Here is a 576,716-nt window from a genome sequence, read left to right as displayed (position 1 = left end):
AATCGCCACTGATTTTCAATTTTGTCGATATTATCTTCAAATTCCACAGAAGGTGAAAGAAGAAGCTAAATCAGTAAAAGATGTTTCACCGGTTTCAAGCTTATTGCCACTGAAAAGCGACATTTCCTGAAGGATGTCTATATTATCAGGCTGAATTTCTTTAAGGAGTTAGTTTATACTTAAACTTACGTCTTCCCGAAAATTTTATTTAACGTCTAGTTTTAACGTACAGGTTTTGAACTAATTCTCTGCTGTGTAACGTCACAATATAACCATCAATGCTAATTTTATGAGGACAATTCTGACAGTGGGGTTTAGAATGTTACAACCTAGAGAACGCATCAAACGTCAGAAAATTGCAAAATGACACACACAATATATTACAATGTGGCTAAACTCAGAAAGTGGCTATAGAAGTGAAAAGCATATGGCTAAAAAGCCACTATTGGCTCTTTGGAAATTATGTGACTAACGACGTTCTCAAAATGGCCAGATCCCGTCACAAAGTGGCTAAATTGGCAACCCTAGTCGCAATACGAAGCAACTTACGCACAACCATGCCATGGTACATGGGGTATGTGCCATTGACATTCCTCACATTCCAGTGAAGTATGTAAAAGTACCTTTCAAGTGTCAGAAATTCCTCGAAAGGCACGTACCTAGCGACACATGCTATGCATATGAAATGTACATTTCTAAAGTACCAGGTACGTAAACGATACATATGGAACTTAAATGGCACGTTCCTAGAATGTACCTGGTTGGGTGGGTGAATTATGTATGATACACTCTATATCGTTCACATCAAATTTTAGCATTATCTGCATGGAGGTTTAATGGGAGGGGTGAAAATTAAAAATTCCTAATTGAAATATATGAGTGTCTATTCAATAGCTTTCGGGGTCGCTGAAATGCATAATTACACTCCCGATACTATTAAAGCCCAAAGCTTTACTCTTTCGTTGGCAGGAAGTTTATTCATTTACTTAACTCAGGACACCTTAAAGTTAAGGATATGAAACTCGATGTATATATTTCTAATTCAAAATTATTAGATACGTATTGTAGCTTAGACTTCTAAGGAGGGGAAGGGACAATTTAGGCAATGATTTCCTTCACATTCGAATAAAATACTGCCCCATTATATTGCAAAAACTCATTTCGACTGGTGTCATTGCTAATAGTTTTCCGTATTTGTTTATATTCCTACTCATTTATAACAGTATCTCACTTTTCCTGTGACGGGAGCAACACCTCAGCGAGCATTCAGTAAAGTAAATGCCATTAAAATCTATATTCATAGCACAGTGGTGCAAATAAAGTTGAGCTCTTTGGCAATCTTTAGCATGGGAAGCGAATAAAGCCACCACATTGGAAAAGCAGCTAATGAATTCCTCTCCGAAAAAGATCACCCGCACATTTATTTTACAGGTGGTGGTTTATAGCTATACTTAAGTTTGTTGAAATTGCTCCAGTGAGGCGAGACACTGAAGTCATTCGTAATAAGGGGGAAGGGACATGTAAAAGTAGTCAAATATGAACAATTAGTATCGAAATCATAGTTTTCGTGGTCGCAGATGAATAGTGACGCTGTCGATGTTGCTTAGGTAGAAGTTAAGCCTTGGTTGGCATGGAGGTCAGAGTGGGAGGGTGACATGCAAAAAATAAATAAAATAAAATCGAAACATCCTATATTTGTGTCAAATATATATTTTTCGGTATATCTGACATAAATAGTAATATTCCAGATGTGGTATATGACCAAGGTCGGCCCCATTCGCATGCGGTTTCAGAGGAGAGAATCGGTGAAGATTTCAGAACAGTTCCTTTGACTTAAGTTTCAGTACACTGAGAGGGAAGAGTGGTAACACACAAATACTGGTGTCACATCCGGACCTATCAGAGGTATGATTTCTGGGGAACTGTCGTTGCTCCAGGGAGGCATTACCCCCTGATCAGTCCCTAACATTCTTACTGCTTTACAGGGGCGTAGGCAGGAATTTATTTCAGTGATCGAAAGCATTTTTAGGGGTAAATTGTGCACCCTCCAGGAACCCATGTAGCATCGTACGTTCAACAGTACTTTTTCTGAGTCAAAACTTTGTCTCTCTCTCTCTCTCTCTTTATATATATATATATATATATTTATATATATATATATATATATATATATATATATATAACAGTAACAGGGTCGGTTGTAGACATTTCGTAACTGTAAGCAAATAATATTTAGGCGCCCCGCCTATATGATAATAAAAGAATTGAATGCTGTAATGGACAAAAATTCTTCAGATAATTGTTACAATTACAAATTTCTTCAATATATAATAATTCAGTCTTCCAGTGAGTATTAAAGGAAAATGGCAAAATTAAACCTAATTAACTGTGGATGAATCATGACCAAAGTTCCAGTTTTAATAATTTATTATTATTATTATTAAATAAGCACAGGAAACAACTAAAATGTATACCTAAGATGTATTTTGACAAATACAGTTGAAACATAAAAGTCGAAATAGAATAAAACTAATGAGCTTCAAGTCTAACATTATCACAGGTTTGATTTTGACAAAGAGATATGCTCTTACACTTCATTAAAAGCATATTTAAATAGTGTTTTCTAGTGATACAAATATGGTAATTAGCTTAATTTCTCGTTTTCTTTGTTACGGTAAAGTTCATGTTATAAAGACACTTTTCTGGCTTTCAATTTGGCAAAATCTCTTATTATTGCATCCATATCAATTTCATTCAGAATGTCATCTTCAATGGCCATCAAAGCTAGTCCATTTAATCGTTCTTGAGATATACTTGATTTCAAATAATTCTTTATTAATTTTAGTTAAACTATTTCAATACACAACAAATGACAAAAGTGTGTCTTAATTTATATGTAATTTGTCCCCGATCAGTGGCAGAACTGTAAAATCAGGTTTCTCCGCAAAAATTCTTTTCAGGGCCCCTTATGCCTATAGAACAATTAAATTTTTTCATGTTTCTTTCCAACATAGACGTTCGAAATCAGGCAGTAACACAATGTAAACACAAGTAATGATGCACACATTGAGGTCCGAAGATTTTTTCGGAATAAGCCTACAAAATGCAAATAATTTTGTGTATTTACCCCCTGAAATTATGCTAATTGGTGGATCCAGACTCTCAGACTGCCTGTTCAGTGTTTCGTCCACACATATTTTAGGGGGCCACTCTCCCCGGGAGGAGATCAAAATAATACGTCTATAATATAATAATAAATAAAAGAGTACCAGCAGTGGCCCTACTAAGTGTGTCCCCCGGAAGATGTTTTCTGAATAGAAAACTGCACCTATTAGGGATGCGCACGATACAAGATTTGTAGCTGTCTCGTCTCGAAAATGTGCTGTAAAAGTGATGGCTCGACTCGAAAAATGTATATTTCTCTATTGGAAGAGCCGTGTCTCGACTCGAATTTTGTCTGGAAAATTCTGTCTCGACCTGGCCCCTTGCGCACCCGTAGCACCTATGTCGGTACATCCCTGAACACAAGTAACTAATAACCAAACTCTACTTTGCATTAGAATTATTACTAATTTAAAATATCGCTCCATCTAAATTTATTAGCAGAGAATGGATTAATAATTATTGTTATCTGTCATAATAAAACGAGCATCTGTATACGCTGCTGTGATTGAAAGTGAGAGTACTGAAAAAAAAATACTTGTCATCCAAATGACCTTTCGTCGCTTTCGATTATATCCTTTCAAGTTCTATACTTATATGCCACGTGAAAACTAATTGTATTCAAACAAATTTTGAAATACATGAAATTTAATTCAGACCCGTAACCGAAATGACCGTATCGTTCCATTTTAATTCAACAATTAAATTACTGCAATCAGGTTAAAATAAATTTGTCAGCTTCAAAAGAATGTCGACCTGCAAATGCTTCGTTAACAGTGACTGATATTCACAACTCCCCACCTCAATATTTGTCTAATTTTGTCCAGCACTCGAAAGAAACTCTTTTAGAGCCTTCGGTTGCCTCTTATCTTCTTTCACGTTTTGTAGCTTTCTTTTCCGATAAAATGCTCACTTGGTTTTATATCGTTGGTCATTATTATTACATGAAAAACAAAGTACTATTAAAAAGTGAAAGCACACATAATTATAAATTAAAAATATAAACAAAAACGAAATGACTTAGGATAGAAATGAAAATGTTGACGAATGACAAATGACTAATAGATATTAACAAAGTGAGCATTAAGCACTGGACAGCGATTGTGAGTCATTAGGAACTTAAGTTAAAATTTCCCTCAGAAATGATTTTTAAAGAACCCATTTGTACCGCCCGTCTTTTCCTAGTATTCGCTCCACTCCCTGGACGAATGGACAAGAAAGCCTACTTGCTTGCATGGGGGCCCGAAGAATGTTTTTAGGGTGGTCATCTCCCTCGTTACTATATTACGTTTGGTATTTTTATTTGTATTAAGAAAATCTTAAGAAATTATACATATACATTATACTTGTCGTAAGCCCGGTGGGGCCTGGCCCTTTCGTCCCCTTTTGGGTGCCCATGTTTGCTTCAACTTTGATAATGTGCATTTCATTTACGGTGATCTTTCTCAACCCTTAACTGTTGAGAAAGGAATGAAGAGTTATATTTGTATTTTGTGCATATGGTGGGATTGTGGAAAGAATACCAGTCTTTAGCTCTACGGTCATAGTGCTTAATACAACATCTATTGGAAAGCTAAATTTACATTGATTTTATCTCATATTCGTAAAATATCCCTTTTCCCTCTTTAAAAGATCTATCCTGTGCCATGGAAATTTTCCTCAAACTAGCATCTCTTGTGAGTGTCGCATTGGCATCAATTTCTAGAGGATATCAGGCTTAGCGCCTATTTTGAATTCTCCCTGTATGTTGTTATTGTTCTTCAAACAAGAAATTGTAATTATTAAATAATAAAGAAGAGACTTCCCTATGTTGTCACCTCATCCCAATACATATTCATGCTTACCATTCTCTTTCTAGTTTCCGTAACTTCATCAAAACAAGCTCAGCCACGCCGTTTCAGCAATTAACAAACTTCCCTATTGACCAAGATAATTGTGATGAGCTAGTCATCCACGTGCGGAGCACCAGGAAGAAGCGAAAGCAAAGAAGTAGAACAAAACCAGGGGACACGGGACCCTCGAGGTGAGTAGTGTGACAGAAGCCGCCAGAAACACACTTTGGTCCCCTATTCAGAAGAGTCGTCGTAGCAGCAATTGAAAGACGGTCGGCACGCCTGGGCCCTCACCAACCATTGCATGACAGAGGTGTCATTCTGAAGAGACCAGGACATCTGGGAGCTGTTGCCCTGAGGTCGAGAGGTTCTTCACTCTCGAACGTGAGGTCCGGGATCGATACCAGACGGAAACACTCAACGAATTGGAGGAAGGCTTCACCCGATATTTGAAGAGGTTCATCATATCGAAATGGCTGAGGTACAGTAAAACCCTTTCCTTTCCTAACCTTTGTGTCTCTGTGATTTCTTCTATTAGAAAACATGCATTTCATTTCATTCATCCCCAATTAATTACTCCAGCGCTGTACTACTCAGATCCCCACGTACTTTCTCTCTTGTCATGCGAAGTGCTATCCCCACATTCTTTCAGTAAAGAACTGATAATTGAGCAAATAACTGTGGTTGTAACTCGACAGTACAGTACAGCAAGACATTGATGTGCGAGTCCATTTCATTTGTAAAGGGGTGTTTTACAGCCAACCAAGCGAATATTCGACTTTATTGTCCTTTTGATGTATTTTATCTGTATCTCAGTCTGTACAATATTTATTCGAAGCTATATGAGGAAAATTTTTCATCATAACATTTTTAAAATGAATATTTACATTTAAAACGAAATTCATTTTTCTAATTTGGCGCCCTGTTCACCTGGCGCCTCCTGCGAACGCGTAGTTCGCAGGATTCAAGATCCGGCCCTGCAGTAACAATGGAATTCTGTAATATCGCCCGACTATCGTTGTCGTGAAAACATTCATCATAATATGACGTAGGAAAATGAGTTACATTAAGGTCTAAGATCTAATATCAAAGTTGAAACATCGCAAGTAAAACAAAAACATATAATAGCAAAAAGTTTTGAAAATAATTTCAGTTTAAACTAGCTGCGACTACATTTAATTCAAAATTGAACTTCTGGAGCGCAACATATGAGCTTAACTAAAAGAAAAAATCAATAAGAACAGTCGGGATTTGAACCTAAAGAAAACAAGTAGGAGTCCCTTATACTAACCATTCATCTACTATATTTTGTTTACTAAAAATATTTTCCATGCAGCAAAATGCCATTTCACACTGAAACATTAACAACATAAGAACAAAGTTTTCAAGAAAATTTGCAAAAGCTTATGTATTAAAAGTATCCCGGTATTCGCCCAGTGGTACTGCAAAATCACTAGTCAGGATGCCTCGTATCGAAATTTGAACCTGGAGACTCCCAATTACAAAGGTCAACGCTAACCAGTAACCTACGTTCGCTCAGTAAATGTCATGAAATTACTTTTCTGTAATTATTTTTGGAAAATGTTTATTATTTTCATGAAGCAAAGAGTGCATCTTCTACTTGGGTTGAGAACTATATACTATACTTCTAAGAGTCAACTAATAGTTGATGTTTTTTATTTCCGTCGATTTTCTACGTCTGCTAAGTTATTTCAATTTTTTTAAAGTTTTCCCTTCCGGTTATGACAATGATTAGAAATGAAGAGTCCTCTTCTTATACAATTCTTGATCATTGTAACATTTTTTAGTCAAAATTCTGAATTATTGAAAATATTTAATATCACGAGAACATCAAGTTTGATCGAAATTCACAATTTTGGGCATCCATTACAGGATTGCTCAGTATTATTTTTTTAAGTGGGGGAATATCACGAGAACATCAAGTTTGATCGAAATTTTTATAATTTCAAAGATCATACATTTTATTATTAAAAGTGAATGTCACCCGGAAAAATACCAAAGTGTGAAAAATAAGTTATTATTGACTTGGTTAAAAACAGGTAGAAGGACACCAGGAAACTGAATAATACTCATACGACAAAACAATTTCTTCAGTGAAAGTGTAAAAGCTGTGTTTACTATGCATACGTCACAAAACTATTATTTCATAGTCTAGAATGTACTGGCCCGGAAGGACATGAGAAAGAAAAATAACAAATGAGGCAAATATAAAAACTCCTGGTTTCTAAACCAGGGTGTTCTGTTCAGGTCAGTTCAGTTCAGTTTTGGATGCAGGCTCGTTCAGTCACATTCAGCCTTGTTTAGACTTAGATCGAGTCCCGGTCGGTCTTGGCTCGTATCTGAAAACGCGGTTTAGTCTCGTCTCAAGTATACGCGAAAGTCTCGTCTTAACGATTCTTGGTTAAGTCAGCAGTATTGATGGACCAGAACATGTAAGTTGTATATCTTATGGTTTTTCTTAATCTTACACATCAGTATGGTCAGGCAATGCAATTCTCACAGTCCTCGTAACCGTAGGTTATGATAAACCCGAGTATTAGTAGTATAATAACAGTAATCATAATAATTGTAATAGCAGTATTCTATTGTAATGCTATGCATTCTTGATTTATTTATCAATTCATGTATTGCTGCTGGATAACTACGTCTGTTATTTAGAACATTGAGATAATGCTAATAATCTATTCACAAATGGGTGACTCACATATTAATCCGTCATCACTATCGGGTCTAGAATAGCACTGTAAGAGTCACACCCACATCTTGTATAGATAAGCTCACATAATAAAATGAGATAGCAAAAGGTAGATTATTGAGTAGTCATTGTTTCTCATAAAAAATTATAACCCCATTCTCCTACGTCAGGTTGAGTGAGTATTAGTACTCCCATAGTAAGTAAATACTATATGACCGAGGTAAGCACGAGTAAGTGATAGATATGGATAAATAGGTACTGAATAACTTTAATCATCAAGATAATTACCAATATAAGTTATCACAACATCTATGATAATATGATACTGTGATCTGCACTGATCAATTATCTGTGATATTAAATTAGTTAGAATGAAGAGGATCATACTAAGAAACATGATTAGAAAAAAAGAAACATTGTTGTTTAACGAATTGATAGAATCAAGCTTTTTCAAAACATAAAAAATACTGTATGGTATGGGATGATCATGGAAAAAGTAAAAATAGCCATCGAGGACACACTAACCAACCACTGTACGTAGGTAAGTCAAGGTTCGTTAACTTGAAAATGAAATGAAATTAAATCTTTGAGTTTTACGTCCCGCGGTTATGCCGATTAGGCTAAAGGAGACGGTGATGATGAATAATGAATGAAGTGGTGGAATGAAGAAAGTGGGAGGAAACGGGAGAACTCCGAGAAAACCCATGCACACGGTGTTTATCCACCACAAAGTTCACTTGGCGGGGACTGGGATCGAACCCGTGACCCCAAGCACCAGAGGTGAACGTTCTATCACTGATTCGTTAACTTGGTAGACGTATATGAAGAAATCACTAACAGAAAATAGCTGATAGCTTTACGCCTAACCATCTCAGCGACCTCGAAACTATGCACTCTACATGAACATCGGTTGTCGTTTTCGATCATTTTATATGTTACTACCTTTCAAGGTCGCAAGGTGTCTTGCCCCTTGTCCCAATGCATGAAAAGCAAATGATATTTTCGCCACCCAGGGGCAGGGAAGGAAGAACGCACACAACTCGCTGTATAGCTTTAGGGCAAATACCTAAAGGCACAAGCAATAAACCACTTGACCAAGAGCAATGTTGCAAAACAAGACAAGGTGAGCCCACGCTCAGCCTGTTCGACACAAAATCACTGACCCTTCGAACAAGATAACATTATTGCGCTCTCAGAGTCAGGTTTTAATTGCATTTGTGTTGAAGTATGTTTTCTTTGATTTTTAAACATTTGATGAATTTCTTACACACTGTTGTGTATGATATTTTCTATGTGGAATATTATTGAATATTTTCTACTGTACACATTGTGTAAATAGAACTCATCTGTATTTCTTACATTGACTTTGAAAACTTTAGCAATGCCCTCATGCGCTGTGTACGGCTTTAAAATGAACACACGAAATAGAAAAGTTGGTGAAGCGAATGTCAAGTTCCGTTCATTTCCAAAGCAGGAAGATTTACAACAATTGTAAAGCAATAGGGGTGTAATTTTGTCATCTGTGGTTGGACCCAAAAAGCCGTAGGTCCACGCTGCTTATGCCCTTAGCAGAGCTGAGCTGATTTTGAGTTTAACATCCCGTTCAGCAGCGAGGGTATATGATATGTAGACCTACTGGTTAACGTGGAATCCGAATCACATGAGCTCCCACCGGGAATCGAACCTGGGTCTCCCACGCCAAACGCGCGTACGCTAAGCTTGTGCCCTTACTTTTATGAATTTTACCAAATGAATGAATATCTACATATTTTAACACAGTATATGAGTTCTTTGCTATATTGCTTTTGTAATAATATTTTTGTCATTAATTTGCTTATTATGTATCTTTCTATATAAAATAACAAGTTCTGGCTGGCTGATTGATCAACGCTAGGCCAAACCGCTTAAGCTAGAAACTTGAAGTTTAGAAAGGGCATATGATTTGTAATGTAAGGTCCCACTAAAAGAAGAATATTTGGAAATTTGAAGGGAAAAGGGAGAAAGAGAAGTGGCAATTATCTTAAAATGCCCATACCTTGGAATCTTTGAGTGTTAACGACATGAAATTTGGTATATGGACTTCTCATTTAAAATAATTAGATATGTATGTAAGCGTTTTTATGATATTTGCCCTAGAAAGGAAGAAAATAGGGTAAAGTTATAATTGTTATAATTGGATGGTCATAACTCGAAAATCTTTAAGGTTATTGACATGAAAATTGGTTGAGTTGATTTTGAGTTTAACGTCCCATTCAGTAGCGAAGCTATGTGAAACGTTAACCTACTGATTAACGTGGAATTCGAAATACATGAGCTCCCGCCAGGAACGAAAATTGGTGTTTAGGTTTTGCAAGTAAACCAAACCGCTTAAGCTAGACATTAAAGACATGTTTCTGCGTTTTTTCATTTTTCCATAGAAAAAAAAGGTTTAAATTGTAATTGGTAAAATAGAATGGCCATATTCCAAAATCCCTTAAGAGTAGAAACATCTTGATTAAAGATGTATTTCAGCGTTTTATATATATATATATATTACGCTTAGAAGAAAAACAGCAGGAAGACAAAGTTGGGAGTTGAAATTGTTACAATAAGATAGCCATATCTCGAAACCACTTAAGATCAGAGGTCTTAGGGATATGAGAAGTGAGAGGTCGGAGAAAGAGCAAATGCAAGCGTCTGGGGGCGGACTCCCCGCCTAGCCCAAAGCAAGTTATGCAATAAAAAAAATTTGCATCAGTTAGACTTTACACGGCGGTTTCTGGGTGTTGGTTTTTGAAGCTCCAAGTTAATCACATAACTTCAATTTACATGTCTTTATTTTCTAAAATTCAGCAGTTGTTTATAAGTGGGTATTTTGGACTCAAATTTTACATTTAAATTCATATGTTTTTTCGTTATTTATATCTGGTATCAACTTTGTTTTCTTTATCAGAAAGATAGAAGAAATTTTCGATTATTTTTACATGTTCCTGTGTCTCCCATGATAGTTCTAGAGGTGATACGGGTTTCGATTCCCGTCAGGAGTCGTGTGGTTCGGGTTCCACGTTAAGTCGTAGATGCACGCCTTGTATAGAGTAGTAGCTGAAAGACACGCTGAATTCTATATCACCTCACCTCGTGACATATTCTAAGTTTGCATAATTTCTAAACCACTTTTCTTTCTTTCAATCTCCTCCTTCCTCTTAGGACACGCATAGGTTCAAACGGAAACATTCTTCACGGTTGGAGGACGCAAGGCTACTGTACCATATGCGTACAACCCTTATGGGACTAGGTAGTGAGTTGCGCAGTTTGAGTAGCACACACGAATAAACCACGCTTACATTTATTATATATAATTAATAAAATCTCATATTAGGACTTACTCTGCACGTCAAACTTTCAACATATGTGACTTTTTAGATTCTGTTCTTCTTCTGCTTTATTATTATTATTATTATTATTATTATTATTATTATTATTATTATTATTATTATTATTATAGCTATATGAAGCAATTATCTCGGCAAACTTGGTTAATACACACCATTCAGCAACCGGTAGTTGTAGAAAGCTGTCTTTTCCAACAGTAGTTGTTAGCTCAATCGTTGGTGCTTGTAAGCTGTGTGCAGTTGCGAACGCTTCGTTTTCGTTCCTCGTGTTTTGCACATTTGTGTGTGGTATTGGACTGTGAACGTCTTTATTACGACCCAGTGCTATTCTTTTGGTCTTTTGATAACGGTTTTGCGACATGGTTAGTTTACGAGTGAATACTATACGAATTAATTTTCGTCCTGTCAGTAATCGTCCCACGTCGATTAAACTCCATGAGTGGATTGCTTCAACCTTCAAATTATCCCCGGACCAGGTTATCTCAATAGAAATGGACTTCAACAGGAAAATATTGTATATTAAACTCTTAAACCAGATTACTTATGAGCAAATACTACGTGATTCACAAGGTAAAGTTGTGTACAAAGATGATGACAGTGAATTTGTTCTGGACCTTGATTCTGCTAGTAATATGTCGCAATTAGTTAAACTACACGTATGTCCTAGTGAACTAGATAATGCTAAAATCATCAGTGTGCTTTCTAAGTACGGTGAGGTGCAACATATTGAAGACGAATACTATGATGCAGGTCACATTTATAAAACTCGTACTGGCAGGAAGTTGATACGCATGAACATTAAGCATTCCATACCTTCCTATGTGACAATCGCAGGTTTACGATTGTGGGTCACATATAATGGTCAAATCAAGACATGCAGTTTCTGTGATAGTCCTCTACATTTTTTCCAAGATTGTGATAAGCGTCGCTCTAGTACCCTTCCCCTATCCTCTCGTCCCGTACTCCGATCTTCCCCTTTGTCACGCCCTGCTCCTGTTAATCTTCCTTCCGCAACGCCCACACCAGAATTACTTAATTTCAACACCTTCCCACTTTTGACCTCGCCTCGTGACATTCCTGCTGTCAAATCGCCCGATCCTCCCGTGCACCTTCCTTGTGATTCCATGATGCATACAGCTCCGTCGACTTCTGAGACTATGGATTCTGCCAACGGCACAGTGAATATTGAGGAGGCCCCTCCCATTAGTGATGACCATTTTATTGAGCCTCCACAGGAACCTGATACAGGTTTATGTTCACTTTCTGACCAACGTGTTTTCAACAGTGATGACGTTCCTTCTGTGCACCGCCAATCTGATGTGACAACTCTTACCTCTCTGTCCCCTTCTGGTGCCCCACCTAGTGTCAACGCCCCACCTACTAGTGATAGTGTTTTGCCCAGTGATGTGGTTGTTTCTACTGCTAGTAACCTTAGTGCAAGTGAAAATGTGTTTTTGTCCCAAACCCGGCGCAAGAAAAAGAAAACTGAAAGTGGCGACAGTGATTTTTCATTGAAGTTAATAAAGTCTCAAGATAGTTATATTGTAGAGTCCGCTCGTACCCGTTCAAAGTCTCGTCCTAGGAAAGGGATTGACAGTGCATCGGATCTTTCGTAATATCCCTTCTCTCTCTAATGTCCTCTTCTTTCTCCTTTCTACAATTTTTTTTTCTTTGGTGGATCCAAATGTATAGTTTTCGTATCGCCACTCTAAACTTAAACGGTTTAAGTTCCTTGGTTAAGCAACATGCTTTGAGTGATTTCATCCGTAAAGCAGAGATAGATGTCCTCTTCACACAGGAAGTGGCTTTGCCTGAATTTTCCAACCTCTTTACTCACTCCTGGTGCTCTAATTTTAATCCCCAAGGCTTAGGAACTGCAATTATATATAGAAGTGATATAGACTTTCTTGAACATCCTATTCCTCTAACTGATAGACTTACTGTGGGCCAAGTACGGACTATACGGTTATGTAACAGTTATGCTCCTGCTGGGAACTCTCAAACTAGGGCACGGAACAATTTCTTCGAAACTGATCTCATGCAGGCGTTATATAATGGGTCCAACCCCTGTATCCTCGCTGGAGCCTTCAATGCAGTACTTTCAGAGATAGATGCCCAGCCTCATTACTCCTTCTCACCTTCCCTACACAAAGTGATTGAAACATATGACCTCGTCGATGTGTGGCGTTTCTATTTTCCCAGCGTTCCGGGTCATACTTTTTGGACATCACATTCATCCTCGAGACTTGATCAAATTTACGTCAGCCGCATCTTATTGCCTTACGTCAAGGACATCAAAATTGAACCTGTGATTTTTAGTGATCATTATTGTGTCGTTATGACTATCAATTTACCTGTAACAAAATTCCTTAAAAGTAATTCATTGTGGTATTTTAATACGTCGATCCTCGCTGAAGCGGACTATCAATCTGTCATCCGTGCTGAGTGGGCATCCTTAATGAAGGAGAAACGCAGCTATAAAGGTACTGTTATGAACTTTTGGGAGAAACGTGTAAAACCTGTGTTTCGTTTTGTTAGTAAACAATACAGTATTCATCGTCATCAGGCCTTCTGTGAACAGTATGCATATTATTCTAAGCTTTTACGGGACTATGTGAAGGCGCAGGCTCAAGGAGAATCTGTTCGGCCTCAAATTCATCAAATCAAGGCTTTTCTTCTCTCTATGCATCGCCGACGTATGTACGGCCATATTGTTCGTAGCAAGATTTCTTCGACTGATTCCACAGAATCTGTTAGTACTGTCCACGTACAGCGAGAACGTAGTAGAGGTAAACAACAGCTGATTTCGCATCTTAAAGACCCCGATGGACATTTATATGAGGGACCTCACGTGACTGCATATCTTATAGAACATTTTAAACATCTCTATGCCACGCCTTCTTTGTTTGTCAGTGATGATACTCTTTTTGAACACATACCAGCTACCTTAACCGATAGTGACAGGGAGCGTCTTAGCCAGCCCTTCACGGTAGACGAGGTCATGACCTCCATTAAACTTGGTAAGCGAGGCAAATCCACTGGTGTCGACTCCTTGCCCGTGGAATTCTATGTCACTTTTATTGACATCCTTGCTCCCTTTCTCACTGACCTTTTTAACGAGTATCGTGATAGTTGCATTTTAGGAACCTCCTTACGAACGGGTATCACTGTGTTGGTTCCCAAACATGCAAACGCCCATGACGTTGATGCCCTTCGACCTCTCAGCTTACTGTGTACGGAACTCAAAATTTTGACCCGTTGCCTCACTCTGCGAATGAAAACATACATTGAAGATCTCTTAAGCCCCTGTCAATATGGCCATGGACAGACTCGCGGTATGTATGAAGCGCTATCCAATCTTCGAGATTTTATAGCATATTATGAGTGTAGAACTGCTCATACAGTGGCTATTCTTTCAACGGACTACTCTAAGGCTTTTGATAGAATTCAGCATCAATATTTGTTTAATGTGTTAACTCGCTTTGGCTTTGGTGACAAATTTATCTCTATGATTAAAGGTGTCTATTCTCAGAGAATCACTAAGATGAAGATTAATGGTGGCTTAAGTGTAGCGATTCCTTTTAATAACGGAATCCTTCAAGGCGATAGCATGTCCAGTATTTTATTTAGTTTATCTCTGGCTCCTTTGTTATTTTCTGTTCAATCTCTTTTACCAGGGGTCCCTGTATATAATACTAAAATTGTTGCACAAAGCTATGTCGACGACACACATTACTTCGTGAACAGCCCTGTAGAAATTCAACATATTGTGTATTTACTAACCAAGTATCAAAGAATATCTGGTGCAAAATTAAATGACAGTAAAACGAAAATTATGTGTTTAAATGACAATTGTACTCAAGAGTATGGGGTTTATTTTGCGGTTGTCGACTCTCTTAAAATACTAGGAATTGAATGGTTTCCTAATACCACACGTACCATTACTACTAACTTTGCCCACGTTGCTGCAAAAATTAAAAATATTCTTTATTTTCATAAACATCGTCATTTTAGTTTATTAGGCAGAATGTTGTTTCTTAAACAGACTGGGTATAGCGTACTCTGGCACCTCGCCCAGATTTATCCCCTCCCCCACAATATCGCCCGCTCCTTACATAGTTCTGCGTTGTTTTTCCTTTGGCACGGCAAATTACTACGTGTTTCTTCCACTCAGTTACGTTTGCTTCCCAAGGACGGGGGCATTGGCTTTCTAGATGTAAACATTCAAGCCAAAGCTCTCTTGTTACATCGCAGCTGTCAGGTCGCGTGTTCTACTCACAGCACTGTCTCTGCAGCGGTGTTTGCAGCGTGTTTTGCCTGTATTGACCTTGAGGGACCTATCAATGCCTTCCCGTGGAGTTGGAAATATCCTCACCTGAAAGACGTCATAATAGACATGGCTTATGCACTTTTGACAAAATGTGAAATAGAATGCATGTCTGTTAAGGACTTGTATTGGTACTATTTAAACATTCATCTCGCAGTTACACCACATATAATAGTCAAGCAACCCTCTCATAACTGGTCTCGTATCTGGTGTAATGTTCATGCTAAATTTCTGAACTATACCCACAAATCTCTTTGGTATGTTATTGTTAATAACGCATATGAAACAAAAGAACGTTTGTAGCACTTCAACATTGGTGCTGATGACTTGTGTAATGTTTGCCAACAACCTGACTCTCTTAGTCATAGATTCGAAACTTGCTCCTCAGTCACTAGTATTTGGCAGCAGTTGTGTGTACTTTTAAGCAAAATATGCCGTCTTCCTCCTTCCTCTTTTCGTGCCACTGCTTTAATACTTTACCCAGATTTTAATTACTACCCTGTTACAACGAATAATACTGTTATTTGGTTTGTGGCACACACTATTGTCTATTTGTTAACCACCCCCGGACCTTATCACCCTGATCTTTACCTTGCTTTCCTAAAATCCGCTGCTACCAGCATTTCTATTGTTCGTAAGCGGAAATATTTTGCTAATTTTTTAACAGTCTTAACTTAATCGTCTGGTCTTTTGTATATACTATCAATATGTATTGGTGAGTTTTTTTTTAATGTTAAACCTTCCTGTGATCTTTATGTACTACTAAGCATGTAAATAAATAGTTGAAAAAAATCGGTAGAGCGCTGAGCCATGGATTCAACGGTTGCGAGTTCGAATCTAGTCTAAGTCAAAAGATTTTTTTCCTGATATAATTCTTGAAATGGAAATGTTTCTCTCTTCGCCTTTATCTCGTAATTCTGAATAGAGATGTTTGGATGTGAAAGAAAAAGTATACTAGAATATAAGAAAAGAGAGGTAATTTACATGATACCTTTTGCAATTTTTAACTATATTTTCACCTATCTAGGACGTTTCTAAAAAGTTCAGACTTCTAGAGCTCCTTTTCGCTCTCTTATGTGTCCTTTAATTAATTTCTACACTTACTTAGTGAATCACATATACATATATTACAGATGTCGTATCTCTTTCTCTTCTCTCTACATCATGTCTGGAGATGAATGTTTTGACAATAGGTTACAAACACGATTTTAAAAAATAATACGATCTGCGATATCAGTGATACATATTGTGGTGTTTAATTTTACATATAAAACAATAAATAGAAAAACTGAGAATACGAATCTTTTCGTGGACTGATGCTTCAATAACAGTGAACTGATGCTTCAAATCTGTGTCTTTACTCCCTTCACCTATGTTAATTCCCTAGTCAAAATAAAAACTCTTCAAAATTAATCACAAATTCTTATACAACCATCCCTTCCTTGGAGTACTGCGCGGTCACATACCCGTCACTGCGATGTAAAGGCACTTATGGCGACGAGGATACCTTCCCAGGAAGTAACTTGGTTTTCACGTACAAACGACTTAAATGCTGATTCCCATTCATACATTTGCTACAACACCACTTCCTTGAACTTAAACATGTACTTCAACAAAATATGGCTTCGTTACATTCTAGTGTACTTGTTACTGTACCAAGTATTGGATTCTATAGCTACGTATGGCATTTTAGTAGCAAGTAGCGTGTTCATTCCAAACCAATATCCTTTCATATGTGTTGTTGTGAACCAGTGCAGTCTCTTAAGTGAGCAGTGTTAGTCTATTAACAAGCAGCTTGTAGAGTGGTGCAGAATTTATGCCAAACGCATATTCAGTTGGAATAATTTAGAGGCATTTTAGTGGCCCATAGCACAGGTGAAGGAGCAGCATGAAGAATCTACCCGTTATTTTCGCCGCCACTCGCTCAGTGTTTAGTCGAGCGACAATGCAGTTCTGGGACATGTTATTTTACACCACAATACATTTCTCTGGAGTTTTTCATACTTCTTTCCATTATTAAGGAGTTACCTTGGAGCCCCCTTTGGTTTAGCTCCGCCCAGCCTTGGCTCAGGATCAACTGGTGGTGAGATGAGATGCTGTTGTGTTAGTGTTTCGTATATGAAATTGGGCAGTTTAAAGGTGTTTTCCCGATAAAGGTTGCCTTCGTAGCAACCATATTCGTCATTTTTGATGAATATGTTGTTTTTAGTTATGTTCAATTATGTTTGAGCATGTTTGTGCGTATTAAAGCTCATTTTTGATATAGCCTGTTAATTTATCAGGCCCAGTTAAGCTCTTCGAAAGCTTACTTTTTCTAAGCCCTCTTTAGTGTTTATAATGTTCAGTGCTCTTTGAGTTGAGTGAAAGTGGCATATTAGCCAGTGCTTCCTCATAATAATAGTGAATCCTCCAGCTATCTCTCCAAGCTCATTTCAATGGTGTTCTTTGAAGAACTGTGTTTACAAGTGTGGTGCACTACTTAATTATCTTGTTTTATGTTGCTTCATAGCTGCAGTAAGCTGTATCCCCTACTATGTGTCAGTGCTACTTCATGAATAGCTGTTTGTGTTCTCACCGGAGCTAGGTGTCCCTTATAATCTCCATATAATGTTGGCCACTCGCATTTTAGTGCAGTTGTGTTGTTTACACAAAAGTGTTTTCATCTTATCTTATCTTATTGAGCATCAATCCTGAATACATGCATCATTCATTAGTAAGTATGCTTTGTGCATATTCTCAGGTAAGAATCACAATGTTGATTAAACAAGCTTAACGCTATATGTGTTCATGGCAGCCTCACTCTCACCGGGGTGGAGCATAATGTTGCCAGTTCAATCAAGAAAAGGGCACAGAATGCCCATATGTGGAATGTAAATCTCATAGTAACAGGTAATCAGTCTCAATGGGTTATTAGATGAATGTGTATAATTTAATTGCATACCTTTCTTAGTGGTAACAATTTTAATACTGAGTTTTGCACTTATGTTTGGATAGTGCACATGTAGGCGCGCATCCGATGGTGAGTATACGCTGGCTAGTACCTTATAGCTATATTATTATCCTTGAAGTCTAGTTGCAGTGTACAACAATTAACAATTATGATACGATATTATCTTTTGCATAATAAATTTAAACTATTTCTTTCATCATCTTCAGAAGTGACAATTCTTCTGGAATTTGGTAAGAATCTAAGTTACATATTATTATGAAGCGTGTTAATGTTTCAATCTTTATACAATGGAGGTGAAGATGGTTGTCCCTCCTCAATTGTTTATAGCTGCAAGAATTTTGATGTAATCATGCATCAGTAACTGAATATTTTCACGCATGACTTTTTTTTATTATTATTGTTTTTATAAATATGCGAATATATGTTCTCGTGCATGATAGTATATTTACCTGTTATGAAGTACCTGTTCTATATCAAGCTTCCATGGCCCTAATACCAACTTTTGATCAAATAATAAATAATCTTTTCCATTTTTAGTGTTGTTGTTCAAGTGCAAGTCCCTAGTAGCTAGATAAGTTTAATTTAAGGTTAGCTATTTCTAAATTATGGTATATGCAGGAGCAAGAAGAGGAAGGGGGGTTTGTTCATGCCTTCTCGTAGAGCTGGTGTGGGCAAACCTCGTGTTGTCGGACGTTGTCTGTGCGCCCTATACTTCATTACCATATCATCTCTCACAGACTGGCGACCCCTTGATACTCAGTTGTCTGGATTTTCTTTAGTCTGCGTTCTAAGTACGTTAGACGCCTTCCGCTCTGTAGCACTCAGAAGTTCCGGGCCATCCTCTGGGGCGCTACAGGGTGTGTAGGTTTTTGGCGACCTTCACCCAGGATTTCAGCTGAAATCTTCTGATCCCTTTCTCATACCATTGCTCTGGCTCCCCTTAGCTAGGTTCTTTGTTGGATTGTTCTTTTTCATTGGTATTGATTATTTCGGTTCCTGTTAGTCATAACTTGCGTTAAGGTGCCTGGAAGTCCTGATTCTTTTCTTGTGTTTATGAGTCAATTATCACGTGTTATTAGTTGGTTTATTTAGTTGTGTTGGCCATGGAAAGCAGGTAAACATTCTCTACGTCAGCGCGTCATACTTTATAGTTAAATATTCTTTGAGATTCTTTTGAATATCATTTCTGGTTTGATGTAGTAATGTGGTTCCTAAAAAAAAAGCAAGGCTGCTAAATCGCTGTTGAGACGGAACAGGAGTGCAAGGGTTACGGGTTCCCCATCTTCATGAATTGGTGTTCATATATATATATATAAAAACAGTATTGTGTAGTGCTAATATAGTGAACTTTATTTCTTTTTGATTGTGTTGAACTATTAGTGTCACAATGAACAAGAATAAAAAGAAAACGCGACAATGTGGCCATGCCGGCACATTGTTAGAATGTACCTCCTGTAACACTTGGTACTGTAGACATTGCACCGAGTTAACAGAAGAGGAATTTAGTGAGAGAAGTAAACCTGAAGTCCTCTGGGATTGTAATAAATGTGTAGCACAACCCAGTAGGTCAATAAATGATTCCACTGAGAATGGAGATTCAAATGTTATAGTCGTAGTTACTAGGAATCAGGATGATACCATTAGTGAAAAAGGTAGTGATACCTCCAACTTTGCTGAATTGATGTCTCAGCTTTCTAGTCAAATAGATTCAATAAAGGTGGCCGTAACTGAAGAAGTCTCAGTGATGAAAGCCACCGTGACTGAAGAAGTCTCGCAGGTAAAAACAGTGGTCATTGGTGAAATGTCTGAGGTGGTAAATAAAGAGGTTTCCCAAGTAAAGGTAGCTATAAATAAAGAAGTGTCTAGTTTAAAAGAAACTGTTGATCGTCATCGCAAGGAACAGGATGACAGAATTACTTCTCTAAGTAATCGTTTGGAGAATAATACTGTAGAACTTACCCATCAAATTGAAATTGTTAATGAAAATCTAGCCTCTCAAGAAGAAGCATTACTAAATGTCTTGAAGGACAACAGTGTTAGTAAGCGTCAATTAAATAGTTTGGCCAATCAGATGCAGGAAATTCAGCGTAATACTAATTCATGTCTTAATATGAGGGAAGACCTTGAGGTGTTGAAACAGAAATTGGATAGTTTATTTGAACAAGGTGAAGATGAAGAAGAAGAAAGTGGTGAACAGACTGGTTCAGTTATAAATGTGGAACCTAGGCATTTTGAAGATGTGGACCATTTTTTGGGAATTTCTCATACTAGAAGTAACTCTTATGACACCATTCCGAAGGTCCCGGTGGTTGTTTCCACTCCATTAATGGGAACCACTTCATTTGTTACTACATCTTGTTTTCCATCCTCTTGTTTAGATGTTGTTACTGATACGTACAGAATTAATAGTGGTAATAATACTCACACTTCATTCTCTCATGCTCCAAGCCACGCTTGTTGTACTCATTCATGCTTTTCACAGAATAGAGGTCAGTTAGACAGTGGGGACAGGAACTTCTCTGGAGTTAGCAGTCGTATTTCTATAAATCCTGTAGTCTCCTCGTGCACAGTAGGTGTGAATAAGGTTCCTGGTGTGTCATTTGCTAATGCGAATAATGTTAATCCTGGTTGTTGTGGAATGTTGAGAGAGAACATGCCCAGTTCCTCTCTAAGGGCTGATAATTGTCCCATACTGACTGTTTCCGATTCGTCCAATAAATGTCAAAAGTCATTAAAATTATCCGATCTTAGTCACTTTCCCGAATTTACAGGAAATGTGTTAGAAATTTCGCCTTTAGATTTCCTTCAGCAATTAGAGCAAAACTTTAAGTTAGCCAATTTGTCCCCTGAGTACCAGATTTTGGTTGCAGTTAGGTCTATGAAAGAGTCAGCTGCTTGCTGGATTTCTCAGGTTAAAGATCAAATCTTTTCATACGATGATTTCAAACGTTTGTTTCTTGCACAGTACCTTAATCCTAAGGTGTGTAGGGCCCAGTTGCGATATCTATTGTCTACAAAGTACAATCCTAATGTTCACGGTAAGGCTTCAGAGTTCGTGTGGAAGCTGTCCAAAGGTATTAGAATGCTTAAAGGGAATATTCCTCAAGAAGAGTTGGTAGACTACCTTATTGATACCTTACCTCAGGAATATCAGTTTACTCTGAGTCAAGTGGATATTTCCTCTGTGTCAGAACTAGCTGCACGGTTAATGAGACTTGAAATTCCTGATAAGTCCAAGTTATTGAATTGTCCATTGATTTCACTAGAATCTGTAGGTACCAAGCGTAAGGTTGGATTAGACTCAGATAATTATCCTAGCAAAAATAAGAAACGTAATGTTTATTTTGACGTAAACTTGGCTACAGTCGTAGACAAGGAACCGGTTGATGATCAGGTTAGTTCAGTTCAAATTAATGATAAGCAAGGCAAGGCGCAAACCAAGGACAAATGGGTTCAAACTAGTTACCCTAGTGTTAAAGAATATATTGATAATAAGCAACCTAATGCCAATTACAATAGTAATAAGAAAAAGTTTTGGTTTAACAAACGAAGCAATAATAGTAATTTTAGGCCAAATACCAATAATTTTGCTAATAATAATAACAATCGCCCTAGGGGTAAGCCAAATAATGGTAATGTAAGACGAGCAAATGTAAGAAATCAGAATCAGAACAATGTTCACTCTGACCATACTGATAGCTCTGTGGCTCAATGTTTAGTTAATTCATGTGATCAATTTGAACCCAGAGTAGCACCTTGTGCTTGCGCTCATTGTCCTAACCTTAGAAGCAGCTATACTGAGGTTGGTGCAACCACTTCCACCTCCTCCGAGCCTTATGCTCAATGCAGCACGGCGTTAAACCAGTGAGGCAGGCTCCCGAATGGTCGCCTGGAGTCCGCCAAACTGAAACTCAGCGGCCAGCAGGTAAATTTTCCAATAGATGTAATGGCACTTGGTATACCCAAAAGCCCATGAATGTGTTTTTCATTTTGAAAGAGAGTGAATCTTTGGATAATGATGATGTTGGTTCTTTTATCAAATCCCCATTCTTATCAGGTAAAATAGCCGGTATCTTTCTTTCATGTATAATAGATAGTGGTTGTGAAGCTAATTTATTAAACTTTGGTCTTTGGAAAAGAATTGTAGAAACGTTGCCTAATGCTAAGTTATCTCCGGCTAGAAATGTAACATTGCAATCTTTTGTGGGTGATGAAAAGTATAATGTCAAAGGACAGAAAATACTGTATTTAGAATTTTCAGATCATGTTTTAGAAGTTCCTTTCTTTATTGTAGAAGGAATGAAGTCGGACGTCTTGTTAGGTACTCCTTTCCTAACCAAATATAATTGTGTAGTTGATTTTTCAAAGCAAATCTTAACGTTGGATGATTTGGATGGTAAACCTGTTAAATTAAATTTAAATTCTCTCTGGGTTAGTTCGGTAGAATCTGAACCTCTGATACAGGAAGTTGGTAAAGAGGAAGACTACTTAGTATCTGAAAGTGAAATTCGAAATACAATTTTCCAAAGAACAGATTTAACCTCTGAAGTTAAGAGTAAATTAGTGGAACTACTTCTTCGCTATAGATCATTGTTTTCTGAACGCCCTAGGCCTGCTAAGGTTAAGCCTTTAAAGATAGAATTAACAGACAACGAACCTGTTGTATGTAACCCGTACCCCATACCATATGCTATGCGGGAACATTTCAGAAAGCTCATTCAAAAATGGCTTGAGTGGGGAGTAATCGAAGAAAGGTTATCTCCTTATCTCAATCCAATTCATTGTGTTTATAAAGCTGACAAACAATCAGTAAGACCCACCTTAGATTTAAGACATCTAAATACTAAAGTGGTATCTTTCAATGTTAAGGTAGAGCCAATTCAAGACATATTAGCACGTCTCAAAGGTTCAGTAGTTTTCTCTTCTTTTGATTGCCGAGACGGTTATTACTGTTTGCCTTTAGAGGAAGATTCATATGAAAAAACAGCATTTTTATTCGAAGGTAGGCAATATTGTTTCAAATATTTAGTCATGGGACTTAAATCTGCCACTAGCCTATTTCAATTTGTAATGAATAGCATTTTCGATTTAAGCACTAAGCATTTTGTTTCTTGTTATCTAGATGACTTACTTTGTTTTTCCGATTCTATCAGTAAGCATTTTGAGCATTTGGAATTCGTGTTGTATACCTTGAATAACTTAAACTTTTCCTTAAATTTTCAGAAATGTAAGTTCATGTTTTCCGAATTGTTGTTCTTAGGTCACATTATATCAGGTAAGGAAGTTAAAGTTAATCCTAAACTTAATGAAACCATACAGAGATTTCCAATTCCCAAGAATCGTAAGCAATTGAGACAATTTTTAGGTCTAGCGAATTGGAGAAGGAAATTTATTCATAAGTACGCAGACCTCACCGAAAGTTTGGTAACTTTATTGCGTAAGGGCGTAAAGTTTCACTTTGGTCCTGAACAGATGCATTCATTTGAACTGTTAAAGAAAGCGTTGGTTTCTCCGCCAGCTTTAGTGCTCCCAGACATGAATAAGGCATTTCATTTGTTCTCAGATTCCTCCATAATTGCCATTGGAGGCTATATAGGGCAGTATGAAGGAGATGATTTTCAGGTTATCTCGTATGCCAGCAGGCGCATTAAACCTACGGAAAGATCTCTGTCCATCTTTCAAACTGAACTATTAGCAGTAGTGCTTTTATGCGAGCGTTTTGCTGATTACATTCTAGGAAAAGAGGTAATTGTTCACACAGATAACAAAGCTATTACTCATCTGAAAACTATTAGAAATTTGGATGTTAGAACAACTAGACTATTATTAAAGTTGCAAGATTTTAACCTTAAGTTTGAACATCTCTCCTCAGCAGAGAACCGCATTGCAGACATTATTTCACGCAATCCTCCTGACGAGGAGAATACGATTAATTCTACTTTCATGGTAAACGCTGTATTTCGAAATTTAAGTCAATCTTCTTTTGTTAACCTGTTATTGGAAGAACAAACCTCTGATGAGTTTGTAGCTAGATGTTCTGCTAAACTGGAAAAGGGTAATCCTAACTTTTGTAAGCATTTAGATTTAGTGTATATTAAGCAAGATGATACTTGGAAATTAATAATTCCTAAGAGTCTAGTAAACATTGTTATAGATGAAATTCACAAGGAAGCTCATTTCGGCTCACGCAAATGTTATCTACATTGTAAAAAGTTATTTCACTGGCCGAACATGAAACGAGATATAGCTAGGTTCATTAATGATTGTGAAACTTGTGCTAGAACTAAAAGTAAATCTCAAATCCTTGTACATCAAATTTGTCATGTGGATGCTGACAGCCCACATGCCAAGCTGAGTGTGGACCTCGTTGGCAGGTTACCAAAAAGTAATGGTTATTATTATATATTATATATCTTAGATGTTTACAGTAAATTTCTTGTATTATACCCTGTTAGGAATGCTAGCACCAAGGAAATCACTTCTATAATCTCTAGGAGATATTTTTATCATTTTCCAATCCCTCAGGAAATCATAACTGACAGAGGCGCCCAGTTCCTCTCGTCCCTCTGGCGACGTTTTTGTCGCAGGAATGGTATACATCACTTACTTTTGAGTCCGTACAACCCCAAAGCTAATCCGGTGGAACGTTATCATTCAGAGATATCTAGGTTACTAAGGGTATTTATAAGTCATGATCACACTCAATGGAGTCAACACTTATCTGAGGTGCAAACGCTGTTGAACAACTCTGTGTCACTTACCACAGGGTACGCACCTTCAGAACTTTTTCTAAATCATTCAGCTTTGGAAAATTTTAAAAAGGAGATAAATTGGCCTCCTGAATTTGGTAATGTAGACCATGCCTTTCGGCATCAACATGTGTTATTGAATACTAAGAAAAGTCATAAGAAGAATGAAACCAAGGTAAAACAAACAGGCACTGAGATTAAGATCGGTGACCTCGTATTTGTTAAAAATCGTAAACATAGCTCATTGTTAGATAAAACCATCAATAAGTTTTTTGTTAAATATCTTGGACCTTTTTTGGTAATTGGTGTGGAAAGCAATACTGTAGATTTAGTAAATTTAAATAATGAATGGGTTGGTACTCAAAACTTAGATAATGTAAAATTATTTAACTGTTCTTTACAGAAAAGACAGGAATTGCTGGTAAACACTTACCTGTAAAAAAAAAGAAAACTTTGACAGCAAAGTTTCTTTTTTTATTCAACTAGGGCGAGAATGTAGTGCCCTTAGTAATTGTGTTATTTTATAATGGTAATATTTTTAAGTAGTATTGTTAACTCTCTTTTGTAAGATCTGGCAACATTGATACTTCCGCTTCTGTGGAGGGAAGACGAGCGGGTGACTTCCGCAGTACTACGAAGAAAGAGATTGTGTACCGCATGGCTTCTCGATATCTGTAAAAATGAAGCCTAAAATTTATAGTTAATTTAGGCCTCTCGTAGCCATCCTCCTTTCATTAGTAATTAACAGTTTTGACAGAGTAATATTAAGTGTAAATGAAGTTTTACGGTTACTTTTTCATCATAATTTTGGTGTGCAATTTCCAAGAGGAATTTATAAAGAAGAGCAAGTGGTCTCCCACGTGTTTTGTTACCGCTACAAGTTTTTGTCTGTCAGTGTGTGCCTCTCCATTAATTATATTTTAAGTTTCTGTGTTCGTCCTAGTGACATTCTCCATTTAATACGATAATGGCAATTTCCGTGAAGTTTTTCTTAGTTGTGATAATGTATGAAATCATAATAAAGTACTAAAACTTCTGTGGGAACCCGCCCCATGCACGCTCTGTCCGGTATCATATCAGTGAAGGAAGCAATGTATTCAACCTCTAGCACAGAATCATCAAGAGTCCAGATCTTTACAAGGATTGTAACGAACCAGCAATGTACCTTCCCAGGAAGTAACTTGGTTTTCACGTACAAACGACTTAAATGCTGATTCCCATTCATACATTTGCTACAACACCACTTCCTTGAACTTAAACATGTACTTCAACAAAATATGGCTTCGTTACATTCTAGTGTACTTGTTACTGTACCAAGTATTGGATTCTATAGCTACGTATGGCATTTTAGTAGCAAGTAGCGTGTTCATTCCAAACCAATATCCTTTCATATGTGTTGTTGTGAACCAGTGCAGTCTCTTAAGTGAGCAGTGTTAGTCTATTAACAAGCAGCTTGTAGAGTGGTGCAGAATTTATGCCAAACGCATATTCAGTTGGAATAATTTAGAGGCATTTTAGTGGCCCATAGCCCAGGTGAAGGAGCAGCATGAAGAATCTACCCGTTATTTTCGCCGCCACTCGCTCAGTGTTTAGTCGAGCGACAATGCAGTTCTGGGACATGTTATTTTACACCACAATACATTTCTCTGGAGTTTTTCATACTTCTTTCCATTATTAAGGAGTTACCTTGGAGCCCCTTTGGTTTAGCTCCGCCCAGCCTTGGCTCAGGATCAACTGGTGGTGAGATGAGATGCTGTTGTGTTAGTGTTTCGTATATGAAGATGGGCAGTTTAAAGGTGTTTTCCCGATAAAGGTTGCCTTCGTAGCAACCACATTCGTCATTTTTGATGAATATGTTGTTTTTAGTTATGTTCAATTATGTTTGAGCATGTTTGTGCGTATTAAAGCTCATTTTTGATATAGCCTGTTAATTTATCAGGCCCAGTTAAGCTCTTCGAAAGCTTACTTTTTCTAAGCCCTCTTTAGTGTTTATAATGTTCAGTGCTCTTTGAGTTGAGTGAAAGTGGCATATTAGCCAGTGCTTCCTCATAATAATAGTGAATCCTCCAGCTATCTCTCCAAGCTCATTTCAATGGTGTTCTTTGAAGAACTGTGTTTACAAGTGTGGTGCACTACTTAATTATCTTGTTTTATGTTGCTTCATAGCTGCAGTAAGCTGTATCCCCTACTATGTGTCAGTGCTACTTCATGAATAGCTGTTTCTGTTCTCACCGGAGCTAGGTGTCCCTTATAATCTCCATATAATGTTGGCCACTCGCATTTTAGTGCAGTTGTGTTGTTTACACAAAAGTGTTTTCATCTTATCTTATCTTATTGAGCATCAATCCTGAATACATGCATCATTCATTAGTAAGTATGCTTTGTGCATATTCTCAGGTAAGAATCACAATGTTGAATAAACAAGCTTAACGCTATATGTGTTCATGGCAGCCTCACTCTCACCGGGGTGGAGCATAATGTTGCCAGTTCAATCAAGAAAAGGGCACAGAATGCCCATATGTGGAATGTAAATCTCATAGTAACAGGTAATCAGTCTCAATGGGTTATTAGATGAATGTGTATAATTTAATTGCATACCTTTCTTAGTGGTAACAATTTTAATACTGAGTTTTGCACTTATGTTTGGATAGTTCACATGTAGGCGCGCACCCGATGGTGAGTATACGCTGGCTAGTACCTTATAGCTATATTATTATCCTTGAAGTCTAGTTGCAGTGTACAACAATTAACAATTATGATACGATATTATCTTTTGCATAATAAATTTAAACTATTTCTTTCATCATCTTCAGAAGTGACAATTCTTCTGGAATTTGGTAAGAATCTAACTTACATATTATTATGAAGCGTGTTAATGTTTCAATCTTTATACAATGGAGGTGAAGATGGTTGTCCCTCCTCAATTGTTTATAGCTGCAAGAATTTTGATGTAATCATGCATCAGTAACTGAATATTTTCACGCATGACTTTTTTTTTATTATTATTGTTTTTATAAATATGCGAATATATGTTCTCGTGCATGATAGTATATTTACCTGTTATGAAGTACCTGTTCTATATCAAGCTTCCATGGCCCTAATACCAACTTTTGATCAAATAATAAATAATCTTTTCCATTTTTAGTGTTGTTGTTCAAGTGCAAGTCCCTAGTAGCTAGATAAGTTTAATTTAAGGTTAGCTATTTCTAAATTATGGTATATGCAGGAGCAAGAAGAGGAAGGGGGGTTTGTTCATGCCTTCTCGTAGAGCTGGTGTGGGCAAACCTCGTGTTGTCGGACGTTGTCTGTGCGCCCTATACTTCATTACCATATCATCTCTCACAGACTGGCGACCCCTTGATACTCAGTTGTCTGGATTTTCTTTAGTCTGCGTTACTACGTTAGACGCCTTCCGCTCTGTAGCACTCAGAAGTTCCGGGCCATCCTCTGGGGCGCTACAACCTAACACCACGTTACCCAAAAAGGTGTGGCGTAACATCACGTAACCCAAAGAGGCGTGGCCTAACATCACGTGACTATATAACGTAATACCATGTAATCTCAAAAAATGGGCGCCGGGCGCCCGGGGAGCAAAATTTTGGTGGCGGCGGCGGGCGCCATGCTCCAAGGGGTGGAAAATTTAGATCAAGTCATGGGAGTACTACTGTTGTCTGCAGAGGATTCTTTAAAATGTATATCCTGAAGGGTATTATGTTATTAATATTGTAGTATATTTAGAGAGTACGCGTAAATGTATGTTTACTTACAATATGTTCTATGCAACTAAATATGTGGGGAAAATGGTATAAGTCCACATACTTTTATACCGATAAACGGTTTAAAATTATATATAAGTGGGTTTTCTAAAGTTGACTCTACTACTGATATTATAAACATATTAAATTTTTGAATGTTAAAAAGAAATTAGGTTTGATAACTCTCAGAAGACATATGTATCACCATGTTATCAATATTTGCGCATAAACCTATATGTTCACAATATTTGCAAGATCTTTATAATTTTGCATGTTACATTTCAACACACTACCTTTTATCCTACATATTTCTCGAAATTTCGTGTGTTAACTCACATGTAAGAGAAGTCCGAGTACCTGTTTAGAAATTTGAGTCAGAAACAGGAGACAGACCGTCGTCAATTACTAACGGTGGTTAGAGGTGTATTAATAGTCCTTCATCTCTATTTCTACATAATTTCTACCTTACTTTACAAAGTTGTTCCTTTTCATGATTTCTAAATTAATACTAGTGCAGATGGAAATGGAACTTTAAAAATAATATTATTAGTTATATAAAGTACAGTCAACGAATTTTAAAATTTTAACCTCAAAATTATTTATAATCTGGAAGTAAATCATAATAAATGAAAATAAAGTAATTAGTCATATGGTTCTTATAATTTGGAAAATAAAGTAAAGAAATGGAAATAAATCCCTTCCCAGGAATTTATAAGCCAGGGAAAAAACCTTGGAATATTCCCATTTTTATTTTCCTTCCCACTTAGAACATTCTGACTGCTCATCGCTATTCATCTCTTTTTTTCAAATAGATAACAATTATGCAGTGTTTCCAACACCCTTAACAATAATGTCACTAAACCTACTGTGAAAAGTCGCCAGAAACCTTAACTGTAATAGAAATAATGTTAGTTTATTTGCTGTACGATATTTCGAAAGTCGCTAAATCCCTAGTTTAACAATGGTAATCGAAAGAAAAATTCTTGTCTCTAATTTGTTGTGTTGTCAAATCGCTGGATTTACCGACAAAATCCACGAATTTGCAACACTAATTGTAAGCCCTTTAAGTTATTAAAAAAGTAAATAATTTTGTCGCTCGCACCGGATATAACTATGTATTTTCGTTCATATAGTCCATCGATGATTCAGGTGAGAAAACCTATGTCCCATCGTCTTATCGTGTTATCCTTCCCTTCGAAAGAAAAATAGATTCCTGTGTGAGATGTCAGAAGTCAGAGTTGGTGGCAAGCTCTCTAAAACGCTGTTATTTTTGACAAGATCTTTTCGCGCCTACATTGTTTAAGTGTGTTTGAAGAATATTGTTTTAGACATCGAGTGTTGTGCTGTGTATAAAGTGAGTTATTGGTTAAAAGTGAAACGAGTTGGTTCATGCAGAACGTGTACTAATCATCTGGACAATTTTTGTTATGTACGTTCTAGATTTACACTCAAGCCACAAAGGAAGAAAGTATATAACATAACAAAACTTGCTTATTCTATGTACTTCAGTTGTCGATTGGTGACCAGGACACTTCATGGGCTCCTCATCAATGACGAATAACTTGTACAAGAAATGGTATTTTCTCGTTACATGGGAAACTAAAGGTCTTGCCGTTTCCTGTACTGATAATATGTAGGATATGAACAAACCACCTTAATGACTGTTAATTCTGCATGACTAAGATCTCCGGCATGTCTAGAAAACGTAAACGCGTCATACAGTATTCCTTTCGGCCATACGACCTGTGCATCACATTGACGATTTACTAATACCTGTACTTATTGACACATAGATAGTGGAAGATGATCACTGGAATGAACCTGACGTCTCATCGGATACGGACTATATACCAGTACATGCTGACAGAGATGAAAATTTAATAAAGCAGAAAGACTTAAATGGTTTAACACGTGACTTAAATTTGTCGAAAGAAGCATTCGAAATTGTAGGTTCTAGACTACAGCAAAGGAAAATTTTTTGCTCCTGGTACAAAAATTTCTGAGTTTCAACACAGACATCAATCCTTTGCACATTATTTTGCTATGGAGGAGAATATATGTTTCTGTACAGACGTTACTAGTTTGATGAACAAAATACGCTGACCATGTAACCATTTATATGGAAACGTTTTAATGTACGTATAATATAGTAAGACAAAAATTATCCGACAAAGTTTCCGGGCTATTTCATAGCCTCTATTGAACCGTTATTCTTCAAATTTGGAGGGGGATATAACTAGATAACACTGCAAGATTTCCCTTAACACTTTCTCTAAATCAGTTAAATAGGGGCTCAGAAATATCTCGAAAACTGTGTCAGATAATGTAGATTGTAATGTATATAATGCAAATAACAAGTATGTTCATCACGGGCGTCCCTGGGTGGGGGACAGGCGGACGCGTCCCCCCAAATATTTTGAGTACGAGATAAATAGATCAATGCTGAAAGTATTTAGATTTGTATGGAAGAAGTAACAACATAGGCAGAACTAATTAAAGTTATGTCTCTTCTTAAACATAGGCCGTGTCCAAAAGATACAAGTGCACATTTGAAGTACGCTTATTTCCGGAACTGACGTCACCTAGTGTGCGTCAAAAGGTCCAAGTTCACAAGTCTGCGAGTGCATAGTGCGTAGTGTACGAGGATGTACACTACGTTAGTATACTTGCGTACTTAACATGGTGATTTCTAGTAAAATAACCTAATAAAATTTTAAAGGCGTATTATTAATATTTTTGTTGAGGTGAATTTATTTGTGAGCTGATCTAATAATAATTTACTTGATTAATATGCAAATTAGTGATAATACAAATGAAAGATAAAAGAAGTTACACAAATAACAAACCTATTTACGTTGTTCTGAGCATGCAAAGGGAAAGATACCAAACAGTTTATTTAATAAAGCTTTAAAGACATTTGCGTTTAAATATTACATGGTTTATGTAGCTTAATTGAGATAATTAGACTATCGTTAATGCAGACAGTTGCACGTAAAAGACAAATATTAAGATTTAGTATAGAATAATGAATACCTAGATTATTCATTTCTCTACAGCTGCAGCTATAAACGTTCATTCCCAGGTAGATAGGCCTAATTTTCTAGTTTTGATTCTAAACAAATCCCATCAAAGCTACCATATTTCCTTGTACTTGTGAGAGACTAATATGCTAATTATCGTATACTGTGCATTTTTGACAGCTGCCCAAAGTGAAATACAGATAAAAAAAAATCTTTCCGCTCATTTATCAAAGATTTCACAAATTCCTCTTGGTAAGTTTTTACTTTGGCAATTTCATTCATTTTTTTCGATTCAGTGATTTGATCTTTCTGTTCCGGTTTTGAGAACTTGCTTGTTAGCTCATATATATAGGTTAGTAGCTAGGTTGGTTCCTTTCTGTACCAAAATTTAATATTTAATTCACATAGTATTGCCGAGCGAATGTCAGCGAGTGAAGGCGGGTTAGAGAACAGCAGGGCACGCTGTTTTCTGTCTTCGTTACGAATCGGTTCATTGAACGATTCATTGAGTGTAATTGCCAAGGTAAGTACTTGTCTTCCTCGCAATACATATAATCCCATTACTGTACCCACTATGAAACGATTATGAACAAATAAATACTTCCGTATAGTTGAATAATGAGAGTTTTTTATGTTTATACTTGGACGAAGGGATTTGTTTCGTAACTGACCAACCATTTTCGCAGTGGGAAACATGTAGGAAAGACGGGGCGCGGTCAAAATCCAAGCTAAATTCTGGCAAGGCGGACAAAGAAAGAGTAACATCTAAGGAACTTCATTACTAGCGCAATATGGTAGAAATAATCCAATCAGTATGTCTGTAACTGAAGCAATACAGTAGAACTAGGACAACTATAGTGTCATTTATGTACAGGAAGCATTTAAACCCAATATAAACTCTCTCCCAAAGTAGATTTGAGCTATATAGTTGTAAATAGCGCTCCTCTCAGTACCTTCGGTGTCATAACGCTCTTGCAAGTTGCCTACTTTCGCTTGAAAAATAAAATTCCTAAGCTACTTCGCAACAGTGTTGTCAGCGTTCTAACCACCAGTGCTACTGTTTTTCCGGGGGATTAATAAATAGAACATCGCCAATAGTTTAGTGGGTTTTATGTTGTTACGAGTTTATTGTGCACATAAGACAACATAAACACATACATATATATATATATATATATATATATATATATATATATATATATATATATATATATATATATATATATATATATATAAAATAGGTATTGCATTTACGCTCCGCTCTTGATAATCTGCGCGTGAAAGATCTGAAATGACAAATATTTGCAGGTACTGCAAAGCTGTTGGCATACATGAAAGAAACTCTTAAGTCACTTTATGGTTACCCCATATTGTCAATCTGTACGATATATTTAATTTAACTGGAGTCATTCATCTATATATATATAAGCATGTTTATTTTTTCTAGTACGCGAAATTCTCCCTTCTTTTGTTATCAATGTTCCATGTTCCACCACGATGAGGCGTTGGAATCAAGTGCAGATCAAAAGCTAATTTGACGAAGTGTACACTATTTAGTGTGCACTTCATTTGTAGACTTCGAGTGTGCATCCTCGAAGTGTGCACTATGCACTTTTGGACACGGCCATAATGTTATTGTGATTAGAATGTCCGCCTGACGTGTGTCACTTTCAAAGAAGGATTTTTAAGAACAGTTACGCTTCTTGGTTGGTCTATGTAGTCTCGGCTGTATGCACACATTTTTTTATTCCTTAACCAGTAACAACTGGTTTACATGACGGAGACTGGGGAAGGGAAGGAAATTTTGTATGGAAAGTTTATCTGCGAATTAAGAAGGCACATCTGCAAAGACAGGGAAATATACAATAGAAACGAAAGTGACAAGAAGAATTTTAAAATGATAGAGAAATTTGAATATTATATATGAGAGTATTTTTCATGCAAATACTGCAGAAAGGCAGCAAGGGACAACTACGATGACAATATGGAAACTAAAAAGAGATATGAGTGTTTATTGAGCGAATTGAGTTTGAGGAAGATGGGAAGAATACATTCAGGAATGAGATGACAGTAAGCATAAACTGTACATTTTACACAGTAAAACGGAAAACAAAGTAATCGAGAATAATTCAATGGTCAAGTTCGGAAACATACAGCAAAATGAAGAACAAAAAGGTAGATAACATATCTTTGAGTTTATTAACAATACAGAAGAAGAATGAAAATAAAAAAAATCGAAATTCGCAATCAAATCAAGTGTCATCGTCAGTGTCATTTAAATTTTGTTAGTTAAAAAACTCGAAATATATGAGGACTATAAAAGTACACTGCTGCAAAAACGTTTAAGAACATTGAGCAGGAATTCACCGGTAGGAATGTCAAGGTGAACAAATTACCTAAGAACCATATATATATATATATATATATATATATATATATATATATATATATATATATATATATATATATATATATATATTCAGTTATTTCGGCAAGTAATATACCAGTGACGGAAGAAAATTATGATGAATTGAGTTGCTAAAGGTAGAAAGAGCGGATGCCATTAGTAAAGTGGATTCCAGTTTACTCATAATTTTGACGTAACTTTGGTTGAGGTCTACTTGTATTCTAGTTGTTCCCGTCCCCCAATTTTAACATGCCAGAGACGCTCATGACTTTCATATCTTTTGAACCTGACGTGACACGGCATTCTTATGGTGATTTTCGAAATCAGCGCGACCGTTTCCGTAAGAACCACCTATTTTAATTGCAGAGGTAAGAACAAAAGTTTTTATTTCTTGGTAGGGATGCGCACGAGTCGAGGCAAGTCTCGAATCTCAACTCGACTCGACTCGAATTCGAGACGAGATTCGAGTCGAAACACACTCTGTAAAATTCGAGGCGAGTCGAGACAGACGTATTTCTCGACTAGAATTTTCGAGTCGAGTCGAGACTGCTCGTAAATATCTCGACTCGACTCGAATGTCTCGAAAATCTTTCTATAATTTTTAATATTATTTTGAAGTAAGTACTTACTCAGAAACAATCTTGAAACTAATTCAACTGAGTAGCCATGCATAAACGTAACTTAGAGGGGGGCAAGGGAGGCAACTGCCCCAATATTTCTGAAGTTTATTAGGATAGTCATTCAGTGTTATCTATGAACTGAGTTGAAGCGAATACAACACCATTTTGCTTAATTTTATGTTTTTGTTTCACAGTATTAAGGTCTTTAGGCGACTAATGAGGCCAAGAGAAAGGAGGGGCAAGGAAGTGAAAAAACAGCGACCCTGGCCTGACAACTGATACTAGGTTAAACCTCAGTCACTCAGTCAGGATATGCGATCGGAACAGAGTTCGTGGCCATGCTCCACCTTAAAATGCTGCTTGTTAGGCATACACACCAGGCCCGTATTTACGGGGGGGTTAGGGGGGCCGGGCCCCCCTAAACTTTGGCTGGTCCCAATAAAAGTTTCACGATAGGCTTGCAAATGAACTATAATATGGTGATGAAGTATAATATGATTGCGTCGGGCCCCCCTAACTTCGACCGGGTCCCCCCTAAATTTTTGGGCTGGCTAAGGGCCTGATACACACTGCCCAGGGCTTAAAGTGGCTTCAGTGAATAGCCACCTCACCAGAATGCTTATCCACAGTGATTTGCGAGAACGCAGTTAACAATGGAATAAATAATCCCTGATCCATGTTCCAGATCTGGTTTGATAGACCATATTAATAGTCGTTTCATAGACGGAACCAAAATATTAATTAAAAATTAATGCACAATGTTTGTAAAGTGACAATTGTTGTACACGAACTAAATTCTGACAACAGGCTGATTTGCCAGAACTTAGTGCCGAGCGTTCCGGCTCACTTTAAGCCTTGACACTGCCTCTCTACTACTAGCTTGGAATTGTCACTCACTTTCGATGCATGTGTTCTGAATTGATTCACACCTCACATTATTGCTTTTTTCGTTTTTAGACATTACATGTTCCTTTACGACGGTAATAATAATTTATAAACTGTATTGTCATGATTTCTTTATTTTTCTGTTATATCATAAATGCTTGTAATTTGAATAAATATAGGACTTATTCAGAATATTTTCTTGGGGGAAGGGTGGAGGATCACAGAGGCAGTGTAAAATTCTGATTGAATATATCTTTTTTAAAAAATGCTCACATTCACAGATGTTCATATACCTTCTCTCTTACTGATTCTGGCTGTTTTTTAGGTAATGAACAGTTATTAAAAATTTTGTCTTATGGTATCTATGCTGAAGTTCTAGAATAACCACGGGAATGGAACTCTGATTTTAACCATATCTGGTAATGTCTTGCAGTAAAGGTTTTGCCACATCCATCTTAATAAAGGTCAGTGAACTTTGAACGTGCTGGAGAAAGGGGATGTGGTGTTCGTTGATGGTCAAAGGAAGAACAGGTCGGTCTGTTGTCTGGGAGTGTTTTTATAAGGATAAGCAGAGACATTAAGAATTCGGCTCTTTGCCGGAAATCTTGTGGTCCTAAATACAAAAGATATTTTATTGCTTTCCCTGTAAGTCACAAAAATAGCAACATGTGGTATTGTAAAGTGGAAAGGGAGAATTGTAAGGTTAAAACAACGAGTTTTTTTTTTTTTACTAATAGCCACTTGATTTATTCTGAAGTTTGTGTTTGCAGTGAGCAAGGGCGCCGATTCTGGGGGGCCAGGGGACCGGGCCTCCAAAGCTCTAATGGGCCCCCATGTATTTTTCTGAATATGTATTTTGTATTGTTATATGTATTTTTTTTATGAATATACAAACCCACGTCTGAATGCCCCCCCCCCAAGTTACAAAGAAATCGGCGACCTTGGCAGTGAGCAGTTCATTTGAAGATTTTTTTTTTAGATAGCCTTCACGTGTATCGGTGTATAGTGGTTTCATTTTTCATATTTTGTCTGGGGTATTTGAACATTTCTCAAGTTTCACAGGAAATTGTTGTGACTAATATGCGGTGCTCAAAGAAAACAAAGGGGGGGACTTAGTTGGAATATTTTAGTAAGAAGCCGAAACTTAGCAATATTGACAGTGCCAGAGGAGATAATGAAATAGTGACTAAACAATATACTTCTTGCGTTTCCGAAGATAAGAATTCAAGTGCTAGTGTGAAAACAGTGTCAGAAGATGAAGTCTCAGAAGATAAGAATTCAAATGACGGTATTACTTTGGAAACAGTGTCACAAGATGAAGTTTCAGAAGATCGTGATCCAGTCAAAGGTTGTGAAAAGGCAAAGACATTTCTGGCAGTAGGTCTAGGTCCCTTCCAACCGCAATTGAAAACGTACCCCAATAAAAATGGCCGCCAGTTCCGATCTGAGTGGTATAGGCCAGTGTTCGAAATGGAAAAAAAGCAGAGGCGGTATGTTTTATTATGATTTTGACTCAACATACCGACTATTTAAATATTGTCTTGATCACTGAAAAACCACAGACGGTATGTCCTCATTACTGAAAAACCAGAGGCAGTATGGCATACCACCGCATACCGTCTCACTTCGACCACTGGTATAGGCAATTTAGTTGGTTAGAATATATCATTCCTCGAGATAGTGCTTTTTGCTTTTATTGGCGCGCATTCTCCGAAAATATTCCGAAATCTGAAGACACTTTTACTAAGGAGGGTTTCCGTAACTGGAAGAAGGTCGTGGATAAATTCGGTACTCATGAGGCAAGTAACGCTTATAAGACTTGTATTTCTAAGGCTGCGGAATTCCGAAACGCACACTATTGCACGGATCAGTTGCGCGTAAATTAGATTTGCAGACGAACCAAATAGTTAACGGCAATAGAATATATTTGGACTTCCAAATAATATTTTGTATTGTGCTCGCCAATGTGTTCCTCTTAGAGACCATAAGGAAAATAACGAAAGTGAAAATAAAGGCAATTTACTAGAACTCTTATCGCTAAGATCCAAAGACAATGACGTGATTTTTTGGTATTATGTTAACAAAGAGAAAACATTTAGATACGTTAGTCCCGAATACCAAAATCAATTTCTAGATTTAATATGCGAGTATGTGCTGAAAAAAATAATCGATCGTGTGAAGACTGCAGGTATATTTAGTGTCATCATGGATGAAACTCAAAGTTTGAAGCGACTGTTTTGCGATACTGTGATAAAACATTAAACGATCACGAAAGTTTTATCGAGTTTTACAATACAGAAAAATCACGGCGAAAGTTTGTCCACACTGTTAACAAATGTGTTAATATCACTGGGTCTGAGCGTAGATAACACCCGAGGACAATGTTACAATGGTGCAGCCGCTATGCGTGGTTAGTACTCTGGCGTTGCAAAGATGATCAGGGGTGTGCGGAAAACTGTCTACGATTCGAAACATGTTTGGTGTTCTGAGCAGTTGCATTCCTTCATAGAAGCGCCGTCAAAAAAAGCACGCTATTTTTGAAAATGTTCAACGTCAAGGAGAAAACTTAAAGCATTTGGTAACATTACAATCTTTGAGCGACACTAGATAGAACTGTAAATCGGAAGCTATTCGTGCAGTTTTAGAAAATTTTGGACCTGTAGTTGAAACTTTAGAGGAAATAGCACTATCAAATTTACGGTCCAGATGCGCATTCCCTGTTAAGAAATGTTCATTATTTTTTTTTTATTTTTGTTTCGTCTTAAACTGATGAGACGTGTTCTTGAATATACGAATCAACTGTCCATGCACTTACAGAATACACGTACCAATTTTTCTACTGTGAAAAATTTGTCGCAAGCCAATATCTGCAGCCTTCAATCCTTACGGAGTGAGAAAAGTTTCAAAACGCTGTGGACAGAAACAGAAGAAATTACAGAAACCATGGGATGCAGCGCACCGAACGTTCTGCGAAGACGAATCCCACGAGCATTGGATGGTGGTTATACTTCTTCGAGTGTGAGACAGCAGCTGAATATTACAGACGCGAAGTGTATTATTCCGTTATTGACATCCTTGTGGCAGATATTAGCAATAAAAGTTCAAAGAAAATGATATGCAGGTTCTTCATTCCCTCCACGACGTGTTGAATTAACACAAGCCATCACAATTGTCAGCAACACCTACAAAATCCCCAAAGTTGAGCTGACATTAGAGTTAACAGTTTTCTCCAATTTGTGTGCAGAGAGATAGACTGAAAATGATTTTTCATCGCTTCTAAATTTGTTTTAAAAATTGAATCTTTACGAATGCTTCCAAAACTTGAACAAAGTTTACAAGACTTTTCTAACCTTGCCTGTTAGTTCCGCAACCAGTGAACGTTCCTTTTCGTGCCTGAGACGGCTAAAAACATACGTTCGTAGCACTATGGGTCAAGAAAAATTTCGTAGTTTAGCTGTGTTGTGCATAGAAAGGTCTTACGACATGAACGTTTCTCAGATTATCGACAAATTTGATTCAGAAGCATCACTTCGAGGAAGGCGGCTGCAGCTCCATTAACAGTTCAAGTCCAGTTTCCATATCATTACATGTAGTGGTAAGTGAAATATTAACTTATTAAATCAAAATTATAAATGTGATATTTACTGGCTAATATTTGGATTTCCTAATATTGTGATTTCCTTGTATTATTGATCAGTAGTATTTCTTTCAGAGGGTGAGCTGGGACTTTCCCCTTTATACACACACAGTCAAGTGCAAAATACGCTTCAGGCAAATTTTCAGGGAAAATCAGGATATCAAGAAACATTTGTTTAACTATAATTCCCCTCTTTACTTTTAAAATACCCTCTTTGGAGATTTTTTTCTGAAAGAAACACTATTAATGAGCTGGGGTAAATGAATATGTGGATGTTGTGCTGATAGGTTGTTCCAGGTAATTCCTTAACAACACTTAAGGCTCAGGTCAATATGAGGGATTGGGCAAAGATCAGGGAAAGATTGGCTAAGCGGGGCTTAAAGTGGGCCGGAACGCACCAGCTCTGCGTTTCAGTAAGTCACACTGAGAAAAATCCATTATCCGGACAGCGGTATATTGTACAAATACAAGGATTCGTTATGTTTACTAAGGAAATCTGTACGGAGCGTACTTTATCCATATACTACACAGGTACTGCCTTTTATCCGCTTAGATATTACATCATGTCTCTGCAGGATGTCTGACATCTATCAATCTTCTGTATTTTACATACATATACGTATGTTAAATACTTCAGCTATATGTTATATACGTCCATCTGTGTGTGAGATCCAGACGGCCTATAGACACTCTTTCTTTCGAAATGGCTGACGTCATTGAACTACCGTCTTTTGCTTGCGAAACGAGGTTGTTTACAAACGGAAAAGAAGAGAGGAAGGAAACAAAAGCCTGGGTAAGTACAATAGTTAACTATTACTTTAGTTAAATATTCCATTAATTATATATTCTTTTAGTGTAACTTGCTTTAATATAGTACTAAGTAAGTAATAGAGTTTATGACTACAATTCTTACTATTATAACTCGTTAATGATTGAGGAGAATGGAATGGGTGAATCTGAACTTTGAGAAATCTTTGAACATTAATGTTCTGAAACATTTTACGTTACAAGGTAGCAAAATGAATGTTATGTGTTTATTCATTCCGTTTTATATGTGACGATTTATTACTTGGTGCAGAGTTACTACAGGACTGCTTAACATAATTGCTAAGAAACAGTTTTCAGCGCGAAAATTCCCTTGTGTAGTGAAGATTTGGGATTTAGATTTCTGGGCTTTCGGCATCAATGGCCTTGTTAGCCCGTCACATATGAGGGATGACGTCCCTCGGTGAGCACACTATCCGGGGAAAGGAAGGGAAGAAAGGATTGGGGAAGGAAGAAGACGGTCTGGGACCTATATGTTAGGTACCACTCCAGCATTTGCCTGCTTTGAATGAGGAAAACCCAAGGAAACCTCATTCAGGATGGCTGGACTTAAAATCTTTTGAACTTTTTCGACCGAGTTTCCCCACCGGGATGGAACCCGGGACCGTTCGCACCGAAGGCGAGAGCGTTAGCGACTACGCTACGCGGGGCCACTTGTGTAGTCTAGAAAACTCATTTTTACTAGTATATTTGCAAGATTTTTTTTTTTTTTTGCTTTTAGTTTAACGCCCCATGATTGTACATAAATGTAAGTGAGAAGGTGACGATGAGATACATGATAATGGTGGAATCAAGAAAATGTAAGGAAACTGGAAAGTCTTAAGAATAACCACACCTACAGTGTTCACCAAAAGCCTATTTGTCGGGAGCAGGAATCAAACCAGGGACCTAACGTGTCAGAGGTAAGCGCTCTACTACAGAGCTTCCTTTGTTTAAAGAACTTATTTACATTGAAATATATATATACATTTTACGAAGATATTGACATATTTTACAGCTGCACTGAAAGTTTTAAGAATAAAGTAGTCAAGGAGAGCTTACTTGTCAGGTTTTTATTTTTTAATTTAATTTGATTTTATTTTTATTTATTTTTGCTTGTTATGTCCCCTAGTTAATCAATGTTTAGGTTACTGAGAATTAAAACCTTTTTAGTATCATTGTTATGTCATCACTTTGGAACCAAAAAGTTAGAATTTTTTTCTTGTGTTTTCATATAGGAAGTTGGTAAGTTTGTGCCTTGGCATTGGTTTATTTTCTAGAACGTAATTGAAGGTCATGTTGAGTTGTCTTGGCGGGTTTGAGTTCGTGAAGTGTCAGGCACTGCTTCTGCCCCTGTCTTCTGTCTGTGATGTTTCCTGGCTTTGGGCTGTGACGTATTTGTGTTGAGGAGTACCAACGCAGGCCGCGTGATATAGCTACTACAACACACCTTCAACAGCTACTAGTGCCAGGCGTTTGAATTTCACCTTTCGTTACGGTGTGACTAATGCAGTATAGTACTAGGTTCAAATTCTATGGCTGGTAAAAACGGTATAGTGTGGTAAGAAATACAACGTAATAGTTATTAGTTTAATTAGTGTTTCTTCATAGTATTGTTTCACTATTCTAGAAGGAATTAAGTATTAACGAAGTAATGAATAAGCAAAAACACACTTTGATTGACGTTTGATATTTCTCATCCTCCATTGAGAATGTTTTGATCCTCAGTTGCGCAAACATCAATGTTTCTTCTTCTTTTTTTTTTGTTGCTTACACTGCCTTACAGATGAGTTTCCTCGTGGCTAAGTGATTAGTGTACACGCCTTTGGCGTGGGACACCCGCGTTCGATTCCCAGCCGGAGCTTATGTGGTTCGGATTCCACGTTAATCTGTAGGTCCACGTCTCATACAGCCTTGCTGCTGAAAAGAACGTTAAAATCAACTCAGCACTGCTTTACAGATCCAATTGTTCGATTCCGAGTCCGGGCAGGGGGCGACTTTTATATGTACAATCCAAGCATTTTAGTTCTCAGTCAGTGATGCAAGATATATATATATATTACAAAATTGAAAGTGACTATGTTTGTGATTCTTAATTTCTTAGGGCCGCGGTGGCTCAGTGGTAGAGCGTTCACCTCTGGTGCTTGGGGTCCTGGGTTCCCCCAAGGGGCCCCCGCAAAATGAACTTTGTGGTGGACAAACACCGTATGCGTGGGTTTCCTTGGGGTTCTCCCGTTTCCTCCCACTTTCTTCATTTCACCATTTCATTCATTGCTCATCATCACCGTCTCCTTTAGCCTAACCGGCATAATCGTGGGACGTAAAACTCAAAGGTTGCATTTCATTTTTTCTAAATCTCTTGAACCGCCCGACCGATCTCGATCAAATTTCCAAGGTAGTTGCGGTTCTGGCCTGGAAGTGTTTTTAGCTATTTACTTTGACAGTAGAACTTAAGGGAGGGGGACAGAAAAAATAAATAAGACTTAATTTACTTTGAAGTGTAAAAATGCGAGCGTTTCCTTCTCTCTCTCTCTCTCTATCTCTCTCTCTCTGTCTCTCTCTCTATTCACTCCTCCAGTCTCCTCTCACTTTGATTTCATGATTTCGCACTCTGATGAAAAGTATTAAATACCGCCAGGAAAAGTACTAATATATAACCTCTCTTTTAGGCGCCCTCCAACCACGCGCCCGGGGCACGTGCTTTGCTTGCTCGCCCATAGCTGCGTCTCTGAGAACTACATAAGTAACATACAATGCTTACGTAATACTTTGAGTCATAAATACTATTAAGAAAGGAAGAATTGGATTTTTTTAACTTTCGGAAAGAAGCTACTATGGGATTAAAAATAAGGTAGGAAAGGCAACACATTTTTATGCAAATGAAGTGAAACACATTCCAGTCTATGCTTTCACCCAGCAGACATATTGTTTGGAACCAAAAAAAAAATGTGACTTTTGGAATCTTGTACTTAGGTTCACAGCGGAAGCGACGAAATAACTTGACTCATTCATTGTAGCTCTCGGGGCCGCGGTGGCTCAGTGGTAGAACGTTCACCTCTGGTGCTTGGGGTCCCGGGTTCGATCCCAGCCCCGTGAACTTTGTGGTGGACAAACACCGTGGGCGTGGGTTTTCCCGGGGTTCTCCCGTTTCCTCCCACTTTCTTCATTCCACCATTTCATTCATTACTCATCATCACCGTCTCCTTTAGCCTAACCTGCGTAACCGTGAGACGTCAAACTAAAAGATTTCATTTCCATTGTAGCTCTTCCCGCAACCAGTGTTGCCAAAATGTTGACAATAAGTTTGCGAAACGAGAGGTGACTACAATTTTGGGTGAAAAGTCGCTATAAAAAATAATCGAGAAATTCATTGTCTATAAGCATTGATTTAAAGTTGTAGATGTAAACTAAACAATATGTTCTACTCACTGGCGCAAATCCCGCGGAAGGGGGGGATGACGGATACATGTCCCCTCCAATCTTCCGACTGAGGGAGACTTCTCCCCAATAATCCGATTTGAAATGTGTTTTTTGCGAGAAATTTGATGATTTTTGTCTGATTGCTACAAAGGAACGTGATATAAAATAGACGTCTCCCAGAATAAGCCTCAAATCCGGAGCCTCCCAACGCTGAAGACAACACTAATCCTCCACAACATTGTTTTCAAACTTCATAAGTATTTTGGACATCGCAAAAAAAAAAAAAAAAAAAAAAAAGAGGAAGAAGTATGGTAACGGTCTTACCACCCCCCCAATGTTGAAGACTGATTTGCGCCGCTGGTTCTACTCACAGCTTTGTAAACAGGGCGCAACCAATCCTTGAATTCAGGGATCATTTCAGATCGTTTCGGGTACTTTTGTTCATATTGTGGAGTCAAAATAGTTCCGAAATAATTAACACTACAGTGCTTACGTTAAGCAATTTTTGTAAAAGAAAAAGTGCAGAATAATTAAAAGACCCCAAAGGACAAATATTACAAACACCCACTTCGCCTTTATTCACGCATCTATAGCTAATCTTGTTGCTATCGGTAATGTATTACGTGTGTGTCTCAACGGAAACTCTGCGAACTAAAGGACATCAAGTTTGTAGTTGTTCTTCGTTAGAGGGCAAGGGTAACATAACAATGCAGGATTGTGGAGCAGTGGGTACGCTGTATTTCAAACTCTTTATCACTTGCGCTGATTAAAACAAACAAACAGAAAAAAAGAACGTAAAAACTGTTTTGAACTAATAATGCTTCTCTACAGATGAACATTTTGTTTCCAGCAAAAGGTCGCTAAATGTGTAAGTATCTAAATCGTCATTTAAAAATCACCGAAAAAAGTCTCCAATCGGAAAAAATATTTTTTGTCGCTATCGTAGGGCGACCATACGTCCCGTTTTGACCGGGACAGTCCCATTTTAGGGGTGTGTCCCGGCCGTCCCGTTAGTAGATGGAAAAAAGTAGTATTCGTCCCGTTTTATGCAAATGAAAGAAGTAAATAACAAACCAAGTACCTTTACTCCTTTTGAAAGTATTAATAATTAATAATAACAAAGAAGCAAGAATTGAACTGAAATTCTCTATATTAAACATACTCTATAGTTCGCAGTACTGCTCGAAAGGCAGCACAGGCTTTAGCAGTTTGTGTGTTGAACAAACTTCAACGTGTCTTTCCTTTTTCATAAGTATCGAATTACTTGACCCCGCTCTGTAACAAAGAGAGAGAGGGGGAACTGTGATATCAAGGCACTGATAAGAACAAAGGTAGATCTAAAAGTCTAGGGTTGCCAGAACCTGTCTCGTTTTAAACAGAAAATTTTATGGTCACCCTACGCTATCGTGGAGGTCGAATTCTCCTGATTTAGTGACTTTTCCCAAAATTGGCAACATTGACCCCCCACCGAACAACACCCCGTCATCTTTAGCCTAGCCAGCATAATAGTGGGACGTAAAACTTAAAGATTTCATTTCATTTCGAACAACACCCCCAGAAACCTACTGTTATACCATTCCCAAAACACCCTTTTGTACAGTTCTCCCTATTCGAAAAACCCTGTAAATAGCAGGGTTCATACATAAATATGGAACACAATTTCCCTGAATTTTCTAGGTTTTCCAGGTATTAATTTTGCAATTTCCAGGTCTAGTAGAAGAAACTAACAATACGAGAACACAAATTTTAAGAATAATATATTTATATATTTGAGAATGGCCACCCTTCTCCCCAATGAACGATTGCAATTAAATATTGAGTCACAAGAAACTAAATAATTAAAATAAATAAAATTTAAGTTAAAAAATATTAAGTTGAGAAGCCTACTAAGGGAATTAATTAAATACTTTTGTTCCATACTTGAATACATTCAAAATATTCAAAAATATTGGGTTGGGGAAGAAAAAAGGGCCCGCAAAATTTTAACTGATTCTTGTAGTATTCGACGACAGAAATCGATTACTGAAAGAATTTTTAAAATCGGCGCAGGCAAACATGGAGAAAATCGTATTTTAATGTACCGGTTGAAAATGGGAAAGAAAAAAGGTCCCGCGAGATTTTTAACTGATTCTTGTAGTACTCGGCGAGAGAAATCGATTAGTAAAGGAATTTTCAAAATCGGCTCAGGCAAACATGGTGAAAATAGCATTTTCATGTACCGGTTCAATAAGGGGAAGGAAAAAGGGCCCGCGAGTTTGAACCGCTACGACGTATATCCACGAATGTGCCCGTCTTCTCGAATTTAGTTAATTACTGTGACACTGAAACATGTGACACAGAGTCACATTGTGGATGACTCTGTAATCGGCAACCACTGGACATATACTCCTTCCGCCCTACAGTTTGATTATTTCGATCCATTCCTCACATGCTAATGGCATCTGCAAGAAAGAGGTAAATGTAACGTTCAATTGGCAATAGCTTTTCACCAAATTAAGCTGCATGAAATCTGATTGCATATTTGACATACTGAGAAAATTCTATCCCGTGGCCATATGTATCATATATCCCACCAGTTCATAATAACAATTTTGAACACAAAATTACGGTCGTCCGTGTGACGTACTCCCAAAAGGCCTAATGTGTATTACCCACCCCACATTCAATGTAACCACATCCGTGTAGAATTTAGAAAGGAACTTCTTATGATGTATACAGGATGTCTCAAAAGTTCCCTAGCATATGGTAACTCTGTTATCAGAGTTACAACAAAATGTAAGAGGAAAAAAAAACTTAAAATATGACGTTTTCAATCTAAAGTGAACACAAAAAAAAAAGAATCGGACGTGATGTTTGTGCTGTATACTCTTTATGCACCCAATTTTAAATGAAAATGCAACGTTGCCATTTTCCTGAACCCACAACATAAGTGAATAAAGTTACTGTTTGAAACGGGGGCTGGCCATCGACATGTTAGCGTAAAAGACAGTAACTTCACTCACTTATGTTGTGGGTCCAGGTAAATGGCAACGTTGCATTTTCATTTCACATTGGGCGCATAAAGAGTGTACAGCGCAAACGGGCCATCCGATTTTAAAAATTCCTTCACTTTAGATTGGACACATCATATTTGGAGATGCTTTCCCCTCCGACATTTTGTTGTAACTGATAATAATAGAGTTACCCTATGTCAGGGGAGTTTTGAGACACCCTGTATATCTTATTTAATATATGTTTGATGTCACTATAATTGTAGTATAATTTAGTTTGTTTAAATTTACAATTTAATATAAGTAGATTCGGATTTACATGCGTAGGATTTTGTATGCATCTAACTAATGAATTCTTTTATTTTCATGCTTAACTTATTGACTTGGCTTTGGACTGCAACTGATTATTGTAATCCATTATTTCTTGAGAAGAAACAAGATATCCGAATCTTCATTTGGAGAATCAAAGGTCTATTTGAAAGCTGAGGATTACAATCATTAATTTCTACATTTCAAGGTGCGTAAATTATATATTCTGTATTTACTATTACTATTATTGGGTTTAGAATCAATCAAGCACTTCATGATATTTTAGGGGGATCAAGATGGGTGCCGGATAGATAAGTATTTGAGCGTCAGGCTCTTATTTCTTTTCAATTCAATATTTAATCAATGATTATTTTTCTCCCTCATTATTCCACCAAATCGTATTCCAAGATCATCAATTGTCATTACTCATTTGTGACCGTCAGCCTACATAGCATATTCGTAGGACGTAAAACAAAGATTTCGTTATTTTTTGTTTCTATCTCTTTTCTCCATAGCTCAGGCACGTAGCCAAGGGGTGGGTCCGGGGAGTCCGGACCCCCCCCTTCGAGACCAGAAATAAAAAAAGTTAAGGAAGGATGAAACAAAAAGAAACAAGTAATAGGAAGAATAAGCGTTAAAATAAAAAAAGCTAAAAATAAAAATAATTTTTCATTATCACTTTTCTGCAGTATCAAACATGTTATTTGAGAAAGAGTTTTCTGCTCCTTTAACTTGTCATTTGGAACAGAGAGCAGTTGACGAAATAATAATAAAAAAAGTTATGTGGAAAGACAGTTCTAGTAACATTTGATTAAACAGAGAAAGGAACCCAGATATAATAAAATATTTTACAAGACATTATTGGATACGTACTTTTTTTAAATACTTGAGGTCATAATGAAAGGAAAATTGTTATATTTGGATGAACAGAATAAGGAACGTAGATACTGTAAAATCTTTTTTTTAAATCTCTCTCTTTTTTTGGCGCGGTGGCTCAGTGGTAGAACGTTCATTTACGGTGCTTGGGTTCCCTGGTTCGGTAGCAGTACGCGCCGTGTGGACTTCGTGGTGGACAAACACCGTGCTAGTGGGTTTTCCCGGGGTTGTCCCGTTACTTCCCACTTTCTTCATTTCACTCATCTCTCATCATCACCGTCTCCTTTAGCCTAACCGGCATAGACGTGGGGCGTAAAACTTAAAGATTTCATTTCATTTTCATGTCAAATCATTTTTTTAATATTCTTTTATTCGAGATTCCTTCATAGTTTGTTACTAAAACACTTACTAACATGTCGTAATTTTAAAGTCTTAACAAACTAATATATGTTGCTATTAAAATAGTTTAAATTGATCAAGCCCCTGCTGTGATAACAACAATATTTTGTGTCAAACTCCCCTCCCCCTTCATTAAGAAATCCTGACTAAACGAACCATATGTTACCAGTAATATAGTTTAGAATAATCGAACTCTGATGTGATAACCACAGTATTTCATGTCTTGCACCCCCCCTATTACGAAATCCTGGCTACGTGCCTGCATAGCTGTGAAAAATAATGCCTTCAACATCATAAATTTGTATGCTACTTGCCTGCTTTCGCCTTCAGTCGTCTTACTCTTCGGACATCACAAAGCAAAGTAGGTACTTTGCAGTTGGCATAGTTTTGAAAGGATAACATAATGATATTGGTGTTGCGATGTTCAGTACCGTAGGAAATTAAACAATGCTGTTAAATAAATCGAGTAGCAATTGTATTTTTTTTTAGCTTACATCCCTTTCAGACCGGCCATTTTTTTTTACAACATATTGTTATTTCTACTCTATATGAAATATATTCTGAGGTTGTGTTTAGGGGGACATGGTAGCTCAGTTGTGGAGCGTTCACCTCTCCTGCGTGAAGTTCCTGGATCGATCCCAGCACGTGCTAAATGGGCTTTGTGTTGGAAAACACTGTGTGTGGTTTTTCTCGGGGTTTTCCCGTTTTCTCACATTTTTCATTCTACTATTCCATTCATTCTCATCATCATCGTCTCCTTGAGCATACCCGGCATAATCGTGGAACGTAAAACTCAAAAATTCCATTTCATATAAACTTTGTTGCAAAGTAACCTGATAGCTGAAGATACTTTGCAACACATACAAAAAAGTATTTTCAACATACGAACATAATGTTTCTGTGCAATGTTTTCTCTCCTCTATTTATACATTTCACTTCCTACACAAAACTGCATGCAGTCTACAAATATTGAGGTTGGACTTACGGTACCGGTGTCAGTACTTAGTACAAATTATCGATATTTGTAAAGAAAAGTATGTATTTTCTGGTACCGACATAGGAAGCACATTCTGATAGTTTAGTATGTCCCACAAAAATGGCAACTCAAGAACAGCAAAAATCTTCGAGATCTGATTTGCCTTGGTTGCTCTTTATATCCAAGAATATCATCCCATCCGTAATCAGTGGAAGATTTACGGGATTTGGGGCTTTCAGGCTGAAACCCACCCAAATTGCAGGATTTCTTTTTTTAAAAAAATCTAATGTTAGTCATTCCTATGCGTTACGCTTCAAACCCTTCAAAAAGTCTAGTCGTTTCTAAATAAAGGAAGTCTTTCTGTGTGAAGTCCCTCTCAAACTATTTTTCTGAATCCGCCGCTGTTCGTAATTTATTTTCCAACAAGAAATCCATTCCGACATCTACCTGAATAGGAAATTTTCCTAAAGTTAGATGACAGGAGGTACCAGTAGTAATAATTTCCTATCTGAGGGGTTACGTTTGATCGGTGCAACGTAGCCCCGATTAGAGGCTGAAACAAGCTTCTTCCAGTTTTATTTTTCTATGACTTTAATATAAAGGCTGTGTGATATTTAGATCGAACGATTGAGATTTTCAAATATCAAAACCTCGATATCAAAATTTTTGATCGATATATCCATATTTTTGATCTCTCTCATATTTCTATATTTTCGATTTTTGATATTTTTTATATTTCGATATTGCTGTATTTTTCGATATTTCGACAAGTTTCGATAGTTTGTCGATATTGATTATCTATATCTAAAGTCTGATATCGCAAAGCCCTATCGAACCCCCTCCGAAATGAAGTTTTTGGCTATGGACCTCATTAGGCATGCGCACGAGACAAGACGAGACAGAATTTTTGTTACGAAATTCGAGACGAGACAGAGCTCTTCCAATAGAAACGGATCCAGTTTTCGAGACTAGACATAACTTTCGCGGCACCTTTTCGAGAGGAGACAATCTCAAATCTTTTCTCTTGCGCATCCCTACACTTGATCACGAGGTATCAAAAAAAAAAAATGTTAATGAGAAATAACATGTAAATACAATATAGGTAGCTAAAACATTTTTGTTTTCATTCTTCAGTAATGCATTATTATTAATCTCAGTGTTTTATAGTGTATTCTTAAGCTTAAGGTGATGTATAATTAAATTTTGAATTCAGTTAACTTATTTTGTTTCTCATATTGTTTTTAAAATGTACGTACAAACGTTTTTCATTCTTGAGTGTTTAAAGTGACGTATAGTTATTAAACATAGTGTTTAATATTGTACTCTTAACGTGAAAGTGATATACAGTTAACTTTTGAATTCAGTTAACATTTTTCTTTTTAAAATTGCTTTAAAAAGTATGTAAAAACGTTTTTATTTTCTTTCTTGAGTGCTGAAAGTGATGCAAAGTTATTAAGCTTACTACTTTATATTGTATTCTTAACCCTAAACTGATACACAGTGCGTTTTTGAATAAATTATGTCAAGTTATTTGAGTGACGAACACTTGTTGAAAATCCTGACTACTGCTGGAACATTTTGATTGTAAGGTGACGACTACTGGTGCAAGGATTTTAAAATATTGTTTTTCCTTCAACGGCTACTTCTTTTTTAATTCTGACTACATGGTCATTAAGGAAGGATCAGTGAGTTTTTCCAACTATGGGGGGCGCGGTGGCTCAGTGGTAGAGCGTTCACCTCCGGTGCTTGGGGTCCCTGGTTCGATCCCAGCTCGCGCCGTGTGGACTTTGTGGTGGACAAACACCGTGCTCGTGGGTTTTCTCGGGGTTCTCCCGTTTCCTCCCACTTTATTCATTCCACCATTTCACTTATTTCTCATTATCACCGTCTCCTTTAGCCTAACCGGCATAACCGTAGGACGTTAAACATAAAGATTTTCTTTCCAACTATGGTACAGCTCCCACGGATTCACGATGCTCAGAGAAGAGACAAAATAGTATGTTTTCAACCTTAAAGTGACAACCACTGGCGTTTTTACCCTGCTATGCAAAAGTAAGTGGGTACTCCAATGGGGTTCCAATGCGGTACCTAATTTCTGCATTTTAGATATTTGGAAATAATGTCTCTAAAATGTCAAGAACTGATATATATATATATATATATATTTACTGAAAACCAACTCGGTAAGCCTTATGGATATCAATATATGGGAAAATAAAGAGCGATACCATATGTATGTGGGGCTTGCATACTTGACGCTACAATTCGGAAAATGAATTAAAATATGACTAACGGCTATCAAAATGTCAAATAAAGTGAGGTCCAACATAGTTACGGGGTTTTCGTGTTAGATGCTAAAATTTCCGAAATCGGTCATGGAAAGTTAATAAACACAAGTAACAATTTCACCTTAATGTAATTAGATATCTTCATGGGGTGTTAGAACATCATGGAGTCTACCAAAATTAAATTTTAAAAGCTTTTGAAAATATAATCTGGCATTTGTAAACAGTATTTGAAATATGTGTTTACCCAAAACTTCCAGCTAGTACATCTAACATCTGGAGAAACACTGTGAAATAAAAGCGTATGAGATCTTGAAATTTCGGAAACAATTATTGGTCACAACAAAATTAAATAAGATGTTACTTCTATGGGTTAAATGAGTACCTCAGTACAATTTCGATCGAAAGATTAGTTCAGTCCTAGGTTTTCTTCAGGCAATTCCAAGGGTTCATCGAGCTGTGCAAAAGAATGAAAATTCGCTGTCAATATCTAAGATAGTAACCAAGATATAAGGAATTATATATTTTATGACGTAAAAATAGAGATTTTTATGGATTTGTACTTTTGGGTCTTTCCTAGAAGAAAAAAATTCAGAAAACTACTGTATATACCTTAATAGACAATTCAATTGGCGGGGACACAGTAGCTTAGTGGTAGGGTGTTTAACTAATCTTTTTTTGCAGAAACTATTGGAGTATTCACTTAACCCATAGAGATAGATCATACTTAACTCCCTATTTAATTTTAAAATTAAATAAAAGGAAATATTTCAGTGTAGCGACCCACGATTATGCATTTTAGTCTCAGGGAGATTATGATTAAAGCAAGTGAATGTTCTTGACAGAATTGATGGAGTGCAAAGGTGGGAGGAAAGAAAGTACCCCGAGAAAACCCACGAATACGATGTCCATTACAAACTGACGGCCGCAGATCGAACCAAGAACCCAATACACCTGAGGTAAGCACTCTACCACTAAGCCACCGTGCCCCCGCCCATTTATTTGTCTATTAAGGTATATACGGTTATTTTCTAAAATTTCTCCTTCTTACAGCAAAGACTCAAAAGTACAAATCCATGTGGGTCTCTATTTTTACGACGTTATAAAATACACCTTATATCTCGCTTACTATATTAGATATTGACAAAAAAAAATAAATAAATAAGTCTGTCTGAGGTACTCACTTAACCCATAGAAGTACCATCTTATTTAGCTTTTGTTAGGATCAATAATTGTTTTCTGAAATTTCAAGATCTAATACGTTTTTATTGTATGGTGTCTCTCTAGCTACTAGATGTACTAGCTGGAAGTTTTAGGTAAATACATATTGCTAATACTCTTTACAAATGTCAAAATATATTTTCCAAAGCTTTTAAAATTTAATCTTGGTAGACCCCATGATGATCTTAAACTCCATGGAAATACCTAACCTAATTACATTAAAATGAAATTGCTACTGATTTTTATTAACTTTCCATGACCGGTTTTGGAAATTTTACCACCTAACACGAAAACCCCATAACTGTATGGATCCTCTCTTTATTTGACAATATCTTGATAGTCATATTTTAATTAATTTTCTAAATTGTACTGTCTAATATGCAAGCTCCACGTACCTATGGTGTCGCTTTTTATTTCACCATATTTCGTAACTGTTAGGCGTACCGACTTGCGGTTTCGGTAAACACACACCTCTAACGTTATTAAGACATATTTTAGAATGTTTAGAAATGAGAGTTCTGCGAAAGTCATGGTACCCGAAAATCCCCATCAGGGCGTATGTGTAGTGTATTTAATTGAAACTACTTTTGAGGTTGTTGTAAGCCCTCGTAATTACGTTTCCGAAACTGCACCATCTAGTACGCAAACCCCACACTTCTATAGTGTCGCTCTTTATTTTCCCATATCTCGATATCCATAAGGCTTACCGAGTTGAGGTTTTCGGTAAACAGATGTCAGTTCCTTACATTTTAGAGACATATATTTTCATATATCTAAAAAGTGCAGACATTAGGTTCCCCATGGTACCCCGAACACCATTGGGGTACCCACTTACTTTTGAATAGTAATACATTTTGAGTTGTTGTTCAGCATCAATAAACACTTCATAGTTTTTCTACGTGCAACCCAAAAGTCCATACCTGACCGAACAGATTTTGTCCATTTAATCTCAAAAATGTTAAGATATTTTGTATTGTTAAGTACAACCAAATTAAGCACACTGAATGTAACATTTTAAATATTTTCTGATTTTTGTTGCAGGTATTTCGTGTTTCAAACCAGGATTCTGCTTGAAAGACAGTCAAAAGAAGCAGTGTAGGTTGAGGCTAAAAGCACGTCCTTTCTGAAGACAGACCCAATTGTACTTACATTCTTTTGTACGAATATATAACCCTAATAAAGATACTGTACTACAAATTATTTCTTTCTTCCATAAATTAGAATAAAATATTATCTCTGTTTAAAGAAAATGTTTGTTAGTGTTAAGTCATTTCAACTCTTTTTCTTTGTAATAAGAACATTATCCCTCGCAATATATATATATATATTTTTTATCTTTGTGCTATTACGATTGGATGAATTAAAATTTTATACGAAGCACTATTATTTCAGACATGGATTAATAACTAATGTATTGTTCTGTATGTAAGACAATGTGTATACTGAACATGTCTAGCGAATGTGTTGTTTTAATACAGAATCTATAACTCAGCTTTTCAGTAGTCAACTTCATTGGGAATCCGAAGAAAGAAGAAAGAAAAAAAAGTTGGACTTACCAACGTATTTGTGTTCGAATTCTGGACTAATCCAAATTATCAAGAGAAATCATTATATATTTCTTTGTTGCTATTTTTAGATGTATATTTTATCCAAGTCGTATGAAACGGAGACTTCATACATCGCTATACTTTGTATGAACTATGTTCCTTATTTACTTAATCACTTTGTAACTTTCTCTAGTGTTGACAAGGCCGCACGTGTCAATCGAATAGTTTAGTGTTTCACTCATGTCACCTTGTGACTAAGGTACGTCCTGTCGGTATATATATGGTACTGGGTTCAATTAGCGATAAAATACATTTTTAGCATTAAACAAATGCAAAAATCTACACGAAATGAGATACCATGATCTCTGACTTACGGATAACACCAAGCAACTAATGGTACTGAGTGTGATTGAGTTTACTAGTTACTATCTGGCTAAAATCAGTATTCCTTTAGCTATACTTCTTTTCGTGCTCTGAATTGCAAAGTTTGAAATAACCGTTTTAAATTATTGTATATATATCTTCCGGGTAATTGCTCTTTCGCAAGAAGCGCGGTGGCTCAGTGGTAGAGCGTTCACCTCCGGTGCTTGGAGTCCCTGGTTCGATCCCAGCTCGCGCCGTGTGGACTTTGTGGTAGACAAACACCGTGCTCGTGGGTTTTCTCGGGGTTCTCCCGTTTCCTCCCACTTTCTTCCTTCCATTTCACTCATCTCTCATCACCGCCTCCTTTAGCCTAACTGGCATAACCGTGGGACGTAAAATTTAAAGATTTCATTTCATTTTTCATTGCTCTTACTTTAAGCAATATATGAGCCTGCTAAACTGCTCGTTGCTTAAAATGTTGCACTAAGAAGGATGCATCCAGGAAAGTCCAAATTTGCAGAATTTCTAGAGCAGGGAAGAATAAATATGTTTAGTCGATGGCTGCACAACGCCTCCGCTGTCACCACGTTGTCACACAGCGAATACAGCGGACTTTTAAGAGTATTCTGCACTTACTATTAGGTATCGGCCTGGGAACTTTGGCGCATCTACCCAGTCTCCTTCTTGGTGTTGCATTTTTAATGGCGAGTACTGAGTAGGAATCATCTTGTGAGCGAATACGTTTTCGGCTGACACCACACTTTTAATTATTGCGATATTAAAAAAAAAGACATAACTTACCTGTTAATTAAAATGTACAGAGAAGTTATTTCTGGGAAATACTATTCAGGCCTCTTGTGGTAAGAACTGCGCTTTGAAAGAGTATACTATTAAGGAAAAGAATGAGGTAAACTAATTTTTATATCGTACAAGCAATGGAAGATAACAGCTTAATAAATGATTGTACGTAAATCTTGTTTGAGTTTGAATATAGGATTGTATAAGGCTGTGCATTTTGCATTATTATTATTGAAGTGCTGCAACTAACTGCAAACCATATGATAAATTCTTACAGTAATATATCACATATTGATTTACTCTGTATGGAAACGAAAATAGTTTAACAAATGGTTAACCTCCTTTGTGCCCATAATTTTAAAATTAACGCTTGTGTCACTTTTCAACACTTGGCTTTGCAGTAGCTTTCCAACGAATTAGCAGGAAGCCCAAACTTATAGGACACCCTGCAGGTAAATACATTTCTTTGGACAGTTTCACTGCTCCAAACTAAGATTTGAAAAGTGTAGTATTGTTAATTTTATTATTATTGGCACAAAGGAAATCAACCATATTTTAAGCTATTTTTGTTTTCATACAGAGTAAAACAATATTTGACAATATTACAGTAAGAATGTATCATGCACTTTGCAGTATGTTGCAGCACTTTAATAATGGTCCACTATACGTACAATCTAGATCCTGCATATGTCCGATCCATACATTACAAGAAGGCAATACGTATTCGATACAGGTAAAATCCGTATATTTCATATGGACAACCTATTAGCTATATACATCCAATCTATACATTACATACGGCCAACCTGTACGCGACATACGTATAATCTATATGCTGCATGCAGACAGTCTGCAAGCTACATATATTCACTCTGTATGGTGCATACGGATATTCTGTATGCTGTATCTGGACAAGCTGTGTGCGACATAAGGAAAATCTGTATAATACATACGTACAATACGTATACTGTATCTAGTCGTACGTATGGGGCACAAGTACAATATAGATGCTGTCTCGGGGTTGAACGCAAGAAACATACGTACAGAACGTATATTGCATACTTCTTGAAATCATGCTCCGTCCTGATAGTCAGTGTATGTCGTCATTATTAACCCACATGCTACATACGACCCTGATGTCACAAAGCTAGATATTACCTCCGTATATACTTGTTACTGCAGATGACGTCACACGAATGACGTCATTGCACTTATGCAGACAGTACGTATAATACATACTTTTTCAGCTATACGTTTGCTGCAGGATGTTATATACGGTTGTACGTTAAGTCCAGAAACTACAGGAATTACGAATGTAACCTACGTTTTTAAGTATGCCACCTACATTTTTTTTTCTCAGTGCAGTGTGTTGTCCGAATTCAGTTCCTGTGCTGTACTTGTCTCGCTCCAAATTTGTATATTTTAAGTTTATTACTGTCATATTTTAAGCAGATTAATACCCTATTAAAGCACGATAAAGAACTAATCTAGAACTTTTCGATCTGCGTCATTGTGTTCCACGAAATTATTCTAGGGAAACTCGTTCTGGCTATTGACAAACAATTTTTAGCATAGAGGCAAAGGCTTAATTTTAGGTCTCATCCTCAAAAACCGACGTAAAGTTAGGCTGGCTATCTGCCTGAGTAGTATTTATAACATTCACACACTCCAACTACACAATGGTGATCCAAAATCAGAGAGGGTTTCTCGAAACTACGGTACTAAATATTTGGTTAAAACATTAGAAGCAAATGTATGGTTGGTTTCAAAAAGTGACAATTTAAGGTCGAAGACTACCTGCCCAAGTGGAAATTTGTGAATATATTTTTGTCGAAACAAAGAAAAGTTTAACGTGCACAAGTGAGTAATGTATATTATATACTTCTAATTACAGCTTGTGAATCTTAAAGTCAATAAATAAAACTTGTTGTCTCTTAATAATGAAAGGAAAGAAGAATCGCAGTTCACACTCATGCCATATAGCTGCCACCGCAAATTCAAACTTTATAATCGATATTTATACCAAAGACAATAATATGTAGTTTGAAATATGTTGCTACTTCCAATCTAAAGTAGGAATTAAAATCTACGCTTGGTTAAATTCACAACTTTCTGTGATCAGTTGTTAATGTATAATGCTCTTTCTTAAACTTCCAGAGGGAGAGAGCATATACAACTCAAAGAAGCATAGAGAGATGTATTCTTGGAATAACCCGGAGAGATAGAAAAATAAATACATGGATAAGGAAGATGACAGAAGTGGCCGATATCATCGCGAAAATAAAAGGACTCAAGTGTCAGTGAGCTGGTCATATTGCAAGAAGAACTGACGATAGGTGGACAAAAGCAATTCTTGACTGGATCCTAAGGGAACGAAACCCATCCAGAAAACGTTGTAATACAATGTGGTGTGACGAAATTAGGAAGCAGTGTGGAGTTACGTGGAAACTAACTGCCAAAAATAGACACATGTGAAAAAGAATTGGAGAAACCTTCATCCAGAAGTGGGTCGGCAAAGGTTGAGAATTATATATATATATATATATATATATATATATATATATATATATATATATATATATATATATATTATATATTATATATTATATATATATATATGTGTGTGTGTGTGTGTACGTATGTTTCCCCCCAACCATATGGGCCAAGGTTATGCTTATGCATCCATGTGTCTAGTGGAGCTCGAGTAAAGTACCATGACGGCCGAGGCGTATCGCACACTGCTTGCAGACTAGTTACACGCCTTCATGACGACCAAGTTTCCCAACGGTAGTGGCATTTTTCGACAAGATAATGCACCATGTCACAAGGCCAGGAGTGCGATAGAGTGGTTCGAGGAACACAGGGAGGAGTTCCAAGTGATGTGTTGGGCTCCCAACTCGCCGGATCTGAACCCAATCGAACACATCTGGGATGTGACTGAACGTGACGTCAGAGCACATCGCCCCCCTCCCCGGAATTTACGGGAATTAGGTGACCTGTGTGTGCACATGGGGTGCCAACTCTCTCTAGCGACCTACAAAGCATCATTACGTCCATGCCAAGAGCATTCGCCGTTGTTATCCGTGCTAAAGGTAGACATACTGACAATTAGGTAGGTAGTCATAATGTTCTGGTTGATGTGTGCGTATATTTTAACTCGTATATTTTGTCTCGACTCGAATTTCGAGACGTCTCGACTCGACTCGAGTCGAGTCGAGACAGAAACTGTCGAGTCGAGACACGAGTCGAGACAGAGACATATTTTCGAGTCGAGACACGAGTCGAGACAACATTTTCTCGACTCGAGTCGAGACAGGCTTAAATCTCGACTCGACTCGACTCGTGCGCATCCCTATTTCTTGGGGACTGTAATTTCTAGTGGATCCCGTGAATTTCATCACGGATACTACATAGGATATTGTCATGTGGCCTAACGAAAAATATTCCACAAGAAAGTTTTCTCGTCCTATAAGATATTTTGTTTTCATTGGACGTGCATAAGCACTTTGTATGTATGTCACTACAAGGATTAGTGATGTGCAAAACAGAACCACCTGGAAATCCTTAAACACGCCACTGACTTCGAAATTATAGTCCAGAAGGAATAACATCGTTGGCTTCCCGCGATCTTACCTGTTCGTCACTGGGGGTATAGTAAATATTTAGCCAATCACCACCAACCGTCTACTGCGCTCAGCGAGCCACGTGTAACCAAGTTGGCCACTCTCCATAAAAGTCACTAAACTTTTCACGAGAAGCCAACGACGTTATACCTTCCGCACTATACAACTTCTTTGTACTAGGAACCTATTATTATTATTATTATTATTATTATTATTATTATTATTATTATTATTATTATTATTATTATTATTATAGACATAACTATTGAATAATACAATCTCGAAAAGAATCACATAGAATAAGCAACTATTTGTGGACCTACCAACATAATTTCCCCTGATCCATTCTTCCTCTCCCTCTGCATACTGTGCACTTGTGCTGCGACGGTTTTGGACAAGGCTTGAATATGGGTTCTGCCTTTTATGATTCCAGTCTCCACCAATGTATCAGTTTTAAAGTGCCCAGTTATGTCCCTTTCCTTTCAGAAGCTTACGCCCTACTTGATATCCTTCTTCATTCTCTTCAGCATCAGTATTAGTGATGGGCAGTGGGAATATTTCCGGTGGGAAGGAAAATTAAAAATGGGAATATTCCCGGGGTTTTTTCGTGGCATATAAATTCCCGGGAAAAATTTATTTCAATTTCTTTATTTTATCTTCCAAATTATCGGAACCGTATGACTAATTATTTTATTTTCATTTATTATGATTTACTTATGTAGGTTTTAAATAATTTGGATGTTTAAAATTCGTTGACTGTATTTTGTATAGCTGATATGATTTTTTAAAGTTCCATTTCCATTTGCACTAAAAAGGAGCAAAGTGCTAATTTAGAAATTATGAAAAGGAACCAGTTTGTAAGGTAATGTAGGAATTATGTAGAAACAGAGATGAAGTACTATTAATATACCACGAATTACCGTTAATAATAGACGTCGGCCTGTCTCCTGTCTCTGAAGAGATGGTCGGGCTTGGAGTAGGAAGAAAGTTCCTGTGTAATGTCCAAAATTATAAAGATAAATCAGTATCTTGCAAATATTGTGAACATAAATATGTATGCGCAAATGTTGATGAGGAATGGTGAGTCATATGTCCAAATGGTGAAATGGTGAGTCATATGTCCAAAATTATAAAGATATGTCAGTATCTTGCAGATATTGTGAACTTAAATATGTTTGCACAAATGTTGGTAAAATGGTGAATCATGTGTCTTTTGTCAGTCATCCAACCTAGTTTATTTATAACATTTAAAAAGTTAGTATATTTATAATAACAGTAGTAGAGTCAAGTTTAGAAAATCCACTTAGAACTATATATAAATTTAAACTGTTTAGCATTGTAAAAGTATGTGGACTTACTATACGATTTTTCCCACATATTTACTTGCATAGAACATATTGTAATAAAATATACATTTATAAATGCTCTCTAAATATAATAAAATACTGTTCAGAATATACATTTTAAAGAATCCCCTGGCAAAACAGTAATATATACTGAGATAAATAAAAACTAATTTAACTTTGAAATCATAATATAGTAATAGAATGCAATATTCTTTCTGATTGAATATTAATTTCCGGAAAATTTCCATTTTTGGAAATCTTCCCGAAAAATATCTTCCCGGGAATTTCCCCTTCACTAATCAGTATCCATGTATCTCGATCGCCACATATTCAAAATCGCTACCTCAATCCATACAATGTTTCCCTGGGCTTCGAATTCCTTTTGGATTCTCTCTGAAATCCGTCTCCTTCTTCGACGTGGTACTTCCCTCAACTTTACTACTTGCTTAGTATGTTCGAAGAACCAGGAAGATATCCTCAGACACTCACTAGCCGACGCAGCTGCCTGATATGGAGCCCTTCACTGTATTTTCATCGATCTTTCGGCGTCGTCTATCGACCATTTTTGCTCCTTACTAGAATTCATTTTTAACGCTGGAGTGCTTATACTGCTTCTTATACAAAGGCATGTTGGTACCTGCACTGTTCTCTCCGTTTCCCATCTTGGTTCCTTTATCAAACTCTCGCTCACTCCTACCTCCATTTTCTTCTCCGTAATAAACTTCACATTCTTTATACTCCCCAACGCGTATTTCTAATTTAAAATCGTACTGTTAGCCTCTGTAATTGTGTCTCATCACTGGCAAAACGAATCATCTCATTTTCTCTTGTCCTCTCTATCAGCAATATTGCACTGCGTTTTTCTCCATCCTCGATAAATATCCTGAATCTGTTTCATTAATTTTTACCCTCACTCTACCTGTTCTTTACTCAATTATCTATATTTGCAACACTCTACATTATTTTGCAACTTATAACAATCTCTAAAGATTCATCTCATTCTTCCATCTTTCTATTTTCAAATTATTATTAGCATTTTTAATATAAATCGGGACTTCTCCTTTGATTTGCTCACCGTGATTCAGCGGAAAATTCATTCACGCAATAGCCATTCACTCTACAGCTTCACTGAGTTCATTTTATATAAAGATATCAGTGGTTGTGTTCCTTTTGCGTGTGCGTATATGTGTGTTCTCCGGTAGCCAAGTTGGCGGAAATCATAATGATTGGTACGGCAACTTTGACATTAGTCCCAGGCGTGGTCAGAGTGACTTACACGGCTGCGATACTGCGGGGTGGAAGGCAACGGGAAACCACCATTCTATTTTCCCTAGTTTGCTGGCAGCAAAAATAGAAAATATGAACAATGGTCTTTCGCAGGTCAAAATGTAGTTCCGGAGGTAAAATATCCCCCATTTGGACCGCCGGGAGGGGGATGGCTTGGAAAGGACTATTGGACGAGAAAGTAATAATGGGGGAATGACAGACAGAGGAAGAAAGACAAGGAAGAGCAAAAGGTTTAGGATAGGGACATGAAACGTACATACTATGTTACAAGGAGGAAAATTTGAAAATCTCAAAGAAGAAATGGAACAAAATAATTTAGATTTGGTAGGCGTTTGTGAAGTTAGATGGGAAGGTAATGGGGTATTGAACAGCGAAGGATATAGAATGTCTTACTCAGGTAATGGAAAGGGCGGTCATAATGGAGTAGGAATAATTCTTGAAAAGCGCTTAAAGGAGAAGGTAATGAAAGTAGAATTTATTGATGATAGAGTTATGACGTTAAGACTTAAAGGAAAAACGAAGGATCTAGTGGTGATACAGACATATGCACCGACGACTTCGCATGTAACTGAAGAAGTAGAAGAAAATAATGAGAAAATAGAAGAAATTATAGATAGGGAGAAGAAGGGTGCATGCATAATTCTAATGGGAGATTTTAATGTAGTTGTGGTAGAAAAACAGGAAGGTAGTATCGCAGGCAAATATGGTTTAAGCGAAGGAAATGAAAGGAGAGAGGGACTGGTGAACTTCTGTAGACAGAATTCACTAGTAATTGGGAACACTTGGTTCAATCAGCACAAGAGAAGAAGATATACATGGAAATCACCAATAGACGGCGGAAGATATCAGATGGACTATGTTATGATTCAGGACAGGTATCGGAATAGCTTAAAGAACGCGAAGACCCTTCTGATCATAATCTTGTGCTGGCCGAAGTAGATATTCAACTGAAAATGTAGGCAGAAGAAAATTAGGTAACAACGTGTTGAATACTGAAAAGTTGAAAAACGAGAAAATAAGACATCTTTTCGTTACAAAAATTCGAAGAAAAATGTTCAAACGAGCAAAGAATAGGTACAGGTAGTAACGCACGGTGGGAACATATTAAACGTTGCTTACAGCAGACTGCAGAAGAAGCAGTAGGTTACCGCGAAAACAAAACTGCTAAGAAACCATGTGTTTCAGAGCAGATGTTGCAGAAAGTGAGGGAGAGGAAGATGTGGAAACAGGTTGACACAGAAGAGGGCAGAAAGTTGTACGGAAAGTTAAATAATGAATTACGAAGACAAACAGAGTGAGGGAAGAGTTTTACAAAAGAAAATGCGAGGACAAAGAAAAATCAGAAAGAGTTGGGAAATATGAGGAAATGTACAAGGAGGTGAAATTTATGGAATTTCGGAGGAAACAAGGGGGTATTATGATGGCAGTAGAAAATAAGAATGGGAAAGCAGTCAGCGAGAGAAATGAGGTTATAGGAAGGTGGAAAGAATACGTTCAAGACTTATATGAGTGTAGGGATAGAAGTAGGTAAGGGCCTTACCCTACCGCGCTCTTAATTATCCAATTTGGGGCCTCATGGACCATAGTGAATGAATCAGGGATGCTTTGGCCCGGGATTGCGTAACCTATGGAAATTTTGCATATGTTTCTTCAGGGGCCATGCACGCTGGTGCAAATGAGTCAGAGGTACCTTGGCCCGGCTAGGACGTAATTGAATTGGGAATTTTGGATTAGAGGTTATAATGATTCTTTAAAATTATTAAAAACATATTCTTGATGATTTATTACGTTATGAAATAGCACAGGTTTATTTTCGTTCCTTTTATGGCATAAAATTTGGAGATTGTTATCCCTTTGATAAGATGGACTAACACTGGTGCAAATGAAATCTTTAGTTTTACGTCCCACGGTTATGTTGGTTAGGCTAGAGAAGACGGTGACCACGAGAAAGGAATGAAAGTGTGGGAGGAAAGGGAGAACCCTGAGCATAATGTTATCCACCACAAAACTACTTTCGCGGGAATCCAGCGAGGGACCCCATACAGCAGAGGTGAACGCTTTACCATTCAGCCACCGCGCTCTCTACTGGTGCGATTTTTAGCTTGGAGGTTATGATGGCTTGTTTTGTTTTCTGTTATGGGTATAAAATTACTAAAACAAGGTCTTTGATCTCTTTCTTGATGATCTATTACATTAGGAATTAGTAGACTCCAGTAATAGTATGAATTAGTATTAGTATTAATACGAAACTTAAAAACTTTGGAGTTCCTTCGTGGCTAAGCGGTTAGCGTATGCGCCTTTTACGTGGGAGATCATGGTTCGATTCCCGGCGGAAGCTCATGTGATTCGGATTCCACGTTAATCAGTAGATCCCGTCTCATATAGCCTCGCTGCTGAAAGGGACGTTAAACTCAAAATCAATTGAACTCAATTCAAATTTGCATCTATCTACCTATCACGTGCGGTCTCCCTCATCCGAAGATGGCAAATATCAATTTTAGAAGTTTTTTTTTAGCTTATCCTATTGTCTTTCACGAGACATTTTTGTTATATAATAGAGTACAATTGTTTACTTTTTAAATTTGGGAGTCATCCTTCCCTTTGATGAGTACCGATTTTGAAGCCTTATTACGTTATATGGAGACGTATTTAAAATTATTCCCTTAAATTTGATAAGTACTTTGTGATCCATTTTTTTCCGCTTCAGGGGTGAACATGGATACCTTGCAATCGTCCCGAGTTCGATTCTTGGTGCTAGTTTAGGACATGTTGAATTTAACGTCCCCAGCGAAAACGATGGTGATGAGAAATGATAGGACGAAACAGGGGAAAACATGAACTTACTTGACTGAGGATTGAAGCAGGTACCTCACACATTAGAGACAAGAGCTAAGCTACCGTGCCCCATTGAGAAGTTTTAGTTTGTTGATTACTATGTAATGGTCCCGAGTTTGATTCTTGGTTCTAGTGTTAGGAAATTTTAGCGTCCCCTTGAAACGATGATGAGAAATGATGAAATGAGAAAACATCATAAACTTACTTGCTTACGGATTGAAGCAGAGACCTTACACATCAGAAATAAGCGCCGAGCCACCATGCCACCTTCGGTGCGAGCAGTTTTGCGTATGGAAAGAAAAACGAACAGATTATGTTACATTACACATTTCTGCTCGTTGTTAGGCATAGAAGTTTGTTATTGTGAAATTGCAGAATCTGCATATACTACATAAGAGATTTTCTCAGCTGACGGACTTTTATAGCTCAACTTTACATTTATGTCAAACACAGTTTCGTAACATATTGATGAGTGTTACATTTTGAATCAAGTTTAAGGAAAATGAATCACATCTTAAATGTGTTAATTTGAATGTCGTAAGAAACTAACGAGTCAACGGTATGATGTCACAATCAAAATTGCGATACTAGATGTCGTAACGATTGATGTGTAAGGAGAAAAACGTGAATAATGTCACAACCAATCAGATTGCTTGTTACATCACGTTTCGGCTCATGATACATGATGAAAGCTGTGTTTTCATTGGTTCTCCGTGATGTCATTTATTCATTCTCCTCGTTTCTGATTGGCTGATAGTGATGTCAGTTTATAGTTGAACACGTTTCAGACCTAAATAAAATTCTTAATTTCATTTTTCAAGTCCTACTTCCACGAAGATCTTGAAATTGATCAGGTGTACCTCTTGTGTCAGCGTGACTTTTCTACGTTCCTTGAATTTGAGGTAAGTTATTAAGAGTTTATTAACCGCGTTTTCTTAATATCAATGGAGTGTTTTAAAATGTATTACTCATGAGGATAACATTTTTATTACGGTTTTATTTTAGCATGAAATATTTAGCAAATGGAAGAATTAGTGGGAGTACCCTCACTTACTTGACCGGGGATCGAATTAGGAATCCCACACATTAGAAGCAAGCACGAGAAATTTGTTGATTTTGGTTTAGCGTCCCTTCAGTAGTGGGGCTAGGAATACAGCTTAATGTTGAATCTGAGCGCGTACTGGGTGTTGAACCCGGGCCAGAGGTGCGTAACGCTAACCACTTAGCTCAGTTTCTGAAATTTACCATTAACGTATACAAAATTTTAGTTTTTTCGAAAAAAACTGCGCACGAATTTGTTCTCCTACAACGTGAGACGTGGACTTACAGTTTAATGTGGGATCTGATCTCCCGCCGAGAATCGAATTCGCGTATTTTTTGCCTTAGCTCGAGAAAAGCAAACGCATGAGATTTTGTTTTCGTTTCATGTTCGTCATACGTTTTAAAGTTCAGTGTAAGGGGAAAAATGCTTACTACAATGGTTCTCTCAGCTGAGTTGGAAGACAATTTCATTCATTCTTTTTATCACTACAGAAAGTTAGGTCAGTTACATGTTGATGTTGGTCGCGGGTTTGATTTCCAGTATGATAATACCAATAAAACGTTTCAGCAGTAAGAGTATTTGATATATGATAATATTTTTAGGATTGGTCGTGTAGTCGTTTTGATACCGTTAAACATGTTAGCGATCTCTGAATTCAATTTTAATTTGTGCCTTTTCCTTTTCTCATTTTAGATATTTTTCTTTGCCTATTCCTTTTTTTTTGTTTTACGTTACCGTTTCCTATTTGAATATGGCTACCTCTGGCTTTACTGTCTTGCGAGAAATCAATAGACATTATCGGCGTTTTAATCTTGAAGGACGAATGCTGGAAATTCAAGTCAATGCTCCGACCAGTGGCACCGATATTGTTGAGTGGGTTCAGGCCTCCTTTCAACAGATGTTGGATTACTTATTGGAAAATGTCGACGAATCATCGATGGTTGGATTATCTATTTTATCTCATGATGAATAGAACAAGCCGTTTTATTTATCTTTTCGGCGTGCAAGTAAGTTGACACTGGAGACTTTATGGGCTTCCTTGATCGTATCCTTCAAAGTAACGATAGTTTTCTCATGAACGAACCGTTCATTGTACATTTTCATGTGGATGTGCCCCGTGTATTTGGAAGAATACGTAGAGGTCTTTTATCAAATGACGAGTTACTAGAACGCAAGACTGGCATTTTGCGTGTAAAAAACACCGACAAGAAATGTTTGGCTTATGCAATTGTGATTGCTATTGGCCTAAAGAAATATAAGGATACAAATAAGAAACTGTACAGACAATGGGTGATACCAATAAAAATAAGTAACTACTCCTGAGAAGTTCTGCTCGAGAATCGGAGTAACTACACCTGGAGTAATCTCCTCCCTCAATTTCGTATCAATAAAACAAGCCACTACTCAGGTCTAGTCTGCTCCAGATTTATGAACGTTTACTCGCGCTTCCTCTGCACGTAGCACTGAGTCGTATCAATAAAAGAAGTGGTTACTCATTTCTCCCATCTGTTGGGCGGTCATTTCGTTGTGGGTAACTTACGGCGCAGTATCCTAAACGCCATGGAAGGGACAAGTAGTAACGACAGCTTCAATCAAAGTGCATTTGTGGATATTATAAAAGAGTTTTCAGTGGTACTTTCAAAGCCACAGTTACCAGAAAGTAAACGAAGGAAAGCCGAAGCTTTGAAGGCAAGTACAGTGAAATGCAACGAAATATCAAATACATCTACAAATGAGGCACAAATCAAAAAGATAATCTTTAATATCCGATCGAGCATTAAAAAAAACTAATTTGAAAAAGAAAACGGGAAACAAGAAAGTAATACTGAAACCACGGGAACGAACCTCTTGGAAGTGATGGATGTTGATTGGAATCCAGCAATATCAAGATTAGCACGACAAGTGCATATCACGTGTTGTCCAAGGCCTTGTCCAAGATTGTTTGGCTTTAAGAACGAAATTAGACACTTGGTCCCTTTGTTTCCTTTTTTAAATAGTTCAGCCAGTCACGTCATAAAGCACGTCCATCTGATTGCGTTTGCCACACCATACGTGTCCCCTTTCACCTTGGCATAAAACATATACATTCTCATGTACACACCCTTCCTATCAGCGTTGAGTTGATTTTGAGTTTAATGTCCTTTTCAGTAGCGAGGCTATATGAGAAGGGACCCACTGATTAACTTGGAATCCGAACCATATGAGCTCCCGCCGGGAATCGAACGCGGGTCTCTCATGCCAAAGGCATGTACGCTATCCGCTTAGCCACAAAGGAGCTCTTCCTATTAGCGTATTCGTCTCCAAAATACTAGGTTTCTTTATTACCACGTGTGTATAGTCAAGTGCTCCGATAGCACCCGGAAATGTATATTGTTCTTGCCACTCTGCCTTTGCTGTTTGAATATTACACACACCTCCGGAAACAATCAATTTTCAGATTTCGCAATAATCGCATCCATTACACTTGTAGTAGTCATAGATACAGTACTTTGAGCCACAACAGAATCCCCTGATATTCAGACCTGGAATTCCGGATCACTCACGTAAAGCAAGAAAACCCGCATCTTTTCGTCATTACCTAGTGCAACACCCCAAATTTCCGTTGAATCTCCTAAAAAATGTTGTGCTAACTACTCTACATTTTCTTTCATGAACCTATGTTTTCTTGTAATCTCCATTTGCAACATTTCTATGCAATTTATAAGTTTTGCTACATAGCAAAACAATCATATACTCTGTCATATCTTGCACGGAGTCACCTATTTAGCTTGCTCCACAAATTTGTAGTAGTTACTAGCATCACAGAAGAGTCTTTGATTTTTATTGATATCAAACGCGTAGTAGTTACTCGGCTCGAGAATAGAGGTGTGGTTACTTCAAAAGGGCGGGGCTTCTCCGAGGTCAGCCGAGACGACTAGTGCTCAGTTCTCTTTTTATTGATACCAATCCGAGTAACTACTACAAAATTGGGCGTAGTGAGTAACTTCTCCGTTTTATTGATATCACCCAATATCAGGACCAGAGGAAGTGTGTTGTTCTTCCTGACGTACATGAACTTTTGTCTAGATCCTCAGCGAATTTAGATCATGAGGGATCCGTGGAAGAATTGCAACAATTGCAACGCTACTTGACCGATTATAAACTTACCGTATACACCAGCTTTTCCGGAGAGGATATTCTATATGAAGGGCTGGGTGGCGAAGACAAAATTCCAATCAATTTAATGTGCATCAATTCTCATTATGACATCATCACGTCATATACGTCTGTTTTTTCTACCAACTATTACTGTGTTGCATGCCACAAAAAATATGATCATCGCACTGCACACGTCAAGAACTGTTCGGCCATGTGTGAGAAATGTTTGCAGAAAGCGCCATGCAGTAAGACCAATACGGAGAAGCAGTGTCCAGAATGCAATCGTGAATTTTATGGTGAAACATTCTATACAAATCATCTGACTGTACCATATCATAACGGCCAGCCAGTATACAAGATGGTAAAACAGTGTTCCAAATGTCTACGCATTTATTCGTTTGTCCGTACAGGGGAAAGACAACATGATTGTACAGATTATTTTTGTAATGTGTGTGTCATAAACACGTTCTGTCTATCCACGAATGCTACATGAAGCCTGATACGACTCAATTAAAGCCCGGAGTTCCATCAGTGTTACATGCCAAGAAGGCTATGATTGTCTTCTATGATATCGAAGCCACACAGGATACTTTCTTCGATGAAGACACGTTCATTCATAAGCCCAATTTACTGGTGGCCCAACAAGTATGTTACAACTGTGTTCAAGATGAAGATATACATCAGTGGACAGCGTGGACAGCGGGAGTTTGTGGACAGCGGGAACATATTTTTCAAGATGATCCGATCAATGCCTTTCTTGCGTATTTACGTCAACCACGACCCAACATCAAACTTATTGTATCTTTGGCACATAACTCTAAGGGATATGATGGTAATTTTATTCTTAAATCTTTAGTGGAAGAACATGAATTCAAACCTACTTTGATCTTGAACGGAGGAAAAATTTTAAGCATGAAAGTGAATCACTTATCGTTTATGGACTCCTTAAATTTCATGCCAATGGCTTTAAGTAAATTATCCAAGGCATTTCATTTACCAGCGACCAAAGGATATTTTCCACACTTTTTAATACTGCTGCAAATCAAGCGTATGTGGGAAAGTTACCGGACATCCATTATTATGGTGCAGATGAAATGAAAGTGGATGAACGAGAAAAATTCATGACATGGTACAACGAACACCAGAACGATACGTTTATTTTTCAAGAAGAATTGGTGAACTATTGTGTTCAGGACGTCAACGTACTTTGAATGGCTTGTATATCTTTCATGACCACTTTTGAACAAGAAACTCACGTTAATCCTTTCCTGGAGGCTATCACTTTGGCGAGTGCGTGCAATTTAGTATTTCGACGAAATTTCTTAAAACCCAATACTATTAGCATTCTTCCTGCACGAGGATACCGTCACAGAAATAATCAGTCACGGATTGCTTTGCAGTGGCTTGCTTACATGGAAGAAAAAGAGGGCCATCCAATTCTACATGCAGCAAGAGGGAAAGAAGTTATGTTGCTGGTTTTCATCTATACGGCTACTACAAACATCCCGACACTAAAGAGGAACACGTGTATGAGTTTCAAGGGTGCAGAAGGCATGCTTGTCCTCTATGTGTCCCTACAGGTCGTGATCAGCCCATTTATGAGAACTCCGAAGAAACGATGAACTATCGCTACGAGAGAACACAGCGTAAAATGAAATTATTACGATCCATGGGATATAAAGTACATGAAATGTGGGAATGTGAATTTCGTCAAGTGTTAAAATCCAATCCAGCATTCGCCTCTTCTTTAAGCACACATCCTTATACTAATAAGACACCATTAAATCCAAGAGACAGCTTCTATGGTAGCCGTGTTAATGCCATTAAATTGTATCACGTCGCAAATGAAAATGAAGGTGAAGAAATTAAATTTTTTGATATCGTTTCGCTGTAACCTTATGTGAATAAATGTGGACGGCATCCAATAGGGCACCCACGAATATATCTACAGGGAGATCCAGAAATGTCCGACATTCAAGATGTCAACGGATTAGTCAAGTTGAAGATTTTGCCTACCAGAAATGTGTTTCATCCAGTACTTCCATTTCGCTCAAATAAGAAGTTTTTTTTCCACTTTGTGCTGCCTGTGCCACAGCATTAAATCAAGATTCTGAATGTACACATTCCGACAGTGAACGAAGTCCAACAGGAATGTGGGTGTCCTATGAAATTCAAAAAGCCATTGAACTTGGGTATAAAGTCATTGAAATTTACGAAATTTGGGATTACGACATCACCGTATATGATCCAGAAACCAAGACTGGCGGATTATTAAGCGAATACATTAACACATTTTTGAAATCTAAGCTAGAAGCTTCTGGATGTCCCGCCAATTGCGTCACCGAAGAAGAAAAGCAGCAGTATATTCAAATGGTACAACAACGAGAAGGCATAACTTTGGATGCTGCAAATATAATGACCAATTCAGCACGTCGTAGTCTTGCAAAACTCTGTTTGAATGCCTTCTGGAGACGACTCGCTATAAGAGACAATTTCAGCCAAACGACCATCATTAATGACCCCAAAGAACTGTATCAAAAGTTAATTGCTCCAGGTATGAAAGTCAACCAAATTTTACCTGTTAATGATTCGTTGTTATACTTTTATTGGCAGTATGAAGATGATGTTCCAGTACAAAATCACAATGATAATGTTGTCCTTGGAGCATTTACAAAGTGTCAAGCTCGTCTGGAACTCTACAAATATTTAGAATTGCTGCAAAAAGAGTACTATATTTCGATACAGATTCCGTAATATTCATGCAGCGACCATCAGAGCCCACAATAGAACCAGAAATATTTCTTGGTTCAATGTCAAATGAACTGGAATCAATTGGACCAAAAGCATACATTAAAAAATTCTTGTCTTGTTGCCCAAAACAGTACGCTTTAGAAATCTACGACCCCGACATGAAATCAACCAGTTATGTATGCAAAATTCGTGGATTCACACTCAATTATATAGGAAGTCAAAAGTTAAATTTCAATAGTCTGGAGCAAATGATCGTAAAGCAATCCAGTGAAAAAATCTCCATTAGCACGCCACACAAAATTTACAGAACCCACGATCATTAGCTTGTCACAAAACCTGAAGAAAAGAAGTACAGTTTCAACTATAAAAAACGCCGATTAATACCAGACACATACGAAATATTGCCCTGTGGGTATAAAAAAGCCAGAACAGAATAACAGCCATATTTTTTCCTAATCCCACCAACATCACCTCCCAAAGATGGGCAAAGAATCAACCGCAACACGAAACATGCTTCAACGATGCACGAGCGGAGACAATCTCAGGTGATATCAGTGAAACCAGTGGAAAAAAATGAATTCAGGTACGTCACATTTGCTTTGCTTTTCTCACCTCACTCTCTCTCTTGTTCAGTTAGTTTATATTCTTGTTCGATGTTAATAATCTGTTTTTCTTCTTTCACAGTAAACGAAATAAATATTACCATGTATATTCATATGTTTTTATTTTCTCTTTACAGAATTTGTACCTGTCACGGACCGTCTTTCTTTGAAGAAAAATAGATACACACGAAGATGAAGAAAAATAAATTCTGTATTCTATTTCACATGCTAAAATAAATGTACAGAAACATGAAAAAAGTAATTCTGTGTTTTCTTTCACATCCTAAAATCAAATTCTTTTCCTGTATTGCGATTTAAATTTATTTTTTCTGAATCAGTTTACCGGTAAAATAAAATTTCTAAAAATGTTTTACGGTAAAAAATCAAACTAAATTTTTTGTTTCAGAACTTTTTTTTCGTGTAGGAAATAAAAAAAAATTGTGTACAAAATAAAATTCTGTTTCAGAAAATTTTTTGTGTATGAAACAAAAACTGATTCAGAAAATTTTTTGTGTACACAATAAAATTCTGTTTCAGAAAATTTTTTGTGTACACAATAAAATTCTGTTTCAGAAAATTTTTTGTGTACGAAACAAAATTGGTTTCACAAAATTTTTTGTGTACGAAAAAAACTGATTCAGAAAAGTTTTGTGTACGAAACAAAATTGTTTTCAGAAAAAATTTTGTGTACGAAACAAAAACTCTTTCAGAAAAATTTTTATTTACAAACAAAATTCTGTTTCAGAAAAAAAATTGTGTACAAAAAAAATCAATTTTCGTCACAAAACTGCTTCGACTAAATGAATCGATTCATTCTGATAGTATTGGCAACACTGGAAAATCTCTCTAAGTATCGCTCAGGCACTGAGTTACAGCGAACACAACTAGATTCGAAACAACAACCCTAAACGTCTGATTCATCTCTAAATACAGCCAACTAAACAATAGGATTATGTTTATACGTTTTAATGCCAATGCTTAGCACTGAGTCAGCAAGGTTTCCTTCAAGGTCAAAGTCGTACACGAAATAAAAAAGATGACAACACATACCTTCTATCTTTCTATATGAAACATAAATCTAGTATGAAAACTGCTCACACCGAATTGTGTAATGTAACATAACCTGTCCATGTTCTTTTCATACGTGAAATTGATCGCACCAAAGGTGGCATGGTGGCTCGGCGCTTATTTCTGATGTGTGAGGTCTCTGCTTCAATCCGTAAGCAAGTAAGTTTATGTTCTTTTCTCATTTCATCATTTCTCATCATCGTTTCAAGGGGACGCTAAAATTTCCTAACACTAGCACCAAGAATCAAACTCGGGAATATTACATAGTAATCAACAAACTAAAACTTCTCAATGGGGCACGGTAGCTTAGTGCTTGTCTCTAATGTGTGAGGTACCTGCTTCAATCCTCAGTCAAGTAAGTTCATGTTTTCCCCTGTTTCGTCCTATCATTTCTCATCACCATCGTTTTCGCTGGGGACGTTAAATTCAACATGTCCTAAACTAGCACCAAGAATCGAACTCGGGACGATTGCAAGGTATCCATGTTCACCCCTGAAGCGGAATAAAATGGATCACAAAGTACTTATCAAATTTAAGGGAATAATTTTAAATACGTCTCCATATAACGTAATAAGGCTTCAAAATCGGTACTCATCAAAGGGAAGGATGACTCCCAAATTTAAAAAGTAAACCATTGTACTCTGATATATAACAAAAATGTCTCGTGAAAGATAATAGGATAAGCTAAAAAAACTTCTAAAATTGATAATTGCCGGCTTCGGATGAGGGAGACCGCACGTGATAGGTAGATAGATGCAAATTTGAATTGAGTTCAATTGATTTTGAGTTTAACGTCCCTTTCAGCAGCGAGGCTATATGAGACGGGATCTACTGATTAACGTGGAATCCGAATCACATGAGCTTCCGCCGGGAATCGAACCATGATCTCCCACGTAAAAGGCGCATACGCTAACCGCTTAGCTACGAAGGAACTCCAAAGTTTTCAAGTTTCGTATCAATACTAATACTAATTCATACTATTACTGGAGTCTACTATTTCATAATGTAATAGATCATCAAGAAATATATCAAAGACCTTTTTTTTAGTAATTTTATACTCATAACACGAAACAAAACAAGCCATCATAACCTCCAAGATAAAAATCCCAGTTCAGTGACGTAATACGAACAAATTAGTTGAAACCAAATATCTGTAATTCATTCGCACCAGTAGAGAGCGCGGTGGCTGAATGGTAAAGCGTTCACCTCTGCTGTATGGGGTCCCTGGCTGGATCCCACGCGAAAGTAGTTTTGTGGTGGGTAACATTATGCTCAGGGTTCTCCCTTTCCTCCCACACTTTCATTCCTTTCTCGTGGTCACCGTCTTCTCTAGCCTAACCAACATAACCGTGGGACGTAAAACTAAAGATTTCATTTGCACCAGTGTTAGTCCATCTTATCAAAGGGATAACAATCTCCAAATTTTATGCCATAAAAGGAACGAAAATAAACCTGTGCTATTTCATAACGTAATAAATCATCAAGAATATGTTTTTAATAATTTTAAAGAATCATCATAACCTCTAATCCAAAATTCCAAATTCAATTACGTCATAGCCGGGCCAAAGTACCTCTGACTCATTTGCACCAGCGTGCATGGCCCCTGAATAAGCATATGCAAAATTTCCATAGGTTACGCAATCCCGGGCCAAAGCATTCCTGATTCATTCACTATGGTCCATGAGGCCCCAAATTGGATAATTAAGAGTGCGGTAGGGTAAGGCCCTTACTACTACAGACCGTGTAGCCAAAATGAAGTAGAAAATGAAGTAGGCGAGGATGATAAAGGATTTAGTATTCTTAGGGATGAGTTTGAAAAGGCTATATCCGAGATTAGGAATGGAAATGAAACGGGAATAGATAACATACCAATCGAATTCATTAAAAAAATAGGAGACAAGGGAAAGAAAGAATTGTTCCGTCTATGCAATGAAATATATGAAACAGGAGAATGGCCAAATTATCTGAAAACGATCATGATACCGATGGCTAAGAAATCGAATCCAAAGAGATGTGAGGATTACAGAACTATTAGTCTCATATCCCATGAAGGTAAAATTCTGCTCCGAACACTGAACAAAAGGTTATGTGAAAGAACAAATAAAGAAGTTGAGGAGGAGCAGTTCGGGTTCAGAACAGGCAAGGGCACAAGAGATGCAATTGGATTATTAAGGGCGATCGGTGAAAGATTTATAGAAAAAGGGAAAGAGGTGTATGTTATATTTATTGATCTAGAAAAGGCTTTTGGCCGCGCGAATTGGGAATTGTTGTTGGGAGTTCTAACGAAGATAGGGTTGGAATGGAAAGATAGAAGACTCATAAGAACTTATACATGAACCAACAAGTAAGTGTTAGGATAGGGGAAGAACTGGCGGAAGAAAGTGCAATTGGAAGGGCAGTTCGACAAGGATGCTGCCTGTCGCCAACACTATTTAATGTCTATCTAGAAGAGATAGTGAAAAAGAGCCTATATGATGATGATGGCATTTCGGTAGGAGGTAGAATGATTTGATGCATAAGATTTGCAGACGATATGGCGCTTGTTGCAGAATCTGTAAAGAAAATCAATAAAATGTTAGAAAAAATAAGAAAGGGCTTTGAAGAATATGGGATGAAAATAAATGTTAGAAAGACAAAAGCCATGGTGATTGGAACGAAGGGGTCTGTGTCAAATATGAAAGTAGGAGGGAAGAAAATAGAACAAGTGAATAGTTTTCGGTATCTGGGTAGTATTCTTAGTAATCACATGAAGTGTGAACATGAAATAAAATCAAGGATAGGAGTGGCGAAAAAAGCCTTTAGGAGGAAGAAAAGTCTGTTTTGTGGGACTTGGAATAAAGAGTTGAGAAAAAGACTCATAAAGTGCTTCGTGTGGAGTGTTGTATTGTATGGGGCGGAAACGTGGACATTACGTAAAGGTGACGAAAATCGACTGGAAGCCTTCGAAATGTAGGTGTGTAGAAGAATGGAAAGAATTAGTTTGGTCGAGCGGAAAACGAATGAGAGAGTGTTAGAAATGGTGGGTGAGTAAAGAACACATTTAGATATTTTTAGGAAGAGGAAGAGAAACGGATTGGGTCATTGTCTAAGAAGAAATTGTATCATGAGGGACGTCCAACAGAGTATGGTGGCGGGAAAGAGAGGGAGGGGGCGAAGGAAACTACAATTAATGGTTGATATAAAAACAGAAAGATCATACGCGAAGACGAAAAAGTTAGCGGAGAACCGTGGAGCATGGAAGCTTCTCAGTTGCGGCAAGTGACCTGCCAATAAAGGCAGAATACCTATGACGATGATGATGTATGTGTGTTAGGGTTACAGTGTTCTTTCATACTATGTATTAAATGTTATTGTGTGCATTGCAAACTGAGTAAAAACACAAAGTAGACACAAAAATATAAATCAGAGGGGGAGAGCAAGAAAACACTAAGGGGTTGGTTAAAATCCAGTAAAAGTGACTTATCGCTTTTGCAATGCATGTGACAGTGACATTAATATTGCAGCTGAAGAGAAAACTACACTACAAAGACATGCAGAAACTAGGAAAGCATATCGACAACGCGAACGTATTAGTGAGACAGTAATGTCCTTCACACGTGAGTCTGTCAAAATAAATAAGAAATTAAAGAAGTAGAAGTTCTTCTTGCGGCATTCTTTGCCGAGCATAGCATTTCTTTTAATGTTATAGAACATTTGTCTCTTGAATTAGATCATTCTGCCCAGATTCTCATATTGCCAAGCAATTACGTGTGGTTGTTCAAACGCTACAGAGATTGTAAAACACGTTTTAAGGGAAGAAAGCTAAGCTACGTTATGTTATTTACTAGGGAAAAAGAATATTTCGGCAATTGTAGACGAATCAACAGATACCAGTGGTGCATTGTGCGAGTCGGCTCAGAAGACAGAAATGTAACAGATATTTTTTTTTTACTTTATTGCGATAAACTAGGTAAGCGCTACTAATTTATGCGACTCCTTCGTTCAAGCTTTCGAATCGAAAAATATTCCGTAAAAGGAAAACCTCATAGGTTTTGCTTCTGACAGGGCTAGTGTCATAATGGGGAAACATCATTCTCTTTCAGTTCTTTTAAAGAGAGACATACCTGATTTGTTTGTTTTGAAATATTTTTCCATTCTTTTAACTTATGTTCATCTTATGCTTGTTCTAAGCTTCCACGGGAACCAGAAGATTTGGTTCATGATATGTTCAATTATTAACATATGAGCGTAAAGCGTCTAGAAGCTTTTAAAGAATTTCAGAGTTTGTCTATATAAAACCCGAATAATTGTTACACCTAAGCCAAACTAGAAGGTTGTGTCTTGTGTTAGTTGTTTGTCGAATGTTAGAACAATATGATGCTCTAATTCTTTTCTCTATTAATGAGGTTACCTAGGATAAATTGCTCGTATCCGGTGCTATATTTTTAATATTGAAATTCCATTACAATAAATTGTATCTTGAGTTTCTTCAATTTGTTTTACTTATTTTCAATATCTAAAACAAACAGTTGCAACGTGAGGAGCCTCAACTTCATAATCTTAGGTCTTCTATAGTTTCCGCATTGTGAATTATCCTCGACTGCTTATAACAGTACGTCTTTCGTGTCCTGCAGATCCCTAGGTGGGCTTGGGGATTTACAATGGTCCGGGATTCAATCCTCTACGATTTATATGTCTCCCTTAAACTTAAATAACGGTTTGGATCGTCCACCAAAGCCGACCATATAGCCACTGGACAACACGGTTCAGAGTTCGGGTCAGAACGTTCTGGGAAATCGACACAAAAGCTGATTCTAATTGTATTCTCAATGCCGATGCAATTTAATAATGTGAAATTATTATATTGCACATGCACTGGTTATTTCTGCTGGAAAGAAAAGTAAATTAGGTTACTTCTTAAGAGTAGCAAATGTAAATTTATACCATGATAATTATTTTGGTGAAGTATACGCAAGATTTCACTTTTCACTTTAATTAACAACACTAAAACTGCATAAACATATACATCTTTACATTTGGCACTTTAATTTGAATGATTGAATATGATAATAGAATTTAACACTCGGCCCATTAAATATTACTGTAAGCGCAGAAGGCGCGGTTTTCCGGTTGTGTTCCGTTACATCGTTGCTTTTCGCAATTCGGCACTGTCACTTTTCACTCGCTTTGGTGCTGAAGGAAAATCATTTTTGGTGATTCCAGGGGAGATGTCCTGTAGGTTGGGGGTGAATTCCCTTGTTGTCCTCTATCTTCTTTACGATGGACAGGAGGACGCTTTTTAGTGCTCCACTGCTTCTCATCGTCAAGACGATTTTAAAGTTAACATGATTTATGATCTCGAGTTTTCTTCTTAAGACCACATTTTCATTGTTATCAACGCACTTTTAATGCATTATAGCGTTGCACTTAACAACGTAAGAAAATGAATAATAATACACTCAGTGTTGTGTGTTTACTCGTCCAAAACAGCTTGCATGGTAACTCGCTGTTGTCACACCAGAAACACTTGTCAGACTAACTTAACTATTCTCCCCGTCTCCTCTCGTTCCTACGCAGTGGATCGGCTCACGATGAAGTCTGATGATGTCAAAGTTAAAGATAGCTATCAAAACCCATAGGCAGGAATTTTTAGAAACGAAGTTTGTTTCCTGAGCTGAATTTTACCACCTTATTTGGGGAGACGAAGGGATCACCAAGATCTCCGTCGCAGACGGGACGCACACACACATATGCATATTCGTCTGTTTGCTGAGAGAAAAAATTCTACGAGTGCTTTTACACGAGGTTCACTTAAAAATTAAAAACTTTCTTTATTAATATTCGGCCAGCTAATTTATATGGTTACATTGGCGCTCGACAGGACGTTTTTTTTGAGGGGAAAGAAAACAAACAGAACCCTGCAACACTGATCACTTCACTATTGTCATCAAATTTCTTCGACTGGTCTCCAAAGGGTTAACATCAATTAAGTCTCCTTGTGAAGATACGGTGAAAAATTTTTAAAGTTCATTCGGAAGTACGGTAACCAACACGTGGGCCATGCAAGACGAATTTCGGATTACGATTGGGCCATAGTTTTAATAAAGTTTATTAATGTCTTTTATTATAGTAATTTTTATCGTTTTAAAATATTTAAGTGCCACAATTTCAAACACATCAATATATAAACAAAATTATTATTATTTTCTTTCAAAATAATATATTTGAATATCTGAATAACTAATTACTGGCACTGTTTACCATTAAACATATATTATATTTATACGTATATTAAATAGTTATTGTAACCTAAGATATTCACTAATATAGTGCCTTATACTCTTACGTTTCGCATGAATTAATTTTATTACTGTTATCAGAAAACATTCATTTTCAATATTTACTTTCATTAAAAATAACTTCGAACCCATTGGAAAACTAACACAATAAATGTATACTTTTTTCATTTTTTATTAGTAGAAGTATTATTTTAATTATTATTACTACTATGAAACAAATATAATGCACACAAATTAAATCCAAGTAAAAATACACGTAAATATTTTCAAAATATTAGTTACGATATCAAAATTTTACTTAAATCTACAACAACACTAATTAATCATGATACTTTACATTTATTACATTCTGGTTAGGAATTAACCAAGAATGGACTGAGCAGTGGATGGTTTGTCAGACCATTACACTTTTTAAAACCCTCCTAAATTTAGAAGATACCACCCACATAATTATTATAGTTATCTGTTTCCCGTCCCCGAGATGAGGTTTAATTTTAGAGTAAAAAGGTTGAAATTTAAAAGAATAAAGAAGGATATAATACGAAATTAGCCTACTCCGGGCTTTAAACAAATATAAAATTACCCAAGATGGGAGGGAATCTCGTCTCATGTCTTGGCGAGCCACTTGGCATATTATTCCTTATTCAATAAAAGGCTTCGGCCGTCCGGAAGTCACTTAGTGGGTCACGGACGTCTACTAACGCCGATCGTAACAGAATAATTATATTACTATACAACTTTTTTTTGAAATACCAAAATCATTTATAGTGTCGATTTCATAGAATACAAGCAGTCTGGCTGAACGAAGTTTCTATTTATCCTACATCTACTCGAGGTTTCTTGAACACAAAAACAATTTCGAAAAACTTCATTTGCCAATAAACAACTAATGTGAATGTATAAACTACTATGTAGTTTTCACGAATTCTGGTTGCTTTAAGAAGCAGTAGCTTAAAACACAGAGTTGGTTTCTCAATGATTATGATCACTGCATTACACGAGAAATTGTTTAACTTTTTACTGCTTGACTTGCGATTACTTTTCTTTCGTGATGTTTCTCTATACGCACCAATTTCACTGTATTCAGATTCAACACTAAATTGCCTTTTTCGTTTCACTAAATTTTTCCATTTACCTGTGTGCTTGACCTTTATTACTGCATCACGATCAGCTGATGGCATATCACTAATAGTAGTTGATGATTGACATTCAATTTTGCTATTACGTTCACTTTCAAATCGCTTAAACATAAGAGGTTTATTCACCCAAGTACAACGTTCTTCCTGAAAAGGTTTGTGATTTTTGTTAACTGCAGGTGATGCGTGGTCACCACCTGATCCTTTTACTAAATCATTAATTGCTAAGATGCTAGCATGATTCGATTTGAAATTTTGATCACCTTTTTCAAAAATACCTGCAGAATATTGGTTATCATGGTGCAACAAAACAACTTTACGATTACGACTACTTGTCTGAGCATTGGTGTGACTGTGACATTTATTTCCCAAAGAAGATTTACGAACAAACTTGAAAAATTTAGAAAAACAATACAACACACGTTTAACTCTTTTTAATTTTTGTCTGACTTTATGTACTTTCTTTGTATGTTGCTGGTGTTTTTTGCCATAACAAGCTTGTAAATTATATTTCCTTACAATTTGACAAACATTTCGTAACCTACTGAGATTTTCTTGACAGATTTTTAATTTCTTTTCCCACGTTACTGAGTTCTTATTACTATTATAAGGCCTACAAGGCATAATACAATTTTTACTATTTTCTAAATTCACAATTTGTGTGCAAGTGACTACGCAGAAAGTAACGCATCTCATTTGTTTCATCCGTATTTCTTTAACTTTCAACTCACAGCTTTAAAAACTAATCTTCTCTTGACGCACCTCTACAACCGTGACAGACACAAAAAATAAACAAGTTTTGTGAAATTGAACACATTCTAATTAACAGGATAGCAAGGTGCCGTAGAAGCAATTTTGCTGTAACAAACACAATGCACTACAAGGATGCGTGAATGGGCTACTCTCACCTCCATTTTCAACGTAATTTATTACTACTCTCGTAAACCTTTTCGTAGTGAAGCACGCATTGCACCCATGAATGCTTTTCGTTCCTTTACTAAACAAACAAACAATAACGGAAGCAGCTGACCGCTGACTCACACATACAGCTGCAGTAGACGTGACCAACTCGATGTTTCGGGGTTGCGATTGAGAAACCTTTCTAACAGCTAGGTTGAGTTCGTTACTTTTTTTTTTTTTTTTTTTTTTTTGCTTTGCTCCTATCTAAAATAACACTATTTGAAAGACAGAGAGCAAATTCCTTCGCCTTGTTTAACTCAACATTAAGAAGACAGAAAACAGGAATTATTTCTTTTCCTACATTTAATTCACTATCGGATATTTGGATATTTCTTCAACCTGTTCAAATTTATTGTCAAGAAATACAATGTTGGCTTGTTTTAAAACAACAGCTGGTGGCTGAGGACTGACACATGGTAAAATAGTACAACTTTCAACACATTCATTTTTCATTCCTCGTGCGTATGATTTTTGAGCTACGGGGGCAATGTCCCACAAAATACCTTCAAACTCAGGTCTAAAAATTCTAAATTATTTTTAGCAAATTTTATTTCCAATGGTACTGTTTTGCTTTTCCAATTATAGCGATTTTGAATATTTCCTAAATTATTATCTTTTACAGAAGGATGCACAAATATTACAATTTCAGGAGAATCAGTAAACCTAACCCGTTTTGGTGGTACAGTTTTACAATTCGCCTTCCGGTCATCACTGGAATCCTTATTACAACTAACATTCTGATATTTTAAATGCCTTTTATATATCCTTTCAGCTAACCTTTTTTTGCACTGCCTACTATGTCTAAATTTTCGTAATGGACTTTCAACTTATATTTAATGTCTGATAAAGAAACACATTCTAATTCAAAAACACATTCATCTTTGACTTTTTGATAGAAATCAGATTTACGTAATACACGCATTTTAGCAAAAAATTTTATCTTCAATTTCAGCCCTATATTCTATGTTCCTTTCTAGAAGAGATTTTGCAATTTCCTGCTTAGCCCTTTTACGAATTTCGCACACTTTCTGACCTACCTTTAAAGCATTCTCGACTTCTAACAATGTAAATGGTTCTTTTCTATATCTGAACTGAGTTGCTACTATTAAATACTCTGTTTCTTTCCATATTTTCCGCATTTCATATAAAACAGGTATTATTTCTCAATTTACGGACATGATGCTTAATTTGCTAAAGCCAGAAAAACAAAATTAAATAGCACTGAAAAGGCACTACAAATTTATCTTAATAAAAAAAATACAATTGGCGTCGCCTTTATGCCATTTTACCAAACGTTCCTTTGGTATAAGGCGCCATTTTATAACAGTACGTGGTTCGTGTCCTACAGATCCCTAGGTGGGTTTGGGGATTTACAATGGTCCAGGATTCGGTCCTCCACGATTTATGCGTCTCTCTTAAACTTTAATAACGGTTTGGATCGTCCACCAAAGCCGACCATATAGCCACTGGACAACACGGTTCAGAGTTCGGGTCAGAACGTTCTGGAAAATCGAAACAAAAGCTGATTCTAATTGTATTCTCAATGTCGATGCAATTTAATAGTGTGAAATTATTATATTGCACAGGCACTGGTTATTTCTGCTGGAAAGAAAAGTAAATTAGGTTACTTCTTAAGAGTAGCAAATGTAAATTTATACCATGATAATCATTTTGGTAAAGTATACGCAAGATTTCACTTTTCACTTTAATTAACAACACTAAAACTGCACAAACATATACTACTTTACATTTGGCACTTTAATTTGAATGATTGAATATGATAATAGAATTTAAATCTCGGTTCTTTAGTTATTACTGTAAGCGTGGAATTCGCGGTAGTCGCGGGTTTCCGGCTGTGTTCCGTTACATCGTTGGTTTTCACAATTTTGCACTGTCAATTTTTACTCGCTTTGGTGCTGAGGGAAAATCATTTTTGGTGATTCCAGGGGAGATGTCCTGAACGTTGGGGGTGAATTCCCTTGTTGTCCTCTATCTTCTTTACGATGGACAGGAGGATGCTTTTTACTGCTCCACTGCTTCTCATCGTCAAGACGATTTTAAAGTTAACATGATTTACGATCTCGAGTTTTCTTCTTAAGACCACATTTTCATTGTTATCAACGCACTTTTAATGCATTATAGCGTTGCACTTAACAACGTAAGAAAATGAATAATAATACACTCAGTGTTGTGTGTTTACTCGTCCAAAACAGCTTGCATGGTAACTCGCTGTTGTCACACCAGAAGCACTTGTCAGACTAATTTAACTATTCTCCCCGTCTCCTCTCGTTCATACGCAGTGGATCGGCTCACGATGCAGTCTGGTGATGTCAAAGTTAAAAATTGCTATGACAACCCATAGGCAGGAATTTTTAGAGACGAAGTTTGTTTCCTGAGCTGAATTTTAGCACCTTATTTGGGGAGACGGAAGGATCACCAATATCTCCGTCGCAGACGGGACGCACACACATACATACATATTCGTCTGTTTGCTGAGAGAAAAACTTCTACGAGTGCTTAGTAGATATCCCCGCGTATAGAAGGTCGAGTCAGGGAAATTTGATCTTGTTTTCCTAGAAATCGATATCATTTCCTGGAATTGGGAGGCAAGTTTCGACAAGCCTTTAGTTGTTATGTTCATAGTCTTTTACGGCTAGTACAGAAGTTCGTGGGAAAATGTTTGTTTATGAGAACAGGTTGTTGCTATGGTGATAGTCTTGGATGCCTTCATCGTCTTGGATGGTCATACTCTTGGACGGATCATAGTCCTATCAGTTATCATGATCGAAGCTTCCCAATTGATTGATTGATTTTTGCTTTTCGTTATGCATTGAATAGCTAAATGCACTTGGCCTTCATAGTCTTGGATGCTCATACTGTTGGACGGATCAAAGTCCTATCAGTTATCATGATGGAAGCTTCCCAATTCATTGATTGATTTTTGCTTTTCGTTATGTATTGAATAGCTAAATGCTCTTGGACGGATGAGAGTTCTATTAGTTATCATGATCGAAACTTGCCAATTGGTTGATTGATTTTTGTCTTTTCGTTATGGATTTGAACCCCCCAAACCCCTCCACTCCACTCCCTCCTGCGAAGAACGTAAGCGAACGTTGTTACTATGCTCATACTCTTGGACGGCTATGGGATCTTGATGAGAGTCCTTTCAGTTATCACGTTCGAAGCTTCCCAATTGATTGAATATCAAGTTCGAAGCTTCCCAATTGATTGATTGATTTTCGTCTTTTCGTTATGTATTGAATATCTATTTTACATAGCGAAGAGCACACTTAATGTCTTAAAATATTCAATGCTTTCTCATCGAGAATCGAACCTGAACACTAAATATGTTTTCATTTTGAAAGCTCTCTCATTGAAATCGAACGCAAGACCAGTACTTCACGATTTAGAGATGAATTAATTCTTGCATGAAAAAAAAAAAAAGAATTTAATGTATTGATTTTAGCGTAGCATATGATATGTACATTGTTCGAAACTCGTCATTTCGAAGCACTATAATGCTTTCAAGTGTTCAATGCTCCCTTTCTCTCTCTTTCTGTTTATCATCGAGATTCGAACCCGGAACAAAGTGGTATTAAAACATAAATAACAACCATAAAAATAAATTTAAAAAATACAGCATCACATTATTATTATTATTATTATTATTATTATTATTATTATTATTATTATTATTATTATTATTATCATCATTATTATTATTATTTTGGGAGTGAAAGTGAAGCAGACAACTAACCTTGATTGTAGCTTCGTTAACTTATGAAATAAAGATTGTACACAAAAATCTACTTTGGTAGGGAGCTGGGATCGAATTTGGTACTCCATGATTTTAAAGTTGAACTAGTCCTTGCATGAAAAAAAAGAATTTCACTTCGTTTTCACGACAGAAAGGATCGAATTAACTTCATGCCTTAAAATGTGTAATGTTTTCTCATCGAGATCCGAACCAGCAGGACACGGGAATCAAACGCAAGACCTGTACTTCACGACCATTGAGTTGAATTAATATTTGCATGAATAAAAGAATTTCACGTATATAGCACTTCGTTTCACGACAAAAAGGAACGAAATAGAAATATTTAATGGTCTTTCACTAAGAATCGAACCAGAACCCTAAATATGCTTTTATTTGGAAAGTTCTATCATCGGAATCGAACGCGAGACCAGTACTTCATGGAAAGGAACGAAATAATTAATTTATTGTCTTGAAATATTTAATGCTCTTTCACTAAGAATCGAATCAGAACCCTAAATATGCTTTAGTTTGGAAGTTCTCTCATCGGAATCGAACGCGAGACCAGTACTTCACGGAAAGGAACGAAATAATTAATTTATTGTCTTGAAATATTTAATGCTCTTTCACTAAGAATCAAACCAGAACCCTAAATATGCTTTTATTTTGAAAGTTCTCTCATCGGAATCGAACGTGAGACCAGTACTTCACGATTTAGAGTTGAGTTAATCCTCGCATGAAAAAAAAAAAGAATTTCACGGAGTAATCCAACTTGAGGTGAGCACTCTATCACTGAACGTTAGTGCCTCGCATATAGATTAGATTTTATTTTTTAAAAAAAACTTTTCGTCTTATTTTTTTTCTAGTCGTCTTGTATTGGGTAGCTAGACCCAATACCCCCCCAGACCCATCTTGTAATGCTAAGAATAGATGTTCCCAGATTTTCTGCGAAGAGTTTGAGGAGTTTGACCTTGTCTTATTCTCACGAAACGTCTGGAAAATTTTCGTCTGGAACCTTCTCAGGACATTGAGTAGATAAGACGATTGTAAAGTTTGACTTATTTATTACACTCTAAAGTTGTATAATATGTCTATAGTTGCTATGTATATGGTAAATATATAAATTTGTGATGGACATCATCGTGTTCGTTGATTCTCATGTGGTATTTCCGCTTCATCTCATAATATCATTTCATTTTCCTTAATCATCCTTTCATCTTAGCCTAAAAGAGATATTCGTGGGACGTTAAACTGAAAGATTTCATCTTTATCGTTGCACACAATTGTTTTCCCAATCAACATGTGTAACATTCTACATTTAGTCGTGTTTCTGTTCTTATGGTTAGCTTTGGAAATTTACATTTTAATTACAAAAATAAAAGAAACGAAAAATCGTCTTAGACGTTCCTTAAGTAGAATTACTTTGAACAAGAAATCTTAATTCTATGGCGTGGGTACGTTCCTCATGATATAGTTCATTCTCGAGACGACATAGAATACATCGAGAAGCAAGATCGACGATACTTTTACAAAAATTTATGATGAGATCTAATGTCGGACAGAACTCCTTATAAAAGTGATAGAAAAAGAATTCATTCTGTTTTCACTTTTGTAAATTAAGGCTTTAATTGCAAGATATCCGTTAAATCGTGTAATATGGCAACTCGACTTGGAAGTACAAGACATCACATACAAATTTTGCCTTCATGTATTACTAGTCTAGATACTCAGTATAATAATAAGGGCGTCAACTCATCTATCTCTGTTTTAGACCAATCTCATAATTCGTGAAGAAAAATTTATTACTTTTAGATTCATTTAAATATATGTTAATTAGTTTAAATAACTTTTTTCGATATTTCAAATTTTGTTTCCCACATATTCGATTCGTAGGCCTTTCTCGAGTTAATAAATAATTGATATGTATGGATATAGCATTAGCACTTTTTAGTTGTAAAATTAGTGTAATAAATCTTTTGTACCCATGATAAGTAAATTCTCTCATTACACTATTCGTTAACTTACTTAGTTGCAAATTTCATTATTTTTGCAATTCAGCTTATTTCGTTTACAATTTACTTCCTATGTGATCAAAGAAATGATCTTTGTTCGTGGATTTCTTAAGACATCATGTTCTCACACAATGTTAAGGAAAATCGATGAGTTTGAAAATTTTCAATCCTGTGTGAATGTATTAAGTTTTATGTCTCACGCAGGAGAGTCCTTTATTATTATTATTTCCACCGAGAGATAAGAAAGGTATTCTGCGAATTCTTAAGACAATGAGGACAAGGTGATTTAATGGTCATACATATAGAATACGTCTTCGAGAGTGAACATATTATTCACTAGTTAAAGATAACATCAACGACAATGGTGACTAAGAAAGAGTGTTTGCTGTTAAGTGTCCAATATGGACTTAGTTCAATGAAAACAAAATTAATTTGTATTGGTTTCAATAGTGATACATTTGAGCCAGTGATCCGTATTGGTAAAGGAATTATTTTTGGAGTCGAGTTAAATTTGTCGGAGTGGAAAAAAACTTGTACATTTGATCCCATTTGTTTCGGATTATTTAAATTCGCAAGTTGAAAGTACATCTATAAATTCTCTCGGACGAAATAATGAACTGCTGTTGCGAAAGTTGATGGGTGAGAAAATAGTTATAATAGAGAAAAAAGGTACACTTCATGCTCCTCGAAACAGTGTATACTTAAATTCAAGCGAATGATTTCATTTTTTGGAAATATTACCGTGTATTGAGCATGCTGTAAAAAAGTAAACTTTGCATTGAGGTGGTACGTGAATATTTTCAATTGTGTACAGTGACTATTCACAATCATGTAGAATCGCAATGTCTTGCATGTACTGAACTTGAGGCAATTCATACGTGTGTAAATGAACAAAATATTATTAGTGAAATGAACAATAGTTTTCCGAATGTATCTCCGGCTTTGAAGAAGGACGGCGATATAAATATTGATGATGAAAGATTAAAATTGGAAATGAAAGTATTATGTAAACAAAAATTATAGAATCAATCAGGGATGAATTATTTGACAGAATTCAAACACAATCATGGTGGGGGGAACTGATACTCAACCTGTGGATGACATCGATGAGATGGATATGTATTGATAAAAAAAAGAAGAAAAAAATATTTTTCAGTGTAGTGATTTTAGTGAAAAGTGATATATATTTTTATGACGTAAATTGAGTGACAAGAGGATATCTAACTGTCTGAAAATAATATGCATTATCAAGTTTACTATACCAATAGTGAAAAGAAACACGCAAAGAAAGAAAACGTATGTTTCAGTCTAGTGATTTTATTAAAGTGATATATTTTATACATTTCTGGAAAATGTATCATTCATTAGTGAGTAATATTTTACGTTGTATGCAAAAATTGTATTTGAATTCATTATTATGAAAAGAAAAAAATATTTTTTTTCAGTGTAGTGATTTTAGTGAAAGTGATATATTTTATACATTTCCGATTATGTATCATTCATTAGTTCACTAATATTTTACGTTGTATTAAAAATCTTATTTGAATTCATTCACCAATAAAAGACTAATTGAAGAGAGAAAGAGAGAGAGAGAGAGAGAGAGAGAGAGAGCTATTAGGTTTAGATTTAATCTTGTACATTTGTTTGGAAGTTTTACATTTTAATAAAAGTAAAAAAAAAAAAACGAAAAATCATCTCAGACGTTCCTTAGGTAGAATCACTTCCAGCAGGAAATCTTAATTTTGTGAAAAGTTATGTACCAAATTCACCGTTTGAATATTATTATTATTATTATTATTATTATTATTATTATTATTATTATTATTATTATTGTTATTATTATTATTATTATTATCATTATTAATAATAATAATAATAATAATAATAATAATAATAATAATAATAATAATAATAATTTGCGGGAGTAGATTCGTTTGATATAAAGATTGTGTACACAAAAATCTACTTTGTTTAGGGAGCTGAGACCGAATTTGGTACTTCACGATTTAGGGTTGAACTAATCCTTGCATGAAAAAAAAGAATTTTACGTATATGGTACTAGGATGACAACTAAGTCCCTGCCGTTTTGATAATAATATGTCTACATGTCTAAAGCACAAGTATTTTTAAACTATCACTTACATAAGCGACATGCTTCATAATTGATAAAAATAATTGTACGAACACGGTGAATAACATTTATCAAGGTGCTGAAACCTCAAAATACTATTACTTTGGTAAACTACTATTATCAACGAATCGATAAACTTTTCGGCACGAAAAGAGATAAGCCGCAAATCGACAAGTACATTTTTTCAAATTCGAAATGAAACAGAAACATCCGAGACTCATAGACAATACTAGTTCACTTATGTTTTAGTCCTCAGACATTGTTTTAATGTTACATGTGGCATATATAAATACTTTAAATTGATATAGCAATTGCACGAACACGATGTATTTTCAAATTCAAGACAATACAGAAACATCCGAGATTGATGAGCAATACTAATTCACACAAATCATAGACTTATGAACAATACTAGTTCGCCCAAGTTTTCGATGAGGAAGATGACCACATTAGACAAAATTTACAGAAAAGTCGGAATATTAAGGAATGGTGGTGATCTGACCTAGAACACACCTTTTCATTACAGTAAACAAAGAACAGGAATGAACATGAATTGTACCTCAAATGATGTGTACGTGTTCGGTTTAATCACAGTTCCCATGAAGTAAACTTTGTGATGTACAAACATCGTGTGTGCGTGAGTAGCGTTTACGTTTCTAACTTCTTATTCAAAGATCCACAAGATAGGTTATTTCTTATTTAAATGCCTCTTTCAATATTCCTACTCCATCTTTGTTTTTAAATCACGTTCACATTTTATGTTTTATCTAATAACTACAGAGATATAAAAGTAGAAACAAAATGTACAAATGAAGGGGGGAATGAAAGATTTATTATGAAGATCTAAAGCTGAAACCTCAAAATACTATTACTAGGGTAACGAGTAATGCCAACGAAACGAGAGAAACTTCTCGATACAAAAAGAGGTAAGTCTCAATTCGATAAGTACATTTTCAAATTCGAGATGATACAAAAACATAGGTACGTTCAAAAAAGTTTGTGATAACTTGATCCAAGATCCAATATATTTTGAATCAAAAAGTTTCTTGTACGTCTTATATCTGGACAACTACATAAAGTATAGTCAGATCAAGATTGAAAAAAAACATAATTACTGCAGACGTCACGTAAATAAAAACGTTAGAACACAAGTTGCAGCTCTGAGAGAAACTATTACAAAACGAAAGTTTGATACATTTACCAATTTGTGTTAAGTATGGAACAAGTACAAGGCACTACATGTCAAATAATATTCCAATCAATTTCTTCTCTTCTTTCTATCTGTCTCCATGGGAACAGGAGTTTGAACCTGGGACCCTCACGTACACGGTGTTTGTACACCACAAAGTTCACTTCGTGGGAACAGGATTTTGAACGCTCTGCCACTGACTGTTATTATTATATGTAGGAATCTATAGCACATTGAATTCCGTCTTAAAAAGTGTTTAGTTTCAAGAGCAACATTATATTCAGAAAAACGATATCGAAAATAGAAATTTGTACACGCAAGCCCGTTATCAGCGATGATTTTTGATTTATATTTCCCCTGTTAGCAGTGACTTTGGAGATTTGCTAGAGTTAGAAGGATATAGATATTTTTTTTATTCGTTGTGTCATCACTTATCAAAACTTGTTGACCATTACGTGATGCAGCTTTTTTTCGCATTAAAGGTTCATCTGAAAATTTCAGATTTGTGCAATTTTTCGAAGTGTGAGTGGTCAGTTACAGTTACAGATTCGATTAACCGAATATAAGTCTAGGTACATCTTTAATAGTGTAATTCAAATTGTGGACCTGATGTCAACATGTGCAGAGCTATGTAAAAATGCATCATGTATTATATCACAGAATACTACATTGCTAGATCTAATCACTTTCTCAGATTTGTTCAAAAAACGTAACACAAGACTATTGTAATTCGTCATCTGAATTACCTTTTCTTATTTGTCTTAAAAAGCAATACATCTTCGCGGATAATCATTTAGCGCCCATACAGCCAGTTGAGAAAATTCTTTAGTTGAGAAAATTTCTTTTCCTATTTCAGTACCGACTTGACAAGTTATCAAATTATAACTATTCCAAAGATAACGTGAAAACAGATTAATTCATTTGTTCACGAATTAATGCGAAAAAGAAAATTTGTCAACTGAAGAATACTTTCTTTTTCGTGTGTACAGGAAGATTATATGGCTATACGTAATAATGATGCTACTGTATCTCCAACAAATATAGATCAAAACTTATTGGCCATTACGTGGTGCAACCTTTTTTCGCTAGTAATTCAAATTGCGGACCTGATGTCGACATGTGCAGAGTTATATAAAAATGCATCATGTATTATATCGCAGAATATTACATTGCTACTCCTTCTGTATATAGGATAGGTCAGTGTTTCTTTAGATATATGGTATCTTTTGTTGTTCAGCATTACGTCAGAACATCACGTTAACACTTCTCATTTTTGTTGATGAATGTCTTGGTTTAATATTTATCTTTACACGTATGTAGTTCATTCTTTTTTTTAAAAGTAAACTTGCGATGTTTAAAGATGATGATGGTGAACGTGTACAATAGATTTCAATCTTTTAATGAAGTCATTCGATTCATTTTTAATGTTAGACTTTCGTTTTGAAAAGTAATTAATTTTCTAAGAAACGATTACATGTTACTCTTGTGCACATCACATCTTTGCAAATACTATCTAATGTAACCACTAACGTTTTGAATCAGGTCCAGTTGGAACAAAATTTTCTAAAAGGGAGCATGGACATGCCAATTTTTGGTTGCTAATCATGAGCCCCATGTTCGCTAAATATTAGTAATTTTAAGCATTACCACATTAGCCTCCTGTCTCCTTGGTATTACCACAATGGAAAGTTCGCTGACGGTATTCGTAACTTTTTGTAAAAGAGTGATGAGTAATCACAATTTAATTTTTTAACGGTCATGATGGATCAATGGTTGAGTCCCAATGGTAGATTGGCAACAGTCAGCCCCAAATGTAGGGAGATGGGCAGTAGATGTTAGGAAAGACCCAATTCAATCATATTTTAGTTCATTTGCAAGCCTACCGTGATAATTTTAGGGGCGCTCGTCATCCCTGTGGATAAGGGCATGGGTAGAGTGATTACTTCTGGTGCTTGTGGTTCCTATCTCAATCCGAGTTCATGTTAATAGGTAATTGTGGTAAACAAAAAACTGTGAGCATTAGTTCTCCTGTTTACTTCTATTTTGTTCATTCCTGTATTTTTTATTTTTATGTTTGTTATTTTTCTAAAGCAATTATGTCAGGTTAGAAGAACATGTATCTTTTCTTTCTAGTACGTGTATTGTTCTTCTACTCATAAATTCAATGGATTTCAGGACGCATGATGACTCAGTGATATAACGTTTATTCACATTGTCATTCTATCAACTATTATTTTTTCGTCATTCATTTGTCTTAATTATATGTCCTTTTACCGAGTAAGGGCATATTTGTGGGACGTATCTTTATTTCTCCGGGGGGTCTTTACATGATGTACAAACCTATTACATTTTAGGTTTGAGGAGTATGGTGGCTCAGTGGTAAAGGATTTACAATCAGTACTTCGTTTTTCAAATGCTGAAGCTTCTTGGTATGCATCCTGCTGGAACTTAATGGCGATCCGTGCCTCAGATTTGTCAATCATCACACCTTCAGTTAATTACTCTAAAAAAGAAATATAACGAGTTCCGAATTTGCTAGATTCATGTCTCTCCAAGGCTGATGATGATGATGATGGTAATGTTAGGTGTTCAGTATAATAATAATAAGGGCATAAACACATCTCTCTTTGTTTCAGACAATTCTCATAGTTCGTGAAGAAAAAATTATTTTTAGATTTATTTGCCAACGAATGGAGAAACTTTTCGGTACGAAAAGACCTAAGTCGCAAATCGACAAGTACATTTTTTCAAATTCGAAATGAAACAGAAACATCCGAGACGCGTAGTATTGTCACTAATGTACCTTCAAAAAACATGTTATGCTAAAAGAAAATGGCAACGTTGATTTTCACTGAAGAGTGGAAATACGAAGAAATTCTGTTAGGTGGAACGTTAAACTAAAAATATTTCATCTCTTTCTCTCTCTCTCTCTCTTACGAAGGGCATGATGTCTCAATGATTGCGAAAACTATTACTTAACACAATATGATGTTCTTATTCCATAGCAAATACGAAAACTCAATTTAGAGGTACGTTCAAATCAGTTTAGCGTACCACGACTATGCCCATTATGCTGAGGATGATGGATGATTAAGACAAATGAATGAATGAATACTTAGTAGAATGAGAATGTATGAGTAGTTCATGAAAACTCACGGACACGATGTTCGGAAGTCGACCACAGTGCACGACAATTAGTAATAAAAATTATATGCTTACTTGATCGGAGATCGAACTAGGGACCGCATGCACTGGGGTTGCGGAACAATGCTCTCCTATACTAAGTATTCATCTGAAAGAATAAGTCGTTGCTTTATCACTGAGCCACACACACACACACACACACACACACAAACTTTCACATATTTCTTACGTTCGAAACGTAAGAAAATATTTCAGTTTAACGTACCACGATTATGCTCATTATGTTGAGGAAGACGGATGATTAAGACAAATGAATGAATGAATACTTAGTAGAATGGGAATGTATGAGTAGACCATGAAAACTCACGGACACTATGTTCGGAAGTCGACCACAGTGCACGACAATTAGTAATAAGAAATTATAAGCTTACTTAATCGGAGATCGAAATAGGGACCGCATGCACTGGGGGTTGCGGAACAATGCTCTACTACACTAAGCATTTATCTGAAAGAATAAGTCTTTGCTTTATCACTGAGCCACACACACAAACTTTCACATATTTCTTACGTTCGAAACGTAAGAAAATATTTCAGTTTAACGTACCACGATTATGCTCATCATACAGATAGACAGACAGAAAGATATACACTTAGATATATTTACATTTATATTTCACAAGTATAGGGACAAATGTTTATGGGGTGTCAATCATTGCATGAGTAATATAGTTTAATCTTTCATTCCAGTGGGTAAAACTCAAAGATTTCCCATTAACCTTGTTGACTTTATTGTGGGACTTAAAACTCAAAGATTTCATTTCATTGTTCAAAGATTTCATTTACAGACAGAAAAACAGACAAACCTTGTTGGCTTTATTGTGAGACGTAAAACTCTTCATTGTTCAAAGATTTCATTTACAGACAGAAAGACAGACAGGTATGCATCATATTATCAAAATTAAATCAACAAGTCTTGCGTCAGCTGATATGTAATTGCAATGCGAACCAGAAAACATTCAAGAATTCCATCTTATCATTTTCTTAGAAATCAACGTACAGTGAACAGAAGCATCATACAAATTCGCTTATATGTATGTGTTTTTAACGTTAGAATTTCATCTCTATGGAACACGGAAAACACAAAGCAAATACATTGTCTGGAGGGCATCTTAGCTCGGCGGTCGTGTTTCTTATCATATTTTATACTTTTTTTCATCAGGGACATCGGTGGCTCACTGATAAAGCGTTCACTTCTGGTACATGGGGGCGGGGTCCCAGGTTCAATATTCTGTTCCCACCAGATGAACTTTATAATGAACAAACACCGTGTACGTGGATTTCCTCTGGGTTCCCCCGGAGCGTTCACCTGTAATGCATGAAGCACCGTGTTCAAATTCTACTCCAGACAGGTGAACTTTGTGGTGGACAAACACCGTATGAATGGATTTCCTTGGGAGTTCTCCCGTTTCCTCCCACTTTCTTCACTTCATCATTTCTCATCATCACTTTCCCTCTTCACTAGTCTAGTAGTCAACTATAGGACTAAAACTCTTTAACATACAATTAAAAGTACTGTACCTTTTATCATTCGTTTAGCCGGGCTGTAGGTCAGTCTGTTATTTAGATGCAATACGAACCATCAAAACATTTGTCAATGTTATCTTATCTGTTGCTCTTGAAACTAAACCATTTTAAGATGGAGTTCAATGTGCTAGCAAACAGAGAAAGAAAGAGACTAGCAAAACAGACATTCACATATGTGTCTTTTTTTGACTAGTATGGTGGCTCAGTGATAGATTATTTACATCCAGTATTTTGGGAGGTCCCTGATTCGATCGCGGTTCACACCGTATGGACTTTCTGATAAATTCAAAAATCTACAAACAACGTTCTTCATCGTAAACGTACGTTGTACTGTGATCGAAAGAAAGACGTACGTACGGTTTCTTTTCAGATCAACCATTCTAAATGAAGTTTCTTAACTTTTAAAAGAGAAGTATCCGAATAACAACAACATTAGTATACTAATTTAAAAATCCTACCGTATTGGTCGATCACAAAATATAAATTTTATGTGATCGACCAATAAAAGATAATAAAAGATTTCAATTTCACTATATTATTATTATCATTAATAAATGCACTAGAATTAGTATTACACTGTTCAGTATAAATGAAAAGTATTTTCTGCTTCTTTATGAACAGAAGTCCACTTCATTGACACCCATCAACTTTAAAGTTCGTTTTCCGTCAAACTTGACTGTGTTTGTACACTATCCAATAAATCAGTCATAATTGAATCTATGAGTTTTTTGTTTATAGTCTGAAAACAAGCGGAATCAAATGTACAAGTTTTCTTTCCCATTCTGTTAAAACTTCACTTAAATCCAAATACAAGGTCTTTAGCAACACGTTTCACTTATTCAAATATTCCACTTTTCAGTACAATACACATTAATTTGGCTTTCATTAAATTAAGACCTTATGCACCATTTAATATGACAAGGAGGAGAAACAACCATGTTTCATCTTGTTTATATATGTCCTATACACTTACGATTATGATATCAGTTCAGTAAATTCAAGATCGTGCATGTTACGTCCAAATAAATTAATCTTCATTCCTTTATATATTAAACATATATTTCCATTTTTCCAAATACGATGCTAATGCATCTGGAGGTTATACAAAATAGCACATACGTAAATTATTTGTACAAATACATATTGTTTTGATAACTTTAGAATATGTACATGTACTTTTTACAGTTATATTCAAAGAAAAAGTATGTAATGGAACTTTATTCAAGTTTCACTTCAAATTGTACCATATTGAAAATTAAGTTCCTTATTGCAACTTTTACTGGCATTTTTATGTATATCATCATTCGGAGCACTACGAAATACTTGTATATCAGGGCACTTTTCCTGTATTTGTTTAATAAAAGCATATCCCTTCTTAAGGTAAAGAAATGGACAATTAGGAAACCATTTCGCATGTTCTATCCATGGAACATCGTTATCAGTCCAATCTTTTAATCCACCACAACAATAGAAGCATATAGTTTGGTCTCTTGTCTTCGTGTAATAAAATCCAGCATCACTTAATTGATCCGGGCATTGTTTTGATGAAATAGGCCAGTGTTCGAATGTTCTTAAACGTAATTCCTTTGTACAATACTGATTATATTGAGGGGCAAAACATTTATATGCACCACTATATGGTAATTCTGGCATTTGTTGGAATGGTATCCTTTCAGATACAGAATTTGGACGTAGTTCCATCCTTAGTCTTCCACTATTCGTATTTTTCTAATCGTCTACTTAAATGAAATCTTGCTTACGTTTCTATGTTCAATTATGTTCGAAATCTATGGAAGTAAATATTATAAAGTAACTTATGATTTACACAGCCATGTTATTTCAGCAGATGATAAACAGAGACTAATTACACTATGCATACAAATATCTGTGCACACATGCATGATGCAGGAAGGGATGACGAAGAGGAAATCATGTTTCATCTTGTTTATACATGTACCATACACTTACGAAGGACCGCGATCGTTTGGGATCCGGGTTCGATTTTCGATGAGAAAGCATTCTTTATTTTTTCATACAAGGATTAATTCAACTATAAATCTTACGTTTTTAAAACATTATGATATGCTATGAGAAGCTTCCGCTACCAATACGTTTTAAAAACATCCATGAACTGCAACAATCGTCTTATCAACTCAATTTCCTGAGAAGGTTCCAGACGAAAATTTTCCAGACGTTTCGTGAGAATAAGACCAGGTCGAACTCCTCAAACTCTTCGCAGAAAATCTAGGAACTTCTATTCTTAGCATTACAAGATGGGTCTGGGGGGGCTGAGGGAGGAATCTAGCTACCCAACACAAGACGACTAGAAAAAAAAATAAGACAAAAAGTTTTTTTTTTTAAAATAAAATCTAATCTATATGCGAGGCACTAACTTTCAGTGATAGAGTGCTCACCTAAAGTTGGATTACTCCGTGAAATTCTTTTTTTTTTTCATGCGAGGATTAATTCAACTCTAAATCGTGAAGTACTGGTCTCACGTTCGATTCCGATGAGAGAACTTTCAAAATAAAAGCATATTTAGGGTTCTGGTTCGATTCTTAGTGAAAGAGCATTAAATATTTCATGACAATAAATTAATTATTTCGTTCCTTTCCATGAAGTACTGGTCTCGCGTTCGATTCCGATGATAGAACTTTCAAAATAAAAGCATATTTAGGGTTCTGGTTCGATTCTTAGTGAAAGACCATTAAATATTTCTATTTCGTTCCTTTCTGTTGTGAAACGAAGTACTATATACGTGAAATTCTCTTTTTTCATCCAAAGATTAATTCAACTCAATGGTCGTGAAGTACAGGTCTTGCGTTTGATTCCCGTGTCCTGCTGGTTCGGATCTCGATGAGAAAACATTACACATTTTAAGGCATGATGTTAATTCGATCCTTTCTGTCGTGAAAACGAAGTTAAATTCTTTTTTTTTCATGCAAGGACTAGTTCAACTTTAAAATCATGAAGTACCAAATTCGATCCCAGCTCCCTACCAAAGTAGATTTTTGTGTTCAATCTTTATTTCATAAGTTAACGAAGCTACAATCAAGGTTAGTTGTCTGCTTCACTTTCACTCCCAAAATAATAATAATAATAATAATAATAATAATAATAATAATAATAATAATAATAATAATAATAATAATAATAATAATAATAATAATGTGATGCTGTATTTTTTAAATTTATTTTTATGGTTGTTATTTATGTTTTAATACCACTTTGGTCCGAGTTCGATTCTCGATGATAGAGAGAAAGAGAGAGAAAGGGAGCATTGAACACTTGAAAGCATTATAGTGCTTCGAAATGAAGAGCTTCGAACAATGTACATATCATATGCTACGCTAAAATCAATACATTAAATTCTTTTTTTTTTTTTTTCATGCAAGAATTAATTCATCTCTAAATCGTGAAGTACTGGTCTTGCGTTCAATTTCAATGAGAGAGCTTTCAAAATGAAAACATATTTAGTGTTCAGGTTCGATTCTCGATGAGAAAGCATTGAATATTTTAAGACATTAAGTATGCTCTTCGCTATGTAAAATAGATATTCAATACATAACGAAAAGACGAAAATCAATCAATCAATTGGGAAGCTTCGAACTTGATATTCAATCAATTGGGAAGCTTCGAACGTGATAACTGAAAGGACTCTCATCAAGATCCCATAGCCGTCCAAGAGTATGAGCATAGTAACAACGTTCGCTTACGTTCTTCGCAGGAGGGAGTGGAGTGGAGGGGTTTGGGGGGTTCAAATCCATAACGAAAAGACAAAAATCAATCAATCAATTGGGAAGCTTCGATCATGATAACTAATAGAACTCTCATCCGTCCAAGAGCATTTAGCTATTCAATACATAACGAAAAGCAAAAATCAATCAATCAATCAATTGGGAAGCTTCCATCATGATAACTGATAGGACTCTGATCCGTCCAACAGTATGAGCATCCAAGACTATGAAGGCCAAGAGCATTTAGCTATTCAATACATAACGAAAAGCAAAAATCAATCAATTAATTGGGAAGCTTCGATCATGATAACTGATAGCACTATGATCCGTCCAAGAGTATGACCATCCAAGACGATGAAGGCATCCAAGACTATCACCATAGCAACAACCTGTTCTCATAAACAAACATTTTCCCACGAACTTCTGTACTAGCCGTAAAAGGCTATGAACATAACAACTAAAGGCTTGTCGAAACTTGCCTCCCAATTCCAGGAAATGATATCGATTTCTAGGAAAAGAAGATCAAATTTCGCTGACTCGACTTTCTATACGCGGGGATATCTACTTACTTTTATACGAGGTTCACTTACAAATTAAAAATTTTCTTCACAGGCTGGTAGCCAGCCCAAAAATATAGGGGGTTGCCGGCTGAAGTTAGGAGGGCCAGATCCAACCATTTATAGTTCATGACCATATTGTAGTGCATTTGCAAGCCTACCATGAAAATTTTAGGGGAGGCTAGCGAAAATTTAGGAGGGGCGCCCCTAAACTCCCCTGGATAGGGCCTGTTTCTTCATTAATATTCAGTCAGCTAAACCGTATGGTTACATGCTATGTTGAAATTTCTGTCCTCAAGTCTGTAGAAATTGCAAATATTGAGTATCGAGATCTACGGATTTCTTTCCTGTAAAAGAAATGAATTTGGGGGCAAAGTACAACTATCTTCTAGGTGAACACACAAAAACCTTTAATTTACGGTGTCTTGACTTCTATATCGATTGAGTTTATCACACTTTGGCTCGTTTCTTAATCGATGACTCATTTATTAAGTCATTGCAGGTGTTGGGTCACAGTAAAATTCAAGAGGTTCAAACCATTGCTCCACTTGCTTCCCTGTTCCCTTTGCTTACTGAAGGATGATGAAATTCAACAAATTGACATAGATTGGCGATTTCTGAGTAACGCAGACATTCCTTGTGGTAGCAGAAGTACAATAACAGACTTTGTGATGAAGTAAGAAAAAATGTATGCTGATTCAAAGCCAGTATTTCCTATATTATCAAAGTTTATCTGGTGCCTATTAACCCTTTTAGGATCCTGGCTTTTGGGCTATTTTTTAGACTTTCAGTCAAGCAGCTACTGCATCGTCACTATTTATCCTAGGATCATGGTCCATACCTCGTTCTCTTCAGAAAAGAGCTGGCTTTCAAATGGTATCACTTGCATGCCCATACCGTATACCAGAAGCGGGGGAAAATGTCAAAGTGAAAATTTTGGAGGGATTTTTTTTCTCGAACTTTGGCCCCCCCTGTATGATCATAGCCATCTAAAAACCTGATAAATAGTACTTGGTATACTGAATGTGTGTGCCAAATTTCAAGTTTCTATCTTGAATAGTAAAGGCGAGAGAATTTGTACCAAAAATTCCCACAATGCCCCAAAGTACCATAAAACACTATGATCTCAGGGAAAAAAATCCTGAGACATCCCTAATTACCCTAGGACTATAATCCTCCAATCATTCTCTTCAGAATAGAACTGTTTTTCAGGCGGTACCATTCACGTGTCTCCATCATGTATCTAAGGCGGGAAATTCCTGAAAAAAGGGATTTTTGGGGCAAAATTTCCCTTTTTTCAATTTAGCCCCTCTGGACCCCCCCTGCAGAAATCGAAAAAAACTTCTGATAAATACTACTCGCTGGACTGAATGTTTGTGCAAAATTTCAATCTTCTACGTGAAAAATAGGCCCACCAGAAAAAATTTCCCTACCATGCCCTACTTTTACCCTATACAGAAGTATATTTGGATAAAAATTCACAGAGACGGCCATAATTACCCTAGAATAATAATTCGACCGTCGTTCTCTTCAGAATAGAACTGCCTTTCAGACGGTATGACTCACGTGGTCCTATCATGTACGTGAGGTGGGAAAATGACGAAATACGGGATTTTGGGGGTAAAAAATCCCTTTTTTAATCCTTTGCCCCTGTGGTTCCCCCCTGTTTTAACACTGACATCGGAACAAAAAATCTGGTAAATACTACTCGGTAGACTGAATGTTTGTGCAAAAATTCAATCTTCTACGTGAAAAAATAGGCCCGCCAGAAAAAATTTCCTTTCCATGCCTCACTTTTACCCTATACAGAAGTATATTTGGATAAAAATTCACTGAGACGGCCCTAATTACCCTAGAATAATAATTCGACCGTCGTTCTCTTCAGAATGGAACTGCCTTTCAGACGGTATGACTCACGTGGTCCTATCATGTATGTAAGGCGGGAAAATTACGAAAAACGGGATTTTTGGGGTAAAAAGTCCCCTTTTATTTACCCATTTGCCCCTTTGCTTCTCCCCCTGTTTTAGTACTGACATCGGAACAAAACATCTGGTATATACTACTCGGTGGGCTGAATGTTTGTGCAAAATTTCAATCTTCTACGTAGAAAAATAAGCCCGCCAAAAAATATTGAACATAGGCTTAGAAAATGAGAAAATAAATTTTTGACTTTTGACGTCATCACCTCCTATGTCTGGACGCAGGACGGTCTGAAACCATACGTAATGTCTTCTACAAGGCCTCTGGACATGGAAAACAAAAAAAAAAAAAAACGGACGAAAAAGCTCAAATAGAAGAGAAATAACGCAATGTACCATGAAACACCCGTATGGTACAAATTGTACCATGGGATCCTTAAGGGGTTAAGTCTTCCCCATTCAAGTGTCACAGTGCAAAAAGTATTTTCAGCTGTGAATAGAATAAAAACAAAATTAAGAAAACGCTTAAGCGTGAAAACAATATGTTGAATTCTTCACACAATAAGATTGTTCTTAAAATCGGACTGCCATTCTTTACCGTAACAAACTCGTTGTTTTGGAAGATTAGTAACGAAAATATGACAGTGAGAAGGTTGAGCAGATGGCGTGACAAAATGAAATCCTTTGTTGGTGAAGGAGTGATCAGCATTGATGAAAAGTTTATTAAAATGTTATATTAAATGTATTTTGCATTCATATAATTTAATTATATAAACACGTCCAGTGGCGGCAGGTAAGGTTCATGGGGACTGTCTACCTCCAAAGGATCACCTAATCATGGGAAACGTTCTTTATAAAACTTGCTTTGAAGCAATTAAAATTCAAATTTATGTTTTGAAGGTATAGCTTTTATTTCAAATGAAAATGATAATGGAATCTGGACTGCTTGTTATAACCATTTCCCCCTTAATAATGCAAAATTCCCCCTGGATTTACACTGAAAAGCCGCCACTGTATATCTACTGCTTTCTCCGGGGCTTTCTTGTCTTTCTTTATCTTTGAGATTTTTGCTTTTCCAACTTTTCAGTCGGAGTTCGACAGTGGTCGTTACAGCGAGTGCCCTGTGTTTGGTAGTGCTCTGTGAGGAAGAGAGTTGAGTGGGATCTCCTATCCAGCTGCGGCACACTTACATTTACAAGACATACATCTCACTCTTTTTTCTACTCTTTGTTCTTTTTTCATTTTACACTTCCCACTTTCCTCTAATTTTTGCCCTCTTCAACTTGGTTTTTAGCCCTCTCTCACTGTCTGAATTTCTTTCCCGATTTCGACCATTTCCTGAGTTTGATTTTTTCCTGATTATGTCCTTTCTTCCCAATTTCGTCCATTATTTTATTCACTTTTGTTCCTGACTCATAAATCTTCCGTGTGAGGTACACATTTCACAATTTTGTACTCGTAGCACGTATGCCTAGCGAGCTGGTGCTCTACCTACCTTTTTGAACAGTAATGGTCTACGAAAAGACAAAACAAGGGGGGGGGGGATTTTATCCTCAACATAAAGTGAAGTGGGGAATTCGTCAATGGCCGTTACGGCGAGTGCATAGTTTTTTGTGTGCTCTGTGAGGACGAGAGTTGATTGGGCCTTTCTATACATATACACAATAATTACACGAAGGATCTTATAAAATAGAGGAACAGCCCTTACGACAAAATCTTGAAGCCATACGTCAGAGTTTCGCACCCCTACTCTGCCCACTCAGCCCAATAGGTTCGCAATGTTTTGAGCCAACAATCATGGCGGAAACGAAAGTAGTCAATCAGGGGATGGTAGAAACTAGAGTAGACAATCAGACGTGCTGATGCTCGGTTGCTTTTTGGCTTCACCGATTTTATACGATGAAGATACATATGAACAGACTCTTATTTATAAGATCCTTGAATTACACTCTTTTTCTCCATTTACACGTTCATACATTCCCTTCTTTATTCAACACTTTTTTCCATTCATTTTACACTCCCACCATTCTCTACCTTTTGCCCTGCCCATCTTGTTTTTCAAGCCTCTTTAACTGTTCGAACTTCTCTCGCGATTTTTACCTTTACCCTATTGTGTCTTACTTCTCTCCTGATTCGATTTTTTCCCGATTGTGACATTACCTTTTTCACGTATTTTTTTCCTTTATCATACTTATTACTTTGTACATGTCATATACCATAGTACTCATCTTATAAGTTTTTATCATTTTCCCTCAAATCAAATCATTACATTTTACATGTTTAATTAGCTCTGTAAATTGCCGATAAATCTTTTTCAAGACAGTGGCAACGTTCTTCGGCGCCACTTTTGTGACGTTTCTATAAACATACAATGAAGTAAAATGGGAGTTCGGCAAGGCTGTTGTAGTAGGTGCCTCGTGTCTTGTGGTGCTCCGTGAGGAAGACGGCTAAGTGGGACTTGCTATACACCTACACTACACTTACAGCTTCTGTTACATTTACACTTACATACATTCCCTTCTTTTTTATACGCTTTCTTTTTTTCATTTTACACTACCCATTTACCCTTAATTTTTGCCTTGTTCATCTTGGCTTTTCGCCTTCTTTCCCTGTCTGAACTTCTTTCCCGATTTTGACCATTCCCTAACTTTGACTATTTTCCTGACTTGTGTCATTTCTTCCCGATTGTGTCCTGTATTTTATTTTATTTTGTTTCTGAATCATAAATTCTCTGTTTGAGGTACAAATTTGACAATTTAGCGATTGTAGCACACATGACTAATAAGCTGGTGCACCGACCTATTTGACTGATAATAGTCATAAGACAAGACAAGACAAGTAAAGTGAAGAGAAGACAAGACAATTGATCAGTCTAACAATACTGTTTACGCTATAAAGCGTACAATCCCAGGCCTTTCTCATATCTGAGTATATAAATTATATATATTTATGAATCAGGTTAGTATTTCATTCAATTATTTTTTACTTTAACGACCCTTCTCATTGTTCCGAATATTTTTCGTCGGGCCACGTGACAATATCCAACGTTGTATAAATGAAATTCAAGGCATTCACTCGAAATTATTGTTAATAAATTCGTAGTAAGCTCTTGCAAAATCCTTCTACAGTTTGCGTGATAATAATATGGATTTCAATAATAAGAATAATAATAAGAATCATATACAGTGCAAAATTGAGATTTATTATAGAGATCCAGAGTTGGTTCAGGATCCTTTAATGTCGATTCATTAATTTTCACCTTAACTCCATCTGTTCTCACGTCTATTATCTGTATTTACAACGATCTATATTATCTGGCATTTTATGATCGTCTCTGAAGATTCATCTCATTCGTCCATAAGAATAATATATAATGCAAACTGCACATGTGCTATATGGATTAATAAATTTGTAAAATTTACGTAAGAAGTTTCGGTAAATGTTTACCAGACGGGGTCCAAAAGGCGTAAAAAAATGCAAAATTTAAGAGGGAAATTGAAGATGCAAGTACTTAGATTTAACATAACCTAACCAATACAATACTAACCTGAACTAACCTATTATTATTAATAATAATTAAAATGCTATCACTTTCGGAAAATATGCTGGATCCCGACACTAATATAATCTAATTTCAAGTAACCTAAACTAACTTAATGTGAACAGAAACAACTGAAATGATAACATTTTTTAGAAAGAATACCCTTCTGTTAAACATTGTCCGAAATATTTAATAATATTCTTATAGAGTATTGTGGACATAATTTAAATATGATGTACGTGATATCTGAGATGCGTATTTACTAGGAAATATAGAAATGAGAGTGGAAAGTAGTATTTACGTATTCTCCCCTAAGGTTATTACAGATGTATGCGTACTTGGTGTTGGTTTACTTGGGGCATCACATTTTGGAAGATTTGGAGGTAAAGTTCAATACTTTGCATGAAAAGACATATTTATAAAGAAAAAAATACTGTAAGCGATACAACTAATAACAAAGTAATACATCTGTATTTTATGTGGCAAGGTTGTAGATTACTGGTGCCCCTTCTCATTGAGCAGTAATAAGGACAGGAAACAACGTTCCCTGCGGGGCTCTAACCCGCCTTCACTCGCTAACGCTCGCTCGACAATACCGTGTAAATTAAATGCATAAACTTTATTACAGAAAGAAACCAAACCAGCTACTAACCTACATGGGGGACCAGTAATCTACAACCTTCCCATTTTATGTCTATAAATTAAGGTTACCAGTGTAAAATCTCAACAGGTGCTTCACTACCGGTAAAACAAATGAGTTCATATGAGAAATTACTATATAAACGTATGCTTACCGACAATAAATAAAATTCCAATGCAGAACTTATAAGAAATATTCCACTCCTTTTTTTTAGGATTTTTAATTGATAATCACTTGAATTGGCACGACGGTATCCTTAACGTGGAATCTAGAGCTAGTAAAGGAGTTTATTTAATTTGTAGATTATGATTGTGCGTAAGTTTAAAGTTACTTAAAACTGTTTATTATGCGTAAATTCTCATTTAAGCTGTGGCACGACAAATTGGGGTCATCAGTCTTCCATTGTATTGGATTGCATTGCATTAAAACCTTATTAAAAATACAAAACATATGTGTAAGAATAATGCTCGGTCTCCTTAGTCGTGCACATTGTAGGTCGTTTCGTTAAATTGGGAATTATGACAGTACCTGCAATTTTCATATATATTCATGTTTGGTTTACATCAAGGAAAACAATTATTTTTACAATGAATTAGGGTACTCTCTTATTATTCAAAGTAGAAACAGGAATAGTTTAGGATTATTTAGATGTGAATATAGTAAGGCACAAAAGATCTTTTTCTGCATGTCAATTAAATTTTATAATTTTCTTCCTATATTTCTAAGTGAACTTCAATTTCTGGCTTTTAAAAAACAAGTACAGAAATTACTTATTAATCATTGTATATATAGTGTTGAAGAATTTTTGAACTCAAAATTGATAGTTTTAATATTTGCGTCTGTTATCCAGTGATCTTCGTTTACACTATGGTATATTATGGTATGTTATATATGTAACTCTAAAGTTCTCAACTTTTATCTATTTGTGACGATTGTAATACATCTGATCTCAGATATTTCTGCAATAAAATTTCTGATTATTATCATTATTACTTTCAACCGGCGGTGTACTTGTACACAGTGTACTCAGGTTGTATTTTATGTTTACAAGTTGAACGCTAGTAGTATGAAACAATGACAAGTGGTACTGAAACCCGTATCATTGCTAAAACTTACATGTTTTCAATACCCTCGTTTAAGTATATACCCGGTGTCGCTGACGCGCCCGTTTCCGTGGGAAACCCCCCTCGGTAACGCACGGGCCCTTCAGCTTCGCCCTGCCTGCCCTGGTTTGATTAGATAAGATTGATGCTTTTTGTGGCCATCAAGTTCAAGGGTTCTTTTCTTTGCACTGCAGTTGTTATACATATATATGAACGCTGTATTTATACGCTAATCATAAAAGAATTAAAATTTTCCAGAATTGCTTATGGTTGCCCCCATGAGATCTAACTATGCCATTTGAATAATTTTCATGTCCCCAGTGCAAATTATTTAGGAAGCGATACGAGAAATTAGGAAAAGAATTCTAGTTTTTTAACAATTATTTCGAGTGGTGCACCGAAAGTAAAACTACAAGATCTAGTGTGTGAAATGGTTATAGTAAAGTACAACTGATATTGTATTAGAGTACTTTATAAGCTATCGAAGAAGTGTGTGGTTTAACGTCCGACACGGATTTCTACTTTTTTAAAAAAAAAGAAAATTGCGTTATATTTTACAGTTTCTTTCACGTCAAGCAGCCAGAGAGCAAAGTGTATAGACTGTTGGTATGTCCGTCATGTTGGCCAGTACAAATTTCAAATTCATTTGATTACCTTGCCAAAAATTAGGGGGGCGGCTGAAGATAGAGGGTAGATCCAACCATATTATAGTTAATCACCGTATAATATAGTTCATTTGCAAGCCTACCGCGTAAATTTTAAGGGGCAACAAAATTTACGGTGTGCCCGGCGCCGCCTAGGTACGGGCCTGGACCAGTTTGAAGTCGAGTTGGCCCGCACATTTTATCTTTCTGTGCAATTCAAAACAAAACGAGGGGGCGCAGTGGTTTGGGGTTCCTGGTTTGATCCCAGCTCGCACCGTGTGGACTTTGTGTTGGACAAACACCGTGATCGTGGGTTTTCTTCATTCCACCATTCACTCATCTCTCATCAACACCGTCTCCTTTAGCCTAATCGGCATAATCGTGGGACGAGAAACTTAAAGATTTCATTTCATTTGCAAAACAAATCGGTACCAAGATTTCTAGCTAATATGTTCCAATTTGTACCACCAAAATTAGAATTAGTACTCCCACCAATTTCGAGAAGGTTAAACTTTAGATGTCAGGGCTAGCTTGATGTCAAGCTGATCCGCACAATTTATTTTTCTTTGCAATTCGAACCGGAAGGGTATCAAAAATTTGCACCCAATACATGCCAAGTTGTACCACCAAATTCAGAATTTTTACAATCAAAATTTCGAAAAAAAAATTAACTTTTCATGAAGTTTCAGCTTGACATCAAGCTGTCCCACGCAATTTATTTTTCTTTCCAATTCGAACCAAAACGATATCAAAAATATGCTCTCAATATGTTATAATTTGTACCACCAAAGTCAGAATGTTTACCCTACCAATTCGAGAAATTTGAATGTTTGATGATGGGACAAGCTGGTCAGCACAGCTTATTATTTTTTCCGATTCGAATGAAAATAGTATCAGAAAGTTCATACATGGTATGTACAAATTTGTGCCACCAATATTACAATTTGTATCCCTACCAATTTCGGAAAAGTTGAATTTCTGTTGACGGGTCAAGCTGGGCAGTACACCTTATTTTTCTTTTGAATTCGAATCAAAGCTTTATCGAGAATGTGTACTCAATATGTACCACCAGAACTAGATTTTGTATCGACCAATTTCGAGAATTTGTGAACATTTTATAGCGTGCGAGGTAGATGTTAAGCTGGCCTTCAAAAGCTAATTTTTCTAATTCGATGATAAACATACCAAAAATTTGTACTAAATATGTGCTATTTTGTACCACGAAAACTAATATGTGTACTCTCAGCTCCACAATTTATTATTTCTTCCAATTCGAATAAAACGGTACCAAAAATTTGTACTCAATATGTTAGAACATGTATAGTCAAAATTATGATTTGTACTTCCACCAATTTGGAAAAATTTGAATTTTTCTATGGCTGATCAAGTTTGCCCGCACAACTTATTTTTCATTCAAATTCGAATCAAAACGAGGGGGCGCGTTGGCTCAGTAGTAGAGCGTTCACCTCCGTTGCTTGGGGTTGCTGGTTCGATCCCAACTCGCGTCGTGTGGACTTTGTGGTGGACAAACACCGTGGTCATGGGTTTTCTCGGGATTATCCCGTTTCCTCCCACTTTCTCCATTCCACCGTTTCTCTCATCATCACCGTCTCCTTTAGCTTAACGGGCATAACCGTTGGACGTAAAATTTGAAGGTTTCATTTTTCGAATCTAGACGATAGCAAAAATTCATACAAAATATGTAGCAATCTGCGCAAGAAAGATTAAGATTTTATCCCCACCAATTTAGAGAAATTTGAATCATGTCGAATCAAACTGGCCGGCGATATTCTTTCACAGTACTAGAAAGAATAAAGCAAAGTATTATTACAAAACAATTGAGTAGGTAGGCAGTACATTAAATAGATATCATTGGGTTTTGTAGAACTTTGTTGGGGAGAGAGGTCAAACATCTGCATGTGTTGTTTACCCCAAAATATTTTATGAGTAGTTGATTCTTTTCTCCAACAGTCTGTGATCATGGAGAGTATTAATTTTTATTATGGAACTCGTTCAAAGGATTGGTTTGGTGTGAAGTCATCACCATCTACTCATATCTCCGTTTCGGTATCAGAATTTAAATTTTAATTTTGCCGATACAAATTGATACAAACTCAAGCATCAATAATAATCACCAGAAAAATGTGTATTTAATGGAACCAGTCAAAAATTCGTTTGCAAAGTGCTGGCGTTGAAGTTAAAAGTATGATTATGGTCACTACCATCAAATCAAATAGATCCACATATTTGAGTTGAGACTTCAAATTTACTGAATTGGTAGAGGTTCAATTTTAATTTTTTGTTTCAAATTGTGCAGATCTTTCCTAGGCAGTTTCCATTTGAATTCTAAACAAGCGCTTGCATTGGAAGATTTGACATGGTGACATATTGGCTGTTCGTTAAATAACAACGTATAATCTTTATTCATACCTGATTTTCCCAATGCAGGTTATATGCAAATTTTTCGTGCCCTTTTTACTAATTCAAGAGAATTGGTTTTACGCATGCTTGTTCGATTTGAATGAAAAAAAAAAAATTGGCGTGCTCGCCCAGACGGCGATGGAAATTGGAATTTCTAGAAACAACAAATTCCAATTTTGGTAATAGCAATTGGTATATATTGTCATAACATCTTGGTAACATTTAAATTGAAATTTGTAAAAGAAATGTGTTACGCGATCCAATTTTGACATCAAGTTGGCCCGAGGAATGAAACCTCAAATATCGCTAATTTATTAGAGGGTAGGAATTTAATTTTAGTGGTACAAATTGGTACATATTGGTTACAAATTTTTGATAATGTTTTGGTTCGAATTGATAAGAAGAATTACTTGTGCGGGCCAATTAACGTCTAGCTGATCCGCCATTGAAAATTTAGATTTTTCGACATTGGTGGGGGTACGAAATTCTAATTTTGGTCGTAGATATTGGGTACAAATTTTTAGTACTGTTTTGGTTTGAATTGGAAAGAAAATAAATTTTGCGGGCCAGCTAGACGTCAAACTTACCCTGCATTAATACTGTAAATTTTTCTAAGTTGGTAGGGCTACAAACACTAATTTTGATGGTACAAGTTGGTATATATTGAATAAAAATTTTTAGTACCGCTTCGGTTTGAAGTTTAAAGATAAATATATTGTGCAGGCCAGCTTGACGTCATACTGGCCCTTCGTGAAAATTTCAAAATTATCGAATTTAGTGGGGCTACAAATTCTAATTTTTTGTAGTACAAATTGGTACATATTGGATACAAATTTATAGTACCGTTTTGGTTTGAATTCGAAAGAGTGATAAACTGTGCGGGCCAGCTTGACGTGACCCTGGCCCTCCATGAAAAATTCAACTTTTTCGAAATTGTTAGGAGTACAAATTCTAATTTTTTTTTTCTATTCAGTGTTTAAGTACCGTTTTGATTTGGATTGGAAAGAAAAATAAACCCTGCCAGCTTGACGTCAAGCTGGCTCTCCATGAAAATTTCAAATTTTTCGAAATTACTGATGGTACAAATTCTAATTTTGGTTGTGAAAATTGGTACATATTGGGTACAAATTTTTGGTAATGTTTTCATTCGAATTTTAAATTTGTGCGGGCTAATTTCGTGAACATTTCTTGGAAAGATAATCAGAGTACCGATTTACGAAAGTCAAGGGTTTAAAAGCGAAACCATTAAATTTTGGTAATGTAGTAAATAGGCCTATACACTGGAAAATTATTAATTGTCATTTCCGGAATTGTAAGTAATGCCAATGATGAGTGGTGTACGGTAGTGCGTAAGTATAGCTACAAATTGACGAAACGGTTGGAACTCCATCATATTAGGAGAAATAAAACGTTATTTAAATTGAGATGAAGATAAAGAACTCAGCCCTCCGGGGATTCTAACCCCCTTCACTCGCTCAACTTTTTTATATCGTAAAGTTAGGATTACTCCTTTCTTGTCGCCACCTTTTTTTTTTTAAAGTGTAAAAAAGGTAGGAAACACCGAGCTCTGTAGGGTTCAAACCGCTCTCGCTCTGCTACGTTTTGTTGAGATAACGTTCGTGCATTTTACTGACCACTTAGCGCAGGATAGTTGGTGTTTTCGCAATAAGCATCTTAACATGAAGCTTCAGCGGCAAATGCAAGTGCACACCTCAAAGTGATTCCTCAAAGTATAGAAATTGAATGCAAAGGCAAAAAAGCATGTTTTTCATGTACTTTTTTACGGATCCGTATAGTAAATCTGTACGCAACGTGAAATAATCAAACTAACTTCTGCTAAGTAATCAGCAAATAGAACAAGTTCTCTATAACTCAGGCAGGCAGTGTGAATCTAGTAAAAGCGCTCGGCGGTTCGAGTATGCACCTCTAGGGGAAGGGACATCAGCCACTCTGCATTTTCTTATAAACGATAAGGGTAGAAACACGAGACAGGCATTTCCAGGAATGCAGTCTTTTTTCTTTTTTTTTCTAAGCTTATGTCTATTTTATGCAGGCCTACCTTACTGTTGGATCGAAAAATAATTACTACTTAAATTAGAAGTTCACTCATTCTATTAATATTTGGTATGGTTAAATTCTAAATATACGTTTTCCTTTGTCTAAAAGGAAATTTTTCTATATTAAAATAACTAGAACTCGAAATGCAATCATATTAGATCTCGAAACCTCGAAATATAAACATTATGTGTCACACTTCGCCGTGAAGCTTGACATTTCCTCTTTATTTTGGTGTATAATGGTTTGTGCACTAGGCCTACGTATTGCATACAATTCAAAAAAAAATGACACGTTAAGGGGTGTACATGCTAAAAGAATGCATACGAACTATATTTTATGTACTCTATTTTATTGATCTATAATTGAAAAGATCCCTCGTTATTTTCATTCCCCTATATTGTATTGATTCATAATGTGAACTCTTTTCATAAATGAAAAAAAAAATCGAAGCGAGTTCTTTTAATAATTGTGACTTTGGTGTGAAATATGCTTTCCTGAGTTCAGTCTAGTATTTACATATTTTCAAAAGATTACTGCATGGATCCCCACCTTTATATATTCAGCTGCTCGCCAATTATTTTCATAAATTCAGAAGAAATAGCTTGCCGCTAGTAGTCTGTTATGCATTATGGAAAAATTGAGCAGAACTATTGAAATGTGTGATATGACCCGTGCATCGAAAAAGATTACCGGTACCTTAGATACATTTCTCATCATTTGTTAGTTTCGGTCGTCTACTATAGTACTTCCTAATTTTATTGTCTTCTATTTCTGTCCTTGTTATTATCTTTTCCAGTTTCGTATGTGAACTATGTTGTCTCCTGTAAATTTAATATAAACTCCTTCATAATCTGTCAGTAGATTGTAATCACTAGTATTCACCGAATCAATCTCATTTTCTTTTTTAGATTACTTTTCTTTAATTGCTGCTTCTTTTTAACGTAATTTGAAGTACTTGTTCATGTGCTAGGTTGTTACTAAAAGCTTTCTGTAGTTTGCTTGACAGTTCTTCTAATACTTCATTTAAAGATTTGTAATGCAATGTGTCCAACGTCAATACTTCATACAAGGCTTGCACTTGACTCTTGTCTAATATGGAAGATACTTCATGTGCCTGTTGTACTTGCTGTTTCAATTCTTGTACATTTTGATTAACTTGATCATCTATATGTAGTTCGTTTATTTCTGTATGCAGTTTTTGTTGCATACAAACTTTAACAAAAATGATGGATTATAACGCATTTGAATCATCTCTTGTCGTAAGCTGAGCAATTATATCTAACATGTAAGGCTTGACAATTCCTTCACTTAATAATCTTTACTTTACCTTTGTCTGGTGATTCTTACGATATTGAGTAACTTAATCTCTGCCTTGTACTTACTTGTGAGTTACTAGGATTTGAAGAATGCCAAGATCTTGGAGCGTTACTAGCACGTGTAATATACGGTGATCTGCCTTTTACTATTTTCATTTCTCTTATTCCACTAGGTTGCATCAGGTTAACTTGAAGCTGCTTTCATTCACCCGCGATGTTGAATACGATTCGTGTTTTCTACAGCTGTAGCAATATCAACTACGTGTTGAAAAATGAAAGAGCTAAACGTCAAAATCCTTTTTCGAGCTACATTATTTTCCATTCCAAACACAAACTTGTCTCGTGAAGAATTTTTTAAATAATTATCAAAGTTACAGTACGCAGCTTGGTTTTCTAGTTTCATCTCAGTTTGTTCAACAGTCTGAAGTTTATGTTGAATACACTTGTGAAACTTAAACCTTTCAGCTGTTTCGTTAGTCTTAACTCCATAATACTGCAACGTAAATCCTTTAAATTCTTCATATGACTAAGGTTTATCTGGATTGCACGAGTTTCGAAATTCTTCGTAAGCTTTTCCACCCGTAAGTGCTAAAAAGTTGCTATAATCCTCTCCTCAGGTAAGGCTGGTGATAATGCCACTTGTTCAGATCTTTCAATGTAAATTTGTGTTTTTCCTGTCTAAACGTCAAGAGGCTCGAAAGTGCTAAATGTAGCCGTTGTTAGTATTTAAATGTGTAATGTTCTTTACTACAGACTGCGCCCATTGTTATGCTTACTTTTTTTTACTGTTTTCAAATATTTTGTAATCTCCTTCACCTATCTGATTTAATCGTAAAATACTGTACATTCAAATCTACTAGCTACCATATACTCCATGATATTTCTTCATTAAATTAACTATGACCTTCTCGAGTTACCTTTTATTTAACTTAATAATCTTATCACATTTATTCTCAACACCTTACTGTTTTAATTAATCAGAATATCATGAACTTCCTGTATAATATTTAACCTTGAAGTAATTCGACACTTTATTCAAACATTTCGCTCAATTTTACACAAACACAGTCACATTTATATAGCAACGTTCTTCTGTTCTTTCTTATAAGTATGTTACATACGTAAAGCAATACATTTCTAACTGACGCATTTATACGTGATTAGCACTCAGTGTTAATATGCCATTCGAGTAATGAAGTGTTGCAGTGATGAATTCAGAAGATTTCTCAATGAGATTGAAAGGCATACTGCGAAAGCACTGGCAACCCTAGTTGACTCCCATCGCAAAAAAGTTTAGGGAGAATTTCGTAGCTTTGGGAAGTGGCATTCACTGTCATAGAAGAAGAAATTCCCTTGGCAGTTTTGCAGGAGATTACCTGGCAACTGTTACATAAAGTTCGAAAAGCAACGTCTGACTCGAACCAACATTTATAAAACAGAACGAAAATGGTATAATATTCTTTATTTTTCTGGTAGGAAGTATAAAGGTAATATAGATCGCTCAACTTTCTATTTAACTTTAATTGTGAAAAGAAATTAAATTTTTCATTTTCATATATTTCCGATAAGGCTGTTCGATATTAAGGTTTGGTTATATTGATTTTCGTATTATAAATATCGAAAAACACAATTACATCCCAAAACTAAAATAGCAAGAAAGCGGATCTAGTTCTATGAAATGGTTCAGTTCAGTAAAATATAAAATACACATACGGCTATAAAACGTTTGTTCTTTCGTTAGTTTAAGGTACATATACGCTAAACTGCAAAATGAAAAAAGATCTTTAAGTTTTACGTCCCACGTATATCTCCGCTACTCTTAAAGACACGGTGATGAAGAATGATGAAAGTGGAAAAAAACGGAAGTACCCCGAAAAACCCATGAGCACGGTGTATGTGCACCGAAAATCACTTTTCGTGAGATGAGATCGAAACAAGAAACCCATGCGCCAGAAGTTAATCCTTTGCCACTGAGTCAACGTGACCCCCTGGATCATAAGAATATTGGGTTGGCATATACCCAATTATATCACTGTATAGGAGCTCTCCATGTGGTCTCTGCTTAACCTGAGAGTCTTCTGTGCGAAAGATACGTTCGTTTCTAGTAAGATCTTATGTTGCTACAATATAACATTAGCCAGTACTTCCATGTTACAAATAACATCGGTACTAAAATGGATGCTATACTTCAATATTACCAAGAAACAACATAACTTACTAGAAAAAAAGAATCTAGTGACAATTAAACGCTGGGAAACCGAAGCGGAACGAGAGAATGTCACGAAAAAAAAGAAAGTCCTGTAAATTAAATCTTACAATAACGACTGCAAAATAAATTTCTTTAGAAATCGCTAGCGCTATATATATTTGAATAAATACGAAAAGTTGCAAAGGACAAGTAAATCTGTGTTTAATACGTGTTGGAAAGGTTGTCTACATTTAAGTGAAATATTTGTATAACAGTTTTTTTGCATATTTTATTTCAGAAATATAAGCCTGTAATGTAGAAAGGAAATTTTAGTATTTATCGTTTTCTTTCCTCATGCAACACTGATCGTAGGTAGAGAATTTTTAACTTTATTTAATTAGGAAAAAGTGATTTCATAAAATGTAGCTATGTATAGCAAAAACAAAGATATTAATGTGGATGAAACATAATATAGGCCTGTACTATACTTGTGTGTAAAGTCTAAGAAAAATATATTAGGTTTCACTTTAGCAAGTCAGATAGTAAAGAAAGAAATAAAATATTAAGCAGTATTTCCATATTTCGGTATTGTACTGTATTTTCGGTATTTAGGTATTTCGGTATTTTTCTATGAGTTGTAACAAAATTTCGGATTCTTTAAAATACTGGTTTCAGTATATTTTACATCCCTAATCCAATCCCAAACTATTTCATACACTGACTAAGTTAACTAAAATGGTATTCATTGTTGTCCTCTCCCGGCCTTCCCTAAGTTTTGTTAAAACAAAAAGTAATTTTCTTATTGATTTCAGGTTTGGTTTTCTTTAACATTATCTGCGAAAGGTTTCAAATCTCCAGTTTCAAAAGGTCTTTGTTCTAGCGAGATGGCTTTTGATCATTTTAACTTTACTTGTAATATAATTGAAATCGAAGCAGACGACGTTCCTGTTAAAGTTGAAGTGAAACCAGAAATTGAGACACCTGAAGAATGTATTTATGAACTGTATGATAGTAACACAAATGGTCATGAAGATCCTCTATCAATACGTGTTGAATGTATGGAACGAGGAAGTGAAACGAAACGAGAGAATGTCACTTCAGAAAGTAATGAGGAGAAAACAATATCAGATTCAAAATTAACTCCGAAACCAGTGTGTTTGGTCAAGCGTTTATCAACAGGTGAAGTACTTAGAAATGCCAAACGTTTTCACAGTAACACCAAGAAAAAATCTTCCGATTTTACACACAACACGAAAGAGTCAAGCAGTCACACCTTTTCCACTATTATAGATAATAATGGACACGACGACGTTGAAGGAAATAGCAATCGAGAAGGATACAATGCCCAGGCTCTCAGGTATGTTTAAATGCATTATTTCATCAGAGTTATGTCTTTATAAATATTTTTTTTAAATCGCTTTTTTCATTGTAGTCTGGTTCACACCTGAATGCATATAGTTTCTGCACTTGGCTTATTTACTAATCTTTATTCTCAGCCCACTGTTCCTTGATAATAAGGCGGGGATCGCGTTTCATCACAGTCGTACTGATCAGTTCGGGATTACACACCCGAATTAATGTTCCTCCCCGGCCAATCCCCATTCAGCGAAGTGTTGGGACGGAGAAAGTTTCCCAGAAGTTCATACCTACGGGACCAAATCTAAAGTGCAGTCCTGAGCAATTCAGTGTGTACGTGTGGGCGATTTCGTGTCGTTTTCTACATATAATGCTTTGAGCGAAGCCAAGTGCACAAACACATAAACAAACATACATAAGCTTGTGAGAGAGGCTGTTTGAAGAATTCTCCCATATTTTATACAAGGCTGGTTAATCAATTCGAAGTTAACACAAACTGTTTATCTTGTTTTTTGAAAGATATTGATGAGCTTCAAAAACGGTGTCATCCTTTCAATACTTCCAATACTTAGTTAGATATGTATTTTTTCGTTTACCTGAACCTGAGTTAATGGAATCGCAAAATTTGAACACATAATAGAACTCAAACTATTGCTTAACTTTATAAGAAGTGAGACAGTTAGGCAGTTAAATAACTTTCCAAACGTAATAGAAAATTACTGTAAATCTCGTTCTTACATTAAGCCGAAATGTAGGAAGGAAGACCCTGTATATTCATCCAAGACACTGAGAATTCACCATGGGGAACGGCATATTGGAAAACACTGTATATAGTAGAGCACATTTCACTTGTCTGACTAAGTATAAGGTTATTCATCCTGTATTACGTTAAATCCAGCTTTAGGCCACCGTTAATAAAGTCTTTTGTTTATTTTGTCATTATACTTCTTTATATCTGTCCATTTTATAGGCTTATTTTCTTTTCCTTTTTTGTAATATTAGCTTCTCACCATAAATACATATTTCAGTATGTTTCTCAGTCTTTTTCATTGAGTGTATTATATGACTTCATATATTTAGAAAAACAAAAGCATATTAAAGAACGTAAACACCAAAATACTTAAATACTAAACAATAATACATGTTGTGTGTGTTGCTTTCGGAAGGGTTCTTTGTAATTTCTTTTTCTTTTTACGGTAAAATTTAAATTGCTAATGAGTGTCTGGTGTGGTATAATATTGTGTGTATGCAATTTTTTTACAATATTTGATCCAATGGATAAACCGTTTGTGCAAACTAAAATTCATTTCATTAATAATCAAATACTAAATCATAAGCATTCTTTTCAATATCACATGTGAGTATAATATGTATATATATATTCAAAATCTCAAATTTCAGTGCTTGTCTTCCTCAAATGACAAAGTGTACAACACATTTGAAACATTTCAGATAAATTTAGAATCACATGTCAACTCACAAAATAATTTTTTCGACCTTCCCATTGTTTAAAACCCATATGACAAAAATATTTTTCTTTTTCTTTTTGTTCTTAGCTGCAATAACAACGTAAATTTGCATTTTCAGTAATCAGAAATCATCATTATCGACTGAAATATTGCGTAGGCATTGATGTTAGTGCACGGATTTCTACAATATTGGTGAACATACCATCATTAAATGAAACGCTTATAACATTGTCTTCAACAAAACATTTTACTCGCAGTAGTATATGTAGCTAACTTCTAGCGCATTCCCCCTCCCACCCCTAACTAACAAAACCTATGAAGCCGCCACTGTGCACTTTAACACAGAGGGATAACCCAAAGTGAGACTGAATATGCTTTTATGACATTTAAAATCATAAAAACTTACAATCTAAAACTGTTTCTCTTCTATTTTATAGTGCCCCATGGTAGAGTATATATCCCATTCTTTAAAACACATCTCTTATCATCCACGCAACTTAAAGCTAGCTTATTTACTTCTATACTGTACAAATCGTGCTTATAACTTCTAATCAAGTTCATCTTCTTATAATATTCTTTTTGACTAATCAAACAGTCCTTATATTCGTTAAATGAAAGTTCTTTATACACAACACTCTTCTAAACACCTTTAGCCTTCTTACAACACTTTTCTTTATCGAACTTACCTTTAAAGTCTTTATCTGTTAAATCTATTTGAGGTGCTTTTATACTGTACATCTTACTTCTTAAACCTACAAACTCTTCTATGATTGTGCCTTTAATGTCATCCTTCATCTTACCAAGTATTTTCTTATTGATCTGTGGTATGTTGTATCTATTGTTTTGAGGGTAATCACTTGTATCGAAGTAATCAATATAATCTTTTATATCTTTGTACACATCTTTTGTTTGAATGTGGTAAATGTAGCTATCTGTGTCTGTGTAACATATTTCTATTTTGTCTTGATACTTTGGCTTCATCACATTATAATGAAAGTCATACATTAAATACTTTGAAAGATCTAATATACTCATTCCAACATATATCGGTTTGTTAAAGGTTAGTTTGGTTTTATTTAATACTATCGCCCATAAGTTCTCTGTGTAAATAGTTCTACTTTTAAAGTTTGGTTGGGCAATTAGTTTTTCTACTCTAGCTGGATCACATTCTACTTTTATAGGCTTACATCTCTTTCTAATATTTTCCATTGTCTTCCCGAATACACTGTTGTTCATCAGCTTATAGAAGTCTTTCTCAAAGTCATTTGTTGCTTTTGTTCTCATTTGTGTGTTTAAATCTATATAGTTCTTTAACCAATCTGATTGCTCAAACTCTATTACTCGATGTATCTTCTTAAGTTTTAATCCAAGTGAAAGACACTGTTTTAAGTTTCGATAGTGAATCACATATTTCTCTTTATCATATAGAGTTGTTAATAGCTTTGATTGTTTTGAACCAGGTGGGCATATATTTTGAGGAGCTAATGGGTAGTCTTTATGATAGTCATGTAACTCTTTTGGATATTCAAGATCAACTTCTAGTATGTAACCAGTAGTATAATTATCAGGTATGCTTGCGAAATCGGTTTCATTTATCTCTTCCTCACTTAACCATCTAAATTCCTTATACGGTAGATACTGATTCATAGCCCATCCGTATAGATTGTTTGCGTCTAAGTACATTAGGTAAGAATCATTTTTGCTCTTATCATAATCTTCCATATACTTATTGTTTGCTTTTACATATCTTTTTGAGCATTGACTAATCCCACCTCTTATACCTTTCTCTATCATCAATACCATATCATAATCGGTTAGTAACTCTAGTTTAATATTTGTCATCTTTAACATTGCATCCCAAGCTAAGCCTGGTGCTGTCATATACCATGCCGGATCAAGACCATAAGCCTTAAGACATGTCTCTAAAGTTTTCAAACACATCTGCTAATAACAGGACATCAGTTTTTAGATATAGATCATGGTATTGTCCGAGGTTATTAATTTTAAATGTCTCCCATACTTTCTTTGCATGCTCATAATCCTCATCACTAATATGTGTGTTAGTTAACTTGTTGAAGAATGCTTCCTTTGATGGTAACTTTCTCTGTCTAAACTTATTCCAGTCACTAACATAATCATATGGGTAAACACCTTTTCTTATTACAAGTCTGAATTGTTCTTCACTAGTGTAGAAGTGTTGTGTATGAATCATTTGTTCTCTTGTTAGGTTTGACGATAGTTTATCTAAACTGCAAGCCATAAATCTAAATGAGTCTATGAATTTTAATTTGATGGTTCCAACATTTTTACTGAATGATATATATCGTTCTTCGTTATTAGGAATTAAATATATTTGCTCTTTATTACATCCTAGCTCTTTAATAAACAAATGGGAATCATATCCTGTTAGATTATGTTTAATCACTGGTACAAACTTAGGTACTTTCACTTTTAGATTACAACTATTACATAATGCAGCTACAAACTTTCCAGTTATGTGATCGTGATGTTTAACTTTATGATTATTTGTAGTATACTCCTGCATACAGTAAGAACAGTGTGTAGACTTATTGAATTCTTTTTTCTCCTTACTTGTTAAAGGTACTTCGTTATTCTGTTTATATATATTCGATATCTTTTTTGGCTTCTTTCTTTAACATACTTATGAACTTCTTAGCTGCATCTTTACCTCTATACACAACAGGATTTGTTTTAGTTCCATCGCTCTTTACAATATAGTAACAGAATCCAGATGGTTTATGTTCTTGATATTTCTTAGTATATGATTTATTTTGTGGATAGCATTCATTACAACCCATAACCTTGTGTAGTAGACACTCAAAGTCAGCATACATCACAAATGGCATCTTCATGATATATTGGTAGTTCTTAAATTCAACGTATGCATTTTTTGGTGGCATTTCTATTTTAACAGCTTCATGACTGGAACAATCTTTCTCATGTCTATCTAATGCACCTTGTGAGTAGAAATATAACAAACATCTATCACATAAATATTTTCGTGCTCTCCACTTAGTCATTTGACTGCTAACTAACCTACTCAAGTCTTTTATCCAACAGTAGTGTGTTTTATTTTCTTCTTTTACATATAATAAATTAACATGTGTTTCTTTTTTGTTTTGAGTGTGATATAAAATGTAGATCATGTATTGCTCGTTGTAGGTATAAACGTTAATGGATATATCAAGTATTCTTTCAATTTTTGGAATATCACTTAGTTTTACTGGAAAATGAATATCTTTTAGTTTAGATTCTAAATCTATGAACACGTGCTTATATTTTGATGGTCTTTGGGAATCTTTCTCAACAGGATGTAATGCAGAAGAAATCGCATATAAGAAACATTTTTCATCCATGTTCTTTACATTGATAACAGCTTTTTTCGTTTTAATTGTATCTGGTAGTTCTATGTATGATGATCCTTTATATAGTGTGTATTTATTAAGTGCTAATTCTAAAAAGTTAATATTGATAAGAGCCCAACCAGAACCTCTAGCATGGAACTCATCGATTCTCGTTCTTAATATTTGTTTTGCAGTAGTTATACATTCTTTTAAGTTGGTTGATTGATGCACTTCTCTATTATTGGTGTTGAAATAGAAGGTTTGTATTTCTTTTCCTTTCTTATAGTCACAGTTTATCAAAAGATTAACTTTCAATGAATTATGTTTCTCTAAGCTGATGTTTATTCTATTTATTAAAGCTTTCGATGTTGAGGTGATATATTGTTCTAGAGGATCGTGTTCTTTATAAGTTGTTATAAATCTCCATGTTTCTAGTCTTGATTTGAATGCTGTGCTTTTAAGTTTTACATCGATTGGTACTGATTCAACTTTGATTCTTGGTTCTTCAATTACTTCTTGTTTAAATGGGAATATATCTCTAATCTGTCTTTTGCTTTGTTCATCATCATATTGTCTAAGAAGGTCTATCAGTTCTGCTTTTCTTAATCGGGAATATCTTCTGATTCCCTTCTCCTTACATTGTCGTCTTAACTCTATTACAGTAAACTTGCTATAATTACTCATCTTATTTATACTATAGAAAATCTTCAATTTTTATCTTCACCGGGTTATTTCAGTTCATTTTCATTTGGCCTAGTACAACGCTTAACATTGTACACCCCTGCCATTTGTCTACATATTACGCGTTGTATTAGAACACGGCTTTTATGGGATTAACCCATCAAAGTCACATATACACATATTAAAATTAAATCATTTTTGTAAACTTACTCATCATCATCATCATCATCATAATCATAATCATCACTGCCATATTTATATTCATCATCACTATTCAAATCAGATGTTTTTTGTTGCATTATTAATAATTCTTTTTCCTTTAACAGTATTTGCTTCTCTACTAGTGCTGCTAAGAGTTTCAGATCATGATGAATTAGTTTAAGTCTATCATGTAATAAATCAAAATGTGCTTCCATATTTGTTATATAGCAAACCAACAAAAAAGTGAATAAATTTAAAAAATCTAAGAATAAAAACGAACATGACTAGTGCTAAGGAAATATTATCTTACAAACCTGTATTTGATTGTGTACGTAAATATTTAGATATTGGTGGTTATAATCATGAAGACAAAATAAATTTTAGCGTGTCCATAGGTATGTTAGATCATTTGTTCAAGAAAGCCACTAAAGAAAACAACTCATTTCTTATACAAAACATTCTCTATGCGAACGTTATGAATTTGTCTGATGAAATATTAGATTCACTGACTGATGAACAATGGCTATCTATAGGTTATGATGATTATGAGGAGGAATATAACTATGATCACATTACAGAAGATTTCATACGCAAATATCTGTCGAAAGTTAATTTGATTGAAATATGTTTATGGAAAAAGTTATCAGAAGAGTTTATAAGAGAATTTGCAGATAAAGTTGATTGGGAGATTATTTCAGGAAGTCAAGACTTATCAGAAGACTTTATAAGAGAATTTGCAGATAGAGTTGATTGGAAAGAAGTATCGTATAACCAAAAGCTATCTGAAGAATTTATTAATGAGTTTATAGATAAAGTTGATTTTGATGCGATATCTTACAAAAACGAACTCTCTGAAACCTTTATACGAGAACATGCAGATAGAGTTAATTGGTGGTACATATCTGGAACTAAACAATTATCAGAAAACCTTATAAGAGATTACGCTGACAAAGTAGATTGGGAAATGATTTCAATGTCTCAAAATTTAACAGAAGAATTTATTGCAGAGTTTGAAAGTAGAGTTCATTGGGTTAACATTTCAACTTATCAAGACCTATCTATAGACTTTATATATGCATATAAGTATTTTGTGGATTGGAGAGCTATAATAAGAAAATATCATAATAATCCCAATTTAGGTGATATGTTGAATGTAGCATTCACTGTTGCAGCACAGGGTAATGTATAACACTTAAATTGTACTTTGATGGGTTAACCCATAAAAGCAATAGCATATTTAGTTTCTCGTTTTTATACTTAAATGTCTCTTAACTGTATAAACCTGTCAACAAGATCTATATCACTTAAATCTGTGTTCATATGCGAACCGTGCCAAGTTATTCTATCATCATATCTATCTTTAGCTCTGTTCTATAAGTTGATAGAGTTTGGATCGTCGACGTTAAGCAGAATACTCATACTTGGATACTTAAGTTTGAGTTGTTTAATCCTACTTTCGCAATTGCATGTTTGTACTCTTCCAACCCAATACTTATATCGTTCTATTTTTTCTTTTTAATCTCGTTCTTCTTCGTCATAGTAAAAGAGTATATTTTCAAGTTGTTCTTTAGTAAGGTTTTTCTTGATAATGAATAGCCTATGTATCTTTCCTGGATCTTCTGTATATGGTGCTGCAACTGTTTTAAGATAATCAACTTTGCTTTCTAGTTCTTGATTGTGCAAACGTAATTCATCCATTTGTTGTTCTATCTCTTCTACTCTTGATTGCAGCTCTTCTTGGTCTTCTTGAATTTGTTTAAAATTAGAAACGAAATAATCTTCGATAATATCATAGCATTTGTCATAGAAGTCTTGTGATATCCATAAAGCAATAGCGAGAAATATCTTTTTATACATATATGTTCCTGAGATTAGATTGTTTATTTCGTTACCAGCTAGTTTTACTGTGTAAGACGAGTTTCTGAAGTTCCTAGCTTCGGAGGAATTTTGAAGTTTGTTGTAGTAATCTAATAACTCTTTAGAATCTTTATTTTTCAGCCAGTTGTCAAACCTCTTACCACCACTCTGACACAACTTAGTAGCATTGAAGTATCCTGTACTCTTATCTATAATCAATTTAAAATCACCGAAGATACCATACCAATAGTTATCTTTGATCTGTTCATAGCAAATATCATTTAAACTAAGAGGACTATCCATAGTACCCATATTTATTATATAGAAAATCTTTATTTTTAACTTCATTTTCGTGGGGTCCACCAGCACTGGACACCTTTCAAACATGCATACGTCGCTTCTTTGAAGTGGTCTATATCTAGACCGATTATCTCGTTAATGAAGATTGTATATTGTTGTGGATTAACGCGGGTCCCCGTTTCCGGGACCTTGATTTGTTTGTATGTAACTTTGTTTTGGAGCGACTCCCAGAAATCTGGGAGTCGGTTATTTTTTGATAATTTCCACAGCCGGAATACCGACCCTGGAAATATAGGGTTTTGCAGCTCCCCGGAAAACTGGGAAGCTGGTTTTCTTTGATAATTTCATCGGCCCGAATTCGGTCCCTGGAAATATATGCTATGAGTTCTTATGAATTTTCAAAGTAGCCCGAATTCGGTCCACTTAGTTTGTTATTGTAAATCTTTGATCACTGTTTGTACCTTTTTTGGCTCTATATAATACGTTGAGTTTTGCTGGCTTGGATGTAGGCCAGCTAATTTTTATCAAAATATTCAAGTAGTTTCTTACTTCTTACTAATCTTAAAGTCATCCCTACGAATTCGGTGCGATGACTTTATATAAGAAATTAACTCTTTAGATTGTTTATTTCGTTACCAGCTAGTTTTACTGTGTAAGATGAGTTTTTTGAAGTGGCCGGAATCAGAAATCGGTTATTTTTTGATCTTCACAGTAGATTTGAAGACCTGGAAACTACGAATGTCCAAAATACTGACACATTATTATCGACTATCATTCCATATTTCTCCTTTACCACCTGCTACTTTTTTGATAATTTCCACAGCCGGAATTCCGACCCTGGAAATATATGCTATGGGGGTATCGTTTCGTTACCCCTATCTCATTCAAACCAACCTTTTATGGCATAATAACCATAAAAGACAAACATTTATATTTACACTACAACATTACTCTTATCTATCCAACTATTATGCGAATCATCAAACCCTAGCCATTTAACATATACTTTGTCACCTTTCTTTCTCAACATCTTTTCCACCAAGTATTCATCTTTATGCCTCGTCTTTAATAGTTCTGGTTCGTAAAATCTACCTTGCACATCCTCTTCTTCTAAATCTTTAATTCTATATGTAGGCGGATTAGATGGAATAACTTCACTAATAACAAATACTTCTGTTGACCAATTAGGTGTATATCTTTTCTCAAATAACCCTTTCGATTTACTTATACGAACATGATCACCTAACTTGTATTTGGGCTTAACACGCTTATATTCTTTTTGATACACTTTCTCCAATATTGTTTGCTCATTTTTCTTATTAACTTCTATAGGCTTTAAACCAATTGTTCTATGAATTTGATGATTATACTCTTTAACTAGTGTTGGTAATATCTCTATCCATTTGTAATTCCCTTGTGTTGTGAACCTTTTCCACATGTTCTGTTTAAGTATTCAATTAAATCTCTCAACAACAGAAGCTTTCTTACCACTATAGGTTGAGTAGTGATTAATCCCATTTTCCCCCATTAACTTCTTAAACTCTTTATTGTAAAACTCTTTACCTTGATCAGTTTGTAAGTTACTAGGTTTTCTCGTTCTTAATATGGATTCGAATGCTTCTATAACATTTTTACCACTCTTATCTTTAACAGGAACAGCAAACGCATATTTCGAGAACACATCTATAATTGTTAGCAAAAACTTATAACCTTTATTTAATTTGGAAACACCTTTTAATACTCCGCTATCCATTTCTACAAGATCAGCTTGCCAAAGATCATCGATACCTTTTATAACTACACTTAATCTGTCAAAGTTTTTTTCTAGATGGTTTGTGAATTTCTTCTATAATGTCTTCTCTAACACCTTTACCTTCTTCTAGTCAATCGGGCTTTTTAACGAATTGAGTTTTAGTAACACCACATACAGAAAAAATACCTTTCTTTAGATATCTTCCATTCTTTGCTTGTTCAATTCTAATAGTATCTTTCTTCGTACCTGTCGATTTCTTACACTTAACACAATACATCCTGTTTATTATATAGAAAATCAATAACTATCGCTGTTTAATATTATGCTATCAACACTCTCACCATCATCACTATCTTCGTCTTCTCTTTCTACATGCATAAGAAGCAATAGTAATTTACCATGTTTCAGATCAGAATCTTTAGATGGCCTAACTGCTAATTTATCATTTGTATTAAAGTGCAATGGAAAAGTTTCAACTAGAGAATCATTTAAATATATATCTATATAATACGTATTGTAAGATGACTCTATATGCATTATCCTACCTTTATAAAAAAAATTGTATGTGATAGATAGATTATGTATTAAAAAGAACGGAGTTTCAACATTTTCTGATATCAATCGACTATGAAGCTCTATAACATAACTCCGTTTGATGAAGTTAAGCTCTTCTTTCAACATAGCAATATCTTTTCTCACAACTGTATTATCTAACTCTGATGTCATTTTAACATTACCAAAGATATCCATATTTATTATATAGCAAACGTCTTTAGGAAAGCTCTCTTTCTATGTACATTACAACAAACAATAATTGTCCTTCTTCCATAGCTGAATTTTTAGTTGGTTTAATTGTAATTATATCACTCTTGTTAAAGTTAAAAGGTAAATTTTCAAAGTATCACCCAAATATATCTCTAGAAAGTATTTATCCAAACTTAATTCCATGTGCATTATTTTCCCATTATAGAGAAATTTGTAACCATTAGAGAGATTAAATATTCTAAAGATTGGCTCCTTAACGTTTTTAGCTCTCAATCGACATAATAGAGGTATGGTTTCTTTCTGCATAATCAATTTAGTAGTATCCATCCTGATCTTTTGAAAATCTTCTTTCTTGATGTATGTGTCTTGTAACGTTTCTAATACATCTTCAAATCGTTTTCTATCGTTCTCTAATTGAACTTCTATTGATCTAAGTTGACTTACGCTAACAACATCATTTAAGTTATCCAACAATTTTAATTTTTCTTCACTAATATCAACATCACCTTTTCTATCTACAACATTACCAAATATATCCATACTCATTTATTATACAGAAAATGCCCATCCTAGTTTTTCAAAACATTTCTTTAACATCTCTATTTGTCTAGGTGAGTGTTTAAAATCAATATCAACATGAACATCGTGCTTTTTCAACAGATAGTACAATACACATTTTAGGTTAATACACAATGCTCTTTCCGGATACAGCTCCCTTAAGACCTCGTGTAAGTTTTCGAACTCATTTATAAGTGTTTCCTCCATATGTTGTAATTTTAATGGTTTTTGATCGGTAAGGTGATAGTGTATTAAATAGACATCATCATAATATTTTGTGTATTTGTTTCTCTTTAGTACTTCTAGAACATCTTTTGCTGATATTAAATCTCTTGGTATATCTCTAAGTTCATCATTTAACACCTTGAGCACCTCTTCGGGAATAATTCTATCCTGTAGAGCTTGCAAACGAGATAACTGTAACTTAAATCTTTTTGTAGTATCGTACCATGGTTTTCTTGCACAAGCAGCTCTCATTCCTTCATTAGTATCGTAAACCCAACCACTCTCTACAGAACAATCATCACAAATGTAACTACTAATACCTTTTGTTAATGACTTACTACCACAATTACTGCATTGTAATGGTCTAGAGCTATAATTTGACAACAAGTCCTTTAAGGTAATTATTGGACGTAACTTTCCCAACTCTTCTTCCGTGTACAAAAATTTTGGTATTAACATTTTCCACAAATCAATAACATCATATACGTTGTTTTTATCTTTTAAGTCTATCTCACTAACATACTCAAAATACTGATAAAAATTATAACTAACTAGTGGATCTAGTTCATCCTCATGCTTCTCAAAATAATCTAAAAATCTATTGTGTATAGCTTCCATATTTATCTTAAAGAAAAACTTTTATGGATACAAACCATAAAAGCACTTAATCATTTTTAATCATATACATAACGTCACTAAAAGAATACCCTTGATTTAGAAGATTTAAAACCTTAACACAAAGATGACCACATATAACTGAATTAAAGTCTTGTATTCGTTCGTCATTGTAAAAGAAGTTTTCGGTACCAAGATATTGTACCAGTTGTTTAGGAGGAACACCGCCATAAGAATCGAACACGTACTTTATGATGTTACCTTTCCAATAGCATATCCAATGAGTACCAATGTTTTCTGATTTATCGAGGTTAACTACGCCACTCTCATTTATATAAGGTTTTTGTGGACGTTCGTCACTCATAAATACACCTCTAAATCGTTTTATCTTTAATTCTTAAGCCAACCTCTCTATATCGAAGTTGGTCAATGGTTTTAGTTTTTTGACTTCTTTGGTTTACCTGCCCCCTGCTTTTCTTCCATAGCCATATTGTGTCTCTTTTGTTCTTCAAGTTCTTGTTTATTCTTCTTAGCATCCAGTACAGTTTTAGTAATCGCTGCTGCACCACCTGCTAATGAGCCAACTGCCCCTAAAGCTGCTAAAATGGCTGGAATTGTAAAGATAAAACCGCCCATATGCTCTTTCTTAATCTTTTTCATTTGTGCAGTAGTTAAAGTTAAATTCATTCCTTTACCTTCTTTAATTTTCTTGGCTTTATCGTTAAGCTGTTTCTTTGTTAGTACATGATCAATATTTAGATCCTTTAGTTCGTTATAAGGAACACTAAACATACAACCTTTAATAGAACACATTTTCCTATTTATTTAAGAGAAAATCTTAGTTTGTAAAAGTACAGTTGTTGTTGCTCCACCAAAATCAATTAAGTAATCATTCTCATCTGTTATCCTTATCTCAAAATTGTCAACCTTGTCTTTAGATATAGGGAAAAATAATGGATAAGTAGGCTCGTAAATAATACTATGTTTGAACTCAGCATCTGTTTTGAATGATGCTATAAGCCCTGTTTCTCTATGCGTGTACTCCGTATCTTTAACAAACATACCATCTGCTATATTACAGTGAACATTTATAGTATCAAACGGATGAAACTTTGGCAACTTACTTCCAATATGTGTTTTGTTCTTTTCTAAAACTTCAAAAACATTAAACCCGAGGACAGTACCTATACTCCCAATTGTAACATCATTACTATCAGTTTCAATTTTAACTCTATTTCTTAAATGATCTTCTGATAATGTTATGTTGATTGACTGATATTTTAAATACTCATTAAGTGATTTCAGATTGTATTGTCCTTCTGGTACAAAAACTTGTCTATCACCATATGAGAAACTGTTTTTCTCTGTTGTTATGTTTGGAGTTAGATATGTACTGTAAAACCCAACTAGTCCTATACTTAAATAGTTGCTCCTGTTGTCTAATTCGTAATGGAGTTTCTTCTTTAACACAGAAGTATCACTCGTTAACTTAAATACCTTAGCCATTTATTATATAATAAATGAGCGAGTTTGATTTACCTAGAGATATTCCAAGAGAGAAAGTAATCAAGTTAATAGAAGATGTCATTCAAAAGTTAGAATACAGTTTAAAGAAGAAAAAGAAAAACTACAAATTGTTAAATATGCATATTACACTTTGATTACGTTATCGGTTATACTTTCTGCAACAACTGGGTTTATTAATATTTTTATACCTGTAACAATTTACTCAATATTAACAACGTATCTTGCAACTGGAAGTGCTATAATAACAGGTTTGTCTTCTAAGTTAAACATAAGCAAAAGAAAAGACGAATATAAAACCATTGTCACTTGTATTAACTCATTTAAAGAACAGTTAGAGATGATAATAACATTAAATGGTGAAATGGATAGCGAATATATAAAAGATACGTTGCTTAAGATCAGAGAACAACTTAAAGATATAAGATAGACTATGTAAATACAAGTCAAGTTCTTAAAGATAACGTAAGACCAAAGTTTCAGAGTAGATTTGAAGACATGGAGACTACAAAGGGCGTCCGTAATCCGGACACCCCTTCCAAATGAACAACCTCATACAACCTTCATCAACGAACCGGGTCTGTACTCTCTAATCATAAAAGGCAATGATTTTCTCTATAATAAATGAGTAAGAAAACTATTAATTGGGATGTAAAGGAGATGATAAAAGAAACAACAGTTAAGAAAAGAAATGGAGAACTTATACCTGATGATATTTGTTGTCTTATCGTAGGTTCGTCGGGGTGTGGTAAAACGTTTTTGTTATTTAACTTCTTATTACAGCCAGGTTGGTTAAACAATAATTACTTCTACATGTATTCTAAAAGCATGAATCAGCCAAAGTATGAGCAGTTAAAAGATCGATTTGAAAAAGCAGAATTAAAGTTCAATAAACAAATAGCAACGTTCTTAAGCGGTAATGATTCTATTGTACCTATTGATGAATGTGAAAAATACTCTGTTGTTGTGTTTGACGATTACATTTTGTAGAATCAAGATACTGTTAGAAATTACTTTACAAGAGGTAGACATAGACATTTAGACTGTTTCTATCTTGCACAAACATATTCAAAAGTACGTAAACAGCTTATAAGATATAACGTTAACTTCCTATGCATATTCAGACAAGATGATACTAATCTTAAACATGTGCATAATGAGTTTGTTGGAGGAGATATGTCTTATGATAAATTTAAAGAGATATGTTCAAAATGTAGGCAAGAAGATTATGGTTTCATAGTAATTGATATGACAAGGAAGGTAAACAATGGTAAGTATAGGAACAAGATAAAACACTTCTTAAACGTTTGACGTTTTTTGATGTTTGTCGTTTTAACGTTTGACGTTTATTAACGTTTTTCACGTTTATTGACGTTCTTTGACATTTGTTCGTTTGCTATACAATAAATGGATGAGAAAGAAATTGATAAGAATATTAAGTTGAAGGAGTTCTTGATAAAGGGCTTTAAATCTTGGAAGAAAGAAAGAGCAGGTATATATGATAAATTTAAAACACAAGAGCAACCTGTAATTGATGCTATTCAAAACTTGGGAAGTGAGATCAAAGAAGCAGCAGAACAAAATAAAAATCTAATAACTGAACTTGTTCCAGTTGCGCATAAGACGGCTTCAATAGATCCTAGTCTACTAGAAACACCTAAAAAGATAACTTATGATAGTTCTCCAAGTAGTAGTGATACGCCTATAACGGGAGAAATAAAACAAATGAGAAAACAAATTAAAGACAAAGTGGAAGGAGTAGAACCTTTAACAACAGCACAGTCATTTGGTAAGATTGCAACGATATATTATAGTAAAAGAAATCATAGTGTATTTGGAATAAGAGCTGCAGAAGAAGATGGAAAAATAATAAATAAGATAGGAAATTTGGAAGTTAAAGTGAATGGTGATGATTTGATAATTAATGGTAAAACTTATAAAGGAACAGAAGGTCTATGGGAATTGTTAACGATGAATACTAATAAAACCATTGAAGATTATGATGACGACGATTTTGAACAGTACAAGGAAATAATAATAGAATCAGATGCTGCCTTCCAAAAATATAATCGAGATAAAAAGGTAGCATTTAGTAGAGGTTCAAAGCTCATTAATATTATCAAGCCTATTTCGGATAATTATATTAAACCAACTTTACCTCCAACTCTTAAAAAGAACACGACACCTAAAAGGACTGGTGAAGGAATTAAACAATATACAGAGATACCTAAAGAATATATATGGTTGGATGATGTGAGAAAGTTAATTGATCGGTTAATATTTATAGATGGAGAAGAAAAGGCTGGTAATAATAACTTTTATAATGAGAAAGTAGGTATAGTGAGTATGATTAATAATAAGCTTTCATAATTTATTCCTAATGATCCAAAAAATATAGGGTATTTGATTAAGATCTTAAATACAATACCACCACGATTCTGGAATGATGAGAAGCTTGGGAAAGGACTAATGAATAAGATTTTAAACATGAAAGGAATACCAGAGTTACATATACCAGGTTTCAGATTTTGCGGGCCTTTTACGAAGCTTCAAGAAAGGTTAGAAAGAGGTGATGAAGGTATTAACCCATTAGATGAGGCTTTTAAAGAACACGATATATACTACAGAGACAATAAAGATACAGAGTCAAGACATATTGCAGATAAGGAACTAGAAACTAAAGCATGGAAAAGAGCATTCAGTAGTGATGCGCCAATTGGTGAACGATTAGCTGCTTTTGGGGTTGGTACTGCTATGATTGCTAAGGTTAAGTTAGGATGGGGGTTATAAGTTTTTAAATGTTATTATGTATGATTCTTTTATGGGTATGTCCCATAAAAGCGTTGTTACCGCAACGGGTTCATGAACGCAACTAAACTTTGTAAAGATGGGGGAAAGGATCTATTTAACTGGAAAAGATTACAAGATGCGAAGGAAACAGTTGAAACGTTTACAAGACTTTCAGGCCCTTCACATATGAAGGGCCAAGGATTAGAGTTCTTTAACAAATCAAAAGGTACAAATCCATCAGACCTCTTAATCTCAAAAGTGTTGTTTCAAGATTTTCTTTATAATAAATGGATCGTGTTGAGAGTTACGAGTTACAGAGTTTTAAAGCTAACACAAGAACATTTAATAATTTGAATGAAGCTAGCGAAGATATTGAGTTCGGTTTCAATGTGGGTGATGGGTTCATACATCCACACAAAGCAGATTGTCATATGACTTTTGAAGTTGTTGGTGCATCAGTTGGAGGAACATTTGGTGCAAATGATACTATAAAACTTGTAGATAACTTCTTCCCATTCTTCTTTTCTCAAATTGAGGTTAGAAGGCATGGAGTTGTTATAGATAAGATTGAACTACCAGGAATAACATCTACAGCCATCGGAACATTAAAGATTTCCAAACCAGAAGTTGAATATCTAGAAGAAGCAGGATTTAAAACAGATGATAAACTTGGTCTAAGAAAGGACTTTAGTGTTTTGTATCCATTAAGATTAATTCCAGGCTTCTTAAGTGATTATAAAGAGATTATGTGGAAAGGTGGATTGAGAATAACATTTACAAAAGCTAACAACAATAACGATGTTTTGTACAAATGGACTGGATCGGGAGCAGCTCATCATGATGGAAAAATAACAATAAAAAGTATGGAGATAAGAATGCCTATTGTTGAATACGAATCTAATTATGAAAACAAGTTAAAGTTGAATATTCTTAAAGAACCAAAAATCATGTTTTCATTCCATACTTATCAATGTGTTCAGAAGACTGTTGTAGGTTCTTTCTTGGAGTTTGATGTTACTACTCAATTTAATTCTAGACAATTTGATATGCCTGATTTCGTAGTTGTAATGTTCCAAACTGATAGAAGTGGTAAACAAACGGCAGATGCAAATAAGTTTGATCATTGTAAGGTAAAGAATATCTATCTTAAAAATGGGAGGAATGAGGTATTTCCAAAAGAATCAAGAAACTTAGATATTGCTAACAAGGATTATTTTAAGATGTACGAAGATTCTACAGCATTTAAGAGAATAACATGTGGGAATACCCAAATGTACTATGACCCTAAAGAGTTTATAGATAACAGACCAATGTATGTGATTAATTGCAGTAAGAGAAAGAATGTATCGGTAAATGAGAGAACAAACATAAAGATTGTTGTAGACTTTGCAGAAGCTGTGGCTGCTGATACTATATGTTATGCGATTTTAATTAGGAGAAAGAACTTTACATATGATCCCAAGAATGAGAAAGTAGTAGAAGAGTTTAAGATAGTTAACAAAATATCAACGGACATACAGAGATTTTAAAGGGTGAGCGTTTTGCTCACCCATACGGTTCAAGAACCTAAGATCCACCAGCGCTGGCCCTTTATCAGTTAGCCATATTTGACTTTAAAGGGTATCGAAAAGATACCCTTGCATCCTCAAACCGTTCTCATTACGATTGTTTTATGGAAGTTTTTCCATAAAACGAAATTGATAAAAATGATTAAATATTTTTGGTGAAGATAAAAATTGAAGTGTTCATTGATTTTCTATATAATAAATACGATGGCAAAACACGTTGATTTTTTAAACAAGCTTGGAAGTCTTGAACAAAAACACGTTATTGGATTAAGAGAATTAGAACTAAATACAGAATATAAGATTGTGAAAATGGAAAAGATTAAAACAAAGTTTGGAAAGAGCATTTTGGTCGAGTGTGAGGAGTTCAAGGTTTTTCTTCCACCTAGATTTACAAAACACTTAACAGATAAAATGATTGATGAGATCGTTAAAGATGGAATAAAAATCAAATACACTGGTCTAAAAGAAAACTATCCAACTGTTGAGTTCTGTATGTAAATCCAAAAAATGAACAAAAATATGTTGTCAGAAGTAAAAAATGGAGTGGTTAGAAATGGATCCCCAAAAGAAGTTTATACTTACTAACAATTTCAATGTAATTGTGAAAAATGTGCAAACCGAAGTTCAAGTAGTTTTTGATATTAACGGCTGTCTATTCAGCTTGAATTATGATCAGTGGACAGAGTTTAAGAAGTCACTGTTTCCTATAGAGAACGAGGTTAACAGAAGATTCCATTATCAGTATCCGAACTTGTAATTTTAAGTATGTTCTAAGTGAATAAGTGCTTTTATAGTATCAACACTATAAAAACTAAGACCTTTGGGCATACAGAATACAATGCCGTTCGAATTTTAAAGACACATGTGTAAATAAGAAAGTTATTTGAATTTTTGTAATTACATCCTTAGAGCTATGCACCCTGCAAAACATTCGATAGATAGGAAATTTATTTGTCAATTGATTGTCGTTTGAATTTTGAAAATCGGTTAATATTTGACGAAGTTATAGCCAATTCAAAATTTCGGGAAATTTCAGGAATTTTTTACGGGTTTATTTTTGAGTTTTCTGAAAAATGTTAATCTTTAAAAAAGTCTTAGAATTTTGTGTAGATTATGCTGGTATTTTTTATTTTTCAAATATCTGAATTTTTATTTTTGCAGTGTAGCAAACTTAGGACCAAATTTGTTACTAGACTTAGTGATTTTTTAATTTTATATGTTGGCAACACTTATGGACCGGCTAGGGACTAATTGCCAAAAATTAAATATCAGCCCTCTATCTTATAGGAACCAAGATATCTACTATTTTCATATTTTTTGTTTTGAATTTGCCGGCTAGGTTAACAGATTCAAGCAGTTACTCACCTACTCAATAGATAGCGTTACATACCATTTAGTTTATCACTTTGCTAATAGATGGCGTTACTTGTAGAAGTATTTGTTCATATATAAGGACCGATTTTCTCTCCTATATACAGCGTTAACCCGTAGCTCAGTTGGTTAGCGCGCAGTTCCATAAAGCTTGTGGTTCGTAAACTGATAACGTAGGTTCGAATCCTCGCCATGGAATTGCAAATTTATATTTACGGCCGGGGTATAAATTTGTAATTTCTCAAGGAACTGTAAAGTGAACTGAGCTATACGGCTGTCTTCCATCACAGATGGCTACAGTGTCCTCACCTCTGACTCATGTGTGGGATAAGGCTGTTCGTCTCTGTTACTTGGAACAGCAAAAAGGGAAGGGGAAGGGAGGGGAACCTGGCGCCAGGAATGGGACGGGATGAATGCAATAAGATTGTGAGCTGTGTGGGTGAATGTTGTGACTCGTATTCAGATAGGTAGCTATACTGAGGCTGGGTGGAAAGCCACAAGTTCGCTTACAGACCTCAAAGGAAGGAAGGAAAGAAAGAAAGAAGAAAGGCACATAGAAATTGAACAGAACATCCTAGGATCTATCTGGGGGGAAAACAACAACAACATCAGCGCTGACCTCTCAGATGGATCCTAGGATTTCTGCGACGGCAGTTTTGCTGAAATAAACTCTGATTTTTTTAAACATATTTCTTATGATCTCGTGTTGTGGTGTTCCAATGTTAGTACTGGAATCATTCAAAATGAATCAGTGACAGATCACCTGTTCCGGAGTTGTATGTATTCCTTCTCATTGAGTTTTTAAAGCTAATTATTAACGGATTTTCATGATTCAAATGTCAAATGAAAGCTTATAAACTGGAGATTAAGATGCGATAAATATATTTTGTGTAGGATTGTAAGTTTTTATGATTTTAAATGTCATAAAAGCATATTCAATCTCACTTTAACATTGTAGTTATGGGGAAACTTTGCGCTATCCTTCTGTGTTAAAGTGTAATGGTCAGTGGCGGCTTCATAATTTTTTGGTGGTTAGGGGTGGGAGGGGGAATGCGCTAGAAGTTAGCTACATATACTACTACTCGCAATAACAATCATCAGCTTATAACACGCTAAGAATATTCACAGGTATTAATTGTAGACGAATATTATATGAGGGATACACTACCCACCTCAAATAATATCAAGCATTTACAATAATGATTCTCTACTCATTTCGCCTTAAAGACTAGGTATTCGGAAAGTGAAGAAGAGTAACCATCATCCCCAAAGGTGTTCTGCCCTTTACTACCTATAGCGTCACGTTTACATGCGCACATTGCAGTAAATCTAGATAAAGATGCTCTTAAGTAGTCTTTTAGGATTTCAAAATTGCCCTAAGTCAGTATTTCTGCTCGACTGCTATTCAAATAGACTTAATTGCATACAACACAAAAGTGCTTCAAATACGATCATTTTGTTCACTCAGTGGCCATTTTTAATATCCATGTGCGAGGTTAACTCATGCCTCCTAAAATGAGTGTACTTTAAGTAGCATGTGTTCATTTGATGGAAACAATGTATTAAGAGTGTCACTGAATTTATTTTTTTACTGCACAAATTCCACATCGTCTTGAAATTCACTAATTTCCACGCTCCAGCGTAATAATTTATTATTCCATGGTTTGATACATTTAAGGAAGAGAAGAGCATGATGGTCAGTGACAATAATTATGCATGTTCCTAAGGACATATGTTTCCATTTTCTTAAAGCGTAAATTACTGCTAAGCATTCCAATTCTGAAATTGTGTACCGATGTTCGCATGGTGTCAAAGTACAGGTAATGCACTGAAAAATTCGTTTTCTGTAACCGTGCCAAAGTGTACAGCCCAATCCGACTGTTAAAGCATCCACCTGAGGGTAAAAGGGTTTTAAATAAGCTGCACGTGTTAACAAATCGTTAGTGCAAATATCCCTTTTAATCTTATTAAATGCTTGTTCACACTGTTCACTCCATTGCCATTTCCGGGCTTTAGCCTGCAATTCACATAATGGGGCTGCTTGAGTAGCGTAATTAAGTAGAAAGTTCTGTTACCACACATATAATCCTAATGCAGATTGCACATTTCAACATTAGTTGGTTTTATTAACTCCTTAACTGCTTTGATTCTTTCCTTTTTTATTCCGTTTGGGCTAATAATATATCCTTAGAACGATACTTCCGGCGCTCAAAACATGCATTTATCAATATTCAGCGTGATGTTGTCCCCTAATTTTTTTCGGAAATTAGCTTTAATAAATTCAAGCCTTCCCCATAAGTGTTATTCGTGACCAACTTGTCATCGGTATATCTGATGATCTTGCTGTGTACGTCGACCTAGCACATGGGACATCATTGCGTTAAGGTTACTGTAAGGCGACAAGTTCGCCGATAAATGTTACTACAGTCTTCGTATCTCTCCCATGTATTTTTTACCATTCATGAGAATTTACAATTTCTCTTACAAATTTCAACCTAGAGACTTCATTTTTTTAGAGAAGGAACTTCATAACCTATTAAAGGGAAGAATGCGTGTCGATTTTTTAATTAGAATTTTCTTCATTGTTGAAACAGTCCCACTCTTAACAGTTCGGATATCGTTTTCAACAATGAAGAAAATTCTAAATAAAAAATCGGAACGGATTATTGCCTTCGATATATTATAAAGTTCCTTTTCTAAAAAATTGACGTCTGTACGTTGAAATCTGTAAGAAAAATAGTGAATTTTTGTGATAGGTAAATAATACATGGGAGAGATACGAAAACTGTAGTGCCATCTATCGGCAAAACTTGTCCCTCTAAACCAACCTTAAGGCTTGTCCCCCATTATGGTATCCAAAGGGTACTCTGATATTGATACCACTGTCCCTCAAAATTGAACGTTGTATATAGTTTATATTTCGGGTGCAAGTAACTCCGATGGTACCAAGAATGGTGTTCCAGAACGGTGGTGGACAGTTTTCCTGCTATTTAGCCAACAAAGCTATCGTTTCTGGTTTAATTTGCTACAAAACTGAATGTTCATTAAAAGATCTCACATCGATACATAGCCTCTGTTTATCATTAGGGGGCGCGGTGGGTCAGTGGTAAAGCGTTCACCACCGGTGTTTGGGGTCCCTGGTTCGATCCCAGCCAGCGCCGTGTAAACTTTGTAGTAAACAAACACCGTGCTCGTGGTTTTTCTTGAAGTTCTTTCGTTTCCTCCCACTTTCTTCATTCCATTATTTCATTCATCTTTCATCAATACCGTCTCCTTTAGCCTAACCTGCATAATCCTGGAACTTAAAACTCAAAATTTCATTTCATTTGCTGTTTATTATACTTTGGAAGAACTAAAATAGGGTTACTGTCAATAGATTGACAATTTGTGATAATCCCCAATTGCAATAACTTTTTGGTCTCACCTCGTACAGAAGGGAAGTATCTGTACGCGAACCAATACTGTTTTTTAACCACTTGTTTATCAGTATCGATTTCCATTTCATATTGAAATTCTTTGAACCTGGCGGAGTAATTCGTAAAAATATCTCTACACTGAAACAATAAATCCAGTAAATGCTCTTTTTTATTTTGTGATCTAGTTTGCTTGCACGACTAACAGCTGCTCTCAATTGCTCTGCTGATGTTATTCGTTTAACAACCGTATCATCCTGATTACAAGTAATACTACTAATGGGTGGGTGTTCTGTGTTGATATTTTCATCAGCTGATTGGACCAAAGTGTCATCAGCATCACCACAATTGTTTTATTCAACGGGGAGAAGAGAGACTACTACTCTAATGTCGTATTCTGTTATGATTTAGTGTTACCTTGACTAAGGATACTTTGTAATTGCTCAGATGCATTCAGACCTGTAAAAAAAATTCTCATTAAGGTCGGCTATATCAAAAACTTCTAATGTGAATGCAAGTGAATCTTTTTAACTTTGATGACGGTCCTTCCTCTACATTTTATCTTAAAATTCCCACTATAATCTACAATGTGGACGTCTTCAGTTGACTTTAATTTTGGAAATGAAGTATTATTTGTAATTTCCTTCCACAATCATAGGATACTAGCGACGTTATGCTATCGTGTCACACAATGTTCTTATTCTGTGCCGCTCACACTCGCGTTAATGTAGACAGAATATTGTCGACCATTGACCGTGACAATAGTTTCTTCAAATTTATCTTCTTCTGTGTCATTTCTTGCATCCTGACCTAAATCCGACTCAGATTCAAATGTAAAATTTCGAACGCGAAATACGTTTTTGGGATTTCACTACTTTTTCTCTCGACGAATATCCCAACTTGAAACCCATCTCCATTTAGTTTTCCGGTCTCTCATCTCACTGGTCTCGAGTTCGGTCCCGGTTATTTCTCCCATTGTTTAGATTTTTTTTCATTTTTAGCGTTTATTTGGTCGACCTTGAAAATTTCCTCGATGTGGCTCCGATCTACGGTTATTATTACTAGGCCGATTGTTACCCCTATCACTGCGAAGCTCTTCTGAATGATCCTGTTCATTATTCGTACGCGCATTCTCCCAGTCATTATTCAATGCGTTAGCTTGGTTCCGTCGATTATCATTATTGTTGTTGTTTTGTTTTTTGTTCCTTTGCTGGCCTTTTGCGACGTGCTTATCCGTTTATCTTGCTGCACTCGAAAAGAACAATTGTCCTTATAATTACTGCTGCTGTACGTGTTATAACCTCGCCTTGCATTATTGTTTTCCGTTAACGTTAACGATGTGTGCCACTGATATTGAATGCGCTCACCAGAATGGACAAGTGATTATCTTAAGGTCATTCTGCCCAACCTTTCTTGTGGACTTCAATTATGGCATTAAAAAAGAGATGGGTTGAGATAAAAAGGGAATTTAAATTGAATTCTTCTAAACATTTAGTTCAAATTTAAAAGATTATTGGTCATTAATTTATCCCCATCGAATTTCGAATATTAGGGTTTTATTTTTCAGTTTTCTGTAAATACCCATCATCATCGATCCGCCAGCACAAGAAGTCAACGATACTAACTCATAATCGGGTACGTTTGTTTAAAATTTTATGATTTTTTATTTTACAGCATTTGTAGATTCAGGAACGAATTTGGAGGCCAAAGAAATTACAGCATTTAGAATTTTGAAACAGGTACACAATTTAGAATCGGAATTCGTAATATTATACTAAACCACCACTTTTGAAAATTAAAAGTATTCCGTTTCGTGTAAAGGTTCTCCGTATCGAATTCTTGTTAGAATGTTTGTTTTTGCATGATTTATTCATTCTCATGTGTTTCCAGTTTTTCGAGGTGATAAGCTATAATCAATTTTTTTACGTAATTCTATTTGGAGTTTCATTTATTTTCCCTTATATTTGTGCTTGTTTGTCTGTCCCCATGCAATCATATCGTTAGAGAAATGATTAGGAAATTGAAGATATCTACAGACTTGTTTAGAGAAAAAATATTAAATTAAACTTAAACTTTAGCTAATTTCAAAATAACTTTTTTTTTGCTTTAGTGCTGTTGACGTATATCAATGATGCACTGAATTTTGAATGCGAGTTTAATTTGCCAATGACACATTGTAAATTCAGTAAAATTTTTAGCAATATTTAAAATATTTGGCGATTCTTATTTGGCTTTGCAAAACTATTCGTCAGTTCGTTTTCCTAAAATGCCCACAAATGAATATTCAATATGTATTTGTTGCAATAATACTGAAATTTAGACATCGATTGAGTTCAGCAATAGCGATATTATAATTCGAGAAGAGTTTGGAAATATTGTAATACAACCGCTTAAGGAAACCACTTTTGTCTTTTCATGATATAGTGGTGAATCTGGGTGGTGACCGGTTAGGATCCTTAGGTATGTGCAATGTTTGCCAGTTGATTGCATATCTCAAAACTTTGTTTAAGTATTTAGTAAATGTCATGTTAAGAAAAGACAAGATAAAGTAAATACAAGTAAAATTGACGTTTGGATTTTAGACCTTAACGTAATGTTTCGTTTCGATTTAAGAGGAAAATAACTAAATACTATCCCTACTGAGTCTTGAAATAACTCTATTTTCTACTTTTGTTGTGCCGCTCGTCGTGAATTGGCTTCGGGAAAAGGGAAAAAAAAGAACAGCTCACACTAGCTGTGTACCCCAATGATACGACACACTACTAGATTTGACCATATTACCGATAGTACTGATATTATCAAATGCACATGCCAGTGAGAGCGCATAATTTGGCCATTGCTCATTTTTCCCAAAGGGATTTCTTGTCATTTTCATTGAATTCTTTTTGTATAATGCCTCCTGTTGACAACCCAAATTGGGTTCGGGAAAATTATACTCAAATGTGTCATAGTAACAATGCATAAGCATTCAACTATGAATCGTTAGGAGAATTTGGCCACTCCTGCATACTTCGGGCTGATAGACAGTAAGTTAGCGGTCGTTGAGATTAGCGATCAATTCAATAACCTATATATTTCTTTATATATATATATATATAATTGGCATACACCTGTGACGCATCAGTTTACAGAATAGCGCCTTATGAGCTTCATCACCTTTACCCCATTTGTAATATATCGAAATGTCTCACGAATAAGTAGTCACGTTATAGAACTTATATATATATTCATTTTAATTATTTTGTGTATTTATATGAAATATATAAATGTCAGATAGAATTTTGTTTCACGATAATCATTACCAATGTATAGATTTTTGTCTAGCTATTAAAACTTTCCCAATCTTGTAGTAGATTTTTTGTGTTTTGTAATTGAAAGATGATTAGTATTAAAACTTTGTTAGAATATTTTGAAATGTTTTGTGTTAGGATACTTTAACGATTTTTTTAAATGACATATAATTAAGTCGATGAAGCTGTTTACAAACACGAAAAACACGTATTAAAGAAAGGTAGATAAAGTCATTTTGTTTCAATGATCCTTAATCAGTTCGCCCATTGCTCAACGACTCACATATAAATGAGAGCAATCTTAATTTCGTTTCGAGTATCTCATTAATTAAATTTTAGCTTAGTCTTTATTTTCCTTCATTATAAGCGATATAATGGTAAAGAAACTTCTGTTATATTATTGTGTGAACACAATGCACTCAACCAATGGCAGAAGCACTTATTGGTTCGAAAAAGAGAAATCATTTTTTCAGTTTCAACTTGTCAATAACCTGACATACTAATAAAAAATGAAGAATTTAATTCTGCATATTAAGTTGAATTTCCAAGTACGAAATTCGTCTTAATATGCAGAATTAAATTCTTCATATTAAGTTGAGTTTCGTACCTCGAAATTAAATATTCCGATTTTAGCAAATAACGGTAACAATGTACGATGCATGAGTTTAACATCTGATTGTTCTCATAGTTATTAGGCATCAATTAACACTCTGATTACCAACGAAACACATGTATCCTATAGGAATTACTCATAATTCAAACATAATTGGAAATTTTGTTTTAGAAAATTCTAAAAAAAATATGTTGTTCTTCCATCCGTTCAGGTGTAACCAGGAGACTGTTTAGTTTGCAAAACTGTGAAAAGATGTCAAGAATATCCCAGATTAAAGGAGTCGTACACATACATATAAATGAATATTCACGTTAAGAAAATTGGTATTCAAATGGTTAAGTAAGCACGTGGTTATTGATAGTGCTCATTGAGTGAACATAACAATCATTAGAGGCAGTTCTATATTCTTCATAACGACAGTGAACTGCATTTGAGCAGAAAAAATTTTTGTTATTGATGCCCATAGATGGTTTTAGTGTGAATAAATTAGCCATTGCCAGTAAAATGTCTTGTTGAAGACAACGTTATAAGTGTTTGTTTGAGTCATCAATTGTATGTTCACCAATATTGTAGAAATCCGTGCAATAATGTCAATGCCTACGTAATACTCAAGTCAATATTAGAAACGCAAATTCATTTTCTTCTAGCAACTAGTAATTTAAAGAGAAAGAAAAGGGAAATGTTTCTGTTGTATTGGTTTGAAATAATGACAAATTCAAAGAAATTTTGTTAGTTGCCATGGGATCTTAGTTCGTTTGAAATGTATCAATGTGTTTTACATTTTGTCGTTTGAGCAAGACAAATACTAAAATTTCAGATATTGAATAACCTCGTATCATTTTATTATTTTTATGCTTTTGCCATTTGAGAATTTTAGTAGTCAGTGTAATATCAACATAAAGATTACCTTACCAAATGTTCGTTTTGAATGTTCTTTAGATGAATTTTTACTTTTGTGTATGAATATATATTATTTTATATAGTTATATCTAATATTAAAATGAATGTTTAAATTTTAATACCTAATTCTTAATAAAGTGAGTTCAATATGAATTAAATGCTTACTTAGTGAATAAATATGATTTTGAGAAGGCTATATCCGAGATTAGGAATAGAAGGGCAACCGAAATAGATAACATACCAATCGAATTCATTTAAAATATGGGAGAAAAAGGAAAGAACGAATTGTTGCGACTATGCAATGAAATATATGAAACAGGAGAGTGGCCAAAAGACTTTCTCAAAAGACAGTCATGATACCGATGGCTATAAAATCGAACCCAAAAAGAGGTGAGGATTATACCACTATTACTCTCATATCTCATGCTGCTAAAATTCTGCTACTAATACTGAACAGAGTGTTATATAGAAGAACAAATGAAGAAGTTGAGGAGGAACAATTTGGGTTCAGAAGAGACAAGGGCACAAGAAATGTAATTCGATTATTAAGGGCAATCTGTGAAAGTTTTAAGGAAAAGGGAAAGAGATGTATGTTTTCTTTTATGATCTAGAAAAGGCTTTTGATTGAGTGAATTAGAATTGTTGTTGGGAGTTCTAACGAATATAGGGTTGCAACTGGAAGATAGAAAACTCAAAAGAAACTTATACATGAACGAACAAGTAAGTCCTAGGATAGAGAAGAGACTGACGGAAGCGAGTGCAATTGGAAGGGAAGTTCGACAAGAATGCTGCCTCTCGCCAACACTGTTTAATGTCTATCTAGAAGGGATAGTGAAAAAGGGCTTACATCATGATGGCATTTCGGTCGGAGGTAGAATGATTAGTTGCATAAGATTTGTAGGTGATATGGGGCTTGTTGCAGAATCTGAAAAGAAAATCAATAAAAAGTTAGAAAAAATGAGGAAGGGATTTGAAGAATATGGGATGAAAATAAATGTTAGAAAGACAAAAGCCATGGTGATTGGAACGAAGGACTCTGTGTCAAATATAAAAGTGAGAGGGGAGAAAATAGAACAAGTGAATAGTTTTCGATATCTGGGTAGTATTCTTAGTAATGACATGAAGTGCGAACGTGAAATAAAAGGAAGTATAGGAATCGCGAAAGAGGTCTTTAGGAGGAAGAAAATTCTGTTTTGTGGAACCTTGAACATAAGAGTTGAGTAAAGAGTCATAAAATGCTTCGTGTTGAGTGTTGTACTCTATGGGGCGGAAACGTTGCCATCACGTAAAAGTAATGAAGATCGACTGGAAGCCTTCGAAATGTGGGTGTAAAGAAGAATAGAAAGAATTGGGTCGGGTGGAAAACGAACAGGAGGATGTTAGAAATATTGGAGGAGAATAGAACACTTTTAGATATTATTTAGAAGAGGAATTGGTTGGGCTTTGCCAAAGAAGAAATTGTATCATCAGGGACGTCCAGGGACTATCGCGTATGGTGGCGGGAAAGAGAGGGAGGAGCGAAGGAAACTACAATTAATGGATGATACAAAAACAGAAATATATGTGTGAAGGAAGAAGTTAGAGGAGGACCCTGAAGCATGGAAGCTTCCCAGCTGTGGCAAGTGACCTGCCAATAAGGGCAGAATACCTATGATAATAATGATATTGAACAAATATTCTAAAATGGTGCATAGACACGTTATCACGCACCATCATACACACGTTAGGAATTTCGATCTTACCGTCCAAACCATTATCTGACTACACTACCGGAATTAATATACACATATTCTATGTTACTATTTAGTATTTAAGTATTTTATGTGTTTATGCTTATTTATGCATAATATTCGTGTTGTCTAATATGTTTTTTCATACAGGGTGTTTCAAAACAACACCGACAAGGTTTCGGGTGTGCTTCCTGACACGAAGATAAGACGAAAAGTAGACACCAACCTGGGTGCACAAATGTTTTCTTTCCGAGTAATAGGCTGCCGAAAACAAGAAAAATTGAAATACTAATAGCTCCAAAAATATGGTAGGCCCATAGCTCCAAAATTATGGGACCTACCGCATTCGGGTCAAGGCTTCACATAAGAACTATGTGTACTACCCAAAAATACGTGTTTCAGAATCTTAAGGTAATCAGGCAGCAATGTTTGCAGATCGAGTTTGGCTACGGTGATATAACTTGAAGTGCTCAAAAACTACCTCTATAAAAATTGTTGCGAAAGTACCGCAGGATTCTGAAGCATGGTTATTTGTACAGGGCACATACTAGTTCTTAAGTGCAGTCTTAACCCGACTACAGAAGGTCCCATAGTATTCGAGGTATGGACCTGTAAAGTTGATTTTTTTATGAAAGAAGCATTTGTTCGTCCAGGTTGGTTTCTTTCTGTATTATCTTAGTGTGAGGAATCACATAGCAAACGTTATTGCTGTTGTTTTGAAATATCCTGTACATATATAAGTTTATACACTATATTCAATGAAAATAATTGAGAAACACATCGAAACGTGTAACCATGGTGAGACACCAATATTTGCAAAACAAATCATGAAAGATAAAATAGGGCGTGATGGACATATACAAATGTACATAGTAAAAATGGTAATAATATTATTAATAATAATAATAATAATAATAATAATAATAATAATAATAAGTGCATCGTGTTTTACTATATACAATGTGGTCCCAATATGCCGTTAACCCATATTGAATTTCCATTGACTTAAATCCGTATACAGGCCGTTCCATAATACAGCGACTAATCTAGTGTCACTTAAGTGAAGTCCTAATCCTTCGAAGGACAGGATACTCTACGAACATCGAATCAATTTACTCAGAACCATGTGAGCGTGATAAACGATTTCACGACTTTTTTGAGGCTCATTATTTGTTTTAATCAAAAGGAAACAGTGCAAGCTTTCAGCATTTTAAATAGAGCTCTTATGAAGAAAATTCCGGAAACTTCCTCTCCCGCTAGCATATACATGTATGTTTGCATTTGTCTGCGTAAATTATTTGCTGCGATCGAATCGCCAGAGATCCTTATATGGCGAAGAAGAAAAAATCACTCAGCAGTGAACTCCATAGGAGGGTCTCTTCGTTAATTTTAGCTTAGTTTCAGCCCCGACGTTACAAATGGAAATCGTAATTTAATTTCAGGGCCGAGACTACATAGGGATTGGCTGCGATGACAACTCATTCGGGCGGCGGAATCCGATCTCGAAATTAAATCGGCGAACATTGTTTTGGTTTAATGTGTATAATAATAATATTTTAATATATGCCAGTGTTCAAAGTGAAACTTCATTTGTTAGTGTATTAACGAACAGGATTCTAAATATTTCAGCGCGAGAATGCCTACATATTTGGTCGTGGAGGAACTCCGAATTTCAATTCATAGGATCAGCCTATGGAACCTGCAAGTTCGTAGGGTCGTACGATACAAGAGCGGACTTCCTATTGAAAAAACATCGTTATAAGTATTACAAAGATTATAATGCAATAACTACCTGGTAAATACGTCGGTAGTAATTCGTCAAAGGGCCGAGCTTGGAAAATGATATATTATTAACTTTCTGTAAATAGAATAATAGTACATTCTGAGTATTCTTAATGTAAATTGCATATTACTTATTTACAGTTACAATTATACGTCTGATGTATTACGTAGTTGAATTTCATTTTCTTGTTAGATCAGTTTTTAGCATGCAATTTGCATTGAGTTAATTAAAACATTCACTTTGACACCTATTAACAGTGCATATATCAAAATACATCCTTGCCAATTTTGATAGATGGTAGATATGAGCGCAGTGAAACTGGTTTGCTGTGGCAAGTTGCGAAATGATAGAGTGGGATGAAGAGAGATATAGAGTGAGGAAAGAAAAGTAAAACAACAAATTATTTTATTTCGTTCAAAATAAATGTTGTAATTAGCTTACTCAGGTAAGTAAAAAATGAACCATAACCAAACACACTCTCACATTAACGTAATCTATAACATGTTACTTTCTTTTTTTTTTAATATGCAGAGAGGAGCTTTTAACATTACACGCCCCTTTACTTTTAAAGTAATAAACAATAAACATTGAATTTTTTACGATGCAAATAACGTATGAGAGCCTGGGAACCCAGAAATTTTAATATACACTATAAAGGAAAAAGTATCTTGCGTTTGTTGCTCTGTTTTACATACAAGCGTTTGCATTCTTTGATGTTTACTTTTCTTATCTTGAATTTTTTACAGCTTCCATAAATATACTGTTTTCATAAAAGCCACACGAAAGGAAACAATTTTTCACTCTGATGAGAAATATAAGGAATATACTCGATCACATTTGAGAAGAAATATGCAAACTCATGAAGATGAATATTCTAATAGATGCCAACAGTGTGGAAAAGGATTTATTCGAAGATCATTTTTGAAGAGACACTTGTTAACACATTCAATTGTAAAACCTCACACGTGTCAAGAGTGTGGGAGGGGATTTATTGAAAGTGGTAATTTGGTAAAGCACATGTTAATACATAGAGGTATAAAACCTTATATGTACCCAGAGTGTAAAAAGGAATTTAGGAAAAAGTATACTTTAGATACTCACATGTTAATACATACAGGTATAAAACCTTACATGTGCCAAGAGTGTAAGAAAGGATTTAGGCAAAAGGGTAATTTGGTAAGCCACATGTTAATACATAAAGGTATAAAACCTTACATTTGCCAAACGTGTAAAAACGAATTTAGACACAAGAGGGATTTGACAAACCACATGTTAATACATGAAGGTAAAAAGCCTTACATGTGCCAAAAGTGTAAAAAGCAATTTAGACAAAAGGGTACTTTAGAAAAACACATGTTAACACATAGAAATAAGAAACTTACATGAGTCAAAAGTGTAAAAAGGAATTTAGACAAAAGGTTAATTTAGCAAGACACGTTAATACATAATTGTATAAAACCTCAGAAGCGTCAAGAACTTAAGAAGGAATTTCGTCAAAAAGCTAATTTGCAAAGTTAACATTAACATATTAGTAAACCTTAAAAATGACAAATGTGGTGAAAGAATTTAAGTCCAAAGTCTACTGTGGCAAAACATATTAGTGCAAAAGAGTTGTAAAACGTCACACACGTGGGAATACTGTGCAAGATTTCATCGAAGTTTTCATTTAACACATCACATGCTAATACATACACGTGAAAAAATTCAAACTAGCCATGGATGTGCCAAAAAATTCGTTATATCATGTGGCCACACGCATATTAAATATACTCAAGGAAACTACTTCACACGTGGTAATATTTTATAAGGAGATTGTCATTATACATGACAAACATGTGAGGAAGAATTTATTTCAAAAAAGCGCTTCGCAACGCACATTATATACATAGTGTTAGAAACCTCATAGTGCCGACAGTGGCGAGAAAGTATTTAGTTAAACTTCAACCAGTGAAAGCGATTTTTTACATATAAACGTAAGAATCGCAAAAACTGCCGAAGAGAATTTGATAACACACTTGTTCTGATTCATACGCTGTAATACTGACGTTTTCCGGCCATTTTTAGAGGCTCTCTAAGTTATGCTTTTATATATATTAAACTGAGTATTCGAAATTTTGTTTCTGAATCCAGTTTCCCTATGAGGCTGTTGAAGGCAATTGTATATCTAAGAGTTTTGATTGACGCTAAGCTTTTTCTTAAACTTATTGGATATGCCAGTACATGTTTTAGGCGTAGATTAATTAGGAGCAACCCTCGTATATCCTATCAGCATTTCTTGAGCTCTGTAAATATATATATTATGCATCCTTGTGTGTGTATGCCTTTTATAATAAGGCTCTGGCTACGACACTCGAGTGAGATACTGTACTCATACGTTTGCCACCAATCTGCAATACTGGTTAGTAGTTAGAATAAGAATATATTTACAAAGTAAGCTTTCATGTCTTCTGCGACGAAAATAGAGAATAAACCAGCTATTGAACAATCTTGTTTTATTAAAGATTAGTTAATCTAGCGCTTAACTAAAATTACATATCTACGTTGCCTTACGAGGTAAATATGGAATTCCCGTGTCTCTCAACGGCCATAAGCCAATCGCGTAGTAATAAATGATTTACCAAGAAATAATAGTATGTTAGTAGCATAAAATTAATTGTAAAATTAGGAATCCAAAAATATTGTGTGGATTAAATTAGTTTCCTTTTCCACAAACACCACTTAGAAGCCAGTGTTAAATTATTACGTGTTGATTTTTTTTATATTTAAAAGGTGAGAACGGAAGTATTCAACTATATCCCGGAAAGTGTTTTCCACCGTAATTTCAGCCACTTTCCTGATTTGTATTTTTCGTCCCATTCTCTCCAAGAGACAGGGAAAAACTTGCCAATTTGTTAGGGAGACACCATTTATTCTAAGAATACAGGATTAATTTCTCATTCCTTTGCTTTTGCTTATTTTTGCTGTTGCCTGCAACTAACGTCAATTTACTGTTGGTGTATAAAAACAAGGAGAGCGAAAATATTACCGGAATTAGAAATTCATAATTAACTAAGTATACACAAATTTAAAAGGAAATTTCAATGGGAGAACTAACTTCGTATTTGGTTAAATTTTGTTTTTGCAAGGAATCTTCGATTTTAATCAAAATATTGATTCGTGTGTCGGATTGAACCAGTTTGGGATTTCTTTTTATATTTCGAGAGTTTCATTTCAGAATAATTCAATTTTGACAAAATGTTAAGATAGTAGTGACTGAATGTTTACGTAATAGGGCTACCAAGTATGGTATAGATTACCCCAGACTTTACAAAGTTACGCCAGAAAATAATTTCATATATCTACGCACACACACACACACACACACATATATATATATATATATATATATATATATATATATATATATATATATATATATTGTTATGGGATTTTATGGTACTTGGGTTCAGTTCTTGGTAATGCTACAATATATTATATTGAATGTAACTTAATTTTATTAACATAATCACTAGTGTTTACGAAATCATATTACTCGGCAGAGTTTAGAAAAAAATAGCGTTAGAAAGATTGTTCACATTGTTCATGACGTTTTATCTTTGTTACGAAAAGCAAATACTGCAACATAGTAATATTACGTTAAAGAGAATTTACGTAACGAGGTCATTATATACCTTTTAGTTAACCATTATTAATCAGCTTTTTAATTCCAGAATTGTAACAGCAAATGCTTGTAATATTGTAACAATCTTTGTACTAACTTGTCCAGAAATTTCTTAGATTCACGAAATTTAAATCGTCCGGAAGATTCTGTAATGAGATCTTAAGAATTTTCCCTGTCAGCAGAACGTTCTTTCTCAACTGAGTTTCTCAAGATGCATGGTTCGAGATGCTGAAGAATTCCGAAATATTTACATTAGCTTATTAGAGCATGGTAGGAGATGCTGAACGATAATAATTGTCTAAATATATTGCATTGACCTGCTACGATTTTAGAATTTCTAAATCTTTAGATTAACTCATCAGAACAACATGAAAAAAACACTAAAAGATCCCACAATAATTGAAGTAGTTGCGCGATACTGATTAACCCACCCACGATTGGTGTGCTCAGTATATTAGTTTATTTTCACAGACACACAAAATATATATTGTGGGTGGTGAGTCAATATTAGACATTAGAGGTGTGGGACCAAAAGATATCTAAACCTTAAAGCATCTCCGCCGTGTGAACTTTCTTGGTTCAGTGTCTAAATTTTGGAGACGAAATTGAACGCAGGAAAGTTACCTTCCGTTCACCTTCTAAAATGAACGGAAATACGAAAGTAAACATAGACTAAGCGAGAGGTAATAACTTCCATGAAATGATAACTCAAATTCGATAAATAATTTGTTTATGTATTCTCAATTATTGTCTAATGTGTTGTGTGCCAAATTCGGGCATTTCTTTCCTGGCAGATCAAATACGGCATCTAAACATTGAACCTTGGCAACTGATTTAGAAAGTAACACATACCTCCAATGTTCCTAGTAGTCCTTGGAAATGATGACCAGCTCCGCAAAGGCAATCCCAGATTGTTGGCGTGATCGATGGTCTTTAGGTCTCCTGGATGTCGTGGGTGTATCTCACTAACAGCGAGGCGTAATATTTTACTTCTTCATGGTAATAACGATAGAATGTAGTTTAACTGAATTCAACATAAACTACGTCTTTTTATAATTCGAATCTTCTCCGTGACTGTAAACCTATAAGTTCTTTATCTTAGAATACTACTTCTCGACTTCGCGCTCCGGAGTTCTCTCCACCTCTACTTCTCTACTCAGCTACTTCTCTCTCCGCCATACTCTCTCTACTTCCTTCTCGAGACCTCCCAACTTCTGGTTTTTGTTGACTTAATCAAATCTGGAATCTGCATTCTCACCATGACGTCAGAAGCGTGTTCTTTTTCTGCTCCACAAAATTTCTAACTTTCCTCATTGTTGTACAGCGATTACAATCCTTAGAATGCCTGTGTCCGCGATACTTGGCAGTTCTGACATACCCGAAATTGTGTCAGTGTTAACATTCTATAAACTTCATGACATTAGATTTCCGTAATTCTTTGCAGTAATACATAATTTAAATTTTGTTCTCATTTTTAACCATTAGATTAATCTGCCAAATTGTAGTTTCCTTAATGCCAAATTTATATAATCATTTTATAAACTGAATGAAATGTCAAGCTTTCATGTAATCTGCTTTGTTGTTCATTTCTTTTTTTACTCTGTTTTGCTGAATATCATTTAATGATTAATATCTGAAATTTACTTGTACATGAAAAGATAAAGTCAAAAGTAGAAAATGAAGTAAAATTAATAACAAAATATATGCGTTCTGCCACACGCCACCCACCTAATTAGAGGCTGCTACACTGGCTCACTAGATCTCAAAGGAGATCGATTATTTACCAACACCCTGTATATAAAATTTCAATATTACAATAAAATATGAAATATTACACAAAATATATTATAAAACGGATTAAACATCTAATGTGAAATTTAAATATCCCTATTTCCAAAATATTCTATTTTATTATTATTTTCTAATTCTTCTACTACTATTTTGAAATTTAATATATACATTCAGTTTATCATTGAGCATCCTCGCTCTATCTATTGGATGCAGCGAGAATTACTGCGACTCGAGACTTTATACCTTACAACTTAATCATGAGCTAAATCCTTTAATTTCTGCCTGTCGTCTTTTGCTGTCTCTTTGCAAGTACACAGTTAATGGAATTTTCAAATCTCTCAACACAGGAAGTCTATTAACAGTATTGCCACTTTGTGGTAATAATTCTGCTCTTGCATGATTCGTCACGGCACGGATGCAAAATTTTTGACATACTCTATTCACTTTATTTTGAAAACAAACATATTTTTATTCACTATTTTATATACAACACTCACTATTGCGCTTGATTTCAATAATTTATTATGTCTTGTTTCTATTCATAACAACGTAACATATTCTACCAGCACCACTATTAAATACACTATGACAATCAGCTTTTGAGAGGATTGCTACCCTGTTCTTGTCTTTGCTGACACCTCGGTTTTTGAAGTTCAATGTGAAACTAATTCTACGTGGCTCTTTCAGTGTAGCGTCCCTCCCTGAAACGTCTTGAACTACGTGTCCCTTTTCCCGTTGAATTTGTATCCTTGGTACCTTTTCCGAACCCGATTTCGCATTTTTGCGTGGAATTATTAGCAGTTCGTAATTGCGGTTAGCTGTCGGGACCGCTATATCGCACTACACTCTCCTTTTCGTGATCCTTATAGTGTCTTCTCTGAGTTGTGAGTGTTCAGATACAATGTAGTAAATGACGTTTTATGGTCTGGCGGATTTTCATTGTGAAGTAGTTCGTGTGAGATTTCTTGTGTGTAAACTGTATCAGTGTTAGTGCCTACAAATGTTAACCTGTCCTTGTGCACTTTAGAATATATTGGAGTAGAAAAATGCATGAAGTGAGTATCCATATTGCTTGTTTCTTCCAAATCCGAATTACTTTTAAGCTTATACTTTTATCACATCTATTCCTATTTCTTGGCTGTGTTCAAACTTCCTTACTTTACTAAAAAATAACATGTACTTATAGCTACAAATAACAGCGTGATCCTTAAAATCAATAACTAACACTAGATACAAATTATCGAAATCTATCTTTTCCAATATTTATCTGTAAGAGAAAAAAACCGTTGGAAGAAACAGGGCTCATTTTAAGTTCTAATATTTATCTATTATCTACTATCATGTGTATTTTTTTTACTTTCTCAGTTTTTGTCTACTTTACTGAGATCGTAAATCTACATCATTATTTAAAGTAGGCTTATAACACTAGTTAACAAATTTAAACTTTTTCTTTGTTACATGAGAAAAATCACCTGATCATAAAGGAACTTTTTGCGCTGAATTCGAATATGCACTCGGTTTCTCTCCATCACGTACAGTTTTCCCGTAACAGAGGGATTTTCGGAACATTCCCTCAAAAATTTTCCTTTTTCAGATATTTTATTCCCCTAGCTCCTGTCCCCTTACATATAGTAACATAGAAATTATACCTAAGTATACCTTGATTTATATTTAATAAACCCTAAAAGTTTCGTAAAAATCGCTTTGTTCTTTCTAGAGAAATAAATATATTTGTATGTATACTGTGTGCGCTGTTTATTGCACCTGATAGTAATGCTTTCAGATCTCCTGAGTTGGGGTAAAAACGATTTGCTTTATTACTACAAACACAGACATAAAAATGAATATTTACAATAGTCAACAACACACTTGTATTGCTCTCTGTAAATACTTCCAACGTGTATTTTTTTAAACGTACAGTATATCTATATTTTAATACATATATATACAATTCTCCAAGTCTTTTCGTTTTGTTCATGAAATGGTTATCAATATTTGTTATCAAATGTAACAGAATGCAAAAGAAAGAAAGAATGGAATACAGACTCATTGTTGACAACAATGAACTAATGCAGTCTGAATTTTCCACTACGGTATCGTTTCCCCCTCCCCCCGCGCATTTCTTTCTTTCTTGTGTTCTTGACACCTGGTGAGGGAGTTTTGTACATTTTTATATTGACGTGTGGTTTAACACTACTTCACTTTCAAAGTTGTCTTTGCTGCTAAGAGTGCTTTCATGTTTGATCTTAACGGCATTATACCCAACTAAGACCAGAAGTTTAGTTTGTGATCAGTACAATGGCGTCAAGAGGACGGCGTTCGTGTGTTTAACTCACCAAATAGTTTTTGTTATCTGTGTGGCCAGTTTGTAGTTAAAGGACAGTGTAGATCCATTACGCCATCGGTGAAACTAGCATATTATAAATATTTCGGATGTCGTGTGGGAGATCAGGACAAAACTTGGGCACCCAACATAATTTGTGCGTCGTGCTACGTCACTTTACTTGCATGGGCCAAAGGGAAACGGAGGTTCATGAAATTTGCTGTACCAATGGTGTGGAGAGAACCCACCAACCATCTGGATGATTGTTATTTTTGTCTCACAGTAGTTAAGGGACATTCTAAAAAAAGCAAATACACAATAAGTTATCCCAACGTTAAATCCGCAATTAGACCTATTCCGCACGGGGATGAACTTCCACTTCCCGAGCCCCTACCAACTGGGAAGAGATATGGCCAAAAGACTCTGATGATGATCATGACCTTGATGAACCATCGACATCAACATGTACATCCAAGGATCCAACGTTCATCCCTGACTGTGTTCGCGAGCCACATTTCATCCGGCAATGTGAACTTAATGACTTAGTCCGTGATTTGCACCTGACAAAAAAAGAGGCGGAACTTCTGGGATCAAGGCTCCAGCAGTGGAACTTATTGGATGCAGAAACGAACATATCAGTGTACAGGAAAAGGCATGTTCAATTTTCAAGCTATTTCTCAATGCAATATAATGTGTGCGTATGTACGGATATAAATGGGTTGATGGCGGAGCTAGGAATTCCTTGCGTTCCAGAAGAATGGAGGTTATTTATCGACGCGTCAAAGGTCAGCCTTAAAGCTGTCCTTTTACATAATGGAAATAAAAAACCTTCTATACCACTTGCGCACTCAGTGAAGATTAAGGAATCCTATGACACCATGTCAACTTTGCTAAATCTTATAAATTACAAGGACCATTGTTGGCAAATATGTTGTGATCTGAATGTAGTTGGTATTTTATTAGGACTGCAGTGCGGTTACACGAAGTAGCAATGTTTTTTATGTTTATGGGATAGCCGAGCTGATGACAAACATTATGAAGTGAAGGAATGGGAACCTAGAGTGAATTACGTACCTGGAGAATGCAACGTCAAATACGCTCCTTTGCTAGATCCTAATAAGATATTACTACCGCCACTTCATATCAAGTTAGGACTTACGAAAAACTTTGTCAAAGCCATGGACACATCTGGTGAAGGTTTCAAGTATTTGCGAGATAAGTTCCCTAACCTGAGTGATGCTAAGATTTCAGCGGGAGTGTTTATTGGTCCCCAAATTAGGAAATTAGTGCTTGATGATAGCTTTGACAGCAAGTTAAACAGTGCTGAGCTAGCTGGCCTGGACAGCATTTAAGTGTGTTGTGCGCAACTTTCTGGGCAATAACAAAGCTGAGAGTTACACAGAAATCGTACAGGACATGATACAGAAATACAAAGAGTTGGGTTGTAGGATATCTTTAAAAATCCACTTTTTGCACTCCCACCTCAGCTTCTTTCCTGCTAACCTAGGTGCTCTCAGCGACGAACAGGGGAAAGATTCCACCAAGATATAATGGCAATGGAGAAAAGGTACCAGGGACGGTGGGATCCTTCATTGATGGGGGACTATTGTTGGGGTCTTGTTTGAGAATGCAACATTTCTTACAAAAGAAGGAAGTAGTATACGTTTTTGTAACCCAATGGAAGTTTCATATATTGTGATAGTTTTGATTGTCTTTTCATGACCTTTTGGTACATTTGTATTATTGTTTATTGTAAATTGTCACACTTGTAAATTATATTGTATTATATTTTATATATGTGTTTGTGGTAATAAAGCAAACCTTTTACCTCAACTTAAGAGATCTGAAAGCATTACTATAAGGTGCAATAAACAGTACACACAGTATACATACAAACATATTTATTTCTCTAGAAAGAATAAAGCGATTATTACGAAACTTGGAGGGTTGTTAAATATGAATCAAAGTATACTTAGGTATAATTTCTATGTTAGTATATGCAAGGGGACAAGATCTTGGGGTGTAAAATAAACGAAAAGGGGAAATTTTTGAGGGATTTTCCCGAAAATCCCTCTGTTACGGGAAAATCGTACGTGATGGAGAAAAACCGAGTGCATATTCGAATTCAGCGCAGAAAGTTCCTTTAAGAACAGGTATTTCCTTTTATGTAACAAAACCTTTGTTAACTAGTGTAATCGTTTTAGTTCAAACCTTGCACTTCTTTATACAATTTATATATTATTCGTGTAATGTTACTCATTAATTATTACAAGTGCGGGTAATATACTCTCGTTATCAAAACGTACTTATTACACCTTATTTTTCCTCTTTTTGTCCTCTTTTCTGCAAAAATTAACGCAAAAGTTGTGCTTACTTTTATTGCCATTAATTCCTTATTTAAATACATTTACCTATTTTTAAAGCCATATTTAAGTTTTCTGAGCCTTTATATATACACTAATAATTGAATATTTTTATTGTATATAGTCATAAACTCGTTGATTTTATTATAAATCGTAGCATCTATTTGGTATGTTGTTCTTATAAACTAAGAATGGGCGGATAAAATAAGTTATCTGGGAGGCGTGTCCTTTCCTGGAAGACGGGTATCTTAAAATTAGCCTACATACAAGGTCTCATTCCTGTTTCGTCTTCCACCGCTTAATGTCGGTAATAGTCTGTAACTTGTTGATCGCAACGTAAATAAATAACTTCGTTCCCTAATTAATTTCTAATTTCAAAATCGAGGTAATTTATATATGTTACAATAGGTAAATGATCTTAACCTCCAATACGCGCGCGAGCTACTATTGTAGCCATCGTTTTTGTTGTCCTTGTGGCAAAGTACAGGGTTTATCCGGAAAGTAATAGGACTGAGTCGATTTTAAAAAAAAAATATTGAGCCGATCGTTACAATTCTTTAAAAATTTTCAAAATAGGCTCCTTCTGCGTCGATGCAGCGCTGCCAGCGCGATTTCCAAACATTGAAGGCGTCACGGAAGTCATTCTCCAGAATAGCCTTGAGAGCCGCGGTGTAAGCTGCTTGGATCCCCTCTATCGTCTCAAAATGGTTGCCTTTCATCGGGCGTTTCAGGCGAGGAAACAAAAAGAAGTCCCGGGGGGCCACATCTGGGCTGTAGGGCGGCTGCGGAAGCGTTGGGATGCCGGCCTTGGTTAGGTAGCTGTTCGTAAGAAAGGGGGTGTGAGCCGGGGCGTTGTCGTGGTGCAGCTTCCAGTCGGCTCCGATGTCTGGTCGGACCCGATTGACCCTTCGTTTGAGTCTCTTGAGCACTTCCACGTAAAACTTGGCGTTGACGGTTTGTCCAGGAGAAACAAATTCATGGTGGACGATGCCTTTGATGTCGAAAAAGACAATGAGCATCGTTTTCACTTTGGATTTGCCCATTCTTCCCTTTTTTGGGCGAGGAGACGCCGGCGTGTGCCACTCGGAAGATTGCCTCTGTCTCGAGATCATACTCAAAGATCCATGATTCTTCACCTGTGATTACTTTATTCAAAAATTGGGAGTCACTTTCACACATGTTCAAATTTTCTTTGTACAATTTCACTCACCGCAAATTCTGGTCGTCAGTGAGCACTTTTGGGAATATCTTCGCGCACACCTTGCGCATGTTCAAATGCTCCGTCACAATTTCATGAACCACAGTTTTTGGTAAGTTTAACATCTGGGCAATTAAACGAATACTTAGTCGATGGCCTGAGTTCAAAACTTCGCGCACACGAGTCGCATTGTCGGTGTTTGTCGAAGTCGAAGGTCTTCCAGCACGGTTTTCATCGGCGACCTCTTCCCGGCCCTGCGAAAAGGCCTTGTGCCGCAGGAACACACCACTTCTTGCTAAAGCATCATCTGGGTAAGCCTGCCTGATCATATCAAACGTCTCTGTCGCAGATTTACCGAGTTTAACACAGAATTTAATCGCGTACCTCTGCTCTAACGAACGCTGCATTTTCGGCTTCCACCACTCACAGAAACACGTCGCGCGGAAAAGCTTGTCCTGACTCTCCGTGTGCTCGGAGACAACTGACCAGCCGCTCGTTCGTTAGCTAGGAAGGCCCTCTACCGGATCCAGTTGGTGCGCGCACGCTCCGAAGTACAGTCATGGCGGAATAAAGTCAGTCCTACTACTTCCCGGACAAACCCCTGTAATTCGAGATGCTAACTCAAAGTATGTCCTTGTACCTTTTTATCAACTATCATTCTGCGTGTTTAGTGTGTGGTTGAACGTAAAATCGAAAAGAGCTCATTGTTATTCTGCTTGAAAGTTTCATGGGCTACATCTGTAGCCCGCGTGACTATTGCTGTCACGAATGTTCCAAAACGTCAAAGTTTTTTCATTATAGTTTGAGTGTTGATCAGATGGTCAATGAGCTTGGAAAATGCCAAATCTGATTAGGAATGTTTTCTACATGGCAATAATGAACATTTTGAGGCCGCAGAAATGCATTTTTCGGACACAGAAGTAGTGAAAATTCAGATGATGTTGATAGAATTCCGGGCGGCAGGAATCACTGATACCTGTTGATAGTAGCAAAAACAGTTGTGAAGTAAATTATTATGTACCAAAGGACAATTTCAAATAGAAAAGAGACACTCCTACTCCTAATATTCTCACTCATGCTCATAATATTTTGCTTCGTTTTCCATGACCTAAAGGTGAGGCTAGGTCTGCGTTGTCGCAGCTTGAATATCTAGAAGTGCTTTTAGATGCAAACAGATTGAGACTTAAGGTTGATTGTACCAATATTTATATTGATAGTGCTCGATTGAGATTTGTACTTAACCGCCATGCAAAACTTACAGACGATACTGTACGTTCCCTTATTCGTATTTTGATGCTTTTGATGAGTGGTCAATGCTTGAAAGAAAGTGTGCATTGACCACTCATCACTTGTGTGCAGAACATGCTTAGAAGGACGTGAATAGGTAACATGTTCAAAATAAACATATTTCTCAAATTGTGTATAAAAGCCTTAAAGCAGTTTATAAATACAATTTTCTACGAGAAAGATAGAAATATTAACAAACTAGCCAACATAATAAAATAAAAACAAATGGGCTACAGTGGTAGCCCGCGCAACTATGCACGTCACAAAAATCCGCGCGCGTATTGCAGGGTTAATTTATACTTTATTGCATTTATTAATTATTATTAATCAAATATTGAACGAAATTACTTTTCAAGAATTTTTTAAGTTTTAAATAATTTTCAAAATTTTATTACACATTAATAACTTCTTATATTTTTATACAAAATGTATTATTGTATATACCACGTAGATGGGTTACCAACACCATTTTGTTCTATTCTCTTCTTGTTTGCCTCATACCGAGGTAACCTATTTCACTTGCTTATTTCCTAGATGGTCTATTCCATATACGTATTTACTTCTAGTTCTATTTTTTCTTTAGGCCTTAGAGAATCCTTTTAACCCTTTAACTGACAATGTTTTCCTTATGCAAAATTTAATCATTGCATAAGCGCTTACATAATATTTTTATTTTTATTATACTTATAGTACTAATAATCTCTAGTAACTAATAACTATTTTAACCATATTTGTCTAGCTTTATCTATTTAATATTATTAATTATGCATCGTTCTTTTCTTCTAAAACTTATCACTGTGCCGTTATGATGTTTTTGATATTTTTAACTCTATTATTTCCCTCTTTTCTCTCGTAACATATTTGTTAACTAGCCTTATCTAGCTTGTCTAGGCTTTATCTATTTCTATTGTTCCTTTTTTTCTTTTTTTGTTTATCCGCGTATTTCGTGATCTTAATTGGATTTCGTGATTCCACTTTCTTCTTATTCGGTTTTTTGGTCTAGTCTATCCTAGATACTAGATCATAGACCTATCTATACCTATGGGTGAAGGTAATGGCTGATATGTAGAAACCTACTGCATGTTTTCTATATATCTGTTGAGTATTGTACCTTATTCATTTTCTGACTAATGTTTTCTTTTTTTCAAATTTTCCAATTTTAGGTATTTTTTGAAACAAATATTTTTAAACCTTTATTGTTTTTGTGTCACAGGATACAAATAAACATTGCCCTTACTTCTGTTTTCTTGTTAATAATATTATTATTATTACTTATGCATCTTCGTTTTGCAGTTTACATTTCCTGATCGATTTATATAATCTAATACAATATTACCAATGAACTTGTAATGATTAGTACAATCATAATTGCTGCAATTGTATAAATCATGTATCTGTTTTTTAATACCAATCGTGATACAGTTGTATCAGCTTTCAATTTTTTCAAATTTTCGGCCAATGAATTTAATTCTTGCGTATGTAATGTAAAATTCAATTGTTTTTCCGTCCAATTTCCTATTAAGTTCAAATCTTCATTGTTAACTTCGATTACTTTTTTGGTTGGGATAGCTAATTCTCCAATTGTTATATCAAATTGACTGTAGTTTATAAAATATAAACGGTTATTACCGTACATCAAATTAGTTGATGTAACCTCTTGATGTTCACATAATTTTAAATAGCCTTCCTGTTATTATGAATACAGTACTCCTGCGTGTATCTATATATTACTTTAGCTAGGAATTTTTCCGAATTTTGTTGGTAACTATGGAAAGATCCATTAAATGTATTATTATTCAAGCACTTCCCCTCAGCATCTAATGTTTTTGTTTCGGAAAAATATAGAAAACTTTTGAATTCGCATTTTGGTTTGTCTAACGTGTGATATACCATTCGCCAAGTAAACTGCTTCTGGTAAATTATAAAATATCCTAGAATTTGATATTAAATAGCTCATTGAAATAATATTATACATTATCGAGACACTATTATCATAAATAATTGGCGTTTTCAACAATAAATCGATATTATTTTAATTATAATGATATTTTATAAGATATATAGAAGGTACTCGATAAAACATACTAATATCCCATCGGTAAATTGAATGTTTTAATACATCATGCGAATTTATAAACCTTTTTACGTCTGAATTGTATAATATATGATAAGACAAGTGATTATTCAAAATATTATTCATAACTTTCGTTATACGTTCCTTTACTAAATGAGCAAATAAATGTGTTAAAATTTTCCTTTCTGCTTGACGCAAATAACAGTACGGTTCTTGCAATTTACTTCGGAAACCCTGCAACACATGTTGTACTTTAATAACCATACCGTGAGTTATTAAAATTTCGTTATTATATGAAGTTTTTTCTGTTTTTTTCTGTTGCCTAGTATTGATTCATGACTTGTATTGACGCTGTTGCTCGTTCAGAACTGCCTATTGAATAATGAACTCCTGTGTTCGCAAAATGAAGATTCATTCCAAACATTTCGGCCATTTTTTCCAAGATCTTACTCCGGTGAGCAAACAACCTGTCCAAATTCAAAAATTCTGGGATCCCGTGCTTAGTAATTAACTCTTCGAATATTACCTGCGCTATTATCTACGCATTTATTGCAGGTACTGCTCGAGGAATCATATAACGGGTCGCGTTATCAACAAACACCAAAATATACTTATTTATATTACTTTTCGATCTTTTGTAAGGTTCTAATTCGTCTAGCGTTACAAATTGGAAAGGTACATAATTGGAATTAGTTTGGGCATAAAACGGTACTCTACATCTTTTCCTCTTCTGTATTTGACAGCTTACATATTGCTTTATTTTTCGTGGAAGAATTTCTTCATTTAGGAAAATAAATTACCCGTAATCCTTTTTATAACATTTACTGAAGGAGTAATGACCTCCACCATATATCGAACAATGTAATTGCCTAAAAACTTGTTCCCTTAATGAGAACGGAATACACAATAATTTAGTTCCACTTGCCAATCTTTGTGTTCGGTATAATTTATAGTTCTTAATGATGTACCGCATTGCCTGCTTCTGAGCATATACATCCGCGTCTTCTGGATGTTCAATTGCATTCATAATTGGACCGAAAAACGAGTCTTCTCTGTAATTCACCAACATCCACGTCCTTGCCAAATGTTAAATTAACTTCAAACTCTTCTTTATTCACTTTTAAAGTCCCTAAATCCACATCCACTTTTGATGGTTCTATGTCTGTATTCGTCATAATATATCGCTGGGATTTTTCTCTCCCGGACAATAAACGGGCGTATAATTGTACTGCGCTAATTCCAGACTCCAACGAACTAGCTTTGGAGCTAATTTTGGCGTTGTTTTGAGATATGTCAGCGCCCTACAGTCAGTAAACAAACCGAACCCTTTTTGAATAAATAGTAATTGTATGCTTTTAATGCACTCACCACAGGTCAAGTTTCTAATTCTACGATGTCTCTTAGCTTTTCTTGTGGTCTTAAATACGCTACAGGAGTCCATTCTCCTGTTTCTGCATGAATACCAACCAATAGACTTCGTTGATGAGTCTGTATATACCCTGGTTTCTGAGTAATCCCGAAATGAAGCTAGCAAGGAAGCATATATCAATGCTTCTTTTAATTTTCCAAATCCGTCCTGATGATTCTCGTTCCATTCGAATTTTGACCCTTCTTAAGCAAAGGTTGAAAAACTGCAGCTATTTCCGCATCATTTTTACAAAAGTTTCGGTCAAAATTTGTTAAGCCTAAAATGACTTTAATTCCTTAACCGATTTTGGTGGCTTACAAGCCTTGATTGCTTGAATGACCTTCGGGCTAATCTCGTAACCTGCGTCGCTGACTAGATGACCTAACGCCAGTAATTTTGTTTCCATGAATTGGCATTTTTCTACGGACAACTTTCGACCATAGTGTGTCAATTTCTGAAATATTGATTTCAACACCTGGACCATTATTTCTTGCTAGTTTACATACACAAATATATTATCCCTGTAAATGGTACTGCTTCCGGACTTACGTTCGCAAGCGGCATTGTCATTTAGTCTATACCGCTCGTGATTGATTATGCCCTTTGGTAAAACCTTATAGGAATATGCTCCTACACCTTGTATATTGAATGCTGTATGTTCTCTTGATTCTTTAGATATAGCCACGTGATGATATGCCGCTTTTATATCTAAAATGGAATACCATTTATGGCGTCCCATACATGCTAAAATTTGGTGAATTGGTGGTAACGCCACGCTGTGAAACTTAGCCTTTGAATTTAAAGATCTACAATCAAGGACCGCTCTCACAGCTCCAGAAGGTTTCCTAGTAAACAACATCGGTAAGTTGTAGGCACTACTAGTTTCCTCTATGATGTTCTGCTCTATCAAAATATTTATGTGTTCTTTAACCTTTTTCTTTAATGCTATCGGTATAGGATACTGTTGTCTTCTAAATGGAACCTTTGTTTCCAGTTATATATGATGTTCAAAGTGGTTAACTCGATCTAACTCATTCTCTTTCCATGCAAATACATCCGCATAATCATAGCACAACTTTTCTATCTGGTTTTTAATTTCTACTTTTGTATTTTTCCCAAATTTTAGTCTAGATTTGTCAAAATTGTTTCTTGCCTCTAAAATCTTTTCTATATCCTCCTTCGTTAACCCTTCTACTCTTAGCTCCCTCTCACTTACATTCCTCAGCATTTCCTATCATCACATTTGGTTTTAACATGATTAGGTTATTTGAGGGATACACTCACTCTATCTTATTATTTTCTTCTGACAACAATACACGTGGAATAAACACGTTATATTGTTTTTCTAAATCTCTATTCGGCTCTGACAAAAATTCTTTACTATTCCAAGAATTCACTAAATTAAATACAACTGTATTTCGACTTCTAAAAGGTAACCTTATTTTGTGACCTAATACCCATTTAGGTTTCAAACCAAATATTAGATCTATCGCTACATTTTTTGACACAGAAATTAATTCTGGCATATCACTTTTCTTAATTTGAGGTTTTCCAAATCTTTCTACAATTATTTTAATTTCTCCGTAGTTTATTTGACAATCTTGACTTTAAAAAACGTTACCAATTAGCACTTGGTATCTGAAATCTCGAATTACCCCAAACGCTAAGTGGATTGTCTGATTTGAAATCTTACACTTTACGATTGCCAATTTATTTATCACTAATACATTTTGCGTGATCCCTTTAATCCTTGTCTGCTGAGAAATTAACTTGGAACTAGATTGTATCAAACGTTCATTTTATTATCGATATTTGCGATCCGCTATCTAATACTGCCTGTAAGTTTCTACCTTCCATTTCTATTGGTAGATGTAAAATGTCATTTTCTTGGCTTATTGAGGCTACAATTTCACGTACCTTTATACCATTACCTGTAAATGTGCCTCGATCATTTACAGTACTATCTAGTTTAAAATTTGATTAGCCACCGGCTGTTAAAAGGTTGTTCCATTCACTTGATTTGGTACCACTTGTACACACTGAGGTTTTTGACTCACTCGGTTGACCTTGACTATAACAACATCCTTGCCGTTGACCCCTATTTCTATAGTAATCTCTTTCTGACCTACCCTGCCAAAAATTGTCTTTGTCTTCCTCTATTACTACGCCAGTTACCACCTCTATTTTATCTATTTACAAAACTAGTGTTTCCTCTATTATTATTCCAATTGTTTCTGCTGTAATTATCCTGACTTCTGTTCCGGTTCCTATTATTGTTTCCTCTGTACAGATTTCGATGTCTATTTCTAAAATTTCTATTTCCTCTACTACTTCCACTCTTTTGATCTTTGATAAATTTCCTTGTTTCTCTTGTTGCTCTTCATTCCCTTAAAATTTCGCTGATAATGTTAGTTGCAGCTGAGCTAATTGTGCTATACTTTGGTGTTCCTTCTTCACCTTTACGTCATTCTTATTTCTAATTTCTTTCTTCAAAATTATCCTATCTACTTCCGAATCACTTTCATCTACCTGCTCCTTAATTTTCTTAACCAAATCTTTAATCGTAACCTTGCCAGTCTCTCGTTTTACACGTTTGTTACCTTACATTTTTCTTCTCAATTTTCTGTATGTCTTCCACGAATTTGTCTATTGTAGAGTACGACACTGTTCCTACTTTTTCCATATAATATGGTTCTAATCCACTTACTATAATTCCTATCTTCTTCTTATCCGACATATTTGAGTCTAGCCTCTCACACATAACTAGCATATCGTATACGTAATTTATTATAGGTTCATCTTCCTGATGTAATCTTTCCCTAATCTTTTCTTCTATATCCATTGTCACATTTGTCCTAGTAAATTCTTCTATTATATTGTCCTACAATTCTTTATAAGTTATTTCTTCTACATTTCTCCGTTTTAAAAATAATTTGATCCATGGTCTTCCTCCACCTTTGAATACACTCGGTAACAACTCTTTCCTTTTATTTTCATTAACTCCTACCATCTGACACGCGTCGTCGAACTCATCAAAGTAACCTATTATATCACTATCTGCTTTCAAATCAAATTTTGGTAAATTATTTACATCGACGCCATTATGTGTTCACTACTAACTCTATTTTCTTTACTCGATTCAGGATTTTCTTCACTTGTATTATATATACTCAAATTCTCTTCTACCTTTTCTTTATCTATTAAACTATTATCAAATTGTGCAATGGACTCAAAGTCTTCTGTAAATGATTGAACTATCGGACTCGAGGGAATATTCTCTACTGGTCCTAATTGAAAATTCGGTTTAAGTCTTGAACACCCTAATTACTTATCCTGTTTTATTGTTTTAGCTTGTTTTCTTTTACCTGGAATTCCTATATTAAATAAATTATCAATGCCAGTTTGTATACCACTAACTGCTTCTGAGCCCGTGTTCGAATTACTTCTTCATTCTGACAATATTTATCCTAATCGTGGCAGGTATGGGTGGGATTTCTACCATAATCATTACTATAGATTAGCAGCGAAGGTGGGCCGGTCGGGTTTAATTTATCATGTTAACTAATGGGGTTGGTTAAATTCTCAATATTGTAACATCTTTTCGGGAACGCATCGTGGACAGAATTCCACAGACCAAACCTCCACTATGAGAATGGTGGGTCAATAATTTGTATGTCTGTGATGGATACAAGCAGCGTAGGCCTCACATCATGTCTATACCATGTGAATTGTGAGTCAATATTAAATATTAGAGGAATGGAACAAAAAAGTATCTAAACCTTAAATCATCTCCGCCATGTGAACAATCCTGGATCAGTGTCTAAATTTTGGGGACGAATTTGAACGCAGAAAAGTTACCTTCCGTTCACCTTCTCAAAAATAAACGGGAATACGAAAGTAAACATAGACAAAGCGAGAGGTAATAACTTGCATGAAATGATAACTGAAATTCGATAAATAATTTGTTTATGTATTTTCAATTATTGTGTAATGTGTTGTGTGTCAAATTCGGGTATTTCGTACCCGCCAGATCAAATACGGCATCTCTAAACACTGAACCGCTGATAACTGATTTAGAAAGTAACACACCTCCAATGTTCCTAGTAGTCCTTGGAAATGATGACCAGCTCCGCAAAGGCAATCGCAGATGGTTGGCGTGATCGATGGTCTTTAAGCCTCCTGGATGTCGTGGGTGAATTTCACTAACAGAGAGGCTATACTTTTACTCCTTCATGGTAACAAGATAGGATATAGTTTAACTCATTTAACATAAACTACTTTTTATAATTCGACTCTTCTCCGTGACTGTAAACGTATAAGTTCTTTATCTTAGAATACTACTTCGCGCTCCGAAGTTCTCTCCGCCTGTACTTCCCTACTCAGCTACATCTCTCTCCGCCGAACTCTCTCTACTTCCTCCTCGAGACCTCCCAACTTCTGTTTTTTGTTGACTTCCTCAAACCTGGAATCTGCATTCTCACCATGACGTCAATACGTCGTTTGTATTGATTTACCAAGTTTCTGGCAAATTTTTGTAACGCGACTTACGTTGTTCGAATTAGCCTGTCTTCGTAAATTAGAGATTTAATAGTGTACAGTAAGAACAGAAACGAAGCACGTGTACAGCCACCAGCGAATTATCTTCCCCGTAAGTTCTCTAATTCCATTACATGGAGTCCAGATAATTTGCAGTTGTGAAAACGTCTAGAGAGATGCAACCCAATTTACACGTAACCTTTCTCGGCATTGACAGCAGTTAGTAGCACTGAGTAAGGTCGTTATTCATATTGTGGGTAGATGACGCACGAAATAATTCTCCATTCTAAGAAGAAGCTCTAAAGTTCAGAGCGTGTTGCTCAATGAACATCATATGTTATTCTCAATATTGCTGGGTATGTAATGTATTGCTTCCACTGTATTTCAAAAAGAATTTATGTATTTCGAATGCATATATTTATTACATTTTAAGACGTGCGAATTTGAAATTTTAGACGCATTAACGAACCTCTCAAGTTCAGATTGTAGTTCAAAGTTCAAATTACAGATGTTCAATATGTCCTCTATCAGCAACACGAACAATATCACATCGATACTCAAATTTCTACCATACTCGGGCAAGCATGTCTTGCACCACTGATGTTATGACAGTACGGATCCGGTTCTTCAACACTTCCAGGTTCTGTGAGAATGGTGGTATATAAACGTTGTCTTTAACGAAACCCCACATGAAGTAATCACAGGCTTACAAATCCGGTGACCGTGGAGGCCAACTGAAACATGCTAAGTCACCAGCTCCTTGACGACGAATCGAACGGTTCGGTATAGTTTCATTCAGATATTCAAGCACTTGGCGACACCAGTGAGTGGGGGCGCCATCTTGTTGAAAAATGAAGTTGTCTTCGTGCAGCCTCGGACACAACCACTTTTGTAACATAGCGAGATACTGGTGAATGTTAACCGTGTTTCCATTAAACAAGAATGGGCCGTAAGCATATACTCGGTATACCGGACAAAACACATTGAATTTGGGCGAATCTTGTACATGTTGAATGACTGCACGTGGGTTCTGTAGGTCCCAAACTCGAACATTTTGTTTGTTTACCTGAACACTAACACGGAAAGCCGCTTCATCACTGACACGACGTTGTGCAAAAGTGTTACATTGTCTATAGCATCCAGAATCTCGTTACAAAATACCACAGGTTTGCGTTTGTCATCAGGACGTAGAGCTTGTAACAGCTGTAACTTGTACGGCTTCATAACCAACCGACGTCTGAAAACATGTCAGATTGTTGTGTCGGCACTTGTAACTCCCAACTGGCACGACGAGTTGATTTTGAAGGACTACGTCGGAAAGCAGTTTGAATTCGTGCAACATTTTCTTCAGGAACACGAGGGCGGGCAGGACTGTTTCCATTACATACAGAACCTGTATCTACAAACTATCTATACCATCTGCGAATGTTCCACCGATTCGGTGGATCAATTTAGAACCACAACCTCAAACATCTTTGCACTGTAATCACAGAATTGCACTTCCCAAACTCGAGAACACAACATGATTACAGCGAAGTAGCCATTTTAAACATATGACGGTTACCAAGGAAGACAGAAGACAATTGACATCTATCGGCTATTAATATAAACTAGACTATTCGTTTCTCCAATAGCCGAGCCAAAGCGCAGTGATCGATATTTTGGGCAAAATAATTCTTCTCAATACGTATATTCTTTTTGAAACAGGTTGTATACCGTATGTTCAGAGAAGTAAAGATACTAACCACACATTAATCAGATAATGCTTGAAAATAGATGAAAATATCAAATTTAAAACAAATGAAGGAAATAAGTTTGTAAATCATTGTCTCCATTAATAGAACTTCTATTCTCCTCGTTTCAAAATCTTTTTCTTTCTGGAGAGATGATCTTGCTTGAACACTCAATTTGCAATGAAATTGAAATTGAAACATTTGAAAAAGGTTAAGCCTGAAGGAAATGTGAACCCGGGTTTAGCGAATAGAAGTACAATACACTAGCCACTTACCTAACACGTCACTTCATTTTCTACCTAGCTAATACCTAATTATAATCGTTTCGTGGAACACAATACACAAGATACTAATGCTCGTGTAACGAGACGTTACTTATGTGAGTGTCCCAATGACGTACTTCAAATTTCGTTGTTTAACTCAAAAACAAATTATATAAACGCTCCTCATTGAGGAAAATATCACCAAACGTTCTTCAAGCTTAGACTACGTCACCGTTATTACTTTTTCTTTATTGGAAGATGTTGTTTACGTAATTGATATTCTAATTCTAATGTCTCGTTATTATTATTATTTATAATATTCTTAGGGCAAAAGAAGGAAAGTAAAGTCAAATAGTCGAAGCTATTTATCGGAAGAGGAAAGATACATGCCAGATGTTTCTTAGGTTTACACATGAACGCAATATTATTAAATGTATGGATTTAAAGACAGAATTACTTTGTGGCACCAAGGAATGGAGTATAAATATTCGTTAGCTGATAATGGTGATAAATTTTGTTTCGCCTTTCTTCCAGGAAGAAAGGTGAGGTGATATCTTAAATACAATCAATCTCCTGACTAGAGTTGCATGTTCGATCAATATTTGTAATTTGTGCAGAGGTAGGAACAATTCCTACCAAACCACAACACAATTTTGGCCCATACTGACAGTGAGTTAGTTTTAACAGCACGGTCCAAGAGACCGTGCGCGACCTGTCAGTTACGAAACTAATACGCGAAACTAATAGGGTTCATCTTATATGTTGCGGGAGAACGATTGCTTTTCGGTTTCTGCCATAAATATATCGAATAGTAAAATGTCAATAATTACTTGGAGTATAAGAATCGGGCTATTTGGAACGTTCTGTACCCTAGAACTTCATAGAGTAATACAAGTCAAATACAAGATACTGGTATTAAAGAATATGGGAATTCGATCTGTTGGGTTCAGGGAATTGTAATAGTCTTCTTTACAACAACGTTTATTCTTTCCTGAATATGAAACAAGAGATTTTAGGTTTTCCTGTTTGGTGTCAAAGCAAAGGAAGAGAAGTCAATTATGTTGCAGACTGTTATAATGCACACAAAGGAATATAGTTAAATCAAGCAGAACAAACACTGCCTTGATGTATATTGCAATGCTATTCCTTTACTCATTCTATGGTAAATGCTGACAAGAAACAAACTACAATCCTTGATACGTAAGGAAATTTTTATCAGCTATCTATGAGCACCAAAGTACGAAGTAGACAACGCAATAGTTATTCGAAAATATCTTATATACACATATAACCCTTAACAGGAAACGCTAATTTTTTTCGCTTAGAGGAAATGTGTGTCTGTGGGACACGGACATGTATAAAGCAATATCTTTTTTAAACATGTGTAATGTAGATTAGTGAAACTTTATATTTTGTACTTCGAGTAAAATATGATAAACAAGAATTACATACATTAATTCGGTTCTATTGCCATATAAATACAGAAAAAAATTCAATATCTAAATAAAAATAGTACATAAATTTAAAAAGTGACAAATTTTAAGTTAGTATAATTCTACACATTACTACCATGCAAAAATGCTATTTATCCACGTGTAGCTACCCTGTCAAATGTGCTATTTGTCGAAAAGAGTTTGGAAACGTTTGACGGACATGGTAGCTCTAAATAGAGGTAGTCCGAAAGTGTCTTGAAAATGGTGTACACATGTCTTCGTATCCTGATTTACAAATAGAACAGTACATTAGGAGAACAATGACATTTTACAAGCCAAACTAAACTCTTTCCACTTTTCTCAAGAGTACAAACAGTTAATATCTTCCTACTTAAGTAACCGTAGGCAATCAGTTGTTTATAAAGGGTGTCTGAAAAGTTCAATGCTTTGTCAGTTCCCAGGGCTCAAATCTCGGACCGCTTTTGTTTCTCTTAGCAGTGAATGATTTGCCGACTAGAATTAAACATGCTAACTGTCTTCTATTTGCAGACGACCTCAAAATATATATTAAGGTAGATTCAATTGATGATTGCGAGAAAGTACAACAAGACTTAACTAACATTATGGAATGGTGTAATAAAAATAAATTTAAAATGAATGAAAATAAATGTAACCTCCTACGTTTTACACGTAAGAATAGTTATGTAGACTATACTTATTCGATTGATGGGACAAAATTAAGCTCTCCTAAGTATATCAAAGATCTTGGAATTTACTTTGATCAAAATTTAACATTTAAGCATCATATGGAAACAGTAACGAGCGAGGCTTATAGAAACTTTGGTTTTATCATGAGGCTAGGTAAAGAGTTTCGTAACGATTTAACTTTAATGAAATTGTACTTCACTTTCGTTCCGTCAAAGTTATAATATGGTACTGTTGTGTGGACACCAAATATGCAAAAATACTGTGATATGATTGAGGGAATACAGAAAAAATTCCTAAGGCTTCTAACGTACAGGAAAACTGGGCTTTACCCGAAATATGAATCTTACAGAGAGTTACTGGAAAATTATCAACTACCCACTTTATACGAAAGAAGTAGATATAATGATCTAATATTTTTATATAAATTAATACATGATAAGATTGACTCTATTGAGCTGCGTTCGTTGCTTTGTTTTCAAGTCCCATCAACCAGAACGAGGATAGGAAACACATCTACGTTTTATCAAAGAAAGGCAAGAACAAATATCCTTCGGAAATCTCCTATATGGAGGATAAGCACTCTCCACAATGAGATCGAAAAAGACTTCAATATTGATATATTTAGCATGTCGGAAAGCGTGTACGAAAGAACAATTAACCAGGCATGTTTTGAAAACGGCATATAAGGAGCTCATATGCTAAATACAATATGAATGTGTTTTTTTTTAATTGTCTATTTTGTAATGTGTATTTCTTTTAATTATTTGTATATCTCATTGTTTTGTATTAATATGTATTTCGTTGTCAAAGACAACACAATAATTGGGCCTAGAGCCTGTTGTGTTGTGCTTAAACTAAAATAAATAAATAAACAATAAGGGCTTTATTTTCAGATAGGTCAGTAGATCTGTAGTTTGACTATTCTACTTCAAATTTCTTTCAACCTTCTTCCAACTTCATGTTGAAATCTCTTGCATTATATCATCACATAAGGTAGACCAAATATCAACTTTCCTAGAATTCTTTCCCCCAGATTTCTTACATGGGTGGCTATACCAGGCATCCCTCTTACTATGTTTTGATGAAGAACCCTTCGGTTTCTTAGTAGGTCATTTGAATTCCAAACAAACCTGTTTTTACCTCTGTATCTGAGGCTTTTGTTATCACATGAAACTTGAGTAGATCAGCTCACATTGACACTTCTGTTACTACTTGACCTCACACCTTGCACTGTATCAGAATTTGTATCACCCTCACTGTCAGTATGTAATTCTTGACTTTCAGGAAAAAGTGAGGGGTCTTAATCAGAATCTACTGAAGACAGTAACATAAATTCCTCCTCCACTTTTAGCATTTTTGGAATTTTTGCCGTGGAATAAGGATCTGCTGTATTTACAGTTTCTTTCTTACATTTGTTTCTCGAAGTACTAGCTCTATATTGCCAACCTGGGTTGCTTTTGATGGAAATTGAATAGAATTTGACTAGGTAGAGCACTCTGAGTTCCCAGATTGATTTAATTAGCATTAAGCAACTCTGTGTTTACTCACATTATGTGAGAGGTAATTTGGGGATTATCCACCACAGGTTGCATTGATTGAGGGCCAACCAGAACCCTATTGAAAATGATAACAAAAATGCCTACTTAACAAGCTCAATGAACATTTGTATGATAGTGTTGGTTGTGTAATGAGGACTCGAGAGTAAGTGGTTTAGTGTATGAACCATGAATAGTGAATTGGATTAGCACAGATTTTGGTTGTGACACATACCTGATGTTGGTGATGATGTTCGTACCAAGCCCTGAATGTTCGTATCCCAGAGACAGCAGTCAGTTGTATTTGACGTTGATGCTTCCTTAACGATTTTCTGGATAACAATACTTAATCTCGACGGAATCTTCGTCCAAACATTGAATAACTGATCTTTGAATGAACGTCCTCTAAGTAATAATCTTAGAATGAATGCCATTGAATAAAATAAAAGGTTTTGATACAACTCAGACTGCTGACGTTCCGGTAATACGATTTCAGCACTCGGGCCGATTTTCATCCACGTGCGTCTCAGATCTGAAAAGATCTTATTCAACCAAATTCTCATAACCTCAATTCAGTCATGATGACACGAAACAATATCACTTTTCTTGATGTCCTCATTGTCCGAAGAAAGTGTGAATGTTAACAAATTTATTACATAACTTTACAAACTCTTGTTGTTGGACTAGAATGCATACCATCTGGAATATACACATAGTGTATTACTTGCACATTACAAACAAACAACATTAAATTAGGTTTCCTAAACTCAAGACAAAATTACAAATTAAATCAAACAAATTAATAAATTATCTATGGTCTTGAACCCCCGCCGACAAGACTCCAGCTTGCCGCCGCAAGTGGACGCCAAGAGACGTACGAGAAACATCAAATTTTTAAAATATCTACAAAGAGTACTAATAAATATAAAATTGATAATAATTTACTAAAATACAATATTTGGTAATATAATAACCATAACCTCAAAATTAAGTCAAAATTTATCAAAGTGTATGAATATTTAGATTTTACTGTATAAAATTTACAACGCACAATAAAATTTTCAATGCTTCAATCATTTCTCGATTTCTAAAATATTGGTGCCACTATATGTACATAATTCTTGCAGTACTCCTAGGTATCTGTGTAAAAAGATTGTGAACCAATAACCAATACATAACATTAATAGAAATATACAGAACATATAATAATATATTGAAATAAACAATTTATTAAATTCATTGAAACATCATTCTGGCAGAAGCTCTCTCATTAGGTTTAAAGCCAAGTCTTTTAAGAGTGTGTATCACCCCTCTCTGTAAAATGCGAAATAGAGGTTATCTCCTTTCATCCTTGAAGCCAATTCACACAACCAATCTTCATCAAAATTTGAGGAGAGCAAGTTGAAGGTGGAATGAAGGGTGGCCTTGATACATTTTGCTAATTTATTGTTTATTTCTGCTATTATTATTATCCTAAAGTTGTCAATTTTTGGAACATTACAAACGTGAAAATAGAAGTAAATTCATGAATTTTGATCAAGACCACCACAGAAGTAGTCTTCATTTGTAAAGTTCAAGCACAAGAAACATAATTATTTAATTCGTATATTCATAAACACGAAAGGAGCGAAGTACTTCATTCAAAATTATTGTGTCATTCGTTTTCCGTCTGTGATCAGCCAAGTGAAATCCATCTCCCCCTCTGGTATGGTCAAGCTTCCTCACTCTCCTCACCCCGTGAAGAACAGAAGAACCTTGCCTTTTCGTGAAGACCTTGGAAGCACACAGGAAGCAGGAGGGGGTGGATAACTCTGCAGGACGGTGAGTGGCACAAAGGCAATAAACGAAAGAACAAAACAAATGTCAATCGTTCGGTACCAGTCCTATGGTGGAGGAAAATGTTGAGATGGAACTAAATCAGGTTTAAAGAAGTTTTGATGTTTCAAACTCGAGCGTGATATAGGGAGGAGCCGTGGCAAGGGAGAATGTCCCCCTCAGATTTCAATATGACTGAGTTATATATATATATACAGTGGCGGATCCAGGATATGATCAAGGGAGGGGCTAAGCCATAGTTTGCCGCTTTATCCAGTGTAAAACAGGATTGAAGTCCATTTTATCCAGTGTATACCTGAGGGTCAAGGGAAGGGGGGCTATAGCCGCTATAGCCTCCCTTGGATCCGCCCTTATATATATATATATATATATATATATATATATATATATATATATATATATATATATAATTCTCAATAAGAATTTTTTAAAATCTAAATAATACTTATAAAAAGATTTAATAATAAAGTATAGCATAAATACAAAATTTGAACTGTAACCAAGCTACTCTAATTTACAACATATTGAAATAAATATACAATGACTACATAATAACATTTATATCTAAATTATTTTGTTTTTAACCTATACTACGTAGATATGTAAGAAATAATGTACAAAGATAAGTATATGTATTAATGGAAAATGTAGATGAAAGTGTGATTCTTAATTCCATACGATATATTTTTATTATTATTATTATTATTATTATTATTATTATTATTATCATCATCATCATCTCCTTGGAGCAGTACAGTGTGTGCTTTTTTTAAATGATTTTCCAATGGTAAGTTTTATTTATAGTCAGGAGTTGATATTTCTGATACTGTTTTGGATGGCACCTCATTATGTTCCACAAAGCAAAATATCATTTTACTAGGATAATGAACAATGAGTAAACAATGTTTAGTATAAATTAAATAAGAAACAGAAATGCATGTAATGATTTAGGCCTATATTTTTATTCATTCAGAGATGACACTGTTACAAACTGACAACAAAATTACTTTTCTCTCACAGCATTCTATTTTGAACAAAGATATGTAATATCTACATTTTTCATTAGTATCACACCACAGTACATGAGAATCGTACATTGAATCACTGATTTTTTATGTTCGCATCAGCATCATACTACAATAAAGAAAATCATACATTGGATAGCTGATTTTTTATGTTCGCATCAGCATCACACTACAATACATGAGAACCATACATTGGATCACTGATTGTTTATGTTCGCATCAGCATCACACTACAATACATTAGAATCTTACAATGGATCACTGATTTTTTTATGTTCGCATCAGTATCACACCACAATGAGAATCGTACATTGGATCACTGTTCTTTTATGTTCATACTTTAATGATATAGAAGTAAAAAAATATAATCAGTTGGAATATATATAGATAAAGGAACCTGGTGCAAAAAGGATAACGGTGATTTCTATACCTCGCTGCGATTTAGCGGCCAGTAAGGAAGAAACATTCTCAAGAAAGGATGGATAGCGTGCGTAAATAGCGTCAAGATTGGCGGAAGTACAGCAGTAGTATGGGTTATTTCCTTGTGTATGAGGTCTGATATGTAATTTTTAAAAATTTTCACGTGTATATTTAGACAATTCAATTTATTGCAGATGTTTCAACTATAAATATATTGACAGTGTATTTTGTTTGTATTTGTTGTGTGTTGGTTACTTTTATCTGCATCATGTTATAACAGAGGTATTCGTTGAGTAAACAATACACCGTGTAAGGGCCAAATCGATGGGGGCAAAACGGTATTGCAAATTCACATGTGCTTTTCTAATTGTTACTCAACATGTATAATTTTAAACTTGGCCGTTTACATTGTTAAACAAGGAGATATGGAACTGCTAGTAAATTAATGCTTCTTACATTTTGCCTTTCGATTAGAAATAGGCCTACATTAGAAATGTTGTTGCAATACATACCTGATGAACATAGGTATTAGTATCGCAACAACCATTACTAGCGCTGCCCCATTCTAGAAATAAGGAAGGTAAACCTACACGTAACCTCTTCCTTCGCGTGACGTCAATTTCGACACCAAGTCACTGTCTCTCCGTATAAGAAATCATTGTCTCACCCTCTCAGTTGACAGGTTGTTAGTTGCATTTGTGTTGAAGATTTTCTAGGTTTTCATTTTTTTTTTAAGATTTAGTTAGTTTGTTATACACCGTTGTGTATGACATTTGCTGCGTGTAAATATTGTTGTATATTTCGTACTGTACATTTTGTGTAAATAGAACTCATCTATAGGGGTGAAGGGGGTATTCACGAACACTTAAACTTTGATTATAAATAACTCTTTTGTTTTTGGAGATAAAATTTATATTTTTTGTGAATAGAAAGCTTGGAGTTTTTCCTGTTTATTAAAGTGCAGAGGAAAGTCAAAAGTAACATTTTTCACTAAATCAGTGATATGTTTTAAAAAAGTACCTATGTTCGGGCTTGCCCCAGTGGTCGGGGTAATCCCGAACATACTGTTTACTTTAAACTTTCCTTTACGAAACAAGCGAAATGCATTAAAATATTTTAAAAAATATACCGTAATTTAATATTTAAATCTTTAATAAGAATTATAATTACATATATAACTAATAAATATAGCAAATAATAAATATAGCGAACTATTTTAATTAATAAAGCTAATAGCGCTTATTGGCAAGACATGATCTATTTCCCAAACCAAATTCATTAACTTATTACTTACTTTTCAATAAAAAAAACTATTTAAATTTTTTTGATAATTTATTTCATACTATGGGGCAAACCCAAACCTCTGGGGTAATGGCAAACATTGTCTGGCATTTCCCCACGGGACGCCATTTTATTGTTATACTTGAAACTAATTGTTGATTGCATACAGTATAGTAAGATTACAAAGAACTAATGCTCAAATGTAGCGAAATATATAGCCTTATCTGTAACAATATAGATAAGATAAGATTCAATATACCTTGCCCACATTGTGGAATCAACGTTATAAGCGAATCGACAAAAAAAAAAAAGTATTCTTCCTGGCAACCCATTTGACTGACTGCCACCAAATTTATACTACACTTTTCTAGGTCTTTCCGATAGCGTGCAGCGAAATCGTCTGTTTTCTAACAAGCTTCCTTGGGCGTAAACTTGCGTGTTCGGTATTACCCTAGTGTTCGTGAATACCCAGGTTTCCCCTACTTCTTACATTGACTTTAAAAACTTTAAGAATGACCTCATGCGCTGTGTGCGGCTGTACAACGAACACACGAAATAGAAAATTTGGTGGAGAGAATTTTATTTATTTCCAAAGCAGGAGGATTTACAACTGGGCCTACTGGAGATACCACTTAAGGGAAAAAAACGCACTACGAACAATGCCTCTAAGGTGGTGAGGAAATTTATCTAAATAGACTTTTTTTCTATTTTCATTTTTTTTTAAAATAAAATATATTCCCATACCGGAATAAAATTCCAGTAATATAATAGACATGCAACGACGTAACTAAAGGGGGCTAATGGGGCCGGATATTATTGGGAGCGCAAAACTGGGCAAATATTTATTTTTACTATAAGGCAAGGAAAGGAGTTTCAGAAAACTAAAAATCATAAAAAAATTACCTCAGAAACTTAACAAGACTACAACGACTCACCAACCTTATGATCACATCCACAGAGCATAAGTTAGCTTCAAAGCTACCTTTTGATAACATTGTAAAAGCCTTTGCAGTCAAACAGCGCCGTAACTTAGATTTTTGGGGGGGGCGGGAGAGGGACGAGCATTAATAAGCGTATTTGAGCCCCTAGGAAAAGTTGTTTTTCTAATTCTTTGGCCCCCTCTTCCCATCTTTTTTTACTCCTTGCTATTCGGGAGAGCCCACAGGCTCCGGGGGACCCACAAAGTCAAGTCCGGGGGACCCGTTAGTTACGCCCATGGCCCGTTCCATATTTGACAAATCTGTTTTATTTACCTTTTGTGTGCTGTTTTGTTTATGTAATGTAGTGGACCTGTTTGATGCTTCATTTATAATTTCATGTTCGTATCGTATATGCAGTAAGAACATTTTGTCTTCAAGTGTGCACTTCTTGAACGGCGGGGTGCTTTCCTGGGGGGCAGTTGTCCCCTATACCCACAAGTTACGACCCTGCAGTCAAAAGAGCCCGCAAAGTGAAATTTTAGTTCCAGTTTTTGTGTTTTCATTTAACTTACATTGATTTATGAGTTTTGCAAATGTCCAAGCAGAATACTCGAGACAACAGTTTGACTGCTTGTCATAATTAAATATTCTATTCTAAAGCAACAGACTGTTGATTCATTCTACACATATGCACATCTATATATAGTTCCAAAAAATATTGTGATTTGCAGTTGTTATGATAAGATTATAAGAATGTGTCAAGCATGGTACTCACAGATTATTTGGCAATCAAATACTAATTAGTTTGGTGTGTTTACTTATACTAAAAATTAAATTATGTACTGCAATTTGAAATCAAGCTTTACCACTTGAAAAAAATGAAATAGAAGAATTACTGTGATGCTATTATCAGGTGTAGTAGAGGTGCATTTTCATGGGCGCTAAGGCGAGTTATTGCCCCGGGCGGCAACTAGCCTAGTTGCGTCGCTGTAGACATTAAATTAGAAATAGCAAATAGACATCTGAAAGTGAGGAGAAAACTGTAATTTGACATCAGATTCCAAAGAGACGACAGCTTTGCTCCTGTTGTCCTGTCCCGAGCGTGTGTCGAAGGTAACGTCAATGCGCGAGTAGGACGAAAACTTGTCCGCTGATGGACTTATCTTGTCTTATTTCTACCCTGGCGCTGCCCGATCTGCAACACCGCGCACAATGATCCTTAGCCTTACTGAAGGTCTCATTGTGACGCTGTTTCCAATCAGACAATAATAACCAAGCTACTGATTTTCCCTGATCTTGTTAGTTTCACCCGGCGAATGACGTGATGATACTTTCTATAAGGCTAAGGTCGCTGCCTTTTCACATCTTTGCCCTCCCCTCCCCCATCCTGGGCCCTGACTGCCTAAAAGTCATAAATAAATTAAAATTCAAATAATCAAATAATTTCGTGAATGAGAAAATTTACATAGGGAAGAGAGACCATGCTTCGATCTATTTGTAAAGGCAACTACATTCAAGCAACCTTAAATATTCATGCTAATAACTCTACATCAAACTGCAAATAAAACTTTTAAGCTACGCATTCTCTTACACTTAGTTAAATTTGCCACCTACAATATCCTAACGTATCGGATGAGAGTAAAGTTAACTACAAAGTGATTTTTAAAAATGCGATAAACTTGAAATTTATACCTAACCAATTACATTAAACTTCAGTATTATTATATATATAAAAATAGACACTAGCAATACATATTCACTATTGGTGTCATTGTGTGACATTTTAAAAAAAAACATTTCTAGAAAGAACTAATATACTGACAAATTTTGCTCATGTCCCACTACACACCTCATGTAACAGAGTATTATTAGCTGAATATAAAAGGAAGTCAATCTATATAAGAAAATGTTTTATACACATATTGTAGTACATCTTACGGGGTGTTAATGTGCACGGTTTACAACGCTTGGGAGGTAATTGTAGAGATCAGGGGGAAAAATATTTGGCATTTTTTCTTTACCAGGCTCTACCAGGGAAAGGAGGCCCCAAACAAAAATGCAATTTTTTATTTGGTCCCTAGAATCCGTTCCCAAGCATTGTAAACCACACACATTAACACCCTGTATATTATATACAAATAACACTGTTCAACAAATTTTGATCGAAAGTATGTAAATTCTTTGAAATTGCGATTTTTACATTCATTAAGCATAATATGAAAGGAAATGATAATAGAATTTTCTTAGCTCAGGTTGTGAAAAAAACGCCCTTGTACAACAGTAGCTGTATATATACAAATGTATTAATATTTGTAGAACATTTAAGCAAAATCCTTGTAAAAACCTACATTTCACTTTTTTATCTATTTCACTGTGATGTGATAAGCTGGGGAGTTAAGAAGTACCCTAACCTATATCTTTCTATACCCTTGTACTTCCTTTCTCAAAATTGCGCAAATACCAGTTTCACAGCGATACAGAAAATAAAGTAACCGTGGTCAAGTTAAACATTAACAATTTCGTAATAAAAATCAGTATTAACATCAAAACATGAAAAATATGTACAAATACCTTTTTGTGCAAGAACTACACTGCAATGTAGACAAAAGTTTCAAGTGAAACCTTGTACAGGATTATGTTTATTTTATTTTGAGCGTCTTCGCTTGGCTTGCCTTTTGTAGGTTACATCTGGAGCATCCCTTGCAATAGTCCAACAGTAGTCGGCCAATATGTTAAAACTCCACTTTCCCTCATATCTCTTCTCCATTGCTGCAATATCTTGATGGAAACGCTCAGCATGTTCGTCACTTACTGCTCCACAATCTTTGGGAAAGAAGTCTAGATGTGAATGAAGATAGTGGAGTTTCAGAGACATATTGCAACCAAGATTTTCGTAGCACAATAACAACTTTGCTACCAGTTGTTTGTAATTTGTTGCTCGGTGTCTTCCCAACAACTGTGAACAAACATTCCTCAAGCTTTCCCACGCAGCTTTCTCCTCACCTTGGAGAATTTCGTCGAACTTGTGATCTTTGAATAGTTGCCTAATCTGTGGCCCTATGAAAACACCCTCTTTAACTTTGGCATCACTTAATCGAGGGAATTGTCCTCTTAGGTACTTATAGGCCTCATCCTCTTGGTTCATGCTCTTAACAAAACTTTTCATAATATAACACGATTGGATTGTGTTGGGTTCGGTTCCTGTTTAGGGCAGCCATTCTTATAACCTGCCGGGTCTGGTCCTTGTCTGTTCCTGTTCGGCAAAGCAATTCTTATAACACGATTGGATCGTGTTTGGGTTCGGTTCTTGCTCGGGGCACCTGCATTGTGGTATCACCAAGTATAGTTATTTCATTCAAACATTGAGAATTTCCATTAGTAATGAATCTGAATGATGGAACGGAGAATAAGATTCTTTTCCGTGCAGTAGTGGTTAGAGATTGCGGGAAGAATTGCACATAATCATCGATTAAGATGGGTTCGATCCAAGTCAGTCTACGCGCGTACCCACGCTCAGTGACACGCCCGATACACATCCGTGCAATTTCTACACCAAATAAATATTCTTACCGTTCCAGTAGTGATTTGCGTGAGAAACTGGTATGAAACAACTGAAACATAATACATGTAAGATATTGATTTACTTAAACACAAGTATTATACATACAACATACATACTTACTTCAATGTTTTAGTTCGATATCTCTGTAAGTTTTATATTCTAGAATTTTCTTTATCATTTACCATATTACATGCAAGCCCATGAATTTTATTGGAGTATAAAAAAAATAAAAAAAGGATTTTGAGAATTTTAACTTGAATTTCAAATTATACGATGAAGCCGGCAAATTGCTTAGCAGAACACTAATTCACACGCGCACTTGGGTTTTGGAGATTTCAATAAAAAAAAGGGGGGTTCAGGAGAGATATTGGAGGGCAGTTCTTTAGAATCTTCTTATCATTTTCCTTCGAAGAGATGTCCTGTTTTTCAGATCAATTTCATTTTTCATTATCCAGCTGCATAGTTGGCAACGTACTTACTTATTGTTCCACTGATTAAAAATCCGCAAAGTAAATTGTTCTCTCGTTTTACTTACATTTCTTTATCATAAAAACGCCTGAAACTCAACATTAGACTTATTATTTCGATTTGGACAACCACGTTAGCACAAAACTGAAACGGTGTGCTCACACTTTGTTAGAGTTAACTTGAAGCGTTTTGTATCATTTTCGTAGAATTTCACTATCACTTGCGTGAATAACAAACAACATAACTTCCGTAGTTCGCTTTTACTGGTATTTATACAATTTCGCAAAGGATTATCAAATTAACATTGGATTTTGTTGCCGTGTCATGCACCTCTTCTCTTCACTACATCAACCATTTTCACGCACCCTTCCCGCCTTCTTTCTCTCGCGTCCGTCAGCTTACTCCAACAAAAAGTATCCATAAGCAATATTCTTTGCAAGAAATATATGTATCGCAATGTGTTAAATAATCTTGCCATTAACATAGTATAGTTAAAATATTGAAATTAATAAAAACATCTTAGGATTACTCTTGAAATTACAGAACTATTTTTCAGAACTTCACAATGTCACATCCTGTTTGATCGGCCAACCGGAAATACAAGTTACTGCTCACAGTACTGCCAACTCATAGAAAAGAATAAAACTAACACAAAGTTTGCGTTAACGTATAATCCATGCAGCCTTATTCCAATTCAGCCAACAGTAACTGGGAAATTTAAAATAGAAGGGGAGTGAGGGGGGCCACACGCTCACAAATGGCGTGCGACACGGACGATGATCTTCTTTGAAGATTATCAGAATTCTGGGATTTTGGGTTTCCTCTTCTTAAATTTATTTTTCCGGCTATTATTCCTCTTCTTTCTTGCATTATTAACGTTTGATTCATTATGGTTCACTAACACTTTACACAAACGTAGATGGGCTTTTTATTTTATGGGCTATTTACTTTAAATGGGCTTTTTTTTTGTGAATATGCGAAAATATAAGATTACATTTGTTTTCATAATACAATATTTTAATATAAGTTGAATAATATTGATTATCTATTATATTTTTATTCTATATTATATATACTATTCATATTTTATTTATTAACATCACACTAATATGTTTCTTACACCATTACATAAATCATGAAATCTTAATCTACCTTTCTTTCTTTCCTTTTTTTTTCTTTGTAAGTATTTGACTCGTATTATTACATCTTACACTAAATATTCTTATCATACTAAACATATAAAATTTTCTATATTTTTGAGAAAAATGACACATGAAATGCAAATATAAACCTTTTCATCAATATATGCTTTCTTATAACTAATTCTCGAAATAACTCCTAATAATGTAATATTTCCATTCTTCAAACCTTTAAAATTCAACATTTAAACGACATTATATCAACTTACAAATTAATTTTCAAATACAGTGCAACATTACAGTGACGTGAATATACGAAATGAGTTTTCTCATTAGTAAATAAATTTTTAAAACACACTACATATTAAAAACTTTATTTCACACAATATCAATTAACATACGTTTTTGTCGAGATTTAATAAAATTTATCGGCGCCTTAAAGATTCACAGCTAAATTTTTACAACGTAATAATTCAGTTATGACTCTCTCTGATCACTCGACAGGATCTGCCTGGCTAAATTTCGAAGGAGCCTACCCACAATGAATTATTTGTTCTACCACCCCGAGATGAGGCCGAATTAAAGAATACAAGGTTAAAAACTTAAAATAATAAAGAATGGCATTTACCAAAATAGCTTACTTCGAGCATTACATAAATATAATGTTTCCCAAAATATATAAAAAGGGGGGGGGCCTCATCTCCATGACTTGGCATATTTCTTTGCTGGTTTTTCCATTACTTTGGAAAAGAAATATCAACGGCCATCTGGAAGTCGCATAGCGGGTCACAGATGCCTGCATATATCATATGAAACGACTTTTTTTTTTTTTTTTACATTCCTTGTACTTGCTCATTTAGTGCCACATAAGGATTCTGTAGATTTACTAACGCAAATTCCAATACATCAGATGAACACAAATTTTTACAGTACAGAAAATTCAAATACTTATCAATATCCAACAATTTCTCCAAGATTTTATGTATTCGTTGGTTATTACTTCTGGATTGAACACTTTGAGATAAACACACTGGTGTTGTGGTTAATGCATTGCAAAGAACAGTTTCAACACTGCTTTCTAGATCTGAATTTTTAAATTCGTTTGAAATTACATCATGGTATTTCTCAGAACTATGCTTTACTGCGAGATCTAACCAGATTTTACGAGTTTGTTTCGTAGGTTTCCACACCTTAAGTCTATCCACTGAATGTGAACCAATTGATTTACCAGTTAAAGGATCTAACAATTTACCAATCTTCTTAATTTCTAATTTTTATTCGGTTCAAAAAGGAAATATTTAATTTTACAATCATTTTTTTTTGTAATATTTAAAAATCTTAAACATCGCTAAGGTCGACTTTCAAAATGTACACAATCCAATTTTCTCGCAAGCATATTTTATCCAATTCCTACTCTTGGTTTTTCAATTACAACAAGAATTTTGAATTTTATTCCAAAACGTTTAATAAACACATCTTCGCAATTGCCTGTGTGTTTTCTGCGAAGAATATTTACTTTAATAAACACTGGCTTTCCATACGCGTGTAATTTTTCACTGTCAGTAGCAACAACAAATCGTATATTGGCAGAAATTTTGACTTTCGACATACCACATTGCTTCACTAACTTCCAAATTTCACGTATTTTGTAATTATATTTACTGCACTTATTTTCGTTCAAAATTTTGTTACGGGAAATTCTCTGCCCAATTTTGTATGAAACATTGAATTTACTTTTATGATCAACACGGTTTTTCTTTTTCCCTGTATGATTACGCGTAGGTGCTGTTACTGAATGCTCGTGCCACCTAGCACAAGTTCGTTTGACTAACCTAACTTTTGCCTTTTTCTTACGTTTGTTTTGAATTTTCGACGCTTGGCTAAAACACGGTTTTTTCACCTGATTTCTACATTTCTCACGGACACCATCATGATTTTTAACAACTAACTTCTGCATATTATTTCCTTTCGCATTGACTTTTGACTTTTTCAACAACTTACAAGACTTATTAGGTTTCGACTTTTCATTTCGCTTTTCACGTACATTTTCTGTTTGCGCTTTCTTAGGAGTGACTACATTGCTTTTGTCGTTAATATTAGCTACCATGGAGTTACATTTGTGCTGACATTGGGTTTTCTTAAAATTCCTACAGACAAATTTTGACATTCTTTCAAAAGATTGCAATATCCTGTGCATGCCTTTGACTTTTCGTTTCAGTTTACTCAACTTTTGTTTCTTACCATACGTATGCTTACCACGCTGTGACCAATATTTATACTTTCTGACGGATTTACTCAAAATGTATTGCAGCTTTCTAAAACCATTTTGACAACTTTCAACTTGTTTGTGCCATGATATTCCACTAACATCATTCTCATTGATGCTACTAATGCCTGAACTGATTTCATCATTCATTACACATATTTGGGTGCATAGAAAACAATAAAACCTTATGCGCTTGAAATTTACAACATACATATTTGTCACCACCAAGTGAGAACTGTTACCGCTGTTTTCCTTCTTGTCAATCTGAACCCTAACTATGTTCACGAAGTACAAACATGTTATTACTTGGAATACATGCCAACTTATCTGTTTGTAACGTGCTTTGGACGCATCCTAGCTCCATTAAATTCAACATCTGACTAATGAGTAAAGAGCGCATTCTCTTGCCTCCATTCATTAATATTACTACATTAGTACAATTACACGCACAAAACCTATCAGTGCATTTTCCTCCGTAACATGACAAATATTTTCTATTCAACACATTTACCTGCTGTTTAGACTTCGAACGAACATTAGGCCTACTTGACGTAACAGTTTGACTAACTAAACCTTTACATTTGTATGACACTGGCTGACTACTTGTTTCTTTACCATTGCAAGCGCTAACAACAACTGACTCCTTTACAACCTTTTGGCACCCTTGTTCTACATCTGCACAACTAGCATTTTCAATTGGAGCTTCAACTGATTCGATTTTTTCAAATGCTTGGACCCCCTTTTCTTCACTTTTGCCCCAGATTTCTTTCTTTACAATTTCTATTTGTGCCTGAATTTTATCGTTGATCTGCTGTTTTGTTGCCTCTGAGATTTCTAACATCTTGTTTTCTAAGGAATCATTGATCTCAACAATTTTGCTTTCTAAAGACTCATTAACTTTTTCAACTTTATTTTCTAAAGATTCACGTAAATTTTGCATTTCGCCTTTGATGGCGTCCAACAACTTGGCATTACTTTCATCCATTTTGTACCATTACATAAAATTTCTAAGTACGAGTCAGATACTTTATACCTTTACGTTTCTACACATAAATCACTACTTTTGCATGTACGGTGAGGGAGTTCTGTCCCTGTTCGGGCGCCATTTTTATAACACGATTGGATTGTGTTGGGTTCGGTTCCTGTTTAGGGCAGCCATTCTTATAACCTGCCGGGTCTGGTCCTTGTCTGTTCCTGTTCGGCAAAGCAATTCTTATAACACGATTGGATCGTGTTTGGGTTCGGTTCTTGCTCGGGGCACCTGCATTGTGGTATCACCAAGTATAGTTATTTCATTCAAACATTGAGAATTTCCATTAGTAATGAATCTGAATGATGGAACGGAGAATAAGATTCTTTTCCGTGCAGTAGTGGTTAGAGATTGCGGGAAGAATTGCACATAATCATCGATTAAGATGGGTTCGATCCAAGTCAGTCTACGCGCGTACCCACGCTCAGTGACACGCCCGATACACATCCGTGCAATTTCTACACCAAATAAATATTCTTACCGTTCCAGTAGTGATTTGCGTGAGAAACTGGTATGAAACAACTGAAACATAATACATGTAAGATATTGATTTACTTAAACACAAGTATTATACATACAACATACATACTTACTTCAATGTTTTAGTTCGATATCTCTGTAAGTTTTATATTCTAGAATTTTCTTTATCATTTACCATATTACATGCAAGCCCATGAATTTTATTGGAGTATAAAAAAAATAAAAAAAGGATTTTGAGAATTTTAACTTGAATTTCAAATTATACGATGAAGCCGGCAAATTGCTTAGCAGAACACTAATTCACACGCGCACTTGGGTTTTGGAGATTTCAATAAAAAAAAGGGGGGTTCAGGAGAGATATTGGAGGGCAGTTCTTTAGAATCTTCTTATCATTTTCCTTCGAAGAGATGTCCTGTTTTTCAGATCAATTTCATTTTTCATTATCCAGCTGCATAGTTGGCAACGTACTTACTTATTGTTCCACTGATTAAAAATCCGCAAAGTAAATTGTTCTCTCGTTTTACTTACATTTCTTTATCATAAAAACGCCTGAAACTCAACATTAGACTTATTATTTCGATTTGGACAACCACGTTAGCACAAAACTGAAACGGTGTGCTCACACTTTGTTAGAGTTAACTTGAAGCGTTTTGTATCATTTTCGTAGAATTTCACTATCACTTGCGTGAATAACAAACAACATAACTTCCGTAGTTCGCTTTTACTGGTATTTATACAATTTCGCAAAGGATTATCAAATTAACATTGGATTTTGTTGCCGTGTCATGCACCTCTTCTCTTCACTACATCAACCATTTTCACGCACCCTTCCCGCCTTCTTTCTCTCGCGTCCGTCAGCTTACTCCAACAAAAAGTATCCATAAGCAATATTCTTTGCAAGAAATATATGTATCGCAATGTGTTAAATAATCTTGCCATTAACATAGTATAGTTAAAATATTGAAATTAATAAAAACATCTTAGGATTACTCTTGAAATTACAGAACTATTTTTCAGAACTTCACAATGTCACATCCTGTTTGATCGGCCAACCGGAAATACAAGTTACTGCTCACAGTACTGCCAACTCATAGAAAAGAATAAAACTAACACAAAGTTTGCGTTAACGTATAATCCATGCAGCCTTATTCCAATTCAGCCAACAGTAACTGGGAAATTTAAAATAGAAGGGGAGTGAGGGGGGCCACACGCTCACAATAAGACCTAATTTAATGTGTAGAGGTGGAAGCAAAATTCGGTTACGATCTACCAGTGGTTCATGCTGCACATTTTTCACTCCCGGCTGAAGAGTTTCTCTGGTATTCCAATCACTTTAACGGTAATGAGATCCACGATCTCTACTGTCCCATTCACATATAAAGCAACAATACTTTGTATACCCTAACTGAATACCTAGCAACAGTGCTATTACTTTAAGGTCACCACAAATGAGCCACTGAAAATCGTAATATTTAATGGCCTGAAATAAAGGTTTCACGTTTTCATAAGATTCCTTCATATGAACTGCGTAACCTACAGGAATTGAAGGAAGTTCATTTCTAATATGTAAAAGCACTGCCTTTAAACTCACCTTGGACGAATCTATAAAGAGCCTCCACTCCGTAGGTTCGTAATTAATTTTAAGTACCCTCATGAGATCATTTACATCTGTACATGCCACAAGTGTGTCTTCCATAGTAAAAAATGAAGTGAACATCTTCTCCCTATTCCGATACACTGAAATATTTACTTTTTCCTGTAATAAATTCCATTGCTTTAAGCGTGACGCTAAATTTTCCGCTTTGCTTTTCGAGAGTCCAAGTCTCTGATTAGATCACTTAGTTCCTCTTGAGTAAGTCTATGTGGTTCACATGGAGGTTCTTCTACAACAAACGTAGGGTCTTTCGAAGTACTTGATTCAGGAGCTTCAACTTCTTGATCATCATCAGAAAAAAGATCGTATTCTTTAGGTGGGTTAGGAACAGGTAATCCTTCTCCATGTGGAACAGGGCGCATTGCAGAAGGAATGTTGGGATAGATCAAGGCCCGCTTCTTCTTCGTGGAAATTCCCTTCTTGACGGAAGGAACCATACAAAAATAACAGTCTCTGATGTGGTCGCTTGGCTCCCTCCAAATCATGGGCACTGCAAAAGGCATTGAGCGCCCCTTCCCATTAATCCAATTTCTTAGATTGCTGGCAGAAGTGTTACAATGTGGGGTGCCCAAGATTTATCTTGGTCCCCAATTTTACAACCAAAGTAATATTGATAGGCTTTTCTTATTAGTGGTGTTATAGTCTGCTTTTGTGAGGAAAATGCCACTTCCCCACACACGTAGCAGAGGCTATCCGCACTGTTTACACAATTTTGCGGCATTTTTGTTTATTGAAATCCTCAAAATGTCACTTGAAATAGTTCCGACAGCTATTTAAAAATATACATTCGAAATACCAGTATTTTTGCGTACTTGTAATTGTATTTTTATGTCCTGCACTACACAAACGTCACACCCAAAACGCTAATAACTGCACTAAACCTGTCTTTTCTAACAATAGCAGAACACTACTGAGATAAGGAACACAATGAAACCAAGCGATCATATAGTTTCTCCAGTGTTGCCAGATCAGTGTAACATTTTGCCCCAAACGAAGCGAATATATTTATTTTTAAAGCGTTATTATTAGACATGCCTGTAAAACGAAAAGTAGAGTTAATATTCGAAAATAACTTTCAAATTCGTGATCAGCACCACAAAATCAATAAGAATTAGCTGATTTTGTTCAATTTACATTTTCGTTGTAGAACAGTGTACTTTATTACAATAAAAAATGCCTGCATAGCTTCTCAAATGATGGCTAATAATCTCATAATTTCCGCCTAACCTTCTTAATAGGTTGAACAGCTTCAGTAACTGACGCCTTACGCTTTTCGGCCCTTTCCTCTATTGCCTTCAGTATGTAGAGTAGGTTTTTGATAGGCATGGAACGTCTACCTCGAGGGTCCAACAACTTTGGCAGAAGACAGTCCATATAAAATTTGCGAAGCTTTTCCTCCATCTCATTAGCCCAGAAATCATCGTCTCTATGTATCCTTTCCACCTTTATCCTAGAATTCGTCCACAATGCGAAGAGGCAATAACTTCTTCTTGTCACATGTAGTTGATCCTGTACTTGATAAAAATATGGGTGTTTTTTATTTATTTGAAATGTTTCTTTTTCAAATGTCCAGAAGGTAAATTTCTTTTGTTTCACTGCTTCCTCAGGAGTCAGGTTTTTCGCAGAGAACGGACATTTTACTTCTACGATACCATCTTTACCGACCAGGCCATCTGGGGAAGCACCCAAAAAAGGTAGTTCTGGATCACCAAACAGGCCACATTGATCAATACTGATACCTAACATCATCTGAAGTTCTTCAATTGCAGTTTTTTCATGGGTTCTACCGTACAGCATCCTGTCAGTATCAAAATCTTTGTACAACATTGCTTCAACCATCTTGTCACAAGGTGTGTAAGGAAGACGTCTGCAAACTTTACCGAAGTTAGATGCTGTGAGCAAACGGCGCCTGACTTCTTTCCAGCGATGACAATCACGTTGTAGAAGTGTTCCTCTTTCAAGTTCATGACGTTGTTCAGAAGTTTTGGGTAGGTTCTCGAGGAATCTACTTTTCGCCTTCTCAAACTCGTCATGAGGCAAGTCTGGCTTCTGCGCCTGTGGTCCATAGCTCTCTTTGGAAGTGGATGACTTGCTTGTACGTCGCACTGAACGTTTTGAGGCATTTGTTAGTTGACGCTTCCTTCTACTTTCTAGCCGTTTGATATATTTTCCTGGGCTCGTATTGAAAACTCTCTTGTGAAAGGTATATATTGGGGACTTTGTGTCGTGGGAAACAACCGCTGTTTGAGCCCTTCCGGAGTAGGATCTTTTAAGACAGTAATTCACCCTCTTACCCCCAATAAACTTTGATACCGTGGCGTTGAATTGTTCAACAGAATTGTTGTCTACATTGTGCAGCAAACTTCGAATATTGCGCAAAATACATACATTTTGCACCTCTTCAATGGCATGAAATATTCCACCAGCAATGAGTTCCGGGATGATGTTTTCTTCGTTGGCTTTTGGCCCCTCACAGAAGTAGCGAGCACAGTTTGAATGGTCCCCAAATACATGTTTTAGCGCATTCAACATGTCGTGCCTCAGCCCATTTATACGTTCCTGGTCTGTCAGGGTCACTTTCGACTTCCAGTGGCACACTGCTCCAACGACAGCAGTTCTCAATCTTTGGATGTTCGAACCAATTATTTTCCTCAGAGAAATATGCTGAAGTTGACTGTTTGTTGCAATATTCTTGAGTTTATTGCAGTAATTTCGTAGGATGTGATTCCTACATTCAATTTTGGTGACTGTAAGGTTATCGTACGGCCTTCTTCTCAGTATCGTATAATAGACGCTGCTGTGTCCATCTGCAATTAAAGTTCCGTATTTAACTCTGTACATTTCCATGCTTTCCTGAAAGCCATCTGCTATTATATCTGCTTCCATACTGCTTGACGAGCCTGTCCAGTTCTTGTAGCAGGTGTGAGGTCTGACTTCTTCACCTCTCGATTCTGCACAAGCACACATTGTACAATACCGATTTCTTACGCCAATGTATAGAACCTTTCGTGTGTGGAAACCGATAATGGCCGCCACTCCAGACAGAGAGCTGTGATGGTTTCGATAAGATCGTTTGGCCCACTGCCCATCAGCCACCACTGTAAGAATTGGGATTGCGTTTTCATCCACGTCTCCTCGTGCTACGGCAAGGTCCGCTTCCTCTTTGCAGCAGCCTCCATTTCACCGAGACAGGTCTTTTCCCACCCACATACACGATCGTGGTACTTTGCATAAGTGTTTACAGACATGGCGTGGATTTATAAAGCTGAAATCAGTTCTTCAAGCTGCCGAAATCCGATCCCAATACACATAGATCCTGTTACTACGGCTGTGTTTACGTCCATTTTAGAGTTACCTGGGTCGTCTGTGCTAATGAAAAATTTTTCATTACACATGTTACACTGTAACTGAAAAATTGAAGCAAGACCACGTGGTATTTCTCCAATTGTGGACAAGTTTTCAAGTGAACAACCAAAGGGACCATGATTTGATTTTTTTTTTCAGTTTATTTAGAAAGAAATTGATGTCTACAATTCGACGCCCAGCTACTTTGTGTTCAGCTTTCATTTGTGCTACTTCATCTTCCATACCTGAGAGTGGTAGAGATTCCTGGAGATGCTGAGTTTCTTCATTCTCTGTCTGTTCTTGATTGATAATATCGTTTCGTTTCTTCAAATGGTCCTGTAAGGAGTCGGGTTCCGTGTCTGGTGAAAGATCTACAGAGTGTTGCTGTGACCTGAAACGTAAAAACATGCTCCGTTATAGCAAACAATAATAAAACATCATACAGGATACAGGATATGAGGCACTCTAAATGTAGAAACACGCTCTCATTTTTCTACAGTTCTTGATTTATGAATTTAACAAGGTACAGATAATGCATATGTAGCAAAGCAAAATATGTATGTTATTTCCTTAAAATGACTCTCCTCTTTTCTAATCGCTTTTCTACAAAGTCCATAAGACAGCGTAAAACAAAACAAAAAAAAATTGGGCCTGCTGAAGCAGGCCGACATGAAGCTACCTTTTCTAGAGATTGAGAGCACATTTTCACTTGTTGAATTCTGTGACGCTTTTTGTCTGTTCCGCTGAAGAAATGTAAAATTCCTTCTCAGTTCACATGTAATTTTGGGTGAATGGCTGTTGGTGTCTTTATTATTATTATTATTATTATTATTATTATTATTATTATTATTATTATTATTTTCTAAGTGTTAGGTAAATGTAACAAAAGCCTATAATTACAAACTTCTGGGGTCAACGTGCTTCTTCGTGGAGGTCATGTTGAACGCCATGACACTTGTAACAATAAAGTATAACTCCTATCCGTATTTTAACAGCAAATTCCTTTTTGTTGACCCAAAAAACCCAGAACTAGACCAAGTTAATTTTTGGGGTTTGACAAGAAAGTTTCTTTGTTTGCATGGGCACTTGCGGCGGCTATCTTGGACGCCATGACACCTGTTCTAGATTGTTTATTTCAAGACCATAGTCGTTTTTCTTGATGACAAAAAAAAACATAAAACTAGTGACTAAATTCACTTCTGGGGTCAACAAGAAAGTTCCTGGGTTAGCTAGGGAATCCGTGGCAGTCACCTTGGACGCCATCTCGGAAGAAGCAGGAAAACGTGAAAATAAAAATAAAAATTGGTACCCATTTTTTTCTGTTTGGTCATATGAAAATAAACGGATTGAGCTAAAAATATTAAACTTCGCGCGAGAGCTGAAATACCTACCCTTAGACCGTATTTTACATCATAGCAAATTTCGCCTCTCTAGGCTCAACAGTTTGGTCTAGGCACTTTTCAAGAAGTAAATAGATTTGATGGCCATATTGGATTCAAGATGGCGATTTGTTCAAATTTTGATATTTTCCCCTAACTTACTCTCCTAGACACACCTTCGCCTCAAATTTCGTTTCTCTAGGTCCAACAGTGTGATCTGTGAATTTATATCAATTTGTGAATATGTGAGTCAGTGGCCATAGGGCTTTATAATATACGAGAGAAATAGACAAATAACTATTACAGAGATACTAGGTTGATATGTGTTTGGAATCAATCAGGTAACATTTTGCAACCAGCAGTATGACATTTGATAACATAGCAAGATCTGTGAAATCCTCTAAATTTTCAATACATAATTTCGGAGGTCAGAAAATGTGACTTGGCACTATCTGCACCCGAGGCCCTCAATTGAATGTGATCATCAGCATGATCCAACAACAAACTTTAGATATGACTTTCGTTTGATTGGAATGACTTTGATATGACTGAGAAATCTACCTGTCTCTTGCGGCCCTCTGCCAAAAATGTAATTGAAAATCGCAGTGTATTAATGGCTACATTTTACGGACAGAAACTGTCACCCATTGACGACCAATCGCATTACCACACTATTTAGAAGTACTCTTTAAAGTTATTCTCTTGTATAAATTTATGTGCTTCACTATCATCATAGATACAATCAGAAACACATAACAAGCGAGTTACGAATTATGACGTTCTCCTTGTTATCAAGCCGAACGCTCGATTTCGAGCGATCTGTCATTACTTGCTTTCAAGCATCAGTTATGACTAGCTGACTGCGCACTTCACAGATCTAGTTCACAGGATACACAGTTGGGATTGTGAACTTTGACCTTACGTCGGTTTCAATACTCTCAATATTTTTAGCCTTTATTTTCGAAAATGCCATTACTAGCACACAGACCAATACAATTACCTTATGTATTTAAAACAGTTTTGAAAATACCTGAATATAGTACTCGTTAGAAAGATAATATGCGATTTTCTAATAACAAAGATACACGCATTAGAAAGATTTATGAGAAATTACAATAATAATGAAGGGTAATAACTGCAACAAGATAGATGTAGGATACGGTGTATCTTGAGTCATTGGGGCATGTATATACATTTTTATTATTCTGTACAACGGAACAATTGTTAAAAAGTTGCTGTGTGCCTACAGAATTGTGCTATATATATTGTGCTTTTGCGATTTTTTTTATTATTATTATTATTATTATTATTATTATTTCTGTAACCGAGACTGAATAGAGATGTTCTTTTGAGAATTCAATTTACAAATTTGGTTTAGGCGGAAAGAACTGCGTTCATATCAGCTCAAAATTTCAAACAGCAAGACGAAACAAAATTTATCTTCTGTTAGAACAGATTGGTTCCAACAGTGCTGCCTGTTGGTTAATTTGCGAAGAGCGCAAATATCTCTTTTTTCTTTACTACCTGTTATCTATTAGCCTGTTGTTCAGTCGGTGGAGAGCCGATTGGTAATTCATCGATACGATGGATATTCCTTCCACGGTGGGTGTAAAGAAACTTTTTAACTCAGGTTGTAAGTCCCAGAGTTCAACTCAGCTCCTGAAAATGAGTAGCCCAGATAAAGATACTGGGAGCTACTGGGATAAAGCTGCTGACCATGTGCCTCTCGCATAAAGCCGTCTAGCAGGCTCTGGCCTTTAGTGGACTGCTTCGCTGTATAATTTAGATATGTTATTTGGTCATGAGACAGTATAGACAAGATTGTATTGATGTACCGCAAATGCCGGCAGAAAGTGCGATAAAACGTCGAAGACCATGAGCGCGACAGCCAAAACAGGGACAAATTAAAATCATCCAGGAATGAAATAAATTACAACAGTTGCTAGATTCGGTTGGTTTGGCGTTAGACAATGTTATGTTAATTAACCCTTATATGATCCATGGTACGTTTTCGTATCATAATGCAGTGTTGTATTAACCACTTATTTAGGTCCTATAACAGGTGGGTGTTTTTTATTGGTAAAGTCAGACATGGACACAAGAACACTCCAGATGCATTTTTGAACCAGAACGTCAACTTGATAGCACCAAATGGGGGCGGGGTAGGGGGCGGGACATCACATTTTTTCTTGAAACAATTAAAAAATACCGTCTTTAGCTTTTAAGATACCAGATGGATATTTCGCATACGTATTATATACACCTCTAAATATCTATCAATTTCTTTTAGATCTCTACGTCAACCCGAGCTTTCAAAGGGGGATTTTTTCGGAAAATTTTCCAGTGTTCCCGTAATTTTCCGTTTTTAGATTATGATATGAGCATGTGAATAGTACCCTTTGATAAGGTTGCTTTATTCTGAAGAGAATGAGGTATGAAAGATGATCCTAAAACGACGCAGTAAATGTTTACATTATGTGCTACATATACAAATCTACATAACACACACTTTTGACCTTGTGCCAGATTTCAAAATTTTTTCTCGCCCTTACTTTTCAAGACATCAGATTGAGATTTTGTACATGTAATGTCTACACCTTTAAGTATTTCCAATTTTTTTTTCAGATCTGTATGTCAACCTGGGCCAGGGCCTGAGGGGTCCAAAAGTATCAACAAGGGAATTTTTCGGAAAATTTCCCGGTTTTTTCCTAATTTCCCGTTTCTGGTGTATGCTATGGGCATGCGAGTGGTACCTTTTGAAAGGTTGCTTTATACTGAAGAGAATGAGGTATGAGCCATGATCCAGGGACCAATAGTCTTGTTTTAGGAACAATTTGCATCACGTCTTATATATATATATATATATATATATATATATATATATATATATATATATATATATTTCTAAGAATAAACTACTGGTACGCTGAACCTCAGGTTCATAATAGTTAAAAAGTAACGCATACCTTTCAAGGCATAATAATAAAATAATAATAATAATAATAATAATAATAATAATAATAATAATAATGTCCAGTAACGTATCACTGCAGTCTTGTAACTAAATTTTCTTATGTACATAGGAGATGCATTAAAAATGTGTGATTCTCCTACCTTAATTCTATAATATAATAAACGCAATGATAATCAATATTTCTTAGTGATTTGTTTCTTTCTCTCTCTCTCTCTCTCTCTCTCTCTCTCTCTCTCTCTCTCTCTCTCTCTCTCTCTCTCTCTCTTTCTGTAAACGGGCGAAATTAAGATGCTACTGTTTGTTTTGAAAAGTTCCACAAATACTGAATTTAAATAACAACACACATACAGTACATCGTTCACATAATGTTCTGAATACTAATCATGCTACCAAAATATTCTACAAACCTCTACTAAATTAATGGATAAATTTTCAGAAATTAATATAGGGGATATTTTTACTAGGTTTTCTTCCTAATAATAAATAAAAAGAATTAACTGAAATATTAAAACAGGAACTGAGAAAACGCTCCTCTGTGGAGAAAGTACAGAGGTGGAGTCCCAACAGAATTTTTGTTCAGTTTTGTCGGACTTCAGCGACAGACAAATTTGAAGTGATTATTTCGTTGTGGGATGTCAGACTTTTCAGGGGGGAAAGAAACTGATCGGTTCAGAGCTCTTATGGTTTATATTACCGTGCAGAGCAAGAGACAGAAGGACCCAAATATTTCTAGTTCTTGAATATAATTAACTGACTTCGAGAAGGGACAAAGATTCGCAACTCTTTCTCTAGATCTGGTGCTTGGGGTCCCGGGTTCGAACCCGGCCGCCGCCAAGTGAACTTTGTGGTGGGCAAACACTGTGTGCGTGGGTTTTCTCGGGGTTCTCCCGTTTCCTCCCACTTTCTTCATTCCACCATTTCATTCATTTCTCATCTTCACAGTCTCCTTTAACCTAACCAGCATAAAAGTGGGACGTAAAACTCAAAGATTTCATTTTATTTTTTCTTTGTCTAGAAAGAAAAAAGGAAAAACTATCAAAACTCTGATTTTCAATAAAACTATACGTTTGCTATTTGGTATTTTCGAACTAAAACACTATATTATATATATATATATATATATATATATATATATATATATATATATATAGTTTGCAATGGGTCAGATTGAAATTTTGCACACGTATTGTGAACCAGTGATTTTGAGATCCCTACGTCTACCTAGGTCCGGGTCCAGAGGGCTCAAAGATTTCGGAAAAGGGATTTTATTGAAAAATTGCCTGTTTCTGGTGTATGACACGAACAAGCGAGTGGTACCGTTGGAAAGGTTGCTCTATTGTGGAAAAAAAAAGTGATACGAATCATGATACATGTACTATGATAAATAGCAATGAAGCAGTACCTACTTGACTGAAAGTCTAAAATTTACCTCAAAAAGCCAGGATCTTATAAACGTTAAAGTTAGATGTTGTTTGCTTTTTTTTAGCTGGCATTTTCCTTGTTGCTATTATGTTGGTAAACCAATAATAATAATAATAATAATAATAATAATAATAATAATAATAATAATAATAATAATAATAATAATAAATACATAAATTGTGCTGACACTGACCCACCCTACCATTTATCTCACGCGCCGCTATTGACTGATGCATATTACAGTGAGAAGGAGAAGAATGTAGAATAAAATTTTGATTAGATTTGAAAGGCCAAACAAGAGAACACATAATTATGTAATGTAATACTTACAACGGACTTTCCAATTTCGTCAGGTCCCAGCTCTGTGCTGCAGATGATGTCGCGTCCTTTGGTGGTGCGGTTGCCTGAGATGCTAACTGCTTCAGGGCCCTATCAACAAAATTAACAATGCAATTTACTATCTGAAATTACTGCTGTTAATGGAATATTTATTACTGTCTCAAATATGTTCAAAAATTACAAATTATATATATATATATATATATATATATATATATATATATATATATATATATATATATATATATATATATATACATATACAATTTGTCAAAGCTAATATTTTGTACGTAATGATCAAAGGACTACTTGGACGTTGCCTACTACACAATGAGTATTTGAACAAAATTCCTTGAGGATCCGTCACTGCTGTGAACTTTCTAAATGCAGCAAAATGAATGAAATTAAATGTAAAAATAAATAAATAACTTACCTTTGGGCTTCATTCCATTTTTGAATATTTCCTCCTCTAAAAGGTCTTCGCCTTTTAGAAAGGCTTAATTTTCCGGGGACCCGGACAAACCTGCCAATTACCAAATGCGCCAAACGCGAAAATGACCAAATGTGCCAATTGTGAAAATGGACAAATCAGCCAATGGACAAATCTGCCAATTGACAAATCTGCCCATTACCAAATCTGCCAATTACCAAATGCGCCAAACGCGAAAATGACCAAATGCGCCAATCGCGAGAATGGACAAATCTGCCAATGGACAAATCTGCCAATTGACAAATCCGCCAACTACCAAACCTGCCAATTACCAAATCTGCCAATTACCAAATCTGCCAAACGCGAAAATGACCAAATGCGCCAATCGTGAGAATGGACAAATGAGCCAATTACCAAATCTGCCAATGGACAAATCTGCCAATTGACAAATCCGCCAATTACCAAACCTGCCAATGGACAAATCTGCCAATTACCAAATGCGCCAATCGTGAAAATGGACAAATCTTCCAATTGACAATTCTGCCAAACGTAAAACACCCAGCTCTGTTTTTATTATCATCAAATAACTGGATAATCTAGTAAAAGCATAAAGAAAGAAAGTATTTATGAATAACAAGCAAGAAACTAAGAGTAATTAAGAGAAAGTAATCAAATCATCGCCCAAATATTTGAGGATTTGAACGAGGTAACCATTTACAATAGCATTAACATTTACTTATTGGGGGAGATCGGGGTTGGTTGACGAACTGCATATAACTCCTTCATTAATTAACATAATGAGCTGTTGCTACTGTCATAAAAGAGCGACCTATGGATGCAGCTGCCACCTTTATATGGAATTTGTAACTTGCGGATTATGGTGTCTATTAGATAAAGAGTGTTTTTGCCAGTCTGAAGTATTTTTTTTTCAGTTCTCTGTTACATCACAGAATCGTCACTACTTGGGTTACAGAGGTAAGTAATATAGCATTAGTTAGACCTGAACTTTGTTTTTATGGATATTTAAACAACAAAACGTAAATGCCAAACAATTGCTGAGTAATTACGACTTTGTTGCACAAAATGGGCTTGTGGTTAGTTGGCGTATAGCATTTAGGGTTGGTTGGCAAGTGCGGCAAACAACCTCATGTGAAATTTTATTTTATTTTATTTTTATTGTTACATTGTTTGTTTTATTGTTATATAGTTTACAGTTCTACCAATCTTTTACTTCAATGTTATAGAATAGCATGCAGGTATTGGATTGCTGTCAAAATTTAGAAATCGAGATAAGACTGTATGCCGGACTCTGAATTTTCTGAATAGGCCTAATTCTCAGGATCAAGAATATTTTGCATGTGCTCTTTTGTTACAAAAATAGAGGCCTAGCTATTGCTTTTTCTTTCTTTGTGGAAAGTAGGAAATAAATTGCATTTCTCGATAATTCAGCTAAAACATATCTTAGTTGCTCTTAGCTACTTTGTGAACAGCGGGAAATAAACTACCTTTCTTGATAGTTCAGTTATTTTAATTACATTTTGAAATAATATGAAGAATTAACCTACACCAAATCATATTAAAACTGATGTGGTTTGATAATATTGTAGCTTTCAATGTCATGACAACCAAGCTAGAATGAAAGAAAGAAGTTTTCATATTTCATAATGCTGATTCTTTTAAATGTTGTGAATAAAAGTAATTTCAAACTTCAAATTGCCTACTTCATTGCAATATATATAATAGAATTCGGAAAAATAACGTATATTTCTAATAAATCCAATTTTTTGTGTGCTTTGCTATATTTAAAAAGAATGCCAACTAGCCCCACGCTATCAGCGAACCAGACCCCTCAGTAGGGGTCGGTTGGTATACTCCGTTTTAAAAGAAAGAAAAGGTATTTCTCGAAAACTGTAAGCAACAAAACAAAAACAAAAATGGAATTTATTAGAGGAAACATTGGTCTGTCCATATACATCCATTACACTGCAATACAATGCACAATCTGCTCATAAAAAAATAAAGAATGAAAAGTTCGCCAACCAGCCCCGGTCTCCTCTATATGTTTAAAAAGTTGGTTATTTTGTGAAGACCGGAGAGACATATGATGTAAAAGTTCAATAAATCGCACATGCTCTAAGGCAATGAGAGATAATTTGCTTGTAATTATGTGTTAATTTTGATGAATTTATAACTGTTAAAAATGAATGTTTTTGTTATTTGCTGAAGTGATTGGCTACTTTTTGCACTGAGGTTATATTTTGGGGCGCCCGACCTCTTGGACATTACTAGTGATGGGCAGTGGGAATATTCCCAGTGGGAAGGGATTTAAAAAAAATAGGAATATTCCCAGGTTTTTTTCCCTGGCCTATAAATTCCCGGGAAGGAATTTATATCCATTTCTTTACTTTATCTTCCAAATTATAAGAACCGTATGACTAATTACATTATTTTAATATATTATGATTTACTTCTTGATTTTAAAGAATTTGGAGATTAAAAAATTTATTTTTTTTTTGACTGTACTTGACATAATTAATAATATGAGTTTTAGGTACCATTTCCATTTGCACTAAAAGGTAGGGTAATTGTTTAGTATTGGGGGCCCAAAACTAGCAAAAAGTAGGACGATTTACGGAACAAATGAGTTGATAGTGGTGTTCAAATAGTCAAGAAAGTATTGAACACAATTTTGTTTAGGGCAGTAGGGGATTTGTACAAACCGTAAAGGTAAGTGGAAGTGATTTATGTGAGAAAAGAAAGTGAATTGTTGGTAACGAAGATAGAAAACAACATGCCCTGCGGGGCTCTACCCCGCCTTCACTCGCTAACTCTCGCTCGGCAATGCTGTCTGAATTTAATGTTGGTAACGTAATTTAACGTATGAAACCATAAAACAACCGCATCGGAATAGAATATCGAAAAAAAAAAGTAGGTGCAAAATCTGGACCCACCAAACTAAACAATAGCCAAAAGGAGCAAAGTACTAATTTACAAATGATTAAAAGAATCCATTTTGTAAAGTAATGTAGAATTATGTAGAAATAGAGATGAAGTACTATTAATAAACCCTGAACCACCGTTAGTAATAGACGTCGGTCTGTCTCCTGTCTCTGACTAGAATTTCTGAAGAGGTACTCGGACTTCTCTTACATGTGAATTAAAGCATGAAATTTCGAGAAATGGGCAGGAAAAAATGTCGTGTATGGCAATATTACATGCAAAATTATAAAGATAAGAAAGTATCTTGCAATCGCAAATGTTGACAAAACGGTGGGACATGTGTCTTCTGGCAGTTACCCAACCTAATTTGTTTATAACACTTAAAAATTGAATATGTTTATATCAGTAGTAGAGTCAAGTTCAGATAATCCACTTACATGTAAATTTAAACTTTTTAGCGGTTTAAAAGTATGTGGACTTACTATACCATTTTTGAAACATATTTACTTTCGTAGAACATATTGTAAATAAATATAGATTTATGCGTACTCTCTAAGTATAATAAAATATTAATAAAATAACATCGTTCAGAATATACATTTTAAAGGCTCCACTGGGAACAAGAGTAATAATATACTGTGATATAAAAACGAATTTAACTTTGAAATCATAATATAGTAATAGAATGCAATTTTATTTGTGATTGTAGATAAATTCCCATTTTGGGGAATCTTCCCGGAAATATTCCCAGGGAATATTCCGGAAAAATATCTTCCCGGGAATTTACTCATCACTAAATATCATATATACATGTTACAGTTGGCAATGACGCAGTTGCAAGAAATTTATAAAGCGATCGTTGCTTGTTTTCGCACCTTTGATACTTGACCAACAGTTTTTGGTAGTTGTGATTACCACATATTCTCCTAATTTCACGACTTTTAGTAATATTGCCAACTTTAACATTCATTATCATATCTCCTAAACGGTGTAAAATGTCAAATTGCTGTAAACGGCATTATGATCATTACATCTTTTGAAAATAATCTACGTAATTGGATGTGATACTTATCTCAGCTCTTTTTCGAAATAAAGCCCTTTGCAAGAAGTCAAGTTTTGAATTCCTTGTAGCTTTTTTCTTCTGTTTGATAGAAATACATCATATGCTCACCATAGTATTCGACACTAAGGTGCTTTCGATGTGCGATGCACCATCCGTCTCACTTGCGTCATCACTGTTATAGAGACTTCCAAAATTGGGATGTTTCTGGATTTTTGTGATATTATCGCATAATTAGTTTGCAACACTGAACAATAAAAGTGGTATTGTTTGTTTTCGATTTGTATGTAGACTTAAAATTTGTAATAACTTAACGTAGTGCTATTCAAAAAATACAACTTTGTGTTGAGTTGGCAACATTTTACATCCGGTGATATTAACCAATACGTGGCTAGGTGTCCCCCTTCCTACAGTGGCTTTATGCAAGGTTTCGCTTCCTTCCCTCTTTTTGTTTTTCTCTGGTCACAATGGAAGAAACGTCGATAGGAAACGGGCGGCGGTAATTTTGTCACCGGAAACTTCATCACCGGAAAGTTCGTCACGGTAATTTCGTCACTGGTAATTTTGTCACCAAAATATTACATATAGGTAATTTCGTCACCGAAAATTTTCTCACGATAATATCATCACCAGTGTCTTTTAGAACATAATACAAGTACAATGAATGAATCGGAAAAGATTTTGAAATTGCTTTCTTTAATCTTCAACTGAAGCAAATCGAAATATAATAATAATAATAATAATAATAATAATAATATTACACTAGTTAACAAATTTAAACTTTTTGTTTGTTACATGAGAAAAATCACCTGATCTTAAAGGAACTTTTTGCGCTGAATTCGAATATGCACTCGGTTTCTCTCCATCACGTACAGTTTTCCCGTAACAGAGGGATTTTCGGGACATTCCCTCAAAAATTTCCCTTTTTCAGATATTTTATTCCCCTAGCTCCTGTCCCCTTACATATAGTAACATAGAAATTATACCTAAGTATACCTTGATTTATATTTAATAAACCCTAAAAGTTTCGTAAAAATCGCTTTGATCTTTCTAGAGAAATAAATATATTTGTATGTATACTGTGTGCACTGTTTATTGCACCTGATAATAATGCTTTCAGATCTCCTGAGTTGGGGTAAAAACGATTTGCTTTATTACTACAAACACAGACATAAAAATGAATATTTACAATAGTCAACAACACACTTGTATTGCTCTCTGTAAATACTTCCAACGTATATTTTTTTAAACGTACAGTATATGTATATCTTAATACATATATATACAATTCTCCAAGTTTTTTCGTTTTGTTCATGAAATGGTTATCAATATTTGTTATCAAATGTAACAGAATGCAAAAGAAGGAAAGAATGGAATACAAACTCATTGTCGACAACAATGAACTAATGCAGTCTGAATTTTGCACTACGGTATCGTTTCCCCCCTCCCCCCGCGCATTTCTTTCTTTCTTGTGTTCTTGACACCTGGTGAGGGAGTTTTGTACATTTTTATATTGACGTGTGGTTTAACACTACTTCACTTTCAAAGTTGTCTTTGCTGCTAAGAGTGCTTTCATGTTTGATCTTAACGGCATTATACCCAACTAAGTCAAGAAGTTTAGTTTGTGATCAGTACAATGGCGTCAAGAGGACGGCGTTCGTGTGTTAACTCACCAAATAGTTTTTGTTATGTGTGTGGCCAGTTTGTAGTTAAAGGACAGTGTAGATCCATTACGCCATCGGTGAAACTAGCATATTATAAATATTTCGGATGTCGTGTGGGAGATCAGGACAAAACTTGGGCACCCAACATAATTTGTGCGTCGTGCTACGTCACTTTACTTGCATGGGCCAAAGAGAAACGGAGGTTCATGAAATTTGCTGTACCAATGGTGTGGAGAGAACCCACCAACCATCTGGATGATTGTTAGTTTTGTCTCACAGTAGTTAAGGGACATTCTAAAAAAAGCAAATACACAATAAGTTATCCCAACGTTAAATCCGCAATTAGACCTATTCCGCACGGGGATGAACTTCCACTTCCCGAGCCCCCTACCAACTGGGAAGAGATATGGCCAAAAGACTCTGATGATGATCATGACCTTGATGAACCATCGACATCAACATGTACATCCAAGGATCCAACGTTCATCCCTGACTGTGAGTAGTAGAAAATGGATCGATCTGGGCCAGACCTGGAACAGCGTTTAACAACTCACAAGCCCCTGGGAAAATGACCACCGTGCACCGTGAGCCCACGGTCTTTTACGACCTCCATTTTAGGGGTGAATTCGTTCCCTTTTATGAGCACTTTTAAGGGGATGTATTCGTTCTCTTTTACGAGCACATTTTAGGGGGTGAACTCATTCCCTTTTATGAGCATATTTTCCAACAGACTACGTAACATAACGAACATACAGAAGAGCAAATTGAACTCGTTCCCTTTTTCAACCCCTATTTTAACATAGCAGAAATTACATAGCACAGCTAATAAAAGAACATGGTTTATTTCAGAAATTACACTGAGACTACGTAACACACAACATCCTCCATTTTAAGAGGGTGTATTCATTTTCTCCACCCCTAATTGAACATAGCAGAAATTACACTGAGACTATGAACATACAGCAGAGCAGATAACAAACACAACCACCTCCATTTTAGGGGTGAATTCATTCTCTTTTATGAGCATATTTTTCAACCCCTACGAACACATAACATAACAAGGGTATACTCGTTTTCAACCTCTATTTTAACATAGCAGATAGCACAGCTAATAAAAGAGCATGGCTTATTTTCCACCATTTTAGGGGTGAATTTATTCCCTTTTATGAGCACTTTTAGGGGGTGTACTCGTTCCCTTAGACTACGTAACACACAACATCCTCCATTTTAGGGGGTGAACTCGTTCCCTTTTCCAACCCTTATTTTAACATAACTGAGAATACACTGAGACTATGAGCACACAGCACAACAGATAATACATAGCACAGCTAATAAAAGAACATGGCTTATTTTCCAGCAACACATAGCAGACATAAGACTACGGAGGGAGGGTGTACTCGTTCTCATTTTTCAACCCTTATTTGAACATAACAGATAATACATTCGAACTCTATAGCAAAGATTCTTTTAAGGAGTGAACTTGTTTTAACCTATATTTGAACATAGCAGAGATGATTATTTAAAGAATGCGAAATTTCCGTGTTTTGTTATCAGTTACATAATAACTTCCGCCATATGTAGATAATTCTCGTTACGTCATTAATCCGGATTTTAAAAAACATTGACCTAGTTTTCTCTTTAACAGACAATAACTTGTCATTCAACGATAGGAATCGCTGAACGTAATGTAATCAATCACAAAGGTATAAAAAAAAGAGGGGAATCCCCGAGGATGACTCATACTATTAGGCAATATTATGCAATGCTGTCAGACAGGTATAAAAGACTGACCGACATGTTTTTTTGTAATCACTTCCTGTGTGCCGTCTGAAGCGTAAAGTTCAGATATTGTGTGTGTGTGCGTTTATATTAATAGTGTGGTTTTGTTTTCTTTTGTAAGTAAGACATTTTATAATAATAATATTAATATTATATTATAAAAACTCAGTTCAAAATTATTATAGTAACTTTGAAGAGTTAGTTAAAATGAAATGGCAACAAAAAAGATTAAATCAAATATTATCAATTCTGATACTCTATTTAATAATAATTTAAAAATTTTTATTTTAAAATGTGATACTGATTTAAATGAGGATAGTGGATGTTTTTTAAAGAATAAAAGAAAAGACTGTTTAGATATATTGAAACAGGAACAAGATAATTCAGCATTTAAAGTAAATTTTTCGTTGGCTGCAACTTTTGTAAAACCAGTAGATTTAGAAACATGTCGATTCTTTGTAAATAGTGGTAACGAAATTATTTTACCGAGTACAGATGTGAATTCTATAATAGAGAAACTATTTAATAAAATTTTAGTTGAACAAGAAAATAGGGCAATTAAGAAATCAGGGTGGTCTTTATGTTCTGAACCAAACCATTACTTAGAAATTAAAATCAGTAAATATGATCCTCTTTCCGCTTCTTCTTTTATAAAATTACCTCAATGGATTTTATCCAAAAAGAATTGTGTTCTAAATACTCAAAATAACGATAATAGATGTTTTATGTACTGCATTCTAGCTGCGTTGCATCCCGCAAAAGATAATCCATATCGTGTGAATAATTACATACAATATAGTAATACTTTATTACCATTATTTGAAAAAAACAATATAAAATTTCCCGTTGAAGTAGAACACATAAGCAAATTTGAACATATGTATAATTCTGTATTTCCTAAGGAACAAATTTCTATTAATATATATGGCATTAACTATGATCATGAAACTATTTTCCCGTTACGTATAAGCGAAAACACATGTGTAGATAAACGTATAGATTTACTGTATTGTGAAGAAAATTGCAACACTCATTATTGTTTAATAAAAAATCTCAATGCGTTATTGAAGAGTCATGTAAAATTACCTCAATGGATTTTATCCACAAAATGTGTTTTAAATATTCAAAATAACGATAATAGAAGTTTTATGTATAGTATTCTAGCTGCGTTGCATCCCGCAAAAGAACATCCACATCGTGTGAATAATTACATACAATATAATAATACTTTGTAATACACATCACATTTTTTCTTGAGACAATTAAAAAAAATACCGTCTTTAGCTTTTAAGATACCAGATGGATATTTCGCATACGTATTATATACACCTCTAAATATCTACCAATTTCTCTTAGATCTCTACGTCAACCCGAGCTTTCAAAGGGGAATTTTTTCGGAAAATTTTCCAGTGTTCCCCTAATTTTCCGTTTTTAGATTATGATATGAGCATGTGAATAGTACCCTTTGATAAGGTTGCTTTATTCTGAAGAGAATGAGGTATGAAAGATGATCCTAAAACGACGCAGTAAATGTTTACATTATGTGCTACATATACAAATCTACATAACACACACTTTTGACCTTGTGCCAGATTTCAAAATTTTTTCTCGCCCTTACTTTTCAAGACATCAGATTGAGATTTTGTACATGTAATGTCTACACCTTTAAGTATTTCCATTTTTTTCAGATCTGTATGTCAACCTGGGCCAGGGCCTGAGGGGTCCAAAAGTATCAACAAGGGAATTTTTCGGAAAATTTCCCGGTTTTTTCCTAATTTCCCGTTTCTGGTGTACGCTATGGGCATGCGAGTGGTACCTTTTGAAAGGTTCCTTTATACTGAAGAGAATGAGGTATGAGCCATGATCCAGGGACCAATAGTCTTGTTTTAGGAACAATTTACATCACGTCTTTTATATATATATATATATATATATATATATATTTCTAAGAATAAACTACTGGTACGCTGAACCTCAGGTTCATAATAGTTAAAAAGTAACGCATAATAATAATAATGATAATAATAATAATAATAATAATAATAATAATAATGTCCAGTAACGTATCACTGCAGTCTTGTAACTAAATTTTCTTATGTACATAGGAGATGCATTAAAAATGTGTGATTCTCCTACCTTAATTCTATAATATAATAAACGCAATGATAATCAATATTTCTTAGTTATTTGTTTCTTTCTCTCTCTCTCTCTCTCTCTCTTTCTGTAAACGGGCGAAATTAAAATGCTACTGTTTGTTTTCAAAAGTTCCACAAATACTGAATTTAAATAACAACACACATACAGTACATCGTTCACATAATGTTCTGAATACTAATCATGCTACCAAAATATTCTACAAACCTCTACTAAATTAATGGATAAATTTTCAGAAATTAATATAGGGGATATTTTTACTAGGTTTTCTTCCTAATAATAAATAAAAACAATTAACTGAAATATTAAAACAGGAACTGAGAAAACGCTCCTCTGTGGAGAAAGTACAGAGGTGGAGTCCCAACAGAATTTTTGTTCAGTTTTGTCGGACTTCAGCGACAGACAAATTTGATGTGATTATTTCGTTGTGGGATGTCAGACTTTTCAGGGGGGAAAGAAACTGATCGGTTCAGAGCTCTTATGGTTTATATTACCGTGCAGAGCAAGAGACAGAAGGACCCAAATATTTCTAGTTCTTGAATATAATTAACTGACTTCGAGAAGGGACAAAGATTCGCAACTCTTTCTCTAGATCTGGTGCTTGGGGTCCCGGGTTCGAACCCGACCGCCGCCAAGTGAACTTTGTGGTGGGCAAACACTGTGTGCGTGGGTTTTCTCGGGGTTCTCCCGTTTCCTCCCACTTTCTTCATTCCACCATTTCATTCATTTCTCATCTTCACAGTCTCCTTTAACCTAACCAGCATAAAAGTGGGACGTAAAGCTCAAAGATTTCATTTTATTTTTTCTTTGTCTAGAAAGAAAAAAAGGAAAAACTATCAAAACTCTGTTTTTCAATAAAACTATACGTTTGCTATTTGGTATTTTCGAACTAAAACACTATATATATATATATATAGATAGATAGATAGATAGATAGATATAGTTTGCAATGGGTCAGATTGAAATTTTGCACACGTATTGTGAACCGGTGATTTTGAGATCCCTACGTCTACCTAGGTCCGGGTCCAGAGGGCTCAAAGATTTCGGAAAAGGGATTTTATTGAAAAATTGCCTGTTTCTGGTGTATGACACGAACAAGCGAGTGGTACCGTTGGAAAGGTTGCTCTATTGTGGAAAAAAAAAGTGATACGAATCATGATACATGTACTATGATAAATAGCAATGAAGCAGTACCTACTTGACTGAAAGTCTAAAATTTACCTCAAAAAGCCAGGATCTTATAAACGTTAAAGTTAGATGTTGTTTGCTTTTTCTTAGCTGGCATTTTCCTTGTTGCTATTATGTTGGTAAACCAATAATAATAATAATAATAATAATAATAATAATAATAATAATAATAATAAATACATAAATTGTGCTGACACTGACCCACCCTACCATTTATCTCACGCGCCGCTATTGACTGATGCATATTACAGTGAGAAGGAGGAGAATGTAGAATAAAATTTTGATTAGATTTGAAAGGCCAAACAAGAGAACACATAATTATGTAATGTAATACTTACAACGGACTTTCCAATTTCGTCAGGTCCCAGCTCTGTGCTACAGATGATGTCGCGTCCTTTGGTGGTGCGGTTGCCTGAGATGCTAACTGCTTCAGGGCCCTATCAACAAAATTAACAATGCAATTTACTATATGAAATTACTGCTGTTAATGGAATATTTATTACTGTCTCAAATATGTTCAAAAATTACAAATTATATATATATATATATATATACAATTTGTCAAAGCTAATATTTTGTACGTAATGATCAAAGGACTACTTGGACGTTGCCTACTACACAATGAGTATTTGAACAAAATTCCTTGAGGATCCGTCACTGCTGTGAACTTTCTAAATGCAGCAAAATGAATGAAATTAAATGTAAAAATAAATAAATAACTTACCTTTGGGCTTCATTCCATTTTTGAATATTTCCTCCTCTAAAAGGTCTTCGCCTTTTAGAAAGGCTTAATTTTCCGGGGACCCGGACAAACCTGCCAATTACCAAATGCGCCAAACGTGAAAATGACCAAATGTGCCAATTGTGAAAATGGACAAATCAGCCAATGGACAAATCTGCCAATTGACAAATCTGCCAATTGACAAATCTGCCAATTACCAAATGCGCCAAACGCGAAAATGACCAAATGCGCCAATCGCGAGAATGGACAAATCTGCCAATGGACAAATCTGCCAATTGACAAATCCGCCAACTACCAAACCTGCAATTACCAAATCTGCCAATTACCAAATCTGCCAAACGCGAAAATGCCAAATGCGCCAATCGTGAGAATGGACAAATGAGCCAATTACCAAATCTGCCAATGGACAAATCTGCCAATTGACAAATCCGCCAATTACCAAACCTGCCAATGGACAAATCTGCCAATTACCAAATGCGCCAATCGTGAAAATGGACAAATCTTCCAATTGACAATTCTGCCAAACGTAAAACACCCAGCTCTGTTTGTATTATCATCAAATAACTGGATAATCTAGTAAAAGCATAAAGAAAGAAAGTATTTATGAATAACAAGCAAGAAACTAAGAGTAATTAAGAGAAAGTAATCAAATCATCGCCCAAATATTTGAGGATTTGAACGAGGTAACCATTTACAATAGCATTAACATTTACTTATTGGGGGAGATCGGGGTTGGTTGACGAACTGCATATAACTCCTTCATTAATTAACATAATGAGCTGTTGCTACTGTCATAAAAGAGCGACCTATGGATGCAGCTGCCACCTTTATATGGAATTTGTAACTTGCGGATTATGGTGTCTATTAGATAAAGAGTGTTTTTGCCAGTCTGAAGTATTTTTTTTTTCAGTTCTCTGTTACATCACAGAATCGTCACTACTTGGGTTACAGAGGTAAGTAATATAGCATTAGTTAGACCTGAACTTTGTTTTTATGGATATTTAAACAACAAAACGTAAATGCCAAACAATTGCTGAGTAATTACGACTTTGTTGCACAAAATGGGCTTGTGGTTAGTTGGCGTATAGCATTTAGGGTTGGTTGGTAAGTGCGCCAAACAACCTCATGTGAAATTTTATTTTATTTTATTTTTATTGTTACATTGTTTGTTTTATTGTTATATAGTTTACAGTTCTACCAATCTTTTACTTCAATGTTATAGAATAGCATGCAAGTATTGGATTGCTGTCAAAATTTAGAAATCGAGATAAGACTGTATGCCGGACTCTGAATTTTCTGAATAGGCCTAATTCTCAGGATCAAGAATATTTTGCATGTGCTCTTTTGTTACAAAAATAGAGGCCTAGCTATTGCTTTTTCTTTCTTTGTGGAAAGTAGGAAATAAATTGCATTTCTCGATAATTCAGCTAAAACATATCTTAGTTGCTCTTAGCTACTTTGTGAACAGCGGGAAATAAACTACCTTTCTTGATAGTTCAGTTATTTTAATTACATTTTGAAATAATATGAAGAATTAACCTACACCAAATCATATTAAAACTGATGTGGTTTGATAATATTGTAGCTTTCAATGTCATGACAACCAAGCTAGAATGAAAGAAAGAAGTTTTCATATTTCATAATGCTGATTCTTTTAAATGTTGTGAATAAAAGTAATTTCAAACTTCAAATTGCCTACTTCATTGCAATATATATAATAGAATTCGGAAAAATAACGTATATTTCTAATAAATCCAATTTTTTGTGTGCTTTGCTATATTTAAAAAGAATGCCAACTAGCCCCACGCTATCAGCGAACCAGACCCCTCAGTAGGGGTCGGTTGGCATACTCCGTTTTAAAAGAAAGAAAAAGTATTTCTCAAAAACTGTAAGCAACAAAACAAAAACAAAAATGTAATTTATTAGAGGAAACATTGGTCTGTCCATACACATCCATTACACTGCAATACAATGCACAATCTGCTCATAAAAAATAAAGAATGAAAAATTCGCCAACCAGCCCCGGTCTCCCCCATATGTTTAAAAAGTTGGTTATTTTGTGAAGACCGGAGAGACATATGATGTAAAAGTTCAATAAATCGTACATGCTCTAAGGCAATGAGAGATAATTTGCTTGTAATTATGTGTTAATTTTGATGAATTTATAACTGTTAAAAATGAATGTTTTTGTTATTTGCTGAAGTGATTGGCTACTTTTTGCACTGAGGTTATATTTTGGGGCGCCCGACCTCTTGGACATTACTAGTGATGAGCAGTGGGAATATTCCCAGTGGGAAGGGATTTAAAAAAAATAGGAATATTCCCAGGTTTTTTCCCTGGCCTATAAATTCCCGGGAAGGAATTTATATCCATTTCTTTACTTTATCTTCCAAATTATAAGAACCGTATGACTAATTACATTATTTTAATATATTATGATTTACTTCTTGATTTTAAAGAATTTGGAGATTAAAAAATTTATTTTTTTTGACTGTACTTGACATAATTAATAATATGAGTTTTAGGTACCATTTCCATTTGCACTAAAAGGTAGGGTAATTGTTTAGTATTGGGGGCCCAAAACTAGCAAAAAGTAGGACGATTTACGGAACAAATGAGTTGATAGTGGTGTTCAAATAGTCAAGAAAGTATTGAACACAATTTTGTTTAGGGCAGTAGGGGATTTGTACAAACCGTAAAGGTAAGCGGAAGTGATTTTAGTGAGAAAAGAATGTGAATTGTTGGTAACGAAGATAGAAAACAACATGCCCTGCGGGGCTCTACCCCGCCTTCACTCGCTAACTCTCGCTCGGCAATGCTGTCTGAATTTAATGTTGGTAACGTAATTTAACGTATGAAACCATAAAACAACCGCATCGGAATAGAATATCGCAAAAAAAAGTAGGTGCAAAATCTGGACCCACCAAACTAAACAATAGCCAAAAGGAGCAAAGTACTAATTTACAAATGATTAAAAGAATCCATTTTGTAAAGTAATGTAGAATTATGTAGAAATAGAGATGAAGTACTATTAATAAACCCTGAACCACCGTTAGTAATAGACGTCGGTCAGTCTCCTGTCTCTGACTAGAATTTCTGAAGAGGTACTCGGACTTCTCTTACATGTGAATTAAAGCATGAAATTTCGAGAAATGGGCAGGAAAAAATGTCGTGTATGGCAATATTACATGCAAAATTATAAAGATAAGAAAGTATCTTGCAATCGCAAATGTTGACAAAATGGTGGGACATGTGTCTTCTGGCAGTTACCCAACCTAATTTGTTTATAACACTTAAAAATTGAATATGTTTATATCAGTAGTAGAGTCAAGTTCAGATAATCCACTTACATGTAAATTTAAACTTTTTAGCGGTTTAAAAGTATGTGGACTTACTATACCATTTTTGAAACATATTTACTTTCGTAGAACATATTGTAAATAAATATAGATTTATGCGTACTCTCTAAGTATAATAAAATATTAATAAAATAACATCGTTCAGAATATACATTTTAAAGGCTCCACTGGGAACAAGAGTAATAATATACTGTGATATAAAAACGAATTTAACTTTGAAATCATAATATAGTAATAGAATGCAATTTTATTTGTGATTGTAGATAAATTCCCATTTTGGGGAATCTTCCCGGAAATATTCCCAGGGAATATTCCGGAAAAATATCTTCCCGGGAATTTACTCATCACTAGATATCATATATACATGTTACAGTTGGCAATGACGCAGTTGCAAGAAATTTATAAAGCGATCGTTGCTTGTTTTCGCACCTTTGATACTTGACCAACAGTTTTTGGTAGTTGTGATTACCACATATTCTCCTAATTTCACGACTTTTAGTAATATTGCCAACTTTAACATTCATTATCATATCTCCTAAACGGTGTAAAATGTCAAATTGCTGTAAACGGCATTATGATCATTACATCTTTTGAAAATAATCTACGTAATTGGATGTGATACTTATCTCAGCTCTTTTTCGAAATAAAGCCCTTTGCAAGAAGTCAAGTTTTCAATTCCTTGTAGCTTTTTTCTTCTGTTTGATAGAAATACATCATATGCTCACCATAGTATTCGACACTAAGGTGCTTTCGATGTGCCATGCACCATCCGTCTCACTTGCGTCATCACTGTTATAGAGACTTCCAAAATTGGGATGTTTCTGGATTTTTGTGATATTATCGCATAATTAGTTTGCAACACTGAACAATAAAAGTGGTATTGTTTGTTTTCGATTTGTATGTAGACTTAAAATTTGTAATAACTTAACGTAGTGCTATTCAAAAAATACACCTTTGTGTTGAGTTGGCAACATTTTACATCCGGTGATATTAACCAATACGTGGCTAGGTGTCCCCCTTCCTACAGTGGCTTTATGCAAGGTTTCGCTTCCTTCCCTCTTTTTGTTTTTCTCTGGTCACAATGGAAGAAACGTCGATAGGAAACGGGCGGCGGTAATTTTGTCACCGGAAACTTCATCACCGGAAAGTTCGTCACGGTAATTTCGTCACTGGTAATTTTGTCACCAAAATATTACCATATAGGTAATTTCGTCACCGAAAATTTTCTCACGATAATATCATCACCAGTGTCTTTTAGAACATAATACAAGTACAATGAATGAATCGGAAAAGATTTTGAAATTGCTTTCTTTAATCTTCAACTGAAGCAAATCGAAATATAATAATAATAATAATAATAATAATAATAATAATAATAATAATAATAATAATAATAATAATATTACACTAGTTAACAAATTTAAACTTTTTGTTTGTTACATGAGAAAAATCACCTGATCTTAAAGGAACTTTTTGCGCTGAATTCGAATATGCACTCGGTTTCTCTCCATCACGTACAGTTTTCCCGTAACAGAGGGATTTTCGGGACATTCCCTCAAAAATTTCCCTTTTTCAGATATTTTATTCCCCTAGCTCCTGTCCCCTTACATATAGTAACATAGAAATTATACCTAAGTATACCTTGATTTATATTTAATAAACCCTAAAAGTTTCGTAAAAATCGCTTTGATCTTTCTAGAGAAATAAATATATTTGTATGTATACTGTGTGCACTGTTTATTGCACCTGATAATAATGCTTTCAGATCTCCTGAGTTGGGGTAAAAACGATTTGCTTTATTACTACAAACACAGACATAAAAATGAATATTTACAATAGTCAACAACACACTTGTATTGCTCTCTGTAAATACTTCCAACGTATATTTTTTTAAACGTACAGTATATGTATATCTTAATACATATATATACAATTCTCCAAGTTTTTTCGTTTTGTTCATGAAATGGTTATCAATATTTGTTATCAAATGTAACAGAATGCAAAAGAAGGAAAGAATGGAATACAAACTCATTGTCGACAACAATGAACTAATGCAGTCTGAATTTTGCACTACGGTATCGTTTCCCCCCTCCCCCCGCGCATTTCTTTCTTTCTTGTGTTCTTGACACCTGGTGAGGGAGTTTTGTACATTTTTATATTGACGTGTGGTTTAACACTACTTCACTTTCAAAGTTGTCTTTGCTGCTAAGAGTGCTTTCATGTTTGATCTTAACGGCATTATACCCAACTAAGTCAAGAAGTTTAGTTTGTGATCAGTACAATGGCGTCAAGAGGACGGCGTTCGTGTGTTAACTCACCAAATAGTTTTTGTTATGTGTGTGGCCAGTTTGTAGTTAAAGGACAGTGTAGATCCATTACGCCATCGGTGAAACTAGCATATTATAAATATTTCGGATGTCGTGTGGGAGATCAGGACAAAACTTGGGCACCCAACATAATTTGTGCGTCGTGCTACGTCACTTTACTTGCATGGGCCAAAGAGAAACGGAGGTTCATGAAATTTGCTGTACCAATGGTGTGGAGAGAACCCACCAACCATCTGGATGATTGTTAGTTTTGTCTCACAGTAGTTAAGGGACATTCTAAAAAAAGCAAATACACAATAAGTTATCCCAACGTTAAATCCGCAATTAGACCTATTCCGCACGGGGATGAACTTCCACTTCCCGAGCCCCCTACCAACTGGGAAGAGATATGGCCAAAAGACTCTGATGATGATCATGACCTTGATGAACCATCGACATCAACATGTACATCCAAGGATCCAACGTTCATCCCTGACTGTGAGTAGTAGAAAATGGATCGATCTGGGCCAGACCTGGAACAGCGTTTAACAACTCACAAGCCCCTGGGAAAATGACCACCGTGCACCGTGAGCCCACGGTCTTTTACGACCTCCATTTTAGGGGTGAATTCGTTCCCTTTTATGAGCACTTTTAAGGGGGTGTATTCGTTCTCTTTTACGAGCACATTTTAGGGGGTGAACTCATTCCCTTTTATGAGCATATTTTCCAACAGACTACGTAACATAACGAACATACAGAAGAGCAAATTGAACTCGTTCCCTTTTTCAACCCCTATTTTAACATAGCAGAAATTACATAGCACAGCTAATAAAAGAACATGGTTTATTTCAGAAATTACACTGAGACTACGTAACACACAACATCCTCCATTTTAAGAGGGTGTATTCATTTTCTCCACCCCTAATTGAACATAGCAGAAATTACACTGAGACTATGAACATACAGCAGAGCAGATAACAAACACAACCACCTCCATTTTAGGGGTGAATTCATTCTCTTTTTTGAGCATATTTTTCAACCCCTACGAACACATAACATAACAAGGGTATACTCGTTTTCAACTTCTATTTTAACATAGCAGATAGCACAGCTAATAAAAGAGCATGGCTTATTTTCCACCTTTTTAGGGGTGAATTTATTCCCTTTTATGAGCACTTTTAGGGGGTGTACTCGTTCCCTTAGACTACGTAACACACAACATCCTCCATTTTAGGGGGTGAACTCGTTCCCTTTTCCAACCCTTATTTTAACATAACTGAGAATACACTGAGACTATGAGCACACAGCACAACAGATAATACATAGCACAGCTAATAAAAGAACATGGCTTATTTTCCAGCAACACATAACAGCATATTATCTATTTGAACATAACAGATAATACATTCGAACTCTATAGCAAAGATTCTTTTAAGGAGTGAACTTGTTTTAACCTATATTTGAACATAGCAGAGATGATTATTTAAAGAATGCGAAACTTCCGTGTTTTGTTACCAGTTACATGATAACTTCCGCCATATGTAGATAATTCTCATTACGTCATTTATCCGGATTTTAAAAAAGATTGACCTAGTTTTCTCTTTAACAGACAATAACATGTCATTCAACGATAGGAATCCCTGAACGTAATGTAATCAATCACAAAGGTATAAAAAAAGAGGGGAATCCCCGAGGATGACTCATACTATTGCGCAATATTATGCAATGCTGTCAGACAGGTATAAAAGACTGACCTACATGTTTTTTTGTAATCACTTCCTGTGTGCCGTCTGAAGCGTAAAGTTCAGATATTGTGTGTGTGTGCGTTTATATTATTAGTGTGGTTTATTAATAGTGTGGTTTTGTTTTCTTTTGTAAGTAAGACATTTTATAATAATAATATTAATATTATATTATAAAAACTCAGTTCAAAATTATTATAGTAACTTTGAAGAGTTAGTTAAAAAAATGGCAACAAAAAAGGTTAAATCAAATATTATCAATTCTGATACTCTATTTAATAATAATTTAAAAAATTTTATTTTAAAAGGTGATACTGATTTAAATGAGGATAGTGGATGTTTTTTAGAGAAGAAAAGAAAAGACTGTTTAGATATATTAAAACAGGAACAAGATAATTCAGCATTTAAAGTAAATTTTTCGTTGGCTGCAACTTTTGTAAAACCAGTAGATTTAGAAACATGTCGATTCTTTGTAAATAGTGGTAACGAAATTATTTTACCGAGTACAGATGTGAATTCTATAATAGAAAAACTATTTAATAAAATTTTAGTTGAACAAGAAAATAGGGCAATTAAGAAATCAGGCTGGTCTTTATGTTCTGTACCAAACCATCACTTAGAAATTAAAATCAGTAAATATGATCCTCTTTCCGCTTCTTCTTTTTTAAAATTACCTCAATGGATTTTATCCAAAAAGAATTGTGTTCTAAATATTCAAAATAACGATAATAGATGTTTTATGTACTGCATTCTAGCTGCGTTGCATCCCGCAAAAGATAATCCATATCGTGTGAATAATTACATACAATATAGTAATACTTTATTACCATTATTTGAAAAAACCAATATAAAATTTCCCGTTGAAGTAGAACACATAAGCAAATTTGAACATATGTATAATTCTGTATTTCCTAAGGAACAAATTTCTATTAATATATATGGCATTAACTATGATCATGAAACTATTTTCCCGTTACGTATAAGCGAAAACACATGTGTAGATAAACGTATAGATTTACTGTATTGTGAAGAAAATTGCAACACTCATTATTGTTTAATAAAAAATCTCAATGCGTTATTGAAGAGTCATAAAGAGAAAACTTATATAAAATTACCTCAATGGATTTTATCCACAAAATGTGTTTTAAATATTCAAAATAACGATAATAGAAGTTTTATGTATAGTATTCTAGCTGCGTTGCATCCCACAAAAGATAATCCACATCGTGTGAATAATTACATACAATGTAGTAATACTTTATTACCATTATTTGAAAAAACCAATATAAAGTTTCCCGTCGAAGTAGAACACATAAGCAAATTTGAACATATGTATAATTCTGTATTTCCTAAGGAACAAATTTCCATTAATATATATGGCATTAACTATGATCATGAAACTATTTTCCCGTTACGTATAAGCGAAAACACATGTGTAGATAAACGTATAGATTTACTGTATTGTGAAGAAAATTGCAACACTCATTATTGTTTAATAAGAAATCTCAATGCGTTATTGAAGAGTCATGTAAAATTACCTCAATGGATTTTATCCACAAAATGTGTTTTAAATATTCAAAATAACGATAATAGATGTTTTATGTATAGTATTCTAGCTGCGTTGCATCCCGCAAAAGAACATCCACATCGTGTGAATAATTACATACAATATATTAATACTTTATTACCGTTATTTTAAAAATTTCCAGTCGAAATAGCACACATAAGCAAATTTGAACATATGTATAATTCGGTATTTCCTAAGGAACAAATTTCCATTAATATATATGGCATTAACTATGATCATGAAACTATTTTTCCGTTACGTATAAGCGAAAATACAAGTGTATTTAAACATATTGATTTATTATATTTAAACTCTCATTATTGTTTAATTACAAATTTAAATTTTTTAGTCAGACATCAGTTAGGTAGTCATCAAACATTTATTTGTAGACGATGTTTAATATCTTTTTATAACAAATCAAAATTAGATGAACATGACAAATTATGTAAAGAACACACTCCAACCAAAATTAACATGCCGAAACAAGGAGAAGTTTTAAAATTTCGAAATTTGAAATTGTTATTACAGAATGATGTGATAATAATTGCAGATATGGAAAGTTTATTAAAACCTATAAATAAACAAAGTGGATCTCATACAATACAAATTCACCAACATATACCATGCAGTTTTGGTTATATTGTATGTTGGAGTAACAACTATATGAAATCAGATTTAGTTATTTATCGGGGAGAAAATGTATCGATGAAGTTTATGTCTGCTATGAAGAATGAATTAAGAAAAATCATAAACATATTAGATCAAGAAAAACCATTAATACCATTAAATAGTTCTCAGTTACAGGAGTTTAACCTATCCACTGAATGCTCAGTTTGTGATAGTAAATATACGAGTAACAATAGAAAAGTGAAACATCATAACCATTTAACTGGTCAATTTATTGCCACGGTGTGCAACAAGTGTAATTTACAAATTAAGCGTCAAAGTAATTTTATCCCTGTCTTCTTCCATAATTTGTCTGGGTATGATGCACATTTATTTGTGAAAGAATTAGGTGGCACCCCTGGAAATATTTTTGTAATTGCTGAAAGCACTGAGAAATACATAACATTCTCTAAGCATTTTAATTTTAATGGTAGACCTATCGAGTTACGTTTTGTAGACTTATTTAAATTCCTACCGTATAGTCTCGAAAATTTGGTGTCAAAATTAAAACCTGAGGAATTTGTCTATACAAAGCAATATTTTTCTGATGAAAAGTTTCCTTTAATTCTCCGTAAGGGAATTTATTTTTATGAATACATAACAAATTTACGTTATTGCAGAGTGGCTACACTATGACACTACATGACTGTTCATTACAAGCATATGATTAATGCAATCAAATATTAGGCTATACACCGAAACCTCCTTTACAGCCAAGCGTCCTTACACCGACACGTCCTTACATCGTAACGTCCGTACACCGAAACATCCGTACAACGAAACGTCCAGCACCGAAACACCCTAAACCGAAATGTCCTACTCCGAAACATCCCAGACCCGTATTTGAGATAAGAGATAAAAGTTTCCAGTAATTCTATCACATAAATATTATCAACTCGTGTACAGCATTGCTTTTTTTCATTTGACTCACTCAACGTGGAGAAAGGTTCAAGAGATTGGATTCACAGAACGGTGCAAGAGGAATGACTATTATGGGAGAAAATGAACGGATTGACATTTCTTCCCGCAACAGATGTGCATCAGGAATACAAGAGGTTTCGGAGGAAGAGCTGGAACTTCTGGACTATTTTGATAGTACTTAATTCAACAAGTTGAAGAAACGGTTTCAACTGAGCTACATCAAGATGCTGTGGGTCAACCACCAAAAAAGAAACTAAAAGAGTGTTTCAGATTTTGCAGAAAAGGCTCCAGTCTTTGTGCATAACGTATAACACTGGAACTAAATGTTTGAAAAAAAATGCTTATTGTTTCCTATCATGTTATGAATAGTAGAAAATCAACCTGTAAAACACTTATTGCATTATAACAAGTTACATTTTTTCTATTTTCTGTTCTGAATTTTTGAAAACTTAATATTTGTAAATAGTGATATATAAATCCATTAGCTACACATTTTGCCTGTGCTTTTAACATTTTCTGAAGCTGACATTATGTTCTTTTATTATTGTTTGTTCTTGCGTCAAGTATCCGAAACTTCGATTTTCCAGAGTCGAACACCAACTGAATTGTTTTCCGAGTTTGATTAAGATAAGATTAGCTGTTTTGGTCGTTTACTTTGTCTCTACTTAGTTCAACAAAGGTGAAAAAATGACCATGACAAAATTTCCTACATTCTAATATTTTGGTGACAAAATTACAGGTGACGAAATTACTATGTCAAAATTTCCGGTGACGAAATAACCTACATGCTAATATTTTGGTGACGGAATTACCGGTAAAGAAATTACCGTGACGAAAATTCCGGTGGCGAAATTTCCGATGACGAAATTACCTAAGTTCAGAGGAAACACCTTGGCATATTTCTTCCTCGTTGGCAGCAGCACGGTCGCATTACTAGGTGAAAGTCAGATGGTGCGAGGATGTTTCCTCTCGACGTTTCTCCCATTATGCGCTTGTTTCAATGCAGGCACAACCAACCCCTGTTTCCATAGGTTGTTGCGGAAAAGAGTTGGAAAGACCTTCACCCAGCAGTGTACTGACAATGGTTGACTATGATTATATATCCAGTGAAACTTGTAGAAACCGGAACTTGAATAAAACGGAAATCTGTCTATAACGGAAACTCCTCACAGTCCTTATCGCTGTTATTCCTTCGAGTAAAATTCGGACCCACGGCCTTCTGTTTTATACAAGTTTCACTATATATATTAGCTAAAATGCTAGTTCTTCGCACAGTATGAGGAAGTTTGTGCAAAATATTTGAAGTTTCTACAAATCCGGTTTGGATTATCCGGAGATCCGGGTGAACGAGGGTCGGATAAACGAGGTTGTACTGTACGTAGATTAAAAACTTCAAACTTGTTAAGGCATTATCTATACATATAAAAAGGATGTATGTATGTATGTATGTGTGTATGTATGTATGTTCGAGCATAACTCTCGAATGTCTGGAGCAATTTCAACCAAACTTGGTACACGTATTACTTACAGTAAGGAAACAAACACTATGGGCGAAAGATACCCCCTTTCATCCCTAGGAGGGTCGCAGGAGGATGATATGCAAAACAAATAATGTATGTAGGTGTGTCTGTATGTATCTATATATTCTCTAGCATAACTCTGGAACGCCCGGAGCAATTTTAACGAAATTTGGTACACATATTACTTATAACCAACACAAAATGTTGTAGGGGTGAGATATACCTACCATCCCCAAGAGGGTCACAGGGAGATGACATATACAAATAATCGAAAATGACAGGTATTAGTGTCGATTTCTCAGTTTTCGGGGTCACGGCGATAAATGGTGACAATCCAGATAGCATTTCAGTCTCAGTGGAGGTCAGATACCCCTACCATCTCTAGGGGGGTCACAGGGGGAATGACGTACAAATAATCGAAAATGAGCGATATTTGTTTGGAATCCATGGTTTTCGGGCTTGTGGAGATGAATGGTGCCAAACCCGATGGCGTTTCTGTCCAAATGTGGCTAATAAACCCCTATCAACCCTTAGGGGTCACATGGGGGATGACATGTATAGTTGGGATGAACCGTGTAATCAATTATTGAAATGTATATTGTTAGGGTAGTTGGGAGTTCAAATATTTTTATAAACCTGATCTCCCCGTTCGAAAGACGTGCATTTCAGCTAGTTTAACCAATAAAATACAAACCAGGAACATACACAGGCGATAGGTTCTGGTGGTCCGGACTCAGTTCCCCCCCCCCCAAAGCTGCTTTTCTGTGAATTTAGTCTAATTTTAGGAGCGATTTTACAAATTTTAAAATTCTTTATTCTCAAATTGAAATTGGACCCCCCTCTAGAAAGAAATTGCTGTGTATGCGCCTGATAAAAACAGTAGAGGGAAAGTGGGTTGGATTGATTGTAACTACCGTTTTAAGAGTGATTCGTGCAATTAAATAGGGATATTCATTGGTTAACCTCAATTTAGGTGACAATCATTTTCTCCTCTGCATCGATCGGCATCAGAGTGATAAATTTCGGAATAAATTCCAGCGAAAAATTCTACGGATGCTGAACGCCTATCAAAAATCCTCTATAAATGTTTGATCCTAGAAGCACCCATCTATTTAGTTAATTATTAGTATTTAGCGCTTCTTTCCAGCACCGAGGCTATATATAACTTGGACCTACAGTTTGAGATGGGATCCGAACCACCGCAATGCGCTTAAACTTAAAATTTCTCCCACTGGGAATCGAACACAGGACTTCCTGTGTGGCAGATATATCCTAGGCACTAGAGCTGTCTCAAATCCAGTCTCATGTGTAATTATAATATGCGCTTATCCTAGACACTTTTGTCTGATTATCAAATGAAAACCACCGGTTAAGTTGAAAATTACGTATGTGTATACAGTTACTGTAAGCAGTAATGAAAGTGATGTTTAATTTTGTATAGGTGGAAATTCGTTGTATCTCCTTAACATGCACAACGATATGTTCAAAAAATATTTCTAACGTGAAATAAACCACCTGTAGACCTTGTAAACATATTTTATATTTAACTCAATAGTCATAACAAGGTACAATACTTTTTAGTAAAAACACTGTATAAGATGTGAAGTTTCAATACTATAACAGTATCTTCATCTGACTTAAACAAAGTTATCTAGTGTTTTTTTTTTTTTTTTTTTTTTGCGGTGGGGAAGACCCTGCTATGATCCAAGCTTCCAGCAAGTGCGCCTTGTGGACAAACATCGTGTAGTTTTCTCTAGTTATTTCCGGCTCCTCTCACTTTCTTCATTTCACTATTATCGTCTTTTTTCTTAAAATTGTTACATAATCACTGAAAAAAAATCAAAATGTTGTTTCTACTCTTTCTACATCCCGTGGTGTAGGCCAATGTTGTGGTTGCAATGAGGTACCTAAAATAACACCAAAAGCGATTCTACTAATGTAATGTCGTATAATGCATTGCCCTTCTTCCTAAGATGCCTCTATTGGCATGCAATAGGCTGTAATAACTTTATCAAGAACGTGATATGTATAAGCTTTAATGTATGACATTTTAACAAACATACGTAAGACACTATAATATTTATACATGCCATTAAATTGTGTAATTGTGACTCTATATTATGTTTGCAATTGTAAAAAAAAAAGTACATTATATATCTAAAACAAGGTGACTGAATGAGAAATGGAAGAATACATGTTGATCTTGAAGTTACGACTACTTACTTTATAAATTTATAGTTTATATCTATTCTCAGGTTATCGAAATGACTAATGAAAAATATATAACTACAGTAGTTATGCAAATCAAAGAAATATGAGTCGAAATGTTAAGTTTTGTGTAAATAAGTTTATAGTTATAAATACATTTATAAATACAGAAAAAGGAACATGTCATACGAATCGTTATTTTAGAGAACCTAACCTATTCATTGAAAACCATAAAGTGAAAATTGTAAGAGAATAACACTTACCCGAATAATAAGAGAATATATGGTGTTTCAAAAAAGCGTCCAGTGTGTAACGCTCCCGCGCTTAAAAGTGAAAAACCATCTAGTTCGTCCAACGATCCCACAAAAAAATTCGGTAATAAGAATTAAAAGCAAGGACGATTCGGCAAATCACAATACAGTGGGGTGCTTTAAGAATCACAGCCGTGCTCCTGAAAAATTGTCAGTCTCTGTATATATAAATATATCCCTTAAGTAAATTACCTAAAGTCAAGAATTAACAATTAAAGAATTAAGATCTTAAATAATTACACTAGCAATATATTAATTCAAAATCAACGAAATTCAATTTAACAATTTATTTTCTTTAACAGTTTGCATTAAAACCAGAAGAAAATATTACAGCAAATATTACTTTTTAATCACCCTATATATGATTCAGATCTCATTCAATCCGTAGTCTAACAACAGTTCCAAAAATTAATAAATATTGAAAGTTCACAACTCTATTATAAATTCTTATATTAAATAGAATGATTTAATTTGGTCACACCGTCAATCACAGACTTCTACAACTAATCAAATTATAAATTGATAGAATTATTTATAAGTAAGCCAATAGTCAACCGACCAAATTAGATTATAAATATAATTATTTTAAAGCTCAACAAAAGTTCATTAAATGAACCAAACAGATTTGAATCAAATAATTAATTGCTATAATTCGGAGACTAGATTGTTAGTTAATCAACGAGTTTTTTTTTTTTAGTGAGTGGTGTTCAAACCTAAATATTTAGTCTGGGACGCTATTTCTAAATCGAGAACTTTCAGAAGAAACGCTATCAATAACAGATAAAACAAACAATAATATGCAAAAGACCCCAAACAGAACCTAAAGCAATATAATTAAGTTTCAAAAAAAATCCAGAAAAAAAGGAATCCGACAATTTCAGAACTGAGCTAACTCCCAACAAATAGTTTCAGAGAACAATGATAATTCAAGAAAACTATTAGATCTGGCCGAAGATTTTACGGAACTAAGCTAAACTTCGAATCAAAAAACTCACGTGAACTGAGAATAAAATTTGCTACTCTAACGCCAATCGGAAAATTAATTGCAAATAAACGATAAATTATAAGTTGAAAGAATATAAATTAGGACCAAAGATTGTAACAAACAATTTTTAATGAACCAATTCAGACGGTTGATTTAACAATTGAATAAAACCAAATTGAATACGAAATAAACCCTAACAACAAGAAATGTCGTTAAAGCACTGAATCGAACTTATTCTTCCGTAATTTTAATTTGAAAGCTAGCTTCATTCAACTAGATCAAATAAACCAAGAGTACCGAACTTTAATAATAATCCAATGTACCAACTATAAAAGAAACCTTCAAACAATAAGGCTGACGTCGCAAAAGTACTCGCAACCATAATCCGAATTGGACACTAAATAAAGAAACTATCCACAAACTAAATTACTACGACAAAATTACTCAAAACTGAAAGAACTAAAAAAGGATGCTAAATATAAAAAAAAACTTTTACTGAATTGACTATTAACGGAAGATTAGTAAAAATCGAAAAGAATTAATTGTGACACTAAAGTAAACTAACCGAACTTCAAACCTAATTAATTACAAAGACCCTGAAACTGAAACAAATGAGACGAGAAACTAGAACTACTAACCTCCCAATTAATTATACAAAAATAGTCGAAATTGAAGCAATTCAATGGGAACGCTAAATTAAATTAACTTTCAGACCAATTAAGCAAAAAATATTAGCAATTGAAGCAACTCAATGGTGACGCTAAATTAAATCAATCTAAAGATCAATTAACCAAGAATACTAGAAATTGAAGCAACTCAATGGGAACACTAAACTAAAACGACTTTCAGACCAATTAACTAAAAATACTAGTAATTGAAGCAACTCAATGGTGACGCTAAATTAAATCAATCTTAAACCAATTAACCAAAAATAACAGCAATTGAAGTAACTAAATGGAGACGCTAAATTAAATTAACTTTCAGACCAATTAAGCAAAAAATATTAGCAATTGAAGCAACTCAATGGTGACGCTAAATTAAATCAATCTAAAGATCAATTAACCAATAATACTAGAAATTAAAGCAATTCAATGGGAACACAAAATTAAAACGACCTTCAGACCAATTAACCAAAAATACTAGTAATTGAAGCAACTCAATGGTGACGCTAAATTAAATCAATCTTAAACCAATTAACCAAAAATAACAGTAATTAAAGCAACTCAATGGTTAGGCTAAATTAACTCAATCTTTAAGCCAGTTAACCAAGAATACTAGTAATTGTAGCTGCTCAATGGGGACGCTAACTTAAATCAATCTTTGAACCATTTAACAAAAAATAACAGTAATCGAAGAAACTCAATAGGGACGCTAACTCAAATCAATCTTAAATCAATTAACCAAAAATAACAGTAATTGAAGCAACTCAGTGGAGACGCTAAATTAAATCAATCCTTAAACCAATTAATCAAGAATACTGATAATTGAAGCAACTCAATAGGGAGGCTAAATTAAATCGAACTTCAAATTAATTAACCAAAAAAAAACTAGTAATTGAAACAACTCGATAGGGACGCTAAACGAACTCAACTAACTAAACCAAAGACAATAGTACCTCAAACAGAATACAGAACACAAACTATGAAAAATCCACTCCTTAAAAGCAGAGAACTTAACAACCCAAAAGAAAAACAGAGAAAAAGAAATACAAAAAATAATATTTCTTCACTTACCGCAATTACGTTAACTGCTGGGCTTTCTTTTCCTTCCTTCTCAATAGAAATTACAACTAACAATTTTTCCCAACACGGAAATAAATCCAATCGATGGATAATCAAAATGATTCAGAAAGTCCAACGATTCCGATCACAATACCAAGCGACGTAAAAGCAAAAACCACAAAAACAGCAACGAATTCAATTAGAACAAGTCCCTCTTAGATTTAAACACACACACTCAATCATGCAAACAGCAACTCGTTGACGTGGCAGAACAGAAAGCACGGATGGGATTCCTTCGGTGCTGCGAAATAGCACCTCAGGCAACGTTCAATTCTTCCTAGCTTCTGGCGCGAGGAAAGCAAAGCACCAGCCACGAGGAAGAGCGCAATGGTACAAAGTTGACTATTGACGTCAAAATACATAAAACTATACAAAACATCTCTATTACATTTCAAAGTGATTTCTTTTCAGGTTTTCTTCACAATTAATGTCTCTTTTCTTTATTCTTTTATTTCTTCTTTTTAGAAAAAAAGAAAGACAGAAAATTCTTTATTTTTGTATTATTTTCGCATAAAAATAGTCCATTTCACTCCAATAGCAGAACGTATTTCTTAAATCCAATAATTCCCAATGGTTGTAGAGTCCAAACAACAGGGTACCTCAAAAGTTCAGATACAAAAATAGAAATTCACAGAAAATATTGAGACGATGAGTCCAAGTTGTCACAATTCTCCCTGGCCGAATTAAAGAAAAATTCGAATAGAATTTTTCTTGTACTAGGATCCAAATACAGTTTCTCTGAAAAACTCACAACAAAAAATATAAAATAAAAATGTATTAAAATTTGATTCTTTTATACAAATTATTCACATGAGACAAATAATAACCACATGGAATATTTCTTTGGCTAGCCAATATACAATCTTTTCATTTAACTTAATTTCAACATAGTAATTGAAGAATTCTCAATATTTGTAACAATAAAACCTAAGAAACACCTTAAAATTTATCAACTTTAAAAATTACTTAAAAACTTACTTTGAATTGTCTTGCTACCTCACCTTACAATTTTAAAATTTATACCACAAAACAAATATTTCTTCCGAACTGTAACATTCTCAAAAATTTCTAATTATTACAAAGTTTCCAATTATAACAAGAAACTTAAAGTATTACTAAAATTTCTAAGATTTACGGAAGTTTCTATAATTACATTTAGATTTCTTTGTTGAAAAATTTTTTTAATCAACATTTCTACGTGGAAAATACTTTTTAACTTCTGATACGTGCACTCGTTTGTAAGAATCTTAGCTATCATCCAGGTTCGAAATTAGTACTGTATTTGGGGTTAAAAATCGTCTAATAATAAACGGACCTTCCCACTTGTCACTTAGAGACTTCGAAATTTTATCAGCCAGAGAGGATTTAATATGTGTTCTGATCAATATTTGATCTCCAACCTTAACAACTACAGGTCCTCTGATTTTAGATAGCAATTTCTTCCTTCGATTCCAAGCCTTCTCCATATTTTGAAGGGCGTAATCCCAGGTTTTAGATTTATCAAAAGTAGTGAAATCAGGACTATTAATCTTCCAACGAATTTCTAAGGGAGTTGATACAGGACGTCCATAAAACAATTCTGCAGGAACAGATTTAAGCCCAGAATGTTCACATATATTTAAAGAAAATTGAATCTCCGGAATCAATTGAGCCCATTCTGTTTGTTTGCTGGAGCAATATGCACTTAAGGAATACTTAAGGGTTTTAATGAATCTTTCAGAAATGTTAGCTTCAGCATGATAAGGAGCTATTTTAATATGTTGTATTCCATGGGAAAACAGAAAAGACTTAAATTGCTGAGAAATAAAGACGGAAGCATTATCAGTAGAAATTGTTTCCGGAAAGCCAATTCTACTGAATGTTTCCAATAATTTATTACAGATTACCCCTGAGTTTAAGGTTCTCATTTTTCTCTAAAAAGACAAACCTAGAAGCATTGTCGACACCTATAAGAATGAACTTAAACCCGTTAGAAACAGGAATAGGGCCAACAACGTCTATCATATAATTTTCTCCAACTCTGGTCGAATATTTCGATGACAATAGACCCATTTTCTTTTTGTTATTATCCTTTATCCTCTGACAAACTGGACAAGTTCTCACATAATTTTTAACATTATCTACGATAGTGTCCCACGTATATCTTTTCATTATTTTAGATAATGTTCTATAAGCCCCTGTATGACCACCGGACAAAGCATGATCGTGAAAGTATTCGATTATTACTTTTTGTAGGTCTTTGGGAATCATAATTTTGTAAGGATAATTAAATGCCTTACTCTTCTTCATTAAAATCCCGTTATTCAGAACAAAGTTTCTGATACCTTCTCCATACTCTAATCTTTCGATAAGATTTCTTAATTCTGGATCTTGTCGTTGTAAAATATCTATGGGCTCTTTAACAAGTGGAAGAGACCATGAATTAGCAACTCGCAAATTCTTTTTCATTATCGCGAGTCCAACAGGACCATCCACTTGAATAAACTCAAAAGGGTCATACATACGGGTTAAGAAATCTGCAACCAAATTGGCTTGGGATCTTATATGCTTAACAGTAAATGAGAACTGACACAATGTTTCTACCAATGGTCCGTATTTTAATAGACGTTTTGAATTCCCTAATATCCAAGTCAATGATTTGTTATCAGTAAAGAGTTCAAACTCATTGACTAGATAGTGCCTGAACCTATTGATGGCTTTTACGAGACTTATAAATTCTATCTCGTAGATACTACGATGTCTGTCAGCTTCTGTTAATTTTTTGGAAAAAAAGGCAACTGGGAGAAGACGATTATTGTCGTCATACTGAGAAATACAGGCTCCAATGGCTTTCCCTGACCCGTCGCAGTGCACAAAAAATTTCTTATTCAAATCAGGTGTTTTTAAAACCACATTATCTATCAACATTTTCTTCAAATTATTCAAAGTTTTTTGATGCTCTACTGTCCATTCGAAAGGTTTCCGAATGGAACGTAATTCACTAATGGGAGCCATTAATTCTTGCATACTACTAACAAATTTGGAAAAATAATTAAATAGTCCGCAAATCTTCATTACTCCCCTTCTATTCCTAGGAGGGGGTATATTCTGAATAGCAGCTATTCTGGAAGGATCGATTTCTATGGTGTTGCCATCTGCCACAAAGCCAAGATATTTGATTTTCTTACAAAAAAACAAACTTTTATCTGGCGAGATAGTAACACCATTTTCCCTAAGTCTCTCAAGTACTAATTTTAAAGTTTTCTTATGGTCCTCAACATTGTCTGACGCCACTAAAACGTCATCAAAATATACTCTTACACCTTGATTTTTCATATCCCCTAGAATTTTCTCCATGGCTCGTGCCAAAAGACAACTTCCAGTCTTAATTCCCACTGGGACCCTCGTATATTGGTAGCTGCCTTTAGGAGTGACAATAGTCGTAATTTCTCGGGAGTCTTTGTGTAAGAGAATTTGGTTATAAGCCTTTTTCCAGTCTAAAGAACTAAACACACGCTTACCAGCTAGACTGGTAAGACACTCCTCTAAATTAGGAGACGGATAAACGTCATCAATAATTAAGTTGTTTGCTTTACAGAAATTTCCGACTATTCTATACGTATTGTTTTTATTTTTAACCAAAAAGCAGCTACTACCAAAATTCGAGTGGTCCACTTCTACAGGTATCCCTTGAGAAACCAATTCATCAATACAATTATCAAATATTTTTTCCTTACCCTTGGGTATGGGAAACGGATTTTCTTTAAAAGGTTTAATTTCTTTCAAGTATAATTTTCCTTCAAAATTTTTTAAACACCCAATTTCATTAGAAATAACATCTTGAAATTCCTCACGAAGCTCGTCCACAAATTCCGGAACGCCATTATCCGTGTATCGATTTTCATCCGAAAATTTTTCACACGCTGAAGGGATTAAATTAGGTTTCAAATCTCCACTATTATGTTGGCAATTTTGGGGGAAAAGTTTGCTATTTTTCCTAACGAGTTCATAAAATTTGTTAGATTGTTCAATGTCTAAGTCTGAAACTTCTGAGTCACTTTCAATATTATTCTTGTTGTTCTTCATATTATCTGAAGGACACAAGATATCATCTGTAGTTGCTCCTGCTGGATGGACTGCCTTCTCCCTTTCAGATTTGCAGTGCCTCTTCTTGTTTACACTATTCTCAGAAGAACAAAAGATATCTTTAGCCGCTCCTCCAGCTTGGACTGCATTCACATTTCCAAACTTACAAAGACTATCCCGATATGTAGAAAATCCTGATTTATTCTTTTTCCTTCTATTCTTCTTGCGCCTAGGTTTGATGCAGGTACTTCCATCCAAACATTCTCCCTCCAATTTAATTTCTTCCGTACGGCAACTATCAAACACTTCACTACAAATCCGTCCTAGATCCACTCGACAAGAACTCGGTAAATTTGGTACATCTCCAAGATCGATAGGTTTACTTTCAACAAAAGATGACAACATGGGATCAGAATCGACACACACCTGCAAACCTCGGTCAATAGAAATAACTTTCCCGTCATATTCAATTCGTTCCGCATCATTAACTATCCCGGAAGTGGAATGAGTTTTATCAAATATTTCTCGAAGCTGATTTAATTGTTTATCAGTAGGAACCGTTATTTCAAGTAACTGTTTTTCTATAGTGAATAGATCAATATCGCACTGCAATTCACAATCGTTACGAAGTACTGGAGTTGTAACCATCCTAAAAACAACGAAGACATTCTCTTATTTTTCCTTCCTTCAGTATTCGGAAAATTCAAACATTGGTCAGAACTAGTTCCAAACCTGACTCGAGATTGCACTTGACCAGAAGTATCAGCTAACGAGGCCTCTTCCAATCCATAATGCAAAACTAATGTTTTTCTATTATTACGTAATATTAATTTATTTTTTGAATAATCAACTACTGAAGATGTTGTTCGCAAGAAGGGTATACCAACCAAGCAATCACAAGGAAGTTCTGGCACCACTCTGAATTTCACATTTTCGAACCACCCGGATAAGTTCAATGTTAAACTAATCTCCATATTGCTTAAATATTCAGTTCCCAAAGGAGCTCTAATATTTTCTGGCTCAGTCTCTACCAAATAGTTCTCCAGAGAACACTTTTTAACAAAATTTTCCGTTGTTAAATTATACGAGGAGCCACTGTCCACACAAACCCGAGTTTTAACATTATTAATAATTGCATCAACAAAAGAAGCAATCAATTCATCAGACTGAGAGGGAATAGCCCGATGCTCAAAACGATGTTCAGGACCCGTAGACGAAATTCGTTTAGAAGCCAAGACATTATATCCAACCAAATCCTTTTGATTAAATTTAGATTTACTAAAGTTTCTTTCCGAATTATTTCTAAAAGAAAGCTGACCTTTATTAACAGCTGCTACTGATGCCCCCGATTTAGCACCCATCCTTTTCATATATTCAAGTTGTTCTCTAAACTGCTTAGAATAATCACTACAAATTTCTCTTAATTCAGACAGTGATTTTGGCACATGCCTCTGAAGCATTCTATATCGAACTGATGGATTCATTCCATCTAACAATATACTAATCAATTGGGATTCACTACAATTAAATCTCAAAACAAGAGATGCGTAATAAACATCTTCCACAAACTGATCTACCGCTTCATTTAACTTTTGTTTTCTGAATAATCTTTCAGATACTAAAGAATGTTTTACAGTATTTGACACAAATCTATCAAGTATTTTACATTTAAATAACTCCCATGAAGAGTTATTATTTATGGCATGTTGTACTTCCACTTGAAAATCTCCTTCACTACGTGTTAACAAAGCACTGTAGATCACTGTCATTGGGCAAGAAAATTGCTCCAATATTTTTTCAACTACCAGTAATATATCAAAAACTATAAAACTATTTCTACCATCAATAACTTTAAACCCTTTTATTTTCGATTCAAAACATTCAATAGATTTCTGAAAGGAATATTTATTTATGTAATGCGTAGTGGTACTAACAACTGCATTATTACTCTGAACATGATTATCATAATTAGAAAAATTATTCGGCAATCTATCAAAACATCTATGATCATGAGGCATTGTCCTACCCGTCCGAAACATGCCTATAGGAGTCGAATTTTTAATTAAGGACACCCTCTTATTGTAATCAGAAAGACGCTGATAATTGTTAGTTGGTCTATCACGATTTGGCAACTCTGAACTGTTCTCAGAAAATTGAAACCCCACTTGCCTAGGCATAACAGGACTAAATGATGAATTTTGACTAACACCTGTAGGAAAACCTAAGTTCTCTCTTGTAACTTGATTAGTCTCCGCAGGCATTGGTGTAGGAGGTTGAGCAAGACAACTAAAGTTCCGAGGAAAAGGTTCCTCTAAACTATAAATTCTCGAATTATCTCTGTCACGATCATATAACTGGAAAAATTGACTTCGAGGGGGTGTCAGACTCATTGTAGCCCTACCTAAACTATCATTTGACATATTTGTCAAGTGCCCAGTCTGATCTATAGTAACCAATCGTAGATCATCTTCTGAATTATCAATACGAGCTGACTCTTCTCGCGAAAACATTTTCAATTTTAATTCAAGACAAAATTTGATCAAATGTTATAAAAAGGTAGTAATTATTGACAAAAAATCAATTCAATAATCAAAAATCAAATAATAACACATAAATGACATCAGTATTTAATATACAGGCTACTACTCACTACACTTACTACTAATTATACTATAGAAGAAATAGATCTACCCTCAACTATAAGCTGCTTTCAGAAATATACTACTCAATATGCATTCAAACTTCCGTTCATCCAAATATAATTTGTTTATTTATTTATTTATTTATTATTATTATTATTTTTAACAGACTATCTTAAATGGATGTGGTCAGCAAAATAGAAACAATTCTCAATATTCATATACATAAACAATTTATTACCTAGCAACAAAATGAAAAACTAACTGAACCAATCCAACCTCAATTCCAATACCAAATATGGCGAGGTGCAAGACAAATATATTATGGTGAGATGCAAGACAAAAATAGTGAGATGCTAATCAAAAATAATATGGTGAGAAGCAAGACAAATAGTGAGATGCTAGACAAAAATAATATGGTGAGAAGCTAGGAAGAATCTTTGTAACGCTCCCGCGCTTAAAAGTGAAAAACCATCTAGTTCGTCCAACGATCCCACAAAAAAATTCGGTAATAAGAATTAAAAGCAAGGACGATTCGGCAAATCACAATACAGTGGGGTGCTTTAAGAATCACAGCCGTGCTCCTGAAAAATTGTCAGTCTCTGTATATATAAATATATCCCTTAAGTAAATTACCTAAAGTCAAGAATTAACAATTAAAGAATTAAGATCTTAAATAATTACACTAGCAATATATTAATTCAAAATCAACGAAATTCAATTTAACAATTTATTTTCTTTAACAGTTTGCATTAAAACCAGAAGAAAATATTACAGCAAATATTACTTTTTAATCACCCTATATATGATTCAGATCTCATTCAATCCGTAGTCTAACAACAGTTCCAAAAATTAATAAATATTGAAAGTTCACAACTCTATTATAAATTCTTATATTAAATAGAATGATTTAATTTGGTCACACCGTCAATCACAGACTTCTACAACTAATCAAATTATAAATTGATAGAATTATTTATAAGTAAGCCAATAGTCAACCGACCAAATTAGATTATAAATATAATTATTTTAAAGCTCAACAAAAGTTCATTAAATGAACCAAACAGATTTGAATCAAATAATTAATTGCTATAATTCGGAGACTAGATTGTTAGTTAATCAACGAGTTTTTTTTTTTTAGTGAGTGGTGTTCAAACCTAAATATTTAGTCTGGGACGCTATTTCTAAATCGAGAACTTTCAGAAGAAACGTTATCAATAACAGATAAAACAAACAATAATATGCAAAAGACCCCAAACAGAACCTAAAGGAATATAATTAAGTTTCAAAAAAATCCAGAAAAAAAAGGAATCCGACAATTTCAGAACTGAGCTAACTCCCAACAAATAGTTTCAGAGAACAATGATAATTCAAGAAAACTATTAGATCTGGCCGAAGATTTTATGGAACTAAGCTAAACTTCGAATCAAAAAACTCACGTGAACTGAGAATAAAATTTGCTACTCTAACGCCAATCGGAAAATTAATTGCAAATAAACGATAAATTATAAGTTGAAAGAATATAAATTAGGACCAAAAATTGTAACAACAATTTTTAATGAACCAATTCAGACGGTTGATTTAACAATTGAATAAAACCAAATTGAATACGAAATAAACCCTAACAACAAGAAATGTCGTTAAAGCACTGAATCGAACTTATTCTTCCGTAATTTTAATTTGAAAGCTAGCTTCATTCAACTAGATCAAATAAACCAAGAGTACCGAACTTTAATAATAATCCAATGTACCAACTATAAAAGAAACCTTCAAACAATAAGGCTGACGTCGCAAAAGTACTCGCAACCATAATCCGAATTGGACACTAAATAAAGAAACTATCCACAAACTAAATTACTACGACAAAATTACTCAAAACTGAAAGAACTAAAAAAGGATGCTAAATATAAAAAAATACTTTTACTGAATTGACTATTAACGGAAGATTAGTCAAAATCGAAAAGAATTAATTGTGACACTAAAGTAAACTAACCGAACTTCAAACCTAATTAATTACAAAGACCCTGAAACTGAAACAAATGAGACGAGAAACTAGAACTACTAACCTCCCAATTAATTATACAAAAATAGTCGAAATTGAAGCAATTCAATGGGAACGCTAAATTAAATTAACTTTCAGACCAATTAAGCAAAAAATATTAGCAATTGAAGCAACTCAATGGTGACGCTAAATTAAATCAATCTAAAGATCAATTAACCAAGAATACTAAAAATTGAAGCAACTCAATGGGAACACTAAACTAAAACGACCTTCAGACCAATTAACTAAAAATACTAGTAATTGAAGCAACTCAATGGTGACGCTAAATTAAATCAATCTTAAACCAATTAACCAAAAATAACAGCAATTGAAGTAACTAAATGGAGACGCTAAATTAAATTAACTTTCAGACCAATTAAGCAAAAAATATTAGCAATTGAAGCAACTCAATGGTGACGCTAAATTAAATCAATCTAAAGATCAATTAACCAATAATACTAGAAATTAAAGCAATTCAATGGGAACACAAAATTAAAACGACCTTCAGACCAATTAACCAAAAATACTAGTAATTGAAGCAACTCAATGGTGACGTTAAATTAAATCAATCTTAAACCAATTAACCAAAAATAACAGTAATTAAAGCAACTCAATGGGGAGGCTAAATTAACTCAATCTTTAAGCCAGTTAACCAAGAATACTAGTAATTGTAGCTGCTCAATGGGGACGCTAACTTAAATCAATCTTTGAACCATTTAACAAAAAATAACAGTAATCGAAGAAACTCAATAGGGACGCTAACTCAAATCAATCTTAAATCAATTAACCAAAAATAACAGTAATTGAAGCAACTCAGTGGAGACGCTAAATTAAATCAATCCTTAAACCAATTAATCAAGAATACTGATAATTGAAGCAACTCAATAGGGAGGCTAAATTAAATCGAACTTCAAATTAATTAACCAAAAAAAACTAGTAATTGAAACAACTCGATAGGGACGCTAAACGAACTCAACTAACTAAACCAAAGACAATAGTACCTCAAACAGAATACAGAACACAAACTATGAAAAATCCACTCCTTAAAAGCAGAGAACTTAACAACCCAAAAGAAAAACAGAGAAAAAGAAATACAAAAAATAATATTTCTTCACTTACCACAATTACGTTAACTGCTGGGCTTTCTTTTCCTTCCTTCTCAATAGAAATTACAACTAACAATTTTTCCCAACACGGAAATAAATCCAATCGATGGATAATCAAAATGATTCAGAAAGTCCAACGATTCCGATCACAATACCAAGCGACGTAAAAGCAAAAACCACAAAAACAGCAACGAATTCAATTAGAACAAGTCCCTCTTAGATTTAAACACACACACTCAATCATGCAAACAGCAACTCGTTGACGTGGCAGAACAGAAAGCACGGATGGGGTTCCTTCGGTGCTGCGAAATAGCACCTCAGGCAACGTTCAATTCTTCCTAGCTTCTGGCGCGAGGAAAGCAAAGCACCAGCCACGAGGAAGAGCGCAATGGTACAAAGTTGACTATTGACGTCAAAATACATAAAACTATACAAAACATCTCTATTACATTTCAAAGTGATTTCTTTTCAGGTTTTCTTCACAATTAATGTCTCTTTTCTTTATTCTTTTATTTCTTCTTTTTAGAAAAAAAGAAAGACAGAAAATTCTTTATTTTTGTATTATTTTCGCATAAAAATAGTCCATTTCACTCCAATAGCAGAACGTATTTCTTAAATCCAATAATTCCCAATGGTTGTAGAGTCCAAACAACAGGGTACCTCAAAAGTTCAGATACAAAAATAGAAATTCACAGAAAATATTGTGACGATGAGTCCAAGTTGTCACAAGTGCTTATAAATCCGAAATGGCTGAGAATAAAAAGGTGAAACAAAAACTGAGATAGGAAAATGTCACAGGGCACATCACATAGTGTTGTTGTGGTGACCCCCAGGGCCCTCCTTCAAGGGGGCCCTGGGGCCAACTTCAAATTTTCAAATAGGAACATGTATTGAATCATACCTCATTCAATAGTACTTGAAAAACGAAACAACTTCTGTAGGAAACCATTTTCGATTTGGGCCACCGTTTTTAAATGGCCGCAAAAAGTGGATCCTGTATCAGATAAAACGTCCAGTGCTTATAGGCCTAAATCAGAAACGGCTGAGAATAGAGAGATGAAACAAAAACTGAGATAGAAACGATGATAAAGCATATCAAGTGGTGTTGTTGTGGTGACCCTCAGGAAATTCCGTGAAGGGGGCCCAGGTGCCAACTTCAAACTGATACAAGACTTTTTGCGGCCATTTTGAAAACGGTGCCCCAAATCGAAAATTGTTTCCTACAAAAGTTGATTCGTATTTCAAGGACTATTGAATGAGGTATGATTCACTACATGTTCCGATTTGAAAATTTGAAGTTGGCCCCTGGGCCCCCTTGAAGGAGGGCCCTGAAGGTCACCACAACAACACCATGTGATGCGCCCTATGACATTTTCCTATCTCAGTTTTTGTTTCATCTTTTTATTCTCAGCCATTTCGGATTTATAAGCACTGGACGTTTTATCTGGTATGGTACACACTTTTTGCGGCCATTTAAAAACGGTGGCCCAAATCGAAAATTGTTTCCTACAAAAGTTGTTTCGTTTTTCAAGTACTATTGAATGAGGTATGATTCAATACATGTTCCTATTTGAAAATTTGAAGTTGGCCCCTGGGCCCCCTTGTAGGAGGGCCCTGGGGGTCAGCACAACAACACTATGTGATGCGCCCTGTGACATTTTCCTATCTCAGTTTTTGTTTCATCTTTTTATTCTCAGCCGTTTCGGATTTATAAGCACTGGACGTTTTATCTGAAATACCCTGTATATACTTTATATATACTGTATTATAAGTAGGCAACCTGTGATACTTTTATTGAAGTTATAGCATTTGTTCCAAAGGACGAAACTGAACATGCCCATGAATATACTATAATGAAAGAAATACAAGAGAATATGAAGATAAATATGTGAGTAATGTTCGTCGGCCACATGGCAGAGGGGCGTAAGTTGCATTTTTAATTTTTTACAGGAGAGAAGAAAAAAGATTTAGCTTGATTTGAATCTCTCGGTACTCAATCAGATTAGAAGCAAACTCAAATCTTTTTTGTTATTTTGATATTTGAGGTCAAAGTTTATTTATTATGCCTTTTGTCATGTGCATTTTCATACATAACATTTTTATTGAATTTCTACATGTTAGTGTCGTACATACGCCCTTATGTCATAAACAATTTATTTCCAACAAAGTACTTAAATGAATTTCTACATACCGCTGTTGTTTACTTACGTAATAATAAAACAGTATACACAATGATACAGTATACACAATGAATTAAAAACACAATTATAAAAGTAGTCCTTTCCGTCAGTACTTTTTTCTATCAGAGGAATAGTAATTTTTCTAGATTGGACTTTACCACGTTCTGTTTACACAACCAAGATAAGGAAAGCGAATATTTAATACTTTTTTTTCATACATAGAGATGCAATAGTGAGATTCAATAGTGCTGATTAATTTTTACCCATAACAAGATTAATTCCAATCTTCATTAGCTATTTCAGATTACGCACAAGTACTTTTACTGAGTGCCCGAGTAGGAAATCTCTAAGTAGTCCTTAGCGTAATCGAATGTAACAGGATTTATGGAAAAGCTGTGATACTCTTACAGGATTACTTTAGTGTTAGAGAGTTTCATTAAATCATTCTTCATTTCCTTTGAAATTGGTAGCAGTCCTGAGTACAGATGAAAAGGATTGTATTTCTTTCTAGGTGGTCGGAAGGATCTTGGATATGAGGATTCTCTAAAAGGCTCTGTCATCCTTTCCTTGAAGAGAATCTTATTTTCGTATTTTGTGAATCTCAGCCATCTTAATTTTTGCCATGGAAAAGTAACACCGTTCTGATCTTCGAATGTAGCTAACTTATAATAGCTTTTTGCTGCATCAAAATTATAGAAATCTTCTGTTGTCATCGAATGTTCCGTGAATGGCTACAGCTTTCGTCTTGCCATCTTAGCAACTATACACCAATCAGAAGGTGTATAATTATCTATGTTCTTCTTTGCGCGTTCTATGACTCTATGCATGGAATCAGCTTCCATCTGAGTGTGTTCTGGTTCAAGAAACTTGTGGTCAATACAGGTTACACTTGTATTATGGCTGCATACATACACATTGCTGCATTTTCCTTGTTCAAATTCAGTCCACTACAACAGTCTAAATACATCGTCACTTGTTTACTCCAGGAGGTAAATTTCGCAAGTAGAATAGAATGCAGGAGGCAATTTCATCAGGGCCGCTCTTACCCCATGTTTCATCTCATATGTAACAAACCCCTTCGCGCGTGGCTAGATTGTAGATGGTGAGGTTGTAAACATTAAGTTTACGAACATAATACATAACACCCGTTTTACGTGAAGGAGTTGTCAAGACTTGTTTGAGATCAAAACAGATAGCTATATGAGTATCGTCCTTTGTTGCGTTTTCTTCGTCTTTTTGCTCTTCTTACCTTGCTTCTTGTCTTTTCAAATGTTATTCATAAACCATTTTCTCTCTTTCTTTTTCCTCAGAAGACAAATTTTTAAAACTGTCAAGTTTTATATTGATCTTTCTTCGGCTTGTGTATCTTGATATTCATTTCTTTCAGAATGTTCCAGTATGAAGTAAGCCCCATCACATTTCCAGGTGGTACTTTCTTCTCCTTGCAGTATTCCTTAGAAAGGTTGTAAAGCTTCACATACGACAGTCCTGCCTCAACATAATAATAGCAGGCTGAAGATTGACAATAATGAGAGTCAACTCGGGACATCGATAGCACATGCTCTTTTACAATATTTTTGACTGCTGATGTTAAACTTTGTTTCGGTTTGTGTTTCCCTCGAAGCTCGTGACCTGTACTTCCCGAAGAAAGCCCTTTCTGCAAAACGAAACGACACACTTTATCACTAACGTCAAGAGCACAAAGAAATAACTGCTTGCAAACTTGTATCATTTTCCCATCGATAGTTAAATAATAGTCAACTGTGTATTGCCTTCTGGAAGTGGTGTTATATTTTCTGCGTAACTTTAACCTTCGCTTCATGTGACGCAGAAGATACTCTCTTTGTCTATGTATGTCTCCTAGTTTCCCGTATAAACGATGCACAAATTTCCAGGTTTTTTTCTTTGATAATTTGTTACCAACTGTACACGCATCTACATGAAAAATTGGGTACTCTGCGCGAATCACGAATTTTGCCAGCACTGGTAACATATTTCTTACACAAATTACGATTAAGTTTGGCTTTCTTCTTCTTCCAGTTTATGGGATTCGTATGTCCCTTGCTTTGGATGCATGTGATGATTTTGTGGCCACATTTACTTCTATTAGCATTTCATCATTTGAAGTACTTTCACCTTTGTCCACCTCAAAATCCAAGTCGGCATCGCTATCGTACGATAGTCTAATATCAGTAACGGAGTGTCCAGAGTCGTGTCTCCAAAAGCCTGGATATTTCCTAACCCGATAGCGAAACACCGTCCATCCTGATCACTCTCTTCATCTCAGCTACAAGATCCATACACACTGTAAAACTTAAGAAAGGCCAATGATGCCATGAACTGCAACATTATTCAGTTTACTTATTCACCGCCTAAGCATTGGGGAAAAATATATAACGTAATGTGGCTTATTTTGAAGTCGCAATAGCTTTAATACGGATCTGAATTCAACTTACGCCCATCCATTGTATGTACGCTCAAATATACGTTTCCTGCAATGTGAATATTATATTTGTGACATAAATTCGTAAGTGAACATAAACCTTCCTGTCATGAACAACTTTGTGAAACATGTCTTCCAAACTTTGAACTGAAAATCCGTTTTTATTGGGAATTAACTTACATCAATTTGCCAGGTGCAAGAATGTAACTTAAGTGATTCAATGAGCGAAAAAAATTCATTTTTAAAAAATGTCACGGTAGAGACGATTATTTAATCTTAAAAAGAATGTAAATGTATGTCGACGAAATATTATCTTGTAAAGGACAAACTGCGTTTCTTTACTAATATGACCACAAAGGGTGTAACCGTAGCAAATATTGTTGGACAAGTCTTTTGGAAGCCAGTTTATTTCTTTTCTTTATTTTGTTTATTCAGTTGTGAGTATTTCAAGTTTGAAGTTACCGACGAAGTGCCTGTCGTGCACCATCATGTAAGTAGCCCACTATGAGAGGGATACGATTTACACAAAAGCTCTTTCAATTTTCAAAGGGCCTGTGACACTTCCATAATGTAACTGGGTCACAACAACCGATTTTGACGAATCTTGGTAGACTAATAGAACACTTTGCAAAACTACTGTAACTAGCAGGAATTTGTCGAAAAAACTGTAGTTTCTGAGATACAGTCGATTCATTAAAGACGAAATTTGTCGTGATATGTCGAGAACGAATCCACGGAAACAAGCAAACTTTGAAGCCATAGTAGATACATGATAGCTTTAAAAAAAAATTAAAACGATTTGTTTGCACCTGCGCAAAACTGCGCATAATGCGAAAATAATTGTGCGCATTCGCATATCTCGAAAACGTGAAGACTGCGATATATTTTTCTCTTGCTTAGTTTGAACTACATGACAAGTATAACATAACGCAAGAAAAAAACTAGACTCAAAGGTGAGCGTTTTCAACCAATTCAGGTGAGAAGATGTTAGGGTGGTCTGGTCCCGGACACCCGTCTCTACTTACACACTTTGTCTTGCTTCTCAGTCATACATTTCCATTACACCTGTGTAGAAGTCATATAGTTAACATTAATAGTCGCCATATCTGGGTGTAGTGATTATGAAGTACTGTAAGTCTTCAATGTTACACAACAGTAACACAGTATGAAGAGAGCGTAAGGAAACACTATCAGGCCTATAGACGCAGTCTATTCGAACACATCAGTGTGATGCAGGCATCTATGCTTCAAAGAAAAGTGTCAAAATCATAGGTCATAGGGTTTACTTATATATAGTTAGTGTGGCCATGAGACGAAACCTTTGGTGTTGTCTCATCTCGTCGCGTGAAACAGTCTCGTCGCAAACATGAGATGCTGGTGTCGTCTCGTGTCTTTGTCTCGAAGCCTGTGCCTGGTGTCGTGTCGTCTCGTAGAATATTACGAGACAAAACTCATGATAAAATTGAAGGGAAAACCGACTATATGCTAGTCGTAACCCGAACAAGCCTGCGTAACTACCGTCGCAGATCTCTTACGTCAGTCTTTGCTTTATACAACTGGGTAGTATTGCTACGAGACGAGGCGGGATATTGGGGCTGTCGCATTTTGTCTCCTTACAACACTGTCGCGTGTCTCGTCTTGCAATTAATAGACAGGTTTCGTCTCGAAGTGTTTGCTCGTTGTCGAGACGAGACAAGACATGAAAAAGGTTTCGTTTCGTGGCAACACTAACTATATATAGGTAACCCTATGGGCTATGATTTTGGCATGTTTCTTTGATGCATAGATGCTTGCATCACCCTGATGTGTTCCAATAGACCGCGATCATAGGCCTGATAGTGTATCCTTATGCTCTGCGCAGGTGCAGACAATTCGTTTTCATTTCGTTTGAAAGGTATCATGTATCTACTATGGCTTGCAAAGTTTGCTTGTTCTCGGTGGAACCATTCCCGAGATATCACGACAAATATAATTTTTAATGAATCGACTGGCTCTGAATCGAATCTCAGAAACTACAGCTTTTTCGACAAATTCCTGCTAGTTACATTAGTTTTGCAAAGTGTCCTATTAATCTACCAAGTTTCATCAAAATCGAGGGTTGTGGCCCAGACACCTTATGGATGTGTCACAGGCCCTTTAAAAGTAGTGGAAGAAATAATAAAAAAGGTCTTGAACCATTTAAATATTGTTACTTTACTATTTCAACAAAAACAAAGTTACAAGTGTGCTGACGACCTTTACGGGGATGGAGATTTCACAAGTTTGGTTGGACCTCGCATAGAATTTGTGTGAAAGACCATGAAATCTACGAGCAGCCCTGTCTATGGCTGACCTAATTCATTAAGCGGATGTCAGCTTCTTTTTTATATTTTCGAAATAAACCAATATATGTATTCCTTATTATAATAGAAGAATGCAGCTGGTAATCAGTTAATAATAAAAAGTCTTCAATAAGAAGCTATAATCTTTAACAGAAAATGGATAAGGAAAGTAAGAAGAAATGTAATTATTATAGCAATAATAACATCGTTAATAAGTAAGCAGTAGTTAGTATAATCATGACTTGTTTACAAACACGTATCTTGAGATCTTTTTTGAGCACTATATTTAGAAAGTTTAGAATATTTAGTTATTTTTCATATACACTGTAAAAAGTTTAGCCTTAAATTTACTGACCGATTACCGTCAACTCTCGCTGCCATCCGATTACCCTAAATTTTACGGACCACCGTTTTTTCATAAAAACGGCATACCGTATATTTAGAAGCAAAATAATATTGACCGTTTAGAAACAAATTTGGTACCGTATATTTTACGGTAATTTACCGTAAAATTTAGGGATCGTTTTTTTTTTAAATAAAGCACAGGTGTGTTATTACCGTACAAGATTTACGGTAATTATCACACCGATTCCCTATCTAGAGGTCCTTGCCGGTCCAGCGTGCCCTCTTGCTAGATCCAGTAAGAATTCTTGCTGGGCAATATATATTGACCCAAGTTTCATCGAATTGCTGGAAATTGTATCAGTACACACACTAGGTAGCAATAATATTTCCTGGATGGATGCAACTAGAGTGCACGCTGGTCCACTGGTGTTAAAGACTACTTAACTAAAGAAAACACAAAAGTGAATGAAAGAAGCGTTGCACATACGACGTGCATAATATCCATAAGAATAAAATTGAAATTAATTCTTAGTTTGTAATATCGAACCCTTGTTCTGATATCATCTTGAACATACATTGCTTTTTCTTTTCAAAATTACCAATTTTGTCATGTATTGAACAAAACACCAGAAGAGGATTCGATATTACATACAAAAAATAATAATAATAATAATAATAATAATAATAATAATAATAAATAAAACTACTTCTTGAATTTTATAGCTGAGTTTTCGCACGCTTTGAAAATGTAGTTGGAACAAACATCCATGTCCTTTTCAGATATTCATAAATCGATATTCTGTTGCAGTGTTAAGACTAGCTTTATCGCATGTATTTTCGCTATGAGCACCAGTAGACTAATAGACCTCAAATATTCTAATCAGCGATTTATTCGATTAGTCGCATTATTACGGTTTCAGATAACCAAGCAGGCACCCGACAACATAGCTTAGAATGTCCAGAACCATGACTAAACAAGTGTAAAACCATATGACTTCTCACAACATTGCCTACAGTATCCAGTATCCGCTATCCCAAATTAATAAATACCTGTTTGCATAATTATGTAACAGTGGCATCAAGGCTCAAAAAAAAAAAAGAAAAAAAGTCACCAAACTTCCAGAGTATCGAACTTTTGCATGTTTATTAAACGCTCAAATGTATTAACAAGACACCAGATCAGATTATAGGTACTCAGAACAAAATTAAAGATAAAAATATTTACAGAAATATTTTTCAAATCTAACAATTCATTTATCCAGAAAAATAATGACAGCATGGGCGCCCGATGAAAATTTTCTAGGGAACTCATCTCCCTGGTTACTATATACCCTATTACATTTGATATTTTTTATTTGTATTAAGAAATTTAATACGTTTTCGTTAACTAGGGGAGCGACCCCCTGCCCCTCCTTCAGGCACACATGAGTGACAGTATACTTTTATTTCTGTAACATGAAAAATTCCAGTTGATGCAACACAATTTATGTAATGCTGTACTAAGTACGGTAAACTACGAAGCATTTTTCCTATTTTTTCTTTTCTTTTTAAAAAAAAAGAAGAAAGAATTTCAACATTGTTATTCTAATTCTAGCTTCACCACCACTCGTAGTTGGCTACATTATCATAAGACGTTAGTTTATACATCCAGCAGCTTCTTTAGTTCACTGAGAGTCAGCTTTGCTGGGCTCTTAGACTGTAGGAACTTTGCCCATGTTACAAGTAACTGTTGTCCTCTTGACCTGATTTACAGTCGTGAAATTTAAAACCGAAAGTTATAATATAAGAAATTGTTTTACAACTATAAATTTGGTATTTATTTTTTGTACGACCTTGTACTTAGTGAGAAATTCTAATTTGTAATTGTGAAAGTTGTGAATATTTGAAAGAATGTGAATAAATATTTTTATAGCCTTGTAAATAATAAATAAAGTAAATATTTTAAGTAAACACTTTTGTAATTTTCTTTAAAAAGATTCTAAAGTGACGGCTTATATTTTGATGTCCCTATTCAAATTACCCGTCCCGAAAATAGGTTCGGATTCATTTTAACCAATTTGAAAATACTTATCACCAAGACTTCCTAATTAACTTGATTGTTATTACCTACGATTACAACTAGCATGTTCGAAAACGTATATATGTGTCACCTTACGAAAAGACAAGCAAGCTGCTAGTTCGCTACTGCCAGGACAATGAATGAAAGCTGTCACTGATTATTGGCAACGAAAGATTCAGTTGTTAGTGCAGCATATTTTTTTTTAAAAAATAAACTAAACATGTAAATTTGTACTCGAGCATCTCATTTTAATTGGTTCGATGTGATTTATTGATTTATACATATATAATGCGTTTGACATATATATATTATTTTTAAAGGAAGAAAATCAATCAACATTCTGGACTATATTTCATTAACTGAGTAATGTAGTCTTAGAATTGGTGTAATAAAGATCTTAATGACAGAGACGACGACTTCTATATAACTTTGGGGAGGCATTGAAATATGTGTAGTTCCTTGTCACAAATTCGAATAAAGATATCTACATCCAGGGAGGCCGATCCCCAAGATCAGCGCGCATGGTTAATGACGATATAATTCAGTTTCACTTTTATATCAGTAAGTAGTTGTAACAAAGCATCAATTTTCATATCTACGAATAGGATGTTTTAGTACATGTTCTAGAAATGTTTACACGGGTTTTTACATGGCATTTTGTTTACCTCAATATTATCAATGGAATGATATATGTCTCGTCATTGGAAGACTGTTAGGACTACGCGTATCATTCTTGGAAATATGTGTGTCGGTGTTAAGAGAAATCAAGCAACAAAAGGTACAATCAGATTGTTAACAGTTAATATTTTTCACTTTAGGAATCTGTTATCAAGATCACAAAATTATTTTATGCCTAAGCATACAAGTTACAAAACACTAGTTGCTAATGTGTATTTACTAATAGATGAAAAGTTAACTCAATTATACAAATTTTCCTTTTATATCAACTAATCTTGGATCATATTTAATCCACATTAAACGTATTAACTACATAAAGAGAAACTTGCTCTGAAAACACTGGTCAACAGTGAGATAAAACTAATCAATTCTTACTAATTTTAGGGTGCTGATAACGAATATGAAATTAGTTTTTGAAGATTGGTTCGGGTTTCAAAGAAATACGTTATCATCTGATGTGCTCTACTGGGCAAATTAAGGGTTGGTAGCAACAGAAGCTGTCTACTAATTTCGAAAACCTTCCATTGTTTGACGGTTAGTTTCATTGCTACCCTCAGGGACATACGCAGGGGTGGGTCCTGAAGGTCTTGACACCCCGACTTGTTTGTAAATTTAGTCTAATTTCAGGTTAAATTTTACAAATTTTAATATAATTTAGCTTCAAATTGTATTTGGACCCCCGAAAAGCTTAGGGCCCCTCCCGAAATAAATTCCTGTGTAGTCTCTGGCTATTCATATTGCTCGCACTTCATCGCTGACAAAGAAATATAAACCACTTCACGGTTTAGTTTGTATTGAAGAGTTTGACAGAGAAAACATGTTGTGTAACGTTATTTTGTAGTTACAATTTGACATCTCGGACGTAGTGGTGGTGGTATTTTTTGCTGCTATTATTATTATTATTATTATTATTATTATTATTATTATTTTTATTATTATTATTATTATTATTATTATTATTATTATTATTATTATTATTATTATTATTATTATTTATCTTTCTATGACTATACTAAGCAGAAACATGTCGCGTAAATGTGTTTGCAGTGAAGAGCAAATTGTTGTTTTTAACGAAGTGAAGCGAAAAGTGGTATTTCGCTCCTGTCATAAAGAAAGCCTATCACTTGTACTTTGGCTGTAAAGTGGGAGATGTGGACAAGAACTGAGCACCACATATATGTTGTAATACTTGTTCTACAAATTTGCGGGACTGGCTACACGGAAAAAGGCCATGCGTGCCATTTGCAGTTCCAATGATATGGAGAGAACCGACAGATCATACTTCAAACTGCTATTTTTGCATAGTTCTTCCAATTAAAGGTATATCCAAAAAAGAAAAAAAGTGGACTGCTACTTATTCAATTCAAATATTCCTTGAAATGTTCATCACTGAGCTACACTCTGAAGAACTAAAGGTTCCACAACTTCTCGTACCTTACTCCAGTGTTTTACCCGATGAAGAACAAAAGGTGAACAATGTCGACCCACATTCTCAAATTCTGCTGCAGATTCATCATCTTCCAACGATCCTAACCTCACAAAACCAAAATATCATTATCTATTCACCATATGATACTCAACCTGAATTAAATTACCTGGGGTTTTCAAAAAGTGGCGCAGAACTGCTGGCATCCAAACTCAAGAAGTGGGGAGCTTATTCTGAAGATCTAAAAGTGTTCGTGTTTTGAACAGGTCAGAATCTCCAAACAGTATTTTCAGTGGAAAGTGACATATTACGTTGTAACTATGTAGGCCTAACTGGTCTTATGAGTAAACTTAACATAGACGATAATCTCAATGAATGGCGGCTATTCATAGATGCATCAAAACATTCTTCAAATATATTCTGCGTAAACTTCCACAAATTGCTGAAACTAAAATCAGGTATGAATCCTTATTGGCACTCAAATTCGCCTCCTCAATTCAACTCCTGAATGATCCTGAATTTGATGCAGTGTTAGAAAATGAAGAGAGGATTGCATGAGATTCTTTCCAAAAAGTGGTGACGAATGTTTTGGAAAACGAGCGGTCTCAGAACTATAAGAAAGTAGAGTTGCACCTAATACCTTCTACCGAGCAATAGGGTGTAATGTATCTCTAAAAATACATATGTTGCACTCCCATATAGATTTCTTCCCAGAAAATTGCGGAGCAGTCATTGATGAACATGGGAAACATTTCTACCAAGTTATATCTATGATGGAGAAACGATATCAGGGCTACTGGAGCAACACTGTTCTTGCCGATTGTTGTTGGACGGAAAATTCCCAATTTTACCCTAATTTCCCCTTTTCTCGTACAACACACACACACATATTATCATGATATCATTTGAAAGCCTGTTTTATTCTGAAGAGAATGACGTATAAGTCATGATACTCAAATAAATAATAGGGCCGCGGTGGCTCAGTGGTGGAGCGTTCACCTCTGGTTCTTGGGGTCCCGGGTTCGATCCCAGTCCCCGCCAAGTGAACTTTGTGGTGGACAAACACCGTGTGCGTGAGTTTCCTCGGGTTTCTCCCGTTTTCTCCCACTTTCTTCATTCTACCATTTTTTCATTACTCATCATCACCGTCTCCTTTAGCCTTACCGCCATAACCGTTGGACGTAAAACTCAGATTTCATTTCATTTCAAATAAATAATACTGTTCGGATTAATTTGATTTTATAGTTATCTCACTTTCTTCCTATATGAAATTTGGTATTGTCTAGCAGAACTGAGAAATATTTTTTCCGTCACAACTATTGTAGGTATTACAATGAAACTTTTCACATATATTATTTATAAACTACAGTAGTTTCAAGGTATATTATATTTGGGTGCCTTTAGTTGGGGCCGTACCAGGGGGTGCTACATTTGAACAAAGGGACTTTTGGACGGGAAATTCCCAATTTTACCTTGAATTTCCTTCTTCTTATACATCATGTACACATATGCATAGTACCATTTGCAAGCTTGGTTTATTCTGAAGTGAATGGCATATGAACCAAGATAATCGGATGAACAGAATTGAAGCAATAGCTACTTAAGTGAAAGACCAAATAGGCTTGTTGGCTATCCAATAATTACAACAAACATTAGTCTTTTCGGGTTCGATTCCCAGTGAGAGGACATTAAAATTCAAACGTGTTACGTCACGTCTCATATAACCTAAATACAGCAATGGGATACTAAACTCCAAAAACCAACATCAGTAAACATTCATTTTGAAACATAATTGTTCATTTATAAAAGTAACACACATTAAAATTAAATACCCTTTTCCGCTCTTTCATAAATTCTCCTTCCTCTTCTTCTTTGTAATACTGTGGGACGAAGATTGAAGAATACAACTAAAGTAAAATGATAGTTCGGTGACTTATCCATTGGCAGATTTGTCCATTTTCACAATTGGCGCATTTGGTAATTGGCAGATTTGGTAATTGGCGGATTTGTCAATTGGCAGATTTGTCCATTCTCACGATTGGCGCATTTGGTCATTTTCGCGTTCGGCACATTTGGTAATTGGCAGATTTGGTAATTGGCAGATATGGTAGTTGGCAGATTTGGTAATTGGCAGATTTGTCAATTGGCTGATTTGTCCATTTTCGCAATTGGCGCATTTCGTCATTTTTGCGTTTGGCGCATTTGGTAATTGGCAGATTTAGTAATTGGCAGATTTGTCCATTTTCACAATTGGCGCATTTGGTCATTTTCGCGTTTGGCGCATTTGGTAATTGGCAGATTTGTCCATTGGCGGATTTGTCAATTGGCAGATTTGTCCATTTTCACGATTGGCGCAGTTGGTCATTGGCAGATTTGTCCTAGGCCCATTTTCCGTATTTCTGCGCTCGTTTCTTGTACTCACAGGAAATTCTCGCCATGCTCGTATCTTTATTTCCCGTAGACGTTTAGGTCTGACAAATGTCAACAAACTACGAAGTATGTCCCCATCTGGGGCGGCGCCGCTAAGTCTATTCTTATTACGGAATCTTACCAGGGGAGGAATTAGAATTGGCCCAAATAGCTTTTTTCCATGATGTTTGCGGTACTGTATAACGTTCAGGGGTATTTCGAGAGTCTTTGAACGGCTCTATGATACAGGCTCTTAAAAGAATAAACTTGAGCCATCTGTTGGTTTTTGTTCGTATTATGTCCGTTGAATAATAACTCACACTTATCACTCTTGTTGCTGTTAATTCATCCTCTTAAAAGAGAGAGAGGAAAGCAGTTTAACGCAAGAAAGACAAGAAAATGTATAAATTTCAGTTATTCTCCTTGCTGATGAAAGAGAAAATAAGTGCAATGTAGAGAAAGAGATCCGACAAAGTTGCTGATAACAAAGGTGTGGTCTGCACTTTGTACCTATGTGGTCTGACTGAGTTACTGCTGACTAAGGGATCTCATGCAATATCTCACTTCAGAGTAGAAAACTTATTTGTTTTTTCACTATGTTTACACAATAATGAACACAGTGGGAAATAAAATTTCACTTTTCCCTCTTCTTCTATTTTTGATGAAATTGGGTACACTACACATAAACAAAATATAGCATATGTAGTTTTTGCACTGTTATTAATGTGATAAACTATACAGGGTGTCTGAAAACACTAGTTTATTTTCGCTCATTGTTCCCCTGTAATAACATTAACTCCTTTCATACTTTGCAACACTTAGTTCACATCTGGTCACGGTACATGATGAAATACTTTGGAAGCGTCACTTAGTCATGGATCTTCTTCCGTTAAGCACTCCATGCTACTCGACAGTTTGATTTTTAGCGTTTTTTGTAGAAAAACTGGGCTAAATTAAACGAATATTACAGGGAATTATGCCGCTATCGTGTTGTTACTGGAGAAGGTCCCGTTGAATAACATTTTTATGAAATCTAGTATATTTTTGACCGTTTCTAGGAACACACTTCTCCACTAAGTCCATGCGTGAAAATTTGCTCGGGAACTGCATTCTGGCTCGTTTTCTTCGCTTGTGCTGTGCTAATAATACCTTCGGCGTGTGTCACTTCTGTGCTTTTTGTGTTTTGTGTATTTTCTGAATTAATTTTGTATAAAAATGTAGTGCGTCGAGTTTTACTTGAGAAAGAGGGGAGGGGGTGGTTTGGAACGAATGTAAAGAAGGAAGTGATGTTGAGAGATTCTTCTGTTCGCTCAAGATGGCTGCGTTGTGCATTAGTGTATCCTCATTGTGCATAGTTGCATGAGTGTCTGAATGTTCCCCCTTATTTGTTTTTGTGAATGAAGTAGATCCCTTTTCAATGTCACCATGTTCAGTGTCAATGTGAAACAAATTCTTGAATGAAATAATGGTCATCATTCTTCTGTGTTGTAGAGCTTATGCTATTTCGCTCTTTGCTTTTTGGTGAGTCAATTAGGAAAACGTGAGGGATAGACGTTTCACAGGAAATTACCTTCTTCGCTTTCCTAGTTGCTTTCTTATAAATATACATTCCTAGTGCTATTAACATAATGCCTAGCAGTGCTGCCAATAAAATAATTACTAATTTTTCCATTTTTTCTGTAATAAAGACAAAGTATGTTTTCGTCAGGCTTGTTATATCCCTAAATATAATATTATACATTGTTAAATTTCTAAAATAATTAAAACTTAATAATATTTATTTACATATTTATACATTTAAATCTGGATTTTATTAGCGACTGAATCTCGCGTCTCCCGAGATCATGCGTCGAGCTAATTTACATATAGTTTCTGTTTCGATATTATATACTGAATCAACCTCAAAATTGATTTATTAGAATAATATCTATTTTGATTACTGGCTTTAACGTAGTTACTTCTGATAGGCTAATACTTCATCTATTGTCTACGTAATATTTTCTTCTTTCCCTTTTTTTCATTCTCATATTTCATATTTATTCTTTATATTACACACAATAGTCTATATTTATCATTCAATACTAATATAATATAATAATAAATTAATAGTTACTACCATTATTAGTACAAAATATGGTATCTTAAACATCTAGTACATATATACATTCTTGTTTCTATCTCCTATAACATTATATTCATAAATATCAGACCTATACTAGTAAATAATAAATTATCAATTGATTGATAGGTGATAATAACTATCAATAATTATTGATTGATTGATTAATTGAACATCGATTAATTATCGATTGATTAATTGATTATTGATTGATTGAACACTTATTCATTGATTGACTGGAAGTCAATTTTTTTCCTACAGCTCATAATCAAAAAACGATACATTCTTACGTTAATACTCTCTTACTTATTTAAGCTTGACGAAAAACATATTTGTACTCTGTTCATTATAGCTTATTTCTGTATAACTTAACCTATATTTACTTCGTTTTTCTTTTCCGTTTTTCGCGGTTCGCGATTTCTTTAAGTTTTATATATCCGTTCGGTAACGTACCATGAATGTTTTCTTGTTTGCAAATTTACCATATTATTTTACAACTGTTAATTATATTAATGTTTGTTTTCGTTATTTATTACATTTACATAGACATTTTAATATTTCCAATTTTTTATACTAATTTCAAAATTTCATGATTAAAAGATTTCAATTTAAACTGAATTTCCCACTTAGTGCTAGGACATTATTATGATTGTAGATTCAATACAAGGAAATAATCTACACTTGTACTCATTAGTGCAAAATAGATTTTGCCTATGCAGTTTTAAGTTCAATTTCAAATAACCTTAGCACTTCATTACCATGTTAATTAAATTATCAACATATTATTCAGGCTCTATTTATGCTTATTTTATTATTAATTATTTCAAATCTATATTCAAGAATTTGGATACATATTTTCCTTCTTACGGCTTATCATGCTTTATTTCTTATTTTGAAATGAGTTTAGATACTTTAACGTAAATAAAATTGATAATATAATAATAATGGATAGTACTCCTAAAATTCCAATAATTGCATACATCATATAATCATTTCTTGAAGATTTGGAATTACAGAATTTATTTTTAATTTTAACAATTTTTCAGTCAAGACATCTAGTTCTTGCGTATTAGCTGTAACATTTAAATGTTTTTCTGACATGTTTCCTACTAAATTTATCATTTCGTTTGAGACTTGTAAAATTTTCTTCGTTAGAATTACGATGTCTCCAAAAATGAGATTATCGAATTGTTCATATAAAACAATATATGATCTATTACCTCCAAATTGAATTTTTCCGAATGTACTTCTCGTTTTTCGCCTAATTTTGTCATATAACCTGTTTCTAACGCTGAATATAACACTCGGGCATGAGTGTAAGAATATGATATATTTAAATGATATTTTTCTGATTTTAGTTGACAATGTTCTACCGAATTTTTGAATATTAAATTATTCAAGCATTTTGATTCCGTATTTAAATAACATTGTTACAAAAATACAAGAAACTTTTAAATGTACATTTATCCTTTTCTAAGCTATGGAATTTTCCTCCAGTAAAATATACCATTTCCGGTAATATATAATAATATCGTCGATTATCAATGAGAAATCCCATTGAATTTACCTCATACATTTTCGATATGCTAGTTTCATAAACAACTGGGGTTCGTAATAACAGATCAACATTATTTTCATTGTAATAAAATTTTAGCAAATGAACACTTGATATTCTATAAAATAATCCGATGTCCTGAGAATATACTGTATGTTTTAGTATATCATGAGAATTTACGAAATCTAAAACTTCTTGATTACTTAAAATATGATATGTTAATTCGTTAGATAAAATATTTTTTTAGAATTTCGGAAACACGTTGTTTTGCCATGTGCAAGAAAAAATTTGTTAGGATTTTTCGATGAGCTTGGTGCATATAACAGTAAAGTTCTTGTAATTTGGACCGAAAATCATCCAATATGTGCTTGACTTTAACAATTACGCCATGAACTACGCTAATTTGACTATTCATAGATTGTTTTAATCTTCTGACCTCATTAGTTAATACATTTTCGTGTTTAGTTAATTTATTTATTGAAGCTGACATTTGTTGTCCATGCACTAAGTTGTAAGCTGATAGTCCAATAGAAGAAAATCCTAGAATCCATGAAAAAATTCATCTCCTTGTTCTATTTTTATTCATGCATTGTGCTATACCATCCTTGTATAAAAATGCACATGGGATAGAATTCAAAATGTTTGTGCGAAATTCCAATTCTTGTTTTCGAAATTCTTCGGAAATGTCTGGCATTTCAGAACAAACTTCATGCATCGGAACTGATTCATGGAACTTTAGGTGTAATTTAACAGTGGTGTATACCTTATTCACTGTATGTACTGCAAACGAATCTTCAGAAACTGCGATTCCTAATTTGTCCAATGTGTATTGCTGATGTTCTGCTGCTGATATCACTATAACTGCGATGCTGACTAATATTAATTTCCAAATCATGATGTGACGTTTTTTTTCAATCTGTAATTTATGGAAAATTTACTTCCTACTATTTTTTATTTACTGATTATTTTTCGAGTTTATAATTATTTCAAACATTTTACAATTAGCTATAATATTAGATATCATTATTTACTTCTCTTTATTTTTTCCTTGTAAGCATATGACACTGTAAAAGACGAGACCATTTCCTGTCCGTCAAGACGTTAGCCTTTGGTTCTTTGGGATATTATGTGAACACTAAGTTCACTACGCAACTAGGTCGGGCTGACTCGACCTAGGTCAGTGCTCAAACATATAAACAAAAATAAAGTTAGTTTTTTTAATCACTTAGCATTTCTTCTTCTAATTCCTCCTCAATATATGGTTTTAATCTACGAATTTCGACTGAATCATATTTTACCTGTCCTTTATTATTATAATATTTTACCTTATAGGAATTATCATTTAACTTTTCAATTATTTCCGCTATAATATTGTATTTTCCTGCGAAACATGCTGGTGTCCCTGGTGTTGGCATCTGTCGCAAAAGTTGGTTGATCAAACTTCTTTTCCATATACTTCTTTTGAGATTTAAAACGTTTTTGCAAGTTCTTATATGCCAAATTCGTAGCTTCTTTTAACGCGGCGATACGTAACTCATTGTCTTCGTATTCACATGGAATATCCAAAGGAATTTTCAAGAGTGGTTCTAGCATCTTTACCGAATAACAAATAATATTGACTGTATTTCATTCCGTCATGGATTTGTGTATTCAAAGTAAATACAATACTTGGTAATACTACATCCCATGAATTCCATTTCTTTTCACAGTAATATCTCATTACTGCTCGTAAAGTTAGGTTCATTCTTTCTGCTTGACCAATTTTACAGTGCGCGCCTGTGTTAGCGAAGTTTAGATGAATTCCAAACCGCTCTGCCATTTGTTCCATTAGTTTTCCACGATGTCAGGACAAACGATGTAGCACAATTTGCTTTGGTATACCATACTTTAATATTAGTTCTTCGTATATTGTTTGACATATTGTTTCTGCTGACACATTTGGTATGGATTTTGCTATTAAATATCTAGTAGCTTGGTCTACTATAACTAAGATATATTTATGCCTATGAGTGCTTGATATAGGAAACGGTCCAGCCTCGTCTATCACTACGCTGTCCCACGGTTGATACTGTGGGTACGTCTGTGGATGTAACGAAATACGTCCAGTTTTCCTCTTGTTTATTTGACAACTTATGCAAGATGCGCGTTTATCGTGAAAGAATTTTTTCATGTTGGGAAAATAAATTTTCCGAACTGCTCGTGCATAACACTTACTATACGAGAAATATCCTCCTCCATATTGTTCAACGTGTAGTTGTCTAAACACATGTTCACGCAACGAAAATGGAATACATAGAAGATATCTCTTTGCATTCGCAAACCTATGTATCCTATACAATCTTCCTTCTCGTATTTCGTACATTCTAGCTTGTTTTTCGAGTTCGGGTGTACACTCATCTGGATGTTCTATTACTTTTATCAACAGTCCAAATATTTTGTCTTTTCTCTGTAATTCGGCTACATCTATGTTTTCTTCTAACGTTAGAAACGTATCAGTTGTATCTAAATCGAAATCATTCTTATCTGGAGATATTGTGGTGTTTCTACTTAATACATCAGAGGGATTTTTACTTCCTTCACAGTGAACCGGGATGTAATTGCATTCTTCAAGTTCCAACGCAAGAGTTTAGGTGATAATTTAGGACATGTTTTTAATGAGTAAGGGCACGACAATCCGTATACAATTCAAATTCATTCACATATAAATAAAAATTAAATGCTTTGCATGCTGCTAAAATACTATTCAGTTCCTGTTCCACAATATGTCTAGATTGTTCATTCGGTCTTAATAGCTTAATATAGTATCCTAATGGTGTCCAACACCATTTTCTTGTTGCTGTAACAACACTGCGCCTACAGATTTTGAACATGCATCCGTGCATAACCGTAAAGGTCTTCCCTGAACATATGGACATAATAATGGAGCAGATAATAGAGCAGCCTTTAACTCCTCAAATGCTTTTTGGTGGTTTTCATTCCACACGAATTTCTGTCCCTTTTTCAAAAGTTTCTGTAAGTCTGCGGTTAGATTTGCATAATCCTTACAAAATCTTCTTACATAGTTTGTCAATCCTAGGAATGATTTTAATTATTTTGGTGATTTAAACACTTTTATTGCTTTCATTATTTTCTCGCTAATCTCGTATCCACTCTGGCTTACTAAATGACCTAAGCTAGAACTTTTTCTTTCATAAACTGGCATTTCTCAACTGAATGTTTCATTCCAAATTTCTTAATCTTTTGAACACGTTCTCTAAAACTTCTAACATTTTCTCTTGCTCATTAGTGAATAGAAATATATCATCCATGTAATATGATACTGATTCTACTGATATGTTTTCCAAAGTCATAGCCATAATTCTAGAGTATACCGCAGGTGCACTCAAGTAACCTTGAATTAGTCTAGTAAATCTATAACTTCCTAGACCGGGAATATTGAATCCGGTGCAATCACGTGATTCTTCTGTGATTGGCACTTGAAAATAAGCAGATTTTATATTTAACACAGAGTACCATTTATGACCTCCCATACATGATAAAATCGAATGTATAGGCGGTAAAGATACCGTGAAAAATTCCGCGTGCTTATTTAATTGTCTAGCATCTAGGACGCTTCTCAGACTCCCGTCTGGCTTCTTAATAAATAGCATTGGACTGTTATGAGGGTTTGAAGCCTCTTCTATGATATCCTGTTTTAGAAGAACATTTATATGCTCTCTAACCTTGTCCCTTAATGCTACAGGCACTGATTATTGCGCTCGCCTAAACGGAACTTTGGTCTTTAACTCTATGTGATGGCTGTAGTTTTTAATTTTCCCTATACTCTCTTTTCTCCTTGCAAATACATCTGAATATGCTCGGCATAAAGTTTCCAATTTTTGTCTTATACTATCTTCCGTTTTTTCACCTATGTTTAACTTTGTTTTGTCAAATTCTTTTCTGGATTTTATTACTTCGTCAATCTCTTGCTGTGTCAATCCCTGATCTATCAACTCCTGATCTTCAATATAATCTTCCGCTTTTCCGATCTCTGTATTACGAGTTAACCATACCCGTTTCTGAGTAGGATTTACTATTTCCAACAAAGTCTGATTTGGTGCTAATAATGCCCTAGGAATAAAAATATTTTTCCTCGGGGGAAGACAGACAGAGAAAGACAGACAAAGAAGAGCAAAAGGTTTAGGATAGGGACATGGAACGTACGTACTATGTTACGGCGAGGAAAATTAGAAAATCTTAAAGAAGATATTAAACAAAATAATTTAGATTTGGTAGGCGTTTGTGAAGTTAGATGGGAAGGTAATGGGGTATTGAACAGCGAAGGATATAGAATGTTTTACTCAGGTAATGAAAAGGGCGGTCACAATGGCGTAGGAATAATTCTTGGAAAGCACTTAAAGGAGAAGATAGTGAAAGTAGAATGTATTGATGATAGAGTTATGATGTTAAGACTTAAAGGAAAAACGAAAGATCTAGTGGTGATACAGAATATGCACCAACGACTTCGCATGCAACAGTAGAAGTGGGTGCGTATAGATGGCCGAGTCAGCAAAAAATTATCTTGTTTTCCTAGAAATCGATGTCATTTCCTGGAATTGGGAGGCAAGTTTCGACAAGCCTTTAGTTGCTATGTTCATAGCCTTTTACGGCTACCAGAGAAGTGCGTGGGAAAATTTTGGTTTATCTGAACCTGTATGAGAACAGTTTGTTGTTATGGTGATAGTCTTGGATGGTCATACTCTTGGAGGGATCATAGTGCTATCAGTTATCATGATCGAAGCTTCATGATTGATTGATTGATTTTTGCTTTTCGTTAGCTAGATGCTCTTGGCCTTCATAGTCTTGGATGTTCATACTGATGGACGGATCAGAGTCCTATTAGTTATCATGATCGAAGCTTCCCAATGGATTGATTGATTGATTTTTGTCTTTTCGTTATGAATTTGAACCCCCAAACCCCTCCACTCCCTCCTGCGAAGAACGTAAGGGAACGTTGTTACTATGCTCATACTCTTGGACGGCGAAGCTTCCCAATTGATTGATTGATTGATTTTTGCTTTTCGTTATGTATTGAATAGCTAAATGCTCTTGGACGGATGAGAGTTCTATTAGTTATCATGATCGAAGCTTCCCAATGGATTGATTGATTGATTTTTGTCTTTTCGTTATGGATTTGAACCCCTCAAACCCCTCCACTCCATTCCCTCCTGCGAAGAACGTAAGCGAACGTTGTTACTATGCTCATACTCTTGGGGCGGCTACCGGATCTTGATGAGAGTCCTTTTAGTTATCACGTTCGAAGCTTCCCAATTGATTGAATATCAAGTTCGAAGCTTCCCAATTGATTGATTGATTTTTGTCTTTTCGTTATATATTGAATAGCGAAGAGCATACTTAATATCTTAAAATATTCAATGCTTTCTCATCGAGAATCGAACCTGTACACTAAACGCAAGACCAGTGCTTTACGATTTAGAGTTGAATTAATTCTTGCATGAAAAAAAAAAGAATTTCATGTATTGGTTTTAGCGTAGCATATGATATGTACATTGTTCGAAGCTCTTCATTTCGAAGCACTTAGCTTCGTTAACTTATGAAATAAAGATTGTACATCGGAATCGAACGCGAGACCAGTACTTCACGATTTAGAGTTGAATTAATCCTCGCACGGAGTAATCCAACTTGAGGTGAGCACTCTATCACTGAACGTCAGTGCCTCGCATATAGATTAGATTTTATTAAAAAAAAACTTTTCGTCCTTTTTTTCTAGTCGTCTTGTATTGGGTAGCTAGATTCCCCCACCTCAGCCCCCCAGACCTATCTTGTAATGCTAAGAATAGAAGCTCCCAGATTTTCTGCGAAGAGTTTGAGAAGTTTCTTACGAAACGTCTGGAAAATTTTCGTCTGGAACCTTCTCAGGAAATTGAGTTGATAAGATGATTGTTGTAGTTCCTGGATGTTTTTTAAAGGTATTGGTAGCGGAAGCACTTCTCATAGCATATCATAATGTTTTAAAACGTAGGATGAAAAAATGTGTATGCTCAAATCAGCAGGGTTGATTGTATTGCATGTGAAAAGTATTATATGAATATTCACATGATGTTGTCTGCTATGACAAGTAATTAAAATCACTTAAGTTGAAGCCGTGATGAAATATTGCGCTATAACATTCCCATAGCACAAAAGATTACGCCCCACGAAATGTCTGTAGGTTATGAACTATTTACGTTATCTAATTTGGTCTTGGGATTCTCACGAATTCACTTGTAAGTGTTCATGGGAATAGAATTTGTTTGCAGACTGTTCTTTGATCGAATAGACCTTAGTTGCTCAGGGGGAATATCGCATTGCATGAATCGTGAATATCGTATTTTCAAACGTATACAGCATTTGAGATTACATGTATGTTTGTTGTCGTCTTCACATACGAACATACTCACGTGCGACTGAAGATAGTGTAATCTGAATGCGAAAACGCTGAGTTTGTGTAATGAAAAATAAGTCTGTTAATAGATAAGATTTACTAAAGATGATATTTTGATACATCTATCAAATAATGTGTGTGAATAAGGAAATGAAATTGAATAAGGATATTAAATGTAGCAGGGGGAGAGGTGAGGAGATTTTAGTCGTTTGGAAAAGCTCATATGTTTCTTGAAAACAGTTATCATAATAAACTTGCTTTATTTTTGACTTCCAATGCTCTCCCATCCGTAAATCGAACTCAGGATCACGTTCACCACATGTCCGTGTTAGCTATTAGAACAGCTGGAGGTGCTGAAAAGATGAGCAGAAGGCACAGCGGCAAAGCGCTTACATTTGGTATATGATGGTCCCTAGCTCGACTACCGAATATATTAGCTCATGATGCCTTAGCATAATGGGCATAATCGTAGGACATTAAATAAATAAATTTGTGTTGGACAACATCGTGTTCGTTGATTCTCATGTGGTATTTCCGCTTCATCTCATAATATCATTTCATTTAAAATACCTTAATCATCCTTTCATCTTAGCCTAAAATAGATATTCGTGGGGCGTTAAACTGAAAGATTTCATCTTTATCGTTGCACACAATTGTTTTCCCGATCATCATGTGTAACATTCTACATTTAGTCGTGTTTCTGTTCTTATGGCTAGGTTTGGAGATTTACATTTTAATAAAAAATAAAAGAAACGAAAAATCGTCTTAGACGTTCCTTAAGTAGAATTACTTTGAACAAGAAATCTTAATTCTGTGGCGAAGGGTACGTCCCTCATGATATAGTTCATTCTCGAGACGAGATAGAATACATCGAGAAACAAGATCGACGATACTTTTACAAAAATTTATGATGAGATCCAATGTCGGACAGAACTCCTTATAAAAGTCATAGAAAAAGGATTCATTCTGTTTTCACTGTTGTAAATTAAGGCTTTAATTGGAAGATATCCGTTAAATCGTGTAATATGGCAACTCGACTTGGAAGTACAAGACATCACATACAAATTTTGCCTTCATGTGTTACTAGACTAGATGCTCAGTATAATAATAAGGGCGTCAACGCTTCTCTCTCTCTGTTTCAGACCAATCTCAAAGTTCGTGAAGAAAAATTTATTACTTTTAGATTCATTTAAATATATGTTAATTAGTTTAAATAACTTTTTTCGGTATTTCAAATTTTGTTTCCCTCATATTCGAGTCGTAGGCCTTTCTCAAGTTAATAAATAATTGATATGTACGGATATAGCATTAGCCCTTGTTTAGTTGTAAAATTAGTGTAATAAATCTTTTGTACCCATGATAAGTAAATTCTCTTATTACACTATTCGTTAACTTACTTAGTTGCAAATTTCATTATTTATACAATTCAGCTTATTTCGTTTACGATTTACTTCCTATGTGATCAAAGAAATGATCTTTGTTCGTGGGATTTCTTAAGACATCATGTTCTCACACAATGTTAAGGAAAATCGATGAGCTTGAAAATTTTCAATCCTGTGTGAATGTATTAAGTTTTGTGTCTCACGCAGGAGAGTCCTTTATTATTATTATTTCCATCGAGAGATAAGAAAGGTATCCTGTGATTTCTTAAGATAATGAGGACAAGGTGATTTAATGGTCATACATATAGAATACGTCTTCGAGAGTGAACATATTATTCATTAGTTAAAGGTGGCATCAACGACAATGGTGACTAAGAGAGAGTGTTTGCTGTTAAGTGTCCAATATGGACTTAGTTCAATGAAAACAAAATTAATTTGTATTGGATTGGATAGTGATACATTTGAGCCAGTGATCCGTATTGGTAAAGGAATTATTTTTGGAGTCGAGTTAAATTTGTCGGAGTGGGGAAAACTTGTACATTTGATCCCATTTGTTTCGGATTATTTAAATTCGCAAGTTGAAAGTACATCTATAAATTCTCTTGGACGAAATAATGAACTGCTGTTGCGAAACTTGATGGGTGAGAAAATAGTTATAATAGAGAAAAAAGGTACACTTCATGCTCCTCGAAACAGTGTATACTTAAATTCAAGCGAGTGGTTTCATTTTTTGGAAATATTACCATGTATTGAGCATGCTGTAAAAAAAAGTAAACTTTGCATTGAGGTGGTACGTGAATATTTTCAATTGTGTACAGTGACTATTCGCAATCATGTAGAATCGCAATGTCTTGCATGTACTGGACTTGAGGCAATTCATACGTGTGTAAATGAACAAAATATTACTAGTGAAATGAACAATAGTTTTCCGAATGTATCTTCGGCTTTGAAGAAGGACGGTGATATAAACATTGATGATGAAAGATTAAAATTGGAAATGAAAGTATTATGTAAACAAAAAATTATAGAAGCAATCAGGGATGAATTATTTGACACAATTCAAACACAATCATGGTGGGGGGAAACTGATACTCAACCTGTGGATGACATCGATGAGATGGATATGTGTTGATAAAAAAAGAAGAAAAAAATATTTTTCAGCGTAGTGGTTTTAGTGAAAAGTGATATATATTTTTATGACGTAAATTGAGTGACAAGAGGATATCTAACTGTCTGAAAATTATATACATTATCAAGTTTACTATACCAATAGTGAAATGAAACACGCAAAGAAAGAAAACATATGTTTCAGTCTAGTGATTTTATTAAAGTGATATATTTTATACATTTCTGAAAAATGTATCATTCATTAGTGAGTAATATTTTACGTTGTATGTAAAAATCGTATTTGAATTCATTATTATGAAAAGAAAAAAATATTTTTTTCAGTGTAGTGATTTTAGTGAAAGTGATATATTTTATACATATCCGATTATGTGTCATTCATTAGTTCACTAATATTTTACGTTGTATTAAAAATCGTATTTGAATTCATTCACCAATAAAAAACTAATTGAAGATAGAAAGAGAGAGAGAGAGAGAGAGAGAGAGAGAGAGAGCTAATAGGTTTAGATTTAATCTTGTACATTTGTTTGGAAGTTTTACATTTTAATAAAAGTAAAAGAAACGAAAAATCATCTCAGACTTTCCTTAGGTAGAATCACTTCGAGCAGGAAATCTTAATTTTGTGAAAAGTTATGTACTAAATTCACCGTTTGAATATTATTATTATTATTATTATTATTATTATTATTATTATTATTATTATTATTATTATTATTAATTTGGGGAGTAGATTCGTTTGATATAAATCGACAAGTATATTTTTTTTTCAAATTCGAAATGAAACAGAAACATCCGAGTCTCATAGACAATACTAGTTCACTCAAGTTTTAGTCCCAAGAAAACAGCAAATTGACGCTGGTTTAAGCCATATGAAGTTGATTTAAGAACATTGTCTATGTGAACTATCTTTGAACGTATCACAAAGTGACCCAAAGTAGGTATACATACCTGCATTGATCAAGTATGACATTATATGATTCGGTCTATTCCGAGTTTAGGCATAAGTGAAAAGGAATTAAGAGCAAATAATGGAGAAGCTAAGTCAATATACTGCAATGCAATAAGTAAATGAAAATTCCATGAGCTGATCAGTACGGGGATGTATATATACTTTTGGGCCATTATATATATATACGACTACTTCTTTCTTGTTTTCTGAAGGTGAACCAATGGTCACAAAGAAATGATTCAAGGGCCACATGCAACTCACAGTGATATATATTTTTATGACGTAAATTGAGTGACAAGAGGATATCTAACTGTCTGAAAATTATATACATTATCAAGTTTACTATACCAATAGTGAAATGAAACACGCAAAGAAAGAAAACATATGTTTCAGTCTAGTGATTTTATTAAAGTGATATATTTTATACATTTCTGAAAAATGTATCATTCATTAGTGAGTAATATTTTACGTTGTATGTAAAAATCGTATTTGAATTCATTATTATGAAAAGAAAAAAATATTTTTTTCAGTGTAGTGATTTTAGTGAAAGTGATATATTTTATACATAACAACCACACAGGACCGTCTTAATAATGGGCCCGATGGCCACCTTGCCCGGTAGCTCCACGAGCAGAATTAAATTACGTATTACTTATAAAATTTAATTCTAGGGGCGTCAGCACCTTGGTTTGTCCATAATGCTGGTAATACAGCGCTGTAACTACATTACGAATAACAGTTACAGGTTAATTCTGTTACCGGAAAAATGGCAGATCATTTGTATTTGAAGTTTCATTGCGTTATTTTCAAATCACAAGTGTATTCTCAATTTTGAACTTCAAAGGACAATGCTTTTCAGACAACTGATATAGATCTACCAAAATTTAGTTTTATTAAGTAAGGAATATTTTAAGAAGATATTAGTAGAATAAATTATTAACATTCCAGTTCATTTCAAAGAAGAAAGAAAAATAAATCCTCTATAAGTCAATGGGTAAAAAAAGATGACACACAACACTCAACATTATCCAACATTTCTCAAATTGGGTTAAATTTCCATTATATGGACGGAAGTTGAGGATTTTGAAAGACTTTGAGGCTCAATATGAACCAATTATATACAGACTTGATGCCACAAAGAAAAAATCTATGTAGCGTACGTAAAATCGTAGGTTACATGCGTAAATCTTAGGGATAGGCGTAAGTCGAGTCAAATGTAATTTTCTCGAGTTGAGTTTCGAGTCGAGTTACTGTTTTCAGGCCGAGTTTCGAGTCGAGTCGAGTTTCATAAATGGCTCGCTCCTTCAGTTCATTTTAAGTCGTTTTGGAATCATGGTCTTATTAGACTGGAAAAGGAAAACCATGAGAAATATAAGCAATAATGTGAAATACTTTTAGTGTTTCTCACGACTTTTTTTTATTAAATCCATGTTGATAGAGAGAAAGGCAGAAGGACGACCAAGCATAGAATATCTAGATCTTTGATAACGTCACAGATTATAATTCCTCTTTGTAAAATAATCCATTCAGTGGTTCCTTTGTTCCTATCTTCACTGTCTGACAAAATATGACACGATTCGAGAAACTTTTCGGTACGAAAAAGAGATAAGTCGCAAATCGACAAGTACATTTTTTTTCAAATTCGAAATGAAACAGAAACATCCGAGACTCATAGACAATACTAGTTCACTGAAGTTTTAGTCCTCAGACACTGTTTTAATGTCACATGTGGTATATATAAAAGCTTTAAATTGATATAGTAATTGCACGAACACGATGTATTTTCAAACTCAAGACAATACAGAAACATCCGAGATTTATGAGCATTACTAATTCACACACATCCGAGACTTATGAGCAATACTAGTTCGCCCAAGTTTTTGATGAGGAAGATGCCCACATTAGACAAAATTTACAGAAAATTCGGAATATTAAGGAATGTTGGTGATCTGACCTAGAACATACCTTTTCATTACAGTAAACAAAGAACAGGAATGAACATGAATTGTACCTCAAATGATGTGTACGGGTTCGATTTTAATCACAGTTCCCATGAAGTGAACTTTGTAGTGTACAAACATCGTGTGTGCGTAAGTAGAGTTTATGTTTCTAACTTCTTATTCAAAGATTCACAAGATAGGTTATTTCTTATTTAAATGCTTCTTTCAATATTCCTACTCTATCTTTGTTTTTAAATCACGTTCACATTTTATGTTTTATCTAATAACTACAGAGATATAAAAGTAGAAACAAAATGTACAAATGAAGGGGGATTGAAAGATTTATTATGAAGATCTAACGCTGAAACCTCAAAATACTATTACTATGGTAACTAGTATTGCCAACAAAACGAGAGAAACTTCTCGATACAAAAAAGAGGCAAGTCTCAATTCAATAAGTACATTTTCAAATTCGAGATGATACAAAAACATAGGTACGTTCAAAAAAGTTTGCGATAACTTGATCCAAGATCCAATATATTTTAGAAAAAACGATATCGAAATTAGAAATTTGTACACGCAAGCCCATTATCAGCGATGATTTTTGATTTATATTACACCTGTTAGCAGTGACTTTCGGAAATTGCTAGAGTTAGGAGGATATAGATATTTTTTTATCCGTAGTGTCATCACTTATCAAAACTTGTTGACCATTACGTGATGCAACTTTTTTTTCGCATTAAAGATTCATCTGAAAATTTCAGATTTGTGCAATTTTTCGAAGTGTAAGTGATCAGTTACAGTTACAGAATTGATTAACCGAATATAAGTCTAGGTACATCTTTAATAGCGTAATTCAAATTGTGGACCTGATGTCAACATGTGCAGAGTTATGAAAAATGCATCATGTATTATATCACAGAATACTACATTGCTAGATCTAATCACTTTCTCAGATTTGTTCAAAAAACGTAACACAAGACTATTGTAATTCATCATCTGAATTACCTTTTCTTATTTGTCTTAAAAAGCAATACATCTTCGCGGATAAACATTTAGTGCCCATACAGGCAGTTGAGAAAATTTCTTTTCCTACTTCAGTACCGACTTGACAAGTTATCAAATTATAACTATTCCAAAGATAACGTGAAAACAGATTAATTCATTTGTTCACGAATTAGTGCGAAAAAGAAAATTTGTCAACTGAAGAATACTTTCTTTTTCGTGTATACAGGAAGATTATATGGCTATACGTAATAATGATGCTACTGTATCTCCAACAAATATAGATCAAAACTTATTGGTCATTACGTGATGCAACCTTTTTCGCTAGTAATTCAAATTGTGGACCTGATGACGGCATGTGCAGAGTTACATAAAAATGCATCATGTATTATGTCGCAGAATATTACATTGCTACTCCTTCTGTATATAGGATAGGTCAGTGTTTCTTTCTTTAGATATATGCTATCTTTTGCTGTTCAGCATTACGTCAGAACATCACGTTAACACTTCTCAGTTTTGTTGATGAATGTCTTGGTTTAATATTTATCTTCACACGTATGTAGTTCATTTTTTTAAAGTAAACTTGCGATGTTTAAAGATGATGATGGTGAACATGTACAATAGATTTCAATCTTTTAATGAAGTCATTCGATTCATTTTTATTGTTAGACATTCGTTTTGAAAAGTAATTAATTTTCTAAGAAACGATTACATGTTACTCTTGTGTACATCACATCTTTGCAAATACTATCTATTGTAACCACTATCGTTTTGAATCAGGTCCAGTTGGAACAAAATTTTCTAAAAGGGAGCATGGACATACCAATTTTTGGTTGCTAATCATGGCTCACATGTTCGCCAAATATTAGTAATTTTAAGCATTACCTCATTAGCCTCCTGTCTCCTTGGTATTATCACAATGGAAAGTTCGCTGACGGTATTCGTAACTTTTTGTAAAAGAGTGATGAGTAATCACAATTTAATTTTTTAACGGCCATGATGGATCAATGGTTGAGTCCCATTGGTAGATTGGCAACAGTCAGTCCCAAATGTAGGGAGATGGGCAGTAGAAGTTAGGAAAGACCCAATTCAATCATATTTTAGTTCATTTGCAAGTCTACCGTGATAATTTTAGGGGCGCTCGTCATCCCTGTGGATAAGGGCATGGCTAGAGTGATTACTTTTGATGCAAGTTCATGTTAATAGGGAATTGTGGTAAACAAAAAACTGTGAGCATTAGCTCTCCTGTTTACTTCTACTTTGTTCATTCCTGTATTTTTTATTTTTATGTTTCTTATTTTTCTAAAGCAATTATGTCAGGTTAGAAGAACATGTATCTTTTCTTTCTAGTACGTGTATTGTTCTTCTACTCATAAATTCAATGGATTTCAGGATGCATGATGACTCAGTGATATAACGTTTATTCATATTGTCATTCTATCAACTAATATTTTTTCGTCATTCATTTGTCTTAATCATATGTCCTTTTACCGAAAAAGGGTATATATGTGGGACGTATCTTTATTTCTCCGGGGATCTTTACATGATGTACAAACCTATTACATTTTAGGTTTGAGGAGTATGGTGGCTCAGTGGTAAAGGATTTACAATCACTACTTCGTTTTTCAAATGCTGAAGCTTCTTGGTATGCATCCTGTACAAAGCAAGTGCTGGAACTTAATGGCGATCCGTGCCTCAGATTTGGCAATCATCACACTTTCAGTTAATTACTCTAAAAAAAAAGAAAGATAACGAATTCGGAATTTATTAGATTCATGTTTCTTCAAGGCTGATGATGATGATGATGATGGTAATGTTAGGTGTTCAGTATAATAATAATAAGGGCATAAACACATCTCTCTCTTTGTTTCAGACAATTCTCATAGTTCGTGAAGAAAAAATTATTACTTTTAGATTTATTTGCCAAGAATGAAGAAACTTTTCGGTACGAAAAGACATAAGTCGCAAATCGACAAGTACATTTTTTCAAATTCGAAATGAAACAGAAACAGACGTGTATTATTGTCACTAATGTACCTTCAAAAAAAACATGTTATGTTAAAAGAAAATGGCATGGCAACGTTGATTTTCACTGAAGAGTGGAAATACGAAGAAATTCTGTTAGGCGGAACGTTAAACTAAAAATATTTCATCTCTCTCTCTCTCTCTTTCTCTCTCTCTTTCTTACGAAGGGCATGATGTCTCAATGATTGCGAAAACTATTACTTAACACAATATGATGTTCTTATTCCGTAGCAAATAGGAAAACTCAATTTAGAGGTACGTTCAAATCAGTTTAACGTACCACGACTATGTCCATTATGCTGAGGGAGTTGGATGATTAAGACAAATGAATGAATGAATACTTAGTAGAATGAGAATGTATGAGTAGATCATGAAAACTCATGGACACGATGTTTGGAGATGAAACTAGGGGATGCATGCACTTTGTCACAGTGCACGACAATTAGTAATAAAAAATTATAAGCTTATTTGATCGGAGATCGAACTAGGGACCGCATGCATTGGGTTGCGGAACAATACTCTACTATACTAAGTATTCATCTGAAAGAATAAGTCATTGCTTTATCACTGAACCACACACAAACTTTCACATATTTCTTACGTTCGAAACGTAAGAAAATATTTCAGTTTAACGTACCACGATTATACTCATCATACAGATAGACAGACAGAAAGATATACACTTAGATAGTACTTATTGTCTTTTCGAGTGCAAAATAATACGCGTTCAATACTACACAGAGGCTTGTAGTGTTTGAGCCCCGTCGCCCAAAGCTTGGACCTCTCCCAACAAAAAATTTCTTGATGTACGCCTGTGTACATAGCTAGTATACGAATTCTATGACGGAATTCTGAGCATTTTAAAAGAAATTGATGATAATAATAGGGAATATTTTAACTACTTTCGTCCTTTTAAAGTAATATCACATACAGCTTAGACTATAATATAGAGAAAACTATACAAAGTTCAACTTCCTAGATCAACTTAAAGAAATAGAGAAATGTTCTCTTATTTGAGAATAGACAATTGTTTTAACTTGAAGATTTGTGCCCCATGTTGAAATCGTGGGGTGCTGTGGATCAGTGGTAAAGCGTTCACCTTCTGTGATTGGGGTCCCTGGTTCGATCCTAACTCTCGTCGTGTGAACTTTGTGGTGCATATAGCCTCGCTGCTGAACGGAACGTTAAACTCAAAAATCAATCAACATCATGTGTACATAGGTAACGACATCCGAGATGTATAAGCAACACTAGTTTTGTCAAGTATTAGATCTCAAACACTGTTTTAATATTACCTAAAACACACACACATACATATCTTCGCTTCGTGTTGTCTGAAACCATGACCTAAGATAATGTTGACGCGACAGCTGGAGAATAACATTGAAATACAAAACATGTTCTGTTATCTTATTTTTCTGCTCTTTGCAAGTAGACATTGCAGATACAGAAACTCTCTCTCAGTTCGTTGACTTATGTATGTGTATTTAACGTTAGATTTCACTCTTATTAACATTAGAAAATTATGAAATTAACTTGAGTGACTCAGTGGTAGAGTGTTTACCTCTGGTGCATGAGGTCCCGTGTTCAAATCACGTCTTTTTTTTTCTATATACTTGTCATTAATTTTAGTGACCACAAATCCCCTGCTTCCTTTACAACTTAACGAAAAGATGCTATTGACTGTCCCCGGAAAACCGTCCTTATCATTTCATTTTTACGTTCCAGAGGGCATGGTGGGCTCAGTGGTAGAGCGTTCACCTCAAGTGCTTGGGTCCATGACTCGATCCCAGTTCGTGCCCTATGAACTTTGTGGTGGACAAACATCGTATGCGTGGATTTCCCTTCGGAGTTCACCAGTTTCCTTCCACTTTCTTCATTACATCATTTCATTCATTTTTTTCATTATCACCTCTCCTTCATTAGCCTAGTAGACGTAAACGTAGGACGTAAAACTCACTTTTCACTTGTCCCATCGCCGTCACTCAGCCTAACCGGCATAATCGTGGGACGTTATACTCAAAGATTTCATTTCATTTTTTTTCGTTCCAGAGGGCAGGGTGGATCAGTGGTAGAGCGTTCACCTTAAGTGCTTGGGGGTCCCTCGTTCGTTTTCCATTAGCATAGTACACATAGCCTAACCGGCATAATCGTGGGACGTTATACTCAAAGATTTCATTTCATTTTTTTTTCGTTCCATGGGGAACGGTGGCTCAATGATAAAGCGTTCACCTTAAGTGCTTGGGGTCCCTCGTTCGATCCCAGTTCGTACCCTATTCGTCTGGACTCCACGTACTACAGATACATAGACAAACGGCGAAACAAGTAGACATATTATCAAAAATTTAAGACACACAAGCTATGATTATTATTACATCATTCACATCATAAAGTTCCGTCTTTCAAAATCATTAGTTTAACAGTCATAATCGTGGAACGTAAAACTCACTTTGTGTGTTAGACAACATTGTATCTATGAGTTTTCTCTTTGGCTCTCTTGTCAAACTATGATTTGACCTCTCTCTCTCTCTCTCTCTCTCTCATCACAGGTGGGGGACCCTAGTGAATCAATGGTACAGCGATAATCTTTGATGTATGGTGTATCCAGATTGTAATCCAGCCTAGACAAGTGAATTTTCTGGTAGACAAAATTACTAGTTTAACAGACATAAAAATTGGACGTAAAACTATGATTTGACTCGAACGAATATTTCTGATGCATTGGGATCCCTAATTCGATCCTAGCTAACAACAAGTGAAATTTCTGGTGAACAAGAGCGTTCATCTTTTGTGCATAGGTCCTTGAGTTGAGCATGAAGCCCTCCTTCCCCCGTGTTCAACTTTTGCTTTCAACAAATGAATTTTAAGGTAGACAAACACCGTATGCGTGGATTTTCTTTGGAGTACTTTCGTTTCCTCCCACTTTTTGAGTGTACGTTGATTGAATGGTACAGCGTTCACCTCCGGTGTTTGAGGGGGGGCCCTGGTTTCAAACCCCTGCTCCCTCCGTCAAGTGAACTTTCTGTGTTGGACAAACAACACGTGCGTAGGTTTTTTTCGGTGTACTTTCGTTTCCTCCCACTTTCTTTATTCTATCATTTCATTCATTTCTCATCATCACCGTCTTCTTCAGTCTAGTCAATATATTCATGAAACTTAAAATTGGAAGTTATTATTATTATTATTATTATTATTATTATTATTATTATTATTATTATTATTATTATTATTATTATTATTATTATTATTATTATTACTAAAAATAAACCAAGAAGTTCCGTTACTAGTGATATACATATATCCTAATTACCAGTCTTATGACGGCTCCCTTTCCTAAATTTAGGGGGACACAATGACTCATTGGTCTATTCATCTTCCTAGCATATGCTACAGACAGACAGACAGACAAACGTCAGCCGGTGTTCGCTGACATTTTGTCACTTCAATGCAACGTTTTCTTATCATCGCTTGGTTGATAAAGCGGTAGGTAGGTCAGTGTTTTGCTTTCCGATAAGCTAATCTTCTCTTCTCTTGAATACGAAGCAACAGACAAAGAAAAAAAAAAGATACTGGGAAAACACATTTCTTTGACGCTGTATATATGTATGACTGTCTGTGTCTGTAGAATCTGGTTTCTTTATCACACACGAAACAACTATGAATAAATACACTTTATAACTTTATTCTTTTTTTTTTAAAGACAAAGACTAAAAAATAAAGACAAATATATTATTTTACTCTAGTTCGATTCTTAGTGAAAGAGCATTAAATAGTTTTATCTTGTTTATTCATGTACCATACACTTACGAAAGACCACGATCGTTTGGGATCCGGGTTCGATTCTCGATGATAAAGCATTCTTTTTTTCTTCGCAGAAAATCTGGGAACTTCTATTCTTAGCATTACAAGATAGGTCTGGGGGGCTGAGGTGGGGGAATCTAGCTACCCAATACAAGACGACTAGAAAAAAAGGACGAAAAGTTTTTTTTTAATAAAATCTAATCTATATGCGAGGCACTGACGTTCAGTGATAGAGTGCTCACCTCAAGTTGGATTACTCCGTGCGAGGATTAATTCAACTCTAAATCGTGAAGTACTGGTCTCGCGTTCGATTCCGATGTACAATCTTTATTTCATAAGTTAACGAAGCTAAGTGCTTCGAAATGAAGAGCTTCGAACAATGTACATATCATATGCTACGCTAAAACCAATACATGAAATTCTTTTTTTTTTTTTCATGCAAGAATTAATTCAACTCTAAATCGTAAAGCACTGGTCTTGCGTTTAGTGTACAGGTTCGATTCTCGATGAGAAAGCATTGAATATTTTAAGATATTAAGTATGCTCTTCGCTATTCAATACATAACGAAAAGACGAAAATCAATCAATCAATTGGGAAGCTTCGAACTTGATATTCAATCAATTGGGAAGCTTCGAACGTGATAACTAAAAGGACTCTCATCAAGATCCGGTAGCCGCCCCAAGAGTATGAGCATAGTAACAACGTTCGCTTACGTTCTTCGCAGGAGGGAATGGAGTGGAGGGGTTTGAGGGGTTCAAATCCATAACGAAAAGACAAAAATCAATCAATCAATCCATTGGGAAGCTTCGATCATGATAACTAATAGAACTCTCATCCGTCCAAGAGCATTTAGCTATTCAATACATAACGAAAAGCAAAAATCAATCAATCAATCAATTGGGAAGCTTCGCCGTCCAAGAGTATGAGCATAGTAACAACGTTCCCTTACGTTCTTCGCAGGAGGGAGTGGAGGGGTTTGGGGGTTCAAATTCATAACGAAAAGACAAAAATCAATCAATCAATCCATTGGGAAGCTTCGATCATGATAACTAATAGGACTCTGATCCGTCCATCAGTATGAACATCCAAGACTATGAAGGCCAAGAGCATCTAGCTAACGAAAAGCAAAAATCAATCAATCAATCATGAAGCTTCGATCATGATAACTGATAGGACTATGATCCCTCCAAGAGTATGACCATCCAAGACTATCACCATAACAACAAACTGTTCTCATACAGGTTCAGATAAACCAAAATTTTCCCACGCACTTCTCTGGTAGCCGTAAAAGGCTATGATCATAGCAACTAAAGGCTTGTCGAAACTTGCCTCCCAATTCCAGGAAATGACATCGATTTCTAGGAAAACAAGATAATTTTTTGCTGACTCGGCCATCTATACGCACCCACTTCTACTGCAACTGAACATGCAAGTAGAGGAAAATTATGAGAAAATAGAAGAAATTATATATAGGGAAAAGAAGGGTGCCTGCATAATTCTAATGGGAGATTTGAATGCAGTTGTGGGAGAAAAACAGGAAGGTAGTATCGCAGGCAAATATGGTTTAGGCGAAAGAAGTGAAAGGGGAGAGGGACTGGTGAATTTTTGTAGACAGAATTCACTGGTAATTAGGAACACTTGGTTCAATCAGCACAAGAGAAGAAGATATACATTGAAATCACCAATAGACGGCGGAAGGTATCACATAGGCTATGTTATGATTCAGGACAGTTATCGGAATAGCTTAAAGAACGTGAAGACCCTTCCCGGGGCTGAAATTTTCTCTGATCATAATCTTGTCCTGGCCGAAGTAGGTATTCAGCTGAAAAATGTAGGCAGAAGAAAAGTAGGTAACAAAGTATTGAATACTAAAAAGTTGATAAACGAGAAAATAAGAAATCTTTTCGTTAAAAAATTCGAAGAAAAATGTTCAAACGAGGAAAGAATAGGTGCAGGTAGTAACGCACGGTGGGAACATAATAAACGTTGCTTACAGCAGGCTGCAGAAAAAGCAGTAGGTTACCGCGAACACAAAACTGCTATGAAACCATGGGTTACAGAGCAGATGTTGCAGAAAATGAGGGAGAGGAAGATGTGGAAACAGGTTGATACAGAAGAGGGCAGAAAGATGTACAGAAAGGTAAATAATGAATTACGAAGAGAAACAGACAGTGCGAGGGAAGAATTTTACAAAACAAAATGCTAGGACATAGAAGAATTAGAAAGAGTTGGGAAATATGAGGAAATGTACAAAGAGGTGAAATCTATGCAATTTCGGAGGAAACAAGGGGGTATTATGATGGCAGTAGAAAATAAGAATGGGAAGGTAGTCAGCGAGAGAAATGAGGTCATAGGAAGGTGGAAAGAATACGTTGAAGACTTATTTGAGTGTAGGGATAATCCGTGTAGCCTAAATGTTGAAGTAGAAAATCAAGTAGGCGAGGATGATAAAGGATTTAGTATTCTTAGGGATGAGTGTGAAAAAGCTATATCCGAAATTAGGAATGGAAATGCAACGGGAAAAAAACATAACCATCGAATTCATTAAAAATATAGGAGACAAGGGAAAGAAAGACGGAAGAGAGTGCAATTGGAAGGGGAGTTCGACAAGGATGCTGCCTCTCGCCAAAACTATTTAATGTCTATCTAGAAGAGATAGTGAAGATTTTACATGATGATGATGGCATTTCGGTAGGAGGTAGAATGATTAGATGCATAAGATTTGCAGACGAGATGGCGCTTGTTGCAGAATCTGAAAAGAAAATCAATAAAATATTAGAAAAAATGAGGAAGGGCTTTGAAGAATATGGGATGAAAATAAATGTTAGAAAGGCAAAAGCCATGGTGATTGGAACGAAGGGGTCTGTGTCAAATGTAAAAGTAGGAGGGTAGAAAATAGAAAAAGTAAATAGTTTTCGATATCTGGGTAGTATTCTTAATAATAACATGAAGTGCGAACGTGAAATAAAATCAAGGATAGGAATGGCGAAAGAAGCCTTTAGGAGGAAGTCTGTTTTGTGAGACCTTGGATAAAGAGTTGAGAAAAAGACTCATAAAATGCTTCGTGTAGAGTGTTGTACTGTATGGGGCGGAAACGTGGACATTACGTAAATGTGATGAAAATCGACTGGAAGCCTTCGAAATGTGGGTGTGGAGAAGAATGGAAAAAATTAGTTGGGTCGAGCGGAAAACGAATGAGAGACTGTAAGAAATGGTGGCTGAAAAAAGAACACTTTTAGGTGTTATTAGGAAGAGAAAGAGAAACTGGTTGGGACATTGCCTAAGAAGAAATTGCATCATGAGGGAAGTCCTAGAGGGTATGGTGGCGGGAAAGAGAGGGAGGGGCGAAGGAGACTGCAATTAATGGATGATATAAAAACAGAAAGATTATACGCGAAGACGAAGAAGTTAGCGGAGGACCGTGGAGCATGGAAGCTTCCCAGCTGCGGCAAGTGACCTGCCAATAAAGGCAGAATACCTATGATGATGATGATGTATGTGTGTTAGGACTACAGGGTTCTTTCATACTATGTAATAAATGTTTTTATGTGCATTGCAAACTGAGTAAAAAGACAAAGTAGACACAAAAATATAAATCAGAGTAGGAGAGCAAGGAAACACTAAAGGGTTGGTTAAAATCCAGTAAAAGCGACTTATCGCTTTTGAAATGCATGTAACAGTGGCATTAATATTGGAGCTGAAGAGAAAACTACACTACAAAGACATGCAGGAAGTAGAAAAGCATATCGACCACGCGAACATATTAGTGGGACAGAAAACTTTAATGTCCTTCACACGTGACTCTGTCACAACAAATAATAAATTAAAGAAGTAGAAGTCATTCTTGCGGCATTCTTAGCCGAGTATAACATTTCTTTTAATGTTATAGAACATTTGTCTCCTTGAATTAAATCATTTTCCCCAGATTCTCATACTGCCGAGCAATAGCGTGTGGTTGGTCAAACGCTACAGAGATTGTAAAACACGTTTTAAGGGAAGAAAGCAAAGCTACGTTATGTTATTTACTAGGGAAAAAGAAATTATCGGCAATTGTAGACGAATCAACAGATACCAGTTGTGCATTGTGCGAGTCTATTCAGAAGACAGAAATGTAACAAATGAATTTATTTTCTTCTTCTTCTTCTTCTTCTTTTTTTTACTTTATTGCGATAAATTAGGTAAGTGCTACTAATTTATGTGACACCTTCGTTCAAGGTTTCGAATCGAAAATTATTCCGTAAAAGGAAAACATTATAGGTTTTGCTTCTGACAGGGCTATTGTCATAATGGGAAAACATCATTCTCTTTCAGTTCTCTTAAAGAGAGACATACCTGTTTTTTTGTTATGAAATACTTTTCTATTCTTTTAACTTATGCTCATTTTATTCTTGTTTTAAGCCTCCACGGGAACCAGAAAATTTGGTTCATGATATTTTCAATTATTAATATATGAGCGTAAAGCGTTTAGAAGCTTTTAAATTTCAGTTTGTCAATATAAAACCCCATTAATTGTTACACCCAAGCCAAACTAGAAGGTTGTATCTTGTGTTAGTTGTTTGTCGAATGTTAGAACAATATGATGCTCTAATTCTTTTCTCTATTCATGCGGTTACCTAGGATAAATTGCTCGTATCCGGTGCTAGTTTTTAATATTGAAATTCCATTAAAATAAATTGTATCTTGAGTTTCTTCAATTTGCTTTACCTATTTTCAATATCTAAAACAAACAGATGCAAAGTGAGGAGTCTCAACTTCATAATCTTAGGTCTTCTATAGTTTCCACATTGCGAATTATCCTCGACTGCTATGTTGAAATTTCTGTCCTCAAGTCTGTATAAATTGCAAATATCGAGTATCGAGATCTACGGATTTCTTTCCTATAAAAGAAATGAATTTGGGGGGCAAAGTACAACTATCTTCTAGCTGAACAAACAAAAGCATTTAAATTACGGTGTCCTGACTTCTATATCGAGTCAGTTCATCAAACTCTAACTCGTTTCTTAATCGATGACTCATTTATTAAGTCATTGCAGGTGTTGGATCACAGTAAAATTCAAGAGGTTCTATCCATTGCTCCACTTGCTTCCCTTTTCCCTCGCTTACTGAAGGATGATGAAATTCAACAAATTGACATAGAGTGGCGATTTCTGCGTAACACATACATTCAATGAATAGAATAAAAACAAAATTAAGAAATCGCTTAAATGTGAAAACAATATGTTGGCTTCTTCACAAGATAAGATTGTTCTCAAAATCGGACTGCCATTCTGTAACAAACTCGTTGTTAAAGAACATTAGTAACGAGAATATGATAGTGAGAAGGCTGGACAGATGACGTGACAATATAAATTCCTTTGTTGGTGAAGGAGGGACCAGCGTTGATGGAAAGTTTATTAAAATGTTATTTAAATGTATTTTGCATTTAGATAATTTAATTATATAAACACGTCCAGTGGCGGCAAATAATGTTCATGGGGACTTTCTACCTCCAAAAGATCACCTAATCATGGGAAACGTTTTCTTTACAAATACTTGCTTTGAAGCAATTAAACTTCAAATTTATGTTTTGAAGGTATTGCTTTATTTTCAAATGAAAGTAATAATGAAATCTGGACTGCTTGTTTTAACCATTGCCCCATTAGTAATGCAAAATTCCCCTTGGATTTACACTGAAAAGCCGCCAATGTATATCTACTGCTTTCTCCGGCTCTTTCTTGTCTTTCTTTATCTTTGAGTTCTCTGCTTTTCCAAGTGATCAGTCGGAGTTCGGCAGTGACCGTTACGGCGAGTGCCTTGTGTTTGGTAGTGCTCTGTGAGGAAGAGAGTTGAGTGGGCTCTCCTATCCACCTACGGTACATTTACATTTTCTCTTACATTTACACGACATACATCTCCGTCTTTTTTCTACTCTTTGTTCTCTTTTCATTTTACACTTCCCACTTTCCTCTAAATTTTTGCCCTCTTCAACTTGGTTTTCAACCCTCTATCACTGTCTGAACTTCTTTTCCGATTTCGACCATTTCCTGACTTTGACTTTTTCCCCGACTATGTCCTTTCTTCCCAATTGTGTCCTGTATTTTATTCATTTTTGGTCTTGAATCATAAATCCTCCGTGTGAGGTACAGATTTAACAATTTTGTACTCGTAGCACGTATGACTAGCGAGCTGGTGCACTACCTACCTATTTGACGACTAATGGTCTACGATAGACTAGACAAGGGGGACGATTTTATCCTCCACATGAAGTGAAGTGAGGAGTAATCAACATATGCCGCGCGCAAAGGTTCCCACTCTCCTCGGGCTCACAACTTCAACTGGCTGGCCTAGCCTCCGTCATCCAGCTTTAAGGGCTGGATGAACGGCTGCTGGCCTCTGATTGGCTGTGGGCATGAGGAGAATCGGGCCTCGGCCCGCGACAATCTGTCAGCTTTATTGTGTTTAGAAGGTACATAAGAAATTGTATACATCAATTGATTATACATGGTATGTGCAATAGCATACAAATAAGGTACCCGACAAATTTTCTTGGAAAGACAATAAACTACTGCGAGGTTGTCACAGTAAATATGCGGCGTGTACTCCCCAAACAACAAGATAGCAGTACAAGCAGTTAAATATTCCATGATTAAAATTGGATATGGGTGAGAGATATTTACACAAAACACAGGTTCTCCTGTATCGAGGACAACAGCAAGAGAAGTCGGTGTAGCGTCCACAAATAACTCAATGCGAGATGTTGCATCTGTCCAAATACGCTGAGGGCGAGATGTGGCACAGGTAATAGTTCGTTCCACAAATTCCGACGGTCCTTGATGTAGAACAGAGTGTGTTACGGGACCGGAGTAATCCATGTAATGTAGCCCGTAAGCACTTGACGGGCATGTCGTGAATATACTAATAAAGGCTAGGGCACTGACTTCCCTATGGAAAGGTACTTTGGTAACACTGATAAGGTATTGTGGGTGAAATCCACTTGAATACCCAAAAAGGTAAGATCTTTGATAGGCGTAAGCAGTGCCGTTTCGCCAGTGGCCGTTGCGGCGAGTGCATCGTGTTTTGTGTGCTCTGTGAGGACGAGAGTTGAGTGGACCTTCCTATACATATCCACTACACTTACAAAAAGGATCTTATAAAATAGAGGAACTGCCCTTACAACAAAATCTTGAAGCCATACGTCACAGTTTCGCCACCCCTACTCTGCCCACTCAGCTCAATAGGATCGCAATGTTTAGAGCCAACAATCATGGCGGAAACGAAAGTAGCCAATCAGACGATGGTAGAAACGAGAGTAGCCAATCAAACGTGCCGATGCTCAGTTGCTTTTTGGCTTCACCGATTTAATAGGATGAAGATACATATGGGCAGATCCTCTATTTATAGAGCTGCCTCGTGACTAAGCGGTTAGTGTACGCGCCTTTGGCGTAGGACATCCGGGTTCGATTCCCGGCGAGAGCTCATGTGGTTCGGATTCCACGTTAATCAGTAGATCCACGTCTCATATAGCCTCGCTGCTGAACGGGACGCTAAACTAAAATCAACTCAACTCCGCCCCTCTATTTATAACATCCTTTACTTACATTCTTTTTTCTCTTTACACGTTCATACATTCCCTTCTTTATTCAACACTTTTTTCCATTCATTTTACACTCCCACTTTTCTCTACTTTTGCCCTTTCCAACTTGGTCTTCAGTCCTCTTTAACTGTTCGAACTTCTCTCACGATTTTGATCTTTACCCTATTGTGTCATTCTTCCATCCTGATTCGGTTTTCCCGATTGTGACATTACCTTTTTCACGTATTTTTTACTTTATCATTCTTATTGCTTTGTACATATCATATACCATTGTACTCATAACTATTTATAATTTTTCCACTAATCAAATCATTTCATTTTACATGTTTAATTACCATTGTAAATTGCCGATAAATCTTATTCAAGACAGTGGCAACGATCAGTGGTACCCCTTTGCTGAGGCTTTATAAACAAACAATGAAGTGAAGTGAAGAGAAGAGAACCTATCTTACTGTTTTGTTGTTACTTCTGTAAATTGCCGCTAGGTCTTATTGAAGACGGAGGCAGGTTTTTCGTGCTTCATAATTTTTAAATAGAGTTCGTCAGTGGCCGTTACGGAGAGTGCATCGTGATTTGTGTGCTCTGTGAGGACGAGACTTGAGTGGGTCATTCTTTCCATATACACTACACTTACACTCTTTTTTCCATTTACCGTTCATACATTCCCTTCTTTTTTCAACACTTTTTTCCATTCATTTTACACTCCCACTTTTCTCTACCTTTTGCCCTGTCCATCTTGGCCTTTAGCTCTCTTTCACTGTTCGCACTTCTCCCTCGATTTTGACCTTTTCTTATTGTGTCGTACTACTCTCCCGATTTGACTTTTCCCCGATTGTGACACTATTTTTTCATGTATTTTTTACTTTATCATACTTATTACTTTGTACATGTCTTTTACCTTTGTACTCATCTTATTACTTTTATCATTTTCCTACTAATCAAATCATTACATTTTACACGTTAAATTACCTTTGTGAATTGCCGGTAAGTTTTTTTCAAGACAGTGGCAACGTTCTTTTGCGCCACTTCTGTGACGCTTGTACAAACAAACAAAAGACGGAGGCAATCTCTCTGCGTCATTTTTATCGCAACAGGAACAGGCAGTGATGCCAGTTGGCGGGAAATTTCCCGTAAAACAGGAAATTCTGAGCACTGCCGGGAATGCGGGAATTTTTCTTTAAAGTAGGCTGAAAACGGGAAATTCTGACATCCTCAACTTTTCTGTATATGTTTTATCATTCATTCATTTTTCTTCTTTTGCTCTTCTCTCTTTCTCTCACATGAACAATTTCTTCATTGACTTATCTCAATGTTGACCAACTAAGCAGGCATATAGCCAGCACAAAAGACTAGTAAAGACAAAATGAAATAAAAGTGCTCTGGTACTATGGACTCCTGCTGCGAACAGACCGTGTGTAAATACCTGATCTTTTCGCTGTGCAACCCTCCCCCTCGCACACGTGAAACTGGTTTATTGCTTCCAAAACAAAGGGGTACAGTTGTCTGGTGGTTCTGTGTTTTGGCACGCACACAGGTGTCACTGCTATGTTTCGATAATGAAAGGAAATATCAAACCCATCCTATACATATGATCGGAAAAAGCGAACAGAGGGAGACAAAAATTGTAGCAGACTAAGTTTCCCGCGCGGGGCCATTGTAAAGTATAAATATTTGATAATGTCATGTAGATGCTCTTAGACCATTCCAACTTGTCCTTATCATTTTTCACCAGGGGCATATGTAAGATGTTTCACATGATGAAAGAAAACAATACTTCATACTGTTATCATTTGTTGTAGGCCCACTTATGAAGTTGTTTTCCATAGAAGCATAGCCCACTTTTCGAAATAATCCCTTTGTGTCACAGAAGAGTCTAATTTAATCATGTTTCGTGCTAGGATAAAAGAGAGAAGTGCGAAATTTGTTTCGCGGTAATTTTTTTTTTATTTTTTAAATATGAGTGAGAGTAAGAAGCGAGATAAAACTAATAGATCTAACAAGGAGTGGCTTTCGGATCCACAATTTAATAGGGGTTACAGTCCGTGTCGGACCAAAGCTAGGTATAAGACCTTTAACGTCGAGCTCTTTTGTAGTAAAAGTGAGCTTTAGTATCACACTAAAAAAACTTTAAGCATCTAGTTAATGTAATGCAATAGCAAAATACCTTGTCTATTGCTACAGCTTTTTTTCTTAGCAAGGAACAAGTAATGAGAAGCAACACAAAAATCTTGTTAAGACCAGAAAATTGTTTCTTTGCCGAACACAACATTCCCTTCCAAACCATAAAGAAAAACATGGTGTTCGTTAAAAAAAAGTTCACAGTGTTCTTGATTTTTTTTTAATATTGTGCCAGCATCTTTTGTGATATTATCATGCATAACTGCAAGTAGTGGCTTCTATGTTAAGAGAATGAGTTCAACTGCACGTTATAGACCCTCTAAAGTGATATTTTTCAAAATTATTTATCACCAGGTGTTATAAATTGTATCTATTTTAGTTGGCGGGAAATTTTGGGTCTAATCAAGAAATTTCATGGCTTCGGACGGGAAATTTCATGGCTTCACTGTTACAAAATTGGCATCACTGGGAACAGGAAGAGAAACAAGACTAGTAAAAGTGGTGCATGAGGCCACTAAACATATGAGAAAAGGGGAGAACACGAAATGGTTTAGGAGAGTTAGGAAATTAGAAGGAAAGTATGATCAAACTACCCGCTGGCATAAAGAAGAAAATTATAAAAATTGGGAAAAAATCACAGAAAAAACATTTAAAGAGAAAGCGCAGGAAAAGTGGTATGAAGAAGTTGTTAAGAAGAGCTGTTTGAAAGGAATATACACACATAAAAAGCGTTATGAGAAAATAAATTATATGAACAACGATTTACGAAGCATTTTACTTTTCAAAGCCAGGTCAGGGAGCCTTGAAACAGGGGTAAGATTGAAAAAATTTAAAGAAGTGGACGAAAAATGTCAATTATGTTTTAAAGAAAATGAAACATTAGAACACTTATTGTTAAAATGTGAAGAAACCCAAAAAATCAGGGAAAAATGGAAATGGATCGATGAAATGAAAGAGGAAGGAAATTTGGTTAAATTAGTTTGGAGGCTAGGCTTTAATGTAAATGGAAGGGAACTAAGTGAGAAAGAAATAGAAAAAAAACAAAGAACTTCTTGAATTTTGGTGGAAAAAGAAAATGGAAAACGTTAAATGAAAAAAAAAGAGCAGTACTTACTTTTCTTTTTATTTTTCTTTTTTTCAGGATCCAAACTTCCGAAGAGAAGGAAGGAAAATACCTTGAACCTGAACCTGAAGACAAGACAAGACAACTGATCAATCTGGCAATTCTGTATATGTCATAAAGCGTACATTCCCAGCCGTCTCTCTCATCTGAGTATATAAATTATAAATATATATTTACGAATGAGGTTAGTATTTCATGAAAACTTTTTTTACTTTAACGACCCTTCTCATTGTTCCGAATATTTTTCGCCGGGCCACATGACAATATCCAACGTAGTATAAATGAAATTCAAGACATTCACTCGAAATTATTGTTAATAAATTCGTAGTAAGCTCTTGCAAAAACCTTCTACAGTTTGCGTGATAATATGGGCTTCAATAATAAGAATAATAAGAAGAGTCATATACAGTGCAAAATTGAGATTTATTATAGAGATCCAGAGTTGGTTCAGGATCCTTCAATGTCGATTCATTAATTTTCACCTTAACTCCATCTGTTCTCACGCCTATTATCTGTATTTACAACGATCTGTTATCTGGCATTTTATGATCGTCTCTGAAGATTCATCTCATTCGTCCATAAGAATAATATATAATGCAAACTGCACATGTGCTATACGGATTAATAAATTTGTAAAATTTACGTAAGAAGTTTCGGTAAATGTTTAGCAGACGGGGTCCAAAAGGCGTAAAAAATGCAAAATTTAAGAGGGAAATTGAAGATGCAAGTACTTAGACGTAACATACCCCAACCAATAGAATAGTAACCTGAACTAACCTATTATTAATAGAAATAAGGAAAATGCTATCACTTTCGTAAAATATGCTGGATCCCGACACTAATATAATCTAATTTCAAGTAACCTAAACTAATTTAATGTGAACAGAAAATATCGAAATTATAACATTTTTTAGAAAGAATACCCTTCTGCTAAACATTATCCGAAATATTTAATAATATTCTTATAGAGTATTGTGGACATAATTGAAATATGATGTGCATGATATCTGAGATGCGTATTTACTAGGAAATATAGAAATGAGAGTGGAAAGTGGTATTTACGTATTCTGCCTTAAGGTTATTACAGATGTATGTGTACTTGGTGTTGGTTTACTTTGGAGCATCACATTTTGGAAGATTTGCAGGTAAAGTTCAGTACTTTGCGTGAAAAGACATATTTATAAAGAATAAATTACTGCAAGACATAGAACTAAACACAAAGTAATACACCTGTATTTTATGTCTATAAGTTAAGGTTACCAGTATAAAATCTCAACAGGTGCTTCACTACCGGTAAAATAAGTGAGTGCATATGAGAAATGACTATATGAACGTATGCTTACCTACAATAACTAAAATTCGAATGCGGAACTTAAAAAGTATTCCACTCCTTTTTTGGGATTTTTAATTGATAATCACTTGAACTGGCACGACCCTATCCTTAAGATGGAATCTAGAGCTAGTAAAGGAGTTTATCTAATTCGTAGATTATGGTTGTGCGTAAGTTTAAATGTTTTTAGAACTGTTTATTTGCGTAAATTCTCATTTAAGCTGTGGCACGACAATTTGGGGTCGTCAGTCCTCCATTGTATCGTATTGTATTGTATTGCATTAAAAGCCTGTTGAAAATACAAAAGATATGTGTAAGGTTAATGGTCGGTCTCCTTAGTCGTCCACATTGTAGGTCAACCTTCGTTAAATTAGGAATTATGGCAGTACCTGCAATTTTCATATACCAATGTTTGGCTTACATCAAGGAAAACAATTATATTTACAATGAATTAGGGTACTCTCTTTTATTCAAACTAAAAACAGGAATCGTTTAGGATTATTTAGATGTTAATATAGTAAGGCACAAAAGACCTTTTACTACTTGTCAATTAAATTTTATAATTTTCTTCCTATATTTCTAAGAGAACTTATATTTGTGGATTTTAAAAAAACAAGTACAGAAATTACTTATTAATAATTGTATATATAGTGTTGAAGAATTTTTGAACTCAAAATTGATAGTTTTAATATTTGCGTCTGTTATCCAGTGATCTTTGTTTACACTATGGTATATTATGGTATGTTATATATTTAACTCTAAAATTCTCAACTTTTATCTATTTCTGATGATTGTAATACATCTGATGTTCTCAGATATTTCTGCAATAAAGTTTGTGATTATTATTATTATTACTTTCAACCGACGGTGTATTTGTACATAGTGTACTCAAGTTGTATTTTATGTTTACAAGTTGAACGCTAGTAGTATGAAACCATGACAAGTGGTACTGAAACCCGTATCATTGCTAAAACTTACTTGTTTTCAATACCCTCGTTTAAGTATATACCCACTGTCTCTGACGCCCCCGTTTCCATGGGAGACCCTCTCGGTGACGCTCGGGCCCTTCAGCTTCGCCCTGCCCTGGCTTGATTAGGTAAGATTGATGGTTTAGGTGGCCACCTAGTTCAAGGTTTTTTTCTCTTGCACTGTAGTTGTTATACATACATATGAACGCTGTATTTATACGCTAACCCTAAAAGAATTAAAATTTTCCAAATTTGCTAATGATTGCCCCCATGAGAAATAACTATACCATTTGAATAATGTTCATGTCCCCAGTGCAAATCATTTAGGAAGCAATACGAAAAATTGGTGAAAGAATTCTAGTTTCTGAACAATTATTTCGAGTGGTGCACCGAAAGTAAAACTACAAGATGTAGTGTGTGAAATGGTTATAATAAAGTACAACTGATATTGTATTAGAGTACTTTATGAACTATCGAAGTAATGTGTGGTTTAACTTCCGACACGGATTTCTACGTTTTTTTTTTTTTTTTTTTTTTTTTTTTAATAGAGGAAAATTAAGTGTTATACAGTTTCTTTCACGTCAAGCAACCGTAGAGCACAGTGTATAGACTCTTGGTATGTCCGTCAAGTTGGCCCGTACTAATTTGTCCCACCAAAATTATAAATTATACGACCACCAATTTCGAAGTTATCATGGAGAGCCAGATCATGCCGGTAGCCAGCCGATAAATGTAGGGGGGCGGCTGAAGATAGGAGGCAGATCCAACCATATTATAGTTGATCACCATATATTTCATTTGCAAGCTACCGCGAAAATTTTGGGATGTAACAGAATTTACGGGGTGCCCGGCCCCGCCTGGACCAGCTTGAAGTCAAGTTGGCCCGCACATTTTATCTTTCTGTGCAATTGAAAACAAAACGGGGCGCGGTGGCTTGGGGTCCCTGGTTTGATCCCAGCTCGCGCCGTGTGGACTTTGTGTTGAACAAACACCGTGATCGTGGGTTTTCTTCATTCCAGCATTCACTCATCTCTCATCAACACCGTCTCCTTTAGCCTAATCGGCATAATTGTGATACGTGAAACTTGAAGGTTTCATTTTTCTAATTTAAACGATAGCAAAAATTCATACAAAATATTAGGAATCTGCGCAAGAAAAATTAATACTTTTATCCCACCAATTTAGAGAAATTTGAATCTTATGGCGAGTCAAACTGGCCGACGATATTCTTGCAGAGTACTAGAAAGGATAAAGCAAAGCATTATAAAAAAACAATTGATTAGGTAGGCAGTACATTAAATAGATATCATTGGCTTTTTAGAACTTTGTTGGGGGAGAGAGGTCAAACATCTACACATGTTGTTGACCCCAAAATATTTTATGAGTAGTTGATTCTTTTCTCCAACAGTCTGTGATTATGTAGAGTATTAATTTTTATTATGGAACTCGTTCAAAGGATTGGTTTGGTGTGAAGTCATCATCATCTACTCATATCTCCGTTTCGGTAACAGAATTTAAATTCTAATTTTGCCGATACAAATTGATACAAACTCAAGCATCAATAATAATCACCAGAAAAATGTGTATTTAATGGAACCAGTCAATATTCGTTGTAAAGTGTTGGCGTCGTAGTTAAAAAGTACGATTATGCTGACTACCTTCAAATCAAATGGATCCACGCATTTGAGTTAACACTTCAAATTTACCGAATTGGTAGAGGTTCAATTTTAATTTTTTGTTTCAAATTGTGCAGATCTAGACAGTTCCCATTTGAATTCTAAACAAGCGCTTGCATTGGAAGATTTGACATGGTGACAAATTGGCTGTTCGTTAAATAACAACCTATAATCTTTATTCATACATGATTTTCCCGCTGCAGGTTATATGCAAATTTCTCCTGCCCTTTTTACTAATTCAAGAGAATCGGTTTTACGCATGCTTGTTCGATTCGAATGAAAAAAAATTGGCGTTCCCGCCCAGACGGCAATGAAAGTTGAAATTTCTACAAACAAATTCTAATTTTGGTAATAGAAATTAATATATATTTGTCACAAGTTCTTGGTAACATTTAAATTGAAATTTGTAAAAGAAATGTATTACGCGATCCAATTTTGACATCAAGTTGGCCCGAGCAATAAAAACTCAAATATCGCTAAATTATTGGAAGGTAGGAATTTAATTTTAGTAGTACAAATTGGTACATATTGGTTACAAATTTTTGGTAATGTTTTGGTTCGAATTGAAAAAAAGAATTACTTGTGCGGGCCAATTAACGTCTAGCTGATCCGCCATAGAAAATTCAGATTTTTCGAAATTGATTGGGGTACGAAATGCTAATTTTGGTGGTAGATATTGGGTACAACTTTTTAGTACTGCTTTGGTTTGAATTGGAAAGAAAATAAATTTTGCGGACCAGCTAGAAGTCAGGCTTACCCTGCATTAATACTTTAAATTTTTCGAAGTAAGTAGAGGTAGAAACTCTTAATTTTGGTGGTACAAGTTGGTATATATTGAATACAAATTTTTAGCACCGCTTCGGTTTGAAATTTAAAGATAAATATATTGTGCGGGCCAGCTTGACGTCACGCTGGCCCTCCATGAAATATTCAACTTTTTCGAAATTGGTGGGAGTACAAATTCTAAATTATTTTGTACAAAGTTTAAGTACCGTTTTGGTTTGTATTGGAAAGAAAAATAAACCCTGCCAGCTTGACGTCAAGCTGGCTTTCCATGAAAAACTCAAATTTTTCGAAATTGCTGAGGATACAAATTCTAATTTTGGTTCTAAAAATTGATACTTATTGGGTACAAATTTTAGGTAAGGTTTTCATTCGAACTTTAAATTTGTGCGGGCTAATTTCATGGACATCCCTTGGAAAGCTAATCAGAGTACCGGTTTACGAAAGTCAAGGGTTTAGATGCGAAACCATTAATTTTTGGTAATGTAGTAAATAGACCTATACACTGGAGAATTATTAATTGTCCATTTCCGGAATTGTAAGTAATGCCGATGATGAGTGGTGTACGGTAGTGCGTAAGTATAGCTACAAATTGACGAGAGGGTTGGAACTTCATCATATTAAGATAAATAAAACGTTATTTAAATTGAGATGAAGACAAAGAACTCAGCCCTCCGGAGATTCTAACCCCCTTCACTTGCTCAACTTTTTTTTTATTGTAAAGTTAGGATTACTCCTTTTTTGTCGCCACCTTTGTTTGTAAAGTGTAAAAAAGGTAGGAAACACCGAGCTCTGCGGGGTTCAAACCACTCTCGCTCTGCTACGTTTTGTTGAGATAATGTTCGTGCATTTTACTGACCACTTAGCGGAGAATATTTGGTGTTTTCGCAGAAGGCGTCTTAACATGAAGCTTCAGCGGCAAATGCAAGTGCACAACTTAAACTGATTCCTCAAGGTATAGAAATTGAATGCAAAGACAAAGAAGCATGTTTTTCATATACTTGTTTACGGATCCGTATAGTAAATCTGTACGCAACGTAAAATAGTCAAACTAACTTCTGCTAAGTAATCAGCAAATAGAACAAATTCTCTATAACTCAGGCAAGTAGTGTGAATCTAGTAAAAACGCTCGGCGGTTCGAGTATGCATCTCTAGGAGAAGGGACATCAGCCACTCTGCATTTCCTCATAAACGATAAGGGTGGAAGCACGAGACAGGCATTTCCAGGAATGCAGTCTTTTTTCTTTTTCTTTTTTTTTTCTAAGCTTGTGTCTATTTGATGCAGGCCTACCTTACTGTTGGATCGAAAAAGAATTACAATTTAAATTAGATCACTCATTCCATTAATATTTGGTTTGGTTAAATTCTAAATATATGTCCTCCTTCGTCTAAAGAAAACTTTTTCTATATTAAAATAATTAGAACTCGAAATGCAAACATATTAGATCGAAACATCTAAATATGAATATTATGTGTCACACTTCGCCGGGAAGCTTCACATTTCCTCTTTATTTTGGTGTATAATTGTTTGTGTACTAGGCCTACGTATTGCATACAATTCACTAAAAATAAAACGTTAAGGGACGTACATGCAAAAAGAAAGCATACGAACTATATTTTATTGATCTATAATTGAAAAGATCCCTCATTATTTTCATTCCCCTATATTGTATTGATTCATAATGTGAACTCTTCATAAATGAAAAAAAAAAAAAAAAGTCGAAGCGAGTTCCTTTAATAATTGTGACTTTTGTGGTGGAATTTTGTGTGAAATATGCTTTCCTGAGTTCAGTCTAGTATTTACATATTTTCAAAAGATTACTGCATGGATCCCACCTTTATATAATCAACTGCTCGCCCATTATTTTCATAAATTCAGAAGAAATAGCTTGTTGCTAGTAGTCTGTTATACATTATGGAAAAATTGAGCAGAACTATTGAAATGTGTGATATGACTCTTGCATCAGAAAAGATTACCGGTACCTTAGCTAAACTCCTGTTCCAAATTTGGGGGTGTTCTAACATGAGATATATTCTCTCGCCCTTTTTGCCGTAAGCAACATTCACATGGCTATCGGATGGGAAAACCAACAGAAGAGTAAATTATCTTTTTCGCGTGATAGAGTAATTAAATTATGTTCTATGTATTCTACAGCATAATCCAAGATTGCTAACCCCATGTAATAATGAAAGATAACACAAAATAGAAAACATTTGAATTACGTTCTTATACTATTTTTGATATATATTTTTTAATATCTTGTAATCTCTTTCACCTATCTCATGTAACCGTGAAATATTGTTTACCCAAATCCACTAGCTAAAGTATACTCAATATTATTTCTTCATTAAATTAACTGTGTCTTTTTTAGATTACCTTGTATTTAAGTTAATAATCTTAACACATTTATTCTCAACATCTAATATCTCATCATTGGTTAGTTTCTGTCTTCTCTTATAATACTTCCTGTTTTTATTGTGTCTTCTATTTCTCCCCTTGTTATTATCTTTTCCAGATTCGTAGGTGAACTATGTTGTCTCGTGTAAATTTATATAAAACTCCTTCATAATCTGTCAATAGTTTGTAATCACTAGTATTCCGTGAATCAATCTAATTTTCTTTTTTAGATTACTTGTCTTCAATTGCTGCTTTTTTTTAACGTAATTTGAAGTACTTGTTCATGTGCTAGGTTGTAACTAAAAGCTTTCTGTAGGTTGCTCGACAGTTCTTCTAATACTTCATTTAAAGATTTGTAATGCAATGTGTCCAATGCCAATACTTCATACAAGGCTTGCACTTGACTCTTGTCTAATATGGAAGATGTTGTACTTGCTGTTTCAATTCTTGTACATTTTGATTAACTTGATCTATATGTAGTTCGTTTATTTCTGTATGCAGTTTTTGTTGTATACAAACTTTAGCAAATTTGATGGATTCCAGCGCATTTGAAAGATCTCTTGTCGTAAGCTGAGCAATTTTATCTAACATGTAAGCGTTGACAATTCCGTCACTTAATAAACTTTACTTTGCCTTTCTGATGATTCTGACGATATTGAGGAACTTAATTTCTGCCTTGTACTTCCTCGTGTGTTACTAGGATTTGAAGAATGCCAAGATCTTGGAGAGTTACTAGCATTTGTAATATACGGTGATCTGCCTTTTACTATTTTCGTTTATCTTATTCCACTAGGTTGCATCAGATTAACTTGAAGCTGATTTCATTCACTCGCGATGTTGAATACGATCCGTGTTTTCTACATCTGTAGCAATATCAAATACGTGTTGAAAATTGAAAGAGGTAGATGTCAAAATCCATCTTCGAGCTACATTATTTTCCATTCCAAACACAAACTTGTCTCGTGAAGAATTTTCTAAATACGTATCAGAGTTGCAGTATGCAGCTTGGTTTTCTAATTTTATCTCATTTTGTTCAACCGTCTGAAGTTTATGTTGAATAAACTTACGAAACTTGAACCTTTTAGCTGTTTCGTTAGTCTTAATTCCATAATGCTGCAACGTAAATCCTTTAAATTCTTCATATGACTTTTGTGCAGTTTTATCTGGAGTGCACGAGTTTCGAAATTCTTCGTAAGCTTTTCCACCCGTAACTGCTAAAAAGTTGCTATATTCCTATCCTCAGGTAAGGCTGGTGATAATGCCACTTGTCCAAATCTTTCAATGTAAATTTGTTTTTTTCCTATCTAAACGTCAAGAGGCTCGAAAGTGCTAAATGCAGCCGTTGTTAGTATTTAAATGTGTAATGTTCTTTACTACAGACTGCGCCAATTGTTATGCTTACCTATTTTTTTACTGTTTTTTATTATTTTGTAATCTCTTTCATCTATCTAATTGAACCGTAAAATATTGTATATTCAAATCCACTAGCTACCATATACTCCATGATATTTCTTCATTAAATTAACTATGACCTCGAATTACCTTTTATTTAACTTAATAATCTTAGCACATTTATTCTCAACACCGTACTGTTTTAAGTAATCAGAATCTCGTGAACTTCCTGTATAATATTTACCCTTGAACTAATTCAACACTTTACTCAAATATTTCGCTCAATTTTACATAAACATAGTCACATTTATTTAGCAACATTCTTCTTGTTCTCTCTCATAAGTATGTTACATACGTAAAGCAATACATTCCTAACTGACGCATTTATACGTGATTAGCACTCAGTGTTAATATGCCATTCGAGTAATGAAGTGTTACAGTGATGAATTCAGAAGATTTCTCAATGAGATTGAAAGGCATACCGCGAAAGCACTGGCAACCCTTGTTGACTTCCATCTCAAAAAATTTAGGGAGAATTTCGTAGCTTTGGGAAGTGGGATTCACTGTCATAGAAGAAGAAATTCCTTTGGCAGTTTTGCAGGAGATTACCTGGCAAAGTACATAAAGTTCGAAAAGCAACGTCTGACTCAAACCAATATTTATAAAACAGAACGAAAATAGTATAATATTCTTTATTTTTATGGTAGGAAAAAATGACTATTTCCTTTTTTTGTATAAAGAAATATAACCGTTTAAATCGTGAAAGAAACGATTAAAATTTGATAATCATCTATTTTAGTAAAATAAAATTATTTTAGAAGTTTGGTTAAGTATAAATATAACATACATCGCTCAACTTTCTATTTAACTTTAATTGTGAAAAGAAATTAAATTTTTCATTTTCATATATTGGCGATAGGACTGTTCGATATTAAGGTTTGGTTATATTGAATTTCGTGTTATAAATATCGAAAAACACAATTACATCGCAAAACTAAAATAGCAAGAAAGCGGATCTAGTTTTATGAAATGGTTCAGTTCAGTAAAATATAAAATACACCTACGGCTATAAAACGTTTGTTCTCTCGTTAGTTTAAGGTACATGTACGCTGAACTGCAAAAAGAAAAAAATCTTTAAGTTTTACGTCCCACGTGTATCTCCGCTAGTCTTAAGGACACGGTGATGAAGAATGCTGAAAGTGGGAGGAAACGGAAGTACCCTGAAAAACCTATGAGCAGGGTGTTTGTGCACCAAAAATCACTTTTCGTGGGATGAGATCGAACCAAGAACCCCATGCGACAGAAGTTAATCCTTTGCCACTGAGTCAACGTGACCCCTGGATCATAAGAATGTTGTGTTGGCATATACCCAATTATATCACTGTATAAGAGATCTCTGTGTGGTCCCTGCTTAACCTGAGACTCTTCTGTGCGAATGATCCGTTCGTTTCTGGTAAGATCTTAGGTTGCTAGAATCCAAAATTAGTCAGTACTTCCATGTTACAAATAACATCGGTACTAAAATGGATGGTATACTTCAATATTCCCAGGAAACAACGTAAGTTACTAGAAAAAAAGGAATCTAGTGACATTTAAACGCTGGGAAACCGAAAATACCGAAAAAAGAAAGTCCTGTAAATTAAAACATACAATAACGACTGCAAAATAAATTTCTTTAGAAATTGCTAGCGCTATATGTATTTGAGTAAATACGAAAAGTTGCAAAAAACAAGTAAGTGTGTGTTTAATACGTGTTTAAAAGGTTGTCTACATTTAAGTGAAATATTTGTGTAACGGTTTTTCGCATATTTTATTTCAGAAACATAAGCTAGTAATGTAGCAAAGGAAATTTTAGTATTTATCGTTTTCTTTCCTCATGCAACACTGTTCGTAGATAGAGAATTTTTAACTTTACTTAGGAAAAAGAGATTTCATAAAATGTACCTATGTATAGCAAAAACAAAGATATTAATGTGGATGAAACATAATATAGGCCTATAATATACTTGTGTGTAAGGTCTAAGAAAAATATATTAGGTTTCGCTTTAGCAAGTCAGATAGTAAAGAAAGAAATCAAATATTAAGCAGTATTTCCATATTTCGGTATGGTACTGAATTTTCGGTATTTAGGTATTTTAATATTTTTGTATGAGTTGTAACTAAATTTCGGATGCTTTAATATACTGGTTTCAGTATATTTTACATCCCTAATCCAATCCCAAACTATTCCATGCACTGACTAAGTTAACTAAAATGGTATTCATTGTTGTCCTCTCACGGCTTTCCATAAGTTTTGTTAAAACAAAAAGTATTTTTCTTATTGATTTCAGGTTTGTTTGGTGTCCTTTAATATTATCTGCTGAAGGTTTCAAATCTCCAGTTTCAAAAGCTTCTTTGTGCTAGCGAGATGGCTTTTGATCATTTCAACTTTACTTGTAATGTAATTGAAATGGAAGCAGACGACGTTCCTGTTAAAGTTGAAGTGAAACCAGAAATTGAGACACCTGAAGAATGTATTTATGAACTGTATAATAGTAACACAAATGATCAAGAAGATCCTCTTTCACTACGTGTTGAATGTATGGAACGAGGAAGTGAAACGGAACGAGAGAATCTCACTTCAGAAAGTAATGAGGAGAAAACAATATCAGATTCGAAATTAACTCCGAAACCAATATGTTTGGTCAAGCGTTTATCAACAGATGAAGTACTTAGAAATGCCAAACGTTTTCACAGTAACACCAAGAAAAAATCTTCTAATTTTACACACAACACGAAAGAGTCAAGCAGTCACATCTTGTCCACTATTGTAGATAATAACAGATCCGACGACGTTGAAGGAAATAGTAATCGAGAAGGATACAGTGCCCAGGCCCTCAGGTATGTTTAAATGCATTATTTCATCAGAGTTATGTCCTTGTAAATATTTGTTTCAAATCGCTTTTTTCGTTGTAGTCTGGTTCACACCTGAATGCATGTAGTTTCTGCACTTGGTTTATTTACTAATCTTTATTCTCAGCCCACAGTTTCCTTGATAATAAGGCGGGGATCGCGTTTCATCACAGTCGTACTGATCAGTTCGGGATTACACACCCGAATTAATGTTCCTTCCCGGCCAATCCCCATGCAGCCAAATGTTGGGACGGAGAAAGTTTCCCAAAAGTTCATACCTACGGATCCAAAGTACAGTCCTGAGGAATGCAGTGTGTACTTGTGGGCGATTTCGTATCGTTTTCTACATACGATGCTTTGAGCGAAGCCAAGTGCACAAACACATAGATAAACATGCATAAGCTTCTGAGAGAGGCTGTTTGAAGAATTCTCCCGTTTTATTCAAGGCTGGTTGATCAATTCGAAGTTAACACAAACTGCCTATCTTGTTTTTTGAAAGCAATTGATGAGCTTCAAAAACGGAGTCATCCTTTCAATACTTAGAATACTTACTTAAATATTTATTTTTTCGTTTACCTGAACCAGAGTTAATAGAATCGCAAAATTTGAACACATAATTGAACTCAAACTATTGCTTAACTTTATAAGAAGTGAGACAGTTCGGCAGTTAAATAACTTTCCAAACGTAACAGAAAATTACTATAAATCTCGTTCTTACATTAAGCCGTAAGTGTAGGAAGGAACACCCTGGATATTCATCGAAGACACTGAGAATTCACCATGGGGAACGGCATATTGGACAACACTGTATATAGTAGAGCACATTTCACTTGTCTGACTAAGTATAAGGTTATTCACCCTGTATTACGTTAAATTCAGCTTTAGGCCACCGTGAATAAAGTCTTTTGTTTATTTTGTTATTATACTTCTTTATATCTGTCCATTTCATAGGCTTATTTTCTTTACCTTTTTTGTAATATTAGCTTCTCGCCATAAATATATATTTCAATATGTTTCTCAGTCTTTTTTATTGAGTGTATTATATGACTTCATATATTTAGAAAAACAAAAGCATACTAAAGAACGTAATTACCAAAATACTTAAATACTAAACAGTAATACATGTTGTGTGTGTTGCTTTCGGAAATGTTGTTTGTAATTTCTTTTTCTTTTTACGGTAAAATCTAAATTGCAAACGAATGTCTGGTATGGTATAATATTGTGTGTATGCAACTTTTTTTTACAATATTTGATCCAATCGGAAAACCGTTTGTGCAAACTAAAATTCATTTCATTAATAATCAAATGTTAAATCATAAGCATTCTTTTCGATATCACATTTGAGTATAATATATGTATTCAAAATTTCAAATTTCAGTGTTTGTCTTCCTCAAACGACAAAGTGTACAACACATTTGAAACATTTCAGATGAATTTAGAATCACATGTCAACTCAGAAAATAATTTCTTCGACCTTCCCATTGCTTAAAAGCCATATGTCAGAAACATTTTTATTTTTCTTTGTGCTCTTAGCAGCATTAACAACGTAAATTTGCATTTTCAGTAATCAGAAATCAATATCGACTGAAATATTCCGTAGGCATTGATGTTAGTGCACGGATTTCTACAATATTGATGAACATACCATCATTAAATGAAACGCTTATAACATTGTCTTCAACAAGACTTTTTACTCGCAATAACAGTCATCAGCTTATAACACACTAAGAATATTCACAGGTATTAACCGTAGACGAACATTATATGAGGGATACACTACCCACCTCAAATTATATCAAGCATTTACAATAATTATTCTCTACTCATTTCACCTTAACAGGCTAGGTATTCGGAAAGTGAAGAAGAGTAACCATCATCCCCAAAGGTGTTCTGCCCTTTACTACCTATAGCGTCACGTGTACATCCGCACATTACAGTAAATCTAGATAAAAATGCTCTTAAGTAGCCTTTTAGGATTTCAAAATTGCCCTAAGTCACTATTTCTGCTCGACTGCCATTCAAATAAACTTAATTGCATACAACGCAAAAGTGCTTCAAATACGATCATTTTGTTCACTCAGTGACTATTTTTAATATCCACGTGCGAGGTTAACTCATGCCTCTTAAAATGAGTGTACTTTAAGTAGCATGTGTTCATGTGATGGAAACAATGTATTAAGAGTGTCACTGAATTTATTTTTTCCCTGCACAAATTCTACATCGTCTTGAAATTCACTAATTTCCACGCTCCAGCGTAATAATCTATTATTCCATGGTTTGAAACATTTAAGGAAGAGAAGAGCATGTTGATCACTGACAATAATTATACATGTTCCTAATGACATATGTTTCCATTTTCTTAAAGCGTAAATTACTGCTAAGCATTCCAATTCTGAAATTGTGTACCGATGTTCGCATGGTGTCAAAGTACGGGTAAAGCACTGAATAATTCGCTTTCTGTTACCCCGCCAAAGTGTACAGCCCAATCCGACTGTTGAAACATCCACCTGAATGTAAAAAGGTTTTAGATAAGCTGCACGTGTTAACAAAACGTTGCTGCAAATATCCCTTTTAATCTTATTAAATGATTGTTCACACTGTTCACTCCATTGCAATTTCCGGGCTTTAGCCTGCAGTTCACAGAATGAGGCTGCTTGAGTAGCGTAATTAAGTAGAATGTTCTGTTACCACACATATAATCCTAATGCAGATTGCACATTTTAACATTAGTTGGTGTTATTAATTGCTTAACTGCTTTGATTGTTTCACTTTTTATTCCGTTTGGGCCAATAATATATCCTTAGAACGATAATTCCGGCGCTCAAAACATGCTTTTATCAATATTCAGGGTGATGTTGCTTCCTAAATTTTATCGGAAATTATCTTTAATAAATTCAAGCGTTCCTCATAAGTGTTATTCGTGACCAACTTCTCATCGGTATATCTGGTGATCTTGCTGTGTACGTCGACCTAGCACATGGGACGTCATTCCGTTAAGGTCAGTGTAAAGGGACAAATTTGCCGATAGTTGTCGCTACAGTCTTCGTATCTCTCCCATGTATTTTTTACCATTGACGAAAATTTACAACTTCTCTTACATATTTCAGCCTAGAGACCATTTCTTTTAGAGAAGGAATTTCATAACCTATTAAAGGGAAGAATCCGTGTCGATTTTTTAATTAGAATTTTCATCATTGTTGAAACAGTTCCACTCTTAACAGTTTGGATATCTTTTTCAACAATGAAGCCATTTCAACATTGAAGAAAATTCTAAATAAAAAATCGGAACGGATTATTGCCTTCGATATATTATGAAGTTCCTTTTCTAAAAATTTGACGTCTGTAGGTTGAAATCTGTAAGAAAAATAGTGAATTTTCCTGAAAGGTAAATAATACATGGGAGAGATACGAAGACTGTAGTGCCATCTATCGGCAAAACTTGTCCCTTTAAACCAACCTTAAGGCTTGTCCACCTTATGGTATCCAAAGGGTACTCCTGATATTGATACCACTGTCTCTCAAAATTGAACGCTGTATATAGTTGAGATTTCGGATGCAATTAACTCCGATGGTACGAAGAATGGTGTTCCAGAAGGGTGGTGGACAGTTTTCCTGCAATTTAGCCAACAAAGCTATCGTTTCTGGTTTAATTTGCCTCAAAACTGAATGTTCATTAATAGATCTTACATCGATACATAGCCTCTGTTTATCATTAGGGGGCGCGGTGGGTCAGTGGTAAAGCGTTCACCACCGGTACTTGGGGTCCCTGGTTCGATGCCAGCCAGCGCCGTGTGGACTTTGTGGTAAACAAACACCCGTGCTCGTGGTTTTTCTCGGGGTTCTCTCGTTTCCTCCCTCTTTCTTCATTCCACTATTTCACTCATCTTTCATCAATACCGTCTCCTTAAGCTAACCGGCATAATCCTGGGACTTAAAACTCAAAACTCGAAACTTAAAACTTTCATTTCATTTGCTATTGTTCTTTGGTAGAACTAAAATAGGGTTACTGTCAATAGATTGACAATTTGTGATAATCCCCAGTTGCAATAACCTTTTAGTCTCACCTCGTACAAAAGGGAAGTATTTGTACGCGATCGAATACTGTTTTCTAACCACTTTTTTATTAGTATCGATTTTCATTTTATATTGAAATTCTTTGAACCTGGCGGAGTAATTCGTAAAAATATCTCTACACTGAAACAATAAATCAAGTAAATGCTCTTTTTTATTTTGTGATCTTGTTTGCTTGCACGACTAACAGCTGCTCTCAATTGCTCTGCTGATGTTATTCGTTTAACAACCGTATCATCCTGATTACAAGTAATACTACTAATGGGTGGGTGTTCTGTGTTGATATTTTCATCAGCTGATTGGACCAAAGTGTCATCAGCATCACCACAATTATTTTATTCAACGGGCAGAAAAGAGACTACTACTCTAATGTCGTATTCTGTTATGATTTAATGTTACCTTGTCTAAGGTTAATGATACTTTGTAATTGCGCAGATGCATTCACACCTATAATAAATTTCTCATTAAGGTCGGGTACATCAAAAATTTCTAATGTGAATGCAAGTGATTCTTTTTAACGTTGACGACGGTCCTTCCTCTACAATTTCTCTTAAACTTCCCACTATAATCTACAATGTAAACGTCTTCAGTTGATTTTAATTTTGGAAATGAAATATTCTTTGTAATTTCCTTCCAAAAATCATAAGATGCTAGCGACGTTTTGCTATTGTCTCACACAATGTTCTTATTCTCTGCCGTTCACACTCGCGTTACTGTAGACAGAATATTGTTGAATATTGGCCGTGACAAATTTTCTTCAAATTTATCTTCTTCTGTGTCATTTCTTGCATCCTGACCTAAATCCGACTCAGATTCAAATGTAAAATTTCGAACGCGAAATACGTTTTTGGGATTTGACTACTTTTTCTCTCTACGGATATCCCAACTTGAAACCCATCTCCATTTAGTTTTCCGGTCTCTCATCTCACTGGTCTCGAGTTCGGTCCCAGTTAGTTCTCCCATTATTTAGGTTTTTTTCATTTTTAGCGTTAATTTCGTCGACCTTGTTTATTTCCTCGATGTGGCTGCGATTTACGGTTATTATTAGTAGGCCAATTGTTATCCCTATCACTGCAAAGCTCTTCTGAACGATCTTGTTCATTATTCGTACGCCCATTCTCCCAGTCATTATTCAACGCGTTAGCTTGGTTCCGTCGATTATCATTATTGTTGTTATTTCGTTTTTTTCCTTTGCTGGCCTTTTTGCGACGTGCTTATCCGTTTATCTTGCTGCACTCAAAAAGAACAATTATCCTTATAATTACTGCTGCTGTACGTGTTATAACCTCGCCTTGCATTATTGTTTTCCGTTAACGTTAACGATGTGTGCCACTAATTTTGAATGCGCTCACCAGAATGGACAAGTGATTATCTTAAGGTCATTCTGCCCAACCTTTCTTGTGGACTTCGATTATGGCATTAAAAAAGAGATGGGTTGAGATAAAAAGGGAATTTAAATTGAATTCTTCTAAGCATTTAGTTCAAATTTAAAAGATTATTGGTCATTAATTTATCCCCATCGAATTTCAAATATTAGGGTTTTATTTTTCAGTTTTCTGTAAATACCCATCATCATCGATCCGCCAGCACAAGAAGTCAACGATACTAACTCATAATCGGGTACGTTTTTTTAAAATGTTATGATTTGTTATTTTACAGCATTTGTAGATTCAGGAACGAATTTGGAAGCCAAAGAAATTACAGCATTTAGAATTTTGAAACAGGTACACAATTTAGAATCGGAATTCGTAATATTATACTAAACCGCCACTTTTGAAAATTAAAAGTATATTCCGTTTCGTGTAAAGATTCTCCGTATCGAATTCTTGTTAGAATGTTTGTTTTTGCATGATTTATTCATTCTCAGGTGTTTCCAGTTTTTCGAGGTGATAAGCTATAATCAATTTTTTTACGTTATCCTATTTGGAGTTTCATTTATTTTCCCTTACATTTGTGCTTGTTTATCTGTCCCCATGCAATCATATCATTAGAGAAATGATTAGGAAATTGAAGATATCTACAGACTTGTTTAGAGAAAAATATTAAATTAAACTTAAACTAATTTCAAAATAACTTTTTTTTTTTTTTTTTGCTTTACTGCTGTTGACGTATACCAATGATGCACTGAATTTTGAATGCGAGTTTAATTTGCCAATGACACATTGTAAATTCAGTAAAATTTTTAGCAATATTTAAAATACTTGGCGATTCTTATTTGGCTTTGCAAAACTATTCGTCAGTTTGTTTTCCTAAAATGAATATTCAGTATGTATTTGTTGCAATAATACTGAAATTTAGACATCGATTGGGTTCAGCAATAGCGATATTATAATTCGAGAAGAGTTTGGAAATATTGTAATACAACCGCTTAAGGAAACCACTTTTGTCTTTTCATGATATAGTGGTGAATCAGGGTGGTGACCGGTTAGGATCTTTAGGTATGTGCAATGTTTGCCAGTTGATTGCATATCTCAAAACTTTGTTTAAGTATTTAGTATATGTCATGTTAAGAAAAGACAAGATAAAGTAAATAGAAGTAAAATTGACGTTTGGATTTTAGACCTTAACGTAATGTTTCGTTTCGATTTAAGAGGAAAATAACTAAATACTATCCCTACTGAGTCTTGAAATAACTATTTTCTACTTTTGTTGTGCCGCTCGTCGTGAATTGGCTTCGGTAAAAGGAAAAAAAAAAAAAGAACTGCGCACACTAGCTGTGTACCCCAATGGTACGACACATACCACTAGATTTGACCATATTACCGATAGTACTTTTATTATCAAATGCACATGCCAGTGAGAGCGCATAATTTGGCCATTGCTCATTTTTCCCAAAGGGATTTCTTGTCATTTTCATTGAATTCTTTTTGTATAATGCCTCCTGTTGACAACCAAAATTGGGGTCGGGAAAATTATACTCAAATGTGTCATGGTAAGAATGCATAATCATTCAACTATGAATCGTTAGGAAAATTTGGCCACTCCTGCATACTTCAGGCTGATAGACAGTAGGTTAGCGGTCGTTGAGATTAGCGATCAATTCAATAACCTATATATTTCTTTATATATATATATATATATATAATTGGCTTACACCTGTGACGCATCAGTTTACAGGATAGCGCCTTATGGGCTTCATCACCTTTACCCCATTTATAATATATCGAATGTTTCACGAATAAGTAGTCACGTTATAGAACTTATATATATATATATATATATATATATATATATATATATATATATATATATATATATTCATTTTAATTATTTTGTGTATTTATGTGAAATATATAAATGTCAGATAGAATTTTGTTTCACGATAATAATTACCAATGTATAGATTTTGTCTAGCTATTAAAACTTTCCCAATCTTGTAGTAGATTTTTTGTGTTTTGTAATTGAAAGATGATTAGTATTAAAACTTTGTTAGAATATTTTGAAATGTTTTGTGTTAGGATACTTTAACGATTTTTTTAAATGACATATAATTAAGTCGATGAAGCTGTTTACAAACACGAAGAACACGTATTAAAGAAAGCCAGATAAAGTCATTTTGTTTCAATGATCCTTAATCAGTTCTCCCATTGCTCAACGACTCACATATAAAGGAGAGCAATCTTAATTTCGTTTCGAGTATCTCATTAATTAAATTTTAGCTTAGTCTTTATTTTCCTTCATTATAAGCGATATAATGGTAAAGAAACTTCCGTTATATTATTGTATGAACAAAATGCACTCAACCAATGGCGAAAGCGCTTATTGGTTCGAAAAAGAGAAGTTATTGTTTCAGTTTCGACTTGTCAATAACCTGACATACTAATAAATAATGAGGAATTTAATTCTGCATATTAAGTTGAATTTCGAAGTACGAATTTGGTCTTAATATGCAGAATTAAAATCTTCATATGAAGTTGAATTTCGTACCTCGAAATTAAATATTCCGATTTTAGCAAATAACGGTAACAATGTACGATGCATGAGTTTAATATCTGATTGTTCTCATAATTATTAGGCATAAATTAACACTGATTACCAACGGGACACATGTATCCTATAGGAATTACTCATAATTCAAACATAATTGGAAATTTTGTTTTAGAAAGTTCTAAAAAAAAAAAATATGTTGTTCTTCCATCGGTTAAGGTGTAACCATGAGACTGTTTAGTTTGCAAAACTGAAAAGATGTCAAAAATATCCCAGATTAAAGGAGTCGTACACATACATATAAATGAATATTCACGTGAAGAAAATTGGTATTCAAATGTTTAAGTAGGCACGTGGTTATTGATAGTGCTCATTGAGTGAACATAACAATCATTGGAGGCAGTTCTGTATTCTTCATAACGACAGTGAACTGCATTCGAGCAGAAAAATATTTTTGTGCTGTTTTAAGATGCTAAAAGGCTAATATGGAGGAGCATCTATTACACATTTACTGTTATAGAATATGTGTACGTTAACGTGGTGCAAAGGCCACAGGGGAGCACACATTTAGAACATAATGGTTAATTGTCGTCAATTCTTTAATACCTTGTTTGTAGATACTAGAAGAGTAGAAAATATTTTTTGTAATTATTCGATAATTTCTAGAGGTGGATAGAGTATCCTTCATGTAATATTTACTTGTGGTTGATGCCCATAGATGGTTTTAGTGTGAATAAATTTGCCATTGCCAGTAAAATGTCTTGTTGAAGACAACGTTATAAGTGTTTGTTTGAGTCATCAATTGTATGTTCACCAATATTGTAGAAATCCGTTCAATAATGTCAATGCCTACGTAATACTCAAGTCAATATTAGAAACGCAAATTCACTTTCTTGTAGCAACTAGTAATTTAAAGAGAAAGAAAAGGGAAATGTTTCTGTTGTATTGGTTTGAAATAATGACAAATTCAAAGAAATTTTGTGAGTTGGCATGGGATCTTATCTCGTTTGAAATGTATCAATGTGTTTTACATTTTGTCGTTTGAGCAAGGCAAATACTAAAATTTCAGATATTGAATAACCTCGTATCATTTTATTATTTTTATGCTTTTGCCATTTGAGAATTTTAGTAGTCAATGTACTATCAACATAAAGATTACCTTACCAAATGTTCGTTTTGAATGTTCTTTAGATGCATTTTTACTTTTGTGTATGAATATATATTATTTTATATAGTTATATCTAATATTAAAAGGAATTTTTAAATTTTAATACCTAATTGTTAATAAAGTGAGTTCAATATAAATTAAATGCTTACTTAGTGAATAAATAAGATTTTGAGAAGGCTATATTAGAGATTAGGAATAGAAGGGCAACCGGAATAGATAATACCAATCGAATTCATTAAAAACATGGGAGAAAAGGGAAAGAACGAATTGTTGCGACTTTGCAATGAAATATATGAAACAGGAGAGTGGCCAAAAGACTTTCTCAAAAGACAGTCATGATACCGATGGCTATAAAATCGAACCCAAAAAGAGGTGAGGATTATAGCACTATTACTCTCATATCTCATGCTGCTAAAATTCTGCTACTAATACTGAACAGAGTGTTATATAGAAGAACAAATGAAGAAGATGAGGAGGAACAATTTGGGTTCAGAAGAGACAAGGGCACAAGAAATGTAATTCGATTATTAAGGGCAATCTGTGAAAGTTTTAAGGAAAAGGGAAAGAGATGTATGTTTTCTTTTATGATCTAGAAAAGGCTTTTGATTGAGTGAATTAGAAATTGTTGTTGGGAGTTCTAACGAATATAGGGTTGGAACTGGAAGATAGAAAACTCAAAAGAAACTTATACATGAACGAACAAGTAAGTCCTAGGATAGAGAAGAGACTGACGGAAGCGAGTGCAATTGGAAGGGAAGTTCGACAAGAATGCTGCCTCTCGCCAACACTGTTTAATGTCTATCTAGAAGGGATAGTGAAAAAGGGCTTACATCATGATGGCATTTCGGTCGGAGGTAGAATGATTAGTTGCATAAGATTTGTAGGTGATATGGGGCTTGTTGCAGAATCTGAAAAGAAAATCAATAAAAAGTTAGAAAAAATGAGGAAGGGATTTGAAGAATATGGGATGAAAATAAATGTTAGAAAGACAAAAGCCATGGTGATTGGAACGAAGGACTCTGTGTCAAATATAAAAGTGAGAGGGGAGAAAATAGAACAAGTGAATAGTTTTCGATATCTGGGTAGTATTCTTAGTAATGACATGAAGTACAAACGTGAAATAAAAGGAAGTATAGGAATCGCGAAAGAGGCCTTTAGCAGGAAGAAAATTCTTTTTTGAGGGACCTTGAACATAGAGTTGAGAAAAGAGTCATAAAATGCTTCGTGTTGAGTGTTGTACTCTATGAGGCGGAAACGTTGACATCACGTAAAAGTAATGAAGATCGACTGGAAGCCTTCGAAATGTGGGTGTAAAGAAGAATAGAAAGAATTGGGTCGGGTGGAAAACGAACAGGAGGATGTTAAAAATAGTGGAGGAGAATAGAACACTTTTAGATATTATTTAGAAGAGGAATTGGTTGGGCTTTGCCAAAGAAGAAATTGTATCATCAGGGACGTCCAGGGACTATCGCGTATGGTGGCGGGAAAGAGAGGGAGGAGCGAAGGAAACTACAATTAATGGATGATACAAAAACAGAAATATATGTGTGAAGGAAGAAGTTAGAGGAGGACCCTGAAGCATGGAAGCTTCCCAGCTGTGGCAAGTGACCTGCCAATAAGGGCAGAATACCTATGATAATAATGATATTGAACAAATATTCTAAAATGGTGCATAGACACGTTATCATGCACCATCATACACACGTTAGGAATTTCGATCTTACCGTCCAAACCATTATCTGACTACACTACCGGAATTAATATACACATATTTTATGTTACTATTTAGTATTTAAGTATTTTATGTGTTTATGCTTATTTATGCATAATATTCGTGTTGTCTAATATGTTTTTTCATACAGGGTGTTTCAAAACAACACCGGCAAGGTTTCGGGTGTGCTTCCTGACACGAAGATAAGGCGAAAAGTAGACACCAACCTGGGTGCACAAATGTTTTCTTTACGAGTAATAGGCTGCCGAAAACAAGAAAAATTGAAATATTAATAGCTCCAAAAATATGGTAGGCCCATAGCTCCAAAATTATGGGACCTACCGCATTCGGGTCAAGGCTTCACTTAAGAACTATGTGTACTACCCAAAAATACGTATTTCAGAATCTTAAGGTAATCAGGCAGCAATGTTTGCAGATCGAGTTTGGCTACGGTGATATAACTTGAAGTGCTCAAAAACTACCTCTATAAAAATTGTTGCGAAAGTACCGCAGGATTCTGAAGCATGGTTATTTGTACAGGGCACATACTAGTTCTTAAGTGCAGTCTTAACCCGACTACAGTAGGTCCCATAGTATTCGAGGTATGGACCTGTAAAGTTGATTTTTTTATGAAAGAAGCATTTGTTCATCCAGGTTGGTTTCTTTCTGTCTTATCTTAGTGTGAGGAATCACATAGCAAACGTTACTGCTGTTGTTTTGAAATATCCTGTACATATATAAGTTTATACACTATATTCAATGAAAATAATTGAGAAACATATCGAAACGTGTAACCATCGTGAGACACCAATATTTGCAAAACAAATTATGAAAGATAAAATAGGGCGAGATGGACATATACAAATGAACATAATAAAAATGGTAATAATAATAATAATAATTAGAAGAAGAAGTGCATCGTGTTTTACTATATACAATGTGGTCCCAATATGCCGTTAACCCATATTGAATTTCCATTGACTTAAATCCGTATACAGGCCGTTCCATAATACAGCGACTAATCTAGTGTCACTTAAGTGAAGTCCTAATCCTTCGAAGGACAGGATACTCTACGAACATCGAATCAATTTACTCAGAACCATGTGAGCGTGATAAACGATTTCACGACTTTTTTGAGGCTCATTAATTGTTTTAATCAAAAGGAGATAGACAGTCTAAACAGTGCAAGCTTTCAGCATTTTAAATGGACCTCTTATGAAGAAAATTGCGGAAACTTCCTCTCCCGCAAGCATATACATGTATGTTTGCATTTGTCTGCGTAAATTATTTGCTGCGATCGAATCGCCAGAGATCCTTATGTGGCGAAGAAGAAAAGAAATCACTCAGCAGTGAACTCCATAGGAGGGTCTCTTCGTTAATTTTAGCTTAGTTTCAGCCCCGACTTTACAAATGAAAATCGGAATTAATTTTAGGGCCGAAACTACATAGGGATTGGCTGCGATGACAACTCATTCGGGCGGCGGAATCCGATCTCCAAATTAAATCTGCGAGCATTGTTTTGGTTTAATGTGTATAATAATAATAATTTAATATATGCCAGTGTTCAAAGTGAAACTTCATTTGTTAGTGTATTAACGAACTGGATTCTAAAGATTTCAGCGTGAATGCTTACATATTTGGTCGTGGAGGAACTCTGAATTTCAATTCATAGGATCAGCCTATGGAACCTGCAAGTTCGTAGGGTCGGACGATACAAGAGCGGACTTCCTATTGAGAAAACATCGTTATAAGTATTACAAAGATTATAATGCAATAACTACCTGGTAAATACGTCGGTAGTAATTCGTCAAAGGGCCGAGCTTGGAAAATGATATATTATTAACTTTCTGTAAATAGAACAATAGTACATTCTGAGTATTCTTCTTAATGTAAATTGCATATTACTTATTTACAGTTACAATTATATGTCTGATGTATTACGTAGTTGAATTTCATTTTCTTGCTAGATCAGTTTTTAGCATGCAATTTGCATTGAGTTAATTAAAACATTCACTTGACACCTATTAACAGTGCTTATATCGAAATACATCCTTGCCAATTTCGATAGATGGTAGATATGAGCGCTGTGAAACTGGTTTGCTGTGGCAAGTTGGGAAAAGAGAGAGTGGGATAAAGAGAGATATAGAGTGAGGAAAGAAAAGTGAAACAAAAATTATTTTATTTCGTTCAAAATAAAAGTTGTAATTAGCTTACTCAGGTAAGTAAAAAATGAACCATAACCAAACACACTCTCACATTAACGTAATGTATAACATGTTACTTTTTTTTTAATATGCAGAGAGGAGCTTTTAACATTACACGCCCTATTAACTTTTAAAGTAATAAACAAAAAACATTGAATTTTTTATGATGCAAATAACGTATGTGAGCCTGGGAACCCAGAAATTTTAATATACACTATAAAGGAAAAAGTATCTTGCGTTTGTTGCTCTGTTTTACATACAAGCGTTTGCATTCTTTGATGTTTACTTTTCTTTTCTTCTTGAATTTTTTACAGCTTCCATAAAAATACTGTTTTCATAAAAGCCACACGAAAGGGAACAATTTCTCACTCTGATGAGAAATCTAAGGAGTATACTCGATCACATTTGAGAAGAAATAATCAAACTCCTGGAGATGCATATTCTAATAAATGCCAACAGTGTGGAAAAGGATTTATTCGAAGATCATTTTTGGAGAGACACTTGTTAACACATTCAATTGTAAAACCTCATAAGTGTAAAGAGTGTGGGAGGGGATTTAGTGAAATTGGTAATTTGGATAAGCACATGTTGATACATAGAGGTATAAAACCTTATATGTGCCCAGAGTGTAAAAAGGAATTTAGGAAAAAGTATAATTTAGATACTCACATGTTAATACATACAGGTATAAAACCTTACATGTGCCAAGAGTGTAAGAAAGGATTTAGGCGAAAGGGTAATTTGGTAAGCCACATGTTAATACATAAAGGTAAAAAACCTTACATTTGCCAAACGTGTAAAAAGGAATTTAGACAAAAGAGTAATTTGGTAAGCCACATGTTAATACATACAGGTAAAAAGTCTTACATGTGCCAAGAGTGTAAAACGGAGTTAAGACAGAAGAGGGATTTGGCATACCATATGTTAATACATGAAGGTAAAAAGCCTTACATGTGCCAAAAGTGTAAAAAGCAATTTAGACAAAAGGGTACTTTAGCAAAACACATGTTAATACATAGAAATAAGAAACTAACATGAGTCAAAAGTGTAAAAAGGGATTTAGACAAAAGGTTAATTTAGCAAGACACGTTAATACATAATTGTATAAAACCTCACAAGCGTCAAGAACTTCAGAAGGAATTTCGTCAAAAAGCTAATTTATAAAGTTAACATTAACATATTAGTAAACCTTAAAAATGACAAATGTGGTGAAAGATTTTTAGTCCAAAGTCTACTGTGGCAAAACATATTAGTGCAAAAGATATGTAAACCGTCAGAGACCTGGCATTACTGTGCAAGAAGGTTTCTTCGAAGTTCACATTTAACACATAACATGCTAGTACATACACGTGAAAGAATTCACACTAGCCATGGATGTGCCAAAAAATTCGTTATATCATGTGGCCGTACGCATATTAAATATACTCAAGGAAACTACTTCACACGTGGTAATATTTTATAAGGAGATTGTCGTTATACATGACAAACATGTGAGGAAGAATTTATTTCAAAAAAGTGGTTCGCAACGCACATTATATACATAGTGTTAGAAACCTCAGTATTTAGTTAAACTTCAATCAGTGAAAGCGATTTTTTACATATAAACGTAAGAATCGCCAAAACTGCCGAAGAGAATTTGATAACGCACATGTTCTCATTCAAACGCTGTAATACTGACGTTTTCCGGCCATTTTAAGACGCTCTCTAAGTTATGCTTTGGTATATATTAAATTGGGTATTCGAAATTTTGTTTCTGAATCCAGTTTCCCTATGAGGCTGTTGAAGGCAATTGTATCTCTAAGAGTTTTGATTGACGCTAAGCTTTTCCTTAAACTTATTGGATATGCCAGTACATGTTTTGCGCGTAGATTAATTAGGAGCAATCCTCGTATATCCTATCAGCATTTTTTGAGCTCTGTACATATATATATTATGCATCCTTGTGTGTGTATGCCTTTTATAATATGGCTCTGGCTACGACACTCGAGTGAGATACTGTACTCATACGTTTGCCACCAATCTGCTATACTGGTTAGTAGTTAGTATAAGAATACATTTACAGAGTAAGCTTTCATGTCTTCTGCGATGAAAGTAGAGAATAAACCAGCTATTGAAAAATCTTGTTTTATTAAAGATTAGTTAATCTAGCACTTATTTTTACATATCTACGTTGCCTTACGAGGTAAATATGGAATTCCAGTGTCTCAACGGCCATACGCCAATCGCGCAATAATAAATGATTTACCAAGAAATAATAGTGTGTTAGTAGCATAAAATTAATTGTAAAATGAGCAATCCAAAAATATTGTGTGGATTAAATTAGTTTCCTTTTCCACAAACACCACTTAGAATCCAGTGTTAAATTATTACGTGATATTTTTTTTTTATATTTAAAAGGTGAGAACGGAAGTATTCAACTATATCCCAGAAAGTGTTTTCCACCGTAATTTCAGGCACTTTCCTGATTTGTATTTTTCGTCCCATTCTCTCCTAGAGACAGAGAAAATCTTGCTAATTTGTTAGGGAGACACCATTTATTCTAAGAAGACAGGATTAATTTCTCATTCCTTTGCTTTTGCTTATTTTTGCTGTTGCCTGCAACTAACGTCATTTTACTGTTGGTGTATAAAAACAAAGAAAGCGAAAATATTACCGGAATTAGAAATTCAAAATTAACTAACTATACACATAAATTTAAAAGGAAATTTCAATGGGAGAACTACCTTCGTGTTTGGTTAAATTTTGTTTTTGCAAGGAATCTTCGATTTTAATCAAAATATTGATTCGTGTGTCGCATTGAACCGATTTGGGATTTCTTTTTATATTTCGAGAGTTTCATTTCAGAATAATTCAATTTTGACAAAATGTTAAGATAGTAGTGACTGAATGTTTACGTATTAGTGCTACCAAGTATGGTATAGATTACCCCAGACTTTACAAAGTTACGCCAGAAAATAATTTCATATATCTACGCACACACACACACACACACACATATATATATATATATATATATATATATATATTATGGGATGTTATGGTACTTGGGTTCAATTCTTGGTAATGCTACAATATATTATATTGAATGTAACTTAATTTTATTAACATAATCACTAGTGTTTACGAAATCATATTACTCGGCAGAGTTTAGAAAAAAATAGCGTTAGAAAGATTATTCACATTGATCATGACGTTTTATCTTTGTTACGAAAAGCAAATACTGCAACATAGTAATATTACGTTAGAGAGAATTTACGTAACGAGGTCATTATATACCTTTTAGTTAACTATCATTAATTAGCTTTTTAATTCCAGAATTGTAACAGCAAATGCTTGTAATATTGTAACAATCTTTGTACTAATTTGTCCAGAAATTTCTTAGATTCACGAAATTTAATTCGTCCGGAAGATTGTGTCATGAGATCTTAAGAATTTTCCCTGTCAGCAGAACGTTCTTTCTCAACTGAGTTTCTCAAGATGCATGGTTCGAGATGCTGAAGAATTCCAAAATATTTACATTAGCTTATTAGAGCATGGTAGGAGATGCTGAACGATAAAAATTGTCTAAATATAGATTACCATTGACGTGCTACGATTTTAGAATTTCTAAATCTTTAGATTAACTTATCAGAACAACATGAAAAAAACACTAAAAGATCCCACAATAATTGAAGTAGTTGCACGATACTGATTAACCCAGCCACGATTGGTGTCCTCAGTATATTAGTTTATTTTCACAAATACAAAATATATATTGTGGGTGGTGAGTCAATATTAGATATTAGAGGTATGGGACCAAAAGATATCTAAACCTTAAAGCATCTCCGCCGTGTGAACTTTCTTGGTTCAGTGTCTAAATTTTGGAGACGAAATTGAACGCAGGAAAGTTACCTTCCGTTCACCTTCTAAAATGAACGGAAATACGAAAGTAAACATAGACTAAGCGAGAGGTAATAACTTGCATGAAATGATAACTCAAATTCGATAAATAATTTGTTTATGTATTTTCAATTATTGTGTAATGTGTTGTGTTTCAAATTCGGGCATTTCTTTCCTGGCAGATCAAATACGGCATCTAAACATTGAACCTTGGCAACTGATTTAGAAAGTAACACATACCTCCAATGTTCCTAGTAGTCCTTGGAAATGATGACCAGCTCCGCAAAGGCAATCCCAGATGGTTGGCGTGATCGATGGTCTTTAGGTCTCCTGGATGTAGTGGGTGTATCTCACTAACAGCGAGGCGTAATATTTTAGTTCTTCATGGTAATAACGATAGAATGTAGTTTAACTGAATTCAACATAAACTACGTCTTTTTATAATTCGAATCTTCTCCGTGACTGTAAACGTATAAGTTCTTTATCTTAGAATACTACTTCTCGACTTCGCGCTCCGGAGTTCTCTCCACCTCTACTTCTCTACTCAGCTACTTCTCTCTCCGCCATACTCTCTCTAGTTCCTTCTCGAGACCCCCCAACTTCTGGTTTTTGTTGACTTAATCAAATCTGGAATCTGCATTCTCACCATGACGTCAGAAGCGTGTTCTCTTTCTGCTCCACGAAATTCCTAACTTTCCTCATTGTTGTACAGCGATTACAATCCTTAGAATGCCTGTGTCCGCGATACTTGGCAGTTCTGACATACCCGAAATTGTGTCAGTGTTAACATTCTATAAACTTCATGACATTAGATTTCCGTAATTCTTTGCAGTAATACATAATTTAAATTTTGTTCTCATTTGTAACTATTAGATTCATATGCCAAATTGTAGTTTCCTTAATGCCAAATTTATATAATCATTTAATAAACTGAATGCAATGTCAAGCTTTCATGTAATCTGCTTTGTTTTTCATTTCTTTTTTTTACTCTGTTTAGCTGAACATCATTTAATGATTAATATCTGAAATTTACTTGTACATGAAAAGATAAAGTCAAAAGTAGAAAATGAAGTAAAATTAATAACAAAATATATGCGTTCTGCCACACGCCACCCACCTAATTAGAGGCTGCTACACTGGCTCACTAGATCTCAAAGCAGATCGATTATTTACCAACACCCTGTATATAAAATTTCAATATTACCATAAACTATATAAAATATGAAATATTACACAAAATATATTATAAAACGGATTAAACATCTAATGTGAAATTTAAATATCCCTATTTCCAAAATATTCTATTTTATTATTATTTTCTAATTCTTCTACTACTATTTTGAAATTTAATATATACATTCAGTTTATCATTGAGCATCCTCGCTCTATCTATTGGATGCAGCGAGAATTACTGCGACTCGAGACTTTATACCTTACAACTTAATCATGAGCTAAATCCTTTAATTTCTGCCTGTCGTCTTTTGCTGTCTCTTTGCAAGTACACAGTTAATGGAATTTTCAAATCTCTCAACACAGGAAGTCTATTAACAGTATTGCCACTTTGTGGTAATAATTCTGCTCTTGCATGATTCGTCACGGCACGGATACAAAATTTTTGACATACTGTATTCACTTTATTTTGAAAACAAACATATTTTTATTCCCTATTTTATATACAACACTCACTATTGCACTTCATTTAAATAATTTATTATATCTTGTTTCTACTCAGAACAACGTTATATATTCTACCAGCACCACTATTAAAGACACTATGACAATCAGCTTTTGAGAGGATTGCTACCCTGTTCTTGTGTTTGCTGACACCTCGGTTTTTGAAGTTCAATGTGAAACTAATTCTACGTGGCTCTTTCAGTGTAGCGTCCCTCCCTGAAACGTCTTGAACTACGTGTCCCTTTTCCCGTTGAATTTGTATCCTTGGTACCTTTTCCGAACCGATTTCCCATTTTTGCGTGGAATTATTAGCAGTTCGTAATTGCGGTTAGCTGTCGGGACCGCTATATCGCACTACACTCTCCTTTTCGTGATCCTTATAGTGTCTTCTCTGAGTTGTGAGTGTTCAGATACAATGTAGTAAATGACGTTTTATGGTCTGGCGGATTTTCATTGTGAAGTAGTTTGTGTGAGATTTCTTGTGTGTAAACTGTATCAGTGTTAGTGCCTACAAATGTTAACCTGTGCTTGTGCACTTTAGAATATATTGGAGTAGAAAAATGCGTGAAGTGAGTATCTATATTGCTTGTTTCTTGCAAATCCGAATTACTTTTAAGCTTATACTTTTATCACATCTATTCCTATTTCTTGGTTGTGTTCAAACTTCCTTATTTTTACTAAAGAATAACATGTACTTATAGCTACAAATAACAGCGTGATCCTTAAAATCATAATAACTAACACTAGATACAAATTATCGAAGTCTATCTTTTCCAATATTTATCTGTAAGAGAAAAAACCGTTGGAAGAAAAAGGGCTCATTTTAAGTTCTAATATTTATCTATTATCTACTATTATGTGTATTTTTTTACTTTCTCAGCTTTTGTCTACTTTACTGAGATCATTATTTAAAGTAGGCCTATAATCGTTCTAGTCCAAACCTTGCACTTCTTTATACAATTTATGTATTATATGTGTAATGTTACTTATTAATTACTACAAGTGCGGGTAATATACTCACGTTATCAAAACGTACTTATTACACCTTATTTTTCCTCTTTTTGTCCTCTTTTCCCCAAAAATTAACGCAAAAGTTGTGCTTACTTTTATTGCCATTAATTCCTTATTTAAATACATTTACCTATTTTTAAAGCCATATTTAAATTTTCTGAGCCTTTATATATACTAATAATTGAATATTTTTATTGTATATAGTCATAAACTCGTTGATTTTATTATAAATCGTAGCATCTATTTCGTATGATGTTCTTATAAACTACGAATGGACGGATAAAATAAGTTATCTGGGAGGCGTGTCTTTTCCTGGAAGACGGGTATCTTAAAATTAGCCTCCATACAAGGTCTCATTCCTGTTTCCTCTTTCCACCGCTTAATGTCGGTAATAGACTGTAACTTGTTGATCGCAACGTAAATAAATAACTTCGTTCCCTAATTAACTTCTAATTTCAAAATCGAGGTAATTTATATATGTTACAATAAGTAAATGATCTTAACCTCCAATACGCGCACGGGCTACTATTGTAGCCCATCGTTTTTGTTTTCCTTGTCGCAAAGTACAGGGTTTGTCCGGAAAGTAATAGGACTGAGTCGATTTAAAAAAAATATATATTGAGCCGATCGTTACAATTCTTTAAAAACTTTCAAAATAGGCTCCTTCTGCGTCGATGCAGCGCTGCCAGCGCGATTTCCAAGCATTGAAGGCGTCACGGAAGTCATTCTCCGGAATAGCTTTGAGAGCCGCGGTGTAAGCTGCTTGGATCCCCTCTATCGTCTCAAAATGCTTGCCTTTCATCGGGCGTTTCAGGCGAGGAAACAAAAAGAAGTTCGGGGGCCACATCTGGTCTGTAGGGCGGCTGCGGAAGCAATGGGATGCCGGCCTTGGTCAGGTAGCTGTTCACAAGAAAGGGGGTGTGAGCCGGGGCGTTGTCGTGGTGCAGCTTCCAGTCGGCTCCGATGTCTGGTCGGACCCGATTGACCCTTTGTTTGAGTCTCTTGAGCACTTCCACGTAAAACTTGGCGTTGATGGTTTGTCCAGGAGGTACAAATTCATGTTGGACGATGCCTTTGATGTCAAAAAAATACAATGAGCATCGTTTTCACTTTGGATTTGCTCATTCTTCCATTTTTTGGGCGAGTAGACGCCGGCGTGTGCCACTCGGAAGATTGCCTCTTTGTCTCGAGATCATACTCAAAGATCGATGATTCTTCACCTCTGATTACGTTATTCAAAAATTGGGAGTCACTTTCAAACATGTTCAAATTTTCTTGGTACAATTCCACTCGCTGCAATTTCTGGTCGCCAGTGAGCACTTTTGGGACAATCTTCGCGCACACCTTGCGCATTTTCAAATGCTCCCTCACAATTTCATGAACCACAGTTTTTGGTAAGTTTAACATCTGGGCAATTAAACGAATCCTTAGTCGACGGCCTGGGTTCAAAACTTCGCGCACACGAGTCACATTGTCGGTGTTTGTCGAAGTCGAAGGTCTTCCAGCACGGTCTTCATTGGCGACCTCTTCCCGGCCCTCCGAAAAGGCCTTGTGCCACCAAAACACACCACTTCTTTCTAAAGCATCATTTGGTTAAGCCTGCTTGATCATATCAAACGTCTCTGTCGCAGATTTACCGAGTTTAACACAGAATTTAATCGCGTACCTCTGCTCTAACGAACGCTGCATTTTCGGCTCCGTGTGCTAGAAGACAACTGACCAGCCGCTCGTTTGTTAGCTAGGAAGGTCCTCTACCGGATCCAGTCGGTGCGCGCACGCTCCGAAGTACAGTCAGTCCTACTACTTCCCGGACAAACCCTGTAATTCGAGATGCTAACTCAAAGTATGTCCTTGTACCTCTTTATCAACTATCATTCTGCGTGTTTAGTGTGTGGTTGAACGTAAAATCGAAAAGAGCTCATTGTCATTCTGCTTGAAAGTTTCATGGGCTACATCTGTAGCCCGCGTGATTATTGCTGTCACGAATGTTCCAAAACGTTAAAGTTTTTTCATTATATTATAGTTTGAGTGTTGATCAGATGTTCAATGAGTTTGCAAAATGCCAAATCTGATTAGGAATGTTTTCTAGATGGCAATAGTGAACATTTTGAGGCCGCAGAAATGCATTTTTCAGACACATAAGTAGTGAAAATTCAGATGATGTGACAGAATTCCGGGCGGCAGGAATCACTGATACCTGTTGATAATAGTAGTAAAAACAGTTGTGAAGTAAATTATTATGTACCAAAAGACAATTTCAAATAGAAAAGAGACACTCCTACTAGTAATATTCTCACTCATGCTCATAATATTGTGCTTCGTTTTCCACGACCTAAAGGTGAGGCTAGGTCTGCGTTGTCGCAGCTTGAATATCTAGAAGTGCTATTAGATGCAAGCAGATTGAGACTTAAGGTTGATTGTACCAATATTTATATTGACAGTGCTCGATTGAGATTTGTACTTAACCGTCATGCAAAACTTACAGACGAGACTGTACGTTCCCTTATTCGTATTTTGATGCTTTTGATGAGTGGTCAATGCTTGAAGGAAAGTGTGCATTTACTACTTATAACTTGTGTGCAGAATATGCTTAGAAGGACATGAATAGGAAAACATAAAAAGAAAAATATATGAGAGTAATTAGCACATGTATAATTATGCAAAATTGTAATCAAACTTTGATACCAGAAAGTTATTATGCTGAAAAAGTATGTTTATGCATAATACGTTTATTTGTAAGGTTTATAATTTTTTTGAAAAATTATACTTAATTTTTAAAGAATTCTAACATATATGTTTACGAAGAAGTAAAGTTTAAAATGCCCCAGATTGGTCCATTCATTGCAAAATACAAATAACTTTTACAGTCTTATTTGTGTATCACTTGAAACAAAGAATGGTGTTGGCCTTATTTGATTATACATAGCTTTCAAAATAAACATATTTCTCAAATTGTGTATAAAAGCCTTAGAACAATTTATAAATACAATTTTCTACAAGAAAGATAGAAATATTAACAAACTAGGCAACATAATAAAATAAAAACAAATAGGCTACAGTGGTAGCCCGCGCAACTATGCACGTCACAAAAATCCGCGCGCGTATTGCAGGGTTAATTTATACTTTATTGCATTTATTAATTATTATTAATCAAATATTGAACGAAATTACTTTTCAAGAATTTTTTTAAGTGTTAAATAATTTTCAAAATTTTATTACATATTAATAACTTCTTATATTTTCATACAAAATGTATTATTGTATGTACCACGTAGATAGGTTACCAACACCATTTTGTTCTATTTTCTTCTCTTGTTTGCCTCATACCTAGGTAACCTATTTCACTTGCTTATTTCCTAGATGGTCTATTCCATATTCGTATTTACTTCTAGTACTATTTTTTCTTTAGGCCTTAGAGAATCCTTTTAACCCTTTAACTGACAATGTTTTCCTTATGCAAAATTTAATCATTGCATAAGCGCTTACATAATATTTTTATTTTCATTATACATATAGTACTAATAATCTCTAGTAACTAATAACTATTTTAACCATATTTGTCTAGCTTTATCTATTTAATATTATTAATTATGCATCGTTCTTTTCTTCTAAAACTTCACTCGTGCCGTTATGATGTTTTTGATATTTTTAACTCTATTATTTCCCTCTTTTCTCTCGTAACATATTTGTTAACTAGCCTTATCTAGCTTGTCTAGGCTTTATCTATTTGTATCGTTCCTTTTTCTTTTTTTGTTTATCCGCGTATTTCGTGATTTTAATTGGATTTCGTGATTCCAGTTCCTTCTTATTCGGTTGATTGGTCTAGTCTATCCTAGATACTAGATCATAGACCTATCTATACCTATGGGTGAAGGTAATGGCTGATATGTAGAAACCTACTGCATGTTTTCTATATATCTGTTGAGTATTGTACCTTATTCATTTTCTATGACTAATGTTTTCTTTTTTTCAAATTTTCCAATTTTAGGTATTTTTTGAAACAAATATTTTTAAACCTTTATTTTTTTGTGTCACAGGATACAAATAGACATTGCCCTTACTTCTGTTTTATTGTTATTATTATTATTATTATTATTATTATTATTATTATTATTATTATTATTATTATTATGCATCTTCGTTTTGCAGTTTACATTTCCTGATCGATTTATATAATCTAATACAATATTACCAATGAACTTGTAATGATTAGTACAATCATAATTGCTGCAATTGTATAAATCATGTAATCTGTTTTTTTAATACCAATCGTGGTACAGTTATATCAGCTTTCAATTTTGGCAAATTTTCGGCCAATGAATTTAATTCTTGCGTATGTAATGTAAAATTCAATTGTTTTTCCGTCCAATTTCCTATTAAGTTCAAATCTTTATTGTTCGATTACTTTTTTGGTTGGGATAGCTAATTCTCCAATTATTATATCAAATTGACTGTATAAAATATAAACGGTTATTACCGTACATCAAATTCGTTGATGTAACCTCTTGATGTTCACCGAATTTTAAATAGCCTTCCTGTTATGATGAATACAGTACTCCTGCGTGTATCTATATATTACTTTATCTAGGAATTTTTCCGAATTTTGTTGGTAACTATGGAAAGGTCCATTAAATGCATTATTATTCAAGCACTTCGCCACATCATCTAATGTTTTTGTTTCGCAAAAATACAGAAAACTTTTGAATTCGCATTTTGATGAAAATTTATGTGCATTTTGATTGTGTGTGATATACCATTCGCCAAGTAAACTGCTTCTGGTAATTTATAAAATATCCTAGAATTTCGTATTAAGTAGCCCATTGAAATAATATTATACATTATCGACATACTATTATCATAAATAATTGGCGTTTTCAACAATAAATCGATATTATTTTCATTATAATGATATTTCATAAGATATATACAAGGTACTCGATAAAACATACTAATATCCCATCGGTAAATTTAATGTTTTAATACATAATGCGAATTTATAAACCTTATTACGTCTCAATTGTATAATATATGATAAGACAAGTGATTATTCAAAATATTATTCACAACTTTCGTTATACGTTCGTTTACTAAATGAGCAAATACATGTGTTAAAATTTTCCTTTGTGCTTCATGCAAATAACAGTACAGTTATTGCAATTTACTTCGGAAACCCTGCAACACATGTTGTACTTCAATAACGATACCGTGAGTTATTAAAATTTCGTTATTATATAAAGTTTTTAAAATGTTTTTTTCTGTTGTTCACACATTTTCGTGTTCAGCCAACTGCTTCATCGAAGATGATAATTGTTAAGTAGGGATGAAGTTATATGTAGATAAACCTATTGATGATAGTCCTAATAACAATGCAGATATAGATTTCTTACTTCTCATATTATGCATACATTTTGTACTACCATTTACATAAACAAAGTGACATGTTATAGAGTTAACAATATTATTTTTAAACTTTCTCTTTTTCAGCATACTCATTTAAAATATCATAAGTTACACTACACACGTTATGCATCAGTACTGCTTGATGAAAATTTATGTGCATTTTGATTGTTGTATAAACCATGTTCGGCGAATGTACCGCAAGTGCGTCTTGTACTAGTGCGATCACCAAATCTTGCAATGTTAATTGCTCATATTCTGCTTTTCCTATCACGGATGTCATTGCCAAAATATTTGAACAATAATTGAGAACGCCATTATTTGATTTCTTTCTTAGTTTCCCAAAATCGTTCTCTGGAATTGATGGAAAATTTAATAATTACAAATTTATCGGATTTTAATTTATTTACGTATAATTTTATCTATTTCTTTCTTTATTTCTTTGTTTATTTGTACCCTAGAGACACCGATTGTTAAAGAGTATCATCTTCAAAACAAATTTATATATATATATATGTGTGTGTCTGTGTGTGTGTGTGTGTGAACTCTAACTTCCTAATCGTCTAAACATTGTAACGTAAAAATGCCACGGATTCAAAATTCCGATGGAAGTCTGCATTTTCCTCAGATCTCGGACTAGGCTTTGGTTGGCAGTCCATCGATAGACCCATTTTGTTTACAGCTACATAAATTCCTAATTACTTCAATTTTTAAAACATTTCAGTCTACCCCAATTTCTTATAACTGTTTACGTCCTGTTTCTTTTTTCATATATTCTCTTTTGTTTAAATTGATGTATCTTAACATAATTATTATAAAATAAAAATCAATCATAGATCATAAATTATCTCGAAGTTTTACGTAAGTTCCTACATTCGCCAGCAAATATTTCTAGTCTGTTCCTATACGCAGCCTACATTCGATTTGTGAAATTCGAGTCACCAGCCTCCAATAGCAGCTAAAAATAAAGGTAAAATTTCAAGTTGGTAGACCTTTCTTTTTTCTTTCCTCTTTCTAAGTTTTACTTTCCGATTCTTGATCTTCTTCATCCACCTCCTCAACGTTTTGATCTATAAACTGTTTAATTCATCTAATAGCTATGGTATCAACCTTTATTTCTCCTTTCTCTTTTTCGTACTGAACCTTATAGGAATCATTGTTGATCTTATCTAGTATTATGCCTTTAACATTATACCGTCCTCCAAAACAACTTGGGATCCCTGCTCTGAGCATTTCCTTTATAAGCACAGTTTGACCAATGCCAAAACTCGGTTGATGAAATTTCTTTTCAATCTGATTCTTCTGCGATCTGAACTTTTTCTGTAAATTTCGGTACGCAAACTTTCTCCCCTCCTTAACCGCTTAAATTCGTACTTCGTTTTCTATGTACTCACAAGGGATGTCTAAGTCCTGTTCCAAGAAAGTTCTTGGCTCCTGTCCGTGCAATAAATAATATGGCGAAAATCCGGTCCCATCATGTACTTGAGTATTCATTGTAAATATTACACTCGGTAATATTTCATCCAATTCGTAAATTCCTTATCAATATACTGTTTCATGACTTGTATTGACGCTGTTGCTCGTTCAGAACTGCCTATTGAATAATGAACTCCTGTGTTCGCAAAACGAAGATTCATTCCAAACATTTGCGCCATTTTTTCCAAGATCTTACTCCGGTGAGCAAACAACCTGTCCAAATTCAAAAATTCTGGGATCCCGTGCTTAGTAATTAACTCTTCGAATATTACCTGCGCTATTATCTACGCATTTATTGCAGGTACTGCTCGAGGAATCATATAACTGGTCGCGTTACTAACACCAAAATATACTTATTTCTATTATTTTTCGATCTTTTGTAAGGTCCTAATTCGTCTAGCGTTACAAATTGGAAAGGTACATAACTGGAATATGTTTGGGCATAAAACGGTACTCTACCTCTTTTCCTCTTCTGTATTTGACAGCTTACACTTTGGTTTATTTTTCGTGGAAGAATTTCATCATTTTAGGAAAATTACCCGTAATCCTTTTTATAACATTTACTGTAGGAGTAATGACGTCCTCCATATATCGAACAATGTAATTGCCTAAAAACTTGTTCCCTTAATGAGAACGGAATACACAACAATTTAGTTCCACTTGCCAATCTTTGTGTTCGGTATAATTTATAGTTCTTAATGATGTACCGCCTTGCCTGTTTCTGAGCATATACATCCGCATCTTCTGGATGTTCAATTGCATTCATAATTGGACCGAAAAACGAGTCTTCTCTGTAATTCACCAACATCCACGTCCTTGTCAAATGTTAAATTAACTTCAAACTCTTCTTTATTCACCTTTAACGTCCCTAAATCCGCATCCACTTTTGATGGTTCTATGTTTGTATTCGTGATAATATGTCGCTGGGATTTTTCTCTCCCGGACAATAAACGGGCGTATAATTGTACTGCGCTAATTCCAGACTCCAATGAACTAGCTTTGGAGCTAATTTTGGCGTTGTTTTGAGATATGTCAGCGCCCTACAGTCAGTAAACAAACCGAACCCTTTGTTGAATAAATAGTAATTGTATCCTCCTCAGTCCCGAGATGATGTTTTTCGTGATATTTTACATTTCACTTTGATTTATTAATAGGTTATGGATAAGTAAGGATGTTGTTTTATAATAAAATGTTTACCTCCCCCCAACCCCCCGAAATTTAATGTCCAGCCAGCTGGACTTCGGGGCTTTATCCTGCTTTTATTGTATATGTTAAAATTCAATAAAAAATTAAAACTTTTTAATAGCAACATTGTTAGTGCAGATTAAACATGTTTACTAGTGTTATATACTCACAACAATGAGTGAACAATGTAAATGACAAATTACTCTTTAGAAATACCGAATAGTTTGAATTAAAATAGAAGAGAACATTAGTATTACAAGTAATATAAGAATATATCACACTGTATCAAAATTACATGGTGATTTCTACGTGTGGAATTCAAGAAAACATTGCCTTTCTTTTGTAATACATAAAAACACATCACATTTAATACATTTGAATCGTGTTTTACTTTTACAGTCCTTGTTTCTACATCTCATATAACCATTTTTATTTTCTACAGCACAGATTGGAAGATGATCGTTTCCCGTTCGCCGTATGTCCTTTTGAGGTAGAGGAGTTGGTCTCTTCTTTTTGTTAGGTCTTTCACTTTCTTCATTGTCTGAGTCAGAGAGTTTAGTTTTCGTAGTAATGCTAGCTTTAGGAGAAGCATTGCCCAAACCTGTCGCACCTAGTGCTAGTGCTTCTCCAACATAAATTTTAAATTCCAGAAGATCAAATATTTTCTTCACAGGTATTCCCAAAGCAATTTGGTCTCTTTTGTACTCCAACCACGAATTTGTAATTGCCATATCTACAAAATGAAGGAACACTCGAACAGGCCACTTTTTTGTCCTCATTGATGTTCGGTAATATGAAATTAATCTATCACACATATCCACTCCACCCATGGATTGATTGTAGACTGCAATACACTTTGGTCTAGAAACTGATACATACGCTTTGGTTTTCTTATCCCATCTTTTAACTTCTGTTACAGGGTTAGAGCCTACTGCTGTAGATGCTACCAAAACACTGTGGTTATCAGACCACTTAACAACACATACTTTCCCATCTTCTCTTACCACTTCATCAAAACTTCCTCTTCCAGCTTTCTGAAGTGCTTTGTCACTTCGCAAGTTGCTTTTAATAGAGTTGCTCAATTTACTTGTAAGAATAGTCCCTACAGCAAATATTCTATCTTCCAAAAGGCTATCTAGAAGAGGTATACTCGTAAAATATCTATCAAAGTGAACAACATGGCCATTTGGAACTCGTACACATAACTTTCTAACTATTGTCCCGCCGATACCTAACTTAGGATTAGGATGTCCATCCACCCATGTATTAGCTCCTTCGTAAATTACGAAATCTAAAACTAAACCATCTGGACTGGCTAACACAAAGTTTTTCAGACCTACAGGATTAGGTTTTCCTTTCACATATTGGCGAAGATTAGTTTTCCCCTCAAACGGAATCATCTGTTCGTCAATGGACAAATTTCCTGAAAGCGGAAGTTGCAAACATTTGTTTTTAAATGCGTCTAATATTGGTTGTACTTTCCACAGTTTATTTCTTTGGATTTCTTCGTCTGTTACAGCTAAATTATCAACAAAATGAATATAATTACGGAGCCGGAAGAATCTATCACGTGGAATTTGTGTTACAATAGGAACGTTCAAGGATTTTCGGTAATACATCCTCAAGCGAGGTAATTTTAAGCATCCTGTTATTATATGCGCACCAGTTAGTTTCCTGTACTCTTCAGAAGTTGCACGAAGCGGTGTCAACACACTAGGATCCTGTAATACCCTCCTATTACTTTGATCGGCAACCATCTCCCAAAATTCCTGATTAAAATATTGTTCAAAATAATTCAATGGAGTCCAATGTTCTCTTGTACCCACGTTCCATTCAGCGTCAGTAATTTGGGTGAAATCGTTTTCAAATGTTGACACTTTCCACCTGAGTTCCCTTTTGTGCTTTTCCTTGTTTTCTTCCTCCATACTAACCTGAGTTTCTTGTGGGTCATCTTCCTGAAACAAGATAAAGTAAATTATTAAATATGCAATACTACTACTTTAAACGTAGAATCTCCAAGCACATTAAAATGCTTAACTGGATTTTCAAAATCATGTAATTGTACTTATCTTTAGAAAAATAATTCAATAGTATTATTTTCTCATCTTACATTTTTAATTGACATCTTCAAAATCACTTCCCTACAATTTACAGAAACAGCTGGTAGAAGAAAGTTGAAATATCGTTAACTTTACCCGTATAGTATCTAATGTTAAGAAATAATGTATAATAAAATAACGGAGCGCTAGGAACAAGGAATAACAAACAGGAAAATAATTATTCAAAACATATTAAATATTTGACATTGTGTTCTGTTAATTTATTAATTGCTTGTAGTCTAACATCCCTTCTCTGCATGGAGAATAAGTAAGGCAGAACCTATTTCATAAAAAATGATCTGAACAAACTACTCTGGTTTTAAGTACGATGCATATAACTCTGCCTGGAATTGAACTAATGACCAAATTCATGGAAATAAAAGTATTAATGTTATTCTTCCATTAATAAATTTGTAGTGTAAAATACCTCTTAGTCTCTGAAGAGTATTAAGATAATAAAAATAATGAAGGAATCAGGTTTATTGTAGTTACCTGGCAAGAAAGATCAGAGTCCGAAGTATTTGCATCTTGTTCAGAATCTTTCCAATCTGGATCTGCGTCTGAATCATCGGAAAGCCCAAGATCAACGTCGCTTTCACCCAATTCTTGTAATATTTCTTCATTCGTTAAATGTAGCCTTCCTGAAAATATATAATATAATAATAATCGATGACATGTTATTTAGGTTTAGGTAAATACATGCAACACATATTTAATATATGTATTTTATCTAATAGTTTAATATGACAAGTATTTGTTCAATCTTCTCGTTTCTAAGCAAAATAATAAATATTTAACTGCAACTCCATATGATGAAATGTACATGAATCATTGCAAGGTTGGACACAAATAATATTTGAGAAAAATTAGCAATTTTACGTTAACAATACTAAAATATGATGTTTGGTCAGGATAAAGCCCTGATGTGCAGCCGGCTGGACTTGAAAATGTGAGTTTAAAAAAACTATTCAAATGGAAATATTTAAAACATTTTATACATTAATTATGTTCTCTGTTTTATAAACAAAAGGTAAGCAAAGATCTACAATCGAAAAATAATAAATAGTGATACATTACCTCGTTTTCCATGCGGAGGTTGTTGATTAGCACCACCTTCGTCATCCATGGCCACTCATTCAGTAATACCAGATCTTGGTGGAAACAAATGAAGTCAACAATTCGTACGTAGATAGCAGAGACATCCAGCGACCTGCACACATGGTTTAAACGGATTTCTACTAATAGCGTAGTGACAACTACTCAACAAAAAAGGTCCAGCGGGCTGGACGCAAGGACCGAGGAGGGTATGCTTTTAATGCACTCACCACAGCTCAAGTTTCTAATTCTACGAAGTCTCTTAGCTTTTCTTGTGGTGTTAAATACGCTACAGGAGTCCATTCTCCTGTTTCTGCATGAATACCAAATAATAAGAGTTCGTTGATGAGTCTGTATATACCCTGGTTTCTAAGTTCTCCCGAAATGAAGCTAGCAAGGAAGCATATATCAATGCTTCTTTTAATTTTTCAAATCCGTCCTTATGATTCTCGTTCCATTCGAATTTTGACCCTTCTTAAGCAAAGGTTGAAAAACTGCCGCTATTTCCGCATAATTTTTACAAAAGTTTCGGACAAAATTTGTTAAGCCTAAAATTACTTTAATTCCTTAACCGATTTTGGTGGCTTACAAGCCTTGATTGCTTGAATGACCTTCGGGCTAATCTCGTAACCTGCGTCGCTGACTAGATGACCTAACGCCAGTAATTTTGTTTCCATGAATTGGCATTTTTCTACGGACAACTTTCGACCATAGTGTGTCAATTTCTGAAATATTGATTTCAACACCTGGACCATTATTTCTTGCTAGTTTACATACACAAATATATTATCCCTGTAAATGGTACTGCTTCCGGACTTACGTTCGCAAGCGGCATTGTCATTTAGTGTATACCGCTGGTGATTGAACGTATCCCTTTGGTAAAATCTTATAGGAATATGCTCCTACACCTTGTATATTGAATGCTGTATATTCTCTTGATTCTTTAGAGAGAGCCACGTGATGATATGCCTCTTTTATATCTAAAATGAAATACCATTTATGGCGTCCCATACATGCTAAAATTTGGTGAATTGGTGGTAACGCCACGCTGTGAAACTTAGCCTTTGAATTTAAAGATCTACAATCAAGGACCGCTCTCACAGCTCCAGAAGGTTTCCTAGTAAACAACATCGGTAAGTTGTAGGCACTACTAGTTTCCTCTATAATGTTCTGCTCTATCAAAATATTTATGTATTCTTTAACCTTTTTCATTAATGCTATCGGTATTGGATACTGTTGTCTTCTAAATGGGACCTTTGTTTCCAGTTCTATATGATGTTCAAAGTGGTTAACTCGATCTAACTCATTCTCTTTCCATGCAAATACATCCGCATAATCATAGCACAACTTTTCTATCTGGTCTTTAATTTCTATTTTTGTATTTTTCCCAAATTTTAGTCTAGATTTGTCAAAATTGTTTCTTGCCTCTAAAAGCTTTTCTATATCCTTCGTTAACCCTTCTACTCTTAACTCCCTCTCACTTACATTCCTCAGCATTTCCTATCATCACATTTGGTTTTAACATGATTAGGTTATTTGAGGTATACACTCACTCTATCTTATTATTTTCTTCTGACAACAATACACGTGGAATAAACACGTTATATTGTTTTTCTAAATCTCTATTCGGCTCTGACAAAAATTATTTACTATTCCAAGAATTCACTAAATTAAATACAACTGTAGTTCGACTTCTAAGAGGTAACCTTATTTTGTGACCTAATACCCATTTAGGTTTCAAACCAAATATTAGATCTATCGCTACATTTTTTGACACAGAAATTAATTCTGGCATATCACTTTTCTTAATTTGAGGTTTTCCAAATCTCTGTACAATTATTTTAATTTCTTCATAGTTTATTTGACAATCTTGACTTTAAAAAACGTTACCAATTAGCACTTGGTATGGGAAATCTCGAATTACCCCAAACGCTAAGTGGATTGTCTGATTTGAAATCTTACACTTTACGATTGCCAATTTATTTATCACTAATACATTTTGCGTGATCCCTTTAATCCTTGTCTGCTGAGAAATTAACTTGGAACTAGATTGTATCAAACGTTCATTTTATTATCGATATTTGCGATCCGCTATCTAATACTGCCTGTAATTTTCTACCTTCCATTTCTATTGGTAGATGTAAAATGTCATTTTCTTGGCTTATTGAGGCTACAATTTCACGTACCTTTATACCATTACCTGTAAATGTGCCTCGATCATTTACAGTACTATCTAGTTTAAATTTTGATTAGCCACCGGCTGTTAAGAGGTTGTTCCATTCACTTGATTTGGTACCACTTGTACACACTGAGGTTTTTGACTCACACTCGGTTGACCTTGGCTATAACAACATCCTTGCCATTGACCCTATTTCTAAAGTAATCTCTTTCTGACCTACCCTGCCAAAAATTGTCTTTGTCTTCCTCTATTACTACGCCAGTTACCACCTCTATTTTATCTATTTACAAAACTAGTGTTTCCTCTATTATTATTCCAATTGTTTCTGCTGTAATTATCCTGACTTCTGTTCCGGTTCCTATTATTGTTTCCTCTATACAGATTTCGATGTCTATTTCTAAAATTTCTATTTCCTCTACTACTTCCACTCTTTTGATCTTTGGCGTTCACCTCTGGTGCTTGGGGTCCCGGTTTCGATCCCAGCCCCCGCCAAGTGAACTTTGTGGTGGACAAACACCGTGCTCGTGGGTTTTCTCGGTGTTCTCCCGTTTCCTCCCACTTTCTTCATTCCACCATTTTCACTCATCTCTCATAATCACCGTCTCCTTTAGCCTAACCGGCATAACCGTGGGACGTAAAACTCAAAGATTTCATTTCATTTCTTCTTTTGATCTTTGATAAATTTCCTTGTTTCTCTTGTTGCTCTTCATTCCCTTAAAATTTCGCTGATAATGTTAGTTGCAGATGAGCTAATTGTGCTATACTTTGGGGTTCCTACTTCACCTTTACGTCATCCTTATTTCTAATTTCTTTCTTCAAAATTATCCTATCTACTTCCGAATCACTTTCATCTACCTGCTCCTTAATTTTCTTAACCAAATCTTTAATCGTAACCTTGCCAGTCTCTCGTTTTACACGTTTGTTACCTTACATTTTTCTTCTCAATTTTCTGTATGTCTTCCACGAATTTGTCTATTGTAGAGTACGACACTGTTCCTACTTTTTCCATATAATATGGTTGTAATCCACTTACTATAATTCCTATCTTCTTCTTATCCGACATATTTGAGTCTAGCCTCTCACATATAACTAGCATATCGTATACGTAATTTATTATAGGTTCATCTTCCTGATGTAATCTTTCCCTAATCTTTTCTTCTATATCCATTGTCACATTTGTCCTAGTAAATTCTTCTATTATATTGTCCTACAATTCTTTATAAGTTATTTCTTCTACATTTCTCCGTTTTAAAAATAATTTGATCCATGCTCTTCCTCCACCTTTGAATACACTCGGTAACAACTTTTCCTTTTATTTTCATTAACTCCTACCATCTGACACGCGTCGTCGAACTCATCAAAGTAACCTATTATATCACTATCTGCTTTCAAATCAAATTTTGGTAAATTATTTACATCGACGCCATTATGTGTTCACTACTAACTCTATTTTCTATACTCGATTCAGGATTTTCTTCACTTGTATTATATATGCTCAAATTCTCTAATACCTTTTCTTTATCTATTAAACTATTATCAAATTGTGCAATGGACTCAAAGTCTTCTGTAAATGATTGAACTATCGTACTCGAGGGAATATTCTCTATTGGTCCTAATTGTAAATTCGGTTTAAGTCTTTAACACCCTAATTCCTTATCCTGTTTTATTGTTTTAGCTTGTTTTCTTTTACCTGGAATTCCTATATTAAATAAATTATCAATGCCAGTTTGTATACCCCTAACTGCTTCTGAGCCCGTGTTCGAGTTACTTCTTCATTCTGACAATATTTATCCTAATCGTGGCAGGTATGGGTGGGATTTCTACTATAATCATTACTATAGATTAGCAGCGAAGGTGGGCCGGTCGGGTTTAATTTATCATGTTGACTAATGGGGTTGGTTAAATTCTCAATATTGTAACATCTTTTCGGGAACGCACCGTGGACAAAATTCCACAGACCAAACCTCCACTATGAGAATGGTGGGTCAATAATTTGTATGTCTGTGATGGATACAAGCAGCGTAGGCCTCACATCATGTCTATACCATGTGAATTGTGAGTCAATATTAAATATTAGAGGAATGGAACAAAAAAGTATCTAAACCTTAAATCATCTCCGCCATGTGAAGAATCCTGGATCAGTGTCTAAATTTTGGGGACGAATTTGAACGCAGAAAAGTTACCTTCCGTTCACCTTCTCAAAAAGAAACGGGAATACGAAAGTAAACATAGACTAAGCGGGAGGTAATAACTTGCATGAAATGATAACTCTAATTCGATAAATAATTTGTTAATGTATTTTCAATTATTGTGTAATGTGTTGTGTGTCAAATTCGAGTATTTCGTACTCGCCAGATCAAATATGGCATCTCTAAACACTGAACCGCTGATAACTGATTTAGAAAGTAACACATACCTCCAATGTTCCTAGTAGTCCTTGGAAATGATGACCAGCTTCGCAAAGGCAATCCCAGATGGTTGGCGTGATCGATGGTCTTTAAGGCTCCTGGATGCCGTGGGTGAATTTCACTAACAGAGAGGCTATACTTTTACTCCTTCATGGTAACAAGATAGAATATAGTTTAACTGAATTCAACATAAACTACTTCTTTTTATAATTCGACTCTTCTCCGTGACTGTAAACGTATAAGTTCTTTATCTTAGAATACTACTTCGCGCTCCGAAGTTCTCTCCGCCTGTACTTCCCTACTCAGCTACATCTCTCTCCGCCGAACTCTCTCTACTTCCTCCTCGAGACCTCCCAACTTCTGTTTTTTGTTGATTTCCTCAAATCTGGAATCTGCATTCTCACCATGACGTCAATACGTCGTTTGTATTGATTTACCAAGTTTCTGGCAAATTTTTGTAACGCCACTTACGTTGTTCGAATTAGCCTGTCTTCGTAAATTAGAGATTTAATAGTGTACAGTAAGAACAGAAACGAAGCACGTGTACAGCCACCAGCGAATTATCTTCCCCGTAAGTTCTCTAATTCCATTACATGGAGTCCAGATAATTTGCAGTTGTGAAAACGTCTAGAGAGATGCAACCCAAATTTACACGTAACCTTTCTCGGCATTGACAGCAGTTAGTAGCACTGAGTAAGGTCGTTATTCATATTGTGGGTAGATGACGCACGAAATAATTCTCCATTCTAAGAAGAAGCTCTAAAGTTCAGAGCGTGTTGCTCAATGAACATATTATGTTATTCTCAATATTGCTGGGTATGTAATGTATTGCTTCCACTGCATTTCAAAAAGAATTTATGTATTTCGAATGCATATATTTATTACATTTTAAGACGTGCGAATTTGAAATTTTAGACGCATTAACGAACCTCTCAAGTTCAGATTGTAGTTCAAAGTTCAATTTACAGATGTTCAATATGTCCTCTATCAGCAACACGAACAATATCACATCGATACTCAAATTTCTACCATACTCGGGCAAGCATGTCTTGCGCCACTGATGTTATGACAGTACGGATCCGGTTCTTCAACACTTCCAGGTTCTGTGAGAATGGTGGTATATAAACGTTGTCTTTAACGAAACCCCACATGAAGAAATCACAGGCTTACAAATCCGGTGACCGTGGAGGCCAACTGAAACATGCTAAGTCACCAGCTCCTTGACGACGAATCGAACGGTTCGGTAGAGTTTCATTTAGATATTCAAGCACTTGGCGACACCAGTGAGTGGGGGCGCCATCTTGTTGAAAAATGAAGTTGTCTTCGTGCAGCCTCGGACACAACCACTTTTGTAACATAGCGAGATACTGGTGAATGTTAACCGTGTTTCCATTAAACAAGAATGGGCCGTAAGCATATGATCGGTATACCGGACAAAACACATTGAATTTGGGCCAATCTTGTACATGTTGAATGACTGCACGTGGGTTCTGTAGGTCCCAAACTCGAACATTTTGTTTATTTACCTGAACACTAACACGGAAAGCCGCTTCATCACTGAACACGACGTTGTGCAAAAGTGTTACATTGTCTATAGCATCCAGAATCTCGTTACAAAATACCACAGGTTTGCGTTTGTCATCAGGACGTAGAGCTTATAACAGCTGTAACTTGTACGGCTTCATAACCAACCGACATCTGAAAACATGTCAGATTGTTCTGTCGGCACTTGTACCTCCCAACTGGCACGACGAGTTGATTTTGAAGGACTACGTCGGAAAGCAGTTTGAATTCGTGCAACATTTTTTTCAGGAACACGAGGGCGGGCAGGACTGTTTCCATTACATACAGAACCTGTATCTACAAACTATCTATACCATCTGCGAATCTTCCACCGATTCGGTGGATCAATTTAGAACCTCAACTTCAAATTATCTTTGCACTGTAATCACAGAATTGCACTTCCCAAACTCGAGAACACAACATGATTACAGCGAAGTAGCCATTTTAAACATATGACGGTTACCAAGGAAGACAGAAGACAATTGACATCTATCGGCTATTAATATAAACTAGACTATTCGTTTCTCCAATAGCCGAGCCAAAGCGCAGTGATCGATATTTTGGGCAAAATAATTCTTCTCAATACGGATATTCTTTTTGAAACAGGTTGTATACCGTATGTTCAGAGAAGTAAAGATACTAACCACACATTAATCAGAAAATGCTTGAAAATAGATGAAAATATCAAATTTAAAACAAATGAAGGAAATAAGTTTGTAAATCATTGTCTTCATTAATAGAACTTCTATTCTCCTCGTTTCAAAATCTTTTTCTTTCTGGAGAGATGATCTTGCTTGAACACTCAATTTGCAATGAAATTGAAATTGAAACATTTGAAAAAGGTTAAGCCTGAAGGAAATGTGAACCCGGGTTTAGCGAATAGAAGTACAATACACTAGCCACTTACCTAACACGTCACTTCATTTTCTACCTAGCTAATTATAATCGTTTCGTGGAACACTATACACAAGATACTAATGCTCGTGTAACGAGACGTTACTTATGTGAGTGTCACAATGACGTACTTCAAATTTCGTTGTTTAACTCAAAAACAAATTATATAAACGCTCCTCATTGAGGAAAATATCACCAAACGTTCTTCAAGCTTAGACTACGTCACCGTGATTACTTTTTCTTTATTGGAAGATGTTGTTTACGTAATTGATATTCTAATTCTAATGTTTCGTTATTATTATTATTTATAATATTCTTAGGACAAAAGAAGGAAAGTAAAGTCAAATAGTCGAAGCTAATTATCGGAAGAGGAAAGATACATGCCAGATGTTTCTTAGGTTTACACATGAACGCAATATTATTAAATGAATGGATTTAAAGACAGAATTACTTTGTGGCACCAAGGAATGGAGTATAAATATTTGTTAGCTGATAATGGTGATAAATTTTGTTTAGCTTTTCTTCCAGGAAGAAAGGTGAGGTGATATCTTAAATACAATCAATCTCCTGACTAGAGTTGCATGTTCGATCAATATTTGTAATTTGTGCAGAGGTAGGAACAATTCCTACCAAACCACAACACAATTTTGGCCCATACTGACAGTGAGTTAGTTTTAACAGCACGGTCCAAGAGACCGTGCGCGACCTGTCAGTTACGAAACTAATAGGGTTCATCTTATATGTTGCGGGAGAACGATTGCTTTTCGGTTTCTGCCATAAATATATCGAATAGTAAAATGTCAATAATTACTTGGAGTATAAGAATCGGGCTATTTGGAACGTTCTGTACCCTAGAACTTCATAGAGTAATACAAGTCAAATACAAGATACTGGTATTAAAGAATATGGGAATTCGATCTGTTGGGTTCAGGGAATTGTAATTGTAATAGTCTTCTTTACAACTACGTTTATTCTTTCCTGAATATGAAACAAGAGACTTTAGGTTTTCCTGTTTGGTGTCAAAGCAAAGGAAAAGAAGTAAATTATGTTGCAGACTGTTATAATGCACACAAAGGAATATAGTTAAATGAGGCAGAACAAACACTGCCTTGAGGTATATTGCAATGCTATTCCTTTACTCATTCTATGGTAAATGCTGACAAGAAACAAACTACAATCCTTGATACGTAAGGAAATTTTTATCAGTTAGCTATGAGCACGAAAGTACGAAGTAGACAACGCAATAGTTATTCGAAAATATCTTATATATACATATAACCCTTAACAGGAAACGCTAATTTTTTTCGCTTAGAGGAAATGTGTGTCTGTAGAACACGGACATGTATAAAGCAATATCTCTTTTAAAAAAACATATGTGTAATGTAGATTAGTGAAACTTTATATTTTGTACTTCGAGTAAAATATGATAAACAAGAATTACATACATTAATTCTTTTCTATTGGCATATAAATACAGAAAAAAAATTCAATATCTAAGTAAAAATAGTACATAAATTAAAAAAGTGACAAATTTTAAGTTAGTATAATTCTACACATTACTACCATGCAAAAATGCTATTTATCCACGTGTAGCTACCCTGTCAAATGTGCTATTTGTCGAAAAGAGTTTGGAAACGTTTGACGGACATGGTAGCTCTAAATAGAGGTAGTCCGAAAGTGTCTTGAAAATGGTGTATACATGTCTTCGTATCCTGATTTACAAATAGAACAGTACATTAGGAGAACAATAAGGGCTTTATTTTCAGATAGGTCAGTAGATCTGTAGTTTGACTATTCTACTTCAAATTTTTTTCAACCTTCTTCCAACTTCATGTTGAAATCTCTTGCATTATATCATCACATAAGGTAGACCAAATATCAACTTTGCTAGAATTCTTTCCCCCAGATTTCTTACATGGGTGGCTATACCAGGCATCCCTCTTACTATGTTTTGATGAAGAACCCTTCGGTTTCTTAGTAGGTCATTTGAATTCCAAACAAACCCGTTTTTACCTCTGTATCTAAGGCTTTTGTTATCACATGAAACTTAATTAGGGCTGCTCACATTGACACTTCTGTTACTACTTGACCTTATACCTTCCACTGTATCAGAATTTGTATCACCCTCACTGTCAGTATGTCATTCTTGACTTTCAGGAAAAAGTGAGGGGTCTTAATCAGAATCTACTGAAGACAGTAACATAAATTCCTCCTCCACTTTTAGCATTTTTAGAATTTTTGCCGTGGAATAAGGATCTGCTGTATTTACAGTTTCTTCTTACATTTGTTTCTCGAAGTACTAGGTCTATATTGAAAACCTGGGTAGCTCTTGATGGAAATTTAATAGAATTTGACTAGGTAGAACACTCTGATCTCCCAGATTGATCTAATTAGCATTAAGCAACTCTGTGTTTACTCGCATTGTGTGAAAGGTAATTTGGGGATTATCCACCGCAGGTTGCATTGATTAAGGGCCAACCAGAGCCCTATTGAAAATGGTAACAAAAATGCCTACTTAAGAACATATGTATTTAACAAACTCAATCAACATTTGTGTGATAGTGTTGGTTGTGTAATGAGGACTCGAGAGTAAGTGGTTTAGTGTATGAACCATGAATAGTGAATTGGATTAGCACAGATTTTGGTTGTGACACATACCTGATGTTGGTGATGATGTTCGTACCAAGCACTGAATGTTCGTATCCCAGAGAGAGTAGTCAGTTGTATTTGACGTTGATGCTTCCTTAACGATTTTCTGGATAACAATACTTAATCTCGGCGGAATCCTCGTCCAAACATTAAATAACTGATCTTTGAATAAACGTCTTCTAAGTAATAATCTTAGAATGAATGCCATTGAATAAAATAAAAGGTTTTTATACAACTCAGACTGCTGACGTTCCGGTAATACGATTTCAGCACTCGGGTTGATTTTCATCCACGTGCGTCTCAGATCTGGAAAGATCTTATTCAACCACATTCTCATAACCTCAATTCAATCATGATGACACGAAACAATGTCACTTTTCTTGATGTCCTCATTGTCCGAAGAAAGTGTGAATGTTAACAAATTTATTACATAACTTTACAAACTCTTGTTGTTGGACTAGAATACATACCATCTGGAGTATACGTATAGTGTATTACTTGCACATTACAAACAAACAACATTAAATTAGGTTTCCTAAACTCAAGACAAAATTACAAATTAAATCAAAGAAATTAATAAATTATCTATGGTCTTCACACCCTCGCCGACAAGACTCCAGCTTGCTGCCGCAAGTGGACGCCAAGAGACGTACGCGAAACATCAAATTTTTAAAATATCTACAAAACAGTACTAATAAATATAAAATTGATAATAATTTACCAAAATACAATATTGTGTAATATAATAGCCATAACCTCAAAATTAAGTCAAAATTTATCAAACTGTATGAATATTTAGATTTTAGTGTATAAAATTTACAACGCACAATAAAATTTTCAATGCTTAAATCATTTCTCGATTTCTAAAATATTGGTGCCACTATATGTACATAATTCTTCCAGTACTCCTAGGTATCTGCGTAAAAAGTTTGTGAACCAATAAGCAATACATAACATTAATAGAAATATACAGAACATATAATAATATATTGAAATAAACAATTTATTAAATTCATTGAAACATCATTCTGGCAGAAGCTCTCTCATTAGGTGTAAAACCAAGTCTTTTAAAAGAATAAGCTTGAGCCATTTGTTGGTTTTTGTTCGTATTATGTCCGTTGAATAATAACTCACTCTTATCACTCCCTTTGCTGTTAATTCGTCCTCTTAAAAGAGAGAGAGGAAAGCAGTTTAACGCAAGAAAGACAAGAAAATGTATATATCTCAGTTATTCTTCTCCTTGCTGATGAAAGAGAAAACAAGTGCAATGTAGAGAAAGAGATCCGACAAAGTTGCTGATAACAAAGGTGTGGTCTGCACTTTGTACCTATGTGGTCTGACTGAGTTACTGCTGACTAAGGGATCTCATGCAATATCTCACTTCAGAGTAGAAATCTTATTTGATTTTTCACTGTTTACACAATAATGAACACAGTGGGAAATAAAATTTCACTTTTCCCTCTTCTTCTATTTTTGATGAAATTGGGTACACTACACATAAACAAAATATAGCATATGTAGTTTTGCACTGTTATTAATGTGATAAGCTAAACAGGGTGTCTGAAAACACTAGTTTATTTTCGCTCATTGTTCCCCTGTAATAACATTAACTCCTTTCATACTTTGCAACACTTAGTTCTCATCCGGTTACGCTAGATGATGAAATACTTCGGAAGCGTCACTTAGTCATGGATTTTCTTCCGTTAAGGACTCCATGCTACTCGATAGTTTGATTTTTAGCGTTTTTTGTAGAAAAACTGGGCTAAATTAAACGAATATTACACGGAATTATGCCGCTATCGTGTAGTAACTGGAGAAGGTCCCGTTGAATAACATTTTTATGAAATCTAGTATATTTTTGATTGTTTCTAGGAACACACTTCTCCACTAAGTCCATGCGTGAAAATTTGCTCGGGAACTGCATTCTGGGTCGTTTTCTTCGCTTGTGCTGTGCTAATAATACCTTCGGCGTGTGTCACTTCTGTGCTTTTTGTGTTTTGTGTTTTGTAGTGCGTCGAGTTTTGCTTGAGAAGGAGGGGAGGGGGTGGTGGGAACGAATGTAAAGAAGGAAGTGATGTTGAGAGATTCTTCTGTTCGCTCAAGATGGCTGTGTCGCGCATTAGTGTATCCTCTTTGTGCATAGTTGCATGAGTGTCTGAATGTTCCCCTTATTTGTTTTTGTGAACGAAGTAGATCCCTTTTCAATGTCACCATGTTCAGTGTCAATGTGAAACAAATTCTTGAATGAAATAATGTCATTATTCTTCTGTGTTGTAGAGCTTATTCTATTTCACTCTTTGCTTTTTGGTGAGTCAATTAGGAAAACGTGAGGGATAGACGTTTCACAGGAAATTACCTTCTTTTCTTTTCTAGTTGCTTTCTTATAAATATACATTCCTAGTGCTATTAACATAATGCCTAGCAGGAAGGTTACTGCTATTGCTGGCAATAAAATAATTACTAATTTTTCCATTTTTTCTGTAATAAAGACAAAGTGTGTTTTCGTCAGGCTTGTTATATCCCTAAATATAATATTATACATTGTTAAATTTCTAAAATAATTAAAACTTAATAATATTTACTTACATATTTATACATTTAAATCTGGATTTTATTAGCGACTGAATCTCGCGTCTCCCGAGATCATGCGTCGAGCTAATTTACATATAGTTTCTGTTTCGATATTATATACTGAATCAACCTCAAAATTGATTTATTAGAATAATATCTATTTTGATTACTGGCTTTAACGTAGTTACTTCTGATAGGCTAATACTTCATCTATTGTCTACGTAATATTTTCTTCTTTCCCTTTTTTTCATTCTCATATTTCATATTTATTCTTTATATTACACACAATAGTCAATATTTATCATTCAATACTAATATAATATAATAATAAATTAATAGTTACTACCATTATTAGTACAAAATATGGTATCTTAAACATCTAGTACATATATACATTGTTTCTATCTCCTATAAGATTATATTCATAAATATCAGACCTATACTAGTAAATAATAAATTATCAATTGATTGATAGGTGATAATAACTATCAATAATTATTGATTGATTGATTAATTGAACATCGATTAATTATCGATTGATTAATTGATTATTGATTGATTGAACACTTATTCATTGATTGACTGGAAGTCAATTTTTTTCCTACAGCTCATAATCAAAAAACGATACATTTTTACGTTAATACTCTCTTACTTATTTAAGCTTGACGAAAAACATATTTGTACTCTGTTCATTATAGCTTATTTCTGTATAACTTAACCTATATTTACTTCGTTTTTCTTTTCCGTTTTTCGCGGTTCGCGATTTCTTTAAGTTTTATATATCCGTTCGGTAACGTACCATGAATGTTTTCTTGTTTGCAAATTTACCATATTATTTTACAACTGTTAATTATATTAATGTTTGTTTTCGTTATTTATTACATTTACATAGACATTTTAATATTTCCAATTTTTTATACTAATTTCAAAATTTCATGATTAAAAGATTTCAATTTAAACTGAATTTCCCACTTAGTGCTAGGACATTATTATGATTGTAGATTCAATACAAGGAAATAATCTACACTTGTACTCATTAGTGCAAAATAGATTTTGCCTATGCAGTTTTAAGTTCAATTTCAAATAACCTTAGCACTTCATTACCATGTTAATTAAATTATCAACATATTATTCAAACTATTTATGCATATTATTTTTATTATTAATTATTTCAAATCTGTGTTCAAGAATTTTGGATACATATTTTCCTTCTCACGTTTTATCATGCTTTATTTCATATTTTGAAATGAGTTTAGATACTTTAACGTAAATAAAACTTGATAATATAATAATAATGGATAATACTTCCAAAATTCCAATAATTGCATACATCATATAATCATTTCTTAGTTGAAGATTTGGAATTATAGAATTTATTTTTAATTTTAACAATTTTTCACTCAAGACATCTAGTTCTTGCGTATTAGCTGTGATATTTAAATATTTTTCTTACCAGTTTCCTACTGAATTTATCATTTCGTTTGAGACTTGTAAAATTTTCTTCGTTGGAATTACGATGTCTCCGAAAAAGAGATTATCGAATATTTCATATGGAATAAAATATGATCTATTACCTCCAAATTGATTTTTTTCCGAATGTACTTCTTGTTGTTCGCCTAATTTTGTCATATAACCTGTTTCTAACGCTGAATATAACACTCCGGCATGAGTGTGAGAATATGATATATTTGAATAATATTTTCCTGATTTTAGCACACAATGTTCTACCGAATTTTTGAGTATTAAATTATTCAAGCATTTTGATTCCGTATTTAAATAACATTGTTACAAAAATACAAGAAACTTTTAAATGTACATTTATCCTTTTCTAAGCTATGGAATTTTCCTCCAGTAAAATATACCATTTCCGGTAATATATAATAATATCGTCGATTATCAATGAGAAATCCTATTGAATTTACCTCATACATTTTCGATATGCTAGTTTCATAAACAACTGGGGTTCGTAATAATAGATCAACACTATTTTCATTGTAATAAAATTTTAGCAAATGAACTGTTGATATTGTATAAAATAATCCGATGTCCTGAGAATATACTGTATGTTTTAGTATATCATGAGAATTTATGAAATCTAAAACATCTTGATTACTTAAAATATGATACGTTAATTCGTTAGATAAAATATTTTTTAGAATTTCCGAAACACGTTGTTTTGCCATGTGCAAGAATAAATTTGTTAGGATTTTTCGATGAGCTTGATGCGTATAACAGTAAAGTTCTTGTAATTTGGACCGAAAATAATCCAATATGTGCTTGACTTTAACAATTACGCCATGAACTACGCTAATTTGACTATTCATAGATTGCTTTTTTCTTCTGACCTCATTAGTTAATACATTTTCGCGTTCAGTTAATTTATTTATTGAAACTGACACTTGTTGTCCATGCACTAAGTTGTGAGCTGATAAACCAATAGAAGAAAATCCTAGAATCCATGAAAAAATTGATCTCCTTGTTCTATTTTTATTCATGCATTGTGCTATACCATTCTTGTATAAAAATGCACATGGGACAGAAATCAAAATGTTTGTGCGAAATTCCAATTCTTGTTTTCGAAATTCTTCGGAAATGTCTGGCATTTCAGAACAAACTTCATGCATCGGAACTGATTCATGGAAGTTTAGGTGTATTTTAACAGTGGTGTATACCTCATTCACTGTATGTACTGCAATCGAATCTTCAGAAACTGCGATTCCTAATTTGTCCAATGTGTATTGCTGATGTTCTGCTGCTGATATCACTATAACTGCGATGCTGACTAATATTAATTTCCAAATCATGATGTGACGTTTTCTTTCAATGTGTAATTTATGGAAAATATACTTCTTACTATTTTTATTTACTGATTATCTTTCGAGTTTATAATTATTTCAAACATTTTACAATTAGCTATAATATTAAATATCATTATTTACTTCTCTTTATTTTTTCCTTATAAGCATATGACACTGTAAAAGACGAGACCATTTCCTGTCCGTCAAGACGTTAGCATTTGGTTGTTTGGGATATTATGTGAACACTAAGTTCACTAACCAACTAGTTCGGGCTGACTCGACCTAGGTCAGTGCTCATACTTATAAACAAAAATAAAGTTAGTTTTTTAATCACTTCGCATTTCTTCTTCTAATTCCTCCTCAATATATGGTTTTAATCTACGAATTTTGACTGAATCATATTTTACCTGTCCTTTATTATTATAATATTTTACCTTATAGGAATTATTATTTAACTTTTCAATTACTTCCGCTCTAATATTGAGTTTTTCTGCGAAACATGCTGGTGTCCCTGGTGTTGGCATCTGTCGCAAAAGTTGGTTGATCAAACTTCTTTTCCATATACTTCTTTTGAGATTTAAAACGTTTTTGCAAGTTCTTATATGCCAAATTCTTAGCTTCTTTTAACGCGGCGATACGTAACTCATTGTCTGCATATTCACATGGAATATCCAAAAGAATTTTCAAGAGGGGTTCTAGCCTCTTTACCGAATAACAAACAATATGGACTGTATTTCATTCCGTCATGGATTTCTGTATTCAAAGTAAATACAATACTTGGTAATACTACATCCCATGCATTCAATTTCTTTTTACAGTAATATCTCATTACTCTTTGTAAAGTTAGGTTCATTTTTTCTGCTTGACCAATTTTATAGTGCGCGCCTGTGTTAGCGAAGTTTAGATGAATTCCAAACCGCTCTGCCATTTCTTCCATTAGTTTTCCACGATGTGAGGACAAACGATCTAACAGAATTTGCTTTGGTATACCATACTTTAATATTAGTTCTTTGTATATTGTTTGACTTATTGTTTCTGCTGACACATTTGGTATGGATTTTGCTTTTAAATATCTAGAAGCTTGGTCTACTATAACTAAGATATATTTATGCCTATGAGTGCTTGATATACGAAACGGTCCAGCCTCGTCTATCATTACGCTGTCCCACGGTTGATACTGTGGGTACGTCTGTGGATGTAACGGAAAACGTCCAGTTTTCCTCTTGTTTATTTGACAACTTATGCAAGATGCGCATTTATCGTGAAAGAATTTCTTCATGTTGGGAAAATAAATTTTCCGAACTGCTCGTGCATAACACTTACTATACGAGAAATGTCCTCCATATTGTTCAACGTGTAGTTGTCTAAACACATGTTCACGCAACGAAAATGGAATACATGGAAGATATCTCTTTCCATTCGCAAACCTGTGTATCCTATACAATCTTCCTTCTCGTATTTCGTACATTCTAGCTTGTTTTTCGGGTTCGGGTGTACACTCATCTGAATGTTCTATTGCTTTTATCAACGGTCCGAATATTTTGTCTTTTCTCTGTAATTCGGCTACATCTATGTTTTCTTCTAACGTTAGAAACGTATCAATTTATGTAAATCGAAATCATTCTTATCTGGAGATATTGTGGTGTTTCTACTTAATACATCAGAGGGATTTTTACTTCCTTCACAGTGAACCGGGATGTAATTGCATTCTTCAATTTCCAGAGACCAATGTTCAGGTGATAATTTAGGACATGTTTTAAATGAGTAAGGGCACGACAATCCGTGTACAATTCAAATTCATTCGCATATAAATAAAAATTAAATGCTTTGCATGCTGCAAAAATACTAATCAGTTCCTGTTCCACAATATGTCTAGATTGTTCATTCGGTCTTAATAGCTTACTATAGTATCCTAATGGTGTCCAACACAATTTTCTTTTTGCTGTAACAACACTGCGCCTACGGACTTTGAACATGCATCCGTGCATAACCGTAAATGTCTTCCCTGAACATATGGACATAATAATGGAGCAGATAATAGAGCAGCCTTTAACTCCTCAAATGCTTTTTGGTGGTTTTCATTCCACACGAATTTCTGTCCCTTTTTCAAAAGTTTCTGTAAGTCTGCGGTTAGATTTGCATAATCCTTACAAAATCTTCTTACATAGTTTGTCGATCCTAGGAATGATTTTAATTATTTTGGTGATTTAAACACTTTTATTGCTTTCATTATTTTCTCGCTAATCTCGTATCCACTCTGGCTTACTAAATGACCTAAAGCTAGAAATTTTCTTTCATAAACTGGCATTTCTCAACTGAAAGTTTCATTCCAAATTTTCTTAATCTTTTGAACACGTTCTCTAAAACTTCTAACATTTTCTCTTGCTCATTAGTGAATAGAAATAGAGCAAGATAAGATACTGATTCTACTGATTCTAATAATATGATACTGATTCTACTGATATGTTTGCCAAAGCCATAGCCATAATTCTAGAGTATACCGCAGGTGCACTCAAGTAACCTTGAATTAGTCTAGTAAATCTATAACTTCCTAGACCGGGAATATTGAATCCGGTGCAATCACGTGATTCTTCTGTGATTGGCACTTGAAAATAAGCAGAATTTATATTTAACAGAGTACCATTTATGACCTCCCATACATGATAAAATCGAATGTATAGGCGGTAAAGATACCGTGAATAATTCTGCGTGCTTATTTAATTGTCTAGCATCTAGGACGCTTCTCAGACTCCCGTCTGGCTTCTTAATAAATAGCATTGGACTGTTATAAGGGCTTGAAGCCTCTTCTATGATATCCTGTTTTAGAACATTTATATGCTCTCTAACCTTGTCCCTTAATGCTACAGGATATTGCTTACTGGATATTGCGCTCGCCTAAACAGAACTTTGGTCTTTAAGTCGATGTGATAGTTGTAGTTTTTAATTTTCCCTATACTCTGTTTTCTCCATCCAAATACATCTCAATATGCTCGGCATAATGTTTCCAATTTTTGTCTTATACTATCTTCCGTTTTTTCACCTATGTTTAAATTTGTTTTGTCAAATTCTTTTCTGGATTTTATTACTTCGTCAATCTCTTGCTGTGTCAATCCCTGATCTATCAACTCCTGATCTTCAATATAATCTTCCGCTTTTCCGATCTCTATATTATGAGTTAACCATACCCGATTCTGAGTACGATTTACTATTTCCAACAAAGTCTGATTTGGTGCTAATAATGCCCTAGGAATAAAAATATTTTTCCTCTGCTCTGTTTCTCTATTCAGTTCTAATAGATATTCTTGATTTGACCAAGAATTTACCAATTTCAATGGAACAATTACTCTACTTCTAGGAGCTAAGAATGCTTTCTTTGCTACAACGAATTTCGGAACCATGCATACTCTTAAAATATGCGATATTCTCTCAGAAACATTTAGTGGATTATTATTATTCGTATTTCTATTTGGAAGTCGACCAAATCTTTGCAAGATAATCCGTCTCGTACCATAATGAATTCGACAATTGTGCGGATGTAAAAAGTCATTGCCAATTAAAATTTGGTTAGGAAAATCCTTAATAACTCTAAATCTATGATGAAAATTTCTACTATTTATTGTGAATTGGACAATTGCTACTTTATCAATTGTCAACAAATTTTGCGTGATGCCTCTAATTTTGTTTTCTCCGGAATAACTAAAGCCTTCGTTGGTAATGATTTATCACTTATGATTGATAATTGTGATCCCGTATCAATTGTTGATCTTTCGATTTTCTATATAAACTGGTAAAAATACCATTTCATTGTCGCATTCTATTGAGGCTATTTCTCTAATTTTCCAAACTCTATTACCTGTAAATGTGTCTCGATCATTTACAGTTTGTTTCAGTTTAAAGACTGAGTAGGTGGACTATAGTATGTCACTCCGTTTAATTGTTGTGGAACCATTGTTGGTACTGGCTGAGACTGCGGAGAATGTTGAGATACCATTGGTATCTGCTGGTAATAGTGCGGCGGGAAATTAGGCTGAAATTGCGGATTATACTGATAGTTATTCTGAAAATTATTCTGAAAACCTCTTCCGCGCCAATTTTCTCTGAAATTTTGTTGTCCTCTTCCATTTCCGTATTTGTAATTGTTTCCGCGACCTCTATTATTTCCATTATTATATTTGCCATTCCACAACTGATTGTTGCCATCATTTCTATTGTTTCCCCGAAATTTCTGATTTTAAATTTTCTTCCTCTAAATCCTTTTCCTCGATCTGACCTATGTTCTCTATTTTGGCCTTGATCATGACTACCGTTTGAATTCTGAGCTTGATTCTTATTCTGATTGAGTGTGATGCATTCGCTAATGATACTTCTAGATCATCAATTTTCTTTTCTAATTTATCAATTTGCGCAAAACTAATTGGCTCTTTCTTAATTTCTTTGTCTTCCTTCTTTTTGATTAATAGTTTATCTATTTCTATATCACTATCGTCACTATCGGCTTGTTCTTTCATTTTCTTTAGTAAATCTTTCACCGTTACTTTCCTATCTCTATTATCTCTCTCATGTCTTCTTTCTATTTTATACTTATTCTTCTCTACTTTTTGTAATTCTTCTAGTGATCCGAAAGTTTTTGTTCCTACTTTTTCCATAAAGTATGGTAAAAGTCCTGCCGCTATTAAACCTATTTTCTTTGTATCATTCATTTTTTCGTATATTCTATTTGCTAATGTAAGAATATCATAAGCGAAATTTATCACAGGTTCATCTTCTCTCTGTAACCTGTCTCTAATCCTATCCTCTAAATCTAGGTTAAAATTTGAATTTGTAAATTCCTCTATCAAACCCTTTTGTAGATCTTTATACGAAATGTCTGTTACGTTCTTTCGTTTCAAGAATAACTTTACCCATTGTCTAGCTACACCTTTAAAAACTGTAGTGAGCAGAGCGTTTCTTTTGTCTTCATCATACCCTGCAATTTCGCAAGCGTCATCAAACTCGTCAAAGAACGTAACTATGTCCCGATCTTTTATTAAATCAAATTTAGGCAATCTACTCATATCCTTAAATACTCTTATTCGTCTATGTGATGTTGCCATGTCTTTATTTTCTAATTCTATTTAGATTCTTCCGGTTTCTTATTATGTTTACTTGTTTTCTTCTTTTATATCTGGATTTATTTCTTCAAATTCACGTGGGAAATCAAACGTTTTTATCGATACAGGGCTACCCGGAAAATTTGAAACTTGGTGTTCCTATTGCCTGGTCAGCTACACCGTCCTCGTTTTGCTTCTTGCGTGCCCGCGGTGATGTTAATAAACGTACCAATTTCTCGACTCCTACGTCAACGCCTACTAATGCTTTCTGTGCTCTAGTTATAATTCTTCTTTCCGACATTAAACTATACTTATTTTTAGATATTTATACACATATTACATAATTCTAAACCTTTCGTATAGGCACGTACACAAACACCTTTTGTATTATTCATGTAATAAGGCAAATATACTTTTATAACACAACCATTTCTTAATAATGCATAAGGAATTCTTATGTTTACTTCTACCTAATTAACTACACACATAATAATTATTGTTACCAAATGGAAAAATTAGTCATTATTTTTATTATTCTTTAACTTTATCGCTGTCTCAAACATTTCGCGAGGGTGGGCGGGTGGGTTAGCAACTATCAAACAAGAGTGCGTAATGCAAACAACTATGCCAATGGCTAATACTAGAATCAAACCTCAGGATCTTCCACCATGCCTTGTTGGTTATTCTAAACTAGTTAAACTACTTATAATTCTTACGGGAATCGAAACCAAACCATCTCCACCATGCCCTGGTGGAATACTCTAAACTTTAAACAGCTAGGACCGAACTCCAGCACTCCACCATGCCCTGGTGGGTTAGTTTAAACTAGCATCGAACTCCAGCATCTCCACCATGCCAACCTGGGTTGCTCTTGATGGAAATTGAATAGAATTTGACTTGGTAGAGCACTCTGAGCTCCCAAGATTGATCTAATTAGCATTAAGCAACTCTGTGTTGTTGCGTGTGATAGTTTATCACACTTAATTTTGGTTAAAAAAGTAAGAGAAATCATGTTATCCTAGAGGTTATGTTACACTTTCGAACACTCGGCATATGCAGCGCCTCTAGAGGAAAACTTTGGTACTACTGAGTTTCGAATGAGCTGCTGGTAATCTGACCGGCCATTCGGAACGAAATGTAGAACTGGGCACATCGAATTCATACTGGTTCTATAACATATATTTAAATTTAATCGGAATACGGTAATTCTTCAGAAGTTCAAGTGATTTAATATCCGAGTTGGTTAAAAGTGTTAAAGTTCTCATGAAGTTAATCAAGTGTTATATAATATTATAATTTACATAAATCTGTAATTGGTGTGTAATTGTGTGATTATTTGATGAAATTCAGAGGCAATATTGTGAAATACTACTCCTGGCTGGTATTTAACAAGGCATAATAGTGTCATTGTCTAATGGTGAGTGTTATCTTTTTCATTTGAATACTAGTAATTTATTCAATTCATATCACATTGTGAGATATATTAAATTGTTCTAAAATCCATATGAATTAAAGGAGGAATTCGAAAAGGAATTAGTTATCAACGATGTATTATAATATTGAAGTGATTAAGTAGTGTCAGATAATGTACCTTTTTGACCAACTTGAACACGTGTTGTCTTGTATGAAAGGAGAATATACTCAAAGATATTTCATATTAGTTAATAGTCATGTGTTGTAATTATATTTAATCTGTATTTTCGATACCTTTTTGATAGTTCATATTTGTTTTTTTTAAATAAAATTAGAAAAGATAATTATTGAATTTTCCGTTATAAAGAACCTGCTATTGAATAACCTTATAAAACGGTATAATTCTAGTGCAGATTGTAAGAGCATAATTAATAAATGAATTTAATGCTAATTTTTTTCAGTTGTCTAATCTTTAGCTCTAGAACTGTGATAATATACGAGTATTATTTCATTTGGAAAGATAATATATGTCTAACAACTCTAACCCCTCAAATACTTTATATAGTTGTCCTGGATCTTATATCCGGCGGCCCAGAACGGCGTCCATCGAGGCACGTTACAAACATTTCGTTCCGAATCCTAAATACTTTCTCAGGAACAATATTAGGAGTTAAAATAGAGTGGTTAGTATATTCAAAAACTGAATTAGGTGAAAAAGAATAATAGTAAGCTGCGTTATGTAGGTGAAACTTTACTGATCGCCCTGTATATATTTATTAAGGAAATAGCAAATCTAAAATTTAATGTCAATGTATGTAGAGAGTCAATCGCTTATCCTAAAGAATAGTTATTATTACAGTTATTACTTTGGATTAAGAATTATAATTTTCTTTGCCTGTGTAATTTTTATGGAAAATAAGGGGGAAAGAAATCAGTCGCAGTTAATATTGAACGGATTTGAAAATGGAAATTAAGGGGTAATCATTCCTCCTAATGCTAGGCTGCGATGGGATCTTTCTTATTTAGTTTCAGAAAGTGAGTCAAGGTCAGGGCATTCCTCGTCTGTTGAGGAAAACAGTGAGACACGTGATTTATGTTCGAACACTAGTGACATAACAAGCAAGCTGGATGCAATAGGTGTTTCACGTAATAGTTCACAACAGCTTTTGTCTGAAGAAAGTGAGAGTGGTAGAAGTCTTGTTACCAATCCGTTTATTGACCTGAGGATAACAGCTGGTATGGAAGAAAACGAAGAAAATGAAAGTAAGAATCCTTTTGTAGTTGACAATTTAAATGAAGCTACCAATTTAAATACTTGTAGAAATCCCTTAATAAATAGTTTTATGCCTTTCCATATTAGGGCAGATAAATTATATAGTAGTATTACAGGAAACTTATTTAATGAGAAAATTCAATCAATACCCAGTAGCGAATGAACAAATGATAATATGTTGTTTAAATTTTTGTTAGCAGTACTTAAAATAATGAAATTAAAAATTTTTCCAGTCGAGTCAGTTTTGGTTGCTGCGTTAAGTAAAGCGCAAGGGAGGTTGAATCAGGAGTTGCTTACTTTGTATGAAATGTCACATGACTGGAGGTACATTTCTAATTATTTGTTTACTAAATTAGTTACACCTTTAGGAAAGCGAGAGCTCTTAAATCGCTATGTAAGAGTTATACAGAAGCCTAGAGAAAATGTACTAAATTTTGTAAAAAATATAAGCGATGCATATGAAGTATGTTATGGTACTGTGAATGGGAATAACTCTAGTGAATTAATTAGTTTAATAATGAATGGGATGCAGCCGCAAATTAGGATTGATATTTATAAGTACGGATACCCAGTATCAATGAAGGATCTTATGGGAGATATTATTGAGTATGAGAAACATCAGCGGAACTTAGAATCGTATAATGCACTGGTGAGAAACTCCGATTCTAGTGAAGCTCTGAAAAAGAATATTGAGTGCTATTTTTGTGGCGGACAGCATCGTGTTACTAACTGTAGGGCTCACAAACAATATCTAGTGAATAAGCAGTTAGTGAAAATCAATATGAACTTAAACTCGGACGGACGCTTTGCAGATTTTAGTGACCGGTTAGAGGGTACTACTCAGATGACGGGGTAGGAAGATCAAATCCGGAGCATTCATAGTGGTGTTAGTGCCTCCAATAAACAATTACCCTGTAGTTTAAATAATAATGAAAGACGCTTTGCAGGCAATCGGTCGAAGTTGAAGTGGTCTGAGAAACAAAAAAGTGAAAGTAATGATGAAGTGTTGACTCTTATGAAGGGGTCCGGGATTCAATCCCATGGGGGAGGTAGAAGTCAGGGACGTAATGGAGTACAATTAGAATAACACGAAGTGTTCGCAAAAGCAACACCAGTTAATGCGAAAGTGAAAGATAGTAATACGCGTGACCAAGAGCGCGGAGACTTTGGTTTCAGTGGCGGTTCTGGAGGGAACAGTTATAAAAGTAAAAACAGCTATTTAAAAGAAATAAAAATAGATTTTGTCGTGATTCTCAACAAGGAGAGATAGGAGACAGAAGATTTACGTATTTTAAAACTGAAATTAGTGATAATAAAAATAAAATAGATAATGAAAATGCCAATTCCTGTGGAACTTTGACTGCAGCATTGGTGGATGTTTTTGTGTTGGGACAAAATATAAGAGTTGGTTTGGACACATGTTCTACGGCGTCACTTATAAAGAAACAAAGGTTTATTAATTGGAATAAAGAGTTAAAATACCCAATTAAGATAATTGATGAAAAATTTATAGGAATTGGGGTTGATAAACAAAAGTTAACATTAGATCAGTGTGTGATCATTCCAATCAAGTTCAAATACCGTGTTTACCGAATGAAGTTTTACTTAGTGAATGACTTAGAACCAGTGTTCATAGTTGGGATAAATGAACTTAAAACTCTAAAAGCTAATATCGACTTAGTGAACAATAAGTTGTTTCTCCTTTGGAAGTAGCTTATGTACCATTAAACTTTACTTTAAACACCCTCTCCCTAATTTGAAAACTGAAACTCGTCCGGGTGATTTATTTTGCAGTGAAGCGGCCCGAAACACTTCCAAGCTATTCTTGCGTGAGTCGGACACTGATGGACAGTCAACCAGTCAGACAATGGTGTCGGAGAGAGAGGGGCATCTCAAAGGTCCAGTTCATGGGAATTGCAGTGTTGCCAGTGCAGTTGATCCTTCTATTGAAAGAAGATCTAATACCCATAAGGAGCAATTGTCTTATCCGTTGAGGGTGGATCCAGATGTACTTGAGGCCAACCCAGACTTACAAGGGTACGTTGATGAGATTTATAATAAATATTCTAAAGTTTTTGCATCGCAGGTTGGAAAAATAAAAGATTTTGAGTATAAAATACAGCTTAACGACTACACTCCTATACGTAAGAAAGCTTATCCATTGTCTCGGAATTCGCAACGAGAAATGGATAAAATTTTGGATGAAATGTTAAAAGCAGATCTAATTCAGCCTAGCAATAGCGATTATGCTTTCCCATGCTTCATGGTGAACAATAATGACGGATCCAAGAGATTGATTGTTAATTATTCGGATCTGAATCGTCATTTTTATTTAAATTCACAGTTCAATCCTAGGATTGAAGATATATTGGCCGAATTATCAAATCGAAAAGTCTTTAGTCATTTAGATATTTTAAAGGCTTATTTAACAATTCCTTTAACAAAGGAAAGTAGACATCTTACTGCCTTTCTTACGCATAGGGGATTGTATAAATTTAAAGTCTTACCTTTTGGTTTGGCTGCAGGTAGCCATGTTTTGTCTAAAATCTTGACTTACTTGTTATATCCACTGAAAGATGAAGGGGTTCAATGGTACATGGATGACCTCATATGTAAAAGTCCAAATGTTGAATCCCATAAGAAACTATTGGAAATGGTGTTAGGATTACTTGAAGAAAAAGGATTAACATTGTCAACTAAGAAATGTACTTTCTTTTCCAATAAGATTTCATACTTAGGTTATATAATAGAGAATGGGAATATGTATATGGATCCTTCAAGATTAGAGGTCACAAGAAAACTACCTGCAACAAAAACTAAAACGGGTTTAATATATTTGTGTTGTTTCTTACAATATTATGCGAAGTTTGTACCACAATTCCATGAAGTCATGGAACCAATTGAACGTTTACGTGGGGCTTCAGCAGAATTTGTCTGGGGAGTGGAACAGTAGAAAGCTCTCGACGATGTAAAAGAGTTATTTGCCAACCATGTTATGTTGAAACTTCCAGATTTAAGTAAGAAATTTATAGTTAATACTGACAGCTCTCTCAAGAGTTTAGGCGGGGTCCTCCAACAGTACGATGAGAATAATAACTTAGTTTCCGTTGCATTTTACAGTCGGCGTTTAAAAAAACATGAATTTAAAAACCTATATATTTATTGGAAATGTTAGCTGCTATTGAAACAATGGAACGTTTCAGTACGTACTTACATAATCCTTTCGAACTTAGGATGGATCATTCTGGTTTAGTTTATGCTTTGAGAAATATGAAGAGGGTTAAGCGATATGGATCGCTATTGTATAGACTGTTTGCGTTTAACTTTGAAGTAAAATCTATAGCCTCCAATATGAATATTTCAGCAGATTTCATATCTAGATTATACGATCAAAACAATTTTGAAGAAATGGAAACCGAGCCATCCCATGCGGAACGAGTTAATAATTATTGCTTAATAAACATCTGGAACATGCCTTACGCTAATATTTCCATAAAAGAACATCAACTCAAAGATCCAGAGTTAGCTAATATTATAAAAGATATAAGAGCTAGGAAAGAGGTTGAAGGATACAAAATAATATAAGGAATACTTTGTAAAAAGACCAAGGCTATTAGGAATCCATATAAGGTTTGTTTACCGAAGGAGTTAGTTCCCAGCATTATTGACTTCTTTCATACACAAATTTTACCAGGTTCTCATGCCAGCATTAATAAAACAATAGCTAAGATCTGTGCTAGATTTACTTGGAGAGGTATCCTAGAAGACATAAGCGAATACGTGTCTACTTGTGTAGATTGTCAATTAAATAAAAGTGATAACAGAAAACAATCTTTTACATTAATCTCTCAGTATGAGAACATTGTAAACGAAGTCTGGGCTATAGACTTGCTAGGTCCTTTGGTAGAGAGTAAGTCGGGACGATACTGTCTAATTGTAGTAGACTCTTTTTCAAAAAGAGTGTTCTTAGAACCGATAAAGGTCTTATCTACACAAAGTGTAATAAACAAACTGTATAAATTGATGTGTAGAAATGGTTTTATATTCAGTATATGTCATGACAATCACTCAATCTTCACCTCAGCGAAGTTTAAAGATTTTGTATATGCTAACGGGATTAAAGATATTAGTATCTCACCATATTACGCGGCATCTAATCCCAGTGAAAGATACGTGGCTACAATTAAAAATTCCTTAAGAATATATTTTGGTAATAAACAGAGTTCGTGGGACAAAGGACTATGGGATATAGGATTTTCCGTTAATAATGCGGTCCACGAAGAAACTAAATGTAGTCCCATGGACCTAGTTTTCAATTATAACGTTTGCAATCCTCTAAATGTTAAGTGGAAAATAAGTATTATGAATTTAACTCAAAAGGATCCAAACTTGTGGAATAGAGCTTTAGAAAATCTAGATAAAGCCTGGAAATGTAAAAAGAAATTGTATGATCTAAGACGAGTAGAAACAGATTATAAGGTTGGAGATAAAGTATTAATTAAGTCACAGGTTTTGTCTTCATTGAAAGAAAAGAGAACTAAATCATTATGTCCAAAATAGCTTGGGCCCTATCAGATCGAGAGTTTCTTAGGTCGAAATACTATTAGAGTTGTAAACGTTAACAATCCTAGGGACATAAGAAAAAGCCATGTGAGTTTAGCTAAAAAGTACAGAGAGCCTAGAAATAATGCATCGTAAATATTGGTAAATGGATAATATGGACGACATGTTTTATTTACATTTATGGGATAATTGGCAAACAAGAATTCTTTATCGTTAGTAGTATTATCTTTCCAACTAGAATGCACATGCTCGAAAGATTTCAACACAATTTCTAGGGTTGTTGCTTACATACTGACACGAAATTTACTAACGTAAGAACACCAAAACAAATCCACTAAACATGGAAATCGCATTGTGTGACACATTGGAATTGATGATTTTATCACAAATCAGAGAGCTATTGCTGATATTATGCTCACAGGTTATTTCTTACGTACGTACACCAAGCCAAATCCACTAAATACAAAGATCAGGCTGTGTAATTAATTCAAATTGATGACTCCAACCACGAATCCTTTGTAACAAAAAGATACAGATCCACTGTTGAAGAAACGTATTCGTTTTTCTTACTTTGTAGCCTGCATGGGTAAATTTCTTGCTGGTAAAATTATATTAATATCATTTTCAAGCTTCACTATGATTCTTAATTTAAACTTCGTAGAAACCATTTAGCTGTATAAGATTATATATGGTAAATTCTATATGGTAAATCGGTAATCTTGGTATATGATTTCATCACAACACGTATGTTTAGAAACTAGACAAGTAGCTATGATGACGCTATAATAAATAATATCTCGAATTATTCTTGTTTGTGTTTACGTTATAAGCGGATGTAATGCAATGCTGATGACGTAGCATCAACATGTCATGTAGTATTGCACCATGATGAAACTGTGTTGACAAATCATTTTGTTCAAAATAGTTCCCGTTCTTCTCGAAACGATTCTGTCAATGAGTGGAAGAATTTACAAACTTAAACACTATCGACCTAAAGATTTTCAAACAAAAAATTTAAACTAAACAAAATGTTTAAACTAAAAGTATTCAAAGCAATATTTTGAAACAAAAAGTTTTCAAACAAACCTTCGAAACTAAAATTTTTCAAACTAAAAAAATTGAAAACCAAATTTTCAAACTAAAATGATTTCAACAACAATTTTCAAACAAAAACTTTGTTGAACACAAACAAACTTTCCAACTATAAATTTAAAAGTTCTGAAACTCAAATTTTCAAACTAAAAATTAAAAACAAAAATTTGAAACTAAAATCTTGCAAAGAAAAGCTTCAGGCCTAAATTCTGAATAACATAAGCTAAAAGTTTTCAAATTAAATGCATCAAGAATGACCACGTTTCACGGTTAAGCGTCAAATTTTATTAAGTTTTAACTATTCGATTAACAAATACACGGTATTTATATTTACAAATGAGAGAAAAAAACGTTGAATCGAAAAGATCAAATTAAATTTTTAAAGCAAAATTTTCAATCTAAAACTTCAAAACGAAGATCTTTTAATTACACATTTCAAAAAGAATTAAAAAAATAATCGAAAAATGTTAAAAGTTTTAAAAATGCAGGCATCAAATACTTGAAAGTGACCAACTAATCAGATTGCAGAAGAAACAGTGGTGAGCCAATCAGGGACATGAATAGTAACTTTTCCAATAATGAGCCAATCAGATTGCACCACAGTAGTAACTTAGTTGTGAGTGAAGTTCAAAGTGTTATTGCATATCAATTGATTTGTCAGGTACCATGTGCTAAAATTTTGACCTTAGACGATGAGTCATAGCCTTAATTTTAAGATTTAAAGTGTGAAATTTTTAGGGTTACGTATCAGATTTCATGTCCATAATTTAATGCTAGAGGTAAAAATCAATAAATCAGGGTTTCACTAATAATCTATGAGCTGTGGCAAAAACTAAAAATATTATTTCATACAAAACAAGTATTTAATTTATCATATTGAACGTAAAGCACTGCACTCAAATTTCGCGCCTCGTACTAGAACATTTACCGAATATTGTTTAGCACAATTCAAAAAAATCAAGAATATGCCCCTCCCAATTTTTTTAAGAAAAATGCATCAATATATATATATATATATATATATATATATATATATATATATATCTTAGTCTTAGAATTAACAATGTACTTACCCATATAACCACATGTTGTAGGTAAGTCTCATCTAAAGAGGTCAAATAGCTCAATAACCTCCAATTTGAATTTTCGGCAATTGTTTACCTTTAGAAGGAAATAAGATTAAAATGTATATTTAGGTCTTGAAATGTTTATCGAATTTTATTTGCTAACTCTCAAATTCGAGGAGTACCGTAACGGAACTTAAAAGGGAGCAGCTCTAAAAGATGGTTTTCATACTACCAAAGATGCATCTTTCATACCCATAAAATAATGTTACGTGTATTATACAACCTTGCACTGAGAAAGAAGTTTAAAATTTTTGTTTGCAAGATTTTAGTTTCAAATTTTTGTTTCGCATTTTTAGTTTCAAAATTTGAGTTTCAGAACTTATGTTTTAAATTTTTAGTTTTAAATCTGTTCCCCTAAGAATAAGATAAGATTGCAAACTCATTTTCGTTCCTACGTCTCATGCTTCATGAGAACGTTTACACGGATCAGATAAACTTTCTAACTCATTTTCGTTCTCATGTCTCGTCTTTACTTATCTTTCTAACGTTTGATAAGAATGTTCCCACCGTTGAGAAAGATTTGTAGACACTTTTCCATTCCGACGTGTCATCTTCACTCTCTTTCGCAATCTTAATGAGAATGTTCCCACGGCGTAGAAAATCTTCGAACTCTAAATTAAATCCAGAGGGTACACAAAGATTTGGTTTCCGGAAAGAAACGAAGATTGTGTAAGAAGTCTTATTTCTGACATTCTTTCATAATATATACGTATTAAACGTTACCTGTTAAGAATCAAATGCAAACAGAGCAACAAGAGCAAGGAGAAAGATTTCATGTTCAGTGATAATCATGAAAACAATTTCTAAAATCATAAATACACATTTTTCTAATTCTATTATATTTTCAATAATTCACTACACGTTTCTACATTTCTCTAATTCATGAATAGTACATCTTCTTAGTCCTCCATCATCACCAAAGTTGTGTATTAATTTCTTCTCTCATCAGCTACATCATCTTCCTCTACCCATGGTTGTGTATCACTTTCTCCCCCACATTTGTGCATCAATTTTATTACCATAAAATACATTTTGTGCTCCTTCAATGAATTTGTCTTTACAAAAGCTTTTATTTCTACTTTCAATCTTTCACCATCCATTTCATTAACCATGGTAGGAAAACCAACATTTTCCATAACCTGTTATAAAAGTCATGTGAACACATACATGAACATGAGTCCTCGAAATCCCAAACATTTTTCTTGTACACAAGCAGTGACACTGTACACGAGATTCAAAATAGTATTTTATCATTGCACTTATTCCTTTTAACTTTTGCACAACATACTGTACACAAGGTATATTTCCTTAAAAGGTTCCTATTCACTTCTATTCAAATACAGTGTGTTTTTTGGTGCGTGCAAAGTTAATTTTCTTTCAATCATCACAAAGTTTTCACCTAATAAGTTTTGCACAACTAGTTCATTATTTTGTCCAAGAGATTTAATGTGTCAATTCCATTTCTCATGATAAATAATCAGCCACAGAGTCCACTAATTTCACAAGTTTTTCCCGCCCTTGTACATCTAATTTTACACCAAACAGCATTCCTTTTCCCAGTCGAATCACAATTTTAGAATTATCGATGTCTAATCCAACAGAAATTGTTTTTGTTTTTCTTCTGTTTAAATCGTACTTTACGCTAAACAAGAACGTGTTCCACGGTTCATCTTAGAGAAACAAACGCTCGTAGACATGACCTCACGATGTTCTTTCTACAACTGTTCAACACACACACACACAATGATTTCACTATTGCAACATTTGCATATACATATACACATAAAAGAGCTGATGAAGCAACTACATCAACAGGAGATAATGCTGACATAATCACAAACTCCAGTACAATCTATCTCTCTTACATTGAAACGGCTGCAACATAAGATAATGAGGAAGAAGACAGCTGCAAACTTCAGTTCATGCGTGTATCTTCCTGATTGGTTGATTTTCATTCTTTATATAGTAACCAAACATTTCCGGATTTCAAATATTCAAATAATTCTCTATTGTCGGCTCTATTGTAACTTTTTACTGTGTATCTAATCGGTAGAATCACTTTCTGTTCGTCGTCTAAGGTCACCCAAACAAAATTTCTAAATATTTTTGTAAGAAGTTTACAGTCTATTTTTCGATATGAAACGTATAATAATAGATCACTTAACTTCGTGAAAGGAACGAATACCGCCGTATTTAATTTCGCTATCACGTCTGATGAAGTTGACATCTTGTTGATATGCAAGAAATAGATGCTGTAAAAACTGATTTATAAAAACTAACGTTTTGCTCCACAAAAACGCAATAAATATACTACATCAATAAGTCATCATTTGTGTTTTATAAACTTCATCTGTGAATGTTCCCACAAATCGGTAAACTTATGTGCTTCACAATATTCAACTCATGTCCTTCACAATATTCAATACGTTCTGTTTTCTAAGTTTCTCTGTGATTGCTCTTAACTCCCACAGTGTAAAATTTCGATTATTTTTCCACGGTGTCAAATTTCGCTATTTCTGATGCTTGAGAATATTCACACGAAGAAGAAGATTCTTTTCATGAGAATGTTCTCACGATTAGATCCAGCTTCTTTCCTTCGCCCGCTGCAAATGCTTCATTTCATTTAGTTTGAGATTTGACAGTGATGTGAACAAAAAATATACAGTTCAGGCTGCATTCTCTTTCCTGATGCAGTTTATTCAGGTAAAGTAATACTATTTTAATTACCTTAATATTTAAACCAGTCAACAACATTGTTGTTGTTGTTGTCTTTCCACTTTCATGAAACTTTTCCCATGGTCATCTTTGTATGAGATTTTTTCCACAATTTTTTTCGCAACTATCTAACGTCACTCAATTGTAATGATCTCAGTTATTTCAAGATTAAAGTCAAGTCTCGTCTTTAACACTTATTTTCCTTTATGTTTCATATTTTGCTTCTAACGCTTCCATGACAATATTCTCAAGTCCGTAAGAATGTTCGCACGGAAAATTTAAATGTTCTCGCGGTCATGAAAAACTCTCCACGAATCTTCCTATGGTCGTGAGAAAGCTCCCACGCTCGTAAAATAGTTTGTACAGCAATTTTCAATATTCCCACGGTCGTGAGAAAGTTTCCACAAAATTTCTCCCGGTCCTAACATTGAATGAAAGGGGTTGCGTACAACCATGTGACCAAGGAAGTGGGCACATGGTTTAAGGTGTTATCATCCAATCAGCCTAGAGAGACGGAGCTAATAAAAGTGTAATGATCATCCAATGAATCTGAGGAGTTTGGGGCTATAGCAAGTGTTGTTACTATCAGCCAATCATAAACAAGAAATTTAATAACTATGACTCGTGACCTTTATCAACCAACTCATTACATGATCGTGAGATGTGATACGTTGTTCCTATACATTATATGAAAAATGTTTCTAAAACCATGTGATCAAAAACGGGGAACGTGATTCAAAGTGTTATCATCCAATCAACCTAGAGAGACGGAGCTAATGAACATGTGATCATCCAATCAACCTAAAGAGGTGGAGCTATTGTTCGTGCTGTTACTATCAGCCAATAAGAAACATGGAATTTAATAAGAAATGTGACACGTGACCTGTATCAACCAATCAACGTAAGGGGTGGAGCTAAGATACAAGGGAGAATGGAATAAAGGTTAATGGGGCGGGGCTAGGTAATGGGGAGGCGGAGCCATAATACCACGAGTCTTGGGGATGGGTTAAAATTTTTACTTACTCGGCCAGCTATACCGGCGCTTATCTACTCAAGTTCGAACCAATAGTTAAGAGGAAGAAGTGTTAAGTAATTCGCCATTTCCGGTGAGAAAGGAAGTGGATAGTTTGAAAAGTTATATTTTTGGTTCCGAACAATATTTGCATGCCATGCATTTTATTACTTCCCTTACCTTTCATTATTTAAATGCTAAAGTTTATTTTTTCGGAAAGTGAAACAAAAATTACAATTCTCTCTTTCATTATAAGCGTCATTTTGTATTTACTAACTTGTTGGAGTTTACCGTCTCATGATTATTCACCGAAGCTAAGAAAGATGGTTGCGATGGACCACAATGATCGAATGCTTTAAGTGGGAGCAATCGAAAGACGCACACAGTATTTATCCAAGACAGAGCCTACATAGCAGGAGGTGAAATCGAACCAAGGATCTCCCTTCTTTTGAATTTACCGGAGAGGAATGATGCCAGAACTACTGGCGTACTGCAACATGTGTGTTCCATCTTTTATGCAGAAAGGTAGCTGCAGCGCGTTGCACTGTAATGTAAAGTCACATAATAATGTTTTTGTGTTAAAAGTAGTGAGAATTTATCGGAAGAACAAAACTAAAACTATTGACACATGGGAAAAAAGAATAATAGATATAAACGAATTCAACGAAGCATCTAAGCACCCAACAAATTCGTTAGCCTGATCAGAATATCTTGAGTTGTGCTCCCCAGATGGGTAGACAACTTCCCAATAGCAACCCTAGAGTCCTACAACTGGAAACTCACATCTGCAATGTTGGTGAAACTGCCTCTGCAACAACACCCCCTTGCTTTGGGGTTTCCAGTGATGTTTCACTTAAAAATAATCTTTAAGTTCTGATATACGATAAAAAATACTGCAAGAAATATTTGCCATTGTATAATCATGTATATACAATATATATGTCGCCCATACAGAATTCTTTTACGTACCTTTCTCGTACAATTACTCAAGAAGCAAAAAAGACATCTCATGTTGCCGGCATTACTCAACCTACTTCTTCAATTATTTTTTTTTCAAACGATTCTGTAAATGCCATGAAGATTCTACTTGTATGTTGATACTACTGTCCTCTAAGCTAAACGATAAAGATGGATTAATGAAATAAAATTATGAAATAGCTAGCTGGTGGTAGGAGAGTGTAGATGGGAACGGGAGAGGCCGGAGACTATCCAGGGACACGATGTTGTCCTTCACAAACTGGGAAGGATATCAATCTTGTAAGTGTACGATCTAGTTGATCGATTATTAATGAAGAAAATTTTGAATTTTTTAAATGAACCTCGCATAATAGTGCTCTCAAGAATTTTTCTCTTAGCCAACGAACGAATATGCATATATGTATGTGCGTCTTGTCTGCGACGGAAATCGTAGAGTTCCTCTCTCCTTCCCAAATAAGGATCTAAAATTCAGCACAAAGAACAATCGTCGTCTCAAAACATTCCTATCCATAAGCTGTCACAGCTATTTTTAACTTTTTACCTCACCAAACTGCGTAGTGAACTGAATTGTTGCCTAGCAACGCGACGAGACGGAGAGAAAAGGTGCTTTAGACTGACGAACACATTCATAGAAGCTACCACGAGAATTTGGTGCGCGCTACTGAAATGAACAAGCAATTTGAAATAATGTTTAATTTTTGTTAGTGCAAAACATAGTAACTTTAAACGTCGTAATATCGAACCAATGCCGTGATAATGAAGATAAACAACAATTTTAAAATGTTCATTTATAAGTAAATCTAAAAGTCAATGCAGTGACATGGAGTAAGCAAGCAGCAAAGACCACTTGTTCATCGAAAGAAGATGAGAGAAAACCAGCCCGCAATCTTCTTGACAGACCCCTTTGGAACCCCCAAAAACAGTTCTCTTCGATAGTCACAGTGAGTAAACAGTGCTAGTGAATAACAAAAATCAACCATGTGACGAAATATAACGAATAATTCGTGTCAACCGCGCCTTTCACATCGAATGGGCCTAAATTAAAATATTATTGGTTATCTAAAGTGAAGTGCTATTGCTAATGTAATATTTGTTCGTGAAGTTCAAGTGTTAATTAAACTAAAATTTTAAAATCTGAGTATCCTTTCAAAATAATAACCAAGGTCTAAATTTATATGTGTTAATTTTAAGAAACAACCTAATTCATTTTTCTTTACAGCACGAGTGATTAGCGCCTATGCAACTTAGTAATTCATACATTAATAAATTGCATTAGCGCTAAAGAATACAATTAGAGTTAGCTTTGTGCCGGTTTCCCGTAACGTTCTGACCGAACTCGGAACCTGTTGTCCAGCGGCTATATGGTCAGGTTTAATGGTCGATCCAACCCGATAGTAAATACTAAAGAAGACATTCGAACGGTGGAGAATCGAACCCAGACCACGGAAAAGCGCAAGCCCACTTAGGGACCGTAGGACCGGAACCACATACAGTAATAAAGGGTTTATCCCGATAGGGAGTGAGACGTACCTGGATCGAACCCAGTACTGTTATATATGGTTTTCCCTCATAGGAACGTTCTAGGACTCGAACCCTAATACTGTTATAAATGGCACCTGATATCACAGGAACGTTCGGTAAAACTGCATAAAAGCGACGCTAATTGTATTTTCTCGATTAAGGTAAATTGTAGTGCCTTATTAGTGCTATTTAATTTTGTTGTTTTGGCATTAGTAAATTAATCATCATGTCCGTAAATAGAGAAATAATTCCTGTCTTGCATGAAATGCGAAAAATATGGAAAGAAACAGAGTACTTAATAGTAGAAAGTCAGTTCAAATATAGAAAATAACCTTTTACATTATTAGAAGTCGAAAATGCATTAAAAGTAGATCAGGAAGTTTGTAAAATTCGTAAAAGAGCTAAACAGGAAATTGCAAAATCTCTTTTGAAAAGGAACATAGAATATAGGGCTGAAATTGAAGATAAAGTTGTTGCTAAAATGTGTGAATTACGTAAATCTGATTTTTATCGAAAGGTCAAAGATGAATGTGTTCTTGAATCAGAATTTATTTCCTTGCCAGACATTAAATGTAAATTGAAAGTTCACTATGAAAATTCAGACATTGTACGTACTGCAAAAGAAAGGTTAGCTGAAGGGATATACAAAAGATATTCAAAGCTTTACAATGTTAGTTGTAACAAGGATTTCAGTGATAATCAGAAAATAAATTGTGAAGTTGTACCACCGAAACGGGTTAGGTTTGCTGATCCTCCTGAAACTGTAACTTTTGCGCACCCTTTTGTAAAAGTTAATGAGTTAGAAAATATTCAAAATTATGAAAATCGTCAAGGAAAAACAGTACCATTAAAAATAAAATTTGCTGAAAGTAATTTAGAATTTGTTAAACGTGAGTTTGAAGGTATTTTGTGGGACATTGCCCCCGTAGCTCAGAAAGCATACGCACGAACAGTGAAAAATGAATGTGTTGAAAGTTGTACTATTTTGCCATGTGTTAGGTCTCAGTCACCACCTATCGTTGTAAATCAAGCCAATGTTGAATTTCTTAACAAAGAATTTGAACGGGTTGAAGAAATATCTGAGTGTGAATTAAAAGCAGAAAAACAAATCATTCCTGTTGTTAGTCACGTTAACGTTGAACTAGGCCAAGCCAAAGAGTTTGTTTTGTCTCTGTCGAATAGCATTATAGAAAGAAAAAAAATAACAAGCTCAACCCAGCTGCTTCTTTGCAACCTCCACCAACCATCGAGGTGGTCACGTCCAGCGTAGCTGTGTGCATGAATCAGCAGCCAGCTGTTTCTGGTATTGTTTGTTTGTTTTGTAAAGGAACAAGAGGCATTCATGGATGCAATGCGTGCGTCACTGCAGGAAGGTTTACTAAAGTGGTAATAAATTGCGTTGAGAATGAAGGCGAAAGCGGCCCGTTCACGCAGTCTTGTAGTGTATTATGTTTGTTAGAGGAAAATTGCCTCTATGGCACCTTGCTAACCAATAAATTAGGATGCGTTCCGTTTTACAAAACTTGTTTCTTTTTTGTGTCTGTTAGCGTTGTAGAGATTTGTCAAGAGAAGAGTAGTTCTTTAAGCTGTGAGTTGAAAGTTAAAGATATACAGATAGAAGAAATAAATTATGTCACCTTTTGCATAGTCACTTGCACTCAAATTGTGTATTTAGAAGATAGTACAAACGGCTTTACGCCAGGTAGGCCTAATGGTAATGACCATGACTCGGTAACGTGGGAAGAGAAATTAAAAACCTGTCAAGATAATTTTAGTAGGTTACAAAATGTTTGTCAAATTGTACGGAAATATAATTTACAAGTGCGTTTTGGCGAAAAGCACCGGCAACATAAAAAGAAAGTATATAAAGTCAGACGGAAATTAAAAAGAATTAAACGTATGCTGTATTGTTTTTCTAAATTTTCCAAGTATGTTCGTAAATGTTTTTTGAGAAATAAACATTTCAGTCGCACCAGTGCTCAGACAAATAGTTGTAATTGTAAAGTTGTTTTGTCGCACCATGATAACCAATACTCTACGTGTATGTTCGAGAGAAGTGACCGAAATTTAAAATTGAATCACACTAGTAACCTAGCAATCAATAACTAAGTAAAGAGGTCAGGTACTGAAAACGCATCACCTGTAAGTAACAAAAGTCACGAACCTTTTCAGGAAGTATGTGGTAATCGGGTGAATATATTTTTCACGTCTAATCGATTTGAGAATAAATATGATAGTAAAATTAAATGTCAATCACCAACTACTGTCAGTGATGTGCTATCAGCTGACCGTGACGCCATAACAAAGATTAAACATACAGGTAAATGGAAAAGCGCAAGCCCACTTTGGGACCGTAGGACACGAACCACATACAGTAATAAAGGGTTTATCCCGATAGGGAGTGAGACGTACCTGGATCGAACCCAGTACTGTTATATATGGTTTTCCCTCATAGGAACGTTCTAGGACTCGAACCCTGATACTGTTATAATCTGTGAGAGGGTATCAAACCAGGGATCTCTCGCTTTAGACACAAGGGTTCAGGAACTGACCTATCGTTCCCTCCACTCACTAGATTCTGGAAAAATCATTCGGTTACATTGCCGTTAACATACACACTTAAAACTTAGTTCGAAATGAATACAAAAACAGTTATATTGAAAAGTTAACTAGCTTCGTTTAAAGTTCATTTATTTGCTCACATCTAAAATAGAGACAGAACGATATATTAATGATAAATTGATACTAGTATGCAATTTTTTCAATTCTTTCTAAAGCGAATAAGTAACTCATTCGAACGTTCATTTTCACCACCAAGATGTAGACCGACTCATCAATGTAGAGTCTGAATCACACGGTTTTCTATCGTGAATCAAACCCTTATATCCCATGCTGAACACGAGTTTGGAAACCATATAAGGAGAGTGAACCTTCAAAATATTCATTAAAAATCTCAAACTTTACCGGGGATCAAATTTACTGACTCCCGTAAGTGTTATCCACCTTAAACCTACCTGATGTGACTTGAAAATTGACTATTCCTTTTATTATTTTATAATTTTGAATTACAAATGTAATACTTACACACTTTGTGTGTACCTTCGTTCTTTGTTTTGTAGTAAGATTTCATTAGTAAATGAATTTGAAATGTAATTTAAGAATATTATTTCCTTCCCTAAGTGTTTGAAAAAGATAACATAACAAAATAACAAGTACAATTTATATAAACATACATCCAGAACTATCCGACCCTTATATCTTTCTTTCCTCAGCTCTGAACTCTCATCTACACCAATTTTCCCCTGGTAAAGACGGCATACACTACCGTCACTTCAAACACCTTCCTCCAACGTAACAGTAGTTTTAATTTACCCTATATAACAGTGTCTGGCCTTATGAACCAATCCCCCTCTATGAAAGAACGAGCTCATTATTTCTATTCTCAAACTCAATATACAAAGTGGTATCTCTGATCATTATCTTTTCATCCCCTTCTCCTTATGTTTCTTAAAAGTCTTTGATCATCTCCTAAACAACCTCTCCAATGGCTTTCCGAACGTCATCCTTTATTCTATAAAGAGAAGTATGGTTGTCGACTTGTTTTTTTTTTAACAGACTTTCTTTTCTTCTCTCTGATATTTGGCTTGCCTTCTCCCGTACTCAGTTTGCTTATACCGTATTCATTGTCTACTCTCAGGCCTATGAGTCTGTTTCCCTTTATGACCTCATCGATGTCCTCTGGCAACAAGGCTTCCCTTCTAAATGTCTCCGTGTTATATACAACTTTCTGACCCAACGTACCCTGTATATTTGGCTCGGTTCCCCACTCTCTGCCGGATGTACCACATCCCTAGGTCTTCCTCAAAGTTCTGTATTATATCCTCTTACTAAACTTTCTGGCTCCTATTCTTCACCTCATTAGTAACGCGATTCGGGTTCTTTCTTATTGTCATGATTTAATCTTCTATATTCCTTCTTCCTCATCCCAACTCGCTATACTCCAACTTATTTTCCAAGCACATTTCCCAACTTATGTTCTAATCACAGCTTAAGAATTAACTGAAAAATCCTTCCTCTTCTTTTCCCGTTCTTCCCTCTCTTATCTTTACAAGCATTATCCTTTCTCATCGTCTGTTAGTTAAATATCTTGGAATTGCCTTGGACTCTTCTTTACGTTGGACACTCCATTACCAACTTTTACATCAAAAACATCCTTCTTATATTTCTTACGCTCCATTTCCACTTCTACCTCGTCTACAGGTTTCCATGTTATTCTGTTATATAAATAACTCTCTTACCTATTTTAATATATGGTGGTTTCTTTCTTTCCACACGTTCTTCTAATGTCTTTCAACTCTTCCAATCTCTTCAATATTCTACTCTTTGCCGTACCCCTACCCTTTCTACAACAACTGCTGTCTGCGCGATTTATGGAGAAGCTTGAGACATACCCTATAAAAATTTACCTCAAATATCTCTCGGATAAATTATGTCTATACCCTTTCCAACTTACCCGATTCGCTCTCTTCCCTAAACTAACTTTTCTTCGAGAAGTTCAAACGGCCCTTAAACGTTCTCTGTAACTCGGTACTCCCCTTTTTATACACTATAGTTAAATTGAATTTCCACCACATCTGTTTCATATCCACCGCACATATACTCTTCCTTGCTATCTCCATTCCTATCCTGTTTTTTCTCAATCACTTTCCATCATTTCCCAAGAAAACTGTCTTCCCCGCCTTTCCACACTGGCCTTCTACAAACATAATTTCCCTTCGTCAATTCTTGCTCTCTCTCTGCACATTGTGCATTTGTGCTGCAACGGTTTTGGACAGGGCTTGATTATGTGTTCTGCATTTTATGATTCCTTTCTCCACCAATGTTTCAGCTTTAAAGTGCTCAGTTATATCACTTTTCTTGCTGAAGCTTATGTCCTCTTTGAGACCCATGTATCGCCACAGATTCTAAATATCTATTTCAATTCATGCAATCTGCCCTGCTCTTCGAAATCCTTCTGAATTCTCTCTGAAATCTGTCTCCTTCTTCGTAGTCGTGCTTCCCTTAACTTTACTACTTGCTTAGTATGTTCGAAGAACCAGGAAGATATTCTCGGGCACTCACTAGCGGACGCAGCTGCCTGATATGGAGCCTTCACTACATTTTCATCGTTCTTGCGGTCTCGCCTGTCGACCACTTTTTCTACTTACTAGAATTCATTTTCAACGCTGGAGTGCTTATAATGCTTCTTATACAAAGGCATGTTGGTTCTGGCACTATTCTCTCGGTTCCCCATCTTGGTTCCTTCATCACACTCTCGCTCGCTCCTACCTCCATTTTCTTCTCCGTAACATACTTCATATTCTTTATACTCCCGAACGCTTATTTCTTCTTTAAAATGTACTGCTCGTCTCCGTAATTGTGTATTTATACTGGCAGCATCAAACCTCTCATTTCCTCTTATCTTCTCTACCAGCAATATCGTACCTCATTTTTCTCCATCTTCGATAAATTACCCTGACTCTGTCACATTAATTATCACCCTAACTCTACCTGTTCTTTACTTTACTATTTATATTTTAAAAGCCCTTATTTCACATCTTATAAGAATCCCTAGAGATTCATCTCATTCTTTCGTCTTTTTATTTTCAAATTATTATTAGTATTATTAATATAAATGGGGACTTTTCCTTTGATTTGCTCACAGTGATTTCAGTGGAAAATTCATTCACTCTTTAGTCATTCACTCTACAGCTTCACTGAGTTCCTTTTATATAAAGATATCAGTAGTTGTGTTGCTTTTGTGTGTGTGTGTGTGTGTGTGTGTTAGGTTTACAGTCTTCTTTCAGACTATGTATTAAATGTTATTGTGTGCATTGGAAACTGAGTAAAAAGACAAAGTAGATACAAAAATATAAATCAGAGTGGGAGGGCAAGGACACATTAAAGGGTTGGTTAAAATCAAGTAAAAGTGACTTATCGCTTTTGAAATGCATGTGTCAGTGACATTAATATTGCAGCTGAAGAGAGAACTACACTACAAAACCATGCAGAAACTAGAAAACCATATTGACGACGCGAACATATTAGTGGGACAGAAAACTTTGATGTCTTTCACGCATGATCCTGTCACAATAAATAAAACGTTAGGCTAGTTTTAGACGGAAACATTTATCGTAGCATGTCTCGTAGCAAGAAGCGTATCATCGATATTCTACCATGTAAAATAGCAAATGCCATGGCATATCCTATGGCATTTCTTATCGATAGACCTGCTCTATTTCGTAGCATTTTCTACAGCATTTCTGGTGCGATTGCAGCGCCGTAGTGTGTTAAAAGGAAGCGAAATATTCATGCTCTTTGTTTTGTGTGGGAAATTGGATTGTAGTGATGCTATTATTATGCCGATTGGAAAATATGAGGCGCATCCTTGTTTGTACAATGTTAAAAGTCATTTGCATCGTAATATGCATATGCTTTAAAGGGCTTTAGATGATATAGCGACTGAAATCTCTGGTTGTACTTTCGGAGCCACAATTGCGCTCTTCACTAGCGATTTGTTTGATACGTCACGATAAGATGCTAATCAAACTGCTACCGTATAAACGCACCATATAGTTTTGATGCTATAGGATACCATAGGATCTGCTACGATAAATGTTTCCGTCTAAATCTAGCCTTAACAGTGAAGGATTTTGCACGAGTTTTATTTCTCCGTCCAGAGATGGAGTTAGCATCGCATTCGGTCTTGCCTTCGCAAAAACATGTGTGAAAGAGTTTGTTGTTTAATTCGATGTTGGCATCTCAATAATGAAAAAGTGTTAGTCAAATCAGTTGAGGAATAATGAACATAAAGCACATAATTGTTTTATATATACAATTCTTTTGTATATTTATGCGTGTGTGTTTGTGTGTATTGGTAAAAATAAGTAATAGTTTTCGTCTAATAATAAGAAAACTGTCTATACAGCTATGATCTAACTTATATACACCGTTAACATTATTACCGGTAAAAACACTTGGATCACAAATTTTTACACACAATTTTTCATATGCGTGACACCGCTTGTTATCAAATAAAAGTACATAGCATTTGTCCGTTACTTTGTTTACTGACAACAAATTTGTACTTATTCCTGGAACGTACAATGCATCTGTTGTGATTTTAGTTGTACTATCTTCCAAAACTACACTAACATTCCCTTTCCTTTACTACATATCTTATGATTGTTAGCGACCGTTATAACTGAGCACAAACTTTCTGAATAATTAGTAAGCCAGTCTTTGCGTTTCGTTAAATGTGAAGTACATCCTGAATCTACTAACCAATTTGTATCTTCATAACTGTGATTCGAAAACTCTGTGTGATTACAAAGTACTGAAACATTATTTAACTTTGCACTAGAATCCGTACAACGACCCTTCCGAGAGGTCTTTCCTTTTTACGATTTCTTCGCCTGTTTAAGGTCTAGACATTGTTTTTTTTCCTGTGTCCCTTTTGAGGGCACTTGAAGAAAGTTGGTACAAAGCTAGTTTTGATTTTAACTACATATGCACTTTCTTTGGGCGAATCGAAAGCACTTGCAATTTCACTCTTTCTGAAGTCATCCCGCATCAATGTGCACTTCACATATTCACTCGTTAATTTCACATTGGTTCCTTCGATGGCCATCACTAGTGGATTAGATTCCTCCGGCAAACCAACTAGCATCATTACGGCAATCTCGTCGTCTTCAACTGGACAGCCAATCTCTTCTAGTTCTTGTGTGAGCGAAATTATTTCCCTTTGGATTTGTCCATGGAATCAATATCTTCGTAGCATAATCGGCTAGTTTCCTTTTAACAGCAAGTCTTCTACTGATAGCCTGGTTCTCGTAGGCGGTTTTCAAATTGTTCCAAGCCTCCCTAGCGGACTTTGCATTTCTAACATGCGGGTAACACACAGGATGTACAGTAATGCAAATTTTGGCGAATGCCTTCTGATCTTTGTTGGGATCCACATTACCGGTACTTTCGATTGAGTCCCACTAACCTGATTCTATGAGAATTAGTTTCATCTGAAATTTCGAAGTACTATAGGTTTTAGTACCTCCTAGTTTTAAATTATTTGTATGCACTCCACTAATATTCATAGTGAATGAGTCTGAACTATGTTCGTTCTTGGTCTCGGAATCAGGCGAACTTTGGGTACCATTCTTCTACACAAGGAGCAAATACATAGCATTATAATTTTTATAACAGCAGTGTGCTTCCCTGAGCCCATAGCCAATTGTAAAAAATGTGAGAATGCAAGTTTACAAGTACAAAATACTATAATATTTAATGAGTTTATTTTATAATAAACCACCGCCATAACCATTAGAAAAAGAAGAGAAGAAGAAATTATAAAATATTAGGGCACTTTGATCAAATATGAAAAATTTACCCGTTGCATGTTTGAGTATACACGAATGATTACATTTTTCTTTACAGGAAGTGTCAATCTTTTGAAGCCGGGCTTAGCATACGCTGTTGATTGAGCAGAATTCGCATGAAAACAGTTTATATCATGCATGAAGCGTTAAATAAGTTGTTGTGTTTCTTTATTGTAGTATATTTGTATTATAAGTGTCCAAGCATTATCGCAGAGAGCAAAGCAGCTGTGATAGTACTTAAATGCTGCAATTAATTCTTTACCTACTTGTTTCTATTCAATATTACAATATGTATAGTGTTTATCTAAGATTTGTAGAGAACGACTGAGAGTCATTTCCTATGTTTATATAAGATGTTGAAAACATTCTTTCGAATTTTGAAACTATCAAGTGAAAAGTAGTAACGTGAAGTAAGCTGGAAAGAGATATGTCACCATTTAAATGCTAAAATTTATTCTTTACTTAGGTGTTTCTGATCATATTTTAATATGTATAGTTTATTTATCTAAGATATCCAGAGATTCATTTTGTGTTTATATAAGATGTTAAAAATGTTCTTTCGAATTTTGATACTACTAAGAGAAAAGGAGTAATATAAAGTAAGCTGGAAAGATATATGTCACTACCCAGACAGCACAATGCACGTACAGTATCCGTATAGTACATGTACAATTGCACGGATGCAACATGTGCATCATCTGTATAAATGCACGCCTGTACATGTGATGCACATATACATGCCAGGTCCTATTCAACATCTTCACGTGCACAGAACATGTGCAACGTACACGTCCTGCACAAGTGATTTTCACCTACCGCGCAGGTGATTTACAAGTAGCACGTATTCGATTTACATGTAGTTCACAGGTGATTTACATGTAGAACAGCGGTGATTTACACGTAGCACACAGGTGATTTACATGTAGCACACAGGTGATTTACACGTAGTAACCAGGTGATTTACATGTAGGACAGAGATGATTTACACGTAACACACAGGTGATTTACACGAAGTACCCAGGTGATTTACATGTAGGACAGAGGTGATTTACACGTAGCACATAGGTGATTTACACGCAGTACCCAGATGATTTACATGTAGGACAGAGATTATTTACACGTAACACACAGGTGATTTACATGTAGGACAGAGGTGATTTACACGAAGAACCCAGATGATTTACATGTAAAATAGAGGTATTTTAAACAGTACCCAGATGACTTACATGTAGTGCACAGGTGATTTCCTCGTAGTACAGAGGTGATATAAAAGCAAATTTATATATTTGGTGTCTTATGCAATAACACAATCTATAACTGCAAAGACATCACCTTCAGAGTATATAACAAGTAACTAATAATTGTCGGTGAGAATTTTATTTTTGGAGTTTATTATTTGCAACGAGCAAAGCTTTAGGTAGTATCTTTGACATGTTTGCCAAGCAACAAATAACGCAACATATTATACTGTAATCGGTCACGAAAATAATTTTGTAAACCTATGAGCTGTCTGACAGTAGTTACATCAGTACAATGCTGCCACCTGTTGATATTGTATCCTAGCTCAGTGGACGTTATGGAGTTTTTACAATCATTTAGCTGTTATTCGTCGAAAAGTCTCTATAACACCGCCTGGAGGAAAAACGACACCTACCAAAAATGGAGGTTACTTTCTGTTGATGAGAATGAGAGTAAAAGAATGAAAGTAAAAGTATACACTTGCACGGTATTATGGACGTCTCATACACACATGCAGTAGCCGTGCAAATACTCATGTGCACACAACGGCTTAAGCACCGGTAATTTAAATGTGCTTCATCCACGCAAATGCACATGTGCACATCCACTGCTCAAGCATGGGTTATGCACATGCGCTGCATCCACGCAAAAGCACATGTATACATAACGGCTACAGCACGGGTTATATAAATGTGTGCTTCATCCATGCAAATGCACATGTGTACATAACGGCTTAAGCACGGGTTACGTACGTGCGCTGCATCCATGCAAATGCACATGCGTACATAACGGCTTAAGCACGGGTTATATAAATATGTGCTTGATCCATGTAAATGCACATGTGCACATGCACGACTTAATCACTGGTTATGTACGTGTGCATAACCCACGTAAATGCACATGTGCACATACACGGGTTATGTATGTGTGCTTCATCCACGCAAATTCACGTGTACGGGTTATGTATGTGTTCATCATCCACACAAATGCACATGTGCAAATGTACGGCTTATGCATGGATAGTGCACATGTGTCGTACACGTACGTGTTGTCTGGGTATGAGTAACAGTAAGCTGACTCCAATATCCAGGTAACCTCTTAATTTCACGATTCGGAACCGTCGTTCCCGCACAAGATGATCTAAGGATTGCAACACATTAGGTTCTAAGGATGCAGTGTCTGGAGAATATGGGGGATGCATTAGCGTTTCTCTTTCTTCTCGGACAATTTTGTAACTGGTGACTTTAGCAACATGTAACGCCACGTTTTCCTGAAACACAATAACACACCAACTTTACTGTTTTCATTTGTTTCTTTCTTTTTGGTTTGCATGTTCCAATTCCTGCGAGTACACAATTATATTCATCATCTGATGAGATGCAGTAGTTTGCGGAGCCCGATATAGCAAACTATCCATTAAACATACCATAATCTTCTGATTTTTTGATGAAGTGATGAGCAAACAACCACTGATGAGTACTATCTAATTTTCCGTTTTTAATATTATGTTTAAGATGTTTATAATGCTTTTTGTATCTAGATGGTAGTTTTAATAGTCTTTCTTCTTTCGGTGATAAAACAGCATAAATCTCTCCATTAATTATTACGTAATCAAAAATATTTTGTAACTCTTGTAAACGAGTGCCTTTAACTATGGATATTTAAAGTCTGTTTATTTTTCCACGTTCTACACCTCTTGTTATCATCTGTTTTTTTCTGGTCTATTTTAAATTCTTTTTGACACATTAAAGATGTTAAGGATGGTGATGTTTTGTACAAAAAGTCACGACAAAGAGAATCTTTTTCTATATTTCTAAAACCAGTTCTATATTTTTCTTTCTTACAGTTCTTACAAATTTTAGTTTTACAACTTTCCTTGTGAATCCGAAAGTTGTTTTATATTTTTCTTTCTTACAGTTGTTACAATTTTTAGTTTTACATCTTTTCTTGTGTATCAAAGAGTTATCATGTTTTCTATGTACAATGTGTATTTGTTACATGATTCACAAAGTGTTTTGCTCATATTTATACAAAATATTATTTTTATATTCAAATTTCATTTTATGATGTCCCTTCACAGGACAGTGATATTGTTATGTCAAAATAAACTCCTGCATATACAACAGAACAGGGAATAACAGTATTAGTTTATGACTATATATACACACTATATATACTATATATACACACTACCAGTTTGTGCCATTAAAACAATGTATATTTATCTAAATGCAATTAAATATTACGAACTGAGGAGAGAAAACATACTAATTCAACTCCTTTATATATATATATATATATATATATATATATATATATATATATATATATATATATATATATGCATGTTCTCGCACTCATTTTTCCTCAAGACAAAGAGAAAAATAGTACGTGACTTGCAGTACATACATATATACACACCCTCTTGCATCCTCAAGGCAAAGAGCGGCATCAATAGAATCAAAAGCTCACTCCTAGTACACTCCTCCGTTCCGCCTCTCATTGTAATATATTTACAGCAGTACTTTGACTAATACTAATTATCACAGAAGGCTAGCGCATAGTATTTGCCTTACCGATCACTTGCTAATATTATTTACCGCAATACTTTAGTTAGGTTGTACACCAGTACTATCGCTAATGCAAAAATACGCTGCATACCTAGGTTGTATATCACTAAGGATAGCTTTTATGATATGACCATATATACTTACTTCCTAAATTCTGTGTATGTATGTATTATATGTTTACATGAATACAAGTTTGGATACTGATAGTGAAATATTCTGCTTTTTTCCTTCTCTATGGGAAACAATGCCTTTTTAAACTCAGTTCGTTGGTCATAGTTTAAAGAAAATAGACAGTCATTCACCTCAAACAGGATTTCAGTATGGTCCTGAACATTCTTGATTACGCTGAACGTGTTCGTAGGAATAAACTTCTTCAGAGGATCCATAGCCTCACTTCTCTCTAGCAATATTTTTATGAACTTTATTTCTTTTTCTAATAATCTTGACTCACGTTAAGTATATCGTTGATTCTACTAACAGTAGCCCTTACATTTTTATATATTAATTCACTATTCATTAACTTAATTATATTAAGTTAATCTTTAAACAACTCAATTTGATACACCACATTTTTATAATACTCTTTCCCCGTAGCCACATTAAATCGTGTCGATCGTCAAGTGATTACAGACAAGATAGAAGCAAAAGCAGTTGTAATAATTGAATATACAGTAACAGGAATAAACATATTAATAAACGCTATAAAAGCTAATAGTAAAATGGATAACGTAATAAGGATAGTATACATACATTTTATCCTGTTGAACTTCCTTTTGTTTTCCGTTAATAGTTTCTCAAAAGTTAATACACTAATATCCTCAATTAAAGCAAACATATTCTCTTGCTGAATGTTATCTGGTACATTCATTTTGTTAAATGATTTTTTTATATTTTAGAAACACTTAAAACCTAAACAAATCTAAGGAACATAATTGATTACATTTTCTCTATCAGCTTTTCTTTCTGTACATTGTATTCAAAATTTTTCTAACCACTCATAACAACATACCAAATCGTTTTATCTAGAGCATCACTTTCAAATTTAACAGTCAATTTCAAGTTAGTTTTGTCACTTACAGTTATTGATTTATGTTTGCTTCTATTAATTACAAACATTGGTCTCTTCTAAAAACCCTTGGATAGTAATACATCTCACTGTTTCCAATAGTACCTCTCTTATATATGGTATATATTTCGTAAAGTTTCAGATGTTTATGTTTTTTCAATATCGAACTCAAGGACTCTAAGGGAAAAGATTCATTTCCAGAATTACGTAAAGGGATATTCTGTACTTTGCAGTGATCAAATTTGCTTCAATCTCTTACTTGATTATCATTGCTACTAGTTTGAAAGAAGGCAATTACGAAATTAGGCATAGGAAATTCAGTTGAGTTAAATTGTATGGTTAGATCGGATTCTAAATATATGCCTGCAACTGTCTTTTGTAAACATTGATATGTGCTCTACAAAATAGGAATCTTTCATTCTTTTAACATATTAGATCTTAGCAAGGTAGCCTAGTTAGTTTCATAATTACCAACAGGCATTCTCAACTCCATATTTGTAATCTTAACTTTACCTGAATATGGTTCTTCATTCTCAAATGTCCCTTCTTGTTTCTTTGTTTTCCAAATAGCAAATGCATTATCATCAAAACCACTCCTTTTAAATGTATATTTTAATCCTTTTTTCCACATAATATATTTACAATCTGAAAATATCCAGGTAAAAGTCTTAATAGAAATATTATTTTCTAATCTGTTCACCATTTGATTCCTTCCCATCTACTTTGATCGTAGTTATTTGCTTCTGGTTTTGAAATCGTTCATGTATTTACAGCTGTCGAAGTTTAAGCAGGAGAATCTATAGTATCAACTATCTGGCCATGTTTACTAATTTCTATTTGAGAATTTAGATAAGGAAAAAGCTATTAATGAGTTTAATATTTGGCTTACCACTGTACTTACCATCTGCGTCCCTCCCAAATATTTCAAAAGTTACATACATATCAGCATAATAATGATGAATGAAACAAGCTCCAACATCAAAATCAAACTCAATAGATCTGTTTGGTTTATTTAAATTTTCGATTGTCTTTTGTTTAGGCTTAAAAGATTGTAATTCATATGACTATTTTATACATATTTATTAAAAAATACGAATTAAACTGAATTCAAAAACGTAAATATACTTTCTCCAAACATCTTTATTTCTGTTTAGTTCGTTAATAATATATGAAAACTATATCAATCTGAAAACATTTTTAACACTAATACATAAATGTCCACAGATTAACTCGTTAAAATGTTGCATACGATTGCTACTATACTCTATAAATTATGACGGAGATATTTTATGAGTGTTTTGGAGGATTACCTCCGAATGAATCTAACACATATTTTCCATTTTCTTCTTTCCAATAAAAAAATCCAATGCCTTCCTCCCTTTTTAGATGTGTTAAAATTAACAGCACCACACTCATTCTTCTCTGGTTCTTTACGTAATTCGTCACTCATAAATACACCACTAAAGTTTCTCAAGCTGTTTAACAAGTTGTATTAGATTCAAATTACTTAAAGGTTTAGTTTCTTCTTACCTTTACTCTTTTCGGCTTTACGGGTTTTTGGAAGCTTACCATCTTGTTTCTCTTCCAATACTAAGTTAAGTCTCTTTTTTCTTTTAATTCCTTTTTATTCTTTTTCACGTCATCTACCGTTTTGGCTATAGCAGCAGCTCCGGTAGCAGTAGAACCAAGAACACCTATTAAATCTAAAATAGTTGGAATTGTAAATATGAAACGTTCATAATGAACTTTATTGTTATTTTTTGCCTTCATTTCTTTGTTTATTTTCTTAACTTGCGGTATAGAAATAGATAAAGACATATTGCCCTTTACTTAATTTTGCTTCTTTTTGTTTGATTTGTTTCTTGGTTAAAATGTGATCAATATTTAACTCCTTAAGTTCTTCGTTAGGAATTGTAAATGTAAAACTACCCAACTTCATACTTATATTTACTATAAAATTGATAAAATATTTTCATAAAAATTAAACACAATACATACTTACAAACTAAATCTAACACTATATACTTATAAACCTAAACCAAACTTTACTTTTGTATTCATGCCTAATGCAGTACCTAAAGCTAGCAACCGTTCTGTTATTAAGTTTGTATCTTTAGCAAAAGCTCTTTCCTAAGCTTTATTTTCTAATTCTTTGTTCACAATATGTCTAGAAGTTGTATCTTTATTACCTCTGCAGTAGATATTATGCTCTCTACGAGCTTCGTCGAATGGGTTAATACCTTTTTCTCCACTTTCTAATCTTTTTGTAGCTTGGTCCCAGGGCCACAGTAACTATATCCTGGAATGTGTAATTCAAATGGAAGTTTATTAATCGAATCATTTAGTAGTCCTTCTCCATACTTCTCACTATTCCAAAATTTTAGAGGCAACGTATTTAATATCTTTATCAAAAAACCTTTGAATTATTAGGAATAAATTTTGAGAGTTTAGAATGAATCATACCTATCATGCCTACTTTCTTGCTATAAAAGTTATTTTCAGCTTTTTCCTCTCCATCGATAATAATCAATCGATCAATTAGTTTTCTCACATCATCCATCAATATGTATTCTTTTGGTAATTCGTTATATATTGATTCCTTCTGTCTTTTTTCTTGTTGGTGCTGGAGCAAAAGTTGGTTTTATATAATTATCTCAGATGGTAGGTTGACAATTTGTTTATATTTATCCCAGAAGGTTGACAATGTCCTTATATTTTTCGCTTTTACAAGATCGTTATTTTTTTGTATTTGGATCGTTGTTATGAAATGCAACATTAGACTCAGGAACACTTTAGGTCATCATCATTATAGTCTGTTGGATTATGTATTGTTAGTAGTTTCCATAAATATTCTGTTCCTAAGTAATGTCAATTATTAATGACTAAATAATCACCAAAATTTTAACTTTCGTATCCCCTATAATATGTATGATTTTCCCATCTTTATCATATGTTGATATTCCAAAATTTTTTATCATCTCTAGTTGCATAATATCTTGAGGCAATCTTATCAAAATGAATAGTTGCTAAAGACTACTCATTTTGCTTAATTTTCTTTTGTTTTATTTCTCCTGTTATACGTGAATCACTTTCACTTATACGACTATCATACATAGGAGGTGTCACTAACAATCTTGAATCTACTCTCGCACTTTTATATACAAGTGGAATTGCCTCTTGTTTTAGATTTTTAATTTCTTCTGCTATTTTTTATATATCTTGTCCTAAATCTTTAATTACATCGATAACAGGCTGATCTTGTTCTTTATATTTCTCATATTTACTTCGATTATCCTGTTTAATTTCCTTACATTTTATTAACGTTATTCTTTTAACTTTATATATTGCTTAGCTTTATTAACATCCATTTATTATATACAGAAGAAAATAAAAAAACATAACCCAACGTAACACAACACAACGTTCACCTACGTTCATTTACGTCCATCCACGCTGTCTATATATAAATCTTTAATTGTATTTCTGTATTTGCTATTATTCGCTTTTATAGTCATATCTATTGTTAAGAAACCATACTCTTCTCCCAGAGATATATTGCATAATGATTGTATTTTTTCGAAAGACATATAATAGATCCAACAAATTCATCATATATGTGTTTCAGATTCGCATTGTCCTGTTTAAAGGTACAAAGAAAGTTTTCTCTGATTCATTCTTTGGAAACTCTAGAATAGGTTTTTCCGAAATAGAAATAGTTTAAACGTTTATGACGACCTCGAGTAAAATATTTTCTAACTTGATTTTGTTCTTCTAAAGTGAAATCAACAAACTGCCACAGTATCATCCTCACATTCATCTGGTGGAATAATTTCTTTGCTGTATCCTTCTACTATTGCTATCCTTTCTTTATCATCGCGTTCAATATCTTGAAAAAGTTGTATTAGTTGTTGGTATTTAGGTTGTTTCAGACTTTTAGAATAGATATCAGCTTTTACATATTTAACCAGTCAGCTGCTAACAAGAAATTATCAATCATTAACGTCATCTTATCACACCAACTAGGCCGGACTATTAAACATCTTATATATCAAGAAGTAACACAAAATTCCTATTTCTCTTCCTTGTTTATTCTGTTAACATTACTTTAATATTCCAATTATCCATCTTACTTTTTATTATATAACAAATGGAACTATTAAATTTAAACGGATACTCATCTGTACTAAGCATGTCTCTGCATTATCCATTTCAAAACAATTTAGAAATAGCCCTTGCGGAATTTTATGCACTAAGCTCCAAACATTACAGAAAAAATAATAAATTAATACATAATAGAAACGGAGACTTTGAAAACGAAATTAGTTCTACCTGGTCAATATAGTGGTACAGAATAAGAAGAATATATTACAATTGGAATGCAGTTCAATACTTCCTTAGGAAAAAATGTTAAATTTACTGAAGACCGAAAGAGAAATAGAGTTCAAATAGTAAGCGAAAGTTATTAAGATATAAACTTAGATAATATTAATACTGTATCAAGTTTTAATGAGAAGAAATTAATTGGTAGAACATAATATGTTAAAGATAAACTACCAAAGTTTCATCCATTTTATTCTATAAATATTCACTGTGATTTAGGAGAAGATATGATATTAAAATATAGTGACACAACACACAACGAAGCAGATTTAATCTCATCATTTAGAACAAATGCAGCCTTTAGAGAACCAATCGTATATGAGCCTAAAGAGAACTTATTTTTCCCAATACACCGCAATAAATTTAAGAACATCAAAGTTTCAATGAGGCGGGAATTGTGATTTAATTGATTTTGGTGCAGTTCGTATCACAATTCTTCCTGCTGTTAAATAACACTGGTCAACAAATTTTCCCTTTTTATTTTTTACAGAAACTGAAGTAGCCAATCTTTATAGATTTCGAGGTGCCGAACACGAATATCACACCTTAAAATTAGCTGGTAGCTCAGGGTTGCCAGTAAATGTGGAATTTACCTTTAAAAATCATGTTTTTCACATTTATTTTGTTAGGTTTTACTCATGAACGTATAATTACGTCCCTATTTATCGTTGTGGAATGTGTTATACCTCTGTCTATTCGGCTATGACCGTACTTTCTGAAAACTTAACAATCGTTCCGGTAACCAGTACCATTGGGAAATTATATATCCATATAGTCGAAAATATCCCATTTTTAGAGGAAAATCCGTTTTTTATTTTTTACTGACAACCCTGCAATGGTAAAATTATAATTTATATTTGAAAAGTAACCCGTCAATATTGGGAATGTTTTCTGCAAATGTCGTCATGATCGAAGCGAGCCGAACTGAAAAAAAATATTATCCCTTCTACCGAAATGCCGAAATTTTACATACCTTTACAAAATGTACATTAAAAATGTAATATTGACTTCCGTATGCGGAACATAACTTTAAGACAATACATTCAGACAATGTAACTATCATTTCGGTAGTCTGTACTAGGGTGGGGGATTTTATGTACTGAAATATTGCACGAAAAATTCCCTTTCTGCAAAATTCCGACTATTCTCTGCCTACAGCTGCAATAAATAACTGCACTGGCAATCCTCTGATAAATGTAATTATAAAATATACGTTGACACTAACAATTTATATTCTATTCACATCCACACAAAAAATGTTTTTCCCATGGGATGACCGTACTGTCATGAAATTTCGAAGGGGTAAATGTCACACGTACTTAGGGAACAAATGAATTGCGTTGGTGTTATAATACCAATATATAAAGAAGTGTAACAACGGTTTTGCTGCCGTTGTTAAGCAAGTTGTACTTGTTGGATCTGACAACAATGCGTAAAGCTCAATCATGTACCCACGATCCAATCACCTGATCATTCGACAGGCTGAAACTTGTTGGCGGCGTGCGTGTGTGTGTCGGCGCTCTCTTCTACTGTAACTGTAATGTGTCTTGGTTGAGAAATGGTTGCTGGTGAATGTATATACAGTAAAGTATTTGAATTAAGTACTATGGACGAAAATGGTCACGTAACTACTATGGAACGGTCTGTCAGACCGCATTGTTATTTCACATTTTCAGAATAGTAGTTTTATTGCATATTTTTTAAAATGCTATCCTACTTATCTTAGTTGCGTATAGAAAAATAAAACATAGTAATTTCACTATGGAAGAAAAGCTTTATATTTTTAAAACAATGAGAAAGGGAACATAGTCAAAATTTGCAACAATGCTTTCATTGTTATTCTAAAATTGTAATTGTTTAAATATTCAATTTTTTCTCCGTTAATATAGTCAAAGTCAGGGCGGACTGGCAACCATAGGTCCCACCCTGCTAAACTGAAATGAGGGTCCACTGTATAAAAATGTAAAAAAAAATGTATTTGGCATTCTTCACATGTATTACATATAAAAGACCATCCTCGAACCCATAAATAGTATCCCATATATTCATACAAAAGCAAAACATTAATTACAAAAAATCTGAAGTAGGAACATTTTAATAGTAACTCATACAGTGTAATTGGCATTATCATTTTTATTGTAAACACTCACAATACCGGAATTGGTGCTTTCAGTTATTTATATAGTACTATTGTTTTTTATGTAATGAATTTAAACCATTTATTTAAACAAATGAATGTCATGTTTTAGAAAACCTAAAATATATACATGTGCAATAAGTAAAAACTGATCTCCAGTCAACTTTGAAACACTAAATAATTAAAGCACTGACAGAAATAATGTAAGTTTCTTTCCTCATAAATCAGTTCTAATATCAAATTGGTTGAAATTTTCTGCTGAATTGCATACTGTAACCTAATATAATATAATATTAGTATGAATGCCAGAAATGTATCACATATTAATCCTAATATAATATTAGTATTAATCTTCATTATGCCCGAGTTACACTCACAATTTTAAATATCTACCTAATTCTTTGGAGCTAGATACAAGATCGTCAATCACTTTGTCGTAATCAAACGTATATGTATTCCAACAAATCTTGTCCAAGCGATGAACGCAAGATACTTGGGTAAACGATAGAGTTAGAACATACTTATAAGCTTTATACAAATGGATATAATGGACCATAAAGATTTAATTCGTGAAGCAGGTGCAGTGCACAAACTAGACACATTTTACACTGTCTTGCAGGTTTGCATTTCCACGGGTCGTTTCGGGTAAAACCTATTCGCGTCATGAGTCGGGTCGGGTCGACGTTCAACTCGACACGACCCTCTCGACCCGAGAAGGATTTAGCCGAAACGGCGCATAAGATAGTTGACCCGAGCCGACCCATGGCTAGAGCCGCCGTTACCCTAGCATAGGTGACCTGACCCGACCCGTGTCTCAAGCAGGCTTGACTCGACCCCTGACCTATGAAAGCCTGATCTGACCCTTTGAAAGCACTAAGTGGCAGCAAACAGTTCAGTTAATTTCGTGTTCGCCTGTTAAAGTTGTATAATTTCAAGTAAAAATAGCCATAAAAGATAAGTTACAATTGACTGAAATCATCCAAAGACGTGGTGTATACATTATAATTTATAAACACCTTAGACAGAAAAACAAAAAAATACTTAGCAACTGTCCTGCAGTACTCGAATGAGTCACATCACGCTCATTTGTTTCTTGGGGCTTCACATATTCAAATAGCCTATGTTGTTTTGGGTCAGATGCAACCAGAGACGGCGTTAAGGATGGGCGGGGGTGGGCGACCGCCCACCCGATGGATGGCATCGCCCACCCATCCGCCCACCACAACAGAAGTAGAATAATGAAGGTGACCAGTGCCGGATTTAGGTTAGATGGTGCCCTAAGCTATTGAAGATAATGGTGCCCTTTTGTATTTCTAACTTTCTTTTTCAGCGACAAAATTTCGCCTTTTTTGTTTGAATATACGTATGTTATATGGTAATTTATGGACCTAATACATATCTAAATAAGTTTTCGCATATATTTCGTTATCTTAACTTACTGTTTTGAATACATTACAGAAAAACTGTAAAATTTGTAAAATTAGCGGTAGTTTAATTTGGTCCCAATAAAGCCCCTTGCCGATCTTTTCTGTTTTCTTTTTGCACGAACTATGATCAAAACTCCACGCCATGCTTCTATAATATGTGGAGGCCGCATCATTTCTCATTTCAAGTTGTTTCTATTCAGTTGGGTAAAGTTTGAAACGTTTGCAGGGATCCGATGTAAGTAAATCCAGTCTGAATATCATCCAGGGTTGGTAATTACTGCCTGAAGCTCAACTAATCGTGTGAGCTTTTCCCAGGCCAGGTTGCTAGAGTAACTCAAAATGGAATGCAGCCCTCGAGGATTACACAAGGTGTAATACGACACAAATTCGCTGGAAACGGAGGCGAATCTAGAAGGTTAAAACTGGAGGAGGGGCAACTAAAACCCAGATTATGATAGATATATCGTGAGTTTACTATAAACTTTCAAAAAACTGTGGGCTTAGACCTCTCCGGCCCCTGGTTAGATACGTTTCTGGCTAAAATTATAAAAATATCATTAAAAAATCTAACTGTTGCAATAAAATTATTATAAGACCTATAAATGTAGGTAGCGATGTGAAAAGAGGTTGGTACCTTGCCTTGCTATGTAAAAAATGAACTGAAATCTTTAAGTTTAACGTCCCACGCTTAGGCTAAAGGAGGCGGTGATAATGAGAAATGAGTGAAATAAAGAAAATGGGAGGAAACGGGAGAACCCCGAGAAAACCCACGAGCACGATGTTTGTCCACCACAAAGTCCACACGGTGCGATCTGGGATCGAACCAGGGACCCCAAGCACCGGAGGTGAACGCTCTACCGCTGAGCCACCGAGCCCCCTATGTAGTAACTAGTGCCGATTATCTAATGCATTCAGCCTGCTGCATACTAACTTACACAAGGTAAATTCGGGCAGTTCTGAACGTAACAATATATAAAATACTGTTAATATATACAAATGAACGACTCATATACCTATAACGAATGGATGAAATCACTATGATTCGTGCTTCTATTCTTTCCTTTAGTCAGGGGCGGATCCATTCTGAATGTTTGGGGGGGGAAGTCGTTCGAAGTCAACAGGTTTTATTTTATGTTTATAATACAAAGTGAAAATTCATAGGATAGGTATTATTTTTAAAATAAAAAAGAATATTCAATTCTGGGGGGCGATCGCCTCCTTGATCCGCCCTTGCCTTTACTGATCCATTATTGCACTCTATAGATCACTATATGAGCTCCTCAGTGGCTAAGCGGTTAGCGTACGCACCTTTGGCGTGGGAGTCCCGGCGGAAGCTCATGTGATTCGGATTCCACGTTAAGCAATAGGTCCCGTCTAATACAGCCTCGCTGCTGAAAGGGACGTTAAACTCAAAATCAGTGCCAAGTTATGAAAATACTTATGCACGTTACTTTTCATACTTACCTACAGCGAAATATATATAATTTCGTGATATAAAGATTATTGTCGCTTAGGGCTGTAATTCCTTTATATTTTACTATTATTTCGCGAGCTTGTCGTTTTATGCCTTCTTCTTAAGCATCCACTGTTACCAGACTCAATTTCTTGTCGAATTCCAAATAGTATAAGAAAGGGTAGCACTAGAGTTCTATCCGCATACAAGATACTGTATCACTTATGCTGTGAAGTCTTATTAAAGTATCTAAGTGTAATGGCTAGAAAACAGGGTCCCCATTACAAATGAAGCTCTGAAACAAGATCCCCATTACAAGCGGAGCTGGGAAACGAGGGCTCCATTATAAGCGGGGCTAGGCAACAGAAATCCCATTGCAGGCGGGTTGGAAAACAAGCCCTATTACTTGCTTCATGGGAGCTTAATACATGACGTATAGAACACCGTTGTTGTATGTGTGTTTTATCTTATTTGCTTTTTCTTATTATTTGGAAATTACATTACAGCCATTTTTTCTTTAAATTTTTTGGGGCCCCGAAGAGAGCGGGGCCCTAAGCTATAGCTTGTTTAGCTTATACGTAAATCCGGCACTGAAGATGACATCCTTTACTTCAAAAGCAATAGATATCACTTTCGATTGAAAAGTAATAGGTTCTAGGACCCTGTTTAACTCTGCAATGAACAATGATTTTAAGACAGATACTTGAAGTAATATAATGATGCCAAAACTCGTGATTAATGGATTAAAGTTTAACACACAATACACACACACAATCGAGCTATTGAAACGCCAGTATTTGTATGTGCTGCACTGAAAAAAATAAAGGAAGTGCTTTTTAAACAGCCGATTAAATAATGGACAGGACTGGCCAGTATTGTCTATTGTCTTATTTCAGAAAGAGAGGGAGGGAAATAGTGCTTCGTGTCGGCGCGATAGCTTCTTATAAAAGGGTTGCAACTTGCAATTGTTTACAGCAATGTACCATTTACCACATGTCTTATTTGTGTGGCATTAAACAGATTTGTAAAAACCCTTATTATAGCATTGTTGAGTTGATCTCTGTTGCATTCACAAGTCTCGATGGTCGGTGCTTGTTCGGCTAATATGTCGAGAAAACTTAGCGATCTCTTCTCAGGCTCAATGTCTTCCTCGTGTTCAAAGAAACGCAATTTTCAATCCGTTGACGTTAGTGATAATCCTTCTTCAATAGAGAAAAAGACAAAAATACAAATACATGTGACAACCAGGATTCGCAATTTGAAGTGTTCGATTTCGAAGAAAGTATTGTATTGTATTGTATTTATTTTCATCCTTTTTCATACAAATTGTTCACAACGTGAACGTATGAGTTGGACACGTCATAAGAACACTGAATGTGTACATATCTATGCATTCTACATGCAATATTAAAATAGTGTGAATTTATGTAAAAAAAAAATACAATTTTTCATTATTCTAATTTACATACATCGATATAAAACAACATAACAGTTAATAAAACCTTACAATATAGATATACAAAATATATATACTTTAAACCTTATTTACTGCAGGCGAGATATTCTTCTACAGAATAGAAACAGTGCTCGGGTAGGTACGACTTGACTGCTTTATTGAAACCAGATGTTTTGTTTTTTTAAAAATGGAAGGAAGCTTGTTATAAATATTCACTGCTATAGGAAATGTACTATTCTTATGTACTTTTAAACGTGAGAACTCTACATGAAGACCAGACACTTGTCTTGTATTATGCATATGAATATCTGAGTTCAACCGGAGTACCTATCTATATATCTTTTCTTACAAATTTTAGAAGTTCATATATATATAAACATGGAAGAGGTAAGATTTCAAGAAATTTGAATAGAGGTTTACAAGAAGTTCGAGGTTTACTTCCGGTCATAAACCTTAAAGCTCTCTTTTGTAAAACGAATATGGAATTTAGCAGTGCAGTAGAATATAATACCATATTTCAATTTAGAATGAAAAAGTCCAAAATAAGTTGTGAGCAGAACATGCTGACTAACACTATTTCATAGAAGCTTTAACATGTAACAGGTTTGAGCCAATTTACTAGATAATTTTTGAATGTGAATTTTCCAATCTAATGTATCTGACACCCAAAGATATATCCGAGACGTAATTCAACGTTTTGCCGTTAATTGTTACATAAGGGCGTTTTCTTATCTCACATGCACATGCACGAAGACTTTGTTGTGTTTAGTATTAGTTTATTTCTATCCATCCAGTCACTGACGGCAGACATGGTGGAATCTACTGCATTGCATAACTCAACGTAAGTTTCTCCAGTTACTAATATATTTGTATCGTCAGCATACAGAACAATTTTAGCAGAGTCTAAACATTGTGGCAGATCATTTATATACTGTATATTAAAAATAGAATAGGGCCTAAGATGGAACCTTGAGGAACTCCAAATTTTAACTCTTTGGTATTGAATAACATTTGCTTACTCCCTGAGTGTCTTGAGTTTGACAGTTAATTTCAAGAGTTTGCCTTCTGTTGGATATATACGATTTAAACCACTCATAAGCATTTCTCCTAATACCATAATCTTGCAATTTTTAAGTAAAATTGATGATCAATTGTATTAAAAGCTTTGCTAAGATCAACAAATATGCCGGTTGTATATTTCTTAGCGATTATTGAATTTAAAGCAGAATAGAGAAAGGAGTAAAGAGCAGTTTCAGTAGACTTATTTGATCTAAAGCCATTTTGAGCAGGAGATTTTAAGTTAAAATTATTTAGAAAGCTAATTAGTCTTATATACATAAGTTTTTCAAAAAGTTTAGAGAAGGTAGACAGACATGATATTGGTCTATATTTCGATGTAAGAACTTTCTTGCCACTTTTATATAAGGGCTTAACAACTGCTAGCTTCAATGCCTCAGGAAAAACGCCACTACTAAATGAACTAGATGCTGGAGAGAGCGAAGACGACAGCATTGCTTCTGAAGATACTGATTTATATTTTTTGTCTCTTGCTTTCTTGTAATAAATCCTTCAAAGATAAAAATGTTTGCAGTAGCCTATTTTATCCTTGTTTTACTTTACCTACTTATTGTATATTTTATGTTATTAACGAAAAGTAGAGTATTATCTGTTAGTTTGTGTTGTTGGAGCCTTCTTTTTTTTCTATGCATTCATGTGCATTCTTGCAGGGAGAGAAGTTAAAGCTGTCTTGAACTTCATCGACTACACAGTACACACCGTTAATATTGATTTTAAAAAACGGAAGTAGAGGTAGTGTGTCTGCCACGCGGAATTCTGTAGGTCGGGCATATAGCCACGAACTCCCGCAGCCCATCCTAAGTCCTGCATTTCTCCAGTCCCACCAAGCGAATGCCGGAATTGTATCTTCTATAAGGCCAAGATAGCTGTTTTCCACATCCTTGTTCCTGTCCTATTCCTGTCTGAGCCTTAGCTAACTAAAGATTATAAAAATTGAAACTTAATTATTGTCAAAAAAAATATCTACATTGCCCAGTTCTCATTTTCATTGTTCGCCCACCCACCAACTAGGTCCGCCTCTTTCCGCCCACCCCATCAAGCGTTCCTGGCGCCGTCTCTGGATGCAACTTTTTGTAAATCATATCTTCGTTTGTGCCCTCGCTTTTTAGAACCACTTTTATATTTTTTCTTTACAGTAATCTTACAATCACTCCTACCATCCATACTGACACCACCACATCTGTCTTCCACGACAAACGACACGTAACTGGTGTTCCAATAATTGAATTGCTGCTATCGGATTTGCTCTTCGATGTAATATACAAATAAAACACGAGCCGAGGGCAGCAACTTCATAGTAATTGTTTGAGGTTTGTATAAAACAATCGTTGATAGTGGCGACTAATTTCTTTTCGCTTTACCGCACTAAAAAAAAAAGCCTGTTCCGATTTCTTTTTTCGAAGCTTTGTCTGACGACAATGCAGTTCAAAAGCGTTCCGGGTCTACCTCCACTTTCCACAATAACAATATCTACGAAACTATTGTTTCTTTAAAACATCGCCACTCGCCGGCTTGTAAAAGGACCGGAGTAGGCAATGGTATCCAAATCCAATAACAGCCTGAAATCTACTGTGTTTCTTATGGTTTGGGTACAAAACCTCGCGGCCAGAACCTCGCGGCCAGAACCTCGCGGCGACAACCTCGCGGACCAAAACCTCGCCTGGTCAAAACCTCGCCTCCCAAAACCTCGCGGTCCAAAACCTCGCCGGGCCGAAACCTCGCCTGGCCAAAACCTCGCCGCCCAAAACCTCGCCGGGACAAAACCTCGCCTTGCCAAAACCTCGCGCCCCAAAATATCGCCATACCCAAAAACTCGCCTGACCAAAACCTCGTTGTAATGATCTCGCGACACAGAATCTCACCTGGTCTAAATTAAGCGAGACGTAGTGTCGCCTGGGAAGAAATGTCGTCACGATAAAACTTCTTCATGACGATTTCTTCAATGTAGAATGTTCTATATATTACTATATGTATATATTTAGTAATAACACATAATTACTTTAAAATAATGACAAGAAAAATTCTAATGCATGCTTTGGAAATCTATATATATATAAAAATTAAACGACTATGTTTGTTACATTATACCTCTTGAGCCATACTACCGATCTCAATCAAATTTTCAACATAGATGAGGTTCGAGCCTAGGATGTCTTTTATAATTTCACTTTGTCGGCACAACAAAAGGGAGGGGGAGGGGGATATATATATACAGAGGTTTTGGTCCGTCGAGATTTTGTCCCGCGAGGTTTTGGGCGGCAAGGTTTTGGCCACGCGAGGTTTTGGTCCGGCGAGATTTTGTCCCGCGAGGTTTTGGCCGGCGAGGTTTTGGTCCGGCGAGATTTTGTCCCGCGAGGTTTTGGGCGGCGAGGTTTTGGCCACGCGAGGTTTTGGGCGGCGAGGTTTTGGCCACGCGAGGTTTTGGGCGGCGAGGTTTTGGCCACGCGAAGTTCTGGCCCGGCGAGATTTTGTCCTGCGAGGTTTTGGCCGGCGAGATTTTGGGCGGCGATGTTTCGGCCGCGAGGTTTTGTCCGTGTCCCGTTTCTTATATTTAAAAAAGTAGTAGTTAACGTGTTCGTTTTTAACAGCTGCTGTATCACAAGCCCCGCAATGTTTTAGAGCCTGATTGTCTCATAGACGGAACCTTTTCAAGTCGATAAACGTGAAGAAGAATAAGGTCTGCTCATGAAAGTTTAACTTTACGTCTTTTTTTATGCAAAACACAAGTTCGCGGGAGTTACCCTGCCATATTTTATGATGCTGGTAGGTTTAATTGAGCACATCTTTTTAAAATTGGTGGAGGGGCCCACCTGTTTGGGGGGCCCACCCTGCATTTGCACGGTAGCAGGGTGGGCCAGTCCGCCCCTGGTCAAAGTAACACTAATTTAAAGTACAGTGTTCTTATAGATGCACCGAGAATAAAAAATACAGTAAAAACAGAAAAACATGGAATTTTAGCTTTGTAAAACTTATAAGAAAGTACTGTTATAGTTGTACTGTTACGTTTTTTGTAGTGAAAAGGTAATGAATAAAACTTATTTTTAGTTCTTTTATGATGTCGAAAGTTAGAAAATACCTTTTGCCGGTAAAGAAAGTATCGCACTAACTTTTCTGACAGCATGCAATTTCTTGAGGTAGACACTTGTATCATTTTTTCTGCACTGCAAGGAAATTGGTACCGCGGCCCACACCGCTGACACGAATATCTTTGCTTTCCGCTTACAACTCAAGTGGATAGAAGACTATGTTTTTCTCTTCAACTCCTTGTGAGGGATGGTGGGAAACTCACTTTCAAAGCTTTAGTATGCTCTTGACGGAAAAACTCAGCTCTCATGGTACATGTCCGATGAACAGTCTACGTTCTATGTGAGGCCTAACAAGTCCTTTTGCCAACGTTTTCATGAAATCAAGTCTTGTCATCACTGCGGACTTAGCGTAGAATTGATGCAAGACATACGCATTGACATCACACGCGACATCCACCAGCATAAAGAAAATTGTCAATGACTATTGTCTTGTTCGACGACTTGATATGTAATCTGTACATTTTTTGTCTAGAATATCCATTCCGCCTTTACTTATGTTGTAAAATATGATTATTTTAGATTTTCCAGTCTCTAGGTCATTATTTGATGTGTGGTGCAAGCCGTACAACACGGTAAGACACAGAACTGGTAATAATAAGTAGATAACGAAAGACAACTCAAGAGAAAAATACTCACGTAACTACTATAATACGTCTGTGAGACCGCTCGACCCCTCCAGCGCCGCGCACAGGGGATCAATTGTAACACGAACTTCACAATGCGTAACCATTTGCTAGACAGGAAGGTAGAAGAAAACATACACTTGTAGTAGTGAGACTGTGGAAGATATAATGATACGAAAAGTCGCTGCGGTCTGAGAGACGGTCCATAGTACTTACGGGTTAATGGTTAAAGTGGGAGTGTTTGTGTTATTTGAACGAGTGTCGGTTTTTATGAAAATGCCCCGCACCTGCAAGAACAATCCTGATAACTTTTGTTACATTTGTGTAGACACTATTTGTGGTAAATAGAAGGCGACCACTTACTGATGAAGTAAGGAGAGCCTATTCATTGTATTTCGGTTGTCGAGTGGGAGACCAAGACAAATCTTGGGCTCCACCCGTGTGTTGTACGTCGTGTTCTTCCGTACTAAATGCTTGGATGCATGGGAAAAACGTCTCCATAAAGTTTGGCGTGCCTGCTATTTGGCGTGAACCCACAAATCATGTGTCTGATTGTTATTTTTGTATAACACCGCCTTTGAAGAAATAATCAATACCAAAAGGAAGAGAAATATAGAATACCCTGACATCCCATCTGTAATTCGCCCTGTGCTTCATGGACAAGAACTGCCAGTTCCTGTTCCCCCACACGCAACAATATCAAGCAGTGATAGCGAGAATGCTGATCCTACACATCCAGTGTTGTTGATCCTTCATTTACGTCATCTTCATCCAGCGAAACACACAAAATCACACAACGTGAACTCAGTGATCTGATTAGGGATTTAGACCTCCCGAAGTGTAAAGCTGAAGTGTTAGTCTCACGACTGCAGCAGTGGAACCTTCTAGGTGAAACAGTGCGAGTGTCAGTTTTTCGGGATCGTCAGAAAGAACTTGAGAACCATTTCAGTACTGAAGGTGACATTACATTCTGCAGTGATGTTGAAGGTTTGTTTCATGACCTACATATTTCATATAAACCGGACGAGTGGAGACTATTCATAGATGGTTCAGAAACAAGCCTCAAGGTTGTACTGTGACATAATAATAACGAATGACCGCCCATCCCTGTCACATATGCTGCTTTAGCGAAAGAAACGTACACTACGTTGAAATCTGTTCTACGCATCATTAGTAGAATCAGCATGAATGGCTAGTATGTGGAGATTTCAAAGTAATTTCGATTTTGTTGGGTTTGTAAGGAGATCATACTATGTATTGTTGTTATATATGTGAGTGGGACAGTCGCGCAAGAGATAAAAACTATACACAAAAGGAGTGGCCTTTAAGAACAGCTCTGATTCCTGGCCCAAAAAATATTGTCAATGAACCTCTAGTGAACCCTCAGAAAATTATTCTCCCACCACTGCATATTAAGTTGGGACTTGTGACAGCGTTTGTAAAGGCAGTGAACACGAATAAAGCAGCATTCGGATATTTGTGCATGAAGTTTCCACGATTAAGTACAGAGAAGATCAACAGGGAATATTCATTGGTCCACAGATACGCCAGGTCCTAAATGACCCTGACTTTGAGGCCACTCTAACCCCTGATAAGCTGCATGCGTGGCGTTGTTTCTGTAATTTGAGCACATTGTTCTTGGGAAACAAGAGAGACGACAACTACAGGGAGCTTGTGGATGAATTAATTCATGCTTATCAAATCATTGGCTGCAACATGACACTGAAAATGCACTTTCTTCACTCACACCTCGAAGTCTTCCCAGAGAACTGTGGTGCTTTCAGTGATGAACACGGCGAGAGATTTCACAGGGATATTTCTCTCATGGAACATCGATACACGGGTCGGTGGAAAGCCGCAATGTTGGCTGACTTCTGCTGGACACTACAGAGGGATGCTCCAGACACAACCTACAAGAGGAAGGCACAGAAACGGCGCATTCATTGAAGGTGAGTGCATTCATTTATCCTAGGCAATAAATTTTTGTACAATTTACTTTTGTGCAGCAATAACGAAGGTCCGAGGACCAATTTATTATTTTTGGCCAAAAATGTAGTACACAGGGGAAATTTGCGGTATTTCAGTTCAAAGGATAATATTTATTCTCAGTTCGGTCTTCTTGATAGCACATAATGTTACCAGTCTTAGAATAACTTTTCCAGCATTCTTTCCAGTTATTTATTGTAGGATTGTCAGCTGTAGGCAGAAAAAAGTCGGAATTTTGCAGAAAGGGAATTTTTCGTGCAATATTTCAGTACATAAAATCCTCCACCCCAGTACAGAGTACCGAAATGATAGTTACGTTGTCTGAATGTATTGTCCTAAAGTTATGTTCCGCATACGGAAGTCAATATTACATTTTTAATGTACATGTTGTAAAGGTATGTAAAATTTCGGCATTTCGGTAGAAAGAATAATATTTTTTCACAGTTCGGCTCACTTCGATCATGACATTTGCAGAAAACATTCCCAATATTGACGGGTTACTTTTCAAATATAAATTATAATTTTACTATTGCAGGGTTGCCAGTTAAAATTAAAAATTCGTATTTTCCTCTAAAAACGGATATTTTCGAATATATGGGTATATAATTTCCCAACAATACCTGTTACCGGAATGACTGTTAAATTTTCAGAAAGTACGGTCATAGGCGAATAGAAAGAGGTATAACATATTCCGCAACGATACATAGAGAAATAACTATACGTTCCTGAGTAAAACCTAAGATAATAAATTGAAAAACATGATTTTTAAAAGGTAAATTCCACATTTACTGGCAACCCTGAGCTACCAGCTAATTTTAAGGTGTGATATCCGTATTCAGCGCCTCGAAGTCTATAATGATTGGCTACTTTTGTTTCTGTAGACCAGTGTAATCTGAAATTTTGTATATAATAAATACAGATATCTTTGGTAATACTAAAAGTAAGACTCCCGTTAGTAAAGTGCAATTAGAACTATTAATGAATTTAAGTATGAAAGATGAGCTTAGAAACCTTAGTGATCTAGATAAAGATTTTAAATCAAATAATACAAAATGGATTGATTTTAAAACAAAAGACTTGTTAATATTGCTCGTGCGATTGATCAACAATATGTAGTAACTTTGAAACAACTTGAGCCAATAAATAATCAATTAGAAAGTGAAAGAAAGAAGTTGTACTAAAATCACTAAAAGACACATACTTAAAGAAAGATGAATTAGATATTAAGACAGAATTAGGAAAATTAAAAATTGATATAGGTGCTAGATAGATACTCTTTGGAGGTAGACAATTAGTTATTTTACGTGATGCAATTCTAGATTCTGATGCTGTAACATTACGTCAACTTAATTCGGCGATAGATAAATTTGTTACAAAAGAAGATTTCGAAACATCAAACAAAGAAGCAAATATGTTCATTATGAAGAAAGAAACTATAAATCTATTACCGATTGAGAATTAAAATGTTAAACAGCCAATCTTTAGAATATTTAATTTATCGAATGGTTATAAGTTTCTCTATAATGGAAAAATATTACATATGGATTTAAGTCTGGATAAATACTTTCTAATACACTTTTAAATAATACTCTATTTGAAACTTTCCCTTTAGACATTAAAAAGGATGATGTAATTACGTTTCAAGCAGATAAATATTCAGCTTTCGATGAAAGACAATTGTTATTTGTTATTATGTACATATACAGAAAACTTAAATGATTTTCTATATATTAAAAATAGGATTTAATTTTCAAGTGTAAGAAATCAACAGGTACAAAGAAAGATACCATTACAATAGAGCGACCAAAGAATGTAAGATATATCAAAAAGATGTTTGTTCTGTATGTGGTGTTACTAAATCTCAATTCGTTAAAAAGAAAGATTGATTAGAAGAAGCCAAAGGTGTTAGAGAAGACATTATAGAAGGAATTGGCAAACCTGCAAGAAAAAAACTATCCTAGAGCAGGTGTTCTTATAAAAGGTATTGATGATCATTGGAAAGCTGATGTTGTAGAAATGGATAACGCAGTATTAAAAGGTGTTTCCAAATTAGACAAAGGCTATAAGTGTCTTCTAACGATTATTGATGTTCTCCAAATATGCGTTTGCTGTTCCTGTAAGACATTTGCGATAAGAATGTTACAGAAGCGTTTGAATCAGTATTAAAAACTAGAAAACCTAGTAAATTTCGAACTGATCAGGGAAAGTAATTTTATAACGAAGACTTTAAAGAGTTGATGAAGGAATATAATTTCAATTATTACTCATCTTATAGCGGTAAAAGGGCTTCCATCGTAGAACGCTTCAACATAACTCTTAAACAAAACATGTGCAAAAAGTTTATTACGCAAGGAAATTATAAATGGATAGAGATATTACCAACATTAGTTAGCGAATATAATAATAAAGTACATAGAAAAATTGGTATAAAGCCTGTAGAAGTTAATAAATGAATGAACAAATACGATTAGAGTAAGTGTATGAGAAAGAATATGAGCGTGTTAAACCTAAATACAAAATTTATGACTACGTTCGTATAAATAAATCTAAAGGGTCGTTTGAGAAAGGATATACACCTAACTGGTCAACAAAAGTATTTGTTATTACAGGGGTTATTCCATCCAATGAACCAATATACAGAATAAAAGATTTGGATAACGAGGGTTTACAAAAGAAGATTTTATGAGCAATATTATTAAGAACTAAATATAAAGGTAAGTGTCTTGTTGAGAAAGTATTGCGTAAGAAATTAATAAAGTATATGTCAAATGGCTAGGGTTTGATGATTCACATAATAGTTGGATAGATAGAGATAATGTTGTAGTTTAAGTTTAGCATGGTTTGTCCTTTTATGGTTATTACTCATAAAGGGTTTCTAGTGTAGTATATATTTCTAACATCGGAAAACCGAGGATAGAAATCATTAGTCAAGAGCTAATGGCATATACTTCCAGAGCCGAAATTCCGGTCGATGAGATTAAAAGGGAAATAGGTTGGGTTCTAAGTTGTGTTATGGTGGGGAAAGAGAATAAAGAATCAAACGAGTTATTAGAATACTATAGTAAAACATTTAATGGCCGGAACTCCGTCCACCGCTCTAATGGCCGAGATTCTGGCCACTTCAACATATTTAGTAAAAGTAGTTGTTTCGGATCCTCTTCTAAGAGAATGATGAGCGGTGACCGGGGTGATAACGACCGCTCTATATACATAATAAAAGATATTCCTGGAATTCCGGGTACCGCTCTATATACAATGAAACGAGGAGCAAACACAATTATAACAGGAAGAGGAATCTAGGTGTCATGATAATTGGTTTCAGAATAAAGAATCACAGAAGTTGTTAGAATATTTAGCTTCCTGTGATTTCTGGAGGCTGCAAAAACCAATTGGAAGACGAACATGATCTGACCCATAACAGTGAAATAGAACTATTTTCTTCATCAAAAATATGAGTACTATGGATAATTCTCATAGTTTGTATGATATTTATTACTAACGGATTAAAGATAACTATTGGTATGGTTTGTTTAGTAGTATCATGTTGATTATAGATAAGAGTATTGAACACTTTAACGGTACTAAGTTGTGTCAAGATGGTGGTAAGAGATTTAAACATTGTTTAGAAAATAAAGAATCACAGGAGTTATTAGGTTATTATAATGAAAATTAGAGGACGGAATTCCAGCTAGCTAAATTCGTTATATAAAGTCAAAAGGTACAAACGAGAAAGACATATTAGTTTCCGGGACATATGTATACAAGAAAATATTTTTCTCTATTGCTTTATGGATATCTAAAGATTTCAATGATAAATGTTATGATATTATCGAAGATTATTTCACTAAAGACTTTAAGCAATGTCAAGAGAACATCGACACATTGGAATCAAGAGTAGAAGAAATCGAGTAATCAATGGAAAATTTAATGATTCAAAACAATGCTTTAAAAGAAGTAGCAGCGCCATGTACTAAGGGCAGTTTAAAAAACAATTCTTTAATTATATACAAAAAGAACAAACTAGATGATTCCTTCCCTTATTATGTTATCAGATGTCAGAAGAGGAGTTTATACAAATCTCTTAATGAAGCGTATGAGAAATATCCAAGCCTCGAGATCATTTATGAAAAGTTTAAAGATTAACAGTGTCAAGCTGTTTAACCTAATGCAACAAGAACTAGATATCCGTAAAGATAAAGGTAATGAGTTTCGGACACCACTATCAGAAGAAGATCTAGTTAAAGAAATCTGTTACTTGCATGATTGATTATTATGTATTTAAATATTTTTCTAGGTGGTGGTTAGTAGCCGGCAACCTAAATTCGTTATATTACATAATGGTAAAAGGCTCAACGAGAAACATCTATTAGTTTCCGGCTACTAAGTAATGTCAAGATGTTGGGGAAGTACCGAGTACTCATAATAAAAATGAAATATTTTATGTATTATCTGATAAATGTGATTATCACATCACAAGAACATAAGGCGGTACACTGCATGTTCAAGCTTTGACATTTGCATTTGTTCATACACATTGTTTTGCAGTGGCAGCAGGTTAATTGAGAAAATTTCATTGATACTTCTGGAAGAACTGTTCATAATGGTGTAAGCCATGATGGGGAATCAGACTTTCCATCTCCAGTCGGTAACATCAGGAATGTCAGGCTGACGCTGTAGACGCTGTCTCCAAACACTGGCTTGAAACATTGTTCTTTTCAAGTGATATCTTAAAGCATCTTCAGTAGGGGGTATATTTTCAAGTGATCTATTCTTCTGTGTAAAAAGTATGCTTCTGCATTCATTGCCTGTTTTTGTTGCGCTGGTTGTGTGATACAGAAGCACTGTAAAATACTGTATCATACCAAAATCATCATCAGGTAAAATTAATGAGGTAGACAATCGAACAAAGACGTCCGTTAGTTCTGGCAGTGCCTTCCACATATTCCAAGCTTTAGAAAAACTTAAATGAAATGAAATCTGAGTTTTACGTCCCACGGTTATGCCGGTTAGGCTAAAGGAGACGGTGATGATGAGTAATGAATAAAATGGTGGGATGAAGAAAGTGGGAGGAAACGCGAGAACCCCGAGAAAACCCACACACACACGGGTGTTTGTCCACCACGAAGTTCACTTGGCGGAGGATGGGATCGAACCCGGGACCCCAATCCAAGCTTTAGTTTTACTAACCCCATGAAAAGAGTATACTGTGTCACAATCCATGTAAGCATGAAAAATGGCAATGCTTCACAAGTTTCAGTACATAAATTTTGTAACATTTCATAGACTGAAAACTTTTCTGTTTTTCCCAACACCGTAAATAAAGTACAAGTTCTGCTTATCGAGAGCCTACAACTCCTTCAAGGCCGCTGCAGTAATTATTATTACATCTGAATCTACTGTTGAAATTACAACATTTTTGTGGCCACATAAAATTGCATCTTTCACATGTAGAAGAATCCTTGTATCTGCTTCTTCATGTGAAAAAGGAGACAGTTGGTTGTTATTATGGTAGGATCCTACGCAAATTATGAGGTCTTCATCAGTGCAAATAACAACCTTACAACCAACTTCCAGTGATTCAATTTCAGAAGCAAGTAAGTGGAAAAGTTGCTTTTCATTTTCATCAACCTGAAAAAAATTCCTAAATACCCTTGGGAATGGTGTTCTTTTGATTAACATTTTTTCTCCAGAACCTCGTTTCAAACGAGTGTCAGCCTTACGACTTCTTGCCAAGTATCTGACAAATACTACATCAACTCTATCAAATTTCTGCAAGTGAGATTCTACGGCAGGTCGTAATATTTTAGTTGCAAATTCTCCAAATGTTTTAGATCAACCTGGAGTAAGAGAATATACAAGGGCAGCACCATATATAACAATAGCCGCGGAAAATGAAATACTACAGTCACTGTCATGATTCTCACAAACATCTGAAGATAAACAGGTAATAATATGAGACTTTCTTGATGGTTTGCGATGTTTGCCAAACTCGGTAATGGAGGGAGGATATGGGTGAATTTCGTGAGAAAAAAAAAATGTTGTAACGTCACGTTGCCTAATCTGACTCGCCACATACAATTTGCATAATATATTTGCGTCCTTTCTAAGGGCTGTTGTTTGCATTTGAAGTTTAGATTTCCCCTCTGTTATTCTGTTGTTAAATAACACTAAATTACACCTTTTAATTACTGAATGAATTTATGTTTTCCCTTCAATCAACCTCTCTTGTACAAACTTTTCATACAAATATCTTCCAAGATTCGTGGCTTCTTTGACTGACTTCTCTGCATCTTTCGTTGCACATATTTTGCTAACTGCTGTTGTTAATATATCTTCTTCAAATGCGTTACCATAGTTTCTAAATAAAGCTACAACATCTAAAACGTGTTCCTTATATCTTTCTTCGAAAGCTTTGCTGCTTTCCTTATGCTTTACGTCATTTTCATCACCTGCATCTTCTTCACCATCGGAAACTGTTCTTCAAAGTCAGATATCATTTTTACAACATTTGGCCCTGCAACCATCCATTTCAAAAGTGCAGCAGGTTTGTCCAAATGTCCTATTGCTCCACCAATTGCTTTAAATTGTTTGCTATTTTGCTCATCCAAGTGGACATCCGCCATTAGTGAAAATGGCCGATTGCTCTTCTGACTTACGAATTTGCCTTTCATGAATTCTTTATATATAAACGGATGGCGCATCTCCAGTTCTTTCAGTGTTTTGTTGAAAACTGACAACCAGCGGGCATAGTTTGTGTGATCTAAAACAAACATCCAGAGACATATATCTTCCAGAATAGTTTTGAATTGTACAAAATTTCCTTCACGCATACTTTGTAAGAAAGAGAGCAATATAATCTGTAGTTCCATAGTTATTGACCAGAAAATAAATTGCGGAGATTCTTCATTGCGTAGATTACGCAATTCGTTAAAATTTAAATATGACATTCCTTCACAGACATTGATATATTTATATGCTTTGTATGCTTCTATTTTCAAAATATATAGTGCAGCCACTGTTAGTTGGTGAGCATAGCGAGCGCGCTTGATATGAGAGCACGATAGAGGCGATTCAGCTCGTCCAGTTGATGTTACTCTAGCATCAACTAATATATTAGTCTACCCAGATCCTGTAAGCCAACTTCCTATCATATTTATTACAGCCATTTCAATGTGCAAACCTCCCATCATTACTACAAATTTGTCTTCACCATATTTGCTATGATATTTCCATTGAATCTCTTTTGCCAGGGCATATATTGATTGGTTTTCAGTGAGGATCGGAACTCCATCATTCACACAGATTTTATCAAAAATATTGAATGGTACTTCCATACAGTGTGCTACCACAGCTGGGGATTGTACCTTTCCGCTTAACAATGGAAGTAAAACATTATTAGATTTTGAAAGTTTTGGTGATTGTCTATGTTCTGATACAAACGCTGACCAAGAAATACGTACATCTGAAGAGTCAATTTCAGAAGTAAAATTGCTGTCGACGCTTCCTTTGACTGATTCTAACCAAGTTATTATATCTGTGGAATTAGAATCTTCTATTTCTTGTGGTGTAATAACAGTTGAGAGGGGCATTTCACAATACTTTGTGTTAAAACGTATTGGGGATACGGTTGTGTAAGAAGAAGGTAACGCATTGTTTACCTCGGTGGTCCATTGTGAAGTTGCAATATGCAAATATCTTTCCTGTGCTAACGTGCTATCTGGATGCTATATCAAGGTAATGCTTGTGCCATGAAATGAGTCCCTAACTGTCACAGAAGAAGGATTATGATCAATGTTATCAATTACAGTTGTTGTAAAACATTTTTCATGTAAGCATTCAGAAATTACTCCTCCTAAATTGTTATACTTTTCACATGTAACATTTGTTGTTGTTGACAAAACTGTTTGAACTCTGACATAAGACATAAGCCAAGAGCATGGAGTTGATCAATAAGATTTCTGGTTTTTATACTTGAATACAATTTGAGACCAATGTAGAGGGGTAACGGTGTTTCTTGTTGTATAAGATGTTTAGTATTACTAGTTTCGTGCCTTTGTTTCGATTTGGTAGCATTAAAACGTATTAACTGTACAATAGATAGTAGGGGTTTTCTATTAGTCTCTCCTTGTTTATCTTGTGCAGGTCCTTCTAGGATCATTTGTAACAACAATAATAAAGCTTCACTCACTGACTCTTTGGTAGTAAAATCTTTTGCAAACGAACCCTCAAATTTTGGATATTCATTGAACAAATCTCTACGAACTATTTGAGGGGCATGCGCTAAGCACATTCCATCACTCATGGCATTATATGCAATGGCATCACGTATAGCATCTCCAGTTACATTCTCAAAGTACAACAGTTAACTTCCAGACTTACGAGGGAACCTATCCAGGTGCAACTCTGACTTCGAGTGGAGACTATGGTCGTTGGATACCTTGTCCCAAAAGAACATAACACGAAAAGTGATACATCCACGATCGCAACCGTTGCGGAGATATAAGCGTGAAAAGTTAGAAATTGAGCTCCATACTATACATTACAAAGTCAGCTTCCGGGTCAGATTTTTCGGAAACGGTCAGGTAAGGAAACTCAGCGAATACATATCAAATTAGTGTTGAGAGCCCACCACCTTTTGAATGAAAAAATATTGCCCCCGGGGCAGTCGCAGGGTCCCAGGCGGGGTCCAACTCAAAATTGGCAAATGGAACCGGGGTCAAGTAACATATTGTATGAAAGCTATTGTTAAATAAAAGAAGATAGAACAAATCTCAACTCTCTATGTTTTTCTGTTTTGTTATTGTCACAACTTAACGGATTTAGAAGAGTGGCCATATATTTTCTGATGTAGGTTGTATTGACATTTTGACCAGTTGCCCGTTTGCACAGGGTCATCATATAAAGTTGAGATTTGTTCTATCTTCTTTTATTTAACAATAGCTTTCATACAATATGCTACTTGACCCCCGGTTCCATTTGCCAATTTTGAGTTGGACCCCGCCTGGGACCCTGCGAGTGCCCCGGGGGCAACATTTTTTTCATTCAAAAGGTTGTGGGCTCCCAATACTAATTTGATATGTATTCGCTGAGTTTCCTTACCTGACTGTTTCCGAAAAATCTGACCCGGAAGCTGACTTTGTAATGTATAGTATGGAGCTCAATTTCTAACTTTTTACGCTTATATCTGCGCAACGGTTGCGATCGAGGATGTATCACTTTTCGAGTTATGTTCTTTTGGGACAAGGTATTCAACGACCATAGTCTCGACTCGAAGTCAGAGTTGCACCTGGATAGGTTCCCTCATTAGTGGCAATCAAACCTGGAATTAAAGATATTAGCTGCTTTTTTAGTTTTGACATATTTACTTGTGCATTTGGAATTCCTAGCTTTAGCATTTTCTATTCCATCTGACTCGTAAGTGTTGCTAACTTAAATACAGGTAAAGTATCACTGAGCAAATAAACGTCTCCAATATATTCTACCATTTGAGCTAAGAAAAAGCTGTTAATATCACTTTCACTTTTGGGTCCCTTTTTTCCTAGTTCACTTCTAACTTTGTTCCTAAATCGCACGTAACACAGTTTATGGCATTTTGCTTCCTGTACCATTAAATCGGTTGAAGATAATTTCATTAGTATTTTGTCATCTTGAATTTCCTTTGCTAAAAACATGATTGTTGAACCAATTTCTAGTGTTTGCGCAGATACTAACTTGTCTTCTTCTTCCGCTCCATCACAAAATAAACACGTATTTTTAATGTCAACAGTTGGTGTACTTCATCTTGTTTTAACTTCCTGAGATGTCCAAGGACGTAACTCAACTATTGTTTGCTGCCTCTTTTTCTCAGACGCTCAAGTTCCTGTTTGTCAAATTTTGTGCGACATGACTTATGAAATTTTGCTGAATTTCACACTAGATTTTGAACAATACCACCACTATTTCGTAATTGAACAATTGGAACAGATTTCGACAAAGCTCCAAGGTTAGAGAATTCTATTAAGTTTTCACCAAGTGATTTCAGTCCACTTTCCGTTGCATTTACGAGAGGGGATTCATTTTCTTCCTGACATTATACATTGTTCCCATTTAACCTCCGGATTGGGCGGAACTGCTGAATCAAACTCAATTAATTCCAGTTTTCTCTTTTTAGACATTTTGGTATTTCAGTTCAATTGCAAGAACAAAATAATAATAATAATAATAAGTTAATAACAAGCCCTATAAATATCAAACCATTGAGAAAATTTCAAACTATCAAATATTTATTACCTCTAATATAAGTGTCCTACAATATGAGATTACTTTAAAACACATAGTTAACACTTCACTACAATAATACCTTCGGATTTACGTATAAGGCCTGAACATGTTATTCAAAATTTTAAAAACGGTCTTTTCGCTGTTATTACAGTAAATAGCATGTTTAATTTTGCATTGATATGGATGTAAATTTGCAGTACTTCTTCATATTTGTAAATCTACCTTAATATTTTTAAAAGCGCGTTATTTGAATTTAGCATGCCAATGAACATTTAAACTGGCCCGAAGAACGGCAAAATTGGAGTATTTTCGGTTTGTGCCACCACTTTAGACGCCATCTTGAATTCTGTCTGACAGGGTGATCTTCAGTTTTGTGTCCTGTCGGATTTTCATTCAACATGTTATAATTAATAAATGTGTCAAGTTTCATGCTGGTATCCAGAATAGAAATATTTTTGTGCCAAGCGACTGCACTATTATGAGTAAATTCATTTTTGTAGAGCTCTATAAAAATGATATAATTTTTTTAAAAATATACATGATTTTTCGAAAACCATGAAAACTACATCACAATTGAAACGTTTGAGATGACCTGAGAGAAAAAAAATATGCTTAGAATATAAATCAGAACAACTCTGTGGAAAAAAAAAGCTCAAATCTATGGTAAATGTGCTGTTTGAAAAAGTTCCATTGCATCTTGATCCAGCATGGTATATGAGGCTATTACGGTATCCGGGCTCGATCCGCGTACCTTCCTGATTGAAATTTTTATCCCTGTGAAGAACTAAGCCATTCTGGTACGAAACAGCATAACGCTGCTCAGAACACACCATCCTTAACCAGCCACCGTGGAGAACTCTCTACTCTTCGCCCCCAAATAATATAGCTTTGCACTATTTTATTTGTGGGTTCAGAAAATTCGTTCCCACGACAATTGTTCAAGGAAGGCGCGATACACCCCACTGTAACGGTCCAGATCCGGACGGAATCACCTGGGCGAAGATCTAAGGCGTATTATGAAAAATAGATGAGAACATCACCCACTTTCATTGATTACTTACAAGAGACATAACAACCATAATCTTACTTCGTCATGCGATCTAGAAAAAGAGAAAACAAACAAATCTAAACATTATAGTGCCATTTATTCAATGATTAAACATACCTGTAACATACTAATTAGCTAAATATTTTGCCCCAATTTCGTAGCAAGTTCGTAAATACGTTTTGAGTTCGTTCACAAAATAATATTGTCACTAACGTCACATAATGCACTAACGCAGAATTTGCGTTTATACGAAAAATATTTTAAGCAAAATTTTGGTACAGTTACAACGTCATCAGGTTTAGCTTGAGATGCAATGTTAAAGATGACAAATATAAAACTAGGGTTACTAACAGATTATGATATAGTATTGATGATAGAGAAAAGAATAATAGGTGGAATTAGTCAATGTTTCAAAAGATATATAAAAGCAAACAATAAGTATATGGAAGATTACGATGAGAATAAAGAAGATTCTTGCATTATGTACTTAAATGCTAATAACTTCTACGGCTGGGCTATCAATTAATATCTACCGTATAAGGGATTTAGATGTTTATGCGAAGACAAGATAAGAGAAACAAATTTCACAAATTTACCTGACAATTCCGATACTGGTTATTATTAGAAGTAGATTTTGAGTATCCAAAATAATTACATGACTATTACAAAGACTATCCATTAGTTCCTCAAAATATGTGTCCAAATGGTTCAAAACAATCAAAGCTATTTACAACCCTATATGATAAAAAACATGATTCACTATTGAAACTTAAAGCAATGTCTGTCACTTGGATTGAAACTTAAGAAAATACATATGGTAATAATGTTTAACAATCAGATCGGCTAAAGAATTACATAGACTTAAACACACAGATGAGAACTAAACAACAAATGATTTTGAGAAAGACTTTTATAAGCTCATGAATAATACAGTGTTCGGGAAGACAATGAAAATATTAAAGAGATATAAACCTATAAATATAAAATGTGACCCAGCAAGAGTAGAAAATCTAATTGCTAAACTGAATTTTAATGATAGAATTATTCATACAGAGAATCTATCTGCGATCCTAATGAAGAAAACGAAATTTATTTCAATAAAACAATATATGTTCCAATCAGTATCCTAGATCTATCAAAGTATTTAATGTACGACTTCCATTATAATGCGATGAAGCCAAAATACTAAGACAAAATAGAAGTATGTTATACAGATACAGATAGCTACATTTACCATATACAAGGAGAAGATGTGTACGAGGACATAAAAAATTATATTGATTAATTCGACACAAGGGATTACACTAAAGATAACAGATATAAGACAGCGGAGATCAATAAGGAAATACTTGGTAAGATGAAGGACAAGGTTAAATGTACCATTAAAGATGAGCTTGTAGGCTTAAAATCTAAGATGCACTCAATAAAAGTACATCAAATGGAACTAACAGATAAAGACTTTAAAGGTAAGCTCGATAGGGAAAGTGTTGTAAGAAAGCCAAAGACGTAAAAGAGTGTGTTGTATATCGGGTTTTGCAAAATAAGTGTTACAACTCTTGCGAGGTGACTCCTGCCACTGAGACAAAAAAATGTTTTCTTGAGCTTTCGGCTATTGGACATAGTTTCAGATGTACAAGGTGCCGAAAGCGTGGGAAAATGACTTTCGGACGCCAATAGTTCGTAAACTATCCAACGTAAAGTGGGCTGGTAAAAAATTCACTGAAGAAAAATTCATACCTGCTGTATTGAATTTTGCATGTTTCACAATCCTACCATACACGCGCAAGGTATTCCCTAAAAGAATGTAGGGAGTTCCAGATAATCTGCCAAATGAAAATTGGTTTAAATGCATATGAATTGATAGGGTTTCTACCAGGTAACAATAATTCGTTCGTATTAAGTCAATATCTGGAACAAATACAAAATGGCGGTCACCTTCATGCCCGTTGTGTGTGGTTGCATAACCACCAGGTACGGATGCTGGACAACATTGACGTTCTGAGTATTAAGTGTAGCGAATTTGTACTCAAGTACTCTAAAAAGACATCTGGAGTGTCGGTAGAGCACAACAGATAAAGCAGGATGATTCACATGTGTGGAACACTTAAAGAAAAATGCCCAGAAATGCACTCATACTCAGTAAATGTGAGTTCAAAGCGTCGGAAAGGTAAGGAATAACATCAAGAACATGAAAGCCATTGCCAATTCACCAATAATATTTCAGCAATCTGATGCAATATGATCTGCACGGTTGCATACCAATAAGGATGCAAGAACTGAGGCTAAGTTGAAATTGTGCAAGGGGACTCACTAAGAAACTGGGTAAACTCAAGGAATGTCAGTAGTGGGATCGCATGAACGATATTGAAATGTGGCCAATGTGTGTGTTAATATCAACACGTAACTAATAGACAAATTTCACTATGTCCCACCACTGCTGGGACACCGTCCTACGTGCGAAAACTAGGAAAATAACGTTGTACATTCTGCTATTACATCTGGTGCACTCTTTCGTAGAATGTAACTAGAACACGAATGTAACAATGTCCCTCTTTGTTTGGGACATTGTCCCACAGTGGACACATATGAAAAGAAATCTTTTAATCAATTATTCAAATTCTGATAGAGCGTGAAAATAACAAACTTGTATCATGTCCCACGTCTTCTGGTACATATGACATAGTCGAAATATAGGAAAATACCGCCAGAAATTCGTATCTTACACAGAGTGCGCATGCCAAGACAAAGACGAAAATGAACTTATTTGGCACATGTAAGAATACTGCTGGAACACCATACATATGGAAAATAAAACGACATTACTAATTGGTAAAAATGTTTTAAAGCTCTGATTGTTTACAACTGTGCAGTAGGAGTAACTAAATGAAACACACAAGCATTTCGGGAGGCTGTACAAGAGTGCTTGCCAAACAAAGTAGGTACTTCTCAAAGAAATGAATACAGAGAAAATGATTCTCCCTCGAAGCCTCAGGGCTAGAGGGCTTGCTTTTGCTCGCGTGGTCGCAGTTTCCAACCGTACTGGGACCCCACGGCCTCAGATTCAAGACCTGAGTAGTTATTTTTCTATTTTTCGTACGTAGGACGGTGTCCTAGTAGTAGTGGGACATGTTGGCATTTGTAAACTAGCTACATGTCGATATTAACACACACACATTGGCCCGATCATGCGATCTCCCTAGTGGTATTCATTTAGTTTACCCAGTTTCTTAGTGAGTCCCCTTGCACAATTTTAACTTGGCCTCAGTTGTTGCATCCTTATTGGTACGCAACCGTGCAGATCATATTGCACCAGTTTGAGGGAATATTGTTGGTGAATTGGCAATGGTTTTCATGTTCTTGACGCTAATCCTTACATCCCCGACACTTTGAATCCCCGTTTACTGAGTATAAGTAGTGATGGGCGCAAAAGCCTTGGTCTTGCAGTTTTTGCAAGAGTCTTGCATACAAAATCAAGACCAAGACCAGGAATCCCAATGCAAGACCAAGACTCTTGCGCAAGAGCCTTGCACAAGTACTGGTACTACTTGAATTGTTTTATAGAATGTAAAAAAGGAGAAAAATCCTTACAACTTTTACTTGGATTTTTTTGGCTTCAGTAAAAATGCCAATGAATTGTGTGAGTCGATCTGCCCCTATATCTGTCGATAAAGCTACAAAATCTTTTGAGTTTTACGTCCCACGGTATGCCGGTTAGGCTAAAGGAGACGTGATGATGAGTAATAAATGAAATGGTGGAATGAAGAAAGAGGGAGGAAACGGGAGAACCCCGAGAAAACCCACGCACACGGTGTTTGTCCACCACAAAGTTCACTTGGCTCGGGCTCGGATCGAACCCGGGACCCCAAGCACCAGAGGTGAACGCTCTACCACTGAACCACCGCGGCCCCTCGATATAGCTACAGTATATCGTTTCCTGAATTGGTTGTTCGCGTTTTCTGTCGATATTGCTCGTTTTCAAGCCACACAGGTGTCATCTTGCGTCATGTAAGCTTTTTTGGTGGACAAACATCGTGTGAGTAGTAGTGGACGGCGTATATCTAGTCGAGTCAGCAAAAATTTTTATGACGTCATAGGTCAAAGGTCAATGACCTGGCCCGGGGTCAATGACCTAGGGGTACCTAGGACCACCCCCTCTAAATTTTGGCAGGGGTACCTTGGCCCACCCCCTAAATTTTGGCAGGGGTACATAGGACCACCCCCCTTAAATTTTGGAAATTGCCAAATCTAAAAATTGGGTATGGTAGCCTAGGACCATAGTATGTACCTCTATTAGTATTGGGGGTCTATGTCGTTCCCTTTTAGGGGTAAAAAATTGCCAAAAATTGAAATTTCGGGGTTTTTTGACCTAATTTATCCCCTTGGATGAGGTGTTATTACCTTATATAGTTATATGGGCGTATACAGGGGTCCATTACCTTTCATAACATATGGGTATATTAATGCACCCCTTGAAAAATTTGGGAGGGGTACCTTGGCCCACCCCTTAAATTTTGGAAATTGACCAATTTAAACATTGGGTATTTTAGTACAGGACCCTAATATGTATAATGATAAATTTGGGCGGTCCACCTCGTTCCCTTCAAGGGGTACAAAATTGCCAAAATATAAACGTAAGCAATACGTAGTACCACGTGTTTGGTTTTTGGTCGATTTTATCTCCTTGGATGAGGTCCTATTACCTTATATGGTTATATGGTCATGTATAGGGGTCCATTACCTTTCATAAGATATGGGTATATTTGTGCACTCCTTTAAAAATTTGGGAGGGGTACTTTGGCCCACCCCTTAAATTTTGGAAATTGCTCATTTTATATATTTGGTATTATAGTACTGAACCCTAACATGTATTATAATAAATTTGGGTGGTCCACTTCGTTCCCTTCTAGGGGTACAAAATTGCCAAAATATAAACGTAAGCAATACGTTGTACCACGTGTTTGGTTTCGACCCAAGTTATCCCCTTGGATGAGGTCCTATTACCTTATATGGTTATATGGTCATGTATAGGGGTCCATTCCCTTTCATAACATATGGGTATATTGGTGCACCCCTTTAAAAATTTGGGAGGGGTACATTGGCCCACCCCTTAAATTTTAGAAATTGACCATTTTACATATTTGGTATAATAGTATAGGACCCTAATATATATATATATATATATATTACTATAAATTTGGGTGGTCCACCTCGTTCCCTTTCATGGGTACGAAATTGCCAAATTGTTAGTACAACCACGTGTTTCGTTTTTGACCTAATTTATTCCCTTGGATGAGGTCCTATTACCTTATATGGTTATATGGTCATGTATAGGGGTCTATTACCTATCATAAGATATGGGTACATTGGTGCACCCCTTTAAATTTTTGGGAGGGGTACTTTGGCCCACCCCTTTAATTTTGGAAATTGCCCATTTAATATATTTGGTATTATAGTATAGGATCCTAATAGAGATTACTATAAATTTGGGTGGTCCACCTCGTTCCCTTCTAGGGGTACAAAATTGCCAAAATATAAACGTAAGCAATACGTTATACCACGTGTTTGGTTTTTGGTCGATTTTATCCCCTTTGATGAGGTGTTATTATCCTATATAGTTATATGGGCGTATACAGGGGTCCATTACCTTTCATAAGACATGGGTATATTAATGCACCCCTTGAAAAATTTGGGAGGGGTACCTTGGCCCACCCCTTAAATTTTGGAAATTGTCCAATTTAAACATTTGGTATTATAGTACTGGACCCTAACATGTATTATGATAAATTTGGGTGGTCCACCTCGTTCCCTTCTAGGGGTACAAAATTGTCAAAATATAAACGTAAGCAATACGTAGTACCACGTGTTTGGTTTTTGACCTAATTTATTCCTTTGGATGAGGTCCTATTACCTTATATGGTAATGTATAGGTGTTCATTCCCTATCATAAGACATAGGTACATTGATGCACCCCGGGAGGGGATTCGGTATCATAGTACAGGCCTCAACATGTATTATGATAAATTTGGGTGGTCCACATCGTTCTCTTTTAGGGGTACAAAATTGCTAAAATATAAACATAAGCAATATGTTGTACCATGTGTTTGGTTTTTGGCCCAATTTCTTCCCTTTGATGAGGTTCTATTACCTTATATGGTTATATGGTCATGTATATAGGTTCATTTCCTATCGTAAGATATGGGTACGTTGATGCATCCTTTAAAAATTTGGGAGGGGTATCTTGACACATCCACTCGGTTTTAGAAATTGTTTAATATAAGCATTTGGTATCATAGTACAGGTCTTCAATATGTACCACTATAAATTTGGATGGTCCACATCGTTCCCTTTTCATAGGTAAAGAACTACCAAAAATCAAATTTTGGAGGTTATTGACCCCTATTTAGCACGTTATATGGTTTATTACCTTTATATGTTTATGTTCCCTTTTAAATTTGGGAATTATCGAATAACAAAATTCGGTAAACGTTTTCTAGGACCCGTTGGTATTCCTCTTATGGTCAAATATTCAAAATTTAAAGGTTATTGACCGGCTTTATTATTGAATAAGTACAGGATTTATTACTTTTTTCATAAGACACAGGTGTATTTGTGTACCAATCTTAAATTTTGGGAGGGGGTACATTTCTTATTGTCATATCAATAATTGGTAAATGTTCTTTGGGTAAATCATTGTGATCACGTGATCAGTTATTGACCTATGATGGGATTAGGAGTCCAGGACATTGGTACATTGAAACTTTGTAGGATAATTTGAGAATGCGTCATTGGTATTGATTATTACAGCCAAATATAAACGTAAGCAAGACGTTGTACCACGTGATTGACCTTGATGAGGTAGTGTACAGGGATACATAGCTAACCTTATTGAAACTTATGACTCATAGTCTTAAGGGAATACATGCTACAACACTGGCAAAGTTATTGTTGATGCAATTTGATTGGCTGATCACTATCTTTCGTGCAATCTGATTGGTTGATCACTATCTTTCGTGCAATCTGATTGGTTGATGAGTTTTAAATCTTTGCTGTATTCAGTTTTTAAGTTTTGTTTTACATTTAAAAATCTTGTTTTTGTTCAACATTTTGCACTCAATGATAAATATGATCAAAACCGTTTATTTGTTAATCGAATAGTTAAAAACCGGATAAAGTTTGACGGTTAACCGTGAAACGTAAAAATTTTTTAGTTTGAAATTTTTTTTGCTTGAAACATTTTGTTTGAAAATTCTTGCTTTCAAATTTTTTGTTTGAATTTTTTGTTTGAGAATTTTGTTTGAAATTTTTTTCTGACAACTTTTGTTTCAAAATTTTTTTGTTTGAAATTTTTTTTCGTTTCAAAATTTTGTTTAAAATTTTTGTTTGAAATTTTTTCGTTTCCAAATTTTTTGTTTGAAAAAATTTTTGTTTGAAATTTTTTTTGTTTCAAAATTGTGTTTCAAAATTTTGTTTGAATTTTTTCGTTTGAAATTTTTTGTTTAAAATTTTTTTCGTTTGAAATTTTTTCGTTTCAAAATTTTGTTTAAAATTTTTTTCGTTTCAAAATTTTGTTTGGAAAATTTTGTTTGAATTTTTTTCGTTTAAAAAATTTTGTTTCAATGATTTTTGTTTGAAATTTTTGTTTCAAAGTTTGAGTTGACATTTTTAAAAGTTTGTGCACCTATTAGTAAAGAACCGGAACTGTTTAGAACAAAAACCTTTGACAACATTGTGGTGCAATAGTACACGTCAGAACCTGGGGTTGTACTTGAAATGAAAAAACACAATTCATTGAAATGGATCATTTTATTACACTCCACATACATCCATACCAGATAGTGGTTCTGGATATTGTCGATACATTGTATTTTGAACTTCTTGCACTAGTTTGTCTTTAGCATATAATTTTAATTCCAGTTGAAGTCTTTTAAGGTCTAATGCAATATCAATTGGTGGAAACTCAATGTCCATTTGATCACAAATAAACTGTTTATCAATACAGGTATGCACTAGTCGGAACTGTTTAGAACAAAAACATCTGGCAACATTGTGGTGCACGTCAGAACATGATAATGCAACGTCATCAGTTTTGCATCATATATAAGTATCGTTCGAGTTAGTATTCATGATAACGTCATCATGGCTACTTGTCTGCAGTTTCTAAACACACGTGATGTGATGAAATCATTTACCAAGATTACTGATTTACAACAGAATGTACCTTATAGAATCTTAGCTAGCCAAATGATCCCTACAAAGTTTGGAGTAAGAATCGTAGTGAAGCTTGAAAATGATAAGAATATAATTTTACCAGCAAGATATTTACCCATGGAGGCATCAAAACAAGAAGAACTGCGGCGTTTCTTAAATACTGGATCTGTATCTTTATGTTACAAAGGATTTTTGGGTCGAAGTCATCAACTTGAATTTAGTACACAGCCAGATTCGTCAGCCATTGTGATGAAATCATGAATCAGCACATTTCTTTCCAATGACGTCAGCTGTAGTTGTATGAATGTGGTTGGTCGGCATGACGTCAGCAACTGTGATGAAATCATGAATCAGCACATTCCTTACCAATGACGTCAGCAATAACTATAAACCAGCAAATACAGTGTCATCCCACGAAATCATTTGAACAAGTGCTTTTCAGGAGGAAAGATGTGTACTTCTAACGATAAAGAGTTCATCTTCGCAAGCTATTATCCAATAAATATATTTCAAACAAAACATGTGATGATTGGTATCAGTGCTAGAACATTTGAACCTGTGATTCGATTGGGCAAAGCAGAACAATTTGGTGTACAACTGACCTGTGACGAATGGCAAATATTATGTTCACGAATCGACCAAATGAACGATTATTTTCATGATGAGCTAAATGTGACCATAGTCAAATCATTAGGCTCAAATCATGAAGTGGTGCTGCGTACAGTCCTCGAAGAGAAGATGGTGCTGTTACGTAAAAAGAGTACATTCCATGTCCCTCGTAACATGGTGTATCTAACACAAACTAAATGGAACAAATTCATCAGCGTATTTCAGTGTGTGAAACATGCAGTGGAAATGTGCAACAAAACTAGTATATTCCTGAAAAAGTACTATTTTGAAAAATGTGTTATGCATATTGTACAACATGTATCTAGATATTGTGATGGTTGTCAACAGCGTTCGTGGGTGCATACCTGTATTGATAAACAGTTTATTTGTGATCAAATGGACATTGAGTTTCCACCAATTGATATTGCATTAGACCTTAAAAGACTTCAACTGGAATTAAAATTATATGCTAAAGACAAACTAGTGCAAGAAGTTCAAAATACAATGTATCGACAATATCCAGAACCACTATCTGGTATGGATGTATGTGGAGTGTAATAAAATGATCCATTTCAATGAATTGTGTTTTTTCATTTCAAGTACAACCCCAGGTTCTGACGTGTACTATTGCACCACAATGTTGTCAAAGGTTTTTGTTCTAAACAGTTCCGGTTCTTTACTAATAGGTGCACAAACTTTTAAAAATGTCAACTCAAACTTTGAAACAAAAATTTCAAACAAAAATCATTGAAACAAAATTTTTTAAACGAAAAAAATTCAAACAAAATTTTCCAAACAAAATTTTGAAACGAAAAAAATTTTAAACAAAATTTTGAAACGAAAAAATTTCAAACGAAAAAAATTTTAAACAAAAAATTTCAAACGAAAAAATTCAAACAAAATTTTGAAACACAATTTTGAAACAAAAAAAATTTCAAACAAAAATTTTTTCAAACAAAAAATTTGGAAACGAAAAAATTTCAAACAAAAATTTTAAACAAAATTTTGAAACGAAAAAAAATTTCAAACAAAAAAATTTTGAAACAAAAGTTGTCAGAAAAAAATTTCAAACAAAATTCTCAAACAAAAAATTCAAACAAAAAATTTGAAAGCAAGAATTTTCAAACAAAATGTTTCAAGCAAAAAAAATTTCAAACTAAAAAATTTTTACGTTTCACGGTTAACCGTCAAACTTTATCCGGTTTTTAACTATTCGATTAACAAATAAACGGTTTTGATCATATTTATCATTGAGTGCAAAATGTTGAACAAAAACAAGATTTTTAAATGTAAAACAAAACTTAAAAACTGAATACAGCAAAGATTTAAAACTCATCAACCAATCAGATTGCACGAAAGATAGTGATCAACCAATCAGATTGCACGAAAGATAGTGATCAGCCAATCAAATTGCATCAACAATAACTTTGCCAGTGTTGTAGCATGTATTCCCTTAAGACTATGAGTCATAAGTTTCAATAAGGTTAGCTATGTATCCCTGTACACTACCTCATCAAGGTCAATCACGTGGTACAACGTCTTGCTTACGTTTATATTTGGCTGTAATAATCAATACCAATGACGCATTCTCAAATTATCCTACAAAGTTTCAATGTACCAATGTCCTGGACTCCTAATCCCATCATAGGTCAATAACTGATCACGTGATCACAATGATTTACCCAAAGAACATTTACCAATTATTGATATGACAATAAGAAATGTACCCCCTCCCAAAATTTAAGATTGGTACACAAATACACCTGTGTCTTATGAAAAAAGTAATAAATCCTGTACTTATTCAATAATAAAGCCGGTCAATAACCTTTAAATTTTGAATATTTGGCCATAAGAGGAATACCAACGGGTCCTAGAAAACGTTTACCGAATTTTGTTATTCGATAATTCCCAAATTTAAAAGGGAACATAAACATATAAAGGTAATAAACCATATAACGTGCTAAATAGGGGTCAATAACCTCCAAAATTTGATTTTTGGTAGTTCTTTACCTATGAAAAGGGAACGATGTGGACCATCCAAATTTATAGTGGTACATATTGAAGACCTGTACTATGATACCAAATGCTTATATTAAACAATTTCTAAAACCGAGTGGATGTGTCAAGATACCCCTCCCAAATTTTTAAAGGATGCATCAACGTACCCATATCTTACGATAGGAAATGAACCTATATACATGACCATATAACCATATAAGGTAATAGAACCTCATCAAAGGGAAGAAATTGGGCCAAAAACCAAACACATGGTACAACATATTGCTTATGTTTATATTTTAGCAATTTTGTACCCCTAAAAGAGAACGATGTGGACCACCCAAATTTATCATAATACATGTTGAGGCCTGTACTATGATACCGAATCCCCTCCCGGGGTGCATCAATGTACCTATGTCTTATGATAGGGAATGAACACCTATACATTACCATATAAGGTAATAGGACCTCATCCAAAGGAATAAATTAGGTCAAAAACCAAACACGTGGTACAACGTAATGCTTACGTTTATATTTTGGCAATTTTGTACCCCTAGAAGGGAACGAGGTGGACCACCCAAATTTATCATAATACATGTTAGGGTCCAGTACTATAATACCAAATGTTTAAATTGGGCAATTTCCAAAATTTAAGGGGTGGGCCAAAGTACCCCTCCCAAATTTTTAAAGGAGTGCACAAACATACCCATATCTTATGAAATGTAGTGGACCCCTATACATGACCATATAACTATATAGGATAATAACACCTCATCAAAGGAAATAAAATCGACAAAAAAAAACCAAACACGTGGTACTACGTATTGCTTACGTTTATATTTTGACAATTTTGTACCCCTAGAAGGGAACGAGGTGGACCACCCAAATTTATCATAATACATGTTAGGGTCCAGTACTATAATACCAAATGTTTAAATTGGACAATTTCCAAAATTTAAGGGGTGGGCCAAGGTACCCCTCCCAAATTTTTCAAGGGGTGCATTAATATACCCATGTCTTATGAAAGGTAATGGACCCCTGTATACGCCCATATAACTATATAGGATAATAACACCTCATCAAAGGGGATAAAATCGACCAAAAACCAAACACGTGGTATAACGTATTGCTTACGTTTATATTTTGGCAATTTTGTACCCCTAGAAGGGAACGAGGTGGACCACCCAAATTTATAGTAATCTCTATTAGGGTCCTATACTATAATACCAAATATATTAAATGGGCAATTTCCAAAATTAAAGGGGTGGGCCAAAGTACCCCTCCCAAAAATTTAAAGGGTGCACCAATGTACCCATATCTTATGATAGGTAATAGACCCCTATACATGACCATATAACCATATAAGGTAATAGGACCTCATCCAAGGGAATAAATTAGGTCAAAAACGAAACACGTGGTTGTACTAACAATTTGGCAATTTCGTACCCATGAAAGGGAACGAGGTGGACCACCCAAATTTATAGTAATATATATATATATATATATATTAGGGTCCTATACTATTATACCAAATATGTAAAATGGTCAATTTCTAAAATTTAAGGGGTGGGCCAATGTACCCCTCCCAAATTTTTAAAGGGGTGCACCAATATACCCATATGTTATGAAAGGGAATGGACCCCTATACATGACCATATAACCATATAAGGTAATAGGACCTCATCCAAGGGGATAACTTGGGTCGAAACCAAACACGTGGTACAACGTATTGCTTACGTTTATATTTTGGCAATTTTGTACCCCTAGAAGGGAACGAAGTGGACCACCCAAATTTATTATAATACATGTTAGGGTCCAGTACTATAATACCAAATATATAAAATGAGCAATTTCCAAAATTTAAGGGGTGGGCCAAAGTACCCCTCCCAAATTTTTAAAGGAGTGCACAAATATACCCATATCTTATGAAAGGTAATGGACCCCTATACATGACCATATAACCATATAAGGTAATAGGACCTCATCCAAGGAGATAAAATCGACCAAAAACCAAACACGTGGTACTACGTATTGCTTACGTTTATATTTTGGCAATTTTGTACCCCTTGAAGGGAACGAGGTGGACCGCCCAAATTTATCATTATACATATTAGGGTCCTGTACTAAAATACCCAATGTTTAAATTGGTCAATTTCCAAAATTTAAGGGGTGGGCCAAGGTACCCCTCCCAAATTTTTCAAGGGGTTCATTAATATACCCATATGTTATGAAAGGTAATGGACCCCTGTATACGCCCATATAACTATATAAGGTAATAACACCTCATCCAAGGGGATAAATTAGGTCAAAAAACCCCGAAATTTCAATTTTTGGCAATTTTTTACCCCTAAAAGGGAACGACATAGACCCCCAATACTAATAGAGGTACATACTATGGTCCTAGGCTACCATACCCAATTTTTAGATTTGGCAATTTCCAAAATTTAAGGGGGGTGGTCCTATGTACCCCTGCCAAAATTTAGGGGGTGGGCCAAGGTACCCCTGCCAAAATTTAGAGGGGGTGGTCCTAGGTACCCCTAGGTCATTGACCCCGGGCCAGGTCATTGACCTTTGACCTATGACGTCATAAAAATTTTTGCTGACTCGACTAGATATACGCCGGCCACTACTACTGTGTGCGTGGGTTTTCTCAGGTTTTTCCGTCTCCTCCTACTTTCTTCATTCCACTATTTAAGTCATTTTTCATCATCACCGCCTCCCTTAGCCTTGGTGCATAACTGTGGAACGTTAAACTAGATACTTCATTTCATTTGAAAGTATACTAGTGGTGTTCTTCTTCCAAAACTGAAGAGAAATGTAGTATTGAACATCGGTAATTCCGTACACCATAGGTGCTGACTGCATGGGTATGGCCTTGGCTCCGAGATTCAAGCATCCGTTGGAAATATGTAATGTGTGCTCATAAAATTAATATCGAAATAACATTTTCCTGACATTTAGACATTAACAACTTAGTGCATCTGACCGCAAGTTTGATTTCATGGGCTGATGCTTATACGTTGAATAGTTGTTTATCAATATAACTTTTAGCCTCCTTAGGTATACGGCACATCGAGGATTGAACGATATAACATTATACTACAACAGTAAATCTATATTAAAAAAGAGAAAGTGACTCTGTTTGTGACTCTTAATCTCTTCAACCACCCGCTCGAGATCAAATTTTAAATATAGATCAGGTTTGGGCCTGTAATGTTATTTGTCAGTTCACTTTGATGGAGCAACGTACCGGTGGAGGAGGAGAGGGAGGTATACAAAAATGAAAATAAATAAAAACAAAAGTGACTAAGTTTGTGACTTAATAATTCTTGAATCACCAGACAGATCTTAATCAAATTTTTAACACGTATGAGGTTCGGAACTGGAAACGTTTTTATAGTTTCACTTTGATGGTAGAACCTAGGGGTGTAGGAGCGGAGGGGAAGGTATATATAAAAATAAATAAAACAATAACTCTTGAAACACCCGACCGATCTCGATCAAATTTTCAACATAGATGAAGCTCAGGCCTTTCACGATTTTTATCATTTTACTCTGACGGTGCAACATAGGGGATGGGGAGTGTTAGTATAAAACCTCGTATGTTTAGTTCCGCCAAGTCTCATAGGTTAAGTTCTATTCCCCTAATATGTTAGGCTAAATTCAGTACACTTTCAAAACTCCTATAGTTTGATCTTCCAAAATTCTAAGCCCTAGGTTACTAACAACACTGATCGAATATACACGTAAACTTCTGTTCTTCTTTTATTGTTTCTCAACTGGTAAACTTAAAATTCTCTCTTAGTACCATACTTTACATATAACAACATTTCTCTCAATTCTATCACACTCTAAAGTCGATAGATCTGTTCTTGAATCAACCCAAACTTTACTACATTTTACAAATCAACAACCTAAAACTGTCCCTAGCAACATAAACATATCTTTTCTTCCTTTTCTTCTTTTTTGCCAGTGCTTTATTATTTTCTCAACACTTACAACCTATTCCTATAAACGCCTATATTTTCTACTCTTAACAGGGAGGAGGGAGATATATGTAAAAATAAATAAATGTATAAGTGACTGTCTTTGTGACTTCATCACTCTTGAACCAGCCAATCGATCTTAATGAAATTGTCAACATAGATGAGGTTCCGACTTGGGTTGTTTGTATCATACAACTTTGATGTTAAAACTAAGACTAGGAGGAGGTGAGGGGAAGTGTACAAAAATAAATAAAACTTAATAACTCTTGAACCACCAAACCGATTTCGATCACGTTTTCAACATAGATGAGGTTCGGACCTGAAATGGTTTCTGTCATATCGCTTTGACGGTGGAGCTTAGGGGATGGGGAGAGGAGAGGTAATTTAAAAAGATCAAAAAATGATCGATATTAGAGTGAAGTCCACCTCCTCCTCCCAAACCCCGAATAGTGACACTTCCGATGCTGTTTAAATCTAAATTTAGTCCCGTAACTTATCGGTGGGAAGGGAGATGCCTAAAAATGATCGGAAATTAATATTAGTGCAGAACTCATAGCTTTGGGCTCGCTAAAGTGAACAGCGATATTTTCCGAACCCTGGTACGTAAATCGGTGATACCTAAATGCAAATTCAGCACCTCAACTTGGGAGGGGGGAAGAAGGAGATATATATAAAAATTATCGGAAATGACCATTATTATCAATGTCAAACGCATTGTTTTCGAAGTCATTGAGATGAACAGTGACACTTTCGATACCGTGTTTTGCAACATGGGGAGGAGGAGATATATACATTTATTGAAAATGGCCCATATTAGTGCTGAATTTATAATTTTCGGTATCTCTAAGATGAATAGTAACGTTTCTCATGCCATTTAAACCCAAATTCAACCCCACAACTTGGGGAGAACGAGGGAAGAGAAATATAGAAATAAACAAAAATAACTGATATTACAAAGCGCTTTAGTAATAATAAAAAGTGACTGATTAACGAACGATTTTATTTTTTTAAAAAATTAACCAAACGAAGTGGGTAATTGATGCTAGTAATCCATATTCACAAATGAGACTGATTTTGTACAGTTATTTTAAATAACTTGTAGCTGGATATCGTTATTTTGTATTTCTAATATAGGTCAAAAGTTTTTATACAAATTCAGTTTATAGAAAAGACATAGACAGGTGAGTCGTTTTTGCTTTTCACTCAAATTATTCTAAAATATTAAGTTTCGATTACAATAATTATTTTCATTTTTTCCTCTTTTTTGGTCGATATGCTAAACGTATAATCATAATCATCATCAAAAGTATTCTGCCATTATTAGCAGGTTGCTTGCTGCAACTGAGAAACTAGTCTTTCCGTCTTAATGTATCAATTTTCTGTTTTAATACCTTCCTTCAACTATAATCTCCTTTGCTTCCTCTCTCTCTTTCCTTTCACCATACCTTTTAGCACGTCCTCCATAGCCAATATCCCATCGAGTTCCTCTTTCTACTCTTATCAATATCCAAAATTCTTCCTTTTTCTCCTACTGCTAATATTTCAAACACCTTCTCATTCGTTTTCCCTTCAACACAGATAATTCTGTCCTTTTATCTCCATGCCAAGGTTTCGAAACTCTGCAATTTTTTCCACGCTTTTGCGTAATGTCCATGTTTCTGCCCCATTGAAATCAGCAAACCTAAATCTCAATATTTATAAGTTTGTTTAATACAAAGATCCGCTAATTTAGTTTAAAAGAAAAATCTGACGCCTTTAGAGAGTAAAAATAATTTTACAGTTCATTGTATTTCAATAATCTGTACCGTTTTGATTTTCTTTCTTTCGTCTCAGGGGTTTGGGAATCAGTGAAGTGTTGGATCTGTTAAAAAAAAACGTGAAAAGATTGCGAAACGTCGTGATTTATCTTATAAGTAGAGAAGCGTGGGCACCCAATAAAAAATAAAGGTCATCATTTATGTTGTACACTATTATCATACTTACACGAAGATAAACTATGTTACATTTGGAAACATATTTTATTTCCGTTACTATTGGAGCATTGTAGAATTTAGATGGTTCTGGTTGCAGACCAGCGATGGAAATTGATATGATTATAATTATCCTTCTTTCACTTCAGCCTGAAGCAAAATAAAGTATATATGAATATATTTGACATTTTAACGAGTGAATTTATTCTAAGCATATACGAGGGTAGGTTAATAATTAAATTTTGATATGTCTTTAGAAGTCGAAAAACAAGGTATATATATACATATTGTAAGACTGTGTCCTCCCTCACTCCCATTCCATTTTAAATTCCCCATTCAGTTTCATCTGAAGTGGAATAAGGCTCCATATCCGTTGACGCAAACCTTACAAAATGGTCCTGACTGTTTCAATGTGCTGGCAACACTTCGCTATGATGACTTGCATTACATGTCATGATACAAGAGAAAGTAAAGTGTTTGTTTTCTTTGGAAAAATAATCCCGTGATCTCTAACGTAATTGATGTTTAATTTTTCCGTCCTTAGTACTTTGGTTTAGTTGTTTTAATGGCAAAAAGGTGGGATAGTCGTTAATGTACATATTGCCTGTAAAAGAATACTTCACATTAATTTCTTAATATTTTTCTTCGTCGCCAACAAGCGCAAGAATACCGACGCTTTGTACTCGACGCGCAAAGACTAGCAATTGGACCATGATAATGTAACATGAAGAACAGGCAAAATAATAGAGTGAAACAATGATCCAAGATAAATCGAATAATCCCTTATGGTTTCATGAAGTTAATTACAGGAATTTATTCCCTGGTTAAGCTAGTTCTACGATGTGGACAATATTGTGAAAAATTATAAAAGTTGGTGAATATTTAGGTATACGAAGTAACTTATTTCATAGCCATGTGAATTCTCATTGTGAAAATCTATGAGATATATTTCAAATTATGCAGTGAACTTATTAATCCAGTTAATCATACTATCGTTAATCGTAATACGATAATAAGAGGAAGGACAAAGTTTTTCATCGTACTTCCAACATATTGTGTATCATGTAATTTAGCTGCAAGTCGTATAATTGAAGGATCAAAGTCAAAACAACTCGAATGAAGTGCTGAATTCGTCGTCGTCCCAATAAGAACATGAATCTGTAAGGAATTTCTTCACAGGGAATGACTCCAAGCCCCCCCCCCCACAAATTTCATCAATTTGCAGTTCAGTAAAGTGAAGTGTTAAATAAATGACGTGTACTAAGTGCTAATATATCGTTCAAATTAATTCGAGCCGGCAACAACAGTACATAATTTCTTTTAAATCACTTTCATCATTATTTTTTTTTTATTTTTTAAATAAAATTTGAAATTGGCTAAAAGGTTCTGAGTACACATTCAAATAGGTTTATCAATAAAAACATAGTAAAAGATGTACACGTAATTGAATCTAATATATGATTTGATTTTAGTCAAATAAATTTTACTTCATGTACTTGTTTTGTTTCCAGTTATCTTTACCGCATTTATTACATGAATCACTTTAAAAGTATTAGTGTTATATACAGGTATTTGTTCACACTCCGTAAACATGAAACTAGCGTATCAAGGATGGTGGGTACGCGCAAGCGCAACCTTAGTTGAGTTTATGTTGAATCGTGATCTAATTCGGAGTTTGGCATGATTAGTTGTTCTAACCATTACCGCCGGCAGAGCGAAATACTTGTTCGTTCTAACCACTAGGTCATCTTTAAATATAAAAATAACCCCGAACATGAGAATCGAACCCAGGCGGGTTACAAACAATGGCGCTCCAAACAGGCACACAACTCCTGCACCGTTAAAGTAAAAGTAGTGATTCATGTTTAGAAACATAAAGATAAAAGGTAAGTCTGACTCGTGTTTAAAATTTTTTAAATAGATGTGCAAAATGGATGAAAGTAATGCTAAGCTATTGGATGCAATTAAAAGCGAAATGCAAATTTTGCGTGAATCTTTAGAAAATTAAATAGTTGAAGTTAGCGAACAAACTAACAAGGTACGTGAATCTTTAGAAAACACAATTGAAAAGGTTAGCGAATCTTTGGGAAGTAAAATGTTAGAAATAAGCGAAACAACAAGAAAACAAATTGACAATAAACTTGAGGCAAAATTAGAACTAGTAAGAAAAGAATGCGTGGGCAGATATGAACAAATATCTAAGGAAATAGATGAGAAGTGCGAGAAGGTAAATGATAAATGTGAGAAAATATGGGGGAAAACTGTTCAAAGTTGTCAAGAACTTGAGAATATTACGGTTCATTTGGTTAAATGCTATGAAAAGGCGGATCGAGCATTTGAAAAAATTGAATCGACTGAGGAATCTGTTAATAAAATTGAAAGTAATTTAGAAAATAAAGAAAAAAAATGTTAGTGGGATTAAGTAATACGACTGATAAGTTAGAAAGAATTGACGCAATATTGCACCGTAGGGTCGATAGTTTGTCACAGAATACTATTCCTCAGGGTATCGATGTAATAAATATGAATCATAACATTGCTTTAATAAGTGATAGGCTGTCAGGTTTGGAAATAAAAGAAGATGAAACTCAAACAAAGTTAACTTCCTTAGCTGAGAGTGCTAACACAGAGGGGAGTGAACGTAATTGGTGTAGATTAAGTATATCGGATGATGATATTAAGTATATCGGTGTAGATTAAGTATATCGGATGATGAAGTAGTTGCAATTTTATTTCCTAACGCGAAAACAATTGTGGTATCAATTTATCGAACACCAGATACGGATGTCAATGTCTTTCTTGCACGCTGGGAAGACCTTACTAACTACTTAAGTAAGCATGATAAATATAACATATTATATCTGGGGGATGTAAATATCAATGTTTTAGTTGATACTCCTACCAAGAATTATTTTTCTGATATACTTAGATCATATAACTTTTATTTTCTAAATGATCAGCCAACAAGAAAGGAAGCTTGTTTAGATAACATTATTACAAATGTATATAGAAATGATTTATCGTGTGGTGTAGTACAGTGCTCATTGTCAGATCACGATGGCCTATATGTGTTATACCCCTTTGTCAAACACAATAATACTAGGGTGATGACCAAGAGTTTTCGAGTACTTAGTTTAGATAATATATGTAGTTTAAGACATAAATTAAAAGAAATTGACTGGCAACAAATATTCTTCAGATGTAAAAATGTAGTAGAAGCGTGTGATTTTTTTATGTATAATTTAACACGATGCCTAAACGAATGTTGTCCAAGAAAATTTAAACGCTATAACTTATCTACAAACAAATTACAGCAAAATGTTAGTAACTGGTACACTCCGCAACTAGCAGAGCTTCGTAAGGTTGTCATTGCTTGGTACAATAGGGCTAAATCGGGCTGTCCTGTGGGAAAAGAAAAATACATCAGAGCTAAAAGACACTACAGAAAGGAAATAATTGCGGCAAAAATTAAGGCAAACGACAATTTTATTGTAAACCATACAAATAAATGTAAAGCAGGGTGGACAATTATAAACAGGGAAATAGGGGTACGAAAAGAAAATGATTTAATATCAATATCCCCTGACACTTTTAATGAATTCTTTGTAAGTAGTGCTAAGTATGTAAATGGTAATACAAGCAATATCCCTAAGTCCACAGAAAACGGTGTTATAGACTTTAAAAGTATTCTAAGTTCATGTAGAAATCATACTAGTAACTTGACATTTAAATGGACAAACGTAACACCTGAAGCAATTTTGTCAGTGGTTCGTAAGTTTAAGACATCTGGTAGCGAGGATTATTATGGGTTTACTAATAGTACAATTAAAAACATTATAGACGTAATAGTGGAACCCCTTACACACTTAATTAATTGGATACTAGTAGAAGGAGTGTTCCCAGATTGTCTTAAGATTGCAGTTACTATTCCCATACATAAAAAAGGGGACAAAAACTGTCCCAGCAACTATAGACCAATATCTCTCGTACCAATTGTATCAAAAATTATTGAACATTGCATGAAAGAACAACTAACTCTGTACTTTGAAAATAACAAACTCATTAACTGTGCACAATATGGGTTTCGGAAAGGTATGTCCACAATTAAAGCTGTTGAAAAAGTTGTATCTGAGATAATTGATGCCTTTGAAAACAGTTCATTCGCTTGCGCAACATTATTAGATTTAAGTAAGGCTTTTGATACTGTTTCACATGAAATATTGATTCAGAAATTACAGTATTATGGGATCAGCGGAACTGAGCTCCTATTGATCAGGTCTTATCTTGAAAGTAGAAAACAAGTTGTGTGTGTACAAAATAAACAGTCAAATGTACTTGATATATTAACAGGAGTGCCACAGGGAAGTGTCATTGGACCTTTTCTATTTCTGGTATATATTAACGATTTACCTGACTACGTATTAGAAACCACTGTTATGTATGCCGATGACACTACATTTATAACGAAAGATAATAATATCAACGCAATACACACAAAAAATAATAAAGCAATAGATAAATCTACTGTTTGGCTGTTCCACAATAAATTACATTTGAATCATAATAAAACAGAGAAGTTATACTTTCATCTCAGCAGCTCCACAACTGATACAAAAGAATGCTCCTCAGTTAATCTATTAGGGATATACTTAGATACAAAATTAAATTGGAATGTGCATACTATGCAACTTTGTAAAAAATTATCAAGGGCAGTATATGTGTTACGTAAATTAAAAATATCTGTAAGTAAAAGTCTATTAATCACTGCATATTATGCTTTCTTTCACTCTCATCTTTCGTATGGCATACTATTATGGGGTAATTCTTCCGGGGCACAAACAGTATTTAAGTGGCAAAAAAGAGCGATAAGAACGATAACAGGAATTCCAGAGAGAGAATCTTGCAGACATTTTTTTAAAGATTTTGGAATAATGACCATCCCATCCTTGTACATATTATCGTGCCTTATGTATATCAAAGAAAACTGTACAAATTATGTTACCCGAAGTAGTGTTCACTCACACAATACAAGGCGCAAAAATGAAATAAATATTCCCCATGTGCGGCTGTGCAAAACTGAAAATAGTTATAAATATATAGGGATGAAATTGTATAATCTGTTGCCATTCAGAGTGAGAGAAATGGAGATTAAAAATTTTAAATGTTTTTGTAAAAAGTGGCTCTTAGAAAAGTGTATATATAGTATTTCAGAATTTCAGGAAGAAATTTCAGGATTAGAATAGAAAAGTAGTACTAGGTAAAATATAAAATATTGTATTGATTAATTAAAATTGTAAATATTACATGTACGCAAACTTAAATTTTGACGTTGTCTATTACAACATCATGTTGTTTAACGACAATAAATTATTCTTATTCTTATTCTTATAAAAGTAGCCATAAGTCAAAATACAGCAAGGAATAAACTAGTAGTTCTAACGAAACAGATTCTAGTTCCTCGACAGCAAGTGAAATAACAAAATTAAAAAAACGAATTAAAGTAAGAAAATCAGACAGGGTAGACGTGAAAAATGCTAAACGACGAATATTACTTCACGGTGATATTGAAATGTTTCCCAAAGTTTTCAGGTTTAGGAGATGATGAGTCACCGACTTCGTTTTTAAAGCAGTTTAACCTCGCGGCGCACGCTGTAGATTTATCTAAATCTCAATATTTAGATGTACTAGGATTTCTTTTTACCGGTAATGCTCGTGAGTGGTAGAAATCAAATTTAGGTACATTTCGTTCATTTGAAGATTTTACTAAAGAATTTAAAGCTCAGTTTGCTTCCGAACAAGTTATTGCAAGTAAATTATCGGTGTTGCAATCTCAAGCGTTTAATCCAAAAACTGACGGTACTGTTACCGATTTCGTTTACAAAAGATTTAACAAGATACGTGGTTTGTCATCTGGTATACCGGAAATTTTTATTGTAAATGCGATTAAACAGCTGATACCTATTTCTTACCGACGACAGTTATCATTATTCCCAAACTTAGATTTCAATTCATTTTTAACTGCCATACAAAATCTCGAAGCATTGTACTATGACAGTAGAAATATTAATGATAGGAACAATTTTCATGGTAGAACTGTACGTGTTAATCAGGTAGATGAAGTGCAGGGCAATTATGAGAAGTTGAACAAAAGACAAAATTATGGTAATGAAAATCGTGAAAATTCAACTAAATGGAAGTTTAAAGGATCGAAAAAGAATGGAAATCCGAACAAGAAAAGGTTTCATTGGAATAAAGGTAAGAGTAGTGAGGCTGGGAATAATGATCGCAATGAAGGTCAAGGTAAGATTCCTAATAACTATGAAGACGATCATAATTATGAAACTTCGAGTCAAAACGAAAGAGTTAATTTTGTAAACAGCAATTATGATGAAGGTATGAACCGAGCACAGTCAATGCTTACATATAATCAACCTGCTCCACAATTTCCATATTATAGCCCAAGAGTTGTGTTCCCACAAAATAAAGATCAGAATTTAAACTAACGTTACTCTCCAACGCGAGTGCGGTTGGTACAGATGGTAATGTAAATGGTAGTTTAGGTACTGAAAATCGAAATTCACTCAAAAATGATTCGCAGTGCGAGCTGGTTGTGATTGGAAAGAATGTAGTTAATGTAGTAAGCTGGGACATCGATTCATCTGAGAGTAGCGATAAAGAACAAATGTTTAATAGTCAATGTAGGTCAGGAGAGATAAAGGTACGGATTTTAAATCAACCAGTAGTAGCCTTGTGTGACTCTGGAGCTTCAGTGAGCCTTTTGTCTTTAGAGACATGGAAACGAGTAGCGTCTATCATTTCCCATCCTCACTTGCGACCAGCTCCTCATATTTTGTTGGTGGATTTTTCAGGTAAGAAAAAGAAACAGGTGCAAGGTGAAACATTATTGTGTATTGAAATAGGGAAAGTTTGTTTTGACGTACGTGTGTTAATTGTCTCTGACTTAAATACTGAATGCTTATTGGGTAGAAATTTCCTTACTCAATCCAAGGCAAAGATAGATTTTGGTGATAATTCTATTACGGTTGAAAAAGAAGGGGAAATCGTTAACGTACCTATGCTAGGTGGTCAAGTTGACAATGTCAAAGTTACAAAAATTTTAACGAAAGGTGATGTACAGCAAAAGGTAAATTTTGTGTCTGAAGCTGGTAATGAAACTAATATGAATGCTATTAGCGACAGTGATGATGAATGAACGGTTTTGAACACGCACGTAAAAATAAAACAATTGAAGGTGAATAAAATTGATGACTTGTTGTTAAAGTTTCAGGGTGCAAAGTATGTATCAAATATCGATTTAGTAGGAAGCTATACACAAGTTTCAATTTCTGAAAATTGTAGAGATTACACAGCATTCTCGTGGAGCGGTAAGATGTATAGATTTAACTCCATCCCTTTTGGATACGCAAATGGAGGCGTAGGATTAATGGCTTGCCTTTGGTTGTGTTAGGCCATGCATTACTTGATAAATTAGTTACGTATATTGATGATATTTCAGTACCAAATTTTTCTTTTGATGAACAATTAGAAATTTTGAATTTGTTGTTTACGAAATTAGAAGAAGCTAACATGACTGTAAATTTAAAGAAATCTTCATTTTGGAATACGAGTTTTCAGTTTCTTGGTTTCGTAGTCACACCTGAAGCCGTGAAAAAGGATCCATCATACGTCGAAACAATTCGAACATTGCCCCGTCCCAAAAATGTAAAGAAACTGAAGCGAGTATTAGGTTTGTTTGAATGGTGTTCTAAATTTATATATCATTTTGCTCATCTAGCCAATCCGTTGTTTGAACTTTTGAAAAAGAATAAAAAGTGGGTTTGGACTGACGAATGTGAGCAAAGTTTCGTTAAGTGGAAAGAATCCCTAACTGAAGAGGTGTTGTTAAACCATCCGTTGTTAGATCACGATTTTTGTTTAGTGCCAGATAGTTCGCTGGTAGCAGTTGGAAGTATATTATTTCAAGAAGTCAATGGTGAAAAACACATTCTTGGTTTTTATAGTAAGACTCTGAATAGTGCACAACGAAATTTTGCTATCACGGACTTAGAGGCGTATGCGATTGTTACAGAAATACGTAAATGGGGTCATTTTGTAACAGTAACGGGTTGTATTTTTATATGTTCCTGTTTGGGAAGACATTTTGTGGCGGTATTTCGTTTATAACAAACTAATACATTCCGCTAACTCTATTGTTAAATTATAAGTGGGCGGGCGAGTGATAATACAGTGCTTTTTTTTCAGTGGTTAGGAACATTGCCGTTTTAATAGCCTTGCACTATTGTTCACCTTGCGGGCCCCCGAGCTACACCCCGCCCGGATCCACCATGCAATAGTACCGTCTTTATTGCATACCGGACCCGCGGACAGATACACCTAGTGGCACCCACAAAGTTAACCTGTTAACGTGCAACTCAGTGTAAGGGCACTATATGAAGCTGTATTTACAACGTTAACACTAAGTATTTAAATACACTTATGATCAAAACATATAGTTACTAGTTTATTTAAAACGCTTCATTCTCATGCACACAGGTGATCAAAGAAAACGCAATATATAATGCATATCTAGAAATTTATATATATATATATATATATATATATATATATATATATATATATTCATCCTCACGGCATTGTCAAGGCTCTATATTTGTATTTTACATTTAAAGTTGCAACCGGGTGTCTCTGACTGCCGTATTCGGTAGCCCGATCATCACCCCTGTTCTTCGCGCGCAAAGTCATTGGAAGAACTGAAAACGTTCTCTGTACACAAACAGTTTATGGTTGTGAACTCGGAAAGCCTGGTACTTCTGCTTGTCAAGGTCAAAAAGTGGGAGAAAAAATGATGTGTAGAATGTAAAGAGGGTTCAACAGTGATTGATACTTGTAAGAAGCATATTCATTTGTAGTTCGTGCACATTCCGCCTGTAGCGCTACTGTGGCACAACGTATATGGTAACTGTATAACTCTTGTACACCGCTTGTAGGTCTATTGGCGTACGTGACGACCGAAACTATGTTGTCAGCTCTGACTGCGATAAGGCCCTGCTGTGCTGCTTTTGCTTTTCTTTTTTGTCCTTTGTCATTTGCGAGACGCCAAGCATGTTGTTTTTGTTTGTTGCACGCGCTGAATGAGTTCCTGCGGAGCGAAGTATTTAAGAAGTTAACTACATATTCTTGTTTTGCGATAAAAATATGATAAGTACTTTGAACTATAATACGGTTTTAAATTCGTTAACTGTTGAAAAAAATACGAAAATAAAGCTGTACTTGTAAATGTATATTAGTCGAGGACGTAGCTACTGACAGTGTTGCAGGCACGTAGCCAGAGTTTCGTGAAGGGGGGGGTCCGTGACATGAAATACTGTGATCATCATAAGAGGGGCTCGATCACTCTAAACTATTTTACTGGAACATATATTGGTTCATTTAGCCAACATTTCGTAACGGTGAGGGGGGAGTGACATGAAATTCTGAAGAGCCAGTACCTCGATCAATCTAACTATTTTACTATCAACATATATTGGTTTGTTAGGACAATAAAATGAGGATATGTTGGCAAGTATTTTAATAACAAACTATGAAGAAATTTCGAGCAAAGTAATGGAAAAAGTATTGGAAAAGATTTTGCAATATTTACGTTCTTCTCCTGTTTATTCAAATATAACAATTTTCCTTTCGTTATGACCTCAATTATTATAAAAAAGTACATACTGAATACTGTCTTGTAAACTATCTTCTAATATAAATAAAATAAAGAGTTTGTTTGTGTGTTTGTCTCTGTCTGTCTGTGTGCGGCCTGGGGACCAGACGAGTGGACCGAGAGTTACCAAATTTTGGTCAGGGCCCAGGCCCCAGATCAAGACGCAGCGATTTTTTCAAATTTCGAAGCAGTGGGGTCTTAGGGGTCTTTTACCGGAACCGACTTGGGAACCAGACAAATTGACCGAGCGTTACCAAATTTTAGTCACGAATACCTTGGCCAAGGCTCCAGACCAGAGTAAACGTTTTTTTCGAAATTCGAACCAGGGGGTCTCAGGGGAGCGTTTACCGGGACATGTAAAAGTAGTAGAAAATGACCGATATTTTACTATTTATTTATTTAACAATCACCAGATACAGCTCAGAGGCCATTTTGCATTGAATATCCAACAACATTAACAATGGAAAGGATTTGGGAAGGTATCGCCCAGGGCCAGTTAAGTAGGTGCCATCCCTGCATTTGCCTGGTAGGACTGAGGGAAACCCTGGAAAACTTCAGTCAGGATGGTAGGCAGCGGGATTCGAAGCCACGACCTCCCGAATGCGAAGCCAACGCTCTACCACTTGAGCTATTAATGTCGAATTCTTGTTTTCGCGGTCGCTGAAATCAATGGTGAAACTCCAGTCGCATTAACTTCCAAATTCACGCTATTCGGCTCCGGGCCGGGATCACCGGAGGGGGGTGAGATACCAAGACATATAAAAGTAATCCAAAATGACCGATATTAGTGTCAAATCCATAGTTTTCGCGGTCGCTGAAATCAATGGTGACACTTCCATTAGCGATGACTTGCAAGTATGCGGGCCGGGAGTCAGCGGGGGGTGGATACCGAGGCATGTAAAACATATCCCAAAATGACCGATATTAGTATTAAATCCATAGTTTTCGCGGTCGCTGAGATCAATGGTGATACTCCCACAGGCGTTGACTTCCAAATACAGCCCCTGTGCGAAGCATGTGTATATTCAACTAGTTTTACAATATATGCGTTTCTTTCTCTGTTGAATCAAATGCTAACAGAACTTTCTTTCAACAGAACTTTTTGTTTTTATTATTCCTCGACTACTGTCGGTTCCAAATGACAGGTTAAAGGAGCAACAGAAAATTGTCCTTGAAATGACATATTTGATACTGCAAGGATGCGATGACGAAAATTTATGATTAAAAATGTCCACGCTGTTACACAACGGCACTTACGTTTTCGAAAGCTTGAAATCTCCCTGACTAGTAGCAGGAATTCTGAGAATTCCGTAACTTTTCTTGGTTTTTCAAATTCTCTGACTCTTCCAGAATACCTCGCTTACCTCGCCACCATATTGCAAGTAATACAAATCTCCTCATAAGAAAGAGTAAGCCAAAGCTTCCTGTAGTTTCCTTTTTAATTTTTAACGCTGATCCTTTTTGTCATTTCATTTTGTTTTTTCCTTCCTAATTTTTTTTTCATTTCTGGTCTCGAAGGGGAGTCCGGACCCTCCTGGCTACGTGCCTGAGTATTGATTACAGATTTTCTCGTGGAAGAATTTAATTACACTATAGGTGAAAAGCAGTACTGCAAAAATACATGTAATTCATATTGAGCACGATAGGAGACAATGTTCATTTCAGATTTTCCAGTGCGAGGGGATTGAATAAACGATGGGTGAATAAAGTACTGTAAAAATTCTGGTAACTCAGATTGAGCACGCTCGGGAAATGCCCTAGACGGAATTTCGAAGCTCTAGGACCAAGAGCCACCTCTATAATCATCGTTGACTGACATTTCAATAATGTGTTTTATGGTCTTATGTCCGTGTTCCCATCCTTTCCCTCCCCCTCCAACTGGATACTTGATACTTTTTCTATTCCAAAGTTTTGTGCTAGATTTCTGCCGAAACCTTGAGTTTTGAACTCTCATCGGTTTCGAGTTAGTTAATTATTTCAGTTTAGAATTCCATTTCTGCATCGAGATTATATGAGACGTAGACTCAAAGATTATGATGAAACTCAAACACAGTAATCGTCCAAATTTTGTAAGAGACTCCCACTGGGAATCGAACGTGCAACTACGTGCACGAAAGGCGCGCGTGCTAGCTACTAGAACACCGGAAATGGCGTCACCATTTTTTTGGTCTCTTCAAAATTAAGTTGTATTGACATCTTACAAGTTGTATGTACTTGCATTATAAGTAACAAACATAAATTAAAATTATAAGAAAATCTTTATAAACGTTTAAGAATATGTCGAAAAGGCCAGAAATATCTCAATCTCTTTCCCTCTCATGTCGTGGTGCTATTTAAAAGTATACTTTAAAAATAATAATAAAAAAAAAACTCTACAGTCGCACCTACATTATTGGATGGCAAATAGTCTAGTTTTTCTTAATGCATAAGTTTACATTAATTAAATTCAAAAGTTGCATTCTAACTTCTTTTTAAACTGTATGAAAAGTACCACTATTCGTCTTAGCACTAATGAGAACTATGGATTCGCCTTTAATATCCGTCATTTTCGATTACTTTTAAAATGTCACTCTTCCCGGTTCTTCATAGATGAACTTGAACGGCATGGAAACAGTCATTATCCATATCAACGACTCACCCGAAAGCTATGGATTCAACACGAATATCGATCATTACAATTATTTTAAAATGTCAGCTCTCCCATCCCCACGCCTTGGGATGCTAGGGGTTCTTTACCCTCCCGCGTATTTCTTTCCAGATTGTAAGACATATCAAGTTTAGTTGGAATTAAATCAAGTGTTACATAAATATGTAGGAAAAATGTTTTAAAATTAATGGAGGTGACTCTTGAACTGGAAGGGGCAGAGATCAACGATTTCTGGTTTAAGATTGATCACTGTAGAGAAAAAGACGTTAGTAGAAAACTAGAAGCTGTTTCTGAAAATCGATTAAGCGTCCTAAGAATGCATATTATCTCTGTTCTTAACCTACAAGTAAAACAGGAAGTGGTAGCGATTAACTATTTCCTGTTTTTAACGTTAATTGCTATGGAAGAAAAACTGTAATAGATAACAAAACGCTGTTTTCCATAATCGATTAACCATCCGTTCTCATCTCCATCCTTAACCCTATACTAAAACCGGAGGTGGTAGACATCAACCCTTTCCGGTTTTAACGTTGATCACTGCAGAGCAGAAACCGTAACCCGGTTTTCTACAATCGACTAAGAATACACTTCATCTTCATCTTTTACCCTTTACTAAAACTGGAACTGGTAGATATCAACCTCTATACGGAAGTAGGTAGCAAGACGCAGTTTTCTGCAATCAATTAAGCACCCCAAGAATATAATTGTGTCACCAATCCAATCCCTCTACTAACACTGGGAGTGGTATAAATCTACTATCACTTCCTATTTCATTATTAATTAAGAAAATATTGTGTGAGCCTCCTTAGTGTCTTCATCAGAGTTTATTCAATACGAGCCTTCGTCTTGTTGAAGGCTTTGCCCTCAGACTCACAAATTTGTTCGGTCTAACGCTTTGCATCTCAAACCTGCAATCATCAGTGTTTGCTAGGCTTACGGCCTCGCACCTCACATACCTGCAAGTATACTGAATTTCAGTTGAAATACCTGGGTGCTTTGCTCCCAGGCCACCGTGTTTGTTCGGCCTATGGTCTTGCACCAGGGACGGCGCCAGGAACGCTTGATGGGGTGGGCGGAAAGAGGCGGACCTAGTTGCTGGGTGGGCGGACGACGAAAATGAGAACTGGGCAATGTAGACATTTTTTGACAATAATTAAATTTCAATTTTTATACTCTTTAGTTAGCTAAGGCTCAGACCGAAATAGGGGAGAAACAAGGATGTGGAACATCTGTGTTGGCCTTATAGAAGGTGCCATTCCAGCATTCACCTGGTAAGACTGAAGAAATGCAGGACTTAGGATGGGCTGCGGGAGTTCGTGGCAATATGCTCGACCTACCGAATTCCGCGTGGCACACACACTACCTCTACTTTCAGCTTTTAAAATAATAATAACGGTGTGTTCTGTGTAGTCGAAGAAGATCAAGACTGCTTTAACTCCTCTCCCTCCAAGAATGGGGGGCGCGGTGGCTCAGTGGTAGAGCGTTCACCTCTGGTGCTTGGGGTCCCGGGTTCGATCCCAGCCCCCGCCAAGTGAACTTTGTGGTGGACAAACACCGTGCTCGTGGGTTTTCTCGGGGTTCTCCCGTTTCCTCCCACTTTCTTCATTCCACCATTTCACTCATCTCTCATCATCACCGTCTCCTTTAGCCTAACCGGCATAACCGTGGGACGTAAAACTCAAAGATTTCATTTCATTTTTCATTTTTTCCCTCCAAGAATGCACATGAATGCATAGAAATAAAAGAAGGTTCAAACAACGCAGACTAACAGATAATACTCTACTTTTCGTTAATAACATAAAATACACAATAATTAGGTAAAGTAAAACAAGGATAAAATAGGCTGCTGCAAACATTTTTATCTTTGAAGTATTTATTACAAGAAAGCAAGAGGCAAAAAATATAAATGAGTAACTTCAGAAGCAATGCTGTCGTCTTCGCTCTCTCCAACATCTAGTTCATTTTCACTTTCCTCGAAATCGAACACTTCAAATTGCGAATCCTGGTTGTCACATGTATTTGTATTTTTTGTCTTTTTCCCCATTGAAGAAGAAGGATTATCACTAACATCAACGGATTGAAAATCGCGCTTCTTTGAACACGAGAAAGACACCGAGCCTGAGAAGAAATCGCTAATTTTTTTCGACATATTAGCTGAACAAGCACCGACCGCCAAGACTTCTGAACGCAACAGAGATCAACTCAACAATGCTATAATAAGGGTTTTTACAAATCTGTTTAATGCCACACGGGTAAGACATGTGGTACATTGCTGTAAACAATTGCAAGTTGGAACCCTCTTATAAGAAGCTATCGCGCCAACACAAAGCAAGGGCGCCGATTTCTCTGTAAATTTGGGGGGGGGGCATTCAGATGCAGAAGGCATGCATGAGGATTTTAAGACAAATTGAATTCAAATTATGCCAAATATTGTATATTCATAAATAAAATGCGGGGGCGCACATGGGCTTTGGGGGAGCCCGGGCCCCCTGGGCCCCCAGGATCGGCGCCCTTGACACAAAGCACTACTCTCCTCCCTCTCTTTCTCAAAATGAGACAATAGATAATACTGGCCAGCTCTGTCCATTATTTAGTTGGCTTTTTAGAAAGCACTTTTTTTTTCAGTGCAGCACATACAAACACTGGCGTTTCAATAGCACGATTGAGCGTGTGTGTTAAACTTCAATTCATTAATCACGACTTTTGGCATCATTATATTACAACAAGTATCTGTCTTAAAATCATTGTCCATTGCAGAGTTAAACAGAGTCATAGAACCTATTGCATTACAATCGAAAGTAATACCTATTGCTTGTGATGTACAGGATGTCACCTTCAGTGCCGGATTTGCGTATAAGCTAAACAAGCTATAGCTCTCTTGGGGGCCCCAAAAATTTTAAAGAAAAAGTGGCTGTAATGTCATTTCCAAATAATAAGAAAAAGCAAATAAGATAAAACGCACATACAACAACGGTGTTCTGTACTGTTATGTATTAAGCTCTCATGAAGCAAGTAATAGGGCCCTGTTTTCCAACACGCCTGCAATGGGATTTCTGTTGCCCAGTCCCGCTTATAATGGAACCCTCGTTTCCCAGCTCCGCTTGTAATGGGGATTTTGTTTCAGAGCCCCATTTGTAATCGGGACCCTGTTTTCCAGCCATTACACTTAGCTACTTTAATAAGACTTCACAACATAAGTGATACAGTATCTTGTATGCGGATAGAACTCTAGTGCTACCCTTTCCTGTACTATTTGGAATTCGACAAGAAATTGAGTCTGGTAACAGTGGATGCTTAAGAAGAAGGCATAAAACGACAAGCTCGCGAAATAATAGTAAAATATAAAGGAATTGCAGCCCTAAGCGGCAATAATCTTTACATCGCGAAATTATAGCTATTTTATTTCGCTGTACGTAAGTATGAAAAGTAGTTTGCAGAAGTATTTTCATAACTTTCAGAACTTGGCACTGATTTTCATAGTGATCTATAGAGTTGAGTTGATTTTGAGTTTAACGTCCCTTTCAGCAGCGAGGCTACATGAGACGGGACCTACTGATTAACGTGGAATCCAAACCACATGAGCTCCCACCGGGAATCGAACCCGGGTCTCCCACGCCAAAGGTGCGTACGCTAACCGCTTAGCCACGGAGGAGCTCATATAGTGATCTATAGAGTGCGATAATGGATCACTAAAGGCAGGGGCGGATCCAGGTGCGGAGAGGTCCACGATCCCAGTTTTTTGAGTGACAAAAATAATTGAAGCCATTACTTACATATTTTTGAAAGTTTAGAGTAAACTCACGATATATCTATCATAATCTGGGTTTTAGTTGCCCCTTCTCCAGTTTAAACCTTCTAAGTTCGCCTCTGGTTCCAGCGAATTTGTGTCGTATTACACCTTGTGTAATCTTCGAGGGTTGCATTCCATTTTGAGTTACTCCAGTAACCTGACCTGGAAAAAGGTCACACGATTAGTTGAGCTTCAGGCAGTAATTACCAACCCTGGATGATATTTAGACTGTATTTACTTACACGGATCCCTGGAAACGTTTCAAACTTTACCAAACTGAATAGAAACAACTTGAAATGAGAAATGATGCGGTCTCCACATATTGTAGAAGCATGGCGTGGAGCGTGGATCATAGTTGGTGCAAAAAGATCGGCAAGGGGGACTTTATTGGTACCAAATTAAACTACCGCTAATTTTACAAATTTTACAGTTTTTCTGTAATGTATTCAAAACAGTAAGTTAAGTTAACGAAATATACACGAAAACGTATTTACTTAATAGATATGTATTAGGTCCATAAATTACCATATAGCATATATTCAAACAGAAAAGGCGAAATTTTGTCGCTGAAAAAGAATGCTAGAAATAAATTGGCCCCATTATCTTCAATAGTTTAGGGCCCCATCAAACCGAAATCCGGCACTGGTCACCTTTATTCTTCTTCTTCTGTTGCAGGGGTGTCATTTCAGACTTCGCTTGAGGGGGCAAGAACACCAACAACATAAGACTTTCACAGTTTGCACTAGTATATTAGTAGACAATCGATAAAGTATATGTATTCCTCAAAATCTTGCGGGGGGCAATTGCCCCCTCCTGTCCCCCTTTAATGACACCCCTGTTCTGTTGGGGTGGGCGGATGGGTGGGCGAGGCCATCCATCGGGTGGGCGGTTGCCCACCCCCGCCCAGCCCTTAGCGCCGTCTCTGCCTTCTTCTTTATATATCAAGAAGCATACCAATTTCAGTTCAAATACCACGTTTCATGTCTTCAACTTTACGGGATCCCGAGATATAAACATCTTAGTATAATAATAATTGTAATATCCACCTTTATTCTCTTCCAAACCCTTTTCTTTCTTTTTAGGTCACAATCAAGAACGCTGAAATATGTATCTAATTATTGGGATTACAGAGTAAGATTTATAATAATATTGTACAGTTAGTACTTTGGTCCATCCCTTCCGTTACTCCGCACGAAACTCTTGAACGAAACTGAATTTGACTTCTGTTTTTTGCAATTGATAGCTAAAGTAATTATCTCGAAAGAGTTCGTTAGTAGAGGATCATAAACCAGGAGGTTATGGATCAGAAACCAGGAGTGGTAGAAATGAACCATTTTTGCTTTTAACGTTGATCCTGTAAACCAAAAAGGGTAATAGATAGCAAGAAATGGTTTCCGGCAGTCGATTTAGCATCCCAAGAATACCTTTCAACTCCATCCTTAATACTGTATTGAAATAGAAAGTGGCAGAAATAAACAAGTTCCCGCTTTAACGGTGAATGGGGAAAAACTGTAATATATAGAGAGAAGCAGTTTTGGGAAATCGACTAAAAGATTCCAAGAACACCTTTCATTTCTATCCTTAACACTTTGATAAAACTAGAAGCGGTAGAAATCAACAATTTTCGGTTTACTTTTCATTTCTATGGAGCAAAAGCTGTAATAGATAGCGAGAAGCTGTTTTCGACAATCGACGGAGCATCCCAAGAATACATTTTGTCTTTTCATAACACTCTAATAAAATCAGAAATGACAGGGTGTCTACTAAAATTCCAAAATGAAATTTCATGACCTTTTCTTTAACAAACCATTAAATTTAGTAACATTCTCAAAAGCGAATTTTAGTGCGACTTGGGCCAATTTTCACGCACGTGATAGAAGCGTGCTTTACTTGTGATTTGGTAGCGTCTAAAACTATATGCGTTTATGGTGGTGAATTTTGACACTTTATAGAACAACATTTACAAGTAGGCTATGTACTTATATTTGTACAGATAAAATAAATCGTGAACCAAAAGCAAAATTTCTTGACTTTCATGACCATTTTCTGATTTCGTGACTCTCTTTAATCCTTTTCGTGACCGATAGACACCCTGGTAATCCAGTATGACTTCCAGGTTCAATGTAATATACATAGAACATGACCTATAAGAGACAGCGAGAAGAGTTTTTTTTTTTTTTTAATGAGTTAGCGTTCTTAAAATAGGTAGCGTTCTTAAAATACCATCTCTTCTTTTACTCTGTAATCAAACATAATTATTAGGAATCAACCACTTCCGGTTTTAACGTTCATCGTTGTACAGTCTTGTTCAAGAAATCTTGACCACTCACCCTGCTATGAAAGATGATATTCTTGCAACCGCAAAAGGAAATTATAATGCTGTGGCTCTAAATAAACTTCTTAATCGACCAAACAAAATTCACATTTATTTGATTTAATTCTAACTATAGGTAAGACCACAGGCCTTTTCAAAGAGAGATGAATGGCAAAGTTTTCTTGAACAAGACTATATGACAAACGGCAATAGATAGGCACGTTTTTTGTATTCGATTAAGCGCCCGTAGAATATATTCCATCTCCACTCTAATCACTAGTAAATAACACTAAGCGGTAGATATCTACTACAACTTCTGGTTTCAATTTTAATTGAAAAATATTGGGTGGTCCTGTTTACTGTCTTTAAGTGATTTTGTTTTAAATGAGAAGTCCTAAAGCCAAATTTCATGTTTGTAACTTTCAGAGATTCTGAGATACCGATATGCTATTATATGAGTAATAATTCCTATTCTCACCTTTTCCTTCTCCTTTATTACTAAGATATAAAAGAAATGGTGAAACATATGTTAAATTATTTTAAATTGGAAATCCAAATACCAAATTTTAAGTTCACAGTCCTATACGTTTCGGAGATGAGGGTATCTTATTAAAATAACTCTCACCACAATTCCTCTTCTTTTCGGTGCCTTCCATCTCAATTCAGGCAGAGCATGTTCCATCACCATCTCAGATATTGTTGAAACTTTTTTTATAGCAACTAGACATGTTTTTAAGAGACCCATATTTTTTTGTTTTGTCGAAAAAAATTTTCCCGCCAAGTAATGGGCCATCAAAGACGGGGAGTACAATTTATGAATTGTAGAAGACATGGAAAATGGTCAATTTCGGAGCCTCACCATTCGGCTATGGAGACAGAGTTATAATTCTTGTTGTGGTATGTACATAGGAATATAAATAAACTATATTTTGTTATAGTTTGGTTTGCGCATGCGTATCTTTTTGTACATAAATTAACAAATGAACGTCAATTTATCTGAAAAGTCGAAGTTTGCGAATTTTTTTCGAGCACTTCCGGTTCGAATTTTAAAATTCTATTTTCACGGTTGGTAAGACCTAGTTACCCGCTTTCCGAAAAAAATTTTGTGTCGCTTCTGTGGTCAACCGTTTTGTCGCAAAAAATTCGAGAAATTGTAAAATTTTCAAAAATCGCCATTTTTGGGCGCCATTTTCTCGAAAACACCATTTTTTAAAATTCTGAAATTTTGTCAGATGATTCAACTTTACCTGAATAATAAACACACCAAATATCATTCTCGACCAATGCTTCATGGATTAACTGCAGCCTTTTAAAGTTAGCGAAGTTTCGTTAATTTTGATGTCACAGTTTGCAACACTGGGAACAATGAAAGTGCAATGATTTGAAGATGTTTGTGGTTCACATTCATTAAATGAAGAATAAAAGGTTTTCTTGGCTGTTTTTTTATTATTTTGATTAGAAAGGCTCTCTGAAATAGTAAAATGAGCCTCCCTACTCCTCCGTTTTCTTAAACTGAAGTAATCTGAGGTGGAAATTACGATTACGAAACACACAAATTTTAAGTTTACTTGAAATGGCCATCCAATGAATTCTGATGATCTATAAAAGGCCTAAACTATTACCTCAGTATGATTTGGAATGCTCCAGAAAAGTCTCAATTAAGTGCGATGTCATTACAGTGATCGAAAAATGACAAAAAATTAAAAAAAAAATCGAAACGTTTTCTTACGCGTTCCAAAGAAATTTACTGAATTTTTATACAGAACAATTCCAGCATGAAAATGGGTCACTCGGAATTTTATAGTATTCGACTAAAGTGTGTCAGTCCGCAACCTGAGAGGGAAGTGTGTGTATTGTGCAAATTTTAAGTTAGCTCCTACTGCGTTGCTACAAATCAAAGGTGCAACCTGTACTGAAGCTGTCATGAGTGACCTATTTCCTTTAGTAGTATGATCCGTAGAAAATAACAACTGTCTTCTTCAAGAATGTGGTGAATGTCCTGGAGTGGAAGAAATAAGTGTGGTGTCTTTAATTATTGATCCTGATGAAAATGAAAGTGGTTACGTATGCCATATGGAAGAATAATGATCTCGTTAAAAAAAAAAAAAAAAAAAAAAAAAACTGTGCCACTTTCTGTTTTAGTATCGTACATTGCCGGTTTAACTGTAAGAATTGTAATTCATGACTACTTTAAGAAAATCCAAAGAGGATCAATTGCTACCGAAAACCACCGTATAAAATTTCAAGATACAAATTCTATTTTACTTCATGTGGACTTCGTTGAAAACTGGACTGTTATTCTGCAAAGTGCAATTCAGAGTTATCACCGAAATATGGAACAATTGACAGTTTTGTTGTAATAGACGACGATAAAACACACGATTCGGGTCATGTACTCATAGTCATAGACAAGATTCTAAACATACTCGAAGAAAAGCGAAAATATATTTTATAGAAAAAGGTTTGAATACGTGAAAATAGGTGTCTACAATTTCCCAAACCGTGTCAGTGATTTCTGATGGTGCTGCATCCCACTTTAAAAATCGCTTTCAGATGTTCGAGATGCAGACAGGTCCGATAAAGCAGTGTTTTTGCAGTGAAACCGGCCATGCAAGGGTCTCTGCGACGGTAGTGGGGAAGGGCAAAGAATGTGGCAACGCGCCATAGCCTTAGGCTAAAACAGATACACAGTATTAAAACCGCAGAAGAAAAAAATGAAATGAAATCTTTAAGTTTTACGTTCCACGGTTATGCCGGTTAGGCGAAAGGAGGCGGTGATTATGAGAAATGAATGAAATGGTGGAATACAGAACGGCACGAGCTGGGATTGAACCAGTGACCCCAGGCACCGGAAGTGAACGCTCTACCACTGAGCCACCGCGTCCCCACTAAAACCGCAGGAGAATTCGTGAGCAAGTACAAACTCCGGGTATTACTCTCGTTTTGTTACCTGGAACTGAATTCAACGACTTCCGGAAGAAAAAAGGGAAAGTATGCGACCGGTAACTGGTATTCAACGACGTTATCTTTGGCTTTCGGAAAATTGCGAAGTTTTTATGGCAGTAACGGGTCACCATGAACTAACTTCATACTTCCCCCAAAATCGAACTTTTGCAATTCAAAGTGTAGATTTAAGAAATCTGCAAAAGGGAACTTTTGTTATATACATATATGTATGATAACCAGTGGTGCGTAGCAGAAATATTATGAATAAATCATGAATTACGTTAAGTTTAAGTGCTGTTTATGCTTCTACATGAACCTTCAGCAGGGTACAGGTTTCCAGAAGAGCATAAGAGAAGTGAAAATAAGTGTTTTGTGACTATCGACAATGTGCTACGCAGGGGCGGATCCAGGACAGACTTCTGGGGGGGATTGTAATACTGCTACTTAGAGCTACTTTTAAGAGCTCCAAACTCTGGGATGGGTTTTATATATATATATATATATATATATATATATATATATATATATATAAGAAAGTTTCTTCTTCTGGGGGGAGAGCGGCAATCGTCCCCCTAGATCCACTCCTGGATGAGTTATGAGTGAAGCAACATCTATTGGAGCATCTGCACGGTTACATGCTATTAGCAAAGAAGACAACAACCAAGCAAATGATTGGTCCATGTAAAAAAAAAAAAAATCAGCGAAATTTTGTTTCCGAAGACCATTTTAAGTAAGTGAACTTGAAATTTCTGTGTTTCGTAATCGTAATTTCCACCCCAGATTACTACAGTTTAAGAAAACGGAGGAGTAGAGGGAGGCTCATTTTACTATTTCAGAGAGCCTTTCTAATCAAAATAATAAAAAAACAGCCAAGAAAACCATTTATTCTTCATTTAATGAATGTGAACCACAAACATCATCAAATCATTGCACTTTCATTGTTCCCAGTGTTGCTAACTGTGACATCAAAGTTAACGAAACTTCGCTAACTTTAAAAGGCTGCAGTTAATCCATGAAGCATTGGTCGAGAATGATATTTGGTGTGTTTATTATTCAGGTAAAGTTGAATCATCTGACAAAATTTCAGAATTTTAAAAAATGGTGTTTTCGAGAAAATGGCGCCCAAAAATGGCGATTTTTGAAAATTTTACAATTTCTCGAATTTTTTGCGACAAAACGGTTGACCACAGAAGCGATACAAATTTTTTTTTCGGAAAGCGGGTAACTAGGTCTTACCAACCGTGAAAACAGAATTTTAAAATTCGAACCGGAAGTGCTCGAAAAAAATTCGCAAACTTCGACTTTTCAGATAAATTGACGTTCATTTGTTAATTTATGTACAAAAAGATACGCATGCGCAAACCAAACTATAATAAAATATAGTTTATTTATATCCCTATGTACATACCACAACAAGAATTATAACTCTACCTGTCTCCATAGCCGAATGGTGAGGCTCCGAAATTGACCATTTTCCATGTCTTCTACAATTCATAAATTGTACTCCCCGTCTTTGATGGCCCATTACTTGGCGGGAAAATTTTTTTCGACAAAACAAAAAAATATGGGTCTCTTAAAAACATGTCTAGTTGCTATAAAAAAAGTTTCAACAATATCTGAGATGGTGATGGTACAATTTTATATTTTTTTGCCTGAGTTGAAATGGAAGGCACCTTTCGTGAATTTTCAAAAATTTTTCTTACTGGTACCCCACGTCACAAATCCTATGCAGGTGTAAATTCAAAGTTTCTAGGTAGTCCTTAGAGCAGTGGCTCCTTATCTATGGGTGCGAGTCTCTGCCAGAACTGAATTTTAAATTACAAATATTACGAATGTTGTAAAAAACATTAAATGAAATATTTAAACACGAAATAACTATTCTGTAAGAACTGTGGTTTCATTGACAAAACTGGTAAAATATAATATTCCACTGCACTACAATGCTATGCAGGAATCTTGCTGGAAATAAATATAAATTTGTGAGAATATGGCTATTATTATTTACTATTATTATATGCAAACCCGTTCTTCGTACGGGTAGAATAGGTTTATGGGAAATATTTGAAAGTTATATTTGATCACTCTTTCCCCATTACGTAACTTGTTTGAACAAAAGTGAAATAAAACCCCTAGCTCGACCATGTTCAAAAATGTGTTTTATACGATGCAGTATTTATTCTTTGCAAGAAATCTAAATTCTCTTCTGCTTTTACGATTCTTTTTTTCAAAGTGAGTTGATAAAATAGAAATGTCCCACATGCTAAATATGTTTAAAAATTCATTTCAGACGTTTCAAACACTTTGACACACTGTAACCTCTTTTGGAAGCAGAATTTTCGAAAACGCTGGGGCATGTCCACATGATTACCTCGTTAAGTAAAAAGTTATATACCTAGTTTCATCTCCTTGGCTTGGAAGATATTTAATTTTCGCCGTATATATTAACTCCTCAACCCTCTTAGGATACGAATTTTAATGAAACTGACATGGTTAAGAAATGGCTTCAGCCAAGTGCTAACTATGTTCTAAAATTCTCAGTCATTTTTCATGAGATGAGACGGAAGTGGAATTTCCTAGAACGCTGGGTTGCGTGTCTACTTGGTTTTTATATTAAATTTCATCTTCATACATGAGAGATTTGAAAGATACTGTATTTTTAGCAAATATTTTAGACCTTGACCCCTCCCCTTAGGATACGCATTTCAGTGAAAATGTTATGATGAAACCATACTCTAGAGTAGTTCTAAATATGTTCAGTAATTATCCTCGAACATTCTATGATGATGAGACAGCAAACGCCGATTTGAATGTCGAGAAATAAGTAAATTAATTCCTCCCTCCTTCTGCTTAAAAGGAGAATTTTGAAAACTCTGAAATACGTATTCCATTCTTTTTAGTTCAGAGTTGGTTTACGAAATTTCACATTACGAATTTAAACGAATTTCACATTTCATGATATTTTCTGAATAAATAGTGGTAAATGTTATTATTATAGAAATCGTCTCTTTTCTCCATCTTTAAGAGGGGAATTTCCGGAAACATACGTTCAATTATTTATAGTTAAGAAATCAAAGCCAAATTTCACACCTCAAACGTAAGCAAATGCAGAAATTTTAATAGGTAGACACTATCCTCCATTCTCATCTTAGGACAGAATTTTCGGAAAACCTAAATATGTATTGGTTCGATTCTAATTGAGTTTAATTTTGAAATTTCACTTCTCCAATATAAAGAATTCTTACATTTATCAAGAGGGTATTATGATGGCAGTAGAAAATAAGAATGGGAAGGTAGTCAGCGAGAGAAATGAGGTCATAGGAAGGTGGAAAGAATAAGTTCAAGACTTATATGAGAGTAGGAATAGACCGTGTAGCCTAAATGTTGAAGTAGAAAATGAAGTAGGCGAGGATGATAAAGGATTTAGTATTCTTAGGGATGAGTTTGAAAAGGCTATATCCGAGATTAAAAATGGAAAGGCAACTGGAATAGATAACATACCAATCGAATTCATTAAAAATATAGAAGACAAGGGAAAGAAAGAATTGTTCGGATTATGCAATGAAATATATGAAACAGGAGAATGGCCAAAAGACTTTCTGAAAACGATCATGATACCGATGGCTAAGAAATCGAACCCAAAGAGATGTGAGGATTATAGAACTATTAGTCTCATATCTCATGCAGCTAAAATTCTGCTCCGAATACTGAACAGAAGGTTATATGAAAGAACGAATAAAGAAGTTGAGGAGGAGCAGTTCGGGTTCATAAGAGGCAGGGCACAAGAGATGCAATTGGATTATTAAGGGCGATCGGTGAAAGATTTATAGAAAAAGGGAAAGAGGTGTATGTTATATTTATTGATCTAGAAAAGGCTTTGACCGCGTGAATTGGGAATTGTTGTTGGGAGTTCTAACGAAGATAGGGTTGGAATGGAAAGATAGAAGACTAACAAGAAACTTATACATGAACCAACAAGTAAGTGTAAGGATAGGGGAAGAACTGACGGAAGAGAGTGCAATTGGAAGGGGAGTTTGACAAAGATGCTGCCTCTCGCCAACACTATTTAATGTCTATCTAGAAGAGATAGTGAAAAAGAGTTTACATGATGATGATGGCATTTCGGTAGGAGGTAGAATGATTAAATGCATAAGATTTGCAGACGATATGGCGCTTGTTGCAGAATCTGAAAAGAAAATCAATAAAATGTTAGAAAAAATGAGAAAGGGCTTTGAAGAATATTGGATGAAAATAAGTGTTAGAAAGACAAAAGCCATGGTGATTGGAACGAAGGGGTCTGTGTCAAATATAAAAGCAGGAGGGGAGAAAATAGAACAAGTGAATAGTTTTCGATACCTGGGTAGTATTCTTAGTAATGACATGAAATGCGAACGTGAAATAAAAGCAAGGATAGGAATGGCGAAAGAAGCCTTTAGGAGGAAGAAAAGTCTGTTTTGTGGGACCTTGAATAAAGAGTTGAGAAAAAGACTCATAAAATGCTTCGTGTGGAGTGTTGTACTATATGGGGCGGAAATGTGGATATTACGTAAAGGTGATGAAAATCGACTGGAAGCCTTCGAAATGTGGGTGTGGGGAAGAATGGAAAGAATTAGTTGGGTAGAGCGGAAAACGAATGAGAGAGTGTTAGAAATGGTGGGTGAGAAAAGAACACTTTTAGATATTATTACGAACAGGAGGAGAAACTGGTTGGGACATTGCCTACGAAGAGATTGTATCATGAGGGACGTCCTAGAGGGTATGGTGGCGGGAAAGAGAGGGAGGGGGCGAAGGAGACTACAATTAATGGATTATATAAAAACAGAAGGATCATACGCGAAGACGAAGAGGTTAGCGGAGGACCGTGGAGCATGGAAGCTTCTCAGCTGCGGCAAGTGACCTGCCAATAAAGGCAGAATACCTATGATGATGACATTTATCATTTTCTAAAAATAAATGAAATAAAATACAGTTGAAAAATTAATGTTATACGAATTACTCCTTTCTTGTTTAGGTGCGGAATTTTCAGAAACTGTAAGATACATGTTCAGTTATTTTTAATGGTTAGTTTATATGCCTAGTTTCATCTTCCTTACCTCAGGGATTAGCAAGATACACTATCCTATTTACGCCTCTAAGGATACATATTTCCAAAAATCCTTCTTTATCCCTTGCTTTCGTCAAAAAGAGTATTCTTGCTAATTATAGCATTATGGCTTGGTCGATAATGAGTAACTCACTTATATTGTCTTATATACAGTATAGGATATTATTATTGTTATTATTTTTGTTGCTATTACTGATGATTTGAGAATACAATGCTGCAAATAAAATTGCAGAAACGGTCAAAGACATCGCGAATGATGTAGGCGTGAAGTGTGTAGCGTTTAAGAATGTGGGCGCTTGTTAAAAATGTTGGAACAATTGCCCTAGAAGATCCCAAAACTTTAATTTAGAAAACACAGCGTCTTGTATCATTTCCTACTTTATAACACTACAACGAATACTCTATAAGAACATTGTACTTCTGTTAAATTACCTCGCTGAACAGTACTAAATGATCACCGAAGGCTAACATGAAATGGAGGATTCACACAACTAGATCCGCTTTTTCTTGAGTTAACTAAACATTAAGTATAATACCGAAGTAGCATTATAGATAAAGTGAGACTGTAGAAAAAATGAACCTTTCCTCTAACAGTTAAAAGAATAACAGAACATAGACGCGATAATAATAATAATAATAATAATAATAATAATAATAATAATAATAATAATAATAATAATAATAATAATAATAATAATAATAATAACAGACCACGATAGCTGCTGCGACTAAGTTACTGCGCACGATAGCTCTTTAAAAAAAAAAAATTATTTTAGTTTATGTATTTATTTATTTATTTATTTTTTGCAAACTATGGGTAGAGTAATTATTTCGGAGGAGCTAGTTAATTGAAGTGATCCATAAATCGAAAGTGGTAGAAATCAACCTTTTCCAAGTTTTAACGTTGACCACTATAAAACAAAAACCGTTTTCGGCAATCGATTAAGCGTTTCAAGAATATTTTTCATCTCCTTTCGTTACCAACCGAAAGTGGTAGAAATAAAGCATTTCCGGTTTTACGTTGAACATTATAAAGCAAAATCGATAAATAGTTACGAGCGGCTTTCTGTAATGGCAAATCCTTCAGATTGGATCTGACAAGAGTTTACCGAGAAATAAGTTACCATACGCAAATCAAGCCCAAAACTTGGCCAAACTCGACCAGCAAATGTAGAGATCTTAATTAGGTTGAGGGCTGCCCACCACCGAATTTTGTTCCGATTCGGCCAATAGTTATCAAGAAAATGCTGCTGGCTAATTAAGTAGTTATCGAGAAATAAGGTATGAAATGCAACCCGCGTCCACCGTTCTTGGCCGTGTTTGACCATAGAATATGCCAGTACTTATTCCTTAGGGAATGGGCTAGTAGCTCACAAAATTTAGTGAACATCCGGCTAGTATTAAATTTAAAAATAAACTCTAGTAAAAACCGTAAAGAGGATTTTATGTAATATGTTCTCAATTAATATGGATACCGGAATTTGTATCGTATTTCTTTCAGTTCTGGTATTAATACAGAGATTACTGTCGAGATGGAATACACTCTTTAAAATCCCTTCTAGCTCTCCAATCTATAACCGGAAGTGATTGATATATGCCACTTCTGCTTTTAGTATAAAGGTTAGAGTCGAGATAGAACATATTCTTGGGACACTAAATGATTATAGAAAACCGCTTCACCTTATCTGTTATCTTTTATAATCAATTGCAATCAACACTAAAACCGGAAGTAGTTGGATTTTGCTACTTCCGGTTTGGAGTTTATGAGAGATAATAACTTACCTGTTAAATTGATTCCATAAAACTGCTTCTCCCTATATCTTATAGTTTATGCTCTATGTAAATTAAATTGAAACCGGAAGTTATAGGTGATTTCTACACTTCCTTTTTACTAGGGTGTTAAGTACGAAGATGAAAGTTACTCCTGGAACGCTTTATCGATTGCCGAAAACTGCTTCTTACTATCTATTATCGTTTTCGCTCTATAGTGATCAACGTTGAAACAGGAAATGGCTCAATTCTGTTACTTTCAGAATTTACTAGCTTGTTAAATGTGAAGAAGGTTATCCTTGAAAAGTTTAATTGATTGCCAGAAACATCTTCTCGTTATCTATTATCGTTTTTGCTCTATAGTAATGAGTGTTAAAATCGGAAATGGCTCATTTCTACCATTTCCAGTTCTACTAGAATGTTAAGAATAAGAATAGAGATTCCCTTGAAACGTAAAATCGATTGCCCAGAACCGCTTTCGCTATCCATTATCGTTTTTGTTTTTTATTGATCAACGTTAAAACCTGAAAAAAATCATTTCTACCATTTTGTTTGTCGAATCACCTCTATTAATGAACTCTCTCGAGAAAATCACACTATCTACTTATTAAAATTATTATTATTATTATTATTATTATTATTATTATTATTAATAATAATAATAATAATAATAATAATAATAATAATAATAATAATAATAGAAAATTCGCATCCTTTCAAATGTTATCTTTCGAAGTAACGGACGTATGTACTGTATGTACGTACGTACTAACATTACGATATTACAAGTTCCACTACGTGATCCTAATAATAATAAAATCTTAAAGAGGATCATGTTATATTTTGTGTAGTGGTTTCGGAACCAGAGGCTCTAGTATATCTAGTTCACTTCCGATTTGAGTGAAGGGATCACTGCCGGGATGGAATCTACTCTTGGAGCACTTAATGAATTACCAAAAAAAGCCTTCTCGCTATCCATTCTATAACGCTCAATGTTATAACCGGAAGCGATTGATTTCTACCACTTCAAGTTTTAGTAGAAAGATTAGAGTCGAGATAGAACATATTCTTAGGACACTTAATTGATTACAGAAAACAGCTTATCGCTAGTTAGTTTCTAATCTATAGCAATCAACACTAAAACCGGAAGTAGTTGGGTTTTGCTACTTCCGGTTCGATTAGAAGTTTAATAGAGATTATACCTGTTCCTACAACGCTAAATTAGTTCCCAAAAACAGTTTCTATAACTTATAATTTTTGCACTATATAGATTAAATTGAAACCGGAAGTTATAGGTAATTTCTGCCTCATCTTTTTCACTAAGGTGTTAATTATGAAGAAGAAGGGTATTCTTGAAACTATTTATCGATTGCCGAAAACTGCCTCTTACTATCTATTACCCTTTTCTCTCTATAGTGATCAACGTTAAAACCGGAAATGGTTCACTTGTACCAGTTCATGTTTTACTAGAGTGCTAAGGGTGAAGACGTAGATTAATCTTGAAACGCTTTTTCGATTGTCCATTCTCGATGGCTTATTCGTACCTCTTCCGGTTTTATTAGACTATTAAGAATGAAGATGAGAGTTGGCTATGAATTTTGTAATCGATTGCCAAGAACCGCTTTTCCCTATCTATTACCGTTTTTGTTCTATAATGATCAACATTAAAACCGGAAATGACTTATTTTTACCACTTGCGGTTGGTGAATCTTCTCTATTAAAGAACTCCCTCGAGATAATCATTGTATCTTTCTATTGCAAAAACAATTTAAAAATTCGCATCCGTCCAAATGTCATCGTACGGAGTAACGGACAGACGTATGTACAAACATTACGATGTTACAGGTTTCACTACGTAATCCTAATAGTAAAAACAGTAAAGATTTACGTAATATTTTCTCAATTGATTTGGAAATCAGAAGTTGTAGTATATTTTTTTTCACTTCCTAGTTGAGTAGAGTGATTACTGTCAAGATGGAATACACTCTTGGGCACTTAATAAATTTTCCATTCTGTTCCCTTTTCGCTATATATTCTATAACAATCAATGCTTAAACTGGAAGTGATTGGTTTCTGTCACTTCCGGTTTGAGTAGAAAAATTAAAGTCGAATTAGTAAATTCTTGGAACACTTAATATATTGATTACTGAAAACCGCTTCTCGCTATTTATTACGGTTTCTAATCTATTGTGATCAACACTAAAACCGGAAGTAGTTGGGTTTTGCCACTCCCGGTTTATTTAGAAGTTTAAGAGAGGAAACGATACTTATTCCCACAACGCTAAACTGATTTCCCAAAACAGCTTCTCCCTATATCCCTATGTAGATTAATTTGAAGTCGGAAATTATAGTTAATTTCTACTGCTTCCGCTTTTACTAGGATGTTAATGATGAAGATGAAAGTTATCCTTGACACGATTTATCGATTGCCGAAAATTGCTTCTTGCTATCTTTTACCGTTTTTGCTCTATAGTGATCAACAATAAAACCGGAAATGACTAATTTATACCACTTCCGGTTTTACTATAGTGTTAAGAATGAATATGGGAGTTTTCCTTGAAACGTTTAATCCATTGCCGAAAACCGTTTGTCGCTATCTATTACAGTATGTGCTCTACAGTGATCAACGTTGAAACCGGAAATGGCACATTTGCACCACTTTCTGTTGACTAAATAATCTTCGTTAACAAACGTCCTCGAGATAATTACTCTATTTATCTATTTCAAAAAACAGAATTAAAAAATTCGCATTCGTTCAAAAGTTATCGTGCGGAATGTTACGGTAAGTTCCACTAAGTGATCGTAATAAATAATTCATACCCCCGACCCCGCCACACACACACAATAACTTATGTACACACGAAAGTATATCTGGTAGTTCCCATATGCCTATGCCGGTAGCTGGAAACGGAAAGAGAGAGAGAATCTTATTGCACCTTTACACAGAACGCGCAATTACTCAGAACATCAATTAAAAAAAGAAAAAAAAGAATAGTTGTTAATGAAACTTTCAAAGATTGGTACCACTGCTGCAACCTACACATGCAATTCTTCCATAATGATTGATTCGTAAGATGATGTATATGGGTTTCTTAATGACAGTGTAATAAAATGCCTTCAAATTGATCACAAAATAAAAAGTTAAATTTCTCTCTCAAATTTTATAAAATCGAAGTCGATGGTCATTATGGGAACACACTACAATAACAATATATGCAAACAAATATTAATATACTCCAAGCTTTCCACTGGATGCCAGAAAGCTTCGTATCATATTTGATGTCACAAGCATAAGCAGATGTATATATATATATATATATATATATATATATATATATATATATATATAATTTAACTAAACATTACTAACACTTTTCTAATTATTAATGTTCTAATCATACGATTATATCTTTGTCGTAGGCCCTGTTTTCAATTACCGTGATTCGCGATTAAGTAACATCTTCTTAGAGGGAAAAACCCTTTGTTTTACTTATCTGTCCATGAAAGTTTGTTCCTTCTTCTATTCATCCAGTCACATCCTTCCAAATACTTTCTCTTCTTCAAAACGACGCACTTTAAATATTATCTTCTTATTTAATGTTGTAAGTAGTGATAAACTTATAAATTTCGTAATTCAAAGCCCAGAATAGTTTTTGAAGTTTTTCGTTCTACATTCTGATTTCGAATGCCTGCACAGTTGCCAGCCTCTTCTTACCAAGGTGACCCACCACCAACACTACACAATGGATACGTAATGGTTAAAAATAACCATGAAGCACTGTAGTTAGGAATGCAGAGGGAGTAAATTTTATAATTATATTTGTAGAAGCGAAAGGAGTTTCTGGGTCGCAAAGACGCACACATACATATACACTTTTGTTTGTTTGCGAAGAGAAATTTCTCAGAGCTTCCTTTGTACGAGGTTTACTTAGAAAGTTATATATTTTTTTTAACTAATGATAAATGAGTTATCCTTTAATGTTATATAGGCGTTCGAAAAGACGTTTATTTTGAAGGAACTGAAAAATAAACAGAACCCTGCAACACTGATCACTTCTCTGCACTAGTGTACGAGATAGTTAAACAATTCTTAAAAATAATTTATTTATTGGTTTTAAAAGGGTTAATCCCTAGTCTTTTACTACGGATGACGTATACAAGTTTTTAAAGTTCACTCTGAAATACGATTAAAAACGCAAGGGCCATTTCAGAACGATTTTCGGAACTTACGAGGGCGATAAAGTTTTAATGTTTTTTTTTAAACGAGCATAATGTTAAACACATTAACATTCACTGATAGTTTTTATTTACATTATTTCCTACACAGCATGATATCACAAATTTAATATACTAATGATTTTGTTTAATTCTATTCAATAATATTTAGTATTATTTAACATTATGTATTATTATTTAGTATGCACTAATTCAAACACTTAAAATAATTATTAATGGATTACAAGATACTTAAAACTATTACATAACACAATTACTTATATTACATCTAACTCGATTGTAATTAGTTTTTTATTACACAATGAATAATGCTTTTCTATGATATTCATAAAACGAAATTATTTCAATACACCATTTGAAACAATAAAATTTGCATAACTACTTGTATATATTTCGCTAATTCGTAACTGAATGAAACTTTTATCAATGCAACAATATCATATTTCAAAATATTCACGATTAAATTTAATCAACATAAGAATCAATAGCTTGGTACTAATACAACACGAAAATATCAAATATAAATCAAGTTGCAATAAAAAGACAAGTAAACATTTTCAAAATATTAAATACATCATCATACTTACAACTACAACAACAATAATAATTATAATACTCTACATTTATTACATTCCGGTTAGACGTTAACCAGGAATGGACCGAGCAGTGGATGGTTTGTCAGGCCATTATACTTTTACAGTACCTGTCCTCCTAAATTTGGAAGATACCACCCACATTATTGTAATTGTTATCTGCCCTCCCCGAGATGAGGTTTAAAAGATAGAATAAAAGGTTAACGCTAAAAAGAATATAGAGGGGCACAATACGAAAATATCCTATTTCGGGCTTTAAACAAATATAAATTTACCCAAAATGGGAAAGCCACTTGACATATTATTCCTTATTTAATAAAAGGCTTCGGCCGTCCGGAAGTCACATAGTAGGTCACGGACGCCTACTAAGGCCAAAACGATATATAAACATATCGAAGTGTATGTACTTTTTTTATCCCAACTTACTAATTTTAGAATCTACAAGATGGTTTAGTGTAAACGACAAAGCATAAGTGGAACAATTAAGTTCATCTGTTAAATATTTCAAATATTTATCACATTCTATCAATCTTTTCACTAACTTTTCGATGTTTTCGTTCCGACTCTTACTACGGTTAAGTATAGATAGACCTACTTTCACAACATCATTAAAATTCACATGAATTGTCGTTTCAGGTTCACATGAATCTACATTTAGACAATTTGGAGTTATGAGCTCTAATTCTTTTTCATGTACATGTTTTTGGCAAGTTTTAACCAAAGTTCTTTAGTTTTTGAAGTGGGTTTCCAAACTTTCATACGATCTATTGAATGAGTTCCTAATGATTCACCAGTAAAAGGGTCCATTAATTCAAACACTTTATCTGTAACCTTTTGTTTACAAACTAAAGGCCCCTTGTACAGATGAAAAAACTTGCTAATTTTCTTACCTACAGCTGAACTAAAATGACTTTGAAGCAAGGAAACCAAATCGTTTTCTTTTATAACATATTTACCTTCTTGTGTTTTATTATATTTTTCATTTCTTTTTCTAATGTTTTCTTCTCTACGAAAATCAATTATTATAAGACTTTTCCCAATTTAGAGGTTAATTTTCATCATATTCATCATTTATAACTATTCCAAAATGCCGAAATACAGAATATTGCGGTTTTACATTGAGATGAAGACTTGCTGGACTTACTCCTAAACTGCTACACACAGAATAGTTTAGTAAAATAACAATTTGGGGAATATACTTCTCCCATGTTACATGGTTATCATTGCACACAATTTAAACAAACGATTAGATTCCCTATGAATTCTCTCCACAACAGAACTCTTTGGATGATACGGACTAACATAATGGATTTTAATCCCATATTCTTTCATTTTTTTCCTTGAATTTACTAGAAACAAAACAACTACCATTATCTACTAAGACTGACAACGGAACACCCAAAAGTGGAAAGTAATATTGTTCTAGACTTTTTAAAACACATCTCGCGGTTGCATTTCTCATAGGAAACATTACATAATATCTAATGAAAACATCTAACACTGACAAAGCAAACTTATTTCCATTCTGAGAAGCTGGATACGGCCCTAAAATATCACTAGAAAGCATATCTCGTACGTTTTTTACTGCTACAGTCTGCAAAGGTTTAGCCGGAGGAGATGTTTCCGCTTTTGTCAATTTACAATCCATACAGTCGCTTATAAAATCAATAACGTCTCTTCTTAATGACTTCCAATAACACACTTCGTTAATAAATGCAATTGTTTTTTCAGCACCAAAATGACCTTGTTCATGAAAGTACTTAACAATTTCGGGAACCATGGAAGGAGGTATACAAATTTTCCAAGAGTCTGGAAAATGATAGTCTTTATTTAACAAAACATCATTACTTATAAAAACTTCCAATGTTTTTATTTTTCACTTTTACATACGGGTCATTAGGATTACGCAAAAACTGGATTATTTTTTATACTCTGAATGTTCTTGTTGTTTGATTCTCAATTCTTCGACAGTAAGATTTCCAAAACATGACGGCAAAACCTCGAATTTATTAATTTCATGTCGTTCAACTTTTATTTGTAATATTACCCGTGAGAGAGCATCACTCGCCTGATTATCTTTAGCCTTGATATAAATTATTTCTACCTCGAATCCTTGGATTTCTATACTCCATCTCGCTAAACATGAATTCCAATTTCTTATGTTATGGAGGCATACTAAAGAGTGGTGATCGGTGTAAATTTTTATATGTCTACCATACAACAATTGACCCCATTTTCTTAAAGCAACAACAATCGATAAAGCATCTTTTTCAGTCATTGTGTAATTTTCTCAGCTTGTTTTAAAGTTCTACTATGAAGCCCGAGAATATGGCGTTCGCCATTAATTTCCTAAAACAAAATATTCCCTAAAGCCACTGAACTACAATCTGTAATGATACAAAAATCATGGTCTAAACGTGGATGAGCTAACAATACTTGTTGAGCTAAATCATGTTTCAATTGTTGAAAACTAATTTCACACTCATCATCCCATGTCCATTTTTTCTTTCTCAAAAGAGCAAACACAGGTTCAGCTTTATGTGTAAAGTTACTAACAAATTTAGAACACCATTGAAACAAACCAAGTACTCGTTGTAATGTTTTCAAATTTCTAGGTCGTGGAAGATCCTTTATACATTGTACGTACGATGGATCTTTCGTTATGCCTTGATAATTCACATTAAAACGCAAAAAAAAATTGTGTTACAAAATGAACATTTTTTAAGATTCAACGTCATTCCTACTTCATGTACTTTAGTAAATATTTCATCTAACAAACAAATTTGTTCTCCGAAAGACATTGTCGGTACTGAGACGTCATCGACATAACAGACCAGTTGATCATACAATCCGGAACCTAACATTGTTTGTAAACAACTCATAAAATCTACAGACCCATTTAAATATCCAAAAGGAACACGTGCAAATTGATACATTTTGCCGTTCCAGTAGAAGGCTGTGTAAGGTCTACATTCATCAGACAAACTGACTTGCAAGTACGATCCAACAATATCAAGACAACTAACAAATTGAACACCTTGAAATTTTAATAATAGGTCATCAATCTTGTTTACTTTTAACTGTTTAAGTTTTACATGCTTATTCAAGGAAGTCAAATCGACTACAGTACACAATATTGATGTATTCTTTTTTGCTACACATAACAACGGATGAGCGTGAATAGACACCCACTCTTCTACAACTCCGTTTTCAAGCCATTCTTTTATTTGTCTTTCTATGTTATCTTTAAATTTAAATGGTAAGGGATGTTGTCTCTTAACAATAGGTTTGTCAGTGTCAACTTCGATAGTGTATTCGAAACGATTACATTTACCTGGCACATCACTGAACACACATCGATGTTTAATTAACAAATTATAAAGTTGTTGTTTTTGTTGATTATCAAGATCAACAATTTCATTTCCTTTTTCTTTAATGTCACCTACAGAAGGAAAATGTTCAGTTTCTGGACTATTATTTTCTACTACAGTTCTTGGATTGGTTGAGATTCTTTTATTTCATTTTCAATATCGCTAATCTGTTTTCCATACAACTCATACAAAAATTTTGATTCCTATACTAAATCGAAATTTAATTCTTTCAAAAATTCACTATTTACAACTGGATTTTGGTATCTTTCACGTAAATGCTCATATTTTATCTCTTTCATTAATTTCATTTAACCATTCAGTCATACATTGTTGTTTTTGCTTAAGCAAATTCTTTATTACGGGACATTTAGTTTCTAAAGGGTGGCTAACGCCTTCAGACTCACTTTCACAAGAAATTTCTGAATCATCAAAATTAGTGATTTTTACAATGTTTACAGACTCAAACTCCTGATCTTCTCCCTTTTGCCTTGTCAAAATTATAACTTGGTTCCTGTTCCCAGAAGAAGACGAATTACCATTTACTCTGTCAATTCCGTTTTTCATAGGTACCCTAACGACATTCTGGCCGTGGCCTAAGAAAACTATTTCTCAGCAAAATCTATCTTTGCATTTGCTAAAGTAAGAAAATCTCGGCTTAACAAACAAGAATAATTTAAATCATTTACAACCAGAAACATTACGTCATACATGAAAGGCCCTATTTCTAAACAGAGGATAATTTCACCTCCTACTGATTTCATTCTTTTGTCAGAATAATCAACAAGTACAATACGGGAAGAGGTTTTTAATTGAGCATTAGAAACAATGGCAGAAATAGATTTCCACGATTCAAAGCTGAGCAGGCTAGCAGATGCTCCACAGTCGTACAAAGCGTAAAATTCTTCATTAAATATTTTTACCTTTATTTCTGCAGTAGCCTGCGACGAAACAATTTGTTTACAATTTCTATTACTATCCCCTTCATCCTCAGATGAACTTTCATCACTGTCATATTGTACAACATTTAAAAGTTTCCTTTCAATAGTAACATACACAGTATGACACCCATTAGTGAGTGCATCTACGTTATTACCAAAACTTTTATTGGCTTCCCTGTGATGAGCACCCTCCACACAGGCAGAATTTAGTTTGGGTGCGGAAAACGAACTTGTCCGTTTGAATTAAAAGGAGTATAATTTACGAAAGGAAGTTTTGGAGACCTAAAATTTCCTTGATTTACAAAATTTGGAAAACCAGGTGAATTTCCAGGCATTTGACCATTAGCAGAATGCATTCTAACATTACCATTCGTATATATAGGTTGATTGTTCCCATTTGAGGACTGATAAAACTGATTACCCACTGGGGAATTCACTCTAGGTGGGATTTCCTGACTACAACTGAGAGAATGCGCATCAGAATGCACTTCATCACTATTATTATTATAGCGTTTGTTTTTCTTAAATCCGCGTTTACGCTTGTTATTTTTATTTTGCTGAGTATTTTCACGTGAAAATTTATTACCGTTTCCATTATTTCTACGTTTCTTTTGACTCTCATTGAAATTACTATTAGTGGATGTCACGTGTTTAATTTTCGCGAACTTATAGTTAGATCCCCCTCTAGTATCAGATCTAGGAATGGCTTCCAGTTTCTGAATAACTTGTAACACGGTTGACAAAGTTAAAGTGGTAAGAGTAGTGAGTTGACGTCTGAGATAAGGAGGAACTAAATTCAGTACCATACTGATAGCAAGTGGTTCTCTAATATCGGGATTGATTTCCTGTATTTTATTACATCTATAAGAGACAAAGTTGTACACACTTCCATCTGTTTTCGGATCATACGGTTTATTGTGAAGCACCATTAACTTACTTGCTTGTACTTGTTCGTTCTCAAATTCAGCCGTAAATTTCTTCTTGAACTTTTTGAACATATCATAAGAGGAACAATTGTTAATATACCAATTGTACGCGGATCCCGTAAGTAAAAACTTTATAATATCTAAGTTGGCTACTTGCAATATTCATAATTGAAGCTTGGTCTCGGAACTTTTTCAAAAATGCAGTCGCGGTAAGTTCGTTCTTATGGCCTGAAAACTTTTCAAATCCTTCGAAATCTCTAAGATTCACAGAAACTTTCCTATCTAATTCTGTTTTTTTTTCTTTTCCGCCGGTTTTGAAAAGAACGCGATTTACCTTCCGCATTAAAACTTTTAGATTTAAGAGTACTATTACCAGAATCAGAATACATTGAAGTACCTCTACGCGTATCTTTGTCAGTGTGATCGTCTATTCTTTCTTGTTTAACTCGAAGGATCGGAAAAACGTGATTGGAATGTGGGAAGTTTTTTACACAAGACTTGACTTTCTACAAGAGATTGTTTTATTTGTTCTACATCGTTAACAATAGCCTCAATCTGTTACTAATATCAGCCTGTGTTTCTTCCACTGATTTTTGCGATATTACCGTAGTTTCACATGCAGTAATACTAGATTCAACTACCTCCTGAAGTTTTGACATCCAATTTTCACATTTATACGTCTTTTCAACTAGTTCGCTATGCACACGATCTACCTGACTTTCTAAAGATTCTAGTTGACCATTCAATGTATCAATTTTGATCTCACACTTATTTTGTCTTTGATTAAGCGCAATTAAAGTCCTCAAAAGCTTTCATACATTCTGAAAACTCTTCGTTTTTTTTCCGTAACGTTAAACGTTTCGACAAGAGACTCTAATTCTACTTTACATTTATTGATTTCCAAATGTATTTGTTCTGTGTATTTCGCAAAATTTTCTTCGCAAGAACGTTTCACTTTACCTACTTCGATTTGCAACTTTTCCTCAAAGTCAGCACGTAAATTCTCTATCTCCTCAGTAGCTTTCTTATTAATAGAAACAAAACCGACTTTATTTTCTTCTGTAATTCTATCTAACCTATCGTGTAATTCCGCGTTTGATTTTTCAAATTGTTCTGTCAAATCTGCGTTTGATTTTTCAAATTTTTGAATTACATTCACTGACAATTCTTTAATTGCCTGAAGCAATGTTTGTAAATTAAGATTTTCACTGTCAGACATGTTGACAATTTAAATATACACAATTATGGAAAAATAATACTAATACTAAAAATACCGTTAGTGCATACTAAAACAACTCAATATTTAACCCACACGAAGCTACACATAAACACAATATATGTAACTAAAAGTCACATCAGTTCCGTTAAGGGGCGCCATTTTGTAACAGTAACGGGTTGTATTTTTATATGTTCCTGTTTGGGAAGACATTTTGTGGCGGTATTTCGTTTGACACACGGATACATTCCGCTACTCTATTGTTAAAATATAAGTGGGTGGGAGAGTGATAATACAGTGCTTTTGTTTCAGTGGTTAGGAACATTGCCGTTTTAATAGCCTTACACTATTGTTTACCTTGCGGGCCCCCCAGCTACACCCCGCCCGGCTCCACCATGCAATAGTACCGTCTTTATTGCATACCGGACCCGCGCACAGATACACCTAGTGGCACCCACAAAGTTAACATGTTACAACCATCACTTCCAACCCACTTTCCCAGAATTCGGAGACTAAAACGTGCTCGTGTAACTCAGTGTAAGGGCACTATATTAAGCTGTATTTACAACGTTAACACTAAGTATTTAAATATACTTACGATCAAAACATATAGTTACTAGTTTACCTAAACGCTTCATTCTCATGCACACAGGTGATCAAAGAAAACGGAAGATATCATGCATATCTAGAAATGTATATATATAATTCAACTAAACATTATTAACACTTTTGTAATTATTAATATTCTAATCATACGATTATATCTTTGCCGTAGGCCCTGTTTTCAATTACCGCGATTCGCGATTAAGTAAACATCTTCTTAGAGAGAAAAACCCTCTGTTTTACTTATCTGTCCATGAAAGTTTGTTCCTTCTTCTATTCACCCAGTCACATCCTTCCAAATACTTTCTCTTCTTTAAAACGATGCACTTTGAATATTATCTTCTTATTTAAAGTTGTAAGTAGTGATAAACTTATAAATTTCGTAATTCAAAGCCCAGAATAGTTTTTGAAGTTTTTCGTTCTACATCCTGATTTCGAATGCCTGCACTGTTGCTAGCCCTTCTTACCAAGGTACTCCCACCACCAAGACCACACAATGGATAACGTAATAGTTAAAAATAACCATGAAGCACTGTGGTTAGGAATGCAGAGGGAGTAAATTTTATAACCATATTTGTAGAAGCGAAAGGAGTTTCTGGGTCGCAAAGACGCACACATACGTATACACTTTTGTTTGTTTGCGAAGAGAAATTTCTCAGAGCTTCCTTTGTACGAGGTTTACTTAGAAAGTTATATATATTTGTTTTAACTAATAATAAATGAGTTATCCTTTAATGTTATAATTTGTTATATGGCCACCACGTGAAAGTTTACACAGAGCATAACTCATTAGTGTTTTTAAATAAAATTCGCCATTGGAACTCCCGTTTGGCTCGGTGGAGTCTTGAACTACAGGGATTTAATTTAGAAATAAAGCACATTTCGGGGAGTGAAAATGTTGCCAGTGATGCATTGTCAAGAATAGTTTTGGCCTCTCCTAGTAAAATTCTGGACATGAACAATTTAGAAGTCCTCCCTTCATTTATCAGGAATCTCACACCAGGAGAGTTAACCGAAAAACAAAAAGAGCATCCTGAATACAATAAAATTATTAAATTTTTAGAGAAACCGAACGATCCTTACAGTAAGATGCAAAATAGAAATTCTACAAATTGGAAAACGGGATTTTGTTGTATAAGAACTTTCATTTCCCTAACAGTTGGAGGATCTGCATCCCACCATCTTTAGTAAATTTGGTAATTGAAGAAATACATAACAACCGTGGACATTTCGAGTGTGAAAGAACAGTAAGTTTTATCAGTGAAATCTATGCGGCGAGACGTGATGAACTATATTAATGACTGTCTCGAGTGTAAACGAACTAAAGTTGATACTCGACCCCCAGCTAGACGGTTAGAAACAATACAGGTGAAGGGCTCCAGGAGACTGATTTCGATCAATATCATTGGACCCTTCGTGCCATCTCCTTCAAAATGTAAATTTATACTTTGTGTTTTGGACGTTTTTACTCGCTATCTTGTTCTTTATCCGATTGGGAATGCTACTACGAAGTGTGTGGTTAAATGCTTGGAATCATTGTACTTCATGCACTTAGGAGTACCTTCGGCTATATTAGCGGACAATGGTAGTTGTTTTATTTCTAAAAACTTCAAGCAGAAAATGGAAGAATATGGTTTTAAAATATTCTGTGCAACGCCATACCATCCGGCCTCGAACGCCGTCGAGAGAATCCGTCGGGAAACGAACAGGTTATTCAGATCGTTTTGTAAAGATGATCATGGTTCCTGCAAGAAATTTATACCGCAGGTTGTCGTGCTATTGAATTATTCGATATCAAGTAGTCTTGGCGCGAGTCCAGCTAGTTTACCTTTGAACATTTAGGCTGAAAAACCTATCTTCGAACATTTTGGTATTTTTACGAATGATACAAGTGAAAATGATTATGAAAGTTGGGAGAATAAATTGGTAATGGCAGATTTTAAAAGAAAAGAAGTGATTCGAATGCGAAATGAGAGGCACAACTCACAACAGGAGAGAAAACACAAAATACAGGTGAATGATTTGTTTTTTTTTTTTTTGAAACAGACAAACTTAAGTTCCGCAACAGATAAGAAAATCTCAATGTTCATTAACGTGTTTAAGGGACCCTATCTTTGTGTCAACAAACCATCAAATTCGGAAAAAGTGTTCGAATTGTTAGATCCTTTAACTGGGAAATCAATTGGCTCACATTCTGTAGATCGACTAAAGGTGTGGAAACCTACGAAACAAACTCGAAAGATTTGGTTAGATTTAGCTGTAAAACACAGTTCTGAAAAATATCACGATGTAATCTCAAGTGAATTGAAAAATTCAAATTTAGAAAATAGTGTAGAGACTGTTCTTTGCAACGCACTAACAACAGTACCTGTATGTTTGTCTCAAAGAGTTCAGTCAAGAAGTAACAATAAACGAATACACAAAATTTGAGAAGAATTGTTGGATGTTGATAAGTATTGACAACCCAGTCACTCAGTGCCTAATTTGGGGATGCTATTTGAGTGATACTGAGCGCCTTCCACTCACCATCTAGAATGAGTGGGAATGCTCTCATATACATGTGCGAGAGGTTAACTAAATTTCCATATACCAATTGGGGATTAATTCTGATAATAAAACATTTACTTCAATCATTTAATAACAATTATATTTCTCTTAGATAAAAGTTGTGAATGTAAGTGTTGTGATGTAATTACGGATAATCGGAATATTTGCCAGTCGAGTATCGCCGATCGAGTATTGAGCATTTGAGCCCCGAATAGGAGTAACACATAAATGATATCTTCAAATGACGCTCCGCTGATGATCTAGGTGTAGCATGTAGTATCTCCAAGTTGATACTTCCAATTAATGGTTGCTGTAGACGAGCATTGAGTTTGGTTTACTCCCAAATGCTAACAATGACTCGATGTTCTCCGTAGATAGAATATTTTATTCTCAGTTGACTGTCCCGCTGTTTTTGACTAAACACTCAAAGACCGATCTTGTAGACTACTAAGGACTGATCCTCACTGATCCTAAAGACTCCTAAAGACTGTCCATCCAACTGATCTCAAAGACTGATCAAAGGCTGTCCTGAAGACCTCTCGTCTCCCGGTTTTGTTCAACTTGGTCCTTCTCCTGTCGTCTGCTGGATGGCACGTGTGACCCCCTTTCACTTGGAAAAACAAATTCTTTCCTTGTGTCAAGACTCAAAAACTGCAACTCTCGACACACTCCGATTTCTCGATTCTAAGCAATTTCCTCATATCCGTGAATGTGTGAAATGTTCACAAAAGCTTACAATCTCTCTTTTCATAATGTACAGAATTTGGCCTATGCAAGAATTGACGCATTGTCTGCATTGTCTTCCTGCATTGGCAGACTCTCACTGAAACATTTTATTTACATTTTATTTACATCATTTCGCTGACCATTGAATAATAATATTCCTCAGCTTGCATTAAACTTAACTCGTAACAATTATTCACCTTCACCTTATTATTTTATAAAACGCGATCTTTGCAAAATAAATACACATTGATTGAAAAATAAAATTATTATACATAATCTTTCGATTTAAAAACGAATACTGCCACAGTATTTAAATTTTCTGTACTGTAAAAATCTATGCTCATCTGATGTATTGGAATTTGCGTTGGTTAATTTACAAAATCCTTATGTGTTATTGAATGAGCGAGTTCAAACAATGTAAAAAAGTTATTTGATATGATGTAAGCAGGCATCTGTGACCCGCAATCCGAATTCCAGATGGCCGTTGATATTTTCTTTTCCAAAGAAATGGAAAAATCAGCAAAGATATATGCCAAGTCAATGGTACTAGGTTGCCCCCTATATATTTTGGGTAATATAATATTTCTTTAAAGCTCTGAGTAAGCAATTTTGGTAAGTCCCATTCTTTATTATTTTGAATTTTAAACTTGTGTTCTATACTCCGGCCTCGTCTCGGGATGGGAAAACAAATAATTCATTGTGGGTAGGTATCTTCCAAATTTAGCAAGGCAGACCTTGTCGAGTGGTAAGAGAGAATCATAATTGAATTATTACATTGTAAAAATTTAGCTGTGGACCTTAAACATGCCGATAAATTTTGAGTAAATCTCGACAAAAGTGTACTATACAATGCTATGTTGAAAGTAAAGTTTTTAGAAAGTAGTGTGTTTTGAAAAATTATTTACAAATAAGAAAATTTGTTTCATATTCTCATGTTGCCGTATTCTTGCATTACATTTGATATTAACTTGTAAGTTGATATAATGTCGTTTAAATGCAATTTTAAATGTTTGAATAATGAAAATAGTACATTATTAAAAGTTACTTTGAAAATTAGTTATAAGCAAGTACATATGCGTATAAAATAGTTATCTTCGCATTTTATATTTCATTTTCTTTAAAATGTTGAAAATTTTATATATTTGGTGCAATATAATAAGAATGTCTAGTGTAAGATGTAAGAACACGAGTCAGACAGTAACAAAAATAATGAAATTTTTTGATTCATGTAATCGTGTACGAACTATATAGGTCATTTGATATGAATAAACATAATACGAAAATTATATATATAGGTGGTATAAAATGAAAACAAAAGATATAATCAATATGTTATTCAATTTGTATTAAAATATTGTGTTATGAACAAAGATATAATCTTGCACCTGTACAAATAAGACCATTTAACGGGATGATCTACCTTTTCTCGGCACAAAAATTTTTATATTCGACCTTATGGGGAGAACATGGCTACTGAATTTCCTCAGTTTCTAAGGAACTAGGTATCTCTAATGGGAAAGAAAAATTTTGCAGCATTTTACAGAAGTTTATTAACAAGTTGAAATACTTAAATTGTATATTTGTCTGCTAGTTTAGCAGAAATAAATTATAAAAAAATAAATAAATTAGTTTCTTTTTATACAAATTATAATATGTCTAACTTTGGAACCAATTATGGTAGAAACATCAACTTTTTTGTTTTATTCCTTGAGAAGAAACGACTCTAATAGTTTTAATCACAACCATATCTGATACGCCAATTAAAAAATAGTATTTTAATATAAGTATTAAAGTCCACCTGTCAAGAAGTTTGACGAGGGTAAGGCATCCGCGCCCACCCTTTTCTTCTGTTTTCGTCCCGAGAGATATGAAGGAACCGTTTTCACAGCAGGTGTCAATGCGAATGTAAACATTCTGTCATCACGTTCAATAGCCCAAGTTCGGCCACTTTCTCTCTCTTTTTTTTCTCTCTCTCTTCCAAGGAGGTGTTTCGACCCTGTAAGAAATTATAGATATGTAGAGAAAATGGTGATCAATTATTTCTGATAGCCAGATGATAGACAAGCATTCTAAAATGCCTTCGAATTTCAAAAATGTATCGACCATAACTTTATTATCTGGTTATTTTCAGGAGGCAAAAGTTATATTATTATTATTATTATTATTATTATTATTATTATTATTATTATTGTTATTATTATTTGCAGTTAGAGTGCAAAGCCACGAAGATACAAATGGCTCCATTGGCTAAACATACACATAGCTGCCCCCATTCAGAACATCCCTTTATGCGTTAGAAAACATGCTATAACAATGCGCCCCTCGCAAAAATATAATTCAACTCTTATTGACCTCAGTAGCGCTTACTAATAGTGTAAATGCTATAAATCAGGCATTTGCAAGTAGGAACAGGGATTGGCCGAGTCACAGAAATCTTACTGTCGTCACGGGCTGTAAAAGATAATATATGACATTTTCAGAAGAAATAATTATCGGATAATTTAATAACGGACAATTTCGCGGGTTGTATAAAAGAACTCGGCGTGTCAGATCCGGCCCTGTAAGGACTATTATGAACGGAAGGTGGCAGTCAGTAGTGAAAGAATCAAGATAATTGAGGAACAAACACGTGATCAAAGCCTAACTGAGACTTGGTTTGAGGAAAGAAAAATTCGGATTACTGCATCAAATGCAAAAAGGGTTGCTTGCAGAAAACAAAACACTAGTTATGCAAAGATAGTGAAGGACCTGGTGTATCCTAAGGAATATAACACTGTTGCGACAAATTGGAGGAAAGCACACGAGGCTATAGCACGAAGAAAACATGAACAGGTTCTAGGAGTCTCTGTTATTCCTTGTGGTCTATTCATAGATAAACAAAACCCCTTCCTAGGGGCAAGTCCTGATGGTGTCGTTTATCCAGATGAAGAAGAACCTTATCTCTTGGAAATAAAGTGCCCTTACAGTGCATGATTTTGCGAAAGTATCGCTGAAGCTTGCGAAAAAATAAAATCCTTCTCGCTACGCAAGAATGAAATTTTTTTTCTCCCAAAAAACCACACGTACTACTACCAAATTCAACAGCAAATGCTTTGTGCTGGAATGAAGAAGTGTGATCTTTTCGTGTTCATCCCTGTAGCAAGTCAGATACCTAGTAATCAGAATGAAAATTATGCCATTATAACAATAGAACGTAATGAAGACTTCCTCAATGACCTTGTGCCAAAACTGCGATGGCTTTACGTATATGAAATGTATACTACTAGAGCTCGCTGATTCTCGTGTGTTTCGTGGGCTCCCAATCAGGGAACCAAAGAGGCCATTCACGAAGGCAGATGACAATCCACAAAAAAGGTACAAAGGAAGTAGTGATGTGAACCTCGTTGTCAGTAACAATAAAACTATTTAGTGGCCACAAATATAAAGCATATTGTAAGTATGTATTGGGCAGTGTAACTCATTCTTAAGCACAAGTTTATTTGTGAGAAACTGTCACTTTGTGCAAATATACAAATTCATATATCACTCAAATATAAGTAGTACATGGGAAGAACGATGAAAGCCACATTTTCAGTCAGGTTTGGTTATGTTCAGAAAATGTTTTTTCTGCACCAAAATATATAAAATGGATATTGGAGGTTGTAGTTCACTCATGTGTACATCCACGAGTAGATTACAACTTATTGTTACCACCCATGTTATATATCTTGGTGCAGGAAAAAAAATTCTAAACCTAACAACCAAACCTTACTAAAAATGTGATATTCGTTATTCTTCCCCTGTACTACTCATATGTAATTCATCATAGTAAACATTTGCAATAACGTACTGTTTACAAAATATTACTCGTATTCTAATGTAAATATTGTAAATAAGTGCATGGATGTCATTAGTGAATAGTCTCACTAGCTTAATCTGCATACAGAAACTGCAAATCAATGGTTTCATATGCCTACAAAGGACAGTGTTTTCTGCATATATATATATATATATATATATATATATATATATATATATATGCATATATGCATATATGTATGTATGTATGTATGTGTGTGTGTGTCGTGGATGAATAGTTACGCTCATCCCTTATAATCAAGGAGTCCCTTGTTTGATTCCCGATGAAGACACAAGTGGTTCGGATCCTACGTTAAGCTGTAGGTCCCACCCATAGGACGTCATCATTCTGAAAGTCTGTTCTTTTCTGCGTATCCTGCTTCTTGTTTCAACTCTTTAGGATAAATCGAGACTAACTGACAGTGCGTAGTCTTAGCGGGGTAAGCGCGGAAAACGAAAAAGTCAAAGAAAACAGGGCTTTGCTCCCTTGTCCCCATATAACAATGCACAGTATGGACACCGTTCCAAATGGGTCTTATAGGAGCTATCATGGCAACATTTTTGTATAAGACAATTGGTGTGTGTCGTCTGCATGGTTGTCTGGGGACAAAAAAGGGCAAACATGTTTTTCAATAAATAAATAAATAAATAAATAAAAGAAAACGTGCATTTTTCAATTTCCATATCCTCGTCCTAAGAAGGCGCTTAGCGCAACGAGCCTAAACTTTAAATGCTCTGAAATTTTGTCCTTTTTTGCGTATCCTGTTTCTTGTTTCAACTCCCTAGGACAGTGATGATTTCAGGGGTGATTCTGGGGGGAATTCTCCCAAGAGCTACGAAATTCACCCTCGGGTGCTTGAGATCTTCGCAGAAATTTGTGTGGAGTACGCAATTTTTAGTCGCTTTCCCCCCTGTGCGTGGTGCCTCCGGAGGAAATGATCTGAAATTAACACTGCTATAGGATAATTGGAGATTGGCTTACAGTGCTTAGTCTTAGCGAAGTAAGCACGAGAAACCAGAAATATCACAAAAAACAGGGCTTTTGCTCCGCTGTTCTCCCGTGAAAATGCACGGTTTACACACAATACAGGTTGGATCTAACAGGGCTATTTAGAGAACGTCTTATAGAGCATTTGGTGTGCAGTGTTGTCTGCGGACAAGGAGGCAAAACCGTGTTTTTCATTTAAAAAATGGAGTATTTTAAATTTCCCTCGCCCCCTCAGGAGACGCTTCTTCAATGAGACCATATCCTGCCTCTTTCTCCCATTCTCTAGGCTCTAGGCCAATTAGGACTGACAGGCATTTGAATAAGTCCATTACTTGGTTGCCTAGTAATTAGCCATCATATTGGCTGCCATATTGGATTTAGACAAATGTTCTCTCATGTTACCATGTAAAATATGTCTTATCGTGATGACAGCTACCAGAAAAAGTAGATTTCGTTTAGTCCTGAGGAAGTACGCTACATCCTAGAGTAATGCGTGCATATACGCATTTGTAACTTTGTACAGTTAATCGTTAGACAACAGTGTTGCCAGGTTGTAAGGTTTCTAAGTGGCAATAAACAATGCCATATTTAAATTCATCGGCCTCAGAAATCTATAGTTTGACACCAAAATTATCTTTCTAAGTGCCTTGGTTCACGATCTATATCTATATCTATCTATCTATCTATATATATATATATATATATATATATATATATATATATATATATATAGAGAGAGAGAGAGAGAGAGAGAGAGAGAGATTTACGTAGGGCGGCGGCCATATTGGAAAATGACGGCTACCAGGAAAACACCTCAAATTTGAAATATATTCCCAAGACATTAGGGGAGTCCGGGGCTATTTGAGTCAAGGGGCTATTTAGGTCAAACTTAAGAAAAAATGTCACTGCGCGCTAAATATGCGCATCAATGCGCTGAATTTGTATTCATTTGTGAGTTCGTTGGTAAAGGAAACTTTGTATGTGTCGTTGATCTGCTGCTTTCTTATCAGTTGCTGTAAATATGAGATTATTCTAAGCAAAGTGGATTGCGATACTTCGTATTTTGGCCTGATATAAAATAATGTCTATATAATATAAGGTGATGAATCTGTGTAAACGCATATATTTGTAAAATTATTACCGTACGCGTAAAACAGAACGTCTGCATGTTATAACCGCTATTTTTGGCTCTGTCCTGTGTTTCATGTGAAAATAGTACGTTCCTATGTAAATATATCCAAAACAGGGTTATTTGAGTCGAAAATATTGGGGCTATTTGAGCCAATGGGGGCTATTTGAGTCAGTGAAAACTTACGTGAATAACTTTAATTTATGAATTTTAGTTTTGTATTTATGGTTCAGCCTCCTATGCTATACACGTATGTAAAAAAAAAGCACTTCGTTTTCTTTTTATAAAGTACGAACATGCAAATCAAGACATAAATACAGCATGAAGACATGGAGAAGGCCATGCAAAGTGTAACAAAAAGTAATTTGACTTTACATGGAGCTTCACAGCTGTGCAATTTTCCTTTTGGCACTTTGCGAAGGAAAGTGCATTTCGAAAGGGTGAGACTAGCTCGGGTGATAATAATGGAACAATTCGATGTATAAAACCGAAAGTCATAGGACACTCCACAAATCTGACAGAAGTACAGGAGGAAATTGGTGATGCAAATTATGACTCTTACTGAAAAAAGGAAAGCTGCACCATGGGACGATTCGTAAAGCTGTGCATCGATATGTAACAATAAATCAAATTCTGCAACTTTTTAGATACTAGCTAGTGAAGATTGTTTTTTAAGTTTGATGAAAAAAGAACTGAATTTATCATTACGAAAGCCTGAGGGACTTTCAAGAGCTCGTGCTGAGGTCATTAATAAGGAAGCAGGAGTCCGATTTTGAATTCTTGATATCCGTTGCTTCAACGGTTGGTCTCAACACGAAAACAACAGCGTATGTATCCTCGTCGCCATAAGTGCCTTTACATCGCAGTGACGGGTATGTGACCGCGCAGTACTCCAAGGAAGGGATGGTTGTATAAGAATTTTTGATTAATTTTGAAGAGTTTTTATTTTGACTAGGGAATTAACATAGGTATAGGGAGTAAAGACACAGATTTGAAGCATCAGTGCACGAAAAGATTCGTATTCTCAGTTTTTATATTTATTGTTTTATATGTTAAGTTAAACACCACAATATGTATCACTGCTATCGCAGATCGAATTATTTTGTAAAATCGTGTCTGTAACCTATTGTCAAAACATTCATCTCAAGACATGATGTAGAGAAAAGAGAAAGAGATAAGACATCTGTAATATATGTATAATTACTCAATAAGTAATTATAAGTAAATTAGACTCAATAAGTAATTGTAGAAATTAGTTAAAGGACACCTAAGAGAGCGAAAAGAAGGTCTAGAAGTCTGAACTTTTTAGAAACGTCCTAGATAGGTGAAAATATAGTTAAAAATTGCAAAAGTATCATGTAATTTATCTTTCTTTCCTTATATCCTAGTATACTTTTTTCTTTCACATCCAAACATCTCTATTCAGAATTACGAGATGTTTGTGAAGAGAGAAACATTTCCATCTCAAGAATTATATCAGAAAAAAAATCTTTAGACTTAGACCAGATTCGAACTCGTAACCCTTGAATCCATAAGTCTGCGCTCTACCGATTGAGCTAACAATTGCTACTGAATAAGCCAGATTTCTACAACTACCGGTTGCTGAATGGTGTGTATTAACGAAATTGGCCGAGATAATTGCTTCATATAGCTATTGCAATAATAATAATAATAATAATAATAATAATAATAATAATAATAATAATAATAATAATAATAATAATAGTAATAATAATAAAGATGATGAACAGAATTTAAAAAGTCGCATTGTTAAAAGTTTGGTGTGCGAAGTTAGTCCTAATATAAGATTTTATTACTTATATATAATAAATGTAAGCGTGGTTTATTCGTGCGTGCTACTCAAACTGCGCAAATCATAAGGGTTGTACGCGTATGGTACAGTAGCCTTGCGTTCTCCAACCGTGAAGAAAGATTCGGTTTGAACCTATGCGTGTCCTAAGAGGAAGGAGGAGATTCAAAGAAAGAGAAGTGGTTTAGAAATTATGCAAAAATAGAATATCTCACGAGGTGAGGTGATATAGAGTTCAGCGTGTCTTTCAGCTGTGGCTCTATACAGGATGTGCATCTACGACTTAACGTGGAACCCGAACCACACGACTCCTGCCGGGAATCGAAACCCGTATCATCTCTAGCTCTATCATGAGAGACACACAAGGGCGCTCATATTGTGGTTTTCAAATGGGGCAAGTATAGGCGACATTTCAAATATAGTTCCAAATTTTGGAGTAAATATTCAAGCAATTTTTGGGTTTTCGATCTTGCAAAGTATAATTTCTTCTAGAGGGGGCAATCGCCCCTCTTACTCCCTTAATGGGCGCCCCTGGAGACACAGGGACATGCAAAAATAATCGAAAATAAACGATATTAATGTTAAATCCATAGCTTTTGAGTACATGAATTATGAAACCTTCTATATCGTTCACATCAAAGTGTAGCATTATCGGCATGGAGGTTTAATGGGAGGGGTGAAAATGTAATAATTCTTAATTGAAAGATATGAGTGTCTATTCAATAGTTTTCGGGGTTGCTGAAATTAATAATTACACTCCAGATACCATTAAGGCCCAAAGCTTTACTCTTTCGTTAGCAGGAAGGTTATTCATTTACTTAACTCAGGAGACCTTAAAGTTAAGGATATGAAACTCGATGCATATATTTATAAATCAAAATTATTAGATACGCATTGTAGCTTAGACTTCTAAGGAGGGGAAGGGTCAATTTATGCAATGATTTCCTTCATATTCGAATAAAATACTGTTCCATTATATTGCGAAAACTCATCTCGAGTAGTGTCATTGCTAATAGTTTTCCGTATTTGTTTAGACCCTACTCATTTATAACAGAATCTCACTTTTCCTGTAACACCTAAGCAAGCACTTAGCAAAGTAAATGCCATTAAAATCTATATTCATAGGACAGTGGTGCAAATGCAGTTGAGCTCTTCGGCAATCTTTAGCATGGAAAGAGAAAAAAGCCACCACATTGATATTGGAAAAGTAGCTAATGAATTCCTCCCCAAAAAAGGTCACCCGCACATTTATTTTACAGATGGTGGTTTATAGCTATACGTAAGTTTGTTGAAATTGCTCCATAGTTGTGGGGGCGAGATACTGAAGCTATCCGTAATAAGGGGGCAAGTGGCATGTAAAAGTACTCAATATGAACAATATTAATATCGAAATCGTTATGGTATTAGTTTTCGTGGTCGCAGATGAATAGTGACGCTGTCGATGTTGCTTAAGTTAAGCCTTGGTTGGCATGGAGGTCAGAGTAGTAGGGTGACAGGCAAATAAATAAATAAATAAAATAAAATCGAAAACATCCTTTATTTGTGTCGAATATATATTTTTCGGGATCTCTGACATAAACGGTAATATTCCAGATGTGGTATATGACCAAGGTTGGCCCCATTCGCATGCGGTTTCAGAGGAGAGAACCGGTGAAGATTTCAGAACAGTTCCTTTGACTTAAGTTTCAATACACTTAGAGTGAGGAGTGGTAATACACAAATACTGGTGTCACATCCGGACCTATCAGAGGTATGATTTCTGGGGAACTGTCGTTGCTCCAGGGAGGCATTACCCCATGATCAGTCCCTAAAATTCTTACTGCTTTACAGGAGCGTGGGCAGGAATTTATTTCAGTGATCGAAAGCATTTCTAGGGTTAAATTGTTCAGATGGTAATGTATACGTATACTAAATTCGTTTGAAATCCTTCCAGGAGCCCATGTTGCATCGTACGTTCAACTGTTCTTTTTTCTGAATCAAAACTTTCTCTCTCTCTCTCTCTCTCTATATATATATATATATATAACAGTAACAGGACCGGTTGTAGACATTTTGTAAGTGTAAATAAACAATATTTAGTCGTCCCCGCCTAAATGATAATAAAAGAATAGAATGCTGTAATAGACAAAAATTCTTCAGATAATTATTGCAATTACAAATTTCTTCAATATATAATAATTCAGTCTTCCTGTGAGTATTAAAGGAAAATGGCGAAATTAAACCTAATTAACTGTGGATGAATCATGACCAAAATTCCAGTTTTAATAATTTATATATCTTTTTATTAAATAAGCACAGGAAAGAACTAAAATGTATACCTAAGATGAATTTTGACAAATACAGTTGAAACATAAAAGTCGAAATAGAATAAAACTAATGAGCTTTAAGTTTTACATTATCACAGGTTTGATTTTGACAAAGAGATATGCTCTTACACTTCATTAAAAGCATATTTAAATAGTGTTTTCCAGTGATACAAATATGGTAGTTAGCTTAATTTCTCGTTTTCTTTGTTACTGTAAAGTTCATGTTATAAAGACACTTTTCTGGCTTTCAATTTGGCAAAATCTCTTATTATTGCATCAATATCAATTTCATTCAGAATGTAATTTTCAATGGCCATCAAAGCTAGTCCATTTAATCGTTCTTGAGAAATACTTGATTTCAAATAATTCTTTATTAATTTTAGTTAAACTAGTTCAATACACAACAAATGACAAAAGTATGTGTCTTAATTGACATTTAATTTGTCCTCGATTCAGCGGCAGCACTTTAAAATCAGGTTCCTTCGCAAAAATTCTTTTCAGGGCCCTTTAGGCCTACAGAACAATTCAATTCTTTCATGTTTCTTTCCAACTTAAACGTACGAAATCAGGCAGTAACACAATGTAAACACAAGCAAAGATGCACCCAAGATTTTTCTTTCGGATTCGAAGATTTTTCGGAATAACCTACAAATAATTTTGTGTATCTGCCCCTGAAAGTGTGCTAATTGAAGGATCCAGACTCTCAGACTACCTGTGCAGTGTTTCGTCCACACATATTTTTAGGGGGCCACTTTCCCCCGGGAGGAGATCAAAATAATACGTCTGTAATATAATAATAAATAAAAGAGTAGCAGCAGTGGCCCTCTGAATACTAAGTGTACCCCCCCGGAAGATTTTTCTGAAAGGAACACTGCACCTATTAGGGATGCCCACGAGACAAGATGTGTAGCTGTCTTGTCTCGAAAATGTGTTGTAAAAGTGATGTCTCGACTCGAAAAATGTACATTTCTCTATTGGAAGAATCGTATCTCGACTCGAATTCTGTCTGGAAAATCCTGTCTCGATTCGTCTCGTGCGCATCCCTAGCACCTATGTCGGTGCATCCCTGAACACAAGTAACTAATAATCAAAACTCTAGTTTGCATTAGAATTATTACTAATTTAAAATATCGCTCCATCTAAATTTAATAACAGAGAATGGATTAATAATTATTGTTATACTGTTATAAGAAAACAAGCATCTGTATATGCTGCTGTGATTGAAAGTGAGAGTACTGAAAAAAAACTACTTGTCATCCAAATGACCTTTCATCGCTTTCGATTATATTCTTTCAAGTTATATACTTATACGCCGCGTGAAAACTAATTGTATTCAAACATATTTTGAAATACATGAAATTTAATTCAGACCCGTAACAGAAATGACCGTATCGTCCCATTTTAATTCAACAATTAAATTACTGCAATCAGGTAAAATAACCTTACAGTTTCAAAAGAATGTCGACGTGCAAATGCTTCGTTAACAGTGACTGGTATTGACAACTCCCCACCTCAGCATTTGTATGATTTTGTCCAGAACGCGAAAGAAACCTTTTAGAGCCTTCGGTTGCCTCTTATCTTCTTTCATGTTTTGTAGCTTTCTTTTCCGCTGAAATGCTCACTTGGTTTTATATCGTTGCTCATTATTATTACATGAAAAACAAAGTACTATTAAAAAGTGAAAGCACACATCATTATAAATTTAAAAAATAAAACAAAAACGAAATGACTTAGGATAGAAATGAAAATCTTGACGAACGACAAATGAACTAATAGATATTAAACAAAGTGAGCATTAAGCAGTTGTAACGTGTGCACGTTCCAAGTTTAAAAAAAAAGAAAGAAAATGAAATGCAATAAATCATGGACTTAATAAAAGAAACAGAAATGGAAAATAATGAAAAATCTAAGGACATTCAAGTTACATTGAAATGGTTGTTTAAATGAAAATTAAAAATATTCTTTTTTTACTGTTTAAGATTGTGAAAATAGCTTCTTTTGCTGAGTTGTTTCTTCGAAGTAAAGGTGTGTTGTAAACAACTGCTCTGGAAGCAATGAAGTGTACGCGTGATGACATAGTGGTCGGTTGCGCTGATCAGGCCTTGGTGGGTGGGCGGAGTCTTCCCTCCCTACCAGGCTTCGTTCATGCGAGCGAGCGACGGCTGAGTCATTACGCATGGAAAATCATAGAAGTGAAGTTGTCTTCTCGGCTGCATTTGTGCCTCTAGTGCGAATTGTGTGATATTGAGTTTAAAGGGATTTGACTTTACGAGTTAAAAAGTTTCTATTACGGAATCTATAATATTAATTTTGATACTAAATCGGAGGTTAATTGTCTTTAATATGCTTAAATCAGATGGGTTAGTTTCCTAGCTTAAATAATTCGTGACTGAAAGTAAAAAAAAAAAGTCTGTGATTCAATGTTCTTACTACATTAGTAGTTAAAAAAAAGATAGGAATAAAAATTTAGTAGTGAATATCAGTTTAATATGTGAGTTAAATACACTAAAATTAGCTGGTAATTTAATTTTTGTAGGAGAATTGTGCCTAATTGGAGTACTCGGGAGGGGAGTTCAGACCCTGTCCAAACTAAAACAAGCTTGTAAAATTCGGTTAAAACAGATAGTTAGGTCGCTTTGTCACTTAACTAACTACAGTAGATAACCTGTTTGACTATCATAAATTTAACTTTAAACAGTAGTAATTTTGTTTAGAATTGATAAAATTGTGTTGAATTATTGTAGTAATACTCAATTTAATGCAGGTTATAAAACTTACAATTTCAAGAATTAATTGATCTTTATAAAATGGTTTGAATTAATACCTGAATTTAAAGTGTATAATATTCTATTGCGGTAAAATTCAGTAATTAAAATCCGGAAGTTTGAAGTAAATTATAAAGGGAGAGCTCTGAATTGTAGCTATAATTCCTAGCTTAAAGTTTCAAATATATATATATTTTTTAAATCCAATTAACTTTCTGATTCTAGAATGAGCTTGTAATTAAATCATTAAATTTTGCAATTAATATTGTTGGGGAAAATTGGGACTCATTCATTTTTGTATGGCAGTTGGTTTTTAAGTAGAGAAGGTCAAATTCCAATCCATGGTGGTGATGTGGAGTCTCTGGATAAAGGCGTAAGAATGTTTTTATATTAGATATTTGAATCTGGTGAGTATTACAGAGTATTTTATATTACTGGTTACGGTTGAGTAGAGTAGTGGTAGAGTAAGTATTGGTAGAATTTCATCTCACTCATTACCCAATTGCGTTAATAGTATTCATAAAATTAAATGTAATAAATTGCTGTCTGGTTTAAATAAGTAAAATATAAATTAAAATAAACTAAAACCGATTAGAGTCAAATCATCAATCTCTTTTTCCGGGTGATTAAAATTATAGATTACGAAGAATTAAAATTGGACTCACAAAAAATTATACTTTATTCCTTCTAGAGCAGTCTGTAGTGTTTTTGAAGAAGCTATTGTAATTAAAGATTTGATGATATTAAGCTTGCTTCAATCCAGAGTTACGACCATTTTCCATTTTTTATCTGTGATAATTTCCTTAATTTATTAAATTCAAGAGATATATTTAGTTAATTTTCAACGAAAAGTTTTGATTGGAATTTTTGTATATAGAAGTCTCAATAATTATTAAAAGTCTTGAATTGAAAATAAAATTTTATTTCTACCTGAATAATTCAATCAGTGTTTGAAAGAAACGGGTAATGTTAAATGGAAGAGGCGGAATAGTTTATTTTTGTGGGGGTTTACAGGTGCAGCTGAGAGGTACTGCTTCGTCTGAAGTCACTCGCACTTTAAATAATCCAACCAAAGAATTTCTTTTTTTTTGCTTTATTGCGAATTATGGTTGTAGTAAAGTGTGATAGCGATAATTGTGACAAAAAGTTTTTCCATGCGTAATCACTCCCTTAATATTTTTGTTGAAGGAATTCTTAATTGGATGGGGAGTTTAGAAAATTAAATGCTGGTTGAAATTAGTATATTTGTTTTCAAGAATTTAGTAAATTTAAATTTCTCAAGTAACGTAATTATAATATTCGGTTTTGTTCTGTAATGTTGGATGTCCTTAGAAAGAAAAATTAAAATAATGTTTGGATTTGACTAGTATAAATGAGGATTGACATCGTTTATAGGTTGCATTTAATTCACGTTTAGGTCAATGTTATTCGAACTTGAGTTTGAGGTGTAATTAAAGCTATTTAAATGCAATTTTGATTATTTGAGTATTTTAATAGGTTAATAGAAATGCTATTTAGCTATACAGAACAGCTGTTATAAATTGAGTAGTCAGTGTGAAATTGACTTAAATCCTGAAAGTGAAGAAATTAGATTTAATTTGCGGAAAACTTTAATGAATGGTTTTGGAGTATTAGCGTACGATCCTTAGTGAGTGCGTGCATTCTTAAAAAAAGCGCCCAAATTCAGATTTCATACTATCGTAATCGTATTAAGATACAATTGGATTATTTAAAGGTTGTTGTTGAGTGACACCATTCAGCTAATGCTATCCAACATCGAAAGAATAAATTGTGTTTAATAAAGAATTTCACAAACCTTTTGGAAACTTATGATTTGTAATTTATGTGTATTTATGCATTGTTTATATGAATTATAAGAATTTGGATGTGTAGTGGGTTGTTTACTTTTGAGAGTAGATCATATAGTAGTGGTTTTGGTGTAGATTTCTTAAATTTGTCATATTTCAATGAACCTTATTTTGTATAATTTCTATATTTGTTTGTTATATTTGCCTTTTGCGATCAACATGTCATACTCAGATTTATCGGAAGGTATGGCTTATATGAGTCTAGAAGATATTCCTGAATATTCGGTGGTTGAAATAAGAGATATTAATGATCCACGTTTAAGGCAATTACCTGACGATGAAGTGATAGCACGAATTAATGCTTATAGGGTAGAATCATCATCAAGTTCTAGTAGTAGCGCATTGAATCCTTTAGAATTTAATGAAAGCGAAGGGTTTTGGCGAAATATGGCGGAAACTTCGTATGAATTGGTATATCCGAGTACTGTACGAGATCAAACGAGTGGAGCGACTTCTGGTGTAACTAGTGATAGACCAACTGGTATAAGTGAATTCAGAAGCATGAAATTTTCGGAGTTAAGGATTCATGAGGATAATAATGATGCAATTTTAGGAAAATTAAATACTATTTGTCATGGTACGTCTGAAGATCGTAAATATTTAGTTCAACCTAACTTTGTAGAAAAACTTAAGCAAAGTCCAAATAAAATTGAACCTAGACATGTTCAAGAAATATCGGTTGCTTTATCTGATTCCAAAATTAGCGATACAGAATTAAGATCTAGAATAGACTTGAATGAGCCTAGTAGAATGGTAAGTGTTGCTAAGTCAGGAAATAGGATGCCAGATTCTTTTGTGTGTGATAAGGTAAAACTTGAGAAAACCGAAGCTAGTAAGCTGGAACAACGTAATAGTCCTAGGGAATTTTTGAATCGAATGCCAAATATGAATAATATGGGGTCACTTAATCCGTACTTAGAATTTTGGTCCGGAAATTTGAATGAAGCTGAAACTTTGAAAATAAAAGGGGAAAAAGCCGAAACTTGTCCTTGTTTGGCATGTAATAAAGAAGGTGTGCGAAATATAGGAGGTAGCCCTTTAACATATTTTAACCTTTGGGGTCATCAGAACGAAATTGATTCTGGGATGGAAAATAATTTGAAGAAAAAATATGATAATAAAGGTAAATATGGAAATTTAGGTGAAACTAAGAAAACATCTCAGTTAAGATGTTTAAATTGTAATCAAGTAAATGATTATCAAAATAATGTTAGGGTTGGAAACTCTTCTGAATCAATGAATATGTATATAGATAAGTACATTTTTAATCAAATAAGTAAAATTGTTGATAAAAGACTGGCTCGTTTCAGCGTCATTGACGGCTCAAATGGTTTTCAAGTTTTCGAACTTTTATTAACGATTAATGATCTCATTTTTCATTATAATTTTCCGTTGAGAATGCTGCTATATTCTGTTTCAGTTAAAACTACTGGTCGCTTATATACAGAAATTATGAATGGCATTGGTAGTCAACTGTCTTGGATTGAATTAAGACATCGTCTGGTTTTCAAGTTTATTTCTACGATATTACGTAGTCATTTGGTGAATACCCGAGTTTATAAGATAATGCAAGCAAATGAAGGCATATTGGATTATATTGATAGAGTGTTTAATGCTGCTAAGGTTTTAGAAGTAGGACATTCTGAAACGGAAATTATTCAAATTTTATGTCATGGTATGAACCCGGAGTATAGGTTCAAGTGTTTTGGATACATGATGCCGAGATCAATTGAAGAAATGAGACAATTAGTTGATAATTTCGATCGGTATAAGGCATCTAAAAAGGAATTTGCTGAGCTTAGTGCTATTAAAAATAAAAATGCTAGACCTTTTGCTGCTATTAATATTCAACCCACTATGTCCAGAAATTCTAAGGCTACATATAATGGTAGATCTAAATATAATCCCAGCAATTGTAATATTATTAATGCGGTTAAGCATGAGGGAAAGAATAATACGTGTGCTGGTAATGATGGTAAGAATTTTGGAAGGCATGATACAGTTGGGAAAAAATATTTTTCTGAAAGGGGAAATAAAGACTTCAAGTATGTGAATAATACACTGGATAAACATTATAATGGTAATGAAAAGCGTGTTAGTAATGGTGGAAATAATTATCGATCTTCGAAAGATCCGGTTAGTGGTTCAATCGGTGGTCGAACTTTGAAAATTCCTTCAAGTGATTCGAATGCCTCAGCAGCTTTTGTATTGGGTGATATTGGACGTAATTTAGTTGCTGTTTGTGTCGACAGTGGAGCTAGTTTGTGTTTGGTGTCCTCAGACTTGGTTAATAAATTAGGAAACTTTATAATTAAGCGGAAAGACATTGAACCAGTCAAATTTAATTCTATGATGGGTCAAAGTGTATCCCAACCTATGGAAGTTACTATGCCGTTACGAATGGGAGGTCTTAAATTCGAAATTGATCTGGTGATGGTTAGTGGTCTACCATGTGACATTATTTTAGGCACTCCATTTTTACAACGTTCGAAGGCTGTCTTGGACATTGGTAACCATATGCTGAGATTTCTTGAATTGAAGAGGTATGTTCCCTTGCGGAGTAATGAGGTGGTTCGAGAAATTATTAATAAATCTAAGGTTGAGTTGTCATCAGGCAATGAACAGGTTGTTAATCCGGTGTGGATTTATTTGATTGATAATCACGATACCTCGTCATCAAATAAAAGTACTGGGTGTGAAGGAATATCTGGGACATCGCCGCTTGCGTCAGACTTTAAAAACTTACCATCTAAACAGGCAGTGTATGTTCATGGCAGTTCTGAACTGATTGATGCAGCAGTACACTGTAAATTGTTAGCTGAAACTAGGGAGGTTGGTTTGCAGTGCGATATTTTTTGGGAAGAGGAAGAGCAATACTCATCGGGAATTAATGAATATATTTTAACAGAACAAACTCGTAATTCTATTGATCAGTGTGGCGGACTTAATTCAAATTTAAATTCCAATGATATTTCGGAAGTTTCTGGTAAGACTGGGGACCGTAATAGAAAGGATGAGATCAAGCGTGAAGATCCGTGTAATGAAACCGATAATAATTGGACTGAGTCATTTGAAGAAGAGTTTGGACGAAGGTTTCAGAATTTGAAAAGACAGTTAGGGATGGATAGTTCAAGTGATATAGTCATCCAAGGTGAAGAAATTCAATCCGAAGGTATTGAAAACAAGGAAATGAAGAAAAAGAAAGAAAATTTGGAAGTTATGGAAAATGATGATTATTGGTTGGATCCTGACTCGGAGTCTTTTGTTAGATCGATAAAGGAGGAGTATAAAGATGTGATTAATAATCGGGTTGGATGCTTAAAAAATTATAAATGTCATTTGTATCTTAGAGAACAGAAATACTTTAATGATAAGCCGTTTCCAATTCCTAGAGAAAAGAGAAAAATTTTTGAAGATGTTATTAAAGATTTAGTTGAACAAGATGTTTTAGTTGAATGTGATCATTCTAGTTATGGGAGTTCTTGTTTTATAGTTAAGAACAAGGATGGTTCATATAGGCTTGTAGCGAATTATGTAAAATTAAATAGTTTGTTGGATGACTATGTTTTTCCGACTCCACATATGGAAGAGTGTATAGGTAATTTATCTGGATGCCCTTTTATAAGCTCCTTTGATTTAAAGAAAGCTTATTTCCAGTTGCAGGTGGACGAAAAAAGTAGAGAATTAACCACTATAGTGACCCCTATAGGTATTTATCAATATAAAAAATTACCAGCTGGTATTAAGATAGGTTCAAGCATTTTAGCTAAATGCATGAAGGAGGTGCTAGGAGATCTTGAACAGTATGGGGTATTTTGTTATTTTGATGACGTATTGATAGCAAATGAAACTCGTAAGGAGCATGAGAGAGCTATAAGAATGGTGTTGGAGAGACTTAGGGAAAATGGTCTTACTATTTCTCCAGATAAGTCTTTCTTTTTTAAAAAGAGAATTAAGTATCTGGGGTTTATAGTTGATAAGGATAATGTCTGTATGGATTCTAAAAGAGTTGAAGCTATTAAGAAACTTCCACCTCCCAAAACTAGGAAGGCTGTTCAAAAATTTTGCGGAATGTTAAATTTTTATGCTCGTTTCATACCAGGGTTTCAAGAATTAATTGCTCCGATTTCTGAACTGAGATCTACAACAAAAAAATTTGAATGGGGTGAGGAGCAAAATAAGGCCTTTGAGGAAATTAAGAAAATGTTTGGTGAACATGTGATATTAAAAAGACCAGACCTAAATAAGCGGTTCTTAGTCCATGTAGATGGGTCTAGTGTCGGTCTTGGAGGGGTAGTGTCACAAGTTGATGAGACAGGAGAGATCAGACCTGTTGGGTTTTATTCCCGGAAATTAAGTGAAGCAGATCGTCACAGATCTATTTATGAAATAGAGTTTTTGAGTTTAGTTAAAACCATTGTTAGGTTTAAACATTATTTATTTAAGGAATTTGACATATACACTGATAACAGAGCGCTTACTTGGGTTATTAATAATTCTAGAAGGCTTCTTAAATATGGCTCATTAATAGAACAGTTATCTCAGTTTAGCTTTAAAATCAATCAAAAGAACTAAGGCGATGGTAAATGAATTAAAAATTGTTGTCCCTAAAGATCTAAGGAAGAACATAGTAGAGTATTATCACCTTGAATATCTAACAGGTGGACATTCGGGAATTTATAGAACTTTGCATAAAATAATGAAAAAGTTTACATGGGAAGGGCTAGTTGACTACGTGAAAGAGTATGTCAAAGGCTGCCCTGAGTGTCAAAAGGCCAAACCCTCAAATCAGAGGAAAATGGGTAGATTAGGATCGCAGGTAGTCGAGAAACCTAATGCTAATTGGATGGTGGATATCATAGGGCCCTTACCGGTGAGTGATGGTTTTTCATATGTACTAATAGTTGTAGATAATGCAACTCGTTTTTGTATGCTTGAAAAGCTGAGACGTTTATGTTCTAAGAATATTTGTGATAAATTATATGATCTTTTTACTAAATTTGGATTTATTGAAAGTTTGTCGAGTGATAACGCTTCTGTATTCTCCTCTGATTACTTTAGGAAATTTTTGTTCAGTGTTGGGGCTAAACATATTAAATTAAGCCCATATCACCCTGAAGCAAACGTAGCTGAAAGATATATCAAAACATTGAAATACGGGCTTAAATCCTACTTTGCAGAACAGCAAAATAAGTGGAGTTCGGCTATAAAAGAGTTGCAATTTAATTTGAATCTATCTCAGCACGAGGGAATGAGATCAGTCCCTTCAGAATTGTATTTAGGTAGATCTTTAAATAGTCCGTTGGAAATAAAATGGCAAATTTGTAATGCTGATTTGCAAGGAGAAAAGTCTGAAGAGTTATGGAAAAGAGCCATGCTTAACATGAAACATTATTGGGAAAAAAGAAAAAAATTATTTGAAAATCAAAGAAGGGAAGTAAATTTACAATTAGGAGATAAAGTTTTGGTAAAAAATCATGAAAAATCATCACTAAAGGATAAAATAACTAAAAGTTTATGTTATACGTGGATTGGTCCTTTCACTATAGTTAAATTTTTGACTTATAACTCTGTGTTATTAGAAGAAGTAAGAAATGAGCAAAATGTGAAAAGAGCACATGTAACAGATATTAAAAAATATTGGGATCGTAGGAATGTATAAGTTGCTTAAATTAATTTGAATTGTAATATGAAACTGAATTTGGACACTTCAAAACCATATCATTAAAGGATAGTTGAATTAGCAAAAATTAGTGGTAAGGTAGTATTAGAATTAGTTTAGGGATAGGTTAAGTTAGGTTAAATATTAGGTTAAGTTACGCTATCATGTTCATTTTTCATTGTCATTGTAACATTATCGTTTCTAATGTAAGGACTCTTGCAATTCAATTATGTAAACGTATAATCTAAATTGAACTCTTCATTTCAGGAAGAATTGCTGTTTTATATAAGATGTGATAGCTTTTGTATATTTCAGGTTTCACTAGAGGGTTTATCACAGTAAAGTTGTCCAAATCGGTAAAATGTAAGAAGTTGGTATTGAGGCATGATCCATGTTTGTTATGGTGAAGATTGGCGAAGATTTCCAGGACAAAAAAGCTGCAGCGAATTACATCTGTGATGTGGAAATCTCACCGGAAAAGGACTTAAAGAATGGAATATAGAATATAAAAATTTTTTATGTGAATTTTTATATTTTCTGAGGCTTCGAGATTTGTAACGTGTGCACGTTCCAAGTTTAAAAAAAGAAAGAAAATGAAATGCAATAAATCATGGACTTAAAATAATAAAAGAAACAGAAATGGAAAATAATGAAAAATCTAAGGACATTCAAGTTACATTGAAATGGTTGTTTAAATGAAAATTAAAAAATATTCTTTTTTTACTGTTTAAGATTGTGAAAATAGCTTCTTTTGCTGAGTTGTTTCTTCGAAGTAAAGGTGTGTTGTAAACAACTGCTCTGGAAGCAATGAAGTGTACGCGTGATGACATAGTGGTCGGTTGCGCTGATCAGGCCTTGGTGGGTGGGCGGAGTCTTCCCTCCCTACCAGGCTTCGTTCATGCGAGCGAGCGACGGCTGAGTCATTACGCATGGAAAATCATAGAAGTGAAGTTGTCTTCTCGGCTGCATTTGTGCCTCTAGTGCGAATTGTGTGATATTGAGTTTAAAGGGATTTGACTTTACGAGTTAAAAAGTTTCTATTACGGAATCTATAATATTAATTTTGATACTAAATCGGAGGTTAATTGTCTTTAATATGCTTAAATCAGATGGGTTAGTTTCCTAGCTTAAATAATTCGTGACTGAAAGTAAAAAAAAAGCCTGTGATTCAATGTTCTTACTACATTAGTAGTTAAAAAAAAGATAGGAATAAAAATTTAGTAGTGAATATCAGTTTAATATGTGAGCTAAATACACTAAAATTAGCTGGTAATTTAATTTTTGTAGGAGAATTGTGCCTAATTGGAGTACTCGGGAGGGGAGTTCAGACCCTGTCCAAACTAAAACAAGCTTGTAAAATTCGGTTAAAACAGATAGTTAGGTCGCTTTGTCACTTAACTAACTACAGTAGATAACCTGTTTGACTATCATAAATTTAACTTTAAACAGTAGTAATTTTGTTTAGAATTGATAAAATTGTGTTGAATTATTGTAGTAATACTCAATTTAATGCAGGTTATAAAACTTACAATTTCAAGAATTAATTGATCTTTATAAAATGGTTTGAATTAATACCTGAATTTAAAGTGTATAATATTCTATTGCGGTAAAATTCAGTAACTAAAATCCGGAAGTTTGAAGTAAATTATAAAGGGAGAGCTCTGAATTGTAGCTATAATTCCTAGCTTAAAGTTTCAAATATATATATATATTTTTTAATCTAATTAACTTTCTGATTCTAGAATGAGCTTGTAATTAAATCATTAAATTTTGCAATTAATATTGTTGGGGAAAATTGGGACTCATTCATTTTTGTATGGCAGTTGGTTTTTAAGTAGAGAAGGTCAAATTCCAATCCATGGTGGTGATGTGGAGTCTCTGGATAAAGGCGTAAGAATGTTTTTATATTAGATATTTGAATCTGGTGAGTATTACAGAGTATTTTATATTACTGGTTACGGTTGAGTAGAGTAGTGGTAGAGTAAGTATTGGTAGAATTTCATCTCACTCATTACCCAATTGCGTTAATAGTATTCATAAAATTAAATGTAATAAATTGCTGTCTGGTTTAAATAAGTAAAATATAAATTAAAATAAACTAAAACCGATTAGAGTCAAATCATCAATCTCTTTTTCCAGGTGATTAAAATTATAGATTACGAAGAATTAAAATTGGACTCACAAAAAATTATACTTTATTCCTTCTAGAGCAGTCTGTAGTGTTTTTGAAGAAGCTATTGTAATTAAAGATTTGATGATATTAAGCTTGCTTCAATCCAGAGTTACGACCATTTTCCATTTTTTTTATCTGTGATAATTTCCTTAATTTATTAAATTCAAGAGATATATTTAGTTAATTTTCAACGAAAAGTTTTGATTGGAATTTTTGTATATAGAAGTCTCAATAATTATTAAAGGTCTTGAATTGAAAATAAAATTTTATTTCTACCTGAATAATTCAATCAGTGTTTGAAAGAAACGGGTAATGTTAAATGGAAGAGGCGGAATAGTTTATTTTTGTAGGGGTTTACAGGTGCAGCTGAGAGGTACTGCTTCGTCTGAAGTCACTCGCACTTTAAATAATCCAACCAAAGAATTTATTTTTTTTGCTTTATTGCGAATTATGGTTGTAGTAAAGTGTGATAGCGATAATTGTGACAACTCCCCACTCAGTGACCCCCACTCAGTGGCTGGTATTGACAACTCCCCACCTCAGCATTTGTATGATTTTGTCCAGAACGCGAAAGAAACCTTTTAGAGCCTTCGGTTGCCTCTTATCTTCTTTCATGTTTTGTAGCTTTCTTTTCCGCTGAAATGCTCACTTGGTTTTATATCGTTGCTCATTATTATTACATGAAAAACAAAGTACTATTAAAAAGTGAAAGCACACATCATTATAAATTTAAAAAATAAAACAAAAACGAAATGACTTAGGATAGAAATGAAAATCTTGACGAACGACAAATGAACTAATAGATATTAAACAAAGTGAGCATTAAGCAGTGGACAGCGATTTGAGCCATTAGGAACTTAAGTTAAAATTTCCCTCAGAAATGATTTTTTAAAATCTACTTGTACCGCCCGTCTTTTCTTAGTATTCGCTCCACTCCCTGGGCGAATGGACAAGAAAAGTCTACTTGCTTGCATGGGGGCCCGAAGAATTTTTTAGAGGGGTCATCTTCCTGGTTTGTATATTACGTTTGGTAATTTTATTTGTATTAAGAAAATCTTAAGAAATTATACATATATATTATACTTGTCGTAAGCCAGGTGGGGCCCAGCCCCCTCGTCCCCTTTTGGGCGCCCATGCTTGCTTCAACTTTGATAATGTGAATTTCATTTACGGTGATCTTTCTCAACCCTTAACTGAGGTCATTGAACCAAAGTACTATGCGAAGACACTGTTTAAGACAAGATGGAGGAGCACTCTTGGAGACATTTCTTTCTACTGTGATAATGCCACCCAATCCATAAACAATACTTGCGGTTGAATTCCTTTCGTTTGTTGATCCATTCGGATTTTAAAGACATATTTGGCAATGATATTCTCTAGCAAGGTGTCGGAAGGATTGTTGAGGAAGGAATGAAGAGTCTGTTATATTTGTATTTTGTGCATATGGTGGGATTGTGGAAAGAATACCACTGTCTTTAGCTCTACGGTCATAGTGCTTAATACAACATCTATTGGAAAGCTAAATTTACATTCATTGTATCTCATATTCGTAAAATATCCTTTTTCCCTCTTTAAAAAGGTCTATCCTGTGCCGTGGAAACTTTCCTGAAACTAGCACCACTTGTGCGTGTGGTATTGGCATCAATTGATGTACGAGTCCATTTCATTTGTTAAAGGTGTTTTACAGCCAACCACGCAAAGATTCGACTTTATTGTCCTTTTGATGTATTTTATCTGTATCTCAGTCTGTACAATATTTATTTGAAGCTATATGAGGAAAATTTTTCATCATAACATTTTTTTAAATAAATATTTACATTTAAAACAAAGTTCATTTTTCCAATTTGGCTCCCTTTTCACCTGGCGCCTACCTGCGAATGCGTAGTTCGCAGGCTTCAAGATCCGGCCCTGCAGTAACAATGAAATTCTGTATTACCGCCCGACTATCGTTGTTGTGAAAACATTCATCATGATATGACGTAGGGAAATGAGTTTCATTAGGGTTCTATGATCTAATATCAAAGTTGAAACATCGCAAGTAAAACAAAAACATGTAATAGCAAATAGTTTTGAAAATAATTTCAGTTTAAACTAGGTGCGACTACATTTAATTCAAAATTGAACTTCTGGAGTGCAACATATGAGCGTAGCTAAAAGAAAAAATCAATAAGAACAGTCGGGATTTGAACCTAAGCCATACAAGTAGGAGTTCCTTACATTAACTATTCATCTACTATATTTTGTTTACTAAAAATGTTTTCCATGCAGCAAAATGCCATTTCACACTGAAACATTAACAACATAAGAACAAAGATTTCAAGAAAATTTGCCAAAGCTTACGTATTAAAGGTATCCTGGTATTCGCCCAGTGGTACTGCAAAATCACTAGTCAGGATGCCTCGTATCGAAATTTGAACCGGGAGACTCTCAATTACGAAGCGTCAACACTAACCAGTAACCTTCGTTTGCTCAGTAAATGTCTTCAAATTACTTTTCTGTAATTATTTTTCAAAAATGTTTATTATTTTCATGAAGCAAAGAGTGCATCTTCTACTTGGGTTGAGAACTATATCTACTATACTTCTAACAGTCAACTAATAGTCGATGTTCATTATTTCTATCGATTTTCTACGTCTACTAAGTTATTTCAATTTTTTTATAAGTTTTCCCTTCCGTTTATGACAATGATTAGAAATGAAGGCTCTTCTTCTTATACAAATCTTGATCATTGTAACATTTTTTAGTCAAAATTTTGAATTATTGAAAATATTTAAATTAGTTAGAATGAAGAGGATAATACTAAGAAACATGGTTAGGAAAAAAGAAACATTGTTTTTAACGAATTGATAAAATCAAGCTTTTTCAAAACATAAAAAAAATACTGTATGGTATGGGATGATCATGGAAAAAGTAAAAGTAGCCATCGGGGACACACTAACCAACTACTGTACGCGGATAAGTCAAGGTTCGATAACTTGGTAGACGTATATGAAGAAACCACTAACAGAAAATAGCTGATAGCTTTACGCCTAATCATCTCAGCGACCTCGAAACTATGAACTCTACATTAACATCGGTTGTCGTTTTCGATCATTTTATATGTTACTCCCTTCCATATTCCCAAGGTATGTCTCACCCCTTATCCCAATGCATGAAAAGCAAATAATATTTTCGCAAACACCGCGAGGGGCAGGGAGGGAGTAACAGAACGCACACAGCTCGCTGTATGGCTTTAGGGCAAATACCTAAAGGCATAAGCAATAGGCCACTTGACCAAGACTTAGTTGCGAAACGTAAGACAAAGTAAGCCCACGCGCAGCCTGTCTCTTCGCGTGACATTACCTTCGACACAAAATCACTGACCCTTCGAACAAGATAACATTGTTGCGCTCTCAGAGTCAGGTTTTAATTGCATTTGTGTTGAAGAAATGAAATGAAATCTTTATGTTTTACGTCCCACGGTTGTGCCGGTTAGACTAAAGGAGACGGTGATGATGAGTAATGAATGAAATGAAGAGAGTGGGAGGAAATAGGAGAACCGCGAGGAAACCGACGCACACGGTGTTCGTCCGCAACAAAGTTCAATTGGCGGGGGCTGGGATCGAACCCGAGGCGCCAAGCACTAGAGGTGAAAGCTCTGCCACTGAGCCACCGCAGCCCTAAAGGAAAAGAAAAGAAAAACGCACCCAAGACAATACCTCTAGAGTTGTGGGGAAACTTGTTCAAATAGACTTTTCTTTTTATTTACATTTAAAAAGAAATAAAATATATTTCCATGATGGAATAAAATTCCACTAATATAATAGACATCTAAATTAGAAATAGCAAAAACAGCTGAAAGTAAGGAGAAAGCAGTAATTTCACATCAGGTTCCAAAGAGAATAAACAGCACCGAGTAAGCAAACAACAGCGTTACTCCTCCTGTGGTCCTGTCCCGAGCATGTGTCAAAGGTGACGTCATTGCACGATATGACAGAAACGCGTTCAGTGATGAACTTACCAAGCCAGTAACTACTGTATTTACACCACGGAGTCTGACACTCTATAAAGTGTCTTTTATCTATACAGGATTATGCGCGATCAACATTATAACTGTTACATTTTTCATTCTCTGTTGCAAGAAAATAATTGACATAAGGATAGGACCTGTACTTGAACGCAAAATTACATAAACGGTCTGGTAGTTTTAGTTAGAACGATCCGTCAAGTGGAGGTGGGGTAAGTTCTCAAACATTTAAATATACGACGTCTTATATACTGTAGGTGCACTACGCAACCAGTTACTAGAGAACAAACCCCGAAGTAGGACTGGTATCAAAACGAGACAATACGGGACTATTTACAGTATTAGTCTCCTTTCCACCGACATATAACGGTCTCAGTCTCGTCTCGATAGTCTCGAAATAAATTATTTGAAATTATTCCACACTAAATTCGACAGTAGATAAATAAAATACACCTCCAATAGTTCTCCCTATTGCTTCAGAATATATAATGGATGCACCATTTTCTACTAGATAAAGTATGAATTAGCAATTCATATACAACATTCAAAAATACATATGTCTGTTTCCATTAAATATACTCATTGTTTCTTAAATTATTTATTTACTAATTGAAATACCCGGCGTTGCACGGGAAGAACAGGTTTATATTTCAAAGATATATTTGAGATGAGTTTTCCCAGTAGAATACATATTTGAATCGGAAAGAAATAGTACGAATCCATTTCCAGCAGGAGCAAATGAATTAACTTGCCGCTAACGAAGAATAAAAACTTTGGCTTTTATGGTATCGGGAGTGTCATTATTCACTTCAGCGACCCCGAAAACTATTGAATAGACACTCATATCTTTCAATTAGGAATTTTTAGGACCAGAAAAGCTATGGATTTAACATTAATATCGTTTATTTTCGATTATTTTTACATGTCCCTGTGGCTCCCATGATAGAGCTAGAGGTGATATGGGTTTCGATTCCCGGCAGGAGTCGTGTGGTTCGGGTTCCACGTTACGTCGTAGATGCATATCTTGTATAGAGTCACAGCTGAAAGACACGCTGAACTCTATATCACCTCACCTCGTGAGATATTCTATTGTTGCATAATTTCTAAACCACTTCTCTTTCTTTGAATCTCCTCCTTCCTCTTAGGACACGCATAGGTTCAAATCGAATCTTTCTTCACGGTTGGAGAACGCAAGGCTACTGTACCATACGCGTACAACCCTTATGAGGTGCGCAGTTTGAGTAGCACGCACGAATAAACTTCGCTTACATTTATTATATATAATTAATAAAGTCTTATATTAGGACTAACTTCGCACACCAAACTTTTAACAATGCGACTTTTTAAATTCTGTTCATCATCTTTATTATTATTATTATTATTATTATTATTATTATTATTATTATTATTATTATTATTATTATTATTATTATTATTATTATTATTATTACTATTATTATTATTATTATTATTATTATCATTATTATTACTATTATTATTATTATTATTATTATTATTATTATTATTATTATTATTATTATTATTATTATTATTATTATTATTGCAATAGCTATATGAAGCAATTATCTCGGCCAATTTCGTTAATACACACCATTCAGCAACCGGTAGTTGTAGAAATCTGGCTTATTCAGTAGCAATTGTTAGCTCAATCGGTAGAGCGCAGACTTATGGATTCAAGGGTTACGAGTTCGAATCTGGTCTAAGTCTAAAGATTTTTTTTCTGATATAATTCTTGAGATGGAAATGTTTCTCTCTTCACAAACATCTCGTAATTCTGAATAGAGATGTTTGGATGTGAAAGAGAAAAGTATACTAGGATATCAGAAAAGAAAGATAAATTACGTGATACCTTTTGCAATTTTTAACTATATTTTCAGCTATCTAGGACGTTTCTAAAATGTTCAGACTTCTAGACCTCCTTTTCGCTCCCTTACGTGTCCTTTAACTAATTTCTACAATTACTTATTGAGTCTAATTTACTTATAATTACTTATTGAGTAATTATACATATATTACAGATGTCTTATCTCTTTCTCTTTTCTCTACATCATGTCTTGAGATGAATGTTTTGACAATAGGTTACAGACACGATCTTACAAAATAATACGATCTGTGATATCAGTGATACATATTGTGGTGTTTAACTTAACATATAAAGCAATAAATATAAAAACTGAGAATACGAATCTTTTCGTGCACTGATGCTTCAAATCTGTGTCTTTACTCCCTATACCTATGTTAATTCCCTAGTCAAAATAAAAACTCTTCAAAATTAATCAAAAATTCTTATACAACCATCCCTTCCTTGGAGTACTGCGCGGTCACATACCCGTCACTGCGATGTAAAGGCACTTATGGAGACGAGGATGCAATGTGGATGAAGCAAAGCCATTGCCGAAAAGGTGGGAGAGTGGCTGGTATTTACGTTGAGACAGGCGAAAATGTCACTGTGATAGTCGCTTGGAACGCAGTTGGACAATACATCCCACAATTTATTGTTTTAAAGATCAGTGTATGAATGAAGAATTTTAAACAATCTACCACTAGCGTCTCCAGTTTCCTTATCAGATTGTAGTTACGTTAATAAAGAGTTGTTTGTTCGCTGGATCAAGATTTTTCAAACAAACTGGGATGAGGGAAAATGTTTGTTAATTTTGGACGGACATATTTCTCACTATTCGCTACAAGCTCTCAAATTTTATGAGAAACATGACAATTTACTTTTGTGATTGCTACCTCACACCACTCATGTATTACAATATTACAACCACTGGATAGAGCAGTGTATTTTCATGACATCAGTCCATCAGAGCCCGGAAGTCCAAGTAATAATCGAATTTAAAAATCCAGTCTGGGAAATATAATTAAGAGTACATGGGATGTACAGCATATGATAGAGCAGAAATTTCATCATATGCTGTACAGTGATGTAAATTCTTCTAACTCTTACATAAAATGTTAAACGTATCTCCACGAAGAAGAATCAAAGTCTACTTACTTCTCCCGGAAATTCCAACAGCTTCGCACGAAACGAAAGTTATAAACAGAGGGATCTGGTAAAGCTTGCTCCAAGACGAAAAGCATCAAGAAGACAAAAATAAAAAAAACCTGCACCTTCAAGTGTTACATATGTTACACGTTATGATGATAACTATTAGAATGAATCTGAGAACAATGTACCATGTGGATTCTGTAAGGTGAAATATTACTCTAAAGAATCAGTGAGCAAATAACATTGTATCCGCTGCCAACATTGTAAACAGTGGTACCATGAGATATATGGACCTTATGGGAAAAAACAGTTTGTGTGCAACAAGTGCCTCTATTTAACACATTCCTTGATAACTTTCATTGTCTCGTACTTCAGAAGTTTGAGAAATTAGTGATTTATCATAAGTTTGTATAAAAAAAATAATGTTCATGCACCTTGCTTTCCCCAGCACAGATTTTGAATTTTATCTTACTATAAACTTAATTTTAATTGACAAGACTACTCGTTAAATTGATTTTGAACATAAATCTTATTGTGAGTTCATTTTTTATTTTAGAAGTTAAAATTTAACTATAGTTTTCATTATTGTCAATTCTTTTATTTACTGAAAATTGATGTAGAAAATGAAAAACAATCCGAAGTTTCTTTTTATGTTATTCTGTCAGGAGTTCCTTTTGTTCTCATTTTCGTTTACAAGTGCATTTCAAAGAGAATAAGTCAAATCACTCTAAGATAAATGTATACGTGTAAGGTATTATGTAACATATAAGAAAATTAATAATCTTGTATTATTACAACGCTGAATAAGCTTTAGCTTATCCTGAACACCCTCTCCTAAAGAATTGCTTCACTTATTTTCTTTTACTATGAAGTTACTTTTTTTTTACAAATTATATAGAAAAAGGGTATAATTTAAGAATATACATGAACACTAATGTAATTAATCTAAACAATATTGATACAGTGAAATACCCAAATAGCCCCATGAGAAACCCAAATAGCCCGGTGATTTTTACTAGTCTCGAATTCTGCCATTTTTATTTTAAATTCGTTTCCTGAATTTCCATGATTTAACAGGTTCTTTATTCTTTAATATGTTGTACTATAATAATGTACGTAGATTATGGCCTAATTATTTAAACTCTAAAGTGCGTAGTTTTCTTTGTAAATTTTAAGTTTTCCCTTACTATACTCAAATAGCCCCGGTCTCCCCTATTTTTTAAAAAAACTTAGGGGACATTTTTTTACGGACACCTATATATGGGGGCCAGGACTTTACATTGTCTGAATCCTGTGGGGGCACCCCTCTGCCCCCCTTCCCTTCGCCACTACTGTATGCTATAATATTTGTCCGGAAGGGAAAAAAGTTCCCAAAATAACAGCGTTTTCTGATATATACTGTTCTTCCCGCGCACTCTAGAATGCATCTTGATGAACTTCCATCCAGAGGTAACGGGGAAAAGAGGAAACTTCACACCACATCGTCCAGTCTCTTAGTATGGAACCATTGAGGGAGACAAACTCTATAAAGCTAACAGTATTTGGCAGCTGACTGGTAATCTCAGAAACTGGTCGAGAACCTGTTTCATTCAGACATCCACCCCCTTCCCCCTTCATTTCACCAACCCCCGCCCTTTCCGCGGCCAAGCTTAGAGTGGGGCGTGACATACCCTCGTCAAACTTCTTGACAGGTGGACTTTAATACTTATATTAAAATACTATTTTTTAATTGGCGTATCAGATATGGTTGTGATTAAAACTATTAGAGTCGTTTCTTCTCAAGGATTAAAACAAAAAAAGTTGATGTTTCTACCATAATTGGTTCCAAAGTTAGACATATTATAATTTGTATAAAAAGAAACTAATTTATTTATTTTTTAATAATTTATTTCTGCTAAACTAGCAGACAAATAAACAATTTAAGTATTTCAACTTGTTAATAAACTTCTGTAGAATGCTGCAAAATTTTTCTTTCCCATTAGAGATATCTAGTTCCTTAGAAACTGAGGAAATTCGGTAGCCATAGTCTCCCCATAAGGTCCAATATAAAAATTTTTGTGCCGAGAAAAGGTAGATCATCCCGTTAAATGAATAGCCCACACAAACAAATAGCTCATCAACATTTGTGTAAAGTGCTAGTGAACCATGATATACCAAGAATTAATACTGTAAGAAGGAAGAGGAGTTATAACCGGAAAATAAATTTTAAGGAGAGGAAAATTTCAAGATTCCAGGATTCTGATAATCTTCGAGGAAGATCATCGTGCCTGTCGCGCGTCATGTGTGTAAGCGTGTGTCCTCCCTCACTCCCATTCCATTTTAAATTCCCCATTCAGTTTCATCTGAAGTGGAATAAGGCTCCATATACGGTGACGCAAACCTTACAAAATGGTCCTGTCTGTTTCAATGTGCTGGCAACACTTCGCTATGGTGACTTGCATTACAATTCATGATACAAGAGAAAGTAAAGTGTTTGTTTTCTTTGGAAAAATAATCCCGTGAACTCTAACGTAATCGATGTTTAATTTTTCCGTTCTTAGTACTTTGGTTTAGTTGTTTTAATGGCAAAAAGGTGGGATAGTCGTTAATGTACATATTGCCTGTAAAAGAATACTTCGTATTAATTTCTTAATATTTTTCTTCGTCGCCAACAAGCGCAAGAATACCGACGCTTTGTACTCTACGCGCGAAAACTAGCAATTGGGCCATGATAATGTAACATGAAGAACAGGCAAAATAATAGAGTGAAACAATAATCCAAATAAATCGAATAATCCCTTATGGTTTCATGAAGTTAATTACATGAATTTATTCCCTGGTTGAGCTAGTTCTACGATGTGGACAATATTGTGAAAAATTATAAAAGTTGGTGAATATTTAAGTATACGAAGTAACTTATTTCATAGTCATGTGAATTCTCATTGTGAAAATCTATGAGATATATTTCAAATTATGCAGTGAACTTATTAATCAAGTTAATCATACTATCGTTAATGGTAATTCGATAATTAATAAGTGGAAGGACAAAGTTTTTCATCGTACTTCCAACATGTTGTGTATCATGTAATTTAGCTGCAAGTCGTATAATTGAAGGATCAAAGTCAAAACAACTCGAATGAAGTGCTGAATTCGTCGTCGTCCCAATAAAAACATGAATCTGTAAGGAATTTCTTCACAGAGAATGACTCCAAGGTCCCCCCCCCAAATTTCATCAATCTGCAGTCCAGTAAAGTGAAGTGTTAAATAAATGACGTGTGCTAAGTGCTAATATATCGTTCAAATTAATTCGAGCCGGCAACAGCACTACATAATTTCTTTCAAATCACTTTCATCATTATTTTTTTTATTTTCTTTAAATAAAATTTGAATTGGGCTGAAAGGTTCTGAGTACACATTCAAATAGGTTTATCAATAAAAACATAGTAAAAGATGTACACGTAAGTAAATCTAATATATGATTTGATTTTAGTCAAATAAATTTTACTTCATGTACTTGTTTTGTTTCCAGTTATCTTTACCGCATTTATTACATGAATCACTTTAAAAGTATTAGTGTTATATACAGGTATTTGTTCACACTCCTTAAACATGAAACTGGCGTATCAAGGATGCGCAAGCGCAACCTCAGTTGAGTTTATGTTGGATCGTGATCTAATTCGGAGATTGGCATGATTAGTTGTTCTAACCACTACCGCGAGCAGAGCGAAACACTCGTTCGTTCTAACCACTAGGTCATCTTTAAATATAAAAACAACCCCGAACATGAGAATCGAACCCAGGCGGGTTCCGCAAAATTTTAGTTACATACATGTTATACTTATATCTAAGAACTAAAACTAAACTATATCTACAACTTACATGTACAACTCTATCTTATAATGACCTCATGGTAAGGTACCTACCCCATCCTTTAAAACACGTCTCTTATCATCTACACAAATTAAAGCTTACATATTTACTTCTATACTATATATCATGCCTATAACTCCTAATCAAATTAATTTTATAGTAATCTCTTTGATTGAACAGTATTTGTATTCGTTGAGTGTAACTTTTTATATGCAAAACTTTTCTTAATACCTTTGGCTTTTTACAAGACTTCTTTATCCAAGTGACCTTTAAAATATTTGCATCTTAGATCCGTTTGAGGTGCTCTTATTGAACACATTTTACTTCTTAAACCTACAAATTCCTGTAAAATTGTGCCTTTAGTGTTGTGTGTGAGTCGTTTGTTCTGGTTTTAGATTTGATGATAATTAGTCTAAATTACATGCCGTAAATTTAATGAATCTATGAATTTTAATTTGATGGTTCCAACCCTTTTACTCAATAATATATATATATCGTTGTTTGTTATTAGGTATTAAATCTCTTTATTACATCCTAGCTCGTTTATAAACAAGTGGGAGTCACATCGTCATTAGTTATGTATAATCACTGTTACAAACTTAGGTACTCTAAATTTTAGATTACAATTGTTACATAATGCAGCTACAAATTCTCCAATAATGTGATCGTGATCTTTAAATTTATGGTTCTGTGGAGTATATTCTGCTTTACAATAAGAGTAGTATGCAGATTCGTTGAATTCTTCTATCTGTTCAGGTGTTACAGGTAATTTGTATTTTGTCTGTATAGGTTTCATATTTGTTTGGTTTCTTTAATATTCTTATGAATTTTTTGGACCAGTCTTTACCTCTGTAAACAACAGGAACTATTTTACTTCCATCACTTTCTACAATATAGTAACAGAACCCAAATAGCTTATGCTGTTAATTCTTTTTGCTATATAATTCGTTTTCTGGATAGCATTCTTCACATCCCATAACATTATGCAGTAAACATACGAAATCAACATACATCACAAATGGCATCTTCATCTTATATCAGTAGTTCCGAAATTCAACATATATATATATATATATATATATATATATATATATATATCTTCTGGTGGCATTTTTATTTTAACAGTTTCGTGAGTAGAACAATCTCTCATGTTTATCTAATGCATCTTGTGAGTAAAAGCATAACAAGCACTTATCACAGAAGTACTTTCGAGATCTCCATTTAGTTATTTGACTACTAACTAACCTACTCACCCCTTTAAGTTTCTTCTTCTGCACACAATAGATTTACATGGGTGTGTTTTTTGCTTTGAGTATGATATAAGTCGTACACCATATATTCATCATTGTATGTATAAGCTTTAAATGATATATTGAGTCTTTTTTCAGTTTGAGGGATGTCACTTACTTTTACAAGAGAATCAATATCTATTAATCTAGCCTCAAAGTCTTTAATAATAGGCTCGTGCTTTGATGGTCGTCGTAGATTCTTCACAACAGGACATTATGCAGAGGAAATTGAATGCAAGAAACATTTTTCATCTTTGTGCTTTACATTAATAGCAGGATGTTTTTTTTTTCTTAAAAAAACTTCATTTGGTAGCTCTATGTATGATGATCCTCTAAACAGTGCATATTTATTAAGAACTAACTCTATGTAGCTTATATTCATAAGAGCCCATGCGGAGCCTTTAGCTTGGAACTCATCAATTCTTGTTCTTTATATTTCTTTAGCCTCAGTTATGAATTCTTTAAGATTGGTTAATTGGAATATCTCTTTGTTATTGGTGTTGAAGTAGAAATTTTTAAATTTATTTACCTTTCTTATATTGACAGTTTATCAAGAGATTAGTTTTTGACGAGCCACGTTTCTGTAAGCTTATGTTCAGTCTACTTATTAAAGCCTTTGATGTTGATATTCTCATCTTTTTTCAAATCACTCCGTACTCGCTCAGATCTTCGTTGGATCTATCTGGTAATATAGTTTTAAGTGTATCTTCTAAAGGTGCTAATACCTTTGAACCATTCCTCGTTTGGATAAGATTCCAAGCTGTAATATCATAGAACTTAGACTTATCTAGATCTGCAAGTTTAACAGTTTGCACTTTTTTATGTTTAGATTTTTCAGTTAAGTAATAGTTTGACATGTTTTAAATTGATACTACAACTCTTATAAGATTATTAAGAATTTAATTTTTTCATGTTCTTCTAATTCTTCGTTTACGCTGTCGTCTCCTTCGTCTATTTGTGTTCTGATTCTCAATTAACTCATTTTCACTTTCAGTTTCATCTTCCCTTTCCATTTCTATGATATACATTGCCAAAAAATTTTTAACTGAATCATAAATCTCTATATCACCATAAAGTATATCACTATATTCAATGATTTCGTGATATATTCTAAGACCTCTTCTACATAAAGAACAGTTAACATTTAAACACAACCATTTTCTCAAACATCTATTACAAAAAATGTGATTGCAAATGTTTTTGACTTTATAAATATTATTTTGAAGGCAAATAGAACAATTGGTATCATCATCTAGCTCTATCTTATAAAATCCATTGATAGGTTTAAACTTAAAATCAGAAGAGAGTTTTTGATATCTTACAATCTCACACCAATAGACTTGATCCCAAATCTCTGGAATGAAGTCCTCACATAAGACTTAGCCACATGATATGATAAACCAAGAAATGCTGTCTTTGAAATCTCTAATGAAGTGTTCACTCAACTTACGTTTAACTACTAAAATGTTCCAATAATCGTTGTCTTTAAATTCCCCACAAAATTCTCTTATAAAGTCTTTTGATAATTCCTGGAAAACCACCAAGTGTGGCCAAAGATCATCATTCAACGTATATTCAAATTCTCTTATAGTCTTCTTATAATTTTTGTTCACTTGCAATTGTAACGCCAATGTACGTTGTCCTCAAATTCTCTTATAAATTCTTCTGATAATTTTTGATTACATAAAATTTCCTTCCAATTTACTTAGTCTCTAAATTCTCTTATAAATACTTCTGATAATTTTTGATTACATAAGATTTCCTTCCAATTTACTTAGTCTCTAAATTCTCTTATAAATTCTTCTGATAATTTTTGATTACATAAGATTTCCTTCCAATTTACTTAGTCTCTAAATTCTCTTATAAATTCTTCTGATAATTTTTGATTACATAAGATTTCCTTCCAATTTACTTAGTCTCTAAATTCTCTTATAAATTCTTCTGATAATTTTTGGTATTTGCTTACATTAACCCAATTCAGCTTCTTAATATGTAAAGGTCAAGCTATATCTTGTCTCAAATATTTATCTTCATACATTTTAATCAACGCATGCAATGGAACTTTCTCAAACAGCTTATTTACCATAGATTTGAGCTTTTGGTTTTCCTACAGAGTTCTTCTGAATTATATTCAAAGCATATTATTTTTTCTCTTAGGTCATCTTAAACGTTTCAATACTGTGATGTAGTTTTCATGGTTTTCGAAAAATATTGTATATTTTTTTTTAAAAAATAATATTTTTATAGAGCTCCACAAAAATGAATTTACTCATAATTTTACAGGAAACCGTAATCGAACATTTAGCTTGCCAAAGAAGTATTATCTCTTACACCTGTATTCTATCGTGTGTGTTATTACTTAGATGATGATCTTTTAATAAATGTGGAGTATTATATAGATATTCATTGTAACATAGATGATTATGAGAATTTAGATGATTGTGAATAATCCTGATCTAATTAATTTTTGTATTGCTGTTGGTATGTTAGGTGATTTATTTAAAAAGGCTGTTAAGGAAAAATAACGAACGTCTTGTAAAAGTATAATTAAGAACTATATTATAAACTTGTCAGATGAAACATTAGTTATACTAGCGAAGAAGCAATGGTCTTATATGTGTTTTAGTGAAAATGTTACAGATTTTATACGTAAATACAAGGATACGATCAGTTGGGAAGACTTAACGTACATTGGCTTATCAGAAGATTTCATAAGAGTTTGCAGATAAAGTTGATTGGGGGTTACATCAAACAAAAAATATCAGAAGATTTAATTGGAAAATTTGCTGATAAACTTAATTGGGAAGATATATTTTCAAACTTTATCTGAGAACTTTATAAGAGGTTTTGAAAATGAAAAAAATGAAATGAAATCTTTAAGTTTTACGTCCCACGGTTATGCTAAAGGAGACGGTGATTATGAGAGATGAGTGAAATGGTGGAATGAAGAAAGTGGGAGGAAACGGGAGAACCCCGAGAAAACCCACGAGCACGGTGTTTGTCCACCACAAAGTTCACTTGGCGGAGGCTGGGATCAAACCCGGGACCCCAAGCACCAGAGGTGAACGCTCTACCACTGAGCCACCGCGCCCCCCTATAAGAGATTTTGCTGATAGAGTATGTTGCATAGGAATTTCAACCAGATAACGTTTATCAAAAGCTTTTGTTTTAAGCATTTAAAGATAAGATTCCTAACGAGCTTCTATTTCAATATAGCCACTATATTGCTCAGACATCGCCTGATGATCCGAATACTCCAGAACCTCTTTCGCTTTCGTTATCAAATTCTATAACTGTTTCAATTGGTAATAATTCATATTTTACTAAAACTAACTGAGCGGTCCTCTGAAATCTTTGAAGAATAGTTTCGCCATAAAGAAGGAAGAATTAAAAACCATGTATTGCGTTAACAACAAATAGTTCACAAATAGACAATATTATCGACGTAATTTAATTACTACCACAACTTCTCCGCTATATTCACTATCTATAACACCTGCGCATACATCTATATCTTCTTTTGAACTCAAACTTGATTTAGAAAAGGTTTCCCCAAAGTATCCTTTTGGTATGTCTCTCTTAATTCCAGTTTTAAGTAAATGAGTGTGTCCAGGTTTTATTGTTACAGTTTCAGAAGAATAGAGTTAATAGCGTGCAGAATCTTTTACCATAACTATAAGAACAACACTATATTCATAAAGCAGACAACTTTGAAAGAGATAATGCGATATTTACTTTAGTGAGATAATTGATAATATATTTCACTTTTATTTTTCAAGTAGCACCTTGAAAAAATATTCAAACACATAATAACCAATCATACAAATAATCAATTTCTTTAAGTAGGTATACTTCTGATAGTGATATCCAAAACTCATTACCTTTACCTTTACGAATATCTAGTTCTTTCACAAAACTAATATAAGTACATTTATAGAAAATCTAACAGACGTTCTGTAGTAAAATATGAAGGTTCACCATTGAGTTATGTGAGAACCTCACTACAATTTATACCAAAAAGATTACTTCCTTATTCAATTTGTTTCAGGTTCCTTAAACAATAAACTCAGCTGTTGCGAATACTGAAAACAGCATATCAGTATCTAATAAAGTAACAGAGATTTTAAGAATTGCGTTTTTGATGATGACCTATGGATATGGCCTTTTGGGTTTCTGCTATAACGAAATGAAATTTCACAAAACTAATATAAGTACATTAATAGACAATCTAAACACCACTAGAGTTTCTAGCAGAAAAAAAGATACTTCCTTATTCAATTTGTTTCGGACCCCTTAAACAATACACTCAACTGTGTCGAATACTGAAAACTGCATATCAATATGAATGGTAAGGGAAAAAACAAGGAATGTCCATGTGTGTAATTTATCGGGTTCTTTGTACTATCTGTTGTGACTTTTGGCACCATTTGACTGTATATACCATGCATGCGTTTATGTAAAAATATCCTAGAAAAAGGGCAAAACATTTGATTAACCCTATTCACTTTATACGCGGCTTTCAATATTAAAAAGCTGTTTTCTCGAAAATTCAGTTTTGTGACATTCCTTCTTTTCCCTTTACCCCCTCATGTGGGTAAAATAACCGAGAAATTAACAATTCAATTTTGACGACTTCATAAATATAGAAATTCCTATGCATATGGACTTCTGGGTTTCTGTTGTAAGGAAGAGAAATTTAACAAAACTAATATAACTACATTACTACACAATCTAACAGATGTTCTGTAGTAAAATATGATATTACACCTATGGGTTAAGTGAGAACTCCAATATCGTTTCCACAAAAAATATATACATACAACGTATGTATTATCTTTGGCAATTAAAAATGTATGTTTTGGCAATTAAAAATGTATCTTTCCACTCGCTATGAGAATGAAATCAGTACGCGTATATTTTTACTACGTCGCGAGTTAATCAAATGTTATAAAGATTTTAAAGGCCAGATCCCTAACAAAATCAATGAATGGATTATGTTTTCTTTTACAATTCACCCAAGATACCAGAGATGTAATTGAGTGCGCTCATCTGAGCTAGTTCACATGAGCGCGTTCGTTTATCATGAGCTAACTGTACCGATGGTGTGGATGATACGAACAAACCACCTTAATGACTGTTAATTCTGCATGACAAAGATCTCCGGCATGTCTAGAAAGCGTAAACGCGTCGTACAGTATTCCTTTCGGCCATACGACCTGTGCATCACAGTGACGATTTACTAATACCTGTACTTATTAACACATGGATAGTGGAAGATAATGACTGGAATGAACTTGACGTCTCATCGGATCCAGTTACTTCTACGTCAAAAGATCCGGACTATATACCAGTACATGCTGACAGAGATGTAAATTTAATAAAGCAGAAAGACTTAAATGATTTAATACGTGACTAAAATTTGTCGAAAGAAGCATTCGAACTTGTAGGTTCTAGACTACAGCAAAGGAAAATTTTTTGCTCCTGGTACAAAAATTTCTGAGTCTCAACACAGATTTCAATCCTTTGCACATTATTTTGCTATGGAGGAGAATATGTGTTTCTGTACAGACGTTACTAGTTTGATGAACAAAACAGCCTGACCATGTAACCATTTATATGGAAACGTTTCAATGTACTCCCATGCGCAAAAAAAAATTGCGCGTATACTGTAACTCAAGATTTTTCGCATTTATTCCATTTTCCTTACGTTTATGGGTAAAATTCAGTTATTAGTATGTGGAGATAATAGAAAGCAATCCATCTAAGGAGATATTTCCAAAAATATAATAAAATAATAAAAATATAAGCAAAAAACAAAATTATGCTCGGTTTTGTGTATACTGGCAACGATGATTTCTAGGGATTTTTTTCAGTAGCAGATCACAATTGCGGAGGGAATTCAGTAGGGGAATCGAGGAATTGGATCAAGGAACTCGATAGTGGACTAAAATGTTGCATTTATTGGTTCAACCTAGTGTGTAGATTGCCTGCCAAATATAAATTAGCTTCTGCAACTAAGATGTCGTACGAAAATATAGAATTAAACAGAAAAACTCTTATCTTAAGGTTCGAAGCGATACGCACCATGGTTATGAAGATTATTTCTTTAAAAAAAAGAGCCAACACAACGTAGCCTCCGTGGTTAGGTGGATAGAGTGGCGGAGTCGTAGTTATTTTATTGTTTTGACACCACATCGAATCCCATCCCATCCTTTTTTTTTTTTTTTTTTTACAAAACATTATAGGAAGTGTATAATTTTGATGTTAATAAGAACCGAAACAATATAATAAGGAAATAATTTATTGGTAGTATCCTTAATCGACGTATTTATTCAGTATTAGAATACGTGTACTATTGGAAGGAGTTATTGTTTTCAGTTTATAGTCTTGTATGTTACTTCCCGTTCTTGAACAGCAGAGAACTCACTTCGGGTTTGTGTGTTAGGAAGAACATACGCGACCTTGAAAATCTGTGCAGTCTTACCCCTTGTTACATCGACCTGATGTTAAATGATCGTTTATGTGTGTGTGTGTGTGTGCTTGTTTTTTCCTTTTTAGAGTATTGACTTTCTCTCTCTTTTTTTTCATATCCACAAGTGCAAGAATGCTTTCGTTGAACGTAACTAAATTATACAGATCTATGTATACGGAACACGAATATTTCCAAATATAGAATGAATATGAACGATAATCATACCATATTTCTACATTATATAGTAGCGTGAAAAACTGATATTAAAATGATATAACAAACAGGCATAAGCTTTTTTTCTAGCATGGCAACACATTAAACGTAACTCATTAAATTTTGGGAATTACAAATTATCACCTTACGTGTCGTTGTATTCCTATTCTTTTTCACGTTCAAGCGACCAAAGAAGAAATTGTAGTAATAGTGGTAAAAGTATATAGTAGCGTGAAAAACTGATATTAAAATGATATAACAAACAGGCATAAGCTTTTTTTCTAGCATGGCAACACATTAAACGTAACTCATTAAATTTTGGGAATTACAAATTATCACCTTACGTGTCGTTGTATTCCTATTCTTTTTCACGTTCAAGCGACCAAAGAAGAAATTGTAGTAATAGTGATAAAAATCGAATTCGAGATTTCAATGAATTCAAGTTTCACGCCCCCATATATCGAAAAAGTGATTTTGATGTCTGTCTATCTGTTCGTTTGTTGGTTCGTCACGCTTTTACATGCATTCAAATAGAGGCCATACTGTTCGACGTATCTGGACCTAAGTCTAGACATGAAGTTTTTATAACACTTTATCGTTTCGAATTCTATATTCTCCGACACCTAAAAATAAGGGTAGTTTACTGAAGGATGAAAATTTAAAATAATTAAATTGTTTCAAAAATAGCTGTAAAGATTTTGCTTATTATTATTATTTTTTTTTTTTTTTACAAATATAGTTTGAATCATTGCTCTGAAAAAAATACATAAGGTGTAATTTACTGTATGGGATGCGTTTTTTCGAGCAATTTTCTCAATCACATTTCATAAATAATTGTATCATTAATAACCTAACAATATGACACAACTCGTTCGTCCTGTAAACATTCAGAAGAGGTAGTTTACTCTTCTCCGACGATTTTCCCATTAACGCCTGACGCAATTTTGTTCATATTTCATAAATGAATGTCACATAAATAACCTAACGATATGGTATAATTCCATTATCCTAAAAAGCTAGAAGTGGTATATTACTTTTCGGGGCAATTTTTACCCTACGATTTTGTGGAGAATGACTCTGGCAATTTTGTTCGTATTTCATAAATAGCCTAACTCGTTTGTCCTGAAAAGATACACAAGGGATATTTTATTCTTGGGGATGACTTTTTTGACGATTTCTCAGAAAGTACTCAGACGCTTTTGCTCATAGTTCACATACAATTATTTCTTTAATAATTCTAATATATGGCATAAGTTATTTCTAACAGAAATATGACCAATGGGTACTTTACTTTTGGACATAAGTTGCTTCGAACAAAGTTTTTCAAAAACACATTATTTTATTCGCATTTCCCAAATAAATGTTTCAGTAATAGCTGCAGCCTAACACGAGTCAGTTTAAGAAATTCGAGCGAGAAAATTCAGTGCGTTTCATCCGTACCCATTCTTAAATATATTTTTAAATGTTACACCTAATCACAATTTTCCTAACAAAATCGAAACTTCTATTTAAATGTGCCTTGTTGTTGCCAAATGGTTCAAGTCCATTGGTTCTGGATTTGATTCCCGGTGAGAGCTAGTGTATTTGTATCCAACGTTAAGGAATAGGTGCAAAGAGAAAAGTGTTTAAACAAGTCTAACCAAGCTAATGAATAATACAAAGAAATAATACAATATTACGAAATTATAGAAGAAACGTTGTTAATATTAGATATTTGCGTGTGAGATTGTCCAACCGATGACTGTCTACAACAAAAGTAAGAAAGTGAAACATGCAATACCAGGTTAATCAGTGGTCTCTAGTTAAAGCTATCCTACTAGGAAGTGATTGAGATACCAAAAAATGTTGTAATCGCTGGGAGACATGTTAGGAGAATACATTGGGTGAGAGACTTTAATTCATGAATAGTCTGCACCTTCGTTAATGTAGTGAAGTGCGTAGGTGGTGTGTGTTTAGCACAACGGGTTCCTTTGTTGTTAGTCCTAGCTTTCTAGACCGAATGCAGTTATTCCCGGTAGAAAATACTAATATATATATATATATATATATATATATATATATATATATACATTTCTATTACTATTAAAGTAAATAATTACACTCATTCCCTCAATGTGATACTTGTTTGTTTAAGTGTATACAGAGAGCTGATCCGTGGAAGAATCGTTCATAATAATAAATAAAATAAACTCGACAAATATTCTTGTAAATAATAGGTAAAAGTTTGCGTCACACTGTTCATTTTGCTGGGCACGCCAGTGTGCCACGTTATCCGGTTGTGGCACACTGAAATATAGGGTATGGCTTTCTAATTTTTCCCAACTATTTTAACTGCTTGAATTGAAATGAATTTATAATAATAAGAGAGTGAATTTAGTCTTCTTACCCTTCGATTTAGAAATAAGGTCCGCTAGAATTGTATATATAAAAAATAATAATACTCAGAATTTTATAGAGTAGTTTGTTTTATTCGAAATGACATACTTCCTGCAACTGTTTGGGTTGGAATTATTTGAAATCAAATCTTTAAGTTTTACGACCCACGGTTATACCGGCTAGGCTAAAGGACACGGTGATGATGAGAAATGAATGCAATGGTGGAATGAAAAAGTGGGAGAAAACGGGAGAACCCCGAGAAAACTCATGCACATGGTGTTTCTCCACCACAAAATTCACTTGGTGCGAGCTGGGGTCGAACCAAGTATCCCATGCACCAAAGGTGAACGCTTTATCACTGAGCCACCGCGGCCCCTCTGAAATTATTAATAGGAGAGAGTGACTACTTTTATGAAAACTTGATATCGAACACATTTGTTTAAAAATACCAGCTTTTTGTGAAATATTGCTTAATATTCAGGAAAACCTAAGTCAATAATAATAATAAAATAATAATAATAATAATAATAATAATAATAATAATAATAATAATAATAATTATTATTATTATTATTATTATTATTATCTTAAATTAAAAACTCTCTGAACCTAGTGCATTGGCACAATTCCACGAATTAAAAAGAATGTGTTTACTTATCATATAAGTGTAGAAGTACTTAATCCCTGTTGTTTTCAATATAAAAAGAAAGTGTCCAACTGTCAAATGATATGCTACATAAAATGCTCTATGCAACATAATGTAGTATAGTGTCATCATTCCAGGTTGTCTAAAGAACATTTTCGTTTTAGCAAGAAAGAAAGAAAATAGAAAATACTGAGTTTTAACCTAGTAGAAAGTTGGCAGATTTAAGGGAAAATGCATAGAGTTGCTGGATATAAAATGTAGTTCGGATTAATGGAGTAAGACACCGTAAATATTTTATTGTTTGAAATATACTGGGAGTGACCAAGCCATTACATATGGAAATATCGAAAGAGATACGTTAATGGTGTTATTTGCAAACTTTTTTAGAAATGAAAAAAATAAGGAAATCTCTAAAACTCTGATATCACAGATCCAAATTGACTGACTGTTAAGTAAAACTGCTAAATTTGAGTAAAGCAAAAAAAAAAGTATTAATGACCTGTGTTAGTTTCAGACATATTCTCATATCAAAACTACGATAGAAGTAAATTATGAATAAAGGTGAATTCACAGTTCTGGAATACCAACAAATGATTTTGCTAGATGTAACTTTTCAGAAAACTTTTTTATAAGGCTTTAGATTTATTATTATTTTTTTGTTTGTTTATTAGCTTCCCCATGCCGTAAACGTCGCCAACTCCTAATGGCTCACTTGCCGGTAAATGGCGATCGTCGATATAGCGACGCGTCGAAGGATTGCCGCTAGCGTGCCACTAGTGGCAGGGATTCGTCGAGTAGAAGCAGATATCTAGAATCGGGGGTATTGAAGTTACCACAACGTAAGAACGAGGACTTCATTTTGGTCCGCGCTCGTTTGATTTGTCACGGAGAATCGTAAAGGGACCAACATGAACTATCGCCAGTCATGTGCATGCGGTTATTATTATATATTATTTTTCCCTGACGAATTGTTATTATAAGGACAATATTTGAGCTCCGGGGGTCAAGAGTAACTCCTGCCTTTACATCATGAAGTGAAAAATCTTGAGGGGGTGCGTATAATTGTATGAATTTAGTTGGCAACTGTCGCCGATCACTAGCAAGTGAATATGAAAGAACTATGAAAAAAGTAAATAGACGCTTGCCATTTTGTTATAAAATTACATGACGAGTGCATTTGATTTGATTCCGAACAGTTGTCTTCAAATATACACGGTTAAAGAAGCACTCTGATTAGAAATATTAAAAAGACTTCAACGATTTATCACTCTACAAGCTCTGTCTTCATAATCGCCTCCGTGACGAATTCGGAAGAACACGCAATTAGTAACCCTAAGGTTGATGGTTCACGCCCAGCTCAGGGCACTTTCGTTTTATTTTTTTCAAAATGTTTTTAGACTCATCTTGATGCAAAGAAATTACGCATATCGGCGATTTAACGTATTTTAGGGGAAAAATTTTGTGGTTCGTTGGCGTTCCGTCGCTTCTCTGCCGGTGGTGGTATAATTTTCAAAACGGAAGTGGGACCAATTTTTGGCTGCGGGACCGCCAATTTTTGGGGACATGTCACTAGCTGCCTATCGGTGGTCCACCGACGCTTACGGCATGGGATTGTCCCCTCACGAGTGAGGCAGATTGTAATCGACCAAGAGTGTTTTGGAAAAATGGGAAACATCTTCCGACTTCGACTTCTGAATAATCCGTTTAGGATCAAGTCGAATCAAGGCTGCGCCACGGGAAGGTAGAACAAGTGAGGCAATCGTTCCAAGCACTACGCTCGACAGCTTCCGTCTCATTCACGACTTAGACTCTTCAGGAAAAGTAACAAGTTTATTACTTGTAATTTATTCTTTGAGTCAAAGTATTTTGCAATAAACCATCGTTTTGTAAGATATTTTTACGATTGTATACTATTAATTTCGAAAATTGTACTCATAATATAATTTCCCATCATGGATCTAGTGAAATGAATAAAAATGTGATAACGTAATACTTGAACAACTCTATCTAATGGAGGAAAGTAAATTAGTATTCAACACTTCTTTCAGTTTTAAGCATTTCAAAGATTCTCGTAATTTAGTAGGTCCCGGATTTGCATTTTTGAAGTACGGGAACTTTATCTATACCTTAACGTGGGAATCGATTTCGGACCATGCACTTAAGCCGCTTTGCCATATGAGGCACAAGAAGTTTTTCTTTAGATTTCCTTAGGAATATTGCGAATGGTATAACTTTTAAAAATATGTTTAAAAAAGAATACACATCGACATAATAAGATGTTTATCTGATACGTAGGAAATATATTGAATTGTTTTCAATTTGTTCTCACGCTTCCAAAACAGTACTTATGCTTTTTTTATTCCAGCCTTTTAATATAAGCATTTCAGACTATTGTCTGTTCTAGGACGATACAATTCTAGTTCATGTATATGCTAGCTTTGGAAATACAGTAGAGTTTCGCTTATCCGACATAAACAGGCAGGCAGAACGCTGGATAATATGGATGTGTTAAGAAAAGCCCTATTAAAAGTAAAACTTATGATATAATTTTACATATTACGCATCTAATAATAATGTTTTATAACAAATAACTGCACTGCACTGAATCAGGGACGTATCCAGCGTGAGGGCCTGAGAGCTGTCTCTCTCCGAAACTCAAGCACTTTTTAATAAACTTGCCTTTACCCTTTTGAGGTTCTTTTATATCAGTTTACTAGTAGTCAGTGTCCAAACTTTGGGCAATGTGCTGTTGTCTTGTTATAATTCTAAGAACATACCATAATGCCATTATGCCAGGTGCAGTGGCGTATTTAGGGGGTGGCTTTCGGGCCTAAGCCCCCCACGAAATCTTACTTAGTATAGTAAAGTAAATGAAATATCTTGCAGAATTTTCACATTTCCAGGCAAAGCCCCCCCCTGAAAGTTAGCAAAGCCCCTCCCGAAACAAAATCGTAAATACGCCACTGACCAGGTGGAATTAAAGAACAGTCTTAAATAGGATTAACATTTCGTTTCCGTTCTGTTTTTAACTTTAATATATTAGAACGGTACACTCCATGTCTTCTTGCTATTTTTGTTATGTGATATACGTAGCAGACAGTTTTCTTTAGTTACATTTCTCTCGAAAATATGTTTCATTTTGTTTGTGCTATAATGCAGTTTCCAAAATAAACCGGTTTATAAATGAAAAATAGGAAAAAGTTTAAGAGAGGTACAGAACTGTTGCATTATTATTATTATTATTATTATTATTATTATTATTATTATTATTATTATTATTATTATTATTATTATTATTATTATTATTATTATTAATTATTATTGATATTTAAAAACATTAGAATTACGTGCTTACGAGGATTCGTGTTGGGCCCCCTCCGAATAGAAAACCTGGATACGTGTCTGCACTGAATGATAGACGTATGAGTCAATGTGTAGACGGGCGCGCTAGGCGATAGACTCCACAGCATGAAAAATAGATTAAGACCACAACTTGGAGATCTTCTTGCCGATTGGTGCTATTTGCAATGATATATCGGATCATATGGTATGTGGAACAAAGGATGCTCGGATAAGCGAGACCATGGTGTATTGGTGTTTCACGCAACTAAACCTGTAAAATGTTTGTATAAACAATTATCTTTCACTCCCTAGCTAAATTTGTGGGTATGATCACACACCTTGCCCCATAAAGTATAGTCTTATAAAGAAAAAAATATGTTTTTAAGCTAAAACCTAAAGAAAAGCCAACTCCAATTTTTTTTTTTTTAAATAATAATGGCAAACTAGTCCACTTCATCACGATAAATCACGTTTGGTACTAAGATGTCTTTTTCTGTCCGTATATATCCTTCACACTTCGTTGGAGACAAAATTGTTTTTCCCCAAGAAAACAGGATGAGAGAAACTATACAACAGCATGAATAGAAAACAATATCTATTAACAATAGTTTTCTAATCCTGGATAAATACGTCATTACAGCAAAATATCAGTAAGTTGTCCTTATTATATTGCTTCGGTTCTTATTAACATGAATATTATAATGTTTTATAAAAAAAAGGATGGGATGGGATGGGATTCGATGTGGTGTCAAAATAATAAAATAACTACGACTCCGCCACTCTACCCACCGAACCACGGAGACTACACGGTGTTAGCTCCTTTTTTTAAAGAAATAATCTTCATAACCATGGTGCGTATCGCTTCGAACCTTAAGATAAGAGTTTTTCTGTTTAATTCTATATTTTCGTACGACATCTTAGTTACAGATGCTAATTTATATTTGGCAGGCAATCTACACACTAGGTTTTAACCAATAAATGCAACATTTTAGTCCACTATTGAGTTCCTTGATCCAATTCCTCGATTCCCCTACTGAATTCCCTCCGCAATTGTGATCTGCTACTGAAAAAATCCCTAGAAATCATCGTTGCCAGTATATACAAAACCGAGCATAATTTTGTTTTTTGCTTATATTTTTATTATTTTATTATATTTTTTGGAAATATCTCCTTAGATGGATTGCTTTCTATTATCTCCACATACTAATAACTGAATTTTACCCATAAACGTAAGGAAAATTGAATAAATGCGAAAAATCTTGAGTTACAGTATACGCGCAATTTTTTTTGCGCATGGGAGTACGTATAACATAGTAAGACAAAAATTATCCGACAAAGTTTCCGGGCTATTTCTTAGACCCTATTGAACCATTGTTTTTCAAATTTGGAGGGGGACATAACTAGATAACACTGCAAGATTTCCCTTAACACTTTCTGTAAATCGGTTAAATAGGGGCTCAGAAATATCTCGAAAACTGTGTCAGATAATCGGGATTGTATTGTATATAATGCAAATAACAAGTATGTTCATCACGGGCGTCCCTGGCTGGGGGACAGGGGGACGCGTCCCCCCAAATATTTTGAGTACGAGATAAATGGATCAATGATGAAAGTATTTAGATTTGTATGGAAGAAGTAACAACATAGGCAGAACTAATTAAAGTTATGTCTGTTCTTAAACATAATGTTATTGTGATTAGAATGTCCGCCTGACGTGTGTCACTTTCAAAGAAGGATTTTTAAGAACACTTACGCTTCTTGGTTCGTCAATGTAGTCTCGGCTGTAGGCACATATTTTTCATTCCTTAACCAGTAACAACTGGTTTACATGACGGAGACTGGAGAAGGGAAGGAAATATTGTATGGAAAGTTTATCTGCGAATTAAGAAGGCAAATCTACGAAGACAGAGAAATATACAATAGAAACGAAGGTGACAAGAAGAATTTAAAAAACATAGAGAAATTTGAATATTATATATAAGAGTATTTTTCATGCGAGTACTGCAGAAAGGCAGCAAGGGACAACTACGATGACAATATAGAAACTAAAAAGAGATATGAGTATTTATTGAGCGAATTGAGTTTGAGGAAGATGGGAAGAATACATTGAGGAGTGAGATGACAGTAAGAATAAACTGTACATTTTACACAGTAAAATGGAAATCAAAGTAATCGAGGATGGTTCATTGAACAAGTTCGGAAACATACAGCAAAATGAAGAACAAAAGGTAGATAACATATCTCTGAGTTTATTAACAATACAGAAGAAGAATGAAAATTTAAAAAATCGAAATTCGCAATCAAATCAAGTGTCATTGTCAGACTTCTTTCACAGAGTTAAGTTTTATTAGTTAAAAAAATCGAAATATATTAGGACTATAAAAGTACACTGCTGCAAATCGTTTAAGAACACTGAGCAGGAATTCACTGGTAGGAATGTCAAGGTGAAGAACCATATATAAATTTAGTTTTTTTCGGCAAGTAATATACCAGTGATGGAAGAAAATTATGATGAATTGTGTTGCTAAAGGTAGAAGGAGCGGATACCATTAGTAAAGTGGATTCCAGTTTACTCATAATTTTGACGTAACTTTGGTTGGGGTCTACTTGTATTCTAGTCGTCCACGTCCTCCTAATTTTAACATGCTACAGACGCTCATGATTTTCATACCTTTTGAACCTGACGTGACACGGCATTCTTATGGTGATTTTCGAAATCAGCGCGACCGTTTCCGTAAGAACCACCTATTTGAATTGCAGAGGTATAAACAAAGTTATTATTTCTTGGGCACTGTAATTTCTAGTGGATCCAGTGAATTTGATCACGGATACTACGTAGGATATTGTCATGAGGCCCAACGAAATATATTCCACAAGAAAATTTTCTCGTCCTATAAGATATTTTGTTTTCATTGCACGTGCATAACCACTTTGTATGTAGGTCACTACAAGGATTAGTGATGTGCAAAACAGGACCAACTGGAAATCTCCTTAAAGACGCCACTGACTTCGAAATTATACTCCAGAAGGAATAACATCGTTGGCTTCCCGCGATCTTACCTGTTCGTCACTGGGGGTATAGTAAGTATTTAGCCAACCACCACCAACCGTCTACTGCGCTCAGCGAGCCACGTGTAACCAAGTTGGCCACTCTCCATAAACGTCACTACAACTTTTCACGGGGAGCCAACGACGTTATTCCTTACGCACTATACATCTTCTTTGTACTAGGAACCTATTATTATTAATATTATTATTTATATTATTATTATTATTATTATTACTATTATTATTAATATTATTATTATTATTGTAGATATAGTTATTGAATAATACAATCTCGAAACGAGTCACACAGAATAAGCAACTATTTGTGAAAGCAAAGAGAGAGCGGGGCAAGCAGTACGCAGGGTTTAAGGATAGAGGCATTAGAATAAGTTTTAAAAGATTTTGAACCTCTGAGATACACAGATGACAACTTGCAGGGCTTACAGACCACTATGAGCCCTGGGATTTTTAAAATTAGGTTATATTAAAAAAAGACAAAACAAAAAGATACAAATATTTGTAAATTGAAAACTGGATTTCTGGAAAACAATTAAATCAATGAATAATTTTCTTATAAGAGATATTCAGAGCCAATAACAGCCAGGAAGGGGCAGGAGCGGAGATTAAGAGATCAAATAATATTACAACAATTAACGTTAACAACATGGTTAGAACATTAAAATAATGACATTGGAACTATGTACAGTATTAATTACTAAACGAATATGATTTCAGCATGGGACGAGGGAATTTTTTCCAATTAATATTTTTTTAAAAATCACCCAATAAAACTTGCTGGGAGTGAATAAATTGACATAATGGCAGAACTTTGCAAAATGATTACAATAATTCGTATAAAATCAATTCATATGTAATTACTGGGTATAATAGTGGTGGTTAATTCCTGATACAGTGAAACCTCACTGAACGGGCATCTCTCAATAGTGAACACCTTCATAAGAGGATAAAATTTCTTATACTTCCATGCCACAAATATGTGTGGTGTGGTGTTATGAGAGAGAACAATTCCTTTTAGGGACGCCTCTTATTTAGGGACAAATAATCGATTCCACCTAGAAATAGTAGTAGTAGTACTAAGAGGAGGAGGAGGAGTAGGGTTAATAGTAGTATTAATATTGCAATAGTTGCGTAACAAAATATACTGTTTTCTTTGAGTTTGTTCAAAAAATGTATATCATTATTCTGAAAGCAGCCCTCTTTTATTTTGAACACCCCCAAGTAACAATTTCTGGCGTACTTGCTGAGAGCAAGCAATCTACTGCTGAGCTACCCTCCTCTCATTAGATTCTGTAAAATTCAATCGGTTCCATTCCCATTAACATACAAACTTAAGACCTAATCCGAAATGGATACAAGAACAGTAATATTGAAAAGTAAACTAGCTTCGTTTTAAGTTCATTTATTGCTTACACCTAAATAATATTTTAATGATAAATTGAAACTACTATGCATCAAATTTTGATTCTTTCTAAATCGAATCAGTAACACATTCGAACATTCATTTTCACCAAGAAGATGCTGACTGACTCTTTAACGTAGAGTCTGAATCACACGTGCTTCCATCGAGAATCAAACCCTGGTATCCCATGCTGAACATGGTGTGCTGCTGGTATGTTTGGAAACCATATAAGGAGAGTGAACCTTCAAAGTATAAAAATCCCCAAACTTTACCGGAGATCAAATTTACTGACTCCCGTGAGTGTTGTCCACCTTACATCTACCTTATACGACTTGAAAATTAACTATTCTCTACTTTTATTATTTTATAATTTTGAATTACAAATATAACATTTACATACTTTCTCTGTAGTTTCGTGTTTTATTTAAAGGTGTGATTTCATTTGGTAAATCAATTTAAAATATAATTTAAGAATATTATTTCTTTCCATAAGTGTTTGAAAAAGACAAAGAAACAAAAGAACCCGGAAAAGTTTATATAATGATACACCCAGAACCATCCGGCCCTTACATCCTCCTTTCATCAGCTCTGAACTCTCATCTCATCTACCCCAATCTTCACCTGGCAAAGACGGCATACACTACCGTCACCTCGAACACCTTCCTCCACCGTATCGGTAATTTTTGCACACCCTATATAACATTGCCTGGTCTTATCAACGAATCCTTCCTCCATAGAAGGATTATCTCATTATTTCTATTCTCAAATCCACTAAACAACGTGGTATCGCTGATCATTATCGTTTCATCGCCTTCTCCTCATGTCTCTTAAAAGTCTTTGAACATCTCCTAAAAACGCCTCCAATGGTTCTCCGAGTATCATTTTTTATTCTATAAACAACAATATGGTTTTCGACTTTCTTCTAGTGATTTTAACAGCCTTTCTGTTCTTATCTGTGATATTTGGCTTGTTTTCTCCCGTACTCAGTTTGTTTCTATCGTATTCATTGAATACTCTCAGGCGTATAACTCTGTTTCCCTTTATGACCTCATCGATATCTTCTGGCAACGAGGCATCTCTTCTAAATATCTCCGTATTACACCTGTATATACAACCTTCTGGTCCACCGTACCCTGTATATTTGGCTCGGTTCCCCACTCTGCCGGACGCACGCCTTCCCTAGGTCTTCCTTAAAGTTCTGTATTATAACTTCTTATTAAAATTCTGCCTGGCTCCTATTCTTCACCAAATCAGTAACGCGTTGCGGGTTCCTTTTTATTGTCATTATTTATTCTTCTATACTCCTTCTTCCTCTCCCTCAACTTATTTTCCAAGCACATTTCCCAACTTGTGTTCCAATCACAGCTTAAGAGTTAACTGAAAAATCCTTTCTGTTTTTTTCCCGCCCTTCCCTCTCTTATCTTTACCAGCATTAACCTTCCTCGTCGTCCCTTTGTTAAATATCTTGGAATCGTCTTGGACATTTCTTTACGTTGGACACTCCACTACCGTATGAACTTTTACATCAAAAACATGCTCCTTCTTATATTTGTTGCGCTCCATTTCCACTTCTAGCTCGTCTACAGGTTTCCATGTCTTTCTTCTGTTACATAAACAACTCTGCTTACCTATTATAACATATGGTGGTTTCTTCCTTTTCACTTCTCCTCCTAATGTCCTTTAACTCTTCCAATCCCTTCAATATTCTACACTCTACAGTACCCTTAGTCTTTCCACCACAATTGTTGTCAGCACGCTTTATGGACAAGCTCTAGTCCCACCCTTAACAATTTACTTCAAATACCTCTCGGATAAATTCTGTCTACAACCTTTCCAATTTACCCGATTCCCTCTCCTCCCTAAACTCACTTTCCTTCAACAACTTCAGACAGCCCTTAAACTTTCTCTGTAAATCGGTACTCCCCTTTTTAGTTAATATACAATAGTTAAATTGTGTTTACACCACATCTGTTACATATCCACCGCACATGTTATCTTCATTTCTATCCTGTTTTTTCTCAATCCCTTTCCATCATTTCTCCCAAATAATATCCTCCCCGCCTTTCCACGCTCGCCTCCTACCAACATAATTTCCCCTCATCTATTCTTCCTCTCCCTCTGCATACTATGCACTTGTGCTGCGACGGTTCTGGACAAGGCTTGAATATGGGTTCTGCCTTTTATGATTCCTGTCTCCACCAATGTATCAGTTTTAAAGTGCCCAGTTATGTCAATTTCCTTTCAGAAGCTTACGCCCTAGTTGATACCATTCTTCATTCTCTTTAGCATCAGTATTAGTGATGAGCAGTGGGAATATTCCCGGTGGGAAGGAAAATAAAAAGTGGGAATATTCCCGGGGTTTTCCCTGGCATACAAATTCCAGGGAAGGAATTTATTTCAATTTCTTTATTTTATCTTCCAAATTATCGGAACCGTATGACTAATTATTTTCTTTTCATTTATTATGATTTACTTATGTAGGTTTTAAATAATTTGGATGTTTAAAATTCGTTGACTGTACTTTGTATAGCTGATATGATTTTTTGAAGTTCCATTTCCATTTGCACCAAAAAGGAGCAAAGTTCTAATTTAGAAATGATGAAAAGGAACCAGTTTGTAAGGTAATGTAGGATTTATGTAGAAACAGAGATGAAGTACTATTAATATACCACGAATTACCGTTAATAATAGACGTCGGCCTGTCTCCTGTCTCTGAAGAGATGGTCGGGCTCGGAGTAGGAAGAAAGGTTCTGTGTGGCAATGTAATGTCCAAAATTATAAAGAGAAGTCAGTATCTTGCAAATATTGTGAACATAAATATGTATGCGCAAATGTTGATAAAATGGTGAGTCATATGTCCAAAATTATAAAGATAAGTCAGTATCTTGCAAATATTGTGAACATAAATATGTTTGCACAAATCTTGGTAAAATGGTGAGTCATGTGTCTTTTGTAAGTCATCCAACCAAGTTTATTTATAACATTTAAAAATTTAATATATTTATAATAACAGTAGTAGAGTCAAGTTTAGATAATCCACTTAGGCCTATATATAAATTTAAACTGTTTAGCATTGTAAAAGTATGTGGACTTACTATACAATTTTTCCCACATATTTACTTGCATAGAACATAAGTAATAAAATATACATTTATACATGCTCTCTAAATATAATAAAATACTCTTCAGAATATACATTTTTAAAAACCTCTAGGAAAAAAGTAATATATACTGTGATAAAAAAAAATTAACTTTGAAATCATAATATGGTAATAGAATGAAATTTTCTTTCTGATTGAACATAAATTCCCGGAAAATTCCCATTTTGGGGAATCTTGCCGGGAATATTCCCGAAAAATATCTCCCCGGGAATTTACCCATCACTAATGAGTATCCATGCATCCCGGTCGCCACAGATTCTAAATTTCTACTTCAATCCATACAATCTTCCCCTGGACTTCGAAATCTTTCTGGATTCTCTCTGAAATCCGTCTCCTTCTTCGTCGTGGTACTTCCCTCATCTTTACTACTTGCTTAGTCTGTTCCAAGGATCATATAGGTATCCTCACGCATTCACTAGGCGGCGCAGCTGCCTGATATGGAGCCCTTCACTGTATTTTCATCGACTTTTCGGTGTCGTCTATCGACCACTTTTGATCCTTACTAGAATTCATTTTTAACGCTGAAGTGCTTATACTACTTCTTATACAAAGGCATGTTGGTACCTGCACTGTTCTCTCCCTTTCCCATCTTGGTTCCTTTACCAAACTCTCGCTCACTCCTACCTCCATTTTCTTCTCCGCAATAGACTTCACATTCTTTATACTCCCCAACGCGTATTTCTAATTTAAAATCGTACTGTTAGCCTCTGTAATTGTGTCTCATCACTGGCAACATCAATCATCTCCTTTTCTCTTGTCCTATCTATCCGCAATATTGCACCGCGTTTTTCTCAATCCTCGATAAATGTCCTGAGTCTGTCTCACTATTTTTACCCTAACTCTACCTGTTCTTTACTCTATTATCTATATTTACAACGCTCAACATTATTTCGCAGCTTATAACAATCTCTAAAGATTCATCTCATTCTTCCATCTTTCTATTTTCAAATTATTATTAGTATTATTAATATAAATCGGGACTTCTCCTTTGATTTTCTCATAGTGATTCAGCGGAAAATTCATTCACGCTATAGCCATTCACTCTACCGCTTCACTGAGTTCCTTTTATGTAAAGATATCAGTAGTTGTGTTGCTTTTGTGTGTGCGTATATGTGTGTTCTCCAGTAGCTAAGTTGGCGGATATCATAGTGATTGGTACGGCAACTTGGACATTAGTCCCAGGCGTGGTCAGAGTGACTTTAACGGCTGGGATACTGCGGGGTGGAAGGCAACGGGAACCACCACTCTATTTTCCCTAGTTTGCTGGCAGCAAAAAGAGAACATATGGACAATGGTCTTTCGCAGGCCAAAACGTAGTTCCGGAGGTAAAGTATCCCCCAATCGGATCTCCGGCAGAGGGATGCCTTGGGAAGGACTATTGTGCGAGAAAGTAATAATGGGGAAAGACTGACAAAGAAAGAAAGACAAAGAAGAGCAAATGGTTTAGGATAGGGACATGGAACGTACGTACTATGTTACAGGGAGGAAAATTAGAAAATCTTAAAGAAGATATTAAACAAAATAATTTAGATTTGGTAGGTGTTTGTGAAGTTAGATGGGAAGGTAATGGGGTATTGAACAGCGAAGGATATAGAATGTCTTACTCAGGTAATGAAAAGGGCGGTCATAATGGCGTAGGAATAATTCTTGAAAAGCGCTTAAAAGAGAAGGTAATGATGATAGAGTTATGATGTTAAGACTTAAAGGAAAAACGAAGGGTCTAGTGGTGATACAGACATATGCACCGACGACTTCGCATGCAACTGAAGAAGTAGAGGAAAATTATGAGAAAATAGAAGAAATTATAGATAGGGAGAAGAAGGGTGCATGCATAATTCTAATGGGAGATTTCAATGTAGTTGAGAGAGAAAAACAGGAAGGTAGTATCGCAGGCAAATATGGTTTAGGCGAAAGAAATGAAAGGAGAGAGGGACTGGTGAATTTCTGTAGACAGAATTCACTAGTAATTGGGAACAGTTGGCTCAATCAGCACAAGAGAAGAAGATATACATGGAAATCACCAATAGACGGCTGAAGATATCAGATAGACTATGTTATGATTCAGAACTATGTTATGATTCGCTTAAAGACCGCGAAGACCATTCCCGGGGCTGATATTTTCTCTGATCATAATCTTGTGCTGGCCGAAGTAGATATTCAACTGAAAAATGTAGGCAGCAGAAATGTAGGTAACAAAGTGTTGAATACTGAAAAGTTGAAAAACGAGGAAATAAGACATCTTTTCGTTAAAAAATTCGAAGAAAAATGTTCAAACGAGGAAAGAATAGGTGCAGGTAGTAACGCACGGTGGGAACATATTTATCTTCGAGTAGTCGCGCCGCGGTCAAAAGCACCACAGGGAAATTATTTTTGATCGTGTGTCCATTCTGTTTGTCCGACAGACTTCTCCGTCTAGCTAATCTTCCCCCTCACCTTCCCTAACATTCCTGCTCAATCACTCCGTTATCCGTTGTTTAGTTTAACTACTAGTGGTTGTTTAGTGATTCTGCGGTGCTTTCCACCGCGCGAGACTAACCCTGTAATGCTTTTTCTCAGTGTTTCGCTCTGCACATGACCTTTGCTTTGGAGATGTTTTAAGCTTTATAAACATAAATATTATTTTAATGGACGGAAGAGAGGTCGACAGAGTTAAAAACTGATACCAAGTGTGAAAAAGAGAAAATTAGAAATGAACAGCTTAAAACAACGGAGGGAAATGTTAGGAATGGGCTATTTGGATAAATCAGCCGAGATGATCTCGTGGAAGCTTTGTCTGAGGAAGATCATAAGAAGTATATATATGCAAGTGAATGAACACGAAAGGTGAAGTGAGGAGTCTGCGAGCGAATCTGAAGATCTTAAACCAGAAATGACCAGTGATTCCCCGAATGTAGTCAGAGCAGGAGAGGACGAAATAAGCGACGACGAAGTGTAGAACAGTGTAAATTAGAAGATAACCTAAAATAATTAAATGTAGTGCTGTATAGGTGAAGTTTCAAAATAACAGGACCGTAAAATAATTCAATGTAAATTTGATTTGATTTCAAATTAGCGCCCTTTTCAGCATCAAGGCTATGTAAGACGTGGACCTACTGCTTAACGTGGGATCCGAACCACATGAGCTCCCACCGGGAATCGAACAGGGAAGTCCCACGGAAAAGGCGTATATACTAACCGCTTAGCTACGAGTGAGCTCTAATTGAATATAAAATGCGCTGTGAAGCTTTGTTTTAGTGTTATGTATATGTAGTATATTTTTTACTAATTTACTATTACATTTCTAATTTTAGACGAACCAGAGTTGACAAAAACAAAAGATCGTCATCAGATTTAGAATTTTCAATAAAATCAGTGCGTAGCTGTCTATCTAAAGAAATATGTAACGAAAAAAACATTTTATTCCAAATAAGAAATAAAAAAAACAGTACATGTCTAATTGTGGGTTCCTCTAATAGTTATTACTGTAGAACGTATTCCCTCTTAATCACAAAATATACAAAATTACGTTTCTAATATAAGAAAAATGTTTAAAACGATATTTGCAACACATTATGTTCGTGCGGTCCTTTTGACCGCGCACGACTATTCGCGTTACTTTTTTAGCGCGAGTTCTCGAGGGTTAAACGTTGCTTACAGCAGGCTGCACAAGAAGCAGTACTTTACCGCGAACACAAAACTGCTAAGAAACGATGCGTTACAGAGCAGATGTTGCAGAAAATGAGGGAGAAGAAGATGTGGAAACAGGTTGACACAAAGCGGGCAGAAAGATGTACAGAAAGTTAAATAATGAATTACGAAGAGAAACAGACAGAGCGAGGGAAGAGTTTTACAAAAGAAAATGCGAGGACATAGAAAAATCAGAAAGAGTTGGGAAATATGAGGAAATGTACAAGGAGGTGAAATCTATGGAATTTCGGAGGAAACAATAGGATATTATGATGGCAGTAGAAAATAAGAATGAGAAAGTAGTCAGCGAGAGAAATGAGGTCGAGAGTAGGGATAGACCGTGTAGCCTAAATATTGAAGTAGAAAATGAAGTAGGCGAGGATGATAAAGGATTTAGTATTTTTAGGGATGAGTTTGAAAAGGCTATATCCGAGATTAGGAATGGAAATGAAGCGGGAATAGATAACATACCAATCGAATTCATTAAAAATATAGGAGACAAGGGAAAGAAAGAATTGTTCGGATTATGCAATGAAATATATGAAACAGGAGAATGGCCAAATGACTTTCTGAAAAAGATCATGATACCGATGGCTAAGAAATCGAACTCAAAGAGACGTGAGGATTACAGAACTATTAGTCTCATATCTCATGCAGCTAAAATTCTGCTCCAAACACTGAACAGAAAGTTATATGAAAGAACAAATAAAGAAGTTGAGGAGGAGCAGTTCGGGTTCAGAAGAGGCAAGGGCACAAGAGATGCAATTGGATTATTAATTAAAGGCGATCGGTGAAAGATTTATAGAAAAAGGGAAAGAGGTGTATGTTATATTTATTGATCTAGAAAAGGGTTTTGACCGCGCGAATTGGGAATTGTTGTTGGGAGTTCTAACGAAGATAGAGTTGGAATGGAAAGATAGAAGACTCATAAGAACTTATACTTATACATGAACCAACAAGTAAGTGTTACGATAGGGGAAGAACTGACGGAAGAAAGTGCAATTGGAAGGGCAGTTCGACAAGGATGCTGCCTGTCGCCAACACTATTTAATGTCTATCTAGAAGAGATAGTGAAAAAGAGTTTACATGATGATGATGGCATTTCGGTAGGAGGTAGAATGATTAGATACATAAGATTTGCAGACGATATGACGCTTGTTGCAGAATGTGAAAAGAAAATCTATAAAATGTTAGAAAAAATTAGAAAGGGCTTTGAAGAATATGGGATGAAAATGAATGTTAGAAAGATAAAAGCCATGGTGATTGGAACGAAGGGGTCTGTGTCAAATATAAATGTAGGATGGGAGAAAAAAGGACAAGTGAATAGTGTTGGATATCTGGGTAGTATTCTTAGTAATGACGTGAAATGCGAACGTGAAATAAAAGCGAGGATAGTAATGGCGAAAGAAGCCTTTAGGAGGAAGAAAAGTCTGTTTTGTGGGACCTTGAATAAAGAGTTGAGAAAAAGACTCATAAAATGCTTAGTCTGGAATGTTGTACTGTATGGAGCGGAAACGTGGACATTACGTAAAAGTGATGTAAATCAACTGGAAGCCTTCGTAATGTGGGTGTGGAGAAGAATGAAAAGAATTAGTTGGGTCGAGCGGAAAACGAATGAGAGAGTGTTAGAAATGGTGGGTGAGAAAAGAACACTTTTAGATATTATTAGGAAGAGGAAGAGAAACGGATTGGGACATTGCCAAAGAAGAAATTGTATTACGAGGGACGTCCAACAGAGTATGGTGGCGGGAAAGAGAGGGAGGGGGCGAAGGATCATACGCGAAGACAAAGAAGTTAGCGGAGAACCGTGGAGCATGGAAGCTTCTCAGCTGCGGCAAGTGACCTGCCAATAAAGGCAGAATACCTATGATGATGATGATGTATGTGTGTTAGGGTTACAGTGTTCTTTCATACTATGTATTAAATGTTATTCTGTGCATTGCAAACTGAGTAAAAAGACAAAGTAGACACAAAAATATAAATCAGAGGGGGAGAGCAAGGAAACATTAAAGGGTTGGTTAAAATCCAGTAAAAGTGACTTATCGCTTTTGCAATGCATTTGACAGTGACATTAATATTGCAGCTGAAGAGAAAACTACACTACAAAGACATGCAGAAACTAGAAAAGCATATCGACAACGCGGACATATTAGTGGGACAGAAAACTTTAATGTCCTTCACACGTGAGTTTGTCACAACAAATAATAAGTTAAAGAAGTAGAAGTTCTTCTTGCGGCATTCTTAGCCGAGCATAACATTTCTTTTAATGTTATAGAACATTTGTCTCCTTGAATTAAATCATTTTGCCCAGATTCTCATATTGCCAAGTAATTACGTGTAGTTGGTCAAACGCTACAGAGATTGAAAACACATTTCAAGGGAGGAAAGCTAAACTACGTTATGTTATTTACTAGGGAAAAAAATGTTTCGGCAATTGTAGACGAATCAACAGATACAAGTTGTGCATTGTGCGAGCCGACTCAGAAGACAGAAATGTAACAGATGATTTTCTTTCTTTCTTTCTTTTTTTTTTTTTACTTTATTGCGATAAATTAGGTAAGCGCTACTAATTTATGTGACTGCTTCGTTCAAGCTTTCGAATCGAAAAATATTCCGTAAAAGGAAAACCTTATAGGTTTTGCTTCTGACAGGCCTAGTGTCATAATGGGGAAACATCATTCTCTTTCAGTTCTTTTAAAGAGAAACATACCTGATTTGTTTGTTATGAAATATTTTTCCATTCTTTTAACTTATGTTCATCTTATGCTTGTTCTAAGCTTCTACGGGAATCAGAAGATTTGGTTCATGATATGTTCAATTATTAATATATGAGCGTAAAGCATCTAGAAGCTTTTAAAGAAATTCAGAGTTTGTTAATATAAAACCCAAATAATTGTTACACTCAAGCGAAATTACAAGGTTGTATCTTGTGTTAGTTGTTTGTCGAATGTTAGAACAATATGATGCTCTATTTTTTTTCTTTATTAATGAGGTTACCTAGGATAAATTGCTCGTATCCGGTGCTATTTTTTTTAATATTGAAATTCCATTACAATAAATTGTATCTTGAGTTTCTTCAATTTGTTTTACCTATTATCAATATTTAAAACAAACAGATGCAACGTGAGGAGCCTCAACTTCATAAGCTTAGGTCTTCTATAGTTTCCGCATTGCGAATTATCCTCGACTGCTTGTAACAGTACGTGTTTCGTGTCCTACAGATCCCTAGGTAAGCTTGGGGATTTACAATGGTCCGGGATTCGATCCTCTACGATTTATACGTCTCCCTTAAACTTTAATAACGGTTTGGATCGTCCACCAAATCCGACCATATAGCCACTGGACAACACGGTTCAGAGTTCGTGTCAGAACGTTCTCGGAAATCGACACAAAAGCTGATTCTAATTGTATTCTCAATGCCGATGCAATTTAATAATGTGAAATTATTATATTGCACAGGCACTGGTTATGTCTGCTGGAAAGGAAAATAAATTAGGTTACTTCTTAAGACTAGCAAATGTAAACTCATACCATGATAATTATTTTGTTAAAGGATACGCAAGGTTTCACTTTTCACTTTAATTAACAACACTAAAACTGCACAAACATATACTACTTTACATTTGACACTTTAATTTGAATGATTGAATATGATTTAACACTCGGTCCATTAATTACTACTGTAAGCGTGGAAGACGCGGTAATCGCGGTTTTCCGGTTGTGTTCCATTACATCATTGGTTTTCACAATTTCGCACTGTCACTTTTCACTCGCTTTGGTGCTGAAGGAAAATCATTTTTGGTGATTCCAGGGGAGATGTCCTGAAGGTTGGAGGTGAATTCCCTTGTTGTCATTCTATCTTCTTTGCGATGGACAGGAGGATGCTTTTTACTGCTCCACTGCTTCTCATCGTCAAGACGATTTTAAAGTTAACATTCTTTATGATCTCGAGTTTTCTTAAGACAGCATTTTCATTGTTATCAACGCACTTTTAATGCATTATAGCGTTGCACTTAACAACGTTAGAAAATTAATAATAATACAGGCAGTGTTGTGTGTTTACTCGTCCAAAACAGCTTCCATGGTAACTAGCTGTTGTCACACCAGAAACACTTGTTAGACTAACTTAACTTTTCTCCCCGTCTCCTCTCGTTTCTACGCAGTGGATGGGCTCACGATGCAGTCTGGTGATGTCAAAGTCAAAAATAGCTATGACAACCCATAGACAGGAATTTTTAGAGACGAAGTTTGTTTTCGGAGCTGAATTTTAGCACCTTATTTGGGGAGACGAAAGGATCACAAAGATCTCCATCGCAGACGCGACGCACACACACATATGCATATTCGTCTGTTTGCTGAGAGAAAAATTTCTACGAGTGCTTTTATACGAGGTTCACTTAAAAATTAAAAATTTTCTTCATTAATGTTCGGTCAATTAAACCATAAGGTTACATTGGCGCTCGACAGGACGTTTGTTTTGAGAAGATAGAAAACAAACAGAACCCTGCAACACTGATCACTTCACTATTGTCACCAAATTTCTTCGACTGGTCTCCAAAGGGTTAACATCAATTAAGTCTTCTTGTGATGATACGGTGAAAAATTTTTAAAGTTCATTCGGAAGTACGGTAACCAACACATGGGCCTTACTAGACGAATTTCGGATTACGATTGGGCCATAATTTTAATAAAGTTTATTATTGTCTTTTATTATAGTAATATTTATCGTTTTAAAATATTTAAGTGACACAATTTCAGACACATGAAAATATAAATAAAGTTATTATTATTATCTTTCAAAATAATATATTTGAAGATTTGATTAAGTAATTACTGGCATTGTTTACCAATAAACACATATATTATATTTATAAGTATATTAAATAATTATTGTAACCTAAGATCTTTACTAATATAATGCCGTGTACTCTTACGTTTTGCATGAATTAATTTTATTACTGTTATCAGAAAACATTCATTTTCAATATTTACTTTCATTAAAAATAACTTCGAACACATTGGAAAACTATCGCAATAAATGTATACTTGTTTTCATTTTTTTATTAGTAGAAGTATTATTTTAATTATTATTACTAGGCCCTACTATGAAACAAATATATAGCACACAAATTAAATCCAAGTAAAAATACAAGTACATATTTTCAAAATATTAGTTACGATATTAAAATTTTACTTAAATCTACAACAACACCAATTAATCACGATACTTTAGATTTATTACATTCTGGTTAGGAATTAACCAAGAATGAACTGAGCTGTGGATGATTTGTCAGACCCATACACTTTTTAAAGTGTCTGCCCTCCTAAATTTAGAAGATACTACCCACATAATTATTATAGTTATCTGTTTCCCGTCCCCGACATGAGGTTTAATCATAGAGTAAAACGGTTGAAATTTAAAAGAATAAAGAAGGGTATAATACGAAAATAACCTACTCCGGGCTTTAAACAAATATAACATTACCCTAGATGGGAGGGAACCTCGTCTCATGTCTTGGCGATCCACTTGGCATATTATTCCTTATTCAATAAAAGGCTTCGGCCGTCCGGAAATCACATATTGGGTCACGGACGTCTATTAACGCCGATCGTAACAGAATAATTATATTGCTACACAACTTTTTTCTTGAAATACCAAAATCATTGCAAGTGTCGATTTCATAAAATACAAGCAGTCCGGCTGAACGAAGTTTTTGTTTATCCTACACCTACTCGAGGTTTTTTAAACACAAAAACAATTTCGAAAAAACCTCATTTGTCAATAAACAACTAATGTGAATGTGTAAACTACTATGTGGTTTTCACCAATTCTGGTTGCTTTAAGAAGCAGTAGCTTAAAACACAGAGTTGGTTTCTCAATGATTATGATCAATGCATTACACGAGAAATTGACTAACTTTTTGCTGCTTGACTTGCGATTACTTTTCTTTCGTGATGTTTCTCTATACGCACCAATTTCACTGTATTCAGATTGAACACTAAATTGCCTTTTTCGTTTCACTAGGTTTTTCCATTTACCTGTGTGCTTGATCTTTATTACTGCATCACGACCAGCTGATGGCACATCACTGATAGTAGTTGGTGATTGACATTTAATTTTGCTATTACGTTCACTTTCAAATCGCTTAAACATAAGAGGTTTATTCACCCAATTACCACATTCTTCCTGAAAAGGTTTGTGATTTTTGTTAACTGCAGGTGATGCGTGGTCACCACCTGATCCATTTACTAAATTATTAATTGCTAAGATGCTAGCATGATTCGATTTGAAATTTTGATCACCTTTTTCAAAAATACATGCAGAATATTGATTATCATGATGCGACAAAGCAACTTTACGATTACGACTACTTGTCTGAGCATTGGTGTGACTGTGACATTTATTTCCCAAAGAAGATTTACAAACAAACTTGGGAAATTTAGAAAGACAATATAACATACGTTTAACTCTTTTTAAGTTTTGTCTGACTTTGTGTACTTTCTTTGTATGTTGCTGGTGCTTTTTGCCATAACGAGCTTGTAAATTATATTTCCTTACAATTTGACAAACATTTCGTAACCTACTGAGATTTTCTTGACAGATTTTAAATTTCTTTTCCCACGTTACTGAGTTATTATTACTATTATAAGGCCTACAAGGCATAATGCCATTTTACTATTTTCTAAATTCACAATTTGTGTGCAAGTGACTACGCAGAAAGTAACGCATCTCATTTGTTTCATCTGTATTTCTTTAACTTTCAACTCACAGCTTTAAAAACTACTCTTCTCTTGACGGACCTCTACAACCGTGACAGACACAAAATAAACAAGTTTTGTGAAATGGAACACATTCTAATTTACAGGTTAGTAAGGTGCCGTAGAAGCAATTTTGCTTTAACAAACACAATGCACTACAAGGATGCGTGAATGGGCTACTCTGCCTCCATTTTCAACGCAATTTATTACTACTCTCGTAAACCTTTTCGTAGTGAAGCACGCATTGCACCCATGAATGCTTTTCGTTCATTTACAAAACAAACCAACATTAGCGGAAGCAGCTGACCTCTAACTTACACATACAGCTGCGGTAGACTTGACCAACTCGATGGTTGGGGGTTGCGATTGAGAAACCTTTCTAACAGTTGGGTTGAGTTTGTTGCTTTTTTTTGCTTTGCTCCTATCTACAATAACACTATTCGAAAGAGAGAGAGCAAACTCCTTGGCCTTGTTTCACTCAACATTAAGATGACAGAAAACAGGAATTATTTCTTTTCCTACATTTAATTCACTATCGGATATTTCTTCAACCTGTTGAAATTTATTGTCAAGAAATACAATGTTGGCTTGTTTTAAAACAACAGCTGGTGGCTGACACATGGTAAAATAGTACAACTTTCAACACATTCATTTTTCACTGCTCGTGCGTATAATTTTTGAGCTACGGGGGCAATGTCCCACAAAATACCTTCAAACTCAAGTCTAACAAATTCTATATTATTTTTAGCAAATTTTATTTCCAATGGTACTGTTTTGCTTTTACAATTCTAGAGATTTTGAATATTTCCTAAATTACTAACTTTTACAGAAGGATGCACAAATCTTACAATTTCAGGAGAACCAGTAAACCTAACCCGTTTTGGTTGTACAGTTCTACAATTCGCCTTCCGGTCATCACTAGAATCCTTATTACAATTAACATTCTGATATTTTGAATGAATGTTATATATCCTTTCAGCTAACTTTTTTTTTTTGCAGTGCCTACTATGTCTAAATTTTCGTAATGGAATTTCAACTTATATTTAATGTATGACAAAGAAACACATTCTAATTCAAAAACACACTCATCTTTGACTTTTTGATAGAAATCAGATTTACGTAATACACGTATTTTAGCAACAATTTTATCTTCAATTTCAGCCCTATATTCTATGTTCCTTTCTAAAAGAGATTTTGCAATTTCCTGTTTAGCTCTTTTACGAATTTCGCACTTCCTGACCTACCCTTAAAGCATTCTCGACTTCTAACAATGTAAATGGTTCTTTTCTATATCTCAACTGAGTTTATACTATTAAATACTCTGTTTCTTTCCATATTTTCCGCCTTTCATGTAAAACAGGTATTATTTCTCTTTTTACGGGCATGATTATTAATTTACTAATGCCAGAAAAACAAAACTAAATAGCACTAAAAAGGCACTACAAATTTTTCTTAATAAAAAAATACAATTGGCGTCGCCTTTATGTCATTTTACCAAACGTTCCTTTGGTATCGGGCGCCATTTTATAACAGCACGTGGTTCGTGTCCTACAGATCCCTAGGTGGGCTTGGGGATTTACAATGGTCCGGGATTCGATCCTCTACGATTCCAGGCCTAGTGTCATAATGGGGAAACATCATTCTCTTTCAGTTCTTTTAAAGAGAGACATACTTGATTTGTTTGTTATGAAATATTTTTCCATTCTTTTAACTTATGTTCATCTTATGCTTGTTCTAAGCTTCCACGGGACCCAGAAGATTTGGTTCATGATATGTTCAGTCTAGAATCTTTTAAAGAAATTCAGAGTTTGTCAATATAAAACAAGAATAATTGTTACACCCAAGCGAAATTACAAGGTTGTATCTTGCGTTAGTTGTTTGTCGAATGTTAGAACAATATGATGCTCTAATTTCTTTACTCTATTAATAAGGTTACCTAGGATAAATTGCTTGTATCCGGTGCTATTTTTTTAATATTGAAATTCCATTACAATAAATTGTATCTTGAGTTTCTTCAATTTGTTTTACCTATTTTCGATATCTAAAACAAACAGATGCAACGTGAGGAGCCTCAACCTCATAATGTTAGGTCTTCTATAGTTTCCGCATTGCGAATTATCCTCGACTGCTTGTAACAGTACGTGTTTCGTGTCCTACAGATATCTAGGTGGGCTTGGGGATTTACAATGGTCCGGGATTCGATCCTCTACGATTTATACGTCTCCCTTAAACTTTAATAACGGTTTGGATCGTCCACCAAATCCGACCATATAGCCACTGGACAACACGGTTCAGAGTTCGTGTCAGAACGTTCTCGGAAATCGACACAAAAGCTGATTCTAATTGTATTCTCAATGCCGTTGCAATTTAATAATGTGAAATTATTATATTGCACAGGCACTGGTTATTTCTGCTGGAAAGAAAAGTAAATTAGGTTACTTTTTAAGACTAGCAAATGTAAACTCATACCATGATAATTATTTTGTTAAAGGATACGCAAGGTTTCACTTTTCACTTTAATTAACAACACTAAAACTGCACAAACATATACTACTTTACATTTGACACTTTAATTTGAATGATTGAATATGATTTAACACTCGGTCCATTAATTACTACTGTAAGCGTGGAACACGCGGTAGTCGCGGTTTTCCGGTTATGCTCCATTACATCATTGGTTTTCACAATTTCGCACTGTCACTTTTCACTCGCTTTGGTGCTGAAGGAAAATCATTTTTGGTGATTCCAGGGGAGATGTCCTGAAGGTTGGAGGTGAATTCCCTTGTTGTCATTCTATCTTCTTTGCGATGGGCAGGAGGACGCTTTTTACTGCTCCACTGTTTCTCATCGTCAAGACGATTTTAAAGTTAACATGATTTAAGATCTCGAGTTTTCTTCTTAAGACAATATTTTCGTTGTTATCAACGCACTTTTAATGCATTATAGCGTTGCACTTAACAACGTTAGAAAATTAATAATAATACAGGCAGTGTTGTGTGTTTACTCGTCCAAAACAGCTTCCATGGTAACTAGCTGTTGTCACACCAGAAACACTTGTTAGACTAACTTAACTTTTCTCCCCGTCTCCTCTCGTTCCTACGCAGTGGATGGGCTCACGATGCAGTCTGGTGATGTCAAAGTCAAAAGTAGCTATGACAACCCATAGACAGGAATTTTTAGAGACGAAGTTTGTTTTCGGAGCTGAATTTTAGCACCTTATTTGGGGAGACGAAAGGATCACAAAGATCTCCATCGCAGACGCGACGCACACACACATATGCATATTCGTCTGTTTGCTGAGAGAAAAATTTCTACGAGTGCTTTTATACGAGGTTCACTTAAAAATTAAAAATTTTCTTCATTAATGTTCGGTCAATTAAACCATAAGGTTACATTGGCGCTCGACAGGACGTTTGTTTTGAGAAGATAGAAAACAAACAGAACCCTGCAACACTGATCACTTCACTATTGTCACCAAATTTCTTCGACTGGTCTCCAAAGGGTTAACATCAATTAAGTCTTCTTGTGATGATACGGTGAAAAATTTTTAAAGTTCATTCGGAAGTACGGTAACCAACACATGGGCCTTACTAGACGAATTTCGGATTACGATTGGGCCATAATTTTAATAAAGTTTATTATTGTCTTTTATTATAGTAATATTTATCGTTTTAAAATATTTAAGTGACACAATTTCAGACACATGAAAATATAAATAAAGTTATTATTATTATCTTTCAAAATAATATATTTGAAGATTTGATTAAGTAATTACTGGCATTGTTTACCAATAAACACATATATTATATTTATAAGTATATTAAATAATTATTGTAACCTAAGATCTTTACTAATATAATGCCGTGTACTCTTACGTTTTGCATGAATTAATTTTATTACTGTTATCAGAAAACATTCATTTTCAATATTTACTTTCATTAAAAATAACTTCGAACACATTGGAAAACTATCGCAATAAATGTATACTTGTTTTCATTTTTTTATTAGTAGAAGTATTATTTTAATTATTATTACTAGGCCCTACTATGAAACAAATATATAGCACACAAATTAAATCCAAGTAAAAATCAAAGTACATATTTTCAAAATATTAGTTACGATATTAAAATTTTACTTAAATCTACAACAGCACCAATTAATCACGATACTTTAGATTTATTACATTCTGGTTAGGAATTAACCAAGAATGAACTGAGCTGTGGATGATTTGTCAGACCCATACACTTTTTAAAGTGTCTGCCCTCCTAAATTTAGAAGATACTACCCACATAATTATTATAGTTATCTGTTTCCCGTCCCCGACATGAGGTTTAATCATAGAGTAAAACGGTTGAAATTTAAAAGAATAAAGAAGGGTATAATACGAAAATAACCTACTCCGGGCTTTAAACAAATATAACATTACCCTAGATGGGAGGGAACCTCGTCTCATGTCTTGGCGATCCACTTGGCATATTATTCCTTATTCAATAAAAGGCTTCGGCCGTCCGGAAATCACATATTGGGTCACGGACGTCTATTAACGCCGATCGTAACAGAATAATTATATTGCTACACAACTTTTTTCTTGAAATACCAAAATCATTGCAAGTGTCGATTTCATAAAATACAAGCAGTCCGGCTGAACGAAGTTTTTGTTTATCCTACACCTACTCGAGGTTTTTTAAACACAAAAACAATTTCGAAAAAACCTCATTTGTCAATAAACAACTAATGTGAATGTGTAAACTACTATGTGGTTTTCACCAATTCTGGTTGCTTTAAGAAGCAGTAGCTTAAAACACAGAGTTGGTTTCTCAATGATTATGATCAATGCATTACACGAGAAATTGACTAACTTTTTGCTGCTTGACTTGCGATTACTTTTCTTTCGTGATGTTTCTCTATACGCACCAATTTCACTGTATTCAGATTGAACACTAAATTGCCTTTTTCGTTTCACTAGGTTTTTCCATTTACCTGTGTGCTTGATCTTTATTACTGCATCACGACCAGCTGATGGCACATCACTGATAGTAGTTGGTGATTGACATTTAATTTTGCTATTACGTTCACTTTCAAATCGCTTAAACATAAGAGGTTTATTCACCCAATTACCACATTCTTCCTGAAAAGGTTTGTGATTTTTGTTAACTGCAGGTGATGCGTGGTCACCACCTGATCCATTTACTAAATTATTAATTGCTAAGATGCTAGCATGATTCGATTTGAAATTTTGATCACCTTTTTCAAAAATACATGCAGAATATTGATTATCATGATGCGACAAAGCAACTTTACGATTACGACTACTTGTCTGAGCATTGGTGTGACTGTGACATTTATTTCCCAAAGAAGATTTACAAACAAACTTGGGAAATTTAGAAAGACAATATAACATACGTTTAACTCTTTTTAAGTTTTGTCTGACTTTGTGTACTTTCTTTGTATGTTGCTGGTGCTTTTTGCCATAACGAGCTTGTAAATTATATTTCCTTACAATTTGACAAACATTTCGTAACCTACTGAGATTTTCTTGACAGATTTTAAATTTCTTTTCCCACGTTACTGAGTTATTATTACTATTATAAGGCCTACAAGGCATAATGCCATTTTACTATTTTCTAAATTCACAATTTGTGTGCAAGTGACTACGCAGAAAGTAACGCATCTCATTTGTTTCATCTGTATTTCTTTAACTTTCAACTCACAGCTTTAAAAACTACTCTTCTCTTGACGGACCTCTACAACCGTGACAGACACAAAATAAACAAGTTTTGTGAAATGGAACACATTCTAATTTACAGGTTAGTAAGGTGCCGTAGAAGCAATTTTGCTTTAACAAACACAATGCACTACAAGGATGCGTGAATGGGCTACTCTGCCTCCATTTTCAACGCAATTTATTACTACTCTCGTAAACCTTTTCGTAGTGAAGCACGCATTGCACCCATGAATGCTTTTCGTTCATTTACAAAACAAACCAACATTAGCGGAAGCAGCTGACCTCTAACTTACACATACAGCTGCGGTAGACTTGACCAACTCGATGGTTGGGGGTTGCGATTGAGAAACCTTTCTAACAGTTGGGTTGAGTTTGTTGCTTTTTTTTGCTTTGCTCCTATCTACAATAACACTATTCGAAAGAGAGAGAGCAAACTCCTTGGCCTTGTTTCACTCAACATTAAGATGACAGAAAACAGGAATTATTTCTTTTCCTACATTTAATTCACTATCGGATATTTCTTCAACCTGTTGAAATTTATTGTCAAAAAATACAATGTTGGCTTGTTTTAAAACAACAGCTGGTGGCTGACACATGGTAAAATAGTACAACTTTCAACACATTCATTTTTCACTGCTCGTGCGTATAATTTTTGAGCTACGGGGGCAATGTCCCACAAAATACCTTCAAACTCAAGTCTAACAAATTCTATATTATTTTTAGCAAATTTTATTTCCAATGGTACTGTTTTGCTTTTACAATTCTAGAGATTTTGAATATTTCCTAAATTACTAACTTTTACAGAAGGATGCACAAATCTTACAATTTCAGGAGAACCAGTAAACCTAACCCGTTTTGGTTGTACAGTTCTACAATTCGCCTTCCGGTCATCACTAGAATCCTTATTACAATTAACATTCTGATATTTTGAATGAATGTTATATATCCTTTCAGCTAACTTTTTTTTTTGCAGTGCCTACTATGTCTAAATTTTCGTAATGGAATTTCAACTTATATTTAATGTATGACAAAGAAACACATTCTAATTCAAAAACACACTCATCTTTGACTTTTTGATAGAAATCAGATTTACGTAATACACGTATTTTAGCAACAATTTTATCTTCAATTTCAGCCCTATATTCTATGTTCCTTTCTAAAAGAGATTTTGCAATTTCCTGTTTAGCTCTTTTACGAATTTCGCACTTCCTGACCTACCCTTAAAGCATTCTCGACTTCTAACAATGTAAATGGTTCTTTTCTATATCTCAACTGAGTTTATACTATTAAATACTCTGTTTCTTTCCATATTTTCCGCCTTTCATGTAAAACAGGTATTATTTCTCTTTTTACGGGCATGATTATTAATTTACTAATGCCAGAAAAACAAAACTAAATAGCACTAAAAAGGCACTACAAATTTTTCTTAATAAAAAAATACAATTGGCGTCGCCTTTATGTCATTTTACCAAACGTTCCTTTGGTATCGGGCGCCATTTTATAACAGCACGTGGTTCGTGTCCTACAGATCCCTAGGTGGGCTTGGGGATTTACAATGGTCCGGGATTCGATCCTCTACGATTCCAGGCCTAGTGTCATAATGGGGAAACATCATTCTCTTTCAGTTCTTTTAAAGAGAGACATACTTGATTTGTTTGTTATGAAATATTTTTCCATTCTTTTAACTTACGTTCATCTTATGCTTGTTCTAAGCTTCCACGGGACCCAGAAGATTTGGTTCATGATATGTTCAGTCTAGAATCTTTTAAAGAAATTCAGAGTTTGTCAATATAAAACAAGAATAATTGTTACACCCAAGCGAAATTACAAGGTTGTATCTTGCGTTAGTTGTTTGTCGAATGTTAGAACAATATGATGCTCTAATTTCTTTACTCTATTAATAAGGTTACCTAGGATAAATTGCTTGTATCCGGTGCTATTTTTTTAATATTGAAATTCCATTACAATAAATTGTATCTTGAGTTTCTTCAATTTGTTTTACCTATTTTCGATATCTAAAACAAACAGATGCAACGTGAGGAGCCTCAACCTCATAATGTTAGGTCTTCTATAGTTTCCGCATTGCGAATTATCCTCGACTGCTTGTAACAGTACGTGTTTCGTGTCCTACAGATATCTAGGTGGGCTTGGGGATTTACAATGGTCCGGGATTCGATCCTCTACGATTTATACGTCTCCCTTAAACTTTAATAACGGTTTGGATCGTCCACCAAATCCGACCATATAGCCACTGGACAACACGGTTCAGAGTTCGTGTCAGAACGTTCTCGGAAATCGACACAAAAGCTGATTCTAATTGTATTCTCAATGCCGTTGCAATTTAATAATGTGAAATTATTATATTGCACAGGCACTGGTTATTTCTGCTGGAAAGAAAAGTAAATTAGGTTACTTTTTAAGACTAGCAAATGTAAACTCATACCATGATAATTATTTTGTTAAAGGATACGCAAGGTTTCACTTTTCACTTTAATTAACAACACTAAAACTGCACAAACATATACTACTTTACATTTGACACTTTAATTTGAATGATTGAATATGATTTAACACTCGGTCCATTAATTACTACTGTAAGCGTGGAACACGCGGTAGTCGCGGTTTTCCGGTTATGCTCCATTACATCATTGGTTTTCACAATTTCGCACTGTCACTTTTCACTCGCTTTGGTGCTGAAGGAAAATCATTTTTGGTGATTCCAGGGGAGATGTCCTGAAGGTTGGAGGTGAATTCCCTTGTTGTCATTCTATCTTCTTTGCGATGGGCAGGAGGACGCTTTTTACTGCTCCACTGTTTCTCATCGTCAAGACGATTTTAAAGTTAACATGATTTAAGATCTCGAGTTTTCTTCTTAAGACAATATTTTCGTTGTTATCAACGCACTTTTAATGCATTATAGCGTTGCATTTAACAACGTAAAAAAATGAATAACAAAACACTCAGTGTTGTGTTTACTCTTCCAAAACAGCTTCCATGGTAACTCGCTGTTGTCACACCAGAAACACTTGTCAGACTAACTTAACTTTTCTCCCCGTCTCCCCTCGTTCCTACGCAGTGGATCGGCTCACGATGCAGTCTGGTGATGTCAAAGTTAAAAATAGCTATGACCACTCATAGGCAGGAATTTTTAGAGACGAAATTTGTTTCATGAGCTGAATTTTAGCACCTTATTTGGGGAGACGAAAGGATCACCAAGATCTCCGTCGCAGACGCGACGCACACACACATATGCATATTCGTCTATTTGCTGAGAGAAAAACGTGTACGAGTGCTTTTATACGAGGTTCACTTAAACATTTTCTTCACAGGGCGGTATCCAGCCCAAAAATGTAAGGGTTTCACGGCTGAAGTTAGGGGGGCCCGATCCAACCATTTATAGTTCATCACCATATTATGGTGCATTTGCAAGAGTACCGTGAAAATTTTAGGGTAGGCTAGCGTAAAGTTATGGCGGGGCGCCCCCTAGAAACTCCTGGATACGGGCCTGTTCCTTCATTAATATTCGGTCAGCTAAACCGTATGGTTAGATGCTATGTTGAAATTTCTGTCCTCAAGTCTGTAGAAATTGCAAATATTGAGTATCGAGATCTACGGATTTCTTTCCTATAAAAGAAATGAATTTGGGGCAAAGTACAACTATCTTCTAGGTGAACACACAAAAACATTTAAATTACGGTGTCCTGACTTTTATGTCGATTGAGTTCATCAAACTTTAGCTCGTTTGTTAATCGATGACTCATTTATTAAGTCATTGCAGGTGTTGGATCACAGTAAAATTCAAGAGGTTCGATCCATTGCTCCACTTGCTTCCCTTATCCCTCGCTTACTCAAGGATGATGAAATTCAACGAATTGACATAGATTGGCGTTTTCTGCGTAACGCAAACATTCCTTGTGGTAGCAGAAGTACAATAACAGGCTTTGTGATGAAGTAAGAAAAAATGTATGCTGATTCACAGCCAATATTTCCTATATTATCAAAGTTTATCTGGTGCCTATTAAGTCTCCCCATTCAAGTGTCACAGTGAAGAAAGTATTTTTAGCTGTGAATAGAATAAAAACAAAATTAAGAAAACGCTTAAGCGTGAAAACAATATGTTGACTTCTTCACACAATAAGATTGTTCTTAAAATCGGACTGCCATTCTTTACCGTAACAAACTCGTTGTTTTGGAAGATTAGTAACGAAAATATGACAGTGAGAAGGTTGAGCAGATGACGTGACAATATAAATTCCTTTATTGGTGAAGGAGGGACCAATGTTGATTAAAAGTTTATTAAAATGTTATTTAAATGTATTTTGTATTCAGATAATTTAATTATATAAACACGCCCAGTGGCGGCAGATAAGGTTCATGGGGACTGTCTACCTCCAAAGGATCATCTAATCATGGGAAACGTTTCATTATAAAACTTGCTTTGAAGCAATTAAAATTCAAATTTATGTTTTGAAGATATAGCTTTATTTTCAAATGAAAGTGATAATGAAATCTGGACTGCTTGTTTCAACCATTTCCCTCTTAATAATGCAAAATTCCCCCTGGATTTGCACTGAAAAGCCGCCACTGTATATCTACTGCTTTCTCCGGCTCTTTCTTGTCTTTCTTTATCTTTCAGTTTTTTGCTTTTCCAACTTTTCAGTCGGAGTTCGACAGTGGCCGTTACGGCGAGTGCCTTGTGTTTGGTAGTGCTCTGTGAGGAAGAGAGTTGAGAGGGATCTCCTATCCAGGTGCGATACACTTAGACTCCTACAATTTCTCTTACATTTACACGACATACATGACATTCTTTTTTCTACTCTTTGTTCTTTTTTCATTTTACACTTCCGACTTTCCTCTAACTTTTTGCCCTCTTCAACTTGGTTTTCAGCCCTCTTTCACTGTCTGAATTTCTTTCCTGATTCCGACCATTTCCTGACTTTGACTTTCTTCCCGATTATATCCTTTCTTTCCAATTGCGTCCTTTATTTTATTCACTTTTGTTCCTGACTCATAAATCCTCCGTGTGAGGTACACATTTCAAATTTTGTACTCGTAGTACGTATGACTAGCGACCTGGTGCTCTACCTTCCTATTTGACCAGTAATGGTCTACGACAAGACAAGACAAGGGGGGCAATTATATCCTCAACATAAAGTGAAGTGGGGAGTTCGTCAGTGGCCGTTACGACGAGTGCATCGTGTTTTTTGTGCTCTGTGATGACGAGAGTTGAGTGGGCCTTTCTATACATATATACAATACTTACACGAAGGATCTTATAAAATAGAGGAACTGCCCTTACGACAAAATCTTGAAGCCATACGTCAGAGTTTCGCCACCCCTACTCTGCCCACTCAGCCCAATAGGTTCGCAATATTTTAAGCCAACAATCATGGCGGAAACGAAAGTAGCCAATCAGACGATGGTGGAAACTAGAGTAGCCAATCAGAGGAGCCAATGCTCGGTTGCTTTTTGGCTTCACCGATTTAATAGGATGAAGATACATATGGATAGACCCTCTATTTATAACATCCTTGACTTACACGCTTTTTTTCCATTTACACGTTTATACATTCCCTTCTTTATTCAACACTTTTTTCCATTCATTTAACACACCCACCTTTCTCTACCTTTCGCCCTGTCCATCTTGCCCTTCAGGCCCCTTTAACTACTCGAACTTCTCTCCCGATTTTGACCTTTACCCTATTGTGTCATACTTCTCTCTTGATTCGATTTTTTCCCGAATACCTTTTTCACGTATTTTTTTCCTTTATCATACTTATTACTTTGTACATATCAGATACTATAGTACTCATCTTATAACTTTTTATCATTTTCCCACTAATCAAATCATTACATTTTACATGTTTAATTACCTTTGTAAATTGCCGATAAATCTTTTTCAAGACAGAGGCAACGTTCTTTGAGCACAATTTTGTGACTTTTCTATAAACAAACAATGAAGTAAAGTGAAGAGAAGACAAGACAAGATAATAGATCAGTCTGGCAATACTGTTTATGTCATAAAGCGTACATTCCCAGGCATCTCTGTCATCTGAGTATATAAATTATATATTTATGAATCAGGTTAGTATTTCATGGAAACATTTTTTACTTTAACGACCCTTCTCATTGTATCGAATATTTTTCGCCGGGCCACATGGCAATATCAAACGAGGTATAAATGAAATTCAAGGTATTCACTCGAAAGTATTGTTAATAAATTCGTAGTAAGCTCTTGAAAAATCATTCTACAGTTTGCGCGTTAATATGGGCTTCAATAATAAGAATGATAAGAAGAATCATATACAGTGCAAAATGGAGATTTACTATAGAGATCCAGAGTTGGTTCAGGATATTTAATGTCGATTCATTAATTTTCACCTTAACTCCACCTGTTCTCACGCCTATTATCTGTATTTACAACAATCTATGTTATCTGGCATTTTATGATCATCTATAAAGATTCATCTCCTTCGTCCATAACAATAATATATAATGCAAACTACACATTTGCTATACGGATTAATAAATTTGTAAAATTTACGTAAGAAGTTTGGGTAAATGTTTAGCAGACGGGGTCCAAAGGAGTAAAAAATGCAAAATTTAAGAGGGAAATTGAAGATGCAAGTACTTAGACCTAACATAACCTAACCAATACAATACTAGCCTGAACTAACCTATGATTAATAGAAATAAGCAAAGTGATATCACTTTCGAAAAATATGCTGGATCCCGACACTAATATAATCTAATTTCAATTAAAAGCTAACTTAATGTGAACAGAAACTACCGAAATTATAACTTTTTTTTTTGAAAGAATACCCTTCTGCTAAACACTGTCCGAAATATTTAATAATATTCTTATAGAGTATTGTAGACATAATTGAAATGTGATGTGCATGATATCTGAGGTGCGTATTTACTAGGAAATATAGAAATGAGAGTGGAAAGTAGTATTTACGTATTCTGCCCTAATGTTATTATAGATGTATGTGTACTTTGTGTTGGTTTACTTTGGGGCATCACATTTTGGAAGATTTACAGGTAAATTTCAATACTTTGCATGAAAAGACATAGAACTAAATACAAAGTAATACACCTGTATTTTATGGGGCAAGGTTCTAGATTACTGGTTCCCCTTCCCATTGAGCAGTAATAAAGACAGAAAACAACGTCCCTTGCGGGGCTCTAACCCGCCTTCACTCGCTCACGCTCGCTCGGCAATACCATGTAAATTAAATGAATAATCTTTATTACAGAAAGAAACCAAACCAGCTACTAACCTACATGGGGGACCAGTAATCTAGAACCTTCCTATTTTATGTCTATAAGTTAAAGTAACCAGTGTAAAATCTTAACACGTGCTTCACTACCGGTAAAATAAGTGAGTGCGTATGAGAAATGACTATATAAACGTATGTTTACCTACAATAAATAAAATTCGAATGCAAAACTTAAAAAATATTCCACTCCTTTTTTTAAGGATTTTTAATTGATAATCATTTGAATTGGCACGACGTTATCCTTAATGTGGAATCTAGAGCTAGTAAAGGAGTTTATTTTATTTGTAGTTGATGATTGTGCGTAAGTTTAAAGGTACTTAAAACTCTTTATTATGCGTAACTTCTCATTTAAGCTGTGGCACGACAATTTGGGGTCATCAGTCCTCCATTATATTGTATTGTATTGCATTAAAAGCCTATTGAAAATACAAAAGATATGTGTAAGAATAATGGTCGGTCTCCTTAGTCGTGCACATTGTAGGTCAAGCTTCGTTAAATTAGGAATTATGACAGTACCTGCAATTTTCATATACCAATGTTCGGTTTACATCAAGGAAACCAATTATATTTACAATGAGTTAGGGTGCTCCTACTTATCAAACTAGAAAAAGGAATCGTTTAGGATTATTTAGATGTGAATATAGTAAGGCACAAAAGACATTTTGCTACATGTCAATTAAATTTTATAATTTTCTTCCTATATTTCTAAGAGAACTTCAATTTCTGGCTTTTAAAAGACAAGTACAGAAATTACTTATTAATAATTGTATATATAGTGTTGAAGAATTTTTGAACTCAAAATTGATACTTTTAATATTTGCGTCTGTTATCCAGTGATCTTTGTTTACACTGTGGTATATTATGGTATGTTATATATTTAACTCTAAAATTCTCAACTTTTATCTATTTCTGACGATTGTAATACGTCTGATTTTCTCAGATGTTTCTGCACTAAAATTTGTGATTATTATTATTATTATTTTCAACCGGCGGTGTATATGTACACTATGTACTCAGGTTGTATTTTATGTTTACAAGTTGAACGCTAGTAGTATGAAACCATGACAAGTGGTACTGAAACCCGTATCATTGCTAAAACTTACTTGTTTTCAATACCTTCGTTTAAGTATATACCCGCTGTCGCTGACGCGCCCGGTTTCGTGGGAAACCCCATCGGTAAAACCTGCCCTTCAGCTTCGCCCTGCCCTGGCTTGATGAGGTAAGATTGATGGTTTTAGTGGCCACCTAGTTCAAGGTTTTTTTTTCTTTCTTGCACTGCAGTTGTTATACATATATATGAACACTGTATTTATACGCTAGTCGTAAAAGAATTAAATTTTTCCAAAATTGCTTATGATTGCCCTCATGAAATCTTACTATGCCATTTGAATTATTTTCATGTTCCCAGTGCAAATCATTTGGGAAGCAATACGAAAAATTACTGAAAGAACTCTAGTTTTTGAACACTTATTTCGAGTGGTGCACCGAAAGTAAACCTACAAGATGTAGTGTGTTAAATGGTTGTAATAAAGTACAACTGATTTTTTATTAGAGTATTTTAAAAGTTATCGAAGTAGTATGTAGTTTAACGTCCGACACGGATTTCTAGTTTTTTTTTTTTTTAAAGGAAAATTAAGTGTTATATTTTGCAGTTCCTATCACGTCAAGCAGCCATAGAGCACAGTGTATAAACTGATGGTATGTCTGCCAAGTTGGCCCGCACAAATTTCAAATTCAAATAAAAACCTTACCAAAAATTTCTCCGCAGTATGTACTAATTTATCCCACCATAATTATAAATTGTACGACAAACAATTTCGAAAAGTTTAAAGTTATCGTGGAGGGCCAGATCATGCCGGTAGCCAGCCGATAAATATAGCGGGGCGGCTGAAGATAGGGGGCAGATCCAACCATATTACAGTTGATCACCATATAGTTCATTTGCAAGACTACCGCGAAAATTTTTTGGGGCAACAAAATTTTCCGGGGTGCCGGCCCCGTCTGGGTACGGGCCTGGACCAGCTTCAAGTTAAGTTGGCCCGGACATTTTATCTTTTTGCGCAATTCAAAAGAAGACGAGGAGGTGCGGTGGCTTGGGGTCCCTGGTTCGATCCCAGCTTGCAGCGTGTGGTCTTTGTTTTGGACAAACACCGTGACCGTGGGTTTCTTCATTCCACCATTCACTCATCTCTCATCAACAACGTCTCCTTTCGCCTAATCGGCATAATCGTGGGGCGTGAAACTTAAAGATTTCATTTCATTTCCAAAGCAAAACGGTATCAAAATTTCTAGCCAATATGTACCAATTTTTACCACCAAAATTAGAATTTGTACTCCCACCAATTTCGAGAATGTTGAATTTTAGATGGCGGGGCTATCTTGATGTCAAGTTGATCCACACAATTTATTTTTCTTTCCAATTCGAACCGAAACGGTATGAAAAATTTGTTCCCAATACATAACAAGTTGTACCACCAAAATTAGAATTTTTACTATCACAATCTCGAAAAAAAATTAACTTTTAATGAAGTTCCAGCTTGACGTCAAGCTGTCCCACACAATTTATTTTTCTTTCCGATTCCCACCAAAACGATATCAAAAACATGCTCCCAATATGTTACAATATGTACCACCAAAGTTAGAATGTGTACCCTACCAATTCGAGAAATTTGGATGTTTGATGGTGGGTCAAGTTGGACCGCACAACTTATTATTCTTTCCGATTCGAATGAAAATAGTACCAGAAAGTTCATACATAATATGTACAAATTTGTGCCACCAAAATTACAATTTGTATCCCCACCAATTTCGGAAAATTTGAATTTCTGTAGGCGGGTCATGCTGGGCACCTTATTTTTCTTTTGAATTCGAATCAAAGTCTTATAGAGAATGTGTACTCAATATGTACCACCAGAACTAGAATTTGTATTGACCAATTTCGACAAATTTGTGATAATTTTATAGCGTGCGAGATAGATGTTAAGCTGGCCTTTAAAATCTAATTTTTCTAATTCGATGATAAACATACCAAAATTTGTACTAATTATGTACCGTTTGGTTTGGTTATATTGATTTTCGTGTTATTAATATCGAAAAACACAATTACATCGCAAAACTAAAATAGCAAGAAAGCGGATCTAGTTTTATGAAATGGTTCAGTTCAGTAAAATATAAAATACACCTACGGCTATAAAACGTTTATTCTTTCGTTAATTTAAGGTACATATACGATGAACTGCAAAAAAAAAAAAAATCTTTTAAGTTTTACGTCCCACGTCTATCTCCGCTAGTCTAAAGGACACGGTGATGAAGAATGATGAAAGTGGGAGGAAACGGAAGTACCCTGAAAAACCCATGAGCACGGGGTTTGTGCACCGAAAGGAATTTTCGTGAGATGGGATCGAATCAAGAAACCCATGCGCCAGAAGTTAATCCTTTGCCAGAAGTTAATCCTTCGCCAGAAGTTAATCTCAACGTGACCCCCTGGATCATAAGAATATAGGGTGGGCTTATACCCATTATATCACTGTATAAAAGCTCTCTATGAGGTCTCTGCTTAACCTGAGAGTCTTCTGTGCGAAAGATACGTTCGTTTCTGGTAAGATCTTATGTTGCTAGAATCCAACATTAGCCAGTACTTTCATGTTACAAATAACATTGGTACTAAAATGGATGTTATACTTCAATATTACCAAGAAACAACATAAGTTACTAGAAACAAAGAATCTAGTGATAATTAAACGCTGGGAAACCGAAAAAAAGAAAGTCCTGTAAATTAAAACATACAATAACGACTGCAAAATAAATTTCTTTTGAAATTGCTAGCGCTATATGTATTTGAGTAAAGACGAAAAGCTGCAAAGAAAAACTAAATCTGTGTTTAATACGTGTTGAAAAGGTTGTCTACATTTAAGTGAAATATTTGTGTAACAGTTTTTTGTATATTTTGTTTGAGAAATATAAGCTAGTTATGTAGCAAAGGAAATTTTAGTATTTATCGTTTTCTTTCCTCATGCAACACTGTTCGTAGGTAGAGAATTTTTTACTTTATTTAATTAGAAAAAAGAGATTTCATAAAATGTACCTATGTATAGCGAAAACAAAGATATTAATGTGGATGAAACATAATATAGGCCTATAATATACTTGTGTGTAAAGTCTAAGAAAAATATATTAGGTTTCGCTTTAGCAAATCAGATAGTAAAGAAAGAAATCAAATATGAAGCAGAATTTCCATATTTCGGTATGGTACTGTATTTTCGGTATTTAGATATTTTGATATTTTTGTATGAGTTGTAACAAAATTTCGGATGCTTTAAAATACTGGTTTCAGTATATTTTACATCCCTAATCCAATCCCAAACTATTCCATACACTGACTAAGTTAACTAAAATGGTATTCATTGTTGTCCTCTCCCGGCTTTCCATAAGTTTTGTTAAAACAAAAAGTATTTTTCTTATTGATTTCAGGTTTGGTTTCTTTAACATTATTTGCTGAAGGTTTCAGATCTCCAGTTTCAAAAGGTCTTTGTGCTAGCGAGATGGCTTTTGATCATTTTAACTTTACTTGAAATATAATTGAAATGGAAGCAGACGACGTTCCTGTTAAAGTTCAAGTGAAACCAGAAATTGAGACATCTGAAGAATTTATTTATGAACTGTATAATAGTAACACAAATGATCAAGAAGATCCTCTTTCAATACGTGTTGAATGTATGGAACGAGGAAGTGACACGAAACGAGAGAATGTCACTTCAGAAAGTAATGAGGAGAAAACAATATCAGATTCAAAATTAACTCCGAAACCAATATGTTTGGTCAAGCGTTTATCAACAGGTGAAGTACATAGAAATGCCAAACGTTTTCACAGTAACACCAAGAAAAAATCTTCCGATTTTACACACAACACGAAAGAGTCAAGCAGTCACATCTTGTCCACTATTATAGATAATAACAGACACGACGACGTTGAAGGAAATAGTAATGGAGAAGGATACAGTGCCCAGGCTCTTAGGTATGTTTAAATGCATTATTTCATCAGAGTTATGTCTTTATAAATATTTGTTTTAAATCGCTTTTTTCGTTGTAGTCTGGTCACACCTCAATGCATATAGTTTCTGCACTTGGCTTATTTACTAATCTTTATTCTCAGCCCACTGTTCCTTGATAACGAGGCGGGGATCGCGTTTCATCACAGTCGTACTGATCAGTTCGGGATTACACACCCGAATTAATGTTCCTTCCCGGCCAATCAACCATGCAGCGAAGTGATGGGATGGAGAAAGTTACCCAAAAGTTCATACCTACGGAACCAAAAGTACAGTCCTGAGGAATGCAGTGTGTACGTGTGGGCGATTTCGTGTCGTTTTCTACATATAATGCTTTGAGCAAACCCAACTGCACAATCACATGGACAAACATGCATAAGGTTGTGAGAGAGGCTGTTTGAAGAATTCTTCCATGTTGTATACAAGGCTGGTTAATCAATTCGAAGTTAACACAATCTGTCTATCTTTTTTTTTTTTTTTTTTTTTTGAATGCAATTGGTAAGCTTCAAAAACGGTGTCATCCTTTCAATACTTTCAATACTTAGTTAAATATGTATTTTTTCGTTTATCTGATCCTGAGTTAATGGAATCGCAAAATTTGAACACATAATAGAACTCAAACTATTGCTTAACTTTATAAGAAGTGAGACAGTTCCGCAGTTAAATAACTTTCCAAACGTAACAGAAAATTACTATAAATCTCGTTCTTACATTAAGCCGAAATGTAGGAAGGAACACCCTGTATATTCATCCAAGACACTAAGAATTCACCGTGGGCAACGGCATATTGGAAAACACTGTATATAGTAGAGCACATTTCACTTGTCTGACTAAGTATAAGGTTATTCACCCTGTATTACGTTAAATCCAGCTTTAGGCCACCGTTAATAAAGTCTTTTGTTAATTTTGTGATTATACTTCTTTATATTTGTCCATTTCATAGGCTTATTTTCTTTTCCTTTTTTGTAATATTAGCTTCTTACCATAAATACATATTTCAATATGTTTCTCAGTCTTTTTCATTGAGTGTATTATATGACTTCATATATTTAGAAAAACAAAAGCCTATTAAAGAACGTAAACTCCAAAATGCTTAAATACTAAACAATAATAGATGTTGTGTGTGTTGCTTTCGGAAATGTTTGTAATTTCTTTTTCTTTTTACGGTAAAATCTAAATTGCTAATGAGTGTCTGGTGTGGTGTAATATTGTGTGTATGCAACTTTTTTACAATATTTGATCCAATCGGTAAACCGTTTGTGCAAACTAAAATTCATTTCATTAATAATCAAATACTAAATCATAAGCATTCTTTTCAATATCACATTTGAGTATAATATATTCAAAATCTCAAATTTCAGTGTTTGTCTTCCTCAAAGGACAAAGTGTACAACACATTTGAAACATTTCAGATAAATTTAGAATCATATGTCAACTCAAAATAATTTCTTCGACCTTCCCATTGTTTAAAACCTATATGACAAAAATATTTTTCTTTTTCTTTGTGTTCTTAGCAGCAATAACAACGTAAATTTGCATTTTCAGTAATCAGAAATCATCAATATCGACTGAAATATTGCGTAGCCATTGCTGTTAGTGCACGGATTTCTACAATATTGGTGAACATACCATCATTAAATGAAACGCTTATAACATTGTCTTCAACAAGACTTTTTACTCGCAATAACAATCATCAGTTTATAACACACTAAGAATATTCACAGGTATTAATCGTACACGAACATTATATGAGGGATACACTACCCACCTCAAATAATATCAAGCATTTACAATAATGATTCTCTACTCATTTAGCCTTAACAGAATAGGTATTCGGAAAGTGAGGAAGAGTAACCATCATCCCCAAAGGTGTTCTGCCCTTTACTACCTATAGCGTCACGTTTACATGCGCACATTACAGTAAAACTAGATAAAGATGCTCTTAAGTAGCCTTTTAGGATTTCAAAATTGCCCTAAGTCAGTATTTCCGCTCGACTGCCATTCAAATAAACTTAATTGCATACAACGCAAAAGTGCTTCAAATACGATCATTTTGTTCACTCAGTGACCATTCTTAATATCCATGTGCGAGGTTAACTCATGCCTCCTAAAATGAGTGTACTTTAAGTAGCATGTGTTCATGTGATAGAAACTATGTATTAAGAGTGTCACTGAATTTATTTTTTCCCTGCACAAATTCTACATCGTCTTGAAATTCACTAATTTCCACGCACCAGCGTAATAATCTATTATTCCATGGTTTGACACATTTAAGGAAGAGAAGAGCATGATGATCAGTGACAGTAATTATACATACCTGTTCCTAATGACATGTTTCCATTTTCTTAAAGCGTAAATTACTGCTAAGCATTCCAATTATGAAATTGTGTACCGATGTTCGCATGGTGTCAAAGTACGGGTAATGCACTGAATAATTCGCTTTCTGTTACCCTGCCAAAGTGTACAGCCCAATCCGACTGTTGATATATCCACCTGAGTGTAAAAAGGTTTTAGATAAGCTGCACGTGTTAACAAAACGTTGCTGCAAATATCCCTTTTAATCTTATTAAATGCTTGTTCACACTGTTCACTCCATTGCCATTTCCGGGTTTTAGCCGGCAGTTCACAGAATGGGGCTGCTTGAGTAGCGTAATTAAGTAGAATGTTCTGTTACCACACATATAATTCTAATGCAGATTGCACATTTTAACATTAGTTGGTGTTATTAATTCCTTAACTGCTTTGATTGTTTCATTTTTTATTCCGTTTGGGCTAATAATATATCCTTAGAACGATACTTCCGGCGCTCAAAACATGCATTTATCAATACTCAGCGTGATGTTGTCCCCTAAATTTTATCGGAAATTAGCTTTAATAAATTCAAGCGTTCCTCATAAATGTTATTCGTGACCAACTTGTCATCGGTATATCTGGTGATCTTGCTGTGTACGTCGACATAGCACATGGGACGTCATTGCGTTAAGGTCAGTGTAAAGGGACAAATTTGCCGATAGTTGTCACTACAGTCTTCGTATCTCTCCTATGTATTTTTTACCATTGACGAAAATTTACAATTTCTCTTACATATTTCAGCCTAGAGACTTCATTTTTTTTAGAGAAGGAACTTCATAACCTATTAAAGGGAAGAATTCGTGTCGATTTTTTAATTAGAATTTTCTTCATTGTTGAAATAGTTCCACTCTGAACAGTTTGGATATCTTTTTCAACAATGAAGCCACTTCAACATTGAAGAAAATTCTAAATAAAAAATCGGAACGGATTATTGCCTTCGATAAATTATGAAGTTCCTTTTCTAAAAATTTGACGTCTGTAGGTTGAAATCTGTAAGAAAAATAGTGAATTTTCCTGAAAGGCAAATAATACATGGGAGAGATACGAAGACTGTAGAGCCATCTATCGGCAAAACTTGTCCCTTTAAACCAACCTTATGGCTTGTCCGCCATTATGGTATCCAAAGGGTACTCTGATATTGATACCACTGTCCCTGAAAATTAAACGCTGTATATAGTTGAGATTTCGGGTGCAAGTAACTCCGATGGTATCAAAAATGGTGCTCCAGAAGGGTGGTGGACAGTTTTCCTGCGATTTAGCCAACAAAACTATCGTTTCTGGTTTAATTTGCTACAAAACTGAATGTTCATTAATAGATCTCACATCGACACATAGCCTCTGTTTATCATTAGGGGTCGCGATAGTCAGTGGTAAAGCGTTCACCACCGGTGTTTGGGGTCCCTGGTTCGATCCCAGCCAGCGCCGTGTGGACTTTGTGGTAAACAAACACCCGTGCTCGTGGTTTTTCTCAGGGTTATCTCGTTTCCTTTCTCTTTCTTCATTCCACTATTTCACTCATCTTTCATCAATACCGTCTCCTTAAGCTAACCTGCATAATCCTGGAACTTAAAACTCAAAATTTCATTTCATTTGCTGTTTATTATACTTTGGAAGAACTAAAATATGGTTACTGTCAATAGATTGACAATTTGTGATAATCCCCAATTGCAAGAACTTTTTGGTCTCACCTCATACAGAAGGGAAGTATTTATATGCGATCGAATACTGTTTTCTAACCACTTGTTTGTTCGTATTGATTTCCGTTTCATATTGAAATCCTTTGAACCTGGCGGAGTAATTCGTAAAATTATCTCTATACTGAAATAATAAATCCAGTAAATGCTTTTTTTATTTTGTGATATAGTTTGCTTGCACGACTAACAGCTGCTCTCAATTGCTCTGCTGATGTTATTCGTTTAACAACCGTATAATCCTGATTACAAGTAATACTACTAATGGGTGGGTGTTCTGTGTTGATATTTTCATCAGCTGATTGACCAAAGTGTCATTAGCATCACCATAATTGCTTTATTCAATGGGGAGAAGAGAGACTACTATTCTAATGTCGTATTCTGTTATTATTTAATGTTACCTTGACTAACGTTAATGATACTTTGTAATTGCTCAGATGCATTCAGACCTATAAAAAAATTTCTCATTAAGGTCGGCTACGTCAGAAACTTCTAATGTGAATGCAAGTGAATCTTTTTAACATTGATGACGGTCCTTCCTCTACATTTTATCTTAAGATTCCCACTATAATCTACAATGTGGACATTTTCAGTTGATTTTAATTTTGGAAATGGAGTATTCTTTGTAATTTCCTTCCAAAAATCATAAGATACTAGCGACGTTTTGCTATCGTCTCACACAATGTTCTTATTCTATGCCGTTCACACTCGCGTTAATGTAGACAATATTGTCGACCATTGGCCGTGACAATAGTTTCTTCAAATTTAACTTCTTCTGTGTGACTTCTTGCGTCCTGGCGTACGCACCTTTGGCGTGGGAGACCCGGGTTCGATTCCCGGCGGGAGCTCATGTGGTTCGGATTCCACGTTAATCAGTAGGTCCACGTCTCATATAGCCTCGCTGCTGAACGGGACGTAAAACTCAAAATACACTCAACTCATTCTTGCGTCCTGACCTAAATCCGACTCAGATTCAAATGTAAAATTTCGAACGCGAAATACGCTTTTGGGATTTGACTACTTTTTCTCTCGACGAATATCCCAACTTGAAACCCATCTCCATTCAATTTTCCGGTCTCTCATCTCACTGGTCTCGAGTTCGGTCCCGGTTAGTTCTCCCATTATTTAATTTTTTTTTTCATTTTTAGCGTTTATTTCGTCGACCTTGATTATTTCCTCGATATGGCTCCGATTTACGGTTATTATTACTACGCCTATTGTTATCCCTATCACTGCGAAGCTCTTCTGAACGATCTTGTTCATTATTTGTACGCGCATTCTCCGAGCCATTATTCACTGCGTTAGCTTGGTTCCGTCGATTATCATTATTGTCATTATAACCTCGCCTTGCATTATTGTTTTCCGTTAACGTTAGCGATGTGTGCCACTGATTTTGTATGCGCTCAGCAGAATGAACCAGTGATTATCTTAAGGTCATTGTGCCCAACTTTTCTTGCGCACTTCAATTATGGCATTAAAAAAAGAGATGGGTTGAGATAAAAAGAGAATTTAAATTGAATTCCTCTAAACATTTAGTTCAAATTTAAAAGATTATTGGTCATTAATTTATCCCCATCGAATTTCGAATATTAGGTTTTTATTTTTCAGTTTTCTGGTAAAACCCATCGACATCGATCCGCTAGCACAAGAAGTCAACGATACTAACACATAATCGGGTACGTTTGTTTAAAATGTTATGATTTGTTATTTCTTTACAGCATTTGTAGATTCAGGAACGAATTTGGAAGCCAAAAAAGGACAGCATTTAGAATTTTGAAACAGGTACACAATTTAGAATCGGAATTCGTAATATTATACTGAACCACCACTTTTGAAAATTAAAAGTATTCCGTTTCGTGTAAAGATTCTCTGTATCGAATTCTTGTTAGAGTGTTTGTTTTTGCATGATTTATTCATTCCCAGATGTTTCCAGTTTCGAGGTGATAAGCTATAATCAAATGTTTTTACGTAGTCCTATTTGGAGTTCCATTTATTTTCCTTTATATTTGTGCTTGTTTATCTGTCTCCATGCAATCATATCGTTAGAGAAATGATTAGGAAATTGAAGATATCTAGACTTGTTTAGAGAAAACAAATATTAAACTTAAACTTTAGCTAATTTCAAAATAACTATTGTCTGTTTCAGTTTTTTTTTTCTTTAGTGCTGTTGACGTATATCAATGATGCACTAAATTTTGAACACGAGTTTAATTTGACAATGACACATTGTAAATTAAGTAAAATTTTTAGGAATATTTAAAATATTTGGCGATTCTTATTTGGCTTTGCAAAACTATTCGTCAGTTTGTTTTCCTAAAATGCCCACAATGAATATTCAACATGTATTTGTTGCAATAATACTGAAATTTAGATATCGATTGAGTTCAGCAATAGCGCTATTATAGTCCGAGAAGAGTTTGGAAATATTCTCATACAACCGCTTGAGGAAACCACTTTTGTCTTTTCATGATATAGTGGTGAATCAGGGTTGTGACCGGTTAGGATCCTTACGTATGTGCAATGTTTGCCAGTTGATTGCATATCTCAAAACTTTAAGTATTTAGTATATGTCATGTTGATATATACATGACATCTCCGGGTGTAGATGAAATTCCGGCTGAGTTAATTTTAGCTGGAGGAGAAAAATTGTGGAACAAGATACACAAACTCATTCTCCTTATCTGGAACAAGGAAGAATTGCCACAAGAGTGGAAATGGTCAATCATTGTTCCAATTCACAAGAAAGGCGACAAAAATGACTGTAATAATTATCGAGGCATTTCTCTTCTGTCAACATCCTATAAAATCCTTTCAAATATTCTGTTAGCAAGATTGACCCCATACGCAAATGAAATTATTGGAGATTATCAGTGCGGATTTAGACGAAATCGATCAACTATCGACCAAATATTTACCATTCGCCAAATACTCGAAAAGAAGTGGGAATACAATACCCCGGTACATCAACTATTTATTGATTTTAGAAAGGCTTACGACTCGGTTAGGAGAGAAACATTGTACAACGTTCTTACAGAGCTTGGAATACCGAGAAAGTTAATTAGATTAATTAAGATATGTTTAAGTGAATCCCAAAGTAAAGTCCGGGTAGCAAAATTTTTGTCCGCGAGCTTCCACGTCGAAAATGGCCTGAAACAAGGAGATGCGTTGTCGCCATTATTATTTAACTTTGTGCTGGAATATGCCATAAGGAAAATCAAAGATAGCAACCAGGGCCTAGAGCTGAACGGCATTCACCAGGTTATGGCATATGCTGATGATGTAAATTTAATAGGGGATGATAGGATAACAGTAGAAATAAATGCAGAGATATTATTAAACGCTTGCAGGGACATGGGTTTAGAAGTAAATGCAGAGAAAACTAAATACATGGAAGTGCGTCGAGACCGGAATACAGCAAATTATGGATGCGTTAAAATATTAAATAATACTTTTGATAAAGTGGATACTTTCAAATATTTAGGATCAATATTAACAGACGAAAATCATATTCGCGAAGAAATTAAATGTCGACTAAAAGCAGGGAATTCGTGTTACTATTCGGTTCAAAATCTCTTGTCGTCGCGAGTTCTGTCGAGGAATTTGAAGCTTAAAATATATAAAACGATAATCATGCCTGTTGTTCTGTATGGTTGCGAAACATGGTCGCTTACTCTGAGGGAAGAACATAGACTGAAAGTCTAGGAGGCTTAGGTGGGCAGGTCATGTAACTAGAATGGAAGAAAGTAGAAACGCTTTCAAAGTCTTGACTGGTAGACCCATAGGAAAACGACCATTAGGAAGACCTAGGCGCAGATGGGAGGATAATATAAAGATGGATCTCGCAGAGATAGGAATACAAAGTAGAAACTGGATCCAATTAGCTAAGGATAGAAGTCAGTGGAGAGCTTTTGTGAACGCGGCACTGAACCTCCGGGTTCCATAGGCCATAGAGTTAGTTAGTTAGTTAGTTAGTATATGTCATGTTAAGAAAAGACAAGATAAAATAAATAGAAGTAAATTGACGTTTGGATTTTAGACCTTAACGTAATGTTTCGTTTCGATTTAAGAGGAAAATAACTAAATACTATCCCTACTGAGTCTTGAAATAACTCTATTTTCTACTTTTGTTGTGCCGCTCGTCCTGAAATGGCTTCGGGAAAAGGAAAAAAAAAAAAGAACAGTTCACACTAGCTGTGTACCCCAATGGTACGACACACACTACTAGATTTGACCATATTACCGATAGTACTGATATTATCAAATGCACATGCCAGTGAGAGCGCATAATTTGGCCATTGCTCATTTTTCCCAAATGGATTCCTTGTCATTTTCATTGAATTCTTTTTGTATAATGCCTCCTCAAGGCCTGGCTGTTGACAGCCCAAATTAGGGTCGGGAAAATTATACTCAAATGTGTCATAGTAAGAATGCATAAGCATTCAACTATGAATCATTAGGAGAACTTGGCCACTCCTGCATACTTGGGGCTGCTGGACAGTAAGTTAGCGGTCGTTGATATTAGCCATCAATTCAATAACCTATATATATTCGTTATATACCTATAAATAACCTATATATATTCGAAATGTTCGTGAAACATTTCGATATATATATAATTGGCTTACATCTGTGACGCATCAGTTTACAGGATAGCGCCTTATGAGCTTCATCACCTTTTAACCCATTTATAATATATCGAAATGTTTCACGAATAAGTAGTCACGTTATAGAACATATATATATATATATATATATATATATTCATTTTAATTATTTTATGTGTATTTATATGAAATATATAAATGTGAGATAGAATTTTGTTTCACGATAATTACAAATGTATAGATTTTTGTCTAGCTATTAAAACTTTCCCAATCTTGTAGTAGATTTTTTGTTTTGTAATTGAAAAATAATTAGTATTAAAACTTTGTAAGAACATTTTGAAATGTTTTCTGTTAGGATATTTTAACGATTATTTTGAATGATGCATAATTAAGGCGATGAAGCTGTTTACAAACACTAAAAACACGTATTAAAGAAAGCTAGATAAAGTCATTTTGTTTCAATGATCCTTAATCAGTTCGCCCATTGCTCAACGACTCACATATAAAGGAGAGGAATCTTAATTTCGTTTCGAGTATTAATTCTTGTGAAAAATCTCATTAATTAAATTTTAGCTTAGTCTTTATTTTCCTTCATTATAAGTGATATAATTTTAGAGAAACTTCCGTTATATTATTGTATGAACAAAATGCACTCAACCAGTAGCGAAAGCGCTTATTGGTTCGAAAAAGAGAAATCATTGTTTTCAGTTTCAACTTGTCAATAATCTGACATACTAATAAAAAGTGAAGAATTTAATTCTGCATATTGAATTTCGAAGTACAAAATTCATCTTAATATGCAGAATTAAATTTTTCATATTAAGTTGAATTTCGTAGCTCGAAATTAAATATTCCGATTTTAGCAAATAAATGTAACAATGTACGATGCATGAGTTTAACATCTGTTTGTTCTCATAATTATTAGGCATCAATTAACACTCTGATTACCAACGGGACACATGTATCCTATAGGAATTACTCATAATTCAAACATAATTGGAAAATTTGTTTTAGAAAATTCTATATATATATATATATATATATATATATATATATATATATATATATTTTCTTCCATCGGTTCAGCTGTAACCAGGAGACTGTTTAGTTTGCAAAACTGTGAAAAGATGTCAAGAATATCCCACATTAAAGAAGTCGTACACATACATATAAAAGAATATTCACATTAACGAAATTGTTATTCAAATGGTTAAGTAGGCACGTGGTTATTGATACTGCTCATTGAGTGAACATAACAATTATTGGAGGCAGTTCTGTATTCTTCATAACCACAGTGAATGGCATTTGAGCACAAAAATATTTTAGTGCTGTTTTAAGATGCTAAAAGGCTAATAAAGAGTAGCATATATTACACATCTATTGTTATAGAATATGCGTACGTTAACGTGGTGCAAAGGCCACAGGGGAACACACATTTAGAAAAAGATAGTTAATTGTCGTCAATTTTTTAATATCTTGTTTGTAGATACTAGAAGAGTAGAAAATATTTTTGTAATTGTTCGATAATTTCTAGAGGTGGATAGAGTATCCTTCATGTAATATTAACTTGTGGTTGATGCCCATAGATGGTTTTAGTGTGAATAAATTTGCCATTGCCAGTAAAATGTCTTGTTGAAGACAACGTTATAAGTGTTTGTTTGAGTCATCAATTGTATGTTCACCAATATTGTATAAATCCGTGCTATAATGTCAATGCGTACGTAATACTCAAGTCAATATTACAAACGCAAATTCACATTCTTGTAGCAACTAGTAATTTAAAGAGAAAGAAAAGGGAAATGTTTCTGTTGTACTGGTTTGAAATAATGACAAATTCAAAGAAATTTTGTGAGTTGGCATGGGATCTTAATTCGTTTGAAATGTATCAATGTGTTTTACACTATGTCGTTTGAGCAAGAGAAATACTAAAATTTCAGATTTTGAATAACCTCGTATCATTTTATTATTTTTATGCTGTTGCCATTTGAGAATTTTAGTAGTCAATGTACTATCAACATAAAGATTACCTTACCAAATGTTCTTGAGATGCATTATTACTTTTGTGTATGAATAAATATTATTTTATATAGTTATATCTAATATTAAAAGAAACGTTTAAATTTTAATAACTAATTGTTAATAAAGTGAGTTCAATATGAATTAAATGCTTACTTAGTGAATAAATAAGATTTTGAGAAGGCTATATCCGAGACTAGGAATAGAAGGGCAACTGGAATAGATAACATACCAATCGAATTCATTAAAAACATGGGAGAAAAGGGAAAGAAATAATTGTTACGACTATGCAATGAAATATATGAAACAGGAGAGTGGCCAAAAGACTTTCTCAAGACAGTCATGATACCGATGGCTAAGAAATCGAACCCAAAGATAGGTGAGGATTATAGCACTATTAATCTCATATCTCATGCTGCTAAAATTCTGCTACGAATACTGAACAAAAGGCTATATGGAAGAACAAATGAAGAATTTGAGGAACAATTTGGGTTCAGAAGAGAGAAGGGCACAAGAAATGTAATTGGATTATTAAGGGCAATCTGTGAAAGATTTAAGAAAAAGGGAAATAGGTGTATGTTTTCTTTATGATCGAGAAAAGGTCTTTGACTGAGTGAATTAGAAATTGTTGTTGGGAGTTCTAACGAATATAGGGTTGGAACGTGAAGACAGAAAACTCAAAAGAAACTTATACTTGAACAAACAAGTAAGTTCTACGATAGAGGAGAGACTGACGGAAGCGAGTGCAATTGGAAGGGAAGTTAGACAAGGATGCTGCCTCTCGCCAACACTATTTAATATCTATCTAGAAAGGGTAGTTAAAAAGAGCCTATATCATGATGGCATTTCGGTTGGAGGTAGAATGATTAGTTGCTTAAGATTTGAAGGCGATATGGGGCTTGTTGCAGAATCTGAAAAGAAAATCAATAAAAAGTTTGAAAAAATGAGGAAGGGATTTGAAAAATATGGTATGAAAAAAAATGTTAGAAAGACAAAAGCCATGGTGATTGGAACGAAGGGGTCTGTGTCAAATATAAAAGTGGGATAGGAAAAAATAGAATAAGTGAATAGTTTTCGATATCTGAGTAGTATTCTTAGTAATGACATGAAGTACAAACGTGAAATAAAAGGAAGTATAGGAATCGCGAAAGAGGCCTTTAGGAGGAAGAAAATTCTTTTTTGTGGGACCTTGAACATAGAGTTGATTGTTTCTATGGGGCGGAAATGTTAACATCACGTAAAAGTAATGAAGATCGACTGGAAGCCTTCGAAATGTGGGTGTGAGGAAGGATAGAAAGAATTAGTTGGGTCGGGTGGAAAACGAACAAGAGGATGTTAGAAATAGTGGGGGAGAATAGAACACTTTTAGATAGTATTTAGAAGAGGAATTGGTTGGGCTTTGCCAAAGAAGAAATTGTATCATCAGGGACGTCAAGGGACTATCCCGTATGTTGGCGGGAAAGACAGGGAAGAGCAAAGGGGACTACTATTAATGGATGATACAAAAACAGAAATATCATATGTGAGGAGGAAGAAATTAGAGGAGGACCTTGGAGCATGGAAGCTTCCCAGCTGTGGCAAGTGACCTGCCAATAAGGGCAGAATAACAATGATATTGAGTAAATATTCTAAAATGGTGCATAGTCACGTTATCACGCACCATCATACACACGTTAGGAATTTCGATCTTACCGTCCAAACCGTTATCTGACTACACTATCGGAATTAACATACACATATTTTATGTTACTACTTAGTATCTAAGTATTTTATGTGTTTATGCTTATTTATGCATTATATTCGTGTTGTCTAATATGTTTTTTCATACAGGGTGTTTCGAAACAACACTGACAAGGTTTCGGGTGTGCTTCCTGAAACCAAGATAAGACGAAAAGTTGACACCAACCTGGGTGCACAAATGAATTCTTTCGGAGTTGTAGGCTGCCGAAAACAAGAAAAATTGAAGTATTAATAGCTCCAAAAATATGGTAGGCCCATAGCTCCAAAAATATGGGACCTACCGTATTCGGGTCAAGGCTTCACTTAGGAACTAATATGTGTACTACCCAAAAATACATGTTTTTTTAGAATCCTAAGCTAATCATTCACCAATGTTTGCAGATCGAGTTTGGCTACGGTGATATAACTTGAAGTACTCAAAAGCTACCTCTATAAAAATTGTTGCGCAAGTACCGCAGGATTCTGAAGCATGGATATTTGTACAGGGCACATACTAGTTCTTAAGTGAAGTCTTAACCCGACTACAGTAGGTCCCATAGTATTCGAGGTATGGACCTGTAAATTTAATTTTTTTATGTCGGCCGCCTATAACTCCGAAAGAAGCATTTGTGCATCCAGGTTGGTCTATACTTTGTTTTATCTTAGTGTGAGGAATCACGTAGCAAACGTTGTTGCTGTTGTTTTGAAATAACCTGTACATATATAAGTTGATACAATATGTTCAATATAAATGATTGAGAAACACATCGAAACGTGTAACGATGGTGAGACCAATATTTGCAAAACAAATTATGAGAAATAAAATAGGGCGATATGGACATATACAAATGGACACAGTAGAAATAATAATAATAGTAAGAAGAAGAATTAGAACTAAAAGAAACTGTTAATGATTCCTTAAAAGTGGTCTTAAAAGGAATGGTGGCTTTAATGTAATTAGAATAAATAGCTTTGCGTTTAATGCAAGAACAAGTGCATCGTGTTTTACTATATACAATGTGGTCCCAATATGCCGTTAACCCGTATTGAATTTCCATTGACATAAATCCGTATACAGACTGTTCCATAATACAGCGACTTCCGTAGTGTCACTTAAGTGAAATTCTAATCCTTCGAAGGACAGAATACTCTACGAACATCGAATCAATTTACTCAGAACCATGTGAGCGCCATAAACGATTTCACGACTTTTTTGAGGCTCATTAATTGTTTTAATCAAAAAGAGATAGACAGTCTAAACAGAGCAAGCTTTCAGCATTTTAAATAGACCTCTTATGAAGAAAATTGCGGAAACTTCCTCTCCCGCATCACATACATGTATGTTTGCATTTGTCTGCGTAAATTATTTGCTCCGATCGAATCGCCAGAGATCCTTATATGGCGAAGAAGAAAAGAAATCACTCAGCAGTGAACTCCATAGGAGGGTCTCTTCGTTAATTTTAGCTTAGTGTCAGCCCCGACGTTACAAATGAAAATCGGAATTTAATTTCAGAGTCGAGACTACGTAGGGATTGGCTGCGATGACAATTCATTCGGGCGGCAGAATCTGATCTCGAAAGAGGTGCTGCGCAAAACCGCGCGCACCCATCGTGTTAACAACCCTTTGGTGGGCTCCATATTAAATCTGCGAACATTGTTTTGGTTTAATGTGTATAATAATAATATTTTAATATATGCCAGTGTTCAAAGTGAAACTTCATGTGTTAGTTTATTAACGAACAGGATTCTAAAGATTTCAGCGCGAGAATGCTTACATATTTTGTCGTGGAGGAACTCCGAATTTCATTTCATAGGATCAGCCTATGGACCCTGCAATTCGTAGGGTCGGACGATACAAGAGCGGACTTCAAGTTGAACCTATTGAGCAGACATCGTTATAAGTATTACAAAGATTATAATGCAACAACTACCTGGTAAATACGTCGGTAATAATTCGTCAAAGGGCCGAGCTTGGAAAATGGTATATTATTAACTTTCTGTAAATAGAATAATAGTACATTCTGAGTATTCTTAATGTAAATTGCATATTACTTATTAATATTAATTGCGTATATTTGCATATTAATTATACGTCTGATGTATTACGTAGTTGAATTTCATTTTCTTGTTAGATCAGTTTTCAGCATGCAGTTTGCATTGAGTTAATTAAAACATTCACTTGACACCTATTAACAGTGCTTATATCGAAATACATCCTTCCGAATTTCGATAGACGGTAGATATGAGCGCAGTGAAACTGGTTTGCTGTGGCAAGTTGGGAAAAGAGAGAGTGGGATGAAGAGAGATATAGAGCTAGGAAAGAAAAGTAATATATATATATATATATTTTGTTCAAAATAAAAGTTGTAATTAGCTTACTCAGGTAAACAAAAAATGAACAATAACCAAACACACACTCACATTAACGTAATGTATAACATGTTTCTTTTTTTTAATATGCAGAGAGGAGCATTTGACATTACACTCCCTTTTAACTTTTAAAGTAATAAACAATAAACATTGAATTTTTCACGACGCAAATAACGTATGAAAGCCTGGGAAACCAGAAATTTTAATATACACTATACAGGAAAAAGTATCTTGCGTTTGTTGCTCTGTTTTACAAACAAGCGTTTGCCTTCTTTGATGTTTCATATTGTTTACTTTTATTATCTTCATGAATTTTTTACAGCTTTCATAAATATACTGTTTTCGTAAAAGCCACACGAAAGGAAACAATTTCTCACTCTGATGAGAAATCTGAGGAGTATGCTCGATCACATTTGGGAAGAAATATGCAAACTCATGGAGATGAATATTCTAATAGATGCCAACAGTGTGGAAAAAGATTTATTCGAATATCATTTTTGGCAAGACACTTGTTAAAACATTCAATTGTAAAATCTCACACGTGTCAAGAGTGTGGGAAGGGATTTAAGGATAGTAGTAATTTGGTAAGGCACATGTTAATACATAGAGGTATAAAACGTTATATGTGCCCAGAGTGTAAAAAGGCATTTAGGCAAAAGTGTACTTTAGATTCTCACATGTTAATACATACAGGTATAAAACCTTACATGTGTCAAGAGTGTAAGAAAGGATTTAGGACAAAGGGTAATTTGGTAAGCCACATGTTAATACATAAAGGTAAAAAGCCTTACATTTGCCAAACGTGTAAAAAGGAATTTACACAAAAGAGTAAATTGGCAAGACACATGTTAATACATAAAGGTAAAAAGCCTTACATTTGCCAAACGTGTAAAAAGGAATTTAGACAAAAGAGTAATTATGCAAGACACATGTTAATACATAAAGGTAAAAAGCCTTATATGTGCCAAAAGTGTAAAAAGGAATTTAGACAAAAGGGTAGTTTAGCAAGACACATGTTAATACATAGAAATAAGAATCTTACATGAGTCAAAAGTGTAAAAAGGAATTTAGCCAAAAGGTTAGTTTAGCAAGACACATTATTACATAGTTGTATAAAGCCTCACAAGCGTCAAGAGCTTAAGAAGTTAACATTAACATATTAGTAAACCTTAAAAATGACAAATGTGGCGAAAGAATTTTAGTCCAAAGTCTACTGTGGTAAAACATATTAGTGCAAACGAGATGTAAAACATCACACACCTGTCATTACTGTGCAAGAAGATTTCTTCGAAGTTCACATTTAACACAACACATGCTAATACATACACGTGAAAAAATTCACACTGGCCAGGGATGTGCCAAAACAATCGTTATATCATGTGGCCACACGCATCTTAAATATACTCAAGGAAACTACCTCATACGTGGTAATATTTTATAGAGAGATTGTCATCCTACGTGACAAACGTGTGAGGAAAAATTTCTTTCAAAAAAGCGCTTCGCAACGCACATTATATTCATAGTGTTAGAAACCTCATAGTGCCGACAGTGGCGAGAAAGTAATTAGTTAAACTTAAATCAGTGAAAGCCATTTTTTACATATAAGCGTAAGAATCGCCAAAACTGCCGAAGAGAATTTGACAACACACATGTTCTGATTCAAACGCTGTAATACTGACGTTTTCCGGCCATTTTTAGAGGCTTTCTATGTTATGCTTTGATATATATTAAATTGAGTATTCGAAATATTGTTTCTGGATAAAGTTTCCCTATGAGGTTGTTGAAGACAATTGCATCTCTAAGAGTTTTGATAGACGTTAAACTTTTTCTTAAACTTATCGGATATACCAGTACATGTCTTAGGCGTAGATTAATTAGGAGCAACCCCCGTTTATCCTATCAGCATTTTTTGAGCTCTCTACATATATATATTATGCATGCTTGTGTGTCTTTGCCTTTTATAATAAAGCTGTGGCTACTACACTCCAGTGAGATACTGTACTCATACGTTTGTCACCAATCTGCAATACTAGTTAGTAGTTAGAATAAGAATACATTTACAAAGTAAGCTTTCATGTCTTCTGCGATGAAAATAGAGAATAAACTAGCTATTGAGCAGTCGTGTTTTATTAAAAATTAGTTACTAGTTACTCTATAATTACAGTTACATATTTACGTTGCCTTACGAGGTAAATATAGAACTCCAGTGTCTCTCAAAGGCTATAAAGCCCATCGCGCAATAATAAGTGATTTAGCAAGAAATAAGAGTGTGTTAGTAGGATAAAATTGATTGTAAAATGAGCAATCGAAAAATATTGTGTGGATTAAATTAGTTTCCTTTTCCACAAACACCACTTAGAAGCCAGTATTAAATTATTACGTGATGATTTTCTTTATATTTAAAAGGTGAGAAGGGAAGTATTCAACTATATCCCGGAAAGTGTTTTCCACCGTAATTTTACCCACTTTCCTTATTTGTATTTTTCGTCCCGTTCTCTCCAGAAGACAGAGAAAAACTTCCTAATTTGTTAGGGAGACACTATTTATTCTAAGAAAACAGGATTAATTTCTAATTCCTTTGCTTTTGCTTATCCTTGCTGTTGCCTGCAACATTTTACTGTTGGTGTATAAAAACAAGGAGAGCGAAAATATTACCGGAATTACAAATTCATAATTAACTAAGTATACACATAAATTTAAAAGGAAATTTCAATGGGAGAACTAACTTCGTATTTGGTTAAATTTTGTTTTCACAAGGAATCTTCGATTATAATCAAAATATTGATTCATGTGTCTGATTGAACCGATTTGGGATTTCTTTTTATATTTCGAGACTTTTATTTCAGAGTAATTCAATTTTGACAAAATGTCTAGATAGTAGTGATAGCATTCAATATAATGCTACAAGATATTATATTGAATGTAACTTAATTTTATTAACATAATCACTAGTGTTTACCAAATCATATTACACGGCAAAGTTTAGAAAAAATAGCGTTAGGAAAATTATTCATTGTTCATGAATTTTTATCTTTGTTACGGAAAGCAAATACTGCAACATAATAATATAACGTTAAAGAGAATTTACGTAACGAGGTTATTATATAACTGTTAGTTAACTACCATTAATCAGCATTTTAATTCCGGAATTGTAACAGCAAATGCTTGTAATGTTGTAAGAATCGTTGTACTAACTTCTCCAGAAATTTCTTAGATTCACAAAATTTAAATCATCCGGTAGATTGTGTTATGAGATCTTAAGGATTATCCCTGTCAGCAGAACGTTCTTTCTCAACTGAGTTTCTCAAGAGTGCATGGTTCGAGATGCTGAAGAATTCCAAAATATTTACATTAGCTTATTAGAGCATGGTAGGAGATGCTGAACGATAATAATTGTCTAAATATATTGCATTGACCTGCTACGATTTTAGAATTTCTAAATCTTTAGATTAACTCATCAGAACAACATGAAAAAAACACTAAAAGATCTCACAATAATTGAAGTAGTTGCGCGATACTGATTAACCCACCCACGATTGGTGTGCTCAGTATATTAGTTTATTTTCACAGACACACAAAATATATATTGTGAGTGGTGAGTCAATATTGAATATTAGAGGTATGGGACCAAAAGATATCTAATTCTTAAAGCATCTCCGCCGTGTGAGCTTTCCTGGTTCAGTGTCTAAATTTTGGGGACGAAATTGAACGCAGAAAAGTCACCTTCCGTTCACCTTCTAAAATGAACGGGAATACGAAAGTAAACATAGACTAAGCGAGAGGTAATAACTTGCATGAAATTATAACTCAAATTCGATAAATAATTTGTTTATGTATTTTCAATTATTGTGTAATGTGTTGTGTGTCAAATTCGGGCATTTCGTTCCTGACAGATCAAATACGGCATCTAAACATTGAACCTTGGCAACTGATTTAGAAAGTAATACACACCTCCAATGTTCCTAGTAGTCCTTGGAAATGATGACCAGCTCCGCAAAGGCAATCCCAGATGGATGGCGTGATCGATGGTCCTTAGGTCTCCTGGATGTCGTGGATGAATTTCACTAACAGCGAGGTGTAATCTTTTACTCCTCCATGGTAACAACGATAGAAGATAGTTTAACTGAATTCAATATACCTACTTGTTTTTATAATTCGACTCTTCTCCGTGACTGTAAACCTATAAGTTTTTTATCTTAGAATACTACTTCCCGACTTTGCGCTCCGAATTTCTCTCCGCCTCTACTTCTCTACTCAGCTACTTCTGTCTCCGCCAAACTCTCTCTACTTCCTCCTCGAGACCTCCCAACTTCTGTTTTTTTGTTGACTTCCTCAAATCCGGAATCTGCATTCTCACCATGATGTCAGAAGCGTGTTCTCGTTCTGCTCCAGGAAATTTCTAAGTTTCCTCATTGTTGTACAGCGATTACAATCCTTAGAATGCCTGTGTCCGCGATACTTGGCAGTCCTGACATACCTGAAATTGTGTCAGTGTTATCATTCTATAAACTTCATGACATTAGATTTCCGTAATTCTTTCCAGTAATACATAATTTAAATTTTGTTCTCATTTTTAACCATTAGATTAATCTGCCAAATTGTAGTTTCCTTAATGCCAAATTTATATAATCATTTTATAAACTGAATGCAATGTCAAGCTTTCATGTAATCTGCTTTGTTGTTCATTTCTTTTTTTTTTTTACTCTGTTTTGCTGAATATCATTTAAAGATCAATATCTGAATTTTACTTGTACATGAAAAGAAAGTCAAAAATAGAAAATTAAGTAAAATAAATAACGAAATATATGCGTTCTGCCACACGCCCCCCGCCTAATTAGAGGCTGCTACACTGACTCACTAGATCTCAAAGGAGATCGATTATTTACCATCATCCTGTATATAAAATTTCAATATTATTATAGAATATGAAATATTACACAAAATATATTATAAAACAGATAAAACATCTAATGTCAAATTTAAATATCCCTATTTCCAAAATATTTTATTTTATTATTATTATTTTCTAATTCTACTACTATTTTGAAATTTAATATATACATTTGGTTTATTATTGAACATCCTCGCTCTATCTACTGGATGCAGCGAGAATTACTACGACTCGAGACTTTATACATTACAACTTAATCATGAGCTAAATCCTTTAATTTCTGCATGTCGCCTTTTGCAGTCTCTTTGCAAGTACAAAGTTAATGGAATTTTCAAATCTCTCAACACGGGAATCTATCAGCAGTCTTGCCACTTTGTGGTAATAATTCTGCTCTTGCATGATGCGTCACGGAACGGATACAAAATTTTTCAAATACTGTATTCACTTTATTTTGAAAACAAACATATTTTTATTCACTATTTTATATACAACACTCACTATTGCACTTGATTTCAATAATTTATTATGTCTTGTTTCTATTCAGAACAACGTAACATATTCTACCAGCACCACTATTAAATACACTATGACAATCAGCTTTTGAGAGGATTGCTACCCTGTTCTTGTCTTTGCTGACACCTCGGTTTTTGAAGTTCAATGTGAAACTAATTCTACGTGGATCTTTCAGTGTAGCGTCCCTCCCTGAAACGTCTTGAACTACGTGTCCCTTTTCCCGTTGAATTTGTATCCTTGGTACCTTTTCCGAACCGATTTCGCATTTTTGCGTGGAATTATGAGCAGTTCGTAATTGCGGTTAGCTGTCGGGACTGCTATATTGCACTACACTCTCCTTTTCGTGATCCTTATAGTGTCTTCTCTGAGTTGTGAGTGTTCAGATACAATGTAGTAAATGACGTTTTATGGTCTGGCGGATTTTCATTGTGAAGTAGTTTGTGTGAGATTTCTTGTGTGTAAACTGTATCAGTGTTAGTGCCTACAAATGTTAACCTGTGCTTGTGCACTTTAGAATATATTGGAGTAGAAAAATGCATGAAGTGAGTACCTATATTGCTTGTTTCTTGCAAATCCGAATTACTTTTAAGCTCATACTTTTATCACATCTATTCCTATTTCTTGGCTGTGTTCAAACTTCCTTATTTTTACTAAAGAATAACATGTACTTATAGCTACAAATAACAGCGTGATCCTTAAAATCATAATAACTAACACTAGATACAAATTATCGAAGTCTATCTTTTCCAATATTTATCTGTAAGAGAAAAAAACCGTTGGAAGAAAAAGGGCTCATTTTAAGTTCTAATATTTATCTACTATCTACTATTATGTGTATTTTTTTACTTTCTCAGCTTTTGTCTACTTTACCGAGATCATTATTTAAAGTAGGCCTATAATCGTTCTAGTCCAAACCTTGCACTTCTTTATACAATTTATGTATTATACGTGTAATGTTACTTATTAATTATTACAAGTGCGGGTAATATACTCTCGTTATCAAAACGTACTTATTACACGTTATTTTTCCTCTTTTTTGTCCTCGTTTCCCCAAAAATTAACGCAAAAGTTGTGCTTACTTTTATTGCCATTAATTCCTTATTTAAATACATTTACCTATTTTTAAAGCCATACTTAAATTTTCTGAGCCTTTATATATACTAGTAATTGAACATTTTTATTGTATATAGTCATAAATACCACGTAGATAGGTTACCAACACCATTTTGTTCTATTTTCTTCTGTTCTTATTTGCTTCATACATAAGTAACCTATTTCACTTGCTTATTTCCTAAATGGTCTATTCCATATACGTATTTACTTTTAGTACTATTTTTTTGCTTTAGGCCTTATAGAATCCTTTTAACTTTTTAACTGATAATGTTTTTCTTATGCAAAATTTAATCATTGCATAAGCGCTTACATAATATTTTTATTTTCATTATACGTATAGTACTAATAATCTCTAGTAACTAATAACTATTTTAACCATATTTGTCTAGCTTTATCTATTTAATATTATTAATTATGCATCGTTGTTTTCTTCTAAAACTTATCACTCGTGCCGTTTAGATGTTTTTGATATTTTTAACTCTATTATTTCTCTCTTTTCTCATAACAGATTTGTTAACTAGCCTTATCTAGCTTGTATAGGTTTTATCTATTTCTATCGTTCCTTTTTTTCTTTTTTTGTTTATCCGCGTATTTCGTGATCTTAATTGGATTTCGTGAATCCACCTACTTCTTATTCGGTTGATTGGTCTAGTCTATCCTAGATACTAGATCATAGACCTATCTATACCTATGGGTGACGGTAATGGCCGATATGTAAAAATCTACTGCATGTTTTCTATATATCGATTGAGTATTGAACCTTATTCGTTTTCCGTGACTAATGTTGTTTTCTTTTTTTTTCAAATTTTCCAATTTCAGGTATTTTTTTTAAACAAATATTCTTAAACCTTTATTGTTTTTGTGTCACAGGATACAAATAAACATTTTCCTTACTTCTGTTTTATTGTTATTATTATTATTACTTATGCATCTTTGTTTTGCATTTTATATTTCCGGATCGATTTATATAATCTAATACAATATTACGAATGAACTTGTAATGATTAGTACAATCACAATTGCTGCAATTGCATAAATCATGTAGTCTGTTTTTAATACTAATCATGGTACAGTTGTATCCACTTACAATTTTGGCAAATTTTCGGCCAATTAATTTAATTCTTGCGTATGTAATGTAAAATTTAATTCTTTTCCGTCCAATTTACTATTAAGTTCAAATCTTCATTGTTAACTTCGATTACTTTTTTGGTTGGGATAGCTAATTCTCCAATTATTATATCAAATTCCCTGTAGTTTATAAAGTATAAACGGTTATTACCGTACATCAAATTCGTTGATGTAACCTCATGTTGTTCACCTAATTTTAAATAGCCTTCCTGTAATGATTAATACAGTACTCCTGCGTGTATCTATATATTACTTTAGCAAGGAATTTTTCCGAATTTTGTTGGTAACTATGGAATGATCCATTAATTGCATTATTATTCAAGCACTTCGCCTCATCATCTAATGTTATTGTTTCGCAAAAAAATAGAAAATTTTTGAATTCGCACTTTGATTTGTCTAACGTGTGATATATATACCATTCGCCAAGTAAACTGCTTGTGGTAACTTATAAAATATCCTAGAATTTTGTATTAAATAGCCCATTGAAATAATAATATACATTATTGACACACTATTATCATAAATAATTGGCGTTTTCAACAATAAATCGATATTATTTTCATTATAATGATATTTCATAAGATATATAGAAGATACTCGATAAAACATACTAATATCCCATCGGTAAATTGAATGTTTTAATACATCATGCGAATTTAAAAAACTTTTTTCGTCTGAATTATATAATATATGATAAGACAATTGATTATTCAAAATATTATTCATAATTTTCGTTACACGTTCCTTTACTAAATGAGTAAATAAATGTGTTAAAATTTTCCTTTGTGCTTGATGCAAATAACAGTACAGTTCTTGCAATTTACTTCGAAAACCCTGCAACACATGTTGTACTTTAATAACAATACCGTGAGTTATCGAAATTTCGTTATTACATGAAGTTTTTAAATTCTTTATTTCTGTTGTTCACACATTTTCGTGTTCAGCAAACTGCTTCATCGAAGATGATAATTGTTTAGTATGGATGAAGTTATATGTAGATAAACCCATTGATGATAGTCCTAATAACCATGCAAATATAGATCTCTTACTTCTCATATTTTGCATACATTTTGTACTACCATTTACATAAACAAAGTGACATAGTATAGAATTAACAATATTTTTTTAACTTTCTTTTTCAGCATACTCATTTAAAATATCATAGGTTTCACTACAGAAATTATGCATCGGTACTGCTTGATGAAAATTTATGTGCATTTTGATTGTTGTATAAACCATGTTCGGTGAATGTACCGCAAGTGCGTCTTGTATATGTATATCTACCGATAGTGCGATCCCCAAATCTTGCAATCTTAATTGCTGATATTCTGCTTTCCCTATCACGGATGTCATTGCCAAAATATTTGACTAAAGAATAATTGAAGACGCCATTATTTGATTTCTTTCTTAGTTTCCCAAAATCGTTCTCTGGAATCGATGGAAAATTCAATAATTACAAATTTATCCGATTTTCATTTATTTACGTATAATTTTATCTATTTCTTTCTTTCTTTATTGATTTGTTTATTTGTACCCTCGAGACACCGATTGTTATAGAGTTTCATCTTCAAAACACACACACACACACACACACACACACATATATATATATATATATATATATATATATATATATATGTGTGTGTGTGTGTGTGTGTGTGAACTCTAACATTCTAATCGTGTAAACATTGTAACCAAAACTTGTATACCGATTCAAAATTCCGATGGAAGTCCGCATTCCTCAGCTTTCGGATTAGGCTTTGATTGTTAAACTGACTACCTGCTGGCAGTCTATCGATAGACTCGTTTCTTTACAGCTAAATAAATGCCTAATTACTTCAATTTTTAAAACATTTCAGTCTATCTCAATTTCTTATAGTAACTCTTTACGTCCTTTTTCTTTTTTTATATATTCTCTTTGGTTTAAATAGATGTATCTTAACATAATTATTATAAAATCAAAATTAATCATAAATTATCTCGTTGAAGTTTTACGTACGTTCGCACATTCGCCAGTAAATATTTCTAGTCTGTTGCTATACGCAGCCTACATTCGATTAGCGAAATCCGAGTCACCAGCCTCAAATAGCAGCTAGAAATAAAGGTAAAATTTCAAGTTGATAGACCTTTCCTTCTTTCTTTCCTCCTTCTAAGTTTCACTTTCCGATTCTTGATCCTCTTCATCCAGCTCCTCAACTTTTTGATCTATAAACGGTTTTATTCTTTTAATAGCTATGGTAGCACCCCTTATTTCTCCTTTCTCTGTTTCGTACTGAACCTTATAGGAATCATCGTTGATCTTATCGAGTATTGTGCCTCTAACATTATACCGTCCTCCAAAAGAACTTGGGATCCCTGCTCTAGGCATTTCCTTTATAAGCACAGTTGACCAATGCCAAAACTCGGTTGATGAAATTTCTTTTCAATCTGTTTCTTCTGCGATCTCAACTTTTTCTGTAAATTTCGGTACGCAAACTTTCTCCCCTCCTTAACCGCTTGAATTCGTACTTCATTTTCTATGTACTCACAAGGGATGTCTAAGTCCTGTTCCAAGAAAGTTCTTGGCTCCTATCCGTGCAATAAATAATATAGCGAAAATCCTCTCCCATCACGTACTTGAGTATTCATTGTAAATATTACACTCGGTAATATTTCATCCCAATTCGTAAATTCCTTATCAATTTACTGTTTCATGAATTTTTGTATTGACGCTGTTGCTCGTTCAGAACTGCCTATTGAATAATGAACTCCTGTGTTCGCAACATGATTCATTCCAAACATTTCGGCCATTTCTTCCAGGATCTTACTCCGGTGAGCAAATAACTTGTCCAAATTCAAAAATTCTCGGATTCCGTGCTTAGTAATTAACTCTTCGAATATTACCTGTGGTATTATCTACGCATTTAATGCAAGTACTGCTCGAGGAATCATATAACGGGTCGCGCTATCAACAAACACCAAAATATACTTATTTCTATTACTTTTCGATCTTTTGTAAGGTCCTAATTCGTCTAGCGTTACAAATTGGAAAGGTACATAACCGGAATATGTTTGCGCATAAAACGGTACTCTACCTGTTTTCCTCTTCTGTATTTGACAGCTTACACATTGGTTTACTTTTTCCTGGAAGAATTTCTTCATATTAGGAAAATAAATTACCCGTAATGCTTTTTGTAACATTTTACTGTAGGAGTAATGACCTCCTTCATATATCGAACAATGTAATTGCTTAAAAACTTTTTCCCTAAATGAGAACGGAATACAAAACAATTTAGTTCCACTTGCCAATCTTTGTGTTCGGTATAATTTATAGTTCTTAATGATGTGCCATCTTGCCTGTTTCTGTGCATTTACATCCGCGTCTTCTGGATGTTCAATTGCATTCATAATTGGACCGAAAAACGAGTCTTCGGTGTAATTCACCTACATCCACGTCCTTGCCAAATGTTAAATTAACTTAAATTCTTCTTTATTCACCTTTAACGTCCCGAAATCCACATCCACTTTTGATGGTTCTATGTCTGTATTCGTGATAATATAGCGCTGGGATTTTTCTTTCCCGGACAATGAACGGGCGTATAATTGTAGTGGGTTAATTTCAGACTCCAATGAACTAGCTTTGGAGGTAAGTTTGGCGTTGTTTTGAGATATGTCAGCGCCCTACAGTCAGTAAACAAATCGTACCATTTGTTCAATAAATAGTAATTGCTTTCAATGCACTCACCACAGTCCAAATTTCTAATTCTACGATGTCTCTTAGCTTTTCTTGTGGCCTTAAATACGCTACAGGAGCCCATTCTCCTGTTTCTGCATGAATACCAACCAATAGACTTCGTTGATGCGTCTGTATATACCCTGATTTCTAAGTTCTCCCGAAACGAAGCTAGCAAGGGAGCATTCATCAATGCATCTTTTAATTTTTTAAATCCGTCCTGATGATTCTCGTCCATTCGAACTTATGACCCTTCTTAAGCAAAGGTCGAAGAACTGCCTCTGTTTCCGCATAATTTTTACAAAAGTTTCGGACAATATTTGTTAAGCCTAAAATGACTAATTCCTTGACCGATTTTGGTGGCTAAAGAGCCTTGATTGCTTGAATGACCTTCGGGCTAATCTCGTAACCTGCGTCGCTGACTAGATGACCTAACGCCAGTAGTTTTTCCATGAATTGGCATTTTTTACGGACAACTTTCGACCATAGTGTCTCAAACTCTGAAATATTGATTTCAACACCTGGATCAATCTTTCTTGCTAGTTTACATACACA

General features: G+C 34.9%; 1 protein-coding gene across 12 annotated transcripts; it reads left to right on the top strand.

The window, feature by feature from the left end:
* Window positions 1–104,145: 104,145 nt before the first annotated feature.
* Window positions 104,146–566,947, top strand: LOC145691048 (uncharacterized). Of its 12 annotated transcripts, XM_081766675.1 has the most exons (4): window positions 104,176–104,470; window positions 116,236–116,780; window positions 285,597–285,762; window positions 296,456–296,593. In XM_081766675.1, exons 1-3 carry the CDS (start codon window positions 104,462–104,464, stop codon window positions 285,694–285,696), a joined length of 654 nt encoding a protein of 217 aa, XP_081622801.1. In that variant the 5' UTR covers window positions 104,176–104,461; the 3' UTR covers window positions 285,697–285,762; window positions 296,456–296,593. The 12 variants fall into 12 exon arrangements, with proteins under 12 accessions (XP_081622800.1, XP_081622801.1, XP_081622802.1 ...); XM_081766674.1 differs by lacking the exons at window positions 285,597–285,762; window positions 296,456–296,593 and adding an exon at window positions 197,294–197,501 and having other exon boundaries at window positions 104,146–104,470; XM_081766676.1 differs by lacking the exons at window positions 285,597–285,762; window positions 296,456–296,593 and adding an exon at window positions 143,349–143,952 and having other exon boundaries at window positions 104,185–104,470.
* The last annotated feature ends 9,769 nt before the right edge of the window (window positions 566,948–576,716 follow it).

This window comes from Thermobia domestica, chromosome 7, assembly GCF_964235325.1.
Source record: "Thermobia domestica chromosome 7, izTheDome1.hap1.1, whole genome shotgun sequence".
NCBI lineage: Eukaryota > Metazoa > Arthropoda > Insecta > Zygentoma > Lepismatidae > Thermobia > Thermobia domestica.
This window is presented reverse-complemented; position numbering and strand designations above follow the sequence as displayed.

Coding starts and splice junctions, on each gene's coding strand:
- LOC145691048 (XM_081766666.1), top strand. CDS start 296,533: ATGGCTTTTGATCATTTCAACTTTACTTGTAATGTAATTGAAATGGAA. Junction 297,006..565,126: donor TACAGTGCCCAGGCCCTCAG/GTATGTTTAAAT, acceptor AATTTTTTACAG/CTTTCATAAATATACTGTTT.